The 491904-nt window shown below is 43.8% G+C and overlaps 3 protein-coding genes and 2 long non-coding RNA genes across 15 annotated transcripts; 4 read left to right on the forward strand and 1 right to left on the reverse strand.

Moving 5' to 3' along the window:
• The first annotated feature begins 117039 nt into the window (after window positions 1-117039).
• On the forward strand, window positions 117040-140154 carry LOC125643162 (uncharacterized). Of its 2 annotated transcripts, XR_012670113.1 has the most exons (4): window positions 117040-117328; window positions 125603-125695; window positions 135738-135873; window positions 138226-140154. It is a non-coding gene; the product is annotated as an uncharacterized LOC125643162 (long non-coding RNA). The 2 variants fall into 2 exon arrangements; XR_007358610.2 differs by lacking the exon at window positions 135738-135873.
• A 15389-nt stretch (window positions 140155-155543) lies between these two features.
• On the forward strand, window positions 155544-274014 carry ATP11C (ATPase phospholipid transporting 11C (ATP11C blood group)). 7 transcript variants are annotated; one of them, XM_048865361.2, is made up of 31 exons: window positions 155562-156104; window positions 156797-157202; window positions 200461-200580; window positions 206645-206734; window positions 218200-218280; window positions 219384-219491; window positions 222396-222524; window positions 224865-224968; window positions 225694-225744; window positions 227823-227887; window positions 229545-229626; window positions 230006-230156; window positions 231172-231369; window positions 234278-234439; window positions 235426-235580; window positions 236480-236551; window positions 237851-237924; window positions 240485-240588; window positions 241632-241813; window positions 243303-243566; window positions 244040-244214; window positions 245714-245816; window positions 248055-248200; window positions 248689-248748; window positions 250373-250500; window positions 253536-253671; window positions 255075-255140; window positions 256195-256298; window positions 260685-260838; window positions 267070-267174; window positions 270181-270313. In XM_048865361.2, the coding sequence occupies exons 2-30, from the start codon at window positions 157026-157028 to the stop codon at window positions 267166-267168; spliced, it is 3540 nt and encodes a 1179-aa protein (XP_048721318.1). In that variant the 5' UTR covers window positions 155562-156104; window positions 156797-157025; the 3' UTR covers window positions 267169-267174; window positions 270181-270313. The 7 variants fall into 7 exon arrangements, with proteins under 7 accessions (XP_048721322.1, XP_048721318.1, XP_048721319.1 ...); XM_048865362.2 differs by lacking the exons at window positions 267070-267174; window positions 270181-270313 and adding an exon at window positions 265794-265884; XM_048865360.2 differs by lacking the exon at window positions 267070-267174 and having other exon boundaries at window positions 155563-156104; window positions 270181-274014.
• A 10591-nt stretch (window positions 274015-284605) lies between these two features.
• On the forward strand, window positions 284606-381679 carry MCF2 (MCF.2 cell line derived transforming sequence). 3 transcript variants are annotated; one of them, XM_048863781.2, is made up of 30 exons: window positions 284606-284923; window positions 307115-307183; window positions 309535-309649; window positions 311571-311661; window positions 322070-322189; window positions 322913-323029; window positions 324980-325129; window positions 331105-331229; window positions 331759-331873; window positions 332888-333007; window positions 334139-334330; window positions 338157-338348; window positions 338501-338672; window positions 346694-346782; window positions 348192-348280; window positions 350804-350870; window positions 352899-353014; window positions 353126-353195; window positions 353721-353813; window positions 354316-354408; window positions 356318-356443; window positions 357354-357575; window positions 361581-361673; window positions 362936-363014; window positions 363631-363694; window positions 364530-364636; window positions 364766-364878; window positions 367254-367366; window positions 369647-369747; window positions 379727-381679. In XM_048863781.2, the coding sequence occupies exons 1-30, from the start codon at window positions 284815-284817 to the stop codon at window positions 379765-379767; spliced, it is 3363 nt and encodes a 1120-aa protein (XP_048719738.1). In that variant the 5' UTR covers window positions 284606-284814; the 3' UTR covers window positions 379768-381679. The 3 variants fall into 3 exon arrangements, with proteins under 3 accessions (XP_048719738.1, XP_074988665.1, XP_048719737.2); XM_075132564.1 differs by lacking the exon at window positions 369647-369747; XM_048863780.2 differs by lacking the exons at window positions 284606-284923; window positions 307115-307183; window positions 309535-309649; window positions 311571-311661 and adding an exon at window positions 314533-314967.
• A 4246-nt stretch (window positions 381680-385925) lies between these two features.
• F9 (coagulation factor IX) lies at window positions 385926-411385 on the reverse strand. The gene is made up of 8 exons (XM_048864049.2): window positions 411291-411385; window positions 407368-407531; window positions 406397-406421; window positions 403867-403980; window positions 400755-400883; window positions 395223-395428; window positions 391433-391550; window positions 385926-387003 (listed from the first exon to the last, which is right to left on the reverse strand). Exons 1-8 carry the CDS (start codon window positions 411355-411357, stop codon window positions 386459-386461), a joined length of 1368 nt encoding a protein of 455 aa, XP_048720006.1. The 5' UTR covers window positions 411358-411385; the 3' UTR covers window positions 385926-386458.
• An 8425-nt stretch (window positions 411386-419810) lies between these two features.
• Window positions 419811-444718, forward strand: LOC142073309 (uncharacterized). Of its 2 annotated transcripts, none has more exons than XR_012670115.1 (3): window positions 419811-421976; window positions 422501-422568; window positions 444642-444718. It is a non-coding gene; the product is annotated as an uncharacterized LOC142073309 (long non-coding RNA). The 2 variants fall into 2 exon arrangements; XR_012670114.1 differs by lacking the exon at window positions 444642-444718 and adding an exon at window positions 430818-431319.
• The last annotated feature ends 47186 nt before the right edge of the window (window positions 444719-491904 follow it).

Below are 491904 nucleotides of genomic sequence, written 5' to 3' on the forward strand. Positions count from 1 at the left end.
CTTTAACAACATGCATTTCATTAAAACAAAAGGAACGGTTTTCTCTGTCTACCCTTGACGACGGTAAAATGGAAAACTGAAGTGATGCTCTTCAACAGACCAAAGAAAAGGCGAGATAATGCAACAAAATCACTGCCTATATTTCACCAGCACTACCCCATATGCTATTTTTTGCCTGCCTGTTGGAAATTTATCTAATTTCTACTGCAATTCCGTAATGGGAACAACGTGTAGCTGGGTTTGTTGCTTCTGTGCTGCATCTGTTTGAATCCACTAGCAGCTGCAAAATTCCAGGAGCACTGTCTTTTCATGACTCAGTGACCATGTAATTGGCCATGGGATTTATTCAGCCCTTTCATTCTATTCAAATCTACGTATAGCATATTCTTACAGAAGTGCACTGGTTACATTCTATAAATTTATGCTGTGCCTTACGGAACACGAACAGTTTGCAAGCTGTCTCTCTCGCAGAGGCAGTCGCACACAACATCATCATAACAGGTGCCTTTGTGCTTGCATCCAGCCTAACTCTTAAATGTTTAAAATGCACACTGCGGGCTCAGCGCATGAGAGACCTGGCCTTTTTAAATGCAGGGCACTGGGTTTGTTTTCTGTGTCTCTTTTGGCTGGTGCCTGAAGTCAGCGGAGGTCATATAGCCGTTTGTGCACCACTCCAGGCCAGTCACCAAGCCGGCGAGCAAAAATCAGCGCAAGACCATGCAGAGAGATTTAGCTGCCAGGTAGCCCAAAAGGCTTTTCAGTGATGTCCCGGTATCACAACACAGGCAGTTTGAAGTGTTAAGGCTCTCTTGGGCCTTCCCCACCCAGTTGCTGGGAGTTCTGGGTGTGGAAGGAATGCTGGGTTGGGTGCTTATCTCGTTATCTTAGCTTGTTGTGTTTCGAGTTGGTAGCCTGAGTGGTGATGTGATTGGGAAAGATTGACTGGGAGAGGTCAGCTACTGGGCTGACAGAAACCAGGGGTGTCATTTGCTATGGGGCAAGAGAGGCAGTTGCTCCACCCGATCTTGGTGTTCTCCCTGACCCCATCCTGACTTTGCAGGATATAATTCCATATAATGTTCTATACTTGACACAACTTCTCTTTCTCCCCCACCCCCCTGAATTTTTCTGAAATGACGCCCTTATAGAAATTGGCAGGGAGGGAAGCAGAAATGGGGCTGATTAATTGAATGCTGTGGTCCAAATTCTACCCTTCTCTTGAATCCATGCAATCCAGTTGAAGTTATATCCTTCTGGATGTCAGATGTGGCTTTCAAGTCAAGAAGCAGAGCTTTAAATTAGAGAGAGAGGCCAGAACTGGAAACTCTCTGGTCTTCTGACCTATCCAGAGGCCAGGACAGCCAGCACTTTTAGGCTGGAGTTGGGACTTTTGGCCGTAATAGCCAAAGTTCTGATCTCAGTTGCCTTCAGCTTTTTACAGAGGTATGACTGAGGTCAGAATCTAGCAAAATGTTCTTTCACCAAGCAGTCATTTCCCAAGCACTGGTATCTTCTTTTCCCACGGGGGAATTGTTGAAAACAGCATCAGGATCTCAGCAGCATCCATCACCAGACTGGTACAAAACCACCAAGGCCTGCTCTGCACAGGCAAACAGATATTATTGCAAGCTGATTGGGTGGGGGCAGAAACAAAAGGGACAATTTCAATAGCAAAAACACCTTTTCTGTGGGAGAAATTGTGATTTTTGGTCCAGGTAGATTTGTGGAAATTCCACCGTTTCTGCTGCAGAATGACCGAATTGTGTGCCAGAACCAAACTGATTAGTTGTTTCTAGAACACTAGGCCTGATCCTCCATCTCAAGCCTGGGACTTTTGTCACTGACTTTATTAGCAGGAGGAGCAAGCCCAGTGTGATGTGGGGTTGGGGGAGGGGTCCATGGCACCTAGCTGAAGGAGCAGCCTTACCTGTATCTTTGAGCCGGCTCTATACAAGACGGGTCTACTGGCAATATTTTCTGCAACTTAACTAAAAAGATAAAACTGACTTAGTGACATCATCACAAGCCTCTACAGTGGGCACAGGTAAAGGTGCTTATGTAGATATAATTTGGTTTGGGACCAAAGTAGTTAAATGTGGTGCAAAAACTGAGTGCAGACAAGCCCTGGGGCTACCAGTCTGTCCCCTGTACTGGCACCAAATGCATAAAGAAAACGAATGTAATTCTGGTGAAAGACAAACTGGGCAGTGAATTGAAGTTTGGTCGGGGGTTGGTTGGTTTCTGCTAAAACTGACAACAGCCCTTATAAGAGGACTCAATTTTAACATATAAAAAAAAAGTAAACGCAGTCCTTTGCTAACGTTTCTTTTTAGATCCCCCACAGTCTTCAGACCAGCTCAGCTCCAGAGGCACAGAATGAAGCTGGCCCATAATTATGAGGCCACGTCTACACTTATGTAGGCAAAATTTATGTCGCTCCTGGTCTGCACAGCACTTTGTGGGTGGGAGACCTAGAGCGGCTACACAAGTGATCTTACAGTGGGGCAGGTGCATCAGTACAGCTGTGCCATTGTAAATCCACTAGTGTAGACGTGACCTATGTTTGGAATTTTTCCACCCACAAACTAGTTTTCAAAGTTTAAAAGGGTAGATTGGGCACTAATCACAGCCCAAGTATGTGCTAAGTGTCACTGAGCTAACGCAGACATTAGAGTTCTGTCTCAGGAGACTAGTCATTATGTACATCCAAAGAAGCATGTAAGATAGCATCAGCATTCAGATCTTCATACTTTGGACTTCTATAATGCATTCGATGATCTCAAAGCACTTTGCAGTTGTTAATGAACGGAACGTCAGGTGCTTAGGTTAAAAATTGTTATTAAAGCTAATGTTAAAATTATATAATACACAGGTTGGGAAAAGAGTGTCTGTTTTGAGCTTATGCTCAAATAAATTTGTTAGTCTCTAAGGTGCCACAACTACTCCTGTTCATCTGAGTATAGTGCTTGTATTATCCACAAATACAAAGTTTTGTTTTTAAAAGTCATATGATACATATAGTACATAATCAGCAATAACCCAAATTTAGATGAATAAATTTAAGACTACAGCTTAGATATTAGCATCCAAGTATTCAGGTACATCACTCATGAGAAGTTGTACAGAGTTGGTCGTGGAAAGCAAAATTATATCAATGAGTGAAGATTGTCCATCAGTAATTGAGAATTAGGGTAGGTTGTCCATTTAGAAAATACACTCCATCAAGGAAGTATTTTAGTTATTTTCCTTACTGTGCTTCTCATCAGCACTCCAGCTCATCCCTCCTGGTATTGCTGATGTCCGGTGAGGTGTTCTATGCAGATGTCCCTAGAGCATCTGATGGCGTCCGACACCATGAGTTGCCGCATCAGCTGATGGATTGTAGCGTTGACCAATTCCGCATTCTTTCAACACTCGCTCGTTACTAGGGTCCCGTGCGCCCAAGGCTACGGTGATGGGTGGTCAGATTAGATAGACAGATTACAGTACCTTGCAGGGATGTTGTGCAGATAAGTATCATGGTGCTTCTTTTACACACAGGACAACTGAGCCTCAGAGAGCCTAAGGCCAAAATGGTCCAGCTTAGAGGTTTAAAGGGCTTTAAATGCACACAACTTGCACTAGTTTTAGCAAAAGCAACTTAATATCACACCTTTAGATGAACCAGTGCAACCGTGTGTAGGCTAGGCCTTAGTCACCTACATCCATGCATCAGGCAGCCACACATAACTTCTCTCCCCTTCAATGGGTGTTGAGTGTTCTCTGCACCTCAGAAGCTCAGGCCACTGATTTAGCTGACTGATTATGGATTTAGGTGTCTAAATTCACACACAAGTTTTAAAATTGTGATATAAATGACTTGATCAAGGTCGAGCAGAAAGTCTGTGGCAAAGCTAGGAACAGAACCCCACTCCTGAGCAACTAGGCCTCGCTTTTTCCTTCCCCCCACCCCAAGATGCATCACTCAGATGGAAGGGGAGTTTTATCCTTATTATGGGAAATCCCCTGGACCTCTTGCCATCTGCATGGATGGCCAACCTCTCTGCACTATTCTGCAGGCCTCCCTTCCCCAGCAGTAGCAATGCAATGCTATTATAGGTTTCACTCCTGCACCCTACCCATCCCTTCCAAGGCGCAGGGCAAGGAGCAGAACTTGGTTGAATTCTCATGGGAATTTCCCTGCGAGTTCACTGGGGCATGATGTCTCATAAAGCAGTTTTCATCCCTCCACTGTTCCTCTCTGCTTAAGCCATGCTTCCCTAAACTCACAGAGCTCCTATGGGCCACAGGGGCTACTTTGGGCATAGACCCTAGTATTGCATTTGAACCCATGCAGGTAGACCAGCAAAGAATCCCATTAACTTCAGGGGGACTTTGCACAGGTGCAAGGCTCTGCCCGTGCAAAAGAAGGATGGGAGACCTCAGTTGGCTGCATTGCTACAGACTTCCTGTGTGGCCATAGGCAAGTCACTTAGGGCCAGATATTTAAAGGTATTTAGGCACATAGCAATGCAGATAGGTGTCTAGTGAGATTTTCAGAAGGGCCTAGGCCCAGATCCTCTGAAGTAGTTGGTCATCTACTTCCCATGGGAGTTAGGCTGCTAGAAGCTTTTGAAAACCCCACTCTAGAGGCATATCTTATCTGAATCCTTAGGCACTTGAGCATCTTTAAAATCTGGCCCTTAGCTTCTCTGTGCCTCAGTTCCCCATCTGTAAAATGGGGGCAATAGTATTGCCCTGCCACACTGGGGGCTTGTAAGGGTGAATACATGAAAGATTAGGACGTGTGCAGATTCCCTCATAATGGAGGCCATGTAAGTACTTAGGAGAGACATCCAATTTCGGGATCGGGGCCCTTAGTACATTACAAAATGAGCTACCACCTGGATTAAACACCAATCACTGACATACGCCATATTCTTAAGTGTTATGGAAGGTATTGAGGAAGGATGCCGTTAGCTAAGTAAAACCCATTCTGCTTACAAAAACCTTTACAATTAGGTTCTACTGCTTATTTTTTTCTATTCTTTTGATTTGCTTTGAGCGGTGACACTTCCATGAAAAGTGAGTTTTAAATCCTCTAATGCAGACATACCTATCCATAATGAGTAATACAAATGCATTATTAGGCCATGACAGATAAATGAATAATTGCAATTAATTTTACAAATATTAACTATATGCAATAACTCTCTGTGATGCTGAGTAATAAATCAAATTTAAATTTACCAGTATGTAATGAGCTCAGCTTTTGTAAGATGAGGTAAACAGCTGAGGCCCAATCCTGCCCTCAGATATGCAAGCATCCTTCCTGGGATTTGCATAAATATATTTTAGGGCCTTTCATGTGCTTTCTGGTTCAGGAATTATCAATGCAATTAGGAAACCTAACTGAGGAGTGTAGAATTATTCACAATGGTCTAAAGATGGATCACTAGTCTGTATGCAGCATTGCTGTGTTGTGTTACTGGGTAATAATTGCTAGCATTTACTCAGCACTTTTCAGTGGAGTTTCTCCAGCCAGATCACTTGCCCAAGATCACCAAGCAGGCCAATGGCAGATCCTGCAACAGGACTTAGGTTTCCAGCTCTATTGCCCTAGTCACGGGACCACATGGCCCTTTTTAAGTTAATTTAATGACCTGGATGGTGCTGGGTTGGTAGCTTTGGAAACAAATCCTCTGCTTTCCCAGATGACAGGTGCAGCGGCTACCTCCTGCCTGGGCCACTCAAGCCTTGACCTACCTAATGCAACGGCCAGGAGTCTGAGAGGTGGATACCTATCTATTAAGGCCTTGTCTAGGCACAGAGTTGTACCACTCTAGCTACACTGGTATATTTCAAGCAGTGCACCTCCCATAGCGTGGGGGCAGTTATTCTGGTGTAAATGTAGTATAGCCATTGGAAGGGACCTCAGGAGATCATCTAGTCCAACCCAGGACCAATCCCCAATTTTTTTTTGCCCCCCCTCAAGGACTGAACTCACAACCCTGGGTTTAGCAGGTCAATGCTCAAACCACTGAGCTATCCCTCCCCCCATCCTGGTGTGAGTTATCCTTGTGTAACTGCTGTACCAATGTAATTCTTTTGGTAACAAAGCCACACCCCTAGCTGAAATAGTTGAACTGCAGCCGAACCTGGGTGTGTAGACTGAGCCCAAGCGGTGGGCTGAGACCACTATGCTCATTTCAAACGAGCCGTCAGAGGGCAGCACGTTTTAGTCACTACCAACCTGGAGTGTATTTGAACCTTGGACAGGGGGATGAAAAGTGCTATTAACCTGTTACTAGGTCCCCAAACAACCTTGTCTCTGGATTATTGTTGTCTGACTTGAAATGAACAATTAGAACCACTAGAAGGGAGGCGCCCCCTTGCACCTGTGAAATAGACATACCCGCCTTCCCAGTGTGGCTGGGCGCTCCTTCTCTCTCCTCCACCCAGGGGTGGGGTAGGAAGTAGCACATGTGATTTCTCCCACCCTGAGGATTAGGAAGCAATAGCCATTTAACTCCTAGGACCCACCCTCCTCCCCATTCCTGGGAGAGAGGCTTTTCTCCTGCTATCCCCAGGCAGCTGTTGGTATTAACAATGCCAACTTTTATAGGAGAGACGCTTGGTGGGTGAGGGAATATCTTTTATTGGATCAGTGTCTGTTGGTGAGAGAGACAAGCTAGCTCTACATAGGGAGCTCTTCATCAGGTCTTGGAAAGGGACTCCGAATGTCCCAGGCTTGAAGAAGAGCTCCGAGTAGCTAAAAATCTTGTCTCTTTCACCAACAGAAGTGGGTCTCATAAAAGATATTACCTCACCCTCGTTGTCTCTTGGATATCCTGGCATCAACACAGCCACAACAACACTGCACGTGGCTTTTACATCATGCTTTTCATCCACAGCTCTCAAAGCACTTTGAAAATGGAGGGCAGTATAATATCCCCACCGCACAGATGGGGAAACTGAGACATGGGGCAGCAATTTGCCCAAGGTCACCCAGCAGGGCCAGGAATAGAACCCAGATTTCCAGAGACCTGATATCATGGAAAAAACGCTCAGGTATGATTAACTTGCGGATACTGCCTTTGCCTACCTTTCATCTTGGTGGTGTTGCTGTCTCTAAAAAAGCTAAGTTGCAAACATCTCCACTAAAGGTCCCCCAACGGCCATAGGTTTGGCTTCATCTGTGCAATGGCGCAGATCCACAAAGATATTGCGGCTTCTATGGAAGTTAAGAGTCTAAATACCTTTGAGGATTTGGGCCTAAGTGCTTCTAACCCTGTTAGAACATGACTTCAATCAGGCATTGTGTGAGTAAAAACATCTCTTTTAATGGATTCAAATGCCAAATCAGGGCCTAACAGTGATTAGTAACAATTGTAAGCAAACCTATATGAAAGGTGTAAACACCGAGGAAGAAGTGGAATTATTTAGAATCATAGAATATCAGGGTTGGAAGGGACCTCAGGAAGTCATCTAGTCCAACCCCTTGCTCAAAGCAGGGTACAAAGGAGAAAGTCACTTAACTATCAGGAAAACTTTTGAGCTCAAAGGCCCATCCACACAGATCTGGTTGCAGAATCAAAACCTATATTGAGCAAGCAAAGAGGTGGAAACCCCATCCCTGGAGACTCTTTTTACCACTGGTTCCCAATCAGGGCTACGCAGAGGTCTTCCAGAGGGTATGTCAACTCATCTAGATGTTTGCCTAGTTTTACAACAGGCTACGTGAAAAGCACTAGCGAAGTCAGTACAAACTAAAATTTCATACAATGACTTGTTTATTCTGCTCTGTATACTGTAGCAGTGTTTCTCAACCTGGGGAGTTGTGATTTATTTTCTAATTATATGGCAAAAATGAGAAAGTCAGCAACGTTTTAGTACTGGTGATCTGTGACACTTTTGGATTTTTACATCTCATTTTGTAAGCAAGCAGTTTTTAAGTGAGGTGAAACTTGGGGGTATACAGGACAAATCAGACTCCTGAAAGGGGATACAGTGGACTGGAAAGGCTGAAAGCTACTTTACACTAGCCAGTGCCAAGGACTGGCAAATACATTGTGCACAATGAATATGAAATAGCCAAGGACCTAATAGGGATAGACAGGACCTTATTCCTGTGATTCACAAAGTAAATATTCAAGGATCAAGTAACAGACAGCCTAAATCTAGGAGGGAAGCACAGAAACCCTGAGTCAGATCTTCACCAGGTATAAACCATGCTACATCATTGACTTCAATTCACAATAGCTGAGGATCTCGCCCATTGTTTTAACAAGTACTTTGCCCCCAGTCCATGTGCTCCTTGTTTAGGCAGCTTAATAACATTAGCACTTTTAGCTCCCAATTAGATTTTGAAATTGACTCTTCATTAAGGTGATGGGCAGTGATAGGGACACATTTCATTGTAATGAATAGGGTGAGGCATATAGTTCACACCTCTGATTGCTGTGAATATTTGGCTGGAGACAGTTTTCTGCAAGGCTGGATATGGTAGGAGAGCAGATACTTGGAAGGCAGATTCTCAGCAGAGATGACTAGAAATATTTTTAAGCATAGACAAAGTTTAGATTTTCTACAGAACAGTAAAGATGTTGAGGAAAAATGCCCTAAGAGCACAGGCTCTGTGATTCTTTTCAGTTGTTTTTTTTTTGTGTGTGTGTGTGGTGACCTTGCATCTTGTAGATGTTTTAGGCTAAGTAGTTTAGAAAATTTGCTCTGTCTGAACGTGGGCACTTGGGAAAGATTAAAACACTTAGGGAAGGTTTCACAGAAATAAAAGGTCAGTTTCTGTCCCCAGCTAATGCACACTGGGGTCTTGATCCTGCAGTTGGCTCTGTGCAATACATCCAGTTGTAGGATTAGAATAAGAATTTCAAGTGAATCAGGTGTAGTCATGGCACTAACTCAGTGAAGTGAAGGTCATTGGTTCTCTTAGCAACAGTAGCTGTTTCACAGGGCAAATCTGGTGCCTGATGGGGAAGAAGTGAAAGTCACCCAAGAGGTCCAAATAAAGCGCTTACTTTTGAGGTATATACAATGGTATATGCTGGGCACCGACGTCTAGCACCAGGCATAAGTGCTCACCTGCTGGCCAGGCACCTGGGTACTCAGTTCCTATTGATATAAACTCTCTTATGGGTTTGATGTTTGTACTGCAGCGGGGCCTGGAGCCCTCAGGCAGCGATGGGGATTGCCATTGTGGGATGCACATGTAGTGAAAGGACAGTCCTGCCCCAATGCCCTTGCAGTCTAAGGAATGAGGTACAAGCCAGCTTTGTGCACGTGAATGGTTTTATTTAAATCTGTGTCTGTTTTGGCCTGTTGTGTCAGGATAATCTGCAAAGGACATTCTGTATTGCCTGAACCTCTTCCTACTGCCTTATGGGGCACGTGCCATGGGTCTGACTGCTGGTAGTGAAGTGAAGCATGCACATAAAGGTTTGCAGAGCTAGGGGGAGGGGCATATGATTAAGAAGGACGGTCCCTGCTCAAAGTATCTCCCAGTCTCTGGTTTATTTCGTTTTGCAATTGTTGCCAACCTCAAGAGTTCTACAATCCTGTGACTTTTCCAATGAATATGTTTGTGTTCTTTCTAGCAAGTCCTTCTGGCTTTTCTTTCTAGCAAGTCCTTCTGGCTTCTGAAGCGTTCTGATGAAGTGAGCTGTAGCTCACGAAAGCTCATGCTCAAATAAATTGGTTAGTCTCTAAGGTGCCACAAGTACTCCTTTTCTTTTTGCGAATACAGACTAACACGGCTGTTCCTCTGAAACCTTTACAGTGCAGTCACTTTGTTCCCCGCCCCCCAGGCTTTTCTTTACAGCCCTGAAGGCGAGAAATGTCCTAGTTTAAAGTGAAAAGGGACCATCAAATCATCTAATCTGATGCCCTGTATCTCACAGGTCGCCCCCATACCAAACCCAACAGCTGAAATTAGACTGAAGTATTATAGCGTCCAGGAGGCTAGATTGGTATGTGCCCCAGGCAGAGGGTAGAAGGGACTGAGGTGCCCCAGAGGGCCTGAAGCCCCCCACAATGGCAGGGAAATGATTAAGTGATAATCCTAGATAGATCATCATCCTAGATAGATTATCGTAGATAATCCTGGCAAGTGACCCATGCCCACATGCTGCAGAGGAAGGTGAAACCCCCTCCCAAGTTTACCACCAATCTGACATGGGGGAAAAATTCCCTTCTGATCCCACCTATGATGATCAGTTAGACCCTGAGCATGCGAGCAAGAACCGGATTTGTACTTTACAAATCTCCGATTTTTTTTTTAATCACTTGACTCTAGCAGCTGCTGCTTTAATGGAAAAAAAAATTACCCCAGATCACTAGACTCATGATTAAAAGTCTGAGCGTTAGAGACAGTAGGCACCCATCGTACAATTGTCAAACATGGACAGGGTTCCCGTGACGTGGTGGGCTGGCCCCTGGCCCTGCCATTAATGGTGATGTGAAACTTTGCTCCCTAGTGGCTCTAGCTAATGACTGAAATGGCCACTGCTCCTAGGGGGAGAAAGGTGAAGTGGGTACTGAGCAATGCATGCGTCTTGTGAGAGAGGGGAGTAAGTAGGGCAGAGAGGCTGTGTGATGCTGGCGTTAGGCCACCTTCACTCCCAGCCTTTCCTTGGTTGGTCTCTGTACTGATGCACTTCCTAGCTTGAACGGTTCACTCCCCGCAATGGAAAGTTCCTCCCTTGGCTCTCTCGCTCCTTTACAGCTTTCTGTATCCCCTCCCTGAAGTCTCTGAGGGTGAGTCCTTCCCACCCCAATTTTCTCCTTGCCTCTCTCCATACAAGCTTTGCCCCCCCCCCCCCCATGCTCCCACGACCCCTCTGAGAGCCTAACTAGGCAGCAGGCTGTGATGAAGCTCCACAGGGACGTGGATGCTGCTGTTGGAGTGGCTGTTCCACCTTCCCTCTTCCTTCGGCGTGAGCCTCTTGTTTCCACGCCTCCTCTTCTCTCAGCACATTTCATTCCTGCTGGTTTGTTGCCTATCCAGGGAAGGAAAGTGAAAGAAGGAGGCCTATAGTTTAAAGCTACTGTTTCTATTGTGGGTTGGTTTGTTTTGTAAATCCTGACCTGCTTTCTGAGGGTCTCTGGGAATTTAGAAGCTGGTTGTGAGGGACTGTAAATTTTGGACAAGGTTTGAGGGGCTGATCTTCCTCTCAAGAAACCCAGATCATTTCCGTTTATATTTGTATCTCCAGTGAAAAGAGTTTTTTTACAGGGAAAAACTGCCTCTCTCTGACAGGGCTTGATGAGAGACTCTAGAAAAGCTGGACTCCATAGTCTGTTTTTAGGACACTCACATGGGGTGTAGGAGACCCAGGTTCAAGAGGAGCCATGCCCTGATTTCTGTGTGTCTTGGGGATTGAGAAACAGTTCTTTGCAACAGTCTAAGTTTTAGGCAGAGCAGCAACTTGAACCTGGGTCTTCCGTGAGTACTCTCACCACCAGGCCATTGTCTGTTCTACAGCAGCTGGTTATGTTTTTCTTGTTTTCTGCAAAACGTGTTTGAAAAGTCTCTGGTTCATCCCAAATGCAGGACAGGAAAATAAAATTCATCTTGAAACATTTTAAAGGACAGGGAAAGTGTTTCGTGCACAGCCCTAAGAGCTAGTGTTGCAGTGATACCTAGAGGCCCCCAAGTAGGTCCCATTGTGCTGGGCACTGCACACACATAATGAAGTCAGTCCTGGCCTCCAAGGACCAGATGTGTTTGGGGTTTTTTGGTTTTTTTTTAGACACCTGGATGCTTTTGAAAATCCCATGAGCTGCCTATCTGCATCTTTGGTGCCTAAATATCTTCTAAAAATCTGGCCTTTAACGTTTACAAATATAAATGATGAGCCTGCTTCTTGGCTTACTAACCCTGTGTTGAATCCTGGACCAGGCCTCGGTACGTACAATTCCTAATGAATAGCTTATCAGCAGAAGGGGGTAATAAAGAATAAATAAATGAACTTAATAAAGAATTAGAGGGTAATGTAATGAATGCCAATCAATATGGATTTATGAAAAATAGATCCTCTCAAAGTCATTTTTTTTAAAAATAAGATTACTAGTTTGGTTGATAAAGGTAGTGTTGACATAATAGACTTAAGTAAGGCATTTGATTTGCTACTGCACGGCATTTTGATTAACAAACTAAAATGACATAAAATTAACCTGGCACATTTTAAATGGTTTGAAAACTGGCTAACTGATAGGTCTCAAAATGTAACTGTAAATGGGGAATCATCATCGAGTGGGTGTGTTTCCAGAGGGGTCTTGCAGGATCAGTTCTTGGCCCTAGGTTATTTAACATTTTTATCAATGACATTGAAGAAAACAAAATCATCACTGATAAAGTTTGCAGATGACCCAAAAATGGGGGAGTGATAAATAACGGAGAGGACAGGTCACTGAGACGGAACAATCTGGATCGCATAGTGAACTGAGTATAAGCAAACAATATACATTTATTATGGCTAAATGGAAATGTATAGGTCTAGGAACAAAGAATGGAGGCCATACTTACAGGCTGGGGGACTCTATCTGGAGAAGCAGTGACTTTGAAAAAGATTTGGGGGTTGTGGTGGATATGAGCTCCCAACGAGATGCTGTGACCAAAAGAGCTAATGCAATCCTGGGATGCATAAACTGGGGAATCTCGAATAGGAGAAGAGAGGTTCTTTTACCCTATGTATTTGGCACTGCTGGAATTCTGGTGCCCACAGTACAAGAAGCCTTGTTGATACATTGGAGAGGGGTCAGAGAAGAGCACTGAGAATTATTAAAGGATTAGAAAACCTGCCTTATATGGATACACTCAAGGAGCTCAATCTATTTCACTTCGGATAGAAGGTTAAGGGATGATTTGATTACAGTCTATCGGTATCTATAGAGAGAACAAATATTTGCTAATGGGCTCTTCAATCTAGCGGAGAAAGGTGTAATATGATCCAATGGCTGGAAGTTGAAGCTACACAAATTCAGACTAGAAATAAGGTATACATTTATAAGAATGGGGATAATTAATCACTGGAACAATTTATTAAGGCTTGCGGTGGATTCTCCATCACTGAAAGAAAACGAGTACTTGTGGCACCTTAGAGACTAACCAATTTATTTGAGCATGAGCTTGGTTAGTCTCTAAGGTGCCACAAGTACTCCTTTTCTTTTTGCGAATACAGACTAACACGGCTGTTCCTCTGAAACCTCTCCATCACTGGCAATTTTTAAACCAAGATTGGATTTTTTTTTCTAAAGGGTATTCCCTCAGAATGAATTTGGGGATGTTCTATGACCTGTGTTGTACAGGAGGTCAGATGTGATGATCACAATGGTCCCTTCTGGCCTTGGACTCTATGAAAACCATTGACACTGAGATTTTCAGTCACCTGCTTACATGTCTGAACAAACTGTATTTATCATCCTCCTCTACTTGTGATCCTGGAACCCTGACCACACGCTCTAGTCACAAAGCCAGGTGTAAATGCCTGCAGGATGCTGGCTGTCATTCAAGAAAAAATGATGCTCTCTACTTTGCCAAGTAAATCCACCAAAGAACTTTATTTATTTTTTTTAATTTCTATGCAAAGCACTTTAACGAATGAGCATCAAGCCACGAATGAACGCTGATGGAATTCATGGCACACTATGGACATTTCTGCAGCAAGAAAACTCTTGGTTCCAATCATCATCAAAAGCTTGCCAGCTAAGAAAGTACTATGAAGGTCTGGTCTCTCAAGGCTTAAAGACCATCATCTTTCCATACAGGCTCTTCTTTACAATGGTGGCAGTGTGTTTTTTGTCATATCTGCACCACCATTCTGAATGGTGACGGGGAGTGGTGTGATTAGGCGGGTGAGATCCCCTGAGAGCGAACTGTAACAAACAGTCAAACCCCCTAAAACTAGAGTGGCACTGGGGACATGGAGAGAACTTGATTTGATCAAGTGAGGTTTGCAAGAAGAGTTTTCAATGTAATTGATGCATCTCAGAGGACCTCTTGAACCAAGTTCAGGTTAACAAGGATGGAGAAGAGTCACATAAGGAGGGTTCTGCCTTTCCATAATGCCCCATACATGATATAAACAACATTTTATAGCCTCCAAATAGCCAGGCCCAGAAAGGCAGGTAGCATGAGACTAATTTTAAAGTAACCTTTCAACAATCTTTTTTTTCCAGATCCCTAGTCTTGCTATCCAGTTCATAATAGCTATGACACTCAAAAATGTATTCTTTGATGGAACGGCTACTTCCCGTTTCCCTGGAGCAGTGGGAGTGACTGAGTAAGTGAAGCTTTAAAAGTGTATTTAATATTTTAAAAATAATCTATTATTGTCTCTTCTCTGTGCACATCTGCATGCTTTCAGGAGGCTATTTTCATTCCCTGCAAACTGTGTTTAACTCTTTTCTAGTGTAGGGCCCAGTCCTACAAGCTGCTGAGCACCTACTGCGGGGTTCGGGCATGGGGGTGGGCTCATCACTTTGCAAATTAGCCCATTAGCCAAGTCTGTATTATTCGGTATGGACTATGTACATGCCAATTCTGACATCTTTCCATCCCGGATGGCCTCTGAATGATCAGAATATGGGTACGGGGCTGTGAAGGGGGGAAGCTGTAGAAGAGTTTCTTAACTGGTGACTTCCAGAGCTTTTTCTGCCTCTATGAGTTCCAAAATGACAGAACAGATTTTCTTCAGATTTTTAAAATCAAATTCACTTTTGCGCAAGCCCCACCTGTGAGTTTTCAGCTTGAAAATGATAGATCAGCCACTGAAAATAGGAATAAGAATGAAAGTAAATCACTTTGTATCTGACCGTATTGTTACCCTAACGCTTCAATGCAGCAACTGTCTGAAATGACGGAGAATTTATTTGAAGGCAGACTGGTTAAGTGTTGAAATGTCGCAAGTCTTCTCTTAAATATGATTTTTGCGGGGTAATGTTTTGGTGTTTACTTAGTGAAAACAAAACAAAAAGACCTGTGCCATTATCTATGGTAGTTCTGATGGTATCATATATGGTAACTTTATCTACGGAACATTGCATTGCATCAAACTCTATTTGAAACAGCCTCATCTCATTGTCTACTTATTAAAGAAGCTGTGTTAGGTGGGAGGAACTAAATTCTTAAAACATAAAGTTACTGATTATTTCAGAGTTATCTATATGATTCCATCTGTAGGGGAAATATACATATATAGCTGGAAATAAGTGGTACTGTGACCTGCAAATGTTTAGCTCTAATAATTTATTTGGATGAAATCGGGAAAATACAAGGTTGCATTATCAGGTTCATGGGTTCCATAGTGTGTCATTTATTGATTAGTTGCCATTGTTAATTTGTCATTTTTTTCATAATTTTGTCCTAAAGCATCACCGTTGGCCAAATGTGCCGACTGGAATCATGTGACCAGACATGCTGTCAGTTCAGACTTTTAGAAAGAGATTTGATGCACGGAATAAAGGTGTAATGTTTGTCAGAACCCAACGCTGTGCTTTTTTTCCTAAGAAGGAAAAACTCCAGGAAAAGACATTGTGGTCTAGGATATCTTGGTCTTCGAAATGTTTTTTAAAAACCACATTCTATACAATAACAATGGTTTTTGTTTAAAAAAGAAGTCTTTACAAGTCCTAACACATAATATGGAATTGGGGGGACGATAAGATGTTCTTTCCAAAGTCACTGAAACCTTTTAATTTTTCCTACATTTCATAACTTTGAAACAAATCGCCATGAGAACTTGCTGACCAAATTGCTGCTTGTGTTCTTAGTTCAATTAGTTAAATAGGGCTTTCTCATGTGAGTAAATGTTGTGAATGGAAGTAGTTCCCAGTTGGGTCCTTTGGGTCATACGGTAATGTAAATATTTACTACTACTAATAATCCTTTTGATTTTTTTTTTGATTGAACCCTTATTTTCCGTCACAATCTGCTCTTTGTGGTCAGTCTTTACTGATACCTAATGAAAAGTCTTTCAGTTTAGTTTAAGAGATTTCCCAGCTGACACTTCAACTCTTTGTGATCTGTGCATATCCACAAAAGCTATTGTGTATTAGAGTAATTCCCACTACATCATTTGTAATATCCTGTGTGCTGGGTAACTTGCAAATATTGCCTGACCTACTGGGAGTCTGCACACTGCACATTTGAGCTTTGAATTCTGCTTTGTGGTTTTTTTAAGGAACTAAGCTTATTGCTTTGAACCTCAGATTGGCATCCCAGACTGCGGCTAGTTTTGTGCAAAGGAGTAACCCGGGTGTCACCTAGTCATTACTAAGTAGTACCAAACTTTTTGCATTTTCTCTGTAGAATATCTCTAAATAGGTCCCCCGCCATCTAGATCATTCAAATGTAATCTTCATGCCTATTTATCCTTCACACTTCAGCACATCAAGCAATCTGTCTCAGAAAAGGAGGCCGTGAACCCACACGCTGACTAGTCAAAAATATGTGGTTATTCAGTTACCCCTAAATGTATCTGACCACAATGCCCAGGGCTCATTCACACCCCAAACTCCTGCCGGCAAGGGATAGCATGAATGAGCAGGTTCCACAAATAACTTAACATTTCTTAATTGTTAACAAATGTAAGTGATGAAAACACGGCCAAATTACTGTTTGCACAGCACCCAACAATGAAGTAGGAGCCTCACCTTTTACACATTGGTCAAGTCCTTGACGCCCAAATGTTGATGGGTTTATAAATATTGGTCAAAATCAATTGCATCAGTGCAATGGAGCAGAAACTCTCTCTCCTTCACCAGCTTTGAATTTAAAAAAAAAAATGTTGTGGAATTATCTTAGTGGTGAAAAAGTTGATCAGAGTAACTATTTGACTCCTATCTGCTTTCAGAGAAGAATGAGTATACAATTATTTGATGCCACAGGATGTGGCTTAAAGAGCTAAGTATCAGGTCTGAAATGCACACATTTCCTCAGGCCCTGGCCTCAGATTCTGCTAGGGACAATGTGTCCTGCAATTTACTCTGTGCAGAGTTTTGGATGATATTGTAAAGGCGACCAGCAAAGTGGGGAAAGATGCGTCTGTGCCCCGTGATATCTTTCATTCTTGTGACATATACAGAAAGCTAGAAAAGTCATTTGGTTTTTTGTTTTTTGTTTTTTTCCTTTTTAACAAGTGGGATTTTTTTCCTGCTTGCTTTTTAACCTTAGAAATATTAATTCATGGCTTCCCTGTTTGTGCTGGAATTATGACATCCCAAGTGACTGAAACCTGAGCAGTTGAAACAGGAACGGACTGTTAGAGTACTTAAATATTTCCCGCTCCCCTTTTTTTAAACACCTACTTAATTTACCTTCCCACCAAACGTGGGAGAAAAACCTCTCATTGGTAAAGATTTGTATATCTACCTCTTCCCATGAGGACTGAGAGAACTCCTACTCAAGTTCTCTAGTCCTCTGTGGAATCGTTGGCAAAAGAGAAGGTTTCAAAGTTCAATCCATAAACAGAACCAAACCATTTCAGGCTCTCTAAGAAGTGAAGCAAAAAGGTCACAATTCAATTTCCTCTTCCCCCTCCCCCTTTTGCCAGGTCACCTTTAAAAATCAAGCCCCAATCCCCTCAGGTATGGACTTTACATATACCCTGGCTTTTGATGCAAAGTTAGGGGATTTCATCTTGGCCAAACTTTTCCCTCTCCATCTCCTCTCTTTTTTGCATTGGGCTGGTTGCCTTTCCTCGCTTCACACGTAGCTGCTTTTTTGAGTGCCGGTCTGTAGGGTTTTTTACTGGCTCCCATCGTTGTAATATCAGAGTTGAGTACATCCCAGATCAATCGATGGGCCGCTAGTGAACTTCATGGAGTCTCTCGCTCTCTTATTCCATGCAGAGCTTCCTGACACTAGCCAGGTTTGTTTCCGAGGATGGGGAGGTTAGTGGCTGTTGCAAATGGCTTTCTGGTTATGGTAGAAAAGCTTTACCCAAGCGGTGATCAGACTCTGGCTTAGTCTGATCCCTGGAAGGATCCCCTTGACTGAGAATGGATGATCTCTGGCTCTCAGGCCCTTTGTTTTGGGCTTTGCGATCTGCATCATCTCAGAGAAGAACAGCTTTCTGGGCAGTTCATAGATGGAGATGGGTCCTCTAACAAAACCTGATCTTTCAAAATCCATAAACATGGATTGCCTCAGAGCAAAAGGCTCTCAGGACATTGTTCCCATTCTGCAGACACACACTTACCTGGACAGTCGCTTAGGTTTAGCGGCCAACATGTAAAGACAGTGGCTTATAAAATCTTAGCTGGGGCTTTTTCCCTTGCCATGTTCAGAGTTGTTGTGAAGATCTTCTGGCAACCTGCGTGTTCAGAGTGCCTGTGAGTTTGCCTTGAATTATGTCTGTTCACCTGCCACGAGCCCATTTAGTTAGAAACCACAGGTGCCGAAAGATGAGGAGGTCTGTCAGGAGACTGGCATAATTTTGCAAGTGCCATTTCTATGGTAAGAATTGAGACTGCAATGTCAAATGGCTGCTACATGCCTCTTTACACTTGGTGACACCTGTGGACACTTACGTAAATTGACAGCTCAACTAATAGCTGTCTTCTGCCTCCCTCCTTTCTCTGTGTCATTGCTGAGTATTCTGCATGGGGGAAGCATGAGCATCTTGGTTGGCAAACCATTTAGAAAGCAGCGCACAGACCTTGAAAGGCTCTGTCATTGACCTGCATAACAGATAGCCGCTTCATACAAGAGGCGTGGTTATTTACCATGTTGATCTTGGATGAACGGCTATAATCCCTTACCCATCTCCAATGTCAGTCCTTGTAATGCTATACCCTAAGTAGCTCCTCAACATGTCCCCAAAGAAGTGGCTTGAGCATCATGTCTAGACGTACAGCTCAAGGAGATAGGGCACATGAGGACCTTGTCCAAGCAAGAGAGGATAAGCATGCTAGGGCTATGTGGGCAAGTTGTGAGAGGCAGTGTGGCCTACTGGATAGAGCGTTGCTCTGGGCCTCAGGAGACCTGCATTCTTTTCACGATTCTGCCATGGGCTTGCTGGGTGACCTTGAGCAAGTCACTGCCCCGCTTTCTGCCTCAGTTTCCCCATCTGCAAAATGGGGTGATGATACTGCCTTGGTCTGAGCTCTACTGCTGAAAAGTGCTATATAAGCACTGGTGTTATGATCAATTCACCAAAAATCATGGGTTTTCCCAAGAGAACCTCACCCTACCTGACCTTTGAGAAAACTGCCATAGCCCATATGTGTGGAGATTTCTGCAGCATATTTCCCCATAGAGTGACCCAGCCTTCCTCCTCTGAGATGGTAGAAAGGGCGAGGGCCACTTCGTTGTGCTTGATCTTCCTTCAGACGGAGAGTGACGAAGGCTAGAAAAACTCAGACTGAGGGACTGGTGCATTTCAAGAGTAGACTGTAAAATGGGGTCAGGTCCATTTAATTTCTCTTCTTTTGTAACTTCTGCAACTGCAGCCATGCCTGTTCGCTCTCCTGGATTTCAGAGTGGTTTTGATTTTTGCCAAGGGCTGTGCCAAAATAAATAAATAAATAAATAAAAGAGAGAGAGAGAGAAGAACATTCCTTGTGGGGACAGAGGATTGTGAGATTTGTCACTGCTGTGCAGCAGCTTTGGCAGATTCTGGCTGTAAAGCAGGTGTAGCTGGGCCAAAAAATATCACCCCACTGCACGAACTCTCTGGTGGCTTAGAGTTGGTAGAGTGGGTTGTATGGGCTATGCCTGGGACAGCCCTCTGCTGTGGGTCTCCGCACCATGGCCATCATTATTATTTGTAGAGCTGCAGTGCCTATAAGGATCAGTCATGGACCAGGACACCATCTTGCTAGACCGGGGGTGGCCACCCTGTAGCTCCGGAGCCACAGGCGGCTCTTCAGAAGTTAACATGCGGCTTCTTGTAGAGGCACCGATTCCGGGGCTGGAGCTACAGGTGCCAACTTTCCAAAGTGCCGGGGGGTGCTCACTGCTCCACCCCTGGCTCTGCCCCAGGCCCTGCCCCCACTCTATCCCTTCCTGCCCCCTCCCCTGAGCCTGCCATGACCTCCCTCATCCCCCTCCGAGCTTCCTGCACACCACGAAACAGCTGATCGGGAACTGCAGGGAGGGAGCAGAAGGTGCTGATCTGCGGGGCTGCTGGTGGGTGGGAGGTGCTGGGAGCAGGAGGGGAGCTGGTGTATTACTGTGGCTCTTTGGCAATGTACCTTGGTAAATTCTGGCTCTTTCTCAGGCTCAGGTTGGCCACCCCTGTGCTAGGCATAGTACAAATACAAGCAGTCTCTGCCCCCTGCAGTTGAGGAACTTGCATTATAATCTCCGATTTTCAAATGCTTATAATTCCTTCAAAAGTTCTCCTTTGGTGGCTGAAACTTTCCACATGTGATCTCAGCCAGCAGATGAATTTGCTTGGAAAGTTTTGAGTGAAAAGTCCCATAAGCCATTTATGAATTAATTGTGGGGGGAGGAGAGGGAGGGAGCAGGTGGAATCTCCCCTCCCCAGATTTTAAGACTTTTATTTTTCTCATCCATTAACTTTAAAAATGACTGGAAACAATGCTTTAAAAAAACCAAACCCTACAAATATTGCATATAAATAAATAATCCTTATACTGATGCCAACCCTTGGCTAAGTTTGGTGTGGGGAAATTTGCAGTTCAAAAGGTATCAGTCAGTGAAAATCCTAGCAGAAAGTTACAGTCTGCCTCCTCTACAAGCCTGTAAAGGACAGTCCTGCATTTTCCTCTTCCACATTTTTGGGTGACAGGGTGAAAGCAGCCAGAGTATTATTCTCAGCTATCTGTCCTGGCCTGTTTCCAGAAGCCAAAGGATGCAGCAGCCTGCAGTGATGGAAAGGTCTCCATGAAACCCGATCTGTGAGCTGGGTACAATGGCATCTGTATAAGAAATCCCATAATCCTCCCCAGAAAGGGGTAGAACAGTGATAAACACCAATAGAGCTGAGAGCGTGGGCAGCTGCTGATGAGGGGCTGTGGGAAGGGATAGTTGTTCTGAACGCACTCCTAAAACAGTGCTGGGGTCGATGCAAAACCACAGCTGTGATGGCAGAAAATTTGCTGTGTGATTACCAGCCAAGCTCCATAAGGGCTTCTCTGCAGAGGACATTGATCAGAATAAATCCCCACGTGGTCACTCTTGTTCCACAATAGGATTGTCCACAGAGAGAGTTATTCCAGCATAGCAATAACATTTTCAATCCACATTCTACCTTGTTCCGAAATAACTTCCCCCTGTACACAAGCCCTTACTGGCCAAGATGACCATTCCTAACTAGTTGCAAAAATGCAGTTCTAGCCACAGGATTGGTGAGGCCTTAGATTTTGCTTTACTAGGACATAAACAACATCTGCTACAAAAACTAGAGTTTGCTAGTAGTTCGTTATTAACTACTATTGCTCCAGTTTGCAGCAACCATCAGTCTCTGGATTTTTGCTCATATAAACAATGCTTAGTAGTTTTATTATTAGGGGGCAAAAAACCAAAGAAATTGTTTCTATAGCTGGAAATCTACCATCCCCTGGTGATTTCCCTATAGATCAAGGAAAAAGGGCCCTCATTTAAATCACCATATTACAACCCACCTTGTTCTTTTTGCTTTGGTTTTAGTTCTTTAATGAGGAGGGGTTTAGATGAAGCATTTGCAGTACGAAAGAATAATCAAAGCCAAATTCAAGTTATTTAACTACTTTCAGTAAATTGCAAGGAAGAAACCACTGAATGAAAAGCCTTTTAAATAAAAACACACTGGGAAGATATGGAATGTGATGCAAGGCAGCAAACTGTTCACAGTAATAAATGTTATGTAAGGGCTGTTAAATCTTAATTTATCATTTGCACAGTCCCAAGGGCAAACAATTTTCTTTGGTCTCTAATTGGACAGTGTTCCATGACTGTGGGGGGAAAATAACAGGTGATCCAAACTCAGACCTATTCTGATAAATGGAGATATCATTAGCAACATGAAGTAGGTGATCACAACTTCTCTCTTTTTCATAAATTACACTAAATAACCATAATGCTGCAATTTAGCGGTCCAAAGTTCATCCTATTCAGCAGGCCATCCATAGTCAACAGTTTAAAGAAAGGGGACCTGCTGAGAAAATGGTGGTCTAATCAGATGCCATAAAATCTGGCTGATCAGATGTGTCCCATTTTTCTTTTCTTTTCTTTTTTTCTTTCTTTCTTTCTTTTTTTTTTTTTTTTGGTCAGGAGATCCTAATGAAGCAGTGCACTGAGGGGATTCACAACTTTTGTTCCTACGCTTGATTATTCAGGCTGGCTGCACCAAATTCTAAACTAAGCAAGTGTAGGCTAATCCTCTGGGCTGTTTGCATACATGCTGTGTTTTACAGGAGACTTATTAAATCCCACTTTAACAGCTACCAAATTTGTGTGCATCTTTCCTCGGCCCAAATGATCAAAACACTAAAGATGCATCAAATCAAACCTAGGAGATTCCCATTTGATGGCTATTATTGTCTGCTCCCTGCTCACTGGCTAATTTAGCAAGCACAGTATAATATGAGAGTGTCTCCCAACATGTTTCAGAGGAACAGCCGTGTTAGTCTGTATTCGCAAAAAGAAAAGGAGGACTTGTGGCACCTTAGAGACTAACCAATTTATTTGAGCATGAGCTTTCGTGAGCTACAGCTCACTTCGTCCCAACATGTTGCATGAATATATACAATGCAGATCGCATGCTTAGCAAATGTTAAACATGCAAATTGCTGGGATGGGTTAAATGCTAACAAAACCTATAGCATCATTTAATACAATGTGGGCATTGCTGGTTTGATTTACTTCAATATTAGCTAGTATAGTTGCTCTGTTGTAGGGTAATATCTAAAAGTGTCTTGCAAATAGGGTGACCAGATAGCAAATTTGAAAAATCGGGACAGGGGTTCGGGGGTAATAGGGGCTTATATAAGAAAAAGACCCCCAAATCAGCACTGTCCCTATAAAATCGGGACATCTGGTCACTCTACTTGCAAAGAGAGTGGAGGACATGTTTGTTGGTACCTATATCTCCTTTTCTAAAGTATACAGAGGGCCTGAAAGCATGTGGTTTCCCCACCCTGTTTTCTTTCTTTCACTAGAATGTCCACCATGGAAGACTCTGAGCCACTAGACAGCTGTCAAGAATATAACATCACAGTCCCAAGAAAGTGAAACTTGAGAGATGGGGGGGGGGGGGGGGGAGAAGAGATTTTATTCAATGTATTTAAAACTTTCTATTTGCTTTTATTAACCTCCATTTAACTCTCTACCCCTACAACTACCTGTGGGGAGAAGAGAAGTCTCTGTTAAAGTTTCCACCTCCCCACGCCTTCAGCTATGGCTTGAGAGAGAGCTCCCAACCCCCATCTGAAACTTTTAACAATTTCCACAGCAAAACATGGGAAGACCACATGTGTCATATTTGATATTTCTAAGGAGTTTACAACCTTCAGACACTGCTCCCGCCCACAGGCACAAAAGGACCCGCTATCCCACCCCCACTTTGTAGATCACTGAAAGTATGCATCCGATGAAGTGAGCTGTAGCTCACGAAAGTTTATGCTCAAATAAATTGGTTAGTCTCCAAGGTGCCACAAGTACTCCTTTTCTTTTTGAAAATAAATGGTTGCTAGCCCTGAATGTTGTACTGTCTAGCGCCCTTACTATTTCTTCCTGTTCCTAGGTTTCAGAGCACAGCATTTCAAGCCGGAGCATGTTGATTTCAATGAATTATCCCTGTGCGCAATATAGTGTGACGATGTGGGCGGTAGCATGGCGATGTTAATGTAATGCAGTAAATGGATGATACTAAATAAAGCTGTTGACACCAGGTGTGCATGTGGCCTGATGGCTTGTGTCAGCTCTTAGGGTCCGTCTACACAGCAGCTAGACACTCATGGATGGCGCAGGCCAGCTGACTTGGGCTGCAGGGCTGTTTCATTGCTGTGTAGACTTCTGGACTTGGGCTGGAGCCCGGGCTCTGGGACCTTCCCACCTCCTCGGGCCCAGGCTCCAACCTGAGTCCGGAAGCCTACACAGCAATGAAACAGTCCTAGTCGGCTGGCATGAGCCCACCACACGTGTCTAGTTGCTGTGTGGACATACTCTTAGTGTAGGAAGATACTGTAAGAAAGCAGCTCTCTGCCAGGGCCCATTATGATAGTTTCCGTTCCTTAACAATCGCTAGGGCAGTGGTTCTCAACCTGTGGCCCAGTCAGCACAGAGCTGCGGCCCATGTGACATCCTCAGGGCCATACAGTTAGTACTGAATGCGGCCCATAATGGCAAATAGGTTGAGACCACTGCACTAGGGTATGCCCATTCTGCACCCCTTCCCTTATGCATAGGTGCTGGAACTAGGGGTGTTGGAGGTGCTGCCATGCCCCCTGGCTTGTACTGGTTTCCATTCTATACTGGGTTTATGGTTTGATTCAATGGCTCTCAGCACCCCTGTTATAAACCTTGTTCCAGCACCCCTGCCTTTATGTGATCTCCAGTGTGGTAGCTGAGGACAGCTGAGCTAGGCTAGTGAAGTTGACGTTCCCCATATTTTCAATGTCTGGCTGATAAGAGCCTGGTCCGAAGCCCACTGAAGTCTTAGTAATGTGATAACGTGTTGGGCCTGGCTCTGCCCCTAAACTGCCATGGTAGTTAATGGGAATTGAGAGCACTCAGCATTTGGCAGGACCTGACCCAACTTCCCTAAGGTAGTTAATCTGCAAACATGATCATTCTCTCTAGAAACTTGTTTTTCCACCCCAGTTCATCACTGTTTTTACAAACTATGATGCTGGATGTTTCACTAGCATTCTGGGAAGCATTGCTATAAACATTGGGGGGGGGGGGGGGAGGCAGAGAAATGTCAGAAAAATTAACATCAAAGGACACTTGGCTGCATTGCCCTTCTTGAGTGTTAGCAGATTTCTTTGCTTTTGCTGTAATTTGCAAAATTCCCTGGGTCCCCATCCCGCAGTGTGCATGAGTGAAATTCTGCTGTATAACGGACATGCCAAGGGAACCTAAACTACATTCATGCTGCGACACCGCACCCTCAAAACAAAATATCCCCCCCTGCCCAAAATAAAACCACCCACTGAAGGTATTTGCCTAACCGAACTGGAAGGTTGTTCTATTCCTCGCCCACCCCACTCGTCCTTTTGGCCGCATGTGCTTGGGTGTTCCATTTTTGTCATCAAATCAACTTAATTCCAACTGGGAGCATCAAATCCTTCAGAAACTCCAATTTTTTTTTTCTCTTCAAGTTATCTTGACCAGTCAACTTGCCCAATAACCTTTGCCTGCTCCTGGCGCTATATATATTCAGAAGAAAAGGGGGAGGGGGCGTGAGGGAGTTCATAGTAAGAACATGCATATAACATGGGCCAATTATGTGCATAACCAGGTGGTTTTGAGTTGGTCACATTAAAAAAAAAGCTCTAAAGAAGGTAAACAGCCGCAATCCCTACTGGCCATCTTCCTATCCCCTCCCAGTGGGCCGTTTCCCTCGTGGGGCACCACTGTGGGAGAAGTGGGCGTGAGGAAGGTAGACAGGGAGATGGCTTTACAGATTAGTTCAGGGTTGGTGTCCCATGCATAAGGAGTGGCATGGAGGAAGGTGCTAAAGACATTCATGGAAGAAGCAGGGAAAATAAGCAGTGTAGGTAAGCCTGGAGACGGGGAGATGCAGTAAGGTACAAAAGTGGATAATAAGGGAGGGGCTAAATGGCGAAGGGTCATAAAACTCAAAAGCTTGAATTTAAAGCAGGGAGGGGTGATGAGTGAGATGGAAAGTGGACACCCAGGAAGACGATCTTAGTGTTTTTACTTCCTACTAACCCATAGCATGGAGAATCAAACAAAAGAACTCTCCTCCTCACCCCTACTTAATTAATTAGGTAAAAACTATCCTAGAAGTTGTGCAGCAAAAAGGTTTTAATGAAAGCTCCTCCTCTGGAGAAGTGTTTCAGTGATCTGTGTGTCAATACACTTTCCTTCTGAAGGTGTTGCACATCTTATCTTATAGCAGTGGGTCTCAAACTTTTGTACTGGTGACCCCTCTCACATAGCAAGCCTCTGAGTGTGACCCCCCCCTTATAAATTAAAAACACTTTTAAATTGATTTAACACCATTGTAAATTCTGGAGGCGAAGTGGGGTTTGGGGTGGAGGCTGGCAGCTCGTGACCCCCCAGATAATAACCTCGCGACCCCCTGGGGGGTCCCGACCCCCAGTTTGAGAACCCCTGTCTTAGAGCTTGTCGACAGGAGGAAATGTACCAGCATAATTACACGGGTAGAGCTATATCATTATAACTGTCTGGGTGGACACTTTTGTTCTGGTGTCGTTCTGCCGGTAAATTTCCCTGTGCAGACAAGCCCTTGGTCAGAATGCAAGCCCTTTGGGGCAGAGCCTGCCTTTCGCTCTCTTTGCACGGCAGCTGGCGTGTGGATTCTGACGAGGCCTCTAGGTGCTGCTGTAATGCAAATAATTCATAATAATAGTGTGCTTCGTAGAGCTGTGCAAGATGCAAATGAGCGTGAAAGAGCTTCCTACAGTAAACACACTGAAAATAACCCCTTCAGGGTGCTGGTGGGTGGAGTAGGGAGAACCCTACTGTTTTAAATAAGGCAAGTAAATAAGTCCAATGGCTCCAGACAGGAGGCATAAGGAAACTGGGCAATAACTGTCTTTGGAAAGTTTCAGAGGAGCAGCCGTGTTAATCTGTATTCGCAAAAAGAACTGGAGGACTCGTGGCACCTTAGAGACTAACCAATTTATCTGAGCATAAGCTTTCGTGAGCTACAGCTCACTTCATCAGATGCATTCAGTGGAAAATACAGTGGGGAGATTTATATACATTGTTTCATGTTCTCTATGTATATAAATCTCCCCAGTGTATTTTCCACTGAATGCATCTGATGAAGTGAGCGGTAGCTCACGAAAGCTTATGCTCAAATAAATTGGTTAGTCTCTAAGGTGCCACGAGTCCTCCTTTTCTTTTTGTCTTTGAAAAGTTAAAGGAGAATTATTTTAATACCAATTCATTTTTATGTAGAAAAATCCACCCAGTGCTTATCATTTAACTCCCCCTCCCACTGGGCTGCTGGAACAAGGGTAGAGCAAAGTCTTTAAATTTAAAGGGAGGATTTTTACAACTTTGGCCTGGTGGGAGTTTCCCCTTAACTTCAGCAGCTGCAGAGTTACACAGAGGCTGTGTCCTCTGGTTAAATCCCACCCCTTGTGTGTTTTCTTGTTTAAAGCTCACAGGAGGAGCTATTTGCAGGCAAATCAGTGGCTGCTGTGTCTCTGGTTGTTTATAACCACAATCATGACACTGCTCCAGCTTAATTTCAATCTTTTTCTGGGCAATCTTTGTAACCTCTGATGTATTATTTACTATGAGGATAATGACAGGTTTCAGAGTAACAGCCGTGTTAGTCTGTATTCGCAAAAAGAAAAGGAGGATTTGTGGCACCTTAGAGACTAAATAATTTTGTTAGTCTCTAAGGTGCCACAAGTCCTCCTTTTCTTTATGAGGATAATGTATCTCGTTTTATTACCTGTTAAGGGCTCCTCAGTGTGTGGAAATGGGAATGTGATTTGTTCTGTCGGTTTCAGTTAACAGGAACTATGCTATGCATGCAATTAAAAGTTTCCTCTTAATCTTCATTGATGTCGATTGTGCACTCTGTGGGGAAGGTGCCATATTTTCCTGTAGAGCCCTGGTAACATTTTCCCAGTGCCACATGACTCACTGCTTAATAATTTGCAGCCCCCGACTTCCAGCTATAACCTTACTTTGCTTCATTCTGCTCCCACTTGTTTCTGCTTTATACCAATGTAACTGCACTGCACTAAGTTGAATTACACTCGTATAAAGCCAGGTGGAGCAGAATCAGGGGCCCTGGCTGTAGAGCTGGCCAACTGGAAATAAAGTTGGCCCTACTCCTACTTTGAGAGTAGCTCGAGATCTTAGCGGTCAGTACCACAGATTCCCCAGGTTTGTTATTTCTCACTGTTACAGAGATTAATGCTTTTAAAAAGTAGAATCTGAGCTGACATGGAATTGTCTCTTGGGGTCCAGTGTGGATGCTAGCCCATTGGAGGCCCTACGCAGAAATATTTTGGGGACTTCCCCACCCAACACATACTGATAATAGGGGGTCCCCTTAAGCAATGGCTTAGTCTGCTTATGTCTAACTGAGCTTTGCCGGGGTACACTTTTGTAATCTAAAAAATAAGTGGGATTTTTCGAGACAAGATGTTACCGGTCACAGTGTGTGAGCATCCAAATGTACACAGCGACGTGTTTAGCGTGCTCTCGAGTAATTTATTACTAGCAATTGAAAAGTCTTGGAATAGCAACTGAAGCATTAACAATGATCAGCATCTTTTTAGTGTTTAATGTTCCACAGTTCCCCCAACTTCCCCCCCCCCATCTTAAAAAAAAACATTGTTAAATTCACAGGCCCATGTAGGTTAGACTGGTGTGATACTCCTGAAATAACACTTTCTTGAGTTTGGGGATTCCCTAATTTCCAAGGAAGAAAAGCTGCTTATCTTCTGAGGCAGAGTCTCCTAGAGAAGCGCAAACCCCCACTAACCTTCCGCTCTGGATTGGATCAATGCAGAGAAGTGCTCTTTGATGGACTTTCAGGCCCTGTGATCTCCCAGCCCTAGGGGTTTAAAGGATGAGCATATCAATTCAGGACCACTGAACTGCATTTCCATTGCATAAGGGCTCCTCCCCCCGGCTTTGTCTGTACAAACTCGGCTCCTCCTACTTTTGTCACTATTCTTTCATGCTTTGTTTAGCAAACACAAAAAACGCTTTGTTTGTTGCTGGGTCTTTTTTAAGCTTTGCATAAAACAGTTTAAAGTGCCCTTATGCTGTGTACCTGAGATCACCTTCAGGGTCAAAATCAGTTTACAACAGATTAACCTAGTAATTTCCCCCCTGTTTTATAATTTGTACTAATATAGATTATTGTTCTGGTGAACATTGCATGCTGCCAGTGTACAGCCTTGGGCTAGAATCCTTTACTTGGGATCTTCCCAGGGTTAATAGTGTGTGCCTATCTTTTTCTGCATTTCTTTCCTCTTCTTGCCCTCCTGCATTTCACCATACCAATTGAGAAATTCAAAAATGCAATTTGTTGACGTATGAGTAACATTGGTTCTGCAACCCCTCTTGCTGTAGATTAGCCTAGACTAAAAGCTAGGCTTGGGTTCAGTTGGGGTTTTAATGGTACCTGTAACATTTATTAAAGCAGATGGAATGCTAAAGCAAATGACCCTTGCTCATCGCACGACCAAAACAAAACGGTCCAACATGGCCACCTTTCGTTCAGCTCAGTGTCTCACTGGCGTCACAGTTGAATCAGATCACATAAATCCTGAGGCTGGACAAATTCGGGACACAAGTGTTGAACAATGAGGGTAATTAACCACTGGAATAATTTACCTAAGGAGGTGGTGGATTCTATGTCACTTGCAGTTATTAAATCAAGCCTGGATATCTTTTGTTTCTAAAAGTGATGCTGTAGCTCAACCAGAAATTATGGGCTTGCTGCAGGAGTTACTGGGTGAGGTTCTGTGTCTTATGTTATGGAGTTGCACAGACTAGATGATCAAAATGGCTCCTTTTGGACTTGAAAAGTCTATTAATCAAGTGGGCCAAAATTACCATGTGTGATGCATTAAGTTGGTGTGCACTACTTAGAATGTCTGATGTTGTGATAAACTCTTTCCAGTGGACTCTGAAAATCTCCCACAGGCATTTATTTTGGAATGAGCTGATTTTCTTATCAATGGCTGTTGTGGATTTCCATGACTCTGCTCCATAGTGGAGGACAGACATAATGCCGATGTTAAAAATTCGTATTCCCATATCAGTGCTGATCATGCTATTTTTCCAAATCTTTTCAAGTTTATGAAAGTTGTTTGCTGCTTTTGATATTCGTCCCTTGATGTCTAGCATGGTGTCGCCATTATTGCACATCTTGCTCTCCAGGTAATAGATCTTCTAGTGTTTCTCCATTTACTCTGATGGTTGCTTTGGAGCCTTGATAGCAATATAGTATCGTCCCCTTGTCGATAAACGAACCTGCTTGTTTTGCTGTGTCCACCAAAAGCTGGGTCTTTTCTTCCGTAAGTGATGTATTGAGCTGGGCAGGACAGTGAAATCAGCAAAAACAAGGTCATCCAATTGTACTTTGTCATTTTGTCCATAAAATTTCTCGGTTGCCCTCCACAGTTACTTTCCTCATGACAAAGTCAATGACCAATGCAAACGATAGTGGGGACATAATATGGCCCTACTCTAGCTGTCACTGCAAACCATTGACTGATGTTGTCACCATCTCTGACTGTACATTCAATATTACCATATAGGTCTTTGATTATTCGAATTATTTTTGCTGATATTCCACAGTATGCCATAATTTCCCAGAGACTGTCTCTATGTATGCTGTCTAAAGCCTTCTGGAAATCAATAAAGGGCACTGGGCACTCTTTGCTTGTTTCACAAAATATCTGAGAACAACAGTATGGTCTACACATGATCTCGGTAGTCTAAAACCTGCTTGGTCCTCTCTAAGTTGGAGATCTGTTAGTTTCCTGGTATGTTCCTGAATGGTGTTGAACGTGATTTTCCCAGGTACTGAGAGTAATGTGATTCATCTCCAATTATTGTCATTGGTAAAGTCACCTTTCTTAGGCAATTTTACTGTAAGGCCTCTTTTCCATCAGGTTGGGTTCTTTTCTTCATTCCATATTCTATTCAAAAACATAAGGAAAGTCTAGGGAGTTGTTTCATCACTTGCTTCAAACATCTCTCCAGTAATGTTATCCTCTCCAAACTGCTTTTCCATTTTTGGGTTTATTGATGGCTTTTCTTACTACTTCCATTGTGATATCTCCTAAATGAATATCAAGCTTAGACGTAGGTCTTTATCACATATTTCTAGTAATTTGCTTGGCCTTGGTCTATGTAAAACAGCCTGAAAATGTTCTTCCCATCTTTTTTCTTTGCTCACCTGCAGCACTAAGAATTTTTCCCTTTCCATCTGTGCTAGGGCGGCCAGTATTGTTAGAGTTTCCTGATAGCTGCTTGATTGTCTTATACAAAGTTGTAAAATCACCTCTTTGGCTAGCATCTTCAGAGTTTCAGCATTTTCTGTCACTATGCACCCTTTAAATCTCTCCTAGCGCTCCTTTTTACCTCTGCCTAGTGCTCTGTATTCTTCTTGCTACTTGCTTATCTCCGTGCCTTGCTTAGCATTCATGAGGTTTTACTTCACGCTTCTCTTTTCCACCGCTGCCCAGGTAGACTCACGAATCCATTCTTCCCTCTTCGAGCTCGTTGCTACACTTGTCTTTGCACTTTCTAAGAGCTTGTCTACACTTCGAAACGCTACAGCACCTGCAGCTATAGCTGCAGTCACAAGGCTCAGTCCTCTCCTCCTCGCTATCGAACACCCGTATGGAGCTGAGGAAAGAGCTGGAGAAGCAACATGGGCTCAAGTGCCGGCAACAATACCAGCTCTACGTCTTCTTTATGTCAGACGTAAACCGTGCTGTCTCCTGACTGCCTCAGGGCCAAGCTGAAATGGCACCTGGCAAGACAGAGATGATACTGGGAGGAGGAGAGAAGTGCTTCAAAGAATTTTCTTCCATAACATCCCCCCATCAGCGAGGGTATTTGCCTTCAGAATAAGCCACTTGCAGCCTTCAGCTCCTTTGGGGCTTCTCAGTGCTAGTGAGTCAGGACAGAAAAATACACCCACTTGGAGGATTGTGCCTCATTCTATTGGATGCAGGCCGGGCTAGAGTAAACTATGCATTACTAACATCCTGGCCATTCAGTGTGTCTGGGAATGTCACCACACATCCTCAGAAACCTTGGTACAAAACACAGCAACCACCTTGCTTAGCAACGCTCAGTGCCACGAGCACGTCAGCCTGATTAGAATCTCAGGGTTGGAAGGGACCTCCGGAGGTCATGTAGTCCAACTGCCTGCTCAAAGCAGGACCAATCCCCAATTTTTGCCCCAGATCCCTAAATGGCCCCCTGAAGGCTTGAATTCACAACCCAAGGTTTAGCAGGCCAATGCTCAAACCTCCACTCTCTGGCCTGACTCCTCATTTAATACAGAGCTCAGTCTAAGGGCTCTAGCCTAAAGTTCAAAGCCCTCCATGGCTGTGGGTCTAGAGAGCTCCCCTCTCCCTGCATGACCATGATCTCCCATGTCTGACTGGAAGGATGTCACTGGCAGGCAATGGTGATGAGGGTTGTGTGTCAAAATGCAGGTTGTTGGCCTTCTAGTCTGTGAATGATGCTGTGTCCATAAAGCCACCTGCTCAAAACAGACCCTGTGGGAACCAAACAAGAGAAACAACGTTTAAACACCAGGGCTGTGGCAAAACAATAAACCCAAACCCCAAGAACTTGCACTGTCTGTACCTGAGGAGCGCTAATGTGTGTCCACAGGCTATCCTGACCTGGGCTGAAGGGGCTTCTCAATTCCCTAGGAGCAACCTGGCAGAGGATAGACTCTTGCTTTAACGTGGCTGCATAAGAACCAGGGGCCAGAGATCAGAAAGTACATTGGAGGGTAACTCATATTTGCTCTTTTATTAAAATTGCTTCTTTCTTTCTTCGGCAAACAGTGTAACTGACTTTAAAAAGGGGAACAGTGAGGACCCTGGGAATTATAGACCCATCAGCCTAACAGCAATACTGGGAAGATACTGGAACAAATTATTAAACAATCCATTTGTAAGCACCTAGAGCATAATCCAATTATAAGGAATAGCCAGTATGAATGAGTCAAGAAAAAGTCATGCCAGACCAACCTAATTTCTGCCTAGTTGATAGGGGAGAAGCGTAAAGACCTGATATATCTTGATTTCAGTAAGGCTTTGGATACAGTCCCGCATAACATTGTCATAAGCAAACTAGGGAAATGCAGTCTAGATGAAATTACTATGTTGTGAGTGCACAACTGGTTGAAAGACAGCACTCAAAACCACTCAGTGGGAGGGCATATCGAAAGGGATCCTGCAGGGGTCAGTCCTGGGTCTGGTACTAGTCAATATTTTCATTAATGACTTGGATAATGGAGTGCAAAGTATGCTTATAAAATTTCAGATGATACCAAGATAGGAGGGGTTGAGCACTTTGTTTTAAATCCTAATCTTGTCCTCCAATCTTGACAAACTGAAGAATTAGTCTGAATTCAACAAGCTGAAATTCAGGAAAGTCAAGTGCAAAGTACTTCATTTCGGAAGGAAAAAGCATATGCACAGCTGGGAACAACTGGCTAGGCAGCAGTACTGCTGAAAATGATCTGGGAGTTGTAGTGGGTCACAAACTGAATATGAGTCGTCAATGCGATGCAGCTGTGAAAAAGGCCAATATGATTCTGGGGAGTATTAACAGGAGCGTTGTATGTAAGACACAGGAGGTAACTGTCCTGTTCTACTTGGCAATGGTGAGGCCCCAGCTGGAGTATTGTATCTAATTCTAGGTGCCACACTCTAGGATAGAGGTGGACAAATGGGAGAGTCCAGAGGAGAGCAACAAAAATGATAAAAGGTTTAGAAACCTGACCTTTGAGGACAGATTAAAAAACTGGGCAAGTTTAGTCTTGAGAAAAGAAGTCTGAGGAGGGACCTGAGAACAGCCTTCAAATATGTTAAGGTCTGTTAAAAAGAGGTTTCAGAGTAGCAGCCGTGTTAGTCTGTATTCACAAAAAAAAAAAAAAAAAAAAAGGAGTACTTTGTTAGTCTCTAAGGTGCCACAAGTGCTCCTTTTCTTGTTATAAAGAGGACAGTGATCAATTTTCCATGTCCACTGAAGGCAGGACAAGAAGTGATGGGCTTATTCCAAAGCAAGGGAGATTTAGGGTAGATATTAAGAAAAACTTTCTAACTCTTAGAGTAGTTAAGCTCCAGAGTAGGCTTCCAACGGAGCTTGTAGAATCCCCATCATTGGAGATTTTTAAGAACAGGTTGGACAAACACCTGTCAGGGATGGTCTAAGTTTACTAAGTCCTGCCTCTGCATAGGGGGCTGGATTTGATGACTTCTCAAGGTCCCTTCCTGCCCTACATTTCCATGATTCTACACCTTTCAGCACGAGGAGTTACTCTTAAAATATTCTTGCTGTCTAAAACATAATCCTTGAATATCTTTTTTTTCTCACCCTTCCTTCTGAATTTTACTACCAAACTCTTGAAAACTGATCTGTCACTGTTCCTACTAACCATTCTAATGCTTCAAAAAAATCTACAACGGTCATCGTATGCATCTTCTGAGATCAAAGGCTTGTCATTTGAATATCCTGAGCCCAGTTTGTAATTGCAATCTAACTTGTTGGAAGACTTTGGAAATAAGATAAAAGCTAAACAGATAAGGATCCTGTAGGAGTTCATTCGTAGGGAGAAATAATACAACACTAATAGTAAATTAGGCTGCTTGGTGTCAGATTTAAAAAAAAAAAAATGGCTGCCTAACTTTTCCTGTTTGAACATAGTTGGCTGGAATAGTAGAGGACATTTACTAACGTTCTAACATTACCGAAGAATATCGGATGACCATTACAGGCACCAGCAATTACCAGTTTATAGTAAGGGAGCAAGGCAATTATCATCTCACCTTTCGTTCATAGATATTGGATTTGAATGGCTGCAGTCTCATCCCAATTGCAACAGATATGTTTGGCTGGTACGTCAGTGGTTTTTAACTCTTCTTGGTTTGGGTAGTAATGAGAAAGATTAGAAAATTACAGTACTTGAACTGTTAGAATGGAGACAAGCACAGTACAAGTTTGAAATCTGCAGGGGGGAAAAATTACATGGGGTAAGATTTTGCGCTCTCATGCTGATAATTCAGTGGAATCACTCCAGATTTACACCAGTGTTAATGGGAGTGGAATATCAGGAACATTTTTGAAATGTAGTTTTTCCACATTTTATATACGCAGTGCTTTGGGCGTAAAGAAATACATTGTGTAGAACAGTCACTGACCTTGGAGAAGCCATTGATATTTGAGTTCACCATCTCTTATGTCTCGCTTCAATATAGCAGTAACGTTATTTTTAAGTGTTGTTAAACTGTGCAGCATAAAGAATGCCAATCAGGGAAGCAGAATTGTGAAGGTGTCGTGTAGCCTATTTCTCTAAGAAAGTGATAGTACTATAAAAATAAACAAAAAGAACAGGAGGACTTGTGGCACCTTAGAGACTAACCAATTTATCTGAGCATGAGCTTTCGTGAGCTACAGCTCACTTCATCGGATGCATTCAATGGCTGTCGCTCACGAAAGCTTATGTTCAAATAAATTGGCTCTAAGGTGCCACAAGTCAGTCCTCCTTTTCTTTTGGCGCATACAGACTAACACGGCTGCTACTCTGAAACCTATAAAAATAAGATGAGCATGAGTCTAAGAATTGTATTGGGTGGTTTTTAAATCCAAAATAAATAGCTCGCTGCTCAAAATAATGTAATCACGTTGGTTTGGCATTGTAACAATTCAGCAAATCATCATGTCTTGCCCTGAATTGTTTGTGACAGCTCATTTTAAATAACAATCGGCAATTTCCTTAAATACCTGTCAAATACTGATAATTGTTATGACCACATATGTACAATTCACAATATGGGTTAGGGAAGAGCCCAGCCTGAAGGACGTTAAGATCAGATATCTGGAGCAATTAAAGAATTTGCCTGAATAGCAAAAGCCAGAGCGCTGCTTTTAGACTGTAAAGTTAACAATTCCTAGTATCTTTCACTTCTTTAGAATATATACATACCGTAGTTCATTTTGGTGCGTGCAGATCCATTCTTCCTGGCTAACTTTCATTATATGGTAATTATAAAAAGATATATGAGGGGTAGCCATGTTAGTCTGTATCAACAAAAACAACGAGGAGTCAGGTGGCACCTTAAACAGATTTATTTGGGCATAAGCTTTCGTGGGTAAAACCCCACATCTTCAGATGCACGGAGTGAAAATCTGTTAGTCTTTAAGGTGCCGTTGTTTTTATAAAAAGATATAGATTCTCTCATGAAATTGTCAGAGAACCTGTGCCCGTTTTAGCTTTCGATGTATTCTTTCCCCTCCCTCCTGGGTTAAATTTTCAGTAGACTGTGTATGTTCAGATTGTCTTCCCATTGGTAACCTGACATTGGCCTTTTCTTTTTCAGGCTTATGGTTTGAAATACAAGTTTCCATGGGGATTTGATTTAAATGGATGCTGATCCTACTTAGCTCATAAATCAGAAACTTCTAAACCATGCTTGTTTTTTAGTGCACAAGGACATTTTTTTGAAGAAGGATGTAGCTCTTTCGCTTGTCAGTCAAATGTGTATTTGCAAACACTGAGCTTGGGTCTGACAAAGCTGGGACTTGTGGGTTGAACAGACTTGCTGTGGTCGTTAAACACTGGGAAGAAAAGGTGACTGATGAGACCAGACAAAAATTAGTATGAGCAATTTCAAGACAAATATGAGTCGCCCTTTCCCCCCAACCATGTTCTGTAGCTATTTTGTGTGGCATGTTGTGACTTAAATAATAACATATTGTTTTCTTAATTAAAATAAAAAAGCTGAATAAGAGAGGGATTATAAAAAGCATGTATACGTCCGACAGAAATAACCCTTTGCATATTCCAGACATGTTCACTTGTGCTTAGTCCATATTGTAAAGAGAGTTAGCCATTTGTAATGAATGGAGAAGAGCAAGCGAGGGGCGTAATGTTCGGTCAATAATCTAGTGATGGAACACGTTTAATAAACTCCTGACCTCTCTGGCCTTATCCTGCTCTCACTGAAGTCAGCAGGTTTTATTCCTTCCTTGAATGATATTTAGCTCATATCTAGCACTTTTCCTCCATATGTCTTTGCAAAGAAGGAAGTATCATTATCCACATTTGTGAAAATGGGGGAAACTGAGGCAGGGAGGTACCATGATTTTCCCAAGGTCCAATGGCAGAGCTGGGAAGAGAAACCACCTTTCCTGACTCCTCCTATAATCCCTTGTTAACTGGGTTGCAGCACTCATAGCGAGCTAAGACATTGAGCATGGCAGTCGGCCAGGTTTGCTGCTAACTTCCATGAAAGTGGGGATTAGGCCCCACGTAGGAGAAAGATTTAAAAGAAGAATGTAGGGGCAGGAAGCTGCATAAACAACATGTTAGGAGCATTTCCATGCAGTGGAAGGATGGTCTTGCTGTGAAATTTGATCTAAATGCCCTTAAGCCCAAATAGAAGAGGGAAGGGGGAAAATGGTGAGGAGTAGCCCTTAAAGGTGAATCCTCATACTTCGTTGTCATTTAAATAACAAAAGTGACTGAAATCATTTAGCCTGTAAGTTCTTCGGGGTTTTGTGTCTGTACAATCGGGTCCTGCTCCGTGCCTGGGGATCCTGAGCCCGACAGCAATACAAATAAGAAATAATAATGAAAGGAATAATTTGGGCAGGTACTGTGCATCAAATGAGTTTCCCTGACCATTGACATAATCAAGTGCAGAATTTGGCCCTCTGCATTTCAATTGTATCTGTTTTGCTTTATGGAAGATTGGGATGCATTCCTAATACTCACTGGCAGTGTATTTGTCTGAGTAACCCAGATGGTGAGAATTCCACTCCTGTGACAGCCGGTTTCTGAGAGCTTTCTCCTGAATAGGAACTGAAAGTTCACCCTGATATTTGTTTAGTTTCATTAGACCTATTGTGACTTCCTCGGTGACTCAACTCCAGTGAGTTCAAGCTCAGGCTTAATTGCTTCCTCTTAAACAAAACAGTTGGCAAAGCCCCTCGACCCCCGGAAAGCTCTCTCTTCTCATTTTCCAAGGACTGGGCGACTCACCTGTGCAAACAAAACAGGTAAAGGAGAAGAATGTTAAAATACTCCCAGCTCTTTGGCAGGCTTTCGCAGTGTCTTTTAGCAGGGCCTGGGGCCAGATTCAGAGGGGATGCACACTGAAGAACGTGTACAAGTCAGGAGCAGAAGGGGTAGGGTTATATCAGGAAAATCAATCAAGAGGAGGGCATGATATCAAGTGAGGAACAACAGCAGGCCTGGTTGCCTGGCATACCCAAGAGCTCTTCCAGAGTGGTGGCCAGGTGGTGCCTGGGTCCCAGCCCATTACAGGCAATGGCATTCTGAACCGTAGCTTCCCAGGGTGTCAGAGAGAGAGGGAAAAGAGAGGGCAGCTGCTGTTGGTTTGTAATTACCCTCCCATCCATATAGCACCCTGTAATCACCGTAGTAACCTCATCTCCGTAAAGCACTCCTTGACCCAACTTCACCCAGGGCCTTACTGACTGGGTACGTGGGCATCGTTTTATCCACCACTGAAAATGTCGCTATCTCTAGAAAATGCAGGAACAAAGGCTGTGCCATATTTGATCTGAGCATCGGTCCTTCATTTCTGCTATTCTTCCTTCGGGCAGGGCTTTAGAGTGTGGCACCAAAAAACCCAGCAAGAAAACCCTGTCCCAATAATAGCAGGACATTTCTAACACACGCTGAAAAAACAGATTCTTGATCCAGGCCACCTAACTTGGCCCATTTCTAATCTTTTCCCGAGATCCTCCAGCAATGCCATGTCCTCCTCCCTGGATGTGATGCGAAATAAAACCCAGTGTTACAAATTCTTCTGTTCTTCAGTGGCGGGGAGGGGGAGAAATAAACTGCATTTCTGTTGCATTGGGAGATTATTCTAAGGAGCCATCTTCTAGGGAGGTGGAAAATGCCGGCTCATTGCAGTCATTTGCTCCATCCCTTGAACAGTGGTCCCAAATGATGGCTAATCAGAGAGAAAGCAGGCACCAACAGTGCAGTCTCCGTATTGCAGCTCCAGAAAATTTGCAAGGGAAATTCAAGCCGACAGGTGGTCCCTACCTTTTGGCAGCAGGTAAAAAGAACATGACAACTTTCTTATCTCCCTGTTTTATCTTTCCAAGGTGGATCATTAGTTTTTGGTGCTAATAAATTATAGGTCTATAGTGTAGACAGAAAATATAGAAATACACAGTTTCTATGCCACTAAGAAAGCAAGCAGTATTACTCGCTCTGATGCCAAAGCACTACTATAAAACTAATGATTTATCACGAACAAACCTCTGGTATTTATAGTGTTTCTTGACATCTTATCTCGTGAAGGGAAAAAAATTTTACTTTAGTAAATATTCATCTTATGTCGCGCCCCCTTCGCGTCACCTCTGCCGCCTGACTCTGGCTGTTGTAGGACTGCAGGAGAGCTGTTGCTAGTGAATGCTGAAATAGCCATAAGTAGACACAGCCTTTGCCTCAGGGTGCTCAGCCCTTAGACTGCAAGATCCAGATCCAGATTCCTGACATCCCAAAGTGTGGGGGCGTTCAGAGCTGTTTAAAAGGTGGGGCTATGGACAAAATCCAGGTTTTGGGATCCAGATCTACGTCCAGATTTCGACACCCACGCCCCTTTTCAGTTTTTGTTGGGGCCTATCTCTCATGATAAATTAGTCTTCCCAGCAACACCAAAATGTCCTTCTCTGCAAAGCTTGTAGCAAAGGTCTTGCCTTACAGGCAGGGTGTTGCCTGTGCTGCTAGGCCCTGTCTGCACTGAAGAATTTCTAAGATTCTACCCTTGTTGATACAGCACCAGTGCTTGCAGTGGGAGAGGTCCAGTGTAGACTGGCAACTGGTGTTTTTACCCTCTGGGCTCGTTTCCTAAGTGGGTTAATGATAGACTGAGGGCTGTGAAATCATTTTGCTTTCACCTGGTGAGTAATAGGTAACAACAGAAGGGAAGCGATAGAATTACATGTTCTGCAATGTAATAGGGCTTTTTAAAATTGTTCTTTATCTTCTTTAGAAAAATGAGTTTAAAGGAAAAGAAAATTAGAGCATTTTATGGTGATAATTTTTTATTCTTCTCTGTAAAAATAATAATAATTTTCCTTCTTCAAAAATCAGCTAAGTAACAGAACTAGATAAAAATTACTCCCTTCCCCACACAAAAAGCCCACCTCTGTAGTATGGCTTATTCATTGCCAGCGAACTAGAAAGCCCTTTGTTGCATTAGAAGCAAAGATGTTTAATTTTAAAAAGGAGAGTTCAGGGGAAAAAAAGAGTTAAAACGGCTGTCCCTTTAAAATCAAAAGGGTTACACAGAGTGAGGGAGTCAGGGTGACCAGACAGCAAGTGTGAAAAATCGGGACGAGGGTTGGGGGTAATAGGCACCTATATAAGACAAAGCCCCAAATATCAGGACTGTCCCTATAAAATTGGGACATCAGGTCACCCTACAGGGAAGGGTGAATTTGGCCTCCCAGTGGTGCATGGCAGAAACCAATATTAGAACTAATTTTGTCTACAAACAAAAATGCATGTGATTATTCTTGATTTATCCTAAGTGCAAATCAAGGGTTAACAGAGTATCAGCTACCAAATAAGCATGCCTGATTCTTACTTAGCATTGTCACCAGTAGCTCTCAAAGCGCTTCACAAAGGTGGTGGGTGTCATTATCCCTATTTTTACAGATGGGGAAACTGAGCCAAAGAGGCGCTGTGACTAGGCCAAGGTCACCCAGCAGGCCAGTGGCAGAGCTGGGAGTAGACCTCAGGAAGCCTAGTGCACTACCCACTAGACAGTGCTGCCTCCATAGACTTATGGAGTTATCATGCTCTGTTATTATGATGGTGTAAATCCAGAAGAAATGAGAGCAGAGCTTGGTCCTTGGACGCTAGAGAAGACAAAGATCTTTTAGATCATATGGTGCTGGATCTTGTACTGCTGAGAGCCCTTAACTGGCCCCAAACCCATTGCCTTGCCAGAGCAGAATTGTTCCCTACAATACGATACATTAGTACTTAGTAAAGTCTGGTTTGACATTTTTCAGTCAAAGTGATAATTGCCATTTCTGCTGAAGAAACAAGATCACCTATGTTAAAATACTCTTCATCAAATAGAGCAGGAAAGGCTTCAGACTGCAGTTTTCAAGCCAGTGGAAAACTTCTTTGTGAGTTTTAAGAACTGATCAAGGGCACAATTCTGCACTCAGACAAAAATCCCATAATTTTGAGTCAGGACCTCAAGGATGGGCTCTGAGAATAGCAGGTATGTTTTAAGCTCCATGTGTTGATTTAACGAGCTAGAGAGGAGCTGGGAACTTGGAGCCTGTGTCTCCATTTAGGATGGGAAACATAATCAAGGTAATTAGCATTTAGCAATCAGTTTTCTGGATCTTGACAGTCCTGCAATGTGGTTTCTGTCACCGCTCTGGGAAAGTAAGGCTAAGGAGGAAAGGGGAGCTATCATGTCATGTGGATGAGTAGCCGGCTTAGACAGACCTTCCTTTGTACAGAGAGGCTTGACACACCATGGCCGTCTTATTACAGCCTGTGGCTATCTCAATAAAAGCAGGCGCAGATGAGAAATAGGAAAAATCAGGAATTAAAAAATTGCTATTTTAATATAAGAAACATTAGTTAGGAAGCCTGATTAAAAAGCTTTGGAATTTATTACGACCGCTCACATCTCAGTATAAAATAACACGGTAGATGTTCTTTTACGACATGACTTTCTATATCAGAAATATTAGCCTGAAGTGCATTTTTAAGAGAGTCCCTGTTAGGCAGTTAGACTGTTCTTAATCACGCATGTCAGCATCTCCAGCAATTACCAGCATTTGCAAATCTGCTGCACGTAGATATTTGGATGCTCCAGGCTGCTGTAAACTGAAGCTTGGACTTCAGAATCAGGAAATCTACTAATTCCAGGCAACTGATTTGTGGAGAGAGGCAGATCTTTGTTTGCAGAACTAGGGAAAGACTTTTGTGTATCTTGCACTAATATTTTTGTAACTTGTGACCACTTAAAAAACTATGCAGCACAGACTAGCTGGTGTCTGGCAGCATCTCCAACAATCAGCAGTGTGTGTAAATGTGCTTTATGTAGATGCTCAGATGCCCCGGGGCTGCTCTAAACTGAAGCTTGGATTTCAGAATCAGAAAGCCATAATGATCTCCTTTGTGCCCCATGCTGTGACTGAGTGCACCAGGGAATCTGGGCCAATGAACTGGAAGTATTTCTGCCATCTCTTATGCCAATGACAAACATAACTCAGTTTCTTGCTGCTGATGGTGGGTGTGACAAAGAATTAAGCTATTTATATGCGCAAGGAGACCTGCATTGCCAAAGTAATCACTGATTTCAGATGCTCATATTAGGACATTGATTTCAGGTGCTCATATTTTCAGAGGTGCTAAGCACCCCCAAATCTGGTTGAAATAGTAGGAGCTGTGAGCAGTGCTCAGCACCTCTGAAAATAAAACCCAAGATGTCTCAAGTTAGGCATCAAAATCAATGGCTGTGTTTGAAAATGTAGCTGTTAATCTCAGTGTTTCAGTTTTTCCATCTGTAAAATGGGGATAAACAACCCTGCTCTACACCTCTGGAATGTTAGAACCTTGCTTTGAAAATGTTAGGTGCTTAGCAGGAGCAGTAGAAATTTTCCTTCAGTTGAGCCTCTTTCTCTGAGGATGTCAGATGTCATCCTCTGGTGATATAACCGGACAACAAAAACATAGGTTATTTCGAAAAGGAAAAAAAACAACCACCATGCCTGGAATTTCAATGTTAAGCTTCCCACATTGGTATGTGAAAGGTGATAACAAAGAGACGAGTTATTGACTAAGCATATGTACCACAAAAAGTTTTCTGTTGGTCCTAACACAGTATAGCACGGGACCAGAAATGAGCTGTCTAGTCTTTTATATAAAACCATATAACCGTGCTTTATGTCAGGATATTTTGCGAAGAAGGGAAGGACACCTTTGAAATCACTGTACTAAGAGCAACCAAGAGCCCTGAGGCCTTTAGAAAACACAAAGTTTAAAAGGAAAATTGTACTGACTTTTAGGTGAAGATTCTGTCCTGATTGATACCTTATGCAACTCTATTAAGTTCACTGGGACTGCAATAAATTGAGATCAAAGCAAAATTTGCCACCTCCTTTGGGTATAACATAAAACTTACTAACTAACCTGCATGGATTTATAATATCTTCTTATTAATAATGTATTTTAAAATCAATTCAATGTCCCACACTCTCCTTCCGCGATAATCTGCATACTTTTAAATTTTACATTTAAATGTTTTTTCATTTATATTAAAACCATTTCAGCAAAAAAAGTTGATATTGGGTGCTAAGAGTTCCTGAAATCTTAGGCTAGAAGGATCCACAATTAAGGGAAAAGATGATCAGACCAAACCCTGTTTACCCAATGCTGCAAAATGACATCTTTTAAAAGACAGTCTTCACCTTCTTTGATTAGTGGGGAAATTAAAGGTGTTTGATTAATGGGTTACTGATAAATTCCTCTTAAAGAGAACAGATAATTGATTTTATTTTGAAAAATATCCTTCCTCCCTGTTTGGGAATCACCACTGTATGTCAATTACAGTAAATGGGAAGAGTTTTAAAACACATCCAACTGGTATCATTGGAAAATCTGCCTGTCAGATTTGTCATAGTTTTATTTAATTACAAATATAATGAAGCAACAACCTAGCAACTTTTCATGGTCTCTTTCCCCCTAGGGCAGATGGGTATCAAAGCCAATTCAGTCTGTCTCCTGATTGCTTCAGGCTACAGAAAATTGTTCCCCAGGGAAGAGACGTAAATCAGTTATGATCTTTAGTCTCTCGGAGAGAGATTAGAGCCACAGCACTGGTGAAGCAGCAGTAGGCTGCCCCTCTGTGACTGATTTCACCTTTAATCCTACCACCGGCTGAATATTGCTGAGAACGCTACCATGCATTTTAAAGTTTAACACCCCGGGAAAAGGAAGTTATTTACACAAAAAGGTAAAGGCAATGAACGTTTAGTTTGACTATTCCCAAAAGACAATAAAACACTTTTTTTTTTTTAACTCAAGCTTCAGCTGTCTGTCTACCTATTTATCTCAGTGTTTTATCCTGCTGCCCATCACTATTGTATCTGGTGTCTTTTCGTGAAAAATATCAAAGTCCCTCGTGGATTTCATGGAGTCTCGGGCACTTCTCCCCTTTTGGGGTAAAAACTCTTCTTGGAGTCGGGATTTTTTTTAGATTCTATTAATTTCCCTTTTTTGTAGGGTTTATTGGGTAGAAGAGGGTATCGGTGTCGGTGAGTCTCGTTCTTATAGCAGAGTTTTTCAAAGAAGATGAAAAGGCTTTTTCAAAGTTTATGTCCATAGCTGCTGAACATACCCACTCATTAATATTATTACAAACTGTGTTCTGCAAAGTCATAACAACAGCCATAACTGGTCAAACCTATGGTCCATCTAGCCCAGTATCCTGTCTTCCAATAGTGGCCAATGACGGACACTTCAGCAGGAGCGAACAGAACAAGGCAATTTATCGAGTGATCCATCATCCAGTCCCAGCTTCTTTGAATTACAGGGTGTGTTTTCATAATGGTGCTCCTAATTCTGTGAAAGGGAGTTTCCAATGCATTCTCTCCTGGATTTAGGTATACAAGGGATCTCCTCAAGTCTGAAAGGTCCAGAACTTAACTTGCAACATGGTTTATTTTTCTTACATCTGCATGCAGAGTTCATGCAATTCTTTGTGATGAGTGAATCAATACCCTCCTTCATACAAAATTTCATCAGTAACCCTAAAATAACATTGTCAGAATTAAAAATTGACAAGGAGAAAGGCTGCATTAGACATTTCTCTCCAGAGTGTGGAGGTTGCGTGGGCAGGGACCGGGGGTTCTCCTATGTGTCTATATAATTGGTAGACATTTTTCTGGATGCTTTAGTGCAGGATCTGACAATGGACAAACCTTGTGACATGTTTAGCAGAAAACTGAGACAGTTACAGAACTGATGCCTCATTGCCTTTGTAACTGAACCCTATGTTTCTGCTGGTTTCGGGGTATGTGATGAGCTGGCGACATTTCTTGGATAATGACAAGCTGTTAAAACATCCCACAGACGTTAGTGTCTTTTGCCGTGGGAAATGCCACGTATAGCACAGCCTTTTAAAATAGGTCCAGGGAAGAGCTGGAAGGCAAATGCTTCTGGTTTACTCTACGCGCTTGTTATTTCTGCTTTTACACTATGTGAGTTCTACTTGTCGAGATCTTCATCTGCCTGTTAATTTGGCTCCGTTTTCAACAGCTGCAGATACGGTACGTGAGAGACTATGAATAGACCCTAGGAAAGTTAGACTTAGCTTTTCTGCCTTACTGTTTATACAAGAGATGTACAACCATTTGTTTGACATGCTACAAGACACTTGATTCCATTTGAAAACACTCACCTTAATCTGCTGACAACCTTTAAGGCTAGTTGGCAGACATACATTTTGCTTTTTTTCCTTACTCTTCAGGGATTTCATATTGCAAGCTTTTCCACGGTCGGTGGTTAGTTTTTTCCTCCCAGAACTTGAAATGTGTCTCTTCAGTTTTCTATGAGCTGGTGCTCTCATGAATGGGGAACTGTACTGGGTTCTGTTCCTGGCTCTGGCACTCATCTGTTGACTCTGCATCCTCCCGAATTTTATCTCTCATGCCTATGTATGCTCCTTGGGGCAGAGGATGTCCCTTATTATTTGTTTGAAGAGTGTCCAGCACAATGCAGCCCTGATTGCTGTTGGGGTTTCAAATACATAATAAAGATCATATAATTTCACACTTTCAAACAAAGGTTCGTGGGACAGATGGCTGGGTGTGGCCAAGGAGTGCTCAGCATGTCCTGGCACCAGATCAGTCTCCAGCCTAGATTAGAACAGACTTAAGATGGCTGCCAACAGTCGGAAGGGGCCCTTATGGCATCCAGGGATCACAGGAGTGCCTGGGTACATTCCCAGCCAGGTCCCCTATGTCAGCAGCCCAGAGTGGGATGGCTTAAGGCCTACTCCCAGGACTCTGCGAGCCAAGGGAGAGGAATCCCTCAGTCGCCAGCTAAACTGGCTACTTCACTAGGACAAAAGGGCCTGAACATGCTGCAGAATTGGGCCCCATATTTAAGCATTGTTAAGTTGTGGCACCAACATAAAGACTCTTTGTTCTGCCTATTGATGTTAACGGAGGACCAAAGTTAATGAGAAATAATGGAATTACATTTGATATTGATTAGCTTTTGGCTATTTTTAATGCCTTATAACATTATATCAGTAACACATATTTAGGGTCTGATACTGCCCCCATTAAAGTCAACAGGAGTTTTTCCAAAGACTTCAATAGCAGCAGGATTGGTCTGTGAGTGACTGAATTACTCCCCCCACCCCCCCCCCACCCCACACGCACACTTATAAAAAAGAAAAAGTTGAAAAGAGAGTGTGTGGAGGGGTGGGGGGACAAAGAATGTGTCCTGGAAGCCCTGTCTGATTTGGCACCGTGCATACAAGAGCTCTGTGGTCAGGGCCCATCCCTCCCTTACTCACATTTAGGACCTTGGTAACCAAAGATTGCACCAAAGGGACGGAGAAGTAAGTTGTGTGAGGATGATGTAATACCCAGAGGAGGTAAAGTCTCCATGCAGAGGTCTTAGCATCTCGTCTAGGAAGAGTTCCCCTATGTCCGAGAGAGGTTGGAAATCATGGATTTTGCACTGGAGCCAATTACTCGGGTCGAATGTTACCAACTCTGGCAATAGACCTGCCTCATTTGGAACGTTAATAGAACTCCTGGTACAAAGTGGTCCTTGGCCTGAACCAGGGTGTCAGAATCAGACCTTGCCTGAAAAGAGGTATGTGGTCAGACTACAAAACCAAGTATTTAGCCTGGAAAGGAAAATTTAAGATACCCTGTACTGTGTTTCTTCTCCAGCTACTAATTGTTTCTCTCTCTCTCTCGATTCCATCTCTCTACTCAGAATATGCCTCCGGTAATACCTCTTCTCCATATCAAATACTGTGTGTCATCAGAGGCATGTCTTCACCTACAGCGTTACAGTGGTAGAATCTCCTTAGAATCATAGAATCATAGAATATAAGGGTTGGAAGGGACCCCAGAAGGTCATCTAGTCCAACCCCCTGCTCGAAGCAGGACCAATTCCCAGTTAAATCATCCCAGCCAGGGCTTTGTCAAGCCTGACCTTAAAAACCTCTAAGGAAGGAGATTCTACCACCTCCCTAGGTAACGCATTCCAGTGTTTCACCACCCTCTTAGTGAAAAAGTTTTTCCTAATATCCAATCTAAACCTCCCCCACTGCAGCTTGAGACCATTACTCCTCGTTCTGTCATCTGCTACCATTGAGAACAGTCTAGAGCCATCCTCTTTGGAACCCCCTTTCAGGTAGTTGAAAGCAGCTATCAAATCCCCCCTCATTCTTCTCTTCTGCAGGCTAAACAATCCCAGCTCCCTCAGCCTCTCCTCATAACTCATGTGTTCCAGACCCCTAATCATTTTTGTTGCCCTTCGCTGGACTCTCTCCAATTTATCCACATCCTTCTTGAAGTGTGGGGCCCAAAACTGGACACAGTACTCCAGATGAGGCCTCACCAATGTCGAATAGAGGGGAACGATCACGTCCCTCGATCTGCTCGCTATGCCCCTACTTATACATCCCAAAATGCCATTGGCCTTCTTGGCAACAAGGGCACACTGCTGACTCATATCCAGCTTCTCGTCCACTGTCACCCCTAGGTCCTTTTCCGCAGAACTGCTGCCTAGCCATTCGGTCCCTAGTCTGTAGCTGTGCATTGGGTTCTTCCGTCCTAAGTGCAGGACCCTGCACTTATCCTTATTGAACCTCATCAGATTTCTTTTGGCCCAATCCTCCAATTTGTCTAGGTCCTTCTGTATCCTATCCCTCCCCTCCAGCGTATCTACCACTCCTCCCAGTTTAGTATCATCCGCAAATTTGCTGAGAGTGCAATCCACACCATCCTCCAGATCATTTATGAAGATATTGAACAAAACCTCCTTCCTTAGAGGTTTTTAAGGTCAGGCTTGACAAAGCCCTGGCTGGGATGATGTAACTGGGAATTGGCCCTGCTTCGAGCAGGGGGTTGGACTAGATGACCTCCTGGGGTCCCTTCCAACCCTGATATTCTATGATTCTATGAGTGGTGCAACTGAATGGCTGCAGCGCTTTATTGAAGATGCTACTGTGCTGATGGGAGAACTTCTCCCGACGGCGTAGTTAATCCACCTCCCCGAGAGGCAGCAGCTGTTTCAGTGGGAGAAGCGCTCCTGCTGACCTAGCTCTGTCTACACGGGCGGGGTGAGGCTGGTATAACAATGTTGCTTGGGGGTGTGGGAAAAATCCACACCCCGGAACAAGGTAGCTCTACCGATATAGGTCTGTAGTGTAGACCTGGCCTGATTATGCCCAGAGCCCTCTGCCATCCCTTAATCACGTCAGCCTTATACATCAGATTATGAGAGTCCGATTAGCTTATCTGCACCTGTGAAACCACCCTGACTTCCCCATAGTTTGCTGCGACTGAAGGGCCTTGGAATCCTCTTTAAGGAGCAACAGGGTTTGTGGGAGCTTATGCCTGTGCAATTTTTACTCTTCCATGTAAGTAGGATTGGGACTGGGAATCTGATTCTGGCCAGACGGTATCTCTGTCCCCGAGCACTGATTGCACCCAGGGCCATATCTGGTTCTTTTTTTAAAAAAAAATGCCACTAGAAAATTGTGGAAATCCCCCCCAAACTGTGCCCAGGTTTGTCAGAGAGGAGAGAATGCTCAAGAGTCCTTCAAGTACTAAGCAGTAGCACCCTCCATGCCTTCTGGCATCCTTGAACCCAGACATGTTTGGGTCTCCCAGGCTTGGCGGGTGGGGGCATAGGCAAAGCTAGCGAACAAGTTAGTGTAACTGTGTCGTGGTCCTCTATTGGCTGGCCCACTAAAGGATAGCAACCTGTTACTGCTACCAGCTGATGGTCACTCTTTGTGCTCAAGCGGGTAGAGATCTGTGCTGTGGTGCTGACAGGCCCAGGTCCAAACTCTACCTCTAGCTCAGGTAAGAGAGTAATCCCATTAATTCTGCTCAAGTCAGCATTTTGCAATGCCATATTGATGGCTGTCTGGAGCTGGACTTGTGCTTGAAGGAGTCTGTAGGAGCCTGTGTCTGCCATCCCGCTGCCTGTGGGCCTGCAAGAGGAAGTAAAAGCGAAGCGGAGCTCTGGGATCTGTTGCAACCTAACAGCAAATCTGCAGGATTGGTCTGTGTCTCCCGCTGCTCACTCCTGAGGTTCTTGAGGGGAATATCTAGGACGAAATTTAAGAAAAGCTTCCTCGAATCAAATGCATCTTCCATTTGTTGTGCTATCCCAGAAACAGTCATTGACAGGGGGCCATGGACCCCTTCTGCAAACTGGACAGGAGTTGGTCTCCCTGGGCAGAGACAATGGACTCAATTGTGGCAGGTTAGTAACAGGAGCTGTAACATCTTTGGTGAAGGTGCAGCAACCGCTATCACCAATGGACAAGTATCCCTGCAGATCAGTGCCTAGTGGGACAGGAGCGACAGCCCCTTGACACAATGGCACATCTTCTCCCTTGCAGAGAGTAGGGCTGCTAATACCAGGATCCCAACATATACTGCCACAGAGAAAGAGGGGGAATATAAAGGAAATAGACGTCATGTGTCCTCTCCCCTCTTTTGCATGCCTGTTGGGGGAAGGAGCAGGCATAATGGCATAATCTTATCCCACGCATCATACAAACAGTTTTGTAAGACTTTTCACTATTCTCCCAGTAGCAACATTTCTTTTATTTCCAGTGTTCACGACGGCAAGAAGCTATTTTGCTAACTCCTGGTTTTATCTTCCATGCTCTTTTATTCCCGGCTTCATCTTTCTTGTTCATATTTCCAGGCATTTCTCTGCTTTAGCCACCAGGTGCCATCAGTAGCCACTTCTATGCCCGTGCTACATATATTTGAGGATAGAGAGATCCGTGCAAAAAGCCCCTATGTTATGGCAGTGAAAAAAGCTAGCCAGTTAAGATCACAAAAGTCAGGACATGGAACATTAAGGTTCAGACACAGCAGGGGTAATTTGGCTGAACTGCACACGGCCTGCATGTTTTGCGGTTCATGGGTTTTGTTGTGGTTGTTAATTATTTAATATCTTTAATAACCATAGCACCCCCAAGGGGCCCAGGCAGACCACAGCCCCATTGTCCTAGGTGCTATGCAAACATGCAGCAGAAGGTATGGTCGCTGCTCCTTGGAGCTTACAATACGGTTGGAGTTTCGAATAAGATTCGATGCAACAAGTGGGTGTAAGAGCAGTCAGACCACAGAGCATCTATGCATGCATTAGAATCATAGAAGGTTAGGGTTGGAAGGGACCTCAGGAGGTCATCTAGTCCAACCCCCTGCTTGAAGCAGGACCAATCCCCAATTTTTGCCCCAGATCCCTAAATGGCCCCCTCAAGGATTGAACTCACAGCCCTGGGTTTTAGCAGGCCAATGCTCAAACCACTGAGCTATCCCTCCTTCTGATGGTTCTGAGAGAATTCAGTTTACCTTGCTGGCCCTCTGTCTGGCCATTATCAGGTGGCTGTCATGGTGGGCGGTCAATAGGCATCATGGTAAAGGCAGGCCTTGAGGGAGGGATCTGAGAAAGGCGATGCTGGTGAATTTACAGAATAGTTTGAGGAGGGACTCATGCATGAAGTGGTGGCAAGGAAAGAGCCTGGAGAAACTTGTAGGAGAAGCAGAGGATCAGGTGGTCAAGGATGGACCTCTCTGGGGGAGCACTGAAGAGGCAGGTATTTTCAAAATGAGACGTGTCCGTGTGTGGTGTTAGCAGGTATTTTTCTACATGCTCCACGTAACGCGCCACGATTCAGGTCCTGAGAGAACAGCTTGGGCCCTGTGTTGACCATTTAGAAAGCAGAGGACATCAATCAAAGCTCTTCCCCCCCCCCCCCCAGTTAGTGGCATGTGATTTGTTGCTGTCTAGCAACATGGGTGGCAGTCAGCCGACTCTCGTTAGCCTGGACGGAAATAAGAACAGTGAGGATGCCAGCTGGTAAGAGTCCACAAGAAAGACACAGGAGGATAAATATGACTTGAAGGAGCTGCAGTGCACACAAACCAAATGACGGAGACAGGACAATGAGACAAATATAGAAACCTGGGAAGAGTGTGGGACGATGGCTGGGCCTTGCTGGACATGGGGAACTATTGACTGATTGCATCATTGGCTGCCTATCACACTGCATAGTTTTGTTTGCTGACTTGCCTTCGGTCCATAACAAATTGACCCATTTGCTTTACTTTGTGTGGTGTTTAATGTTCATTTGCAAAAATATACTCCATCTGGGTTCATTATGGTAAATTAATATTAGTGTTTCAATAAGGCTGCTATCAGTCCTCATTCTACACTAAATCTTTCCTACAGGTTTTTCCCCCTCCCCTTCATGACTAATAGATATCATTTCAACAGTTTGACTAACTGCCGTGTTATAGAAAAGGCAGTAATTTATACTGATGTAATGGCTGTGATAAAAATCATTTGTGTGCTGATTTTATAAATTAGGTAGGAAATGTGAGTGCCTCTGAAAAATGAAGTGCTACCACATGAATTCCAGTGTTGTTAATGCTTCATACCTTTCTGCTTCATTAAACCAATTTCACGGGGAGATGAGTTAGAGGAGGAAGCTGTGCTGCTTAAGAGATGCAACAATGGTTTATTGAAAGAAATGGGGCTGAGATTAAATTAAGTGCTACTTGAGAAATATGGAAATACAAAAATATTCAAGCTTCTAGATGGTGAATTCAAAAATATGATAAGTTAGCTCTTTCATACTCAAAGAACTGTCATCTCATAATTGCATAGACTGAATTCACAGGCTACTAATTAATATTGAAGAGTTTCTTGAGCCACTCTTATAAATGAGTCAGAGAGCCCCAGAACTAATTTATAACTATTTCCATTTGGAAATCATGACAACTTAAAACTGCCGCTTTAGGTGTATTCCTGTCTTTGGCTCTGGATCCCTTTTTAAATGACTCCTGTCACGTGTGAAATCCATGAAATAATAAATAAATACAAACAATGCCAAATGCATTTAAACGGGGAAGGAAAAAACATAAGGAATAGATTCTGAGGCAGCCATGTCTGATAAAACCGTTTTAATTTAGATAGTGACATAGAGCTGTCTAAAATAACCCATGCAACTTTTCCTGTCAACTTTCTGATCTGAATTAACATGATTTCAGTTCATTTTTGGTTACATGGCAATATTTCCTGGCTGTCTCTATAAGGTTGTTTTGGAAAGCTAAGGGTTGGTTGGTTTGTTTGTTTGTTTTTCAAAGCCAGTATATCTGCATCCACGGCAGGATGGGTACGATCCGGGAAACCGAGAGACTAATCCATTTTTACCACCTCCATAAAATAGCTGTTACTTTTTCTTTTTTTCTCCTCTCCCTTGAGGACGAGAAGTTTTCACTCTCAAACGACTAAACCCTATTTGTTCCGTGGATGGTGGAACATGTAAATACAAAGGGAGTCATTCATTAAATAAGAGGCTTATGCATACACAAGTTTTAAAAAATGCATAGTTTCAAAGTGCAACTGAGAGGCTGCCATTTTACCCCTTATTCACAATGAGAACTCTGTGTACAAGTGACCCAAGTACTGGGATTTGGTCCAGCTCTCAGATTAGCACAGAAAACACGTACAGACGTGGACTCTCCCCTTCCCCCTCCCGCTGATGATAATAGGAGCTCATGAATGTGCTCATCTAGGATGTGTGTGGGATCTTAATGGCAGAGGAAAATACCTTCAACTTGGAGAGACCACAGTTCTCTAGATGCATGATGAGGGCATCCCATAGCATTAGCACTATTCCATCACTAGTGCTCACTATCCCATTTTAAACAACTCACACTGTGAAACAGAGCTGTGTACCCTAGGGGCCAGATCCTGCCCAGGGCTCTCAATTCCCAGTGAGAGGCAGTCGGAGCAGAGGGTGGTCAGCTTGTCACCAGAGCAGTCCTAGCAGCAAGGATGTGATGTTATGATAGCACACTCTACTACTGGCAAGGATGTGTCCTGTGAAGCGCTGGGCACCGTCCACTCCCACGGGATAGCTTGAACAGGAGTTGGTACCTTTTGGGGTTGGGCCTGTAGGATGTAACTGCTTGTGGGGCTACCTCATTGACGTGATAGATCATGTGAGTTTCTATTTATAATGCTGCTCCTAACCAAAATACAATGAACGACATTAATGTGAAAAGTGGTGCCAGTTGAAACATGGAACATCCGTCCCGTGGGAAAGGCCAAGATTTCAAAACGTTTGTTTTGTCCCCAATTGTCCCGATTCTGAAACTATTTTGTTTTGACCTTTTATAGAAATGAAACGCTCTGTGTAGCTGGAAAGCGTGTCTCTCTCACCAACAGAAGTTGGTCCAATAAAAGACATCCCCTCACCCGCCTTGTCTCTCTCATATGGCTGTTTTTAAACAAACGCAGCGCGTATAGTTTATACAGCACCTCACAGCACCAAGGTATCTGTGCACGGTCACTGGTGATCTCTGCAGTCAGCACAGCTCAGGAATGTTCTGCCCTCACTTGCTGAGCACCCCTGAGTATCAACGGTAGTTGAGAGCACTTTGCATGTCCCAGAAGGAGTTCAACTCCTTGTCAGATGGGGCTCATATGTAGGACTTTGATCTTTCTCTCTTTGACCACATGCTTTTTTGCCTCCGTTCTGGTTGCTTCTCGTCCTCCTCCCATCCTGAGGTGTTGGTTACTTTCCTCATCTCTGGTGCTCCCTCTACCAACTTGTACTGTCCCCAAAGTGTAACTTGCTCTGAACAATTGTCAAGTTCCCTCTGCTCCATTGGTGAGCAAAGCAGCAGAAGGAGGTTGCTGGTATATTATTATATGCCAGCTCCTTCAAACTCTGATTGTAAATTGCAGAAGAAAGTTCACATGCTGAAAAATAAAAAGGAATTACTTCAAAGGTATAGCAATGAGCAATCATTGAAGCACAGAGCAAAGCAAGATTCTAAAACAAGGTAAATATTGCCATGAGTATGAATTGTATATTTTGCCTTTACAGGGCTAGATCCTGCTCTCATTTATACCGGCATCGAGTCTAAGTGACTTCCGTGGGGTTACTGTGGATTGACATCAAAGTGAGAGAGAAAAATCTGTTCAACAATATGCAACAGATTTTAAAAAGTCACAAGGTTTATCATTCCTTTAAGTTACGAGCTAATTAGTAGGTAGAATCAGGAAGAAAATTTCCCTTCCCCTCTCTCTCTACCGTTAATCAAATTGCAATTTGGGTGTTTCTAGGGAGGATCCCTTCCTCGGAAGCATCAGGTAGATGTTAGAGGCTGGAAACAAGACTCAATGGCCCAATGCCTTCTGGCATCACAATTCATAGGTTTCCAAATCTTCAAAATATTTGCTTTGTAAGTGGTCTGTAGTTAACTCAGACTAGAAATATTTTGGGGCTAACTCTGGTTAGTTAATCCACGTCCATCTGAGAGACTTAATGCTGTTTGGGAGCTCAGTTTAGACACGGAGGTTTGTAACTATAAAGGAACGTGGGCAAAGGTAGGGCTTGGGACAGTTTTAGGATAAGTATTTCCTGTCTCCCTAAGGCTAAAAGATGAGTCAGTGGGGGAAAAGCCGTGGTAAGCAGAAATGTTATTCTTGAAAAGAAAGGCCAGGCTTGGAAGGCACAAACCCATTTGGAGCAATAGGGCTAAGTTATATACAATCTTTAAGGCTACGTTGACACTATGAGCTAGCGGTGTGATTCCCCTGCTTGTATATGCATACTCACGCGAGCTCGCCTCCCTGTGACCCCACCCCTTCCCCTGAGACCCCGCCTCCTGCTCGCTTATCTCCGCCCTCTTCCCCTGTCACTCACCCTTACAACCAATTAAAATTGGGAGGGGGCCATGGCCTGCTGGCGCCCCCGTTCTGCTGCCCCTGACTCACGCTAGCTCAAGGAGAACAACCATGAGTCTGTGTCTACAAGCAGGAGAATCACCCCTTAGTACATAGTGTAGACGAAGCAAAAGAGAAAGAAAGTGCGTTAAACTGCATCACTAGCCAGGCTCAACTGCTAACTCTGAAGTGAGAGGAAAATGTGTCTTTGAGCACCTTTGAATCGGTCAGGCCCAGCGGACAGGCAGGGCAGATAACTGGAACTCAGCAGACCAATGGCAGAGCCAGGAATACTATGGGACCATGAGCTTCTCTGAGCCTCTCTTCCCTGCCTGCTCTCAAACGATCTTGTCTGTTTAGTCTGTAAGCTCTTCGGGGCGGGCGCTGTCTCTTCTCTAGGGGTAGTCCAGCCCCTAGCCCAAAGGGGCCTCGGTCTCAGCTGGGGCCCCCAAGTTCTATGATGAAACCAATAATAATAAAAGGGGCTAGATAACAGAATGCCCAGGATTCCTCACAGAAACAATAAGGACCTACTACTGCCCTCAGATGTGTGTGGGGGTTTCCCAGGGAAATCAATAGGAGGGTCAAAGCGGTTGTCTTTTAATTGGAGAAACTCCATGGGAATTCTTCAGTGTCCTGTTGGAGCGGCATGAAAACCAGAGTGTGGCTCTTGTGACAGAAGGTTGCTGTTGCGAGGTGTCTGACATGGCCAGGAGCCAGGCAGTGGGGCAACACTGGAACAGATTTTGCCACTGGAGAACATATCAAAACTGACGGCGTGCCTTGCCAAAGACTTACAAGCATTGACCTCCTCGTAGCCCACCTCTCCAAGAGCTTTTCAGACTTCACCGCAAACTTGAATTCCAGCTGATAAGGTAGAGAGACGCATTACCACCAACTCCAAGTAATGGGCACCGTGTTGTTAGACCAAGGTATGCAGTGTGACTTAGCCCCACTTCCCCTTTGTTCTGCGGGGAAGCAAGATGTGGTAGCTGTATACCTGGGGCAGCTTTATTTCCCTCTCTGCGCTGCCTCAGTTGCACTGGCTGATTGCATTGTGGGGTGCAGCCCTGGCTCCCCCCACTTCCTGCCCAACTGCATGGGAGAGGGAATAGCGACCCCCATAGACTGAGTTCAGACCAGTAAAGTGAGTAGCTTGTCCCGAGGAGGAAGGGGAAGTGTTATGCCTCCATATTGCCCTGCACAAGGTACCTAAGCCAGATAACCACTGAGCCGCATAATTGTAGTGATTTCACATCCTCCCCACACCCACACAGCATACGCACCGTGTGGAGAGCATTCGCAGCAAAAAGAGAGCGGTTTGCTTTCCATGGGGAACAGTGAGTTTGTGGGCTGTTCAGGCCATGGGAATGCTTGATACAATGAAAGGCTTTAGTGTTTGGTCAGTAAGTGATTCACACCTCTTACCAAACTCTTAAATATCGTAAATCCTGGGAGTAAAAAACAAGAGATGGCATAGTTGTGAGGGTGCTCCTTCTGCCCTGGCAGAAATGATCTTAATGAAGCTGGACATTCAGGGTCTTATACTAAAGTTCACTTTTTATTCACTCGCTGAGTAATTTTGAGCTCATCTAAAGCAATGAGACACTAAATGGAAATCATGATCTATATTTAGCCTTTATAATGTGTCTTTTTTTCAAAACCAAACTGATCTGTTGGATTTTCCTGTAAGAACTGTGATGTGTGTAACTAGGTGTAGCTTACTTAACGAGCAGTGTCAGTGGTAACATTTAAAATGCAGTGATTAAAAATCCTCTTATAACTCTCATCAAAGTGAAGTTGTGTTGTTGTTGTTGGGGGGGGGGCTTAGACTGTGGGGGGGGTTGTTTGGTTTGGGGGGGGGCAGAGTTTGATTACTTCTTTGCATTAACCTGAAGGTTCAAACTTTCAAAAGCAGCTTCTTAAATTGTGCGTACACAAACTGTACACACAAGTTTTGCCTGGACATTTTTCACAGCCAGGTTTGTGTGTGTATGTGCATAAAAAACCAGACTTCTTAATGCAAACTGCATTTGCTCGCACTAATCAGGTACCTAGTTTGAACACATGAAAGGAGCATACGTAGGAAGTACATTTCAGTTTCTCTGCAAAGGCCAGTTTAGCCAGCTCTATACCACTCCCTTCCAAGTCCCTTGTCGCAATGGAGCACTGCTGCTATACAGCAATCCACGGAGATTGGGGTTCCTTGCACTGAGCCTGCTCCAAGTTGCACTGACTGGAAGCTGAACTAGCCTCTGAATTGGGGAGCCACCTTTGTCCCCCCAATACTTCAGTGGCACCAAGCAGAGCTCAGCCACAGCTGAGGCCTGAACCCCAAATTTCCAACACAAAAGATCAAACAACGTTAGGCAGGTCACTAAATGACTCATGTCTCAGCTTCTGCATCTGTAAACTTGGAATAGGCCTTCCCTCCCAGGGATGTTTTGAGTTTTAATGAGTATTCGTGAAATGCCTGGAGATCCTGGAGTGGAGGAGGCAGCAGGAGTGCAAAGTCGTCATCGTCTTTCTCCTCCTCCTCCTTCGCCACTTCCCTATTAGGAGTTGGCAACTTTTATAGAGTTTTTCCAAACCTCATGATTGTACGCCTGGCTGTCATGCAAATTGGTCTCTCTAAAGTGTACTGGTCCAAGTACTGAGTCTTTGGCCTCCCCCTTGGATTTCTTCAGTGATCGTTGCACAGGCCATCCTACCATTACAATGCTCAGGTCTCCTCTGGTTATGTCCTACTAGCCTAGCCTAGCCTTCCTCAGTTGTCCTCAGTTGGGGCACCAGGGATTGGGCTCCTCACAACAATCTCATTTCATTTCCTGTCATGGAGCGTCCTACCATTTAACCACCTCAATATCTTCATTTCTGCAGTGAAAAGCACACTGATTTCTTTTCTTGTGGCTGGCCAAATCTCCATTCTGTACATTCAGATGAGTCGAATTACAGTATCATACACGTTATCTTTTTATATTAATTGGTATCTTTTTATCACAGAGAACTGGGGTCAGCTCCCACCTTTGCACAACTAGCTTTGGTACAATGCTGGGCATCATTCAGCAGGGATGCAAAGCTGAAATATGAACAGATACTTTATAAAAATATGTTAAGCAGATAAAACCCCAGAAAAGAGAGAAAACAAAGATAGGAAAGAGACTATGGTCCCTCTTCAATGCCCACTGAAGGCAATAGTCAGACTTCAGTAGCCATTGGATTGAGCTCTCTTTTATTGTCATTATATTAATTTATATTACAGTAGAACGTAGAAGCCTCAATCAAGAGTGGGGCCCTTGGCAGAAAATCAAACAAAAATTGCACCCTATAAAACTGGGTATAAAATGGAGAGCTAAAGCTGAGAAGCAAATCAGGAAATGAAAAGTTAAGGTTGAAAGTTCAACACTTAAGTGCGGTAGGTGGTTTTTACTCATGAGTGCAGGACTGGGCCCAGAGAGCTAAATAGGCCAATACTGCAAAAAGCAGACTCTAAAGTTCAGGGCCTGATCCTGTGGGGAGACCCTTCATGGAGTTGCACGTGTATCTGGCCTTCAGGGTGACAATTTGTTTACAGGTTTTTTTTTTAAAACCAGGTCTCCCCCCTCCCTAAAAGTGGTAAAAAAATAAAACCAAAGTACTCCAATGCCCCAAGGGAATAGTAGTTTTTATGTCTTTATTCTCCTGTTCCTCTTCTGGCAGGGGTAAGATACCTTACTTGAATCTCATGGGGTGTATGTCTTTAACACTGCTAAATATCTTGTTTGACGTATTATACATTCTAGCATGAAAAGCAAATAATAATTAAAAAATGGCTTTCAAAAATCACTGATTTGGCTTTTCCTCCCTCCTTGCTAACGGGGGGGGGGGGTGCGGGAGGAGAAGTTTTGAATTAAATTTTAATATCAAAACCATTGATTGATTTTAAAATTGCACATTTCCCTTCTAGCCCAGACCTTCTAAACCAAGTTTTAGCCCAGGGAATTCTTATCAGATAGGCCCTCATAAATAAGGGTTTATGATGGAATTGGTGACACACTCTAGCATCAGAAAAGTGATGCTTTCTCATGGTAGTGTGTGTCACCAGTTCCATCATAAGCATTAACATCCAAACATCAACATTTTAGCCAAGAAAGAAAGAAAAAAAAACCCCAACAATTGTTTTGCCCCTTTTTTCTAAAAGGAAAAGAAAAATAATAATATATTACTGCATGGTAGCATGATTCCAATGCAAATGCCAGAGACTGGTGGCTTATTAATAGGCCTGGCCTGTAGCAAGCCTCCCTTCCCCGCTTCAGTTTGAAATTGATTATTTTAATACAGAATTCCTGAATGAAAGAGGTTCTTGGCCTTTTCCTGTGCTGTTGAATAATGTATGTGGGAGAAAGCAAATAGAAGCAGAGGGTCTCAGCTGCTGGAACAATGGGCAGTGCACAGAGCTAAGGGGGCACATTAGTTTATCATTGCCTTGTCAATCCTCATAGCCTGGGAATCGTGGGATAGCCTGGAAAGAAGCAGCTGCTGAACGTGTGGTAAACTGACCAGGGCACTTTAGAGAGACGACTACATTTACACATCTGAAAACAAGATATTGATTTTCCTACAAAGCTGGAGAGAAATATTCCCCCTTTAAAATACATCGAAACCACGGGTCAGTTACAAAATCACAACTCTTTCTGGCTCTTCCGAGGGACCCAAGGCTTGACGGCGTTTAAAATCTAAAACTAGAACCTACATCAACTTTGCTTGGCCTATATTAAATGCCTGTGTTTCCTCCAGCTGCTTTCAGTGAGGCATCGAAAATAAAATGCAACACCAACAAAACTGCATTTTTAAACATTTTTTTTTTAAAATCTAGTTTTCTGCCCCAAACTGTAGAAATGACGATAAATACATTTTAAAAATAGAGCAATGTTAAAGTTATTTAAAGCCACAGGCACGCTCTTTCTTTGGGCCAAATTTGCCGTAAGTTACACCTGTTCAGCACTGGTGCTTTTGCGAGCGCTCTCCATTTTAAACTAACGAAAGGGGTCTTCACTGTTACAATGCGATTTATTCCTTAGACAGAGATTTTCTTCACAGCTACAAAAGAAGAGGGGAAAATCTAAGGCTATGTCCGCACGACCGCTTTTGTAAAAAACCCACCCCTCTGAGCGACATAAGTTACACCGGAAGAAGTGCCAATGTAGACAGTGCAATGTGGGCGGGAGAGCTTCTTCCACCAACACAGCTACAACCGCTCCTGGAGATGTTTTTTTCATGCCGACAGGAGAATTCTTTCCCGTTGGCATAGAGTGGCTACACGAGCAACCGTATAGCAGGGCAGGCATGTCAATACAGTGCAGACATGCCCTAAATCAATGACTTGATGTCAGCAGACAAGAAACTGAACTGTAACGAGAAAGGTGTTGAATCGTTTAAATAGTGGGGAGGTTTGTTTGTTTTTTTTTCTGGGTAAGAACAGTAGAATCATATCCACGTGGTCCGACCATGTCGCCCATGTGAAGTTCCAGTAAGGACTATTTTCAGAGTAGCAGCCATGTTAGTCTGTATTCGCAAAAAGAAAAGGAGTACTTGTGGCACCTTAGAGACTAACCAATTTATTTGACCATGAGCTTTCGTGAGCTACACAGTATCATCGGATGCATACTGTGGAAACTGCAGATGACATTATATACACAGAGACCATGAAACAATACCTCCTCCCGCCCCACTCTCCTGCTGGTAATAGCTTATCTAAAGTGATCATCAAGTTAGGCCATTTCCAGCACAAATCCAGGTTTTCTCACCCTCCGCCCCCCCCACACACACAAACTCACTCTCCTGCTGGTAATAGCCCATCCAAAGTGACCACTCTCTTTAAAATGTGTATGATAATCAAGGTGGGCCATTTCCAGCACAAATACAGGTTTTCTCACCCCCCCCATCCTCTTTTTTTTTAAGGACTATGCATCTCTACTTGGACAGAAGGTTCCACGCATGTAGGTCTGATTGCCAGACTGGGCTCTTGGCAAGGTAGGCTGTTTAGTTGCTTTGGCAAAGCAAAAGTTAATGTTAGTTGCTTCTCTTTATCCAACTGCTGACATAAATCATATGAACAGAGAGGCTCTCCGTAGGTATTCCTCTGCTCCATGAGACACTTTTTTGGTTTTGTCATTCAAGAGACAGGTACTTCCAACACTTGCAAATGAGTACAGGGCTTACCACCACGAGTAATCCCATTGTAGTCAGTGGGCCATCTCACAATTATAAGCGTGTGCATAGTAGTATTTGCAGGATCTGGACCATGTGGGATTTGCATTAATGATGTCGGGAGAATATAAGGACAATAACCAACTGTGCGTGCCTCTCTGAAAAAGAGACTCCCAAGGTAGAGAAGTTATTTTCTCAAAGGCATTTTCAAACTAATAACGGAATTTCTTTGTGGTGAGATGCAGGAATCTCTGCTTCTAACTGTCTTTAGGTCTACTATTGTGATGAGAAACCTGTATTGACTGGAATAGGCTAGAAAGACCATCCAATGGCTTCATAAAATATTAAGGAGTCCGGTGGCACCTTAAAGACAAACAGATTTATCTGAGCATAAGCTTTGGTGGGTAAAAACCCCACTTAGAATTCGGACCTCAAAACTTCATAATCGTTAACATCACCTAAAAGGGAATTTGTAGCTTTTCCCTGGAAATTCAGAGGCTTCACAGAATGAAGTAACATAAGCTCTTGTGATTTGCTGACAGTCTCGTACCATTCTCTGGACTCCGGTTAAAACTGGTCACCGCTAACAACTTCCTTATTAATAACCGCATCTGTGGAAATGTGAGGTGGAGCACTTAAAACGTGTGGTTAGAAAGTCATGACTAAGCTGCAAAAAGAAAACAACTTAGAATGACATCAGCCAAAATGGAAGTTTCTAACTTTACTGGAACTACACATATTATTGGTTTCAGAGGAATGACACAAAAGCATTAAATACCCTATCTTGCATTCCTTTCCCATTAACTACAGTGAAAGTTTTGCTAAGGGGAGCCAGATCAGATCCTATTGGATTCTGTCATGAAATACAGGAAAGACAGCTATTTTTCCTCACATTCTCACACTGAAATATTCTTGTGAGTTTTGAGTGATCCTCATCCATTTGAATTGATCACTCATGGCATATAATCATAGAATATCAGGGTTGGAAGGGACCTCAGGAGGTCATCTAGTCCAACCCCCTGCTCAAAGCAGGACCGATCCCCAATTAAACCATCTCAGCCATAGCATGAATGGTCACGATGCAAAATGAAGTCAAACGTTACCCTTATTAGATATCTTCTTCCCTAGAATGAACAGATTCAAACTGGATTTGTAAGCAAAGGAGGCATTAGTGTAGTAACAGCATCCACTTTAAGACTGTCTGCAGTCTTTAGACTCATTGAAATGTATGAGATCGAGAATCATATGGACTCCAGAGGCATAGTACACCATGCTTTTAGCTGACTCGGAGAGCGATCACAAGTAGTGATCATAAAGTGCTGCTGCGCATTATGCCATCCTCCTCCTCCTCAAACCCAAACTGAGATCAACAGGTGAAAGAAAATGAATATGTTCCTGGAACACACCAAGGTGCAGACAAGGACTGGTGAGTCAGTATCCACTATAGAAGCAAGAGGGACTGCAGATCCGGCCAAGGCTGTTCCCAGATGCTGGGAAGCAGGAATATCTAGGAGTCACAGTGCCTGATTTTGCTATTGTCTAAGTCAGTGGTTTTCAACCTCTTTTTATTTGTGGACCCCTAAAAAATTTTTGAATGAAGAGGCAGACCATTTTGGAAATTTTAGACATAGTCTACAGAACCCCAGAGCTCCACAGATCACAGGTTTAAAACCACTGGTCTAGATCAATGGGAGTTTGGCCATGAGTTTCAACAAAAGCAGCAGTGGTCCCTTATGTAAGAAGAATTTAAAGAGGTATTATTTTATAGACAGAGTGCTGAATAAGAAGGTATCAAGTATCAGGGGGTAGCCGTGTTAGTCTGTATCCACAAAAACAACAAGGAGTCTGGTGACACCTTAAAGGCCAACAGATTTATTTGGGCATAAGCTTTTGCGGGTAAAAACCCACTTCTTCAGGTGCATGGAGTGAAAATTACAGATACAGGCACAAATACTTGAAGAGCAGGGAGTTATCTTACAATGCTTTCCATGCATCTGAAGAAGTGGGGTTTTTACCCACGAAAGCTTATGCCCAAATAAATCTGTTAGTCTTTAAGGTGCCACTGGATTCCTCATTGTTTTTCTGAATAAGAAGGGGAGGTCTCCACTCATGATATTGAGTCAAGTAGATTTAATATATCTAAGCAAAACTTGTCAAATATATTTTACAGGGTTTTTTTAGTTAAATAGCTAATAAGTGTATGTGAAGACATGTGTATATAATCATATTACTTATCTCTTATATAGCATTTTCCATCAGCAAGTCTCAGTGTTTTCCAAAGGAGCTCAGTATCATTCTCATTATGCATGTGTATCTATGTCAAAATGATAGTTGTCCTCAAACTGTTCCAGACAGAAAGGGAAGTATATTTTTTAGGTCTAATACTATTATGCAAGGATGGAACTATGAAAATTCGTCCTATGGCTACAATACAGAGCCTATGCTAGCATAGGTATGCTGGCATAAGCCCCGCGTAGACACAGCCTACACTAAGAGAAGGAGTTTTTCTGCCAGTGTAGGAACGCCACCTACCTGCGCAATGTTAGCTATGCCAACAGAAATGTACTTGAGATGCGATAGCTGTGACTATACTGGTGTGTTTGTTGGCATAGGAATGTCAGCCAGGGTGTGGTTTTTCCACATGAGAGTATACGTTTTAACTGTAGACCAAGCCTCAGTCTTCACTGATTTCTGTATAAACTGAAACCTTTCTGTGTAATTCTATAGCTGATAAGGAAGGCCTTTTAAATTAAATCATTTTAAGATTTGGCAAAATTATCATCTCCCTTTGTTGCCTCTCGTATACATGTATGAACTTGAAACGTTTTAAATGTTGTTAGCAGTACAGACTGGAAAAGCTCTGTTTTAGTGCACATCCTTCACCCTCTAATAAAACGTCAGGAAAATGTCCCAAATGATGGGCCAGGGAGGTAGAAGAGGAAATTAAGCCAGTGTGGCAATCGGATGCAGTAGGCCAAAATAATGCTGTGAATATGACTTTGATTTAATGTAATCTCATCAGAAGAGGAGCTTCTCAAACAATAATATAATTGTTTTCTTATTTAGGGAAATCTAATTATATCAAGCTGACTTCTGAAAACCCCAAGAAGGCAATGCATGTTTCTGGAGGATTATTGCACATTCAGAAAGATTAGTATTGAAATTCCTATGTGTCTGGGTGCCCAGGAGTATCATGAAACCACATAGAAAAGCCCATTTTGCAGAGTGGTGAAACTTTCCCTTCTCTCGTTGGCTTCAATGGATTCTCCTTCTCTTCCAAAGCCACCTGGGCTATTTATATTTATTAGCGTGTGTCAAATGCTTTGCAAACAATTGAAGAACAAACACTAGAGTTTACAGCCGATCCTGCAAGCTGATATATCCATGTGCCTATGCAGATCTTCATTGAAGCCAAAGGGTGCAGGGATCTGTTTGCAGACCAGAGCCTAATTTCAGGCATTATGCAATGAGAGAGAGTAACAGACAATAGGAAGGACAAGGGTTGCAACACTAGGATTACACTGTTACTCAGTGTCATGTGCATAATAGAATGGTTACCTAAAGGTTTTGTCTGCTTCCCTATTTCCTCCTTTCGCTTTCCTATAAAATTAGATTACTTCTTGTTAAGTAGTGGGCACATCTTTCTATTGATCACTCCCGGGCCCAGACGATCAAGGTGTCTGTGTGGCAAATAGATATTTTAACTCTCCTTTGCTAGCTGGGGAGATGGCAGTTGGGTCTTGGACAATACTATTTTTCTTGGGCAAATCCTCCATGTCCACTGGCACTAATTATAATGAGAATCTTCCTCTGTAAGAGGCTCATTGTTGAGCCATTCACTTGCTGTATGACCTCAAGCAAATCATTTGACCTCCTTCCACCTCAGTGAACCAGCCCAGAGTAAAATGCAGAACCTCCCTGCAAACCAGATGCTGTGTATGAGCAGAGCTTTCTGGGGAAATGCCATCTTCAGTTCCAGACTGAGACCAGACTTTTTAACCTCTTCTCATAGCTGGATGAGGAAATGTTGGGGAGGAATTCCAAGAGCAATTGGTAGAAGGTGGCTTAAATCTTGGGGCCAAATCCTTGATTGTGGCTCTGTCTCCTGAGGGCCACTCTAATGGTGCAAAAGGTAGTAGAGAGCTTTCTCGTGTGGCAGCTGGGGAGTAGCATACAATGAGCAGAGTTTGATCTATGCCAACTGCTCCCCTCAAGCAAAGAGGCATTCTTGGGTGGGCCAGCGTGGGCAGAAGCATTGTGGCCAGGTTACAGGTCTGACTTATAAAATATCAGCTACTTTCCTTTATTCAGTGCTGCCTTAGCTTCTTTCTTTCATGCAACAGTGAAAACTGGCCTTGTAGTAAAGCATAAGTACAGCAGTGACTTCCTCTTTTTCTTTCAAGCTGAGGATGTGTGCCCAGGCAAAACTGGAACCCTTCCAGTAAACACCATGAAGTCCACTGAGGGCTGCACAGATGGACACGAGGACAAAGGCAGCATTTCAGAGGTGGATGGGTTCTCTCACATGTACAGGCCCCGAAAAGGTAGAATGGGGCATCAGTGACGTTTATTGTTTCATTGTCTGCTCCAGTTTTCAAGAGCTAATGATGGCTAGAGCGGGGCCAAAGTGTAAAAAGTCAGATGCAGATTTTGAACACCTATGAGTTTGGCAGTGTTCAGAAGCAACCTCTGGGTTCAGCCCATTAGAGACACTTTGAAGAACTGGGTTTCTCTGCCCAATCTCTCCCTCCTCCCAGGTTCAGGAAGGTTTGGAGCTCAGAGTTCGGGTTTGATTCCATCTTTAACTACTATTCTGTCTTGGATACTGCAGTGAGTTTGTATAGCAGAAATTATTAGTGTAGAGGAAAGCACATATCCATTTACAGGAGCTTTATGCCAGGTGCTGTGCAACCACAAACAGAGGGCTCGATCCTGCAGGGTGCTGAGCTCTTGGGCCCTGACCTAGCAAAGCACCGTTGACTTCAGTGGGACCGCTCATGTACTTAAAGTTAAGCATGTACTCAAGTGCTTTGGTGGATCAGAGCCAGAGTTCAGCCCCTGGCAGACTTGAGTCCCAAAGTATTATCATTGCTGTGAAGAGCTAACAATGTGAAAACTCAGCACATTCAGGGTATGTCTACACTACAAAATTAGGTCGATTTTATACAGTCGATTGTGTATGTTCCCACTAAGCACATTAAGTCAGCGGAGTGCGTCCTCATTACCATGGCTAGCATGGACTTACGGAGTGGTGCACCGTGGGTAGCTATCCCACAGTTCTCGCAGTCTCCGTTGCCCATTGGAACTCTGGGTTAAGCTCCCAATGCCTGATGGGGCAAAAACATTGTCGCTGCTGGTTTTGGGTACATGTCGTCAGTCACCCCTCCGTCCGTGAAAGCGAGGGCAGACAATCATTTCGCACCTTTTTTCTGTGCAGACGCCATACCACGGCAAGCATGGAGCCCGCTCAGCTCAGCTCGCCATCATCGCTGCTGTTGTGTCCTGGGTGCTGCTGTCAGCAGACAGTGCAGTAGGACTGCTAACCATCGTCATCCGCTGCAGCTCTGCTCTCCTGCTCTTGTAAATGAACTCAGTCTCAATAGCAAATTTCTCCATGTTGGTGTCATCCACCGCTTCCGCTGCAACTCTGCTCTCCTGGTGCCATGAATCCACCTCGCAGGTCCTCTCGTCATTCTGTATAAATATCTATTCTCATGGCATCCGTCGTCATCCTCCGCTTCCGCTGCAACTCTGCTCTCCTGCAGACCCCATACCATGGCAAGCATGGAGCCCGCTCAGCTCACCGCTGCTGTTGTGAGCATTGTAAACACCTTGCGCATTATCCTGCAGTATGTGCAGAACCTGCAAAAGCAGGTGAGGAGGCGACAGCAGCGCAGTGACGAGAGTGATGAGAACATGGACACAGGCTTCTCTCAAAGCATGGGCCCTGGCAATTTGGACATCATGGTGGTAATGGGGCAGGTTCCTGCCATTGAACGCCAATTCTGGGCCTGGGAAACAAGCACAGACTGGTGGGACCGCATAGTGTTGCAGGTCTGGGATGATTCCCAGTGGCTGCAAAACTTTCACGTGCATAAGGGTACTTTCATGGAACTTTGTGACTTGCTTTCCTGTACCCTGAAGGCAAGAATACCAAGATAAGAGCAGCCCTCACAGTTGAGAAACGAGTGGCTATAGCCCTCTGGAAGCTTGCAACACTGTCGGGAATCAATTTGGAGTGGGTAAATCTACTGTGAGGGCTGCTGTGATCCAAGTAGCCAACGCAATCACTGAGCTGCTGATATCAAGGGTAGTGACTCTGGGAAATGTGCAGGTCATAGTGGATGGCTTTGCTGCAGTGGGGTTCCCTAATTGTGGTGGGGCAATAGTCAGAACGCATATCCCTATCTTGGGACCAGAGCACCTTGGCAGCCAGTAGTACGTTAACCACAAGAGGTACTTTTCAATGGTGCTGCAAGCACTGGTGGATCACAAGGGACATTTCACTGACATCAACGTGGGATGGCCAGGAAAGGTGCATGACGCTCGCATCTTCAGGAACTCTGGTCTGTTTGAACAGCTGCAGGAAGGAACTTACTTCCCAGTCCAGAAAATTACCTTTGGGGATGTAGGAATGCCTATAGTTATCCTTGGGGACCCAGCCTACCCCTTAATGCCATTGCTCATGAAGCCATACACAGGCACCCTGAACAGTAGTAAGGAGCAGTTCAACTATAGGCTGAGCAAGTGCAGAATGGTGGTAGAATGTTCATTTGGACATTTAAAAGTGCGCTGGCGCAGTTTACTGACTAGGTTAGACCTCAGCAAAACCAATATTCCAATTGTTATTGCTGCTTGCTGTGTGCTCCACAATATCTGTGAGAGTAAGGGGGAGACATTTATGGTGGGGTGGCAGGTTAAGGCAAATCGCCTGATTACACACAGCCAGACACCAGGGTGATTAGAAGAGCACAGCTGGGCACCCTGCACATCAGTGAAGCTTTGAAAACCAGTTTCATGACTGGCCAGACTACAGTGTGACAGTTCTGTTTGTTTCTCCTTGATGAAAACCCACCCCCTTAGTTGGCTCTACTTCCCTGTAAGCCACCGACCTCCCCCCTTTGATCACCGCTTTCAGAGGCAATAAAGGCGTTATTGTTTCAAAATCATGCATTCTTTATTAATTCATCACTCAAATAGGGGGGAAACTCTCAAGGTAGCCCAAGAGGGGCGGGTGAGTAGGGAAGCACTGGCTGGGGCGGTGGATGAGGGGAGGAGGGAAGGACAAGGCCACACTACAGTTCAAAACTTATTGAATGCCAGCCTTTTGTTGCTTGGGCAATCCTCTGGGGTGGAGTGGCTGGGTGCCCATAGCCTCCCCGCTCGTGTTCTTGGGCTTCTGGGTGAGGAGGATATGGAACTTGGGGAGGAGGGCAGGCGGTTATACAAGGGCTGCAGCAGCAGTCTGTGCTCCTGCTGCCTTTCCTGCAGCTCCACCAGACGCCTGAGCATGTCAGTTTGCTCCCCCATTAGCCTCAGCATTGCATCCTGCCTCCTCTCATTATGCTCCTCCCTCCTCTCTTCGCGTTCATTTAATGCTTTCCTGGACTCTGCCATTGTTTGCCTCCACGTATTCTGCTGAGCTCTTTCAGTGTGGGAGGACTGCATGTGCTCTGAGATCATGTAATCGCAAGTGCGTTTTTTTCGCCTTCTAATCTGCGCTAGCCTCTGGGACGGAGATGATGGGGGAACATAGAAACATTTGCAGCTGCGGGAGGAAAAAAAGGGAGAGTACTGTTTAAAAAGATACATTTTTAGAGACCAAAGGGAAGACTATTTCACACTGAATCAAGCGATTCACATTACATAGCACATGTGCTTTTGGTACAGGGTCGCATTATGCTTCTTATAGTGAGTGTCTGCCAGTTTGGTCTGAGAGATCACACACGTTCGCCTGTGCAACAGAATTTGGCTTGCAGGCAGCCACTGTAAGGCAAAGGGTTTTGGCTTCTTCAACCTTCATAACATGTGGGAATGGTTTCAAACAGCAGCACCCTCCTTTCCCATACCAAGCAAAGCCCATTGGGTTGGCCATTTAAAAGGAGGGGCTGCGGTTTTAGGGTGAATGTGCAGCACAACCCAACCCCCCCCCCACACACACACCCAATTCTCTGGGATGATTGCTTCACCACCCACCACCCCCACCACGGGGCTAGTATCAGGGAAGTTCTCTGTCAGCCAAACGCGAACAGCCCAGCATGAACAGGCACCTCTGAATGTCCCTTTGGTGTGGTAAAGTGTCTTGGCATGGAGGATGGAATAAGGCTGCCCTCCCCAGAAACCTTCTGCAATGGCTTTTGGAGTACCTCCAGGAGAGCTTCATGGAGATGTCCCTGGAGGATTTCCTCTCCATCCCCAGACACGTTAACAGATTTTTCCAGTAGCTGTACTGGCCGCGAACGCATCCCAAGTCTTCAGGGCAAATTACTCATTAAACACGCTTGCTTTTAAACCCTGTATTATATTTACGAAGGTACACTCACCAGAGGTGCCTTCTCTGGCTTCATGGTCTGGGAGCCCATCGTGGGAGGGTTGGGAGGGTGTTGACTCCAGGGTGATGAACAGTTCCTGGCTGCTGGGGAGAAGGGATTCACCGCTTGCCTGCTGTGCGCTATCCTCCTCATCTTCCTCCTCCACAAAATCCTCATCCCTGTTGCGTGAGACTCCCCCCTTGCAGGTGTCCATGGACAGTGGTGGGGTAGTGGTAGGGGCCCCGCCTAGAATTGCATGCAGCTCATCATAGAAGTGGCAGGTATGGGGCTCTGACCCAGAGCGAACGTTTGCCTCATTTGTTTTTTGATAGGCTTGCCTGAGCTCCTTAATTTCCATGTGGAACTGCCATGTGTCCCTATTGTAGCCTCTGTCCATCATGCCCTTGGAGATTTTGGCAAATATATTAGGATTTCTTCTTTTGATCATAGTTCTGCCTACACGAATTCTTCTCCCCACACAGTGATCAGCTCTAGTACCTCCCATTCCATCCATGCTGGAGCTCTTTTGCGATTCTGGGACTGCATGGTCATCTGTACTGATGAGCTCTGCATGGTCATCTGTGCTGATCAGCTCACCATGCTGGCCAAACAGGAAATGAAATTCAAAAGTTCCCGGGGCTTTTCCTGTCTACCTGGCCAGTGCATCTGAGTTGAAAGCACTGTCCAGAGCAGTCACAGTGGAGCACTCTGGGATAGCTCTCGGAGGCCAATACTGTCTAATTGCGTCCACACTACCCCAAATTCAACCAACGAGGTCGATTTTAGCGCTAAACCACTCACTGGGGAGGAGTATAGAAATCGATTTTAAGAGCCCCTTAAGTCGACAAAACAGGCTTGGTCTTGTGGACGGGTGCAGGGTTAAATTGACCTAACGCTGCTAAATTCGACCTAAACTCGTAGTGCAGACCAGGGCTCAGAGTGGTTGGGTTTTCTGTCCCCTCTGCAGGGAAAAAAACCTGCATATGGAAAAATCTGTCCCGGAATTCGATGAGCTCAAACTCCCTGAGGAATTCGAGCTGGTGGAGGCTTTGTTAACACAGAGTGTAACTGAATTGGAGGCTTATTCTTATTATTTATTACTTATATTACAGTAGCAGTTGAGCTGGGGGCTCCTTTGTGTTAGGGGCTGCACAGACACCTAGTAAGAAAGATATGGTCCCTGCCCCAGAGCGCGGACAGTAGGACCACCTACCATGGCAGGCCTGCGCACAGCAGGAAGCAATTGCAGGATCCAGGCCTTGTGGAACCAGGCAACTTTGCATTCCTGGCACCAAGACAATAAAATTATAAGTCGTAGTGAGTAGAAATTGGTTTGTAGCAAACTCTTTCATTTGTAATTTCCTGTGCTGGTTCCCAAAGCTCTTTGGAGATGAAGGGAAAGAAGCAGATGATATGTTGGATTGATCTAAGGAACGAATGTCCGTGGCGGTGGAGATACTACTTATAAAGAACTATGAAGGCCTCATACCTGCCTACTCCTCCCACAGAAGGTGGGTGGGAACTGGGCAGAGCCTTGACTCCACTTCCCCTATTCACTGGCCAGGACAGGGCTGTCCTAATTTGCTGCTGGCACAGCCCCAATAAATTACTGCCCTTCCCTCCCCACTTCCCCTCACATACCAGAGCAAATACTATCTAGCAGGATGGGCTCTTAGTCCATGATGAGGGCTCCTAGTTGCTCCCACCATAGAAACAATAAATGACAACAATGATCATATCTAGGAAGCAGGGAAGGGAATTGTACCTGCCTGGGGCTAATCCTAGGGTAGTGCAATTCCTGCAGCACCCTTTGCTCAGGGCTTTTTCTGCAGGCACAATCTAGCCCTTGATTCTCAAACCAGTCATAGAATTTCCTGCTCTGTGGTTTCATTCCTTTTAGTTTTTAGTTGATGTTTCCATTTCCCCAGTTTGCAAAGCATAACACGAAGTTAAACACCAGTCTCCCTTGGCCTTCCAACAACAGTAACTTGCTGCTGTGCTCTGTATCCTGGCTCTGTAACAAGGTTATATTACGAGAAAAATATCAATATTAAAGTCATTTTCTCCCCGCATTTCCTTTTGTGCATGTGTGTCATGGGGAGGAACTGGGGCAGTAATACCTGCATTTTTCATTCAGAGTAAATGTTCTTGAAATTACATGTTCTGCAGAGCAGGTAAATATGTTTCATGCTCCCCTAAAGCATTGTATTAAAATTATATAAACCTGATAAGCATTTGGCCATTTCAAGATTGTTATAATATCTATAATTGTCATCCATAAAAGTCATAGGTTTCATTTTCCTCCACTGATGTCCTAGAAATATTTATATACTTTTCTCAGACTAGTAACCCTTACCAGCTTGTAGCTTTGCAAAAGGCCCTTGTAAATTCCTGGTTTTGGTGGAGAGGAACAGTACTTCTTAATCATAGCTATCTCTTTAATGGGAAAAATTAACTTAGAGAATGGGGGGAAGGGAATCTTACAACAAAACAGAGCTCGTATTCTCTTTTATATCACTGAACTCCACTTTACCCGGCAATATGTCATACTGCCTTGCAGAATGTTTGTCAAGCCCTTTGTATACCTGTGGTGCTAGCTGACTCCCTGAAGACAGTGGTGTTGTAGGCATGTAACACAGCAGAATGTGGACAACTGGGTCAGAATCTGAATTTTCAATATCTTCCCTGTATGTGTGCTTTATGTAAAAAGTTTGCCTCTCATTCCCTGATGGTATGTTAATGCAAAGAGAGAGAGGAGATCCTTTTGACTCCTCTTATCCTTGCTACCTGTCTTTAAAGTTAGTGACCTTTCTAAACTGGGTCTCGTTCTTCTGTTAACAGATAAGGCTACTTGATTTATTTACCTAAGCACTTGGCTTCCTAGAACCTTATTGTGATTTACTTACTACTTATTCTTCAGAGAAAATGTCTAACTCTGCTGTAGGTGGAGTGGACACGAAACAATCATTCACAATCAGGGTTTGGGTTTTGTTGTTGGTACTCTAAGCTTTCCTACTTTATCACTCATCCATCCTGGTCAGACTTGTGAAGCTGGACTGAGGAATCCACAGTGGCTGGCTGCTGTGCTATGCAAATCCCTTTACAACATCCACAACAGGAATGTGTGTAAATAATATTAAGATTGTGACACAAACTAACCGAGCTATGATGCAACTAGACACAAGGACTGCTAGTGCTTAGAAGTCATGGTGATGGATGCTTCAGAAATGCTGATTGGCAGATTAGAGAGACAAGGTGGGTGAGGTAATATATTTTATTGGACCAACTTCTCTTGATGAGAGAGAGAGAGAAGTTTTCGAGCTCTGTGTAAATCTGAAAGGTTGTCTCTCTGACCAACAGAAGTTGGTCTACCTTGTCTCTCTCATATCCTGGGACCTAGATGACTACAATGCTGATACACACAGAGAGATGAGAGTGTGGGTGTGGGATTATTAACGAGATCTGGGACCTGGAATCTTCCATTTTAATCTGGCACAGATTGGCAGTGACCCAAAAGCATTGACGCTGACTTGGTGGCCTGTGTGGAATGTGTTGGTCTGAGTTCATTTTCCAGTAGATGAAGCAGCATGCCATAAAAATCCACCCTCAGTTTCAATCCTCAGAAGATTGGTCATGGAACCTGCACTGTCTTTTCACACCAAGAAGGGGTCTTTCCCGGCAGGGAGTTAAGGCACAAGGGCAAAATGTTTGAGGAAGCTTGAAACAGTATGTGTGCTGTTCCTGCTGCCTGCATAATCCGGTCACTGAACCCTTCACGTCACTTTTTCTGCAGTACTGACAGAGAACCTCATGAAAGGTCATTGCACTTTAATGTCACCTCATGGAAAAGTGCCTGCCTTTTTGGCAGGGTATCTCTAGAAAAATCTCATCTTCACACCTGAGGGCAAGCCTTCAAACTTGTCTCAGCAGAGCATTCCTCAAAAGTTCACAACTTCTTTTCATCCTAGATCAGGTAACCAAGGACACCAGTGAGAAGTTGCTACCAGTTCCCCTCTGCAGTGAGACAGGCCCAGAGGGAGGAGGTGGCTTCCTGACCTCAGCAATGAAGTGGAAAAAGAGAAACATTTTTTCAGGTACACCAGTGGCTAGCTCACTTACATTGCATGCTGCTAACTTAACTGTGCTGCCAGTGACTTCCTGAATGAGACAGGTTAAAGAAAAAGGGAATAGGCTTGCTGGCTAAGGTGTTTTCAGTGTGAGGATTTGATTACCCCTTTCACAAAACATACCTTCCCCAGCAAAATGGCTAGGAAACCTGTCTGTGAAAACTCTCCAGGGCGTTCCCCTACTTCCTCTAAGCCACATTAGAGGTTGTATTGATTTCAGTTATTTCAACAGAAAAATCACTTCCCTAACCAAAATAATACCACTGATGTCAAAAGAGTTGATATTGATGCAATACCTGTGGGTAGACAAGGCTTAAATATTCAGCTGTCCAGTGGAAATGAGTTAATGTAATAATAATTTGCACTTCTTTAGTGCTTTCCATTTGAAGCTCTGGAGTACTTGGTGATGGTTTGTGATAATTAATGATAAAGGAATTCACACTTGGGCCTTAGGCCTTGTGAGAAAGTTGCACCAGTTTAACTTAAATGAGGTTTTAAACCAATTTAGTTAAAATGGTGCAAACCCCTGTGTGGATGCTTTTATTATGGTGCAGAATTGAGTTAGGTTGTTAGCTGAAAAGTGACACCTAATTGACTTAAACTAAATCAATGAAGTAACTTTTACTAAATCACTGTTAGGCTTGGCCTACACCTAAAAATTAGATCAACCTAACCACATTGCTAAGGACTGTGAAAAACTTCACGCCCTGTGAGATGTAGTTGGTTGACATAATCCACACTGTAGGTGCAGCTAGGTCAGCTGCAGGGATGCTCGTGGTGGGAGTAATGGTGCTGCTTTAACGATCATGGTATAGTTAAAACAATAAATTTTTTCTGTGCAGACAAGACACGAATACAAGAGAGAGACTTTGAGACTGAAGTTAGAAAGAAAATTACTCCAAATCCCCTTTCATCAATCTACAGTACAGCACTCCTGAGCCATAGCTTAGTAGTGTAGACATATCCTTAGTATTCACACGGGAGAAGGGGTGCACTAATTTAATTAAAATGGTTTTTAAAAAATCGCACTTTGAGCTAAATTGCTGCAACTTTCTTGTGTAGACCATGACTGAGGTCCAGTCTACACTACAGACCTATATCAGGATAACTACATCGCTCAAGGGTGTGAAAAATCCACACCCCTGAGTGACGTAGTTATACTGACCTAACCCCCGCCCCCTCGGTGTAGACAGCACTCGACAAAGCTACCACCTCTCGGGGAGGTGGATTAACTACGCCAATGGGAGAGCTCCCCTCCACACAGCACCAGAGGGTAACATATGGGCTGTTATTCATTAACTCAGAAGCCTACAATCCACAGGAAGCTCTCTAGTCTGGGAGGCTAGTTAGCACCCGGATCAAATTAATTGTGGACTATTTTATCTGCTACTGGTTAAACCAAAGCTTAATCCTAAAGTAGCGTTTAGTTAAGGAAATATTAGAGGAAAAGCTAATGGCCACTTTAAACCCCTAGACAGTTCCATGGGGAATCACACACCAGAAGGAAACACCATGAATACCAACATGCAGTATTTGCTCTTCTGCGCAGTTAGGCCTTACATCAGGCCCTAAATTAAGTAAAGAAAACTCCTTAGCCATCTTGTTACGGACTATTGACTATTTATTTATTTAAACCCACTTATGCCTAAAGCAGTAAGATTCTCACATTAAACCACTTGATTTAAACATGGTGAAAATGTTTCACAAATCAAAAAAAGCCAGGCTTAAAGGCCGGTGTGGTATTTAATTAAGAACATTTCATAAAGGTTTGGTCAGCACAGGGGTAAATATTTGTCATCATTTACTTTAAGTTAAAAAAAAATCACATTACAAAGCATATTTTCTTTTACTACACTGTCAGAATCCAAGATGCATCTTTAATTGGTTTAATGGAGCCACAAAGCATGACATTAGACGGCTTTTTCCTAGTTCACAAAGGTCATATTTACATGTACCTAGTGGTATTTCCTTGTTTTCTAGATAAGATAAAGCAAAGGGGAAGTGTTTGGTTCCAGGTGAGTGGAAGAGGGTATAAGAAACGGGAAGAAGATAACAGTGTTTGGCACAGGTGGGAATTTATCATGTAGACTTTCCACTCTGTTTACATTCAAGCTGCAATGGCATGAACATTTTTCTGAATACAGAATCTAAACCTTCTTGCTGTACATTTTAATTCCCAGAAAAAGGTTTAGCGCACAGACAAACCTGTAGCTGTGTATTTATTTTCAAGTGGCATTAGTCTATGTTCCTTCTTCGAGCTCACAAAGCTCTAGTGACTTTCACAAACATCATTGGGATGAGGCTGAATTAAACCCCAGAAACCTCTCACACTGTGAAGTCAGATGAAATCAAAGGCTGGGCTCCTCTCCTTCTGACAGCTGTCTCCTAACCCTGTCCTTTGAACGCAGGGCTTTCAGCAGAGCCACATAAATCTCACACTTGGAAAATCCTAGATTGATTCTAAATAATTTCAAGCAATTTCTTATCAAGAGCCAGATCTATAAATATTTCCTTCATCTCTGGTAGCTCTTCCTGTGCTCCCAGGCCTTTCTACCCCAGTGCACATAGCAACCCTGACAAGCACTGATGGGCCATAGTTCTGTCAGTGCTTACTACTGTCCTAGCTGAGTGCAGATAATCAATAGTGCAAGGTTCATAGGCGTCTCTTGTTCCAGTTTTCCCCTTCCCACTGGGAACAATTGTTCTGAAGCCTTTTGTGCAGCTCATTGAGAGAGAGAAAGGTTGTTGCCAGCCTTTTGCTTTAGATTCTCTAGCCAGCTCCCGGCAGTAAGGATCAAACTGAAGATTGTAGCCAATAGTGCATACACTAGATGTGGTCCTTGAAGAGGTTTCTAGTGGCTTTGCCTAAGGGTCTTGACTGTAAGTATGGTTTGCTGCTACACGTAGGGCCAGATCCTCAGCTGGTATCAGTTGGTGCAACTCCATGAAAGCTACGCCAATTGGCACCAGCTGAGAATCTGGCTCTTGTATATGAGTGATATCTCCTCAATCTAGCTATGGAAGCAAGGACCCAAATGGCAGGTGCATAGTCAACAAATGTCCCTAATGAATCTCAGGTAGAATGCAACTTCTTTTAGCTGCTGCCATGCTCTTCACTTACCTGTTTTGACCACACGCGGTTGAGAATTTCATTAGCTAGATATGGAAATTCTTAACAGGCTGTGGTTATAATCTGTTCCATTTTATTTATTGATTTTAGTCTTTTCTAAAAATGGGTTAAAATAGCTAAAAATAGAGACTGTGTAGAGGAAAGAATATGATTTCCAGGCCCAATCACCACGCGGTGGTGCAAGTATCCAGTACTATTGTGAGACATAATAGCTAATACTGAAATGTGTTATCCCTAAAAGTAAAATATCGACATTACTTTAATACAGAACAATTATTTCACCTTTGTTAGATTAGCTAAGAATTCTAGTTAGATATAGATTTTGTTAAAAAAAAAGCAGAAATCGGTGTTGAATAATACTAATACATGTATTATTCGCTGTATTCCTTTGTCTGTATAAAATGAATATCAAATTACTTCCAAAGTGTCGGGGAATATGTTAACTCTGAAGAAAGGTAGCTTGGAGTATCCCACTGTTCTCAGCCCTTTTGCAATAAAAGGGGAAAGAAGCTACAAATGACAATTTAATATTTTTAAAAAGAGAATTTTCATGGTGCAATTAATATTTTACTTAAACATTGTATACATAGCCACAAAACATGCCACTGTGAAGCCATAATGACTTGTAAATTATTCAATTTGAGAACTGTCTGCTATCCTTTTGATTATAACATCTGATTAGTGGCTGGTATATAAGAGTATCATTAGGCAAAACATCTACTTTTTTTCTTCTTAGAAATAAGTAGGTAAAACCTGTTACCACATGTGACTTTGTGAATTAGAGAAAGGGATAAGTGAGGCAAGGAAATGCTCGGTTCCATTTATCACATTTGGCTGTTGAGAAAGAAGTTCTGAAATTTAAGAAAAATTACTGTTTCTTATTAAGGATATTGAGCCACCTTCACGTATATTAATATCCAATGCAAATATTGCCAGTTAAAGTCTGTTAAAAGAATAAAAACTTTGTAAACAACAATCCGTTTTATGAAAAATCATGATTTTTCCTTATACCTTAAAGCCAATGGTCAACATCTCTCATATCACTAGTAATGGGATGTATTCCAACAAAATTTGACTCCCAGCATCCAGGGGTTAACCTTTTTGAAAAGTGCATTGTTTTAAGTTTCCCAGAGGGTGAGTCATCCTGTAATGCATTACATCGAGGTGCATCAGTCATGGAGCCTTATGTCTCGGAATCGTAAAGTCACATAATTGGATGTGACTGACACTATCTGACATGACAAGTCACTCAGGAAAGCGCAAGAAAACAAAAACCATGTTGTTCTGAAAATTGTACTTAAAGCTGCTCCTTATCATGTTTTTTCCATGTTTTGTTTTTTCAGCAAAGCAGGACATGTGTTTTATAATGGATCTGTGGTCGGAGGAGAATGCATGAAAGGAGTTTCTGATCTAGAAATAAACAAACTATTGTCATTTTGGTTTACAGACAACTTGTTCAAAAGTTGATTTTTCACGGTGGAATCCGCTGAGAACATTATTTCCTTTTAAATTTTGGTAACATCAACTGAAGCAAATCTTGTAATGTTTTTCTAGAGCAGGGATCGGCAACCTTTGGTACGCGGCCCACCAGGGTAAGCCCCCTGGCAGGCCGGGCCGGTTTGTTTACCTGCTGCATCCACAGGTTTGGCTGATCACGGCTCCCACTGGCCACGGTTCGCCGTCCCGGGCCAATGGGGGCTGTGGGAAGTGGCGCGGGCCGAGGGATGTGCTGGCCGCCGCTTCCTGCAGCCCCCATTGGCCTGGAGCGGTGAACCGTGGCCAGTGGGAGCCACGATCGGCTGAACCTGCGGATGCAACAGGTAAACAAACCGGCCCGGCCCGCCAGGAGGCTTACTCTGGTGGGCTGCATGCCAAAGGTTGCTGATTCCTGTTCTAGAGTATGATCTCTCTCTCTCTCAGAGAGATTTTGAGAACCCAACTGGAGTACTGTCATGGATGGTTATAAACTGTTCAGGAAGGACAGGCAGGGCAGAAAAGGTGGGGGAGTAGCACTGTATGTAAGGGAGCAGTATGACTGCTCAGAGCTCCGGTACAAAACTGCAGAAAAACCTGAGTGTCTCTGGATTAAGTTTAGAAGTGTGAGCAACAAGAGTGATGTAGTGGTGGGAGTCTGCTATAGACCACCGGACCAGGGGGATGAGGTGGATGAGGCTTTCTTCCGGCAGCTCACGGAAGCTACTAGATCGCATGCCCTGATTCTCATGAGTGACTTTAATTTTCCTGATATCTGCTGGGAGAGCAATACAGCGGTGCATAGACAATCCAGGAAGTTTTTGGAAAGCGTAGGGGACAATTTCCTGGTGCAAGTGCTAGAGGAGCCAACTAGGGGGGGGAGCTTTTCTCGACCTGCTGCTCACAAACCGGGAAGAATTAGTGGGGGAAGCAAAAGTGGATGGGAATCTGGGAGGCAGTGACCATGAGTTGGTTGAGTTCAGGATCCTGACACAGGGAAGAAAGGTAAGCAGCAGGATACGGACCCTGGACTTCAGAAAAGCAGACTTCGACGCCCTCAGAGAACGGATGGGTAGGATTCCCTGGGGGACTAACATGAAGGGGAAAGGAGTCCAGGAGAGCTGGCTGTATTTCAAGGAATCCCTGTTGAGGTTACAGGGACAAACCATCCCGATGTGTCGAAAGAGTAGTAAATATGGCAGGCGACCAGCTTGGCTTAACGGTGAAATCCTAGCGGATCTTCAACATAAAAAAGAAGCTTACAAGAAGTGGAAGGTTGGACATATGACCAGGGAAGAGTATAAAAATATTGCTCGGGCATGTAGGAATGAAATCAGGAGGGCCAAATCGCACCTGGAGTTGCAGCTAGCGAGAGATGTCAAGAGTAGCAAGAAGGGTTTCTTCAGGTATGTTGGCAACAAGAAGAAAGCCAAGGAAAGTGTGGGCCCCTTAATGAATGAGGGAGGCAACCTAGTGACAGAGGATGTGGAAAAAGCTAATGTACTCAATGCTTTTTTTGCCTCTGTCTTTACGAACAAGGTCAGCTCCCAGACTGCTGCGCTGGGCATCACAATATGGGGAATAGATGGCCAGCCCTCTGTGGAGAAAGAGGTGGTTAGGGACTATTTAGAAAAGCTGGAAGTGCACAAGTCCATGGGGCCGGACGAGTTGCATCCGAGAGTGCTAAAGGAATTGGCGGCTGTGATTGCAGAGCCATTGGCCATTATCTTTGAAAACTCGTGGCGAACTGGGGAAGTCCCGGATGACTGGAAAAAGGCTAATGTAGTGCCAATCTTTAAAAAAGGGAAGAAGGAGGATCCTGGGAACTACAGGCCAGTCAGCCTCACCTCAGTCCCCGGAAAAGTCATGGAGCAGGTCCTCAAGGAATCAATCCTGAAGCACTTAGAGGAGAGGAAAGTGATCAGGAACAGTCAGCCTGGATTCACCAAGGGAAGGTCATGCCTGACTAATCTAATCGCCTTCTATGATGAGATTACTGGTTCTGTGGATGAAGGGAAAGGGGTGGATGTATTGTTTCTTGACTTTAGCAAAGCTTTTGACACGGTCTCTCACAGTATTCTTGTCAGCAAGTTAAAGAAGTATGGGCTGGATGAATGTACTATAAGGTGGGTAGAAAGTTGGCTAGATTGTCGGGCTCAACAGGTAGTGATCAATGGCTCCATGTCTAGTTGGCAGCCGGTGTCAAGTGGAGTGCCCCAGGGGTCGGTCCTGGGGCCAGTTTTGTTTAATATCTTCATAAATGATCTGGAGGATGGTGTGGATTGCACTCTCAGCAAATTTGCGGATGATACTAAACTGGGAGGAGTGGTAGATACGCTGGAGGGCAGGGATAGGATACAGAGGGACCTAGACAAATTGGAGGATTGGGCCAAAAGAAATCTGATGAGGTTCAATAAGGATAAGTGCAGGGTCCTGCACTTAGGACAGAAGAACCCAATGCACAGCTACAGACTAGGGACCGAATGGCTAGGCAGCAGTTCTGCGGAAAAGGACCTAGGGGTGACAGTGGACGAGAAGCTGGATATGAGTCAGCAGTGTGCCCTTGTTGCCAAGAAGGCTAATGGCATTTTGGGATGTATAAGTAGGGGCATAGCGAGCAGATCGAGGGATGTGATTGTCCCCCTCTATACGACATTGGTGAGGCCTCATCTGGAGTACTGTGTCCAGTTTTGGGCCCCACACTACAAGAAGGATGTGGATAAATTGGAGAGTCCAGCGAAGGGCAACAAAAATGATTAGGGGTCTGGAACACATGACTTATGAGGAGAGGCTGAGGGAACTAGGATTGTTTAGTCTGCAGAAGAGAAGAATGAGGGGGGATTTGATAGCTGCTCTCAACTACCTGAGAGGTGGTTCCAGAGAGGATGGTTCTAGACTATTCTCAGTGGTAGAAGAGGACAGGACAAGGAGTAATGGTCTCAAGTTGCAGTGGGGGAGGTTTAGATTGGATATTAGGAAAAACTTTTTCACTAGGAGGGTGGTGAAACACTGGAATGCGTTACCTAGGGAGGTGGTAGAATCTCCTTCCTTAGAAGTTTTTAAGGTCAGGCTTGACAAAGCCCTGGCTGGGATGATTTAATTGGGGATTGGTCCTGCTTTGAGCAGGGGGTTGGACTAGATGACCTCCTGAGGTCCCTTCCAACCCTGATATTCTATGATTCTATGATTCTATGATATTTGCACAACTGCGAATTTCATGCCAGTGAAAAAACAAGCTCTCTTTAAAGTAAAGCCCCTATTCAGTACCATGTGCCCAAAACACGGCAGGTCAACTATTCCAAGGGCTTCTAAAATTCCTTTTGCAGTATGTGCAGGCTTATCCATTTGCTTGTCTGACTGACACACAACAAATATTGCAGGTGGATTTAAAGGCCTTTAGAAAATGTGGCCACTTCCAATCTCTTGCAGCCAGTTCTGCATGTTAGGGCGGAGTTTAGCAATTGTCACCTCTCTCTTCATTTTATTGCATCCCAACACGATGTTTGCTGCTTTTCTTACAGCCCCAGGACCTACAATTATGTAGGTACCATGTGTGAGAACCTTGTAAGTTTCTAACCCTCCTGGCTGAAGACAGAAACTTGGAAATGTGACCCAAGTGCACTCTAAATGAGTTGGCTGCCCCTGAGTGCCCTCTCATGGCCAGCATGCCTCTGCACTGCTCTGCCATTTATTTTGCCTCTTCCAGGCCTTATTACAGAGACTCCACATGCTTGCTCATCTGATCACCACCCTCACTGGGTTCTGGGTTTATTCAGACAACTCCAAAGTAAAACTCCAGCAGCCCAAACACCTGTCCCGAGTCATGGCTGTCACCTTGGAGTCTGGGTGAGCAAAAGGGTTTCTTCAGAGAGCCCTATGAGGTTTTAGGGGGCGACCCGCCCTGCAGTTCAGCTGGCAGCTGTCCTGCTCTGCACTGGTTCCACTGTACCCTTCCTAGAGTCAGCCCTCTCAAACAAGTGCTTCAGCTCTCTCATAAGGAACCAGCTGGTTGAGTGTCCCACCCCATGCCAGGTGTCTCTAGCTCATTTAGCAAGCCAGCTCCAGGCTGCAAGGTTCCTGAAGGCAGCTCCCTCATTCCCTCTCATGCCCTTTGCGTTCTGACGTGCACCCTAAAAGCTCAAATATGAATATTTGAAGATCAATTAATTACCAAAATCATGTTATCCCATCATACCATCTCCTCCATCATACCATCTCTCTCTAACTGGAATGCGTTACCTAGGGAGGTGGTGGAATCTCCTTCCTTAGAAGTTTTTAAGGTCAGGCTTGACAAAGCCCTGGCTGGGATGATTTAATTGGGGATCGGTCCTGCTTTGAGCAGGGGGTTGGACTAGTTGACCTCCTGAGGTCCCTTCCAACCCTGATATTGTATGATTCTATGATTCCATAAACTTATCGAGTTTAATCTTAAAGCCAGATAGGTCTTTTGCCCCCACTGCTTCCAAAACTTCACTCCTCTGATGATTAGAAACCTTCATCTAATGATGGGAATGACAAGGTGACTCACTGGCTTCTACCTTCCTATCTATTTAATGGTATAAGTCAAACCTTCTTTTGAGCAGTTGCCTCTTCTGGCTGAGCTGTAGCTGTTTATTTAACTTGTTGGCCTGTGTTTCTGGAGCCACAGGTTTGTAAGGGTCTCTTCTCAGCACTGCAGGTATGCAATTAGTGAACGATTTTGCCTGTATTTTTGGTTCTAGCTACAGAAAGAGTTAACTGATTTGTGACTTCAATGGGATTTAAGCCCATGCTCAAAGTTAAACACATACTTAAGTGTAAAGCTGGTTGAACATTTTCTGACACTTTTTGGGGGTAAAAAAACCTTTTGATGGAAACCCAAGGTGGCTCCCTGACTGCCCCGCTTGCCTGCTGGCTGACTGGCTCCCCCAGCTGGTGGGCGGGCACTGGAATGGATTGTTTTGCTGGAAATTCCATGATGGCAATGTTTTGTTCTGATATGAAACAATTAAAACATGGACAATCCTCGTTTTCCCAAGAAATGGAAATTCCCTTTACAAGGACAGTTGCTTTCATGAATAAGAGAGAATTCTTCTGCTTTTGTTAGAATCATATGGCTATTAAGAATTTATTTTAGACAAGGCCTTGCATGCTTCCCCACAAGCACTGAGTGTTGTGTCAAGTTGCCTCTCTGCGTATTGGAGTTACACTGTTTGCAACTCTGTCAGGATGCTGAAAATAACAATCAGGAAAAGCTTCATGATGCATCTTTCAGCTACTTTAAAATCGTGCTTTTCAATTTGACGTGCTGGTTTGGATCTGAATTAATAAATATCTCGCATGCAGATTACAGAGCAACTTAATCCCATCCCAACTGAGTTTAACAACAAACTTAATTCCTCTGAAAAGTATCAGAGTAGCAGCCACGTTAGTCTGCATTCGCCAAAAGAAAAGGAGGACTTGTGGCACCTTAGAGACTAACAAAAGTATTAGAGCATAAGCTTTCGTAAGCTACAGCATCCGATGAAGTGAGCTGTAGCTCACGAAAGCTTATGCTCAAATAAATTTGTTAGTCTCTAAGGTGCCACAAGTTCTCCTGTTCTTTTCCTGAAAAGTATGCCAATCAAATTATTTTTATTCTCCAAAAATAATAGGCCTCTCTGAGTTGATTTGGACATGTCTTCATTTTCAGGGTATGCTGTTTAATTTCTGTTTACCAGTGTTTTTGGTTATTGTCCCAAAGGCTGTTATGCAGCTTGCTGAAAGTTTGTTTTTTTTTCTTTTTTCATCAGAAAGCAGCGGTGCAACCTATTTGTTTCAACCCTAACATTTTTCTCCCCACATGTCAGAAAACATGGCTGCATAACCGTTATTAAAAACAAAAGCATTCAGATGGGTGCACAGCATTTGGCTAATTAATTTCTGATCATTTGCAGTGTTAACAGTCAACTGCAGGGGGCCTGTGTGATTGCTAATCTGCAGAAGAAGTCATGGTGAAATGATTGGGGATCTGCTTCTGCTGGTTGCCAGATAAATTCTTCATATGACAATGTCATGGGGTTAATTAATTAGATTAATGACTCCCGGTGTTGTGTTTCTCTTTGTCTTTCTTATTTGCCACAGCCTGCTGAACAGGTATTCCAAAGGGTTTATTTTGAAGTTATGTCGCAGATAAATAATAATGTGCTCTTTTTATTTCTAGTTCTGGCATATGCCTGCGTGTATATTTTAATACAGTTTAGTAACTTATCCCTTCACAGAACCTCTGGTTTTTTTACTGAAGACTGAACTACCAAAAAATCCCTAGACTTTTTTTCAGCAGCAGTGTTGTGACTTAAGAATTTTGGTGTCTGGAGCTTCAATCCCCACAACCAAGGAAATTCAGAGATAAGGCACAATTTTAGATTGGCATAGTGGGCTGAACTCCCTTCTTTTAACATTTCCCACCATCAAAGAACATAGGAATTGCCAGAATGGATCAAACCCGAGGTCCATCTAATCCAGTGTCCTATCCCTGACAGTGACCAGCACCAGATGCTCTTTAGAAGAAGGTACAAGAACCCAACAATGTGCTTTCAGTCTAGATGACTTTTGATTAAGGAAAATTATAAAGAAAAAAACCCCATAAAGTCTGGGTGAGAGGAATTGGGGTGCACAGTCATAAGAATGGCAATAGTGGGTCAGACCAAACATCCATATAGGCCAGTATCCTGTCTTCCGACAGTGGCCAATGCCAGGTGCCTCAGAGGGAATGAACAGAACAGGTAATCATCAAGTGGTCTGTCCCCTGTTGCCCATTACCAGCTTCTGGCAAACAGAGGCTAGGGACACCATCCCTGTCCATCCTGGCTAATAGCCATTGATAGACCTATCCTCCATGAACTTATCTAGCTCTTTTTTGAACCCTGTTATAGTTTTGTCCTTCACAACATCCTCTGGCAAAGAGTTCCACAGACTGACTGCACGTTGTATGAAAAAATACGTCCTTTTGTTTGTTTTAAACCTGCTACCTATTAATTTCATTTGGTGACCCCTAGTTCTTGTGTTATGAGAAGGAGTAAATAACACTTCCTTGTTTTCTTTCTCCACACCAGTCATGATTTTATAGACCTCTATCATATCCCTCTTTATTCTCTTTTCCAAGCTGAAGAGTGCCAGTCATATTAATCTCTCCTCATATGGAAGCCGTTCCATACCCCTACTCATTTGTGTTGTCCTTTTTCTGAACCTTTTCCAATTCTAATATATCTTTTTTGAGATGGAGCAACCACATCTGCATGCAGTATTCAAGATGTGGGCATAACATGGATTTATATAGAGGCAATATGATATTTGCTGTTTTATTGGCTATCCCTTTCTTAATGATTCCCAACATTCTGTTAGCAAATGTCCTTGCTCTTGATTCCTACCCCCACTCTACCACTTTTTCCCAGCAGGCGATTCTTGCATTTAGAGGTACAGGATACGGAAAATGGAGCCAGAGCTTCTTCCACCGTCAGTGCCTTGTTATAAAGTAAATAAAACATGGAATTAAAGAGTAAATGGTTGAAACGGGTTCTAAGCCCTTCATAGAGATGGCAAAGGGGAGTCAGACAGGGGTAAGGCTCTTCTCAGTGCATGCTCGTGGAGAGACCTAAAGGAAGTTCAGGGCAGGGAAGGGTAAGGTTTCTGGCCCAGATTCTGATCTCAATTACAGTAGCGAAAATCCTTATGAACTTTGACTTCATCTCTGCATTAGCCCTGAGGTATCTGATATGATTTGGCCCTCTGTCTTTTTAAGAGCATAGGCATGGCGTGACATCATGAGATCTTCTTTGAATGGCATCTGTTATCTTCTAGGCTGTTCTCTTTGTGTAAGGCAGGCTGGTGAATTTGCCAAGAGAGTGGAACTGGTGTTGCTCATGAAGTGCACCAACCTCTGCCGGTACATAAAGTTACAGTAGAGGCTGCTGCTCCGATAATACCAGCCCTAAGAAGTTTTTTGTGTCCTCCAGGCCTTTTACAAATGAGTTCTTAGAGACTTGCCCTCCCCTCAAATAAATAAATAAATAAATATGGGGGGTGGGGGGTGTGCTCTTTGTGGAGAGGCAGGGGAAGAGCACAGGGTTGTCACCTATTCAGGTTTTCCCAGGAATGTCCCTTTTTTGAGGTGGTTGTAGCCGTGTCCGTCCCAGGATATAAGAGAGACAAGATGGGTGAGGTCATATCTTGACTGGACCAACTTCTATTGTGAGAGAGACAAGCTTTTGAGCCACACAGAGCTCACCTTCTTCTACCTTTGTTGAGGTAGCCGTCCCAGGAAATCCGTAAGGGTGTTCAGTACACAGCCAACTGTCCAGTTTAGTGGTCTCAGGATCATCCTGGTGGTCCTGGTTTTTTTGTACCTCAGAGGTAGCAACCCAAGGAGTGCACTGTCCCCGAACTCAGGGCTGGAAAGAAGGGGAGTCACCCACCTTACCAGTCTCCCTCCTGGTTTTTCCTCAGAGAAATTTGGCACTGGCAATCTCATTTTTGATGGGAGCAATTAAAATAAGGCAGTGATTGTCTTTTATGAGCTGCACTAGAACTGGTGAATCCTGGAGCCTAGTACTGGGGCGGTGAAGTCCTTATTCACAGGTGAATCCAGGTTAAAATTTACCATAGATGGTTTTCATCTTGTCCTGGTGTGTGTGCGCACACATGCCCAAAGTCTGTATAATTGTTTACAGGGCTCTTTCCCCCTCTCAAGCAAATGCATAAACTTGAGCAGCCAATCCAAAATGAGGGGAAAAGACATGCTTTCCAAGTTGACTGTTAAGCTCTCTGCAGCTACTTGTGCACAGCCCTCTGCATTAATGAAGCTCGCAGTTAGCTGTTAAGTTTGCAGCTTCTTTGACTCTCGTTATCTAATGAAAGGGCTATTATCTTTCACCGGTGAAATCACCACATGCTTTTTCTTTAAATTAAATCAAAACATATCCTTTTTAAAATAGAAACACTCATGTCAGAGTCCTTTAGCACAAACAGCTGCCCAAGCAAGCCATACCCTGAGCATAATTTCAACCATCATTTTACTTCAATAAATGCTTTCCTTTGTCTCTCTGCATTGGGAGATACAAATCAGGCTATGTAAATGTGGGCAATAGATCTTAATTATGAGCAGCAGGTGATTGGGCAGGGCGTTCAGGTGAGGGGGGGCCGGTCAATGCAGCCTCTGTGACTTGCTTGTTGCTGATTTTACAAAAGGAGCCCTGCAAAGCTCCAATTAATTACCCACATTTAATGAGTTCAGCTACCCAAGTGAAAGGATCAGTGCCTGGCCTGCTGCTGCTACCGTATAGCAGCCTCAGCAGAAAGTGGTTTAAAAGCAGTTCTACCGCTCAACCTCTGAACTGCAACAATCGGCCCAGGGGATTGAAAGCAATAAACCCTAAGAAATCAATTTGCAGGAGCATTTACTACAGTGAATGAAGCAACCTGTTAGAAAACCTAATTGCCTGGGAAACACCTTGCAGGATTTGGTGTCACTGTGGGCGAAGACCTATTTTCCAAGCTCATTTTTTTATTGATTTTGAATATATATAAAAAATAAGGCAGGCGAAGAGGAAGAAAGACAGCCAGTTATGTCAGAAACTTCCCCAAATGGACGGATAGCCAAAGGAGAATGGAAGTTTTACAACTCTTTTCTGACTCTTGTTCACACAATGCACAGTCAACCTGTGGAACTCCTTGCCAGAGGATGTTGTGAAGGCCAAGATTATAACAGGATTAAAAAAAAGAGCTAGATAATTTCATGGAGGATAAGTCTATCAATGGCTATTAGCCAGGATGGGCAGGGATGGTGTCCCTAGCCTCTGTTTGCCAGAAGCTGGGAATGGGCAACCGGGGATGGATCACTTGATGATCACCTGTTCTATTCATTCCCTCTGTAAATGTTAGCCAGTCCCATCATTGAAACAGGCCCAAACCTTCCTCCCTCCTCTATGTGTGTGAAAGCCCGTCTCTCCACGCAAACACACGGTGGCGCCATTGTGGTTCCATTGGATGAGGTGGGTTTACGTAATAATATTTCGTATTTATATGGCACACGACATGCTCCTATTGCTGTACAAACAGTAGGGGCTAGACTGCCACTTGTCCTGGATACCCACCTGCTACCTGCAATGCTGGTCTCGGCACATAGGGGATTAGACCCTAGTCTGCTCCTGGAGCTATCCAGCTCTGCACTGCCCCTTCCTAAGGGCTGTCTGCAAAATGGCAGCCTCACCCTAGACCATTAACCCTCATGATACTTATTTTATTTACCACCAGCGTTGGCAATATCCAACAGTGCAGGTGGAGTCTGACTCTCCATTGTCCTGCACCTTCTGTGGTCATTGACACTGATGCAGAGCGGGTGTACAACATGATCGTTCCAATGCAGCAGTGCTTTACCCCTCCTTTGTCAACGACTACATGGGGGCAGAGCCATGGGGCACCAGGCCCAGGCACTGTGGCACAAAGTTTTGCTACAAACATGGTTTTGGGGGCAGGTGGGAAATCCCCCTTTAAACAAACAGACAACCACTCTAACAATGTTAATCGCATGGGAGGGCACTTGCTCAGCGTATAGGCAAATCAGCATGATGCAAAGGGTGGTCTCGAGATACTGTATTAGCAAACAATCGTAAAGTAAAAATGCTTTGCTAATATAGTGGGGGTCCTGGTCCACCACTGAGGCTCCTATGTGCTATGGTAATGCCAATAAATAATAACGGATTTCTTGATCATGAATCTCTCAGACCAAATCTCTATTTCAGTAATAGACTTAATTGAATAGGGAAGTATGTGCTTAAGTTAGAATTTGTACCATAACTGTGCTTTTCTAAATCTTCCATCTATGGGATGGGATGGGGAGGGGCTATTTCTTTAATAGGAATTAAGTGTCTGAAATTGTTTAGAGGGCGTGTTGTTACTTCTGGCAGTGCAGGACAGTCAACCCATTTTAAATAGGATAAATGAATGGGAGCTTCAAGGTATGATCAGCTGTTTATTTACACCCATTGTTTCCTTGTTTCCCACACAAATATATTCTGTGTTTAAAATGTATAAAGCTGGGCAAGTCCTTCTCACGCTGTTCTCAGTAAAATATTGCTCGCCGCATCTCTCTGAGGGGCTCCTGACAAATAGGGTCTTGTTGTCTAACTTTCTCTCTGCTGAGGTTAATGATTAAGTGGTTCAGAAGGTTAATTCCTGGAGATAGTGTTGTCTTTGGCTAGAACAGATGTTGGTGGTGCTTTAATGTGGTTATCAAACTCTGCTGCCCTTCATTCTTGGCTCTGTGCAGCTCTGGGTATTGTTCAGCAATGCATTCCAGGCCCACTCTATGGAGATCCAGCAGACCCGAACATACCATAGCATTTCTTCAGCAGAACACAGGCTTTTCTGAGGTCACCGTGTATATTGACAATATACAGCCTGTAAACCGATAATGCCAGACTTGATCTTTAAAAGATCTGTAAATATTTGTGTGTGCATAAAGATACAGAATACCTTTTGATGCTCTGATTGGACAATCTGCAAAGCTACTCGCACTCATTATATCTTCAAATCTTTCAATAGCCCCTATAGAATAGTGATTACTATGCTCCATTGTGTAACTCCACCTTCTTTTTCTTTCTTTTTTTCCCCATCAGAACCTCCTATCTTGTTAGAAGATATGAATCTCAAAAGTGTCTGAAATAATCTGTTGTACAATCAGTATCTATAACAGTCTATTAAACCATTTAGGAGGCGCCAAACTACAAGAACCATTTACAATGCGTGGGACTGTCTCAGCATACTACAGGGGTATGAAATGTTTCCTAACTAGATAAATGTGTAAGTCCCTTGATTTCCACTGTCACCACGCAACAACTGCCTGAGATTGTCTCGCTTTAACTAGCAGCAAGGGGAAGAAAAACAAATTTTGTTGGGACACAAGTGTATAAATTTACCAGGGATCTCGTTCTTTTCTTTCTGATCGCTGCTCCAGGACCAGTTCTTGGAAACGTTTACTGATGTTAAAAGCATTTGTTCCAATCATGTCTGAGCATTTCGAGCCCTGGCCGGAAGAAAGCATTGGACATTAAAATCCCATCTTTCTGGATTGCCATCTTGATTTGTATTATTCTTACGTGATTAGCACCCACTATCACACAAATAGTTAGACAGGCATTCCAAGCTTTCAGATGGTAGAGAGGATTGATTTTTAGTTCTGGAGAGAGTGACTGGGATGATAATGTGATAATTAATTGGGGCGGAAAAAAGAAAAATTGTAAACGGATTAGTGTATTAAGGTCTGTACTCTAACGACACACCGGAGTTTAGAAGCATATGCTTAACACCATTCATATCAACTCCCTTTGACTTACTTCAAAAGGAGTGGCACATGTAAATGAGAGGGAAGAATTTAGACCATAGACCTTACAGCTGGAAAACAATGTTGCATTGGGTATCCAAATAAATGAAGGGAGCCCATATTATCAGTAAAATCCAGTGAACTTGAATTCAGCCAGAGCCCGCCAACAACAGTCCCTGGCTCCCCTACAGTAGACAACGGGAGGTAGGCCGCACTCTGCCTAAAAAGAGCACGTGTTCACCTTCTCTTCGCCCCTGCCTCTCTCAGACATTCCCCTGCAACCCAGCCAGTGGGTTGGGAAACCATTACTGAATCCATTGCTCCTCCACCAGCCGGCACAGGCTAGCTTCCTAGAAGTGCAGTACACTCTCTCAAGGATTTAGTGTACTTTTCCTGACACTACGGTGCTCCCACCACTTGACTTAACAGGCTGATTCACAATCCGATAGACCTCAGTGTTAGACGTTTCCTAATACTGGATTTAAATTTTCTTTTGTTCAGTTTCCTCCCATTACTATCCCCATGGCCCACCGGAAACCATTTCTCCTGTGCAGCCAAATTGCATGCTTATTTGCATATGCTACTAAAGTCTGTGCATGCTCAAACGTTCAGCGAAGCCCCAGTAGCTATGCTGTGGTGTGCTCATCGTTTGAAAATACACCGTTGCAATAATGGCACAGGAAAGCCAGGAGCACAGTGAGACTTTCTAAAAACCTGGCCTTTAATAATCAGAAGCACTGAACTCACATCATTCTGGTTACCGGGGAAGAATCCACACCCGTGTTCTGTCGTCACCGGCCTCTCTGAACATGTGAAATGGAGTCAATCAGTGTCATCCCCTTGAGCCTAATTGATATAAAGAGGATAGCGATCAGACTGGATGGGCTCCGAAAGTAGGTTTTTTTGCATAGGTGGTGGAGGGTACCGCATTCAGCATTCCACAGCTGCAGCGGAGAGGCCAGGCTGAGTTTCTTTAGACCAACAACACAGTTACATTTTGGCTCAACTGGACTTTGCTGAACTCTCTTCCGCTTCCTTGAGATATTAACAGTATTGATAGTCTAAATACTAAGGGCCAGATTGACACTGGGCTTCCAAAAACCTGTTCTGGAAAATTGCAAGTGTGTATGCAATCCAGTATGGGTACATGCAGGATGGAAGATTGTGGGCTAATTTGCATCCATAAATGCCCCCTTTCCGCTTATAAAGGCAATCTTCACATTTGCAAATGGGTAGTTGTGCATGACAAGTGCTAGATGCCTGTCTTGGAAAATTTGATCCTAAAATTTTAATGTTAAATTCTGTAATAAATATGAGTCTAATGCCTAAAATTAATTAGCTGAATTGCACTCAAGTCTCTGATCTGATTGCTATCTCAAAACTCTATCAAAAACTGACTATAAACTCAGGGCTTGTCTATGCATTGGGGTATTGCACTCTGCAGGGATGTGATTTCTAATGCTCACTAATGTGCTGCATGTTAATTGATCCTTGTACACCCGGCTGGTGTGCTTTAAAACAGTGCTGTTTGAAACAACACTACGACAATGATCACTAGAGGACCTTTAATGTGCACCAGCAGGGCCTATATAGACCAATGAATATACAACCCATTTGTGAGTTTTAAAAATAAAATCCCCATAGAGCACATTACCCCACCTTGCAGACAAGCTTCTCAGTATTGCTAACACTCACGATTTTAGCATGAAGTTCATGATATTTGGTGTTTTTCTTAAAGCCTCAGCTCCTGGAGTCAAGGGATTACCAGAAAATCTCAGTATTTATTTATTTTTTATCATTCAAGTTTCTAGAACTTGTGGTTGCATAGAAAAGCTTGAATATGTGGCTCAAATGCACCCGGAAGGCTCAGAAAGCAATGAGAAAAAACTCAAAATATGTTTTAAAAAATCATGAATTGTAAGTCCATCTGATGATTTTTTGAATGCTTGGGCTTGACAATCCTGGAAACTGGCCATTATCCGGGTGTACTAGTTACTGCTCAGGCAGATCAAAGGGGAAGGTTCCAGCTTTTTCTTTTGCTTGAATTCAATATGCTAGATGAAATTTTGAATTCAACTCCATAATAAATAGGTTCAGGTACAAATCAGCCATGTCAGAGAGGCAGTGTCGAAGGATTTGTTTCTAATTTAGTGATAGGCATGAAAAGCCCAATTTTTAAAGGTATTTAGGCACCTAGTGGGATTTTCAAAAGCACTTGGGTGCCCAACACCCATTGAGCATAAAATAGGGCTTGCAGACTCCCACACAGATGGGAGTGAAGGAGCAGTGGTGGGCCAAGAGGCTTGTAGTGCTCTACCCCATAGCAGCTGCAGAGAATGCTTCAATAGAGGATCTGCTCTAAACAGGAGTTAAGCAGGGGAAGAGAGTGAAGGAGAGGTGGTTCAGAGGGAGGAAGCCAGTTTGCAGCTTTTGGGAACAGAGCGATCCACAGGGGTGAGGGCCAGGGTTACCTTCATGGCATGTCCATTTCTTTGCCAGCTTCTAGGGAGCTCTGTTGGGGTCCGTATATGAAGAATCTTCCAGTTATGGTGGAAAAGATGTGATCAGACTTATCTGCTCTGGCAGCTCATTTCATAGCTAGACCCCCATACTGAGAGTGCCTTGTTTGCTCACTTTATCTACAGTGCCTTTACTCTTCAAGGTCTGACTATGATACAGATCAAAATAGAGTCCTGAGAGATTGCCAAGAAAGCAGGGCATCCACAAGTGTCCTGGGGATAAATTACAAACTCGCCAGCTCTGGGTTATTTTGTGAATGTGGGATCCATAATTTTGCCCCCATGCTTGCGATTTATTATATTTAGTCTTTCTATTTTGGTAGCATCTAGAGGCCCCAGCTGAGATGAGGGCCCCCTTGTGCCAGGTATTGTGCCATCAAATAGTAAGAAGCAGTCCCTGCCCTCAAGAGTTTACAATCTAACCAGACAAGACAGATGCGAATGGGTGAAATGAAGGGTATTATTACTGGGTGAGATTTTCAAAAGCACTGAGTATTGCCCTAGCTCTGCTGACTTAGTGGGGACAGAATTAAGCTACCACAGAGCATCTTGAAAATCCCGCTCCTAATCTGTAAACCATCCCTTTAATTTACAAACTCTGTCGAGCTACAGCAAAGATACTGGTTTAATATACTGTGTAAATAATATATTCATAGTTTGGCACCTGCATGCACATGTTTCAGTTTGGGGGTGAAGTTAGTGCCATTTTATCCAGATCAGTTTGACTGACCCCAGAATGGCCTCCCACAGATTTATTTGTATCGAGACCTGACATGAAGCAACAAGACACAGGGCAGTCCATGGCACTCCGAGTTGAATTCGTCATTCAGTGTTGACTGTAAACTGCTAACTGTGGCAAACAAACAAATGGAGTTGTAATGAAGGAAAAGAGAACCCGTGAAACTTCATGTAAAATGTGAACCCGTTGTAGCATTGGCTTTTCTGCTGTGCATCCGGCAGAGAGAGCAGAAGTAAACTAGCAAATCCTAACCCCAGAACTGTGCCAAGAACCTGGGTGGTGCAAAAATGACAAAGTAAAGCTACGGAGCCGTGGGTATTTCAAGTCTCTTGGGACATGCAGTTGGTGGAAAGAGAGGGGAAATCCAGATTTGCTATACAGACCTGGCAAAAAATGGTAGAGAAAGAAATGACAGTTGCAAACTTAGTTATATAAGTAATGAAGCATATGAAAACACATCGGTTAAAGTCCTTCATCCAACACTCCCGAAGGCAGCGGTATTGCTCCCCATGTAGTGTATTGGAAATGCTCCTGTGCTACCAGGAGCGTGGGGTGTTTTAAGTGCGAGCAAATTTATGCATGTGCGCTGCGGTAAATATTGTTAATTCCTTAGGGAAACAAACCTTTTGGTGTCCCTGCAGATTTGTGGGTGTATGCCGTTCACCAGGATTTTAATGAACATTTCTAAACCTCTGCATCTAATGGCACAATAATCTTTGGAAGGGGGCTATACAGGCCAATGTAGACAGCAATGTTTGGTCCACATGTATGAATATTGAGCTGCTAGCTATAATCCTGTTGAAGAACCTAGTAAGTACAGTTCTGACGAGAGCTGGTTGGGAATTCTTCCATTAATTGGTTTTTCATCAAAAAATGCCCATTTGTCCCGACTAAAACTGTTAGAGAAAGAGATTCAGGTTCAGCAAATTTCCCCACTTGAAAAAAACGTTGAGGAAAAAAGGTTTGAAATTGTTGAAAGGTTTTGACATTTTAGAAACAGTGCCAGAAAACTAGGGTTGCCAGGTGCCCAGTTTTAGACTGGAAAGTCAGGTCAAAAAGGGGATCTGGCTGTGTCTGGTCAGATGCACTGACCGGACACCCAAAGTCCAGTTATCGTGGGGTGGGTCATTAACCCATGCCAGCCCCTGGAACCAGAGCCACCTTCTACCTGCGGGCAGGTTCCTTGTAAGGCTGCAGGAGCTCCCATCCCAGCCCCAGAGCAGAGGAAGCCCAGCTGTGGGGGGAGGGAGGTGGAGACAATCCACCAAGCAACAGAGGTGGTGGGAGAGGAGTGAGTGACGGGGAAGGGACTTGGGGTAAGAGGCGGGGCCTCAGGGGTCTGATTGCCAGCAATTAGAAAGGTGGGAACCCTAACTACGGTGGCAATATGAGGTACAAGAGAAAGGAGACAAGATTTAGCATAGGAGAAGGAAAAGGTTCAAGGGAGCAGGTCAATTTCTTAAGGGACTGTATGATGTCTCGTGTATCTTGGACAGAGAAAAGAAGAAAAAGAAGTTGAAGTACCAGTGGAGGGAGCAGGACCATGGGAATGAAAGTGGTAAAGCTACAATTTAAGACAATCTCAGATTGAAAACAAATTGCCTTTGCTTGATCCAAGGAGTCTGATGTGCCCAGAAGGGGTACAAGGCCTACAAGATGAGGGAGTAAAAGTCAGGGAAAGATCCTGAAGACTCTTAGAGGAACCTCCAGGTGAAACATTCCAGTCTGGTTCCTTTCATCCTTTCCTTGCTTTAGGCTGCTAGGCTGGAATTTTCGATGGTGTCTAAGGGAATTAGGTGCACAGATCACATGGCAATTCAATGGCAGCTGAGTGCTTAACTCCCTTAGGCCCCTTTGAAAATCCCAGCTTTGGCAGCTAACAGTTTGCATGCTGTGGCTATATAGGCACCCAGCATGCTATTCAATAACAGGACAAACTAAGTAAAGCACTGTATGCAGGACTGAGGGAGAGACGGCTGTTGTGGGTATATACACACGTAACCACTGGATACAGAAGTGAGCTTAACTGGATTAGAAGTCTAGAAAAGCCAATATATATGTAAGATGAGCATGAACACAATACGGTCCCTGAAAATGCTTTATCGATTTTCTTTTTCAGAGTCAGCTTGTACGTCCCATGAAAGTACTTTTCAGATCATGGGAGTACTTTCAATATCCAAAAACTAACACAGCAAGATGCCCTCAGTTATTTAAATTCTGGCACCTCTCTAGAGGATAGAAATACTTGTGGTGTGAGAGAATGTTTCCCTGATCCTCTTTTCTTTGTCCCCTGCACTTTAGAACAATGAAAGTTCACAATAGAAATGTTCAATTAACTGTTAAACACTCTCATCAATTCAGGGACCATTTCCCCATCTGATGGATGAGTTCAAAATATTTAATTCATTCTAACCATCAGGCGTAAAAACAGTCCAACTTCTGAGGAGAAAAAAGCAGATGAGCATTTAAATGAACTCTCATGTCTTCAAGTGGTATGGTGCAGAGGCGACACTGAGTTATAAATGTGCAAAGTTTCGGAGTGTGTATGTTGAGATGAATAATGATGGAGAATGTCTCAAGTTAAGTTTCTATTTGTAACTTAATTTTGATACCATTTTAAAAAAATACTGCAGTGTGCAGTAAACGAGAAGTGACATGTAATTATACACGTAGAATAGAATTACCTCTTACAACAGTAAAAAAAAAAAAATCAAAGTGAAATACAGAAAAGTTTTACTACGTACAAATAGCAGAGTCCAAGGGTGAGGACTAAAAGAGAAAAGAGAGAGGATATTATGTATCCTTAGTAGAACTGAGTGGTTGGAGAACTTAAACAAAAAATGGCAATTTTCTGAAGTTTTGCCATTTTTTTCACTCCAGTTTCTGATCAGCTTTGATGCTTAGAGATGAAGACCGTTGACTCAAAGAATAGACTTTTTCTAGAGCGGTAAATTGTTACTGTCTGTGACTCATTCAGAAATGGATACCGTCATGTGAGTTTTCCCTTTCTAAAAGATGATTCATTTGTTTGGTAGCAAAGCTCTTCGCATTTATATGTTCTGTTTTTTATCAATTAACAATAGGTTTATCTCAAATGCAAATAAGTGTTACAGGGTGCATTTTATTTAAATTCAGTTACATTTTCCTACAATTCTCTGACATGTACTAATATTAGAGAGACAAGGTGGGTGAGGTAATATCTTTTATTGGGCCAACTTCTGTTGATGACAGAGACAAGGCTGGGAGCTTAAATTCATAACTTTGCTGGACACTAAAAATCATGGATGGACTCAATAAAGAGACTGGATTTATGGCTCATGCAAAAATCTATAACCCACTAACTCGCCTTTGTCCTGCGACTGCAGAGGTGTTAGCTGCCCACTTCACCTTGAATGGTCTCTTGCAACGTGGGTTAACTCCTTCTGCTTAACAACCTGTTCCTCCTTGCATTTAGCTGTGACTCTCTGAACCTTTCCCAGACCTGAAGAAGAAAACTGTGTAAGCTCAAAGGCTTGTCTCCTTCACCAATGAAGTTGGTCCAATTAAAGATATTACCTTGTCTCTCTAATATCCTGGGACCAACAGGGCTGCTACAGCACTGCAAACAACATGTATTAATATGCTTGCTTAACTATAACTCCACAAAATTTTAGACTCTGGTTTCAATAATTACCATTAAAAATAAATTCTAAAGTTGTTATGTTATGAATAATTCAACAACAACAAAATCAACAGACGATGTAATAGGGACACAGTCCTCTGTTGTATGTTAATGTCTCTACCCCATTATTTTGGAGTTTCCAGAGCTGGAGTTAGAATTGTGATAAGGTGGAGGATATAAATGGTCTGCCCAGGAGAGAATAGAGTATCTCTCAACAGCCCCCAGTATTGCTTAAATTCACAATGTTTTTGGAACAAGGACAGTATCTCTTTGTTTGATATGTTTAATAATAATTTGTATCACAGTGTAGTACCTGGAGATCTCAGTCAAGAATGGGGCCTATTTTTCTAGCCATTGATCATATGCATGCCAAGAGATTGGCCCTGCCCTGATGAGTTTACAATTTAAATAGAGAAGGCAAAGTGAGGGAGAAAGTCAGCATTATTATCCCTATGTTATGGGAGCGGAACTGAGAAACGGAAGGATTAAGTGATTCACCCATAGTCACATAGGAAGCAAGTGGCAAAACCCAGAACTGAAGCCAAATCTCCTGAGTACCAGTCCAGTGTCTTAGCCACAAGACCATCATTCCGACACCTAGAAGGGCTCAAAAGTGATTTCAGCAGTCTCAATGTCTGGGTTATTTTAAAACTGTAAGGAGCTAATTGGTCGCAGGTACTAGAAGGGACAGTCCTGGAGGTTGGGTCCCCATTTATCCATAGAACAAATAAAGCAAGTGGTATTGAGTCTACCTTTTTGGCCAATGCTCTGTTTCAGCCCTAACCTAGGGAGGCCACTGATGGAGGTAAGGTGATAGTCCTTGGTCTCTCTGCTGAGACTGCCGATGCATACCACTGGTGGTAAATTGTCACATGACATCCACCAGGAATGGGCCTGATGCTACCAACGCTTTTACACATAGGTTCAGAAAACAGCCCACCGCTGTAATGCCTTCTGATCACTCCCAACATGGGCTGGGTTTGAACTGATGATCTAGAGGAGGAAGGCTGCGCATCCCAGTGCTGATCCCCTTAGCCATCCAGCCTGCAAGAAAATTCAGAGATCAGATCATTCTGTTCTTAACGCGCCTTGTTGTGCCTTTGGGTATTGCAAAGGTCTGACACATTCTGTGAGCTTGTAGACCAGGGGTGGCCAACCTGTGGCTCCCGAGCCACATGCGGCTCTTCAGAAATTAAGATGCGGCTCCTTGTCTAGGCACCGACTCCGGGGCTGGAGGGACAGCCGCCAACTTTCCAATGTGCCGGGGGGTGCTCACTGCTCCACCCCGGCTCTGCCCCAGGCCCTGCCCCCCCTCCACTCCTTCCCGCCCCCTCCCCTCAGCCTGCTGTGCCCTCATTCCTCCCCCTCCTCCCCAGAGCCTCCAGCTGATCAGGAGATGTGGGGAGGGCGGGGGAGGTGCTGATTGGCGGGGTTGCCAGTGGGTGGGAGCCCTGGGAGCGCAGGGGGGCAGGGTGGGAGCTGACTGGGGGCTGCTGACGTATTACTGTGGCTCTTTGGCGATGTACATTGGTACATTCTGGCTCCTTCTCAGGCTCAGGTTGGCCACCCCTGGTATAGAGAATATCAATCCTATAATAGCAGAAAACAAAGGTTTGAGTGATGGAGCGGGGTAGCTCTGAGTTGTGCTTGTCGGAGAAAGGTATGGGGCCGTGTACGCTTTGACAAGACGCTGGTCTGTGTGTTAGGGTCTGCGGGCCAATCAAGAGACAGCATCGTGGGGCGCAAACAAAGAACTGACATTGCCAATCCTAGCTTATTAATGGTGAAACTAACTTTCACCCTCACCCAGGGCCCTGGGACAAAGTCTAAGTCAACAACAGGCTTTGTGTAAGGCACGGCAGAAGTCATCCCAGCCCACTGGTGTGATGCAAGGGAGCTCCCCTGTCCCTCTCTGAGGGTTGTAAGCAGGTTTGGGCATGAACCCTTGTTTTCTTTGTCCAGGGTCTAGCACAATGGGGTCCTATGGCTCCCAGGTGCTGCAGTAATAATGTTTACTGCGATAATACCACGGTAAATACGATGTCGTGAACCCAACCACTCCCTGCGCATAATTGCTGATCCTAAACCACCTTTCCGGATTGGGCAATGCACAGCTGGTGGAGATCCCAGTCCTGTGGTGCTCCTCTGTGTGTGTGGGCAGGAGGGCGGGGGAGAGGCGGGGTCCCTGTGCCTGCCATTTTACAACCATCCACCCCCTGTGGTTCCGCTCCGTTGGGGGCCTGCCTGAGGCCCAATACCACAGCGTTAATCTGATTCTGTGTGTACCTAATATGTCACCAACACAACACGGTTTGCATGTTGTAAAGCAATGTATGCATTGGTGTATGTGGCCACAACATAAGTCGCCAGAGTCATGTGTCATGCCTGTATCATTTCCTATTATTCATCCCCTCTAAAAGGAAACAGAGTTCTTTTAATTAATCCAAATTTTAAGTACTAAAAATTAAATAAACAAACCAAAAAACCAGCAATTTGCTGATTCTTTACAGAATAAAAATCTCCTGCCTTGACAGAGCCTGATTTTCCATTTCCCTTGACACACTGACCCCTCTCTACTGGCCCCTTTACTAGTAACACTCACTTTGGGGAGATTGTAATGTTGCTGAAAGCACACAAAATACAATTCCCCTGGCCATTAATCCTTGTCTTGGTGCTACCTCCACAGTACAATGTTTCTCTAGTTCCCCTTCCCCCCCCCCCCCGCCCTTCTATTTACCATGATGCAGCCACTCCAAGAAGTAATGCCCTTTGTGGTCAGAATGCCACAAACTAACTCCTATTTATGCTGGCTGCAATTTTCAATTACACACAAGAACTTAACTTTAGCCACGGGTCCTACAGGATCACCAGCATCCAGCATTTGGGACTTGGATTCTCCTCGCCAGCTTCGGACTTTGCAGTTAGGGAGCACGCGAGAGTGTTGGCTTGGCTCATGTGGTAAAAGCATCTTTAAAATAAGAGCGTTTAAGCAGAAAATACATTAACATAAAGGCTGTTATTTGGGAAAAACAAGAACGTGACCATGGAGAAAAACAAAATACTGAGTTATATGCAGGCCTGGCAGACAAGCTGATGAGTTACCACTTGTACAGTACAATAGTTGCAGAGACATAACAGGGCTTCTTTTTAAGAACATCTTTTAGGTTTTCAGTATAAAACAAATGTATGTTCTGAGCCAGAGCTTGTGGCTTCACTACTTCACACGTAATTCTGGTGAAAACAGTACTTGTGAGAAGGTTCTGTGAGCTTTTACAAACAAATGTGTTCCACTAGAAATCATAAACAGTCAGGCAGCAGAAACCAAATCCCACAACTACAAACTTCATATTACACTCTCTGTATATCAAACCAGTCATGTAGATCTTGCAATTTAGTTTTACGTGTGAACAATAGTGCGGTGTGTGTGTTGTATGTGTGCACACACATACATATATCTTATGATACACGACTGCTCCTTTATAAAAAACAGGCAAGATTTTTTGCTGGCTAAATGGAGCATTAAATAATGGACAATCTTAAAATGTACAGGGAACAATCCTGTGTGTGTGTGTTTTGTCCTATCAATCCCTTGTTAGCCCATTATTTGTCATTGGAGAGCACTAAAATTTGCATATCAAGTTTTACACATCAGCCACAACTAAAAAAAATCTTGCTTTTTAACATTTTCTTTCTTTTTGGAATTTTGTGCTTAGAATTTGTTGTGAAATACATGCCTAGCAAACTACCTATACCAATTCATGTCTCAAAATATGAATCATGGGGAAATATATTGTTTTATTTTTAATTTATTTTTAAATGTTCAGGAAAAAAGAGATCTGCAAAGATTTAAACCTGAATCAGCTTAACTACTTTTGACAAGTTTACACATGAGAGATACCAAGATTATGTGTGCTACTCACTGCTCTAAGAAGTTTCATTCTGGCTTTCTGCATAAGAAGTTCCAGCCAAAGTTAAATCAATCTACCCGTTGCTGATTTTCCACATTAGACAAGTCCCCACCTTTTTTTTTTTTTAACCCTGCTTTCAGAGTGACTTTCTCCCAATTGAAATTCATTCCCTCAATGGTTGGTTTTTTCCCTTGCTTCTAAACTTTGATAAAAAAGGGTTTTCTTCATTCTCTCAATTTGATGTGACAGGGCCCTGACATGAATAATGGACGCGTTCCTTTCACAGGCAAATCAACTTAATTTAGCATGCCTTTATACTTTCAATAGCTAAACCACAATCCCGTAAATTCCATGAGATCCTTTAGGTTTGCAGAAATCTTTACAATTAGCAGAAAATGTATAAAGTAAACAGCACTTATTTTGTCAAAATACTTGAATAACTTTTATGCAGGAGTTAGAGATGAATATATCACTTCCTGATCAGTTCTTGATTTACAAGCAATTGGGGATGGGCTGGCTAGCCTCAGTGAGTCATCCCCTCTGTGCTAAAAGCAGGAGGGAAATAAATCATCACAAAACATTTAGTGGCACTAAAATAGCAAACTTTCTTTCGAAGCAAAAGGACAGGGATGGAGTTTTGGAGTAGGGTGCTTGTTTGGAGGAGGCCACCTAAGACGATCCCAGTTCTGTGGCTCTCGTATCCGAGATTCTCACTCAGGAGTGTGGATGCCTATCTCTATTGCCATGCTGCGTTAGCAGTCAGCCAGGAAGCAATGGAAGAGGAAGAAAATCAGACCTACCAAAAACTGTAGGAGGGTAGAGATATGAAACTAGTTCTCTCTCTCACTCACATACGTATGTACCTTCATGGCTTCACAGATTTAGTGCATGATCTAGCTAGGATGTAATTATTCCTCTTATGTTTAGAGTAGCAGCATTGTCTCTTGCTGTGTCACGGTTAAAAGACCAGAAAACAAAAAAAGAACAGGGTTGCAATAAGGTAGAATGTGCCTCCCTCTGCTGGCATGGCCTGCAATGTCCCATGGGGGATTTGCCTGAAGTACAGCAGTCAGCAGCCCCATTGACTACTCTCCTTGAGGTTTCCAAGAACAGATTTTAACTTCCGTCTGGAGCTGCGTAAGAACCCCATGGCTGCTGAGGGCATGGGCTAAATCGGTACATCCCTGATGTCCTTAGCTAAGCCCCCTCTGCAGCCAGTGTTTGCTCAGTGCTAGGTCCCTCAGGCCTAAGAGGAAGGGAAGTTATAGCACTTTCCACCTCCACAAAACCCCCTCTGCAAGGATCAGTACTGATGGAAGGCAACATAGACCCTGGGTGAATATGCCCCAATAATGGTACCATGGAGAAATAGTGGTTGTTATTGAATCACAGAATGTCAGGCTGGAAGGAATATTGAGAAGTCATCAAGTCCAGATCCCTGCTCTGAGACAGGACCAGGTAAACCTAGACCATCCCTGACAGGTGTTTGTCTAACCTAGTTTTAAAAATCTCCAATGATGGGCATTGCACAACCTTCCTTGGGAGACTATTCTGGAGCATAACCTACCTTAGGGTATGTCTACACTGCAGCGATTGAGCCAGCGGGGCTCGATTTATTGCGTCTAGTCTAGACGCGATAAACTGACCCCCGAGCACTCTCCCGTCGACTCCTGTACTCCACCGCTGCGAGAGGCGAAGGCAGAGTCGACGGGGGAGTGGCAGCAGTCGACTCACCTCGGTGAAGACACCACGGTAAGTTGATCTAAGTACGTCGACTTCAGCTACGTTATTCACATAGACCAGGGCTTAAAGTTAGAAAGTTTTTCCTAAAATCTAACCTAAGTCTCCCTTGCCTGCATAGCAAGCCCATTACTTCTTGTCCTACCTTCAGAAGACGTGGAACACAATTGATCACCATCCTCTTTACAACAGCCCTTACCATATTGGAAGATTATCAGGTCACCTCTCAGTCTTCTTTCCTCACGACTAAACATTCCCAGGTTTTTTAACTTTTCCTCACAGGTCAGGTTTTCTAAACCTTTTATCATGTTTGTTGCTTTCTTCCAGACTCTCTCCCATTTGCCCACCTCTTTCCTAAACTGTGGAGCCCAGAACTGGACACAGTGCTCCCACTGAGACCTCACCAAGGCCGAATAGAGTGGGACAATTACCTCCCACATCTTACATATGACACTCCTGTTAATACACCCATAATTATATTAGCCCTTTCTGCAACTGCAACACATTGTTGAATCTTCTTCAGTCTGTGATCCACTAGAACGCCCAGATCATTTTCTGCAGGACGACTGCCTAGCCAACCGTTCCCAGTTTTGTAGTGGTGCATTTGATTTTTCCTTCCTAAGTGTTGTAGTTTGCACTTGTCGTCATTGAAATTCATCTTGTTGATTTCAGACCAACTCTCCATTTTGTCAAAGACATTTTGAATGATACATTTTGGAAGACACAAGTAGGTCACCCTTCCAGCTTGATGTCATCTGCAAATTTTATATGCACACTCTCTATTATCCAAGTCATTAATTAAAATATTGAATAATGCTGGACCCAGGACTGATCCCTGCAAGACCCCACTATATACGCCCTCCCAGTCTGACAGCAAACAATTGAGAGCTACTCTTTGAGTATGATCTTTGAACCAGTTGCACACCCACCTGATAGTAATGTCTTCTAGACCACACTTCCCTAGTATGCCTATGAGAATGCCATGTGGGACTGTGTCCAAAGCCTTACTAAAATCAAGATATATCAGATCTACTGCTTCCCCCCCCCATCCACTAGGCCAGTAACCCTGGTGAAGAAGGAAATTAGGTTGGTTTGGCATGGTTTGTTCTTTACAAATCCATGCTGGCTACTCCTTATAACCCTATTATCCTCTAGGTGCTTACAAATTGGTTGGTTAACAATTTGTCCTAGTATCCTTCCAGGTATCATTAATACTATAGTTGCTGTTTATTTTTATTACAATAGTACCTAGGGGTTGTAAACTCTAGTTCACCAAATATTCATTTATAGTGCTAACTCTTAACAGAATTGTTTTTAGAATTAAGACTATAATTTCAGGTTATGCAAAAATCACAGTTGCTAGTGTTTACATAACAATTTCTTGAATTAAAAAAGTCCTTACGCTTTTCCCTCTTGTGAAATAATTAACGTAGCAGCTACGCTAAACCCGAATCCTCTAAAACATAAATGCAGCTTGAATTCCAACAGATCAAATTCAAACGCGTGAAACAAACGAGCTATATAAACACTGCCATGTTCAGCATAGCTTCAGTAAGTTAAGTAAGGTTCCATGCTTAAACGGACCCTACATACCTCCAGGTCTGCCTGTAATAAGCAGTTCATCAGCCAATTAGGGGACCCAGCAATTACAAATTGGAAAGAGGAGAGAAAGGAAAGAAAAAGGAAATCAGTCAAGGTAGGACATAATCCCTTTCAAAGGGTTTCTAACATTAACCCCTAAAGAATTACTCTCTACCGTACCTTGACTGATTTCCTTTTTTCCCCCTACTTCCCTTTACTTGTTGGGTCAGTTAATTGGCTGATTAACTAGCAATTACTTCTAGGCCTGGCTCTATATAGGGTCCTTTTTACCCTAGAATTTTATTGACAAAGACAATAGATCAAATTCACCCCGGTGCAAGCTCACCAAAGTGAATGAGTTTACTTCATCAAGAATGAATTTGACCCAACATGTCAAAGCAACTGTATCTGAGATTTTCTTTTTTTTTTTTTTTTTAAAAAAAGCTTTGATTAGTTTTATCAATTAAAGTTTTATTGGGGATGTTTTGGTATGCTATAAAATCAGCTCACATCCTGTTTCCTCACTTTGCAAGAAGAAAAACCTTGTCTTTAAGGGAAGGCTGTCTGGTAGCAGTTAGCCAGCGGTAGTGTTGTCACAGGAAGTACCCTCCTCCAGTTACAATAGTGTGTGTGTAATGAGATAACAACTAAAAGCAGTGACACCCTGCTCTGTTGCACATTCCTGCACAGGAATGGACATGAAGGCAGTTGTGTTATCCGTCTGTCACTATTGCTGTTTTGCAGGCAGTGAGCATAGCAAGTCATGAGTTGATGGCCCCAATTCCACCCTGTGGGCTATGTCCAAGCAGGGAGTGGTTGTGGCTCCCTGATCAGCAGCAGTGAGCACACTCTTAACTTCCGCTGCTGGCATAAAGCCCACAATGGACCTCATATTAGTGGAGGATCAGATGCACTGGAGCTCCTGCTCTATCCCACCTCCTCCCATTCCCTCTCTGCCTCAGGACACCCCAACATAATCCCATCCTCTGCTTACACTGGGGGGTGGCTGGAATAGAAAGCACTGGAGACTTCCCCCTGTACAAGAAGAGGGAAGAGACTGTCCAGGAACAGGCTGGTTTACGGCCATTTTGCACCGTGGAAATCCTGCCCAATGTGTCTGCTCTAGGGCCGCTAAGCACAGGAAAGGCTAATTGTGGCATCCTGCTTGTTGATATAAAAGTGTGTGTGTGCACACAAACACAATGTTCAGAAGGTTAGATCCATCGGGCACAGGATTGGATTGGACAGAGATTTGGCCAGTTCCCTAGAACAGTGGGACCTGGCAAGAAGAGCATCTTGCCCAACATGAAAAGGCTACTCTGTTTCAAATACAAAGTGTTCCTGGATTCAAAACAGCTGATCCAGGGGAAGACTAATAGTATATACTGGAGCAATATGGTTTGTACAGGAAACAATGGGGAAAACAATTTACTGTCCCCAAGGAGATCATACTTCAGCTGGGGCACTTTTTCATGGACTGGTAAAAAATTGACCAGCAGATCCCTATTGTCCAGACTGTTCAGAGTGCCAGAATGAACTATGCTTGTAGGGAACTTTGCCGATGAAAGGTGCTATATAAATGCTAAGTCTTATTGTAAGTTTTAGAAGACTGCAGACGTACAAGAGTTGTGCCTTTGCCAACAGCAGAGAGATTAGTCACAAGAATGGCAGTGCATATGTTGGGGGGAGTGGGGGTGGGCTGGCGGGAATTAGTATCCAGATATACAAGCTATAACTACATCCTGCTCCTCTGCAGTTATGTCACAGGCTGTCCAGAATCACTAACCTCTGAGGGGAACCCGAAAGGTCACCAGGTAGTTGCTTTCATATAGCTCACTTCCAGGGTAGGAATTTCAGAGGATATCATGAATGACCAGAATTTTACTTAGCGTGGTTCCTCTGTAAGTAGGGCCCTACCAAATTCAGGGTCCATGTTGGTCAATTTCACGGTCATAGGGTTTTAAAAATGGTAAATTTCATTATTTCTGCTATTTAAATTGGAAATTTCGTGATGTTGTCACTGTAGGGATCCTGACCCAAAAAGAGGCTGTGTGTGTGTGGGGGGGGGGGGGGGGGGGGGATCGCAAGGTTATTGTGTGTGTTGGGGGGGGGAGCGGGTTGCGGCCCTGCTACCCTTACTTCTGCGCTGCTGGTGGTGATGGTGCCGCCTTCAGAGCTGGGTGCCCGGCCAACAGCTGCTGCTTCCCGGCCGCCCAGCTCTGAAGGCGGCGCAGACGTCAGGGTGGCAATACCGTGGCCAGGGCCGTCCCTGCCCGTACGCAAAGTATGCAGCTGAGTAGGGCACCAGGGAATTTGGGGCTCCGTCCCCTGCCCCGCCTCTTCCCCATGGCCCCTGCCCCTGCCCCTGCTCCACCCCAGCCCCAGCCTCTTCCCGCCCCCGCCCCGCCCCCACTCCCCTGAGGACTGCAGCAGGGCCGGGCCTGCGCTCACCGGCAGCGGGAAGTGCAGCAACCCGGCCCCAGCTGCGCTACCGGTGAGTGCTGTGGGGCGGTTTCCCCTACCTCCCAAGCCAGCCCCACCCCATCCCCAACCGTGGAGGCCTGGGATCACCCTCCCCCCCCATGGAGGCCTGCCCCCCCTCGGGGGGGCGGCTTAATAGAGCCCCTGAATAGCTAGGGATGGCCCTGACTGTAACCCCCCCCAAATAACCTTGTGACCCCCCTGCAATGCCCTTTTGGGTCAGGACCCCCAATTTGAGAAACGCTGGTCTCCTCCCATGAAATCTGTATAGTATAGGGTAAAAGCACACAAAAGACCAGATTTCATGGCGGGAGACCAGATTTCACAGTCTGTGACGCATTTTTCATGGCTGTGAATTTGGTAGGGCCCTATCTATAAGGAACTTGGGGTCAGGTGAATAAGAACTAAGCCACTTAGGCACTTATAAAAATCCTAGCCCTCTTCTTTCAAGCTTCTGCATGGCTGGGAAGTCAGAGTTCCACCAGATGTAATAAGAGACCTGAGTTGAAGAAACAAGACCGCTTGAAAGACAGTTCATGTACATTCTCAACATGGAAGAGAAGATCTGAGACTTGCCTCGGGTGTCCCTGGGAATCTCATTGGAAGAACACTCTGACATGATTGGTTTTCTTGACAAAAGGAGTTACCACCAGGGCAGAAGGGACTTCTTTTATTACCATCTGAAGAGAACAAACTTCTGTTACAATTAGCTGGTCTTGGGAAAGGTTTATCAGACAGAGGAGCCAACTGGGAACATCAGCAAACACGTTACAATCCCACAACACATTTCTGAGCCCAACGGGTCATTTGATGCCTGGGTTACATCCTTGGAAGAGGGATGGTACATCCCCACGTGAGGAAGGTAAAGGTGATAAAAGACGATCTTCAAACCTGGACAAAAACAGCAAATATAGTCACTTTGGGGTTGTACTCATGGATTGACTACTACCTGATTCATCCCACAACTTGCCACTTAGCAGTGCCTCTACTGGCTTTACACACAATAACAAAATCATCAGGAGTACTGAGAACAGTCCTGTCCTTGCAGTTGTGAAGAGTTCCTGGTGCTAAGGAGGTTGGATATAGAGGGTTCAAACTACATGCTCCATGAGCAAGCTGGCAGCTTCCTTTCTCTCTGGCAGTGAAGGCCTAAACCTACATAGTAGGGGGAGGTTCTTCACTTTGGGGTTTTCTGTCAGTCTTTATACAAATGCTTAGTAGCATTCTTCGACCGTGGGACGAGGGTGTGAATGGAATGACTGAAGGCTCAGCAACATGTTGAAGGACTTGATAATCTGAAATCAAGAAGATGCTTCCTTTCTTTAGCATACTAGAGGGGGTAGTGTGGGTATTTTGTGTGGGTGGATGAGCTTGACAGAAAACCCCTATGGAAAGGTCTGTTAATCCTCCCTGGATGAGAAGAAGACCAAATTAGGAAAATAAGGTGGGTTTTGCACATTTGGGCCTGGTCTACACTTAAAAATTAGATTGACCTAGCTATGTGGCTCAGGGCTTGTGCTGTAGTTAGGTCAACCTAACCCCCAGTGTAGATGTGACTAGGTCGACAGAAGAATTCTTCTTTTGCCCTAGCTACTGCCTCTCAAAGAGGCTGATTAACTACACCAACAGAAAACCCCGTTCCATCGATGTAAGAAGCACCTAGACCACTGCACTACAGTGGCAGAACTGCAGGGGCAGAACTCTACTACTGCAGCATAGACATACCCTTGGTAGTCAGCATGTCAGCACGTTTTTAAATGTCCCTTTGCACCCAGTGTAGGCAGACAGTGGTGTTCAGGAACATATTCGCTGATCATGGTCATAAGCACGTTATAAATACATGTGTAGGTAACAAGAAGTAATAAAGTTAACACTTGTGAAGTTTTGTTTTCCATTTTAAAACATCAGCTTCCTAAACTCTCCTCTATTATTCACTATGGACAAATTTGCCTAATTATTTTTGGTTTTAGTAGTGTGAATCTGGCATCTGGGGATGCTTTGCAGGATGTTTGAGTGACAAAGGAATGGTGTGTCAGGTAGGAGTTATCCATCAAATTATATGGAAGTCCTGAAAATTAAAATGCATGTGGATGTATATTGTGTGTGTATGTATTATGTGTGTGTGTGTATATATATATATAAAATTAAAGGCAAACACTTTTTCAATCACATGCGGACTTCCCACTGACTAGACTATCCAGCCAGCTACAAAGCCATCTTTTAATGCAAACGCTTTTGGATGTAGTTTATCCTAAGCTGTAAACATCACCAGTTTTTCTCCAGTGATTTATATTTTGTTCATTGTACAAGTTCAGACTGGAGCTAACGCTTCTGAAGGACTCCAGTCTCCTTTTTCTCACCATCCTTGAAGCTTGCCCTCCTTCTCCCATCCCCTCCAACTTGACTGCCCAGGAGGAAGGCTCTTACAATCATTAGAAATTTTGATTTTTCATTTTGATTAATACTTATTGTGATGCTTCAAACCCACCACCAATTTAATTTCAGCTCTCCAAGGCTAACAGGGATGTTTCCAGTTAGGCCCCTAAGCCCATGTCTGGGCATCTAGATGAAAGTGGCCTGATTTTCAGAGGTGTTGAGTGACTGCAGTGACCTTTGAATTCAAGGGAGGAAATTCAGGCCACTTTTATTTAGCTGCTTAAATATGGATTTGCGAGCCTAAAGTTTAACATTATGGTCATAATAAGAGGAATAAAAATATGACAAAACAGGCCCCTAGATAAAGATTAGGCTGTGCTCTTCAGTTAATCAATCGATCCACTCGCTGGGTCCAATAATACTCTGGATGTCTACATCCCTCTGAGCCAGACTTTGCCCCTCCCGCTGCCCCAGAGGGCTAGGGCAGTATATAGTGACACAAGGCAAAAGCAGAATAATTTTGTTGCTTTTTAAAATGACAAAAATCTATTTCTGTTTCTCCCATATTCCTCGCATGCCCCTAGGCACCATTGTACGAGCTTTGAACAGACAAGCCCACTATTACAATGTTGTCAAGGCCCTGCTAGTTTTCTAGTTCAAATCCTTGTTCATGCTGTTTGCTAAGTACTTGTTCACGGTGACAGCTTTCAGCCAAACAGAACACACTGAATGCTTCATTCCGAACAGCTCTGTCCTGCTGGGCTTCAAGTGAAACAAGCCCTTCAAACTCCACCATGTGAACTGTTCACAAGGAACAATCTCCTTTAGACAATTCCATTCAGAGATACTATCCGTGAAACTGGGACTTGGGTATGAGGTGACATCAGAGCCTTCCTCCTCTGGCCAGGGTCATGGCCACCAAAGTCGTATTTGTCAGGAGGCCCCCACATGGCATGGTGCATGATTTCCTTAATTACCTAAAGTTTCCCCATTAAAAAAAAAATCTTTAAAGTGTATTTGAATATGCATTCTTTAGAAAGGCAAAGCAAATGCTTCTGTGAGGACAGCCAAAAGTTGGGTTGGAAAAATAGAATTGTTTAGTGAGAACATAATTCACAGGCAACTTTAAGTCACATGTGCCAAAACTGGTAGGCCAAAAATGAGAAATATCAGCTGCCCTTTGGTTTGCGAGTGTGTACACACTGTGCGGTCCCCCTTTGCTCTCTTCTCAGGAACAGCCAAGGTATTAAAATGTACACAAGTCTTGCTCTCCGAAGTGCCCAGACAAAAGGGCATGTGTATATTTCTATGCCAAGAACCACCTGATAAGCAGAGTGGCATGCTGCAAGCACAGAGCATGGGAGCACACCCCTATGTTTTGTGAACCACTGTCACACAAACTCAACCCCCTGGTTCTCTTCTCATCACCTTGTCCGGGAGAGAAGTTAGAAATGGATCACTGCTCAACCTTTTTCCAGGAGCTGGAGGTCAAATAGATGGGATTTGGGATACTGGCTTTCCATCATCCCCTTTCTCCACCCTTCACAGAACCTTTACCAATCTACCCTCTCCCAGTACAACCAATTACTCTGCCAAACATCCACAACTGCTAGCATTGGGGGGGGGGGAAGTAAGTTAGTAAAGGGTTGTGTGCAGAAGGATGTAAGGGGGAAGAATTAAAGTTGTAGTGTGTGGCATATGGCAGCAATGGTGACAGTAAAGTGTGTGCCTGTGGATGGAGGAGAAGAAGGTTGGTGTGGTTAGGTGGCTTAAGTTTTTATTCCTTGCTTTTTTAGAGTTTGTATCAGATATGATGTGTGTGTGTGTGCGTGCGCATGAGTGTAGGTGTAGAGAGAATAATAACTGCTTCACAATTAAGCTTTTTGTGTGTAAATATATATGGGTGGGTATGCTTGTCCTTTTAGCACGCTGTCACTTCTTATACCATTCACTGTGCATTCATTTTTGCCTGAAACCACTCTCAGTACCAAATGCTGACCTGTTATACCTGTGCAACCCCACTGAAGACCAAGAGGTTGTATGGCTGTAACTGAGGGCAGAATTTGATCTGTCACTGGGAAAGAGGACTGTAATCCATGACTTTCGGAAGGAGGCCTCTAATTTTGAGTGCGTAATGGCAGCAGCTGCCATTGACTTCATTTGGAGTTGCAAGTGTTCAGCATCTCTGAAAATCGGGCCCTGGGTGTCTGAAATTGGGCATCCAAAATTAGAGGCCACTTTTGAAAATGTGGGCTTTTAAAAGTGAAAGCAGTGAATAGTGCGAGACGTGCTGGAGCACACCAAGCAATCTCACTGTCAAGTCCACCCTTGGATCTGGTGTAACTTGCATCTTTGTTTTTCTCCACGGCCTTCCTGCTCCTGTTCACTTCTGCCAAAGATCTGGAAAAGAACTAATTGTTGCCACCTACTTTGGGAGGCCTGTTTGCTACAGAGAGAATGAAGTCGCAGATGAAACGGACTTCCACATTGCTATCCGACTCCACACCACAATGCAGAATGTTGATCGTTTTGAGCAGTCTGACCCTAAATGAAGAAACATGGGGAGGTAAATTGCAGATAAAAGACAGCAGTGGGATTCTAGTAAAAATTAAACAATCACTTCTTTGTGCTGCGTGTATGCTATAGGAATGATGTGAGGGATTGCTGGTAGTCCTATGAATAGATATTCTTCTTTCTTGTCTCTCTTCTATCAGAAAAAATTAGATAACTCGTGAATAAGTAGAGCATTACGTACTGAGATTTTCTACAGTGTGTTTTATGATGAGATCCAAAAGTCCATCAGTTGTTAAAGTACTGTTCTCCTGCACTGAACGTAGAGAACATATCTCCCAAAAATGTACCCAACAAATGAGGAAGTATGAACATAGGATGGTCCATTGTTCTACCAAATGATTGTGAGAAAACACAAGAACATGAACAGTGTCCTTTCTAGGACTTCACCATCCCCAGAAAACAACATAGGATAGCATGTTTTCAACCAGTGGTAAGGAAGCAGGAAGAAATTTCTCCATGGATATTATTTGGAGTCCTCCACGCACTCAGGCCCTAGGCGTCTTAAATGGAGCATCTAAGAATGGGCTTTTGAAAATGTCGTCCTAAACACTTTGTTCCTATGTCCATGGCTGGGGGTAAAAAAAACATTTTTTTTAAAGGTCTAGTTTGTACATGGCATGAAATTCAAAGTAGTTTCTTCAGATAAAAGCAAATATAGAAAATAATAATAATAAATACCTAACTCTTATATAGCACTTTTCGTCAGTCGATATCCCAAAGCTTTAGATAGAGAAATAATTTTATTTATAAAATGCCTTCTTCTGTTGAAGCTCTGGCAGACACCGTGCATCACGAGAAACCAATTTTAAAAATGTATTATGACGACTGGGAGGGGAGTACATGCCAATGACTGGATAGTCAGGATCTAGGTATTCCTGGCTCCCAGCTCCATGCTCCATCCTCTAGATATACTATAGAGATAGATTTATCCCACCTAACAATCCTTCCCCCTTGCAATTCATTTGGTATAAAGTGGAAGTAGGTAATTTTCATAGTTCAAAACTTTCAGATGATCTCAGTATAGAATAAAATCACATACAAAATGTACGTACTGCACATTACATAGCTACATGCATCTAGATATAATTTTTGCGAAACCAAAACTTGAATCTGACTAATTCTGTTGCCGACCTAGAGTTATGGAGGATAAGGAAGGACTAAAATTCATTTTTGTAGCACTTTAAATTTATTTTTCATATATTTCTCCCACACACCATAATCCCCTTAAAATCAGTCTCCTCTACATCATCTGTGTCTTGGGGGCCAGGGAGCCCTCCCACAAATGGCTCCATGGCATGCAGGGGCGTAAACCCCCTTCCCCATACAAGGCCCCCAAATCCCATTCTCTCCCAGGAGAGTTTGGCCCTTTATACACCATGACATGTGAACTGGGTGAGAGTAAAACTTCTTCAGAGAAATCTGTTTCACCCACATGACAGTGGAGAAACGTGAGTGATTTTCTCCTAATTTACTCAGACGGGAGAATGTCAGTTCCTATCCGTGAAACCACCAAGCAACTTCCCCTGTCACAACTTTAGCTACTGCTGCTGTGATTAAAGGGTGTACATGTTATCTGCCCAGCAAAGGAAAGGAATCTGACACTAATGCTAGGATTACACCTACCACAGGGCTTTGCGATCTCGCTGAAAAGGTGCCCTGTTCTGTAGCATCTTTAAGAGGGAGACTCACTAAACATGAATCTCCCAACAGATTGAGATTTGAGGATTTTGAACTAATAGGGACCATTAGACCAGGTTGTCTGACCTCCTACGTAACACAGGCTGTAGGATTTAATCCAGGTACTCCTGCATTGAGCCCCATAACTTGCTTTTGTCTAAAGCTTGTCTTCCAGTAAGACTTCCAGTTGCGATCTGAAGATGAAATAGATGAGAGGAGTTTAATTCCTCCCTCCCCCAACCCCCAAGACTCAGCTCCAGAGTCCTAGATTCCCTTGGCTTCCCCCTTCTGAGGATCCTATGGCACAGAGAGGACTCCCCGGTGGAAAACCAGTAGGGCAGTAAAGTGACTTCATTGAGGGTCCCCACCCTCCTTTCCAGCACTTAAAGTGAGCTGAATTATAAAGCTGGACCAGGTAGTGGAACCTCAAGGTAGAGTTAGGCAAGCAGCTTCAGCAGGCCCAGATCTGCAGAGAGCCCCACCCTCGAACACCCAGACTACCCTACTGTTCAGTGACCCGACCTGAGTGTGAGTGGGGTTTGTGGTGGGTGGGGAGTGATGGAAAGAGACCCTTGTTTTGCATGTAGACTCAGAGTACTTGCAAGGGGCTGGGATAGGGGGAGTTCTGGCTGCAATCAGAGGAAGATTTATTTATTTTTCCCAGAATTCTGGGTGAGGGCTCAAGCCAGTTTTGTTGTTCTTCAAGAGAGACCCTGAACATACTGAACGTGGCCCTTCTTGCTGCCATTAACAAACTGGCAAAAGGGTTCCATCTCGTTAGTGCAATGAGGCTGATTTAGCCCAAAAGTCCTAGGAAATACAAGGTGTTGCATGCTTGTGACAACAAAACCAGGTGATACTGAGGGAATTGCATTTTAAGATTTTGGGTTCACTCAAACTCAGAGGGAGCGAAATAACAAAGGCAAATAGCTTCATTTCAGCCCAGTGAACTGCTGAGTTACTCGGTCATTTCCATGCTTCAGATAATGGATTTACAAATGGGGTTTCCCAAGGTGGCAATCCAGGGTCGCTGTGAACACTTGGAAGATCTGTTTGGTATTCAGAACTCCTTTTAAAGCCTGCCCTCGGGATGTTACTCTCAGAGAGAGATGTCCAGCTGGAATCTGCTGTGCACAACTCTATTGGTGTAAAACTTACTTGTCATTTTTAAATTCACACATGCACACATTGCTGATGATTTGGGATTTTGGAACTAAATGGCACCATCCTATGAAAATGCCTTTGAGGAGGGGGGATAGTGGACTTCACAGATGAACCAAACCCTCAGTGGGAAAGTCCCCTTGGGAAGAAGTGGAGGACGCAAAGGTGTAGCCTCCCAGCCCCATGGATTATGTAAGTGTGGGGAGAAGGAAACTCTGAGTCCCACATAGTGTGGCTTCCCCTCCTAAGAGAGCCCTGCTGCCTTGGTCTACCTCTCTACACTTGCGGAAAGCTGATTCAACAGAAGTATCCACTGCCCAGGAAGCAATGACAGTTACTGACAAAAGCTTCTCTGTGCGGTTAGGGGCTCCTCCACTCACAGAAGCTAAAGGCACATTTCGGACCCTTTAGCTGATTTTTAAACATGATTTTGGCAGCTACATTCAGATACTCGAATACTAAACTCAGCTACAAGTCACACTGGGTGCACCAGCTGGCATCACAGCCTGGGTCACCAGCAGTAAAACAAAGGATTCTCACCCCCATACAGAAGTAACCCAGAATTTATTTCTGCAAAGCAGCAGGTCTTTATTTCTATTCCACATGCTACCAATGAGTCTCATTCGCCACTACAGCTAAACATATGTGCCAGCTTCTTAAACTTCTTGAAATGTTCCAGTGTTTCAGAACTGGAGCAAGTTAGAAAGGGCTTGTCTATTGGAGTTATTCTGGAATATCTATTCCACTTTAAATTCACAGCCTCCTTTAATCTGGAATAACTCTGAAGTGTAAACAAGCCCTAAAGCGTGAAGAAATTGTGGGGCTGATTTTTAAAGATGCTAAGCACATGCAGATGCCATCGGTTGCAACTTGAAATGTGACTTCTCGGTACCTCTGAAAATCAACCCCCATTATTGTATTGGAAGAAGGGAGGCCACTGTCATCTGATCATATTCAGGTACATCTCTTCTCACAGCTGCTAGCAAGCACATATTCATGCATAACTCCTGCTACAGTCACTGGGAGCTGAGTGGCCCATTTTACCAACCGTAGGTAAAGAATCTTTACCCTCTGTCTGCTGGAAAAGGAAATTAATGAACTCCATTGACATCTAAAACTTCCCAGACTGTTTGTAAATCTATTTATTATAAATGTCTTGTTGAAACATATTCACATAAAGCAGATTTAATATTGAAAGCACTGTTCTGTTTTTCTCTAGTTCTCCCAAAAAAGTGTATCAGAGAACACGTTATCTAAACATTAATTCACTTTGAGTAGACTGTGATTAACTGCTAATTTCAGGGCCAATTGGGCATGGAAGGTAATCATATAATTTAGACTGCTTAACCTATGTATCTACAATCTGGACTTTATAACAAATAATTAGCTTCCATTCACTCTGTGGTCTTTAAATCCACAGCATTCCTTCTTATTTATTTATATATAATTTGGAAAGGACATACTCTCATCTTTTTTTGACTGGTATAACTCCAGACAGGAGAACGGAGTATAAAGAAGAAGTTAAGACAGTAACATAATGTATCTCTTTAGGCTGTTTACAAGAACATAAGTTACATGCTTAGCTATTTTTTCCCCTCCGAAGTATATTTCACAGATTTCAAGTGCGAACAATAATAAATTCAATAAAAGGGTTTTATTTGTTCAACTTTTTTTCATGGTCACTTCTCTGCATTTTATCATCACTCTCAAAATGAGAAATGCACATTTTTAAAGTGCATTGCCGGGGGGAGGGGAGATTGTGCTTTTTTCTATGCAATCCTTGCTTTTTTACGATTCATTAAACCTTTTATTCCCCCCGCCCGCCCCCCCCATGTGTAATTGGACCCCTCTCATTTACATGCATGAGGGATGCATAATTCTGAGAGAGGCACAATCGGCCAAAAAAAAGGGGAGCCAGCACTTGGGTTGAGCTACCAGATAGTCATATAGCCGAGGAAAACTTTGCAAGAACAAGCTGCGTAACATTGCAGTCCCAGAGTAGCACCAACTTATTGCAGCTCTAACAAGGCCAGTTCTGGGGCCCTTAGTAATAAATGGTCTGGGCTCTAGATAGAAAAAACTCACCCTAGACACACAAACAGTTCCTATTTTTCAATTTTGTTTCTCGTATCATAAAAACTGGCACTGACTTGACTTACAGTGGGACATCAGTCTTTTCTTTTAAAATGTATTTATTTATGAACTGAAAACCTACAAGAAAGACTGCACTGTCTTTGAGATGGCCGAATGCTCTGGTAAGGCTTTGCTTGTCTGTCTGAGAGCCTTTATTCAATTGGTTTCAGCAACTGATTAATTAGTGAATTAGTACCTTCCAGCAGACTAGTGGTGTTATGCAATTTTCATGGCCAAAATGGTGAAATCTTGAATCTAGTCCTAAAATTTTAAAAAGGGGACAAACACCATGATTTTTATCTCTGCCTTTTATAAAGACTGCATATAACTATTTGTTAAGGTGCCTAGTCTGAACTTTTCTTGTAAGAGAGCGTTACACTTAACAGCCTCGTTTCTTCCTTTGCATACTGATATAATTCCAGAGGGTGAAATATATTTCAATTAGCTTTCTACTTAATTAATTTCCATTCAGAAAATCACTTTGTATAAATGATATGAACTGTTTCTGATCTCACTCACTCACATGAGTTTAACTCAACTGGGCCAGATCCTCAGTTGATATAAATGGGTGTAGCTTCAAGAAAGTCAATTTACATCAGCTGAGAATCTGGCCTGTTGACTTCCATGAATAATTCCTGATTTACGCCAATACTATGGAGATCAGAACAAATGCTAGAAAATGAATAGCAAAATGATTTTTTAAGCTGATTTGACTGTTGCCTTTCGTTTATAATGCAATAAAAAAACTTGTCTGCATATTTTCAGGGTAAACATAAAAAGAGTTACTACAACATGCAATTCAAGTTAGTAAATAAGTCAATAATACACCCCCCTCGCTAGTGTGTTTTACAAGTTTTTAAGAAATGGAACTTTATGCATTTAAAAAATTGGTAATTTTCAAATCTAACGAGGAAAAAACACAAATGTGATATTGTTTTATAGAATAATATGTGAGGCTTTACTCATTGTTACAACCAGTCCTTATTTTAGTTGGGTGGAGGGCGGTGGGTGGGTGGGGGTGTTTCCTTTTATTCCTAGATAAATTAGTTAAATATGTGATGGTAGAAAAAACCAAATATCTTCTTAAAATGAAAATACATTCTTAAAATGTAGCAGCTAATACTTGTTTTTTATGTTGCTGCTGCTGAGAGTGGCAAACTGAAATAATTTTAGGACTGAAAACAAAAAAATACGAAGCAATATTTCCTCTAAGCTCCTTCTGTGATTTTATATACTTGCAAAAATTTTTTAGGTTTCAAATGCTTTTAAAAAGTTGAAGTAACTGACGAAAGTCTTTGTAAAGTATAGCTGCACTTATGTATTTAGATGTCATTTCAAATAAGGTTTTGATTTTAAACCTTAACATTCCTTGTTTTTAATCTGACGACAATCCCTATATATTAGTTGCACTCGCCTATAATTGTACGAACTAAATAACACAAAACTGGATACACGTCCCTATAGGCTGGTAAATGGGGAGGACTGAAAGCAAAAGTAAACACTAACCTTACAAAATAAAAGAAGTTAAAAGATAAGTGTTAAGGACCTTTTTCTTTTTGGAGAATAAAACAAGATTTAGTAGCTTTCCACTTAATTTAAATGAAAAGAATCACTACCTTACATATTGCACTGATAATGTAATGGAGAGAGAAAACAAAAAAGTCTTTGTAGCAGTGACACCTCCTATAGTTGTTGTGAAGAAACTTTTCCCCTTGGTATCTGCTAACAAATTCTAATTAATGCTGCACATTCCTCCACTGAAATCATCTGATGCATAACAAGGGGGAAAAGAGAGAGGGGGAAAAAAGAAGAAATTCTCAGTGCTCATGATTGCCCTGTTAGAATTATGGGAGTGAAGGTCTGGGCCTCCTAACTTACTGTCTATTAAAGCGGAGCTTTGAAAGAGAACTGCAACCTACAAAAGCTGTCAATCTTCCTTGCCCCTAAAGTCTGGGTTCACATGGATTCAAGTGACAGCCCTCCTCCCCCGCGCACAATACATCAATCTGTCTCTCCCACAAGCACCCACAGCCTATTGTGCAGGCCGCAGGTGCCTATTATAGCACCCATGGCTGCCTCCCACAGCTCCGCCCCTGAGAAACAGGAACTCCAGACAATAGGGCCCTGTGGGAAGATGGGAGGTGGCTGTTTTGAGGGGTAGCAGACAGATGGTAAAGGGTGCTGGGGGGTAAGGTATTTTCAAAACAACTGCCCAAGATTTTAACTTTCTCCACTTGCCTTCATTTCAGTCAGGGGCTGCTCTAAACAGAGCTACGCACCTGCCAATAAGCATAGCTGGGTTTTATTATTTAGTTGTTTATGTATGAAACGCTTGGCTCCCCGGGTATTCACAGGTTCCCCCAAAGTTGCAGATAGAATCACATTAGTGGAGAATATTGCTTTTCAAAAGTTCTTCCCTGTGACAAACCCCTTTGGTGGATAAGTAGGCACTGGTGCGGTGGTGTCTGTAAAGAGTCCTGTGGAGACTTTCCTCCCAGTCACGGGCAAATTCTGTAGCCAGGGGTAAAGAGGATCTGTAGGTGATACAGTGTTTTGGCAGTACATATCACTAAATGCTGCTAAAGAAAATGGGCTTTGGTGAACATCGGTTTCCTGGCATTCCTAAAGGTAATCAGCGTTAACCGTCTAATACTCAGCTTTGACTGAAACTCGGCACTGATCTAGGACTCTGCCACAGACTTCCTGTGTGACCACGGGCAAATCCCTTAATATCTCCGTGCCTCTCTCGGTGACTCATTTCCCCACTTTCTTTCTCCCACACGTTGTGTGGCTTGTCTAGTTAGACTGTACATTTTTGTGGGGAATGTGTTTGTACAGCTCGACGCACAGCGGGACCCCTGGAAGGGCCTCCAGGTGCTGCCTTAATACAGATAAATAATAATGATGGTGAAGAAGAAGGAAATCATAGACCTCCGAGTCATGATGGAAGTGTTTGGGTGCTCATCTCTTCCACGGGTTTCCGGTCCTTTCTGTCCCATTTATTTCCCTCCACCCTGTTAATTGGAGGGGAGTATTTATACCCATAGGAAGAATGGGCAGATCTCATTGTATTTAAAGGGGACTTGCAAAGGGGGAAAATGAGTTTTGGCCGTTTGCTGCTTATAGAAATCCGAGGGCTGAAAAGTTTTTGTTATTTGCTGGGAGATTTATGCTAGAAACTCAGGTCTTGTCTATCCTGGAAGGTCCAAAGGGCGAGGGGAAAACCAGGTTATGATGCCAGAGAAACCATGTCAATAAAAGCTGAGCAGGGAGGTGATACTTGTTCAGACTACTTAAAATACTGTGTGGCATTTGTTGTTAACCCCTTTTCTACTGCAGTGCTTGGGAGAACAGATCTCTTTGATAAGGATCGCCCCCTCCTTCAATGAATGGCTAAGGAAGAACTCAATCCACCCCGGATTCATCCCGGGAGATCTCTTACAAAACCAGAGGCGACAACACTTGTATTTCTAAAGTAAAAACAAGCAGAAACAAAATCTTTTTTGGGGGCTGGGGGCGGGGAACATGAGCCTTTCAGTCCTCTTTATACCATACATCAGAAAAAGTCAGAAAAGGGCACAAGCCCACTTTTTAAAAATCTCCTGTGTTGGTCTCCTTTTAAAGAGGAAGGTTGTTTTGAAGATCCTGTGTTATTCCCTCCCTCCGCACCCCCCGTTGGACCGATTCAAAGTCACCGGTTTCACCGGTTAAAGTCAGCACCAGTGAAATGATATTGTTGGTGGGTTCATCTCAGTCCTTCAATGTGTAACTTTATTCTTGTGGTTTTGGTTTTTTTGTTAATGTGGTATTGAACGACAGTCAGAGATCAGAGTGCTGAGTTTGCTCGTTTTCACATAAACATGACAATAATATCTTTAGGTGAAGGCAGGATAAACGTGTCCAGATCCCCTGGAGAAGCCGAGTGAGTTCCGCTTTGCTAGTCAAAAAACGGTAAGTTTCAGGTTTCCCTTCAGATGTGCATTTTAGAAAGGCAGACAGGGACTGGGGCTGACAGAAACAACCTTATACGACAGTCCAACGCGGCAGAGTGGTCCTATTGGCAAAGCTGTTTGGACCCAGCTAATTTAAATAAAGAGAAATCTCTAATACAGGACGACAACTGTGTTGCCTGAAGCTGTCTGATCTTTTTTTTTAAAGAAGGTTTGGTATTTTTATTTTCTTTTCCTTTAAACTAAACAAGCACCCACACACCAGCTCTGAGCACCCCACCAATAACTTTAAATGACAAAATCAAATGCCAGTTTCAATCAGCCATCCTTTCTACCAAACAGCAGCTCTAAATAATCCATGTTCACAGCCCAACACGTTGCCCAATAAGTCTATTTCCCCAAATTGTCGTTCATGACAAAGCAAAACAACTTGCCCTGCAGCATGCCCTGAACAACAGCAAATCTGACCTATTTCAGACCAGACCTGAGACAGAGCAAATTAGAAGTTTCTGTTACTTTTAAAACCTTCCCAAGGTCACAAACATACTGTACAAATGACCTTTCTGAACCGTAAAGGCTGGATCCAACTGCCATGTAAGTTGGCAGGAGTCTTCCATTGACTACAGGATTTGCACCAATAGTTTGAATCAGTTGAAAAAATGTAACTCCACAGACACAAATGTGGAAGGCAGATTTTTAAATGTTATCAAGCATGCAAGGGAGGAATGTGAATAATTCATTTTAGTCTAGTTTTACAAATTTTTAACTGTCCGGTTTCAGAGAGAGAAAATTCTTGTGTGATCAATATTTTTCATATATATACATAAGTGTGTGTTGAAGGTTTTCATTTCTATCAGTACAAGACAGATTTTATTTTGTGTCTCCAGGGTATTGGCAGGAAACTTGTAAGCACCATCTGCCATTCTAGTTACATCACAAGTTTGAAGTCTAGCTGTTTCATTAGATACTGGGTTGCTGATGGATGATCAGCTTAGCAGCTCTGGCCAAGAGCATGGTTTTTCATTTGTGCCTGGCAAGAAGAGTTCAACCTTTCCTTTTAGAGGTGGACTTTATCCATGCAGTGCCACCTCAATATTAAATTAGCGTACTATGTGAGTCAAAAATGACTTGGTTTACTTGAAGAATGTGAACAATTTGGTCACCCCCTCCGATGTGTTGCACAGTGAGTGCCTTACACTAGTGCTCCAAAATCTGCACTGGCTGCCAACAAGTTGCCTCATGGAATTCAAGGGTTTGTTTTAGAGGCTGGTTCCCCAAGAGACCATCTCCCTTTTCTTGCATATTGGCAATCAGTGGAGCCCTGTTGCTGTACAAGGTTGCTGATAGGAAGTGGATAACGAAGGGTCCTTGAAGCTTTGGATAGCCCAACTTTTCTTTTTGGTATGTAAGGAAGGGAAGTGGGACAATGGATTAGAAATACTGGAAATATTGTTGTTAATTGGCAGGCTGGTTTCATTGTTGATGTCTAGTTACTTCTAAAGTATATTGAAAGTTCAAATTTTTGTATTAAATATTGTTAATTTTAATTTCTGTGAAACATCTAGGGCTTGATCCAAATCCTATTGAAGTCAATGGAAAGACTCCAATTCACTTCAGTGGCCTTTGGACCAGGTCCTTACTATATGAGGCAGTTGCTATCAAAACACAAGCAATAAATAAAACCAGGGCCTCTCTACAAAGTGCATCTCTGCCTTGTGTGACTAAATATGGAACACTGCATACAAATTCTAAAACGATTCAGTACAATCGCTAATGACAACAAATAAAGACAACAGTCCCAAAGTGTCTTACTAGCTTAAACTGTTCTAGCTAAGAGTACGTCTACACTTAAAATGCTACAGTGACACAGCTACAGACACTACCTACGCTGATGGGAGGGGTTCTCCCATGGGCGTAGTTCATCCACCTCCCTGAGAGGTGGTAACTAGGTCAATGGAAGAATTTTTCTATCGACCTAGCACTGTTAAACTGGGGAAGGGGGGGTTAGATTGGCATAACTACAGCTCTCAAGGATGTCAATTTTCCACACTCTGAGAGACACAGTTATGCTGATGTAAATTTGCGGTGTAGGCCAGCTCTAGATATAGTTCGCAGTAAGGAAATTTGGAATTTAATTGTGGTAGTGATTCATTAACCATATATTCAATTATTGCACTGTATTTGCAGACATTTATGATAGGCATTAATTACTTGTATTATAATCACATTCTAATGTTCATTAATGATAAACAGTGTGTATTAATATCACTCAGACAAGAACTAAAGATTAAGGTGGAAATCTATTTGATGTAATGGCCATTAGTCAATTCAGAGTGATGCTTGGGAGCCTAATATGAATTGAGACAGTCAATATTTCATCAGGCAGATTCTCCCATCTTCTTGTGAAAAGTTCTTTATTTTTAAAAAAAAAAAGTTCCTTGATTAAAAATGCACATTTTAAAAAAATGCATTTTAAATGGTACTGTATTATTCTATTGAAATATATGGGGCCAAATTCAGGCCTGATCTAACCACACTCCCGTTAGTAGAATTGAGGGCTTGTATCAATGCTGACTTTGGCCAGTGTCTCAAAGCTAACATGTTTAATGCATACAAAATATTTAGCTCCGGTATCTTTTTTAAACCCAGCAATAAGAAAGGATGTGTAGGTGGTTGAGAATTCTCTCTTGATTGCAACGGACCGGCTGGAGTACTTACCTGTTAAGTCCTGATTAATGTTAATAAGATCCCACAATGGTCGCACACCATGTGCAGTATAGTGAAATACACCAGCTGCATGAAAAGTTTTGTTCACACTCTTCAGTGGCTAAACCATCAGCTTGCTCCCAGCACAGACATCGGTTTCCCTCCTTGACATCACTTTGCAATGGCTTTGTTTAGAATGCAGAAGAAGTGTTAGATTGGCAGCCCTGGGTACTGAAATCCTCTCATAATCTAAAGAGTAGATACAGTCAATGGTGCTGGAACTAGGGATGCTGGGCATGCTGCTACACTCCCTTGATTGAAGTAGTAACAAAAAATACAAAATACATGGTTTCCATCATCAGCACCCCCACTATGAAAATTGGTCCAGCATCCCTGGATACAGTTCAGCATGGGCAAAGGTCCCCCAAACTTCCCCACCATTGATGTCCCTTCATCTTGAACTGAACAGTCACTTCTTCGGGGTGAGGGCAGCAGAAGATAAGTCATTTCCCATGTCCATCCATTGCTTGTCCTCTCTACTGAAGGGTGCTAATCATCACTAGCTGCAGTTACCCTAGAGATTACAGTAGAGGCATCAGCATTCTCATCACACACAAAAATCAAAACAAGGTTAGTTGAGGAGATTGAGCCAGTAGAGGCAGCCAGCCTGGAAGCCAAAAGAAGAGGACCATCTCCATCCAGCAGGGATGGCTTCCAGGGATGGACGAGTGGTCAGAGCCAAGGGTGTTCTTCAGCTGTTGGTAGCTCCTTGTCTGAAACATCCGGTTTTGCAAGACGAGCAGCCACCAGCACCAGGGGCAGAAATTGTGTTTCTCGAAATACCAGTTGACTGGCAAGGAAGAGCATTAATAAAAATTGTGGATTATGTTTGTCACCCCAAAGAATATGTTACTTGAAGGAATTAATTAATTGACTGAAATGAATGGGAGGTGTGCAGTATTTGTCCTGTGTCTGGTTTTGGTGTCCTTGTTAGCTACATTAATATATTATATTTCTTGTATTGTCTTGGAAAGTAGGTAAGCAGAAGTTCAGACTGGAGAAGTTGAACAAGTGCAGTTAGTCATATAACTGCTGTAACTTTCTCACCAGAGAAGTTCTCTCATCTTGTGGCTGGCACTTGAAAAACCTCTAACGTGCTCGTGCCTGATCTAATGCCCATTGAAGGCCATAAGAGGAGCCTGAAGAAGTTTGTTGATTTTAATGGGGGTTGAACCAGACCCCAGATGCTAACTTAGTTATTTAATTTAGTTAAACACAAAGGGAGGTAGGGGTCCAACTTATTTCTTTACTGTTTGTTTCTCTTGTTTATAAATATTGTTCAATAATTATAGCTCAAATTGTGAGGGTGCTGGCAGCACAGTGGCAAATTTGGAGAAAGGCGGCAAAATAAATTTGTGTAGAATTGCACACACTTTTTTTTTTTTTTTTTGCAGGGGTGTGGGGGGGGGGGAGAACAAAATTCATACGCGAGCTCCACTTTCCCCACAATACAAACCCCAGATATTTCCCACAATTTAGATGGTGCTATTTGATGCGGTTCACCTGGAGAAGTGACTCCAACCCAATCGAAAAAGCCAGTGTAACCTGCTGTCTCTGATTACGGAACATTCTTTTCTGAGCCTGTGTTCTTGGTGATACTTGGGGACAACTGCCCTCATACTTAAGCTCATCTGCCATGTGTTCTTGTCAGCTCCAATATATCCTTTTCCCTTTTTTAAGGGCTTCAGATGGGATACAGCAAAGCTGATCTATGCCTGCTACTGCAGTAGATCTACGTGTGACTTTTCAGCAAGCTAAACTGCTAAATTGAAGGTAACCTGTCTCATTTAACTATTCTAAAGGAGTCACTAGTGGCTAGCCCCTGTTCTAGCAGTATTCTACACTTGCTACTAATTAGAACAGTTAGTCTTGTCTTTTGTGTTTTTGGCCAATTGTCAGAATCATGTTGTAATGTTATGGCTTTGTATCCATATGTTTTAATAATATGTTGCTGGCCATGGTGGGCAGCTGTGATAATGAGAAGGAAACATATTTTCTACCTGTCTGGTTTTAGATTTGTGCTTGATTTGGGCTCTAGCAAGTTCTTCATTGTTTCATATTCTCTGTGTGTATATAAAGTCTGCTGCAGTTTCCACGGTAAACATCTGATGAAGTGAGCTGTAGCTCACGAAAGCTCATGCTCAAATAAATTGGTTCGTCTCTAAGGTGCCACAAGTACTCCTTTTCTTTTTGCGAATACAGACTAACACGGCTGTTCCTCTGAAACCATTCTTCAAACATTGTTAATGGTGGAGCGCCATCTGCTGTATCCTTGGTTATCTGGATGAGATATTTTTCCCGACTGTCTGGAGTAGAATTAGAATATGCTTAAAATTAAATGAACCCATTTGCAGTTACTGAATTCCAGGTAATATTTTCCATTGTACTAAATGGCTGGGGCCAATTTAATGCCCCCCTTTGTATGTGACTGGTGTACAGTTTGCCCCATGGATAGCAACATTTACAAATAGTAAGATGAGAGGAGTAGCAGTAGCAAAACATGATTTCCCCCTGGAAATCAATCATAGTGTGAAACCACTGAGATCAGAATGGGCACTAGAGGTCATTAGCTGGGAGCTGATTGTCAGTGTTGTCATCTTCTCTTGTAAGTTCTGATTCTCCTCTTCCATAATGTCAGTTTTACACAGGGCAACTTAATGGACTTAGTCCTGATGTACGGTAGCATGAAATCACAATCAGGTCGACAAGCTTTGGGTTTAGTTTCAGAGTAACAGCCGTGTTAGTCTGTATTCACAAAAAGAAAAGGAGTACTTGTGGCACCTTAGAGACTAACCAATTTATTGCTAGCTTAGCTCACGAAAGCTTATGCTCAAATAAATTGGTTAGTCTCTAAGGTGCCACAAGTACTCCTTTTCTTTTTGGGCTTAGTGTGGACTTTCTACAAGTCTCAGTAACTCTAGGAAACCTTCCAAACTGGGAAACAGCTCCCCCTGGTGCTCTCCTTCACATCTTTCAGTTTCCTACTAATTCCAAGTTGCACTTACTTGTTTGCAGATCCTATCATTTAAAGAACAAAATATGCTGCTTATCTGTGTTGTGTGTGCAATACACTTATTCCACAATTCACATCAATCTGGGTGAAAGTCATTCAGTTCACTTTGTTCTCTAGGCCTGGGTGATAGAACACATATTTGATCTGATGTTTTTTACTTTCATATAACAAAGGCTTCAGTCCTGCAGTCCTCCTCCAAGTAAAACACCCACCTTAGACAGTGCCTGAAAATGCCTGCAAGATGAGGCTCAAAGCCTTTTTTTGAGGCATCTTAAGCAACAGGATTACCGTATCCAAATTAAAGAGATGCTGTCAGTTTAGGTTAGGCTGGAAATATTGGACCAGGAAGTCTTTGGACTGCAGAATTGATCCCTTATGTTTAGGAAAAGGGGGTTTACACAACTTAAGAGGAATGATCCCCAGATCCTTTTTTAAAATATATGAAAATATGTTGGGGGAATGTAACCATTCTCCTTGCAACATGGCTCATATAGAGCATGAGAAAAGGAAAGTGAAACAAGCCAGTGAAACTGTCCAGGCCAGCTTTGTTGTTTCAGCTGAATGAAATGCCAAAAGGAAACTGACTGCATAAATGGCAAGAAGTGTATTAGATTTACACAATTATAAAAAGGCTAATTTAGTGCCCATCTTTAAAAAAGGGAAGAAGGAGGATCCTGGGAACTACAGGCCAGTCAGCCTCACCTCAGTCCCTGGAAAAATCATGGAGCAGGTCCTCAAGGAATCAATTCTGAAGCACTTAGAGGAGAGGAAAGTGATCAGGAACAGTCAGCATGGATTCACCAAGGGCAAGTCATGCCTGACTAATCTAATTGCCTTCTGTGATGAGATAACTGGCTCTGTGGATGAAGGGAGAGCAGTGGACGTATTGTTTCTTGACTTTAGCAAAGCTTTTGACATGGTCTCCCACAGTATTCTTGTCAGCAAGTTAAAGAAGTATGGGCTGGATGAATGGACTATAAGGTGGATAGAAAGCTGGCTAGATTGTTGGGCTCAACGGGTAGTGATCAATGGCTCCATGTCTAGTTGGCAGCCGATATCAAGTGGAGTGCCCCAAGGGTTGGTCCTGGGGCCGGTTTTGTTCAATATCTTCATAAATGATCTGGAGGATGGTGTGGATTGCACCCTCAGCAAGTTTGCAGATGACGCTAAACTGGGAGGAGAGGTTAATACGCTGGAGGGTAGGGATAGGATACAGAGGGACCTAGACAAATTGGAGGATTGGGCTAAAAGTAATCTGATGAAGTTCAACAAGGACAAGTGCAGAGTCCTGCACTTAGGACGGAAGAATCCCATGCACCGCTACAGACTAGGGACCGAATGGCTCGGCAGCAGTTCTGCAGAAAAGGACCTAGGGGTTACAGTGGACAAGAAGCTGGATATGAGTCAACAGTGTGCCCTTGTTGCCAAGAAGGCGAATGGCATTTTGGGATGTATAAGTAGGGGCATAGCGAGCAGATCGAGGGATGTGACCGTTCCCCTCTATTCAACATTGGTGAGGCCTCATCTGGAGTACTGTGTCCAGTTTTGGGCCCCACACTACAAGAAGGATGTGGAAAAATTGGAAAGAGTCCAGCGGAGGGGAACAAAAATGATTAGGGGACTGGAACACATGAATTATGAGGAGATGCTGAGGGAACTGGGAATGTTTAGTCTGCGGAAGAGAAGAATGAGGGGGGATTTGATAGCTGCTTTCAACTACCTGAAAGGGGGTTCCAAAGAGGACGGCTCTAGACTGTTCTCAGTGGTAGCTGATAACAGAACAAGGAGTAATGGTCTCAAGTTGCAGTGGGGGAGATTTAGGTTGGATATTAGGAAAAACTTTTTCACTATGAGGGTGGTGAAACACTGGAATGCGTTACCTAGGGAGGTGGTGGAATCTCCTTCCTTAGAAGTTTTTAAGGTCAGGCTTGACAAAGCCCTGGCTGGGATGATTTAATTGGGGATCGGTCCTGCTTTGAGCAGGGGGTTGGACTAGATGACCTCCTGAGGTCCCTTCCAACCCTGATATTCTATGATTGCATTTTTCATACTCGACTTGTCTAAAATTAGTGACAGAGGAAAGGAAATCAAATAAATGTCAAAACCCAGAAACCTTGGGCTACATCCTCAGCTGATATAAACTGATGCAATTCGGCCCATCAAGAAGCCAACGCTGATTTATTTTAGCTGAGGATCTGACCGTTGTTTCAAAAGCATCATGGTTGCTAAGTGACAACCACACACATACCATATCCGTAAACTATTATATTCAGTTTTCTTGAAGATTACGCTCGGCTTTGATGGAATTTAGGAAACGATAGGGATATAGTGGGGGCGGGTGAAGTGTGTGTGGAAATGTTGGGGGACTGATGGATTTTAGAGGATGGCTGGTTGCATGGCAATGACACAGTCTGTGCTTGGTTCAGGGGGACTTGATCAGAACGACTCTACAGAAAGTCTATAATTTAGGTCTGGATTGTACTCATGAGATGCACATGCTGTGTCGCCCTCTGTGTGCAGCTCTCCTGTGCAGAAGTAGGGAGTCTGCTGTCTTGAAGCACTTTCCCTCCCTTCTTAGTCTCTGGATTTGTTACTTTCCTGGAATTGGAGCTCTCACACAGTCACTATTAGTTTTTGCTTTTTGTTGAAAGACACAGGGCTCCAGCTGCACGTGCATCTTCTAGAGATGAGGAATCTGTTGTGGGTTCAGTACCAGGTACAGTGGAGTGGAGAGCACAGCAGTCATCACTGGTGGAATGATCACCTTTGGTGACACAGTTCCAAAGATGAAACACAAATTCGTGGATCCACAGATGGTTCCATTAGTTAATGTTTTCTGCAGAGCACGGAATCTGTGTGCCACTGTGATCTCCCATGGTGTTTTCATCTTCCGAGGGCTCTTTTGAGCACAGTCTTCTGCAGGCAGCTGATTACTGTAAACCTGCTGTGTTTGGCATGATTTCCTCAGTATGCCTATGGCAAAGAACAGTGTTTACAGGTTAGGGGAAGCAGGAGGAAGCCAACAGATAATCATTTAATGCTGATAGCAATGTTTGCTAAGGACAGTCTCCTTCCCTATCAAACTTTCCCACTCCTGGGTTATGGTTTTTTAAGGGGGCACGTTTATGGGTTGGGGGTGTTCTGGGAACTAGTGTCTTAAACGATTTTTGCAACTAGGAAGCCATGTAGTTCTTTGTGCTAGGGGAGACGAGAGTGTTTTGCCTCTTTACATCCAGACGGGTCACGTTGCGTTGCATGTAGTGTTGCATACTTGTGGTGCCAGAAGGACTGCAAAAGTGAGGGGGCCAAGCAGATAAAACATTTCAAAAACAGACTACATCCAAGCCATTTAGGACTATCACCATTATGGAACAGTGACTAAAAAGAGAGTGATGGAAAGACAGGAAGTCACAATGCAATCAATTTAAAATGGTTTTATAGGGGCTGGGTTTTTTTTCCTAATTATTACTACCTAGCTTAACACTTGAAGGGGAATATTAAAACACCTGAATACTTTCAGAGATATCACATGGAAATAATCTCTGATCATTGCACAAAGCTACAGTTTTAGTTTCAGCTGCAATGTTAATAGGATACAGAGGCTTATGCTTTGCTCAAGGGACAGATCATGAAGTTTTTACTTAGACTGTCACTTGATGTGAATGGGTGTTTTACCTGAGTAAGGAATGAGTGGAAATCCACAGAGACCCCTAGGATTTGACCCATGGATCTCAATATATGGGCTGATGGAAGTGGAGATGGCAGCGGAATAGCATGTGTCCCTTGGAAAGTTAGGACCAAGGGAGAAGCAATGGAATGAGGATGGGGTCTAGAAGTCTAGGCCCCAAAGTTGGAGGAAAATGCCCTATGAAGTATATTTGGTTTCTTACTTGAACCTTTATAAAGTGCCAGCTATACCTATATATAAGGATCCCTCCCACCTATTCATGTTGATCTTCTAAGACCAATTCATTTTATCCTGGTGCTTCACACCTTGTGCTCATCGAGCATAAATGTCCATGAGGCAACATCCTGCTATGGTGACGTGTTAACTCCACAGATATTTGGGGAACTGTTAATATCTGGCAGGCCCAGGGTACAGGGTGCAGAAGAGCCCCCCTCAAATACAAACCATCCACATTTGGATGGCTGATAACACTAGACACAGCAGAGAGTCATTTGGAGGTTCTGGGTTTTTCTGGAGCAGTTCAGGGCTCTCTAGAACAAGCCCTACTGGAAGATGCCACTTCCTTATTTTATCCCGTGACACAAAAAAAAGTGGCAATAGAAATAGTCTCTCCCTCCCACCACCTATTTAAATGCAGGGTAAGGTTGGCACTTGCCAACATGCCTGCAAAGGGGAGTGAGGAAGCTAGAACTCCCCTTTAGTGTCCTGTACTCCCCACATTGCAGGTCACAGCATAAGCAGGAGAGCAGCCTCCGCGGGGCTACTGCTCCCTGTCCTAGGCAGAAGGGCAGGGGCAAAGGATGAGCATAGCCCTGGGCTTCACTTTGCAATGTGCCAGCCAGCATAGCTGAACTGACAAGGAAGGAGGAGTAAAGGGCTGGCAGAGATTACTGCCCCCTAGTAAAAGGGGAGAAAGAAGCAGGGACTGAACGGTGACTCTCCAAATCACAATTCACGCCCTGGGCTGCTCCTGGGAGAGCACAGCTAGACGCTGCCTTGACTCACAACACTGTCGCAATCGAGCCCTGACTTTGGGATTTCATCTGTCTTTGTTGATCTTTTATTGTCTGCCTCGGGTCTTATGCCTGCAGGAGACTGTGGGTGCCTTTCAGAGGTCACTGCTCTAAGTGGATAGTGGACAAATTTCCTACCCGCTTCCCTTCTTTCACTCATGTAGTTTTGTATTCCCACATATATACACACACTCTGCCCCTTGACGGGTGTGACAATCAGAAATGGTGACAGTGCAACTTGGAAACTATCACAGTCACAAGTGTATCAGAAAAGTAAAACAGAAAAATGAAAACTGGAGAGATCCGGCTCATAAAAGTTTCATGATTTTTATAGCACAATCAAGCGCTTGGTTGAAGAAAGGGACATCACAAACAACAAAAATAAGTGTAATATGCTATAAATCGTTTCATTGGTTTCTTTTTCTTAAAAAAAATAAGCTACTAAACAAAGGCAGTGTTTGAAGTAACAAAAATCAAACTGTTTATAAAAGCAAATGAATGATCGTGTATCTTCATATTGGATCCCCTCCCACCCCACAGCCCTGTTGTCCTGGAGATCCTGCCCCTTCTCAACCAGCCCAACCCTCCTGGAGCTCCTGCCTCCTCCCACCCCACCGTCCAGGAGCCCCTAACTCCCCCACCCACCATTCTGACTATCTTGGAGCTCTTGCCATTCCCCTTCCATACCAGTCCTACCAGCCCAGAGCCCCTTCCCCCACAACAGCCCGACCACCTGGGAGCCCCTGCCTCCCCTCCCCCACACAGCCCAATTTGTCCCAGAGGCCCTCTCCCTGCCCACCTCCCATCCCCTCCCAGCCCACCCAGCCCAGAACCCCTGTCTTGTGGAAAGGGCAGTTCTGACCAATCACACGTACTGATAAATAATTCTTCCCTCATGGCTTCAATGATGTTAAAATACCCTAGTGCCCCTGCCAATGATTCTTAAAATTATAGGGCTTCCATTGAGTGCAGTGAGCATTTTCCAAGAGTAAAGAATGAGTAAGCAGTGCAGAAACTGGCTCAAATAAAAATAAGGTATAATATAATAGCAAATACCTCCTTCCCCCTATTCTCTGTCTGTGTTGTCTAGTTAGACTGTAAAGGGCAGGAACTGTCTTTTACTCTGTGCACCTAGCACAATGGGGGTCCAATTCATGGGCGGGGGGGGTGTCTCTGAGTCTTCTTGGAATACGAATTAGCAATAATCAGAAATAGATCATTTCCCTCCTGTATTAACATATATGTAAAACTAACTAACTATAGAATTTTGTAGACAGAAAAAAATGAATGAAAAGCAATAAACATATATATATATATATATATATATATATATATATTTGTTATGCTAAAGCTAGTATTGGAGTGTTTTTTGTTTTACTTTTGAGATGTTGAATTTATTAATATCTCCAATTATTTGCTCCCAGGCACATCCAGGGTTTGGGCCTGCATGAGGAGATTATGCTGTCAGAATGTCTGTAAGAATACTAGGGATGTCATAAGAGGTTAACAGTGACATTAAGACGGTGGCAGTACACAGTCAGCATGGGTACAGTACATGGATAAACAAGTATGGCTGTTTATTCCATCATCTTTCTCCTGCTCTCCATCTTAATTTCTGGTTGCGGAACAGCCAACAAAAGACAAACTCCTTCGGAAGGTACAGTGCTCAGTGAACCTTATAACCACAGGCTGAGGTCAGGCAGACACAGCATCGTCTTTAGAGCAGAGTCTGCTAACCCCTTTTTTAAAGATGAGACATCGTTTGATGTCACTGTCCGTAACGATATGATAAAGACAGAGCAAAATGTTCTAGGCCAGGTTGAAAGCTGGCAATTAGGTGGCTAAACTCAGCAAGGGGCAAAAGTAATGGCAACAGAATTATGAATTTAGAGCACATGTGACATTTAAACTAAGGTTGTACATTTCATCCCACTGGAGTCATGATAATATTCGAAGATTCTCAGAACCTCAGTCCATTTGACATCCAGGTACTTGATGTTTAAAACTGTGTCTTTAAAATGTTTTAGGACCGGTTCCGTCCAGGGGTGAGTGAATCTCAAATGGTCCCTTGAATAAGGCTCACAGAAGATGAAAACTTTTCTGGATTTATAAAAATTATTCTCTCTTTGCACCTTCTATTATTCTTCGTCCCACCTACTCATCCTTCTCGTTCACAATTTCCTTTCTTCACACTACAACTATCCTCTCCCTGAACTCCAGGGAGTCTCAAACATTTGGTGGTATCTCACTCGTGTTTTATATCTGCCACTGTCTGTCCTGGGAGATGTCTGGCTGCTGACTGCAGAATAGATTACTCCACAGCTTCCTAAATTTATGGGTGATCCTCAATTATCATCTTACCTTGGGTCTTGCAGAAACTCAAAATTACTTTAGAAGAAAAAGATTGAACCAGAAGAGACTGTCAGGCCTATAAGACATGAAGCTTCAGCAATGGCTTAGTGGCCTGTTTGTATCTGGGGAGAATGAAGGAGCCGGTGTGTCCTTGAAGGGCACCATAGTGCTGGCTGAAAAGTTTCCATCAAAACTGTTTTTTGACATTAAATTGGGTTTTCGACTAATTTGTCTGTCAGCTAAACAACAAAAGAATGCCCAGTATTGAAATATTTTGGCCAGAAAAAAAATAAAATTTTCCAATTTGGAAATGCTGTTGCAGTGTCTTATGGGAGTTGTAGTCGTATCCACTCAGTATACTCCACCCCTGAACATAGCCATCATATGAACAACATACCCTCATATCTCAATGTCTGTACTTTGACCCGTTATCCTTGTACCCCCAGTTGGGGATATTGCAGATTATGTATTCCCTATGCCATCCGATTTTAAACCAAACTTTGCACCCCTTGATAATCTGTACGTTATTCCCTGATAACCAGAAACTTCTACGCTTGAAGTCTGTGCCGTTCAAATGTTTTTAATCATCATCTTAATAAAATTTTTACACCTGCCTCATGCTTCCATTCTCCTCTATGGACTGGGCTTCCCCTCTCTCGGTGCACCATGGCCAGGGACGCCTCTCTCCAAAAGGGGAGACCAGGTTGCATTACGGCAGATGTAGTCCGTTCAGGGAGCCTGGCCTATAGAGGAGAACAGGAGGTTGAGACACTAGAACTATAACTCCCAGGAGTCACCACAGCAACATTTCCAAATCAAAATATTTCAGGTTTTGAATTTCCATTAACAATGCATCTTCCATCCAGCGCTACTGTTTAGCACCCACAAAAGAGAATGGGTGCAACATACAAGGCACAAAGGACCGAATGAAAAGCTAGACGAGCAGGCACCAATTGACAGCTTCCAACCCCTCTGATTGGGTTTGCCCTCTAAACAGACAGTTATGTCTGCCATTCACCCAGTGTTTGGGGCAATCATCATCCCGCAGCTCTTCAGGGCTTTGCATGCGCCTCTCCAGCACTCTGCGTGTTCCTCTGTAACGTTTGTAGATTTAATTAGTGCTTCACTGGCTCGCCCTGTCGCTGCGGCAGATCAACATAGACCACAGACCATCAGATGGGCAGGCTGTGTAGTGAGCAGTGCAGCGTGTGGTGGAGAAATTCAGCAGTGGGATAGAAGCAGCTGGAAGGGAAAAGAGCCCTAGGGATTCCTCCACACTCCCAGCATCAGCCCTAAAGGGTAAGATGATGGAGGGAGAAGGAGAAATGCCTCCCCGTGCCCTGTGGGGGAGAAAGACAGGAAAGAGCATCCCACTTTGAGAAATGTGAAAGGCAGGGAGGTGAAACCCTCTCGGTCTCCCCTGCTAGGAGGGGAGGTTAGAGAGACAGGAGACCCACACTAGAGAGGCCAGGGTATAGAGGAGAGGGTCTGAATGAACCAGACAGGTGGACCTTTCATTGCGAACATTGCACTGTCCTTATGGTGGTGGACCCCCCGGGAAGCCATTCATTGCCAGTGTGACCCTTTGGCGCCTCATGTTTAAGGAGCACTGGGTGCAGCCATTGAAGCCCATGACACTGGATTTGTTCCCATACAGTCAGGCAGGCCACTGATCGGGGGCCACATCAGTGGAGACAACGGTACATTTACCTTGTTTTAGCTCATGCTTTCTTGAAAAAAATGTTCTAGGAAAAGAATCCCAGGAGAGTCAGAAGCTTAAGCAAGACCTAATAATCGCTGCAATGAGTGTTTTCTTGATAATCTCCCTCCTCCTCATTCTGGGCTGCAGTTTCCTTCATTACAAACTGGTGACAAAAGACAACACGTAAGTTTTACAACATTCTGTAACCTCCACTCCACTGCATGGCGCATGCTTTCTGTCTTGGGAACCTGGGTCCTTCGGGCAGGGTTCGGACGGACCCTGCTCGTGGATCTGTTTACAGCACTGGATGTAATTAATTAGGGGGTTCTTTTTCTGGTGCTTTTCGGCATGGTGCTTCCAGGTCTCACTGAGGCCCTCACCCTATCACTGAGCATACTTTTAACATGTTTTATGGCTTCACCATGCTCAAAGGAGTCAATGAGCCAATTTGTGCGTGTGTATTAAATTATAGAAAAGGTTAGTAGCACTGCTTATTATTAAGGTTGAATGACACTTCCCATTATAAGACCCTGTTTTCAGTTGTTTATAACGTTACTAAACTTTACCCATTCAGGCTGAAGTGTGACACGATGGGTGTCTGCCTTGGACTAGATTTTTCTGAGACCAGTGCAGCCTTTTCTGAGAAGGAGGCTTGTGAAAAATATGTTGTTTGCCCAGGCTAAAAAAAAAGAATCAGATGAGCTTTTCTTTGAATAGCTCTAGTGCCCCCATGCTTTGAAGCAGAGATCTGACATTTGGCTCTCTGTGTCAGAGACATGCCTTTTGCCGTCCTCGTGAAAAGCTACCCAAATATGGGCAAGTTATAAGGCTGTGAGAAATTGCAGATTGCAACATGCTCTTTAGAGAGTCTTGATTTGAGCAGTTACATCTCTGAAGATTCCTTCTCTGCTGAGCATGCTCAAGCCTCGTCCTGGGCCATCCCCACACAGCAATTGAACATGTTCCCTCAGGGTTACAGGGGCGAAGACTTTTCTTATGGCTGCTTTGGGCTGGAGTAGGGCTGGGAAGTTGTCTGATTCAAATGCAGCAGAGACAAAAGCTGGAGGAGAGGGAGGGAAAGGAGTAGATTGGGACAAGGAGTGTCGGACTGGAGGTGGAGAGAGAGACTGGGACTGGGCTAGGCGAGGAGACTGGGACTGGAAGTGGGAGGAAAGTGGGAGAGGACTGGTTGCCGGTTGGCTCTGGGGGACAACTGATATCAGATGAGGAGCTGGGGGACGGGTAAACTGGGACTGGCTGGACAAAAAGACAGGAACAAGGAGCCATAGGTGGAAGAGCCTGGAGCCAGAAGCTGGAGAGGGAGTAGGAAGAGACTGTGATTGGCTAAAGAGCTTGGGGAGGGAGAATAGGACTGGGAACTAGTGGGGGGCAGGAGAAACATATCAGATGAGGAGCAGGGAGGGAGACTGGGACTAGCAGTGCAAGGAGATTGGGAACAAGGAGTCAGGGCAGGCAGATGGGGAACTGGGACTGGCTGGCAAGGAGACTGGGACTGGATGTGGGGAATGGGTGAGACTGGAACTTGGACAGTGAGCCTGGAGACGGAGACTGGTTAAAGGGACTGGGCTGAGAAGCCTGAGAAGCGGAGATTGAGACTGGGTAGGCATGGAGAATAGAACTGGGACAAGGAACCAGCTGTGGGAAGGAGACAGGATGGGGACAGGTTGTAGGGGATGGGTCAGAAGAGTCACAAGAGCACTGTCCTTTCCAGAGCTTGGATTGGAACCCGAGATTCTGGAGTCCTGCCATTCCTCTACTGTCAGCAAATAGCTGTGAAACCTGCTGGCAAAGTGTTTCTCTCCTCTCCCGCTAGTGCTGGTCCACATAGAGCACAACCTACTACTGCTATCAATTGCTTCATTAGCTCAAGTGGCAGGTCTGTGCGGTGTTCCACACAGGTTCCAACCTTGCCAGTAACCTATGTGGGTGTTAATATGATCCCCCACATTTGAAAATGGACACCCAAGTTTGAAAATGCTGACGTAGCTGTCAATAGCATCACTGGGGAGTCTGCGAGTAATTTGAATGGCCCCCAGATTAGGTGGGCATCCTCTTCCTTGGCAAGTCAGGCAAGGTTTCCCCTAGCCTGGATCAGGTTAGTGATGCAGAAGGCAGTTTGTGCCCAAAGATTTTGGGACCCGTCATCCTCTCTTGGCCACTTTCTGTCTGGGGACAGTGTGGAGGGCCAGAATGACCTCTTTAGGAGCTGTGTCTGAGCCCAGACGGTGTATGCATGGGGAGGGGAAAGGCGTGAGAGCTTAAATTATTGAAGGTTTACTCAAAGTTTATAGCTCCACTCCTGCCTGGCTCTGCCCACATTCTCCCAGTTCTTTATGCAGCTTCCCTCATTAGTAAAGATAAACTGTTGTTGCTAGGATGAGATGACTCTTCCTGTTTGATTCCTGTCTGGCATACTCTCTTGGTCTCTCAAGGTCAATGAAGTGGTGGTGGGGGGGGCGGGGGGGGTGGGAAGGGGGTTCAGCTTGAAATCAAATAGGTCTATTTTTTTTGTAGGACTTTGAAGAAAGAAGTGAAATCTATTGCCATCAAGTCTCACTTGCATCACATTGAAACAAGGATTGTCCTGTCTCCTTCCCAGGCTATGCAATTAGCTGCCTCCCAACAGAGGAGCTCCCAAGGAACCTCTCTCATACAAACATCACCGATTTATAAACAGCCTGGCGATGTGCTACCATTACGACCAGCCTCCAATGAATCTGCTATCAGTTTTGCATACACTGACCCTGGCGCTGTTTTCTCAGCAGCAAGGAGCCATACTCCAGAAAGCTTTCTTTCTACCCTCTCAAAGTCAGGAAGCCTTTTTTCTATGGAACAACACGATCTCTTTTATGGGTCTTCCAGAAGTTCTTCCAGAGGGTCCATGGGCAATCCCGAATACAAATACGAAGATGGAGAAGGAAGCGGTGATTCTGGGAGCACCATTTTTGTCCCATTCACAGCAATGTGACAGACGATCTACCTTTTACCAGACGTTAATGATATTCCATGTGTATCCCTCTGATGCACTGTCTCTTTTAATGAAAAATTTAAATAGGAAAAAAAAGTACACAACTGAGTATTTTCTGAGCTATGTGTGAATGGAAGCCCACACAAAGAATTGCATCCCATCAATATCTTCAATCTTTAAAATATGGAGATCTCCTTTGGAAGTGAACTTACTCCAGTCTTTCCCCAATCATAGTAAGGACTACAGGACCTAATGAACCAAGCTCTTTCCACAGTGAACAGGTGGGCTGTACAAACTGACCGTCCAATGTCAGTTTCCAAGAGTACTTCAAATATTAGACTGGGATAAGAGGTTAACAATGAGACTGATCAGTTGTAGCTGTTATTTAAAGTCATGCAAGAAGAATAAAATCACTGAATAAGAGACAAAGTTTTCTTAATGACATGGAAAAAACCCATGAATGTTCCATTGCTCATCTGTGGACCTCCATCCAAACAAATCCCAAATTAGCAAAGGACCTGCTGTCAAATGGTTTTCAAGAGGCCCTTCCCCAAGAGATGGGACTTGTTTTAAAAACTGCCTTCAGTGTTAGGGATGTAATTAATAGAGAGTGCAAGTGCTAGAAATTAAGGGGCTGATCTTCAGTGCCAAAAGCAACAACTCCCAATGAGTTGGGTGTCTAACTGCTGGCCTTTATGCCTTTGAAAACGTCCCCCTAAATGTCTAGCTATTAGATTGGCCACACAGGGTAGGTGGCTAGACATTTAACTATTAGCAAATTGTGCCCACCATTTTTTTGCATTTGTAGTGAATTCTTGCTCTGTTGCAATTATTCAGGATTCCCTATCTGAAATTTGAGCAATGTGGATTAGTTGATCACATATGTGTTGGGCGAGGGAAGGATGAGGAGCAGTTCTCCTTTCCACATTCATCTTGTGGGAGCTATTGCTTGAAAGCCTGATTATTATACGGATAGTCCCTCTCTCCATCCCAATTCCTGAACCACTTCCTTGTCTCAGCCTACCCTATTATGCCTGGGCCCTATGAAATACACTGTCCCAGGCCTCAGAAACCCTCTTGTTCCAAGGCTCTCCGAGCTCCCCTGCTGCTGACCCTGTTGCCCTGAACCAGGTGCCCAAACTTGCTGATTCACCCCAGCTGAGGATCTCACCCACAGAGCACATCTCCTCTCCTTTCCTTGTGCAAGTTATTCTGTAGTGTGGGAGAGGGTGGGAGGGATAGGTGTTCTGTAGCACAGTTTGCTCTTCCAGGGCTGGCCTTAGGGGTGGGCCTCCCGGGCAACCGCCCAGAGGTGCCATGGTCAAGGGGGCGTCATGCAGCAGCGCAGAGGTGAGCATTGCCGGCGTAGAATTAGAAACTGCTCCCGGCTGGCTGGGGAGCGTCGTGTGGGGGGTGCCCAGATTTCTCCCTGCTCCTCCCTCACAGTGGAGGAACATGAGGGGGGTCAGCGATGACATACAGATACTGCTCTCCCCCACCCCCACATTCCTCTGTGCTCCCCTAGGGGGCTGTGAGGGGGAAGCGAGGAGCAACACCATGCGCTCCGTGCATCCAGGTCACTTTCCCCACCTGGGTTGTGCTGTGAGGTGAGCATCAGGAGCTGCTGTTCTCCTGCCCTCCCCTTACGCAGCCCAGGTCGGGAAGTGACCTGAATGCAGGGAGTCCTGATTTCGCTCCTCGCTCCCCCCTCACAGCCCCCTAGCGTTCAAGGGGGGAGCGAGCAGCTGCTCCACGCATCCAGCTCCATGTGGGTGCAGGAAGGGGTGCAGGGGAAAAGGGGGGGGGGTGGTAACCACGCTTTTGTGGGTAAGATGACGATGACCATGTCAACAAATACCAGCTTTCCCCTTCTGTGACGTGGAATGGCTGGGGGAGAGGCTATGAGGTAGCAGCATGGGGTGTGTTCCCTGAAAGCAGGCTACCGCTAAAGGAGCTTTTGCTGCATCTGGAATTCGTGTGCAGTTTGACAAGAGTTTCCTGTAGCAGGGTCCATTCACCTGAATGGAATGTTAGAGCCTAGAGCCAGAACATCTCAGCATTTGCTGGAGGGATCTGGTACATGTTCCCTATACTTTGTGGTTGGCATTTAATGGGTTGTAGGTTGGATTTCAAAGTCAACCACATCTGTTATGGATTAGGAAGAATGGGAAGTGTTTGTACTGGATTTTACCTGCAAACACAAATGGTCTGACCTGATTGTTTAGGCTGCCGTCTGTGAAACAGGGAAAAGCAGGCCCCCTTCTTGAAATCAGTGGGGCTACTTGCAGAGTAAGGTTTTACTCCCCGCATATAAGGGAGTGTGGTGGGGCAGCTGCCCCACACGGGCAGGAGAAGGGTTAAGGCAGCCTCGGAGAGACTGCACAGAACCCAGCCAATCAGGAAAGGGCTCATTGGGAGAGCCAATCAAGAGAAGGCTTGCTGGAGCAGCCCATATATAAAGGGCTGCTCAGCAGAGCGAAGGTAATCTCTCCCTGGAGGGCAAGGGGGAAGGAATGTCTGCTGAGGAGTACTGGAGATGCTGCAGAGCTGGGCAGGGTAGCGGAGCAATAGGGGAGCTCTTGGCTGACGATGGCCAGACAGGCCATGAAGCAAAGGCAGGGAAGGTGCTAGGACTATGGGGGAAGTGGCCCAGGGGAAGTAGGCAGCAGGCATAGGAGGAGGGGCAGTAAGTGGTTGGCAGTTATAGGGTCCCTGAGGTGGGACCCAGAGTAGTGGGTGGGTCTGGGTCTCCCCCTCCCCGCTTTACCCAAGCTTGCTAATGAGGAGAGTGGCCTAAATCCAGGCTGCAGTTTTCCCCTGAAGCCAGGGGCTAGATCAGAGACTGCAGTTGACCGCTGAGGCAAGTGGAAGGACTGAGGCCTGCCTTTACCCTGAAAAGAGGGAGATGGTGGGCTGGGGCACAGAGCTGGTGGGCTGTGTCCCGAAGAGGGCGCCGCAGTCTGAGAGCGATGCAGGTCCAGATGGTGGAGAGAGTGGAAGTAATGGCAAGCAAGGTGCCCTGGTGGCCCAAAAGAGCTAATTCCCAGCACAACCAGCAGGAGGCGCCACAGCGGTGCATCTGCACTGCTACAGGGAGGAGCTGGGAAACTGGTATGGAGTAAGGAGGGGGCAAGGGAGATGACAGACGCAGTCAGGAGGGAAGCCTGGACAGAGTGCAGCCTGCAGTCTACATATTATGTTCTCTGCAGCCCTTATTGCGATGATCAAAGCACTGGTCCTTGTATCAAGATTGGCAGGAGAGGTACTCCAGCTCTTTTGTAACCTATAAGCAGAATTTCTGTTTTGTCTTTCATGTTTTGTTTTGTTTTTGTAAATTACCTAGGTTTTCTCCACCTCACCCTCTTCCTTGCAAAAAGCCTGTGTTGACCTAATGGTGAGAGTCATTGTACAAAGTATCTCACAGGTCAGACATTGCTTAAATGTTTCCACTTATGTTATTTGAAGCCATTATTACAGGACTGTATTTCAGTGGGATTTCAACTGGAGCCAGAGCGAGAGCCTCAGGTGTCTAGTGACAACAGAAGCTACTTAGGAAGTCTACCAGCTGCAGTCGCTCTTTGCAAAACCTACTCCTTTCCCCTCTCCCATCCTCTTACCTAATATTAGGTGGAATTTTGCAATCTGCTGGCAGCTAGCTGGCTATTCCTACAGTGCATGTTAGTTACAGGTTAGTAATCCAAACAATGAGAGATTTATGAGATTTATTTAAAAACATCAGGACATTAAAAATCAACATAGCTTTTACATTTCATGCGCTGAAATACAGAAGGCCAGAACCTGAGTGGGAGTAAATTAACATATTTTAATTTGGATGGGGATATGACTATTTGCACCAGCTGAGGATCTGGCAAGAAATAGTCTGTTGTGGTTTTAAGGTTATATTTCTACACACGCTGAAAAGTTTCCCTTTTTTTGAGTTCTGAGAAAATGTTACCTAGTTTCACACAACTCTAATGAAAGCAGAAAAAAAATCTTCAAAAATCACTGGCTATCAAAAGCCCCAACATACCAATCTAATATGTTCCTTCCAGGAGCTAAGATATAGCTGCATTCAAAGGGCAAATATCTCATCATATACGTATTCTTCTACTGGCCACATGATGGCAGAACAAGCAAAGAACATTGCAAACCAATGTCTGTGCTACCATTTGTCTCTAGTTCTGATGATTAAAATGTTCCCTTTTTTTATGCTTTGTTACTTACATACTTTGTAGAACAGGCTACTATATAAACCCAGAATTATAGTTCAAAGTCCACACCGCTATCAACATTTAAAAAATGTTGCGGTAGATGAAGACTCTTGAATGGCCTATATAAAATGAATGGATAGGGTCAGTCCAGTACCTAAAATTGTCCACATTCCAGAAACTACCCTGAGCTAATGTTAAAATTATATAATACTTAGGTTGCGAAAAGAGTGTCTGTACATCTGGGTATAGTGCTTGGATTAGCCACAAATACAAAGTTTGTTTTTAAAAGTCATATGGTACATATAGTACATAATCAGCAATAACCCAAATTTGGGTGAATAAATTTAAGAATACAGTTTAGATACTAGCATCCAAGTATTTGAGTACATCACTCATGAAAAGTACAGAGAGTTTGTTGTGGAAAGCAAAATATATCAGTGAGTGAAGATTGTTCCTCAGTAATTGAGAATTAGCGTAGGTTCTCCATTACAATCCATCAGAGAAGTATTTCAGTTACTTTCCTTACTGCGCTTCTCATTGGCACTCCAGCTCATCCCTCCTGGTATTGCCGATGTCCAGTGAGGTGTTCTATGTAGATGTCCCTCGACCATCTGATGGCGTCCGACACCATGAGTTGCCGCATCAGCTGAGTGTAGCGTTGACCGATTCCTCAGTCCCGCAACACTTGCTTTTTACACGCTGGTTAGCAGTTTTAGCAAAGGTCAATAACTAAATTCACGTGAAGAACAAACTCTGTCTTGACCTTAGTTGAGGTCGCTCTAGGTCAAAACTGAGGCATGCTGGGTGATATTCTGCCCTGGGATCTCTTCCCACTGTTCCCATTGATGTTAGCGGGAGTTAAAAACGCACATCGGAATGCAGAATTTGATCACTGGCATGGTCCTGTGTGGAAGCTTATCTTACTACTGCCTATGCCATATGTGTTACTAAACTGAGGACTTTAGTTTCCAGGGTTAATTATCCAGTACCTTTTACCAATAACATTCACTTGCAAAAATAGACATAACCAATAAAGATAGCAAATCTGAGGTCAAATCCTGCAGTTTGTTTCATGCTTAAGAACTCCCTCTGAAATCCCATGGGAGTTCTGCTTGAGAAGGTACTTCTGGATTTAACTCCTAATAATTAGGAATAATGGTTCCAATCTATGACTGAACATCGTGCCATAGGTTCAGGTCATCTAGCTTTGTCTTTCTGCATAAGGGGCAGTTTTTCTTGGGATATGCTTTGATGACATTTTACTATCCTGAGCACTCTTGTGAGCTTTTAGTGAGGTAAGAAAGTTAATAAAGGTTTGATTGTAATGACTGTCTATAATTGAAATATAATGTTTTCTTTTAGAGGAACAGCCGTGTTAGTCTGTATTCGCAAAAAGAAAAGGAGGACTTGTGGCACCTTAGAGACTAACCAATTTATTTGAGCATGAGCTTTCGTGAGCTACAGCTCACTTCATCGGATGTAGTGAGCTGTAGCTCACGAAAGCTCATGCTCAAATAAATTGGTTAGTCTCTAAGGTGCCACAAGTCCTCCTTTTCTTTTTGCGAATGTTTTCTTTATTTCTTTGGAGAAGGTAATTCCCCTGGATATGGTTAGGATAAGATAGATGGAGGCTTATTGCACTCTGCTCATTTTAAAAGATATGTCAAATGGCATTAGATTGTTTTTCTGCACTTCAACACATTGAGTCAAGTAGGCCCTTTGTTTAACTCCATGGCTAACATCTACTTTCATTAAGAAACAATTCAGACAGTGGTTTGTGGTTACTCTGTGTGTATTCCTAACTCCTATGAAAGAGGGCTCTTTCTTAGATTCCTTTAGATAATTTTCTTTAAAATTGTTACTGACGATCACAGCCATTTTAAAGCAGATAGCTTGGTATCAGAACCTAAAACTTGTGCTTTAGTCATGTTTCAGAGTAGCAGCCATGTTAGTCTGTATTCACAAAAGAAAAAGAAGTACTGGTGTGCATCCGATGAAGTGAGCTGTAGCTCACGAAAGCTTATGCTCAAATAAATTTGTTCATCTCTAAGGTGCCACAAGTCCTCCTTTTCTTTTTGCTTTAGTCATGATGCCAAAAACAATTCCAACCATTCATAAAATAACACAATTTTGGCTGTTAAATTACAGCTAAAAGTACTGTTCATGGAGTATATTTTATATCGCCCACCAATTATGAGACAGATTATATTAAAATGAGACCTTTACCAATATACCACCATATTTTATGATAAAGAGAAGTGGATGCTAGATTAACCTAATGTTAAAAATAACAAATGATTTATTAAATGCATAGTTTAAAATAACAGGATTTCTTATACCTTCAGTTTTACATGACTGATTCAGTTATGTAGTCAGCAGTTATGTATGTATGTCAGTGATGTCATAATACTCATACAGTGATGCTAATACAGTGCGTATTGGCCAGCAAATAGAAACAGTATGAATAGCATGCTTTGGACGAGCAAGTAAGCATGGCTGTTTACACCAGTATTTTTCTGCTGTTCTCTTTTTTAATATGTGATTGCTCCACAACTAATAAAAGGGAACCAGCAGCTTCTTCTGAAGGTATGGCGCTCAACCTGACAGCCTGTAATCTCAGGCTGATGTTTTAAATGATTATAAGAATACAGTATTTACAGCTGATATTGACACGTCCATACAAAATACGAATGTTTCACCCTATTTCCGATCCGGTAATGCTCTAAAATACTGAGGAGAGAGCTCCGCAGGAGAGTTGCAGGTGTTTGAAAGTGGCCTGTTCACCTTCCCTGCCCTCTTTTCACTGAATCCAGGGACAGAGCTGCCTGGTGAGAACAAGTCACTAGTACCCCTTCCGGATCTGTTCCTCCACAACCCAAGCAGTGGGAGCAGGCGTGTGGGTGGGAAGGCAGCAGAAAAGCTACTGCACTAATAGTAATAAGTAGCAATTTGCCCGCTATATTCTATTGGGTGTGCTGTGCTCTCCTCTGGGCGATGGTTTGCTGCTGGCGTCTCTAGATTTGCAAGTTTCCCAAGGTCCAGCATGTCCCAGAATTACATAATCACCCCTTCACCACTCAAATCTCAGGGAAGCTCCAGAACCAGTGAGAAATTGAGCCAACTCGGCAGATATTCCTTGGCCTTCTGAGACCTGAAGGTGGATTCCTGCAAAGGTAGATGGTTTTTTGGATGCTGTTTCCCATGTTTAGCATCCATAATAGTGCATGGAAGTACACAATACACAGTATGAAGTTCTGCTAACACCAACTCACACCTCTTTAGGTGGTTAACTTAAAGGGCTTGCAGACAACAGTAGTGTTACCATTTAAATGGACTGAGAGTGTCATCAAGCTGCTGTTTGGAGGAGTGAGACCTCTAACAGCTGCAGAACCATGTCATTATCTGAGTCCAGAAGAACCACAAAAGAATTGTCACAGTGACCTCCTGCTGTTGCAGTGTTGTGACACTGCATAACTAGGGAATGCTGTGTTACCGAAGTGAGCTGTAGCTCACGAAAGCTCATGCTCAAATAAATTGGTTAGTCTCTAAGGTGCCACAAGTCCTCCTTTTCTTTTTGCGAATACAGACTAACACGGCTGTTACTCTGAAACCTCAGAACTGGCTCATTCCTTCTCCCCCTCACATCCCTTACTTTTGGGATGGATGACGGTTCCCTTCTAAGGGCTGGAATGGAAGGGAAGGATATTCTTACTCTAGGAGGATTCGGATTCTATATACCAGTGGGGGAAAGAGAATTTAGGAAACTGATTCCAGCATTTTCCACACTCCTGAGTCAGTTTGCTCGGCACTCTCTCCTCTTTCTTCATGTGGTATATTGGGGGTGCACTCCTTTGGTTGGCGCTCTGCTTTCACTGCTTAGGATTCAGGAGAGTGACTAATGTGGCAATTAGCTACTCCTAAAGTCCTGAATGGCTTTCTGCAGCTCAAGAACAATGAGTTCCGGAGCAGTTGGCTTAGTTATTACAGTAGAATGCATTGTACATTGGCCTTCATCCCAGTTCAGCAAGAGAGCTGCTTACCAGGGTACCAATAAAGGGGATTCTATCATACATTTTTTGTGTTTTCATAATCCAGCCCTGCCACTCCAATGATTCAACCCCTTTTTTAATCTGCGACATGATGCATTTTTAAAGAAAAACTCTGGTAGCGATTTAACACTCTATTTTTTAGAAGGCTTCTCAGAAGACCAAGCAGAAGGGGATACTGGATTCATGACGCGAGACCTAATCATTGCTGCCATGAGTGCTCTGTTGGTGGTTGTCTCGATAATCCTGACGTGTTGCTGTTTTCTTCAGCATAAGCTTGTGACCAAGGAAGAAAAGTAAATGTTAAAATTCACTTACCTCACCAGCCTACGAGTAACAGATCAATCCTAAATATGGGTACTATTCTACTTAAGCATTCAGGGGCAGATTCAGAGCCCACTGAAGTGAATGGAAAGATTCCAGCTGATTTCAGTTGTCTTTGGATCAGATCCCCAGCAACTAACTTGCATGGTGGTATGAACATGGAGTTTATTAATCGGCCAACAAAATGCTGAGAACAGAACATTACAACAATGTGTGGCCCTGAAGTTTAGTGTTTTGTGATTACTTCAGGGGGGAATTGTCTAAATCTAAATTGAAGAGGCCCCCACCTGGGATCGAGAGCATCTTCACTACATTCGTTAACAATTGCATTTAAAAATAATTGTCTTGATCTGCTGTCCATCTTTGTGTTGTTGCTATTGTATTTCCATTCTGGAAGATAAGTAACAATGTAATCCCACACAGAGTGCTTTAAAAATGTATGAAGGATTCCAATGGGTGCCACCTTTATTTTAAATATGTAACAGAACAGAGATATTCTCGTAAGGAGAGAGATTTCTGCCCGTATAAAGGCAATAGATCTGACTAAAGGCTGCCAGGCTAAAAATGCTGCTTTTTCATGCAAGGTTTTCGCTTGGTTCATCTACTCAGAGATTAACACGTTGTAGTTTCTTATTGAAACGCCAAACCATAAGTCCTGGCCATGCCTGTGCAGATGTACAAGGCAGAAAAAAGGAAGCAAAATAGGAAGATCCAGTGTACTATGCAGAATGTGGTAGCCAGAGGGATTTCTACTATGGTACACCTAGCTCACTGGATGAGACTATATCTAAAAGAAATGAGGGTGGGACAAAATCCAGAAAATATCTATGTTGCCATCCAGAGCATGCATGGCCTAGCAATGCTTGCCGTGAGAATGCAGCACATGCAAGAAGGTGCACCCCAGAGTGCAAAATGCACGCAACCTGACCTAGCATGCTGCTAATATCCTGCCCTGGCCTGCCTCACTCACTGGATCTGTAAGGCACTTTACCTGCCCATGCATTGCTGTTTTAGGCTGCATGAGAATGCCCAGATGAGGTCCCTCCTGGTAAAGATCTCTGTATGTAACATGGGAATTCTTAAGATTTCCTCTATTTTCATGTCATTTTATCATAGTGCAAGATTCAGATTTATTCCTTTTTGCTTATTGGGTAAAAGTTCTGGACAATTCCTGTTTAAGTGTAGCAAAGCTGACTGTTGTTTTTTTAGATCAATACAGTATTATTCTTGCTTTAAAAAGTTAAATAAAAGTGATCTGTACATTTTTAGGATTTTGAAGAAAGAAGCTCAGGCTTTTGCCCTCCAGACTCACTGACTTTGCAATGAGATCTGTATTGTCCTATCACCAGAACATAAAGCTCCTTCCAGGGTTATGCCATTAGAACCTTCCCAGTGTGAAAGATCAGCAAATCAAAGCTTAGCGAGTGATTTGACATTACCAGCCTCTAGTAACGCTGTCAGGTTGGGCTATAAAAACAGGTCTTGGTCTAACAGCAGTGCCGATTCCACAGCCAGAGCACTTGAAACTTGCATTTCCACTCTGCCAAAGTCAAAAACACATTTGTAATGTCACGAGGACTATCTTGTGTGCTCAAGGAGTTCTTCTCCAGCATCTGAAAGCACTGATGCCTGAACATGTGAAGAGGGAGAGACAAAGTCTGATTCTGCTGCCGCAATTTTTTGCCCAGCCACTATTACGAAGGACATAACTTCTTCTAGTAGAGGCTCTCCTTATGCCAATTAACAATGGCAATCCAGCAATGGAGACAGAGGAGTTGTTAAAGATATTTTTATGAGGCTATATCTCACCTGATTCAAATATTGTTTTTGGTGTTGACTTGTGTAAGATAAGCAGAGGGTCGTTTCATGACGACAAAGGCATGCAAGTATTTATTTCTGCCTATGGAGAAAGCTGATGCTAGAGGAAGTCACACAACAACTGTAATATTTCAGAAAATCAGAGAACACATCTCCCACACTAACCATGTCTTCCCCTAGCAGGAGGATGAAAAAAGCTGAATTTGCCTCTTGCAACACATCTAGCAGAAGCTGACAGGATTATTTGCAGGTCCTTAGTTGCCGGGCTCAAGCCTTGAGAAGTAGTCAGAATCCTCCTTCCCAGTGCTAGGCAGTTTTCACTGTTGACTGCCAGTGTGAAAGAGAGACAGACATAAGGAGTCAAAGGGCTCAATGTCAGCACTGCCACTGGCCTAAGATTACTGACACCCAGGGCAAACGGAAGTGAAGGGGAAAGCGGCTTGTGAACAACTTAGCCCTTATGCCAAAGAATGACAAAACAGCCTCTCCCCAGCAAGCCACAAAAACTCCCTGCTGTTGTAATTTCCAGTCTCGCATACTAGTTCCTTCTGGGCCTAATGTTAGACAGAGAGACAAAGATGAGTCCTGTCAAATTCCAAAGCTTTACGGAAAAGGAGAACCCTTTTTGGAAAGTGAATGCATCTCCTTCAGTCAATCTTTGCTTCCATTTCACTCTTGCAGTAAGGAATGAAGGAAATAAGACCTCAGTCTGCCTCTCCAATGGACAAGACAAGACTGAGAGACACAATAAACCAAGACAAACGACCACTCTAGAGCCTGCGGGACTGTGAAAATGGCCAGGCAAAACTGACCTGTCGCCTTGCTGACAACCACTTTATGCAGCAGACATAGATGCTTGTGTGAATTGTAGCTGTGACTGAAGGATGCTCCCTTAGCATATTTTTCAAATTTCTGAGGTAATATGAAAACCATATAGAAGTTCCGAAGACTTTAATTTTAAACATCAAAATTCATTCCACATGGTGCTTTAGGGCTGATTGTACGGCAGTGGCAATATGAGATTTTTTAATTTTTTTTTAACGTGCCTGATTGCTAGAAGCAATAAAACCTAAGCAGATGGTTTGAGTGAAAGTGAGATTGTACATGGGCGTCAGGGGACATATAAATCTAAGCTGGTGACCTGGGTCAACAGAGGCTGGATGAGAGGGAGAGTTAAACCCTGATTCTGCAAAGCACTTCATCATGTACTTACCTTTAAGCGCACATATTTAAGTGCCATTGAAGTCAATGTACATGCTGAAGTACATGGGCCAGAATCATGTAAAAGCAGCGTTATTAGAAGAGATTCTGGCCTGTGTATTATTCTGTATGAGGAAAGATCTGAATAAATTTAATACTCGAAGCATATGATTATATACTGTCTCTGACCAAAATACAAACCTACCTACTCTAGTGATGGGAGGTTCAGGAGCAATGTTCGGAGATGAGGGAGGACACCATATTATTCATGCTGTCTAATCCATATATAGCTCACAGGAATGGAGTCTGAGCTCCCAGATTGTCTATATTGATGAGGTTTTCCCTACAACAACCCCAGTACCACCTTCACTTTTACCCTAGTCCCTGATATGCCCAATCCCACATTCTGATTTCTGGTGAGCCCATTCTCAAGGAACTTTCTACCATTGCAATTTTCCCTCACAGGCCTGCTGACAGGGGAGGGGGGGGGCAAGTGATTTAAAAGGGCCCCCCAACTTAAGCAAGCTTCCTGTCTGTGCTCGCTCTGTGCCACTCCCGGAAGCGGCCGGCACATCCCTGCGGCCCCTGGGGAGGGGGTGTCTGCGCGCTGCCCCTGTCCTGAGCACCAACTCCGACTCTGCAGCTTCCATTGGCCAGGAACTGCGGCCAATGGCAGCTGCGGGGGTGTTGCCTGCGGGCAGCGGCGCACTGAGACCCCCTGGACCTCCCGACTAGGAGCTGCTGCCAGAAGGGTGAGCCGGTCACTTTCAGGAGCCACCTGACGTAAGCGCTGACCTCCTGACCCCCTTCTGCACCCCAAACCCCTGCCCCAGCCTAGAGCCTGCACCCAAACTCCTTCCCAGAGCTTGCATCCTGTACCCCCTCCCACACCCAAACTCCCTCGCAGGGCCCGCACCTCCTCCCTCACACAAGCTCCCTCTCAGATCCTGCACCCAGCACCTTTGGGTTTTTGCAGTTAGACAGTTGGCAACCCTATTGGGCTGCCAAGTGGAAGCTGTGGCCGTGCCGGAAAAGCGTGCCCAGCAGCGTGGCCGGCAGCTCCCTGGGCACCAGCCAGCATAGGCGCACCACTGCCCAAATGTCAGGCAGACCATGTCTGCGCGGGCGCAGTTTGTTTGTGCATGGGGGCCCACTGCTTGTTCTGCCCTAGGTCCCAGAATTGCTGACAGCGGGCCTGTTCCCTCACAATAAACCTGAGGGATTTTTTTCTGTGCCTTTTTTAGGTTGCTTGTCCTTTAGGTGTTCCCTGATTTGTAGGGGGTTAATATTACTGTTTATATAATAAAGGTTATAGGTTAGCCAATTGATCGGATCAGAAGATAAGGTTCTTGTTCCAGAATCAGGCTACAAAGAGTCTTGCAAGGACCCCCGAGATGCATGACTCACACAAAATACAGCCTTAGAGACTTTTATTGACATAAATGGAATAGTAATCAAATGGAAAAGTAATCTATCAGAATGAAAAAGGAAATGATATTGTTCTAGAAACAACAGTGAGAAAAGATATGATGAAAAATTATTAATCCACCCTCTCAAATCACCCTGCCATTATGGCAAAATTAAAAAGGATAAAGCCCTTTAAACAAAATTGTTTAAAAATGCTATACACTTAAAAATATTAAGTTCTAGACTTAAGAGTTTCTTGGAATACAAGCCAAAACTTGAGTGAAACTAAATATCCTGGAGCTTTCTGAGGCTTTTGCTTTGCATTCGTTGTAACAACTGTCAAAAATACCTATTTTTATGGGTTTTACTTGTGATTATAGGCAGCATGTGTAGCAACACCTATAGTTAAGGTTGCCCGACACTTTCTGTTAGAAGACCCTGTTTTCAGCTGCTTCTAACTTTGCCAAACTTAAACTGTTCAGACTTAAATTTTCCTCACTGGGTGTCTGCCTAAGGCTGAATTTTTTGGGGGAAGTTCAAGCTAAAATGGTCAAGCCATTTCTGAGAACGAACTCAGGGAAAAATAGATTGTTCTGCCCTTAAAAAAAAAAAAAACTTGCAATTGTTTTGATGCGAAGCTTGAGCATCTCCATACTTTGGAACCATGGACATGACATTTTGCAGGGGCAGTCAGCCTGGTGTCGGGAATGTGCCCTTTGCCATCTCCATGAAAAGCCATCCACATTTGGCCAGGTTATATGCCTCTGAAAAATCTTACTTTGCACCTGCTCACTAAAGTCTTCTCAGTGTTTGGCAGCTAAAATCTCTAAAGTCTCTGTCTGCACTGAGCATGCTCCAGCTCCGCCCAGCTCATATGGAATGACCAGACTATGTGTGTGATATCCCGGGGCTGAACATGACCTTGCCTGCAATTGCTCCTCCTGACTTCAAGGGCCATTGTGGTACAAAGTGCTGGAACTGAGAGCAGGGAGACTCCCTCTTGGGCTCCCGATATTGGCATTCTTGTTGTCAAGGCAACGAGTAGGAAAAGGAGGTGGGGCCCTGACTCAAGTACAAAGCGGGGAGAAGAGGTGCGGAGATTAGGAGTTGGGATAGGCAGGGGCAATGGAAGGGGGAGGATAAGAAATGGAGAACAGAAATGGGTGGGAACTGGGGATCGGGTGGCAGCAGTGAGGGTTTGGTGATAGATTAATAAGGGAAAGGATGAGGTGGGAGTCAAGGCAGGGATGGAGTAGATGGCAGAGACACAGGCTGGGGATGGGAGAGATGGGTAAAAGCTGGAGGAGGTGGGACAGCAGCTGGGAGGGGACAGGCAATAGGAGCAGAATGACAGAAACAAGGACAGAAGGGGTGATAAACACACTCCTTTCCAGAATGTGGAACTGAACTCAGGATTATTGACTCTGAACATTCCTTTGCAATCTAGCAACCAGCTGGGTTCAGTGTGGTGGCTGACCTACATGAAAGATAACAGCCTTCTACTGCTACCAGTTAGACTGTTAGGTCATATAGTAGAGGAATGTGCTGTGGCTCTAAAGATCCCAAGTCCACTGATCACCCAGGTGGGGAGTTGCTATAGTTCCACATGATGGAAATTATGTTTGTTTGTTTTTTAAAAGACAGGATATTACACCCCAAAAACTATCTTAAAAAAAGTTACAGTTGCAAACTCAAGTACTCAGAATTTAGGAAATGCTAGAACTATGTTTGCCTGGGCAACCTTGCTTTGGCTTCCTTGTATATCCATTATGATACAGTCTTTAATTACATGAGCCCATACCATTTTCCCACTGGGCCCTACACTCTGCATTTGTACATAATATTACAGTGGACGAGAAGCTGGATATGAGTCAGCAGTGTGCCCTTGTTGCCAAGAAGGCCAATGGCATTTTGGGATGTATAAGTAGGGGCATAGCGAGCAGATCGAGGGACGTGATCGTTCCTCTCTATTCGACATTGGTGAGGCCTCATCTGGAGTACTGTGTCCAGTTTTGGGCCCCACACTACAAGAAGGATGTGGATAAATTGGAGAGAGTCCAGCGAAGGGCAACAAAAATGATTAGGGGTCTAGAACACATGACTTATGAGGAGAGGCTGAGGGAGCTGGGATTGTTTAGCCTGCAGAAGAGAAGAATGAGGGGGGATTTGATAGCTGCTTTCAACTACCTGAAAGGGGGTTCCGAAGAGGATGGCTCTAGACTGTTCTCAATGGTAACAGAGGACAGAACAAAGAGTAATGGTCTCAAGTTGCAGTGAGGGAGGTTTAGGTTGGATATTAGGAAAAACTTTTTCACTAAGAGGGTGGTGAAACACTGGAATGCGTTACCTAGGGAGGTGGTAGAATCTCCTTCCTTAGAGGTTTTTAAGGTCAGGCTTGACAAAGCCCTGGCTGGGATGATTTAACTGGGAATTGGTCCTGCTTCGAGCAGGGGGTTGGACTAGATGACCTTCAGGGGTCCCTTCCAACCCTGATATTCTATGATTCTATGATTATTATAGATTATATTTTTACCAATAAGGGCATAACAAATAACTAGAGGGCTTGATCCTGCCATCCTTTACTCACATAACAATACTATCATTATATAGCACTTTTCAGCGGTAGATCTCAAAGCAGGCCCCTATCCTTATCTCCCTTTGATTGAGGCACAGAGAGGAAAAGTGACCTGCTCAAATTCACCCAGCAGGCCAGAGCCAGCATTTAGAAACCAAGCTACCCTGACTGTGCTTAAGACTGTGCTCTAACCACTAGGCCATACTGATAGCACAGTAAAGCCTCAGCGTTACAAACACCTCAGGAATGGAGATAAGGTGACCAGATGTCCTGATTTTATAGGGACAGTCCTGATTTTTGGGTCTTTTTCTGATATAGGCTCCTATTACCCCCCCACCCCCTGTCCCGATTTTTCACATTTGCTGTCTGCTCAGCCTAAATGGAGGCTGGTTGTAAACTCTGGAGAAAACATTCTGGCGGTTCTTTCAAAAGTGTACAACTGAACACTGAATTAATACAGCTTTGAAACTTTACTATGAAGAAGAAAAATTCTGCTTTCCCTTTTTTTAGCAAGTTTACCTTTAACACAGCACTGTCCTGTGTTTGTTGTGTGTGTGTTTGTGTGCGCGCGTGCTGCTGCCCACTTGTGTACTTCTGGTTCCAAATGAGGTGTGTGGTTGACCAGTCAGTTTGTAAATCTGACTCTGAGGTTCTACTGTACTTAGGTATATGAAGAACACAGAACAGTTTACTTCTGGTAGTATTTTGCTATTTCCCGTAATCTTTCCACTTTTTTGGATATTGCTGTGCCTCTTAATATCAAATAGTCGACACAAGGGTTTGGCAGTCAGTCCAGCAGTGCTCAATAAATGAATAATTTGTACCCAGGAGTGCAGGCCCTTCAGGGACATCCCTTGTGCGAGTAAAGCCAGCCGGTGGTGGCTCTAGACGTGCAAAGCAGTCCAGGAACCACGTGTCCATGCTGACCGGAGTGAGGTTGCCAACACAGAGGGTCACAATAGGGGGAAATAAAGGATGATGTTGGTTTATTTGTATTTACTTTTAAAATAATCTAAAGCTCAGGCGATCTGGCGGCTGCCCTTGCCCTGCGGCAGCTGCGGTGTGTTCTCCCGCGGCATGAGCTCTCCCGGCGAGCACGTTTAGAAACCATATTTCAACCCCGCCCCAGGGCTTAGCTGGAGCCGTGGCGGCGACTCTCGGCCTGGTGGGGAGACTACACATCCCAGGCTGCTCGAGGGAAGGTCCCGCCCCTCCCGAGAAGCAGCCAGACAAAAGCTATAGGGGGAGGCGCGCTCACTTAGCAAGAGAAAGTGGAAGTAAGCGGGGAGGGGTGGCTGGGCGCAGGGGCGAAGCGAGGGGGGGCTCGGAAGCGCGTTCCCCGCAGGAAGCGGCTTGCGCGCCCGGAGCCTTGGAGAGGTTGGGAGCGCTGCGCCCTAGCGCACGGGCCCCTCCCCAGCTCAGGCAGCGGGGCCCCGGGGTGGCGTCCGGTGCCGCCGCCGCCGCTGCTGGCGGGAGGGAGAAGCCGCTCAGTCCCCGGGGCCGTCTCCGTGCCCTGGAGCCGAGCCGGGGGGCGGGGAGGGAGCCCAAGCGCGGCGCCCGGCGCAGCCTGGCCATGGTGCCCGCCTCCCGGCGGCGGCGCCCGGGGGGAGCCTAGCGGCGGCGCCCCGGCAGGCGAAGGAGAGCCCCCGGCGTGGGGCGGCAATGCGGCTGGGAGCTGCGCGCCGGTGACCGTGGTGGGGCGCGGGGAGGTGGGAAGCTTGTGGCCGGCCCTGGCGCTGCTCCGCCCGCCGCAGTGGTTTCCTGCCGGGGCTTGTACTATCCGGCTGCCTGACTCCCTGAGCCGCCTCCGCCTCGCAATGTTGCGCTGGAGCATTAATCGCTTTGTAAGTACCCGCTTCCCCCCATGTTCTCTGGCTGGTGCTCGCTGTTCAGAGGCGCAGCGGGGCAGGGACCGCTTCTGGGGCGCACGCCCCCCCCCCCCCAGCCCCCGGGCCCGGTGCAGTGTCGGGAAGGCACCTGGCAACATCGCAGCTCACGGGCTGATCAAGCAACCCCTTTCGCCAGTCCCCCCCAGTGAAATGAAATGAAGGCACTGGGCATTGCCCCAGATTAGGGGCTGATCGCATGTCTCCTTCTCCAGCCCCCCAAATGCGGTCCCGCCAAGGGACAGTGCATGTCCTCAGCCCAGGAGCTGATAGCCCCTCCAGATGCATCAAACTGAAGGCACGGTGCAGGATGGAAAAAACAACAAAAACCAGGTTGCTCTCCCTTCCCCCTAAATGCTGATTGTAGCCTACCAGGCTCGATGGGATTGGCAGGTGAATAATTCCTCCTGATCCTGCAGAAATAATGACCAAAATCTGGCTTTTGATTGTCTGTGCCATCTCTGTCTTTTGTTCCCTCTGTCAGAAGCAAATGGTCACCTCCAGTGGTCACTGACACTGAATACAAAGGCTTAATAAAGGGACTTTTCTGCATCTCTTTGAGGCTATGCCTGCAGGTATCATGGGGCTAATGGCAGTAGGAACCAAGGCAACTGCCGAATATGTGCATATGCTGTACATCCACTTTACAGGGCAGGCAAAAGGAGCTGAAGCTGTCCGGAATGGGAAACCTGTTTTAAGCAACCTCCCCTCAAACCAGCAAAAATCGGTTTCCTGGTAGTGGAGGAATTTAAAGATAAGAGAAAATTGTACCAGGAACCTTGGAGATAATTTACATGGTCATGTAAAACAGGGACTTGCCTTTTGGAGGTGGCCCTTAGCCGATGTTCTACTGTGTGTGTCTCTGGTGGTGATCTAGGAATGTGGACGAGGATGCTGCAGGGGGGCATAGCTTTTCCTCCAGGCACATCACTGCCTGGTGTCAGGAACAAAGTTTCAGAAGCTTGCAACAGAACCTCGAGCATACCCATGCTTGCGCACAAAAGGAACAGGAGTTACATTTACATGAAATGTAAAAACAGAGTGCTGAACTCAAAAGTGAGTAAGTTTGGAGCCAGTTTGCTAGAATACAGAGTAACACTAGAGCAAATTAGCCTTTGCAAGCTGTTAGACCAGGTGGTTTTTTTTTTTTTTTTTTTTGCAACAGCTGTTCCTTTCTGCAGAGTACAAATCCGTTATTACTTACACTCTGAAGTTGTGGGCAATTGGATTGTAATTCTTCCAGGGATGAGAAAAGGACCTGAACTGGACACTATTTAAATCTTTATGGAAGAAAATTTCTGAGTAACTAACCGTTTACAATACCTGATGTAAAGATCTGTTCAGGGTCTAGGGTGTTGTGTTTTTTTTGTTTTTTACAGTTTACTTGTTACGGAAACGTTTAGAAGCTATATTTAGATGAAATCTTTCCTTGAATATTGTGAATATTTGCTTATCTTTGACAGAATTTTTATTGTTTTCTTGTTTTGGAACCCTGTAAAAGCCATTTACATCTGGCTAGAAGTTCTGCGTCACTATTTCATATTTTTCAGCATTAGATTGTCCTAGAATAACAAATAATACCAATTGAACTTTGTTATAGAGACAGTATGGTTTAAAGACTTGTACAGGAAAAAATATTAGAAATGTGTAGTTACAAAATGAAACATTTGAATGCTAAGAAATACTAAGTTAATGTTACAGTGGGATTGGTGGAGGTGCGGGGGAGCTGGGATGTTCACATGTCTGTGTGGAAATGTGTGGCAAAGGTTCTTTGGCAAATCTGAATTCTGACCCAGTATGCCCACCTCCTGTTGGAATTTATGATTTCCTTGTTTACATTGGTATCTGATAGGGTAACATGATGTGTGCAGTGTTATGTTGTGTGGCTTGCGTGTACTTTCAGAAGCAAGGTGAGCATGTATCATAATCTCTTATTTTTTCAAGTGTATTGGGGTGACAATGTGGGGTATTACAACCCCTGCATATATGAGAGGTATGATGTAGATTGTGCTGCCTTGTTTATATCAAAGGAGTTGATGGGGGAGAGGGCTGTTTCTGGATTGAGTATTGAGGATGACAGATGACGTGTTCGTGCCAGGGGGGTTCACTGTCATTTGTACCAGCAGCTGTTTATTGCTCAGCAGCCTGTGTGCAGCGTGTGGGAGATATGCATTTTCAACACGGGGTTGAGAGGTTGTTTCATGTTGCAAATGCAGATCGGGTTTTCTTTGTTTTCAGTATGGTGGCTCCTTGGGTCATTTTTCAGTGGTCAGTGGACCTCTGCTGAAGAGGAGAAACTGAGTGAGGCAGTTGAAGAAAAAGCTGTTCTGTTTACTAGACACAGTCACAAAATGTGGACAATTTCCAGAAGAGAGGCTCTCTGGAAGTTCTCTGACCTAGTACCCAGCTGCCCTCTCTGGGCCTGATTCACCATTGTCCTGCACCTTGTCTAGCCATTTACATTGGTGTAAAGAGGATGTGAAATGCTACCAAATCAAAACAGTAATATTTTGCATTTCCTGTACGCCACTATAAATTAATACACAACGTGCAGAAAGGGCAGTGCTGAATGGTTCCTTCAGTCAAAACTGTCTACACGTACTCAGAAAGATTCTGCAAAGCTACCTCTGCAGGTGGGATGGGGACATTAAACATACAGAACCCTATTTAAAGGGCTCCGATTCACCCAAGTTTTAAAGGGGTGTTAATTTGTAGTTTCAGGATGGATGAGATTACGGGTTCAGAGTTAAGGTTGTTAGCAGGACCTGAACTGTGCATTTTTGTACTTTATAACAAGTCTTCATTACTTCATAGGAAAAAAAGTTTTAAAATAAGTGTTTCCTAGGTCATATTAAAAGCATGTCTATTTAAAAAAAAAAAAAAAAAAACGCTTGTGCATTCCTAATATCTTGGTTCTTAAGACTGAAAGAATTTAATCAAATTTACTCTTTTTGCACCTAACGTGTTTTACACTCGGGATTTCATTCTGCTTTGCCAATGAAACTAAATCAGTGAGTTTTGCCTTCTAATTCTTCTTCAGTTGTGCAAGGCTGCAGTGTTTACATTAAGAAAAGGAGTACTTGTGGCACCTTAGAGACTAACCAATTTATTTGAGCATGAGCTTTCGTGAGCCACAGCTCACTTCATCAGATGTTTACCGTGGAAACTGCAGCAGACTTTATATACACACAGAAATCATGAAACAATACCTCCTCCCACCCCACTGTCCTGCTGGTAATAGCTTATCTAAAGTGATCAACAGGTGGGCCATTTCCAGCACAAATCCAGGTTTTCTCACCCTCCACCCCCCCACACAAATTCACTCTCCTGCTGGTGCTAGCCCATCCAAAGTGACAACTCTTTACATAAGCAAGTCGGGCTATTTCCTGCATAGATCAAGGTTTTCTCACATCCCCCCCACCCCCATACACACACAAACTCACTCTCCTGCTGGTAATAGCTCATCTAAACTGACCACTCTCCAGGTTTAAATCCAAGTTAAACCAGAACATCTGGGGGGGGGGGGGGGTAGGAAAAAACAAGAGGAAACAGGCTACCTTGCATAATGACTTAGCCACTCCCAGTCTCTATTTAAGCCTAAATTAATAGTATCCAATTTGCAAATGAATTCCAATTCAGCAGTTTCTCGCTGGAGTCTGGATTTGAAGTTTTTTTGTTTTAAGATAGCGACCTTCATGTCTGTGATTGCGTGACCAGAGAGATTGAAGTGTTCTCCGACTGGTTTATGAATGTTATAATTCTTGACATCTGATTTGTGTCCATTTATTCTTTTACGTAGAGACTGTCCAGTTTGACCAATGTACATGACCAATGTTTACATTGCAAACGTTAGTGCCTGTAAACAACAAAAATAAGCTGATTTCATTTGACTTAAAACAACAAAAACAATCTTTTTTTTTGAGGGGTTTTTTTTCATGTCTTTAATTATGGATAGGGTTAGCAAAATTCGATTTTTTTTTTTAAATAATTTTGATGGATAAGATCAACATTGGGGTTTAAATTTTCACAGTTGGGTGACATGGATTTTAAGCTTTTTTTCAGTTTTTATCAATGTATATTTTTACAGTGGTGGGAAATAAGTGTGGGTGTCAGACACTTATGTATTGACAGTAGACGCTGAGATTCAAAAAGTTAAAGCCTTATAACCGTTAAAACTCAAATTGTCAACATCATGTCAAAATATGTAAAGTAAATATCCTTAAATCAAACTCTAATAACTTCTCAAGGAGCATTTTTCTTAATGTGCCTATCTGGCAATTTCAGTTATCATTAATGAAATTTTTTTTGTTGGTTTGTATGTGTACGGTGAAATTGACCTTCACTGACAAAAATCGAATCCTTTCAAGCCTACTTATGGTCAGAGCACACCAGTGTTCTTAAATGTATATGTTCCTCATCTGTGTCCAGATTTGGGGTCTGAATCTGAAGAGTTGTCACTACTAAGCTTTGACAGACCCTGTCTCATCTGTAAAAGCAGTTAGCTACTGATAATCCCAATAGCGTGGATATACATCTTAATTTAAAGCAGTTGTAAAGGTGCCAGCCAGTAGGTCTGGTAAGTATGTCTTGTCTCCAAATATAATGACAGGTTTCAGAGTAGCAGCCGTGTTAGTCTGTATTCGCAAAAAGAAAAGGAGGACTTGTGGCACCTTAGAGACTAACCAATTTATTTGAGCATAAGCTTTCGTGATGAAGTGAGCTGTAGCTCACGAAAGCTTATGCTCAAATAAATTTGTTAGTCTCTGAGGTGCCACAAGTTCTCTTTTTCTTTTTGTCTCCAAATAGTATGTTAAAGACCTTCAGTACCACTGAACCTGCTTTGAGCTTTTCATTGTGATCTCATTACTTGGGCTGAATTTTGTAATTGCTTGTTTTTCCTGTGCAGCAGTCATTGTGTGGAGCCCAGAGTCTTAGCATTATTACAGTAGACAGTCAGTTTATTTAGAAGTGTAATTTCTAGCACAGTGCAGAGCTAACAGAACTGATTGGGATTATGTCGGGGTTTATATTTTTATACATGTGTATTGTGGGAGAACTGAAGAACTTCTGGAGGCCAAATTATACCGCTCAGCTATAGCTTACTTAGTTAGAAGTATAAAACTGTTCCAAAGTTGTTGCTATTGAATCACTGGACTTAATTATGTTTGAGGGAGAGTTGAGGGCTATATTTGAGGCAGTGGTTTGACTAAGGTTTTGACTGAAGCATGGTCATAACACAGCAGCTCTGAAACTAATAATGGCTAGTCAGCCTGAACACAACTCCCAACACTCCTACAGATACTGTAGAGTCTACCAGTTCTCGACAGAAGCCTTTTCACTTCAGAACTGTAATCTCAAGCAAACACCGCAAAAGAAGAAAAGAAATCCTCATAGCTGGCCTGAATGTTCCATAAGGACTAACTAATTACGTAAAAATTCCCCTGGGGTGGGGGGAGGGAGGGAATGCTTTGAGTTGAATTCGGCTGCTGCAGATGGGATACTTCTTCCAAGTTTTCTTGATGTGGCCAAACAACAAAAACGTTGAGCGAGCAGAGAAATATTCCTAGATTTGGCACAAGACTGAGTTAAATTCAAGTCAGGGTCTGGGAGATGTATTTCAATGCATTGCAACTAGAGCCAACAAGCTTTGTCTCTGCAGTTTTGAAATGTTAGTGGTGACCACCGACTGTATTTTCTGTTGCACAATGAAGTTAACCCAATGTCTCGGGCACAAATATAAAATAGACTACAAAAGTGTGCACACTAGCCATTATTATTTTCAGTGCTGCTGTGTTAAGGCCACGCTTCGGTCAAAACCTTAGTCAAACCAGTGCCTCAAATATAGCCCTCAACTCTCCCTCAAACATAATTAAGTCCAGTGATTCAATAGCAACATCTTTGGAACAATTTTACACTTCTGACCAAGAGACCTATAGCTGAGAGGTATAATTTGGCTTCCAGAAGTTCTTCAATACAGGTGTATAAAAATATAAACCCCGATGTAATCCCAATCGGTTAGCTCTGCACTGTGCTGGAAATTACGCTCCTAAATAAACGGGCACAATCTACTGCAATAATGCTCAGACTCTGCACTTCATCCAGTTACTGCTGCACAGGGTCTACCCCTGCATTGTCACTGGCGGCTAACTTTTACACGTTTGTCGTGTTTGTAATTTTTACCAAATAAATATTGTAAAGCACTGTTGAGCATTCTTTCGCCCTTCTGTGACCCAAACAAAAAAATCAGAATGTCTAGACTATTGACGACATTAAAGATTAAAAAAACCCCGACCTCCTCCTCTTCCCCCCCTCCTTGTGTGCCTCCCTATGCCACCTTTAAAATACACTCCGTGCGACATCTTCCAGGGATACTGAGATTCACCATCCTTAAGGACAGACTCTAATCTCTCCGACAGAGTGAATTTTTCATGAGTGCAATGAGTTAAATTTTTATAAAACAATCTTAGCATGGTCTTGTTTTTAGTGCTTAGATTTAGGCAGTGTTAGCCGCAGCACTGGAGGATGCCTCAGGCTGCTCTGCAACCTCCAGCCTGAAATGACTGGGAGCTTCCTCTAAAGCACAAGGGGGGAAAAGAATGAGTGAAAAACCTGGAATGGAATTTTCTCTGACCTCTTTGGCTTGGGGCTCAGAAACGTACAAGGTACCTACCAGCTGGAAGCTAAACCTACTAGTTAGAGGCAGGTGTGAAAGATAAAGGGAGGAGAGGCCCCACCAGGGGAAGTGCCATGGTGAGGCACCAGGTGTTGGGAAGGGTCTGGAGGCTGGAGTTTCTGCCGGGAAGATGTCCCTGGGCTCTGAGTGTGGGGACCTTCTCCATGTGCTGACTCAGCTTCTGGCTAGAAGGTGTGAGACAAATTTTAAAGCTCCGCCACTACCCGCAGTTGCTGAAAGGATGAAGGCGCTTTCTCTCTTCGCTCCCGGTCTTCCCCACAGAGAAGGGGTTGAGAATGGAGACCAGCTTCCTGGCTGCTGCTTTGCTGGGCCGGGGTAGGGAGGTGGTGGTGGTGGTCTGCCACTCTGTCTCCCAGCCGTCTTTCCTTTTGGGTTATCCTACACTATGCAGCCGATGAAGTGAGCTGTAGCGCACGAAAGCTCGTGCTCAAATAAATTGGTGAGTCTCTAAGGTGCCACAAGTCCTGCTTTTCTTTTTGCCTGCACTATGAGTAATTCCTATGTTTGCTACTGCTTTCAGTTTTGCCAACTGGTAGCAGCATGAAACTGATTCTCTTGAGTCCCGGGATTCCGACTAGCAGCGGTGCAACTGGCTGGAGTCTTGCTAGTTTACTCTGCTTGGCTAAGCAATGAGCAGCAGCAGAGACACTGGAACTGTCTGTGTAGGCTCAGGAAGGCAGCATGGCCATAAGAGGGAGAAACATTGAAAAATAAAAGCCTTGGGCTGCATTGTTCTTCTGAGGTTCTGGCTGCAGCTGCAGCCAAATGGAGTCCCTATTAAGGAGTGCGGAGGGTTGCCAGACCTAGTGTGGAGGTGCAGGGCTTCTGCCTGGGTGTGCCTCAGGGATCCCAGGAGATCTCCTAGATTTGGAGGCCGGTCCTATAGCCTATTCCTGGAGGGAGCAACATGTGGGGATCTCTGCAAAGAGATCTTCAGAGAGACTCCTCTTCCAGTGCCCCATCCTGTGGGTTCTGGAAATGTTGGTCTTTGAAGAGACTTGCACGTCATGGCAGCAGCACTGCAGAAAAATTCAGTGCCACAATTAAAATGGGTGGAAGATTGTCTGACATGAGGATAAAGCTACTCTGACAGACGCTGTCACTTCTCAACTAGATGGCTTCTGCCAGAGGCTCATAAATGGCAATGAATATTAAAACCCCATTTTCACATGCATCTCACAGCTTATATATAACAAGTGTTTCTTCCCTTATCAACAATGAGATTGATTATTGAACTTGGCTCAGTTTTCTTCCTGTAGATGTATTCTTATGTAAGGTTTAAAAAGAATGGGAGGAAATTAACTACCAGTAGCGGGAGAGGGTACAGTCAGAATATGTCGTTTATTTTGGAGCTGTTCCACAATTCTGCCTACATGCAAGTAGAAAATTTCAGGATTCTGATCTTCATTTCATAAATGTAAATTTAAAGTGATTTTGCTGAAGTCAATGACTTCACCTTTGTTAGTAAGATCAGAATTGGGCCCAGTACATGGAGGAATCAGATGCACATAGTTGTTAATCTACTTTAAGGGATACAGCCAGCTTGAAATATAATCTGTTAAAAGGTTTCAGAGGAGCAGCCGTGTTAGTCTGTATCCGCAAAAAGAACAGGAGGACTTGTGGCACCTTAGAGACTAACCAATTTATTTGAGCATGAGCTTTTGTGAGCTACAGCTCATTTCATCGGAGTGATGAAGCTCACGAAAGCTCATGCTCAAATAAATTGGTTCGTCTCCAAGGTGCCACAAGTACTCCAAGGTGCCACAAGTCCTCCTTTTCTTTTTGTCCAAATCAGATGACTTAAAATGAGCTAATGCTGCACAGTGGTTAGGCTTTTTCAGCCATGTCTCCTCCGAAGTCCTATAGCAATAGCAGTGTGTTTTCCAGTCAAAGATATTACCTCACTCACCTTGTGTCTCTCTATCCTGTGACCAATAGAACATATACTTAGGTCGCTGTCTGATCTAATTGTCACAGGCGTAAACGTGGGCAAATTCCTTTGGCTTGAGTGTTGTTTTGAATTTACATCCTGCAAATGAAGCTGGAATCTGGCTCCTGAAGTTTTTCTTACCCTCCTTAAGAATGTGAAAGATCTAAAGGACGGAAGTTGGCATACACATTTTAAATCGGCTACCATTCGAATGGTGCTCGAATTAAAAAAATAAGTGGACAGTAATTTACAACCCCGGTTTATTTGGTCTTAAATTTTACTCCCCTGGACTTCTTGGGCATGTTACACTTTGCTGTAGTTGTGCTCTGAAGATTATTTCATTGTGTAATACCAAATGGATTGGTTTAGTTAAATCGCCTTCTTGGAGTTTTGTTCGTAGTTGCGAGGCTTACGTGCGGGACACTGAGCGCAGAGTTTGACCATCTTCACACCAGTGATACCATAATGTAAATCCCTTAACATCACTGGATCATCTGTGGTCTGGCTTGGTGGGAAGAACCGTCTCTGTGATTTACTTTCTAAAATTTAGGAAAGAAATTCTTGTTTAGCACTAAGATCTTCAAAGAGCCCACAGATTTCCTTCTGAGCCCGGGCTTTTATGTCCACATGTGCCTCTTTTTTATAGTTTAGATTCTTGTTGTTGTTTTTAGAGTAATATTTGTTTCAGAGTAACAGCCGTGTTAGTCTGTATTCGCAAAAAGAAAAGGAGTACTTGTGGCACCTTAGAGACTAACCAATCTAAAGCAGCAGCAAGCCCAACAGCTACCTATAAAACTTTCCTCTCCCCTCCCCCAACATGCTCCTCTCAGCCCCTTCTGAAAAGCCTCAGTAAATAGGCCTTGAAGCATGCCCTGAAGGTCAGTCGACTTGAGCTATTTTGGGAGAAGGCAGAAGCATAGCTCTGTTAAGTTTTCTGCTGTCTTTCAGGTTAAAAGCCCATATGCTATCTCATTGTCCGCACCCAGCAATAGATTGTTCTAACATAATGTGTTTGTTTTCTGGATGCCATAATAATGAATGTCCAGGAGTGATGCACTGGTGGTTCTCTGGTATGTTGTGTGTCTTGCTCACCTTCAGCTGTCTCTTTTTATTGCCTTCTGATACCCTGTTGTTTATTTCTTTCTTCTTCCAATTTCCTCGCCTCCTCCCCTCTCATTCCCCTCTGCTTTCTATGTGCATGTAACAGATGGGAATTTTCCTGGAACTCTGTCTGATGTGTGATTCACAGCCAGGCTGGCTTCACTTTGTCCGCGCTAAGGAGTAAGCGAAGGTGGAGAGAGAGAAAATCAGGAATCCCTTTAAAAATAAAGGCAGTGGGGCACTCCAGGGTGTGCATTATTGCACCACAAGAGGACTTTTAGGACTGCTGAAAGTAGGAGGCCAGTCAGAGCACCCTAGGCATGTAATGATGGCAAGGCAGGGCAGGGCAAGCACTATTTCATTGCTTTTTGGGAATGCAGCTTTAGGGCATGGCTACATTTGCAGCTGCAGAGAGCGCTTTGAGTTAAAGCAGCCTTTGGAGAGCGCAGTAGGGAAAGCGCTGCAGTCTGTCCACACTGACCGCTTCAAGCCCACTGGCGTAGCCACATTTGCGGCACTTGGAGCGGTGCATTATGGGCAGCTATCCCAGCATGTAAGTGACTGCAACGTGCTTTTCAAATGGGGGGAGGTGGGGTGGAGTGTGACAGGGAGTGTGTTGTGTGTATGTGGGGGGAGAGAGAGAACATGTCAGCATGCTGACTTGTAAGTTCAGACAGCAGCAGACCGCCCTTCTTCCCCCCCCCACCTCTCTCTCTCACACGCAGCATTCCACAGTAATGGTTGCTTTGTCTTGGAGCAGATAAGCAGCCCCCGGCTGTCAGAAACGGAGCTTTCAAAGGGTATATCCGCATTCCTACAGCGATTCAAAAACAATGACAAGAGTGGCCACTTAAGGGGATTATGGGACCTTTCTGGAGGCTGATCAGAGGGCAGGAAAGCAACACCTCGTTCACACTGGTGCCGCAGCGCTTCAGCGGGTGCAGCAAAGGTTATTCCACTCCTCAAGGTGGAGACCAGCAGTGCTGTAGCTGCAGAGTCAGAGTGCTCTACGTGGGCCCGGGGCTCCTTTATTGCGCTGTAACTCGCAAGCGTAGCCACGCCCTTAGTTAATTTGAGGTGGGAGGCAAAGTAAACCTGCACTTCAGATTACAAGTGTAAGCATTCCCAGTCAGAGTATCTTAACATAAATACATGTAATTGAATAGGCCGTGATGTGGTCATTTATGGTCTGTTTGCCTTTGATTTTCAGAGGCCTTAACTTACAGTCAAGGGTTCATCTCAACTAAGCCCTGGTCTACACTACAAATGTATGATCAGTGTAACTCCATTGCTCAGGGGGTGTGGAAAATCTAGACCCAGGAGTGATGCAGTTATACTGACCCAACTCCTGGTGTAGACCAGTGGCTCTCAAACTTTTTTACTGGTGATTCCTTTCATGTAAAGAAAAGGAGGACTTGTGGCACCTTAGAAACTAACAAATTTATTTGAGCATAAGTTTTCGTGAGCTACAGCTCAAATTAATTTGTTAGTCTCTAAGGTGCCACAAGTCCTCCTTTTCTTTTTGTGGATACAGACTAACACGGCTGCTACTCTGGAACCCTTTCAGATAGCAAGCCTCTGTGTGCAACCCCCTCCCGCCCCCCTTATAAATTAAAAACACTTTTTTTATATTCAACACCATTATAAATTGTGGAGGCAAAGCGGGGTTAAGGGTGGAGGTTGACAGCTCGTGACCCGCCCGTGTAATAACCTTGCAACCCCCTGAGTGGTCCCGACCCCCGGTTTGAGAACCCCCAGGATAGACACTCTCCTCGATGACATAGCTACTGCCTCTCAGGGAGGTGGAGTAGGGTTCCCGCAGCGGGAGAAGCTCTCCCATTGGCACAGGCAGCATCTTCCCTAAGTGCTTCAGTGGCCCACTGCAGCACTGTAAGTGTAGACAAGCCCCTTATTCTCATGCCTTGTCTTCACGCTCTCCTAATTCTCAACTAAAAACCAAACCAAAGTTCAGGTAAAAGTTTTGCAACAGCTGAACATTGCAACTTCAGACTTTGCATGTGGCAGACCTTCACCAGAGGAGAGTCCCGTATCTCCCCCCCCCCCCTTTTTTTTTTTTTAAACTTCGCTTTAGAATTACTGCACATACCTAAAAGCAAGTAAACGCTACAGGGTTTTAATTATTCCCTCTGCTGGTGTGGATTTGCATAACTCTGCACTGGGCCAAATTATGTAGTCCTTACGCAAGCAAACTGCCCTTTGACTTTGGTGGCTCTCTTGCTGGAGTAGGGAATGTTGTATTTGGCTATAGCCACTGGTTCCCAATGGCATTTTTGTGTGTGTGAAGCCCCCTCTTCCATAGGTTTCAATCCCATCCTTCCCTCCACAACTTGCCCCATACCATGCCATGCGTGGTATGGTTATTGTCCCTTCCCCCCTGTTTATGCATTTTCTCCGTGTTCATTTTTTTTTTTCAGTCGCTGCTGTTTGAGGGGTGTGGAGAGAAGAAAAGGCATCAATTGTGTCCGTGAGGCTGGGAGAATTACGTGTTCTTGTGGCTGAGTTAGCACCACAAGAGGGACAAAGTTCTGTGTTGTTTTTCATACCTCACTCCTCACCGTAGTATCTGAGTGCTTTTCAGAAGCATGTTAAGCAACATGATTAATGTTTGTCATGTACGTATTCTCTTATCCTCTTCCCCAGGAGGTGAAGTGTGTGCAGGAGAGTGTTCTGGTTTGGATATTGTAATAATGTTGAAGTAAAAAGAAAACGGTACAGAGTTTAAGCACAGAAGTTTCTGGTTATCCGGGAATAAGGTACAGCTTATCAAGGGGTGTGAAGTTTGGTTTAGGAACGGTGGGTGGCGTAAGGAATACATAATCTGCAATCTCCCTGCTTGGGGGTAAAAGTTTAACGGGTCAAAGTACAGACATTGAGATATGGGAGTATGTTGTCCATATAATGGCTATGTTCAGGTGTGGAATATAATGAGTGGATACGATGATGAGGATGGATTTACCCTCATTTGGTGGGATTTAATGTTCAGTGGGTTTATGGTTCCAGTTCATATGGTCCAATGGAAAAAGTCTCTCAGTCCCTTTCCCATAGTTGATGCACGATGTCGGACAGGCTCACACCTCCTGGTACTGTCGGTGGCCGGTGATGTGTTCGATGTAGATGTCCCTGGACCATCGGATGGCGTCCGAGACCATGAGGCGCCGCATGAGCTGTGCGTAGCGTTGACCCATCCCGCAGGTCCGCAGCACACGCTCGTTGCAGGGGTCCCAAGCGCCAGGGCTCCGACGATCAGGGCGTCCATCTGCACCTCGTAGCCCTTCGCTCTCAGGATGTCAGCCAGGGGGGCGTATTTTTCCAGCTTACGAGCTCGGGCTTCGCGGAAGGCCGGGGTCCTGTCCTCAAAGGAGACCGTGACGTCGACGAGGATGATCTTTTTCTGGGCCTCGTCGGTGACTACGACTTCAGGTCGCAACTGGCTGTCAGTACCGGGGATGGCGCGGTTCACGGCGACCTCCCCCAGGCGCGGTGTGATGGCTTCCACCAGGCGGTTCTGGATGGCGTTGTGGCACACCTGCCAGGCTCTGGAGTGGGCTACTATAAAGTAACACACACACCCACGCACACACACATTGTTATACGTGTTAGCGCAGACGAGGTCAAAGAAAAGCGCTTTGCACTTAGCGTGGAAGGTGATGAGGTTTGTGGTAATTCCTTAGTTCAGCAGCCCACTGGCCCGAGCCTTCAGCCATGTATGTGCACAAGAACTGCTCCCACGCAGCCAGCTGCATTAGGAGCAGCCGCAGGGCTGGAGTCAAGCAGATAACTCTGAAGCATATTTCGGTTGGGTGGGGTAGAGCTGCAATCAAGCAGCTTTCCCCCACCCCCCCTCTTATCTCTGTGTCTTGCCCTCTCAGGACTTGACTGACATTCCCAGGTTCGGAAACAATACCCTGGGCCGTTTAAACCCAAACTTTAACAGATCCTGGGCCAAATTGGAGGTTACAAAGTGGAATCAAGCATGTAATGTGAGCAGAATTTGGTCCACACAATCGGCAGTACTATTAACCCTTTGCATTTCAGGACTTTTATCTGCAAGCTTGCATGAATGTAGCTTCTTGTTTTTAATTTATATGCAATACTACGCGCAGCACTAAATTAAAAGAACATTATTACAGTGGCAAAGTCAGAAGGTTGGGAGATGTCAGATTTAAGGCTTCCTGCTTTAATTCAGTCCCCTTGTGCATCTGCTTTCTGAGACTGTCTTTAATTACATGATCACATGCTATTGTATTGACAGCCTCATTTAGTGCACAGGTTGGACTGTGCTCGCGTAAATGAAAAACTGTTCAATATGTTGCTTTCTCATTGTTCAGTGTGTGGCCCTAGGACTTGTCTACTGCACAGTGTTCTGACCCTGCTCTGAAGGCAGAATTAATAATTTCCTATGGGCTTTTCTATGCTGCTCATGACCACATTAGTGGATTTATTTTCACAACCCCCCGGTGAGGTGAGGGGATGCTGTTATCCTCATTTTACAGAGGGGGGGGCAAGTCACAAGAGAGATTAAGGGATCACTTTTACTAATTTTAGATGCCTAACTTGACATGACTAGGACCTGATTTTTCACAGTCCTTAGTTTTATATAGATTGTTATACGTTCAGAGCAGAGCTCCCCTTGAGTGGCAGCTGTGAGCTCTCCGCACTTAAGGGTCTCAAGTTGGGCAACCAGAAACTGAGGAATATGCTGTGACAGTAACAACCTGTCAAAAGTTTGGTTTTAGTGACGTACTTGTCTAGCATCACCTAGGAACTTTGGGTCAGAGGTAGGGATAGAATCAGATTCTCCAGAGTAGCGTTCAGCTACTTCCTGCATTCCCTGCCTCATTTATTACACATCTTCCAATTTCTGCAGCAAATGAGGCAGGGATCCTCGAGAAAACCATTTCTTTTACTATACATTCCTAATTCATTTTGAGAGCAGGTCTGTCCTGTGTATTAAATGAGGCAGGAGTCTGTGGAAAAAATATTATGTGATCACGTAATTCAAGATTGTACCATAGTGCATACGCACAAGGAGTCTGAATTAAGGTTGCACGGGCAACCTTAATTTGGCATATCCTAATTTCTGAGTGCTTGACTTTGCAACCTTAATAATGTTCTTTTAATGTAGTCTTTTGGGTAATTCCCTAGGGATTTTTTTTTTAAAATAAGCAAGCTGAAAAAACAGAAATTCTGTCATGTGACATCATATTGACTTCCATATAGGACATCCGCAGGGTTGTAACCTTTAGATCCACCACCTAGACCCCTGCCACTTGAGCTGATGGAGTAACTGATAGCTGTAGTTGGTTGTCCTCTTCTGTGTGAATGAACACTACAATGGGATGTAATGTGTTTTGCTAGTGGGTTTCACGGGTATTTGCTGACAGCAGAGGAATGGTGAGACTCTGGAATCTTGGGTTCCATCCTGGGCTTTGGAGGTGCGTTCTAGTGGGCACAGACTCTTCTTCTGATTTCCCCCAGGCTTGACCCCCTTCTGCCCTGTCCCCACAAACTCATCCCTGTCCCTGTTCTGTCTCTTTCTCATCCCTGGCTCCCCTCACTGTCCCATTCTCCTTGCCTAGCCAATCACTGCTCATCAGGTTTCTCATCTTCGCCCCAATCTTCTTGCTCAACCACTCCACGACTCATCAGGTTGTCTGTCCACTCCTTTCCATCTCCCCAGTCTGGCTCTTGCTCACTCTGTATTTCAGTTGGATGGCTTACTCCTCCACGCTGCCTGGGTGCCAGCAGAGAGGTCATTGAGAGTACTGGAGAGACAGGACCCCAATTCATGTGCATGGCCCCACCCTGGCTGGGAGTGTTACAGGGAAGGTCCTTTTGTACGCCTGTAGGTGTGTGCTGGGGCATGCTCCGTCACCCTGTGGGGATTGTACATGTGCAGTCTGATCAGCCTCAGGGGTTTTGAGGTGCGGGTACATGATCCAGGGCATGTGGCGATTTCAGCTACTAAATTCTAAGAAGTTGCAAACTACATTTCCCCCCTCCCCCCCAACCGCTTTTCCCACCTCCTCCAAATGAGGCGATTATATGTTGGCTAAATTTCAGTGGATTCTTCTAGGACAGCAAAAGGCACATCTTTGGCATAAAAACAACAAGGAGTCTGGTGGCACCTTAAAGACTAACAGATTTATTTGAGCATAAGCTTTCGTGGGTAAAAACCCGACTTCTTCAGATGCTACCCCCTGATACTTGTCATCCTTGGCATAAAGACTGTCTTCCTACCAGATTTTAAATATATGCTCCGAAGCATGGGGGGAAACCCTATGCTACTGGAAGGCACCTTTTCTTTTAACATTGCAAAACAGCCTGTTTTTCCTTAGCCTGATTATTTATTTAAATCAAAACCTGTTTTTCATTGTGGATCATCTGGAAAGTATGCGTTTTGCATTCCAAGGTCTGGGGTGGGGGGACAAGGGAACGATTTCTTGCCTGGCAGGTTTTGCAAGTGGCTTAATCGGGTGAAAGCAATATAAAATTCTTCAGGGCCTTCTGCCCCCCTCCGCTGGGAGGCGTGGAGAGGAACAAGAAAGGAAAGGAGCAGAAAGGGGTTGTGGTAACAGGCGCATGGTGAGCGTATAGAGAGGTGGCACACTGGGGACCTGCCCAGAGAACCAGTGGGAGCATGACTCTGCCATGGGGATGGGTCAGGGCTAGTGCAGGGACTGGGCCTCCAAGGCTGTTCAATCCTGCCACTCCTTTTAGGTAGGTGAGTGAAGGATTTCAAAGTAGGAAGGAAGTTGCTCCTTTAGTGAAGAGGTTGATGACAATCTATCTGCCACTAGGGGATTGTGTGTGTGTGTGTGTGTGTGTGTGTACCCATACATGTAGACCTATCTCCATGGCACTCCCTTCCTCCACTGCTACGTGTCTGGTTTAAGAACACGGTGAGAAGTATCTGATGGAGGAATCGTTGCAGCCAGGTATATGGTGTGCCTGCAGAAATATGGGGCTCCTGTTTCTCGTGCTCAGGCAAGTTTCCCAGTGCTGAATGTTTTTAAGCCATCGATTGGCCAATGATGAATGAATACTGACCTTGAGGCTGTAACGTTTATACCCTTTGACTATGTTAGGACAGGCATTAGAGGTGCTAAGTTACAGTAGCAGTTTTGCATCATCTTCATGTTTATCACAAAGACTTGAGAGGAGTCTTGAAAAACAATAAAACTGAAGAGCTAGTTTGCTGGTGTCTATTTATTTCTCCTTCCCTCCCTTAGGGTTCTTGAGGGTCAGTCTACAGCAGGGGTTTTCAACCTTTTTCTTCCTGAGCCCCTTCCTCTCCCACCCCCAACGTGTTATAAAAACTCCATGGCTGACTTGTGGCACAAGAATAGGTTTTCTGCATATAAAAGCCAGGCCCGGCGTTGGGGAGTAGCAAGCAGGGCAATTGCCTGGGGCCCCACGCCACGGGGGCCCGCAAAGCTAAAGGCTTTGGCTTCAGCCCCAGGAGGCAGGGCTTGGGGCCCCGGACTTCAGCCCTGAGTGGCGGGGCTATGGCTTTCTTCCTGGGCCCAGTGAGTCTAATACTGGTCCTGCTTGCGGCCCCCAGGCTGTGCCACTAACAGGCGTGCAGTGTAGCCAAAAAAACCCGTCCACCTCCAACGAGCGGTTTTTGTTTTGTCGGCAGGAGAGCGCTCCTGCCAACAAAGTGCTGTTCACACCTGCACTTTTCATGGACAAAACATTTGTCTTTTGGGGTTGGTTGGTTTGTTTTTTAACAACTCTGAATGACAGATGTTTTGTCGTTCAGTTGTCAGTGTGGACAAAGCCTTAGAAGAGACCACCGGGGCAGTAATATAAATGTATGGTGTTTTCCTGGTATGGCCAGGTGTAGATGTTTGCAGCTAGATCTTTATAAAATAAGGTGCATACGCAATGTAATGCCTTCTTTGGTGTTTGAAATTGCTGTACATTTTGCATGCAGTTGGTATTCGAATGTGCAAATACCAAGGGCGCACAGGCCTTGCTTTATTAACTTCTCCACTTCTGTTTGTTATAACCTGCACATGTAGATCCAGTTGCAGGATTGGGGCTTTTGCATTCTTTGAAGATTAGTTTGTACATTTATTTATTTATTTCAAATTTAAAAGTGTGCTTTAGTGTGCTTTCTCTGCTTGTATCTGGGTTGTATTAAACCCCAACATAACTAACATGACTGGCATAAGGGGCACTGGATCTGATAAAACATAGGAATCCTACATAATTTAGTTTTCTCTTACAGAGTGATGTTGGATTCTATGATATTACTGCTGATGAAACCTGGGTTTGTTTGCACCAGTAAGATCTCATTCTAATTAAGTAACAACACTAAGATCTCATCCAGTCCTTGTTAATGCATTCAGATCAGCTTGTAGTTTCTGGATCCATTCCCAGTACAATATAAGAAATCCAGATGCATTAGGAAGGATTAGATTGTAATGTAACTCTGTGGGAAACCTAGGTGTTAAGACCGCACTGGGACTAAATCTGCTTCTGACAAACTGGCTTAGTAAAGATTTGTAGCTCTGGCTTTGTTTAAGGTGACCTGCAGAAAGAAAAGATAACATTAGCAATGTATTTTACAAAACATCTTTCCTATAGTGTATTAAATACTTTCTTACCATTATAGTGACTTAATAGCTTTAAAAACATTTTGGTTTACCTTAAAATGATAATGAGTAGTTTGGCAACAGTCGGATAAATTCTGCTGTTGTACCTGTGTGATTCTCTTTGATTCCAGTGGGCTGCCTAGGAGTAATTATGAACAGAATTTGATGATGAATTTTTAATCTTGTATCTAGAGTTGTGGGAGATACCACTAACTTCCCAAAGCAAATTCATTCAGTTTTTAAAGTATTTTGAAATACTTTCGGTATAAAAGATGGTATACAAAATCAAAACCCACTGTTCGCACATAAATATGCCTAAAACTATCAGTTGGTGTGTAGGAGGATCTAAATACGGTGCATGCTGCCTTATGTTTTTGAATCTACAAAAGCTTCACAACTATTAAAATGATCTGAAGAGCAGTTCTAATTTGAAAATGACTGCAAAAATTAGTGTGTGTCCCTGTGACTCCTGGTCATGCTTGCTATGTGCAAACAAAGGTGGTATTTTATACCTGCTAGTTCAGGAAACTATGTGACCTGAAAGTCAAGGTGTGTTCTTTCTGACTTGTGCATCACCACTAGAGAGATTCTGTCCTGTTTCTGCTTTCCAATGAAGTGAGCTGTAGCTCACGAAAGCTTATGCTCATATAAATTGGTTAGTCTCTAAGGTGCCACAAGTACTCCTTTTCTTTTTGCGAATACAGACTAACAGGGCTGTTACTCTGAAACTTTGCAAACCTAGTGGCTTCAGATTACAGAGTAACCAAACACATAATTTGGGCCTATAGTCAGAACTTTGTTTCACAAATCACTTCTTATTGTAGTGCTTGGACGGTGAAAAGGGTAGATACAGATATAATGTGGGGAAAAGAACAAAGGACACAGCTAAAGCTCTTGCTTATAGTGTTACTGGTTTTGCATTTCGGCTGGGAGTGGTTTTGAGGGTTTCTGTTCTACAAACACTGTATTGGTGTCAGCTCCGAGTTTGATCTGCACTTTGAGTGGAAATGTTTGTAGGCTTGCACTTTAAAAAATGTGTGTAAGCAACTTGCTAAGAGCTGTTAATGTTGTACTGTGGCTAACCTTTTAAAACTAGTTTGACTTTTCCAAATAGGAAATAGTGAATCAATGACAGCGATGCAGTTCACGAAGACTAAATTAGAAAGGCTTAACTTCTTAAAGAGGACAAAATGAATTATGCATAGTTGCCGTTTGTGAGTGTAATATGCTAGCTATTCTTGTAGGAGGAGCTGCCTGTTACTGAATAAAAAACATTAAACTGCAGCCCAGAGGTTAACCTGTCCAAATGGATCAGTTATATTTGTGGATTTTTAAGAATGCTAGTAGCTTCAGTAAATAACTCTGCCTCATCTTTGGGCAAAAGTCCTATTTTTGTCAATGGGAGTGTGTGTGAGAAACAAGGGTACAATTTGTTCTACCGACTACCGTTGCAGCATAAAGGTTTGGTCCTGCAGGCTGATTTGGTGCAAGTATTACTTAAACAAGCCTTCCTGTTGGTAACAGTGGCGACTATTGCATGAACACAAGCTTGTAGAATTGGACCCAAATTGTGTAACTAATTTGCATCCCACTGAAACAGAGGCCACTATGGGAAGAGAACCTTTCTAAAGGAGTTTGTGTTTACTGGTCTCTCTCTTTGCTTCCTGACTATTGCAGTGACTGTGTTCAGATGTCTAACTGCATGATGGTAATATTGTGGCCATGTGCTCTTGCAGTTCACATTCTTTCCTTGTACTGTGGCATGAGAAATAAAAACCAACAAAGCATATCTTTAGGGAACTTAATAGTAGACAGGTTAATCAGTCCAGGGTTCTCTTTGTTACTTTTGGACAGCAAAACTAGAAATTTGGTTGTCAGAAGTAACAAAAGTAAGTTTGGCTGGGCACTGATTATACTGTGTGTGCTGTTTTGGTTTAAGAAAAAACAATGCAGTGCTGAGAAATAATACAGAAAATAACCATTTTATAAATAATAATCTAAAAATATTTTTGATTATCGTGCTTATATAAAGGCTCTCTGCAGTGTTAGGACAAGGCTATGTTATTCCTTGCTTGTTAGACCAAGCAGTGATATTACATCTCAGAGTTGTACCTCTTGGGATAAATTTTACTTTTCATTACAATTCCACTGATGTCAAAGTGTTACTTTAATTGCCTAGTATTCCACTGTGAACTTCCACTCAGTAGCAGGCAAACTCTAACAAGTTTTGTAAAGCCAAGTTGAAAATTCACTATTGCTATTCTAGACATAGTTTGCTTTGTTGAGCAGACCATTCATTGTTGTTTGTTTGTTTGTTTTTTTTTCCTTCGCCTCTCCTCCCTCCAAGTGACCGTGTCAATGTTCATTTAGGTGAATGTGTTGAAATTAGACCCTGTGTCCAGAGGTTTGTCCCATTTGAATTATCTGAAAATTTAGCTCATTTTCAGTACTTCCAGAAAGATTGTTTCCCTAAACAAAACTGAATTGATGGAAATGGAACTTTCCAGTTATCAATGAAATGTTCCAGTAATTTCAGATCTTACTAGAAGGGAAGTCTGGTGTCAAGAAACTTCTGTCTTATGAACTGCGGGCCAAGAAACGCCTAGATTTCCTCTCCAGAAAGATAAGCTTCAGCAAAGCTCGTGGGAGTGTATGGAGGAAGCTGATTGTGCCATATGGATTGATTCCTCTGGTATATCTCATCAGGTAACCAGTGTCATGGTAGATGGTTTGGCCACTTCTTTTCTGAGAGGTTTCCTGACCCTTGCTCTCCTTACAGGGGAGCACATAAGACGAGAAATACCCTTGCTTTTGCTGCAGTGAAAGAAGCTCTTAGGACTGTATAGTACTGAGGCCAGTTGGTGGCAGAGGGGTGGTAATTTTCATGTCCAAAGCATTTACACATGGGAATAGTGCCGTGTGCCTAGATTGGAAGCAGCCACTAGGTTATTGCCTTTAGACTGAGGCTAACACAGTCTTTAGGCTTCCTGTGGGTGACTTTATTTTCCTCTTTGGTGCAGTCTCTGCTCTTCGGCAGCTGCTTTTCTTCAGTTTGGTGGCTTTGTCAGTTTCTGGTGAGGCAGATGAGGTCATGTGTCTTCTCTTGGGCATGGCTTACAGCTGCCTTAGCCAGCCTGATAGGAACCGGAGCCAAAAGGATGTCCTGAGGATAAACAATGGGAGGTAGAGTGCAAAATTCCTCTCTTCTGACTGAGCTACTTACAGTGTGATATTGCCCTGATACAATTGCTGATCACTAATATATTTGTGGCATAGATTCAGGACACTTCGGTAGGTCACTGCATGAGAACCCCAGTGAAACCCGTTGAGAACCAACTGGGGAAGGCGATTGATGGATGAGAGTAACTCTCTCTCTGAGGCTCACAGAAGGGAGAGGTAGGAAAACCACTGCCTTAAATTATTGCCAGGAAAACCACTGCCTTAAATTATTGCCGGGGAAATGGGATGACTGGTGGAAGTTTGCTCTGTCACTGGAAGCTGAAGGCTTCCTGTCTGAACTGAAAGAGGTCATGTCCACCTGACAGATGTGAAGAATTGAGGTGTCCCCTGAAACCTAGACACTTCCCCACACTATCTAAAAAAAGAGATAAAATAAATCTTCAGAAGGAACTAGGAGACCTGTTTTTGAGAAGAAAAGCCCTGCGTCCTGGGAATAGTAGGATCGTTGAGGGGATGGGAGAACATCTGCCACTAGGTTTAGGGAGTCTCTCTTGCACCTGCGTCCCAGACATGAAGCTATGTATCGTGGCGGAGGAGATTCCATGACGTACACAAGTGAAGTTAAACCCAGCGTGAGCAAAGTTAGTCATAGCCACGTTTTGGGCCAGTAATACAAATACTGGCCTCCACAGACAGCTACTGCTGTTGCCATAAACCTGCACCAAGCATCTCTAAACCGACTCCTATAAAATAGCTCTTGCTATACGTACAGAGGACTTTCTGGATCCTCAATGTAGAGAAGTAATGAGCCAGTGGAAGAGAGCTGGGAGACTTGGATAATTTCCCTAGGCTTCCACAGGCTTATTGCATGAATTTCAGCAAGTTACTTAGGCCAGCTGCCACTGACAGCCTGGCCACCAGGTGGCTGAAGGACTGGCTAGAACAACATGAATGATGTGTTGGGATCGGCACTGTCTCTGTGAGGGCTGATGGACCAATCTATCAAAGTGACTTAGGCCGACCTTTTCTAATACGTCTTAATTTGGGGTTCCCAACTTTTGAGATACCCAGGGCCGATACTGAGCACAGACAACTTGTGTGGCCTGCAGCTAGAGTTTTGGGGGCTCAGCGCCTCTGAAAACTGGTTTTCACATATGTACGTGTAAATAGACATAGCTATCTTAGAATGCTGTAATTTCGGACTGACTGAGCAGTGAGGGTTCCTGGGAGGTGTGTGCGTGTGTGGGGGTGGAAATGGAGAGAGGGGTGGCTGGTATCTCATAACAGGCTGGGTTTCCCCTTCTGCTCTTTTCACTGGGCTTTGTACTGAAACTGCCTTGAAGGTTGAGACCAGCTGTGTAAAATAAAATGCTTTGCATAGCAGCTAATAGATAAGAAACTTTGGTTGCTTAACAGGGGAAATAAATGGACTATGACAAATTCGGGGCTGGGGTAGGCAGGCACAAAATACGTGGTCTCCGATAAGTGCCGACTTTGGCTGTGGAAAATTATGAAAAAAGAGTCCGTGTTTGGGGCTGAAGGGGTAGAAATGTTGTGGTTGGTGAACTAGAATGACTTTAACTAACAAGTCCATGTTTTCTGGGATGTATTTTTTTATTTTTTTTTCAAGCAAGAAATTAATTGCTTAAGTGCTGATTCCCTAGATCATCCTAGCCTGCTTTGGTTAATGAAGTGAGCCATGTGTTACTGCAACTATTGAAGTGTAGTACCATAATCATGCTCATTTCTCAGTTCGTTCATCCCAATTTGCGCTTGCACGGGGACTTTCCCAGTCTCACAGCCCAAGGGTGAAAAGCGTCTCTTTTGTGTGTGGTGTTTTTGCAGTAAACTGAAACTTGGAACTAAATATAGCAGGGCTTGACCTGATTCTGCTTGCACTTACATGGGTGTAAATTGGGCGTGAGTCCACTGAAGCCATGGGATTGGCGCTGTTGGAGAACAGCCGTGAGGTCAGACTCGGGCCTCCTTTTTCACAGACTGAAAATGCTAATGAAATAAGATAATAAAATAGCGAACTTTTGAAGCCAGCTATCTCTTCTCTTTCCCAGAAGGCAGCTGATTTGAAGCTGTAATAAAAAAACAAAACGTAACTTATGTACACCGTAGATGTAGAAACTCTTTACACCAATATTCCACATGAGGATGGACTACAAGCTGTCAGGAACAGTATCCCTGATGAGGCCACGGCACACCTGGTGTCTGAGCTTTGTGACTTTGTCCTCACCCACAACCATTTCAGATTTGGGGACAACTTATACCTGCAAGACAGAGGCACTGCTATGGGTACCCGCAGGGCCCCACAATATGCAAATATTTTTATGGCTGACTTAGAACAAGACTTCCTCAGCTCTCATCCCCTAGCGCCCCTCCTCTGCTTGCTCTACATTGATGACATCTTCTTCATATGGACCCATGGGAAGGAGACCCTTGAAGAATTCCACCTGGATTTCAACAATTTCCACCCCACCATCAGCCTCAGCCTGGACCAGTCCACACAGGAGATCCACTTCCTGGACACTACAGTGGAAATAAGTGATGGTCACATAAACACCACCCTATATTGGAAACCTACTGACCACTATACTTCCCTACCATGCCATCAGCTTTCATCCAGACCACATCACATGATCCATTGTCTACAGCCAAGCTCTAAGATACAACCGCATTTGCTCTAGTCCCTCAGACAGAGACAAACACCTGCAAGATCTTTATCAAGCATTCTTAAAACTACAATACCCACCTGAGGAAGTGAGGAAACAGATTAACAGAGTGAGATGGGTACCCAGAAGTCACCTATTACAGGACAGGCCCAACAAGGAAAATAACACAACACCACTGGCCATCATCAGCGATCTACAGCCTATCCTGGAAAACGATCCCTCACTCTCACAGACCTTGGGAGGCAGGCCAGTCCTCGCTTACAGACAGCCCCCCAACCTGAAGCAAATACTCACCAGCAACTACACACCACATCACAGAAACACTAACCCAGGAACCAATCCCTGTAACAAACCTTGTTGCCTACTCTGTCCCCATCTCTACTCTAGTGACACCATTGGAGGACCCAACTCCATGAGCCACACCATCAGGGACTCAGTCACCTGCACATCTACTAACGTTATGTATGCCCTCATGTGCCAGCAGTGCCCCTCTTCCATGTACATTGGCCAAACCGGACAGTCTCTACGTAAAAGAATAAATGGACACAAATTGGACATCAGGAATGGTAACATACAAAAGCCAGTAGGAGAACAATTCAATTTCCCTGGACATTATATAACAGATTTAAAAGTAGCCATCCTTCAGCCAAAAAAAACTTCAAAAACAGACTTCAAAGAGAAACTGCAGAACTAAAATTCATTTGCAAATTTTAACACCATTAATTTGGGCTTGAATAGGGACTGGGAGTGGCTGGCTCATTACAAAAGCAATTTTCCCTCTCTTGGTATTGACACCTCCTCATCAATTATTGGGAGTGGACCACATCCACCCTGATTAAATTGGACCTATCAACACTGGTTCTCCACTTGTAAGGTAACTCCCTTTTCTTCATGTATAATGTCTGCATCTGTAATTTTCACTCCCTGCATCTGAAGAAGTGGGTTTTTTTACCCACAAAAGCTTATGCCCAAATAAATCTGTTAGTCTTTAAGGTGCCATTGGACTCCTCATTGTTTTCATTGACTCAGTGGCCTTGGGATCAAGCCCTTCGATCAGGAAACAGGTTTCAGAGTAACAGCCGTGTTAGTCTGTGTTCGCAAAAAGAAAAGGAGTACTTGTGGCACCTTAGAGACTAACCAATTTATTTGAGCATGAGCTTTCGTGAGCTACAGCTCACTTCATCGGATGCATACCGTGGAAACTGCAGCAGATATTATATATGCACAGAGATCATGAAACAATACCTCCTCCCACCCCACTGTCCTGCTGGTAATAGCTTATCTAAAGTGATCATCAAGGTGGGCCATTTCCTGCACAAATCCAGGTTTTCTCACCCTCCACCCCCCTACACACAAACTCACTCTCCTGCTGGTAAAAGCTCATCCAAAGTGACCACTCTCCCTACAATGTACAATGTAGGGAGAGTGGTCACTTTGGATGAGCTTTTACCAGCAGGAGAGTGAGTTTGTGTGTGTGGTTTTTGGAGGGGGGTGAGGGGGTGAGAGAACCTGGATTTGTGCAGGAAATGGCCCACCTTGATTATCATGCACATTATGAAGAGAGTTGTCACTTTGGATGAGCTTTTACCAGCAGGAGAGTGAGTTTGTGTGTAGGGGGGTGAAGGGTGAGAAAACCTGGATTTGTGCTGGAAATGGCCCAACTTGATGATCACTTTAGATAAGCTATTACCAGCAGGACAGTGGGGTGGGAGGAGGTATTGTTTCATGATCTCTGTGTGTATATAATATCTGCTGCAGTTTCCACGGTATGCATCCAATGAAGTGAGCTGTAGCTCACGAAAGCTCATGCTCAAATAAATTGGTTAGTCTCTAAGGTGCCACAAGTACTCCTTTTCTTTTTTCGATCAGGAAACAGATTACTGAGGAAAGTGCTTCTACTGCAGGTTGTCAGAGGCTCTGAAAATCAAGTCTCTCTTTACCAGCTGACTGTGACAGGTCACAACCTTGCCTCTGGGTGGTAGAAGTGTTTTTGAAGGTTTTTTTGGGTTGAAATATGGCTACTTTCCAGGCGATGGGATATGGAGAAAACTGCTCCAGGTGATGAAACAAAGTTGGTTTCAAACCGTGTCCTGGGCAATGCAGGTAGATTAGATTCCTGTTGGTTCAGATGTGGAGAAATCAGACAGGAGCAGAGGATGGCTGTAGATGGAAGAGATTTGAGTAAAAACTGACCAGAATCCCATGCAGAATGTTTAGATTTTGTATTTTTATAGTTCAAGAACTCTAGGCTCTCAAAGAACTGGGAAGGGACTGAAAACCCAGCAGATTATTGCCATTCCAGATGACACAAACTAGATAATTACTAACTTGGAACTCCCCCCCCAGCCACTTTGCATTCATTTTTGTTGGATCAAGTCACTGGATTTTCTTGTTTCAGAGTAACAGCCGTGTTAGTCTGTATTCGCAAAAAGAAAAGGAGTACTTGTGGCACCTTAGAGACTAACCAATTTATTTGAGCATGAGCTTTCGTGAGCTGTAGCTCACGAAAGCTCATGCTCAAATAAATTGGTTAGTCTCTAAGGTGCCACAAGTACTCCTTTTCTTTTTGTGGATTTTCTTGGAAATGCTTATTGGATTTCCAAGGGAGCCTGCAAATGGCTGCAGTGGGAGATGTGAGCTGAGCATGAAGGGGGTTGGATTTTTGAAAAGGGAAGAGACCACATTAGATTTTCTTCATGACTTCTGTACATCCTTCAGGATCTCTTTAAAACCCAGCTTCAGTTCTTGTCTCTCAAGTTGTCATGTGACACTGAGCTTCATATACTGTCAACACAGCGGTCAAACTTTTTAGTTTGTGCTGCCAAAAATAAAATAAAATGCTACTTGTACTGTGATGTAAGTGTTGGGTTTCGCAAGCAAGCCAGCCAGCAGGACAGGCGAAAGAGTCCAAGTGTGTTCATTCAAAACGCCATGGCATCTATGTCAGCATGAGCAGCGTTTTCCATGTAACAGCAGGAATTAATGAAGAACATCCCAGTGTCTGCTCTGGGGACTGTGGCTGGTTTTGTGGTAACGGATGCGATGGGCTTTTGCAACACACAGCTGTCCTGACACTGCAGTTGTGGGCAGTGTGGCAGGGTTGTTGGTGAAGAGCAGTTTCCCACTGTCGCTCTCTTTAGACTCCTCTGTTCTGTTGTCTAAAACAGAGAAGTACACACGCAGCGCTTCCTGCTCTTGTATTGCTGGGCTGTTCAGGAGCTCAAAATGTCTTGCGTGGAAGGAGTTAAAAATACCTAGAGTTGGGCTTTGTGGAGTGTCTGCCTCAAGTGTAGTTTTTGGAATCTGCAGGGAGCTTCGGCTTCACCCCCTTTGGCTTTGAGAGCATTTGCACAGGGTGGAAGTTCTGTGCTGCTCTCTTCAGTGACGGCTCCATGCCTTGGTCTCCGTACTACGCCGTGAAGCTGCAATTTGCTCTAATCATACGGAGTGGAAGTGAATCCTGCCCTAAATGTCATTTAGTGGCAGAAAACTCGGGTTAAAGGGGCAGCTTCCTGTCTCCACCACCCATGGAGCCCTGATGGTTTGCTTTTTGTAAGTGTTTTTGAGAAGAGCGTGTGCAATCACATGAGTTTCTGGTAACTTTTAACAACGTGCTGAGCTCCCAGTATTGGATATAATCATGAGTGCATAGAGACTGAATGTCAGTCTGGAGTTTCTGCACAGTCCCATGCATTATATGCTGTGAGATGGGGTGGTTCTAATCTTGCCTAACGCTGGAGTTCTAAATCGAACCGTAAACAATGGTTCTACAGAGGGAGACTGACCATCGTTGTCCTGAGCTGTGTCGATACCCAGGTTGTGTTATTCCTAGGTCTTTGCTCCTGGGTATTGCAGGCTTTGGAGGGCACGTGCTCATCTTCCCTGGCCGCACCATTGACAAGTACAAATCCAGAGATCCTCTCAGGTCACAGGTTTGTGCTCTGATCCCGCTTGGTACATCGTGTCAGGGAAAACCCTTTTCACTCTCCTCCCCAGTTGTGGGACTTCACCGGGGCAGCATTTAAAGACGGGTCATCTCTGAAATTATTGTTCTGGGGCCATAGTAGTGAAGAGGAAGGTGGTGTTGGTGGAGGCTTCACCAGTGAAGGTCCTTACCAGGGAAAGGAGCCCATCCTCCCCACCGTCCACAGCCGCTGGTAAGTGCGAAGGATGCTGGGATCTCTCCCAGGGCACTATCCCTCGATCTTGCAGAGGAGAGGAGCATTTTCTTTTACCCTGAGCTGCCCCCATCTATGTGCTGGCTGAGACGTCTCTCTTCTTGTACTCTCCAAAGATGCTTAGCTGCTGAGGTGGGGTTGGGGGAAAGAGCTAGAATCATTTCCACCTCTGTTCTACCCCTGTTGTCTCTGAACTGGAGGGAGGAAGGAAGTTCTCTGTACTCCACTTCCTCTTCCTCCTCTCTCTCTCTCCCCATCCCTTTCCAGGGCATGCTGGTGTGTGGCGTTCTTAAGCCCTGTGTGAGCCTGGAGTTCTAAAGCACTTTGGGATCCTTTGGGGTTACAGTAAGACTGTGCCCCAGTGACCCTTCCTCCCATTGGGAGACCTGAGGGCCGTTAGCCGTAGTTTACTTTTGCGAGTCTAGTTTTCTTTGCAGCAGCTTGAATCAAAGCGCTTTGTTTGTGATTGAGAGACTATTTCCAGGCACATGGCATGGATCACTTCCACTTCAACTGCACGTATCAGGAGGGCCATCAGATGGCCGAGCCAAACCCTCAAGAAGAGGAAACACGGTCTCCCTCCAGGTCACTGTGAAGTCTCCAAAGCGTAAGGCTTGGCTCATCATTTGCGCGCTCGCTGTTGATCAGAATGCAAACTGCTCTCAGTGGGTTCATCTCCCCTTCTAGAGCCTGGCGAGCAGCTGATCCTTCTTGGCAACGAGAAGGGTTGTGCTCAGTCAAGTTCTTTGTTCCAATTTTGTAGTTTGTTTTATCCCTGCCCCTCCCTTTAAGTAGTTTTGTTTTCCAAGTCGACTTTTCCTGTAATCTCAGGCTATTAAAACTATTTTTTCCCCGTGTAAAAGTCCTCCTTTCTGAAAGGAAGAACAGCCCTTCCTTAAAGCATTTATTTGAGGCAGCGTGGCCTAGTGGATAGAGCATTGGACTGGGACTCGGGAGCCCTGATTCTATTTCTGGCTCTGCCACTGGCCTGCTGGATGACCTTGGGCAAGTTGCTTCACCTTTCTGTGCCTCAGATTCTCCAGATGTACAATGGGGCCCTCCTTTGGAAAGTGTGTTGAAATCTGCTGATGAAAAGCACTGGATATTTGTTATGTTGCCTGACTTATTGCACCAACACTCTGTTCCCATTTCCTTGTACCCAGGTTGTTGTTTTAGTTAACCAATTGCATGTTATTCCAAGTCTGCAAATCTGCACGTATCTCCTCTGTTTGCAGGCTCAGTGCCTTGTTTACTGGTGTGCCTTGTTGCCTCTACAGGAGAGGGAGAGGCTATGCAGACAGTCCAAGGACTAAAGACTTGCCCAGCCATCCAGGCAGCTGAGGTGGTGTGACAGTAATGTCTCACTTTGGAGAACACTTGGGGAAAGGGTCCATCCTGTGAAAACAAGGGATAGTGGTGGGGTGGGGAGGGAAGAGCATGAGGACAATGGATGGGCCAAATTCATTCCTGGCTTTTATGCCAGTGACACTAACAAAGTTGCACCAGGGATGAAGTTGGCTGAGTGTTTTAAGCCCCTTGGGGGGGGTGTGTGTGTGTGTGTTTCTAAACATCCTCAAAGCACTGAGGGTTCATTAACGGCACTAAAAACCTGTTGGCAAAAACTACAGCTTTTTGGTTGGTTAGTTTTCCCTGTTTCTCAGGCCAGTCCCCCCAGCCTAGAAGAGAATCACTGATCCTTTCCTACCTACCCCCAGTAGATCAGCCTTCTTCTTGAGCCCCCCTCAAAAAGATCAAACCCAGTGTTCCTCTCCTCCCCATGATCTTGGGGCACATTCCCTTCCCTGAGACCTCTCGCTCACCTGTTGCAGCCAGTAAGATTTCCCTCGCTCATGCCTTCTTGGATTCCCTGGCCAGAACCCTTCCCAGCCCCTGGGATCACCTGCCCTGGCTCGCTGGCCTGTCTGCTGCTCCCAAAGTTCGGGTCAAGAATCCGTAGCAAGGAAAATAGATCACATCAGAAGCACAGGCTAGAGGTTAGTTAGGACTGGACAGTGGGCGGAGGAGGTGACATGAAACTTGCTCCAGGTGAAGTCTGAACCATGCAGCACTTATTGCAAGCTGTTTTCTTGGCCACAATTGAACTCCCTGCCTGATTGCCCTGGATGGGCGGCCTGTAAATGGCTGTTTACAGTTCAGCTGTATTAAGTTTCATGCACTAGCAGAAATGGACATCCCTTCCAAATAAGCCTGGAACAGTTAGACTTTTGAAGTTTTTATACCTTGAGGGTGATAAGGCCTGTTGGAATCAAGAATGACTCTCTCAAAATCTGTGGAGTAACATCAGTTTAAGGTGGTTTGAAGGAGATTGCAAACAGGCTCATAAGTTTTGCTAGCACAATGTTATTGAGATATAGTTCACAATAAAAGCCATATAAAAAAGTCCTTGTTATCCTCACTCTGGGTAAGAAATATATTTTCCCTGCTATATTTTATTTATCTGTTTATTATGGTGGCGTATGATGATAACCGCATAACTAATTCTGATTGGTTCTCCCCCCCCCCACCTGTGTTAAAAGAAGTTGATTCTATATAATGCTGTTTGCATTTGGTGTTACAATTGTTGCAACCTTGGCTATATTTTTCTGGCTAAAATTATATGAAGAGCATGAGCCTGAATACAGGTGAAAGGATATTTGTTTAAAACTCCAGCTTTGCTCTGCTAAAGCATTGGACTTCAACCTTTCAATTAGAATCTGCTATCAAAGCACCCCATACCCTCCAGTGAAAGTGAAAAACTTTCCAGCTTGTCCCTACTTAAATGATCCCTCCTCCTGGAAAGCATTTGGTTTAGTTGAATGCGCTTCGCGTCATACCACACTGATCTTTGCTCAGCTTTTGTGCAGAGGTTGTTTTCCTTTTGATTTTGCTAGGGTTTTTTTTAATAATTTAAAACCAGTATTTTGCTTCCCTGGATTTTCACATTTTATCAAATGCCTGTTTGGTGTCAAAGCTAAATTGGTTTAAAAGCTATGGAATTCTCTATAAATCAGGAACTATGGCTGACATTATGGTCCATGTGGGTAAGAATAGTCTGTTTAGTTACTTAATTACTAAACGTTTTGTAGAAGCGTTGCAGTCAGGTATTAATTAAAATGCCACTTCTGTGAACAGTAACTGCCTGCAAACAGTCACGTAAAAACCTGCTACAAGCAGTATGATAAAAATGGGGTGATAAAATGTGGCAATAAAACAGACTCAGACAGAGAGCCATGTTTGCTGTAACGAGGAGTCCGGTGGCACCTTAAACATGAACAGATTTATTTGGGCATAAATAAATCAATAAACCTGTTAAGTATTTAAGGTGCCACCGGACTCGCATTGTTCTTGTGGATACAGACTAACACAGCTACCCCCCCGATACTTAGTTTGCTATAGATCAGCTGACTTTTGAAAATTGCCAAGGAGGTTAGGGGGGCGTGTGCATGTGTGTGCGTGCGTGTTCTTTAATAGTTGATTTTTAAATTTTTTTTTCCCCCTTCTGCATCAGTTGGTAAATGCAACGATACAAGGGTAGTTAGACTAAGGGCTTGTCTGCACTTACCAGGGGATCGATGCATTGGCAGTAGACCTGCTAAATCGATTACAGATCGCTCTCCCGTCAACTCCTGTGTTCCACCTCATCGAGAAAAGTAAGGGAAGTCGACGGGAGAGCATCTCCTGTTGATGTCGCGTAGTGTGGACCCCGCGGTAGGTAGATCTAAGCTACGTCTATTTGAGTTACGCTATTCACGTAACTCAAATTGCGTAGCTTAGATCGAATTTCCCCTGGAGTGTAGACAAGGCCTAAAACTGTTCTGTTACTTCAGAAATTCGAAGCTGAATAACTTGACTTAATATTTCCTATGCCTTTTGGATATATTTAGGGTAGGTTGCAACTCCCTTCGGTTGGGGAAAAGCTTTGTATTGTTGTGTGCTCTGTAAGTATCTTCAGTTTTTAGCATATTTCACTTTCTAAAATGTCTGGGGTTTTTTTTGTTCCCCCCTCCGCCCCATTAGATCCTTTTCTAGGACAGCTGTTTGTGATTACCTTGTGGAGTGAAGAGACAGCTGTGGTGAATTTAGAAGTTGTTTTGATTAGTTTAGTTGTTTCAAATATATTCCCCACGTGGTTCTTTCTGTTGCTTGGAGCCTCAGGAAAGCCGCCACTTGTTGTTTCTGTTAGAGTAACACAGTGGTCCCCAAACTTTGTGTGTGTGTCTGTGACGGGCCTGGGCAAGGCCCCTGGAGGGTGGGGAGGGAGCACCACCTGACCCAGTCCCACTCTGCCCCCCAGTGAATGAGGGATTGAACCCGAGTCCTGGTTCAGTGCCTCCATTGGCTGACATAGGAATTGCTAATTTTCCATTTGTTATACGTGTTATCAGCAACCATACTTGATCCTTTGTCTTATGCAGGGAAAGAAACCCCACAACCCTTAAATGATTTGAAGAAAACCATAAGCCCTGACATTTTGCTCTGCTGATGTCCTCTCATAGGCTTACCAAAGGAGATGAGGGTTTGGAACTCAAAACTGGTTACTTTGTATAGTAAGTCCATTACTTCCAGTTGCTTTATGCCCGAGCTGTAATTTATTGCAAAAGCAGGCACTTGAAACACAGCAATAATCCACAAAAATATTTTAAAAGAGAAGTTTAGGAAAGGGGGAGAGAGCTGTTTAAATGCTTATCTTGATTTGTACATGATGGAAACTGTGATACATTGTAGCAATAGTGCTCTGGTGTTGTTGTAATATATACAGCTAAGTAATACGCACTCAAAGCAGTGAGGGGGGTTAGGCAAAAAGATCACATTGTTGAGTTATGCGAGTTGTGCATCTGACTTCTGTGCATGGCTTTGAAAATGTGCCTTTCACAGGTTTCAGAGGAGCAGCCATGTTAGTCTGTATCCGCAAAAAGAAAAGGAGAACTTGTGGCACCTGAGAGACTAACACATTTGTTAGTCTCTCAGGTGCCACAAGTCCTCCTTTTCTTTTTGCCTTTCACAGGGTGGATTTTGAAGGGCAGACTAACATAAAGACTCTTAGTGGAACAGCTTCAGCACACTCATGTCTTTTAAAATATCAAATGGAGAGTGAATACTTAAAATACAGTTGGTATTTGTTTCTAGGCTGATGTTTTTAAAAGGAGCCCTTTGAACTCTAAATGTAGTTTGAACTTCAAGTTTGAAAGTTGATTAGTGTGTCTGTGAGCATAGAATAAGACCTCCAGATGGATTGATAGGCTTTTTAAAATAAGCTTAGAAGACAGGATAATTGTTTGGGAACACAGCTGAAATAGATTCTAAGCTTTTGTTTTCTGTCTGACCTGTTCCTGCATTTCTTGGTCTTGTGCACCATAAGGGCTGTTGGTCTGTTGAGGTGAGGGGAATGTCCTACATTGTGAGAGTGAGACTTAAGTGACTGCTCTTCTTTCCCAGTTTCTCTTCCTTTTTCTGTCTTCACTCCCATCTCATTTTCACATATTTCTGGTCCTTCTGTTACCTCATTATTATAGGACCAGCTTGTCCCTATCTGGAGGAAACCCTGTGAGTGAATAAAAGTCTGTAGGCTTGAGCTCAAAGTTTCCTGCAAGTTTTCTCCTCAACGGAGGTGGCTTTGGGGACATGGGGAGTCCACAAAGCCACTCTAACTGTGTCTTGATCATTGGAATCACAACTCCTCTTTAATAGGAGGTGTTTAATTTGTAGAAAACAGTTACAACTATATCTACAATTGTTTGAAAATTTACATAGCTTGAGTTCCAGTTCTGTCTCCCTTGTTGACCAGGAGCAGTACCCTCTCTGGCATATGTGCTACAGCAAGTGGCAACATCTAGTGTCTGAATAATATACTGCAAGTCAGCATAGGTATCATAAGCTTATGCAATCTATTTCCAACCCCTTGTACAGAGGCTGAAGCTGTCCAAATGGCATTGTAATAGCCAAAGGAGGAGGCTGGGGTAATTTGAGACCTCCCACGTTGTACATGTATGTTGGCCTAATAACTCCTAATCCTCCAGCCCCGTTTGCACGACACTTGTGAAAGAGCTTTTGCTTTATCAGAACCTGATTTAAAAACCTCTAATACCCTCAAAACCCACTGAGCATCGGCTTTATGTGGAGCCCTGCAGCTCTGGGTTGGGGTGGTCCTGATCCCCAGCAGCTCAACTGTGAGTGCAGCTTTGTTGGAAGGTCTACAGGTAGCAGCATAAGTCACAGTAGAGACTAATTGAATGTGGAGTGAGCGCTGGTGGTGGCCCTGAAACATCTCAAGAGGGATCCCTTGGAGTGGGGGTCATCCTCAAGTGAAGCAGGTAGGGTGCTTGATCTTCCTCACTTGCCAAGACGCCCTTTCCCCTTGGTCAGTGGTGAGGTTCCATGGATCTCGGGGCATCCACAGATTGCTGGAATCCTTGTACGGAGGGCCAGTACATCTGCACAGCCAGTGTCTTCTGATCCTCCTGGCATCCAAGCATTAACAGGACCTCTGCATGCACTCCCTGTTGGGCAGGTGTTTCCAGCAGGCAGGGAGAGAATGCATGCAATATCATGTTAACAGACAGCATAATCTTCTACCCTAAGCTTTCTGCGGGAATGATGAAGTGACCACCCCCAGACTCATCTCTCCCCCTCCCCCCCACAATCCGGGCTTCCATGCTCTTTAGATAAAAATACATTTGATCTGCCACTGCTTACCTGTGCAAGATAAATCTGAAAAATATTCAGGAGGTCCTGTTCCCTGACCTCTCCTGCAAACACCCAGCCACTTACAGAGGAGAGTGATAATGCAGCCAGTGGAAAAATCTAATTGTGTGATTCATCTCCTCTGTGGAGGAGCCTTGTGCCACGGGAAGCTGTGACATTTCTTATAGTAACTCCCATGCTGATTACTAGCCTTTCATACATGGAAAAAACAGGTAGATCCACCAGACAATGAGACTGACGCTTGACTCATAGATAAGCAATGTATTTTTTTTTTTTGGTTTTTATAGCAAAATCTAAATCTTGATTAAATACAGTAGAAAAATCCCTAAATCCTCTCTCTCGCTCTCTCTCTGCTAATATACACATATTAATGTGTATATTACACACAAAAACAGCAGCCTCTGCTTTTAAATTGCTGAGAACGCTGTAGTTAAGGTCTCCTTAAGCCTTCACAACCAATTAGTCAGTAACCTGTTAATATGGTTTGTAAAATAATGAAGTATTTAGTGCCATTGTCAAAATAGCAGCTTTCATTTACACAGCAAAATGAACAAATAACTTTTGTTAGTTACATAGAAGATTTTGTATGTGCATTCGCTTACATGTTAACTGGAAAATCAGAATAATTTGCAGTGGGTTGCCCAACTGTTTGTAAAAACAACGAGGAGTCCTTGTGGCACCTTAGAGACTAACAAATTTATTTGGGCATAAGCTTTCGTGGGCTAGAACCCACTTCATCAGATGCATGGAGTGGAAAAATGTAGGAGCAGGTATAAATACATGAAAATATGTGAATTGCCTTACCAAGCGTGAGGTTAGTCTAACGAGACAATTCAATTGACAGCAGGATACCAAGGGAGGAAAAATGACTTTTGAATGGTAATGAGAGTGGCCTATTTCAGACAGTTGACAAGAAGGTATGAGTAACAGTGGGGGGAAATTAGGTTTAGGTTTTGTAATGACCCAGCCACTCCCAGTCTTTATTCAGGCCTAATCTGATGGTGTCCAGTTTGCAAATTAATTACAGTTCTGCAGTTTCACATTGGAGTCTGTTTTTGAAGGTTTTTTGTTGAAGAATTGCCACTTTTAGGTCTGTTATTGAGTGACCAGGGAGATTGAAATGTTCTCCTACTGGCTTTTGAATGTTATGATTCCTGTTGTCAGATTTGTGTCCATTTATTCTTTTACACTCTGTGCGTGTCTTTATTGGTGTTGACATACTATATTGTCAGGTGCCTTGGAATTTCGTGGGATAGAGTGAGTTTTTAGTGCAGAAGATCACCAGAAAGTGGGCAAAGCAGGACAAGCCAGGCTGGGAAGAGAAGGCTGGTTGGACCACATAATGGCAGAGCTTCTCCTCCTTGTGGCATTCTCTGCCCAGATCTCTGGGGTGCAGCAGGTTAGTCAGGGGGTTTATGCTTATACTAGCTGTTGCAATTGAAAAAATTGAGGAGGAAAAATCAAAGCAGAATTGAAAAACTCAGTACTGACTCTAATGCAGACTGGTGAAGAAGAGGCAGACCTGTCTAACTGGTAGACATGGTCTTTGTTATAACTAGAGAATTGTGTGCTTCGTACGTTATTCCTTCTTCAAACAAGGAAGGGCTATGCTTATGGAGTGAACCTCGTATGTTTCATAAAAATGTTAGTGGGATTTTTCCTTTTTTTTCATTGTTTCTTTTTCTGATTGGGGAAGTTTGCAACATCCTGGTTAGAGTTCCCTGAGTGCATTTCTGGCAGTGCAGGAAGCTTTCATTTCCTCTCTCTTGAACTAAAGAGATGCTAGCAAACCATATTTGGCTCCAGTCTGCTCCCTCTTGGAGCCTTTAAAGAGACTGTGGGACTTGCTTCCTAGTGTCCAGCATTCTTCTTCAGTTTTAGAAGGCATTGTGTGAATGGCTCTGCCTCTCACTCCAGGATCTCAGGTTTGTGGTGCTTGCTGTTGCCTCGTCAGTACAACAGACTTGTCTGTGGCCTTGCTTTCTTCTCTAGTTTCAATGCAGTAATCTTCACTTCCTGGCTTCTCTCTCATTCTCATGCTCTGCAGTCCAGAGAGGTCTGACAGCCACAGCTCTTGCTAGAGGTGACAGTGCTGCATTGCACGTGGATAGCTGGTGACCTGCTTGAGGATGGAATGTACTACGTAACCGTAGAGATACTGGCTGCAGTTGTTGGCTTTTGCAAAAATGAAGGCGCTATATCGATCGTTCTGTAACTGCTCTCTAGGCTCGGAAGCCAGGCTTGGGGCGTGTGTGCTGCTCTTGGTATTTTTTGGAGCACGTTTCACTCAGCTCTTTTCTTCACAGAAAGGCAGCCTGTATTGTTAGTTCATCTTGATCATTTAAGCTGCATTCCAGCAGAGGTGTGTGGGCACATCTGCCCGTGTGAAAACCCACCTTTTCGAACTCCCGCGGATCCAGTTACAAGTAAGTTTTCATAGGTAGGGCAAAATCTCCCCCTCTGCTAGTATGGGGAGGGGCAACTTGAGGAGCTGAGCAGGAGACTCCTAGAGCAGCTCTCTGACATCCTGGCCTTACCCTGACCCCATGTGTGGTTTCGGAGGTGGGGAGGCATTGGGGAGTAAGTGGGGTGAGCATGAGAGGGATCGCTGGTCTCTGAGACATACTTCATCCGCGCTGCTCAGTGTGCGTGGCTTTGGCTTTTACGTTAAATAAGAACGGCCATACACGATCAGACCAACGGTCCATCTAGCCTAGTATCCTGTCTTCCGACAGTGGCCAGTACCAGATGCTTCCAAGGGAATGAACAGAACAGGGCAATCTGTCGAGTGAGCCATCATCACATGTCATCCAGTCCCGGCGTCTGGACTAAATGACACGGAGCTTGGAGGCACCCAGAGCACGGGGTTGCATCCCTGACCATCTTGGCTAATAGCCATTGATGCTGCAAGCTTTCCTCAGATCCTAGCTAATGCTGGACACCGCTAATCTAGCGTGAAAAGAAAAGGAGTACTTGTGGCACCTTAGAGACATCTGATGAAGTGAGCTGTGGCTCACGAAAGCTCATGCTCAAATAAATTGGTTAGTCTCTAAGGTGCCACAAGTACTCCTTTTCTTTTTGCGAATACAGACTAACACGGCTGTTCCTCTGAAACCAATCTAGCGTGAGTTTTCCAAGTGCCTTTTCTGCGTCTGGAATTTGTGTGTGGTTTGAGAAGCGTTTCCTGCAGCAGGGGCTTTTGAGCTGAATGGAATGTTAGGCCATGAAGCCAGAGCGTGTTAGCCATGTACCGGTGCAGCAGCAGAGAGCATGTTTGCCAGCCATTCGGCGCATGCTCAACGTATTGCACTGTTGGGTTGAGTTTCAAAGCAAACAACCTAAACTAAGGATTAAAAAGAGTGAGAGGAGTTTGTATGGTATCTGAGTGCTATATTAGCCTTTCTGGCTGTTAATTCCTTCAAGCAAAAGTTGGAAACGTTTCTGTATTAATTTAAAATCCAAGCCTTGAGTCTGGAAAATTCAGCAAAATCTGAGAAGACCCTTTCTATACAGGCTACACATGTGAATACCCTTAATTTTCTGTTTTAAAGTGGTCTAGACCTGTGACAGATACTGCAAGCAAATGCAGTATCTTTGGGGAAATATATTGTATTAAGTGCATCTATCCCTGTGAGCCAGGTATTTTATATATGATTGTGGCCTACTCCATAGGGGCGGGGTGGTTATCACAACTGTTTCAAGAACTAAAACAGTGGGAGGTGATTAAAGTGAATCACTTAGGACAGTGGTTCTCAGCCTTTCCAGACGACTGTACCCCTTTCAAGAGTCTGATTTGTCCTGCGTACCCCCAAGTTTTACCTCACTTAAAAAGTACTTGCTTAAAAATCAGACGTAAAAATACAAAAGTGTCGCACACACTTATTACTGAAAAATTGCTGACTTTCTCATTTTTACCATATAATTATAAAATCAATCAATTGGCATATAAATATTGTACTTACATTTCAGTGTATAGTCTGTCGAGCAGTATAAACGTCATTGTATGACATTTTAGTTTGTGCGGACTTCGCTAGTGTTTTTTTATGTAGCCTGTTGTAAAACTAGGCAAATATCTAGATGAGTTGATGTACCCCCTGGAAGACCTCTGCGTACCCCCTGGAGTACAGGGGTACATGTACCCCTGGTTGAGAACCACGGACTTAGTGGTAAAACACCTCTAGAGAGATACCACCCTCTGCGGGAACTTGCATAGACTGGTTCAGACTGTTTGTTTTTCACAGAAACCAACCAACAACGGAAGGGCTTTTGATGTAAAAAAGCTGGGTTTAAACTGACTCAGGGCCTTCTTTCTGATGCAGCAAACCGGCAGGACCTGCTGTTCAAGGGCCCCATCCCCATCCCCAGGGCCCCTTAAGACCGATGGGTGATGTCTGGTTAGCTTTTAGCATGTGGGGTGGAACTTTTATTGGTTTTAGTCTGTTTTCTCTGGAACGCTTTTGCCTTAAGAATAAAGGTGCTTGCTTAGGAGCAGCCGTGTGGCAACTTTTAACTGCCGGCAGTACTGTGCTCACAGCCCTTAGAGGGAGACGTGCCTTTAGACAGACTGCCTTGCTGGGGGATCGCAGTGTAAGGCAGTGAACTCTGTAGTTTTAAAATTCCAGGCTGGAGGAAGAGGGACACAAGTCTCCACCCACAAGAGGTGATGACTGAGAGCCGGAAACCTTAAATGAGTGTCCTTGAGGGATCACGGAGGAGGAATACAGGTGCATTCAAAGTGAAACTCTGACAGCGTCAGGAAAGCATTCTACAGAATCAGGCAAATCCCTACTGTTTAGAACGGGGAGGGCGAACTTTTTGGCTCGAGGGCCACATCTGGGTATGGAAATTCTATGGTGGGCCGTGAATGCTCATGAAATTGGGGGATGGGTGCGGGAGGGGGTGAGCGCTTTGGCTGGGGGTGCGGGTTCTGGGGTAGGGCTGGGGATGGAGGGGTTTGGGGGTGCAGGAGGGTGCTCTGGGCTGGGGCAGGGAGTTGTGGCGCAGGAGAGTCTCAGGGGGTACAGGCTCCGGATGGCGCTTACCTCAAGCTGCCCCCAGAAGCAGTGGCATGTCCTTCCTCCGGCTCCTATGCGGAGGCACGGCCAGGTGGCTCTGTGTGCTGTCCCGTCTGCAGGTGCTGCCCTTGCAGCTCCCATTGGCCGCAGTTGCTGGCCAGTGGGAGCTGCAGGGGCAATGTGCGGAGCCCCCTGGCTGCCCCTATGCATAGGAGGTGGAGCGGGGGACGTGTCGCTGCTTCTGGGAGCTGCACGGAGCCCTGGCATGTGCAGAACGAGGCAAGCCCTGGACCCCACTCCCTAGCTGGAGCTCAAGGGCCGATTAAAATGTCTGAAGGACTGGATGCGGCCCCTGGGCTGTAGTTTGCCCACCCCTGGGTTTAGAGTCTGGTAGGCACATCAGTCTCTGGGCAAAGATGCTCCTTCCTTTCAGTCGTGTCAGGCTGTTGGGAGTAGAAAACTAGTCATCCTGTCTTGGTTTCAGTTGGAGCTGCCCTGGTGTACAGCTTGCAGATACTTCCTGGTCTCTGATTATTTTAGAAAAGTGGCTTTGAAGATGATGATGTTGCTTTTCTGAGCATAGCAGTGTGGTTTTCAACATGTTTTAAAATTTCCTAGTACATAGCATTAAGTACCAAGAAAGAGAGACTCGGAGACCCCAGGAGATAAACTACAAGCTTAGTACTGCTGGGAACAGAATTCTCAAGGTCACACAATTGTGAGTTTCTCCGTGTAGTCCATGAATGAAAATCTTGCATGCGAGATGGAATTTAGAAAGGACGGGAACCTAATTAAGAAATTGTTGTGGTTTGTTCTAAAATGGTCACTTGTAATCATCCAGGAAGCTTGCGTGTGGTTGCCAATCAGAAGCCACTGCAAATGTGTCAGCCCAACAGTATACTGCACATCCAATGCTTTCCACATTCAAGTAGAGAATTTCTGAGGGCTACAGGTTACTGGTGTCTTCCATATCATACAAACGAATACCCAGTATATATCTGTATCGTGGTAATGTATCAATTTAGCTGTCAAATATTAATTGCAAAATTGTAAAAGCCACTTTTTCCTGCTATTTAATTGAGTCAAGGTCATTTAAAACTGGTTGGGATTTAACTTATAAGAGCTATTCCACGTAGTGTTGCTCTTCTCACTAAATGAGCTTTCAGGTTCCTTGCCTTTTACATATATTATCTTTAGTTCGTTCTTCGTTGCATTAAAAAGACTTGCATGTAGTTGCATATTCCCTCAAGAACTGAAAAGACTAAGTAAATTAAAGATAATGCAAGATTTGTCACTATACTTGGAAATTGACTGCAATAACTGTTCTGTAATAGCTATTCTAGAATAGCTCTCGTGTAGAATGAGAGTGCCATTTGCTGGTTTAGCTTAATATGCTTTCAAAGAGGATTACGCGAAACTATTCTGGAATAAGAGCATCCACAGGGGGAGCTATTCTGGAATAGTTATTGCACTTTAAATTCACACCCGACTTTATTCTGGATTAATTTCCAAGTGTGTACATGAAATTGGTGACTGAGTTGTAGCTAACCCTCTGACTTTTCCTTCCAGCAGCAAATTTAAGGCAGTGGGACTCTTAAGTGTTTGATCTTGATTTATGCACAAATATTTCAGAATATGAAATGGTAATTGGTTTGGCTGTCTCCTCATGCCTTTCCCACCACTAGACAAGTGGGGCATATCTGCAAAGGAGACTGTAAAATCTTGAGAGCAAAGATTGTGCCTTCCTGTGGGTTTATATAGTTCTTATCCCAGTGGGGCCCTGATCCTCACTGGAGACTCGGAGAACCACTACAGTGCAAACAATTAGTACTAATATCCTGCTGGAAATGTGTGGGTTTTTTTTAAATTTATTATTTTGAGGTCTTTTTGTGCTTCCAGGTCCAAATATTTTTCATCAGAGTTTTCTTTGGTTTTGGTTGGAGAAATGTGTGTGTGTGTGTGTGAGAGAGAGAGAGAGAGAGCGTAACAGGTCTGTTTTAACTATGAGAGAAATTCTTTTCATGTTTGACCTGGATTGCTGACATGTTTATAAATACCCTGCAGTCCTGTTGTTCTCTTTACTATGAAGGCTATCCGGTCGAGTGGCTTTAATTAAGGTGTGACAGTGGGTTAAAATTCATTTGTAGCATCTCACTCTGGTTTAAAAAAAGAAATCTGCCTGCCATATTTTAGCCTCATGACATTGATGTAGTGCTTTAAAGTGTAACTATGGGATTGCGTGAATCCTACAACTATCTGCATGAAACTGGGATTACATGGGAGTGTTTCCAGATGACTACCTGAGCTGTTCTCTTATTTAGTAGTGATTTCCTGAACCGGGGCTGGGAGCAGAATGGATTTTCCACATTCAGGCGGGTTCGTCTGTGGGAAATGCAGTGTTTAAAGAGGAGAATAGCACAGAGAGCCGTCAAGGAAAACATACTTCAACTGGAATGGCACAGAAGGAGAGAAGTGCAACTAGAGGGGAAACATGTGAGATGCGAGAGATGGACCTGAGAGACCTGACACAGGAAGTGTGGAAACACCCAATATTGTAATAGGATGAGTCAGGCCTCAAAAATCATAATGGGCTTTAAACTCCTGAAATTAACCAAAAAAAAAGGATTAAAAAAAAAATTTCCTTTGGGATTTGCAGCTTCCAGAGTTCCACATTCTCAATCTGTCCTTTGAAAACGTGAAGGCTAGAAATGTACTTTTATCTCCACTTTAATTTTTTAATCACATGACACCGGGAGCTGTGACTTCAAGATAAACCCCAAATATGCTGAGACTAGTGATAAAATCTCAAGACTCGGTGGTATGGTTAATACCAGTTGGACTGGCCCTCCAGTGTCCTGATATCCTAGCTCATAGACGTGGGTATGATCCTCCTGGCCAGCAGATGGACTGTCCGAATTGTGTTACCGTCATTCACCGTGCCTGCCACAGCATGCCTCAGTGGTTTCCACCTCCAAGGACTGGAAACAATATTTTTTTGTCTGCTGAGACTTTAAGTTAAGATTAGCATTGCATCCTAAAAATCTCTGTAATGTAACCTTTCCTTTTGAAACGGTAGAGAGTCCCTTTTGTGTTTCTCTGCCTGTGCTCACCACCCAGCTGAAATGTTCTTGAGCACCTGAATGCTTAAACGAGAAAAAAAAATAATTAATTTTTCCCGACACTCTAATAATACAGCTAACACCTGCCTTTTTGGCGCACTGCAGATGCTTCTACCCTGAGTAGATGAAAGTGCACTAGGGGACTTTTAGTGCAGGGCAGCAGAGTCCACACAGGTGCCTTGTGTTCAGAGTAGATTTATACCCAATCTTGCCGTAAACGGAAGTGCTTCTGTAGACAAGCTCTAAGAAGAATTTTTCTTAAATATTCACACACTGATGTTTTAGCGGAACATATGAAGATTAAAAAAGAAACAACAAATCCAAAAATGTTTAGAAATGACTTAGCCATAGATCAGAAGAGATTTCAAGGTTGGTGTTCAGAGGTCAGAAGCTCAAAATAGCTCCCATTAAGGAGCCCCAGGCAATGACTGACAAAGCCCTCGAAGTGTATTTCCCCTCTCCTGAAGCAGAAAGTGGAAAGGTTTCTTCTTCGTAGGAGTTTAAGGCAACTCAAGCAGATTGGAGTATTTCCACTTGAGAGATGCCAGCCACTAATAGAAATGCTCAGATGTAGAGGAAAACTTTGCTTTTTTACCTATCTTATTTGCAGTGTTGTTGTGGCCATGTTGGTTCCAGAATAGACAGACAAGGTGGTGAGGTAGTATCTTTTATTGGACCAACTTCTGTTGGTGAAAGAGCTCTTTGTAAGGTCAAAAGTTTGTATCTTTCACTAACAGAAGTTGGTCCAATAAAAGATTACCTCAGCCACTTTGTCTCTCATACATATCTTAGGCATTCGCGGTGGACCAGGAAAGGCTGATAAAGGTGTAAATGTGGTCTTCTGGTATTTGGAAAGGTAATAATTACCCCTTGTGTGAGATGGGAAACCATGAATATAATCACTTCTACACTGCATTCATTCCATTCAAGGCTGTAATGAGAGAGCCCAGGACAATGGAAGTTTAGAAGGGCTGTGTGGGAGCCATCAGAATCAGAAGCATATGGATCTCGTTATCTGGACACATGCATGGAAATGTGTGAACTTGAGAGCCAGGGACTTAACTTGCCTTTACCTTGTTGTCTCTGACAGTGCGCTGGTGAAGAGAAACGAGTTGGTACACGCACCGTGTTTGTTGGCCACCGCCCAGTTTCAGAAACAGATGCTTACGTCGAGCAGAAATTCTGTGATAATAGAATTGTCTCATCCAAGGTAAGTTGGTTCTTTTAATCCTTGCACTATGGTCATTTAATCAGCTGGAAAGTTTGCAAATTTCTGTTCCTGTTCCTCAACCTTATTGTATTTCATCATCAGTCGTGGCTTCCTGACATTTTAAAACCTCAGAAATCTATACTTGAGTAGTTAAAATGCTCTTCACAGGAAGAAATTGCCCCAGTGTTCAGCTGTTCCATTGCCAGTGCGGTAGGAGTTTTAATAACCAAGACTGTTAATCTAATAGGACTATGGGTGGTAGTCTAAAATCACGTACCTTGTATTAAAGAGACTCTTCTCTCTGAACCCCTCTGTTGAGAGGTTGGGGATGAAATGTTATGTTCTGCTCTCTAATTTTGCACAAAATGTCCCACCTGGGTTTAGGAGAGATGTGCAAATGGTGTTAGAATTGCATTTGTTAGTAACACATGGGCATATTATGATACCTCCTTCTGAGTCTACTTTATGATCTACCTGGTGCAATCTGAAAGCAGCTTGGAAGCTCATTTTGCACCAAACCACTGGTTTGTATATACACTTCCTTATTAATGCCCACTGAGTGAATGCACACATGAGTTCTCGCCCTGTGTGCCGAATAATATCGAGGCACAAAGATTAGTACCTGCTTCAATGTTTTCTGGGTCTCCATTGTTTGGAGAGTGAAAATATAAAGGCAAGACCATATCTGTTGTGATTGGTGACTTACAAGGTTTTCGTTTGGGGTTTGTTTGGTTATTTTAAAAATGGACAGATAACTGTCGTGCTTCTAGATTTTTTTTTTTCTTTTCAAGTAGGACAAAAATAACTTAGTACAGTGTGTATTTTAACACTTGGCCTTTCCATTGAATAAAGAGGAAACCATGCAGTACTCTATTAATATAGCATTTGTCTATTGCAAACACAATGTGATGATACCTATCTTCCTTCTGGTTGATTTTATTTTACTTGACATCTATCAAGCTATTTCAAAAGACTTGGAAAAATTGAAATGCAATGTCAGACAACTGGCATCAGCTATTGTTAAGCTAGTTGGGTGAATGTATATTTAGCTTGTTACTAAGGTAGTTTTGGGATTGCCCAGTATATAGTTACAGACTTGAGTCATACTGTACTTTATAATTTAAAGGTTACAGTTGGCTTTTTTTTTTCTGCTCCAAACAATTTAAATGTCTGCTGCCTTTTATGTCCCTCTGATGTCTGCATTAGAACCAGAACTGACTTTGTGCTAGGGACCAGTTCCTGCAGGCTGACTTGGTAAACTCCATTTGACTTTTCTTCGTTAGGTCTGCAAGATTGTGCCACTGGGGACTATCCATTTGGGTTTTTTTGTTTCTTTAGTGAATACTAGAATTATTTTAAAAACACTAATCTTGTGTCAAACTCCATTGATTCTTTTAAAGTTATTTCCCTATTGATTTTTGTCCTTCTTATATTTGGTAGACATGGACTCTTCCTTCCCCCCTCTCTCCTCCTCCCCTTCTTTAATGATGTCAGCACGACTCTTGGAAAAGGGACTTGTTGTTTTAAAGGACACAGAAAGTTCATCTATTTGACCAGTTTTGTTTCTTAAACTTGCTTTTAAAGTTCATGTTGTTATTTTTTTCCAAAACAAATGATCCAGTGATCTTCTCCCTTTCTCACCCCTAAAAAAAAGGTGAGAAACCCAGTTGCAAGCAAGGCAACAAGGCAGTATTCCAATAGCAAACATGTATGCAGTTCCTTTGATTTTTTTTTTTTTTTTAAAGAGAGAAAAGCGAGAGTATGGAGTCTCAAGATTTTAAGGGATTATCTTCACAGCAGAGAGAAAAATTTCATTATTTGAGCATTGTTTCATTTTGACGTGTGCCATGCAGCGCTAAAAGCTATTTACAGGCATGAATCCCATTGATTTTTGTACTCTTTCCCCTAGCCACCTCCAGTTGTGGGGAGGAGGGGGTGTCAACTTGCGAATAATGGATTTTTTTTTTTTGGAAAAATTAGAATCCAGACAATACTCTAGTTTATAAGTCCATGAAGAAAGCCAGATTTCAAAGTGTAAAGTTAGAAGAAGGAACATGGAGTTATGTTGTGTATTGGTGTGTAATTGTATTTAGTGAAGTGCAAAAACCCAGTGGGCCAGATCTTGACATTTGCTAAGTCAGCAGCACAAAGGGGACTTACAGCTAGATCCCTGAGGAGCCCTTTTAGCGGCTATGATCAATGAAGCGAGGCTCTAGCCTGTTAATTTTAGTTAAAGGTCCATTATACCATAGGATTGAAGCGTTTTTTTGCTAAGCACAAATCGAGTAAATGGCACTAATACCCCTAGATATATTTACTATGAATCTTATCCTATAGCCCTTGAACTCAGGAATAGGTATGGTGTGTGGTGTTTTCTTTTTTTTTTGGTTAGTCTTTTAATGGGCCTACTCCCATGTGGGAGGGCTTTGGGATCCAACACGACTGCATGTCTTCAGCAAACTAGCCAGGGATAAATCTAGACCGTAGTCTGTCAAAGGAGCCAGGGATTGAAAATGACACTAGTCTAAATTTCAGGACTTGCAGTTCTTATGTTTGTGCCCAGTGGCAAAATAGCACAGCTGGACTGAGGGCACTTCCTGAATGGTGCATTCATCCCTAGCTCTGATAACTTGCAAGATACAAGACCTCAACATTGATAACCTTCCCTACCCTCCTCCTGCTTCAGTGTTTTCTGATGCATGATGCCTGCTTTCAATCTGTATTGCTAAAACTATTGTACGTAATCTGGAAGTACGGACCCCCACCTTCCAATGAGCAGAACACATTCACCTCTAACTGCAGATGTTCATGAGAACATTGGCTCATTCTCATGCTAGAGTTCGAATGGTAGTTGGGTGAAGCATGGTGGTACTAGGACTAACCTGACTTTTGAAGCAGGTGTGTCAGCTAATATTAGAAAATCACCCCTCCTGCACACCCTGCCTCCCACCCGTCCTTCAGTTAACTTAGTGAAATCGCGACAGGTTTTTTTGATTGTGATTCTGTCTTCCAGAACAATTGGAGAAGCAGAGTTCTCTGCTGCTGACTTCATAAACTGTTTGTTTCCATCTGCAAGTTACACAGGCCGAACAGAAAAAAAGTAAAGGGGGAAAAAATTGATTTTGGGGGGGTGGGGTGGGGCAGAGATGAAGGTGGACGGTTTTTCAGCTGAAGTGACAACTGGCACTGCTCTTGCCTGTGGAAAGAGGAAGTGCGATATAGGAGTCAAACAGCTACTTAGGCTTTTCTGTGGGAAAGAATTGTAATGGGGGTGCAAATATTGACTTTTTAGCGAAGTCCCGGAAGTTTCACGCAGTCTATTCCATACCCAAGCTTTTAGCTCCAATGTGTTATGATCTGTCAGAGCTAGACTTGTTCTGTTGAACCAGTTTAATTCTAAGCTCACTGAGTTTTTCTAAGCAATAACCTTAGACTCAAGGTCGGGCAGCGAATGATTAATCTGGTTTCAGAGTAGCAGCTGTGTTAGTCTGTATTCGCAAAAAGAAAAGGAGGACTTGTGGCACCTTAGAGACTAACAAATTTATCTGAGCATAAGCTTTCGTGAGCTACAGCTCACTTCATCAGATGCATTCAGTGGAATCCACTGTTCCTCAGACGTTCTTGTCAACTGCTGGAAATGGCACACCTTGATTATCACAACAAAAGGTCATTCTTCTCTTCCCCCCCCCCCCCCCCCCCCCCCCCCCGTGTCGTCTCCCCCTCCTGCTGGTAAGAGCTCACCTTAAGTGATCACTCTGGTTACAGTGTGTATGGTAACACCCATTGTTTCATGTTCTCTGTGTATATAAATCTCCCCACTGTATTTTCCACTGAATGCATCCGATGAAGTGAGCTGTAGCTCACGAAAGCTTATGCTCAAATAAATTTGTTAGTCTCTAAGGTGCCACAGGTCCTCCTTTTTCTTTTTAATTAATCTGGTGGTTGCCAGTCTGCGCATATGTCTGTCTTCAGTCCCAGTGTGGGTCTCAGGGGCTACAGTCCTATTACACTGCAGCCTTTTATGAGGATGTGTGTGTTGGCCTCACACAGACAGGAGTGCAATTATAGGGAAGTTATTGCCCATCAGAGGGACCATGTGCTTCACTTGACATTAGAGGAAGGGATGGGTGTGGATGGATAAAGGACAGCATGTGGTCCAGAGCGTGGCTTTAATTTTTCCACTGACCTTGTAGATGTACGTAGAGTGATCAGACAGCAAGTGTGAAAAATCGGGGTGGGATAGGGAGTAATAGGCGCCTGTATAAGACAGAGCCCTGAATATCAGGCCTGTCCCTATAAAATCGGGACATCTGGTCACCCTAGATGTAGGCCACCTGTCTCTTCGGTTGTGTGGCAATAAGGCACACTGCAGATGCTCCTTTAACTATTTCACTGCTGACATTCTAGTAGCAACATCTAGCTAATGTCTGTATCCTACCATCCCGAGCTACCTCCATGGTCCAGAAGTCCCAGTAGCTGCCCACCCAGCTATGAAAACCTCCTCTCTCTTCCCCTACCAACTTCTACCATGCTGTGGCCATTGTCAGTGCAAAAACTTGCAATACATACACAATCCAAAACTTAAGGTCAAAAACGAGCTGAATTTAATATAAAAGAAATCACTCTGGGGGAACGGTGTTCTCGTTCATATTTAATTCAGATAAAACTTCCGTGTTGGAGTTTATCCAGATCTGCTGCAGAATTTCCTCATCCGCCTTCCCAGTGTGATGAAGAATTTACGTAGCTTTGTTACGGAATACAGGGCAAGACTCTGTATGTTACACCTCTAAGAGATGAAGCCCAGAATTCATAGCCCAGGGGGTAAATTGGATTTAACCTGCTGGTGGCACGGTTAGACATAGAGTTCCAAGTTCTTTCTTAATGTGCCAGCAGTCAGTCAGTCTTGGGCAGACGCATGGTGATGGTGGTGCTGTTTTTGTTAGTGAGGTCTTTGTGTAGAAACCGTGGTCCCAGGGGTGGGGTTGGACGCTGTGCAAGCAGCAGGAGAATTTTGCTGCTCTCTGTGAACCAGGTTTGGATGTTGGTTTGAGACTCCTGAAAGGCGGCGTTGCCCTGCGTGCTGTTTGACCGTCTTATTTCAGGACAGCTGTATGTGTGTTCATCTTCGAATATATCCGCACTCGGCACCACAGGTTTCCCCTCCACTGGAAAACAGGCCTGCAAGGCCCCAGACATCCACTCAATGGAGTTGCAACGCATCTTTGTGGCCTCCCCAATTCTGCAGGGGTCAAAGTGGCCCCAGAATAATTTAGACATACCTGCGGACCTAGCGGAGTTACAGCAGTTTGTCCCTGGTGGGTGGCAGTGCTCCCTAGACCTTCCACAGCTCTGCTACTTCCAGCAGCCCTTCCCCCAGCATCATACCCGGTGTTTCCTTTGCTGAGTTTAAAGAGGCAAACTGGAGCTATTTTCCTCAGTCCTTGCCCAGGGGGATTTCTCCCTTGACTGGGTCCACGGCTCTTAGGGCACTTTTCTGCTGCTCTGCCTGTCCTTTTTAATGCATCGACGGCTGGAGAAGGGTTAAGAATCCTTCGTCCCTGATGCCATAGAACGTATGACCTCAGTGATGTCTGGCCTCTTTGTGAGAGAAACAGTAGAGGAAGACTCCTTGGGCTGTTTCCCCCTGTGCATTCATGTAGCAGCTACTCACAAAGTGCCCCCTTAGTCTAATGAGCCTAGATACAATGCTGATAGGCACGTTAAAAAATGCCATTAGAATTGCTTAGTGCTATTGTGAGTTTCTGAAGAGGCTCAAAAATAAGAGAACTAACACCCTCGGCCAAATCTGTCCTGGGTATAACATCCGTAAAATTATAGCAGGGATACATCTATCCAATATAACTACTTGACGTTTTTTTTTAAATATATATTAACTAAATCTTATTTCTTAGGAAACTTCTAAACATATATTCCCCTTCTTTAACTCTCAATCCCTGAGTAAATTAAGCTTTGTGAGGGTTGTTGATCTTTGGTTCTGTTGACATTTGAACATTTGTGAGCTGGTAATATTTGCGCAGCTTATCTCTGTTCTTTCACCCTGCAGTACACGGTCTGGAATTTTCTTCCGAAGAATCTATTTGAACAGTTTAGAAGAATTGCCAACTTTTATTTCCTTATCATTTTCCTTGTGCAGGTAAGGGCACTTTTAAATAATAAAAGTTTTGCAACATTTCTATTATTTTTTAAACCAATTGTTCAAAGCTTTAAACACAACTTCATAAAGGACTGAGACTCAAGACTGGTTCTTTACTGGTGCATATGACATCTTTTTTTAGTAGCTATGTTTTGTCTCCTGCACACGCATTCAAAATACCATAACTGGTAACATTTCTGGGGCCATCTCAGACCATGTGCTGATGACTATTGTTACAATTTAAGGGCCCTATTAACACTATAAGCACCAGGAGATCACTCATAAATATATCTGCATTGGAGCTAGAAGGTGTAATTTCCATCTCGAGGAGTCATATTCGTGCTAGTTCTGATCAAACTAGCATGCTAACAATAGAAATGTAGCTGCTATAGAGGGAGGGGCTAGCTGCTCAAATACATACCATACTCAGATGAGTTCATATTTAGGAAGTCTAGCCCCTCCCACTAGACTGTCGTTACACTTTTATTTTAGTGCCCTAGCTCAGTCAGATCTAGTGTCGGTACCTTTCCTTGAAACTGGAAATTTCACCTCCAGCTCCTGTGTAGACATACCCTGTGTGAGTAAAACATATGTTAATGGCTGCAGGATTGAAACTCTTTTTATTATTTCTCCCATCTTACCATACATTTTTCTCCATATAATAAGCAGCCTGGTAATGTTACAGTTTGTGTAGATTTCAATAAAGCCAGAAGAGGTGCACAGTCCATCATTTGGATTTTTTTACTATTCAGATGAGCATTTACTAGGTGTGTGCGCTTATGTAGAAGGGTATGATTTTTGTAAAGAGATTTTATACGTACTAAATTACAGACATACACGTGATGTAATAAGATTAGTCTTTTTTTCTGCTCTGATTTCTATGTAAAGAGGGCATTGATTTTGGGATTAGGGTAAATGCAGGTAAACGTGAGTGTTCATTTTCTGTTACGTTAGCTGAAAAATCAGGGAAGTTCCCAAAATATGTTTACAAAAAAGAGGATTTTTTTTTAAGTAAAATTTGGATGAAACACAGTGAAGTATATTTCCCTCTTTTTTATAACTGAACATTGTGGTTTTTCAAAAATACTTAACTGACTGGTTAAAACCAGATATGCAAAACTTCAGCCCAGTCATCTAGTAAATTAAATCTTAGATCTGTTACATACGGTAGTCTGCAATAAAGCAGTCCTCTAAGGGGTTAAGTTGATTGATACCTCTATACTTCACTTTTATTAATATTATCTATAGAATCATAGAAATGTAGACTGGAAGGGACCTCAGTAGGTCATCTAGTTCCTTACACAAAAGGCAGGACCTAAGTATTATCTAGACTATCTCTGACAGGTATTTATCTAACCTGGTCTTGAAAACCTCCAGGGACAGATTCTACAACCTCCATAGGTAATTTGTTCCAGTGCTTAACTATCCTGACAGCTAGGAAGTTTTTCCTAATAACTATCCTACATTTCCCTTGCTGCAATTAAAGATTTACTGCTTGTCATGTCCTCAGTGGTTAAGGAGGACAATTTATCATCTTCCTCTTTATAAGAACATTTTACATACATGAAGACTGTTATCATGTCCCCCACTCAGTCTTCTCTTGGCCTACTCTGTCCTTTGTTTTTCCACTGTTTTTAATGCATTTGTAAAGTGTTTTCTTGTTACCCTTTATGTCCCCAGTTAGTTTAATCTCATTTTTTGCCGTGGCCTTTCTGATTTTATCCCTATATGCTTGTGGTGGTGGTTCTATTATATATAGTACATATACATGTCATCCTTTGACCCAGTTCCCACTTTTTTGTATGACTATTTTTTGAATTTCAGGTCATTGAAGATCTCCTGGTTAGTGCAGGGTGGCTTCTTACTATTCTTCCTATCTTTCCTACACACTGAGATTGTTGGCGCTTGTGCTTTTAATAATGTCTCTTTAAAAATAGCCATCTTGCCTGAACTTTTTTTTCCCTTGGAGTTGCTTCCCACAGGATCTTACCTACCAGTTCTCTGAGTTTGCTGAAGTCCATTGTCTTTATTCTGCTAGTTTCTCTTCTACCATTCTTTAGAATCATGAACTCTGTCGTTTCATGATCACTTTCACCTTCAAATTCCCAACCCAAGTTCCCTATTTGTCAGAATCAAGTCTAGAACAACCTCTCCCCTAGTTGCTTTCTCCACCTTCTGTAATAAAAAGTTGTCTCCAATGCAGTCGAAGAATTTGTGGGATAATCTGTGCCCTGCTGTGTTGTTTTCCCAACAGATGTCTGGATAGTTGACGTCCCCCCATCACCACCAAGTCTGTGCTTTCAATGATTTGATTAGTTGTTTACAAAAAGATCCTTCCACCTCTTCCTCCTGGTTAGGGGGTCTATAATAGACCCCTACCATGACATCAACCTTGTTTTTTACCCCTTTTATCCTTACCCAGAGACTTTCAACAGGTCTGTTTTCCACTTCTGTCTCAACCTCAGTGCCCGTGTATACATCTTTGCTATTCCTCCTTTTTTTCCCCCCTGCTTGTCCTTCCTGAAGAAGCTGGTCCCCTCTGTACCAGTATTCCAGTCATGGGAATTAGCCGGAAGTAGCCAGCAGCCAGCTTCCTCCTCGTGAAGGAGCCATTTCGTCCTTCCCTGATGGTACTGCTGCAGTCCTCTTGAGCTGGATTGCTCCCTCCATCTTGGAGGTCTCCATAGGCATATTTTCAATGAATTCCTTGTGTGAATGGACGCTCCTCAGCCTAGTCCCCTCCTCCTGTAGGTCTCCTGCCTGCCTCCTGAGTAGGCACCTCTCACCCTGGGTGGTCTCCCCAGCCTGGCTTTCTGTGTTGGGGAAGTGCAGGCCACAGTCTCTGCAAACCCACACTAGGACCTAGGTATAGGCAGGTTCTTTGTCTAGACACAGGTGCAGGTGGAGAAGCGAGGAGCACTGTTGGCACCCGCAATGGGGCCTTTTCGAACCACGGTGATTTTATTCTTTCTTCCTCTTACAAACTCTGTCTCAAAACTCCTATGTTTGCTGCCCCTTGTTTGCTATCTCCCCTTGGTCATTTAGCATCTGGTTTTTAAGCATCTGGCTATGCTACAGCTTAAAAAAACTGGATGCCCTGTAAATTGTTATAAAGCGTAATGCTCCACTTCAGCCATAAAGATTTCAGTGACTGCTGCAGAAATAGGTGATCCCAACATAATTCCTGTGGGCTATGCATAATGTTGCCTGTTTTACACAAAGGGACAAACTCACTTCTGGGGTTAGCTGATTCATCTCCATTGGATTTCATTGGCACCACTCCTGTTTGTCAGAAGTGAACTTGGCCTGCATATGTACCAGAGTAATGTGCCGAAGTCAGAATGTCCCTCCGGCATACCTGATAGTCTGAAGTCACAGTATTACATCTTATCTTCTGCCCCTCTTAATGGGGTTTGGGGAGACTGAAATAACTGAATTTGTTAGTGTACCTAGTCACCTAGCTGGGTGACATTGACATATTTCCTGGCAGTTCAGTTGCGTACCCCTTTTAGACATAGACGAGGGATCTATCTATGAAATTGATTGTATGCAGATGGATTAAAGAGCATTTTTCTTGTTTTCTGTTTTTGTTCCAAATACTGTGACTGTGTTTTAAAGTAAGAAAACAACCCACATATTGAATTAGAGATCAAAAACACACCTGATACTGTTAATACAGGTCACTAACAGACAGCTGCCAGGCACTTTTCTTTCTGGAATTTCTGAAGATTTCACTTATCTTTAATAAGCCCTTAGGGCAATTCCATTCATTTAAACATACATTAACTTGATTGACACCAACATTTCAGCCATAAATGGCATTTCTCAAGGTAGACCCTTGATCCTTTAAATGAATGGAATTGCCCTAAGTGCTCCCTTATAAGTGAAGGGTTCAGCAGACTCTTGAGTGAGGCGTGCAGAGGAATTATATGTTGAATTCAGTCCTGTGTTGGGATTGATCCTGCTCCCACTGAGGCCTTGTGTCCAAAAGTCCTTTGACTTCAGTGGCTCAGGGTCAAGTCCATGTTGGGGAGGGAATGTTTCTTTGCTTGAAAACACACATGAAATATACGGTCATGAAAATACCTTTTTAGTTGGTTGCTTGATTGATTAATAAGGCATTCCCTGGATTCATCTACTGAAACCATTATCTAGATAATTGCTCCTCTGAAGCAAATTAACTCCTGCAAATAAAGCTGAGTTTGGATATGTATAGTCAGCACCTTTTTAACAACATGGGGAAATGAAGGAGATAGGCAGCTTAGGAACTGGAAAATACTTCTGAGTGACTAAGAGAATGGTCTGGTGCTTCCTGAACTGTGGAATTCAGTTGGGTAGAAACAACAGATGAACAAAAACCTTCATATACTAGCAGGACTCAGTTACTTTAAAATTAAGTCAGACTATGCTGCTGAAGTCCTGTTCTAAATACAGATGCAGGTTGAACTGCTTGCTGGATCCTAGTTATAAGGCAAGTGTCTTAGGTTAAGCTTATTCTGAAGTTGTTTCTATCTTTATTTTGCTGTGTTTTGTCTCAAAAGTTTGCCTGTGGGTTTCACAAAAGGGAAGACTGTACTACAGGGGATGTATATGGAATATGGTAATAATATGGAAATTCCCCTATGAAATATCTGTTATCAGCGGTGGACAAACTATGGTGTGTGGGCCAGATCCGGCCCACCAGCTGTTTTAATCCGATCCTTGAGCTCCGCTGGGGAGCGGGGTCTGGGGCTTGCCACGCTCCAGCTGGGGAGCAGGGTCAGGGGCCATTCTACATGGCTCCCGGAAGCAGCAACATGGCCCCCCTCCGGCTCCTATGTGTAGGGGCAGCCAGCAGGCTCCACTCTGCACACTGCCCCCACCCCAACTCCTGCCCGCGCAGCTCCCATTGGCCTTCTCCTGGATCCCAACCCCAATTTTGGAGCATTCATGGCCTGCCATACAATTTCTATTCCCAGTTGTGGCCCTCGGGCCAAAAAGTTTGCCCATTCCTGATCTATATGAACAAAAATATAACCAAAATAGGCTCACGTATGCATCATGGCAAGCTCTTGGCACAGTAGAGCCTCAGAGTTACGAACCGACCAGTCAACCACACCCCTCATTTGGAACCAGAAGTACGCAAACAGGCAGCAGTAGAGACAAGAAAGAAGCAAATACAGCACAGTGATGTGTTCAATGTAAACTACTAAACAAATAAAGGGAAAGCAGCATTTATCTTTGGCACAGTAAAGTTTCAAAGCTGTATTAAGTCAATGGTCAGTGGTAAACTTTTTTGAAAGAACAACCATAATGTTTTGTTCAGAGTTACAAACATTTCTGAGTTTCAAACAACCTCCCTGCCCAAGGTGTTTGTGACTCTGAGGTTCTACGGTCGGTGGCTGTGGGAATAGCAGAAGGCACGATACGTTTATATGTGCTCAAAGCTTTACCTCACAGGGCCTCAGTTTTACTAAAAACAACTGTACCGTTGTGCTTGGGGGCAGGCAGACCTTGAAAATTAACTCTCTGCGATAGGGGGATGACCTGTTTCATAAATATGGTCATTTAGGGTATGTCTACACAGTAAAAGCTATGCTCAGGCTTGCCTACCTGAGCTACTTGAATCCAGCTAGTGCAGGTAACAAAAGTGGTGAAGACAGCACACCATTGACTAAAGCCTAGGTAGTACAATCCTGTCACAGCCCCTAGGTACACACTGGGCTCACTAGCCCACACTGGGTTATCTTCACTACGATTATTACCTGGGCTAGCCGGATTCAAGCTAACTAAGTGGGTTAGTCCATACACAGCTTTTGCTGTGCAGACATACCTTAGATGCCTAACTGGCCCTGTGTGCATGCAAACACGCAACTGCCATCTCTGAAAGTCCCTAGCCGTCTAGGATTTACCACTGGTAAATGTAAATACTTTAGCTACGTTCAGATGGCCAGGTGTTGTCATTGCTTTCCTTGTACGATGATGTGGTGTGAATTTGGCTTCTTACAAACAGGACCGTTTCTGTCTCTGTTAGGGGTGTTTTTGCATAAAGAGTGCAAAAATCACAGTTTAAGGCCATTTCCAGGGATTAATATGTGCTGACTGTCTCAAAACAGCTTCCTGGGGACAGATAAGAAACATTTTGTGCATAACGTAGCTTTTTACAAAGAACTGAAAACCACGAATACAGATTCTATTGTTCACGAGAGCTCCAGTGAAACACCAATAGACGCAGCAAAACAGAGGCTTTTTGTTTATACGAATATGAGGCATTTCTGGTAAACTTCCCTTGCGCTTTCCCTCTCCTCTGTCACCCAGTACATCTGCCTCCATCCCTATTCCTGCCTCACCGCCCACCACAATCGGCGGGATCCCTGAAATAGGATGACTCACGTAGCGTATGCTAGTCTGGGGACTCTGTGCCTGCAATGCAGCGGTCTGCCCAAGTGTGCTTCCCCTCGGCCCCCTGGCATTTTAAGGTGCTCTCTGGGGGAGCTGTACTGATGATTATGGTCTCTGACAGCTAGGGACCTGTACAATATGCTTAGAGTTATTTCTGTCTCTCATTCTAGAACTCGTTTGGTCTGAACTCCAAACTCACTTCCCCAATGCAGCATCCGTTCGGCTGTCTGATTATGCCCCCATCACATCACCAGCAGCAGTGCATATAAACCAATCCGGCTATTCTGTAAACAGCTCTGCATAGAGTATGTAGCCAATGCTGAATGCCAAATCGTAGGGTTGCTGTGGTTTTAGGTTTTCTGATTCCTTTAATTTCTCCTAGTTATAAACCTGTTTCCATGAGCACACACTTCCTACACCCTAAAAACTGGGCTGAATCATGATAAGGTCAATAGAAATGGATAGTTCCCATTCTCTAGGGTCCTCCTACGGTTTAATTAAGGTCTCAAAGCTGCCCTGCTATGTGCTTTCCTTGCTACGGGCTTGTCTTCCCTGCAGTGTCAGCTCGAGGTAGTGTTGCCCCGTACCCGACTCCCATCCACACCCACAAGTTAAGTGGTGTTTTATACTCCACGTAGCTGATCCACCCGGAGGTGTGGGTTATAGCTGAAGTACTGCTGACACTCAAGCTAATAATGCAGCAGGGAAACAGCTCCTCTGTGCTGCTAATCCGATTGCTGTGTGCCACCGTAACGTTTTGCAGTGCGGCTGCTCTCACTTTTAGAGCCTTCTGACACTCTTTTTATTCTTCAATCATTTTTCGTTTTATTTTTGGGGAATTTCTTGTTCTTACAATATTTTTTCATGAACAAAATGAATTTCTTTTTATTACATTTACATTAATAAAATACCTCAAATGACCATGTGCAAATAAACACAGTGTAAAAATCCCAATTTGTGTATACTACATGATTTTATTAGGTGTTATTCCGTGGTATTGAAAGGTTTTAGGAATTAAAAGCTGACATAAAAGAGTTCTCTACAGATTCTCTTTCTGTGGTTTGTTGTCTTACAATCCATGTATCCTCTGGAAAAAAAACAAAAAAAAACCTGTCACAATCTGCGTCAGGAATAGTCAATTATTTTTTGTCAAGGTCTCGATTTCTTGGCCAAGGTATAGTCAGGGTCCAGGCTCCAGAGAAAATAATGCAAAAATAATAAGATTTTGTGGTCTGTTCAAAAGTGTTTGGCTGTCCGGATTTGGCCCGCGGTCTGCCTGTTGACTACTGGCCTACACAACCCCTGCCTACACTAACCACAGGGTACATGAGCCACAAATAATGGTATTGGATAAACTAACATTCTGGTATCTGAGTCCAAACCTATGTCAGTGACTTTCCACAAGACGTTGAACCACTCACATTATAAATACATCTGTGCAGGTGCAAACTCCCCACCCCCTTAGCCACCCCCAAATGCCCTGGACAGCTACTTATGGTCGCCTGCCCCTTGAAATTTACCCAGTACTTCAGCCCCCAAATAACCCTCCCATCTCCATCCCCATTCAGTGCCACAAACCCCGTGGGACATCATGGCTCTTCCCAACCCTGACTTCTTCCTTTTCTAACTCTCCCATGCCCTCTTATTGTTCCCTCTCTCCTATTGAACCTCACCCGCTCCAGTCCCCATTAGCCCTGAAAACCATTAGTCCGAGGGACCCCTCTCCATCTCCATTTATATATTCCCCCTTCCACAGAGTGAGCCCCACCCCACACTCACCCTGCAGTGCTTGCCCTTGCGGGGCTGGCTGGGCTCAGCTTCCCACGCTGGGTATTGTGACCTGATGGGTAGCCCTGGGTGGGGGAGGAGGGTTCTGTCCCTGCCCGTTGGGAGGAAGGAGGCCCTGGGAGGGGATGCAGAGAGAGCCCACCCCACACTCACCCCACAGCGACAACTCCTGTGGCTCCTGTCCCACGGGGCTGGCTCGGCTCAGCTCCCCACTCCAGTCATGACAGCAGGGAGCCTGGGCTAGCCTGAGCAGTGCTGCAAGTCACAGTGCCCGGAGTGGAGAGCCAAGCCTGGCCAGCTGCTGCTGAGGGGTGAATTTTGTGTTATTTCACATTTACAAAAACCACACCCATCTAGCTAACTTGAGAGGCATTAACTCAAGGGTAGGTTACTTGAGCTAACACTGCAGTGAAGACAAGTCCTGGATTTTGTGCCATGTTTAAATCATTCTTTTCATGATTCAGTCTGATTTGCAGGCCTCGGAAGGTAAAATGTGACGTTCCTCTTGTGCCAGTTCAGGGTCACGTTCTGAGCTTATGCTTCTGTCCAGGGATTTATTTTATCAGAAAAACTGGTTTAATGTAAATTTAGCCTTTATCTTGGAGGGCCAGTGATAACCTTCCAGGGCCTGGCTCTGTCTCTAGGACTGTAGAGGTGACTCCCAGCTCTAAGAGCAAATAACTGCTGTGCCCAGCACTGTCTTCTCTCTGAAGACAGTTTCTTGGATGCTGGACTGTCTCCATCTTCACTGGCTGAGGAGAGCCAGAATAACCACCTCTCTGTCGCTGTTTTTTCTTTTTTTTAAACTGTATTTTCTATATTTTGTGTTTTGCTGCTTCACCCTTCCTCGTCCAGTACTTTGTCTCTTAATCTTCTCTAGCAGCTGTTTTGGCAATAAGAAAGAATCTTCGGACCTCCAGCATTCTGGTGGGGGGATATCCCTACTTTGTACTCCATTTCTAGAGTCCGAGAAATCCACTCATCCAAGTGTAATCCAAACTAACACGGCGTGGTGCTCTGTCCTCTCGTGCCTTGTGAACACGTGAGGGTTTCCACCTCCATGTTTCTTGCTCCACTGTTTCCAGGAAAGGGACATCTTTCTCAACGTTTTTTTTTTTTTTTTTAAATATGTCATCTGTTGCCTTCCTCTTTTCCATCAAGGGCTTGTTTAGGAATATAGTTTTTTGACATCCTCACAACATGCCCAAACCAATTCACCCTTCTTTCTCAATTCATTGCCTCTACAGTCTGTTGGCCAGTCCTCTGTAATGCATCGTTAGATACTTTATTCCACCAACAGACCCCAGGTATTCCCCACAAAGATATCTGGTGGAATGTGTTAAGTTGCCTGTTTTGGGCTTCTAGTATTTAGAAACATATAAGAATGTGGCTCTCACAATGACCGTGTATAGTTTTATCTTGGTTCTTGTGTGAATCTCCTTATTTTTCCAAATATTTGCCAGTCTCCAAAAAGCTCCACTTTCCTTCCCAGTTTTTGCTTCTACCTCATAGTGGAGGTGGCTGTCAGCACTGATTGTGCTTCCAAGATAGACATACTCATAAACCACACCGTATTCTTCACTGTCAGTCACATATGAACCGTCACTGAAGACTCCTCTTTCAGAGATTATCCTGGCCTTGGTTTTCTTCCGGCTGATTCCTGCTCCTACTTTGGTGGTCTTATGTTTGTCATAGAGGACTTTTTCATGCCATTGTCCTCTGTGTCCAACAGAACACTGTCCTCTGCAAAGTCAAGATTGTGAACTTCTTCTTTATTCCACATAACTCCTGCAGCTTCCTTTCGTGTTGCTCTTTGCATCACATAAGCTATCCTAGGGCAGAAAAGAGAGGTACAACTCTGCCAAACTCTGTTGATGATCTCAAACCAATTGCTCTCTCCTCTTCCTGTCCTTACACAGCTTTTCGAACCTTCATGCAGTCTCTTTCTAGGAAGCTCATAGAATCAGAAGATCTATAACGATTCTATGAATGCGGTGGCTGGGCCAGGTATAGGTTAGAGTCTCTTCTACTGCATCTGAATTAATTGACCTGGTCTTGTGGATCTAGCATTAGCAGCTTTTATGCATTTAGAGCCAGAGGTCCTGGATTTAGTCCCCACAGATGACCCAGCCATTATGCATGCACTAAGCCTGAATGAGAAACTCCTGTGCTTCACACCCAAATCCATGCACATTTCACTCTCCCCCTCAATAAATCACACCCTGCCACTCCCTCCAGAATTCAACTCTGACCCCCAAGTATAGCTCTGTCCCACAAAAAATCAAATTAATGTGGCCTACCCAGCCCTCCTGTAAGGCTTGACTGCTGCTTCTGAATCCACATCCCATCCTTTGAAAGGAGCTGTGGGTTGGAGACAGTGGTGTAGTGGAGCCGGAACAGTGATCTGGTTCTGTTATGCCCCACTCCCTCGCAGCTGGCCACTTCACAGGGCTGGCTGGGTTCTGCTCCCCGCTGTGGGCATATTGACCTGCCTCGCTTTGCCATTCCTACTCCATGCCCGACCCTCCTACTCCTTTCCTCCCCTCTTGTTAAAGGAGCCAACCAGTGGATCCTCTGGGCACTTGCCCTTCCCTGTGGGGAAAGAGTCAGTGGCACTCAGCCCACTTGCCCTGTCCATGCATGTAGAACACCCTCGAAGCCGGGCCTCCCCTTGCAGATGATTGGATTTTGTGAACAGGCCAGTTAGACACCATCACAATAGGAGGAGCAAGGAAAATGCATCTTAGTTCATTCTGACAATTAGAGTCTGGGTTCTATTGATGGTACTAGAGAATGGTCCATGGTGTGGTTGTTAAAAATGGTATGCAGTGCTGGCCCTGCTGTTCGATCTTCAGGCCGAGACTGACCATGTTTGGTGCAGATTATACAGTGTGTCAGATTAGACAGGTGCATGGTAACTTTCTGGTTTGAACCCATAATGCCCCTTGCTTAGGCCCACCACAAAGGTGCGTGACTGAGAAGCTTTCAGACAGCATTCTCTAGGCCCAGTTTGATTCAGAAACTCGTCCAACTGCTTCAGTCTGCTTTGGATCAAAACTTCATAGTCACTTAGGAGACTTTCCATTGACTTTCAGTGGGATTTGTAGACCTCAATTCTTAAGGTGCTTATGTAAATCTCCCCCATACACTCCAAGTGCCCACTCCTCCCGAGCATGCTCATATTTGGGGCTTATGTTACTTAATACAGAGTGTGTTGAACGAATCATCTAACGATAGCATTTGATAGTGACTCCCACAAAAAATTATAACACCAGTTTATTTATTTTTCTCTGTAGGTCATAGTAGATACACCAACCAGCCCAATAACCAGTGGACTTCCGCTTTTCTTTGTGATTATTGTTACAGCTATCAAACAGGTAATGTTTTCGATTCATGAGGGCATGGGGGTGAGCACCAAATTGCTACAGGTGTGTGTGTGTTTGCTTTGGGTTTTTAAGTATGTTCATGGCAGAATGAATGAGAGAGATTTGGCATATAAAGACATATAGACTTGACTCTACATATATTTGAAATAGTAGAGGGCCAAGGTTAGAGAAACACAACCAAGGTGAAATCTATTTAACTTAAAATTAGAAATAAAAAAGTAAGTTTGGATATTGTGCTGAACCTAAGTTCTCTGTCCAATTTTTGTAGATTTATGATTGCATTTTCTCATTTTCGGTATGGCTTTTGTAGTCTGTGTGTGTGTGTGTATTTATTTAAAGTCATGTTGTGAGCTCTTGCTGTTGATGGTTACCTCTACGTTCACTGCACTCCTACAATTTTAGTTCTTCCTTTTTTAAAATGTACTTTGGGCCTGATTTGGAGGTTACAGAAGCATGATGTAAATCCAGATTCTTTTCTACTCTGACGTCAATGGAAAAACTGGAATAGTTCCACTCAAACAATATCTGGTCCTGAACATTTGTAGACCTCTTTCATTGAGTAATATTAAAAAAAAAATTAACCCTATACACCCCCTTTTAAATTGCATTATTTGATACTTTTGTAAAGGGAATCAGTTGAGGAGCGGAAGGGAGTTCTAGAGTAAAATCCGAATCTGGCTTTTGTATTCTTCAGGTGAGACTGAAGAGAGAGAAAGTCTTTTCCAGTGTTAGACTGGAAAAGTGAGAATAACGGGGCACTAAGCATATTATTCACATTATCAGCATATTCTTGCCAATCTTGAGAATAATAGGAACATGTCACAGCAATTTAGATGTTTCTTGCATGCAGTGCCTGTAGATTTGTTTTGTATGTGGTGTTTTAGTCTGTTCTGAATCTGTCAAATGTATAGCTGAAGTTTTTAAAAGTTAACTTGGTTCAATCAGAGCTATTCTGGTCGATGTTCTGGCATGCATGAAGGAGCTCCGATGACAATTTAACTTACTCGCTTTTTTATCTCCCTCTCTCTTACAACTTTATTTATTTACTTCACCACTTGGGCTTGATTGTGTTACCTGTATATTGATGTGTCTAGGGCTATGAGGACTGGCTGAGACACAGAGCTGACAAGGAAGTAAATAAAAGCAGCGTCTTCATTGTTGAAAATGCAAAGCAAGTGAAAAAACACAGCGAAAAAATCAAGGTAACCATTAATAGAAAGAGAGAGAGATGCACCTGTGAGACATTGGGGAAAACTCCCATTGATGTGGTAGCAGAATCTGACGCGATGGCTGAATACTTGACTATGCTAAGGGCCTAATTCTGCAGTTGTTATTTTTTTCCTTTCCATCCTCTTCCCTAAACCTCAGTATGTTTTCAGACTGGAAACCTTACGAGCCATTCAAGTTAATAACCAGGTGCTTGCTTGGCTTTTGTCTGATCACTTCTTTGAAAGGCTGCCATGCATGCACTTCACTGGTGGGGCTGATGAGTAACTTATCTCTGATAATTTTTCATTTGTGACTGGAACAGGCAGTCCTTCCTTTATCCCTAGCTTCCCAAGGACGTCTGGGAAGATGTCTGCTAGCAGAGATTTAGCTGATTTATCGCCTCTCACTGTAGAATGCTAGATGGCTACTTTCTTTATACATTTTTATGTGAAATTGTAAGGAGGTGTCTATTACCCTAGTCTGCGTTCCTGCTGAGTTGGGCTGATCTCTCAAGCCAAGTCCTGCACTTGGATACAGGTGTGCCACGCTGGTTGAAATCAGAGGGAGTTTTGTTTGTCGGAGGGCAGAGCTGGACCAGAGTGCCTGGGAGAGAGTGATCCTGAGTGCTTAGAAAGGGGCCCTAGCTAACAAGTTCAATTTACAGAGCTGGGATGGTTCGTTTAATCTGTGGTGGAGATTTATCCTTGGTGCTCTAATATTGGGATAGAATTGTTTGGAAGAACAAATACTTGCTAGTGGCTTGTTGGTACAGTTCTTGGGGTGCCCAGGACTGAGTCACCTTGTTATCCCCAGCCTCCAGCAAGAGGGAGTCTTTCTTGTGGCAGCTCCCTGATGCCACCAGCTCTTCAGCCTCTCTCCTCTGGGCTATGGCAGCCCTTGGGTTGCCTTGCAGATTACCAGTAGGTGTACCTAGTCCCCAGGCCCCTTTGAAATGTCTCCCTGTAGCGTTCTGTCCCTTCTCCACTGAACACTCACAGGCTATATCTGCACTACACAGCTTTGTCGCTACAGCCATGCCGCTAAAAGTCACGCAGTGTAGCCGCTGTTTGTCTGCTCTCCTGCTGACAAAATACTCCCCACCCCTCCCCCTTTGTCTTTTGGGAGGTGTGTGGTTTTGGTTTTTTCAACACCTCTGAAAGACAAAAGTTTTGTTGTTCAATTGCCAGTGTAGACGAAGCCACAGTAATACCAAGTAAGCTATCCCCAGAGGAACAGAATACACACCAGCTTGTTTGGTTCCATGGAGGATTAACTACTAAGATATATATGTATAGTGAAAACAAGCCTAAGTTTATTATCAAAGGCTAAGATTTAAGAGATGGTGAGCAAGGATAATGGATTACATATGAAACAAAATCAATACATGCTTTCTAGAGATTAAACTTAATTTATCCACCGGTCTAAAAGCAATCTTTTCTCACCCAAAGGTCCTTTACAGTGCTTCCAGCCAGGGCAGCTTGGGATCTCATTTTCATGAATGTAATTGCACTTCATTAGGTACAGGATAAAGAGGTTTCCTTTTGCCTTTCCCTTTATATCCCCAAAATTCATTGTTGGTCTCCCACATCAGAATGACCCCCGGGGGGTTTATTCCTTGGTATACTGACTTCGTATGCAAATGGAGCCTCCATTCTGTTGCTTTACAATGCTTAATTTACATGCGGACCAAGGGAGACAGGTGATAATACGTCCTTTGTTTGGCAGAATCCTGTTTATCAACCCCGTCTTGATTCAGACATTTTTAGGAATGTATTTTCAGTCTGTGTATACATAACTTCTTCCATGGCATTTGTACAGACATTTCACCTCAGTGTTAATGACCACTATGAGCCTGGCTTTCATTGTAGACCTCATATGACATTCTTTATGGAGAAATACTGTGAAAACAGGATGCTAGGTGTAGTGAGTTTGTCAGGCCTGTCAAGAGTTACCGTGACAGCCCAGTGACCCCTTTGCCAGTTGTCATTGAGGGGCTCTTAAGGTCAGACTTGTGTTTTCCTCTTGGGGCGGAGGGAGGTGTGAGGTCTTTGAGCAGAGGGTTCTGTTACACATTGTCAAGCGCGTGGCTCAGGGTCCCTCAGCAACAAATGAAAGGAAGAAAAATCAAGAAAATATACGTTTAAAAAATGCTACTTATTTGGGTACTATCTCAAGTGTAAAGAAAAGTTCACTCTGCTCCATCTCCTCACAGCAGATGCAGTGTCCTCTCCATCCAGTAACAAGTATTTTCCAAAGCTAGGTATTGAGGAAACGTAGTATATGCATCAGCTGCTACAGAATAGTCGTAACCGAAGAAAAAGCTTTCCACTTGAAAGTCTAGTCGAAGGGTATGTGTGTGAGCTCCATATATGAACAAGGGCTCTGATGGGTAATCATCAAGTGTACTGTCAGATAATTAAAGGAGAAAAGCCAAGATCTGTAGTCAGACTACATTACTAAATATTTCTGCTCTATATTGAAATAATTTCATAGCTTTGTTAAACCCCTTCCAAGGGCCCTCAAACTTCAAATTCCATTGTCCTGCAAACCATCGCTCCACAGAGGTCCTACTGAAGTGAGTGAAAGTTGTTAAATATGGAAACATTGTAAGACCGAGTAAGACAGGCAGGTAGCGTATTGCTAGCATTATGCAGTATTGATTATTAGCTTTGAGCAACAGTTCTAGCATGTGGATGGCAAATCATCTGGGATAGTTGCACAATTGCTGTACTTTTTTCGTGGTAAGCTTAAAAAGCTCTTCAAATTCCCATGATCGGAGAGGATCTTTCCTTTCTTTTAGACTTGGATAAAACAAGATAAACCGATTAAACCGCAATCATCTCCTTCAGGGCTTGATTAAATGAATCATTAAAAAAACACAGTTGCATTCTTTCCAGGTTGGAGACGTTGTAGAAGTGAAAGCAGACGAAACCTTCCCCTGTGATCTGATATTCTTGGCATCGAGTAATGACGATGGGATCTGTTACGTCACGACGGCAAGTCTGGATGGCGAGTCGAATTTCAAGGTAACAAGAATGAAAACACTTCAGGCAGTAGTCTAGAGTGCAGAGTTAATGCACTGCAGTGGCTCCTCTGTGCTCAGGTTTTTTTTTGTTTTAGTTGCAGTTGAAGTCAGCCTGTGTGTCTGCCAGTTCAGTTTGAGAACGCTTTGGGATCACACATTCTGATTGTGAATTGGTTGTGTTTAAGCTTCCATTTCCTAACCTCTCTCATCCAGTTACTCAATGCTGAAGTGCTCTATGGATTTTTTTTGATTTTTTGGGGTCTGTGTGTTTTAAGTAACTATTCCTAATGGCACTGTTCCAAACTGTGTTGGTCTTGACAGATATATCTGCATGCTGTATCATTTATCCTGCTAAAGAAGGTTACCACTTTCATCTGTACCCATGTAGAAAGATCTAATGAATTAGTAAATAGATCACTGCAGTTTCAGCTGGTTATTATAGCAGTCACCTGTAGAGACCTTTGCAATTGAGATTTTATCAGGGCTTTCATTCTATAACTCTGTGCTTTCACTCTCTCTGCCCTTATGTGTAGTTCTCCCCTTTTTTGTGACTGAGATTCCTCATGCTTGATATCAACTCATAAGGTGAATTGTTCCGGATTGCTTTGCAGAAAAAGCCTTCTAGTCATTTAAAATATACTCTGTTCCCATTGGCAGAAAATTTTAAGATGTATTTTTTCATATTCATGAGTCAAAAGGGCTGAACTCTGAGATTTGAAATTGTACCAGTTCGGTAGGCCTCACTGAGGATGAATTCTTTCTCTAATTTATTCCCTCTACCTTTCTCCCTGTCCCCCCCCCGCCCCCAGTTGAAACCCCCTCTAAGGATATGAAAACTTGGTTTCACTCATGCACAGGAGTAATTTGTACTAACATTGGTAGCTGTGGAACAATGTTAGCAGTGTAGAATTCCTTCCAACTCCCACTGAAATCAGTGGGCGTATGTATCTTCATTCATTAAGAGGGTGTTGGATCAGGTCCATGGCTAATATCTATATTGATAGCCATTAGGTAATGTAGAAATGTATGCATGGAAGCTGATCTCTGTGTTGAAATATTGTTGCTTGTATAGAGTTCACCAACTCTGCAGTAGTGAGCCTTTCTCCTGTGCATCTTACGAACTTCACAAGCCAAGTAGCACTGGGTCTCCAACCTCAGTGGATAGGTTAGCAAAAAGGAGTGGAGCTTTCAAGCGCCACAACCCTAAAGTAAGCCTTCCTATATTAAAGCAGGTTCAAATGTATGCCATAAAATATAAAAGGATGTGCAACATGGCTAAGTTAATTTCAGAACCGGAACACATTCCCTGACTTTGAGCATTTGACATGTGACACTAAGGTTCTACAATAAGCATCTTATATTGTTTCTGCTTGGTCATCAGTGGTTGTTTCCTGGATGCTGATATAACAAAGAAGAAAACTCAGAGTTTGGGGGGGCAGGGGAGAAGAGTGGGGAAAATGGCAGAACAGCGTAACTGAGGCTTACTTGTCCTGTGGGGGTGGGGGTGTGAAATTTTTGACGTAAGACACGGACATTCTACTATAAAATCATTCAACGCTGATATTCAAAATGCTGTTAATTCCCTCCTATGATTTGTGCACTATAACTATAACCATCAATTGCAGGAAGAGGAATGCAAGGCTAAAAAGTGAGAAAGCTTTTTAGTGAATGTGTTTATGGAGACCGATTGAGGCAATATATCTTGCTGACTGAAATTTAGAACTCTAAGTCATTTTTATAAATAGAACTTTTAAAATAGCGAATTGGAGTCTTCCCAGGCTTTCCAATTAGTTGTGAGAAAGGAACTTGCACAGCAGTTGATGCTAAGAATAGCTCTTGGTTCTGTCAATACTGTTCCTGCTCCCCTGGCAGCAGAGCTATCTTCTAATTACCTTCCGAAGCAGAACTGGGCAATTTCCTTAGAGGAGCTGAACACCTGTTGAGCTGTTGCAGCTATCTCTTGAAGTAAACAGGTGTTGGAGGAGTTCAGCATGCCTTAGGACAGCCCTGAAGGAGGAGTATTTCTCATAATTTATTGGCAGGTACAAGAGACCTCCCTTATTAAGTAACCCTCTGTCTTACCAGACCAGTCCAAAGTATTTCCTAAGCATATTAAATTCCAACCTGTTCTGCCTTTCATTAGAAGACCCGTCCATGTCCTCCTGCCCTGTCCTTAAACAACTGATGGGTTACTTGAGTGGTCGCTTAAGACGAGCCTCATTGTACATCAGTGTTTTAAGTAATGAGCTATAACTACTCATTGAGCAAAGACCTTCTCTGTTCTTGTGCTTCAGTGGAGTTGTGTGACTCTGTAATAGCTCTTGCTGCTCTCTCCACCTAGACTCATTACGCAGTGCGAGATACTATTGGGCTCCGGACAGACGACGACATCGACTCCCTTACTGCCACAATTGAATGTGAGCAGCCTCAATCTGACCTCTACAAGTAAGTACGGGAACAGCCACTACTCCTGGTACTCAACTGGTCCTTGTCATTGGTCCATCACTTGGTGTCCTTTGAGCGGGCAAACTAGAGCGCCGTTGGTACCCGTCTAACATAGTTTAAGGGAGCCACTGAATTCTCGTTCCAGCTGAATAGGCTGCATTTGGAGTTCAAAAGAGTGGTTGTCATCATGTTGTCCACAAGGAATGAAAGCCTTTTTATGGTAACACTTGTAGATGTTCCTGGAGAATTTACTGAGCCATCCGGCAAAGCTTCCTGGAAATTTGGCTTCTAGGCAAAGCAGCTGCCCTGGGAGGTGCTAGGGCACCAGAGTGTCACTAGCCCATATGCCTTTACAAACTTGGGTGTAAGCCTGCTTAGAAACATGTCTTTGTTACCTTCCTGAACAATTTTAAGGATGGAAAGCCATTGGCGCCCTGGCCCGAATTCAGCAAGGTGCAGAGAACAGCCTCATTCTAGTCAATGGGGCTCCTTGCATGCATAAAGCTCGGCATGTGCTTAAGTACTTTGTTGGATCATGACCTGCGTAATGTGTTCTTTCCAAAGCTCCGTCTCTCTAAGAGCATAAGACTCTGATGCCTGCTAACCTGCTCATTTCTTCCCACCTGCCTGTTGTGACACATTCCTTATGTTTGTGATGGCTCCTTGTAATTAAATATGTAGCAAACATTAGTTAACAAATGTCCTCTTATATATTTTGATCACAGATTTGTTGGAAGAATTAACATCTACAGAAGTAACCAGGAGCCTGTAGCCCGGTTAGTTCACTTAGCTCATTGTTACTAATTGCAGGTGGTGGTTGTTTTCTTTATTGATAGATCCTAGCATCCTGCTTATCAAAGAGGAGTTGTGGAGATTAATGGATCTGAAATATGAGCTTCCTTATCCTACCTTTTTTCTTTCATTTTGCAGTTTGGTTTTATGTGTTCTAGTGACTTGAGAAAATTTCAGTCATTCCGAATGAGGGATCACTTGATGATTACCTGTTCTGTTCATTCTCTCTGGGGCACCTGGCACTGGCCACTGTCAGAAGACAGGATACTGGACTAGATGGACCTTTGGTCTGACCCAGTAGGGCCGTTCTTATGAGGGCAGCAGGCCCTCTTAAAAATCCTTGCCCTTCAGCTGTGACCGCCTCCAACAAATGCCCCAGGATACTGGGTTTGTTGGGATTGCCGATGTGGGAGTTTATAGGACGTGAGCAAATGTGCAACCCTCTGCATCCTCTATCACCACTGCTGGAATCATCCTTGTGAGCTGGCAGATAAATGAAACTGACAGGCTCCCTGCTCTCTGAGCTCTTGGAGGGCAGGATCCCCCATCAGTTTCACTCCAGCTGACTTGCTAAAACAGAACCAGAAGAAGCAAAGAGTGATGTGCTGGGCATGTGCTCACAACATCTGCTCTCCAGCAAACCCAGCCTTCGCTTTGCCGAAGAGCTCGGGTTTTAATTAGGTGCAGCCCATGTTTTGGGTGACCAGTAAATTTTCTACATCACTGGGACACAATAGAAGGTGGGTGAGAATGTAGATTTCCTGAGGGGAAGGTTTTTGATTGTGGGTCTCTCAAATAGGCTGTTTCTGTGCACAAAATTGTTTTTTTTTTTTTCAAAGCAACATATGTACGTAAGTTTGCAAAACTATTTTTCCTATTGCTATTTATTTAGTGAGTACAGCCATGTGCTCAGAGCTGTATAAAGCCTGAACACAGACAGTCCCTGCCTTAATAAGGTTACACTCTACAAACAGAAAGAAAAAGACACACTAGAAGGTCTAGAGATGACTAACTTAGTCTGTTTATTCCAGCTGTGTATTATAAAAGCATGTTTCATCCTAACATCTTTGTACATATGTCACAGGAGAAAGCACCAACTCACCAACAATGCTGCAAAATTAATGGGCCAAATTTTAAAGTAGAGAAGAAGATCAAACTTTAATCCAAGAAGCAGTGAAAAATAGATTTCAGATGGAAATGGAAGCAAGCATGTCCGTTAACCCAAGAGTTTTGGACAGTGTTACTAGATAATAATAGATTCTACGGCCATAAAGGACCTTTGTGATGATCTAATCTGACCTCCTATACAGCACAGAAAGTGACAGGAGGGCTTTGAAAACCAAATGGCCACCTCTAACCCTGCCTGTGATCTTTCTCGCTGTTCAAGCAGAGGTGCCAGCAGATGTGCCCCTCAGATTCTTAAGTTGAGAGAAATGGTAGTCTCAAATACTAACTGCGATACAGAACTTTTGAGGGATGCTTGAAACCTGACAAACTTTTCTCGCCTTTAAAAATTCTGCTACCCAATTAGGATTAAAAGTGGAAATGGCAAGCGGTCGTGAAGGGAAATAAGAATAAATAAGCTGTAGCTCACGAAAGCTTATGCTCACTTAAATTGGTTAGTCTCTAAGGTGCCACAAGTACTCCTTTTCTTTTTAAGAAATTATAGAACACACTGAGCAACATGGGAGCAAAAAAATAAGTAAAACATTTTACAGCAGCATCGATTTTTAGCACTCTTGAAAATGAGTCCACTTGTTTAGGTCTCTAAGTATGGGTTTTAGACACTAGCATCAGGTACTTATTTTTGAAAATCTCGGCTTGAATTCTGAAATGAGTCAGACATTGGAGAGTCTGAATACTAGTAATACTTTGTGTGATAAGAGATAAGAAACCACAAATGTAAATATAGATGTGAAGGCAAAAATACAGTGAGAATAAACTAATCCCTTATTTAAGAGGAAAAAACAAACTTTCGCTTTAACTGTGGGTATAAAATATACACAAGGTGGAATGAAATTGTTTGTAAGCAATCTGATACTATAACTCTTCCCGTGTTTAGGTCTTTGGGTCCCGAAAGCCTGCTGCTGAAGGGTTCTACTTTAAAAAATACAAAGAAGATTTATGGTGAACAGCTTTTTATTGATCGTTCTGATGGATAACTGAATGAAGTCAGCAAACAAATCTAAATGTCTGTCGGAGCATCTAGTGATGGAAAAGTCCTATCTACATTGCTGCTTTCAATGCTCTGTACATATCTCATGCTCACACACAAGTTAATGAATTGATTTTGAGAGTAAGATTTCATGAGCTGCCGTGTCAGATGTTTAACTGAAATCTGAATATGTTGACCAGGATCTTCAGAAATTACTTGTGCTTTTTGAGAGCCCATCCTGAAACTAAACCTGGGCACTTTTTTTTTTATTTATTTTTTTTTGGCAAATAGAATTTTTGCTGAAAAATGCTGTTTTCAGGGCTCCCAAACTTTTGAATTGTTTTTCAAATTTCAAAAAAAGTGTGTGTGTGTGTGTGTGTGTGAACAGGGCCAAATCGAAATGAAAATCTGCCCCCCTCCCACCCCATAAAAAGTTCTATTTTGAGTTGACCAAAATGTTTTTGTAAATTCAAAATAATTAAAACATAATACTTTTGAATTGACCTGGAATGTTTTGGTTGATTCAAAATGAATTGTTTTTAGTTTGTGATGGACAAAATATTTCTGAAGAATGATTTGGGTTTGAATTACATCAGATTTTTTCAGTTCAGCTCCCAAACCAAAAAAAAAAAAAAAAATAAAATAAAATAAAAATCAAAAAATCAATTATTCATTCAGATCTATTTGTGACACCTTTAAAGAGGCCCATATCAGCACTGCCATGTAGGGACCCCTTTACAGTGTCTCAAGTTGCAAGTCCCTTATGAAAATTATTGGCTGTACACCCAGTACTTTATGTCCATCCACTAACACCTGTAATTCTGTCCAAAAAGCAGTGAAGTTTGTCTGTCTGGCAAAAAGGTATCCTTTATAAACTCCGTGCTGCTTACTGCTAATGGTTCCACTATCCTTCAGGGAACTAAAACTGAGCCAAGGTGTAAATGGCTGTAGCTCCATTGAAGTGAAGTGGACTTGCACCTGCTTACACCAGTACTGAATTTGGTCTAGATTTTTCAGAGATTCTTTTTCTCCCCTTCCCAGTACTTGTTTCCTTTTACTTTTGTCAGCAGTTAGACTTACAGGATGCTAACTGTCAATGTCACATTCTGAGTGGATCTTGTACTGTATCTGCTTTTCTCCTTACTTCTCCTTCTCTTCTCCCCCTCACCCAGGCCTTTTCAAAATAACTATCCGAACTGCAATAATCCATACTGCAATAAATTTGTTTGCCAATTCCACTAATACCCTCGCACATATACACTTATATGAAGCTACCCTTCTCTCCCCCCCCCCCCCTGTCAGTTTGTACAAGCAATTGTGATAGATTAAAGTGTTTGCTAAATTTAACAAACTTTATACAGAAATAAATTATACTCTGGGAAACTATTCAGGAGTTCATGCCTATCATCAGCATTCAGAAGATGTATTGTGGCACTTGTGTTAGCATTATTCAATACCATTGGGGGTTCCTTGCTTAAATAAAATGCATAACACTTGGGTAATACCTCTGTCTGTGGATAATGAATCTTAAAGCACTGTGCAAACGCTAATATCCCTCACTGACAAGTGAGGGGTAGGCTTGCAACTCAGAAAGGGAACTATTACAAGCAATGCTTTAATGTTTTGTAGGGGTTGCGGTTTATACTGGAATGGAAACAAAAATGGCTTTGAACTACCAAGGAAAATCACAAAAACGTTCAGCTGTAGAAAAGTAAGTGTGCTTCAGAAAGAGAAAAGTTTATAAAAACTGTTCGTTTCCTTATGAGTTCCCTTGTGCAGAAATAACCCCATCATTTGCTGCCTTTTGTTTCCGATACACTGAGTAGAAAATCTGTATATTGGGTTAAGCGTGTCTCCTAAAAAGCTACAGCATTTAGTAGAATTTTTAAAAAGTATTACTCCAGGCTTATGCTTTACTTTATTGGGTGAGAAGTATTAAAAATCCTGGTTTTGACCCTAAATATCAGGCCTGTCAAAAGCAGTACCCTAGAGTTTCCCTTTTAAAAATGAGAATAGTCCAACCCTGATTGCCTGCCTGACTGAATATTAAAAATAGCTGCATGGATTTTAAAAATAAACCTATTTTTCAGATCAATCAACGCCTTCTTGATGGTGTATTTATGCATCTTAGTGAGTAAAGCTGCGGTGTGCACCACTCTGAAATACGTCTGGCAGAGTAATCCATTTAATGACGAGCCCTGGTATAACCAAAAGACAAAAAAGGAAAGAGATGCGTTCAAGGTAAATGGGGTTGTGTTTCAGGATCTCCTCCAGCCTTATTTATTCTGACAGTTTTGTTTAATCTGCCAACCCCTGTCTTCCCTGCATATTGTTTGGAATACATACCAAGGAAAGGACTGTCAATCTCTTAGCTTTTTTTTCTTTTGCTTGTAATTGTTTCCTGTCTCAGCTGCTACGTGCCATTCTTGTTACCTGTGTGCAAGAATGCTTGGGAGTAGTTGGGCAAAACGCAGCTGAGGAGGACTCAGATGCTAAAGCTGCTCACGTCGTGGTGTTCTTCTCGTACAGAACATGTGTGCCAACTATTTGTGTTTCCAAATGGCTGCCTCTTATTTGCTGGCAAAAGACAGATCAATAGAATTTTGGCCACCTAGATATACTTAAACACAGTAGCAGATGCTTGACGCATATCTGAACTCCAGCCAGTTTTCAAACTTGAATGTATAAATTTAGACCGGGGCCACTTTCATTCGGTGTCTAAATATGGATGTAGGTGTTTGAGGTTTTCGGTAGCCAGGCTTGAAAACGTTGGCTTTGTGTCTCAACTTACCTTATTTCCTATCAGAGTTTTAGGAGACCTCCTTGTGATTTCGCTTACACCAGTAGTACGGTGGTGTAGCACTCCTGACGTCAGAGCAGTTTCTCCTGATTTAAACTTTTTAAAGTGAGATCAGAATCAGGCCTGTAATATTTACAGAACTGTGTTTGGATGGAACATTCTTAGATGATCCTTGTGGTTGTAAATAAAATGCCATCGTGGGCCAAATTCTCTTCGGTTATGCCTTTACAACTCCATGCAAGTCAGTGAGGTTGCCAAGATGGAACTGAGAGCAGAATTTGGTCCATTACCCTTAGTTTTCTCTAGAGTTTTATTTTTCATATTGAGTTCTCTTTTCACCACTGAAGAAGAAAATCTAATTAGAATCTTGAATTTGCTGTTGTCAATTATATCTGTGTCTGGCTGAACTGGATATCAGATTGGCACACACTGCCTTTTTTTTCCTTTCCTTTACAGATCTTAAGAATGTTCACAGACTTCCTGTCGTTTATGGTTCTGTTCAATTTCATTATCCCGGTCTCCATGTACGTTACTGTAGAAATGCAAAAATTCTTGGGCTCCTTCTTTATTGCTTGGGATAAGGAGATGTATGATGAAGAAATCCAGGAAGGAGCGCTGGTGAATACCTCGGACCTCAACGAAGAACTTGGTCAGGTCAGAACATGCTCCCTATTTGTGCCAAGTTAAAATTGGACGCATGGACAGTGTCTCATGGTAAAACTGCAACTCTTCCGTGGACTAAAACAGCTGTAGTGAAATTCCTCCTGTAGAACTTGTGGGCCAGAACTGAAGCTAATTTGGGCCATGGTGCTACTTAGAGCAGTTTCGTGTCTGCTTTTAGTTTCATCTGGCTGCCTTCCATGTCCAGGGGCTTTTCTAGCAGCCAAGAATCACTGGAGCATAGAGGCATACTGGCCCCTACCCCCCATGCCTGCCCACAAAGGCTGTGGGTAGAGTAGCTTCATCTTCTATCTGTGCTTTGATTAGGAAACAATCGTCATTGATTGGTGCTTAGAGAGACAGATGACATTGTTTGTTTTGCTTTGTTTCCTATTGATAGGGAGCTCTGGTGCAATATTTGTGTGGATTTAGATTTGTATACAATATATAATTCCCTCCCTTCTGTTGGTTCTGTTCACCATCCTAGAAACCTCTGCATGCTTGGGGAAATGCTCCCATATCCAAAATCTAGAGGCATAAAAGCTCTGGAGTGTTGATCCAAGTAGAGGATTTATGGCAGTGGTTCTCAGCCAGGGGTACTGTAGGGGTTCTCCAGTGAGTACTTCAACTTATCTAGGTATTTGCCTAGTTTTATAACAGACTATATCAAAAACACTAGTGAAGTCAGTGCAAACTAAAATTTCAAACGATGGCTTGTTTATACTGTTCTATGTGCTAAACACTGAAAAGGAAGTACGATATTTATATTCCAATTGAGTTATTTTTGTAATCATATGGTAAAAATGAGAAAGTCAGCAATTTTTCAGTAACAGTGGGCTGTGACACTTTTGTATTTTTATGTCTGATTTTGTAAGCAAGTAGTTTTTAAGAGAGGTGAAACAAATCAGACTCCTGAAAGGGGTACAGTAGTCTGGGAAGGTTGAGAGCCATTTTTATGGTTTTGGGTACCGTTAGAGGAAGTCTGTTAGAAGTGATTTAATCATGCTCTGTTGTCACTGTACCAGATTAACCTTAACTTTTTAATGAGAACATCTAAAGTAGAAGTTAAAAACATTATTCTATAAATTAATTAAAACAAAGAGAAGTCACATGTGGCTGCAGGGCAGGACAGAACATAAAAACGGCCAGACTGAGTCAGACCAAAGGTCCTTCTAGCTCAGTGTCCTGTCTTTCAACAGTGGCCAGTACCAGGTGACCCAGAGGGAATGAACAGAACAGGTAAACATCAAGTGATCCATCCGCTTCGCCCATTCCCAGCTTCTGGCAAACAGAGGCTAGGGACACCATGCCTGTCCATCCTGGCTAATAGCCATTGAGGGACCTATTCTCCATGAACTTATATGTTTCTTTTTTGAACCCTGTTATAATCTTGGCCTTGGAGCGAGAGAGAGAGACCTGATTGCTGTATTTGTGTCAGCACTGTAGCCTTCAGCAGCTCTAAAAAATCATTAGAAAGTCCCTGCTACAGTAGTTAATCATTCTCCCTAATTAAAAGCCTTTGTCTGTCTGCTAATCACTCATTTACCTGTCAAGACATAACTGTGTAACTATTTTTGGTGGTAATTTAGGTTTAGTGTGCTACTATTTGCTTCTGAAAACTAGATGAGCTTATAAATTGCATGTACAATAGAAATTGTATCGTGCGGTTTGTTTCCACACAGAAGAATGTCAGACCCTAAGTGCATGTCAATAATTTGTTTGCTTTCATGAAATTAATTAAAAATTTAAAATTCTCTGTAAGATTTCTCTTTGCAGGTTAGTGAGGAAAGTGGTAATCTTTCACTGCATGCATTTGATATGCAACTGTCCTGCTACTATTTTCTCTGCTCTGCTGGGACTCTTAAGTAGCTAACGTTTCACTCTGGTCAGCCACAGCAGTGTAGCACGCCCTACTTTTGTTCCTGTAAAGAAAACGTTTAATTTGATGCATCCGATGAAGCGAGCTGCAGCTCACGAAAGCTTATGCTCTAATAGATTGGTTAGTCTCTAAGGTGCCACAAGTCCTCCTGTTCTTTTTGTGGATACACAGCTGCTACTCTGAAACCATTCAATTTGGAACAACTGTTAGCTAATTTAATTGGCATTGTCAACATAAAACTCCCATAAAGCAAACAAATGGGTTTGTACTACTAGTGCTGATTAAGTAACTGCTGTGCTTTTCAAAATACAGTTTACTCTCCGCAGTGTTATACTATGTGGTTCCTTGTTGCACTTTTCTCAGCCGGGACAGTGAAAATCAGTGAAATCAATTTCCATTTTCTTTGATATAAAAATCCCTCTTATTTCCATGTTCTCGGTACCTCCCCATTTGAGTTCAGGCACTGCAGAGGAATGTTTATTTGTTAAAAGAAAAATGGAATCTCTCTCTTTGTGTTTTTTTTTTTTTTTTTTTTGGTTGGAAAAATGAATGGAAACTTTTTGTATTGATCAATAGGTTTGCTCAAAACTTTTTTTAAAAAAATCTAAATTTTGGTCTTTTATATGTTGCTTTATTGGATTCAGTGCTATGTACAGCACCATCTGAGAGAGACTAGCTGGGGGAACAGATGGTTGAGGGGGAGTAATCAAGAGCCATAAGACAGGTTCTCTGAGAGTTGTAAAAACTAAACAGAGCAATTGTGTAGTGAATTGGAAGCAGAGAAGTTGTTCTGGGAATGGGTGCAATATTGTCTTTTCTTTGTATTAATATACCTTGCTCCAAACTTTGAAGTCCAAGTTAAGCAAGTGCCAATGGTTCTCTCCTGGATCAGGTCTGACTAATTAAGTTGCCAGTTATTCTCCTATTTTCAGTGCTGCCACAGCTTCTTTCTTTTAGACAGCAATGAAAGCTGGGAATGTAGTAAAGAAAAAGTACAACAGTGACTTTCTCCCTTTCTTTTAGGTCGAGTATGTGTTCACAGACAAAACTGGAACCCTTACTGAAAACAGCATGAAGTTCATTGAGTGCTGCATAGATGGGCACAAGTACAGCGGCAGAATGTCAGAGGTGGATGGGTTCTCTCACACGGACGGACCCATGACATATTATGGGAAAGCACTAAAGGTAGAACTGGCCTTCGGTAACTTCTATATTTTCACTCTGATCCAATTTTCTGAGAGCTAACAATAACTCGAGTTGGGCACAAGTGTAAAAATTCAGACACCGGTTTTGAACGCCTCTAAATTTGGCAGTGTTCAGAACCCACGTTTGAGACACTTAGAGACACTGTGAACAACTGGGTTCCTCTGTCCATCCCCCCAAGTTCAGGAGGGTTTGGATCTGAGGGTTTGGTTTAGGTTCCAGCTTTAGCTATTACTCTTGGACACTGTACCTTGAGTTTGTGTAGCAGTAATGACAAGCGCAGGGGAGAGCACATACCCATTTTCAGGAATCAATCCTATCCTTTGTCTAACCAAGACAAGCTTTAGCTTTGCTACAGTGGCATCACAGCAGAGAACTAGAAGCATTGCACACATTGCAATAAAATAAATGATTGAACCAGAGTGCTGATCTTTTTGTCGGCCTTGTTTGATCTTTATTTACCCCTGCATCCTGCTAAAATGAATTAGTGCTCTGTTACATTTGAACAGAGCTCCTTTCTGATTGTGGGGCCGTTAAAAATACTAGGCCACGTTTTGCAAGAGTACGGCTTTGCTTCAATGTCCTTGGCTCAGTTTCCCATCCTATTAGCTGCTGTGCTGTTTGGTTGCTACTCTCCATCTCTGAGGCAATTCAGTGGTGGTGTATGTAGGTACATTTTTAAAGTACTGTGGGATGAAAGACACCATGTAAATGAAGTTCCCATTTAAAGGTGAGATTTTTCAAAGGTGGTTAACGGAGTTAGAATTTGGGTGCCAAACCTACATTGGTCCCTTTGAATATTCCAGCCTAAAAGGTTGGTAATTCTGACCAAATCCCAGTAGTTATTATTCAGCAGCTTAAGTAAAAATAACCATTATTCTAGTTATCACTGAAAATTAATCCTGTTTGGTACTCTGGGCAGGAAAAGACGCTAACTAACTCATTTCCTGTATTTTGACTCTGCTTAGTGTCGAGAAGAGCTGTTCCTCCGTGCTTTGTGTCTGTGCCATACAGTTCAAATCAAAGAAGGAGACAATGTGGATGGATTGATAGTAAACCAGGAGTGCAGTACCTATATCTCCTCTTCACCAGATGAAATAGCTTTGGTAAAAGGCGCCAAAAAGTAAGGGCGTTGAGTTTGTTTTCAGAACTGAAGGTTTTTCTTACTCTTGTAACTTGTGCTGTTGAGTGCGACTTAATGGAACCCAAAAGTTGCCCTATGAGTTTTTCATAATAAAATGCTCATAGGCCAGTAATTGACAAGGAGAACTGTAGCGTGTAGAAAGCACAACGGGAGAAACTCTTGTCTGGCCTGGTCCAGTGCCCACTGGAGTCAACAGGAGTCTTTCCATGGGTGGAATGAGTTTTGTGCTTCAGTGGGTTTTGGATCAGGCCCATAGTAGAGTTGTGCTTAATCAATATTTTTATCCTTACTGAATAATTTCACAATAAGCAAAGGTTTGGGAATCATAACTTGCACGTCACAGTGTATGTTGTTGCTTCTGTTAAGTAGAATGGTGTCCCAAGTTGCTTGATTAAACAGAGCCGTACTCTATCCAAGTTCCCTGGGACGTTCTGTTACATTGTAGAAGAAGCAGTCAATGAATACTGCATGTGTATCAAAGCAAAATTACTTTCTTTCTTTGGGGTGGCAGGAGACAAAGCAGCCCCTATGAAGGCCACCTTTGTTAGCCTTTTCTGATGTACTTGTATTACCTTATTACTATTTGGAGGCATAATAGCAGACCTAGCAGATCTATTTTTGCCATAAATGTAACACAGTATGCACATGTGTTAATTCACGTGGCCTATAGAGACCTCAGAGTTTTCTAGGGTATGATCCACATCTCTTTAAGATTGTACAAGTCGGGAAACGCAGAGAATAGCCTGGTGAGCTACTGAAATACATGGACTGAATTCTGTAGCCCAGGTCATGTTTCAGAATATGGAAATGAAAATGTTACAAATGTAAATTATGTAACAGTGTTTTCAGTGTCCTTCTGTCCTCTTGTTTGTTGACAGGTATGGTTTCACTTTTCTAGGACATGAAAATGATTTCATGAAAGTACAAAACCAAAAGAACGAAATCGAAAAGTAAGCGCAGCTGCATTGTGGTGAGGAATATTGCTCACGGTAACTGAACAATCTGCCAAGTGCCAGCTGATTAAACTCAGGAAAAACGGCAAATGCTGCAGGATGGAAACAACGCAACAGGCTGTCAGACTCACTGCTGCTCTGCATGAAAGCCGGTCCGAATTTCAGAGCACCTGGCAGCAGAGAATTGGCTGAGAGGTTAAATTGGTTGCAGCTTTTGCTGAATAACAAATCAACCACAGCCTAAAACAAGGTCCTCTGACCATATCCTGCAGCACGGTTTGAAACCTGGAAACTCTCTTGGATCTGTGAATTATTGCGATAACCTCCTAGATGGTGAATGTATGAGAGCTGATGCTACTATAAACCTCAACCATACAAAGTTAAATCTTTGCATAAACATGCTCCAACCCTAACCCCTTCTTGGACTGAAAATAATTCGGCCTTACCGTGCGGCAACTGTTCATGTAAACCCCAAGGGATATACACCATTTGAAGGATAGATACCTGATCCAGATGCCCTCCTAGATCTTGTCTTATTAGCAACTTCTCTTCATGTTGAATTTCTCCATACGAAGGGAGGATTCAGAGTTCCTATTTACTGCTTTTGGTGTTCAGCCAACCTAGTAGGCTGCTTGCCCTGATTGACAGCTGGGTGTTCCAGTCAGGACCTTCAGCCCCTGAGTAGTCAGCTGGCTCATGAAGGTCCTAACTAACTTCTCCCACTTCCAACCAACCTGGTGCTATGTGGTTGCCAGTCGCATATCTCAGAGCCCCAGCCAAGTATGATATCATGTACCAAGCATACATCTTGCTTGTTCACATCAGCCTTGCATCAAGAAAATGGTCCATAAACAACTTCTACAGGGAATCTCCATACTCTGTGAATGCATGTGCGGCAGCTTTGTTAAATTTACAAGCATCTTAAACCAAGTGCGACTCTGTCTTAAAGAAAATGAAAATAACATGTCCATGTGCATTCTTTTCAGGCAAACGATAACTCAGCCCTGCTTTCCCTGAAATGCCCCAGCAGTTGTGTGCGCTCTATCTGATCGCGTGGCTCTTAATGATGGTAGTGGGCATTGTTCACCTATCATGTATAAATGACTTGTAGCTTGACTACCTATACCATATCTTTAATAAGGAAACTGGTCAGCTGGCACCTGATACTTGTAGTCTGGCATAGAGAGAGTTCTGCAGTTCATTCTTAGTATGTTCTTATAGCTTACAACCTTTTACTGAATATCATTTTTAATTTTTTTCCTCACATTTCTAAGTTCTGTTCTTTCCTTTTTAAAGGTATCGGCTTCTTCATGTATTAAACTTTGATCCTGTCCGCCGCCGGATGAGTGTTATTGTGAAAACCAGTGCAGGTATTGTTAAAACAGTGGGTACCACTGTGTATCAAATATATGTCTGCGTTTACTCTTGTACTGAGAATGTATTAAAGACCTCCCATTACAACACAGAAAAGCTAACCTGTTATATTTCATGGGCCTTAGCCTCACCTGCAAAATTCATTTGCACGCCACCTGAGCGTCCAAAAATCTCTCATTTGCACATGCAAATCTGGTAATGGCGTGTGCTTTTTGTTGATTTGTACATGCACCCACTGCACTGGTACACATTTTACAAGCACAGAGGCACCTGCATATGAGAACTTGGCCCTTGAAGTGTGCTAATGAGATCAGTGGTCGGATTCATGATAGACCTTTACTGTGCACGCCCATGCTAACACTACAGGAAACCCCACTGCAGAGTCCTAGCGAGGTGCAGTTTTTCTGACATGCTTCTGCTGCTCTATAAAAAAAAATGTCAGTCTTGTCGGAGTATGGCATTTGCCAGCATTTCCTTTGTAACATGACCATGCAATTTTGTGCCCCATTTGAGCCCAAACTAAGGGATCTGAGTGAGGAAGGACAATTTTTTATTTTCGTTTATGGATTTGAAAAATAATCCAATTGGTCATTTTAAAAAAAATTGCTTTTAGAGATCTAAAAGTGCCCAAAGAATTAGAAATTGGTGGCTTCAGATGCTTTTCTACATTCTAACTCCACCAGCTTTTTATTTTAAGCTGAAGTTGTGCTGGTTTTTAGGTGCTATGGCATAGCTTTGGGGGAAGAATAATTATCAATGCCAGATCTTTAATTTTCAATCCGTTTGCCCATTTTTGTGATGGACCAAATCTAGCCCTCGTGTAACCCTGGCATCAGTGAAGTTACACCAGGCATGAATTTGTTGCAGTGTATCTGTGTGGCAACTAAATAACTCAAGGATATATACATCCCTGGGAACTGATTTGACTTGGTTAGGCCATAGAAATGGGTCCTCAGAGCTGTTAATATCTCCTCTTTATAATACATGTGCATGCATCCACCTGCACCACAACTCAGAGACCTGAGTACATAGAATGTGGAATACTGTAATACATCTGAAACAGCTGATAGATGGCAGGATCAAAAAGAATACATTCCAAACCATTTATAAGATGCTGAATTGAAGTATTTAGAGCAAATCTCTAAGATAAACTCCTGGGATTGGATATTCTTATGATTGGATGCATATATTTTTGCCCCTGTTTATTTTACAGAATTGTAATTGATTGACCACCAGGATGAGTGAATACAGAATTAATAATTTCCTTGTGGGCTTTTCTATGGCGCTCATCGCTGAGTACCTGAGTGCTTCACAAATATTAGTGAACTTATTCTCACGACACCCCTGTGAGATGAGGGGATATATTAAGCCCATTTTACAGCTGTGGCTGCTGAGACACAGAGAGTATAGTGTCACCTGATATGAAATGCACCTGATATGAAATGCATAAGGCCTCATTTTTGAGAGCACTCAGCATTATATAGCCCATTATATGTCCAAAGCACAGCTCCCATTAGCTTCAGTTGCAGCTATGAGTTCTCAGCTCTTCTACAAATCAAGCTCCAGGATCTCAGATGGAGCATCTAGGAAATAAGCAACACGCAATTTGTGACCACCTGTGAAAAGCTTGGTTTCAGTGACTTGTTTAGCATCACTTAGGATGATGGCAGAGACAGGGTAGAGCCCAATTCCCCAGGACACTATTAAAGTTCCTTAACCACGAGACCCTCTTGTCTCTTCCTGCAGTCCCCGGCCTCGTTCACACCCCTTCCAGCTTCTGTGACCAATGAAACAGGGAACCTACAAACAATAGCCTCCTTCACTATACAGCCCTGATTCATCCCCATAGCAGGGTCCCATGCACTGAATACAGATGGGGTCCTGTGGAAAAAATATGTGATCACATCATTAAAGGCTCTATCATAATGTATACGCACAAGAGGGTCAAATTAAGGTGACCTAATTTGTCCTATTCCCTTTTCCCCCCATACCCTTGGCTCTTGCCCGCTCTGGATTCAAATTAGGCAGCTTGCTCCTCCATGCTGCCTACATCCAGCCAGGGCGGGGCTTTGAGAGCATCGGAAAGATGGGGGCTCCCTGCTCTCAGTGCTGACCTGGCATGGCCCATAGCAGCAGAGAGCTGCAGTGGCAAGCAAGGTGATGCTCAGCTTCAGGCTGAAGTGTGCCCAGTGCAGAAAGAATCACTGGGGACAGATTCTGTTCCAAAGGCACTAGAGCGTTCGTTCTCAGAAATGGCTAAAATCGTCAAAAAATTCAGCCTGAGGCAGACACCCAAAGCCTGGAAAATTACAGCCCAGATGGTTAGCATTTGGCAAAGTTATAAGCAGCTGAAAGCGTGGTCTTATACTGGGGCTTGTCATCCTTAATAATAGGTGGCAACCTTAATAGCATTTCCAGCCCTGCCTATAACAGCTTCATTTGCAACCTTGCCATAGTTCTTCTTTCCATCTAAGTTTACAGCACATTGAAGACAATGGCCTTTAAATCTCTTGACACATTTTGAATGCTTCAATCTTCTTTTTAATTCTGTTTTAGGAAAGTTCCTCCTATTCTGTAAAGGAGCAGACTCTTCTATTTTTCCAAGAGTACAACAAGATGAAATACAACAAACTAAAGTGCATGTAGAACGTAATGCAATGGTAAGCATGTACACGAAACTAGGTTTGTCCTTGTTGGAAGAAAGCCTTTCTCTGAAGATAAAGCTCTGACCTTGGGTTGAGGAAAATGTGAGCTTTAATTCTTGTTGTTTTGAAGTCCATATCTGACTTGTTTCCTTTTCTGTTCTTCTGGCTTCCAACTTCATTTAATTTCTGATCTGCTTATATGATCCTGAATCCTGTAGGATCTAATCATCTCCCAAGGAGTTAAAAATAACAATAACATTGTCTCTCTTTTTTTTCCTCGCTAGCCTTATGGAGAAATCCTTGAATCAGTTTCTAGTTTTGTTTTGTGTGTGTGCTGTTTTGAGAAGCATTTATCTAAATTGAGCTATATTGAGAGAAGAGGTTTATAGTTAGTTCTGAATGTGCCGAGACTAGGGGCTTGTCTACACTACTGCACGGGGTCAATCTATGATACGCAACTTCAGTTACGTGAAGTTAGATCATAAATCTAACTTACTTAGATCTACTTACTGTGGTAAGTCAATATCTGATGCTCACCCATCGACTCCGCTTGTGTTCCTCGTTCTGGTGGAGTACTGGCGTCGAAGGGAGAGCGCTCAGCGGTCGATTTATCACGTCTATACGAGATGCGATAAATTGAGCCCCCCCCCCCCCCCCCGCTGGATCAATCGTTGCCCGCCTGTCCAGCGAATAGTGTAGATGAGTCCTAGTATTCATTCTTATCTCTTCTGGTTGGTCCTCTTCTTCTTACACTGCAGTGGTTTTTAAAACAGCCTTGTTTTACAATTTCGTATTTCTCGTGACCTTATTACTGCTAAAGATGCTCAGTTCCACGGCTTATAATACATATTGTGATGTTCCATGTCCAAGGTTTTCCGTGTGTGGAGATTAATATATAAACAAAGAGGAAATGGTCCTTAAGATGTAGAATCACTTCTAACATTGGACCCAATCGTTGCAGGCACTGAGTGACCTGTAGAAGCAGAAAGTGAAAATTCTATGGTCGGGGCTGTTTAAAAGGTGTTTTTTAGTGCACATATCCACTTCTCTGTTTCAAGGATGGATATCGAACTCTTTGTGTGGCCTTCAAAGAACTAACTCAAGAGGACTATAAAAAAATTGATGGACAGCTCAGTGAAGCAAAAATGGCTCTACAGGACAGAGAAGAAAAGATGGCCAGGATTTTTGATGACATAGAGACCGACATGCATTTGATTGGGGCTACTGCTGTGGAAGACAGGTAAGACGGTGGCAAGCAAGCAGATGAAATGTGAATGCCGTAGCTGTTCAGAATAGCGTAGTCTGTATCTCCCTCAGTCTGAAATTACCCTGAGAGTAATTTCAGGACAACGAGGGAAGGGTGGGTGAACGACCAAAGTGAGACCATTGAGCAGCGGTCTGTGCCGTAACAATCCACCATGGTGCTTATTGAAAGCTATGTGCTGGTCCTAAGAAGAAGACAGAATGTCTAAAGCAATTATTTCCTGACACGTCCCAAAACCAATTGCCTATTTGCTAAAAATATACTGGTTTAAACAGTAAGTACTCTAACATTTTAATCAATAAATCCTACTTTTTCAGAAAAGCATGCAGCATTGTGCCCCTAATTTATGTACCAAACCAATACAAACTCAGGTGCAGTTGCAGTAACTGTATGTGTAAATTAGGCTGTCGTTTATTTTTCACTCTGCGTTTTATGGCACTAGTCAAAGAGTTGGGTGAAGTGACTGAATGTAGGACTAGGAACTGCTACGTTCTAATCCTGGCTCTAACCCTAAATCCCTCTGGCCGTGCCTGCACAGCAAAGAACCCCTCAAGGCAGCACATCGCATGAGTCTGTGTAGACATTCAGGCTTTAGCTGGAGCTCTGGGTCTGAAACCAGAGCTGGGTCTGGGTCTGGGTCATAGCATGGAGAAGATGCTTCTCCATGCTATGAGACTCACTGCCTGTTTTCTGGGGAGGGGAGGTAGGGGTGGGAGTTGCCATATAGATGTAACCTCTGTGACCTAGAGCAAACAAGTTAACATCTCTCCCTCATCTTTCCCAAATGTAAAATGAGGAAAGCTGTCAGCTTTTGTGGATTAAATGGTTAACGTTTGCTAAAATAAATAGGATTTATTACGTGAAAAGTATTGTTATTGGACCCATTCCTGAAGCCCATCCTGGGTCTAACTGCCCATCAAACTTTACCCCATACTCTGCCACACAAAACTCCCGCCTACTTTCCTACAGGAATTTGTTCAGAGGGTGCTGCAATAGAGTCAGACTTCTTTCAGTTTAAAGTTTATCTGAAAGCTGCCTTGCTGGGTGGGTTTTTTGATTCAGCCACGTGCAAAGTGTGATACATAGCACTGGTGGTATTAACGTCCGCTGGCGACGTACTATGCTGGCGAAGTACTATGCTGGTTTTAGCTAGAGATGACATGGTTGGTACATAAGTCATTCTTTGGTAAACAACATGTGGGTTTATTTGCTCCCAGTGGAAATGCTTAGCAATCTGTAAGCCATACTCATGTAGTGTGGGACTTTTGTCCCCCTCTGGTAGCTAGGGTGGTTTGTCTGCTGCTGCCTCTAGGTCATTTATCTGAGGTAGTAAAGGCTGATGGTTTTCAGACCTAGATCCTCCCCAGGCTCATTGTAACACGCACAAATCATTCTCAATGAATTCTGAGGAGAAATGGTATTTTTAAGGTAAATGAGATGGCTAATGTATTGCCTCAATGTACAGACTTCAGGAGCACGCAGCGGAAACCATCGAGGCCCTGCAAACAGCAGGCATGAAAGTCTGGGTGCTTACCGGGGACAAGATGGAAACTGCAAAATCTACCTGCTATGCCTCCAGGCTCTTCCAGACAAATACCGAATTACTGGAGCTGACCGCAAAAACGATGGGAGACAGCAACAGGAAAGAGGATCGATTACACGAGCTGTTGTTAGAGTATCATAAAAAGCTGCTGCAGGATTTCTCCAAAAATAGCGGAAAGCTTAAAAGGTGCGAGAGAGCATGTGGGCAGTTTATGTCTGGATAACTGCCCTCGGTGAAGATGCTTAGAAGGAAGGGTCCTTTTGCCTCGGTCCTGCAATTCCATGTATGCAGGGGAAGAGCTCTGGATTTCAGGGGGACTGCTTGGGAGGATGACTGTCCCTCACCTGAATCACATTATAGGCAGAGAGGCCCCAATCCTGCAAACAGTCCCTGGCTTTCCTATTTCCTATTTTTCAAACATAACTGTGCAGTACTTGGGCATGCCCTGTTTTTCCTTTTAAATCCAAGCCGTTTGAGTTAACTGAGCATGCGCACACTCACGCATGCACACGCTCACACACACTCACCTCCAGCAATCAGACCTGTTTACATTTCGAAACCATTTCTTTGTTGCTCAGATAACACAGAAACGACTAAATTGACTTCTTTGAAATGTAAGGCTCAGACTTTCAAGTCGTCTTTTTCTGTTTGTATTATAGAAGCTGGACAGTGAGTCAAGAATATGGACTGATTGTAGATGGCTCGACGCTGTCGCTGATATTAAATCCTTCCCAGGATTCCAGTTCCAGTAATTACAAAAGCATTTTTCTACAGATTTGCCTGAAATGTGCTGCAGTTCTATGTTGTCGGATGGCTCCTTTGCAGAAAGCCCAGGTAGGTGCTATCGATACGCTGATGGGCTCATTTTGCAGGAGGCAGCGGCTACATGCTGTTTTGAGTGTTACTTGCAGCACACTTCAGTAGTTAAAACAACTAAGCAGTTTGGATCATAGCTCCAAACTTTCCAATCTCCGCGTGTATAGAGGGGCTCCAAAATCCATATTTAGGCATCTATACACAGTGGTTTGATTTTTTTCAGAGGTGTTGGACACATGTTGCACGGGCTATAAGTCAGTGCAGAACTTGACTCCTTGACAGGCTGCAAGCTGGGCCAGCAGCTGTCTTCCAATACCTAAGCACAGATAATGCTCCAGAATGTATTTGCTCTAGATGCAAAAGGTTCCCACCGGAAACAAGGCTAAGTGGTTACTCTGATGTGAGAAGCAATTGTTCTGTACCTTAAAGTGAAGCTGTCTTGCTGTATACAAGTAAAACCTCTTAATTTAAAAAAAAAAAAAGGAAAAAATCACGTAAGTATGAAAAATGTGTACCATGCAACTGGACCTTCAGCGAGTGCGATCTGATTTCCTTTTCCAAAGGACAGATGCTACCAGAGGTATTTCAGCAAGTCTATTATAAATCCTCTGATGACTTTGATTTAACAGACTGTCTCCTGAACCATGAAATTTAACAAAAATCACTTACCTGACTCTTTCTTTATTTTATTTTTTGGCTGTGTTGGAGCCTTTTCCGTGCTGTGGTGTATTTCTGCCACAATCTTGTCTTTCATAGATGTACGGACTGTTTCCTGAAACTATTTTTACAAAAGCTTTGATGTTCAACTCACCTATAAATAAAGGGACAGACTAATTATTTAATTCCATTCCAAGCTCTGAGAACCGGATTTTCTGACTTTTCCTCAACAGCTGATTAAAGTGTCAAAAAGGGCATAAACCGTGTATTTCCTGCACTGTTCTAGGTACATAGGATGTGACCAGCTGCGACATGACTTAGTTCCACATGTGGGAGTCGCCTCCTTGTAACTGAGGGCAGAGTCTGACATTTGGAATGGAAGGAAGGGTACCACTAATTTATATCCCGGCATTTCAGCTCTACAAAGTTAATTCAGTGCCAGCTCTTGGTGATGACCATGATAAAACTCCCATTGGCTTCAGTGGGATTATTTCAGGCCTCGATCTTAAACTGCTTAAAAGGGAAAAGAGGGGAAAAAAATAGACCCGTTGCAGTTCGCTTGGCCGCAGTTGGATTGTGTTAACTGGAATTGGATGTAGTTGGGTGGGCTTTTAGGACAACTAGAAAATCCTCACAGGCTTTAAAATGAAGGCTGCACTGAATCTCAACCCGGTGTGAATTAGTTTGAATCACTTTGTTGAAAAGCCGATCTGACTTACTTTTTTCAACCAGAAAAAACACTTGTGAGGCTGTTGGCTCCTGGCCAGTACTGTATGTGCTGAGTTATTCAAGAGTGCTTGAAAGAACGGTTGACTCTTTGGACATTTCTGCTGACCTGTTGTGTATTTGAATTTTTTTAGATTGTTAAAATGGTGAAAAACACCAAGGGCAATCCAATAACACTATCAGTAGGAGACGGTGCCAATGATGTTAGCATGATCTTGGAAGCACATGTTGGAATAGGTGAGAAATGTGTGGAAATCATAATACCTCACTCTAGTACAGCTCCTTCCATCAATAGCTCTCAAAGCGCTTCACAAAGGAGCTCAGTATCATTAGCCCTTTTTTACAGATGGTGAAACTGAGACACAGAGAAGGGATGTGACTTTCCCAAGGTGACCCAACAGGTCAATGGCAGAGCTGGGAATAGACCCCAGGTCTCTGGAGTCCCTTTCTACTAGGCCACACTGCCTCCTCATAAGAAGAAAATAGGTAAAATACAAAATAGATAGAATGTACTATGGCCTTTAAGCCTTGTAGTTGGAAAATAATGTATGGAAATGTAGAAGCTGATGGTTTGTTTACTTGATATAGAGTAAAACAGGGCATCAGACCCATTAGTGCCCCAGAGGCACTTCTGAAAAGTTTGCCCAAGTCTGTTTAGCCTACAGCCTTGCCTATTTATTGTTCAGTTCACGCCTTCGCTTTCACATGTCCTGACCTTGCTCCCATTGCAGTCATTGACAAAACTCCCTCTGAATAAAGCAGGAGCCAAATCAGACCCATGAAGCATTGATGCTAGATCCTTGATGCACTCGAAGTATCTTTAAACACATGGCTCTACACTCTTCGTGCAGCGTACAGGGATTTGCCAGGGATTTTCTGGTAACAAGGAATGCCTGTCCAGTTTCCCACTGCTGAAAATATGAGAGAGCTGTCCAATGAAAGGTTTTAAACATGTTCTGCCTGTACCATGTTTGCAAGATGAGAAATCAATTCTTAAGGGTTTAGATTACAGGATTGTAAAATATAACAACTGTTTCTGAATGCAAAGGGTTAAATCCAGGGCCCATTGAAGCCGATGGGAGTTTTTGCCATTGACTTCAAAATAGCCAGGATTCCTCCCGAAGAAAATATTTGCTGCTTGCTCGAGGTACATGGGAAACTTTTATTTAAAGCAAGATGCCGATTTATAAGTAAATAAGCTACATTTTCCATTCAGAAAATACAGGGCCCAATTCAGGGGTCATGCAAATTGCATGGATCAGTTTGTCAGACAGCAGATTTAAGGGGCAAAATAATGCTTTCTCATCAATTTGGCAATCAGTATAAAATGAGTGCAATTTCAATGTCAAATTGTTGCAAGGAGGGAATGTAGCAGTCAAAGCGATGAAGGTGTGAGATAATATTGGTTCATTCCCGCTTTCTTGCACCTTTCTCTGGCTTTTCCTGTTGTATCCCACTCAAGCCCAGTTCTGTTCCCCTTTTGAAATCAATGGAGATTTGCTGTGGATGGCAATGGAAACAGGACTGGGCACCAGGTTAAACCAAATGTATAACTTTCTCTACTCTTCTCATCATTGCTAGCTTTGGGCCTGAAAACTTAATTGGATTAGCATCTGATTAGCCCAGGTGTGCTGAAATTGGCCTATATTCTTTAACTGGATGTTTGTAAATTCATTGGAATGCTGTTTTGCTGCCTACAGCTGGTTGTAATTCACCACAGTGGATCAAAATCTACTTTCCAAAGATTGATTTCCAATGATGTTAATGTGTTCGCCCCTTTCTTATGACTGATCTCATGTTGGAACCAATCTGAGATTTTCTCCAATGCTGCCAGAGGTAGTCGAAACATTAGAGAACTTGACTGTCACTGAGACGGGAAGGATGGAAGAGAAAAGATGGGGTCATCCTTCCTGGCCATTGAAATGACTTCCTCACTAAATGTACCTGTCAGTTGAACAAAATCAGCTGTCTTGAGCTCAGCTATATAAGGGGGGAAGGCTTAGTATTCTAAGTATCTGCAGTGAAATAACTAGAATGCATAGAACTACATGTTTAAATGCTGGCAAGGATGCAGGCAAAACTCAACTCCCACTCTTTAACCATCTGATAAACTCCATTCCTTGCAGTTTATTTTGTTAGGGCCTGCTGGATAAGAACTTCAGAATAAAAGACCTTACTGTTGTGAAGGACAGTAATGATCCTTGGAGAGTTAGGATTTTACTTCCTAGTTCACCTGTCTGGTGATCTCCGCCCCAGAATGGCACTGTTGTTTTGAATGGCAGTCTGCCGAGCACGTTGGGATCCTGGGGGAGGTGACAAGTGCTTCCTTCATATAAACGTTATGAAATCGGCAAGTCTTTTTTTATATATTTATTGTCGTTTGGAAGGTTAAACTGTGTTAGCAAATCAGGTGGCTGGTCTGAATCTAAATTCCAGCACCCTGTCAATCGCTCACCACATTTATGTGTCTTTCAGGTATAAAAGGCAAAGAAGGTCGTCAGGCAGCAAGAAACAGTGACTATGCTGTGCCGAGGTTTAAGCATTTAAGAAAATTGTTACTAGGACACGGGCATTTATATTACGTGAGAATAGCACACCTTGTACAGTATTTCTTCTATAAGGTAAGAATTTTCCAGTCAGCTAACAAAGCTTGTGTCATTGAACACTACTCAGGCATTTTCCCTGACCAGTTGCAAAGCCCACTAAAGTTTGTTTTGTAGTACTTTTTTGTCGTTCATTTTTCTTTGTAGCTTTAAAAAAATACATCATTAGTGGTATAGTTAGTAATATATGTCTTACGGTTACGGGCTGTACACAATCTGTGTGTTAATCTTCTGCTGTAGGGCTTGTTCCAGTGTTCTACACAGTGCCCACTGTAAATATTAAAGCTGTATTGTTTGTCTTTCCATAGCAACAAAGAGATGGTCCAAAGAGTTTACAATCCAAGTAGTATTAGCTTCATGTCTCGTAGCTAAATTTTTAGCCTTAAATGTTTTCTATATGATCATACAGTAAATGTGAAGCATAATTCAGATTTATATTTAAAAATCAAATGGCTCTTAAGAACACAAGATGCTTCTCTACTAAAATCTGTCTCTACTTTTTCTAGAACCTTTGCTTCATTTTACCACAATTTTTGTACCAGTTCTTCTGTGGATTCTCGCAACAGGTATGTTCCAATAACAAGTTGATAAAAACACACTCTAAACTGTCAGAAAGTGAAATTCCATAGTTGAGATTTGGTTTTGTTATCCTGCGTGCTCTCCAACTAACTTTATCAAAGATGCCACTTAATGGAAACTGTAATCTAATTGCTAAGCAACAGATTTGGAACATTAAATATTTGAGGTATAACTTTTTGTTTAAAAAAGAATTTCCAAACTGTTCTTTTTTTTCCAACCATGCACAGGTGGGCATTTTCCAAAAGTAAAAAGAGAACGTTTTTAGAAAGTCTTGCTATTAACTCATGTTGACATCACTTCCTCTATTTTATAAAAGAACAAAGCCACAGTATTGTATCTCCTTGTACTAAAAATGTCTCTTACAGGACTAAGTAGAGGAGCTTATTTTTTAACAATAAGCTTTAAAATAATGAACCCGTTGAGGACTTAGTCTCAAATAAAATAGTGAACCTGTCTTTGACTAGTCCAAACGAGTGCCTCAGCTGTGTAGAACATTTTGCCCAGCTGTGTAGAACTTTGTGACAGGTGGGATGATGTGACCAACATAAAAAACAAAAAAGGTTTTGGAACAACAGTTTGGGGTTCCTGTGCTCATTTGTGCATTTGTTTGTTGTCTCTGGGTTGCCCCAGGAGCAATCAGAAGGAAGAGCAAAACCATTCAGGCAATTAGAAAATGACTTCCATTGAAACAAAAAGAGGCTTTTCTTGGTCATAGTCTAACAAGGAATCTTTCAGAGAGCAGGTGCCGAGGACAGAACATGTGCATTTGTTAAAGTGGTTTAGGAGGTCTCAACTGTATTAATTAGAATCCAAACAAGAGAGCAGCTGTTGACAAGGTAGGAAGTGGCTGCTCTAAAATCACTTTGCCTCCTACCTTCCCATGCTGCACTCCTAAAACAATAAGTCCAAGATTTTAACCAGGCCACTTTAATTTGTTAATCCCATGGGCTCAACTGCTCTTTAATTACAACCTAAAAAGGCTTGCTTCACTGACAAAGCCTCCCGTGTATGCTCTCAAGCTCAACTTTCCAGTGGCCCTCATTGAACCTGAGCGAAAAGACTGGGAACATAATGAAAGTGGCTGAAAGACTGTATTAAATTGATACAAATTCAGCCACTGTCTTTTTGAGATCCCTGCTTCTTGGTAATACTCAGAATGACAACCACATCACTCTTAGACTTCTTTTCGAGTTGCTTTTATACTAGACCTTCCAGCTCCCATATTAAAGGTGAAGAATGAGACTGCAGGGGAGTGTTTGATTAACAGAAGGAACCTCATTTTAAATTTGGAATCTGAAAGTATCACTGGATCCAGCAGCCATCAAGCTTGCTGGAAATTTGCCTTTTGACTTCAGTTGGGGCAGAAACAGGACTTTTGTCATTAAACTGTAACAGCGGTAAAGGCAAATACAACTTGCCTTTAACCCTGTTGCCTTCAAGCATGAATTGGGCTAAGTTAGTCATTTGTTTGTTGCTTTGACAAGAATATGAACTGTCCTGTGTGTGTGGAGGGTAAGAATAGGAAAGCTTTTTCTCTTTTTAGTGGGAAATTTTTAAAGTAAAGGGGGACATTTCTGTTAATATTATTCACTCCCTTCTGCCTTTTTTAAGCCTCTGTATGATGCTGCTTACCTTACAATGTACAACATCTGCTTCACATCACTACCTATCCTGGCCTACAGTCTACTGGAGCAGCATATCAACATTGAAACTCTGACCTCAGATCCAAGATTGTATATGTAAGTAACAAAGGGTATTGCAAGTTCCCAGCATGCTCTTGCCATTAACTTTCTGGCAGAGATTAAGACTTGTTAGTAAGATTAATTTTGCAACGTTTGACACTGTTGATCTCCAGATACTCCGGTCCCGCCTCTGCGAAGTGGCAGGAGGGAACAGAAGAGTACCAAAAAGGCTCAGGTCCTTCTGTCGCTTTGAGATGAGATTTGGAACTAGCGTGTTACTCTGAGGTCCTGTGGCTTATCTGTAGCCATTTTGAAGGGGCCCTTATTCACTGTAGCATTCTCCAATACATTTAAACAAGGCAGAAGCTCATTGCTGTATTGGTGCAAAGGTGTGCCGTGCTATGACTGCAATTTCACTTTCCATGGGAAAAGCCCCTCTACTGCCGTGTCTTGTACAAAGTGGGTATTATTCCTGAGCCAGCCAGTGACATGCGAGCAGGTGATGGGAGTGCGGAAGGCATGTCATGATGAGCAGAGAAGAGATGCACTCACGCAAAGAGATGCATATTTCTGAAAGTCTGGCATGTAGGGAGCTAGATCCGTACTTAGTGTTAATTTATTCCCAATCCTCCCCATGTCTTCCTACATTTCCCTCAACAAGGCCTTAATCCGCACTTCAAGTGCTAAATGCCAAAGACTTTTGGTCCCACAATAGCTTTCAGGAACAAAGTATAAACATTGCTAGGGAAAAATGCTGGTTAATAGAAGTCTTTCTTTTCTGGGGGGTTGCCACCTTCCTTAGTAAAGGCTGTCAGAGAGCCTATGGTTTTTCATGGGAGACCAAATGCATAGATTCTCCAATCTTCTCTCTCTCTCTCTCCCTCCCTCCCCTTCCTCTCCACCAGCCGCTGATGTACACACACACCTGTCGCCATCCCTTTATCACTGGCTAAAGGAGGCACTTTTTTCTCAGACTCTCTTATTAACATACTGTCAGCACACAGCTGATCCCAGTTTTCCGGTTGCCCATGCCCCCAAGTAAACTGCAGAGATTATCATCCGCATTTAGAGTGAAACAAATTCAGGCTTGCGCCGTTCTTTTCTATTCGGGGTCTTATGCTGTGTCTGTCACTGTGGTATTTGTGCAGGACAGGAAAGTGCGCCAAGCTGTATGGCTGGCATCTGTCATGGTAGCAGCGGCCTGTTCGAGCCAACAGCCCTGTCCCAGACAGGAGCCAGCTATCACTATTCACCAGGCACTCGTGTGGAGTCAGAATGTAATCTGCCTTAGATCTCAAAAAGGAAACGTATGCGATGGACTTTGCCTGCTTTTGAAATAGGTGCTCAAGTGTCTGACTGGCAAACGTCCTCTGCTACCCTCCTTCCATTTGGCAAAACACCATGGCATGTTTTTAGACCCTTGCTGAACACTGTGTAGCAAATGCACTCACCTGACCGGCTAGGGAATGGTGAGAATACAAAGGGAGGCGAGCCTGAAAGAAAAACCAATTAATTTTACAAGAAGCTGGCTCTAATTTGAATCCTCGTGACTTTGCCTGTGTGGCTGACTACAAAGTGACTGCAGTTCAACTGCTGTAGGCAATGCCGAGTGGCTGTTCTGCAGAGCTTGAATTTTGAGCCACTGTATTGGTTAGTCTTGAAGGTGCCACAAGTACTCCTTTTCTTTTTATAAAAATCCTGTGAATGAAAAAGCGCTGCAGGACATCCATGCAAAGACAAAATAAAACGTGCAGGAAAGAAGCTCCGTTGATTTTCCTGACCTCAAGTGTTAGCCCCGTTACGAAACGACCTTCTCTCAGAAACACAAATTACAGAACGTCTTCCTCTTTTGGCTTATTGTTGCATTGCCTTTGCCACATCATAATGGGACTGAAGTAAGCCTCTGGGTTGTGAACGGTTTCAGAGGAGCAGCCGTGTTAGTCTGTATTCGCAAAAAGAAAAGGAGGACTTGTGCCACAAGTACGCCTGTTCTTTTTGTGTTATGAACGATAATTATAGTTCAGTGCTACAGCTGTTTGCAGAATCCAGCCTGCTGGAAATTGAAGTAATACATCTATAGTTATAAGGGGAGGGGGGGTGGGGAAGTTGCTGTTTTTCACTTACATGCTGGGTTTTTGTTCTGTTTTTTCTAGCTCCAGCTAACCCTCCAAATCCCAGCAATAATAATAATAATAAAAAGACTATAAAAGCTTCTCTTGAATGGGGGGGTATATTTCCTAGAGATTTGGGGAGAACCTGTTTTTTTTTCTATCCAGCAATTGTTACTTATAGATGGCAGTAATCAAAGCCTGCAGTGCTTGGAATCTCTCCATTCCTCTGGTATACGTGCATTGTTCTGGGATTCTTTGGAAATGGACAAGAAGAAATGGTACACTGAGATATTCCACCAGAGGGAGCTCATTTCTACAACATCAGCAGAGCCCTCTGTGAAAGTGTCCCAGAGCCCTGTAATGACTGTTGTTTTAAGTGCCAGATCTCGTATCTAAATTAACCCCGCCCCAACAAAATCCCCCATGCTCATGTACATTTTGCATACAGTTCAGCAGGTTGCTGTCAGCCCGAGCATTTTCCTTAACAAGGGAAAGCAGCTAGCTCCACAATATCTAGGATTAATGTTTCTGAACTTGAGGAAATTTTACCTTTTGAAAAATGTAGATTAGGCAGGACCAAATGGCGAGAGGCTAGCAATTCATTTGATCATGTCAATTACTCCTTTATTACTGCCCTTTTTTAAAATTCAGCTGCTGAAATTTACAGGTGCTAAGTTGTGCAGTAGTTTTGTAACATGGGAATAGAATAATAGCGCAACCCACTATCTTCAGTTTGGACTGCATCAGGGTTTGAAGTGACTTCTCTGAAAGTGAAAGGGGGGAAATGCATTAATATGCTGAGGCACAGCGGTCATAGCTTTCTCAGATAGTTTGTGCTCTCTCCCGAGAGTGAGACACTTACTTTTGTGTCACACAAATCTCGCCACCAAAATGAAGGGCCTGATTCAACCCCCACTGAAGTCAGTGGAAAGACTCTGAACAAGTGAAAGTGATTTTTCATGCCACTCTGTTTCTTGACAGGAAAATTTCCGATAATGCCATGTTACAGTGGAAGCCTTTCTTATACTGGACCTTTCTAGGCACCTTTGAAGGACTTGTGTTTTTCTTTGGAGTTTACTTTCTTTTTCAAAATTCATCATTAGAAGATAATGGAAAGGTAAAAAAATAAAAATAAACCCGTTGAGTATATTAGTGTGTGTGTTTCTGTACACGTTGTATAGTATGTGTTTGTATCAGTCAGTGGAATGTGTCTGGAGTCTTGTCTTATGATGGAGTCATGAGTTCCCTTAGTAGAGCAGGAATAATTTAGATCTGTAAACCAAATTAGGAAAGATTTTTTTTTTTTTATTCTCTGTATGTGAAGCCTCTTCCAGCTTGCCATGTAAACAATTTAGAAATGGTTATGCTGTCTAGGTACAACAACCCCATATACAAATGTGATTGCTGTCAGTCAACCCCATGAGACCATCTCCTACTTAGACTTGGCTCAAAACTTCTAGGGGGAGTTCTGTGTGCAGAATGATAGCACGATGAGGCCCGTCAACTTCAAACCTTCTGGTTTGTCGTGAAACTTAACCATGCCAAAGGAGCTCTTTCGAAAGTTGATATTCTGAGAGAAGCTATTGGATTGTGGGTTGATTTCATGCAGATCTAAAACACGTATGCATAGAATGTTTGGAAAAGTTTTATAAGTTTCATTTTATAATACAGTTAACCCAGTGTACTGTAATTGCAACGCCCGTACATACGTCAAGGGTGACTTTCTATTATCATTCTTGTTCTGTTCAAATGAATTTGTTTTGCGCTAGTATGCTCTGTAAATGATTTGAGAGGCTGAGCCTGCGTGACTCTCTGAAAACGAGCTAAGTGGGTATGTCTTGTTTTGTAACTACTTAGGACTGTAAGGACTACTACCAGCAATTAATCATAATATCCATGTATGTTCGATTGAATCCTTTTTCGCTCCTATTAACTTTAATTTTTTTGCATTTTTTAAAACTTTTGCATTTCACTTTCTGTTTTAATGTATGCATTCAGATCTTGACAGCCTATGGTAAGCATCTGTCCCATTCATTGCCATCATTCGGATATATATGCAGTCTCTGCTTTTCTTTGTTGTGCGTAGTCACTAGTATCTGGAAACAAGCAAACTCAGAATATTCTAGTTTGAAAATATCAATCAGTATGTTCAGCAAATGGAACAAAGTTACACGAAAAGTACGGCTACTGTTATGGGTTCCGTACTATAAGAAAGCACAAACTGAGTAAATCACCTAACTACGGTGGTCCAAGTGACTTACGTTCTTGATAAACATGGCTGTTGGTAGAAGATTTTGTTACTGTCACAACAAGTTAATTGTTTGTATGGTACTGCATGGCATAGGAATATTGTAATGGGCAGCTAGCTTTACAAGAGCATATGGTGGCACATAACTTTGTATAGTTGACTCTAAAATAAGTCACTCGACTGAATTTTACCCACTCTAGTTACTAATTGTGTAGTTTGTTTTGTTTTTCCAACAAGACAAAGATACATATGGCGATTAATGTGTTTTTCAGGTTTTTGGGAACTGGACGTTTGGAACTATTGTTTTCACTATATTAGTGTTCACCGTCACTCTGAAGGTTAGAACTTTCCTTTATTTTCAATATGCCATTGAAAGATGATAGCGGAAATAAATTTGTGTGTACAGTAGTGTAAAATTATACACTTTATGCTATAATGTACCAGTGACATTTATTTCCTTAAGGTTTTGGATCTTCGATTCTTATGTATATTTAAAATGTCCGTCATTTCTTTACTGTACAATGTCTCTCTCACAATTTATAGTCTCGTCTAGATTTTTCATGTGTGGGTTTGTTCTCTCCCCTAGTACTTATGAATTTGTTCTATTGCCTTTTCTTCCCTACCTTCACCTCTGGGGTTTTCAGCTCAGGAAAGGAGAGAGATACAACAGAAAAATTTTCTTTACCCAGTCTTGGCTCCAGTATTTTTCAATGAGTTGGAGCTCTGCCATAAAAATACACTTGCCAAATCATAATAATTTAATCATTTGTATTGCAGTAGAACCCAAAGTCTTTATCAAGGATCCAGGGTGCAGTGAACTGTGTGCTATATACAGCCTGCGTTGGCAAAGGGTCAGTCTTTGTCCCCTTGAAATGGTTAGATTATGGTTTGAGGTTTGAGTCTGCTACTGCCTGCCAGTCCATTACCTCAAGCAAGAGAGCATCATGTTGTTACATCCGTCAGCCCCCGGTTTGTTCCCCACAGAATTCCCAGGCATCATTAGGGAAGATGCAGCCTTTTCACCAAAGACCTTTCAAGAGTTTTCTGACCCATTGTTCAGAAGAGCAAGTGGTGCGTGTGGGAAGAATATACTCACAACACAGTCATTTCCCAGATGGAGTATTGAGTGGTGTCAGGCTTTTTCAGTGAAGCCTTTCAGTGATGACTTAAAGCTCATCAGGGAGGGTCTTTTGTTGGTGTTGTGCCAATGTGCACATCAAGTTTTTCCATTGGTGAACCTTTGCTAAGAGACAATTGACTAGTGAATTTAGACATCTACATGAATGGAAGGAGACTCTCTACTGCATGTGAAGAAAAATTTGTGATATATATGGCACTGGAGATACACTTTGTAACTAACTACTATTCCATTTGTTGTTTTCACCTATATAGCTAGCGTTAGATACTCGATTCTGGACCTGGATGAACCACTTTGTGATTTGGGGCTCCTTAGCCTTTTATGTCTTTTTCTCGTTCTTTTGGGGAGGAATCATTTGGCAAGTATCTTTCTTCTTTCAGTGATTTTTTTGTTTTGTCTTTAGGTGACTGTGCAGTGCTTGCATTGTGTGAAAGAGATGGCCGAATTCATGGGTGTGATGGGACTGCAGGAATCCAGTGATTGTGGGTGGGAAATGTTGTTAATCTAAAATGGTAGATCCCTAAAATCAGTAAGTAGTTTTAGTATCAGATGCTGATTAATATACAGCAAATAGTGCAAACTGCGTGGAAGAAAATCACCAAGAAGCAGACTGAGCTTAAAGTTGGTACGTCTGCTAATGAACATCTTTAGATGATGGTTTCCAAATGTGAAACTGTCTTATTTTTTGTTTCATGGCAACTGCAGTAATACCTAACTGCTGGGGATGTTTTTTTGTTTTCTGTTTTGTTTTTGTGATGGTGGAATTAGTGATTCATTATCCTTTGAGATAAGTCAAGGAACTCTCACTGTGTATTAACAGAGCTTGTAAAAGCCACTTGCTTGTGGTGATCGTACTTGCTTGGAACAGCTTTCTATCAACCTGTACAGAAGCAAAGCTTACCTTTAAAAACAAAAATGGAGTTTCTAGCCCCTTGGCTGTAAACCTAACCTTTCACATGCGATATGATGCAGAGCTGTCTTCCTCAGTCTTCAGACAGACCATTCTAATGCTGCTGCTGCTCATGGCTTTCCCATGCTGTAACCAAGTGGAAATTGACACTGAATCTTGTCAGTTTTCACTGCTGCTACTGTGAGTTCCCTGTGGGAAACAGGGTCACTTAAGAGACCCCGGTTAAATTTCCCTACTCCTTAGGGAAAGCTAGTAGGTAGGTTAGTGGAGACCACTATTACCTGAGCAGCAACCAGGGAGCTGTGGGTCATGTGTAGTGGGGTAGGGAAGGTGGGGGAATGGGGGCCTTCCCCTTCCAGTGGCCAGAAGAGTTTGGATTGATCAGACACCTATTCGCTGGGGTCTACAAAAGATGGAGCTTGCAAACAAATGACACGTTGGCGTGAATCCAAGAGCTTTGGTGAAGAAGGGGGTTTGGTTTCTTACCTGGGGGTATTCTTGGATGTTAAGGCCATCATCTTAATTTGTCCTAGTAAATATTTTAAACGCTGTGTGGGTGGATGGGTGACATGGAGGGGGAGAGAGAGAAAAAGTAGTGGAGATGAAGCACACACTGTGGGAAAGATGCTAGTGGAGGGGGAAGGAGAACAGAGGAAGCAGACAACGGAAATAATGCAGGAATTGATACTCTGTGATACCCCGTAAGGGGGAAAATGTGGAATGAAGCCAGGAAGAGACAGGCCTGTCTCCCATTGACTGCAGTAGGGCTAGCATTTTACCCAATGGGTCTAACAAAAGCAGGTGAACCAGAGTAAACTAAACTTGTTAGGCAACTTTCTATTTAATATGCTTCAGACTGAGTCCCCCTGCAATAAACAGCACTCAGCCATTGTATTCCTTTATTTGGTAGGGACAGCACCCTGAGTTGTAGGCTTTGCCCACAAGCCAGTAGGTGCTGGGTCCATTTTTCAGTCTCTGTCTGCTAATAAACAAGCTCAGGTAACTTTCAGGGCTACGGGCATCGTTTGCTCTGGACTCTAAGATGTTAAACAGATGTTTGTCTGTAATCTTACCAGCTATCTCATTATGCTGAAATTCATGAATTTTCCACTGGAGCGTTTACTTTGCATAGCTAAATATTTTGAGCTAATGCTAAACAACTGATGCTTTAGAATTCTTGTCCTCATTTATGTATGAGGCTTCCTTCCCATGCATCTGTCAGTTCCCCTCTGTCATCAGGAGAGGTGGAAAGATACAATTAACCCTCCGGGGGCCTTGAGTCTCTGGACTTCCACCACTAAAAACCATCTCAGAAAGCTCTTCTTGAGTCCAAGTTTCAGGTAAAATGATGTATTTTGGGTAACTTTTCTCAATAATAGTTTCCTTAATATTAATGTTCTGTGCATTTTACTGTACAGACTACACAAGGTAAAACCTCATTTCAGAAGTCAGTGTTTGTCTTTGCTTCTTAGAGATGGCATCAAAATGCCTTGCTCTTAGTATTCAGGGATTAAGATCATAGCAAATGTTAATGACCGAGAAATAGTGAGGAGATAACATATGGGGGAAACCTTAAAAGCAGTGAAAGCTGATTTGGCCTTTTTGAGATCAGGATAAAATTTTCAGAGTTTTCCTTTTCAAAATGCTATAGGCTCTTTAGACTCTACATTTAATTGAAAGCCAATGGGCTTCGGCTCCCATGTGCCTACTTTTGAAATTGAGACTTGGGCACTTTTGAAAATTCTCCCCCCCAGTCAAAAATGAGACGGAAAATAAGGGAATAGGGGTAGGAGAGAAAAACAGGCAGGAAAAATGACAAGCGATGACTCTCCAAAGAGTCTAATTATTACACACGCACTACCATTTAGTTAGGTAATTGAGAATGTCTTCAAAGAGAAGCCGAAGTAAACATGTTTTGAAAATGCATGAGGTGATTGCAATGTAAGATGAAACTGTGTGTGTTTAGAGAGCAGTAATCCCTGCCTGGGGGGCGTTTTCCAACAAGCAGTTGGAATAGATTCAGGATTAACTTTTTTTACATAATCCCAGAGTTTCTGGCCAGCTGCAAAAATACTGTTCTGACTCTAGCACAATCTGAATGTAACATACGCGCATTGGTGCATTTAACGGATGTTTGACCTGATCTAGCTTGTCTGTTGGAAAGATGAGAGGTAACGAAAAGAGATCCTCTCGCTGAGTTCTCTTCTGAGTTTCACCACTTGAAATCAGGGGAAACGACTGATTTCAATAGTTAGTCTGTTTTTACACTGGTAGAAACAGAGCACGAAGGAGAGATTTTGAAGGAGAAGGTGGTGGCGGCGGCTAACAGGAAAAATGGCAGAGTGTTGCAAGCAAAGCCCAGATGCATATGTAGCTGAGACATAGACGGTTACAAAAGGGACATCTAAGGCAGCAGGCGGCCAGAGTAGTAACACTCATGAGAGCTGAGGTGCAGACAGTAGCGGGGCTGAGAAGGGCCTTGGAGTGATGTGGTCAGAGTAGCAGGAGAGCATGACCTGGCAGCAGCATTTTGGCTGGCTTGGTGGAGAGTAGGATGAAAGGCAGGAGACGATGGACGCCAGCGTTGCAGGAGTTGAGGAGGAAGGTGTGATACTGAATGCCTGGACAAAGGCTTCAGCTGCTGAGTGGAGAGGAAAGGGCTGCACCTAGAGTTGTGGTTTTAGGGGGAAAACAGACATGGTTAGGTGGCCTGTCTGAATGGAGAAGAGGAAAGAGTTTGAATAAGGGCTCGTCTACCCAAAGATTTAGTTCACGGCAAGCTGGGCTGTGAATCTACCCCATACCAGCAATGCGCAATAACTCTTTATTACTGAGCTTTTATCTGCTTTCCTTACAAAGAGGACTAGATCAAAGGGCACGAATGAATTGTTAATGTGCATCAGCAGGGTCTACATAGGCAGTTGAAGTGTGGGAGCAGATTCAAACCCCAGCTTGCCACAGACTCAGTGTTTGTGTAGACAAGCCCTAAAACATCACATTCCAGGGAGGGCAGTGACGCATCTGCCTGTGATTGAGAAGAGGAGGGGGAAGCTGTGGGTCCACACAGGGTGGCCAGCAGGAGGTGTGGGACTGGATATTAGGAAAAACTTTTTCACTAAGAGGGTGGTGAAACACTGGAATGCGTTACCTAGGGAGGTGGTAGAATCTCCTTCCTTAGAGGTTTTTAAGGTCAGGCTTGACAAAGCCCTGGCTGGGATGATTTAACTGGGAATTGGTCCTGCTTCGAGGAGGGGGTTGGACTAGATGACCTTCTGGGGTCCCTTCCAACCCTGATATTCTATGATTCTATGACTGTCAAAGGTGGGAGACTGAATAGCGAGGGAGATTCAGGAGCCCTCAGCATGGATAATGGTGATTGAAACTACATCAAGTAGGGGCAAAAGCTGACTGTCTGAGAGACACACAGCAGCAGAGCAGAGAAGGAGTTGCTGAGGTAGAAGCAAGAGGAGAAGAATCAGGAGAGAATTCAAGGATGGAGCTGGAGCGTGACTGTGACAAATAGTGTCTGGCTTGGAGGATGGCACTGGAAAAGAAGCTCCAAGCCTTTGCTGGGAGGGAGCTACTATTTGCTTCTAGAGTAGTTTGCGGAGCAGCCAGATGAGAATTAGAAGAGAGAGTAAAATAAAAGCAGCGGCAACGGGGATCTTTGCAGGCACAAGCGCTGCCCTCTTTACACATGTAGACATCCCCCTTCCTCCTCCGTATGAAAATGTGTCCCGTGAAAGTGCTAATCTTCATTTGAATCTCACCTCGCTGGAAAACTGCAGTGGCTGATTGTATTGTCTGAGCCTGTTTGTATCCCTTCTCTTTCAGGCCTTTCTTGAAGCAGCAACGAATGTATTTTATATTTGCTCATATGGTGACGTCCATCTCAGCCTGGCTGGCCATAATTCTCCTTATCTTTATCAGCCTTTTCCCGGAGATTCTTCTAGTAGTTTTTAAAAACGCGAAAAGGAAAAACCATCAGGTAAGGAATGAGAGAATATACCACAACACTTCCCTTGTTTGGAAGAGGCACGTCCGTTCTTCTAAACACCTGAGAGATTTCAGGGTAGCAATGCACCATTTGCACCTAGTGAGAGGCTCCCTGTCTCTCATTGTGTCACTCCTGTGTCATTCCACCACCTCCCTAGCTAACGCATTCCAGGACTAGTGAAATAGTGTTTCCTAATGCCTAACCTAGACCTCCCCCACTGCAACTTGAGCCCATTGCTCCATGTTCTGTCATCTGCCACCATGGAGAACAGCCTAGCGCCATCGTCTTTGGAATCCCCTTTCAAGTAGTTGAAAGCAGCTATCAAATCCCCCCTCACTCTTTTCTTCTGCAGACTACATAACCCCACTTCCCTCAGCCTCTCCTCATAAGTCATAAAAAGAAAAGGAGTACTTGTGGCACCTTAGAGACTAACCAATTTATTTGAGAATAAGCTTTCGTGAGCTACAGCTCACTTCATTGGATGCATACTGTGGAAAGTGTAGAAGATCTTTTATACACACAAAGCATGAAAAAAATACCTCCCCCCACCCCACTCTCCTGCTGGTAATAGCATATCTAAAGTAATCACTCTCCTTACAATGTGTATGATAATCAAGTTGGGTCATTTCCAGCACAAATCCAGGTTTTCTCCCCTGGATTTGTGCTGGAAATAGCCCAACTTGATTATCATACACATTGTAAGGAGAGTGATCACTTTAGATAAGCTATTACCAGCAGGAGAGTGGGGTGGGGGGAGAGAAAACCTTTTGTAGTGGTAAACACCCATTTTTTTCATGCTTTGTGTGTATAAAAAGATCTTTTGTACTTTCCACAGTATGCATCTGATGAAGTGAGCTGTAGCTCATGAAAGCTTATTCTCAAATAAATTGGTTAGTCTCTAAGGTGCCACAAGTCCTCCTTTTCTTTTTGCGAATACAGACTAACACGGCTGTTACTCTGAAACCTCTCATAAGTCATGTGCTCTAGCCCCCTGATCATTTTCGTTGCCCTCCACCGGACTCTCTCCAATTTGTCCAAATCCCTTCTGTTGTGGGGGGACCAAAACTGTACACAATTCTCCAGATGTGGCCTCACCAGTGCCGAATAATCACATCCCTCGATCTGCCGGCAATGCTCTTACTAACGAATACAGCCCAAAATGCCATTGGCCGTCTTGGCAACAAGGGCACACTGCTGACTCATATCCAGCTTCTCATCCACTGTAATCCCCGTGGCCCGTTTTACAGCTGGGGAACTGAGACACAGTGGCTAACTGACTTGTCCCGAGATCACACAGGAAGTTTGTGGTGGACCTGGGATTAGAACCCAGTTTTCTAGAGTCCTAGCCTAGAGCCCTAACCACCAGGCTGTCCTCTTTCTTTATCACTACCTGCTGTCTCTTCAAGAAAGACACTGGGTTTTCCCATGCATGATGCAGTTTTTCCTGAAGGCCAGTCTCACTCTGCTAAAAGAAGGGGAAGAGTGGTGGGAGGGGCTGTTTGTAAAATAGAAATTGTCTGCTGCAAGCTTTAATGGTGGTAACTGTCTTTGAATGTTGGTGAAAAGCACCAGTTTATCTTTGCCTACTTCCCCAACATTGAAAGCCAGCACAGCTGTGGTTAGAAAGTGCATGGAAGATGGTGCAAGAAGGAACAATCAGTTGTACACATACAAAACAGGAAATGACTGCCTAGGAAGGAGTACTGCGGAAAGGGATCTGGGGGTCAGAGTGGACCACAAGCTAAACATGAGTCAACAGTGTAAGACTGTTGCAAAAAAAGCAAACATCATTTTGGAATGTATTAGCTGGAGTGTTGTAAGCAAGACACAAGAAGTAATTCTTCCACTCTACTCCGCGCTGATTAGGTCTCAACTGGAGTATTGTGTCCAGTTCTGGGCACCACATTTCAGGAAAGATGTCGACAAATTGGAGAAAGTCCAGAGAAGAGCGACAAAAATGATCAAAGGTCTAGAAAACATGACCTTTGAGGGAAGATTGAAAAAAATTGGTTTGTTTAGTTTGCAGAAGAGAAGACTGAGAGGGGACATGACAACAGTTTTCAAGTACATAAAAGGTTGTTACAAGGAGGAGGGAGAAGAATTGTTCTTCTTAACCTCTGAAGATAGGACAGGAAGCAATGGGCTTAAATTGCAGCAAGGGAGGTTTAGCTTGGACATTAGGAAAAAATTCCTAACTGTCAGGATAGTTAAGCACTGGAATAAATTGCCTAGGGAGGTTGTGGAATCTCCATCATTGGAGATTTTCAAGAGCAGGTTAGACAGACACCTATCAGGAATGGTCTAGATAATACTTAGTCCTGCCATGAGTGCAGGGGACTGGACTAGATGACCTCTTGAGGTCCCTTCCAGTCCTATGATTCTATGTTAACGAAAATGAAAAGTTCGTGTTCCCTGCTATGTGCTTCTGCAGTCGTTAAAAACATCTCTGCAACATCACATCAGAGCTCTTAGCCGCGTCCTTCTACACCTCCACCACTTCCTCCTCCTCCTCCTCCTTTACTAACACCTGCTAATGCTCAGCTACTTTAGCCTGTCATTCTGTGTTCCTCCCATAACTCATGTATTTATTTTCAGAGGGGGTATATTAGCAATTTAGGTTCAACGTTCTGTTTGCACATCTCTAAGCAGCAGGTTACTAAGCAGTCATTAGTAATGTAATGACCCGAAATGTAAAAGAATGTTAGTGTCATTTAAAACATAAATGGTTACATTGAGTTTCATCAGAATTTGTGTTCAATGAAATCGTAAAATTACTTTCAAATACTGAAGTTTAGGAAGAAGAGATTTTTCTCATGGTGCTCTGGTATCCTGTATGACTTTACTGTAAGCTCTATGCACTTCTTTCAGGGTAATTTTTTTCTCTGGTCTCTGTATTTTGACCAAAAATTGGTATTTAACTAGATCTAAAAATATCAAAGTCTTAAAGATGTTTCCTTAAAACACTTGCTAGATTCCCTTGGCACAATATTGATAGTGCAATACATGTGCCTATGAAATAACAAAATCTGTGAAACCAATTATTAGTGTTCAATTTTATAAGCAATGAAAACTGTTGGAATCTTTGTTATGTTTATCAGACAGGTTTCAACAGCCTGTGTTTGTTTTCCTTTTAACTCTTTATTACATTGGTTCTGAGAACATTAATGGGTCAGAACAAAGACGAGAAACCCAGTATCTGACTCTTCTTTAAAAATCTGTCCTCATCCTGTGTTCCCTTCAGTTTATAAGGAAGGCTAACCAGCTTGGTGGGTGGTAGGTGACATCCAATTCTTAAGACCTTGAGTCACCATGTTAGAATTTTTCTTTTCTTTTTCGTTTTTTGTTTAAGACCCTAAAAATATAACCTAATGACTTCTAGGAAGTTAGACGAGCCAATTTCAAAGGAAAAGAATGGTTTAATCTCAGCAGTGGTGGTGAGGAAGTTTCCTCAAGGTGGGAGAAATGTGGTATAATGAGTCTGGTGATTGAAAAGACACTCGGGTCTAAAACCTCATCCCATTGACTTTAGTGGGAGCAGGATTTGGATCTTGTAGGCACTTAGGTGACAGCATCTAGTAGATCAGGAGTCTGGTGCCAAGATTTCCTTCTGGGGTAGAGTTTGGTGGGGGGCGGGGGGTTGTTCCAGCTTTGCATTGTGTCCCAAAAGTTAGTCATTGAAAATCCCTTGGCTGGTCTGTGCGTAAAAGGTGCGTCCTTGACCAAGCTGTGGCCAGGCCGCTGTTGATTTGGCTAGAACTTCCTCACCAAGGGTGAAATCCTGACCCCTCTGAAGTCATTGGGAGTTCTGTTGTTGACTTCTTTGGGGTGTGTCTACACTGCACTTTAAGCCTGGGACTGCGGAACCTGGGATTGTGAACTAGGTGCATCCAAGCCTGTGCTTTAACACCCACACTGCATTGTAACCTGGGTTTACAGTTGCTGGACCCAGGTATCACAGTTGTGTTAACACATCCATATGGCACCATGCAGCCCTTCTGACTTGGGTCTGCAGCTTGTCTTGCGTCCACACTGCAAAATAACAGGGCTTGGACCCAGATCACACCAGGACTTGGACTGACCCAGTGCCCTAGCCAGGTCATAGAACCTGGGTTCTGACTGCTCGCTGACTCACGTCAGACTGATTTGGGTGTGGACAGCAGGGGAGCTTGGTCTCAAACTGAGTCAGGGCCCAGGCTTCGCGTCTGCAGTGTAGATGTACCCACTGGGGACAGGATTTCATCCCTTGTGCTCACACAGGCAAGCAAGACACCTACCATCCAACATAGTAGTTCGGTGGTTCCCTCCTTCAGCAGAAGTGGGGCTGAAGCCTCGAGCCCCGGCAGCTGTGTGCCGGCTCTCGAATTTCTGAAGATTGTCGTTATGTGGCTTGGAGGGTTAGTAAGTTTGGCCACCCCGGTGTGTATGTACATAAAAAAGACAAGATGGGGGTTTCAAGATGTTATGTTTCAAGGAGCAATACTAAATTGTAGTCAAGAGTTTCGGACATGAGGGTCTAAAGTTAGGCGCTTGTGTCTGTAACTAGACGCCTAAGTAAATGGCCTGATTTTGAAAGGCGTCGAGGAGCCGCAGCCTCCACTGATTTCGGTCGAAAATCCACTTATTCAGGTGCCTAAACTTCCAACGTGCTGGCTAAGATTTCAAAAGCCAGTGCGTCTGAATAGCAAGAGCAGTGACTCCTGTCTCTCCTTTGAAAAATGGCGGGTGAAATCCTGACCCCATCAAAATCCATGCTGGGATTTCCCCTGGAGCAGTCCCATTTTGTAATGTTTCTCTTCAGTGCACTGCTATTCACTCGGCCTGTATTTGTCAATGCTTCTCTGTGCAAGTGTTTTGAAATGCAAAGTGCATTCATGTTTTCTTTTGGTTTCTGCATTTCTCTCTCTCTCTGCTGCCATTTTCCACCTTTTTGTGCTGTTGCGAACTAGGTAACGAAACGCCTTCCTTCTTCAGGACCATCCACTATCTTCATGCTCTCTCAAACTTCCAGCAATCACAGCTTTTCTTGGAATGAATAAGGTGATTTCCTTTCTCAATCAGTACAGGTTTGCTTGTGCTGCTGTTTTTTCCTTCTCTGAATGCATAACCATGATAACCTGTGGTTTTTAGATCTGCTTGTGCAATAAACGGTTTTTTAAAGGTACCTTTTCATTTAAATGTATTTTGTCTACCCCTTTCCCTTTGGTGTCGCTATCCCGTTATTTAAAGCTTTACAACAACTTGCTGCACATCAGCTCAGCTGTGCTTGTTGCATGCATCCTCATTATTTAATACGACCCATAGGTGTGCATGGTGCTTGACAGACAGACAGACGTAAGACAGGTTACACCCTCAGGGGACTTACAATCTGCATTTTGGACCAGATTGTCAGCTAGTGTAAACCGGTGCAGCTCCATGGAAATTCATGGAGTTGTGAGAAATAACTGTGGATCTTTCCCTGTCTTTACATACCCACTTTTCCCCCATAGAGCCTGTTTGAGTGCGTTAGATAAAGCATTCTTCGAAACATGGGAACAAAAATCTACTTTATTTTGATTGTGCTCCCAGTTACTTGATTTGTGTGCAAACAGTCCATCTCGCACTTGGCCAATTCCGTAGGCTAGCAGTAACTTCTTGAACACATTCCTTTGGCTAGCAAAACAATATTTACTCACATGACAGTAAAGAATGTATTTTGCTATTCGTAAAGCTATAAAGTTTCGACAAAATAAACAAAGATTTTGTACCAGTTACGCTGAGTGCAATTCTCAATTGCAGCTGCTCTCTATGGGGATGGTAAGATACCAGAGCATTTTATGCATGTTCCTAGCTGGTTTCATTTTCACCTTGCTGTGTTTGCCACATACTTCTCAGTGTCCAAAAATACTACTGCAGAGGGTGATGGATTCTTTCCCTCTCTGAGAAACTTCCAAACTTGGATGTTCAAAACTGGGCATCTAAATAAGCGGGGGTGATCTTCAAAGTTGTGGCACACACCACTCATATTCACCAAAGGTGCCTTACTCTTTGGCACTCATACTTGAAAAATTTGGCCAATATTTCATAATCTTGGCATTTATAAATCATGTCTTGGGTTAGTCTTTTTGATTATTTAACTTAAAGTTTTCTTACAGAATGATTCAATAAGACTGCTTTTATTTGTTACACCACTGGGTAGATGAACATTTCTCATGTGCTTCAAGTATTTTTGCCTCACTATTACAGAAAAAACTGAGCAATAGGAAGGAATCTGATTCACTGTCGTCCAGACCTTCTGTCAGACCTCTTCTTTTAAGAACATTCTCAGACGAGTCTAATGTATAGTAACAGGTACCCTGTCCAAAAGAATTGGGATGGTTTTAAAGGCACAGATTAACCAAATGTTCCAAAAATCAATTAAAATATAGGTTTTATAATCTTCTCAGTTGTTGGTGTGGGGCACCTGTCTTTGCAAAACAGAAAGGTGCAATGCTTGGTGTACATTTTAATCTTTGGAGCTATCTCAACAACTTTTTTGAACCTCCGTAGATGTGTGCAGATTCTTTAGAGTTCCAAGCTCCCACTGTATGTAATTAAAATGCACAGTATAATTGGCATAAGCCAAGTTTATTTCAGTAATATTGAGACAACTGAGACTGAACATACAGTCAGTAAATTATGTTAACAGTGATCATAAAACTTTAATACTCATGTATTTGTAATGAAATGTCCAAATCCCAATGATTAAAATTATTCCATTATTGCATCTGGATCAATTCAAAGGTTATGGGTTTGGTTTTTTGTAAGTGCATGCTTTTCTGTTAGAATTAGAGAAAGAAATGTTAATGTATGTGAACAGAATTGAATCTACACATGTACTGTATTTGATTATATGTACAGCACACTTGTGTTTGTGTGTGTGTATAGACATATAATTACTATAGTACATGTTTGGCTTTTTAATTATCATATTTAGAATCACTCTCTATGCCTCTAGCTGTAGAAATCGATAAAAGTGCCAAATTTCATTCACACGTAGAAGAAATGTCACATAGCCAGGCAGTGCCAGGTGCCAGCACAAAGCTGCAACCTTGCTACAAGTGTCTTCTTGTTCCTCCTAAGGTATTTGTATATAAATTTGCAAGTAAGGGAGCCATTGAGGCAAATAGATTCCAGGTTAAAAAGCCTACTTTTACTGGTCTTCGTTAGTAAATATTTGTGCTAGTCTGGATGTTCATACTCCCAAGTATTAACCCTGCTGCTCCTTAGTGTAACTATTCTGTACTGAAACAAGGATTGCTGTTCTCAGTACCAGCTCGGACACTTACTTTGAGGAAGGAGGGGGTCTTGTCCCGAATGAAAGATTGCTTACTTATAAGTCTACCAGTGGGCTAAAAATGGAGGGTGCTGCCCTTTATAAATGCCCTTATTAACAGAGCCCTAAGAATAAAAATGTCACTTCCATTTAACTCCGTGATTGTTCTACACCAGTGGCTCTCAAACTTTTTTACTGGTGACCCCTTTCACATACCAAGCCTCTGAGTGCAACCCCCCCTATAAATTAAAAAGACTTCAAAATATATATTTAACACCATTATAAATGCTGGAGGCAAAGTGTGATTTGGGGTGGAGGTTGACAGGTCACGACCCCACATGTAATAACCTTGCAAGTCCCTGAGGGGTCCTGACCCCCAGTTTGAGAACCCTTGTTCTACAACCTCCTGGACTTAGGGATGCTGCATGCTGTTATTTTCAAGCAGTCTGATTCATTTGGCTCGGTTGCTGTCTTTAATTTTTTTCCTCTTTTGATAGACCACGCAGCCTGGTCAGCATACCAGATTAAATAAATAGACCTGCAAATGGCCCACCTCCTCTGACAGGACTATAGGCTGCTCTGGGGTGAGGTTTTCACATGTACTAGGCCCGGAGGTCTGCTAATCTCATTGCTAGTCAGTTGGAATCCCATTGCACCCCTGAGTGTTCTCTGAACTGCAGTGGTGAGTGGGGCAAAGTCACACTGTGTTTGGCTGAATTTTGCAGGAAATGTGTCACCAGCTGGGGCAGTTCTCTGCCACCCAGATTTTTGTTTTACGCCAGGTTCCATAGAGATGGCTAGGTTTTTAAATGTTATCACGGTTTTGAGGCACAGAAAAATGCACCTATTTCCACTCCAAAAATTCTTAGTGAAAACAGGCTGTTTCCACATTTTCAGCAATCCATGAAAAATATTTGATGTTTGAGGGCGTCATTGGTCCAAATAATTTGCCCATCTTTGTGTGGACGCCCTGAGGCATACAGCCTCTGCAGAAGGTCTGCGCTCCCCACTCACCTGGGGGCAGTGCAGGAGCACCGAAGCAGTGATGGCAACCCTGATATTGCAGTAGCCCCTGTCCCATCAGAGCACCAGTGTGTTGCAGACACCCAGCAGCCAAAGGATGGCTTGATCATCTGAGCCTCACGTTTTGCATAGTTGGTTGCTCTAGGAATCCTGCTAACAAGATGTCGGCTACTTGGAAGCCCAGTTTCCAATCCCAGCAGACTGTGGTTGTTAAATTGTGTGCCACGGTGCTTACTTTGGGAGAAGTCTTATGGAAAAGGGGTGTTACATGCATGTCAAATATTTATGCCTGTAGCCAGCTTCAGCCATCTGATCACTCAGATCTGACTGAGGATCTTCCCACAGAGACATTACGCACTTCTTCAGTTGTTAAATGCTGCAATAATTTTTCCATCTGGGAAGCATATTGCTTCCTAAATGTTCTGCTTTTCAGGTCACATACACTAGCCAGTGAGTTTTTCGTGCCTTATTCTACACCTCTTGATGGATATCAGCCTCTTTCACCTCCTATTCGACTGGAGCTGTGCATTCTATGCACATGTGTAATGTTAGACCAGAAGCAGCCAGGAAAAAAATCAACTTTAAAAAAGGGAGGAAATTCCCCCTAGTCTACTAAGTGCTATTCGTTGGGAAAGATCCCATCCTTCCTATATTACAGGAGTTTCTCTTGGTAAATATTTGCCTGCATTAACATCAGATCAGATGTGATCGGTTCCCTTCACAAATCAGTGTGGTACCAGGTGCAGCTGGACTGAATTAATATGAGAATCCCAGGGGAGAGCAAGTCAGAAGTTAATCCTTGACCTAATGTAGCGTTTTGAAAACCGTGCAAATTCATTTGTCACACTACTCTCTCCCCTTCACTGTGAATGCAGTTTGGCATTTTATCACTGTCTTTTTATCACCATTCCTGTTATTCTCCTAGCAAATTCTAATACTTGGCTGTCTAGAATAACACAACTATGATTTTTGGAATGTAAAGATTATAGTAAACCATCTTTTCCCTTCTAATTTTACAGACTGTACCCTTTAATCTGCCTATGCTATTGTCCTACAAACCTATGGAGAATGGATACATTTCTGAAATGAAGATCAAAGACGCTGTTACTAACTTGACACAACAATACCATCTCAGGGTACCTCAAATGCAACAACTTTAAACACTGCACCTTGTCGTGCCGCAGGACAAGCCGTGTGTTTGAACTCACAGTTCTCCTTTAAAATGACACGTATTGTAAGCAGCTTTGCTGACCAAGCAGCTGCGGCCCTTATTTTTTCAAAGTCTGAAAATAGAAAAGTCTGGGACATAAGAAGTCCATGGAATCGGGAGTGGAGAAAAGGACATCTAGAATTCCATAAAAATGGAACAATAGAAACTTTAGAGACACATGGATGCTCCTTATGCCCACTGAATAGAAGGAGGTTCCTCCATTACAGATTCATCCAACCGCAGTGAATGGCCACTAAAGTCTTATTCTTTTGCCTGACCAAAGAAGTAGCACAGCCTTTCTGCTTAATCACGGTCTTGTCCAACTCCCGTGGAAGACGTTGGAAAGGCTCCCATCATGGAAGTTGGGTTGGACCCGAAATTAGAACCGTGTTCTGTCGTCTTGCACAGCTCCCGTGGCTGCTCGTGAGAGTTGTGCACCAGCAGCTGAAGCCGGGAAGTGATTGTTAGAAAAGTTCAGCATTTAAATCCACGCAGCAGAAGTACTTGAAAATATTGACGGACTGAGCTGTTGATGGCGTGAAATGTCCAGTTGCGAACAGCAGGGTTAGAGCTGTTAAATGTTCTCTGTTTATTAAAATGCAGAAGCATGTGTCAGCCTGAACAAATATTTTGATCAGCTCCTCAGAAATGAAGAGTTTTCATATGGCAGGACTTCTTTTCCACGTTACCAGATTTGTTTCTGGAACAGGAGGAAGACATAATAACTAACCCTTTCCCCTTCTGTATTGAAAATACACAGAATTTCTTTATTACTCATGAAAATCTCCTTAGTCAGGAAAGAATCTTAAATAAAAGTTCTGTTGTGGCAGGTTTTCAGCCCAAGCTTAACTGGGCCTCTGTAGTTATGCTCACACTTCTGTGAATGTAATTGCAGTTGTTTCGACACCTTCAAGACCTGAATGGTAGTCACAACCGGGCCTTAAGTGACCCATTGACATTGATTGTGCTTGCAAATAATACCAGATAAATCTGCAATCTTCATGATCTGCATCAACAAAAGAGGAGGTCAGTTTAAAAATAAGTGAATAAATGCATCTGGCTCTCTGAGTAACATTTTACTGGGTTTTAAAATCCGCAGATTTTTTTTAAAAATTGCAGGTTAAGATGTTGATTTAATAATGCCACGTGTGCACAGCATAAAGGTAAAATGCTGGGCAACCAACTTCTGGTTATTTTTTATTATGCAGGAAAACAATACTACTATGATTATAAAAAGTCCTGAGTGAGCACAGATTAAGTGCAATTGGCATTTTATTTTTTGAATGATATTTTTCCACCAGGTTGATGCCCCCATCATCCTGTATGGCCCAGGTGTCCCTGTGCCATATAAAGCGGAAAAAAAAGACTTGGGGTAAAAATTTTCAAGGTATGCAAGTCCCATTTTCTGGGGCTCCCAAGGCTTATTGCAAGTCAGTGGGACTTGGGCACTTTTGACAATTTTACCTTTAGGCTTTGCTTTGCTCATGCCCAGAGAGACTAGAAATTAGGGCTGGACAGAAAATTCCCATCTCCATGAAATATCGATGAACAACAGAAAAGAATTTTGCAAAAAATGATTTTCCCTTCCCTCCCTTCAAAAAGTTTGGAAACTCTAAACCTGGAAAGGAGTTGGCGCTTCTGTGATCAGAAAGCCGCGCACCTGATTCTATGCCTGGTAATAGCCTTGGTTTTAAAAAACACCGACCGGCTGTTCAGTCTCTTGGCCTCTCTCCTGCTGCCTCTGAAGTAGTTGGGACGTTTCCTTAGGGGAAGCTGGATCGAGTTCTCTCCCCCTACCCCCAGTAATTGCAGGCAAACCCTCATCTATATCTAAGCAGTCACACAAAGCCTGCCATTCATGGAAAGCAAGGGGAAGGAGCGGAAACTGCATGCGAGAGGCTTCTGCCACCCCTGCACGTCCTGACTGCTCTGTGCTACTCAACATGGGGCGGGGGGAAATGTGAGCAGGCCTCAGGAGCTGTGGGGTGTCCAACCCACAAGACCCAGCATGGATGGGGGAGTGCTCAGCCCCATTCACGGCAAAAGTGGCCACGGCTCAGCCCCTCCTTGCTGAGGACAGGGGCGGGGATTGCATTCCCCTTCATAGTCCCTATAACCAAGGCCCTTTTTCCTTTGGCTCGTCGCACAGGACCAGAAGGGAGCCTTAGCTCTTGTCTGGTCACCAGTGTTGATGGCTAACATGTTGTGCCTACACGTTCGAGCACGAGGGGCACATCCACCCGATACACTGACAATATGGTCTGTTCGCCAACTCTGAGCTTTCTGCTTCGATGCACAGTTCTGTTTGTTGGTATGTTTACATAATCTTCAAAATGTGGGCACTGAAAGGCAGATTTCCAATGATCTGAGACCATTCCAAGTCCGACGCGGACCGCCTCCCTCCTGGTTTGTTTCGTGTAGCATTCTGCGTTGTTGGGATCCAATTCTGCTCCAGCTGACGCCAGCTGAATTTTTCCTTTTGGCTTCAGCAAGAGCAGGATTGCGGCATGTGCTCAGGAGTACTGATGGAAGGGGAAGGGGGGAATAACTATCCTGCATTTTAAGAGTAAGCTTGATTGGAACCAAATTTTTCTCTTTCCATCTCCAAATAATTAATTCTGGTGCAGAGTGAACCATTCACTGTAGATGTACATCTGAAACCAAAACTGATGTGAGGATCCACAAGGATGGGCTGGAATTAACACCAGACCTCTAGAAGACCAGCTGTAGAGTGTTGGAAATGCAGGTTGGCTATCTTGAGCAAGAGCCTTAGCTAGTGTATTGGTGTAGGTCCACGGACTCCAGTAGAGCTATGCTGATGTACACCAGGTAAAGGTATGACCCTCCGGATTCAAAACTAGCAAACCCCACATCTGTTGCTTCTTGGGGACCTGTGGTATAAGAGAGAACAGAAGAATTAATTCTGGAATTAGGGAGGTCCTGCAGCTGAGGTCCTGCCAAAGATTAGATAGCTCAGAATGGCAATAATTTGACAGTAACACAGTAATACCGTGATTGTTGTTCATATAAAACAATACAAGTTGTATTGTTACGGCACATTTCAGTAATGAGCTAAAAGGTCAGTCAGAGCTTATAGGTGGAAAATCTTGAAGGAAACCGGTTAGTGTTTCTAACAATTCCCTGCAGATTAATCATACTGATTAGTGACACAGAAAGTTAAGAAAAGTAACTAGACTCGCTCGCAGTACTAGTGAACATTTTCATAAACTAATCTTTGTATGAGGATAGTATAAATTGTCAGGAATTACATACAAATTGAAATGCAAATTTGCATACCTACCTACCAGTGGAAGATATAATTAGTATCACTGTTGTGCCACTCATCCAACTTCTCAGCTATGGGGTTTTTTTTAAATATGGTTGCATATAAAAAGGTGTATCTAAAACACAGTTGATGAGAAGAAACATTTTTCAGCTTCTTTTAAAAAAAAAAAAAAAAAGGGGGGGGACTGCAAACTTACTTCCTCCCCTCCCCACTTAAAATACAATTTTATACATGTGTTGCTTTATATAACAGATATTGAATGTGAATGTTATCTTTTATGAATGCAACTTGCCCTTTTTCGTTACAGAAACTTCTGCTTGAAGTAATCAATAAACTTTGGTATGTTGTTCTGAATAATATTTTTGCCTCATCTGTTTCCTGGGATGCTCCTAACCCTCATTTGCAGGAGCAAGTAAATGGTTTATCATAGAAGCAAAAGATGCAGTTCTTCATGCAGGAGGTAAATGGGGAGAGGTGTGGTCGGTTACACGTAATACACAGTGCTTTATTCCTCACATAGGGCCTGATCCACCCCCTGTGGGAGTCAGTGGAAAGACTCACACTATCTTCAGTGGGTACTGGATTGGGTCGACAGAGCCATACGTAATTCTCCATGGGCAACTCCCACTGCTGTCAACAAGAATGACACACAAGGGAAGAGTAGGTAGCCTCTACCTTACTGTATCTTTTGTCAATCCACTAAATAGTAATTCTACTAACAATAAATAAAACACTGCACATCTGTAGCTATTGCTGTGGACACACATCCCCAATCCACAAATAATGCCCTGGGTCAAAATGTAAAAACCTGGGTGCTGGAGTTTAGATGCACGAGTACTTTCATTTTCAGAGGTGCTGAGCACCCAAAGGTCCAACTTAGTGGGAACTGCAGCTGCTCAGCTCCTCAGCAAATCAGACCGCTTAGCTAGGCACCAAGTGTGAAAATGTTGGCCTTGATGCACAATGTTATATACTGGGGACTTGGGTAAGGAGTAACTGAAACTATCAGCTGGTTTTCAGCTCCCAGCAATCTTGTCTTCCATGCTACAAGCACAGCAGAGAAGATCAGAGCCCGATCTCTAAACTGCCTGGAGTTGATGAAATGCAGGTTAGGATTTGTGCTAATGAAATTCAGTGTCATTACAAATTGTTGGAGCAATTCACACACTGTGTGTGTTTATTTTTAAGATGAGTGTGTCTGACTCAAATTAAAATGTTTGTCAAAAAAAAAAAAGTTTGAGAAATTCTGTTTCTGCCTCTTTAATTATTAAGCTCCTGTGAACCATCACAGGACAGATGGCGGAGCTATTTAAAACTAAAGTTAACCTTTACGGAGTAGCATGTACTATTGGAAACCAAATATACATGTTGAGAATCTTAATAGTCTATTGTACTGTATATTATACTGTACTGAGTGATAGGTAAAATGATCTGAACAATTGCAAAGGCTTTTTATCTGAATTGGCTATAAAGAGTGGCAGGAACAGAGTGGGAGTAAAGTTAGTGGTGTGAGACTTACGTGAATTGCCAAATACTTCAGAAAGCTCTGAACCATCGTGATAACGTTTAAAATATCTATTTAATAGCTAAGGCGGGCAGGGGTACTGAGCGTTCTCCCCCTCAGGTGCTTGGCTGGATGGTTTTTGCTCACATGCTCAGGGTCTAACTGCTCACCGTATGTGAGGTCAGGAAGGAATTTTCCTCCAGGTCAGACTGACAGGTACCCTCGGGGGGCGGGGGGAAGGGGTGTTCACCTTCCTCTGCATTTTGTGGGTGCAGGTCACTTGCCAGGATTCTCTGGGTGTATCTCATTTAATCATTTCCCTGCTCTTGCGGGGGCCTCAGGCACTGGTGCACCTTGGTCCCTCCTATGCAGTGCCTGGGGCGCATAATAGTCTGGTCTCCTGTGGGTCTCATTTATGTTGCTCTTATTTCTGATGTTGGGTTTGCTGTTGGGGTGCTGGGTGGTGTGGGTGGGTTGTGCAATACAGGAGGTCAGACCAGATGATCTAGTGGTCTCTCTGGCCTTAAATTCTAACTCTATGAATTGGAGAAGTTTTCAAAATGAGACATAATGAGCATTTCCTAATGTTCAGACTTTGCAGACTGCAACAGCATATTTCCCCCCCTCATGTACTAGTATTTATATCAAGAAAGTAAAGTAAATGAACCTAAGCAGGGTTCCAACTCAGTCCTCGGGCATGGAGTCCAACCTTCCCAAAGGGGTTAGCCTCCCCTCTTTACGTCAGTCTGCCCCAAGCCACAGATGGCTGATGCGGTTTAAAGCATGGCAGTTTCCATAGCCGCTGGTATGCAAAGGAGTGATGTGGCCGGCATCACATCCAATTGCCTTTGACTTCCCTAATCCTATTGACCAGGTACCAGTTTTACATCTGGATGAACTGGAGCAGCCTTTCCATATGCGATCCAATAAGGCATAAACCTACAACCTCCAAGATTGTAGCTGAACGCCTTAGCCATTGACTTCAACAGGGCCGGGATTTTACCCCAGCTACTTAAAAGATTTTACCCCAGCTACTAAAGGAGTTGGCGGATGTGATTGCAGAGCCATTGGCCATTATCTTTGAAAACTCATGGCGATCGGGGGAGGTCCCAGATGACTGAAAAAAGGCTAATGTAGTGCCCATCTTTAAAAAAGGGAAGAAGGAGAATCCTGGGAACTACAGACCAGTCAGCCTCACCTCAGTCCCTAGAAAAATCATGGAGCAGGTCCTCAAGGAATCAATTCTGAAGTACTTAGAGGAGAGGAAAGTATTCAGGAACAGTCAGCATGGATTCACCAAGGGCAAGTCATGCCTGACTAATCTAATTGCCTTCTATGATGAGATAACTGGCTCTGTGGATGAAGGGAAAGCAGTGGACATGTTGTTCCTTGACTTTAGCAAAGCTTTTGACACGGTCTCCCACAGTATTCTTGCCAGCAAGTTAAAGAAGTATGGGCTGGATGAATGGACTATAAGGTGGGCAGAAAGCTGGCTAGATTGTCGGGCTCAATGGGTAGTGATCAATGGCTCCATGTCTAGTTCGCAGCCGGTATCAAGTGGAGTGCCCCAGGGGTCGGTCCTGGGGCCGGTTTTGTTCAATATCTTCATAAATGGGGATGTTGAGTCTTCAGAAGAGAAGAATGAGGGGGGATTTGATAGCTGCTTTCAACTACCTGAAAGTGGGTTCCAAAGAGGATGGCTCTAGACTGTTCTCAGTGGTAGCAGATGACAGAACAAGGAGTAATGGTCTCGAGGTGCAGTGGGGAAATTTAGGTTGGATATTAGGAAAAACTTTTTCACCAGGAGGGTGGCGAAACACTGGAATGTGTTACCTAGGGAGGTGGTGGAATCTCCTTCCCTAGAAGTTTTTAAGGTCAGGCTTGACAAAGCCCTGGCTGGGATGACTTAGTTGGGGATCAGTCCTGCTTTGAGCAGGGGGTTGGACTAGATGATCTCCTGAAGTCCCTTCCAACCCTAATATTCTATGATTCTAAGGTGTGAGGTGTGGTGGCCAGATGGTTATTTGATATTTGCCATTGACTTCAGTAGGGCCAGGATTTCACCTTTGCTTCTCTGTGGTGGGTTCTAGGGAAGATGAACTGAAGCTAGCCTCTTGTTCACTGGGGACCAGGTAGTGTCCCTGTCCCCTGACTTATTGCTAAGACACTGGTAAACTGTAGACAAGTGAGCTTACATATCTGATGCACTTTAAACTCTGCTGAAATTGCTGGGTATGCAAAAGGTAGTTCATCCCTGGTATAAGCTCTTTGATGTCAATATACTTATACCAGCAATGAACATATCCCTTTCACTTCGGGTCAGTTCCAAACTCAATTTAGCTAAACCTGTTTTTCCAGTTTCCAGGATTGCTTAAAATATAAACTCTTCGCTCCAGCTCTGGGCGTGAAAGTGCTAGATTGCCCTGCTGCTCTCTGGGGCCGTTAGTGCTTGTGGATATTTTCCTAGGGAGCACCAGCATCAAATAAGCCATCATCTATGTGCGCATCCCAGGGCCTTAAACCCGCTAATGCTCACCTGGGGAAGGCCTTGGGCTGGGGTTTGGCCAGAGACCGATGTACAGAACCAATGGTTGTGGATGATATAGGGGTGATAAACAGGAACGTAGCAACTGATTTCCTGAATTATGTGAATCTGCTAGTTGGAAACCAGGGTAGAGGGACTGGAGCTGGAGCTTCCTAAACTTCAGCAGCTGTCACAGTAAGGGCACAAGATGGGACTGAGGCGTCAGTCTCCCCCACTACTACATAGGTCACTGTGACCCAGAGACCATGGATGCCAACGGGCAGAGGGCTACTCTGGATTCACCAAAGGAATGTCATGGAGGGGCTCTGATGAAAGCCTCTGTCCCATTGGTCGTCATAATAATGGCAAAATGGATGTTGTATAAGGAGTTATGTGTATACACTGAAAAATATGTTCTTAAGGTCTGTCACGAGACTGGTCACCTGAAGGGTAAAAAGTTGGTTTTCTTTCAGGCAAGAATTGTGTTTCTAGCTGCCTGCTTCCATGTAAATTAAATATTGTCTGGTTCACAGTGGGCCTCCATTTACTATATGAGTCAAATGCTAATGAAGGATTGTGAAATCTTCAAAGAGAGGAAATTTACAGGCAGAAGTGACCCAGCAGGAGAGAGAGAGCCCTATTTACATAAGGACAATGAACTTTTGGGAATACAACTAAGCAGTACAGAGGCACACCCTCATTCCGTCCATCTGTCAAGACAAGCGGCCAGCAGCCTTGATCTCATAAGAAGGGACTGCAGCCAAACTGGTTGAAAATCCTGGGGAAATGACAGGGGTAAGCTATCTTGTAGGAGATAGGGGAATGCCTTGTTGTTTATGTGTAGGCTCTAGAAAGTGTGTTACGATTTTGTTTTATGTGTCACCACTTGTTTCCAGTATTCTCACTCTCGTTCACTCGAATCTCAGTTCTTTGATAATAAACGTCTTCTTCTTGTCTCTATAAAGTGCTATGTGTTAAGTGATGTGGTGATTCTGAGTTGAATCTAACAAACTGGTGTGGACTGCTCCTTTGGGAATAGCGGATCGGGGAGTTCTGTGAACAGGGACTTGGGCACAGCCGGAGGATGCTCGGAGGACGTGGGGGTGAGGGGTTGCCTATCGCTATCCCTTACAAAGAGAATCCGGCCCATTGGAGACTGATGAGGGTGGTGAGCCCAGTGCATGATAGCAGTACAATTGCCTGTGCTCTGCTGGGACCAGTGCTGTGTGTAGAAACAGTGGTGAGTTACCAGCATGCCAGGGGAATCCACTCAGTGATAAGCATGCCAAAATTCCCTGGGCCAGGCGAAGCCTAAGGCTGCCAGTTGCAGAAGAGGGCAATGCGGAGAGTTCAGCCAATTGATTTCTTCCTTAAGTGCAGGCGTTTCTCTGGGTCTAACAGGGCAGCTTCTGACAGAGCAGAGGGCCTGGGGCATTTGAAAGGAAATTCCGCATCTGAGTTCCTGGCTTTTCAGCCTGGCCACACAGTTGGAAGGAGCAGCAGTCAGAAGCGGGAGCAATAAAAACTGAAGCCTTTCCAAGAGGGAGAATGGCTGTTGCTCCAAAACGGAGCTATGTTCGGGAACGGTCTCTGGTTCTTCAGATCAGCCTCAGAAGGAGCTTACAGTGGCATGGGGAGTTACATGTCTGGGTTTGTTTAAAAGGCAACATGTAAAGAGCGACTTGTTTGATTGAACAGGGATTTCTGCTGCGTTTTTTCACCAAATAGCATCAGTCCCATACAGGCTATGTTGGCCTTTGTCAGAACTGGGTTTTACTGAAGTATGAGCTGAAATTATTAAATTAATGGGGAAATTCTCCCACTCCCCGATGGTCTGTTGCTATCAGCCCACATGGAATAAAACTCGGAAAGTAGAGGGGTCTTGTGGAAACTCTAACATAACCTTTCCAAGGGAATGAGATCTGTCCTGCTCCCTGTGGAGCCTTGTTCCCTTCCAGTGCAGTTGAAGAACATCATCCCAGGGGCCCCATCTTGCAAGGGTGCTGAGCACCATATCACTTAGCATGTTGTGGGATCATGCCCTGGGACGGAGAGCCTCTTCAGCCAGAAGAACAGGACTGGTAGCTTCTGTTTAAGTGTCCATTCATCAGCCAGTGCAAAATAGGATCAACCCAGACTTTGCCTCCTCTGGAAATCCATCACTGCTGCAGCGTGCTGGAGAGATGGCAAGTGTATGGAGGGCTTGAAAAATTTCTACAGTATGTAAAAGAGAAGATTTTGCTGTAATGCAGCAATGTGAGGGAATACTGTTGAGGAAAAGGTGTACCTGTGTGTTCTTTGACCTACGCATAAGAGGTTTCCCCTGGAAACTGGCTTGTGATATTTTGGGCCAATCATGTCTGTACATGGCTATATTGCTAGGGCTGCATGGCAGTCTAGCTACCCATGCAACACTTAAACACTAAATCCTTAATGGGCAAACCTTGCCTTCTGTTTCACCAGAAACCCCCCTGGACACTGAATGGAAGTTGTGCCCAGTGTTTTCTCTTACAACTGACAGATGCAAAGCATGTATCTGGCTGCTGACGTCTCCTGGGGTGGCGCGAAGGTATCTGTATCCAATAAAAAAGAGCCGGGACTGATGGCTCAGGCTTAGAAGAGCTTGCTCTTACTGGGCTTTCTCATTTGGGTTTGATGGCAGCAGAGCTGGTCAATATCAATGTCGCTAGGTGCCTGGGCATGTGTAACTAAACGCTGGGGATAGACACCAAGACATTTGCAGCATCTCACAAAATACTGGAGGTCAGTGCAGGAGAACTCTCTGGTGCTGAGCCAGTCAAGCCATGTCCTGTGGCTCCCACTTGAAGAGAGACACCTTCTGTGGTGAGGTAGAATGAACATCTATTCAGGGGACACCATCAAAGGGCCTAATCACATCAGCCACACTATCAGAGGCTCGTTCACTTGCACATCTACCCATAGGATATGTGCCAGCAATGCCCCTCTGCCATGTACATTGGTCAAACTGGACAGTCTCTACGTAAAAGAATAAATGGACACAAACCAGATGTCAAGAATTATAACATTCAATCTCTCTGGTCACTCGATTACAGACCTGAAAGTGGCAATATTACAACAAAAAAACTTCAAAAACAGACTCCAATGCGAGACTGCTGAATTGGAATTAATTTACGAACTGGACACCATTAAATTAGGCTTGAATAAAGACTGGGAGTGGATGGGTCATTACACGCAGTAAAACTATTTCCCCTTGTTTATTCCCCCCCCCCCCGCCCCCACTGTTCCTCACACGTTCTTGTCAACTGCTGGAAATGCCCCACCTTGATTATCACTACAAAATTTTTTTCTCCCCCCGCTCTCCTGCTGGTAATAGCTCACCTTACCTGATCACTCTTGTTACAGTGTGTATGGTAACACCCATTGTTTCATGTTCTCTGTGTATATAAAATCTCCGCACTGTATTTTCCACTGCATGCATCCAATGAAGTGAGCTGTAGCTCACAAAAGCTTATGCTCAAATAAATCGGTTAGTCTCTAAAGTGCCACAAGTCCTCCTTTTCTTTTTGCAGATACAGACTAACACGGCTGCTACTCTGAAACCAATCACACAGCAAGGGGCTGCTGCTAATCTCTGCATCAACTGAGGTGGTGTGGAAGTGGGGCAGTGGCTTTACTGCAATAAGTTATTGATCTACAGCTCCTTGACTATTCGACAGCTGCACCATGTCTGAGTCCCTAGCTTTGCACGCGTTGACTATTTTTAATCTCTCTCCACTCTGCAATTGCTGGGGTTGCTTTAGAAGAGGTGAGTGTATCCTCTCCTTGAAGGCCCTGAAGAACATAAACAGATCCAGCACTCCACAGCCAGACAGGAGTCTCCATTCACTGAACTATTAGGTTGGCGTTCGCTGTCCCTCGTGTCAATGTTAAAAAATTAAGTACAATTACACAACACACTGAACTAGAGAGGGGCGCTTCCTGTGTTCTGATTGACTGTGAAATATCAGCCCCTGCACTGCCCCAACAAACAAACAAAACCCCCAGAAATAAGGCTCAGCAGTTAATTTCCCAGGGAAAACACTAAAGCATCACTGAAAACATCCTTAACAAGACAGTGGTCTTATAACCTTGTTGTAGGAGAGAGAATCTGACTCAGGGGCTAGATTGCCTGGCAAATCTGCATTTTGAACCCATCTGGGAAACGTTCCTTAGTTTGGAATACCCTAGCACGTTGGAAAGATATTTTTAAATGAGAACCCCAGAGTGGAGGCCCAAGACTAGCGCAAACGCAGTATTACCTGAAGGCTCCTGGATTCTAAATCTCTCTCCTTTTAAATTAGATACTCTTCATTCACAAGTAAGGGCGCCCTCTCACACACAAGCCCCTTAGAGATGGAATGCTTACACAAGGTATTAACTTAACACTTGCTGGAACCTGACATGCTCATTTTCTTTGCATAACATACAACAGCTGTGCAAGCAGTGTCAGACTGACCTGCAGGGACTGCCCTAGGATGGGAACATGGGTTCATCTCCATGCTCCTTTAATTCATGGCCTCTCTGCTGAGACCGGCCACTAAAGAGAAAATTGATGTCAAATAAGAGTGGACTGTTTTGTATGCGATGTGTATCAATTTTGGAACTGTATTGAGATCATCAACTCTCTTAGATCCACCCTATCCCCAATCAGCAGCTGGTAACATTTTATCTCTCTACCAGCCTAGGCAGGATTTGAACGGATGAATCTCCCCTTAATCATTTTCTGACCCACCAATTCCCTGTTAATTTTTTTACAAACATATTTTGGTAGGTCCTACACAAACTCCATGCATTGCACTCTTTCTGCTTGTTGGGCAGCAACTATGATTTCATGCTGTTGCTAGAACTGTGCGCAGTCCTGACATCAGTGATGATACCTCTAGCCGAACAACGAGAAAGAAGAGACAGCCAGGATGGCATCTGCTGTGTTAGAAACAAGGAGAAAGCATTGGTTGAACTGGTAACTAAACTATGACATTTGTGGGAAAATTTTTCTTATAAAATTAGACAAATGTTAAACAACCATGGAAGCCCTGTAAATATGACTCTTGCCAGAGTTTGCACCCTAATCTGAAAGCCTGCCTAAATAATGACTAGCCCTGAATGCTGGAAGGCAAAGGGCTAGGCCAAAGGGGGAAGGGATAGCTCAGTGGTTTGAGCATTGGCCTGCTAAACCCAGGGTTGTGAGTTCAATCCTTGAGGGGGCTATTTAGGGATGGGGGCAAAAATTGGGGATTAGTCCTGCTTTGAGCAGGGGGTTAGACTAGATGACCTCCTGAGGTCCCTTCCAACTCTGATATTCTATGGTTTTATGGGAAATCGACATAATTAAAAACAGCTGTTTCCCTTTAGAGTGTCCCATCACAGTAGCCTCTGATCTGCATGAGCTGGCAGGATGTTAGCCATTGACATCTGATCACGGAAGCTGACAGGGGTCAGCCCTAGCTGCTAAAGCACACTGCTGGTTTAACATGTTTCTGAGACCAAACAATTCTGCGCCAGCTCTGTTTCAGGCAACCGTGCTGGAGCCCGGCTACCAAATACAAAAAGACTTTGGTTTTAAACAGAGCTGGACAAAATTCTAGCTCAGATCGAACATGCTGCTTTGAAAATGTAGATGGGAAGGAACAGCTAGGGTGGTAATAGTATTATTTGTCTTGTCCAGGAACTGACCCTGTCCCTTTCAGCCTGCTGCAGAGTGTAATTTAAAAGGGCCCAAAGGGGGCCATCAGGTTTGGATGATTTCACACAGCTGAGAGGAGATGCTGCTTGGGCCAATAGCCTTAACAGGGAAGAGGCACTTCTAAGCCCAGGCAATGGCTCAAGCCTGACCTGACCACGTTACTGTGCTAGGAATTGCAAGGCTTGCTTTAAGATGCAGTGGTTGGTATGACATAGTGGCGATGCAGGTGGCAACTGGCTTTCTGGCTGATGGCCTCAGCTGAGAACCAGAAGGAAGAGTTAGGATGAGGTGACTCAACTACCTCCTCAGACCCAAAGGGCCTCTCCAGGAAGGGCTGAGGCCCACTGAGGCAGGTCAGGGCACCTGCATCCAACCTGTGGCCACCAAACAAAGCCTGTTGTGTTACTTTCTAGAAGACTTAAGTTCACTGGACATTTAACACCCCTGTCCCTTATTCCAATAACCCAGATTATCACCGATCATGGGGCCTGGGCATTGAAGGCTGATGGGCAGCAGCAGGCTGTGAAATATCTCCGCCCTCACAGCCAATGGCTTTGATAAAGCCGGCGGGTGAACTCCTGGTCCCTTTAAAGACAATAGGAAAGCTCCCACTGATTTCAGCGGAGCCAGGATTCCCCCCGGGGGGGCTTGCCTAATTTAGAGCAGGGGAAAGCCAGTGCTTGCTGCCAGGCGAGGAATAGCTGGGGTGGAGGGTAAAGGGCAGGTCCCTGCTGCCTTCTACCCGCTGGAGAGAAGGGAGGGGTCCCCCTCCTTGGCGATGGCCCAGCTTGGCTCGCGTACCCGACTCTCGCCGTCCCGCTGGGCGGTACGTGGGGAAGGCTACCCGCATCCCGGCCACCCCGTGAGCGCAGAGCCCCGCTGCGCCCTGAGCGCAGCAGCGAGCCTGGGAGGCAGCGGCAGAGCAGGGCTGGGGTCCGGGCTTAGCCCCCGGCCCCTCGCCAGCCGCTCCTCCGGGAGGCGCCGGGGAGGGTGGAACGGCCCCGTCCCCGGCCGCTGCAGGGCGAGGCGTTCCCGAGTCGTCCCCAGCGGGGGAAACTCCCAGCCAAGGTCCCGTGCGCTCGGGCTGGAGGGAGCGGCCCTGCCGGGCTAGCAGGGCGGCCGGCGGCTCCGCAGTGCTGGGCGCGCAGGCCAGGCTGCCCGGAGCGCCGGAGGCGCGGCTCGGCCCGGGGCTGGCGCTGCCCGCCGCGGAGGCGAGGAGCCAGGCTGAGCCGGGCAAGCAGCAGCCGGGGAGCGAATCTCGGGGGCGATCCCGGCGCTGGCTCCCGGCTGGGGGGAGCATGGGGAGCCCAGCCCGGCACTAGCAGGGAGACCGGCTGGCTGGCAGCGGGGACCAACTCACCTGCATCCCGCTCCCCGCGGAGCTCGGCCCTGGCGAGCCCCGCGCCGGAGCGCCCGGCCTCGGGCATGGCCCTGGCGCGCCCCGCGCCGGAGCGCATCCGGATCTCCGAGGTGGAAATGGAGCGCTACTACTGCTTGCTGCAAGCCGCCGCCCGCCTCGACTCCAGCGTCGCCGGTAAGCGACCGCTCCCCTTCCCCGGCTCGCCCTCCGTGCGCAGCCGGCCTGGCGCCCCCTGCTTCGCCTCAGCCCCCCGGGATCCGACTCCTCTTCCCTGCCCCCCAGCCCCGGGGTCCTGCCGGGCGGAGCCGCGGTGCCGCAGTGAGCGAAAGTTCCGTGGGGTGGCCGGGGTCACGGGGCTGCTGCTGGGACGCGAGTCGCTCTCTGCCCGGTTCGTTCGCGCCTTACCCCCAGCGATGGCAGCAGTCCAAGCCCAAACCTGGCAGGAGCTTTAATACCGGCCACGGGGACTGCTTCTGTGGCCGTTTGAAGTGCTAGGAGGGGGCTGACCTGCCCGGACGGGCGCGGGGCTTGGAGAGGGGAGGTGTGAAAACATCGGGGGGGGGGGGTAGTATTGTTAAACTCAAGAGAGCCAAAAATCATATTGGAAATTCAAACCCAGAATCCACCTGCAGCCCATAGTCTCTTTGACCCGGCCTGTTTGTTCTCCCTCATCTAGTTCTTCTGTCCAGCAGCGATTTTCCTGCCTAATTTAGAGCATGCCTTCAAACATGCTTCCTAAAGACGGATTTTTTTTTACCAAGCCAAAGGGACAAACTTCTGCATCTTCAGGTTGCTCACAAATAAATGTATTGTATTCTCATGCCTTCCACATACCATGCTCCTTGCACCCAGCGGAGCGGTGGGGGTGACACTTCGGATACAGGTGTGCGATGTAATGGCTGACAGAACTGTACTAGTTGGGGGGGGGGGGGGAAATAACCTGGGCCCTCGCACTCTAAAGCTAGGATCCTGAATGCACCTATGCACGTGCTTAACTTTATTCACATGCATAATATCAAACACGTGTAGCTGTTTACAGAACTGGGGCCTAAATACTAGGCAGACAGTTCACTAAAGTGAATTCTTGTTAGAAGTCTCTAGTAGGTTTCATCCTAAGTGCTGGATGGTTGTTGTTTAAAAGGCACTGAATAACGCTTGCTTTGATGGATTGTACTATGCATGTAGAAGGGTGTCTTATTTTTACAGTAATCGCTGCTTCCCCTTGTGTCTCTGACATGCCCTTTCTTGTTGCGGGAACACTGTCGAAAAGGAATAAGCAAAAGTGTGTGATCGGATGCTAGCCCCTTTGTCAGGCTTCCATTGGCCAGTGTTGCTGCAGTACTCCCTCTTGTTCGTATTTGCAATACTCTGCCTTATGCTTTTGGTGGGCCTTCTGTTGGGCTTTGGGTGTATAAATCAGGCTGCAGTTTATTTGCTCATAGATTGCGTGATGGTCAGAAAGTTGTGACTTGTTTTGGAACCTCTGTGACTGGCAGTGATGCGCCAAGACGAACCTCGCATTGATTATGCAGGCTCCGAGTCACCTGCATGTTTGGTATAGTCACGCAGTAGAAGCCATCAGCATTTTACAAATTGCTGCACCGAAGCCTCAGAATGGTTCCAGGTCAGCCAGTTAATGATGGGTAGGTTGAATGGCAGCTGGGCATGATCAACTCTTGATTGATCTATTTACAGTATTAAAAAAAAGCAGCAGATGTGTATACAATTGTGTATGATTGCTTGTTTTCCTTGCTTGTTGCCCTTCCTGAGTCACTTAGGTCTCCATTCAAAAATTTACTAGTTTGACTACATCGATGATGTTACATCAGTGTGAACCCTTAATGTGGATGTGCTACACTGATGAAAAGCAGGTGTGACTTGACCCAGTAACTTTAGGCCATGGGCTGCCCTTGTGCCTTAACAGAGCTCCCTTTGATGTTCCACGATCTAGTTATTGTACAGTCCTGCATTGAGTGCAGTGGACTGGGCTAGATGATTTACTGCGGTCCATTCCAGTCCTACACTTTTGTGATTCTATAATTTGCTGATAAACCTTCCAAGGGTTTGCTTTTGGGGGAGATTTTATTTCTTTTCAGCATAATCCTTTAATGGATTCCCAGGGGAAAGGGTCAGGGCCTATGGGCACTGCTTTTCCCCGTCATGACAGAGAGCACACCCAGTCCCAGAACTGAAGACACATGTCATTCATTATCTCTTAAGGGCCATCTATGTGCTTGGAGCTAGGCCTGGCAAAGAAGACACTCCAACACAAAGATCTAACAGTCTCCTTCTGTTTGTCTCGATTCCTTTGCATAGCGTAGCTGAATTTATTAGGCTGGATTTTTTTTTTATTGGAGAACATGGGGAGAGATGGTTAGGTTCTGTAGTAAAAGTGGTTGGTGATGCAAAGGAACACTTGCATGAGCCAGAAAAGGATGTTTGTGGGAATGTGCAATTAAATTGCTGTTTGTGGGAATGTGCAATTAAAACAAAGCAGTTCTATAGAGTCTGATCCTGTTCTGTGGAGTCAACGGCAAAACTCCTATTTTCCTGAAGGACTGGGCTTTAGAGAGGCAGCGTGAGTGTAAGAGCACGAACGCAGCGGTGATGCATCAATTCTCCACACTGTGTGAATGAAGTCTGGGGAAACTGGGCAGATCGCTCTCCGGTAACACAGGTCCCAGTCCTGCATTCCGCTCTGTGCGGATGGACCTTTACACCTGCTTTTGGAAAGTCTGTGGGACTCTACACGGGAACAAGGATGAGTTTGTGTGGGTCCCGTTGCAGGCCTGGGACCATGATTTGGGCTGCTCTCAGTGTTGAAACAGTTGTGTCAGCCTCCACTCCAAATCATGAGATTTTGAAAAGGATAAAAAATGTGGGATTCTTTCCCACCCCATAATTTCTGACCTTTTTAGGCTGGCCGTGGGATACATTTTAGGCACTTTTCCCCAACCACCAGGGGAAGAAACTTTTTTAAAAATGAAAACTGAGATTCTCACACAGTTGCTTGACTGCAAGTGCAGAGGGTTCAAGGAAAGCATCCAATATCATGAGACTTGTGACAAAATCATGAGGATTGGCAACGTTGTGTGTATATATTGTGACAAAGTTCCTCCTCTGCCTTGGTGGGTCCTGTGCTTATTGGTGGATTTGCTCACCTCAGAGGTTCACGGCAGCCCTCAGTTTGGCCACTTTCGTGGCTCAAATCTGCTGTTCACTCAGTTAGCCTCATCACTGGCCAGCATGGGGAAAAGAGAGAAGAATAATCCCTGCAGTCTCTAATGATCCGCCTAGTGGATCCGGAAACAGGCCAGAGACCTTCCCCTCTGGTGGAACCCACAGTCCAGGTCAACTCCTCTGGTATCAAGTAGGGAGTTGGAGGGATGGGGGGAACCCGGGCCCACCCTCTACTCCGGGTTCCAGCCCAGGGCCCTGTGGATTGCAGCTGTCTACAGTGGCTCCTGTAACAGCTGCGTGACAGCGACAACTCCCTGAGCTACTTCCCCATGGCCTCCTCCCAGCACCTTCTTTATTCTCACCACAGGACCTTCCTCCTGGTGTCTGATAATGCCTGCACTCCTCAGTCTTCCAGTAGTACGCCTTCTCACTCTCAGCTTCTTGTGCCTCTTGCTCCCAGCTCCTCACACATGCACCACAAACTGAAGTGAGCTCCTTTTTAAACCCAGGTGCCCTGATTAGCCTGCCTTCATTGATTCTAGCTGCTTCTTGATTTGCTGCAGGTGTTCTAATTAGCCTGTCTGCCTTAATTGTTTCCAGAAAGTTCCTGATTGTTCTGGAACCTTCCCTATTACCTTACCCAGGGAAAAGGGACCTACTTAACCTGGGGCTAATATATCTGCCTTCTAGCACTCTCTTGTAGCCATCTGGCCTGACCCTGTCACAACACACACACACACGTCCTTTCAGCCTCTTTAGGGAGTAACGTGTTTATAGCCGTGGTTATAGGAGATACTATTTGAGAGCTGTTATTACATAGTAAGCTTGTATTCTGATGTCCAGAAAATGAATAATATTATCACTCAAAGCCATTCAAGGAGCTGCAGCCCCAACGAGGACCACAGGAGAAACGGGAATCTTAAACAGTATGTAGGATGCATTCTGTTCGCATAAAGCACAGATTCTACACCTGCAATTTCATGATTTATCAGTCGTTTACCATAAGAAAAGTGAAATGACAACAAGGCTGTGTGGGAGGGAGGTAATCTGAAATATAAAGTGGAGTGGGGGAGGGTAATTGACTTCAGTATTGTCAGAGTCTACCTTTGCCTCTAATCTGCATGATGCTCTGAAACAGGGAGAGCTTCCACTGTTTCTTATGGGAAAACGTTTTCTCTACTTTTTCTGCTGTGTTTGCTTCTTGAGTCAGAGTAACAGAATAATGCCACATTTTTAACCAGGGCTTTAAGATTACATGATTCCCCAGCTCCAGAGTTTAACACAGAATTGGGTTCCGGTGTCCCTTCCTTTTTTAAAGACAGTTGTTTCTGGCACTTGCGGTTCAGAAGAAAGCCCTACAACAACAAAGGCGGTGTAAACTGATGTAGCGTTGTCTGCCTAAGTCTGCAGACAGCCTGAAACAATGCTGAAAGTGGTGGACTCTGTCTGTTTCAGCAAGTTAATTCTGAAACCGCAAGATGACAAATGTCAACACAGCTAATTATTTCAAAACTGGGGGCCTTGCTGCAGAATTGAATTTCCCATTATTACAGGGTACATGGGCTAAGGGCAGGGAATTCATCACTCCATAGACTTCAACGCTGCTGCTCCCAAGTCTGCAAGTGAATTAGGCCCCAGGATTTATCCTTCAAGTCTACCCTCTGCCTTGCATCTGCATCTCCTGCTGAGGTTCTTACCTATACATATGCAAAGCTGGAATTTGGCCTAAAGGGAGAAAGATTTGCAAGAGATTGAAGATGATGTGAAAAGTTCGCTGCTCTTTGCCTCTGCAGCCCTCCTTTAAATTACCTTATAGTGAATTAGATTTACTTTGGAAGCTGATAATATTGGCTATCATGATGCATCGTGAGGGCAGATGCTAAGCATATTCCCCAATGCCTGTTTGGCAAATACAGCTCTATGCTGATTGGGAAAACCTCTTTAGTCTCACTCCTGGGTCTTTCCTAAGCACAGACCGACTGAAGTTGGAAATTGAGGAAAGTTAAAAGTTGGCTGAAGCTCAGACATTGCTTTAAGCTTAATGTGAAAGACTCTGTACAAGTTTTTTTTAATGCCCACACTGTTTACTGGGGGGTGAGTATGAATGCGCATTGTGGGAGTTGAGAAACTTCTATTGCATTTCTTTTGTTAAACATAAATCCAAAACTGAGCTGAACTGGCTTTTAACTTTCCCAATTTTCAGCTGGCGTTGGGGTGGGTACAGACAGAGAGCAGGTCTGGTTAGACACACATAGTTCAGCATGTCGGACGTTGCTCTAACAGTCTGGGAGGTTAGCAGCCAGGTGATGGAACTGGGTAATATGAAAGTCTCTCCGACTGTAATTTAGCTTATTTTTGCTTGGCCTGCTTTGAATAAAGCTTCTGTAGTTGGCTAGCTGTTAACTCTGGTTTGGAGCCAGGAAGTGTATAGAGATGCTGAGGGATCGAGGCTCCCGTGAACTCACGAACTTGGCATATTTCCCCTCCAAACAGAGGGGGAAAAATTCCCTGAGGCTCACTCCCTTTGTGACATTATTCTGATTGGGGAAGCAGGATCTGGCCCATAGGAAAGAAGCAAGAAGTTCAGTCCCCAGAACTAGTGGACCCCCAAAATCCAGAACTGGCTCTGAGCCACCTGCCCCCTTCTGTTCCGCTGACAGCATTCAGCTGTTCTGGCTGGGACTTTTCCATGGCTGCATATCTTTGCTAGCTGTCGGGTATATGGGTCTCTATAGTTTGAGTATAATGGGGATGACTAAGGATTCTGGGTGTTTTTGCTGCTCTGTGGATGTGGGTTTCCTTCACTCTGGTGGTCTGCTGGAGGGGCTCCGGGGAATTTACAATGCGGTTCCATGCTAAGGGTTTACAGAGGGTCAGTTTTGTTGTGGACTCTGAAATTGCATAAGCTTGGTTCTGTGCTGATCAGATCCTATAGTGACGTTATGATCCCCCTTGTCCTGTGAAGTTTATCTGTGATACGTTTTCACGCAGATCAGCCCCTCCCTCTCTCCAGACACCCTGCCTGGATATGGATCAGCTAGCCTTAGGATTGTGTTCTCCCTGCACATGTGAAAAGTTCCACAAAGCGTCACAGAGCCTGAATGGCAATTTCCCCTCTCTCTCTCCTCCACTTCATTGTGTACAATGACACACTTATAATTTATGCTTGGTTAGCTGGTAATCTCTGATTTCCAGTATGCTAAGAAGTGAATGGTTAGTGAATTTCACTGAGCTATTTAATCAATCTGTGGATTACTACTTTAAGAAGAGGTCTAGGAATCAATTCATGACTCACTTACTGGAAGTCTGGCAGTGTTTACGCTTGAATTCTTTCTTCTGCTTTCTCTCATGTTAATGAACACAAGTATAAATTCTAGCCTCGACAGGACACAGAAGCTCGTCATCAGTTCTATTGAACCCCAGGATGCAGCCTAGGGATGACTAGTGAGAAGTATTTGTGTCTAGGAACAAATGTTCATGTTGTGTTTACACTAGAATTTTCAGCCAGGTTAGTTAACAGCTGTTAAAACACAATGAAAATGTCAAGTGTTAGACCGGTGCTAGGTGACCTGGAGACATCCCTTAATTTCCCTGCCTCAGTTTCCCACTCTGTAAAAAGGGGGGGAATGCTTTCCTTCCTCACAGGGCTGTTGTGAGGCTTATTCATGAGTGTTTGTGAGGTGCCTTGGCGAGGTGCCATGGATGAAAGGCTGAAAGAGTGCGAAGTATTATTATAAGTTACCATTTACTTCAGGCACTGTGTCCTACAGAGGTTGATGCCCTTATACATGAAACCATGGCATGTGTTGCCTGTTCCCCAGATGTCCCGGTGACCAGGGAGCTGGGATGAACAGCTAGGTGGACGAAGTGTTCAGAGGTGAAGGTGCAGTATTCTGCTGTGTCTTGTGGAGGTGCATTTGCGGTGGAGAAAGGAGCCAGGAAAGTCTTTCCCCTCCCACAATGCACCTGCATAGAGAGTGGGCAAAATGTCATTGCTATTGCTCTGATGGCAAGGCGGCTGCTTCTGTTGGTGCTACTTCGTGGCTCAAGGGGATATGGCCAGCAGGGGGCTCCCCAGAGCCCTCCCTCTGTGCGTGCCCCTTCTTGGAGGCAGACACCGCGGCGAATGTAAGGAATGCTGCCCTCTTCAGCCCCGGCACTGACGCTGTGCGCCCTGCAGGGCACCTCCGTGTTGGGTACGGGTAATCGGCGTGGACTGGCCGCTGCCGTCCGAAGGCTGGGTCTGCATGGGAAGCCAGCACGCTTTGCTGAGGCTGTTTTGCTGCTGCTCTTCAGCTGGTATATCTGCATTTGTTGGAGACCCTAAGTCCTAGCGAGCACCCAGCTGCTACAGCTCTGCAGGCCCGGCCTGACTCCCAGCGCCCCACAGAACTCGGCACCACGTGGAAAGCTGATGACCGGTGAGGCGCTGCTAACGTTTCACTAAGGGGCTCCCTCAATAAACATCCACCTCGGTCGGAGACTCCTTCCCTGTGTACCACACTCTTCCCAACACCCTGCAGCCCTTGATCCACCTTGTTACTCCGATGCTCCGCTGTGCGGTTCCCTACCTGAGAGCAGGTCTTTGGCAGCAGAAAGGGTGGCAGAAGGTTGTCCTATGGTCTCTTCTGTCAGGAGTGAGGACAGCAGGCCACCTTGTGCTCTTTGGGCTGGAGGTGGCTGGTTGGGTGGTGAGCAGGTCCTCTTTGGTAATGGGCCTGGATTGGGTCTCCTTGTCTTGACAGTAGATCTCTCCTAATTGCTGGAGGCTAACGTGAGGGGTGGGGAGCAGGGCTACTGGTTGAGCAGCGACTCTCTCCCAGCTGGTGGGTGTGAGTAATAATGGCTCCGGGCTGGGTAAGCAGCCATGGCGGGAGAGGTAGGCTGTGGTGGGTACTAGACTCCCACTCAGTGCAGTAAAAGCTCTGCCCCACCTTGCCATCAATGCTGAAACCGAGTTAGGGGCTACTTGGTAGAGGCCAATTTATATGCTCAGGGATGGCTTCACCGATTTAAGCCAATGAGAGCCACGTGGTGAAAAGCCCCTCTACGGCATTCGAAAACCTGATTTTCTCCGCAGCTACACGTGTGCAGCCGGTGTGAGCATGGTTTTAACTGCAGTGGGGCGATGGGCGCGGAACTGTGAGCAAAACCTGGCCCGTTAGAAAGTAATGTCTGTGTCCTGATTTGGAAGGTGCGGGGTGCGAGTTAAACTTCCGTGGGGTTGATTTGCCTGCATGTTGTATCATTGCAGAGTAGACTGTGAGCCGGTTTTCTTTCGTAAGCATGTCAGTGATTCCTGAGCTGTGTATATAAAGTCTGCTGCAGTTTCCACAGTATACATCTGATGAAGTGAGCTGTAGCTCACGAAAGCTCATGCTCAAATAAATTGGTTAGTCTCTAAGGTGCTACAAGTACTCCTTTTCTTTTTGCGAATACAGACTAACACGGCTGTTACTCTGATTCCTCTTCAATTAGTATGTGACAGATGGTGGTTTGCTGTGGTATTTTTGACAGAACCAGCCGATGATGCTTGTTGGCTTTCCCAGCGTTGTTGAAGTGTATCTTTAATATCAGAAGTCATTTTTTCTAATTTATCTCATTGCTAATCTTTACCTGCTAACGAAAACCTGGTTTTAACTTGCTATAATTAAGCATTTACAGTCTTGTGGCTGAAAGCCTTTCGAATGTTACTCGCAAGGGTTACAGATTTTATGTAGCCTGGGGACACTGCAGCATGCAAACTGTAAATCAATTTAATATACAGTCCTCAAATAAAGTACATGTCAGATATTAAACTGATAAGAACAGATATAACTTAGATAACTTTTTCACTTCAAGGTCCAAGAGACACAGACAAAGTTTTCATCTCGAGGCCAAAAGACCAAAAACATCAAGATGCTTGATCACAGCCTTGGATAGGCCAAGAGACTACTTACACTTGATCTTAGCCACTATACTTGATCTTAGCTCATAGAGCCGAGAAGCGATACTGTAAATGTCAGAAGAACCAACTCTGGCAGGATCTGCTATCAGGCAGGCTGTGTTTTCAGCATTCAGAGCAACTGAGACCATGTCATCAATATTTTACCATATCTTTTGTGCCATTGTAGCACGGTAAAGAGAAGGGCTGCTATGCTTTGGAATAAAATAGCAGCCGTTGAATTTCTGGTCACGTCTGAGTTCAATAGCAATCATTATTCTCATATACTTTTTTTCTAAATGGATATATAAGACTTCTCCCTTAATGCATTGGGACCCCGATCCTGTGCGGATTGATTCAGCTGTGTAGCCCCAGTGGCTTCAGTGGGGTTAGCTGTGTGTGGAAAGTGAAGCAGGTGTGTACGTTTTTGCAGGATTGGGGTTTGGGTGAGCAGCTGTGCATCTTGTTTGGTGCCTTATTTGTGCGTGCATTTACTGCAAGTGGATGTGTAGTTCAGGTAACCGCTGTTGCAAATGGCTCATTACAGTAATTGGCATACAGCAGCAGTGTGCCGAGGTGCCAATTGTGCACGCAAACCGGCCCACAACTGTGTGTGTGTTTTGCACGCTTGCGTGCCAAATTTGTGTAATAATCCCATTATCACTGTAGGTAAGAGAGGGATCTGCTTAATAAAATCCATGCATTTATCGGGTGTCCATCACTGTTGTATGTGTAAAAAGATGTGTGTGCATTAAGTGGGGTGAAGCAGCCCAGAGTTTTAAAGCTCTATGGCCAGACTATGATCTCACTTACACTGGTGTAAATCCAGAGTGAGGCTATTGGCACCAAGTTGCTCTGGGTGAATTCAGTGGAATTAAAATCAAAACCTGGTTCTTTGGGAGACTTCCCAAGCTCGTCCCAGCATGAGCTCCTGCCTGGCATCCCATAGGTCATTTCCATGGGATGAGACTTGCTGAGGTCTCCACCTGCCCCCCGCCCGCGGTCTCTCTCTTCTGCTGCTGTCACAGAACCCCCATGAGCCATCTTGCTTCCAACTTGGTAGAAAAATTCTCTCTCCGCCCCAGACCTCACCTACTGATTTGGAGGCTGATGTTCCTTTTGTTTGTGGATTTTAGGGAGTTCATAATGCAAACTCAGTTGCAGCCTTAACTGTGGAGTTCCTTCTGCCTTCCCATAATAAGGATGCTGTATACATTGGATGCCAATGCAGATTAAATGTACACCCTTTAAGGAGTGAAGGGAGATCCTAATCAAGGAGCTGAGGTAGTTTCCCTGCTGGATGTAAGGCTGGAGCACAGATCCAGCCAGACTGCAGCTTTGTCTGAGCTCTGAAGTCCTTTGCCAGGTACAGACAAACAGGTCCGGCAGCTTAAGGAAACCTGTTTGTATCCAATTGCCCAGGAGAGTCTAGTGTAATTTTATTTCACACCTGTTTTGTTCTAAGCACACGCCCTTTGATTGACTCTTGCTCAGAGCCCATCATCCTACATGTTCACGAACCTGCATAGTCCATGCCTGCCTGATCGCTGGAGGTTGGGCTGTTTTAAAACTTGAGGTTCTTCGGGGGATAATACAGCACTGTGCCAGAAACCCAGTGTTAAGCACTGCAACCTCCCTGAGAGGCCTGTGATTGTCCCACTTTACAAATGGGGAAACCGAAGCAGGGAAGGCAAGTGATCTAATTCATGGCCACAAAGGAAGTCAGTCTCAGAGCCAGGGATGACGGCTCAGGAGTTCCTGGCTACCAGCCATGTGCTCAGGTCACTAGCCTACACCTTATTGTAAATAAGATAGGTCCCATATTCCAAGGACTATTAATAAAAACGTAATATTAAAATACAGAGTTTTGTCCTTGAAAATAAGATGCCTGTGAAAATATGGGCAGCTTTCTGCCCTCCTCTTGCATGATGATAACCAGGGCACGCTTCCTGCTCACACCTGTTTGACAGGAGTGTCATTTAAGCACACGTCGTGTGTGCTGATCGGTGCTTCGAGGGTCCCCGCCCCCCATAGCAGGTACCTGAACTATTGCACACGCATCTAGCACAAACAAGCGTGATGCAGGAAGGTACCCCCAAAGTGAGGTGATCAGCTTAGTAAAAGAGGTGAGTTTCAAGGAACAGAGTGGACCTAGTGACGGGGGACCAGAGTGGACCTAGTTCCAGCCATAAGGTTGCGGTAGAAGCAGCCGCATGGCCAGGAGTGGGCGAAGATGGAGGTGCAGGCAGAACTGACATCTAGGCAGTGGGTGTCGGTGCGTTCTGAGCCTCTAGGGCACTGTGTGTGCGTGTTGTGTTCTTCACAACATTTAGTACCACAGTAGTTCAAAGTTTGAGCCTGGAGTGCATGGCAGTGGCAACAGCTGCCCGCTTATGGTAGCGTGGCTGCATCATGTGTTCCCTGCAGGCTAGGAAAAGAGCTGCTTTCCTGTTTAACACAGTGTGTTTTTAATGTCCTGTGTAGATTTTTCTCAGTCGTGTGCAATTTATTGTAGGATGTTGCATAGGTTGTATAGATAGTATATAGTTTAAAATGACTAGCTTCTGCCTTGCACTCTGGGCAAAATGCATAATCTTTCCTGGCAGATGCATTGCCTTTGAAGCAAGAATATTTTGCACTTGCATAATATCATTCATGTGATGGCCTCAAAGCACTTTATAGACATCAGTAACTTCACAGGAGCCTTCTGAGGCGGGGAAGGCTTGCAGATGATTAAACTAAGGTAGAGCATGGTTTAGCATGATTAAGTGGCTGGCCCAAACTGATACAGTGCGAGAAGGGGTAATAGGACGCAATGATCCAGTTTCCCAGGCCCCTCTGACCACCAGACAAATATTCCCTCTTCAGAGCATAGCGTCCTCAGCAGGCGCAAACAGGGAATGATCAAGGGATTATCTTCCTGGTTTAATGTCTCTCTATTGTAGCTTCCCACAGCGTTGCAGCAGCCTTCCAATAAAACACTTTTCTACTCCTTTCAATTAAATACACTTACAGCTGGCTTTGTAGTTACAAAGAACACTCGATAAATATCATAAAAATGTAATGAGTTACTACGTCGGCTTGGCAGGTGTGTGGTGCAGCTGCTGTTTACAGATGGTATGGGCTACAGTGAAGTTCAGAAAGGAAAGAAAGCAATGGGAGAGGGACAGGGAACCCTTTAAAAAGGATATTAATGAAGCCAGAGGGCCTGTGTATCTGAACAGAGGGAGTCAGGGCTCAAAAGCTAGCTCCTTATTAACTGTGTAGTTTACTGTAAGTACCTGAACAAATGGACTTTGACCATCCTGAAAGGAAAGATTTTTAAGAATGGGCATCATTCTCACAGCCTCAATTTGTACAAATCCTAAAATCCATCCCAGGAGACAGTCAGAAGGGAAGAGGACTCAGCAGCATATTCTGGGCTGCACAAAACCAACCAGCTAGGACAGAAATAGATTCAGCAGTGTTCTCTTAAGTACAGATTCATATTCTCTCTCCCCCCCCCCCCCCGAGGAGTAAAGGCTCAATCCCACACGCCCCCCACACACCACTATACTCCCCTTCCTTCCCCCTCCTGACTTCACACGTTCTCAGGAACCCTGTGTTGTAGCAACAATCCAGCTGGCAGAGGAATCTTTCAGCTCTGTTCCTTGAATGCAGCAATGGCTTCAGAGTGATTTTTATATATTCAGCCGGGTATGTATATAGAAATGAATAGTAAAATGTTATTACAGGCAATCTACCCTCCAGTTCTGCATATGTTTTTAAATGCAACCTTAAAAGTGAAAGTCAAACTTGCTTGGCATGGACATCAGTCTGATATGTAAAGCCCTGTGGGATACGACAGGAGAAAGGATTCTACTAGGTGCTACTGGTTTTAGGTTCAGTTTTGTATCTGCACTGCTCTGATAGGGTCAATCTGAGAGCAGTTGTCTGCCTGGTGTGGTTTAGGCAAGGTGAATTGGGCGCCAGGCCTTTATTTTTCCTAGTATTTACCCAGGAAGTTGAATGGGGTGAGGAATGCAAACTGAGGAGTGCTAGAGGGAAGCTGGTGAGGTGACAGCTGCAATGGGAATGTGATCATGAAGTGGTTACACTTTGACCTTTACCAAAAGGGGGGTGGTCTCATTTGTATATTTTCTTGTCGAGCCACTGACTTCCCTTAACCCTTAAGGCTCTGCAAGGGAGTGTACTCCCATAAGCGCCTAACTCTTTGCTGCCTGATCCAAGCATTCCCAGCCAAGATTTTCAAGAGTAACTGGTTTTGAGTGGCCAAGTGGAGACGCCTTAGAATGGCCCGTTTGTCAGAAAGTGCTGAGTACCCGCTCTCTGGCAGTGAAGCTCCTTTGAGGTGTCTTGAATGGGAGACCCCAAAATGCTAGTCACTTCTGAAAATCTGGGCCTCCATCACTGTCAGTCGCTGAGCCTACCACCCCCCCCCCCAACCCTGACTCCTAAGCATGAGTCGCAACTCAAACTCTCTCCCAGCCGTTGAATCTTCAGCTCTAGGGCCCTTTTCTCCACCAGTCTCGTCTGCTGTCCTTCCCCACAGCTGCCGGACACTCAACAAAATCCCCGACTCTTCTCCCCATCTCCCTAACTTTCCCACAAGTGGTTCTGTCACTGCTTGTCCTTGGCTACGCTGTGCCAAGGTGGGAGAGGCACTCTTTCATGCGGTGTTGGTGTAGCTGTCGGTTACACTCGCTGTTGGAGGGTTCAGCTGCCCCCATGGACAGGGAGGAGTAGCTTTTGTCCTTAAACAGACTTAAAATTTAAGTGAATAAAGTGTTGCTGGAGGGGAAGGCATGGTGTTGGCGAGGAACTTCCGAGTTCCAAACCTGACAGAGTCCCTGTCCTTAGTGTCATAGGTGGTGGGCATGATAGGTCAGGGGAGGCTTAGCCTCCGCTGGCATAGCTGATGCCACCCTGCTGAGGGATACCTGAGCCGTGGTGGCCCCGCCTGCCCTCTGCCTCTTCCCATCCCTGCTCCGCCCCTTCCGCGAGGCCCTCGCCACCTGTTGCTCCCTCGTGAGTCCTTCCTCTTCTCCACTCCACTTCCCACTCCGGAGGTCCCTGCTGATAGCCGTGTCCCTCCACTCCTCAAGGCCCCCCCTGCCTGCCGCTTGCTGCATCCCTCCTTTCCTCCGCCCCCCTCCCCCACGAGGCCACCCATGCTTTAGTGTATGTGGCTTTAAGTGGTCACTTAAGTTGTATCTCACAGAGTGTTGTGAAGATTGATTGGTTAGTGTTTGCACAATGCTTTGAAGGTAAAAAGTGCCTTTCAACTTATCGGCAGTGTGGTCCAGTGGGTAGGGCACTGACCAGGGGTGCAGAAGTTGTAGGTTCTAGTCCCACCTGTGACTCTAGGGAACTCTTTCTCCTACCACCGTGGGTATGACTTGTCTATTTAGGTTGTAAACTGTTTGGGTCAAGGATGGTCTCTTAGTATGTGTTTGTATAGTGCGTAGCACAACAGGGTCATAAGCTCATTTGGGACCACAAGGCCCTACAGTAATACAAGCCCCTAGTGCTAAATAGCCTTCATTATCAGGGATTGTTGTTTAAAATAGATTTTTTTTCCCCTCCAATTACTGTCCTGTAGCATAGCTGATCTTTCGGAGGCTGGCAGGTGGGAAAGGCACAAGAGTGGGCAGGCTGGGTCAGGCTTGACAAAGCCCTGGCTGGGATGATTTAGTTGGGGTTGGTCCTGCTTTGAGCAGGGGGTTGGACTAGATGACCTCCTGAGGTCCTTTCCAACCCTGATATTCCATGATTCTGTGACTGGCGTCTGCTAACAGCACAGCTGCTGGTGAACCATGCATGTTTTCAGATAACAGATATTTCTCTTGGAGGCAGGGCCGGCCTAAGGGGTGGGCCCCCTGGGCGCTCCATGCATCCAGGTCACTTTCCCCACCTGGGTTGTGCTGTGAGGTGAGCATCAGGAGCTGCTGTTCTCCTGCCCTCCCCTTACGCAGCCCAGGTGGGGAAGTGACCTGGATGCAGGGAGCCCTGATGTCGCTTCTCGCTCCCACCTCATAGCCCCCTAGCGTTCGAGTGGGGAGCGAGCAGCAATGTCAGCTGCTCCACGCATTCAGGTCAGTTTCCCCATGTGGGCACAGGAGGGAGTGCAGGGGTTATGGGTGATGGAGACACAGTGCAGGAGTTGGGGGGCAGGGGATGGGCAGATTGAGAGGGGCCATGGCGGGGGGCACCTCACCCATGGGGACCAAAGGCGCCAAAATACAAGTTCGCCCGGGCTGCCATTTTTTCCCTTAGGCCAGCCCTGCTTGGAGGAAAAGGACTATCTAAATGTCAGTGGGAATAGAGCTGTGCAAATAACCAGTTTTTGGTTTGTGGCTGAATCAGGGTGGGGGAGGAGATTCAGGTTGACCCAAAAATAAATATATTTTGAATTTTCTGGCAAAACTAGAAAGTTGAACATTTTTTTGTTTTGGGTCACGTGAAATGTTTCATTTGCTTCTGAAGTTTTAAAACTTTTTTGATTTAAGTGGAATAAAATTCAAAACAAAAAGTTTTTGAAGAAAAAATCAAAAGCTTTAATTTAGGACATGTAGCAAAATGTTTCAGCTTTTCAGAATTTTTTTTTCTTTTTCTTTTTTTGACCCAGACAATTTGGTGAATTTGACACGAATTCACCAGAATGTTTTGGTTGCCCAAATATGCCTTTTCAGTGAAAAAAGTTCTCAAGAAAATTGGCACAGCTCAAAGGGGGAAGGAGCGAATTGCTTTATCCACTGCAACCTGTCTAGTCTGGTAAGAATGCAAACTGATAAATAAGTGCCTTCCTATTAAACATTGACTTGGAAAGACACTGGGTTTTTTTATTTTTTTTTAAAATAAGTGCTTTTGTTACCAACCTAAGGTTAACTCCTCGTTGCCAAACAGTGTTCTCTGAGAGCTATTAATAAATCAGCCTTTCTGCCCCTATTCCTAAATTTAGGCAAACAAAGGGTGCCTTTATTGTAAATCTTTCTATTTTATTGTCGCAGTAGTTTATTCTGTGGGCCAGCTTTTCAAACAATGTCCTGTGGCTATGTCTTCACTGCAAAAAAAGGCAATCCCTAGGTGTGGGGTATAGGGTTGACCCTGACTAGCTACAGTGAGGTAAAAATTACCTGTGCTTTGTCTCCATTAGACTTTTATAGCAAATTAGCTATCTTGATGGGAAAATGCACCTTTTGGACAGCGAAGACATAGCCTGTAACTGTGAGTGCACGCTCAAGTCCTGCATTTGTGTTTACTGATGTCATTCTGCATGCAAATGTTGCATTCATTTATATGCATGTGCCATGCCTAACACAGTGGGGTCCTGGTCCTTGCACATGTGGATCTGACTATAGTATCAAGGCCTTTGACTGTAAACTCTTTGGGGGTGGGGACAGAGTCTTTTTACAGTCGATCACATTTCTATAAAGTGATCCTGGGAGACAAGATTGCAAAGCAGCAACATCCATTGCTTGTAATGTACTTCTGGGTGAAAAGACTAATGGGGAACAAAATACAAGCTGTGGAACAAAGGATAAAGGCTTGTGGGTAGTGAAGTTAATTTGAGATTGAAGGATGAGGTTCTGCAGGGGTTGGACAATGGCCAAACTGACCACAATGATACCAACGAGGCTTTGGGGGAAAATATCTGAGCGTATTACAGCTTGGCCACAGGCAGCTTGTGCACTAATGAAAGAAGGGAAATTTCACGGCAAGGCAATGTGGTAGTGATCAAGTGATGTGCTGGAGGCAATGAAAGAGGAGGAGGAAAGTTTTAAGTGGTGGCAGAAAATAAGAATGGAGTGCAAGCTGGTAAAGAAAATGGCCAAAAGAGCAGTGGCAGAAAGTAAGGGTCAGGCACTGAAAGCCTTATGTGCAGGACCACTTAAGAAGGAGGGGGAGAAAGGAGTATATAGATTAGCTAAGATTAGGCAAAAAAGCACAGAGGAAGCTGTGAAGCTTATGACAGAGTGCCTGGAGAATTGTTTTGGTGATGCTTGGGGTCGTGCCGTTTGCCGGAGACATATGTTGAGACTATCATGGACGTGTACCACGGTAGCACAATGGTCGTGAGAAGCAGCTGCTGCTGCAGGGAGTCATTCACTGCAAGGGTGGCTCTACATCGAGGATCGGCCTTCAGGCCATTCCTATTGGTGATTGGAAAGGACATATTGGTGCAGGAGATTAGGAGATCAGCTCAGTAGAGCACGCTTTGCGCCAAGGACATTATGTTGTGCTGTGAAGAGAAATATGGACTGGAAAAGGACCTAGAACTATGGAAGGCTGCATTAGAGGGAAATGGCTTACAAATCAGCTGACAAAAGGCTGAATACATGCAATGCTTCATTGAGAGGGACAACGAGAAGTTAGTAAAACAGGCTGGCATAGAGTTAAAGTCTATGCAACAATTTAAATATCTTGGTTCAGGGTTGAGGCATGATGGGAATGTCGATGCGGACGTTAGGAGCCACATGAAGAGCACTTGGTGTAAATGGAGGGAGTTGACGGGAATTCTCTGCAGTAAGAATATGCCAAGTAAACTAAAGAGCAAAGTATATAAGATCATGATTAGGCCAGCCATAATGTATGGGGTCAGAATGATCGCCAATGAGGAAGAGAGAACAACAGCTACTTCAGACAGCCAAACTGAGAATGCTAAAGTGGACACTGAGTAAGACGAGAGCTACCCAGTGAAATGGTACAAGCCATGATGCAGCTATCCCCCATCACAGAAAAGCTGAGGGCATATCAACTGACATGGCCGGGTCATGTGAGATGACAAGATGTGGGGTGTGTTGGCCAGAGAGTACAAGAGCTAGTAGTCAAGGGACAAAGACCACAAAGAAGACCTAGAAAATGGTGGTTTGAGATGGTGAAGGAGGACATGAAGAAGGTTGGCCTCAGGTTGGATGACACAGTTGGCAAGAACACTTGGAGATGAAGAACAAGAGCTGCTGACCTTGATTGATGGGACAAATTGAAGGCAAAGGAGAAGAAAGACATTCTGGTACCATTGTCATTAAGTACATCAGGGTAGATGAGAGGGCTAGCTGAGTTGAGCTAAAGGAAGTTGATGAACGACTTCTGGGGAAATTCTGCGCCATTGTGGTGCAACAGAAAAATGCCCATTCCCACAGATGCCCTTTGCTTCCTTACAGAAAATGATTTCTGTTGGGGTGGGGAAGCAAAGAGAAGCTACACCAGTGTTCACTCACCCCTCCCCGGCAACTCAGATGCTTCTGTTCGGGCAGTTGGGGGAGAAGTAAATCACTGGGGGGGGGGGGGGGGGGGAGGGGAAGGGGAACTGGGGCTTCCCTGGCCAGCCAGGGACATTAGTCTTGGCTGGGCGGGGGGATGGGGGGAGGAGGAGGAGGAAGAGGAGGAGGAGGAGGATGGAGATGGAGTTTCTCCTCCCCCTTCCCTTCCCGGCTGCTCTGTGCAGGGCTGGGTCAGATCAATCCCCAGAAAGTTCTTCTGGCTGCAGGAAGCTCTGCACCTCAGGAGGGGCTTGGGAGGGAGAGTTCTGAGGGGTGTGTGTGTGAAGCTCAGTTTTTGAGCAGGGGGTTGGACTAGATGACCTCCTGAGGTCCCTTCCAACCCTGACATTCTATGATTCTATGATTGAAATAAGTAGTTTTACGGCTGACATCACTGGGCCCAGGCTTGACCTGTGAAGAGCAAACAGAACAGTTTAAGTGAATGGGAGTGAAAATAGCAAGGTATGCAACTGAATGCCGGGGAAACACTCAAATAAAACAACATAAGCGATGTTTGATGCCAGTAAAGGGATTCGAGTAAGAAATGATCCCAGTGAGCCAAGGAGGTAGTGGAATGTCACCCAGTGTCAGGACTTCAGACAGCCAAGAGAATAATCCCTGAAATCAGAGTTTTATCAAAGAAACATAGATTTAAGCTTAAGTGTCAAAAAGCACAGACTTAATGGCATATAGGTGTGTTTAAAATGATCATATTTACACTATCAAGGACATACATTATATAGTAATATTTGTTTCCAGCACCTTCAATCAGTGTAAATTGAGTGTTTTTTTTATTTTTAAGCTATCACTCCATTTACACATTGTGGTATAATATTCTAATGGACACAAATCCTTGTTCATTCTCTCTCTCTCTGTGTCATAAAATTCTGCTGAGATGCAGGAGGCCGGGGTCATGGTACACTACAGATGGCTGACAGCCTCTTTTTCCCTATTTATTTAATTTTAGAAATCTAATCATGATGCATCAGAACCTTTCTAATCTTTCTAATGTGTTTTGTGCAAACAGCTTGGCTGAGTGCAGAGTTTTATTTGCTTTGGGAGTGCATTAATTTTTCCAGAATTAAGAAACATGACATGATAAAATGCCCTGTATATTTCACAAGATACCATTCTCTGACACTGCTGCTGTCAACAGAAACATGCAGCTTGCTGTGCTGGGAAGTACCAAGGGATTCTTGAGAGGAGGGAACTATAGAATCATAGAATATCAGGGTTGGAAGGGACCTCAGGAGGTCATCTAGTCTAACCCCCTGCTCAAAGCAGGACCAATCCCCAACTAAATCATCCCAGCCAGGGCTTTGTCAAGCCTGACCTTAAAAACTTCTAAGGAAGGAGATTCCTCCACCTCCCTAGGTAACGCATTCCAGTGTTTCACCACCCTCCTAGTGAAAAAGTTTTTCCTAATATCCAACCTAAACCTCCCTCACTGCAACTAGGAGACCATTACTCCTTGTTCTGTCATCACCTACCACTGAGAACAGTCTAGATCCATCCTCTTTGGAAACCCCTTTCAGGTAGTTGAAAGCAGCTATCAAATCCCCCTCATTCTTCTCTTCCGCAGACTAAACAATCCCAGTTCCCTCAGCCTCTCCTCATAAGTCATGTGTTCCAGTCCCCTAATCATTTTTGTTGCCCTCCGCTGGACTCATTCCAATTTTTCCATATCCTTCTTGTAGTATGGGGCCCAAAACTGGACACAGTATGAGGCCTCACCAATGTCGAATAGAGGGGAATGATCACATCCCTCGATCTGCTGGCAATGCCCCTACTTATACATCCCAAAATGCCGTTGGCCTTCTTGGCAACAAGGGCACACTGTTGACTTGTATCCAGCTTCTCGTCCGCTGTAACCCCTAGGTCCTTTTCTGCAGAACTGCTGCCTAGCCATTCAGTCCTAAGTCTGTAGCGATGCATGGGATTCTTCCGTCCTAAGTGCAGGACTCTGCACTTGTCCATGTTGAACCTTATCAGATTTCTTTTGGCCCAATCCTCCAATTTGTCTAGGTCCCTCTGTATCCTATCCCTACCCTCCAGCGTATCTACCTCTCCTCCCAGTTTAGTGTCATCTGCAAACTTGCTGAGGGTGCAATCCACACCATCCTCCAGATCATTTATGAAGATATTGAACAAAACCGGTCCCGACCCTTGGGGCACTCCACTTGCTACCGGCTGCCAACTAGACATGGAGCCATTGATCACTACCCGTTGAGCCTGACAATCTAGCCAGCTTTCTATCCACCTTATCGTCCATTCATCCAGCCCATACTTCAGCTTGCTGGCAAGAATACTGTGGGAGACCGTGTCAAAAGCTTTGCTAAAGTCAAGGAATAACACGTCCACTGCTTTCCCTTCATCCACAGAACCAGTTATCTCATCATAGAAGGCAATTAGATTAGTCAGGCATGACTTGCCCTTGGTGAATCCATGCTGACTGTTCCTGAACACTTTCCTCTCCCCTAAGTGCTTCAGAATTGATTCCTTGAGGACCTGCTCCATGATTTTTCCAGGGACTGAGGCTGACTGGCCTGTAGTTCCCAAGATCCTCCTCCTTCCCTTTTTTAAAGATGGGCACTACATTAGCCTTTCTCCAGTCGTCCGGGACCTCCCCCGATCGCCATGAGTTTTCAAAGATAATGGCCAATGGCTCCGCAATCACATCCACCAACTCCTTTAGCACTCTTGGATGCAACGCATCCGGCCCCATGGACTTGTGCTTGTCCAGCTTTTCTAAATAGTCCTGAACCACTTTTCTCCACAGAGGGCTGGTTACCTCCTCCCCATGCTGTGCTACCCAGTGCAGCAGTCTGGGAACTGACCTTGTTCCTGAAGACAGAGGCAAAAAAAGCATTGAGTACATTAGCTTTTTCCACATCCTCCATCACTAGGTTGCCTCCCTCATTCAGTAAGGGGCCCACACTTTCCCTGACTTTCTTCTTGTTGCTAACATACCTGAAGAACCCTTCTTGTGATTCTGAACATCTCTTGCTAGCTGCAACTCCAGGTGTGATTTGGTCTTCCTGATTTCACTCCTGCATGCCCGAGCAATATTTTTTTACTCTTCCCTGGTCATTTGTCCAATCTTCCACTTCTTGTAGGCTTCTTTTTTGTGTTTAAGATCAGCAAGGATTTCACTGTTAAGCCAAGCTAGTCGCCTGCCATAATTACTATTCTTTCTACACATCAGGATGATTTGTCCCTGTAACCTCAATAAGGATTCTTTAAAACACAGCCAGCTTTCCTGGACTCCTTTCCCCCTCATGTTATTCTCCCAGGGGATCCTGCCCATCAGTTCCCTGAGGTTGTCAAAGTCTGCTTTTCTGAAGTCCAGGGTCCATATTCTGCTGCTCTCCTTTATTCCTTGTGTCAGGATCCTGAACTCCACCATCTCATGGTCACTGCCTCCCAGGTTCCCATCCACTTTTGCTTCCCCTACTAATTCTTCCCGGTTTGAGCAGCAAGTCAAGAAGAGCTCTGCCCCTACTTGGTTCCTCCAGCACTTGCACCAGGAAATTGTCCCCTACCTATTCCAAAAACTTCCTGGATTGTCTGTGCACCACTGTATTGCTCTCCCAGCAGATATCAGGGGGATTGAAGTCTCCCATGAGAACCAGGGCCTGCAATCTAGTAACTTCCATTAGTTGCCGGAAGAAAGCCTCGTCCACCTCATCCCCCTATAACTGTAGCTTACTTAAAAAACAAACCAAAAAAAGTTCCGAGTATCCCCTACATCCTGTTGAATACAGGCATGTATTCTTAACATGTCAAGATGACCCTGACATGTTATCTTTAACATAATTAATACACCTGATAGTTACTGCTGTATTGTGGCATTTGATCTGCTTGATGAGTTAAGAAATGTATATACCTAGGTATACAGTGTTCTTAGGTGTGACCTTTTAAATATTTAGTTTAGTGGAGTAGTGATAAGCCTCCACTAATGGATGCATTTAGCTGTTCTGTTTTTGCTGTGTTTGCTAGAAACCACAATTCCCCTTTGTGCAAAGGACATCAGTGACGATTTGAGGAAGAAGTTTGCTTTTCTTTCTGGTGAGTATGGTAAATGTTCCCCATGGTCTCTGTGTAAAGTAATTTAATTTGCTGCATGAACCTATGCACTGTTTGGCAAAATGATACTATACACAGCTGATTATTCATCAGGTCATCTCTGGTGCCACTAGAAGTGTTGTTAATAAAACATTGTGGCAGTTTGAAAGACCAGTTTAGGTTTCTTTCTCAAGCCATGCTACAAAATATTCCACTCTTCATACATTTAGAGTATTCACAAGTATGGTGCTTTGAAATAGAATATGTTTCTATAGGTTTGTGGCCAGTTTACAAGTATTAACCCTTTTTTTCCTGACTTCTTTGCCATCACATCCTAAGTATGCTGATACAGAGATTAAGTGATACAGCTGGTTACCCCTCCCACACCCCAACATCTGATAGTTTTGATAGTTCTAACTCTTTTATGTGGGAAATGTGCCTTTGAAACCCAAGCTAGAATTTGGCCCATAATACTGAAACATTTTAGGGGCCAATTCCCAGGTCCTTTCTTAGTTTTTCGTCTGATCCCTCCTGAGGAAAGTTCCTGCCTGAAGATAGGTTCTATTGAAAATAGCACCCCTTATGTCCCATTTTCAAAAGTGATTTTATGGTATGTCCACACTGGAATAAAAGACATGGGGCTGGCCTGAGTCAGCTTACTTGGGCGTATGGGGCTCGGGCTGCAGGCCTAAAAGTTGCTGTTCAAACTCTGGCTTGAACCTGAGATCTGGGATCCTCCTCCCTCGTGAGGTCCCCGAGCTTGGGCTCCAGTCTTGGCCCGACTGTCTACACAGCAATTTTACAGCCCCACAGCCCAGGTCCTGCGAGCCCAAGTCAGCTGACCCAGGCCATCCACAGGCGTTTAATTGCTGTACCCTTAGAAACCGAAGGGTAAAATTTTCAGAAGTGCCTAAAGGCCAGATTGTTTAAGGTAATTAGGTGTCTACTGGGATTTTCAAAAGCACCTCCACACCTATCTGCATTGTTAGGCATATAGATACCTTTAAAAATCAGATCCTAAGTGTCTTAGGAGCCCAAATCTCATTGACGCTCAGTGAGACTTAGGCTCCCAAGTGTCACGTCTGAAAATGGGATTTAGGGGCATTTGAAAATCGTACCAAAGAATTTATTAGAAAATGATTATCTTCCTGCAGAATTTTTGAAAATTCTATCCCTATGTAGGCTGGTCATCTTTCTCCCCAGTCCAAGAAGGATGGACCCCATACCCTGATTGGGCCCTCTTCCTCAGGGCTTCGTTTACTGGGGGCACCGACAGTCTTTCACAAAAACCCAAGAATAAACAGTTCAACATAGATCCAACAGTTAGTTCCCTTGACCTAGGCCATTCTTGCCAGAACCTCCCTGCTTCTGGCAGGTCTTCCTCAGTCCTCCTATGAGCCATCTGCCTCGGAGTCATCCTACCTCATGGCCTATACAGGAACCAGCCTGCTTCCTGTAGCTCTCCACCTCAATGGAGCTCTTTATAGGAATCGCCTAACCCGGTGGGTCTGATCATTCCCTCTACCTGGCCCAAACACCTGGTCTTAAAGAACAATGCTGACTGGTCTCTGGTCTTCACAGGGGCAGACCACCTAGTACACCCTGCTATAAAGAATTCCATTGGATTGTTCCTAAACCCCATGGTTAAGTGTATGATTTTTCTCTTCAGTTTCAGGATCATGAAAACATGGAGCTTTTGGATTGGGTCATTTGGATTTCTCTCCAGCACTTCCATGTTGCAGTACCAAACTGTTTGTTCTCACCAGCAGGTGCCAGTAACACCCTGTTGGTATTGCAATGAGGATACACTTTTATGAAAAAATCCTGCCCTGGGTTGCATAGGTGCAATGATGGAATAGGAGGAGAAAAGATGCCAGGATTCTCTCTCTTCCCCATCCCTTCGGTGCACCCTCAAAGCAACTGGGCAGGAATCCAACAGGGCAGGCTCATGGCATGAGGGCACAGTGAGTCCCCGGCAACCATGAATGATGCCGATGGTTGGCAGCAGAGGCTACGATGAGCAACAATGAATGCTGCAGTGTTTCCCCAGATCCTCCATGCCACAAATCACCCTGTCTAGTATTTGTAGGATGTGTCTGAGATCCTTAGCATAGGTAGAACCTGCTTTACTTCCTGACCTCGCCCCCCCCCCCAGCACCCACACCCTCTCCAATATACAAAGCTCAAAAGGGATAGGGTAGGATTTTGCCTTTAGTCTGTAGATGTTAAAGATGTGAGTGCTACTTATGACTACTATTGGGCTAGCTGCATGTTTTATTTTAAATTGGGGCTTTTTCGGCTTGGCATGGTTTCTGGACAAACTGTACAGACAAGCACTATTCTGTTACTTGTAGGTGGCCGAGGGAAAGACAACGGTTGGATCATCACGTTTCCTGAAAACTCCCATTTCAATGAAGCATCGGAGGAGGTTCTAACGAAAGTCTTAACATACTTAACTTCGGTCCCAAGGTACGGTGCTGCCTTCCCGCTTTCGTGCTTCGTTGGCAGAGGCTCCCATCTGATCTGGTGTCGGACATGTGAGCTGCGATACAATTGCCTCATTGTGAATGAAGCTAGCTAGAGAAGGAAGAAATTACCTGCAAAGCCTCATGATGTTGAGCCAGAGTGTTACATTGGTATTTCTTATACCGATAACTACATAATAAAAAGTAGATTTTTGTCCCTATTGGTTGCTGGTTTCATAAACTTACCTGATGACGACAATAATTAATGGAATCACTTGGCTTAATCTTAGATGGGTGTCAGCACTCAAAAATGATAAGCCACTGGCAAGTCATTTGGGATATATTTTGCACATGCAAGTGGAGAGTATGTTAATTTGGAAAAAGAGAGAGACACCTTGAGAAGTAAAATAACTAAAAGAACAAAGCCATTTCGTTTAATACCTTCCCAGATCATTATACTTGCTCTCCTGGTGCTGTACTGCATTTTCCAGTACCGTTTTTCTATAGCAACATTTACTCGCTGACAGTCTACCAGTCCCACAAGGTAGTTACACTAGGATTAATGGATCTGAACAATTTCTTGTTCCTGAGGTTGGTGGTTTGAAGTTACCTGAAATGCTTAATCTCTTTTTTCACTCCATATCACCTATTTTGGCAAATTGCTTGCTACAGAGGGAGCAGGGTGAAGAAGACATCTAGGTGGCCATCAACTACTGTCCTGGAAAAGTGCCATGAGTTTTCTCACAAACTCAAGGACAAAGAGTCCCTGGGTTCTCGTGCCCTAGTTAATTCTTGAGTGACTTGCATTCTACATCTACCCTCCTCATAGTTGTGCTGGTAACAGAGCAAAACTCCCAGGGCAGCTAGGTTGTATGCAGTGTGGTTATAGTTGTGTTGGTCCCAGGATATTAGGTGGCAGTCCCTGCTAGCCACCAGTTCCTCCAAGAGAGGGCTTCTGTCAGCGTAGCCTTCCGAGTAGAGCTGGGCATGTGCAAACGGACCTTGCAGTCTCTGGTGGTGAACCAGCCTCTGCAAGGTCATAGGGTCAGGCTCCATTTCCATCTCTAGTCATTTCTCTTCTGCTATTTCCCTTACTTGCCGCTTCTTCCTGCTTTACTCCCCCACCCGACTCCTCTCCTTTCCTTCATATCCTTTCACTTCCCATTCCCCTTTTCTGTGTTTCTTTCTCTCACTCTCACTCTTTGCTCAGATTTTTCTGTCTTCACTTCACACACTGCCAGGCAGCTTCATATCAGGCGATGGTTAAAACTTGGCATTCATGGAAACCAGGTCATAGAAAGATGGTTTTTTCTGAGTCTGTTGACAGTAGTGGTAATGCATCTCTGGTCAGCAGGGGGTGTGGCGTGTGACTATATGAGACCACTGCTCAACCTTGTTGATTGCAAAACGGACATACACTTAAAGAGTAGTAACCGGATTCCTAGATATGGTTGTACTTGTATCGTAGACAGGGGCTCATCTGAACACTTACGTTATCCCCCAGTGTGTAGAACTAGAATGCTGCTCAGTTATCTATTAGGGTTGGGATTTTCAAAGGAATTTAAGGGAGTTCTTAGGCTCCTTTGCAAATTCCAGCTCCAAAGTAATGTGGATTTGCAAGGAACTTTCCAAACTGCACACACAGCCCACTCAAGTGCAAATAAAATTCCCATCGAACAGGAGCAACTTTGCATGTTTCTAATGTCAAGCTTGCTGTCAAATAACAGTGAGGTAAGTTTGTTGAGTTTATTTCTGGAACCAACTGTAGAAAATAGTTTCAAATGGACTTTTAATGTTTATGAAAGGTGAGAGAGGTATTGTGTTCTGCGTATTTATGATAACTTTGTGTGTGTGTTTTTTACTGGGACTTAAATGGATTGCTCTCAAAATGTTACCTAGCTACTTGGTATTTTCTTGTCTTGTAGTCAACATGAAACCGACACAAAATTTATGCTAATCCTGGATAGAAGATTGGATACATGGACGTCTGTCAAAATGACTCTCCAAAGGATAGCAGTAAGCCCTTTTTATTGTTAAATGCTTTGTTAAGCTATTGAGTCGTCATGTACATTGTTTCAGATTTTGAAAACATCAGTAGACCAGACCTGTTGAACTAGTCTTTCTTTCAAGGCATTTCTATGACCCTTTTCACCATAGTAAAAGCAGGTATTATGATGTGCCTAATTTGTATGCATATTTTAGCTGTTTGGACATCCAACTGATCATTTGCCTGTGCTCATGCAAATTAGTCACACAGCTGTGTACACATTTTTGTGCCCTGCTCTGGGCATTTGATGTTTAGACAATCCATCTCAGCATATATGCTATGTGTAGATTCTGATTTTTAGCAGCAGATGATTATTTTACCCTTAATTGGGCAATGTTTTATTTACTGCAAAATAGCCTTCAAAATAGTTCCCTGCCCTAATTTTTATATGTAAAAAATCAGGGAAAAACTACTTTGAAGGTTATATGTGTGTGCCCATGTATATAATGGGGTAACTGTAGACTGTATCCAAAATGATACAGGGATTGGGACCCAGACCTCAGAGCAGATGCATCTCATAGTCTTGCATGGATCAGCCTCAGAAACAATTATTGAGCCTGTCCAGTAACTGCCACACTCTGTTCTGGATGTTTCTCGATTCTTCTAGCTGACTTGCTCTGCCCTGCTCCCTGCAAGTGTGTGGAGATGTAATATCCAGCTAAGATCCATGTCTCCTTCCCACTGCTTCTCTCCTTCTCCTCTGGAGAAACAAACTAAAATGCTGCCATATAAAGCACGTGTGTACAGATATATGTATATAAAATGTGTCTCTCTTAATTAACTAGAGCAGATGTACCATCAGATGCTGAATAAATCTCACAAGTAACACTCCCCTCCCCAGTCAACAGTATGTGATCTTTTGCAAAAATTAATATGTAGTCTAAAAGTGCTACACTGGTGTACATAAAAATTCAATTTTATAATGAATGGAGGCTGTACTAAAAAGCTGGCAGTGAAAGGCCAGATCTAAACTGACCTTGCTACAGAGGAAGGTGAAAAAGAAATGTTCTGAAAAGGTCACAATCATCACCGTCGCCTCCTCCTGTAACACAGGGCAAGTCTACACTACTTCTCTTCGGCGTAGCTGCTCCGTTTTTGGTGGGGATGCACTATGTCCATGGGAGAGCACTCTCCTGTTGGCATAATTACTCCATCTTGGTGAGAAGCGGAAGCTCAGTCAGCGGGAGAGTGTCTCAGGCCAACATAGCACTGGTATGGACAGCGCAAAACATGCATATCTGGATGGGAGGGCTTTTTCACACCCCTGAGCGACATAAGTTATATCAACTTAGGTTGTGGTGTACACCTGCCCACAAAGAGGCACTTCAGATGAAGAGTTGGATATGAAAACTCAGCGGATAGAGAATGAGGCAAAGAGTTTATCAAGAAGAGCGTATAAGTTAGACCACTTTGCACCGAAATCTCGTTGGGCTAGCTGATGCCCCATCAGGTCAGATCTTAAGCGTTAACAAGTGTTTGACTGTTGCTGAATGTGGCATTAAGGACATTTTTGCTGATAAGCATCTAGTGGCAGTAATGGTATTTTTGGATAGTTAAAATAAATCATGACTGTCAGAGCCTGGTCCTATTGCCTTTACACGGGCAACACTTGCATTGATCCCAGCGGGGGCTTTTTCTGGTTCAGGACTGGCCCTTGAATGCCGTTTTCCATTTAAATAGCTTGAAACCAATTTTTTAGAATGGGAGCTTTACTTGCCTGTCCTGATTTAGCTTTCACAAAAGTGCCTGCCCTTTACATTTCATTTTAAATGGTACATGAGCATGTGATCTCACAAGATATGCTCTGTGCATTTCCTTCTGCATCCTGTATATCTGAGCACTTAAGGCAGTGCTGTGTGCAAACAATACAGAGACACCCAATGTAACTAAGAATGAAAGACCAAAAAATCTGTGCACATCAAGTTGTAAGACTTTGGAGTTCTGCCTGTGAAAAGACAGGAGTAGGATCAGCCCTTAAGATGCCTCTCTCAGGTGCATGTAATTGGGAAAACAAACTAACTAGTTTTAAGATGGAGCTTGATAAGTTTCAGAGTAGCAGCCGTGTGAGTCTGTAAAAAGAAAAGGAGGACTTGTGGCACCTTAGAGACTAACCAATTTATTTGAGCATAACCTTTGGTGAGCTACAGCTCACTTCATCGGATGCATTCAGTGGAAAATACAGTGGGGAGATTTATATACACAGAGAACATGAAACAATGGGTGTTACCGTACACGCTGTAATGCCAGTGATCAGGTAAGGTGAGCTATTACCAGCAGGAGGGGGGCAGGAACCTTTTGTAGGGATAATCACTATCTTTTATTGGACTAACTTCTGTTGGCCAAGAGGCAAGCTTTTGAGTTTACACAGAGTTTTTTCTTCAGGTCGGTGTCTAACTACCTATTTGCAGACATGTATGCAGCGCTGTTGTAGCCATGTTGGTCCCAAGGTATTGGAGAGACAAGGTGGGTGAGGTGATAATCTTTTCTTGGACCAGTTTCTGTTGGTGAGAGAGACAAGCTTCCCAGCTTATTCCGCAGAGCTCTGTGACCTTATGAAGAATTCTGTGTAAACTCCAAAGCTTGTGTCTCACCCACACAAGTTGGTCCAGTAAAAGAGATCACCTCTCCCCCCCCCCCCCGTTTTGTCTCTCTGTTTGCAAATGTAAGTATCCGCCGGCTCACAGGATGCATGTGCAATGTATGTGCACGTTTGTACCATCCAATGTAGAACCTCAGGCCCTCCCTGTGAATCCCAGGCCTTAGGATTTGACCGGCTTCGCTTTTCTACGGCATAATTGGGCATATCATTTAAAGATACGTCTTTCAAGGCCCCCCCCTAATTCAAGACATGGGCGTTCTGCTTTCTGAAGGGCTCCCCAGAGAGCGCCCCCAGGAACGAAGAGCCCCCAACTCGAGGAAGATTTTTGGCATTCCACCTTAAAAAGAAAAAACGGAGGGAGCGGGCGAGAGTCAGTCGCCGTCCCCCCCCCCCGCCCCAGCCTGGTGCATGCCTGGTCCGCTCCCGCAGCCGCGCCCCGGGTGAGCCCCCGGGCTCGAGCTGGGATGAGGCGCGCGGGGCCCGAGCGAGGCGGAGCGGGGGCCGCGCTGGCAGCGGCGGCCGCGGCAGCTGTGCGGGGGGCCGGCTTGCGGGCGGGATTGGTCCGCCCCCGCTGAGCGGCGGCTCCCGCCCCGGCACGCCGCCCCGCCAGCCGAGGAAGGCGGCGATGGCCGAGGCGACCCCCGGCGGAGGCATGCGGCGGCTCCGGAGCAATGCGGTAAGGGCCCGGCCTGCCAGCTGCCCAGCCCGGGTTCGCGTGCAAGGCTGCGGCTGAACGGTGCCGGGACCAGGGCGACGCTGCCTTGGCATGCCCTGCATGCGGCCACCCGCCTGCTGCTTGCATCGCCCGCCCGAAAGCTGCGGGGAGGAGGGGGGAGATGTCAACCCTGTCCCCTGATGATTTCAGCCGAGCATCCCAGGACGCACGGTGAGGCGCGTCTCCTTTCGAAGGAGGCGTTGGATCCCCCGGAGATCTCTCTGCAGCCTTGTCCTGCGTGCTGAGGTTGCGTTAAAACCAACAAAATACCTAGCCGAAGGTTTTGTCTGCTGCTTTCCCCAGAAACCCTCTGCATTCCTGGGGAAAGGCCGTACCGAGAACATCCTGCGGTTGTAACGGCAGCTGGGCAGATGGAGGCTGCTATGGTGAACTCTGCCGCCGGCTCAGAGGGTACAATAAAGCTATCCGAGCATGGTGTAGCTTTGTTAGCTTCAGCAGAAGTAGAAGCTGCCCTACGACTGTCCCAGCGTTTTTGTTGCCTGACTTTGCTCTCCAAGGAGAGAAGAAAGTCACTAACTTTGCAATCTGTGTATTGATCCGTTTCCTGTGTCCGGGATCAAACTTCCTGGTGGATTTTCCTTTCCTCTTGGTCTGTTCTTCTTTCCCTGGGTGCAGGGAAATCCCAATGGAGGGTTGTCTATTCAGGGGGAGATTATGCTTTTAAATGTAATTCTGAGAAAAGATGGTAAATGCTTTTAGTGCAGAAAATTAAGTAAATAATGGCCATGTTCCTTCCAACCTATGTAAGTCCTAATGTAGTCACAAAACTGTGTGTATTGAAGACAGTAGGATGCTTCGCTCCCTAAAAGTGGATTACCCTTTTTGGGCTTAATTTTTTATGTCCTTCGAGCTTTAGGATCGTTTTTCAAAAAACCTAAATTATAGTGCTACTAAATAAGGAACGCTGTTAAAATATTATCAGCGGGTTGATTCTTTTTCATTGCACAGATTACTTTAAATTCTTTTCTAACTCTCACGTTATAGAGAATGCTAGAAGCTGGAGAAGGGAAGTTGAGTATAAAGGGTTCATGGGTCTTTTTACGAGGTTTTATCAAGTGACAATGATTCTCTTTAGTATAATGAATGGTAGGACTGGAAGTTCAGCTGGGTTAAGACGCTCCCTCTTTTGGATTTGAGGAGCATAGGGTGTGAAAGTGCCCCACATGTTCTTTCTCTGTCCTATTGTCGCATGACACATTTCTTGCCTTGGCTAATATTGGAGTTGAGCGCAAAGGTGCTGGCTAACCTCCATTAAGGTATAGAGAAGTGCAATGAAGCCTTCATAAACGTTAACTTTGAATAATTATTAAACCAGCTGATTTTTTATTTTTTATTTTCATCTATCATCTTTCCCCTTAAGTTAATACTACACAGAGGACACCTTTCTGCTGGTAGCAGACTTAAAGCAAGGGATTTTTCCATACGTAGTCCATACTAGATATTGATCTGCAAAAGGTACATTTCTTCGTCAAGTACATATCACCTTTTTGCTTCTCGTTAAGTGGTGACCTTGATTGAACATTGATAAAATCACCTTTCATGCAGGAAAATCTTAAAATGCTTTCTAAACAGTAGGAATCCTGTTTCCCATTCTGGAAATGCAGCTACCTCTTGGGTGAAACGTGACACATGTTTAATAGCAAACAGATCCTCTTACTTAAGTTTAGGATACAACATTTAAAAATACCATATCAGACTGGAATTTGCCTGTATCCCAGATGTGACAGCCTGGGATAAATCTGTGCCAGATTATGAACTCTATCTTGTATTATGTGTGAAAATGCTCGGAACTATGATTGCATAAGCCTGGACATGCCCAAAGGCAATCTACTGTACTTCATCCCAATGAATCGCAAGGCTTGAGAAAGATGTTTGACACCTTGTTGAAGGACTAACACTAAGGCTTATGTCTACACGAGCACTTTTGTTGGCAAAATTTTGCAAAAGTTTCACCGGCAAATGCACCGGTGTGGACAGCGCTATGTCAGCGGGATATGCTTTCCCGCTGACATAGCTACTGCTGTTCATTAGGGGTGATTTAATTATGCCGGCAGGAGAGCAGCTACGTGGGCAACCTTACAGTGGCACAGCTTTGCTGCTGTAAAGTCCGGAGTGTAGACATGGTGTAAGAGCTGTCACAGAGAAATTTAGGGCCAGGGATGCTGATTGTGTCTCATTTACAAGCCTTGCCCTCGGTGGAACAATAGCTTTTCTACACAGCATCCTGTACAGGGCAAGGAGAGGGGAGGGAGAGTAATTGATGGATCTGTAGCTTCACTCTCTGAGCAAAAGGCTCAGAAACAGGGTTCCTATTAAAGAGAAGGATTCTCTTCTGCCCAAGGGGGCGAGGGGACTGATCATTGCCACATTTAAGAAAGAGTTGCAGGAGGAATTCTTCCCAGCCTGAAATGTTGACGAACCTCAGCCTCACAGGGAGGGTGCATTTCAGGACTTTTGTTTTCAAAGATCTGTAATGTCTTGTGCTTTAAGAGTAAACTCATCCTGGTTAAGCAATTCCTTTGTCAAGCCAGTGTTTCTTGCTATCCTGACATCTTGTCCCTGAAGGGTTTAAATTGAAGTCAGAGAGTCTCTAGGTGGAGCCCTGGATGAGCACATGTAAGAGGCTGGGGGCTTTTGATTTTGGGGTCTAGGGCAGCTGGGCAGCAGCACCCTATGTCCCAAGGAAGGGCATCAGACAAGAGGTCTGAGCCAGGGAGAGTGCCCTGTAGACCTACAGCTTAGATTTTACCCAGATCCAGCTGGTCTGGGAGCACATGGGAGCCAGGGGTCCACTCTCAACAGACTGCAGAGAGACACTGGGCCAGAGTTTAACACAACAGCTGTATGAAAGCTTCCCAGTTTGTTCAAAGATCGAGCTATGAGGTCTGCCAGAACTACCGCGTTTGGAAGTGGCAGTGGGCCGGGTCACGTGCTTATTTATGTCAGTTTGGGCCATTTACTTGATTGGGTGCAGGATTTGGGAGGAATGTTAGCTGTACCTGTCCATTCTCATCTTGCTGTGGCTCCTTGATGGAGCCTTGTGATCTCCTTGGTGGCTGCTGCTCCCCTGCCCAGTTTTCAGAGGAACGTCTGATGTTGAAATTACTATGCTGTGGGGTGAGACTAATAAACAAATAGTAAAATGGTTTTAAGGCTGAGAGTGGTAAACCTAGGGAATTGCATGTGATAGGAATGCAGCTCCAGGGCGGCATACATGCTCTGTCAGTAGTATATAGGCAGACAGGCCTCATAGGGGGGACAACCAGTGCAGATTCTCCCTATGGGTACCTGATTGCAAATGATTTCCTTGAGCCTCCTGAGTTCATGGGACAGGCCAATCTAATGACCAGGAGAGATGCCGTGTGACCATCCATGTGGCTTGCAACAAACGTCCAACCACCTCACAATCTATATTGTTAGGGAGAACCAAACAGCACAAAATTCTTGAAACAAACCCCTGCATGTTAGCAGAGGAAGCTCTGACTTGAGAGAAGAAAAAATGGCAACAACCCCTTCCCCCATCCGTAATTTGGAGTATTGCAGACTTTCAAGTTGGAGATTTCCCGCTCTGCCAGTTAACACTACCCTTGGCAAAAGAAAGATGAGAATTTTTCTTTGATTCTGATTGATGGTTGCGTTCCTAGTCAGCAACCTGTCTGAAGTTAACCCACAATGATGTGACATAAAATTGGTCTCTGGTTCTGTAACTGTACATGAGTCCTTCTAAACTTTGGTGTGTCAGGTTCACTCCCTCCAAGGATTGTGTTGAGATGCTCAGGTGAAACTGCCAGGCTTTGGTTGGGTCTGTGAAACCCTCCTAGGAGACACTGGTGTCTTGACATTATCAAACTGCGAAGTCTAAGACCTCTCCTCTCCCAGAAAACCCACTTCTCTCCGGACCTACCTTGTCTTTCGGGTGGGAGCTTAGTGGTTGGCTACCCCCCTCTGGTTGAGGGTGGTGCTTTACACAGGAATGAGCTTCTTGCCAGACCTTCCCCCCCCCCCCCCCCCGCCAGTTTCACAGCATCAGTCCTATAAACTTGTGGCAGCTGGCCCTATAGCTGCTGCCTACATTGGACTTGACCTTAGTCTAGGGTCTGACACCTTCTCTTTCCCCCATACTGTGCCAGAATGTACCACTGTACTACAGCATGCTGACTGACGCCTGTATTCAATTGGTGCCAATAACGCCTACACGCCTCCCTCCCCTCACATGTTTTGGGGACTCCCTAGCGCTGCTGTTCATTGTGGGGTACATCAGAGCTCAGAAAGACATAACGGGCTAGGAGAACCAACCATGGGACTGTCAACAGCAGCAGCATTTGGAGTCCCACTGATTGCCATGCAGAGGGGTGGACAGGCAGCCTGCTTCTCTGGACCATATGGGAGGGGGCTTGCCTTCCCTACTGTGCCAGGGAGAAGACGAAGAGCTCCAGTCAGCCGGACTGCTTGGAAATATCAGGAGGAGCGTGTGAGCGTGCCGTCTCGTTGGGAGAGAGAACTGCAGGCTGTATGGTTCCCAGCAGGTTTGCTAAAGGGAGATTCTGAGCCGGTTGGAGGAAGGGAGTAATAGCTAGTCTTAGAACCAGGCTTGCAAAGCTTTCTATGACTGGGGCCAAGTTTCAATTGGCAACAAGCCCAGGGGCAGGTTCGGCCTGGTGGGAGGTTTTATTGTGCAAGGTTCACAGAGCTCTAGACTGGCAAACGTTTTACTAACCAACATTCGGTATCAAAGCAATAGCGTACAAATATTGGCAAGGAAAGGGTAGGCATCCAGGGTTTGAATCTGAGACAATGTCACTGGCCATTTAGTGGTTCGCTCTTGCTGTCAGAGCGAAATCTTAAGCCCTGGCAAAATTCCCATTGAATGGAACTTAGTTTGTGTTCCTTTATTTTTTCACTCCTGTTTAAAATCACTACAGATGAATATAGCGCATTTATGTGGCTCTTGTGATGCTAAAGAGCGCTGACCATTTCTAAGAGGAACACAATCCTCAATCAGGTTTTTTAAAAATTTTTATTAAGAAAAACATAAGCACGGCCATATTGGCTCAAACTAGCCGATCTCACCCAGTATCCTGTCTTCTGACAGTGGCCAGTGTCAGATGCCTCAGAGGGAATGAACAGAACAGGGTGATTGAGTGTTCGTCCCCTGATGTCCAGTCCCAGCTTCTAGCACTCAGAAGTTTAGGGACACCCAGAGCATGGGGTTGCATCCCCATATCATTTTGGCTAATGGCCGTTGGTGGACTCATCCTGCATGAACGTATCTAATTCTTTTTTTAATCAAGTTGTACTTTAAGCCCTCACAATGTCTCCTTGCAATGAGTTCCACAGGTTGACCGTGCCTTGTGTGAAGACCGTGCCTTTTGTTTATTTTAAACCTGCTGCTACTGATTTCATTGGATGACCCCTGATTCCTGTGTTATGTGATGGAGTAAAAAGTGCTTTCTTATTCGCTTTCTCCACAGCACTGAGGATTTCATATATCTCTATCATATCCCCCCTTAGTCGTCTCCTTTCTAAGATGAACGGTCTCAAACTTCTTTAATGTCTCCTCATATGGAAGCTGTTCCATACCCCTGATCATTTTTGTTGCCCTTCTCTGCCCCTTTTCCAATTCTGATATGTCTTTTTTGAGAGAGTGCAGTTCTGGTTGCCCCTAGTATTCAAAGTATGGGTGTACTATGGATTTACATAGTGGCATTACAATATTTTCTGCATTATTATCAACCCCTTTCCTAATGGTTCCTAACATTCTGATAGCTTTTTCTGATTGCCGCTCTGCATTGAGTGGATGTTTTCGGAGAATTATCCACAATGACACCAAGCTCTGTTTCTTGAGTAGTAACAGCCAATATAGACCCCATGATTTTGTACTTATAGTTGGGATTATGTTTTCCAATGTCCATTACTTTGCATTTATCAACGTTGAATTTTATCTGCCATTTTGTTGCCCAGTCAGTCAGTTCTGTGAGATCCCTTTGTAATTCTTTGCAATCTGCTTTGGACTTAACTGTCTCGAGTAATTTTGTATTGCGTGCAAACTTTGCCACAGTGTAATTTGTGCGTGTCACATCTCAACTGTAAATTATGGCTTCTTTGAACAGTACATAATAGGATGTTTATGGAACCAAACCGTGTTTTGTGTGCACAGATATAGATGCTTGTATTCTTCTTCATCAGAGTGTAGATGCTTATGTGAAAGTCATCTTTCTCCCCGCTCCCCCCCCCGCCAGTTGTACACATTTTTCCCTTGAAAAATGGGCTAGTGAATATTTCATACCAGGGTTTTTTTCATTGCCCCTCAGTGAAAACTTCATTTAATGTAGATTTAACTGGTAGTATCAGGACGTTTCTATCATTTATAATCATATAAATGAAATGGTAATTTACACTTGATAAAGGATTCACATGTTTATGCTGACAAGTTAACGTGCACTTGATACTTTTAAAGTTCTCAAGATACAGTAAGAAAATTTATATATGAGATAATATATGGAGATAGTTTGGCACAACTGGATTTTAGAGAAATATCATACATCTTAATTAACTGGGTTCCTTCTGTGATTTCAAGTAATTTTTCTTGGCTCCATTGAAATATTCAACATTCTTTTCAGTGTATCATTTACAAGTCTCTACCACTATGTTTGAAATATGGAAATGAGGTTTAATATTTGTGCCACAAATTAAACATTGCCAATAATTATTAAGGATGACCAGGTTAATTCTGATACACTTCTGAGGAATACATACAAGTACATTACATAATGAATCACAGAGCTAAATTACAGCTACTTCACAGCTATGACTCATTTCTTGGTAGAACATTTTATGGAATGTTTCAAATCCAGCATTTTCATCTGCCAAAGAGCAACAGTTAAAGTAAGGAGGGGTGAGTGAATCATGGATGAGCACAAAGAAATAGTAAGAATTGCTTGAAAAGAAGGCTTTGAATTTTGACCCACTTTTGCAATTGAGTCTCGTCTGAATTTTCACCAGTTGAATGCCCATGTTGATCACCTGCCATGTTTTCCTGCAGGCCTCCTTCCCTGGGAACCTGCAGCTAGTGATGGTTCTACGTCCCACTGGGTTTTTCCAGCGCACTTTCACTGACATTGGATTTCGCTTCAGTCAGGAGGATTTTCTACTCAAATTACCGGTATGAGTATTTCAGCTGTGCATGATGTAATCATAGAATATCAGGGTTAGAAGGGACCTCAGGAGGTCGTCTAGTCCAACCCCCTGCTCAAAGCAGGACCAATCCGCAATGGCCCCCTCAAGAACTGAACTGACAACCTTAGGTTTAGCAGGCCAGTGGCCAACCCACACAGACACAGGCCAAACCACTGAGCTATCCTATCAGAAGAAGTTGGGTCAACTCATTTTACGTGAACAAAAGCGAATATATATTCTAAAATAAGTGTATGTTTTGTTAGCCTGTAACTGATAAATACAAATTTGACCTCAGCTGCATGTAAAATGAAGGCGTGCCATAAAGAAATAATTGGTGCAAAAGCCAATGTTGTAAATACAGTAGGGCCTTGATTTTAAGAATACCAATCTAACGAACGACAAGTTATCTAAACCATTTTTTCCATACATAAAAATAAATGAGCACATAATGAATACTGTCAGTGAAGAACAAACCAACATCCCTTCATATTCTGATGCCTGGAAATCGTTTTGCAGTGGCTTGAAAGATGAGAAGAAATTTGATGCACTGTACTTACTGTGGTTTTGAGATGTTCAATTTTATGAATCTCTTCAGTCCCCAATTAGTTTGTATAATAGAGATTAGTACATGAAGTTTTGCAGGCGTGATTTGTATGTTAATTGTGAAGAAGCTGCAATGAATCAATTAATGATGTTTCTTTGTTCCTAGGTGGTTATGCTGAGCTCAGTCAGTGATTTGCTGATGTATATTGATGAGAAGCAGTTAACCCCGGAGTTCGGGGGCACCTTGGAATACCGTCATAGCGAATGGGTTATCTTCAGAACTGTACGTAGCGCCGCTTATATGGGGTTACTCTGTGTAAAGCCTAGCTCAAGCAGGGCCCGATTCTACAAAGTGCTGAGAGCTGCCGCCCCCCACTAAACCCCTCCTGGGAGGTGATGAACACCCTCGATTCCCTAGTTAGCGCCCTGCACGATCAAGACCTTTTGTGTAGCTCAAGTTATTGGCAGTGCTTAAAGGGATCTGAAAGAAGGGAGATTGTCTATCATTGCCCCCTCATCTACCTGTCCCCCTGACACATCCCTCCATCAATTTCCATCCCCCGATTGCCCCCCACCTCACCTCTGCTCTTCCTGCAGCTCAGGCATTCTTCACCCCCTTCTCCTAGGCCAGCAGGGTCCTTTCTGCGCCTTCCCAGTGAGGAAGAGGAGCAATCCTGTTGCTCAGAGGAAGGGAGAGGAAGGAGCCAGACCTGCCTTGAACTGCTGGGTTCCTTCTGCTCCCCTCCTGTGTGAATGGTGTCAGCTTCTGAGGGGCGGGGCTCAGAGTTCCGCACAACTCTGATTGGCTGCTCTTGCCTAGGTGGTATTCAAGTGAGGAAAGCAGCGAATCAGAGAGGTTTGCCCCCCTCAGGCTATACAACAAACATGCTCCCCTCAGCAACCCAGCTGGCTTCTTAAATTGTTATTTCCCAGGTACATGACCCGGTGCGCTTTAACCATTGCTTATTGACTAGGATTTGCAAAGGACTCCAAGGGAATTAGGCACTGAATTTCTATAGGAGATGGGCAACTAACTTCCTTAGGCCCCTCATCGCTTTAAAACCATTGTAAAATTCTCTTCACAGCAGATACAGAGATCATCTCCTTTTGTCCCATTGGTTTAAAATGACAAATATTGTGCGTTTTTCTTTGCTTGTGGGTTAAAGTAATTGAATAAGGGTGTTTGTTCCTTGCACGTGCAACTCTTTCATATTGCTATTTTTCTATGACTTTGGCCTCCATGCTTTCTCTGAGCTATATCCTGCCATAAATTTCTATGCAGCACCCTTTGATTTCAATGGACTGTCTGCTCACACAGCTATGGTAGGCTGTTCTGCTAATTATTATCCGGACCACTCAAAATGCTGATGAAAATTGCTTCGAATTATTGCTTATGGCTATAATCCTGGAATGAGAGCCGCAAGGGCAGGCCTCTGTATCTGCATGGAGCTCATTGCAGGATCGGGGCCACAAGCCTCTCCTTCACGTTCTGCACCTGGCGGCAAGAATTACTGAGAGCACATTGTTAAGCAAAAAGGTGTTTATAACGTAGCCTACTGAGCATAATTTAAAAAATGAGACTGAAAAAAGGTTGATCTCCTTTTTTCCCATTGGACCCCCACGTGGATCGTGACCCCATTTTAACGAGGTCGCCAGGGCTGACTTAGACTTGCTGGGGCTCAGGGCCGAAGCCAAAGCCTGAGGGATTCAGCCCTGGGTGCAAGACTCAGGTTACAGGCCCCTTGGCTGGGACTGAAGCCACTAGGCTTCGATTTTTGACCCCTTTCCTTCGAGGCGGTGGAGCTCAAGGTTTGGCTTCGGCCCCCACACCCAGGGCAGTGGGACTGGGGCAGGCTCAGGCTTCGGTCCGCGCTCCTGGGATCAGGTAGTAATTTTTGTTGTCAGAAGGGAGTCGCAGTCCAATGAAGTTTGAGAACCCCCGGCTTAAATCTTACTAATGTACAAGGATTAAAATACATTAACTTTGCAGCTACTTTGAAACTAATGGCAAAACTCCCATTGACTCTAATATGAGCAGGGTTTGAGCTGGGGTTTTCAAATGAGCTTTAAGAGTTAATTGCCCAACTCCCACTGAATTTCAATGGGTTGGGGTGTGCCTAACTCCCTTAAGCTCATCTGAAAATCTCAGCACGGCTCTTAGTGCATTTTTTGGTGAGCTCTTAGACTATCCTGACTATCCTGATAAGCTGATGAAATCATTGTCTTCCACCAGGCTATTGAGAGTTTTGCACTAACAGTGAAGGAAATTGCACAGATGTTACAATCTTTCGGCACAGAGCTGGCAGAAACAGAGCTACCAGATGACACGTATTCAATTGAGCGCATCCTGGCTTTGCGCACAGAAAAGTATTGTCAGCTCAAGGTATGCTACTCAGAAACTCAGCTCTATAATAAGTCAGTATCCTACTGCAAGGTCGGACTTCTGTGGTTTGACTGACTGTTTGTTCTCTCTCTCTCCCCCTCCCCCATATGCGTGTGTGTCTATTATGACCGTTAAAATAAAATATACCTATCTCTGTATGTTACATCTATATTTGCCTTTCATCCATTCAAACAATTGCCATGCCAACATCCAGGAAACTGTCTCTGCTCCTAGCTGGTTATTTGATAGCCATGTAGGTGTCAGAGCTCGAGAAACAAAGCAATTCTTGCCCATTCTTGAATGTGCATCACGCTCTTCTCCCACAGCGTGTCTTCCAGGAAAGAACTATGGAAGGCTTTGTCAAGTCCAAGTGCAATGCTTCCCTCGTGGATCTGCTTGATAGTACCCAAATTTGGCATATGCAGAGTGAACACAATGCCAATCTCCCACTGACATCAATGGGAGTTTTGCACATATAAAGAGAGCAGAAAAGTGTGATAGATTTGAAGGATAATTTTGCCCTAGAGCGGCATACCTCTTATGAATGTGATTGCAGATTCACAGATACTATGGGGCAAATTCTGTTCTCCCAGTGACTTCAGGAAGGGTCCCTTGGTTTGAGAGGAGGCAGTGAATGTGTAGGTGTAAATATATTGAGAGAATATACTACGGATTTTGTTACCCATGATGTGAGCTTTATCTTAATGTGAGCCCCCTTGTTTTATATAAATCAAATGGGAGTGCGGAACCGGTGTTCGGGGCAGGGGCAGTGTGCAGAGCCCCATGACCCCTGCCCCCACCCAGCCTAGGAGCCAGACCTGCTGGCTGCTTCCGGGGCACAGTGCGGTGCTAGGACAGGTAGGGACTAGCCTGCCTTAGTCCCGGAGCACCGCCGACTGGACTTTTATTGGCCCAGTTGGCAGTGCTGACCGGAGCCGCCAGGGTTCCCTGGTTGAAAACCGGACACCTGGTCACCCTACCTGAACAACTGTGTCCCCTCAGCTCTCCAGCCGTGTCCCTTCAGCTCTCCAGCCGTGTCCCTTCAGCTCTCCAGCCTGAGATCCCTTTTACACTGCTTTGCTCGTAAACAGCCACCCCTCCAGGCTTTGCCCACACCCGGCCTCTAATATGTAACCTGCTCCCAGCTATACATTACTGAGTGCCACTAGCTATTCCCTCCACTGCCATAATGGAACTTTCTTTAAACTTCTTCCCTTCTTCCTCCCCAGTTGTCATTGGCAAAGCACGAAAGCCTTCCTGTACTTTTTGGCAGAACTCTTCTTTTCTTGTTTCTTTAATATTTAAAGATATATTTTACTTATTTGAGATTATGATTAAAATATTATATGCTTACACAAGGATTTTGGATACAGCAGCTGCCAACCAAGCTGTTGTTTTTGATACTGCTGCATATGTGAGAGGCCAGACTGGGTATAGTTCTGAAATCCTTAACTTCAGTTCAGAGATTTGAAGGCCAGAAGGAACCACTGTGATCATCTAGCCTGACTGCCTATATAACACAGGCCATAGAATGTGCGCAAAAGAATTCCTAGAACAGATCTTTTAGAATAATGCCCAATCTTGATATAAAAATTGTTGTTGATGGAGAATCCACCATGACCCATGGTTAATTGTTCCAATGGTTAATTTACTCTCACCATTAAAATTTGTGCTTTAAGAGTAATTGGCCAAGTGCTCCTGTGGATTTGAACCCGCAACCTACCTCCAGCACTGGAGGCAGGAGCCTCAGACCAATGCCAACAACCTGCCTGTTAGATTGCTCATGCATTCAATAGGGCTACTAATACGTAATATAGGATTAGGTCCTGTATTTGCACTAGAGTGCAATGGGTTAATCTGGTAACGTTTGTATAATTTATATATATCATGTTATGGCATTCCTATGGCATTGTCTTTATAGAAAGCTCCCAATTAGAAATACACACAATGGCAACCAAAATGTGCTCTGTGTATGTATACATAGGTGCATATAAAATATATACAGGCTAGGGAAATATCGCTGTATTTTTAGAAACAATTGTAATATGCCAGCTATGCACTGTAGTTCATGTTTGATTTAACCTTTTGTGTTGAGGAACAAATCCTTAGACAGTGAAGAAAGTGTCTGTTACAAATGTGATAGTAAATTATAGACACGTCAGTGATGCCTGCTTGTTATTTGGCGAAATCAAAAAGATCATGAGTTTTCATTTGCAGTTAAAATATTGAGATGTTCCTTTAGATTAATCATTCAGTCGAAATCATCTGGTTTTTTTTAATCTTGTTCATTAGTTTAAACTATCAAAAAGGCTGGTGAGTTCTTGAACAAAATGTAGCCTAGTTGTGTGTGTGTGTGTGTGTGTGTTTTCAAGAACATGAAAGATGAAGCTCGATAAGAAATTGTGCACAGATTGCAGTCATAATGATACAAGATTGCTGTCATGGCAACTGAAAGACTGGGGCAGGAGATTTCTGAGTACATATAAGAACTATTTGCGCATTTGTGTAGCTGTGATACTGAACAGAAGCCAGTCCTAAAGGTAATGAGAAAAAGACCGAAACTAATTAAGCACGCTAACTAAGAAATTAACCCCTTTGATATACTGGAAGGGGAAAAATCATATTTAACACCCGTTCAGTTGCTTTAGGTGCTTAGGTTACAGCATCTTCCCGTGTAATGGAATTGTCTGAAACAAAAGGAGACTTTAGGTCTCTGGAGAGCTAAACATGAGAGGGTAAAGTAGCAGCTGTCTCTTGCCTAAAGCATGCTGCGTAGTTCCTCTTCCCTTTCGTGTTTCCTGGATTACTGAAGTATCAAACGTGGTCAGAACTTTTGTCCTAGGTCACATCAATCAAGTGCCAAGTGATACTAACACATTCCAACAGTTTGCACTTCATGTGCTCTGATTGGCTGTTTGGTCCACCTGCCCCTCCCTCATGGTCTCTTCAGCTCAACGTCACGCCACACCTGCCCCTCTAACCCTCTTCTGCCTTGGCCTGGCCCCCTCACCCTCCTTCCTTACCCCTTTCTTTCCATTTAGCTGATTCCCGCCTAAGTAACCCTTCCCCTCCCCCTCCGCCCCCCTGAAACAAAGTGGAACTAACATGACATTTGCTACTCTCACAGTGTTCACCCTGCTTGTGTTCTCTACTGCTTCTCCTACCCGGTGATGCCTGCTCTATTTAGATAGTAAGCTCCTTGGGGCAGGGACTGTCTGTCACACTGTGTCTGTACAGCACCTAGCACAATGGGGTTCTGGTCCATGACTGGAGCCCTTAGGCACTACAATAATATAAACAATAAGTGTGGAAGAAAGCGTGGGATACAAATCAAATCTGTTCTGTTCTTTTAACATAGTAAGGCCGGTGAAATGCACAGAATCAAATGATGGATCTGCTCCCACCCCCTGTAAATAAACCAGTCCCTTGAGATACTTTAGCTTGTTGTCTATGTATACGCTAATCCAGCCAGGCATACTTCTGAAGGAAGTGTGAGACTAGCTGCTTTTTAATCTCCCCCCTCCCTCCCATGATGATCCTGCTGTTCCTTCCTATAGAAAGAAGAAATATCCAGGAGCATCACACACAACTGTGTGCTGGGTGCGGTGTGCAACTGCACTGTTCTCATGCCCCGGCGTTTCCCATTAATCAACAAACACAGCTGCACGGGTTGGGCTGACAGTATCAGGTGGTACTTTGCATTGCCACGCCAAGGAGGCAAGACGGGGTCCAGTCACAGCCGTGAAAGGCTCTTTCTTGGACAAGAGTTGGCCTTCAGAGGGAAGTTGCATGGTGCGATATTCCCAGCCAAATGCCTTTGGTGGTATAATTGGGTCATAGCTAGAAGGGCAGAAGGTAAATGGGCCTGGTGCATAACTCTTGTGCTGTTGCAGAACCTTGTGCACCCGTAGTTATGGGGCCTAGTGATTTAAAAGTTTACCCTGGAAGCTTTTTGAGGCAGGGACTATCTTGCCCTATGTGTATGAACAGCACCTAGCGCAATGAAGACCTAATGTCAGGGTGGGAGTAGGTCTATGCTACAAGCACTGCAGTGACACATCGACCTAGCTGTGTCGACAGTGGAGGTTAGAGTGACCTAGCTACGCCGCACAGGGCATGAAGGCTTTCACTGCATCGAGCGACGTTGCTAGGTCGTCAACCTAAGTTCAAGGTGCAGACCAGGTCGGAGGTGCTACTCTAATAGACGTGGATATCATTTTAAGAGGGAAAGGGAGGGAGGAATCTCCTCCAAACCTCTAACTTGGATGGAAAACCCTGTTCTTTCTTCCCTTCCCCCACCCCCAATTTCAGCCCCTCCATGGAGGGGAGGGCAGGGAGGGATGCAGCGAGATGGTGGGGAGAACGTAGCCATCTGAGTTCATTGCATAGTGCAGCTTGGCATTGCTTCTGTTACTAGGGGCTGCTCTGCTGGGGAGACCAGAGGCTGATTTCTGGAGCTGCAGCCCCCATCCTCTGTATGCAGAGCAGTCCCCCTGGCAGGCAGACAAGCCCTGGTCCCTGTCCCCCTTCATTTCCCCCCACACTCCCCATGATGGAGATTTGGAGCTGAGGGGAAGGAGGAATCAGCCAGGGGGCAGCCTTCAGAGGACACAAGATGGGAGAGGGGGTCCCTGGGGTGGGGAATTGTGGGGAGTGACAGGCTGGGGTGAAGTGGTGTGGTGATGGACCTATACTTGAGTGGCTCAAACTTGGCAGTGGGGAGATGCAGGCTCAGGAATGGGTCTTGCGGAAGAAAGCTGGGGGAGAGGGGAAGATGAGGTGTTTTTTTGGGAGGAAAGGGTATTAGGAGGGGTGGGGGGGAAGGGATTTGCGGGGTCTGGTGGGCGAGGGAGTGAAGCTGCTATCTGGGGAAGCGCCAGTGAGCGAATGATTGAGGCGCGAGGTACTGAGACCCTTATTGGCAGCAGGGCATAGGAGGAAGGAGGCACTTGCACTGCTGGGGGATGAGGAGGGCTTGTAGCAGTCGGAGGGTCTGTGTCCCCCTCAACTTTGCTGGCAACATTACTCCACCGGTAAGAGAAGTAATATGAAGTAATATTGATAAATAGGAGCAACCCACTGCAATGCATGCTCATGCCACACGTAAAGGAGTTGCCAGCAGAGCGTGTTGTGTAAGAGCCCCTTCGCTTTGGGGTGGTCTGCTGGAACCCAGCCTTGTTAACAGGATAGCTTACCTTGCAATACCGGGAGTCCCTTTTATTTCAGATTAGTGTGTCCTCATGGGCAGATATACCAGCATAGCTATAGCCATTTAATTATGCCTCTGGAGTTCTGCCAGACAGTTTCCCCATGTTGACTAGCCCGTCTTCCGTTTTCTGTTTTACTTCCTGAGATGTGCCTTTCAGCCCAGTTCAACGCACACCGCAGTTTTTCCTACTCTCTTAGCATCACCAGCCCTGCCCCAACTGTTGCGTCCCATGTGAAAATAAACAAAGAAAACACTTGCTCTTGGGCTGAACCTGATGTAGAGTGAAATTTTTCAGCTGAAACTCAAATACCAAATTTTTAGTTTGAATCCACTTCCAATGAGTTTATAATGAACACGCTGGCAAACGTTTGGTTGTAGAGACTCTGGGGCATGCTGTCGGACGATCACAGTCTCAAGTTCCGTGCGCAGCCAGCACATAGTGGGGATGTTTGTTCTTCTTGTGATATTGACCTTGACTGAAAAATGCAACATACTACCTGGAGCAATACGCCAGCTGTTTATACCTAGTCTGTCTAATATCTCACACTCTATAATCTTTATTAACCACTATATAATAATAACACTTTTATAGTGCTTTCCCATCCAATGCTGTTAAAGCATTACTCCCCTGTAGGTGCTAACATCCCCATTTTACAGATGGGGACATGGAGACCCAGAGAAATGAATTGACTTGCGCAAGCGCATCACTGTGGAGCCTGACCGTGTCTGAGAATAAACTAACCAGTAGTGTCCTATATTTGTGCAGGGAGATATTACAGTAGTAACAAAAGAAGGAAACGTGCTGTTAAGTAGTTTAGAAGAGCCCAATGCCAACGAACGTAGTCAGAAACAACACCACGACAGGCCCGGAGACTGGGAAACTGTGAATCGGTGAGTGCACCGTGCTGCTTGTTTGATTTTGAATGGGAACTCTCAAGATAGACTAAAATAAGACTTCATATGTATTAAGCCATGCATGCACTTTCCATGGCAGCAGTGGTCAGTACAATAATACCATCATGGGTGCTGTTCCTATCTGTACCACTGACTTGCTTTTGCAAGTGATTTAACCTTGCTGTGATTCTGTTTGGGAGGAAGGGGCTTTGCATCCTCAGTGACAAGTCCCTTAGACATCATAGATTAGAAAGATAAAATAGAAGCAGTTTTATACCTACCTCGCATGGCTATTGTCTGTCTTAATGATGTTTGTAAGGTTCTTTTGAGATCTGCACGCAGTCATTTAGATACACATCTAATGAGTTATCATTAGAGAGGGGGCCTGAATTGAAAGCCCAGATTCAAAACTCCACAAAGTAGAGGGGACTCTGGGTCAGAACTTTGCCGGGTGGTCCCATCTCTCATAATCCTGTATTGGCCAACTCTTTTTTTTTTGGTCTCGTCCTTTTTCATTCTTGTTCAGGTTACTTGCTCAGTTGCATGAGATGGAAACCGCTTTTGATGGCTTCTGGGAAAAACATCAACTAAAAATGGAGCAGTATTTACAACTGTGGAAGTTTGAGCAAAGTTTTCAAGAGGTATGGAGAGACTGATCCTTCCCCCCACAGAAATGGGAGTCCTAAAAAGAGATTTTGGGCACTATCCTGTTGTCCTGTCAGGCGCAGCCATGGTTGCTGCCTTCCATTCAGAATAAATGTAAAGAAGCCATTATAACCAGGCTGCTGAAACAATGACAGGAGCACCCAAAACAACAGGCACATGGAAATGCTGAGTAGCAGCTGAATACTGTAATCCAAGGGTTTTAAAACACAGGGGCTGGGGCTTTGATTGGTAGAACTGTTTTGTGTGTGTGTGTGTGTGTGTGTGTGTGTGTGCAAACATCAGAAAGAGAGACAAGACCAGCTGAAGTAAGACCGACTGGGAGAGAGCCTGGACAAGCACAGAACCCAGAAGAAGCTAGAGAGGGGGCTTCTGGGTCCGTTGCTGGTAAAGAGGATTGAGGCTGTAAGCAAAGAAAATATCTCCTTTTGGTTTTAGTTCCTTCTGCATTCGGAGAAGTAGGATTTTGTACATCCCTTGTTAATAAACAAGATTGCTTCACAGAAAATACCAGACTCTGGTCAGTTTTGTTTCCAAACTGGGACACTCTCAGGGCTCCAAACTTGGCCGCTTGAAGCAAAAAGGGATGATACTGTATAATACCTAGGCCACACCTCTGAGCGACATAATCCTATTGACCTAATCCTCTCTGTTGCTAGTGCTATGTTGGCAGGAGAGCTTCTCCCCCTGACATAACTACTGCCTCTCGGGGAGGTGGATTAATTATGTCAATGGGAGAAGCTCCCCCGTCAGTGCTGGAACATCTTCCCTTGGTGCAGCTGTGCTGGTTCAGTGTGTTAGGTCTAGACCTGCCCTTGGATAGACTTAACTGATGATTTCCAGGCTTTGGGATGTTTTTTTAGCTGAACGTTCTTTCAGTTTGAGATGTCTCACTTAGCAACCTTAACTATAACGGGATGAGCTTTTGGCTTGAGAATAATTTTGTGCTTATAACTTGTATCCTTTTGCAATTGTTGTCGTCTTATTTTTAGCTCCAGAGTGCCATTGAATTTTTAATGGGTCAGCAAGCGGAACTGCCTGATACTGGAGATAGCGTGGCGCAGGTGAAACTAAGGCTCAAAGACTTGGGTAATTTAGATGGAATGGCTCAGGTGAGATAATCTTTCAAATGCTAGATGTACCAATGAAACATTATAGGCGCTTTCTGAGAGTGCCAGAACTACCTGTCCGAAATGGCCTGACTTTCTTGTAACTCATCAGTAGGTGGCTACAAGCAGGTATTGATTTCACTAGTCTTTCACCTCTGTGGAACTTCATTCAGAACACAATGAAAACCCTATGGCAATGAATGTGGTTCTCCTAGACAAAATAAATCACTGAACCACCACAAAATCCAGCACAGATAAGTCTGTCCATAGAGAAGACCAGGGGGCTGCAGATCTGGGGGAACAGTTATTTATTTAATAAATGTCATTATTTGGTAACCCGTGTTCCATAGGTGCTCACTTACCAGTGAAGAGGCAAGACAAGTCCCTGGCCTAAAGTGTTGGCAATTTAAGTAGGCAACACATAGGTGAAGAATAGGAGATGTGACAAAAAGGAGAGGGATAGGAGCGGTGAAGTTTGCTGGGAGTCTTGCCGATTGCATGCTTTTTGTATAGTGATATATACTATGTGTGATAGGCATGCATGCCTACAGACGTATATGTAGGCTGGGATTTTCAAAGGCATGTAAGAGAATTGGGTGCCTAACTCTCCTAGTTAATATGACTCTGTGGAAAGGCGTAGGGCTTGTGGGCCATTTGAAAGAAGGGTGTGCTTAAGCTGAAGCTTGAAGGAATAAAATGAGGCCTGGCAGATAGGGAATGTTGGGGAAGGGGTCCCAGGGGAGGGCCCACATGGGAGAAGGCAGAGCAGTTGCCAAAGCTGGCTGTTAACCACTTTTGAGGGCAATATTTCTGGAAATGACGGTACAATATCCGAGGTAACTCTGGCCATGCACTGGTAGGCCAGCCAGGTTGTGGAGGTGGTTGTTGCTTTTCCTTTTGAATGGTACAAAGACATTAAAAGCTGCCCATCCCCGGCTGTGGGTGCCCTGTTTTCAGAGGTGGATGCCGCATGCTGAAGCTCTTTTACCCATTTCAAGTGGTATGGATTTGGTAGGTGAGAACAGATGAAATTGTTAGGTGCAAGTTAATACTGATAAATGTTTCTATGTTTCGTCTTGATGGCATGATCCAAACAAGTGTGTAATCCCCTCCATTGCTTTGTCTTTACGAAAGGACCTGGTAGGGAAAGCGCAGGTGGTGATATTACATGGGCACCAGCTAGCGGCAAATCATCATTACGCACTCAGCTTAATCTGTCAGCAGTGCAATGAGCTGCGGCACCATTCTGACGTCCTGTCGGAGGAGATCAAGAGGAAGCGCGTACAGCTCCAGATGACCTTAGATCTGCACACCCGCCTGCAGCAGGTAACCGTCAGAACTATGGTGCACTGGGGAGTGGCTGTTTAACCTCTCTGTGTGGATCTCCTGCAGACGGACACCCTGGCTGCAAGTATCCCGCTTGCAATGCACATCTTGTGGTGAAGATATTCTGCTTATATAACTTGCACTAGGACAGTGTGCCTCTTTGTCCTTCTCTAGTGGCTGAGCCACACAAGGGGTTAACACATAGCTACCATGGCTAGCTCGGTATGATTTTTGGGTTGAAGCTTCCAGGTTCATGCCCTGTGGTACACCCAAGTGGGTCTGGTTGTACTTGAATCTACTCTCTAGCAGCCCCCTCTAATCATTCCCCATGTGATCTCCACATGTAGTTCTTAGTGTTGTTTCTGATGGTTCATGTCACGCTGTCTGGAGTGGCTCACAAGTGAGAATACCCAGCCTTAGGGCAGACTGTTAGGAAGCGAGGCACAAACCCCCAGCTGGTTGTGAGTTCTATACTTAGAAGTTCATCAACCCAGTAACAAGTGTAAACTCCTCAGGCACTGTACGGCCTTACCATGGAGTCACAGACTTTCCCCTTGTGCCTTCCAATCTATCTTGCCTCCGTGATAAATGGCCACTTTACACCAAAATCACAAAATAGTCTGGTTACTCCCAGTTCCAAAGAACCAGTCACTTACCCTAGGTCGATACGCACTTAGATCTCACACCAGAGAGAGAGAGAGCACGAGCAAGCTGGAGTATATCATCAGGTGTAGCCAGTCCTGTAGTAAAGTAGGGATTTACTAACTAAGAAAAAGAAATGAGAATTATTTACAAGGTTAAAGCAGGTAAGCGTGCACACACAAATGGGTTAGTCGGGTTTCCACAGGTAATAGCAACTTCTAAAGTAAACACATTCTGTATATCCTTTAGAGCTAACCCAAGCTAAACAGTTGGGGACTCCTTGCTTATGCATACAAATCCTCGCCTCTCAGAGTTCAAGCAGCAAAGGAATAATAAATTCTCATTAAAAGGGATCTTTATTTTCTTCTCCCAGCGTTCGGGCTGTGATGGGATGAGGCCTTGGGCACCTCTCCTCTTCACGGATGTGGGGGAAGCAAACTATTAAATCATCATTCCACAATGGCCAACTGGCTTAAATAGTCCCTGCTGATGGGCAGGAGATAACACCTCTTGTGATAGACGCATATTTCACACCGGGTAATGCTTCTCCCCTGACCCTGGGGGTTTACCGTCTTAGCAAACATTTTTATAGTTACAGAGCAAACATTTCAACATTACCTTCTAACATGGGATACAGAGATTTTAAGTAGGATTAATACATGCAGCATCCTACAAGCATGCCATAAATCCTGAACTCATTCTTCTAACACTATTGTCTCTTTTAACTGTACTAGCCCACAGGTAAGCCAGACTGGTTTCCAGCTGTGCATTTTTCAGTGTTCACTGAGTCCTGGGGCCTTGGCATGAGCTGGCAACTGGTCTGCCAGCATCACAGTCTATTTACCTGTAGAACTAACTATGAATCTAGCTGTAGTCACAGGAGAGGAAACTGGTGATCTCATGTTTTTGTAGATCCATCACCCAAAATCCAGAGAACCAAAACAGTTCGTTATAGAGCTTCACAGGAATTGTTGGATTTCCCCATCCACAAAGACTACAAAGTCCCATCTCTCCCTCTCCAGACACCTGCACAAACAGATTGGCCCTGAAGTGTGCATAAAGGCCAAGAAATCTGGGCCTTTCCCCGCCAAAATGGGGGAGTTCATGTTAACTCCCAGCTACTGCATTAAGGCTTTTTGCTCCTTAAGAAGTTCCATACAATCCTACAATAATCCACAAACATTTGGATTTTCAATAGAGTGGACCCCAAAGGCAGTTAACTTGATTCACTAAGGTTTAATGTCGTTCCATAAGGTTTGTCCAGGATATTGTTATATCCATCACAACGTCCTTCCTTGATACAGCTTTTTTGTGATCGGCCAACCGTAGCTGATGTCCCAGGTCTCAAACAGTCCTCCCAGTCTCTGGTAACAAAAGGTGGGCACACACCGTCAATTAAAGGGACAGACACAGTTCTCAACCTACAAATATCCCCACACTCTTATCCAGACTGAAATGCAGCCAGCTAGGCCTCATCCATGCCACCGTCATACCAAATACTGGGTGGGGCATTTGACAGCATTGGCATGATCAGATGAGACAGAGAGAGATACAGAATTGGGTGTCATCTGCATACTGAAAAAAATTTAGCCTTTGCTTCCTCACTAACCATTGCAATGGCTTCAGAGTTGTGTTGGAAAATAAGGAGACAAGATACAATTCAGTGGAACCACCACCTAAGCGTGCCTTGGGGCAGCAGTTGCCCAAAATTGCGCTCTCCTGGGAAATAAGAATGGTGCCAAAAGTCACCCTGTTTATTCTTCGAGGGTTCTGTGGCCATAAAATTGAGTCCGTTCAAGTGGCCAACATCACAAAAGCAATGTTCATGTGACATAACAGTCTTGTTGGTACTCATGCTTGTATTAGTGATGCAACCTAACATGTTAGCTTTCCTCTTTGAGGCTTTGACTCACTGGAATAGAGAGAACACCTGATGATATACTCCAGCTCGCTCATGCTTGCTCTCTCTCAGTAATTTGAGGAGAAGCAGCATAATTGATTATAAAATAAGATGACGGGTTGGTGGGTAAATAAAACATCTGTTTGTTTGCATGCAAATGGAGTCCTGTAGCTACAATGCTTGTTAATATCTTAATTAGCATTGACATTTCAGAGACAATCATGGCAATTTGGCTAGAAGACACAACTGAAATGAACTTGAGTCAATGAAGTAGCAAACTTGTGACCATCCTTTCTGACTCAATATCTGCCACATTTTTCATCAAGGGAACGTGTTTTTTCTCCATCCACTCCACTTCAGTATAGCACTAATCTGACTGGGCACAGGATTATATAGGAACATAGGCATTGCCAGATCAGACCAGTGGCCCATCTAGTCCAGTATCTTGTCTGAGAGAGCGGCCAGTACCAGATTCTTCAGAGAAAGGGACAGGAAGTGGGCAGCTGTGGAATAACTTGCCCAGAACAGACGTTTCTAGTTAACCCCTTAGTTAGAGGTTGGCTTCTGCCCTTGTTTTCTAAGTGCTTATTAAAGTAATTCTGGACAATCTCATTGACTATATAAAAGTCTGATCCTTTAAAAAAACCTATTCCGTTCTCAGTCATCGCAATATCACCTTGTGGCAATGAGTTCCACAGTGTACTTACAGTAATTAAGTGGCATGCTTAGAACTTTCAGATGTTATTTATATAATATTATAGGTATAAAACTGTAAACTGCTGCTATTAAGTTCCTCGTTATAAAAATTGGACACAATGATGTGAGCTATTCATCACAACTCAAACTCTATGTTGAGCCCAACTTTTTAGTCAGTTTTTAGCCAAACTAGTTAGTCACTAAACACATTAATGGCTGATCTTCTTGTTCATTTTGCCATGTTTACTTTCAGAGCAAGATAATACGGGAAGAGTTATGTACCAAATTCTACTTTTATATCAGTGCCATACCAGTGATTTTGCACCTGTGTAGCTGAGAGCAGAATTTGGCTGGCAATGCTAGCCATTCTCCAGAAATTTAAGGCCCGACTTCCTATTATCAGAATGCAAGAGAGTTGATTGGACTTCTCATAAAGCTAATTAGCTTTTTGGTTTTCTCCAGATTGAAAAACAGATGAAGTGAATGCTGAATTAATGGGTGATGAATATTTTTCATTTATACTTCGGTTAACTGGAGGTTTCAGCTCACTGATCTGTTTACTCCTTATTTGTGTTACACTTTTATCAGGCCCTCGAGTGCTGTGACGAAGGGGCTAATCTTCTAGCTAATCAGCCAATGGATAAATGCCAGTCTAAAGAAGGTGCTCAGAAAGCTCTTGAGGATATAGACAAATTTCTTGAAAGTTCTTTGCTGTACTTAAACTATGATCCTCAAGTCCTGTGCTATGACTTTGAATCTGTTTTAACACCTGAAATAAAGGTAAGATACCTCTGTCCTCTTTTAAAAATAATAGTAATACAATTACAACACAATTGCAATATCGCCAGCCTTTGTACTGTCTCTGTTACAGTGACAAAAGTGCCTATTAATAATAATAATTTGCTTATGGTTGTCTTATTCGCACTCCGCAGGACCAGATACAGTCAGTCCAGATCAAGCTTGAAAACGTTCGAACTATGTTTGAGAATCGGCAAACTTGCTTCAAAAAGCTGGTGGATAAACAAGTCCGGCCTGTTCAGTTAGTAGCCCCTCGACCAGAAAACCCACCAAGATCAAAATCTCCTTTATTCTCTCCCAAACACGGTAAAAGTATTTTTAAGATTCTGGCATCTTAAAACGTTCAGTTTTGTTCATTTTGCTCTGAGCTATGAAAGAATAAGTCTAAGTGTAGTTTTAAGAAATAAACTAGACTTTATGGGCTGATGTAAAATTACTATATCAGTGTATATATCAATGCTTAGGAGATTATTACCTCTCAAGTTTTGGGCTTGACTCTCCGATTAATGGGTAAGTAACGTATGTCTAGAAGTCCCCCATGTGGTGCATAGATGGGACAAAGATCCCTGTCGTATTTAAGTTTATGTTGGTCTCTGCTATTATATGGAATGTTTTAGCTTCATAAGGACAATATAGTTATAAGTAGAGCTGTGAGATATTGAAAACTCTTGAGCTCCTTGAAGTTTTGGAGCCTTCAAGTTTCTTACAGTTTTTATTTCAGTTGTGAAAAGGCTGCATGAGAACGGGTGCAATATTTTCTCCACTGTCTGTGTAGACAAGCTGATGCAGTTTTTCTCAGTTCATTTTTGAGGCTCAAGCTGGTTTGGCTGGGATTGGTTGCCTGGTATTTATCCTGAAAGACGCAGTGCAGACTTCCCCACACTGTCCCATCGGACAGCCTGCAGTGCTCAATTGGAAGTGAAATTAGTGTTACATGGGAAAAGGACAAGAACCTATTAAAACATCTGAACAGGTTTATTTTCTATGTCAAGAAGTCCTCAGTTAGCAATCTCGTCAATATATGTTGAGATGCACTGACACAGATTTTGGCTGATGTTTTGCAGGAGCCTAAGGAAATTAGTCACCCAGATCCCACTGAAATTGAAAGGGAGTAGGGCGCTTAACTTCCTTAGTGTCATTTAAAAATTCCTCTCTTAAGCCCTTATTATGGAATAACAAAAAGCCAAATCCTGGGAAATAAAGGTCCATGAATGTTCTGCCCAGAACAGTATTTGGCCCGGTGTTAGTTTAAATGATGAAATTAAATACTTGTTAGGGAAAAAAGTTTATATACCAGTATAAACAAGTTGTCCAAGGTAATGTTCAGTGATTTGACTATATAAGACAATTAATCAATCATTTATGATCTACACGAGGATCATTTTTCTTAGCATATGCACAACGTGCCTCAGGATTCATCACCGAATTTGGTCTGCTGGTTGGATCATTAGCTTTCCCGGCCCAGGCCAGTTAGTGACAGGGAGTGAGAAGTGAACGCTGATCCATGATCGTTAATGATTTATTATGATATTAGGTATGTTATGGCAGTGCCTTAGAGCCCTCAGCTGAGATCAGAACCCTGTTGGGCTAGACTCTGGATATGCACATGTTAAGAAATGCTCCCCACTCTGGAGAGTTTATCCAGTAAATAAACAGGGCAGGCAAAGATGGGAGAGGAAACACAGTAAGAGAGCGGTGAAGTGACGTGCCCAAGGTCTCACACATGTCAGCGTTGAGAATAGCCTCAGGTCTCCTGACCCCTGTCCAGTCCCTTTTCAAGCACTGCCTCTCCAGCATTACTCATCAACAGTATTGTGATGGCTCTTTAAAATCAAAGAGTTGTGACTATTTCTTAATGTTCCATCGTCGGCATTTCGGAAACAGGAGAGTGATAAAGAGAGAACTTTGCCTTAAAGATTAGGGCAAATTGTGTGACCTGTAGCTATCTGTGATGTTTTGGGATCATTCAGACTAGTAAAGGGTTCTGTCACCGCCTGCCCCGTGACCTTGGGTACTTGAATGCTAATCTGCTGCGGTTCACATTCCTGACATCAGGAGCCAGCCCATAACCATAAAGCTCTCACCCCAGCTTCCACCAGCTTACTTGGTCCTGGGAGGGTGACCCTAATGGCCCTTTCAGCCCCAAGTCTCCCCAAATCCATCATCCTGAGTTCCTAATGACCAGACATGTAGACTTTTCCTCTCTGGTTTGTCACCCATGAAGGTGTGAAACCAGTCCGCTTGCTTTGGCACACAAAATCCATGCAGTTTGCACACCAGGGACCTGCTTGGGGTAAAAATAAACAAGAAGTTAATTTAATGGGAAAACCACGGTTTCAAAGACGAAATAGCAAAGGAAGCAAACACATACAAGCTACGGGGACAATAAACATAAAGAAGCATATTCAGGATGTACCCTTTCAAATGAGAGAAAAATCCCTTTTCTAACACACCAATTGCCCTTGAACAGTTTCTCAGCATACTCCCTAATTGTAGGGGGGATCCAGGGTTCAAAGACAGCTTCCCACTTTGATGTTGTCCTCAGTTTCTGAATCGGTTTCACTTCAAACCCCTTCCCCTTTAAAAAGGGTTTTTAGGGGTTTTTTTCCCTTCAGTCACTGTAGAAATTCAAAGTGGGGAACCCACACCCCGCCTTTCTTAGTTTCCAGGACCGGGGGTTTCTTTTCAGTTTCAAGTTGTTTCAGTGTTTTCCCATTAACTCTAGCGGCCCATCATTTGTCCTTGCCTGGGTTATACAGTGGTAGGTGCTTAGGGCTCATCTCATCTGGTTGGGGAGGCCATTCCTGCCTGACTACTTACCGCCCTCCTGTGAGCGGGAGCTGAAAGCTGCAGCGCAAATTAGGAGCACAAAGAAATAAATTCATATATACACATAAATGCATAACAACGGTCTGTATGACTATCTCATCATGACCATCAAGTTCAGAACATGACAGGCTTTCATAAAAGACCTTATTCACATATTTGTAAAGCATAGTAACATTGTATACAGCTTATTCTTTGGGGTTCAAACCCCTGTTCTACCCTGGGGATGCCTGGACCCTGAGTGTCACACCATCACAGTGGGTATCTGACTGGATGTATTTGATGCTGTTCCCTTAAACATTGTACATTTTAAAGGCATGAAATCAGTCGTAATGGACAGCTACCCTCCATAATCTTAACCCTGAAAGATGCAAACAAGCATCTGGAAGTGAGCACAGTCAGCAAAGGGTGAAAAGATGAAAGGCACTTCTTTTGGAGACATGCTGCCGGAGATCCTTTTGGAAAGGTCTCCCTTTGACAGTGAAACATCAGAATGGCTGTATCTGAACTGGTGGGATATCTTGTGTCAAAGATCCGTCCTGGGATGCACTGAGCGTGCTTAGAGTTCTGCAGACACTATGGCACAGATTGAAAGCAAGCTACTGGGAAGCACACTTTTTTGTGCTCTTTTCTTTCTTTTTTTTTTAAGAGGGTAGGGACTTTCTCCTTTCATCTTTGCCCTGGTTTTGAAGTCTCTCTGTTGGGAGGCAGGTCTATTTTTAAAACTACTTTTGAAAAATTTTAAACCATAAAATAATGTAGTACCGTATACTGAAGTGCAGTAAAGTGCAATAATGTTATGGCTCTGTAATAAAGTAACGTTAAGGGCTGTATTTTCAAACTTTGCCACCTGAGTCGCAGACACAGAATACAGGATGGTCCTGAGCACCTTCCAGTTTCAGTGGAGTCTCCCACTGCTGTCAATGAGAGTTGAGGTTGCTCAGTGCTATTTAGGAGATACTCACATACGTGCGTCTGGTCCTGCAAAATATGTATGAAAGAGTCTTTGCCTGTGTAAAGGGGATAGTTATACTCGCAAGAACCTCGCAGACATGCAAATATATGTCGTGCACATGCAGATGTGTGCTATGTAGGCACAGCTGAGGAGTACACATTTTACAACTGCAGTTTAGGAATGAAGATTTCAAAATGTTGCCAGTTAAGGGTGTATTTCAAACAAGAGCAAGGTAAGGTAAAGTTAAGGACAACATGTCCAACTTATTGTATTGGTACAGAGGAGGAGGCACAAGGATGGAATTTTATCGTCAAATTGCAATGTTTTTCATCTGTGGCTTTTGACCAGCTCCTTTTAAGGTGCAGTTCAGGTTTGAAAATTACCAATCTAACCATGACACCTAGACGCACTCAACTCATTTCGTCCCTGTGTGTATTCAGTCCTATCTGCTAAACTTAACCACAAAAATCAGTTTGACCGTGATTCTCTCCTGATAGTCCTGCTGAATCAACACAACTAAGAGGGCAGGAACTGGATTCGTTTCCCTCTCATGCATCATCGACAGAATTGTTGACATAGTTCCAATCAGTTACAGCTGTCTAGCTAGTTAGCACAGGTGTACAAAGGGCATGATATGAAGATAGAGGAGATGCACAGATGTCGCATGTGCCATGTGGTATAATTTGGCCTGCAGGACCTTTTGTGATGGGTAAAGGATCCATCTTGATTCTCAGAGTGCTGGCTGAATTTGCAGAGCTGGCAGTTAGGGAAGAAAAAGCTTGACTTGTAAAAAGTGCATCTAAGATATGGAAACCATTGAGAGTCAAATAAGTTTAGAGTGCCACAGGGCCATTTATATGTTTGCTCTTCAATGCCGAGCCTCACTTCTAAAAGCAAAGGGAAGTTCACTCTGGCTTGCCAGTGGCATTTGTGGGCTGCATTACAGTGGCTAAGCCACAGCCCAGGAGAATGATAAGAAGATGATAATGGGCTTCTGACCAACAGGAGTCACTGAAGGGACCTTTTCGCTGACTCTTAATGTTCTGGTTGTCTATAACGGTACAAGCTACTGTCCTCCTTGTGCGTATCAATCCAAATAACACTTAGAGAGAGAAAGTTTCCTACTTTTAAAAAGTAGGAATTTTGATGAATGTGTTACAGTAATTTCTACCTTTTTCATTTTTAAAAAACATGAGTGTAAATATGGAGGCTCAATTGCTGGAGAATGATTTCCCCATCGTCCTCCCGCAAATTCAGTAAAAGGGAAGCAGTGTTTAAAATACTTTTCTTGCACCTTCATTGCCCCATTTTTAAATTGCAACACAATATTGCCATTGGAGGATATGTTTTCTTCCGATGACTTGCAACAGAACATCTGTGTTTAATCAGCGTCGTTTGTTTTTAAATATCATCATTGATCTTTTACTTCAGTGGAAGTCTCAACGGTGAGACGGGTCCTTTGGTCAACCATACTTATTAATGGCTCTATTGTTAACTTTTTTGATGCTTCAGATATGTATTCCCCACCTTCTCTCCAGCAGTCACCCTTTGCGGTTGAAGTCCTTTTCAATCTAACTAGTATAAAAGTCATCACTGAAATAGTAATTTGTAATAATTTTATTTTTTAACAGCACATTTTGAAGACGAGAAGCCTTCTCTCCATATCTGTTCCTCTGCATCCATTTTTCTCCCTACATCTTTTGCTCATTGCTTTACAAAAGGTGGTTCTTTTGTATAAATACTATTCAAAATTTTAAATAACTTAGCTCCAGCTCCCTTTTATACTCTCATCTGCAGCATTAAGGTTTTCCCTACTGAAAAGAATCTTTCATTAATGTTGCTTTATTTTTGCCTGTGCTGACTTATTCTTTGATTTTTAACTCGTGTGAAGATTCCAAGTCTTAGGAATTTTTATTTTATTTGGTCTCAAAATTGCGTACAGCCCTTCTTATAAGAAGTCACACAATGATCAAGTACCTGCTTTCCCCCAAACATCAACATTTCCTCCTACTAGTGAGAGACTTTAAAATTGTCATTTCATATATTGACAATTACTAATTATTTGTATTCAGGTAGCACCTGTGGACCGCAAGTGAGATTGAGGCCCCATTATGATGTGCACGGCATGTATGCGTAGTAAGAGAGAGGCCTTATCCCAAACAGCTTCCAATGTAAATCATAGAATAACAGAGTTGGAAGGGACTCTAGAGGCCATCCAGTCCAACCCCCTGCCCAGAGCAGGACCAATCCCAACTAAATCAAAATGGCCAAAGGGTGGGGAAAAGGACAGTATTATCTTCCTCATTTTGTTTTTGGGGAAAGAAGGCACAGAGGGTATGTCGACACAGTGTTTTTGGAGCGTACGGGAGCGTGCTTCCAGCCTGGGTCAACAGACTAAGGTAGCAGGGCTCACGCAAGTGCTCTAAAAAGAGCTGTGTGGTCACTGCTTTCAAGTTGAGGCTTGGGCTGGAGCTCAGACTGTGAAACCCACCCCTGGCCCTAGGTTTCAGAGCTTGAACTCCAGCCTGAGCTGTGACTTCAAAGCGCTGTCTAGACGCCTTCTGTTAGAGCGCACCAAGTCTGTCAACCCAGGCTGGGAGGCTGGCTTCTGCTCTCTCCAAAATGCATGTAGGCATAGCCAGAGAGGTTTTAGTGTCTCCCCCAATGACAGAGAGTCAGGAATGAACTCCATATCTCCTGTGACCGCAAGACTCTGCTTCCTGTCTTACTGGTGATAGATGAGATAGAAAATGATTCCGTTCCTTTGAGACAAAAGCTCCATCATTTTAGATTGACTTTAGCGGTAGGAGCCTTTGTAGCACTGTGCCCCATTCTGAGAGAGCTTGAGGGCAGGGTGGCCAGCGGGATGGGTGGGGCGGAGATGTTTTCTGTGGCACTCTCCTTTTACTTTGCCCCTGGATTTCTGCTCGGAATGTGGGCAGTCGGTAATGCAGCTCAGAGATTCAGTACCTTTGTCTGGGGTCCTTCTGTGGCTGCTGTTCTGCAGGCTTGGTGGGATCCAGCCTGTAGTAATGCAGCTCCTGCCACAGCCTTGCTGCAAGGGGTAAATGGGACAGCAGTAGAGTGTGAAGTTATCCCTTAGCCTAGCTCATATCTCATTGCAGAAGGGAATGCTGTTATTTTTCTGTACTGAGGAGCCCAAGGGCTGGGAGGCAACACAGCGTCAAAAAGCCACTGCTCCTAAGTCCCTTCCACCACAGACACTGTTTCAGATGGAATCTTCCCCTCCTCCTGTGTCTTCTTGCCAGTGAGAGGGGAAGAGATGGCCCTTAGTCACTTTGAATTGCTCTGATATTGTGAGATAATATAAATTAAAGTAAACTCGCGCGGGTCCTGTGTATCTCTCTCATCTGCTTCCATTTGAACATTCTTCTGTCGTAGTAATAGCACACAAGCCCTCAGTCCTTCCAGCTGTGGTTTAATTCCAATTTTTTCTATTGCCATTTCAAGGCATCTCCATTCAACCCTATCAAATGCTTTAATGGTGCTAAAACACAAAGGGTGAAATCCTGGCTCCACTGAAGTTAATGGGAGTTTTACCCTCACTTGAGTGGGCCCAGGATTTCACCCTAGAACTGTTGTTTGAATCAATCCTAATAGAGATTAGTAAGGCTCCCTAAATTATCTACAGGCTGTCTTCCTTACAAAAAGCATGTCTAACATATCTCTCACAAAGCCTATGGAAGTAAATGGAAAGACTTGGTGTATTTTCTTTCATAATCAAGAAAAAATAGCAATACCGTAGCCAGCCATTTATCCTTGTGGTTTAAAAACATTATAGGTCTATAGGCATCACATCATGAAAGATTTTCCCCACGTTTGAGGATGACCAGAATAATAGAGTCTGGAGCTGTCCATTAACTCTGGACATATCAAAGGAACAGGTCCTGTTTGATTTAAGTACCAGTCCTGTCAATTGATGGAGCCAAGCATCTCTTTTTAAAGATTTTATAAGACTCAGCTGGACATCTGTCGGGCATCCTTCATGTTATTCATCTTCAGACTTATCTCTTCAGACAAAATTGTCTGATTCTTGGTTATAACCGAACATTATAGGTTAGTGCTGCAGCTGGTGTGAGTCAGAATAGCTGCATTGGAGTCAAAGGAGCCAACTTATAGCAGACGAGCCTCACGGCTTTTGTAATCTAATCACAATAGGTGGTATTTCTTCAGACAGGTTATTAGAAAGGTATAGCTCCTTATAATTTACAGAGGCTTCACTGATTATGTTAGTTACAATATCCCCTACTTGGAGAGATGTTTCTTTGTACCCAATGAGCTTTTATTTTACGGCCTAATGATCGATTGCTTTTATTCCCCTTTTCATAACAAAATTGTTTGATATGTCTAAGGTATTTTTTTTCAATTAGGAGTGTATTGGGTCTGCGTTTAGCTTTAATTTAACTGATTATATACTCTCTGGATCATTTACGTTTATGCAGATGATCTAACTTTTTAATCTCTTCCTGCAATGCTTCCTTGGTTACTGTTTTACATTGTGTAATTGTGCATTTTTCTATCTAAGGCATGGATTTTAATTCCGGTTTGAAGTTTTCATTTGACATCTCTCTCCCTGGGAAGAAAACGTCAAGAAAATCTCTCAACTCTCGTAAGGTAAAAATTGTTAGTGAACCTTGAATGGGTTTTACATGGCAAGATCTGAAATCATATTTTTCCAGGGATTGATAGAATTTAGATTCAGGTTTTTTTGGGTGAGATGTTTTGCATCCTTTTTTACTCACACCCTGATTGACTTCAATGGGACTATTCATGCTTACAAGTTAAGTACATGCCCGAGAGTTTTCCTGGATTGGGGCCAAAAATCACGTTTCTTTATCGATTTCCTGTTTTAGGCCTGGTATAACAATGAGATCAATTAAGGAAATAATCCTTCCTTCAGGAATCTTCAATGCTTTGAAGACTAGAAACAAAACTCTAATGCCCCTCTCCTCGCAACTGTTTTAAGAGTTGGAAAAATTAATGTCATTTGGCTCTTTCTTTTTAATTCTGCAATCAGCTTTATTCAAGAAGGATGCATAAAGTATACCTGTCAAGGATTTGGGTTTTTAAATAATTTAACATCTGTAGGATTGAAGCCTGTTGCTTGTGTCCTTATCAGAAAGCTAATATTCTAAAGGGCGGGGGGGGGGGAAAGGATGGGGAACTAATGGAGTTTCTTGTTTTGCTTAATAGCAGAGATAATATTGAAATAAATGTTAGATATTTATTACCAGTATATAACACACTGTTGCAATTCTTAGTTCATTTGGCACTTGTAATTCTAGCTACTATGTAACTATTACTTTAATATGTAGTCTATTTATGTAGGTATCAATTTATCTGATTTTTCGTATACATTATAACTTATAGTTGCCTATGGCCTTTGCACATATATGGTACCTAATACATTTTGTACAATTGTATTACAATATCCTGATCATTTACCTGTATTTGTCTAAATTATTCATGAAATAGGAAATTCAAGATTAGTCACCACTAAGGCCCCAATTCAGCAAAGCACCTAAGCACGTGTCCAAGTCCCTTTAAAGTTCGGCACGTTCTTCAGTGCATAGGTTAATCAGGCCTTCACAGTGACTCTGAAATTCTCTCATAATGCCCTTACATATTTATTTGTAGACTATGAAATTGAGTATTATTATTTGTATTATCATAGAATCTAGGAGGCCCGGTCATGGGCCAGGAGCTTCTTGTGCTCAGCACTGTACAGACATGGAACCAAACAAACAACCCGATTCCCAAAAAGGAAGTAACCAATATTTTTAGACAGTAACCTAGCCAAGGAATTTCTGGGAGAAAGTTTGACAGCTCCTTACACAGTATGTCATTTTTAATTTTAGCTCTCCTATACTGCAAGGAAGTTCCGCTGTTCAGCATATCTCATCCTTATCCAGGAAATCTTCCCCAGAGGTTCTTGTGTTTATTTCAGAAACTGAGCTGATTGATATTAGCTCAAGCATATCCATCTCTTGCGCCCTCTCTAATACGTACCATTTCCATTCTAGATTGAAGTAATGCATGACTATCAAGAAAAAAGGAATTCCTTGCAGTCTTTTATTTCAGAAAGTGAAGACAACTTAGATACACTAAAAGGGTATGTTTTGTTTCATATATCGTCCTAGTAGAACCTGATGTAGACTATCTTGTGTTCAGAAGATCTGCTTAGTGCAAAATCAGAACCTCTGTTGGAAACATCACAAAAGGAGGAAGACTATAGTAATTATTAGGTGACTCTTATCCTCAAAATGCACTCTATATCAATGGAAAAGGAATTTTCAGTGCAACAATTCTCTTGGCTGGTGTGTAAAAAATCAAAACTCACCAATAAAGTGCATGTGCCAATGTAGCTTAAATAAATATGGGAAACGAGTGATTAAGAGGGGACTCGTGGAGCTCTTTGTAAAAGATTGTTTCATGGCAAGGGAGAGCAAAGGGAAGGTCTGTGAATAGAACACAAGTGCAGGTTTTCACATCTGAGCAAAACACTTGAACAAATGTCCTGAAAGAGAAGCCCAGTATCCTTAACAATTTGATCTTTCTGTTAGATCCACCATCAAAGCTAAAACTTCCCAGTTTGGCTTTGTTGCAGGGGTACGACCTAGAATGAGACAGACAAGCAGTCTCGAGTTTGCTGCTGTAGGAACAACGAACCTCCACTAATATGACGTGTCTGTCCACTCAAGCAGCTGAGCCGAGATGGCCCCGGAATGCTGAGGACATTGTTAAATTTCTCTCTCCCTGTATGATCTGGCACATGTTCGGGATGGAGGCTGGGCCATGGCTTGAACATGTTTTTATTCTTTCTTTATCTTTCCGCACCTCAGGTGTACAGTGTTTTCCACCAGTTTTCACCATTTAGTTTGGTCATGAGCTGGTTTATTCAGGCTTCTGTGTGTCCTGTTCATAGAGTTGGCTTCCAATTTTTCTTTTATTGCCCATATGAAAATGATTAGGGAAAGTCAGTTTATATATACTACGTAAGTGTGCATCAAGCTGACAGGCTCCTGAGGCTGGTAGCACAACTTGGAAGAGTCCTAGGGAATAGGCAAGAGTTTAAAGTTACTAAGATATACCGAGCTGCTCTTTGGATGTGAGCACAGCCTTGGTGCTTTTAAAGAATTTGAAGGAGCTGTTCACATGGAAAAGCGTTGTCCTTTCATTTCATGTCCAAAGCATTTTTGAGGCTGACAGCATCCATCCGGTTGAATGAGTCTAGAGAAGACATACATAGATTAGCAGTCACTGTAGCACCTTCCAAGGGTCCACCTCAGAGCTAGTCTACACTACTCCATGCCACTGTAGCGTGTCTGGTGAAGACGCGCTATGCCAATGGGAGAGCGATCTCCCATCAACATAATTACTCCACTTCAGTGAGAGGTGGAAGTTATGTTGGCAGGAGAGTGTCTCCTGTTGACTTAGCACTGGTATGGATGATGCCTAGGTCGATGTAACTTGCATCGCTCAGGGTGGTGGCTTTTTTACACTTCTGAGCAACATTAGTTAATTAATTTAAGTGGTAGAGTAGACAAGCCCTCCATGTTGTCTTCTGTAAACCTTTGCTATTCACCATGTTCTGAATGCAGTCTTTTGAGATTGCACTATGTTTGCCTCACTTGGAGAGAGATCCTTTTGGCAGCAGTGTAAGAAATGAGTCGTCTTAGACAAAACTCTTCCAGATAGAAGCTATGAAGTATCGGCTTGCCTCTTAGATTTGCAAATCTAATTTTAAAAAAAATCTGCTATAAACTACATTCCAGAAAAGTTAGTTCTTTAATTCAGATTTTGGGTTCTTCTTAGAGGAGAACAAATTCTTGAAGGCAAAATGGTGAATGACATCTAAAGCTTCTGAACTGGTAAATAATTATGGAAATGTCCAAAAGTCATCATTTTTGTAGCACCTCTTTATTAGAAATCCATCAATCAAAATTTGGAATTTTAGAGAGGTGGAAGTTTTACTCTTCAGGAAAACATGAGGCTAAGATTTTGTTGGTGCTCAGAAGAACTGGGAACATGCAGCATTTAGAGAAACATGGGGAGAGCCTAAGAAGCTCAAAATCCTTTTTTCAAGGCTAAAACATGGTGCTATTTTTTTAAGCTTAGATAAACCATGTCTGAATTTTAAAATAGTAATTCCCCTCAAAACACAGTTCCTAAAATGATCCTTTAGTGAAATTTGTTAAGAACAGCCAATTATTTGATGTGTAGTGAGGAGAAAGAGGAGTTTTAATGTAGTAATCTGTTTGGGTGTTACACTTTATTGATAGAAAATGAACATATTAAAATTAGTGGTTTGTTACACAACCAAGTTGGTGTTTACAGTAAAATACAGGCATGCAGGGAGTTAAATGGTCACTCTGAATTCACCAAGTGTAAATAAAATGCACATAAAGAGCAAAGGGTCCAAACAAAACCCTTAATTCTGCATTTAAGGTGCATATGGCCCTCTGATCTGAGATGGATTTCATCTGTTACACATTTACCTGCCCCTAATTGTTACAGTGTGGCTAATTTCAGGCATATTTACCATGAAATCGAAATGCAGTGGCTCAACCCTGCAAACATAGATGGAGCATTTCTGATTGTGGTGTTGTTTTTTTTTTTTTTATTATTATTTCAGCCATGTCATAAATGAGCTAATAGAAACAGAGAGAGTGTACGTAGAGGAACTGTCCACTGTTCTGATGGTGAGTTACTTAAAATTCCTCCTTACTGCTCTCTGATGTGTTTTCTGAAAGGCATCTGCCAATCTGGCAAATTAAACAAAAATGTGATTTGGTAAATTTCTACTTTGCTGGCACATCCCAGGTGATCTGGAGTTTTTCTCCTATCATTTTGATTCAGATGATTCTTTTGATTCAGATAGTATGTGCACAATCTTTTAATCTATAATTTGGGGGGAACCTTCTGTTCACAAACATATGTCTTGGTAACTAATTTCATCAATGGTTGGAGAGGAAATATACAGAATAAGCTGCAATTTGATCATATGCACAAATACATGAATGTGTCTGTATGTGTATATCATATAATATACTGGCTTGATTGAAATCCTCTCTCTCCCCCATCCCCATGCTTTTCAGAAAAATCAATTTCTTTCCAAGACGTGGCATTTTATATAGCAAGGCTTGGTAATGGTGATTAAAACTGAAATGATGATTGATTTCCATTTAGTTGACTCAAGATTTATGTTCCTGTTGTATCTTAAAGTCAGTAGTAAATTCATATTTTAGGTAAGATATGCCAGCATTACTAATAAGCAATTGTGCAAAAGACGCACATTTCAAAGCTGATGTAGGTGAAATTATATATAATTGCATTCATTATTCCTAACTGGTTGACTAGATCCATTATACGGGCACATTTTGTCATCCGTTGTGTGTAGCATGCATTGAATTCTGTGGAAGCCTCATGTATCTGCATCCGTAGTTAGAAGCTGTCCCTGAGACTGGCTACTTGTTATCTTTTTCACAAAAAAGATATATATATATCTGGATATTATGGATATTATATATCCAGCTCGGAGACAAAAACAGGGACTGTCCAAAGTCCTGGCTCTGCCCATTCCCTGTTCATTTTTCCTGAGCAGTTTATTCTTTTGTGTTAGGTCTCTTTCCAGGGATTACACAATTGATAAATATTTTTTGCAGTGGTGTTCTAATGTGACCTTAAGGTAGAGTGCTACACTTTAATTTACTAATAAAATATAACAATTTACAGTCCAATAATATCCATTGTGCCACTGCCAGGTTACTTAGTGCAGATTCCCTTTTGGAAAATGCCGTTGATTTCAAGGGGCAGATGCTGAAGCAGAGCCGGGAAAAAAACCTTAGGCAGCAGGAATCAAGGAGAAAAGGGATCTGGTGTTCTGAGAGTGTATTGTTGAACAGCAAAAAATGCCCATTGATTTTGTTATTTGATATCTAGCAGTCTTTTGCTTTGTTACAAATTTCCCACCGCATCAGACCTTGTGAGAGTATCTTTAATTGTTCTCCACTTAACAAGTTGTCAGCTATGTCTTGCAGTCATAACAGCAGATGTGTAACCAAGACAAATATTCCTCCAGGACCTCTCCCTCAGTTATACTGTAGAGAGAAGCCAATGGCAGTTTGTCTTATCAAAATACAGCACGTCTCCGAAGTAAATGGTGTTTTAATGGGTGTGTATGTGGGTACTTTCCTTATCCTATTGAATATCTAAAAGTTTCAGAAATCAACTGTTACATTATGTGTAAACACAGACCGAGGCATGCATGTGTATATGTAGACGAGAGGACAACGTGGATCCTTAACAATAGAGCAATTTTCTTCCGTGCGAGGGCTCTGAATTCCATTCCCAGACTTTGGCCTGGTCTCCTTGCCCTGTCACACACAGGGAATGATGCTGAGCACAAGCATCACATTCAACCCTAGGTGCAGGAACATCTCATGTTGCTCTGTAGTTACTTCCTCGTGCTGTCTGATGAAACAACAGTGTCATGTGAAGCCCTCCTCATCAGACAAATGTCACTAATACTCAACCTCTGAAAGCAAGGAGAATTCAAAGAAAAAAATAGGGGAAATCAAGAAGATGTGGGGACTAAAAAAAGAAATGAAAGGAAAGTAGCATTTTGTAACCACGTACGTTTTAGTCATGTAACTTTCCATCTAGTCTTTAATATGGCAATAAACCAGGCTTATACAGGCCTAATCATGAATACCTGCTGTGTTCTACAGGGTTACAGGGCTGAAATGGAAAATCCAGCAATGGTCATTCTCATGCCGCCTGCCCTGAGAAACAGAGAGGATGTTCTCTTTGGGAATATGCCAGAGATATATGACTTCCATAACAAGTAGGTAACTAGCTGTATATTCCCTTTCTTCATGAGTTCCCCTTAAAAATGGACTGCTCAGCTGCTGTTGTATTCCCAGTCACATCGTGTCTCTCCCTTAACCTCTTTCAGAATTTTCCTACACAATCTGGAAAGCTGTGTTGGAGCACCAGAGCGAGTGGGGTTTTGTTTCCTGGAAAGGGTAAGTGAATCAATTGTCTTATTTAGAACAGACTATGTAAGCCCCATTTCCCCCCGATACTTAGCATTCCTCAACTTGATGCTTCCTATATGAAATAGCAACCCCTGGACACTGTGTTTATGGGAGAGAGACAAGGTAGGTGAAGTAATAGCTTTTACTTAGCCAACGTCTGTTGGTGGAAGGTACAAACTTTTGAGCTACACAGAGCTCTTCTTTAGGTCCGGGGAGCAAGCAGAGCATCTGAGCTAAAAATGTATCTTGCCCACATGTCCAGCAACATACAGGGAAAAGCAGCAGGCATGGCAATAGGCCTATCTACCGTGTAAGAATCTCCTAATTTTAGGGGGTGACTCTCATTTCCCATCTACTTGTGTTTTTTTTTAAATATATATTCTCCCAATTTGCAAGTGAAATAGAAGCTAAGAAGGGCATTTGGTGCTCGCCTTATTCTGCCTTACAGTTGTCTTAAGTAAGAAGTACTAGAGTGCATGTATTTTAAAATTGATTTATTTATTCTCCTTGCAGCGAGAAGATTTTCAGATGTATGAGAAATATTGTCAGAACAAACCCCGGTCGGAATCTCTGTGGAGGCAGTGTTCAGAAAGCACCTTCTTTCAGGTATGCTAATTATTCATGTGCAAAGCATACTTTAGCCTAGGTGAATTATTTTTGCAAAATGCAACATTCATGTCCTCAACATTGCAACCTTATTCTCCATTCTATCCATGTGGGAAATCCTCATTAATATCCACCGCAGTTACTTGAACATATGGAGCGTAGAAGAGTAAATTATTGTGCATCCTATTCATAGAGTTCACGGCTGGATGGAACAATTGTCATCATACAGTCTGACCTGTGTAACGCAGGCCAGAGAACTTCACTACAGTAATTCCTGTTTGAACTAGAGCATATCTTTAAAAAATCCAGTTCTGATTGAAAACTTGCCAATGATGGAGAATCCTGCACAATCCTTGGTAACTTGTCTCAATGGTTGATTACCATCACTGTTAAAAAATTGTGCCTTATTTCCTGTCCAAATTTGGCTGGTTTCAACTTTCAACCATTGGATCTTGTTATACATTTGTCTGCATGTTTACTTTATGCTATTTCTTTGTTACAGGAATGCCAAAGAAAATTAGAACACAGACTTGGGCTGGATTCCTATTTGCTCAAGCCAGTACAACGTTTGACAAAATACCAGTTGCTTTTGAAGGTATTCATATGTGTGTTCTTTTTTTTTTTTTTAAAGCTTAAGGAACTGAGGGGAGGTCTAGACTAATGGATATTCACTAGCCATCACCAGGAATGCTTAGGCCTTAAATCTGGGACATTGCTGACGGCTGTTGGAGAGTTTTAAATTCTCTTTTATGTCTGGCGTATGCTGAGGGCAACACTCAAAGCACTGTACTACTGAAGTCTGAGAATGTCTTGTTATTACTGCACCCCTTAGCAACTTATTCGGCAACAGAATTGCAGATTTGTATGCTGTTCTCTTCACTTACGTGGCTGGTGATTTACTGGATCCTTCTTAAAATTCCAGCCATCATTAAGCCCTCATGCAGTGCACAGTTGTGATGTCTGAAGAAGACCTGACCATTTGAATAAAGGGGGAGGAGTTGCTTAGGGTTTTTTCACCTTAGAAATATCAGGAATATCAAGTCTTGCCTTCCCTATTTTTGTTGGATGACCTAGAAGTGTAGATTGGGATCTTTTTCAGCCCTGAGTTGAATAGACATAAATACAGAATTTTTATTAAAGCAAGCCTTTTGCCCAAGTATTTTTTACTAAATAATGTTAAAATTGACTACTCCTTTTAATGAATCGGGTTTCGCATCCTTGATATCTCCTAGTTCTCCAGCTTTCCCAGGTAGACAAGACCTGACTTTCTAAATCAGAAACAAGGAAGAAGAACCCCAAATACCTGAATTTAACTGTCAGGCATTCTTTACACAGTGTGAACAAAGCCACCAACCCAATATCTCCCTCTTCCCAGCCCCTTAACCTTTACCTTTAAACCTGTGATAGGCTCATGTCTGAATATGGCTTAACCTTGGCTTCAAAATGGAGAAATTCTATGGGGAGGGAAAATTCCATATTGGAGGAGGAAACAAGTATTTGTAGCAAGCTATTTTTAGGAGGGAAAAGGTTGTTTGAATCTTCCCAGTGATATGGAATGAAAGAATCCTGCAGGAAATGGAACTATGAGTAGATATGATGATCAAAAGAGCATGATAAATGCAATTTACCACATTGGCATGTCTACTTTTTCTTAGGTATTTCTATGGCAGCCATCACCATACTATCTGAGTGCCTCACAGACTTTAGTGTATTTGTTTAGTGTATTTGTTCAACACTCCTGTGACACAGGGAAAGGCCGTGGTCCCTATTTTACAGATGGGGAACCAAGGCACAGAGACACTAAGTGACTTGTCCATAGTCACACGGGAAGTCTGTGGAAGAGTGGGCCAATGAACCCAAGTCTCCCAAGTGCCAAGCTAGCACTTTAACCACTGGATTATCCTTCCTCTCAGGTGGGGGGATGTACATACAAAGTTATAACCGAGAGAGAGAAAGAGATCAGCTATATAATGTAACTTTGTATGTGTATATATTACGGATAATACAATTTTTAAACACTGACACCTTGGTTACTCACTTATTGCCTCTGTCCATTGTTAAGGGTTTTCATCTGTAGTTACCTGGGGTCTCCCGCTGTTAGGGTAGTCTTCTGTTTGGTATCTTATTTTAGTCCCTGTTCTCTGACTCTCTTTTCCTAGAATATTATTCTCTGATGTGTGAAACCTACAGCCTGTCTCGGTTGCATGTCCTTTATCTATCACAGCATCAATATCTTCAAAGAACTCTGGGAGGTTAGTTGAATATGACCTCCCGGAACCAACACTGACTGTCTTTAATGAAGCCGAGAAAAAAGCTGTGTGTGAATGTGGTGCTTATGTGACACGTTTTCCACACAACAGTGAATGTATTTTAAAATGTTCCATTTTCCCCCAAGATACAAAATAAAAGAGACACTGCTTTCTGAACGATTGCGATTTCATAGGCAATGGAGAAAATGTGTTACATTCTCGTGAAAACATATAGTCTTTGCTTTCTTATTACAGGAATTGCTAAAATACAGCACAAGCTGTGATGGAGTTAAAGAATTGCAAGAAGCTTTGGTTGCAATGTTGGATTTACTAAAATCAGTCAATGACTCTATGCATCAGATTTCAATAACAGGATATGATGTAAGTACATCTGGGTAATGAAAGACCTTTTACTCCAAAGTTCTGGGCATCTCAGTGGGAATGGATAGAGTCCAAAAAGATAGGGAATAAATAGTCTAAAATGAATCAATATGATGTTAAAAAGTATAATAGACAAGACAGTTACAAAATGAATAGGATGAGAAAACACTTCTGGGTGTCGATCTTTCCTCTAATCCCATTAGTTGGGTAAACGCTTCCCTTTTTTGTTTGCATGCAAAGGGCATGTTGCAGGTGCAGTCCCAGAGCAAAGCCACTTCATGGCACAATCTCCATTTCCCTACTGGTTCACCCAATAACTCACCCACTGTCAGGGCTTTTTCATAAAATTTCCCTCTTGGGGTCTAATTTATTAAATCCTCTTGAAACACCGTTCCTTTAGACCCTTTGAAGCTCAAAACCGTGTCCTTCCTGAGGCTTTGGGTTGTGATATCTTATTCCCGCTAAGCAGGGAATCTGTGCTGGTCCCACTCCAGACCCTACTGTCTCCAGAAAGTCCTTCTCCTTGGGTCTTTCCTAGGTACAAATTGGGTTCAAATTACTTCTCCCCCCTCCCGCCCCCATGAACTTGGAACAGGGTATTCACAGCCCTCTTTCCTGGGCTGTGCATCACTCCTGATAAGTTTCTACAGCTTCCCAGTTCTTCCCCCTGTGGACGTCTTCCCCTTGGAACAGGATAACTACAGCCCTCCTTCCTTGGTCTGTGCATCGCTTCTGACAACTGGCCCCCATTTCCAGCTTGGTCTGCTGATCCTGCCAGAGAGACCTCTGGCTTTGGGACAGGGTTGGCTGGCCCTGGGCCACACCTGCCCTTAAAGGGGACAGACCACCCTGTTAAGGGCATGTTTTAAATTTTTAACTGGTGATTATTTATTTGCTGTGTTATTACCAGGGGGACTTGAGTGAACTTGGAAAAGTATTGATGCAAGGATCGTTCAGTGTTTGGGCAGGACACCGAAAAGGCCCTACAAAAATGAAGGAGCTTGCCAGGTTCAAACCAATGCAGAGGCACCTCTTCCTGTATGAGAAAGCCCTGGTATTTTGTAAGAAGAGAGAGGAGCATGGAGATGCGTATGATAAAACCTCTTCATACAGTTTTAAGCATTTTTTGAAAGTAAGGAAAACCTGGTAACGATGGGAAATTGCATTTTATGTAATAAACAGGTAGCTTTCAGAATTGGGAAAGTATTATTTATCCAATAGATAAGGTAACGCTCTCAGCTATTAATATTCATGATGTACAGAGTGTTACTGCTAGCCTAATGAAAGAATCTTTTCTGATTTTAAAAAGCCATGAAGTCCCTTGTTCTCCAAGCACAGAATGGGCAACACGCCAAATTAGAATCATAGGCAAGTCTTTCGTTTCAAAGATCAGATGACACTTTGTCAATGAAATTTTGCCCTGGGCAAGCCATGCATGAGGGACAGAGATGTGTTTTTGGGAAACATGAGTCTGCTTCTTCCATTGAGCATCAGGGAAATTGTAGTTCAGCCATGTGATCCTGCTGAATTAAAGCTCTGTCTGAAAGCCAACGGGGATAATGAGGCATCGTCCCAAGCTTCTCAATCACTGCCAAGGCTTTGAGGCCTCCTGGTAAGACCAGTCCCTGCTGGGGCAACAAGACAGCAAGGCCATGCCTTCTCTGTTCTTAGGCCAGAGCAGGTCACCCTGCTCTTGCACCCTCTGATTCCTGGAGATGTCTGAGCAACGGCTGCTAATCACCCGACTTCCCAATTGTCTGTGTAGTCAGGAAGGTAAGTAGATGACCCCTCTTCCTCTCTCGCTACCCTCCCTCCTTTGGCAAGGATTTGCCGCTACTAAAAAGGTAAGTTTCAATAGGAAATAGCATAGAACAGAACTCAAGCGATGTAAACAGCTATCCCAGGGCACCTACAGACCCTGCTATCAGCAAAGGTCGGAGAAACCCCAATCTATCATTCTCCTGTTTCCTGCCTTTCTTAGGGCCCATTGTGCTCCAGCTTCCACTGTGCCCACAAGTGCTAACCATTATCAGCGAAAATGCTATCGCTCTCCCATTATACTGTAAAGCACCCACCCCTTTAAGATGGACCCTTTCCATGGGCCTCCCAGTGCATTCCATGTGGTAAGCTCCTGAAGGCAGGGGCCATGTTCTCCTCTGGCCAGCATAGTGCCCAGCCTCTAGTGAATAATAATAATAATAATAATTAATAATATGTGCGTATTTTAGAGCCGAACAAATCTGTATTTAGAGGATAAGCCTCCATGTATGGAACTCCCACTGACTTGGATGGGCTTGGAGAGTTAGGCCCTCACTCTATTCAGAATGTCTTTTAAATATGTTATGCTCTCTCAAGTCTGTTCAGCTCATAGGCACAATAGCAATTGCAGTTGGAGACCAATAAGCACCGGGCCATTTATTTCAGTATTTGTTTGTTTTTCCAAACTTCATCATTTTGTTTCTTGAGAGCTTCTCTTTCCTTGTAGGAAAAGTACCTCAGTGCTTTTACAGATTCCAGAGTGGCTGCTTGGGGAATCCTTGTTCAGAGGAGAAAATCCAGGGTTCAGCCAGTATTTAACATTTGTCCGGGTCTGCTTCGCTTTCCAGCTGCTCATGCTGCAGAGCTGAGTGATTTATGATAAAAGAATTATTTTCTTTTCTGTATTGGTGGCATGAGGGGCAGAAATGAGTTTCTGGAGCCCTGGATTTGTTTGATTAGTGATAGTATTGAATCATTTTTTTGCTCAGGAAGAATGTTTTTCAGAGACGTATAGTTCAGGAAATCTGTTTAGTAGAATCTGTGGAACTGAGAAATCTATCAGAATAACTTCATTTGAGAGCTGTATATCTGTAAGACTTGGGATAATACTTTTAATGACTGCAGATACAGTACTTTTCTGAGAAGAGTTGGTTTAAGACTATTACAGTAAATTAGAATCATAGACTATCAGGGCTGGAAGGGACCTCAGGAGGTCATCTAGTCCAACCCCCTGCTCAAAGCAAGACCAATCCCCAACTAAATCATCCCAGCCAGGGCTTTGTCAAGCCTGACCTTAAAAATATCTAAGAAAGGAGATTCCACCACCTCCCTAGGTAACGCATTCCAGTGTTTCACCACCCTCCTAGAGAAAAAGTTTTCCTAATATCCAACCTAAACCTCCCTCACTGCAACTTGCTCCCACTTACTCCTGGCTACTTTATTCCTGAGTCAGTATATAATCTTCTAGACCATCACTTGTGACATGAGTCCATTAATTAAAAAAAAAAAGAGAGAGAGAGAGAGAAAAATTAAAAAAACAACCTTGCAAATCCCTATGCCAAACATGCGTAAATAATAGAAATTGAATCATTTGGGAAAAAAATTCTCAGCTCTTGTATTTTTTAATTTAAAAAAAAATGGAGCTAGATCTGGCTTTTTGCAGCATTATGGCACTGTACAACGTGGGCCAAAACTTTCCAGAATGGGTTTCTATTGATCTCTGTGAGAGTACTAACTCCTGTGCAGCAGGTTTTAGTGTGCACGTTTCTTGAGCATGGGTATTTTTATATACACACAATTGTAGGAGAGCAAATGGAGGCTGGGTTGAGGCACCTTTGAAAACTTGATCCTGTTCTTCAGTGCAGGCATGCAGAATTTTGTAAAATAGCAATTTGCAGGTCCAGTTTGGCACTGAACCAGTGGAATATGTATCCGTGAACAAGTCTTGTCTTATCTAATGTCTCTTTTCTGGGTCAAACAGCCTGCCCCCTGCCCCCTATCAGCCCTCGCCCACTTCCCGTCCCCTGCCTGCCCCTGCTCTTTGTCCCCTGACCGCCCCCTAACTGCCCCCCTGGCACCCCACCCTCTATCCAACCCCCCCTTCTCCCTGTCCCCTGACTGCCCCGACCCCTATCCACACCTCTGCCCCTTGACAGGCAACCCAGGACTCCCATGCCTATCCAACCTCCCCTGTTCCCCATCCCCTGACCGCCCCCCGGCCCAGAACCTCCGCCCCATCCAACCGCCCCCTGCTCCATGTCCCCTGACTGCCCCGTGGGACCCCCTGCCCCTTATCCAACCCTGCTCCCTGCCCCTTTACTATGCTGCTCAGAACACCAGGACTGGCAGTCGCACCGCCCAACCGGACCCAGCCACACCGCCACCACACAGTCTAGAGCACCGGGGCAGGCCGGCGGCTCTCGCAGCCGCGCTGCCCGGCAGGAGCTCGCAGCCCCACTGCCCAGAGCACTCCCCAGCAGGGAGCTCAAGAGCCGGGCAGGATGGTCCCGCAGGCCATAGTTTGCTCACCTCTAATCTAATTATTAGCTATCAATTCCTAGCACCTTGTGCTGTAAAAGCGATCAAGAAGCATATTAATGCACATACTTTAGAGGAATAAGCCTGGTATTAAAATATTGCTTAGTATCCGTTGCTGGTGAGGCAGTAATCTGGTGGTATGTTTAAGAGGTAGGGTAAAGGCTTCCTTGGCAGCTAGACCTCTCTAGGATTTTAATCCTAGTTGAGTCAGTGGCTCTGTTTGTCTTTGTACAAGTCACATGATCTCTTTGTGCCTTGGTCCCCTCCAGCCAAATTGTCAAAAATGGTTTTGGTTTTGGGTGCCCAGCTTTCGGTCTGATTTTCAGAGTTGCTGAGCTCTCCCAGCTGCCCAAGGTAGCTCAAGTTGTACATCCCTCTTCCTCTCAGAAATGTTGGCCTTTAGCGGTAGACCTGGGTGAAAAGCAGAACTGCCCTGACACGTGGATGCTGTGTCTGAAATGAGGAGAGTGTTGGGGTTGTTTCTTAAACCTTCTCCTCAGCGGGAAGTTGATGCACAAAATGTGGAGAAGGCCTGAGACTCAGGCCTGTGATCCCTCTTCTAAATCACTCCCACTGATCCATGAATGTTATGGAAAGTCCCCAGAGGGGCACTGCTAGCTCCAAGAAACCTTCTATAGATGTTACAAATGGTTAAACAAAACGCCCAGTGTGAACAACTGTAGATAACCACTTTCAGTCACCACTGAAGATAAGCATTTTTGGTGAGCTTTGTTAATTTGCGGGTGTGGGGGGGATCTAGGGGATTGTTTAAGATGAACACAACATGAAGACATTTGGTTTTCAGATTAGAGTAAAAGTACATGTGATTCTTTTTAAACAGATGAATGCTGTTGGAATCACTGAAAACGTGAAGGGGGATCATCGAAAATTTGAGATCTGGTACAGCGGACGAGAGGAGGTGTATGTTGTGCAGGTGTGTGATTTTTAAAATGCATGTTTGCTTTTATATCCTCATAGTGCTGTTTAAACTGGTGGACATTCAGCTGAGAATTGCCTGTCTCCTTGCGAACCAGGAACTCTGGCTGGCAAATGTGTGTGGACCGTTTCTGTTCAAATCCCTCGCTGCTCTATTAGCCTGAGAATGATCCAGTAGATTAATAGAATAGGTTCTTACGTTGCCTTTGTTTAGTGGCATCTGCAGTGGGCTGTGCTTAAGATTAAGAACATAAACTGCATAGTATAATGTTAAGAAAATCCCCTGTGCTAAAGGAATATTGGTGAAACTGTACCTTAAATCAATAAACATGGATACTAGCATTGGTCTGAAACAGGCCTGGCAGCCCTGAGAGCCCTGGTTCCTGAGCTCCTTAGTATCTTCCCAGACAGGCTGTCTTGGATCCAAGGCTCCCAGGGAGTGTGTTCCATTTGGGAACCATTCCTGCTTCGGAACCTTTCACTGCGTCCAAAATGTAATATTGCAGATTTTTGCGGGGGTGGTGGGGATTTTCGTCCTGATTCAAATTTTTTTGCAGAACTAGAAGTCAGTTTCCCACCCACCTTTAATCGATACCCCTTCCAAAACACACGGTCGCACTGAAATGTCATTGCAAGACGTGACACAGCTTTCTTCCAAACTTTTTTTATTTGTATTTGAAGAGAATTTTATTAACTCTCTGGGTGAAATCCTGACTCCATTGAAATCAATGGCAAAACTCCCAATGATTTCATAGGATTTCAACCTATATTTGTGGCTGTATATCTATGGGTGTGTAGGTCGAGTAGTGGAGACAATATATGCAGATTGTTGTCTGATCACAACAAGCTTGTATTTTGAAATGTGTATGGTGTTGCCTTAGAATTCTGAACCAGCTCTGTTGTTCAGTTGAAATGTGGTAGCTGTTTATTCATAAGCAGGTTTTGCCTTTGGGTGTTTTGGAAAAAGAGTTAATGAGACATGCCCATGTACTTTTGACTGCATCCCTTGTATTGTGATGAGCTCTACATGATTTCCATTTACAGTACAACCTTTGCTATCTGAATGTAATGGAGAACTTTAAATAATTTTGGGGACTCAGGAACATTTTAAATATAATTAATAGTCATCAGAGGCTATAATCTTGCTTTGGATAATAGGGATTTTTGGATAATTACAGTTTAGATAACTGAGGCTCACCTCAATTTTATAACGGAGGATTCATAAAAGCCCCCAAATTTCAAATATTTCTCCTCTTTCAGGCCCCAACAGTAGATGTGAAGATGGCATGGTTAAGTGAAATGAGAAAAATTTTGTTCAAGCAGCAGGAGCTTATAAAAGGTACATTTCCTGATGGTGTTCACTACAGCAGAACCTTTCTGATGCTCACATTGCTAATCTGCCAGCCCAGTCCTTCTCACCAGAGAAATAGCATGTCTCCTATTACTGATCCTTCTTTACTTTTAAGAAAAATGTTAAAGTGCATATACAAGGATAACAGGCAGTATTATTATAAGTAAAGGCAAATTGCCCTTGTGGAAAATAAATCAGAATGATCCTTTTTTGATGGGAGCATCTTGATATATTAAAATTTCTTATTTGTTCTCTTAGGCCCTTATTCAGCAAGGTACTTCAGCACCTGCCTCATTTTAGGTACATGAGTAATCTGGACTTTAGTGGACTACTTGCATGTGTGCAGTTGGGATGCCTGCTAACAGACCAGGCTGAATCAAAGACTAACTCTCTCCAATTTGCAAAAGTTGGTAATCCAACTAATCTGCAGTTCGTAGTGCAAATTCATGAGGCTCTACTTTGCCTTTAAAAAAAAAAAAAGAGCACTGATGTGTGCAAAGAAGTCTGATGTTTGGAGTAACACTTCAACTGTTTTGAGTGGGTGATGACTGAGTGATTTAACAAACCACGTTAAACTAACAGAGTATTTGCAACCTACTCACAGTTGAGAAGAAACCATACGGTTTGTTTACAGACCAGATCCAACTTTCCCCTCAGCTGAGTGATGGGTAAGTCAGATGAGCTCTACAGATTTGGAAGAAAAAAATAAAATCATTTGCTATGTTCACTATTTAAAATACATATGCAAATCCAGAGCCTTTTGGGCACTCTCTGGGTGAGCTCTTTGCCCCCACTCTGGCCCCCTCATGCCATGCAAAAGGGCTGGAAAAGTGGAGAGGGGCCCTAAAAGCCCCATATCCAGCTGGAGAGGATTGCACTGGGGCAGCACTGTGGAAAACTGCCGTAAGGCTGTCTCTTGAGGACCTCCTTGCAAGCCCTGGCATAGGAACGCAGCTGGTGGCAGGAGGGGCGTGCTGGGGATGAAGCTCCTGCATGCAGTGCTGCGGTGGTTCCGGGCAGTGCTGAAGAAGCTGCCATAGCTTAGAAAGGCCCCCAGAGTGGCTTAAAGCCAACCCACCTCCCCATCCCCTGAGCTGTGAATTCTGTGCTGTGCTTCTTAGAGGCGCAGCATAGCATCTCACCCTCTGCTGAAAACAGCCACAGGAAGTCCATATTGATTGGTGCCCAGAACTCCCATAGAAAATAGCAACTCTGAGTTTTGCATGCAGAAGGACATTTCCGATAATCTCAGCAGGTAGGGTGTAGTCAGAAGAAATCTACCGCTAAGGTGGTGCTTGTGCTTTGAGAAGCAATTGCTTTAGCTGTGTTTGTTCTCTGCCCCTTCCCCCCCCACACACATTGAGACTATATGCCACTAGAGTCACTGATGTATTCAAAAGCACCTTGTAGTACCTGCTTAGATCCTTGGCTTGCCAAACTGAACAGACTTCACCAATATTTGAAATTGAAAACAATGACACATTTCTTTTAAATACGTTTCAGAAAGCAGCATAGAGCCTCCATAAGCTCCGAAGAAAATGATTCTGAACGCACCAGTCCTGTAATGTTGGATCGTATCAGCTCATCGCCACAGAACAAGCCAAAGCAAAGTATGTACAAGTTTGCAAGATCTTTCTGCATGCATAATATTACACTTCAATGTGTTCTATTCCAAACCAACAGCCGAAAAATATATCCGTTATTTGAACTAAGGCCCTAAGTAACATATTTTCTTGCAGATTGGTCGAGAATGTCACAATCTGTGGAAATCTGTGAAGGGCTTGAGGACTGGTCCAGCAACAATTACCTTTCTAATTGCTCAGACACAGAAGAAGAAGATGGGAGCCAGTTGGTTAGTGATGCATAAAAAAATGCTTTATTTCAAGGGCACTAAATAGTGTGTCTGGGGATATCTACTATAAGACTTCTCTTTTTGTTAAAATCTGTATTTGCTTATGCCTTCTGTGTACTGGTGTATGCCATTGTTGTTGGATGACCCCAGGATATTAGGGAGACAAGCTGGGTGAGGTCATATCTTTTATCTGTTGGTGACCTGGAGAAGAGCTCTGTGTAAACTCGAAAGCTTGTCTCTCTCTCACCAACAGAAGCTGGTCTAATAAAAGATACTACCTCACTGACCTTGTCTCTTTGTATATTGGATAAATTTTGGTTACGCTAGCTCTTGAAAATGCCCCCTAAATGTTACATGTGAATATGAACCCTAAGTGGGATGTGGCAAACAAGAAAAAGGATTTCTGGGGAAAATGGACACGGTTGCACAAAGTGCTAAAGAATGAAGTGTCATAATTGGAGCTGACCTTAATGGGCACTGGGGAGAGACAGTAAATGCTTCCAAATGTACCATAGCAGCCATGGATTTGGACACAAGAACAAGGAAGGGGAAACTGTCTTTCAGTACACCCAGACGTGATTTGGGAGTCATTTATACACTCTTTCCTAGGAAGGAAGAACATTTGATTACCTACAAGAGTGAAAGGCTGAGGGTGCAGATAGGTTACTTCCTGGTAAGCCAAACTGAGCTGAAGAACATCAAAAACCTGTCAGGTTATCTCAAGGGAAAACATTGCAACTCAGCATAGACTTGCTGGTTCTTGACTCTGGAACCATATACATGAGAAGAAAATAGTCCAAAGCAGTACAGAAAACCAGTGCTGGAAGCTTAACAAAGTTAGCAAGGGGTTTAAAATGAAAGTGTTGGGAAAGATCTCTTTAGAAGGGTTAAGAGAAAATATGAATCAATGGCAGAATCATATTGCAAGCAAAACTCGAGAATGGTGAAACAAAAGCGAGAGTCTTTTTCTCCAGTTAGATCTGGTGGTGGAATGAGAAAGTTTGAGAGGGCATCAAGGAGAAAAAAGTGTTTAAACTTTGTCAAGCAATGCTCCAACAGCAGGATTTTCAAGAGTATAAAATGAAGAAAGAGGTGGCAGCCACTGGGGCTAGGGCTGAGGAGGGCTTATATGTCCATCTTGAAACAAAGCAGGGTGAGAGGGAAATATACAGACTGGCAATAAGAGAAGGAAAGATATTGGTAAGATCAAAAAGAAAAGGAGTACTTGTGGCACCTTAGAGACTAACCAATTTATTTGAGCATGAGCTTTCGTGAGCTACAGCATCTGATGACGGTATGCATCTGATGAAGTGAGCTGTAGCTCACGAAAGCTCATGCTCAAATAAATTGGTTAGTCTCTAAGGTGCCACAAGTACTCCTTTTCTTTTTGCGAATACAGACTAACACGGCTGTTCCTCTGAAACCTGGTAAGATCAAGTCACTAAAAATGAAAGTGGAAACAGTACCAGAAGGGAAAAAACCATCATGTTAATCAATGAGACCACATTAAGGAATGGCGGAGAAATTACTTTGAAAGGCTTCTTAATTAAGAGAATCCAAGAGAACCATGCCTTATGATAAAACCACACCAGGATCTGATGGCACCAGTCCTAGAAGTAGTCATTGAGGAAGCATTGGACCACATGAAAAATAAGAGAGCTCTTGGCCCTGATGGCATACCAGCAGAAGCATGGAAGCGTCTAGGGTGTAAACACGTCCCTACTTGTCTCCTCTACTCTTCCCCAGTTTAAAACAATTTTGAGTGAGTTTTTTTTCCCAAGCAGCATTGGGGTGGGAGGATTCAATCTGACGTCAGCGAATTTTTTCCTGTTGATATTTTTTTGTTATTGTGTGAGTGCTAGCCAAGGGGAACAGAGCACAGCCTGGGATCAGGACCTCGAACTGCGTCAGTATCTAAAGCACATTCGAGCACTCTCTATAACTTGCAGCACCAGTGCCATAAATGTTCACTTGATGTACAGGAAAAAAAACCCCGAAGACATGGAAGTCACAACAGTACCAGAAGGAAAAAAAGCCTCATTTTAATTCTCGCTACTAATTGTATTCAGGAAGAAGAATAAAAGTAGTTCTCAGCACCACTTAATTTGACTTTAATAGCATGTTACCCGTTGCTGCATGCATTACAGTAATTGTTTTTTGTAGATAAAAATAATTTGTTTATAGAAGTGTTAAGAAAGCAGGTTGCATATGAATACTTATCGCCAACATTGTTGCATGATTGCTTATTATTATACATAAACCAAGAAGGGTACCACTTTCCCCACAGCAGCCAGGAATAAAGACTGTTAAAAAATTAATTACAACCGTGTTGTGAAACAGAGTTCTTGTGAAGTAATTTTTTTTTTTAATGTTAGTCTCCAGGAAAATATAAAGCCCTAGCAGACTGCAAGAATAGAGGATCGGAGGACCTGCTGGTTAAAAACGGGGATGTAATTCAACTTTTGCATGAAGATGGGGAAGGGCAATGGTAAGTATTTTAGAATTCTTTTACCTTACCTCCAGGAACCTACAAGGTAACTATGCTCAATCTAGTTTAACTCGGAATATATCTGGTGTAACTTCGTTAGTGTGTGTACTCTACTGGAAACTACAGAATTAGCATAGGTCTAAACTGCAATCATGGGGAGCTATTGCAGCTTGAGTAGACCTCTAGATTAGCCAAGCGTCTGAGTAATTACCCAGAGTTCTGTGGGGGAGGGGGACTTGTACAGTGTGCTTTGAAGTCCATGCCGTCGCGGCCTCGCTGCTCTGATATCTGAGCTAGCTACATTAAAGCCCATTGACTGAGTATAGCCAGACCCTTAGACTCCTTACAAATGGTGTGTTCCATTCTTATTGACCTGGAAATTGTGATTGGGTGTCCCTTCCCTTCCCAGCTTGAGTGAATAACGTAAAATCCAACACGTTGCGAGAAAGACCTTTTTAAACACCTGACGTTTCTGTTTGAAGCTGTGGTGTGAATGACTGCTCTTTGCCTTTGTCCTCTCCCTGTCCTCTGCAGCTCAGCTCTGGGTCTTCTTCCTCTGGGGCAATTAATAATAGCACTTAGCAATTACAAGGCTTTTTTCTTCTTCAGTGGCTTGCAAAGACAGTCGGAGGTGATGCCGATCACATCACTCCCTTGTGTACTGTTGGCTATGAAACTGATGTGCCTTAAGCATGTCAGCCCAATGAGCCATTGGCTCGGGGAAAGTTTGAGTTTGACTTGCAAGGTAAGGATTAACAGCTGGCTCTCTGCTTTCAGCTGGGAATACTGCCTAGGAAATTACCATATCTGATGTCCTGCCTGTCAAACCGTTAAGCTCATTAGCTCGGAGGGCATGGTGCCCTCTCATAATTTGGCCTATGGTCTGGCTGCTTTTCCTTTTCAGGTTGATTTGTTACCTGGCTCTTGTCAGTCAGCCCTCAGAGCCTTTCCTTGAGTCCTGGTATGAAAGCAAGCTGCATCATTTCATATATTTTCATGGGGATGGAGATTGTGCTATTATGAGAAATCTGAATTGGAGGGGTGCAGTGACCAGATTCTAAGTGTGCAGACACACACTGTCCATTAGAGGATTCCTGGCCCAAATCTGCATTCGTTGTATTGTAAGGGAAGTTAAATTGAACGTTAGGAACATCAATATACAAAGCATTGAATCGGGTGGGGTTTTGTTGAGCAATCACCAATTCCTATGGTGGTTTTAGCAACACTGTGTCACAGAGACTGGCTACTGTGAATGTACTCTACAGATCTCTAGTGGCTCACAGTGAGTTCTAACAGTGTGACAGCTAATGGAGATTCTCCTTTATCTTCGGTGGCAGGGCCTTCTGTAGGGATGGAGGTTGGAAGCAAAAGGTCTTGGCCTGTTTTATAGATGGGGAACTAAGGCACAGAAAGATTAAGTCACTTGGCCAAGGTCACACAAGAAATCAGTGGCAGAGCCTGGAGTCGGTCCCTGATCTGTTGGTTCTCAGTCCAGTGCTTTAACCACAAGACCGAACCGTGAGTTCCTGTTGTGACCATGGATCAGTTACAGCTGGATATATAGTATTAGACATGAGGAGTAAAAAGGTAAAAATGCCAAGTATACATTGGACTAAATGATGCTGCACTGCTCAGGAATGACTGTGACATGCGAGGCTAAATGATAGAGACATAGTCTGAACAAAGAATAGGAGCTTGGGAACAAAGGCTGCGAGTTCTCGTCCTGACTCTGACACTGCATCTCTCTGTGGCCTTAGACAAGTTGCATAAGCTCTCTCACCGATCTCACAGGGGAATCATGAGGAGGAATGAATGGAAAAACTGTTACCTATTGTTAGCACAGAATAGGTTTAATTTATTGTGTAGTGAATTTCCAAACATGAATGAGACCATCTAAACACAGATCAGCTGATCAAGATGTCCTATTTTGACACATTATTAAATAAAGGATTTGACAGACACGGAAATATTAAGATCCAAATTTTCAAACACAGGTGCCTAATGCTTGTTGCCTCAATCCTATAAATGTTTGATTAGGCCCATTGCGTTCAATGGTGCCTAAATACTGATGGTGGGTGCTTTACTTTAGACACCCAAATCCTAATTCAGCAAAGTACTTTAAGCACGTGCTTAAGTCCCATTGACTTGCTTTGCTGAACCAAGGCCACTGATTTGAATGTATTGTCTGTGTTCTGTAACTTTTCAAAATTAATGATGAACATTGTGTGTAATGGGTCTAAAGCTGCCCATGTTTTCCACTAATACATTTATCATTCAAAGGTTGGTGAAAAACCTGAACAGAAGGAAAGAGGGCTGGATTCCTGTCAACAGTTTGCAGATAGTAATCGGCGACTGTAGGTTTCGGAATGCCAAAGTCGCAGGTATCATACAATAAACATATAGGAAATAGTTTCAGAACTGGAATCAGATTTTTATAAACCATGGCTTGCATTATATTTTGTGTCTCAAATTTGGCTATGTAAAACTCAAGAGAAAAAAGAAATGAATAATATGAAAGCAATTACTCCGAAAAGCTTGCAAAAGTAGTACGTGAAGCTGCTGCTCTGTTTTGTTGACATTTTAAGAATTTGTTGTGATTTTGAAGACTAAGGCACTGGCAAAATAACGCCAAATATTTAAAAATGTAGATGTTGCAAGAGCACTTGGTACTGTATGATGGGCGAAGGGATGGAGTACAGCCATTAAGGGATTTCTATGGCTGTTTTGTCCACACATTGCTGCAAGTTTGGTCCCCTGTGTGAATATAATATCACCGAGGCAAAATCGTGTCACTCTTTAAAAAGATATTTATGCCTGATACAAAATCCTTTGAAGGGAGTCTTTCCATTTACTTCATTGGACTTTGGACCAGCCCATATACAGCTTTGATAGGTCTCACTGTTTTATTCACAGCTGACTGCTGGCTTACTGGTTAAAGTTTATTGACAATAGACTGGGTTTCTGTGAAAGACTCCAAGATTCTAAAACGTATTTTCCCCCATGATCGTTCTTGGTATAAATCCAGACCTAGAGGGGAGACAGATGATACAAGAAAACACTTTTACAACCACTTGGCATTCCTCACATTTTAGCTTACCACCCAGGTTTAACGTCGTCTTACCATGCTGCAGTGTTGGCCGTATGTTACTGAGGGTTATAAGCAGATTTGCTTTTTAAAAAAAAAAAGGGAAAATTTTCACACAAATTTATCCAGGGTTTTTTTTTTTTTAACTGTTTTTCATAGAAAATGTAAAAGCTTTCGAACAGCTGTAAAAATATTAGCAGAAAATTTCATTGAAAAGGTTGACCCTTTTTATTGAAATTAAAAATGTTGATGAGTTTTGTCATAATTTCAACCTTTTCAATTGGATATAGTCAAGAAATGTTGACATTTTCCAATCTCCCACCCACCCCAACATCAGTGCTAAATATTATGGTACTTTTTCCCTTGTGTTAATTTGCTACATTACTTAGATTTCAGGTGTTCTGATTTTCACATCTGGGTTAGCTAGGGCTGGTTGAACAATGACCTAGTTTGTATTAATCAGATTTCATCATAATGTATAACGAATGTTTACAAACCCTCAATCAGTGCATCCTGATTTTGTCAGAACTCTTGGTTAGCGTAACTCAGTTTCTCTGGGACTGTATTGTGCATCAAAAAGATTCTCTGGGCTCCACGAGCCACAGATGCTGCCTGGAGCCGGATGGCTGTGGTCCAGGGCTTTGCACCATGGCTATTTTTATAGGGGTTGTGCTAATAGTCTCTAAAAATCATAGAGAACTGCTGTTCTCAGCTCAGATTGAAAGTCACTTAAAGACTGAGGCCTGATCTACACTACAGAGTTGATGTAAGGCAGCTCACGTCACCCTAACTCTGTAAGCGTCTGCACTGCAATGCAGCTCTCACCGATGTAAGTTGCCCACTACGCTGACTTAATAATTACACCTCCATGAGAGGCATAGCACTTAGGTTGACGTAGTTAGGGTGACAATGTCAGCATAGGCGCTTGTTACTTACATCGCCTGTTGACTATCTGGCCCAGGCTGGCTGGGCTTCAGGTCTGAGCCCCACGTGGGGCAGACTGCCCCACTTAAGTCAGTGCAAGTGCTCCTGGTGAGGATGCACACCACCAGCAGACGGAGGGTGGTGTGGACATGAAAAACCACGGTAATTACTGCAGTAGCTGTATGTCAGCCTAACATAGGTCAGCTTAATTTTGTTGTGCAGACAAAGGGGTCTGAGTAAAAATTAAGAGAAACAACACAGAAAGATAGTGTTGAAATCTGAGTTTCTTGTGGCCACCAAGAAGCTTTGCTAATGAGTTCTCAGGGGTTGTCTGATGACAATTCGGACAATTTATTTGTTCTCCCTAAAAGTTAATTTTTTCTCTTCTATATACTTCTGTATTTCCTGTCAATTTAGAGATTCTAGATCTGATTCTGATCTTACTTGCACTTTAGCCATTTTTGTAGGATATTTTCCTGCATGTTTAAGCTCAAGTATCTGGCTTCCTGTTGTTAGGCAAATGAACTCGTGTGTGCCCAAAGCATTAGCACAATGAAAAGTTCTGTGACAGGGAGGATTACTAAAGGAATAAGAGTTGGCACACAGAAGGCAGATGTTTGATGTGGGACAACAAGTCACTGGGTTTGTTTTCAGCAAAACCCATGAATTTCCCCAAATCATAATTTATTCTAGAAGTTCAATGATTTTTGTTAGCTTGCAAAATTCCTCAATGCACTTCGCAAATTAGATGACTGTTGCAGTGGGCACACACCATGCAAAACTGCCAACTGTCCTGGGGCAGCTAAACTATTTGGCTTATGGGACAGCTGCAGTCTCCTAAGCTGGCCAAAGATTTCTAAGAGTTGTAGAGAAAAAAATATGTGGTGGTGTTGGAGAAATAGGCCATTTTAAGAGTGCCTCAGGCCATTTTAAGAGTGCCTCATAAAGCATAGCAAAAAGTGGGCAGAGCTAAGGTCATATATGCCATTCATGCATTTTCTGTTCATTTTAGGGGAAGTTTCAGGGCTCAATAGCTCTGAAAATCAGACCACAGAGGTGCCTAAATATGGAGTTAGGTGCCTACTTTAGGCAGTAAAGTTTGAAAAAATTTGGCCGTAATATAAAAATCTTCATTGGAGTGAACTGGTTTCTAGACGGTGATTTTCAGTGATGTCGTATCTTTATACTTGCTAAGCAGTTGTTCTCTGAAATGTGATATGACAAAGGTATCTTCATTCTCAACAGCTCTGTTCCTTGTGTGCATTTGGCCATATCTGCTGCCCTGAGAAAGAAATATCAATATTTCTCTACTTCCTTTATTCTTGCTCGTGCTGAGGAGCCAATGCTATTGTAGGAAAGCGAGCTGGATTATATCCGGTTTGTTGCATTTTCCAGGCAGTATACAATAGCTTCAGTTTTGCAAGGCCAATTACTGCTCTGGGTTAAACGTCTGCAATGACAGCAGATTATGAAGGCGATGAGGTTACCTTGGAGTAACTGAGAGCAGAATTTGGCCGCAGAATCTGGTATAATGATAGGAAACAGCACAGCTTGCCTCTCAGAACCCAAATTGAACTTCCAGGGCTCTCTGTAGAAACATCTTTTCCTTTATAAGCAGAGTAAATTTGAGCTGGAGTCATTGAGGTACAATAAACGTAAAACCTTGTGGTGTCCTTTTTCCGAGCTTTGTGAAATGCAGCATTTTGCTTGGGTTCAAATTGCAATTGACTCAGAATCTGTAAGCAAAATACAGATGAAAGCACAGAGGGGACGTCGACCCTAAAAACGCGACCATGGCATCGTTGCAGCTGCCCTGCTGTTGCACTGCAGTGTAGACACTTGCTATAGCGACAGGAAAGGTTCTTCCATTGCTGTAATACAGTGCTTTTCAGCCAGTGACCTGCAGACCCCCGCGGTCCGCAGACTACGCCTAAGATTTCCAAAGGGGTCCACACCTCCATTTGAAATTTTTTAGGGGTCTGCAAAAGCGTGGTAGCTAGGGCAATGGAAAGATTCTTGCTTTGGTCTAGTGGTGTCTACATGTTAGCCGACGGCCAAGGATGTTTGGTGAGGTGCCAGCTATGCCCGTTTATACCATCCGTGACTTTAACCGCTAGGACGCACTGTCCCTTCGCGGCGGGCAGCCCGGGCTAGGCTGACGGGTGCCCCAAGGTCCTAACCACCCGTGACTTTAACTGCTAGAGCTCCTTCGCAGCGGGCAGCCAGTACTGACTGACAGGTGCCCCAATGGCAGCACTAAGAGCCTCTCCACACCCGTGACTTTAACTGCTAGAGCTCAGAGCTCCTTCGCAGCGGGCAGCCAGGATTGACTGACAGGTGCCCCAAGAGTTTGCCCTGTGGAGGCGGCACAACTCAACGCTAGGCTCTTAGTACTCTCACCTAATGGCCAGGCTTTAGAGCCAAAACGGCTGAGGTTCTTTAATTGTGTTGGCTGCTTTACAGTAAACCAGAGAAAACAAGTCAGGCTTATGCACAAACGGTTACCAAAATTTATTAAGCTAGATTCTAATCATGTGGTTACAAAATTGCTAGTGCCTACTTATTTAAATGTAGAGATGTTACACACACAAACAAGTTACAAAACTGAAGCCACAATCCCAAAGAAAGAAAACAAAGTATAGAGCTCTATTTCAAAATATGTGTACACTAAAGATAGGAGATCAGGTGTGGGTGCTTCTTACCCTTCTTGCATCTCTCGATTCCAGCGGTGCCAAGCCAGGATCGGTCACTCAATTCCACGGAAAGACGAATAAGGGACAAGGCTTAGGGACCCTCTTAGCTGCAGAAGCCTTGGGAGGCTGTCACTTATCTGACCAGCAGATAGATAGTGAAAAGCACTCAAAAATCATGGTGCTGTAGGTCCCCTACTTATACCTCTGTACTCCTTTATTCTCTTTCTCCTTTCTTATGCCAAATTGAGGCTGGTCTGTCTGGGTGACGCCAGCTTTCGCAAGGGTAGTTTACACTTGCAAGGGAGAGAAACAATAAGTGTCGACTACTGGACATTTCTTTTATCAGGGTAAATATTTTCCCACCTAGGATGTTGATGTGTGTGCATCACGCTATTTAGTAGGGGCTAAGAGCCATGTCTGTCACAGGGCCTCTGCCTGCTGTGAGCTTAATCGTCGTATCTGTTCCCAGAGGCACATTGTAGCAGCACACCTGTGCTTTTCACAGCTTCAAAGGCTGTGCTGGAATATATGTTAAGTGCCCTGTTCCGGCTTCCTCCTGTGTTTCCAGCAATGCTGGTCTGAGGGGGCGGGGGCTGGCTGTCTGGCTACACTACATCAGGGCTGAGGTGGTTTCATTACCTCACACAGGGCTTGAAATGTTTCACAGCCATGAGCAGAGGAGTTAAGCTGACTTAACTGTGCAGTGTAAAGTAGCCCAGAGTTTCATGCTCAAACCATGGGAGAGTCTGAGAAGTTACAATTTCAGTGCAAAATCATGCTCAGGAACATTTAAAACTGAATGAGAAAAGAGGTTTTATACCTTAAAATTCCATCTTGGAATTATTGGTAGGGATCTTCTTAGTGCTATCCCAAAGCTCCTCCCAGACTTCAACATCAAGATTCACCCTGGCAGCCTCGCTCCAGATTCAGTAAGAGATTAAAAGACAAGCAAACTAAAATGCCATCTAAAAGGAAAAAATTGGGCCAGAACCTTTCCAAGTTCTGTCTGGGCCTGGTTATTTATTTAGAGGACCAATGCAAAGTGAGGCTCTTTCATAAAGGGCCTCAGGCTGGTTGTTTTAAACATGGATCCCACTGCAAAATAAGCAAAACAAGAGAACTTACATTTGTATCACTCGCTTAGGGAGTGGGGAGATGTTTCTCCTAAGAGACAGCCCTCTATATATGGGTTCTTTGTTGTGTAGGTCCCACCTGTTTCCCTTGAGCTCCTGCCTTTTCCTAGTTTTCCAACTCCTGGGCAGATGGTGCTGTCCTCCATTAAGGAATCTGTATCTTGAAGGTATCATGACCACAAGGATCCCAACAAATGCACAGTGCCCACTGGAAGAAAGGGGATTTTTTTTTCTTCAAAACACTTTATAGGCTAATGAAGTTATGGGATATTTCTTCCCAAGTACAGACCAACCAATACTGTATTTGGCGAATAACCCAGTATGCTGTGGACTGGTACTGGTTATGGCATCCACTTTAAATATGCCAGACCCAGCAAATAGAGAGAGACTATACTCAAAAGGGAGCTTCCGATAGCCAGACTAATCCAGTGGTCACCAGGTTCTTTTCATTCCTTTACATAACAATAGTAAATGCCAGACCTGTAACCTGTCTGTAGTGCAAGGTAAAGCAGATATTTCAAGCCCAGTCTTTCTATATCCCAGACAAAGATGGAGAAAGCTTTATTAAGTACTTTACAAGCCTTACCTAGATATAATATAGAAGATTTGGGAAAATCAGTTACTAGCCTGGGGGGCTATTCGGAAGACTAATCCTTCCCTCTCGTGAACTAGAGTTTGGTACAGCTCTGTAACTCTCCATAATTTCTGAAGCAAGCCCTTGCTTGCTTTTGGGAAGTCACTTTAATTCCTGAGGGATACATTGTGGAAATCCATGGGGGGATTTGCCAGTTGTCTGTGGATTTCTGCATGCATTAAAGGGCAGCAAAGCACTCTGTATCATAGAATCATAGAATATAAGGGTTGGAAGGGACCCCAGAAGGTCATCTAGTCCAACCCCCTGCTCGAAGCAGGACCAATTCCCAGTTAAATCATCCCAGCCAGGGCTTTGTCAAGCCTGACCTTAAAAACCTCTAAGGAAGGAGATTCTACCACCTCCCTAGGTAACGCATTCCAGTGTTTCACCACCCTCTTAGTGAAAAAGTTTTTCCTAATATCCAATCTAAACCTCCCCCACTGCAGCTTGAGACCATTACTCCTCGTTCTGTCATCTGATACCATTGAGAACAGTCTAGAGCCATCCTCTTTGGAACCCCCTTTCAGGTAGTTGAAAGCAGCTATCAAATCCCCCCTCATTCTTCTCTTCTGCAGGCTAAACAATCCCAGCTCCCTCAGCCTCTCCTCATAACTCATGTGTTCCAGACCCCTAATCATTTTTGTTGCCCTTCGCTGGACTCTCTCCAATTTATCCAGATCCTTCTTGAAGTGTGGGGCCCAAAACTGGACACAGTACTCCAGATGAGGCCTCACCAATGTCGAATAGAGGGGAACGATCACGTCCCTCGATCTGCTCGCTATGCCCCTACTTATACATCCCAAAATGCCATTGGCCTTCTTGGCAACAAGGGCACACTGCTGACTCATATCCAGCTTCTCGTCCACTGTCACCCCTAGGTCCTTTTCCGCAGAACTGCTGCCTAGCCATTCGGTCCCTAGTCTGTAGCTGTGCATTGGGTTCTTCCGTCCTAAGTGCAGGACCCTGCACTTATCCTTATTGAACCTCATCAGATTTCTTTTGGCCCAATCCTCCAATTTGTCTAGGTCCTTCTGTATCCTATCCCTCCCCTCCAGCGTATCTACCACTCCTCCCTGTACTGCAGGTGTTAATGTGCAGCTGTCATGGTGAAAGGGGTTTCTAGATAGACATGTCCATAAAATACCAGCATTCAAGCACGAGCTTCCCCTTAGACTTAAGCAGGTGCTTTTGCATTAAGGTGCCTTGTTCTAGCTATCAGATATTACGTGGTCACATAAAAACTTTCCTCACTAAGGATCTGAAGACTATTTCTATGTGTGCTAGAAGGTCAGTTGATAATCCAAACTACTATTCCACAATGGACCATCAGATAACATATTCTCTGAAAATCTCACTTGTAGCTAATATGCCAAAGATCATGTAAGTTCTGTGAATCTTGCATCCATCTCCTGGCATGTCATCTCCCGGCTTTCCAAATAAGAAAAAGGGGGAAATAAAGAAAATTCTCTATTTTTATTATATGTAATAATAGTTTTTTAAAATATTAATATTATTTTAAAGTTAGGTCCCTTTAAATAGCAGGAAACAGGATAGAGTTAGATCTGATTCTAACTGCCGGTGTATGTAACAGAAGTCTTTCATATCAAAATCACATGCTCTTCTGTTGCTTAGGGACACCTACATTGTCAGATGCAATGCAAGACTCAGAGGTAGGATTTTGAGAAGTGCCAAGTGAGTGAAAGTCAATGGGAGCTGGACTCCTAACTCCTCTAGATGCTTCTGAAAAATCCCACCCCTGATCCCGAAATAGTTCCGAAAAGGTGGAGACCCTGCTGCCTGTATGGAGCACCACTGAAGTGAACAGGGGCTGTGTGTTGCTATAGGGGTGCTATCTGTGAGGACCTCCTTGCTAGTTTGAGGCCTGTGTGTGAAAATAAATATATCCAGTTGTCTCCCTAGAGGCTGCAGACCTGATTTTCCTTTGAACATACACTGTTCTCACACCAGTGTAGCTCTACTGGGGTCTCTCTTGAATGACACTGATGTTGGTGAGATCAGAACCAGGCCCTCCATGAGTAAGGAAGCACGGCTGCACCCATGATGTTTTTGTATATATTCAAAGGAGAAAATAGACAGAGGATGAGAGATTGTCAATAGTCTTCTGTGTAGGCCTAACTCAGCTTCCATTGAAGTCGGCGGTAACACTTCCATTGAATGCAGTGGAAGCAGAATTAGGTCAACCCTGCGTGCTTTCGAAGCGTGCTTCCTCCCCCTCCAATACATAGGAAACATTTTTTGATAGCTCAAAAATAATGTAAAATGGACTATTTAAAAACAGATTTGTATGCTCAATAAGATTGCACTCTTAGATGTTTGATTATCAATGCATAACCATTGACTAAAAAGGGAAATAACAAATTACATGGGGATGTGATATAACAGATGAAGAGAGAAATTTCTTGGGTGCCCAAGCATTGAGTATTTTATGGTGGAAATCACACACTCCGTAATGTGGTGAACATATTTAGTCGTTAACAAAAGCAAAGGGCAGAGAGTAGGTCTTCATCCTTGGAGCCATTAATCAAACTTTTGTACCTTAGGAGCTTGACATTTCATTGGTGGTCTCAAACCGTGGATTTGGAACAAAAGTGTCCTGTACCAGTGTAACTATTCTGTTATAACTGGTAAAAATTTCCCATGTGGACAAAGCCTTAGACATCTAGTTTCATTACCTCCTGTTTGTGCCCAGAGATCAGGCAATGAGATGTTTTAAGTTCTACCAGGTATACCAGTGATTCGTTAATGGTGCAATTTTTTGTGGGCATAAAACTGTGCCAGCAAAATGAGAATCTGGGCAGAGTTCTATCTAAAAACTAGACCATAAAAAAACTAAAGAGTAACAAGTCAAGAGACTTCTTTCCCCTGTTAGATCTCACGCTGCAATGAGCTCTGCGTGGGTGCACCCCACGTCTGTCCCTAAGAGCTCTTTCCAGGATCCAGGGCTGTAGTTGCTTTTACATTTGCTTAAATAGCATATTATTAACACCAAGTGTGTTCATGATTTTGATTAGTGATATTGCCCTAAGTACCTAATTAACCCCTTCAGTTCCCCCAGGTGCATGATGCATCCAACAAAGTGTTCTCTCATATGACAGTGAAGCTCTGGACATTAATTTGCCCTCTTGTTCTACTGAAATCCGTAACACATAATGGACCATCATGACCTATCCGTATGTATTCTTGGCTTGGTCCAGCGCGTATTGGAGTCAGTGGGAGTCTTTTTGTTGACCTCAATGGACTTGGGTTAGACCCATGTGTGGCAGTCTGGGGGAATATTAATGACAGCAGATCACTTGCTTTGAGCTAATACTGTACTGTGGTTTAACGTTGAGCTCTCGCAAGCTTACATGGGCATGTTTGCTAACATTAACAAGTATACTGTAAATAATTCAATTTAAAATCTCACTTACAGTTTTGCAAATATAATGAAGCAGTTTGCACTTGTACGCACTTTAATGACTTCAGTCACAAGCTTTGTCATTTGTGCCAGCAGAATTGTTTATGCAGGGTCCATTAAACCCCATGCTGATTTTTTGCCTTTGAAACAGAAAGCAGACTTCACTTTTTTACAAGTGGATATTCTCATCCGCTTCATGCAGTAGATCTTTTGTTACTACGTAAAGAACATTCGAGCGTCACAGCAAAATAAATGCAGAGATGATACTATCCAACTGGTTGTGGTAGTCAATGGGCAGATTACTGAATTAAGTCAAATTCTGGGGTCTTTGCTTGGACAAGACTCCCACTCAAGCTAGTGGGAGTTTGCTTTTAGTGAAGACCACAGTTTTGAGGCATTGTTACATTATTATAAGAACCAGTGTATTCTTTGAATAAGATGCTCTAATGTTCTCATTCTTCATTACTTTATAGATGCTGCCCTGTGTAACACAAGCAAGTTTAGTTCCCCCTGAGTTACAGGTGAACTAGTAGCCCCCTATTTTTGATGCTCCTTTGGAGACTTTGCACTAGGTGTTACAAAGAAACCGCACAATAGCTGGAGTTACTCTGTACTATTCATCACAGTCACAGAATTTCACAGCTTCATCTGCACGGACCGGGACTGCAGTTTGTCACAGTCATAAACAGTTTGTCACAGTCATAAAGGAAGACATTATTGGCTATTTCATTCTTTTTCCCCTATGGAAAGCACTGTATTTTATTTTTGCCTGCTGTTTTTCCATGACATCCATTAAGTTCATCAGAGAAGTAAATCGACAGTGTCCTGACCCTTCATTTAGATGCCTGAAATTGATTCGACAGGTTGAAAGCTTTACCTATTTATTTGTTGTGCTTGATTGCAAATGAAAGAGTTCAGTTTTAGTAAACCAAAAATATAAAAAAGCCACATTTTCTAGTTATTCATTTTATGGAATGGGTTTAGATATATTGCAGCTATGTGAATGTAATGTACAATAAGATCATCTTCTGGCTGGGTCATATGATGATGATGCAATAATGCTAAAGAACTTCCTTTTGCACTGAATAGCTGATTCAAAGCCCATTGTAGTCAATAGAAAGACTCCCGTTGATTTCAATGGGCTGGGGATCAGGCCCACTGACTGACAACTCAGGGTTGTCAAGAATCACTTCAAGTTCCAAAGTGTTCCAGGGGTAACACCTGTGTCTATCAAGTGTTGAAGTTTACATGTAATGTATTGTCCTTTTGGAACGTGTGCCATAACTATAAGTTAAATGTCCTCATTTGCACTACAGATGTTCTTCTTATAAGACTGTACTTGTCAGCATCTTTACTGATAACTTACCTTGTGAATTTTTGGGAAAAAAAATTAAAATGTTTCATAATTTATTTTGTTTGTCTAGTTTTTCTTTTTGTAATACATATGTACAGGTGGTTTGACTTTTAAACAGGGCTGTATAAAGATAATTCTGATTGCATTGAAAACAGGGTTAGTGATGTGCATGCAATATTGAATTTACACACTGTCTCATTGTATTGAAATGTTTTATACTCTGGATTAATGAGGGATCCTTTTGATGTGAATTTGATTTGTGAGCCATGAATTCTGAGTTATGGTGTAAAGTTATATAAAACCTCATTTTTATTTTCCAGTGACCATTTTTGTACAGAGGAATTGCTGAGCTACTGTATGACTGTCATTCGAATTGCATGGTACATTTCATAGCAGGGTAGTACACCGAACTAATGCTGTTTGGCACTTCTCTAACATAATATTACTCATCCATCCTCAAAAATATGAAACTTGTACAGTAGATCAGCTGCATTTGAATTAAGGATCGCTGCAAATATTAGAGATCCCAATCTTGTCCAATTACTGGCATTCTTAATGAACAGATTTTAAATGATCCAAATACATTTTTATCTATTTTAAATAGGATCACAATGCACTTGTTAAGAGTAAAAATAAGATTCTGTTCAATTACTGTCGGGGCTACTTATAGAAGTAACAATTCGTATGGTTAAAAAGTACACATTTTGGAGGTACCAGTATAAATAGCAGTGTCAGAATCATAGCATACTTTGCATATTAAAATGGTTTTAATTTTCTCTGTCTTCTATAGTCTTGAATCTAAGCTTTGACTAATTGAAGAGACTGATTAGTTCTGCAAATCTGACTGTACAGTCTTAGATTTTTCACATTTGGACCTTTGCACAATAAATGTTATGTTACCTTAAGTATATGGATTAATGAGGGTGTTCATGTATATGGTACTATACAGCAGAGGGTTTTCTCTGTCTGTAAATTTAAATGAACTATATTGTATATGTACTTTTAAAAATGTGTTAATCTATATTTAAAAAAATTTAAACATTGTTAAATAAATTCATATGAGAACACTTAATTCTGTCTGAGTGCTGTACTTTTACTTTACAAAAATAGTTTTCATTTTGACTGTATTTCCTTTGTTCATAACAGCCATAAAACCCTTATACATATTTTGACATAAAATAATACATATTGATATTATAAATGAACTGATTTGTTTAGTGGCGGATAAACTGGTTATAAGAGGGACAGAGAGGTTTCAGTGACTAGTGCTATAGCCTGAAAAACTAAGAATAAATCCTTTGTCCTTAATCTTGAAATCACAAAACTACCATACAATTTGGCACATCTGAAACTTAGCCAAGAGGGTCCCAGGACTGGAATAGTAAAGGTATTGCAGTTCAGAGTGGAAGTATTTTTGAAGAGCTGTTTGGGGAAGCTTGGGTAGCCCTTGCCTGCCTTATGGATACCCCTAATTCAGGAAAACACTGGAGAATATACTTGATTCCTATTGACTTCAGTGGAATTAAGTACATGCTTAAAGTTAAGCACGTGGTTAGTGCTTCCCTGAATCGGGACCCATATCTGGCCCAAGCCTAGTGCCTATTAGTAATTCATTTGCATATAATGTTAGGATATAGATATTCAGGCCTGTCTGCAAAGGCCTGTACTTTAAGAATTTTGGTGTATTCTTATCACTTGGCTAGTTATAGAGGTATAAAAGAAAATCAAAATCACTGTCTGCTGGTGTAAGGGCCTTCTCTTACTGTGACAGTCTGAGGCCTTGTTCTCAGGCTAAGGCCTTTGGCTAAGCAGCAGAGGCAGCCATAAGCTGGTGATAGGGAAAAAAACCCAGAAAATGACCCTATAATCATGTAAAGCTACTCTGCTGTCTTTTTTCTATGCTTATCTGTCCTTTCTACTTTGTGTATGGATAGAAAGAATGTGAACTGTGTGTAACCTGCACTCCCTGCTTTTGGGAAGAGTTAACACTGGGAAGCGACCGGGGTCACATCCTCACATTCCAAACTAGTCCCATTGAAAGAAGGTGCTATTGGGCTGTTAGGAATACAATCCTGTCCTGATAGTGCCTATCACCTCCAGAGAAAGGGAAGTGCCTAGAAAATATAAAAGGAAACTTAGTTTGATAGCATCCTGTCTGGCAAGAACTCACTTATCAATAGTTGGGACGTGATATCCTCATTTCTGTATTGTTTTGTCATTATAGTTCCCATTTTGTTATTGTTTGTCTGTATAATCTCTGTCTGGTTCTGTGATCGTTCCTGTCTGCTGTATAATTAATTTTGGTGGGTGTAAACTAATTAAGGTGGTGGGATATAAATGGTTACATAATCATGTTAGGATTGGTTAGTTAAATTTCAGGAAAATGATTGGTTAAGGTATAGCTAAGCAGAACTCAAGTTTTACTATATAGTCTGCAGTCAATCAGAAAGTGAGGGGGTGGGTGTGTGGGTGGGGGAAATGGGAACAGGGAATGGGGGTAAGGAAATTGGAATCATGTTTGGCTAAGGGCAGGAATCGGAACAGGGACACAGGTGTAAGGCTCTGTGGTGTCAGAGCTGGGAAGGAGGATACTAAGGAAGAAAACTGGAATCATGTTTGCTGGAAGTTCACCCCAATAAACATCGAATTGTTTGCACCTTTGGACTTTGGGTATTGTTGCTCTCTGTTCATGCGAGAAGGACCAGGGAAGTAAGTGGGTGAAGGAATAAGCCCCCTAACATATAACACCACTCATGTTTGTGGCATTTCATAGATACAGCAGGTAAAAATTGTAGTGACTGGTGCTTTTCAGAAATGAGGCTAAAATTAGCTCAATTTAGATAAATACAGCAGCTGCATTTAAAGAATGGCTGGAGGCAATATTTTACTTTCTGCCATAGCATGGAGCTATGGTTACCCCCCTATGAAGTATTCATTTGTTTCATCCACTTCAGCATAATTGTGTCATGCTACTGTAAGTGACAAGAAGGTGACAATCGATCTCCCGTTTGAACACTGCTGAAGGGGGAGGGGAGAATCATAGAATCATAGAATCTCAGGGTTGGAAGGGACCTCAGGAGGTCATCTAGTCCAACCCCCTGCTCAAAGCAGGACCAATCCCCAATTAAAACCAGCTAGCATGTGCCCTTTGATCCGTGCAATGCCAGGATTGCTGTGGGATTACCGTATTGGGGGAGTAACACATGATGCCTTCCCAAGGCTCTTCACTGTACAGCCTGCAGCAGAGACCTTATGAAATGTGCATGAGCCATAAGATTCCAATTGATAGTGGACATAAAGACGTCTTATTGATGTCTAACAGGTCCCCTCCCCTGCTAATATTCTGGCTTTGTGAGGGAAGGAAGCCGGGATGGCGGATGGTCACGCAAATCAAGGAGTATTGCTTGTACAAGCATTTGCTGTCATGCTTTGGCCAATGCCCAAAGTAGAACTGTGTGACAAAGCTTGTACGTCACCAGCATATGCTGATCACCATCCCACAGGAGTGACAGCACGGCCTATGGAATTCTATAGAAATCAGTGTTTTTCAGTGGAAACGAGACAGGAGTTAGTGATGATCTTATTTAAACTTTCCCTTAACTATATTTATTTCACTTCCCTGGAATTTGGGAAATACAACTGCATAGATAAACAAATACGCAATTAACCAAGTGAATCAGATTAAAAATTTGCTATACCTCTGTAGAGGTCTCAGAAGGCTGTGTTTAGTTTAGATTCATCAGTTCCTAAAGCAAATATCTCTCTGCTTCCTATGGGAAGGGGGCACCGTGGATGGACTCATGAGGCCTTCTACAGGACCCAGGAAAGCTACGGATATTTCCGCTGTCCAGGGAGAAGAGAGCTGTGAAGGGACACCGTGGAGCTGAGGTAAGCAGGTCAGAGGGGTGGCCAGTTGATGTACAAACAGCGTGGGGGTTGGTGGGTCCTGTAGCCCAAAGCAACACAAAGAGAGGAGCAGCAGGTTGCATCCACCAATGTACCCTCCACCATGGAATGGTTTTGCTACTGTTATGACTTAAGCCCTGTCCTCTCTGAGTGTGGAGTAGAGCCCTTTCGCTGAATCAGGTATTCATTTATATACCGAAACTACCAAGAAAACAATGCAAAACCTTTGGATGCATTCATCCCACATCTCAGCTCAGTGAGAGTTCTTTAGGGTATGGTTTTGCTACAAATGCAATGTGCTGCGACACCGAAGATTTCAGCCGTAATGGGAAAGAGTTGTATTTAGTTCCTGGAACCAGAAGCAACTAATACGTCCAGCAAAAATGGAATCCCATACTTAGAATGTGTATTATTTTATTAGACAAGTACTTGCTCAACACAAGGCTTTGTTTTATGCTAACAGCCAGTGAATCTGCAGCATTTGTCTGCTTTTTCCAGTTAAGTAGCTAAGGATATTCTGATAGCAATGAGGAGGTGAATCTGGAGGCTACAAAAGTGTGTGAAACTTGGTAAATTGTTACCCAAATGTACACGTTCTCTTCTTATGGCTGAGCATACGATGCTTCAAAATTTCAGAGTTTAAGGGACAATATTTTCAGTCCTCTTAGGTGTTCCATCATCAGGTTTATTTATTAATGCGTTTAGTGTTAGAATTAACCAATGATGCCCAAAGCACAATAATATCTTAATAACGTAAATGCCTTGAGTCAGGGGAAGATCAAAGGGATATGACACAAGACTGGACAATGGTGTTTATGTTGCATGAATAGATTGAATATATTGTGCAAGAGCCTGATTTATTCAAGTGGCAAAGCTATCATTAATTTGAATAGGAACAGCAACAGACCATATAGACCTAATCCGCTACCCACTGGAATAACTAGTGGGCAGTAGATCAGGCAATAAAGCCCAAATCCTCAGAGGCACCTAACTCCCATTGTTTTCATTGTTTTCAATAGGAGTTAGGTGCCTAAATACCTTTGAGAACCTGGATCTTAGTGAATTACAATGTTTTTAAGGTTAAAATCCCATTGAATACAAAGTCCGGGTTACTTTCTTTCCCATTGGAATGACATCTATTCTCAAATACTTACCCATGAGTGATCGAACAAGGAGGATCGTTATGAGCTTTAAAAATATCAGGCCGGTTCTTCTGATGATGTAAATATGCATAGCTCCATTGAAGTCAATGGAGTGACATCAATTTACACTAGCAGAGGATCTGGTTGCTAGTTCTAATTAACTCTGAATAATACAATGAATGTTAAGTTATGGAGATAGATGCCAAACAATTATCTTTTCATAACCTAGAATCAAGTCTCGGCAGAAATCAGTATCACAAATCCTGCAGCTACTTCCATGTGAGTTTTTAATAGGTCTGTGCTTTCAGGTTATTTTACATCATGAGAACCAGTGTTACATGTTAATAAATCTCAAGAATTTCCTACTGATCATAACAATACTTGCACTGGTTGACATTAAAACTTCCAGACCCTTGAGATTGTTGGCAGACAAGGTAATGCGTTATTTTTTCAGTCGCTGCAAAAGCTCACAGTATTGTATCCTTCAACTCAAATTCTGTCCTCTGCTACAAACACGCGACAGTGACTTCAAAGGTAGAGGTATGCTCAAGAATGAAGGTAGAATTTGGCCATTTACAATGAATGCATTTTTTTCCTTTTTAACCACATGCACTCTGAACCCCCTGCGTAAATATTTATCTTCAAAGAGAAAAATTGGTTCTATTAAAATTGTTTATTAAAATGCAAAATTTTAAGAAAAAACAAATTAGGGTTTGTTTTTTGTTTTTTGTTTTTTTACATTCTCCAACAACTCTTAATCAGGCAACCCACAGAAAAGCAATAGAAAGCTTTAGCTCTGTTGATTAACCACTTGTTTTATCTTTTATCCACTTGGTGTACTTTGATACTCTGGTGTAGATACCATATTTGCCCTTCAGTGCACACTCTTCCCCCCAGCTGGTTATTCCAGTTAGAAACCAGGTACCTTCTATTTCTGAAGTATGAGGGCCCCCGCTGTCCCCTTCACATGTATCTTTAGCCTCTGAATGGTAACCCGCACAGAACATATTATGTAAGATAGAAAACGTGCTGCTTTTCATGCATGTTGCACGGTCAACAAATGGGACTTTCAGAACCTGTAGGACTGTGGCCACCCTTCCCCGGAACAGCTGGCTCCCCCAGCCACTCACGGTGCCAGTTCCATACTTGAGGAGGCTGTTGGTGAATTCCCTGCTGGCAATGCAAATGGGGGTGACGTAGCTGTTGAACTCCAGCGGGGTCTCAAGCTCTAACAGTGCTATGTCATTCTCATGCTTGTTTTTGCTGGCATTATAGGTGTGATGCGGAAGGATTTTCACCACTTGGCGATACTGCTCGGTACCGTCACTGACTTCCGTGTTGTGTTCACCTGGTGAAAGAAATGTCATGCTGTTTACAATTACAAGCAACCTGTGGGTGACTAAATACACTCTCAGCGTTAGTAACTACATGCAACTGATACTTCTAGTGTCACTAAGGATCAGCTGGGAGCCAAAATGTCATAAGTTCAAATCCCACACTGGGAATTGGCTCAGACCCTTGCTGATAGTGCGCCGCACTACAAGGAGATATTAGATGTGCCGTCTGTTGGATGAGACAAGGTTCACTCTGCCTGCCGCTGTATAATCTCTTTGTTGCTGTGTGTTTGTGCCAATGCAATCTATTAACAGATCTGACTAAGGCCCTGATCCTGCAAAGGGAGACATAGGCAAAAACTTGCCAGCTGCAGAACTGAGGCCAAAGTGTGTGATTATTTCCTCAGCTAGGGCCTGATCCTGCCCCCTTTTGAAATTGACTTCATTGGAAGCAGGATCAGTGTCTGCCCTACAAGGAGTAGGAAACCAAATACCAGTGATAGCTCATGAGTAGTTTCCTTATGCTATGTGACAGAGTCCAGTGCTGCAGGAGCAGGTTATGAGTTATGTCCCTTATGGTGCAAATGCAGCCCATTGATGAGTGTGTGCTATGGGCTCTCCGCTGTGCCAATCCAGGGAGAAGATGAATTGCTACAGTCCCCAAATCCAGAGTCTTGGCTCTTTACTTCAAGCTGCAGCAGTTCATACTTTTAGCTCTAGAGGTGCCTGATGCAATGACCACCCTCTTGAGGTGACAGACCAGGGACAACATGAGCTGCTATGGTTGTCTGAGTTAATGCTCTATAGCTGAGGGCTCTAACAACTCATATCCTTTGCGGAGCAACACAGAGGGGAACCTGCAACACACACACACCAGTGGGTTACACATACATCAAGTTTAGCTGACTACGTTGAATGATGCATCAGCCCAGAGACAGTGGCTGCCCAGCTAAAGATCCAATAGTACTGTGTTTAAAAAAACAACCAACCAACCAACCCAAACAGTTGAGGCTAACCCTGGCCTCGTAGCCCAAACATTTCCTTTGAAAATAGGGGGTGGTGATCAAAGTTTTGCAGTGTTTGGGATAACAGAAGTTTGGCGATTCTTTGCAGAGTTGTAAGGGGGAGTGTTGTCCTGGGATATTACAAAGTCTCTGGAACCAAGAATATTATCTTTTAAAACAGACCCCTTACTAGCAAACAATACTTCAGACCAACAGCAACCTGCAAACATTCTGTATCTTTGCCAGAAGGACCGCAACCCCATAGAGTGAGATGCAGGTAGTTGTTGCCAGCAACTGGAATATTAGGCCCTACAAAGCAAGTAGATACAAAGTCTCTGTTCCAAAGCCAATCTTTCCCAGCTCCGGCAGATCCCCCTCCCGCAGCTTCCTACACTTTCCTCTGCTGAGGATAAACATCAGCAGAAGGCAGTTTGCTGTTTAGGGCTATTGCAGCTGATTTGTTGGCAGGCTATTCCCTTCCTTAAAAGATTTTTCTAGACAAAAAGGGGGAATTTGTCAAGACTTCAGGTGTTTTGAGTCTGCACAGCATTAAGATTTGTCTGGCGGCAGTCAGAGAAGTCTTTTCCCACCCAAAGGAAAGTCTACCTGCCCAAGTAGCTTGCTAACTAGCTCTGCAAGGAAACCAGCAGCAGAATCACTCCCCCCTCCCCCTGCTCTGACCAACATCCTAAATCTGCAGGTAACTAGGATGGGATGGAGGGGAATCTTGAGCCCTGATCAACAGCTTGTCACAAACAACCCGCTTCTCTTTATTTGTGGCCCAAAGTGGGTCAGGCATGTTTTGCCTCTGCCTCAATCTTTCTAGGAGCTTCGCTGCAATCTGCAGGATCTGAGCTGGCCTGTCAAGCGTAGTCACAGTGCTTCTGGTTTTAACGGTGTATTGGCTTCCTGCTGAACGTGCAGAGAGAGCCTGAAGTCCTATCATCAGTTAGCTGTCTGCGTTCATGTGAATGTTATCTGACGAGGGCCACTATGGCAGCTTTGCTCACTACACTGCTCCTGGGCCACGCTCCGTGTGTGTGTGTTTTCAGTGCATTAGGATATGAGAGATAAATGAAGGAGTAGGGATTTCTTTTCAGATGACATTACTAAACTGTAAAAATAAGACACACATGGGGGAGACTTTGAGGGTTTTTTTTTCTTATTGGTATTGCCGCATAATTGTTGGGGGACAGGCTAAACATATGCCCTATATGGAATTTGTGGGGGTAATTTTAATGCCTTTATTTTTGTTTGCTAAATATTTCAAGTGGGGGGCGCTATTGTGCTACAACTAAAGCTAGGTGTTTGGCATGGACGGAGGGGCAAGTGCGATATGCATGATGTTTGGCATATATTCCAAAGTCACTGTGAAAACCGGCAACCCCCGATCTTTCCCCCTCTTTCCTTGGTGCCTGTCCATCAAATCTACTCTAGTAAAACCCAGCTGTGCTGCCGAACAATCCTCCTGTATCCCAATCGGAGGGGTGTGAAATTTCTGTGATGAAACTAGAAATGGATGAACTTGCTACAAAATGCAAACCCAGAAACAGACCCATTTCCAAGCGAAAAAAAGGGCCCTTCTAGCGTGAAGCTGTTTCCGCTGTATAAAGAGCGGAAGTTGTGTACTCGCAGTTTAACAGATATGCTCTATCACCCTTGTGAACTTTCATGGAGGCAAAACTGGTTGAAAGTAAATGGTAGAAAATGTGGCACTCAACCTTCTGTAGACCCTGATCCTGTGCAGGCCCAGACGCACCCTGTACTAGTATGGAGTTCTGCTGAAATCAGTCCCAGGGGTCCACCCAGGCAGAATCAAGGGCCAAGAGAGCAAAAGTAAGTAGTGGATCAAAATCCAATAAGTGCCTTGAGCCATTCTCGTTGATGGGACTTGTGCTCCCTAGTCTCTTAAGCCTTTTTGACAATCCCACTCTTAATGTCTGAGTTGGTCCAATTTAAGTGACAGTTATAAATATACCCAGATCACCTAACTTTTATTCTGGGTGTGTTGCATGTTTCAATTGAATCTGTTGTTATTGGCGGCTGCTGCTAACTAGATTTGTGTCCCATGTGCTCAGCAATTATAATATGAAATACACACTTCATAAACAACGTGAGGAAACTGACTTGTGCCACACCTGTGAACCATCATCTTTTTACCCTTGCCTTAGTTACGGTGCCCTGCATTGAATTATCTTCAGATTTCCCACAGGCAATCAATAAAAGCTGGGGGGGGGGGAGGGTGATGGGAACAGGGGGTTGAGATCGGAAATAGCATTGGTAAAGATGCAATGAAGTCATTTTGTGGATGTGTCAGTTTTGGCTTCCTGGCGCCTGTCTACACCTCACAGGGATGTTGTTGTGCATGGAAGTTCAGTTCTCTACTTCAGTCCATAGTTTCTACTTTTTACAGAATTTCAGTCTTACAGGATCCATTTCTGCTTCTGCTGATCCCTTAATTAAGTCTCAGATCCGTGTGACGTTTTGGGTGAACCGTTATTTTTATGAAAAGCTTAAAGCCTCACAAGAATGGAACCAGAAATGCAGTTTTTAGCCACAGGCGAGACACTAGTTGGTCCATGTATTTGGAGCTGTGCGGCACACTGCCACCGATAGTCCCATATTAGGGAAAGCCAGAGATGCTCTTATAAGCAGAGCCCTGCAAATCTGCGGATATCCGCTTTATAGCCACAAACGAGGATATCTGCGGAGCACTTTTGCGGCTCGGATGCGGATCTATTTATAAGGTATTTCACGTTTTGTGTCAGCTAAGGCTTCTGAGGGGAGACTGCTCCTTGTCATATTCTGAGTGGTGGTTTTATGGATTTTTGCTCCACTAAACAGAGACCCATAAACTCCTCCCTTTTAGGCTCTTGTTGTTGGGAGCCATGATCCTGGAGACAATATTAAAGCCACCTGAACTTACCTCTTCTAATTTACTATGGGCCAGATTTTCAGTTGGTGTAAGCTGGTATAGCTCCACTGAAGTCAGTTGACTTTTTAACGGAGCTAAGCCAATTTATACTAGCTAAGGACCTGGCCCTACATCTTTTGTTTTCTACAGTCAGTGGACACCTTTAAAGCCCGCTACATTACAACTCTAGCGGTACCATGGCACAGTTGTCTGGCCTGGAGAGAGGCATCCATGTTCTAATACAGTTTGTATGTACAGCTGGAGTGGGATAATGTGACTATCAGGCTGTAACACAAACCTTGTTCCCTACCTGCCAAAAACCATGTTGTCCCATCAATGTAACAAACCCACCCCCCTGGAACATGGGTGTCAGGCACAGGTCTAGTGGCATAACTAGACTTGTGTGTGGGGTGGATCTTAGGGGAAGCTTTGCCATGATAAACATGTTTAAACTGGATAGCACCAATTTTATTTAGCATACCTAACTGAATATCCACTAATGCATTCAGACCTCCTTTTGCTTACCTGCCACAACAGTAATCTGTGCGCCAGGCACAATGCAGTGCGCTGCTGTTACGATCCATTTTTCATTGACAATAGACCCCCCGCAGAATCCTACTCCATTACTGTTCTGTAAATGAACCTACGGAAAGAGAAATCCAAGCCTTGGGTGCCACACAAACCAGTAATGAAGGGAAATCAAACATCATAGGTATATTAAGGGAGCGGACAAGGGGTAAGGAACAGCCACTGCTAAGTGGTACATGCAAAATTGACACTGTGAAAGCAACTACCCACTTTTCCTCATGCAAGAAGGCAATTTCTGATGAGTTCCTGAGTGTCCTTCCTCCCTTCTTGAGGTATTCCTGTCCAGTCCTGCTGGTTTGACCACATTTCACAAGACAACCTTATCAATGGCTAAATATCATCTCCCATTCCTCCTCTGGCTAGGTCATGACAAGGGGAAACCAATCTGACACAACATGAAGTTCAACTCGTCATTCCAGACAGACTCGTGAACAGGTTATATTGGACACTGGTGAGAATAGTGGCAATGGACCAGATCCTCTGCTATATTAAGACACTAAGTGCTGCTCCTGTGGTAGCCAGGGGATACAGGCCTACATGTTTTGCATTCCAAAACTTAATTTCAAATTAAATATGCAAATTTACTAGGCACAATTAATTTAGAAGAGGGATTTCCCAACCATGTTCCTTAAATACCACATGACTGCTACTAGATATCAGCTTCCTCCTGTAAGTGTACCTGCTGCCTCTTTAGCTCTGAGAAGCAGAATTTTAAGCATGAGAGATCAATACTCATAACTAAGAGACGCAAGCCTACATACTACAAGAGGTTTGCACCAAACAGGATCTGCTCTGCAATTAAAGATCAATACTTTGTACCTCGCAGCTCTCTGTTAATAAAGCACAGTATCTATTTGTACAGATGAAAGATAAATGCCCCTGTTATTCCAACCATGTTTTATTTTGGCAAGAGAGAACTCTAAGTAATTCAGTTGTAGACTTGAAGGTACCTGGCCACCGGAGGGCAGCTATAGATTGAAAATTACAACACTAACCCAGCTACTTAAATATCAGGCTGTGAAAGTATCAACATAATTTTTAAAAAGTATTTGCTACTGATTTGAGATGCGGCCCAAGCTAATCTCCAGATCCAACTGTTTCCAAGATCTGAGACAGTTTAGATGAAGGTCTGAATTCTGTGTCTTGGGCCCATGTCCATTAGCAATGTCTTAGATTTCAAGTGACGTTAAAGGCCTTCTCTAACATTAATCAGGCTGTTTGTGCCCGTCCACCACAGAACTTACAGCACCATAAATTCTTGCCCAGAGCTGGTATAGTGGTGCATGTTGTTAGTAGTTCTGGGCTATCTTTTCCCTGTGTCCTTGTCTGTCTCAGGTAGACTGGCCTGGGTGTAGGGTTTTCTGCCTGAAGTTATCCATTGCAGCCACTAGAAGCCTCTCGTTCAGCTGTCAGGAGGGCTGCCTTTCTTGTGCTCTCCAGCTATCTTCCTGCATGGGGTGACTTGTTCACTCTTTAGAAACCATTCCTCAACAAGAACTCTGCACAGAAACATGTAGGGGTGGTGGAGAGAAGAGAATATGGACCAGAGAAAGCATGGGGGGGTGGGAAGAGGTGGAGGAGAGAGACAAAGGGGGAGAAAAATAGGTGGATCCAGAAGGTGACTCCACACGTGAGAGTGTGGGGAAGAATGCCCCAAGGTGAATGGAAAGGGGACACAGAAGCGGGAGATAGCTTGGAAAAAACCCAAATGGAGTACTGGGCCACTCAAACACATTGCAGGAGGCAGCAGAGCTTCTGACCATTGCCAACTCTTACACGGTAGCAGGTCTACTAGCTACTTCCCCATATGATGGGGATACAAACTGGAAACGGGGAGGCACCCATGTTTAGGGCAGCAGGAGAGTTGCGTGGCTTGGTAAAGGCCTCTCGAGAGTTGGCTAAGCATTGGAATTTGAAGGGGTTTTTCCAGTCCTGTGTGGTTTCCCCTTCACTCTTTTTAAATGTGTATCCTACCGTCGTGTCTCCTATATATGATTTTATGTCAATTGAGATGAGTCATTGTATAGTGATGTATCATCACCATGCAACATATGGAGCCAGAGAACGCAGGGCTTTGAGCATCTCGGGGCTGGTAGTCCGAGCAAGACTGCAAGCTTTGTCATTCCTGGAGACGATGGATCTCTTTTTTCCCCTGATGCACCTAAATGTTGATTTTTTATGTCAATTTTGGGGCCCTGACGTCTGTCAGTTTTGGAGTCCATAGAAGAACCTAGCGTCAACTTGTGTGTGACCATCTATGTTCACATAAACACAACTGTTTTGCTGTCATCCTTACGGTGTAAGGCAAATGGTCACTTCTGCCAGCTGCTGACCTTCTAACTTAACCCCCTTTCGCTTCTTGGCTTCTTCAGCAAAGCTCTCTCTGCCTCTTACTGAGCTCCCTTTTCACTACTTGGCTTCCCAGAAACACCTGCTGAAGAATGTCATTTTCCCTCTGTTTGAGACTGGATTGAAATACCTCCACTTGATCTGTCTGAGTGAAAATTTTATATCCCAGTTTGTGCAGCATCTATTCATTGGTCTTACAATCCCCATTACCAGCTGTGCTGGGGCTCAAGTTATTAAAAGATTGTCCCTCATACTAATTTTATTAGTTCACTGTTTAACTCTCTCAGCCATCGCTGGATACATCCACCTCATCTAAGCCAGGATAACTGTGGAAGACTTTGAAACAGGTTCCATTTAGTAACAATTTCTTCTGCACCTCTTTTCTGCTGCTCCTCGTTTTTACAACTGCTTACATAGCAGTCGGTGGGTGGAGTTTTATTTGCATTTCCCTGCTCCAGACATCACAATATCTCTGTTTTATTACATCCCTGTTGGTTTGGATGGAGATGGCTGTGATGTCACAATATCCGTTTGTGACTTCAGGTGAGGAATGAGCAGATGGAGGAGACGAGACTCCTTCAAATATATATAGGACCAGTTTTCCTGTTGATGTAAATTATCATAGCTTCATTGAAGCCAGTGGAGGTACACTGACTTACATCCGCTGAGGCTCTTGCCCAAACTGTGTACTCATATAGGTGTTCCATGGTAAGAGAGTGTGAGCAAGGAACATAGCAATTATTTATATGATGCCATATGTGTGCCTGGCACTTGCCAGGCAAAATGAAGTCCCTGACCCAAATCTAAGACCTAATCTTGCAAGTGTTGGCAGACCCTTCTGGAGCCCCCTCAAATCAGTGGGTTTCTGCCTGGGTGCAGAAGTCTGCCCACGTGGGTCCATCTGCAGGATCAGAACCTTTAACTGTAAATTCTGATTCATTCAGTGACAATATCATGAAAAGCAGCCCACAGTTTAGTCTGAAGTATTAAAACCTGGCTCTCTCCTTTCTTCACTGTGAAGTTGTGTCCCAAAATGTCAACATGTCCCCATAAGTTTTGCTTGATCACAGAAGTCTTCCCCTTCGACTGCTTGCAGTGAAGTGCTTGGTGCGCTCATGTACTATTCTGCCAGCAGCCAAATCTGGTTGGATTGTCCCGTTTGGACAAAGATGCAGTCACTCTGTCTCCTAGCATGTTGCCAATATGGCTCTGAACTGGGCAAAGTATGTTGCTACAGCATAGATAATGTACATGGGCCAAAAGACTCTGAGATTTTAAGTGCATCAAAGAATATATAGGAGAAATGCTGCTGTGTACAAAATGACATGAGAGCAATCAAGTTTAGCAGGATAACAAACAGGAACAGAACATCCAGTACCTGCCAAGGAACTTCACCTTTCCTGCTTTCCACTCCACCAACGACTCGTGTAACTTGCTTAATGATGGGTGTGATTTGAGTGGTATTGTCTGTTGCTTCGTCATGATCATCGGTAGAATTGTAGTTCCACTTGTCAAAGGTATTCATGGCCCGGGTGTACTTGCTTTTGGCTTCGGGAGCTGTAATCCTCCCACATGGAAATGGCACTGTGAAAAGAATGTACAGATTCATAAAGCAGCACTTCAGCTGGCCATGCATCATATTAAGTGTTATTACCAATGAAGTGGCAAAACTGGAGATAAATGTTTCACACATCTCACCGGCAGGATGATAAAGGAGCTCTAGGGGAGTGGGCTGATTCAAGTGGTTCATGTTTATGTTTGAATTAATTGATGGTGATGTAAGTAGCTCTAATAGTCAAATAAACACAACAATAAACTCCATCCGAAGGTCAGGAATAGGAGCTCCAAGCGATAAGCCTTTGGTAGTGCAAGCACAAAGCTTTCCCAGGTTTTAGAAATCAATTTTGAGGACTTTAAAAAGGAAAAACCAACAACCCTGTGTGTATGTGCACATGTGGATACGATTAACTCAGGTCTTTATTCAGCATGGTACTGGCATATGCCTAACTTTAGGATCAGAATAGTTCAATTGACCTAAGGGGGTCTACTTGCATGGTTAAAGTTAGCATGTATCTGGCTGAATAAGGGCCTCACATGGCATAACTCTGCTGTAATGTAAAAAGGCTAATGTAGTGCCCATCTTTAAAAAAGGGAAGAAGGAGGATCCTGGGAACTACAGGCCAGTCAGCCTCACCTCAGTCCCTGGAAAAATCATGGAGCAGGTCCTCAAGGAATCAATTCTGAAGCACTTAGAGGAGAGGAAAGTGATCAGGAACAGTCAGCATGGATTCACCAAGGGCAAGTCATGCCTGACTAATCTAATTGCCTTCTATGATGAGATAACTGGCTCTGTGGATGAAGGGAAAGCAGTGGACGTGTTGTTCCTTGACTTTAGCAAAGCTTTTGACACGGTCTCTCACAGTATTCTTGCCAGCAAGTTAAAGAAGTATGGGCTGGATGAATGGACTATAAGGTAGATAGAAAGCTGGCTAGATTGTCGGGCTCAACGGGTAGTGATCAATGGCTCCATGTCTAGTTGGCAGCCGGTATCAAGTGGAGTGCCCCAAGGGTCGGTCCTGGGGCCGGTTTTGTTCAATATCTTCATAAATGATCTGGAGGATGGTGTGGATTGCACCCTCAGCAAGTTTGCAGATGACACTAAACTGGGAGGAGAGGTAAATACGCTGGAGGGTAGGGATAGGATACAGAGGGACCTAGACAAATTGGAGGATTGGGCCAAAAGAAATCTGATGAAGTTCAACAAGGACAAGTGCAGAGTCCTGCACTTAGGACGGAAGAACCCCATGCACCACTGCAGACTAGGGACCAAATAGCTCGGCAGTAGTTCTGCAGAAAAGGATCTAGGGGTTACAGTGGACGAGAAGCTGGATATGAGTCAACAGTGTGTCCTTGTTGCCAAGAAGGTCAATGGCATTTTGGGATGTATAAGTAGGGGCATTGCCAGCAGATCGAGGGATGTGATCATTCCCCTCTATTTGACATTGGTGAGGCCTCATCTGGAGTACTGTGTCCAGTTTTGGGCCCCACACTACAAGAAGGATGTGAAGAAATTGGAGGGAGTCCAGCGAAGGGCAACAAAAATGATTAGGGGACTGGAACACATGAGTTATGAGGAGAGGCTGAGGGAACTGGGATTGTTTAGTCTGCGGAAGAGAAGAATGAGGGGGGATTTGATAGCTGCTTTCAGCTACCTGAAAGGGGGTTCCAAAGAGGATGGATCTAGACTGTTCTCAGTGGGAGCTGATGACAGAACAAGGAGTAATGGTCTCAAGTTGCAGTGGGGGGGGGTTAGGTTGGATATTAGGAAAAACTTTTTCACTAGGAGGGTGGTGAAACACTGGAATGCGTTACCTAGGGAGGTGGTGGAATCTCCTTCCTTAGATATTTTTAAGGTCAGGCTTGACAAAGCCCTGGCTGAGATGATTTAGTTGGGGATTGGTCCTGCTTTGAGCAGGTGGTTGGACTAGATGACCTCCTGAGGTCCCTTCCAACCCTGATTATTCTATGATTCTATGTACAGCCTAAGTCCTTGCCACCTAACCAGCAGTTTTAGTAAGAGACTTCTAGGGGCTTGGAGTTGTGTTGCATGGAAAGGATGTCACAGGATGGGATCAGAAATGAGAGGTTCAGGGTGTGTGAATGCGGGGGGGGCTCCAGGCTGGGGCTAAGAGTTTCAGACTGCAGGGGGGAGCAGGTGGCTCTGGGCTGGGGCGGGGGGTTGGGGTGTGGGGTGTGTGTGAGGGGTTTGGGCTGGGGGTGCAGACTCGGGTGGTGCTGGGGATGAGGAGTTTGGGTGTCAGAGGGTTCTCGGGGCTGGGGCCAAGGGGTTTGGAGGGCAGTAGGGGGATCAGGGCTGGGGTAGGGGGTTGGCGCGCTGGGGGTGAGGGCTCTAAGGTGGGGCTGGGGATGAGGGGTTTAGGATACAGAAGGGGGCTCTGGTATTGAGGGGTTTGGAGGGCAGGCGGGGGATCAGGGTTGGGGTCAGGGGTGAAGGCGCCAGGAGGCACTTATCTCAAGCAGCTCCCGGAAGCAGCAGCATGTCCCTCCTCTGGCTCCTATGCGGAGGCACAGCCAGGCAGCTCTGTGAGCTGCCCTAGTCCGCAGGCACCACCCCCGCAGCTCTCACTGGCTGTGGTTCCTGGCCAATGGGAGCTGTGGAGCTGGTGCTTGGGGTGTGGGCAGCGTACAGAGACGCTTGGCTGCCCCTACACATAGAAGCCGGAGGGGGGACATGTTGCTGCTTCCGGGAATCACGCAGAACCACAGCAGGCAGGGAGCCTGCCTTAGCCACGCTGCACTGCCGACCGGACTTTTAACGGCCCGGTCAGCGGTGTTGACCAGAGCCGCCAGGGTCCTTTTTCAACCGGCTGTTCCGGTCGAAAATCGGACACCTGACAACCCTATCCCCTGCCTGCTATGAAGCTTTCCAATGAACCCCGCCTCACAGTCCAAGACTGTGGACCATACTGTGAATGGGAAGCCTACAAGCATTTCACTTACACCACCGACCCATGGTGGTGGCCACATGCAATCATGCTTCCCAGAGATCGCCACTCTGATTCCTCTGTGTCTAGCTGGTTCTGCCTGCTCCCCCTTCCAACCCAGTCATTCCTGGAGCAATGGCAGCTTATACTCTTAACCTGGCTTACTAGCTAACTGCTAGGAGTCCTGACACCCAGCAATTGTTGCTGCCAGAGAGATGGTGGGGAATCTCGAATGGGAGGGGACATGCCTAGGGGACAATCTCTCTCTGGAGATGATCTCCACATTCTGAATAATTTTGAGAGCCTTAGTAGATGCGGGGAAGGGAGATTAATTGTGCCCTATAGTGCCAGATCCCTTCAAACCAGCTGACATTGGACTCTGGTTCTACTCAGTAAAGCAGTCATGGAAATGTGACATTTCTTACCCAACAGATCTGCCCCTTGTTTGTGTCAATCAAACCTGGTTACTTTTGTGACGAAAGTAATTGCTTACTACTTCTCGCTCCTGTTTGCGCTTCACTGTTCCTGTATTCCACTCTACCAAACAACTCACATAATTCCCAGTTACAGGTTCTATTCCATCTTTTGCATCAGAGTCAGAATTCTTTTAGCAAAGTTCCTATCAGCTGTACCTGTGCAAATCAGCTTGAAAACAATAGGGCCACAGGGAAATGGCTGATTTTGTTCCGCAAAACCTCTATCACTAATAGTGATGCACAAGAAGAAGCTGCTTATTTTCTGTGGTGTTCAGCTTGCTTCCCAGAACGATGGCTGTACTTGTGCCTGAGAGATTCATGGTAGGCACGTTGCAATAAATCAAACATATAAAAAGGTATCAGAGAGTTTGGGAAAGCCGACGGGAGGGTTCGGAACATCAGAATTAGAAACCAAGAAAATCAACTCTCCTGTTGCACATTTATAGACAGAGATTTCTCCCACTGTGCTTGCTTATTATAACTGACATTTCTATAGCAACTAACTACAGTGCAATATAAATATAGCATGTGTCTGAGCTAGAACATCGTGGAAATTATACATGTATAGGTAAATATTTTACAATCGATGAAGGTGAGAAGACTATTAAAAAGCTGTTGATGGATTAGTAAATGCATTTTAGAGTTTTTAAAAACAAGTTTCCATTTCTAAGTACTTTAAATGCAGACCGTTAACTGTTATTTTTAAGAGCCACATCTCACTTACTTTATATGAGATCATATCTTTTATTGGATCAATTTCTCTTGGTGAAAGAGACAAGCTTTGGAGCCACATAGAGCTCTTCTTCAGCTCTGTGTAGCTGGAAAGTTTGTCTCTTTCACCAAGAGAAATTGATCCAATAAAAGATATGACCTCACACAGCTTGTCTCTCGAATATCCTGTGCCCAACATAACTGCAACCACATTGCAGACAGAGTTAACGGTTCTTTTCTATGACCACTTACTTCTCACTTACTTTATATGCACAGCTAGTAATATATCAAATTGGGGACACGTAACAAGATAAAGTTGTTTCATTATTTTTTTTAAAGTAAAGCTTCCTTCTAAAGTTGCAACCATGAAAATCCATGTACTTCCTTTTAAAGATTTTTTTTTTTACCTCCTAAACAATAGATTTAGGCTGCATATTTTAGCATCAACTGCATGTCTTTTTCTTACTACCAAGTGGTGGAATAGAAATAGCACCCAAAAGCAGCACCAGCTTAGCATGTCTCCAGTGAAGACTTCTCAAATAACTTGTAGGACAACCTCCCATGATGTTCAAAGATGGGATCTAGCCCTGTTCTGTACCATCTGTAGGCTGTAGCCCATTCTGACTGGATGTAGACTTTCTCCATCCTGTCTACTGTAATCAAAAAGCCCACAGCATCCCAAATATGAAGAATGTGGGTTCAACAGTATAATAGCTCTTGCTTGCAAGAACTCATGTGACATGCATGCCTGTGGGCATGAGAGAAGCTGGGCACATGGCTAGAAAGTTGGGGGGCTCCATTTAGAATGTTGTAAGGGGGTCATACTGGTCCATTGACAGGAAAAGTAGACATGACCTATAGATGGGTCTCTGGCCACCTGAAACAAGCAGTGATCCCAATGTCTACTCTTAAGCATCCCATTCCTGCTCTGCAGAATGGTGGACTTAGTGTGGCCCTATTTTTTCTATGTCTTGTTTGGGGAAGGAGTTTATGCCACCAGCTGCACGTGTGGCCCTTATCTGCAACAAAATGTCCACGGTTATTGCTAACCTGCTACACTACACATTTCATAACATGCTTTATGAAACAACCAGGCTGGGAGTTCCAAAGCCACCAAGGGGATTTAGATGCATTAATTTCAATGACACTCTGTGCCTAAATGCTCTAAGAAGCTTTTGAAATCTCATCCCAAATCTTTAAATCATTTTAGAACTTGACCTGCAGGGTCACAGGATTTTCCATCTCCATTCAGTTTATAGCCAGGTGCACAGGAGCAAACAACTTTGTGGGGTGGGTCATTGTTGCAAAAATGCTTGCATCCTCCATTCTTAGTAGCACAGGTTGAATCTGAAAGAAATTAAACCAAACCCTTAAGACACTTTAAAAGTGCAATAAATGCAAAGCATGTCACTGAGCTGTTTACTTAGGACCTAGCCCAGAAGTAATGGGTGGTTAACACTTCTCAAGATCAGGCCTTTAGACACCAGCATATAAACAACCCAAACTGTTGCATGGCAGAAGCAAATTTGCATCTTCCCTTCTTCCAATGAAAGCACTGATCAGGATGTGGTACAGACAGAAATTTGTGCCTGTTTTGTGTTAAAGGAACCGGAGTTAAAAAACCCATTTAATCTGAAAGCATGGCTAAATCCCTTCATCTTCCTTGAAAACCTCAACCATTGTATCTAACTCATGCACTTCTCCAAGGAATACATGTACAGCTTATGTGAGACCAAGAGGTTAAAGCATGGGCAGTCAATTATTTTTTGTCAAGGTCCAAATTTCTTGGCCAAGGTATAGTCAAGGTCCAGACTCCAGAGAAAATAATAACAGTAATTAATAAGTAAATAAAAAAATTTCAGGGTCAGTTCAATAACATCTGGCAGTCTGGATTTGGCCGGCGGTCCGCCTATTGACGACCCTGGGTTAAAGCCAATCTCCTCAAAACGGCAAATATCTGAGCTTGAACTGGATGAAACTGGTTGGAAAATGTATTGTGGAAAGTCATGGTGAAGTGGTAGCATCTGTGGGTTCCCTCATTTCTCTCTCTGCTGGAGAATGTTTTGGCTGGTGGACTTGGTTCTCATTGCCGATCCACTGGACCTGCGGCCTGCCCTGCACCTCCTAGCCAGCTATCAAGGAGACTGGTTTCAGAGATCTGCTTTGCAGTATGGAGAGGGAGCAGAGTCCACTAGGGCAGCCTCCTTCTGACAAACAATGACTTCAGAGAGAATGAGGCCACGCAGCATTTTGAAGCTCTCAGGGACTTGGCAGCTCCACTTGGAAGGGTTTGTACAAATATTTGGCTACAGGTCACGTGGCTTCCCCACCATGCTCCTCCTCCCCCTTTCTTCAGTTTGGATTCAGGTGACCAGATGCCAGGTCAAAGTGTGCAGTGTAAACCTTGGGCTAGAACTCTGATTTCAGATTGGCTTGAACCCAGAAACTCAAAGCAAACGTCAGTTTAAACTGCCAGGTTTTGCATCAGAACTGAAGTAAAACCACAGATTACCCTTGACACAAAGCCTAAATCCTCCCTGACGGACACAAAAAGCTCACAAGCCTGAGCCCAGCTTTTGGTGAAACTAATCTTGGAGTTTATAGTGGAACCTTGTGTAATGCTGATGCCTCTGGGGGGGTCCTTGGCAGTCTATCTTGTTGCACGCATCTCTGCTGTCTAAGCAAAAAGAGTCAGCCCCCAGCTTCAGCCTCTGCCACTGACCCCACACTAGGTGGAGGTCTGGATAGGAAATTGAACTAGGAAGCGTCTGGAGCTTGGGACACACTTCCTCAGCCAGGAGGAGTCTTTGTAGGACATGACAACTTGAGGTGACGTTCTGTTTCCCCTCAAGTGGAGGCTTGGCCAAGTGCAGATGGATGAGCCTGCTACAGAGGTAGCCAAGAGAGTTGAGTCTTTTAGCTCAAGCAGTATAGGCTCATGCATGAAGATCCAGAGGTCCCAAGTTCGATCCCCACTGCTGATGACCAACCCAGGGGCATTCCCGTTACACTCATATTTTGTTGTGAACATTTTTGATGCACGCTCCCCTTTGCTTTTCTCTTTCTTTCTGGAATCTCATCCTCCAGGTGTCGAAAGTGACAAGTCAATAGACTTGCTTTTAATTCTCAGTGAGTTTTCAAATAACTTCACAGTAGATTAACTTTCCTCCCACTCCTCAAGGACACATCCATTCCTGTCGTCATGCTTACGTGATTGTTTACTATTTTTACAAAGTCACTTCATTTCAATTGCTATTTTAGTCCCAGTCTCCCATCCACCAGAAGACTGCAGTGGCTTGAGACCATTTTATATTTGCTGCAAATTTAAAACACTCTTCCAGACCCGCACCTCTTCCCTGCCAGAGTAAAAACACAAGTAGAAACAGAATCTCTTCTTGGTGCTCGTTCATTACGCTGGCTATACTAGATCAGAGGATGGACAGGAACAATGAGACAGTGAGATCCTAGCTCTTTAAACCATTAGTGGTTCTATTTTCATAATCTCCTGAGCCCTTCAGGAAAGTATTTGCATTTTGTTGGTCTTTGGAATCATATTGTGTGTGTGTAGTTGATCATTGCTCATTTCAATGTGTTGAGAGCTCATTGTTAAAAAGGACCCTGGGGGCTGTGCATGAACCAGTTGGGCAATATTCAACCCACCAGCACGGTAGCTCTGATCCTGCTCCCGCTGAAGTCAATGGGAAAACTCTAATTTGATTTCTGTGGGTTTTGAATCAGGCCCCATTCCTTTCTATCTCCCCAGAAAGTTGAATGGAACCATGGGGTGAAATCCTGGCCTCATTAAAGTCAATGGAAAAAATATTGTATTCTCTTCATTAGGCTCAGGATTTCACCTGTGGTGTTAAATAGCCCTGACTAATATAATCCATACAGGAAGGGCTTGTAATAGGGAGAGAAAGGAGGTTCCTGATTAAATATTTGCATTGGGAGATATGACATTACTGAGCAGGCTGTGAATCTGATTCTCATTTATAATATGTGATGGCTGCTACCTGGGCTAACACCAAGGTTGAAACCAGGGGACACCATAGCAAGAAGTAGAAGTTGCTTTAGCATGAGCTAAATAATCAGTCCTTACTAGCTGGGGTTGGGAGGGTAGCATCTCCTCTGTGGATTGGGCCCCGAAGGAGAGACCTGTAACACACTCACCAATGGGTTACACCTGAGTGTTGCGCGGTCACTTACAGCAGTGCAAAGTGGGTATAAAAACCAGCCAATCAGAATGGAAGTTATTCACATCCATTTTGCCCAGGTCTAAGTGACTATGTATGGTGCAGGGCAGCAGAGAATCTGGCCCCTTGGTACATACCTAGCTCACAGTTCCTTCCTTCGTACCCTGCCAGACACCAACACACATAGGAACCGACATCATCTGCGCAACGGGCTCCATTTTTACACGGATTTGGATTACACTGGTCTCCATCTTGGAAATGAAAACAAGATCAATTAATTAGCAGACAAGGGTATTCATCACCTTTGCTACTCAACAATGAGTGTTTCCCCCACCCTACCAGGCTCAGGATAAAGAATGTTAAGTTAAGCTTGGACCTGAAAACTTCTTTTTAAGGGAAAATTTAGATTCTGGAAAACAATTGCATAACAAATTGACAGAGCAGCAATCCCGTGGTGACCTCTGCAGCTGCATTATGCACAAAGGCCTGATTTTGGCATCAAACCTAACCTCACTATAGTCTCTTGGTGTATTAATTCCCCTGACTTCAGTTGTTCTCTGTCGGTTCTCACTAGTGTGAGATCAGTCTGGTCCTATTTCTGATCGAGCTTAGAAAGTTGGAATTAGGAGGTGGATTTCCTTGAGAAGATGCAGAGCCAGTTGTCTCCAAATTAGGTTTTTGTTTTTTTAAAGTTCTCATCCTTCCTTGAAGAAGACTGTGGTGTGGCCACCTGGTTTTGAGCCTTTACTGTAAGACCCTGAACTTTAGGGCTCAAGCTTTTCTCCATTACTGTGAGGGCTAGAAACAGACTTCTTAAAACAAATGAAAGCTGAGATTCTCATGTTTTCCTGATGACAGGTTTCAGAGTAGCAGCCATGTTAGTCTGTATCCGCAAAAAGAAAAGGATGACTTGTGGCACCTTAGAGACTAACAAATTTATTTGAGCATAAGCTTTCATGAGGTACATCTGATGAAGTGAGCTGTAGCTCACGAAAGCTCATGCTCAAATAAATTTGTTAGTCTCTAAGGTGCCACAAGTCTTCCTTTTCTTTTCATGTATTCCTGTGAATCCAGGAGCTGGGGCTCTAAGGAAAACACCGATTATCAGAAAATTTGCAATAAACTCCCAGGGACTTGGCAACTGGATCAGTGATGCTGAATCTTAAGGAAATAAACTCTTAAAAGACAGAGCAAAGCCAAAAGGGAAGGGGAAGTGAAGAGTGCCCTGACACATTCATGTTACACCAGCAAATTCACCTGTTAATGCTTTTTTTTTTATCCTCTCTCTCCTTCCCCCTTGTTCCAATGCAAACATGGGGCAAAATATAACAAATTACAGAATGACCAGCTTGCAGGCCAGGGACTGGATTTTTTTGTCTCTCAGTGGAGCCCCTTATACTGCTGCAAGTCAGTGTAAAACTCTACCTCAACAACATGGTAGAGTTTTGCACCCACTTGCCACTTACACCAGTGCAGACACAAAGCACAGGGCAGCAGAGAATTAGGACTCAAATCTTGGAAACTGTCAAAAGGTTGCTTGTGTGGTGCAGAAGATGGCCTCTTACGGCCACATTCACCGCTGTGCAGAGAGTTAGGCCTATGCATCACTTAAGCTCTCAAATAGGGTTTAAGTGGTGCATAGGTCTAGAGTTTCTGCACGGGCGTGAATGTCATCCACGCAGCACGGAGACTGGTACGAGCAGCTCGTGAGCTAAACAAGTAAAACACGCACACTGATAAAAGGACAAGATAAGATTTTTTTTTTTTTTTTTGGCAGGCGTCATTAGTTTCAACCATAGAAAAACAAAATACAGTATCTCAGTTTCATGACGATTGTTTTTTCAGGGGACAATTTTAAAATGCAAATGTAACTATTTTATTGAATAGTCTGGACCGACTCATGTGAACTGTTCTGTGTGTTCAGCCAATCTACGAAGCACTTCATTTGCTGAAACATCCTTAGTTTCATATATTTAGTGTTCATTGAATGTTTTTTTGTGGGTGTGTGGGGTAGTTGAGGTTAGGGACCAAGGAGTGAAGAGACAGATTGTAAGTGTGAAGCAGAGTTGGACAGGAGATGCAAAACAACTGTTTGTGAGCATTGGTTTGAATTCCAAACAGCTATCTACTTTGGTCACATTTATAGCTCTCTTTAATACACTGTTTCCAAGCAAACATGATGTGCTCACACACATGTTTACAGAGGGGCCATTCATAGGAAGAGCCATATTTGCATGCAAACAGGGCATTTGCTACTGGCCATTTGTTCTCAGACCTTAACGTTTCATTTTTCCATAGGAGCTGAAACATTCTACATGGTTTACATGACCAATCACACATGACAAACAGCAAGTGGTCTGTGGGAACTCATACAGTGAAACTTGTTCACACAAGCTGATTGAACAAATGCAATAATGAATAAACTGATAAAAACCAATGCTGTGAATTATCTACAACCAGAACAGGGAAAAGGACTAAACTGGAGGGATATATTATTCATTATGCCTCACTTTGACTAGCTCTACTGTAGAACATATTCCATTAAATGGGAAATATTCTTTCAATTAATACCTGTACCTCCCATTACTTATAGGCAACTACTGAAAGGTGAATACAGGATGACCTTATGGTTTTTATGTATGAATGTGGAGGAAGCAAATCTCTTACCAATATACCCTTTCCAAAACTCCATCTGCAAAACAAATAGACAATAACATGAATAATTTCTCTTGATATTTAATTTGAAAATTAAATTACAGAACTAGCATGAAGAAAAGCCCCCAAAACTTTAGGTAAAGGATCCAAATAGAAAGTTTTTAGGGTTAAAATCCTTTTCACAAAGTGGGTCAGCACAGACATAAGTGCTTATGTGAGACTCGCATGAGCATAGGTGCTATGCTGGTCCATTGCACCCTTTGGGGAAAAGAGGCTTTTTCATAGAATCATCGAATATCAGGGTTGGAAGGGACCTCAGGAGGTCATCTAGTCCAACCCCCTGCTCAAAGCAGGACCAATCCCCAATTAAATCATCCCAGCCAGGGCTTTGTCAAGCTTGACCTTAAAAACTTCTAAGGAAGGAGATTCCACCACCTGCCTAGGTAACGCATTCCAGTGTTTCACCACCCTTCTAGCGAAAAAGTTTTTCCTAATATCCAACCTAAATCTCCCCCACTGCAACTTGAGACCATTACTCCTCATTCTGTCATCTGCTACCACTGAGAACAGCCTAGATCCATCCTCTTTGGAACCCCCTTTCAGGTAGTTGAAAGCAGCTGTCAAATCCCCCCTCATTCTTCTCTTCCACAGACTAAATAATCCCAGTTCCCTGAGAATCTCTGGATTAAGTTTAGAAGTGTGAGCAACAAGGGTGATATCGTGGTGGGAGTCTGCTGTAGGCCACCAGAGCAGGGGGCTGAGGTGGACGAGGCTTTCTTCAGGCAACTAACAGAAGTTACTAGATCACAGGCCCTGGTTCTCATGGAGGACTTCAATCACCCCGATATCTGCTGGGAGAGCAATACAGCAGTACACAGACAATTGCACTGCACATGCAATTTCCATGATTGTCTCCCTCCCATCTCTCCCTCAGTGAGTTCATAATGGTGGGTCTGGTGTCATTCTGCCATGACGACACTCACTGTTTTTTCCGTGTTTTCAAAGACTTCTCGCGCTTCTTCAAAACTGCATTTTTCTTCCTTACATTCTCTCTCGAGGTTCCCTGGAACAAACTCTTCCAGTCTATTTGAATTATATCTCTTCTGCCTGCGCAAAATTGAGCTTGCTTGTTCGTTTTTGATAAAAACTGCAATTAAAAAAACCCCATAGACCATAGTTACAGATGGCACATTCCCCTCAATGTTTTAACTGTCATGTTTAAGTGCTGTGTTCTCAAACACCATGTTTTCCACTCCTGTGTTTTCACCACCTAGGTACCATGGCTATGAGCGTATTGCACAAGCATAGTAAAATTCTAGTATACCTTATTCCGGAGGGTACCTGTATACACATAACTGTGTCCACACTAGACGCTGTAATCCTATGACTATATCAATAAAAAACCCACACCCATAACCAAAATAGTTATGCTGGTACAAAACCTTTGTGTAGACCAAGCCTGAAAATGCTTGTTGAGTTTAATTTTACCCCAGTGCAGAGGCTAAAGGCTTAAGTGAGAGGTAAGTACTGCACAAGATTTATGCAGGCCCCCTGCAGAGGGGTGAATTTTGTCCTAGAAGAAAATCAAAAGGAGAGGATTACTATTTGTTTTCACTTTTAAAACATTGTTTACATTTTTTCCAGAACTAACACAGCTTAAAATTATTGTTCTATTTACTCTTTGCTGAACCAGATCCAAATAACTCATCCTGTGGGGCTACCCTATGGCAGATAAATTCCCCATTGAAGACTTTATTAATGGCAGCCTTGTGTGGGCAATATTTTATCAAAGTTTCAATGTTCCTGACTAATTTCTCCAATGTTCTAGGAACCAGTGAGCTTTGTTTCACCTCACACCGCAAGCACTGTTCTGAGTGTGAGCAGATCTGCTTATTAAAACAGAGAAACTTCTTGGTCACCTACTTTACAGCCAGATTTTCAAGGCCCTTTCTTATGACTAGCAGGCTTACAGTGAAAGCCTCTCAATCAAAGCCTCTCATGGTCACTAGATGGCGCTGTCAGTTCTGCTTGGGGTTAAAGTTGGTCATTACGTTTGTGAAACAGTATTATGTAGCTTCTTGTTCATATAAGGTTTATACTATAACAAATTTCCGAGTGAATGGGAGTAAATTCCATTGGCCACTTGAGAGTTGGTGACAGAGAGAAGGGATAGCTCAGGGGTTTGAGCATTGGCCTGCTAAACCCAGGGTTGTGAATTCAATCCTTGAGGAGGCCATTTAGGGATCGGGGGCAAAAATAGGGGATTGGTCCTGCTTTCAGCAAGGGGTTGGACTAGATGATCTCCTGTGGTCCCTTCCAACCCTGATATTCTATGACTAGAAAGGGAACTTGTGAGGACTAGTAACTGCCAGACAGAATCTCTGTTTGCTTTTAGAAGGCTAGTTTCTGCTCTCACTTAGTGCCTAATTAAATGCCCCTTGAAGTCATCTGAGAAACTCGCACTGACTTCAATAAAGCCCTTACTCCAGATTTATACTTTGACCCCATTTGAGTTCATTGGAATTACCATTCTGCACTTACCCTCTGTAACTGAAGGCAGGAATTTGGCCCTTCAGATGGAACTCTATCTGCAAGTGATTATTCTGACTGCCAACTGTTTTTATAACAGTTTAAACGACTGCAAAACAAGTCTACCATTCTGTATTCCTTGTGCTGACACTTGCTTTCAATTAGCAAAGGCAACAATGGCGCCGTGAGAATTAAAAGCTTGATCTTAATAGAACTACTTTGCTCGAAGTCTTAATGGAGTAAAACATTATATTTCCCGGAAAGCAGGTCTGGTAGAGACTTGTGACTATTAATAAAAATTGTCCAATGGCAATAGTTTGGTTTGTGTTTGGGGGAGGGATCAAAACTTGATTTCCTTTCTCTTCCTTGAAGTTTTGACCATTGACCAGTTCACACTTAAAATGCAAAGGCAATCACTGTCAACAGATCACCTGTAGCAGCATCCATATGAGTAAAGATGGTTCTACCACCTTACCCTTTGAAAACAATCTGCCTCTTTTAGTGGTGAATGTGCTTTTGGGGCCTGCCATTTTGCATTTGACCTGTGCAAAGGGTCCAGTCCAGTGCAGTCCAAGACATGTTCAGCTCCATGGGCTCAGAGACAAAACTGATAGTCTGAGCTGCCTTTCACCCTGCTTGCTTTAGCAACTCTGCTGCCTTTTTCCACAATTAGTCTCCAGACTAATTACACAAAAACTAGAACATTAGTTGCAACCTTTTCACTTTATATCTCTTCTTGGACACTTCTAGCCAATAGGAATACAGCAGGCACCTGTTCCAATTAACCTACGTGCACCAGATATAGATGACAGGATTTCAGAGGGGTAGCCGTGTTAGTCTGTATCAGCAAAAACAACGAGGAATCCTTGTGGCACCTTAGAGACAAACACATTTATTTGGGCATAAGCTTTCGTGGGCTAAAATATTGGGTTCTAGCCCACGAAAGCTTATGCCCAAATAAATGTGTTCGTCTCTAAGGTGCCACAAGGACTCCTCGTTGTTTTTGCAGCGCTAGATGGTAACTCTTCAGCTGCCTCATTAAAATATAATGCAAAGCACTCCTCTAACTCCAGTTACTGCCATTCTGCCATTCCAGTTAATGCAGTCATGTACTGATGCTGCAGAATGCTTTAAAAACAAACCAAAACAACACCCTGGACAAAAGGCTACAGGCCCACTTGGGGAACGGGCACTTTATTCCATCCCCAGGGACGCCTCTGGCTGGAAGCAACTGCCAGTAGCTAAGTAGGTGAATCTGAGAGTCAATGGAGAGACAGGTTTCAGAGGAACAGCCGTGTTAGTCTGTATTCGCAAAAAGAAAAGGAGTACTTGTGGCACCTTAGAGACAGTTTAAATACACTTTCTCGGTGCCTGGGTCTATGAGTTTCCAGTATCCAGGTCTAACACAGAATTCTGTGGCAGGCACATCTCACGGGGCATGGGAAGAATATTTTGCCACCGTTTGCTTTCAAGAAGTATCGCAATACTGTGCTTTAGGCTCTCAGCTCTAATCAGTGAGTAAGCACACTAGAAAGAATATTTTATCTTCCCAGCTAGGACAGGCTGTCTGGTTTTAAGTGAAATAACAATATAGTACTCTGCACCGATATATAGTCCCTTCCACCCCCCACAACACAGCACAAACATGGATACAACCTCATAATCCCACCTGAGGGGGCATGGTATCCTTCCTATGTAGGACTGGGTCCTGCTTCCACTGAGGTAAATGGTAAAACTGCCTTTGATTCCCTTAATGCAGGATCATGCCCCTGGACATGAGGAAAGCTAGGCAACAAATGGTGTGATAGTTGGTGTATCAGCCTCATTTCTATGAGAAATGTCTGCTCTTTGGCCAAACTGTTCTCTTGCACGCTCATGAGCTTAGTTTAAAATACTGCATTTGAATTCAGCCCGAATTTGGCATTTAAACAATCTTCACAGTAGCAAATCCAAGGACCATGTCATGTATTTATTGGTCGGTCTACTGGACAATTTGTTCTGGGATTCCAATACACAGTAAAAGACACAGACGCTAACTTGTAAATATTTTTTCCTCCTATTGTTTTATTTGTATTAAAATGGCTGAATCTAGAGCAAGTCCTTGAAATGAATAGTTATAAAATAAGTATCAGAAAAGTCCCATTCTTTAAATAAAAAGCAGCAAAGCAGTTAATCTTATCACCATAAAACCCCTATTTTTTTTTTATTCTTAAGAGCAAACATATTTTTAAACAGAGAACTTGTAAAATTCAGCAGTCTTACTATGTGAACTTTGTTGCTGGTAAATGATTTATTCCTTATCAGAGGACAGAAACGTAATCCGATCTATGAGAGCAACTAAAAAGCAGAGGACTTGCTAGGTTTAAAATGAACCAACCTGTACATTCGGCACTGAGAAGAGATCCCAAAAGACCAGTTATGATCATGAGAGAGGTTTTTGCCATTTTCGTGTACCAAGCAATCCTTTCGCTAATGAATTGTGCAAGTATAGAGAAGCTGGAGCAATAGTTCCAAAGTACAGGCTCTTGTTTGCTTACTTCGGGTAACCCTTTAATTTAAGGTCCCCAAATGTTCATTTGACGAGGATTCTCTGAAATGGTAGCTTGGATGTGAAAGGAGGAGCAACCACCCCAACTTTGCATAGGATAAACCTATTGCATAGTTTCAAACCCCAAGAAATATCGTGGGCCGGGTTAGGTGGGTTTATATTTGCTGTTGCCCATGTAAAAGAAACAGCCACAGAGCCCAAGTTCTAGAACCAGTGGCAAATTCATGCATGGACCTACAGAGCCCGTGCCCAAGGGGCTGCCCAGGACAGGTGGAGGGTCCAAGGCTCCCTACAGTGGCCCAGGCTCCCTTGGAGACTCTTACCACAGCCCAGCTCCGGCTTCCAGCCTGGCCAGGGGGCACAGGGCTGGATTAATGCAGGGGCTTTAGGGGCTGCAGCCCAGGCCCCCGGGCTAAGGGGGGGCCCCGGTGCAGCAGAGCTCAGGGCGCACAGGGCTCAGGGCGCAGCAGGGCTCACTCCTGGAAGTGGCTGGCTGCTGGCACATCTCTGTGGCAGGGGGAAGGGGAGGCGGCTTCGCACACTGCTCCCTCCCCCAGTACCGACTCCACAGCTCCCATTGGTGCTTGCAGGAGTGGCGCTTGTGGGCATGGGCAGCGCATGAAGACACGCTGTCCCCCTCCACCAAGGGCTGCGCAGAGACGTGCCAGCAGCCGGCCACTTCTGGGAGCACCGTGGGGCCATGGCATGCAGGCAGCCTGCCTGAGCCCTGCTGTGCCGGTGGCTAGGAGCCACCTGTGGCAAGCACCTCCCGGCTGGAGCCTGCACCTCGCACCCCCTCCTGCCCCCCAACCCTCTGCCCCAAGTCAGCATCCCCTCCTGCACCCAAACTCCATCCCAGAAAGAAACTAATATAACAGCTGTGCTAAGGTAAGAAGCAGGCTATTTTGAATTAACTTAACTATATTCTACATGTTTTAAGCCTGAAATGTAACCACAGAACGACTTTATGTTAATTAAAAGGCAAGTTTCGTATAGCGTTAATAGCCTCAATGCCATAATTGTGATCATTTTGTTTTAAATTAGGAAAAAAGACTTGTCTACAGGGGCCCCACAAAATTTAATAGCCCCAGGCCCACAGGAGCATTAATCCGGCCCTGAGGGGGCAGGGTCTTGGGGGGAAGGGGAGGAGCAGGGGGCAGGGCCCCATGGTGAGGGAGATTCAGGGTGGGGGGAATGGTCTTTGTGACCAGGGCTCCAATAAATCTTAATCTGCTCTCTGACCAGACCATCAGCTGGGGTGAGCTGATAATGCCGCAAACTCCTCTATGCTGGCAGACCTGTAGAGGTCCGTGCAAGCCAAGAAGTGGATGGCGCATAGCCAAGGAATGTGCCGACTCAGTTATCTCCACTGGGTCCTGTTGCAGAACCTCTTGAAGTCCAGGGAAGCCCCAGTGGGGTTTGAATAGTGTGCTTAATGCAGCCCTCCACAGTGGAAAATCTTAAATATTGCTCTCTGTTTCACCCCAATTTCACCCGCTGTGGGTTATTGCAGGCTGTAAGTGATATAATTTGCACTGGCTTCTGTGATTCCAGCCCCAATCAATTGTTTAGTAACATGAGCTCTGTGTTCATGGGGTTCTCTACTGTAAGTGTGAATTAAATGTGTATTCAGGGAAGCTTGATGTAATGCAAACATGAGAAACAGAGTCAAGCCCAGAGGTGTGTACTAAATGCCCCCAACTAACCAGGCAGAGCAACACCTACTGAAAACTTTGAAACAAAGAGTGAGATTCTTCACTCCCATCTGGGTAAAAGGGTCAGGGGTTTGAAGTCCATGGCAAAATTCCTAGTGACTTTATGGAGCCAGAATTTCACCGTGGAATAACATAAAAGGGCTCTAAAAACACCAGTTCCAGTCAGAACAGGACTCCCCTGGTGCAGGCTCTATAGAAGACTGCTGTAAGGCTGCTTTCCAAGGACCCCGTCAAAAGCCCTGATGTTGGCCAGGAGCAGGGCTGGAGATGGGAGAGGTGTATCGGGGTCATGTTAGAGGGGCAGCACAGTCTCACTCAAAGTATCTAAAGAATACATGTCAAAGGGGATTGAATGTGATCTTTGGGCCGATAGCGGGGTGGTCACCCTGCTCCGGTGTGGAAGGGGTTAAAAACAGTCCTGGGGAGCCAATCAGGGCAGGGCTGGGAATATAAGAAGGCCTAAGGGAGGAGCTGGGTCAGAGTCTCTCTCCAGCCTTCTAGGGAGAAGAATCTAGTTGTCTGGGAGAAAAGGGTACCTGAAGCAGGGCAGGGCAGGGCAGGGCAGGGCTGGGGAGCTCCAGCCTGGCAGAAGGCCTAAAGAGGTCCTGGGGCTGCAGAGGTGTAGCCCGGGGATAGGCAGAGGCAGCTGGTCCACCCCCCCTGCCGATGATGAGTGGCCATTACATTGCAGTTTGCCCCAGTGAGAGGGGGCCAGATGATGACGGGCAGTAGCCACTGAGGCAAGGTGGGGATAGAGGTTTGAGGGTTCCCCTGGGAAGGGAGACCCAGAGTGTGGGGGTGCTGCTGGGGCAGAACCTCAAGGTAAAGGGGCACTGGGGTCTGGGAAGGACACGGGGGCCTGAGGCAGGTGAGACACCGGCACCACACCGGCGAGTGTCGATCTGCTACAGGGCCCCTTTCTTGTATTTGAGATCTGTTAGTGCAGAACCCTGCAGCCATGTGGAATCCGGTTGGTTTTCCTGATTGCAGGGCCTTGGTCAGTAATTGGTTCCTTGCCCTGGGACCATATATATGCTTATCTTAACTGAGCTGATAGTATTGTTAAACTGCGTTCTAATCTAATACAATGCCAATCAAATAGCCTGCCTTTTAAGAGTTACAGTCTGCTCTTTTTACCCAGGAGACCCTTGTTCTCACCTACCTTTCTGCCAGGAGTTTGCCCCGCAGAATAGATGACTAATGTGCTCATGACTTACACTACAGAATCAGGACTCAAAATTGTGGCACCAAGTACTGATATAAGTGATCCTGCTTTAAATGAGAATCTCTGTGCCGGAATGAATAATAGACTTAACTGGCAACTGCAAAAGATACCCAAACCTAAAGATTTTAAATCAGGATTGCATTTTAAAGAATCTGTTTGGTATGTGGTGCTATTACCTCTCTGTATTAACTCTAATAACTTTACTAGAAGAGAGGAAGAGCTGTGACTTTTCCTTTGAGGACATCTGGAGGGAGATGATCTTTGACAAGCATCCCCAGGTCTTTGCAAAGCAAGATGGATATTCTATTACTGTAATTGCTATAGAATTCTGGAGAGCATTTCACACCGTAATAAACAGGCTAACTGCTTATGCCCACAAACAGGCTAACTGGATTCCATGTGGAATAGAATATGTGAAGTCCTGAATGCACCAGTATGGGGGAGGCTGGAGAATGACCTCTCCCTTGCTATGAGGTTATGATGGCCCTTGGGTCATTGTAAAAGTGTTTGAGTTTATGAACCGTGAATGCTGTGCACTGTGTCCAAAACATTAAAAATGTTCCTTCCTGCAGCTGATGTGAGAGACATTTACGGTTGTGGAGGTGTTTTGGAGTCACTTTTTGACTAAGGGGAGAACTGATAAGCTGCAGATTAAAACAAGAGGAGCTAAAATTGAGTTATGGGTTTGTAAAATCTGTTGCACTTTGCCAGCAAAGATCATTTATTTTTTGAGACGTGACGTTTCATCTCATTTTGGTTTGCAGTGTCTGAAATTGTTTGTGTTTGACATAGCCGGTAGGGCTTCCAAGGGACTATTATCAAATTTCCACTCTACATAGATGAGTTAAGATGTGTTAATGTGTTTGTGATGTAAATTGAATGCAAACTAGAGAGGGTAATAATCATCCCGCATTTTCTGTGTATAAGAACATGCAAATGTGGGAAAATAAGAGAAGCAAATTGGTATAAAACAATGAAACAATATGTGTTGCACAGATAAAAGGAACGTGCAGAATAGCCAACTCTAACAAACAAAGGACAATTAGATTCTCATTATTTTTGAGGTTTTTTTAATAAGAACATAGTTCAGTCAAATTATTTTGGTTTATGGTGCATGTTTCAGTTCTAATAATATTTGCAACATTAATGCTAATTAATCTCCACAGAAAATGCCATCATCATTAGACTAAACAAGGCCATTAATATAAGCCATTGTATAAGTCCACAGTAACTGCTATCAATTATTGTGGCACCAAATGAAAATAACAAATTTATCTTTTATTTATTTCATTTGCAAACAAAATCCGCAGTGCTGGGATTTGCACAATACCATAAGTACTTTGGAGAGCGAAGCATTCTTGTTCTGTTAGATCCCAGCAATGAAATATTGGTCCAGCTTAATTTTGGTTTAAAATGGTCAAGTTCTCAAAATGGGGCTACTTAAAATTCAGAATTAAGTTCAGTGCTCTCCCATAACTGAGATTTCTGTAACAATTACAGCTGTCTGGAGGATAATTCCATTTCGTGGCAACTTTTGAGGCTTCAAAATTTGTTTTTGTTCCACACTGGAATGAAAACAAAATCTTGTGAAGGTTTTCAGGAAACAGAATTGGGTCAAAACATTCACTTTTGAATAAAAAAGGTCAGGTTTTTGATTCGGGTCGATCTTTCTCTTGTTGGAAGTGACCACAGCCCTGGAATTTGGAAACAGTCCTCTCATCAACCTTGTCAAAATCAATGCATCTCCGCAAAAGGCTTTGAGGAAAGAGCATGTCAATGAAAACATTCTGACCAGCTCTTTGTGGAAACTTAGTAACATCAGCTCTAGTAACATTACTCATCAAATTATTTTTTATAACAAGGCCACCTTGCTATCTGCTCACTTCCTATGGCTATTCTGTGCTTTCAAGAATTTTGTAGAAGAGCCTCTGAATATTGTATGTGGAAAGTCTTTTGTAACTGGACTAAAAATAACTTCATTCAGAGGCAGCATTCCATCCATGGAGATTTTTCATTATTATTATTTAAAACCTTATGGTCATTATAATCCTCTTGGGAGGTCAGAGAAGGCTAATTCTCATGATGGCATGATGGTTTTTGGGGTGGGTGGAGAAGAGGGAGAGAACTCGCTATAAGTTGATTGGACCATATTGCCCCCTATAGGTAGAGTGACCAGATGTCCTGATTTTATAGGTTTCAGAGTAGCAGCCGTGTTAGTCTGTATTCACAAAATCAAAAGGAGGACTTGTGGCACCTTAGAGACTAACAAATATATTTGAGCATAAGCTTTCGTGAGCTACAGCTCACTAAGCTTATGCTCAAATAAATTTGTTAGTCTCTAAGGTGCCACAAGTATTCCTTTTGATATGATAGGGACAGTCCTGAGATTTGGGGCTTTTTTATATGGGCTCCTATTATCCCCCACCCCCGTCCTGATATTTCACACTTGCTATCTGGTCACCCTACTTATTGGAGTTACATTTGCATTCATAGGGTGAAATTCCGGCCCCAGTGAAGTCAAGAGGAGTTTTGCCATTGACTTCAATGGGGTCTTGGTTTCATCCAGGGAGTTTATAACAGATTGCTCCCTTGGGGCCCATCTCCTGAGGTGAAATAGGAAGGAGTCTGCCCCCTACACCTGTAGCTCCCAGGAGCCTTTTGGAGCCCAGGGCTCTTTGTTCCTATGCTTTCACTCTACCACTGGAGACCCTCCCTGCCTTGCTTGGCTTCTGGGGATCACGGCTCTAATGGAACCGTCACCAAGGTGCCTTTCCTGGCTGTTCCCCTAGAATGTTCCGGGGGGTGGGGATTTCCACTCCACAGAGCTGGGAAAGTGGGTATTCAGCGCTGGCTTCCCGGAAGGGCTGAGTCAGCACCCACAGCTGGAGCCAAACTTTCAAAAGAGCCCAGCATATTGGGTGCATGTTGGGCTCTGAGCAGCTCCAAAATTGTCCCAAAACATCCCAGGGGAGCTGCTGGGTGCCCAGTGCTTGTAAATCTTGCCCTGTCTTCCCTGCTGAAATCCTGTGTGGTTTGTTTGAGAGGAGGCCCCCGAGGCGTGTGGTCGAACATCCCTTGCTTTAGCCTGTCCCTTGTGGTGCACCATGGCAGTAGTACAATGATGCCACAGAGGAAGAGCTCTCCTCCTACTTGATGCTATGAGTAAGTGAGCTGTGCAAGGTGTGTACAATGCTCAATAACTCCATTCTAATCACAGGTCTTTTAAAAAAGATATCCCATTCAATGTATTGGCACAAATTTTACCTTCATATTAGGGCCTGTGCCTGCTCCTTCTGAAAGCCCCATACCAGGTTCACACTGGGATAGCTCAGTGGCCTTATTCCTGATTTATAGAACTGTAAGTGGGAAAGAACCACTGGACCCAAGGGGAATTAACTTAAGAACATACAAACGGCCATACTGGGTCAGACCAAAGGTCCATCTAGCCCAGTATCCTGTCTTCCAACAGTGGCCAGTGCCAGGTGCCCCAGAGGGAATGAACAGATCAGGGAGTCATCAAGTGATCCATTCTCTGTCGCCCATTCCCAGCTTCTGGCAAACAGAGGCTAGGGACACCATGCCTGTCCATCCTGACTAATAGCCATTGAGGGACCTATCCTCCATGAACTTATCTAGCTCTTTTTTGAATCCTGTTAAAGTCTTGGCCTTCACAACATCCTCTGGCAAGGAGTTCCACAGGTTGACTGTGTGTTGTATGAAGCAATACTTCCTTTTTTTTTTTAAAACTTGCTGCCTATTAATTTCATTTGGTGACCTCTAGTCACCAAATACACTTGATCTGTTGCCTTGAGTGGGAGCAGGATGGGTTTCTTACTGCTGTGCAAATGTGTCCCTGGTATTATTCTAAATGCCTGGATTTCACATAGTTACACAGTTGTCAGGGAGGGCAGGTTTGGGGCCAACATATTGGATCTAATTATCTGAAAGTGTACACCCTGCCTTCTGAGAAACAAGGGTATGTTAACTAGCGGACAGTAACATGGTTCTATAGACAGAGTGCCATGCATACATATTATTCAGCTCAGTTATAGCTTCATTTGAGGCTCAGGGCCTTATACAGAACAGCTCTATTGCAAAAATAATGAAACTTATAAAAAGACAGCACAAGAAAAGTATTTCCATTTTAATTTCCTAGCTTTGTGTGTGTGTTGACTATAGTGACAAGATGTGTTACAGCTTGATGATACGAGGATCCTATTAAAGGATTGTAGAAAATACCCATTCTCTCCAACAAAACAAGTTTTTGTTTAAAAAAAAATAAGAAATTTGCGTTTTGCTTCTAGGACAGCTACAGTATATAACTTTTTCATTAAGTGAACAACACACTATTTCTGGATAACAATGAAAGTGTTGCTTGATGTCCATCTCTTTCCCATGTCTCTACTCAATTGCTTTAAGTCTGTGACTTTCTGTCCTGAGCAAGGACAGCAAGATTTTCTACAAATAAACACGCTCACCTTGCTACCTCTGTCAGTTCGTTACAGTCTCTCTCATTTTGAAGTACAGTCTTTATGTTGCAATGATTAACATATGAGGGCCAAATCATCAAGTGGTGTAAATTGTCAAAGCTCCGTTGAAGACAATGGCAAGGTGTATATTTGAAGTCAATGGAGTTAGGACCACTCGGGGTTGCCCCTCGGTCTTACATCAGTTGGAAGATATAAAAGAAAAGGGAAGTGCTGGACCATTGCACTGCTGTATGTAGTTGAGTGACCTGATTTTGTGTGCTTTTCTTTCGCTGTGCATAGCGGTCTCACAAGAGGCACTTTGGATGAAATGCTCTCCTGGGCAGAGGGCTTGCACTAGTTCTATGCACCAATGAAGTCCCACTTACACCCTGAAACCCCTTCAATGACACCTGGGGCTCATGTTGTCTCCTCTGCACAGGGAAGAATCTCAACCCCGGTGTCTAAAATATATAAAATCACGCTCATATGTGGGAAGCAGAATCCTTATCCTCAGGCTCTTTATTTTGCTGATAACTCTAGGATGGGGAGTTCACAAATTTGGGTGGCTGTTGTCACCCATCTTCTCTTTGCGCTGATGAGGGGGCATTTAGGGGAAAGAGAAGGTTGTTTTCAGTGGTGCAAGATGGCAGCCAGTCCTGAAATTTCAGTCTTGCTGGTGTTCAGTTAGTTTATACAAAAATGAATTGTTGGCTCACAGCTCTTCTGCATTTGAAAGGCTTTTTTCCCCCCTGCCCAGCTCAGGGATTTTATTCCCTGCACCGGGCATTGTTCTTCTGCTTCAGTGTGGAGGCTTGAGTGTTTTGCCAAGAAAAAAGCTCCCCTTTCTGAGTCCCCTCAAGAAACACCCCCCTTCACTAGCTGCCACCCCTTCCATTTTAGTCAGTTTTTAATTAGACTTCAGGACGGGCGCACAGTGCGAACTCTGCTTTCATCTGGGAGCTCCAGTGCTGTGAAATATTACAGGAAGTAAATAACTGTCAGAAAGGAAATCCGTCACTGGCTCTGCAGAAGCAGAGAACGGCTTTGAAATATTCTTTTTCAAAGATGTTGAGCGACTGTCAGAAATGGCGAGACGGGCAAAAGATTCCCAAGGAAAAGGGTAAACACAATTATTAATTCACTAGCGTGCCACATTTCACTGTGGCTCTAATAACTTCCTATTAGGTCTGTTTTTGAAAATGTCTGATCAGGCTTCCTTTTAATTGTCTTTTCTGGAAATAAATGCAAGGCTGGGTTGGCTCCGTTCCTACAGGGCTTGAATTTAGACCTCGCCGTTCCCACTTGCTTCCAAACACTGGGATTAATTCAACCTGGGTATGAACAGGTGAAATGCCACGGGAGCCCACTCCGCAGCTCACAGACGTTGACAGGACTCGCAGGTCATCAGGTCTGAACTTGACCATTTTTTAACAAGTTTTTTGTTTTTCTAAAAACCTATTAGCTCGGCACCATGGCAGGCAATTTCCTTCAGGGGTTCCTTGTGTGCTCAGTAAAGAGGCTCTTTCTGTCTCTAATTGGCATGAATGTGAACTGCCTCTGCCCGAATTCTGGAAATTTGTTTGAAAGATTTCTGATCCTCCTCTTTGTCCATCTGAAAAATCCATTGGATTAATATGGATGACACTGTGTCCAGAAACCCATGGGAGACAGATACACTGTCAAGGGAAACATTTTGCACTTTTTTAAAACCCTGTATGATTTAACATTTGATATCAAAAGCATCATTACCATAAACAAGCCTGATCTGTATATAAGTCAGTGGGAGTCAACTTCCTTTTAAAAACCTATGGGCCATCCTCTTTTGGGGTATCTTCATTGGAGCTAACTTCACTTACACCAGCTGAAAATCTAGCCCATACAACTCATTTGACAGAGATGGTCTAATCACATTATGACAAGGACCTCGCCTTTCTTTGCTAAATGGTAGCAGGGGGTCACACACTTTATTGCTTCTGGCAGCCGAGTGCTTGGGACATGCCAGGGACTCCTTGCATCCCTCCATTCTCCCCCACAAGCTCCCCAGGTGCCACCTTCCGATCCCCTTATATTTCCGGGACTCTCACCAACTCCTTAGCGGGAAAAAGTGGATCCCAGAACTGTACAGATCTTCCCTTAGGCCTTGCTGATACCTCCCAGGCACTTGGTATAGTGTGGAGGTGGGTTACAACAATTTGTAGAGTACACAGTTGGAATCCATATAATCAACGAGGCAGACACCCGTTTTGTGTGGCTGCTGGTGAGGATCTTGATAGGTGGAAGAAGGTACAGAATGGGATACAGGGCAGACACAAGAGTCTGGATCCTAAACTGGCTTAGGCACCTGTGATGGGGCACCTGCCCCGCACTGGTGGAGAAAGGGTTAATAGCAGCCCTGGGGAGGCTGCGCAGCAGACAGCCAATCAGAGAGGGGCTGCAAGGAGCAGCCCATCAGGGCAGAGCAGGCCCATATATAAAGAGAGCTGCAGGGCAGAGGGGGCAGTTCCCTCTTGGCAGCCCAGGGAGAAAGGACTGGGTTGCTGAAGGGCTGAGGGAAGTGCCAGCACCCTGGACAGAGCAGTGCTGGGCCAGGTCAGGGGAGTGAGAGGGAGCTCCAGCCTGACTGTCTGAAAGAATGAAGCCCAGATACAGGGGCAGAGAAGGTGCTAGGGCTATGGGGAAGTAGCTCAGGGAAACGGGTGGCGGGGGTTGAAGGAGATGCAACGCGTGGCTGCTGCCTAGAGAGTCCTTGGGTTGGGACCCGGAGTAGTGGGCGGGCCTGGGTCTCCTCTCCCTCTTGCCCCCACTTGCCACTGAGGAGAGTGGCCAGTAAAGGGCTACAGTTTGCCACTGAGGCAAGTGACTAGAATGTTGGGCTGCAGTTGGCCACGGAGGTGAGTGGCTGGCCAGAGGACTGCTGCTCCCCTGGAAGCGGAGGAGAACAGAATGGGGCACTCCCGGAATGGGCTGTGTCCTGAAGAGGACGCTGTGATCCTTGAGGCAACGCAGGTCTGGAGCAGAAGTGGCAGTCGTGAGACACTACCAGAGGAGGGCACCTGTGAAAAGACTGAGCTAATTCCCAGAACAACCAGCAGGTGGCACCATGGTGGTGAGTCTCACCTCGTTACATCACCACTGATGTCAAGGGAGATTAATCTACTTACACCAGTTGAAGATCTGGCCCAAAGTTGGTATTTGGAGCCTTAACTGTAAATTTCCTGGGATTCTAGTGTATAGGGTTATTTAAATTACAAATTTGAGTAACTTCAAAAGTTACATTCCCAATTTACCTTAACAAACTATTTATTCCATCCCATCCAACTCATTTAGCAATTAAAGTTGCATGACTAAATTGCAAATATACCCTTTCTGAGCTGGAGTAATACTGTGAAATTCTTTAATTTGAGTCAAGTGTTGTGGATGCTTGGAAATGCAACCACTTAAAAAGCCTAATATTTGATCTATTTGTGGCTCCCCCCTCCAAATTAGAGACTTTGAACAAATGCCTGAGTTCTGCAGCTCAGACTTATCCTCTGCAATTTAAACTATGATCTAGTTTAGACAACACAGAAAGGTATCTCCCTAATGCTCTTGAGTGCTTTTTCATATAAGCTTTTTTATCTTGAAATATAGTGTCAAGCTAACTGAAGAATAAAGAGTTTGCAATGTGTATCCTACGTTATGAATCCTGCTTTAGACAGGTAAGTGCTATATATATTCTATCTCTAAATAAACACAGGGCTTTGAGTGTTTCTCCTCAAGACCTTTATTCTTGGATTGCACAGTGGAAGGAATGCATCATCGGGATCACATCTAGCAGTGCCATGAATTCCTCTTGCCCGGTTCTCAGTATGCTGATCTCGTCTTGAGTTTCTCTCAGACACAGAGCTAAATTCTATCTTCCGTTACACCACGCAGCTTGGTCGATTGGACAAGGGTTGCAGCATAACTGGAGAAACTGGTCTGAAATAAACAGGATAAAATTCAAGAAGGACAAATGCAAAGTACTCCACTTAGGAAGGAACAATCAGTTGCACACATACAAAATGGGAAATGACTGCCTAGAAGGAGTACTGCGGAAAGGGATCTGGGGGTCAGAGTGGATCACAAGCTAAATATGAGTCAACAGTGTAATGCTGTTGCAAAAAAAGCAAACATAATTCTGGGATTTTTTAGCAGGAGTATTGTAAGCAAGACACGAAGTAATTCTTCCGCTCTACTACGTGCTGATTGGGCCTGAACTGGAGTATTGTGTCTAGTTCTGGGCACCACATTTCACGAAAGATGTGGACAAATTGGAGAGCCCAGAGAAGAGCAATGAAAATGATTAAAGGTCTAGAAAACATGACCTATGAGGGAAGACTTGAAAAAAATGGGTTTGTTTAGTCTGGAGAAGAGAAGACTGCGAGGGGACATAACAGTTTTCAAGTACATAAAAGGTTGTTACAAGGAGGAGGGAGAAAAATGGTTCTCTTTAACCTCTGAGGATAGGACAAGAAGCAATGGTCTTAAATTGCAGCAAGGGTGGCTTAGGTTGGACGTTAGAAAAAACTTCCTGTCAGGGTGGTTAAGCGCTGGAATAAATTGCCTAGGGAGGTTGTGGAATCTCCATCATTGGGGATTTTTAAGAGCAGATTGGACAAACAGCTATCAGGGATGGCCTAGATAATACTTAGTCCTGCCATGAGTGCAGGGGATTGGACTAGATGACCTCTCGAGGTCCCTTCCAGTTCTATGATTCTATAATGGAGGGCAGAATTTGTGAAGCTGGGTAACTTGGGAAGTGCCATGTGAATGTTAGCTGTCCCAACTTTGAGGGATTTGTAAGTGAGCCTTGTTCTGCTGAGTTTTAAGACACAATTTTAGCAATCCCTAAAAAGTGGTAACTGGGTGGAAATGAACAGTTTCCTGATCTCTGTCAGTCTTTGGTTAAAACCAAGTGATTTAAATCTACCTAGCCGCCAAGTAGAACTTTATAAAGTGATGCTTGTACTAACCCCCATTCTGGTTAACACAATTTGGCTGTGAAGATTATGTTCCTCCCTCATCAGTTGGACCATATCACCACCCGTCTTTGAATTCCTCCAATGGTTCTCTGGCTCCCACCATACTGAGTTGAAGGCTCTTCCCTATTTACTCTTATTGACTAAACGGTGTAGCTAATTGTTTGACATCACTCATTCTTTAAAATGTTGAAGGGACCCAGTAACTGAACTTAGCCAAATCTATTGTCTAAAGACAAAATAGTACAATATAAAAAGGAGACATACATACCCTCCATCTGGGAAGCAAGTCTTATCTTGCAGATGTTTGTTTGCCTTACACAGAAAGCATGTTTCAAAGATAGACATTTCAGCTAGGAATATTTATAGGATGGTTTTACAAATTACGAAACTCTTTATACATCACTAAAATCCAGCTCAACAGTTTGTAACAGTTTCTTCACTTGTTGTTTTTGTTCCATATTTTTCTTGTCTCTGTTTTCGATACTACAATCCAAACTAGTTGCCCATAAAGGTACCTATACTAGAACAGAGAACAAATGTATCTTGATTTTGTAATGGCTAGTGCCAAAGCTGACTTCAGCTTTGCAAAGTGTTATGGGATACGACGTATGAGTGAACAAGAGTAAGCATAATAACATTTAATTATAAAGTTTTCTGCTCACATAATATATAATGTGTAACACTTTAACATGGTGTGCAACGTGTATAACATATACAAGCTGGTTAACACTCTTCTCATTCCCACTCCCTGCTCTACCTATGGTACTGGCCTCATTAACCTATTTCTCTGCTTGTGACTGGTTACATGGAGACAGAAATTAGAATCTTTTGTTCATTTTGTTGCAAATTCATTTGGAACTTTCACTTCAAAGAAGGAAATCCCAAAGGCAGCCTGCCTTGGCATTGGTGAAAGGGGGAAAGCTATAACCACCCCAAGCTGTCATCAGGCTCAAATCCAAAGCATCCTTGCATGTTCTGGAATTAACCCAAGGCCCTGTTGGGTTGATGTTATCCGGAGGTGGCCTAGCACAATGAGCCCTCAATCCTCAGTGATGTATTTCAGATCTGAGTTTTAGCTTGGACTCATCTGTTCTCAATAAAGCCTTTTTCCTCCCCATTTTAATTTAAAAAACAAAGATCCTGTGTGTATAGTAGGCATTATACACACAGGATTTCTATCTAACTAAGGATGAAATTGTTCAAAATTGTTGGTTGAATTCTGCTTCCATAGAAGTCAAAGACAAATGGTTTTGAAAGATTCCTACCTGTTGCATTTTGATCCATTACTATAGAATGTTGCAGTATATTTTAATAAAGGTGGATTGAAGAATTGGTGCAGACTTTCAACCCATTTATATTGCTTACAAGTATTCCCAAATATTACCAAAAGAATACATTGTAAGATGTGCTACGTCACATACATCCTTATAATGGCTACCACTACCTCTGCACGCTGAATGATGTGTGATCTTGGGTCCCACAGCATGGTCCCACTGCTACTTCTCAACACTATTCCATTTTATTTTCTCAGGAAAAAAAATAATACCAAGGAGAATGCAGGAAAGAATTAAACCTCCTCTATGAAGCTCACATTGCATACACTGTTACGGGTCACCTGCTTCTCGGTGGTGTTTACAGTTTAATAAATGTTAGTCCTCAGGTGTATTTTTCCTCATGTTTTTAAAATTACCTTTTTGGTCACCCTCATGTAACGTTCCCTGAAATGTTTCCCCATTATAGCTCACTCAGACCATTTAGGAAGACAACCATTTATAGCTGATACCATTTGGGAATTTTCTGCATTATTCATTGACTTCAAATTGAGAATAATCATTCTGGACATTTTACAAAATATTTCCAGTGTCACCATAAGCTTTTTCCATTTACCAGAAGGTTTAAAAAAAGGCAGATGTAAGCACAGATTCATATTTATTTATTTCCTTATTTTTATGGCCAGAAGGGACCATCATGATCGTTTAGTCTGACATCCTGCCTAACACAGGCCAGAGAAACGCATCCAATAATTTCAGCATCAAGCCCATAAGTTCTGGATAAGCTACAGTGTGCCTTAGAAAGATATCCAATCTTGATTTAAAGATTGCAAGTAATAGAGAATCTGCCCTGTCCCTACATAGATTGTTCCAATGGTTAACTACCTCACTGTTAAAATATGTGCCTTATTTCTCAGCTGAATCTGCGTAGCTTAGCATCAAACCATTGGATCGCACTATATCTTCTTCTGCTAGATTAAAGAGCTATCTACTACTGTAAATTTCTACCCTATGTAGCTACTTGTAGACCGGGATCAAGTCACTGCTTAACCTTGGATAAACTAAATAGATTGAGAGACTAAAAAAAGCTCATTATAAGGCATGTTTTCTACCATTTTCAATTTGTCAACATCTTTTTTTGAAGTCTGGACCTAGTATTCCAGCAATGATTTCACTAATGCCATATCCACATCTCAACTCCTTCTTCATATTCTCCTATTTATACATCCAAAGATCATGTTTGCCCTTGTAGCTCCCTGTGTAATTCTGTAGCTCATGGGGGTCATGGCAGATAACCAATTGACCAAGTCTTTCTCTGAGTCACTATTTTAAAGATTCACTCAGCCATCTTAAAAGTGTGACTGACATGCTTTGTTCCTAGAGGTCTGACCTTGCATTTGTCTGTGTTAAAATGCCTGTTCAAATAATTCAGATCAGTCTATATAACTATCGTTACTGACCACTCCATCAATTTTATAAGCAATTATTTTACTTTTTTATTCCAATCATTGATGAAAAATGTTCCTGATGCATTTAAAGAACTTTTCCTAAACACTACTGGCCATATAATTGTTTTCATTAACAGCCTTAACTTTCCATATCGATTATCTACATTTGGTAACTGCTGACTTGCACTCACTCCTACATGCTTCCTCATCTTTCCATTTACTGCATATTGTTTGGTTATTGCTGCTTGCCTCTTCCCTCTGAGCCAGAATGGTATTTTAATCAAAGAAGACTTCTTTCATGCCTGTGGAAGTGCGTGTGTGTGTGTGATATCAAATAAAATATACTTAATCCATTCCTGATGATCAGTCACATTTTTATGTTTGTTTAAATATTTTCTCCTGCTCAGTTTTCCGCAGTTGTTTTTGCCTTTTGGAACCTGGCCTTTTTAAAGCCTCAAGTATATATGTTACTGGTTGGAACTATCTTCTATTTGCATATAGTAAGAGAAATAAGAACATGATCACTTACACCTAGATGACCATCAGATTTAGTTCAGTGATCGATTCATCTTCATCCATCAGAATGAGATCAAATATAGAGCTACCGTGAGTTGGTCGTAATGCTTTTTGTGTTTAGAAAGTTATCATTTTTGAGCAGATGATGGCGATTCACCATTCTCCAGGCACAACCTCTCAGGCTTTAGTGGTGGAGGTCTCTCTATCTAAAGTATTTATCTGGCCCCCATCACACCTCACACTCTTCAATGCATTTATCCTCATGACACATCTGTGAGGGAGGGCAGGGCTATCATCCCCATTGTACAGATGGGGAACTGAGGCCCAGAGAGGCTAAGTGACTTGCCCAATGTCACACAAGGAAGTCTGTTGTGGAGCAGGGAATTGAACAGGCCACAGCCCTCACCTTAGAACATTCTGCTCAGGTTGTTTAGGCATTTATATTGTGGGCTGTGCAAGTTGCCGGTGTTGATGTAAAGCCATTCTTAAACAGCTAATAGTAAACCCTCTGTACAGTGTATATCCCAGTTTGCCAAACTCTTCTCACACAGATCTGAGCATTTAAAAACACAGTACATTTTTACTCCTGCTGAATGTTCTGGAAATACGTCCATGGATTTCTCAGGAGAAAATATAGAACATGGCAACTTCTCCCTTGCTGCCTTCTTTCCCCCTTGACTATCAAATGGTACATTCCAATCTTTCACTGTTCATGTGGAAGGACTTCTGTTTTGAGGGGCTAATGCACTGAAGGCTGCTCTCCACCCTGTTCCTTGCTTAACGATCAGGCTAGATTGGTGCTGGAAATGCTTTGCTCCTCTCAATGTCACTTAGAGGAGGCAGCCTTATATGAACTTTCCCTGGATTCTTTCCAATCGCTCAAGTAGGCTTTGGATCCAGCTCACTCCTGAGCAGAACCAACCTTCAGCTAAGGTCCTTTCCAGCAGTCTTCTTTCTGTCCTGAGGTAGAATAGACCTGCTTACTAGTATGAAGTCCATTGGATGCGGGAGTTTTATTGTCTGTTTGTCTCCTCAGGAAAGATGCCCCTAACTATCTCCTTTCCAAGCAGATGTATTCACAGCCTTGGCAGGACTTTGAAACTGTCATTCAAGCTTCTGAGCCTGAAGTTAGGCCCTTAGGTCTTTACTTGACACCAGTGAAAATCAGGCTTTCTGATGCCCTTGATTGAGAATTTTAATATTCACAGGACCATTACCAAAATTTTATCTGGTATTTTAAAAATTTTTGGGGTGCAGAAATGATTTTTCTCTAAAATATTCTTCCTGTCACACCCCATTTTTCACCAAACACCTGTTCCAGTTGGGGCTCTTCTTTTTGTTGAGGACAATTGAACTAAGAACGGAATCCTTGGGTTAGAAACAGTTTTCACTCTTGAATATTAGGGAGCCTGTAGTGTATAGCAATAGGGTAGTAGCCCTTTAACCAGTGTAAATGGTTTGTGAGCCCTCTAGTGGTTCTCCCCAGAACCTATGGTTTTGAAAGTGCTGGAAACCAATCAGTGCAGCAGTGTGTATGTAGCTAGGCCCTGGTATGTAGAGATATAGTTAGTAAATGTCGTTATTTGGCAGCCAACTCTCCCCATGTGGTTTTTTCATAGTGTATAAAGAGCAATAACCACAAGAGTCTGATTTTAAAATATTATCATTAATTGCTAGCAGTAGGGACCAAGACAGTGGTGTGAATGTTTAGATGCATTATTCGGAGTGGCCACTAGGGGACATATAGTCAGGATGTAAGAATCTGTGCCACTGGACGCCTTGTTGTTTTTGTGTAAACGTGAAATAAAGTCAGTCTTGCATTCAGCCTGACCTGTGTGTGAAGTGAGGTGGCGTGGCCCTTTATGGAAACAAACTGGTCTTACTGCAGGCCTAGCCTTTGCTTCATTGTTCCTTACATTCCTACCCTCACTCCCGGTTACGGTAAGTCCAGGCTGACACAGCAGTGTGAGAGAGATCTATGTATGACCGTACTTTTTTTTCCAAATACCACCCCCAGCAGGATTTAGTTCTCTGCACCCTGAGCGTTGGACACTCTGGGTAAGCAGATCCCAAAGGTTCCATCAGGTCTCTGGTTTAGAACTGCAATAGAGAAGAAGCCGGTTAATACCCAGCTCTATAGACTAGGACCTATAGTAGAGGATGCTATCCTTTACAGAAGCCTCACAACTGCTCAGGTGAAACAGTTCAATACTGGGTAAGTATTTCATACCACACCATGTGATTTTTTTAAAATTTTTTTTTTGAGCTGGCACAATTTGACTTACGCAAGCAGGAAAAGTGTGAGCCAGTGAATGATTTCATAACGCTCTGTACAACCTAATCAAACACTGTGACCATGGAGAAATGAGCAAAGAACTTATCAGAAACAGGCTTGTTGTTGTAGGACTGAAAGACTGCAATTACAGTATCAGACTCCAAAATGATTCTAACCTTACACTAAAAATAGCTAAAAACATAGTCCTCCAAAGTCCTTATGTAGACAAGCAACTGACACTCCTCGGGAATAACTTTGAGGAGGAACCTGCAAGAGAAGCCATAGACAAAGAGAGGACAATATCCCAGGATGTCCAGAAACACTACCCACCCAGCCCATGTACAAGCACAAAGGAAATCCCCAGAGGGCTATAGTAACATGGTGCAAAGAAAAGGAATACAAGAGCATGAAAGAATGCCAAAGGTGTAGCAAGCTACCTCACAGCAAGTGCCAGCTACCCTGCTGCCATATTTCCCCGTTACTCTACATCTTGTATAGTCACCTTTACACAGTGCAAAGTCAGGAGAAAATGCTGTCATATGGGATTGTTTTACCCTCACTTTGCATCAGCAGAAGGTGCACGGCAACAGGGAATTAAACTTCAGGCTTCAAATACTTTCAGTAGGTGGATCTGGGGCTCCTGTCTCAATGCTAGGTACTATTTCTGAATGAATCAGAGGTGACTTAAAGTAACTCACAATACTTTTTGAAGTCTCACAGTCTCAATCTGATCTGGGTTATGGCCAACTCACTGAGGCTTACTTCTAAAGCAGTTATTTATAGACTCTTCTCCAGCTCGGCAGTCTCTTGTGAAAGTTTCTGAACATCAGCTCTTCAAGCAATCAGCATAAAATTAAAATTTTCAATTTGAATGGCAAACAAACAGGTTAAGGAAACTGCAATGTTCTCCAACAAATCCTTCCTTTCCCGGGTGTTTCTGCTCTTCTGTAATCTTAAAATACTCAATCTCATTCGACGAAGGAAAACATTTCATTTGCAGAACCAAAAGCCAATATAATTTCCTAGGAAGCCCCTCAAATTCGTATTATAATTAGGCTTGGAAGGCTTAGATTGTTATCAGTAAACGTCAACTTCACCACACACACGCGTGCAGGCACGGGCCAACCAAAAATATTTTAATTGATGATTGAAATTTCCACATAGGTAAAGTAAGAAAAATACTGCTTCAGAATTTATTTGCTTTCAGGATATTTTGATGTGAGGTTGATGCACCCTCTCCCCCGCAATAATTTCACACCAGTGTGAACATTTAAATGGATAAAAAAGCTTAAAAATAAACATCAGTAGCCCTCAAAATTAAAAACAACCCTGAATTCTGCCAAGCCTATTTATGATTGGGAAAGGAATAGGTCTTTCATTGTTTTCTTCGGTTTAAGAAATACAGTAAAGATGGAAACGATCTTTGTTTTGCAGCTCCTGTTGTAAACAGACCAGTTGCCCTACTCAACTACAAGTGTTGTGGTGCCTTCCTAAGACCCGAGCCTGTCAAGTCATGGATGTCAGCAACTTTACTCATGCGCGTTGTTCCATTGACTACTTGCCTGAGTGAAGCTATTCACATGCTTACGCCTTTGCAGGACTGAGCCCTTTAAAACTGTTCCACAGCAAATGGCTTGTGTCTGAATTGTGTCAGTCAGGTAGTTAAAAGGCGACTTGAACCTGAAAAGCTTTTTAGCTCCCCCCAGTGGTGGAAAATATTAAATCAATGTTTTGTACTCATAATTTGGAAATAAAAATCTGAAGAAACTTTCCCCACTCCTTGTTCTAGCATAGCAGGCTGGAATGACCTACTTTCTGTACTTTGTCTTTAAAAAAAGCTTAAATTTTAAACAAAAATTAATCACTTGACTGCAGGCAATGAGATGTCTGTGTGTGAAGGGTGGCAACACAAGAGAAGTCCCAAGATTGGACTGAGTCTGACCTTGAATTGAATAAACATTGTTTTCTTGATTTTTGGGGTTTCGGGGGGGGGGGGGGAATTGCTTGCTGAATGCATCTTGAGAGATACACTAGGCTTGATTAGTCACTGCTTTTGTATTTTCCTTTGAACTTTGTAGTTGTGTGTGTCAAGTGCAATATCTCTGATAATCTGTCTCCTGTGAAGAGGTGCAAATGAAGAAAACCTCCAGATAAAGTGAAACTTCTCAGAGAAAATGATAGTTTTAGGCTCGTGTTTAATCCTCCATGTCAACTAACTGCTGCAGTGTGCTTCAAGGGCATGCTGTGTTAATACGGATGCTGGGACCGTACTCTTCATTTCCCTGACCACTGATGAATATGCTTAAGAAGCGTCCCTTATGGGAAAGTCCTAGAGAATTCAATGATTATTTGTGTTACTGCAGCACATAGAGGCCTCAACGGAGACTGGGGCTGCATAGTGCCAAATTCCATACTCACACAGGGCAAGACATTGTCTGCACCCATTGAGTTTATAATCGATGTAGACAGGATGGGAGGGAAAACAGACACAGAGAGATGAAGTGATTAGCCCAAGGCCACATCATAATTCAATGGCAGAAGTGGGAAGAGAATACAGGTTTTTAAGGCCAGTCTAGTGCCCTACTTTTGTACCATGCCGAATTCAATAGGAATAAGACCAACAGGGTTCTACAGAAGTTTGCCTAATAGTTTATAGAATGTAATAGTAAATGATAACCTCTCTAGCCATCCCACAGTTGGGATATAATTCTCAATATATCCTATAGGACAGATTCAGAAAAGCTAGGTGGAAAAAATATTTTTCCAGAGAATTACGTGTCTTCATCGTTGCTCTGGCCAATGACAAACCCATCAAAGGCAAACAATAAATTGGAATGTGAGCTAATAAAGCAAAGAACAAAACTGTGCAACAAAAGCTGAGATGATGAGGGTAAGAGCAATTAATTTGAGAAAGGAATGTATTATAGGCAATATACTGTAGCCTATATGATGTGCTCATCGTGACCCCAGGCAGGTTAAATACCCATTACCCACATGGAATTTATATTCCCACTAGCTACACATTTCATAATCTAGCACAGAGAAGAGTGCACTGGACAGGATGCTTCTAGCTCTCTCATTCCTGTCTCTGTAGTCTTTTTCCCTCTGTGTGCTGAGGTGCCAACACTGGACATAGATACCTACAAGAAACCAGAGTATTAAACCCATTTCCTCCATTGTTTCTGGGCTCTTTTTGGGGGGAGAAGGGAATCGGGGTAATCTACAGTTTTAGCGAGAAATTGGTGTACCCTATTATTCACTTACTTTTAATTGGTATGACCCTCCCCCTAAGTAAAAAATTCTGTATTAAACTGAGCACTCTCCTTTTTCCAAACGTAGCTACTGCAGAGTATTTAGGGCCCCAGTCAAACTAAATTTTGACAGCTAGAACTTTGTTTTTCTTGTCTATATTATATTTGTTTCCTCGTTTCTACTAATAAAGGTATATCAGCCTCCTGCCAGCCACTGACATGGAAAGACTGTGCATCTCTTTGGTTTTGCAGCTCACCTTGAAGGACTCCTAGACTCAGTTATTCTTGACCCTTAATGGGTATTCCATGTACACAAACAAGTTCTGATTGAATATCTTCAATGCCCTCTGGTTCTTAACTGTTCTAGCAACAAACCACCACTAAGGTGGGGTGGAGTCAGTGGTGAAGTGGAAGGGGCTACATGGAAAGTGGCCCAGGGAATTGCAGCAGAAACTATTGTTTCTCTCTGGCATGCTCATTGCAGTTTGACTCATCGCTGTGATGTTGATGCTAAAATGTGCCAGGAGAACACTGCCGTCTCTTGTGCCTTTCAACCTCTTGCATTACACATAATAGTGTCATTGCCACTCTCTGTAGTATTCCATCCCCCAGCCTCGGTGGAGTACTTAACAGTGGAAAACAGCTGATGCTTTAAAATAAAAATCAAGCTGTCTCCTGCACGTTAGACACAGAGGGAAAGTAAAACCTGTTCCAAACAGGGACACGTTTGTCTTTCAGACTTTGTGTTTCAGGCAAGTGAAAGCAGAAAACTGTTTCAAAGACAAGCTAAACCAGCCAGGTTTTGAATGTGTGTGAGAGAAATTTAAAAAAGCCTGTGGACGATCCACTTTAGCTAAACAGACCCTCAACAAATTCAACTGAATGTTCAGCTTCTCCTATCTATCCTGAATGTAGCGAGTCACAACCATTGAGGTAAGGAAGACAAAAGAAACAATTATTCTGTTTACACATATAGTAAGCACATGCATAGTGATAGTATTATTAAAATAACTAACAGGAAAGAGGGTTGAACACTTGTCTCTCTCTCCAGTAGAAGCTGGTCCAAGAAAAGATATTACCTCCCGCGCCTTTTCTCTTTGATATCCTGGGACTGACACAGCAATAACACTGCATACAACAGAGGGGAGAGAAATTTAAGCGCCTACTACAAAGCCCCTTGAAGTCAATGGAAGGAATCCCATGGAAATCAATGGAAAGCATCCCATTGACTTCACTGGGCTTTGCATAGACCCTAAGAGCCAGATTGTTCAAGGGATTTAGATACCTAGAGATACAGATAGAGACTTACTGGGATTTTTCAGATGTTCCTACACAGATTTGGAGCCTAACTCTGATTTCAATGGCAATGAGGTACCTAACCTCCTTAGGTGCTTGTGAAAACCCTACCGCCTGCCTCTTTAGGTGCCTAAATACTTTCGAAAATCTGGTCCCGAATCAACAAAATATACTGGCCCACCATAATCGTGAATGAAGCAAATATTATGAATAGTCTAGGTTGTAGAAAATGGTACTGTATTATTTCAAAGATTAGTATTTGATCACATAACTTAAAAATCGTTGGCCTGATTTCAGAAGGTACTGAGCTCCCGCAGTCCCAGTTGATTTCAATGGGAACTGTGTGTGTTCAGCACTTCTGAACTTTTTCCACTGAAATTAATACAAGGGATGGGTCTTAGACTGATCTAAAATTTTCAGCCACAGCAGTTAGAGCCTCATCAAACCTTATTACCAACAAAGTCCCTGGGACTGAAAAAGTCCCTGGGTCAAAGTCCCTGGGTCTAAAAGTGTTTGGAGGAGCAAACTCCTGGCTTGGATTCTTTCTTCCTCTCCCATTTGCTTTGGTGAACTCAGAATGAAAAGCCGAATGACTGCATAAAATTTAGCCTGGTTTATTAGTCTCTTCAACACTGGCACCTGAACATTAAAGAAAGCACAATTCCTGCTTCTCCCATCAAGCCTATTTCTTCAGAGAAAGTCTCTGTAGGGAAAGGCTAGTGGAGAACTTTCTGCTTCTGGCTGTTGGCTGTGGTAATTAAAGTTGGAGAGGGCAAATAATTTACCACCTATGCTCAGTTAAAGCACCCAAGAGTATTGTCTCCCCAAAGCACTACTCTTGCAGTCTTCATGACTACCATGGGCTGCGACTTTGAAGGAAGCCTATAATGAAGAGCACCTCTGAATCACTCGGCCTTCCTTTTTCAGACTAATGCTGCTTTCCTTTGCTGCTCAACAGTCCGTCATTGGCAGGTTCAACCTCTTGATTTACATTGTGATGCGAACTATGCATCACAGACTAAAGACGATGCATAACGGAAGTCGAGGTCAATTGTTGCAGTTTGCCACATTCACAGAAGCCCAGTTTAGTTTCATGAGTCTTGTTTTGCCAGTCACTTCTGCCTGCTAGTACTGTGCCTCATCTAAGCCTTCCTTACAAACCATCTGTATGGACAACGATCAGAGACTCAGTACCTCTCTGAAGTCAAAACTCTAATTTATTTTATATTAGATGGTGGAATGTGTGTGCCGCTGGAATAGCCACGCTGTAGAAGTGCGGAGGACACAAATCTAACTCTGCACCTTGGATCAAATTAGAGAAGTTTCCTCCTCTTAATTAAAAGAGATCATCATGCAATTGCAGCCTCCATGCGGGGTCACTGATAACCAGCCTGAAGACTAACCCTTGATGGATTTGAAACTGGTCCAAAATGGACCATTTTTATTCCAATGAGTTAGCCATTGATGAATGGCACGATGTATTTAAGACCGATGGAATCCCATGAATCCCATCCAGTGTGGTGTTTTGATCTCCAGCCTCTTACTTATTTTTTGCTCAGCACAAAGCTCTGATTCCTCATCACTTATGTCAGAAAGAGTGGGCGAGAAACTCCCTTCAGTTCTGATTCTAGTGCAGTTCCACTGAGCAGCTGCATAAGCAGAGCAGCCAGCATGCTCCCCATGGAGACAGAGTACATCATCTTGCTGGCGTGTTCACCCACCAGTGACCCTGCCGCTTTCCAGTTAGCAAAGCAACAAGTTGCTGCTGAGTAGCCTGCTTGGCTTTTCTTTTCCTTTTTTCTTATAAAGATGCTTTCTCCCCCCACCCCTCACCCAAGCGCCTGTGGGTGGCTGTCTCAAACCACAGAAAAGCAATAGTCAGACAATTGTGCAATAGAATTCAGGGCTCAATTCTGTTCTGGGCTGGAGTTGCTGGGGTGGTGCAGGTGTAACTGACAGCACAGGTTTCCCCATAACCTTTCATCATGAGTGCCACGTGAGCAGATGTCTGCAGGAGAAGGCTGGTTACACAGACCCCTGTGGTTAGAATGCACCATGTCCCTGTAGCCTCTGCTGGTCCTCTGAGCATGCAATAAGCAAGCAGCTGCTTGGCAGCCTGATATTTTGGGAGGGTGGTGGTGGAGGGCACACTGGCACATGCCCTTTGTTGGCCCCAGCAGCTAAACCAGCAGGAAAGGCTCCTAATTGCTTGGCATGTGGTGGGTCCTCCTCCTAGCACATGCCTGTGGAAGGATCTAGCCCTGATGTCAGAACAGGGGAAAGAGGGTTCCTTTTATCCTCTTCCCTTCCCAGTACAGGAATGAGCCCTGGGTGGGGGGGTCAAGTCTCTTCCTGCATCTGTCCAGGCCAGGGGGTCCCCTGGCCTGGGTGAGACTCTGCTGTATGAGAGGATGGCAGAGTGTGAGTGGGGCAGGTGGGATTTTAGCAGCTTTCAGGTAAGGGATTGGGCATGGGTAAACCAGTGAGCAGCAGGCCAGAGACTCTCCTGCTACATGGCTCCTCTCCTCTTTGTGACTCCACAGAATGGGACACCGGAGGGAGTTGCTCCCAGAGCGTAGCTGCAGAGGTCCACTTACACTGACTCCAGCAGCCACATAGATGAGAGGAGAATCAGGCCCTTTCTGCTCCAAGTCCAGCTGGATTTTCCTAGCATGGGTACCCATGAGCATGGTACCCATGCAGGGCTCCTTTCAAAAGCTCTGTCTCTGTAGCCTGCCCACCCTACCTGGCACTGCCCTGGGGCCACCCAGGAAAGTCATGGATTTACAGGATTGACCCTGATTTGGGGACTTCACTGCCTGTCTGGTCCAGCACCAACAAGGTGGGTCATTCTGGCTGGTGCAACAGTGCCCAGTAGACTCTGTGTTTGATGACCTCCCTTTCCCCCATGCAGTTCTGGACTCTGCTAGCCACGGTGTGGAATCCAGCTTTGGCCTGGGGCTCTGTTTGGAGGCCTCCAGAGAAGAGAGCAAAGCATCAGTGAGTTCACATGTGTGAAGAAGAGACTGCAATTGGGCAGCTGTGCAATGAAAGCATGTCAATGTAGTGCAGCTGGCAGAGCTCCCAGCTGATCACCTGTGAATGATGGGCAATGTGATGGGGTGTCACACAAGCCCGGACTGGGTTAATGGGGGCCAGAAGGGGCCAATTAACTCTATGTGTTGCATCTAGGCAGATGAAGCCCAGCTGGGGGAGTTGCTGGGCTAGGGGTAAAAGCCAGGAAGTGAGAGTCAAAAGAGATTAAGGGAGGAGGTCTGCAGTCCCTCCTTAGAGCGAAAGGGAGTTGGCTAGGTACAAGGAGGCGATCAGGGCCTTGGGGCCTGGCCTGGATGAGGATGGTTTGAAATGCTTAGATTGGGGTTCCCATAGTGTTTGGGGAGTTATCCCTTATGTCCATTTCTTACCCAGAGGCTGATTACAATGTAGTGTGACGCCAGACCTCCCAGGAGTTTCCTTTTATCATTTATGTTGTCATAAGAATCCTAATCTCCTTTTGGTTCCTGATAATCTGAAGAGACCACTTTGGTGCCCCCTCCTATTTTGGATGTGGAGTAGAAAATGTCCCTCTCATCCCTGAGATCTTTTCCCAGTGAAACAGCTTGCAGGGCGTGAGCCCCCAGTGGTTTTCGTAGAGGGCAGGGCCCGCAGAGTGCCTTCAGCTGCTAGCTCCGCTCCAGAAAGAGAGCGGGCTTCAGTCTTACTGTCCCTAGGACACCAGCTCCTTGGGATGGATGGTCAAAGACGGGGACTGTCCCAGCCAAACTGGGGCTCTGCCTTTCCCATCTCCTGCTCCTAGTTCGTCAGTGCCTCTCTAAGGCTGGGGCCTTCAGCAAAGCACTTAAGCCCCTATTCAATGCAGCATCCCTATAAGCTTTCATGGGGATGCTGCACTGAATAAGGGCTTAAGACTTAAAACCTGTAGAGAACAGCAGAAGCTTCCTTCTGCTGCAATACCAAGCTATGACTTGGTTAAAAATAACCCAGAACCATGAGAGTAGGGAACACTGCTTACTGGCCTGACAGCAGTGTAATGGGGATGCACATTCCTCCTTGCGATGCAGGAAGGGATTAATGGGCTACGGAAAGCCTGATCAGCCCATACTGAGACACCTGGAGGAGGAGGTAGACTTCCAGGGAGGCTTAAAAGGAAGAGGCCAGCTCAGCTGTGGGGGTGAGCAGGCAGGGAGAGTGAGAGCAAGCAGATGTGGAGTGCTCACTGGAGAGAAAAGACTGGTGCTTAGTATCTTCTGATAGAAAGGGAAGAGTTTAGGGGTATGTTGTTCTACTCTTGTTTTGAACTTTAAGTATCCTGCAAGGGGTAGAACCATAAGTGATCTAACCAGAGGGATAAGGATCTGCAATCCAGATGGCACTGGAGGCTGGGCAGAGCAGTGGCAGCCTAGCTGGGAAACTGAGGATGAGGGGCAGCTGCATTGCACAACACTGGAAGGGGGTGCTCTGGTAAGGACGTGCTGTAAGTGCTGGTGTTGGCCAACCATCTTTTGATGCTTTGGTAGTCCCCAATGTACTATTCTGTAACGGAGAAAACAAGGACAGCAGGGTAAGTCTGAAAATAACTACAGGGAGTGTATAAAACAATACCTGGGGACTGATTCTGTCCCCCAGCCTGGCCTCTCAATACACCCCTCTATTGGTGTAGAGGGGTCGTACAACTAGCTGGGAGAATTCCTGCAAAACAGGTTCAGAGTAGGGCCACTGTAGTGGCCCATGGTGGGTGGGGCACGATGGGGGTGTCGCTAGGGACAGGAAGGGGTGGGAGGTAGCACATGGTGCTATGGGAATTCTGGGCTGTTGGAGCTGTAGAACAGTGTTATGAAGATTCTGGGGGCTGCTCTCACTTACAACAAGGGTCATTTTTGCACTCTGGAGCCGTCCAGAATCCATAGGGTGAAAAGATGGCCTAACCCCAACCCTCTTTCCCCCAGCTGCACCATTAAACTCCTTGTATTGGTTGTTCTTGACTCACCTTTGCATTAGTAGATTCCCCATATTTCTCCAGATTAGTTTGGCTCATCCTTGAAATTGTCTGGGCATCTGAAATGTGGTACACATCCATGCCAAATGTCTCCCTAGGGCATCTGTTCCCTTCTGAATGGGAACTGGGTACAGGCATCAGACTACCGTTATTTAGTTTCCTTCCTAAAGAGAGCATGTATCAAAGCAAGGGGGTGTTTTGATTAGTGAGTCCAACTGGATAGATGTTGGTACAAGGTGGCCGGTGGCATGCCATTCAATCTGTTCACTCGTTGGAGTGTAGGCCAGTCGGTGTCAGGCACAGGGTGAAGACAGCTGGCAGAGAAGGAGTACAGGAAACCTTGTCAGCTCTTCTTACTATTCCAGCTATTTAGAGGATACGTCGCTTCATTGTGTGCTGGGGTTTATCCAGTCTAAAGGAGGCAATGGAGGTTAAACAGTTGTTGCAACAATATGGAAAGCTAACCTGTCAGCGAGGGTGCTATATAAACTCTTCCTTCTGTTGCTGCCAAGCATTTAGAATAGGTAGCTGCTAGATTTGCTTCTCCTCATGCTTCTGTTTAATTATCCTTCAAAGCATTTGCCCACTTTCGGGGGTGCTGCTTTATGCTGAACAAACTGCTTCCGGTATGTTTGAAAGAGATTATTCCACACAAAAAGCATCTGTACAAATAGATTTAATGTTCTCACTTCTTCCCCCCACCCCCCCTGCTGGCCGTTTATGTATTTTTGTCCCATATGCTCCCTTATCACCGCTCTGTATTTCCTGAAGCCAATTTTCAAACTGTTTACCATCCCCAGTGAGGTCTGAAACATCTAGTGGAACAATGAGACTCTTGTATGTCCCCCTTGAATCAGAGGTCTTGGGTCCAACTCAGTGAAGCCTCTGCTGCTTTACACCCTTGGAAGTGAGAAGAATTTGATCCCTATTCTACTATTAGATGCGTATTTTGTTCTGTTTGGGGTTTATTTCAGTCTTTTTCTTTTCCTTTCTTTCACCTTTTTTAATTTCTTAAAGTTCTGATACAATGAAAATAACTAATTCTGATGGTCTATGTTGGCTGAGATTCTTTTAAAGCTAACCACAGAATTTGTACGCCCAGTTTCCATTCACTTTAATCCGCTATTTCTGGGTGCCTCCAAGTATTTAAAGCTAGAAATAACTACGAACTCTCACTCTCTTTCCAGCTAGGAGAACTCACTTGAGTTGTTTGTTTAGGGCTTGTCCACCCAGTGCATGCCAGCAGGGGTATAAATATGAATGTGCACCAACAGGGCCACGTGGGCTCTTCCAGCGTTCACTAAGTCCCCACGTGCACATTAGTGTCGTACTGTTTGAAACAAGACTACGTTAATGTGCATAGGGAACTTTCAGTGTGCACCACATGGGCTGGTTAGCACACCGCATGCCAGTGTGCGCTAAGGCACCAGGTGGACAAACTTATACGTTTGCTTGCAAAGAACTCCGTCCACAAGCAACCTGAGCGTTTTAACGTTCTTGTTGGCTGCGTTCGATCTGTGCCTGAGTCTATGATAGGATGGGCTATTATCAGGGAAGTGCAGGCTTCTCCCATCATGGAACTGGTAAGACGCCTTCCCAAACGCTGTCTGAGAACAATGTCTCCAGTGTGTCATTTTTAGCAGTGACTAAAATTATTTTGATCATGGGGTACCACCAGCTTTGCAAGTCAAGCTTCTTATTCATGCTAATGTGGCGCTTGGATTTAAAATAATAGGTGCAGTCCTGGCCTCATTTGAAGTCAATGGCAAAACTCCTCACAACTTCAGCGGGGCATCAGGTTGCCAATTTTTGTTGGATGTATTCCTGGAGATTTCATCACATGACAGCATCTTTAATTAAAGATTAATCTTTAATTCCTGGAGACTCCAGGCCAATCCTGGAGGATTGGCAACCCGAGGGGATTAGGATTTCATTCATGGTGTCTGTAATAGGCCAGCCTGCCTCTTTAAAGGACAGGACACCTGCAGCCAGTCTGCCTTGTTCAGTTAGGCCTTCCTTGCTACACCTGTGCTGCGTGTGGGACTTAAAAGGAGGAAAGCCCAGCAGTTGAGGGATGGCTGCGGAGAAGAGCCGACAGAGCTCCTACCTGGGAGCTGGGCCTACATCGGATTTTTGTGTTGAGCAGAGCCTAGGTGCCTGTTAATGGGTGTTGAGACTCACTGTTGCAGGGAGGGGGGCTGGATGCTGAGCCCAGCTGGACTGAAGATGCCTGTGATCTGTGCTTTTGGTTGTCCTTTGTTTAAAGGACTCTGTTATTCCAGAGTGGCTTAGCTCTCTATGCTTGACTGGGGGTGTGGTCAGAGCGTCTCTATGTCCAGAGCATGCTGTGAATGTGGTGGGGAAGCTGAGACAGAGTGGCTGCCATGCCGCAAGAAATGGTGCTCTGAGATGGTGAGTTCAGTACAGTGTCATTACAGGATTCTTGTTGGTAGACGAAGTGCTGGGGAGTCATTCAGTGTCATGGTGTCAGTTAGTACACAAGGTCTGAGCAAAACTCTGTCAATCCAACTGTGCAAGTTCTCGTAGAACTCTTTCCCCCCGCGTCCCCAAATCTACTTGGCTTTCACAACTGCAGAACATATATGTATTTATTCATACTGTGGCATTAGTCAGAGGCTCTGTTCCTGATCAGAACCTGTACACACAAGCCTGATTTAGACACTTGCTCTTGTGTGCACTGTGTTTTGCTGCTCCTCATTGCAATTCCTGAGCTATTTGTTCAGTTGCATCTCTTCAGTTTACCCATACAGCCAAAATGTCGGATTCTCTGTGTTTGCTGTTTGGCAGGTTATTTTCCTATGGTACCAAATTTTTCCTTGTACTTTCAGGCAAAGCACACGCAATAAACACTAATCACAGCTAAAACTAGCACTGATGCACACAATGCTTGTGTTACAAATTCATATGTGTGTCCTCCTTGATGGAGCAGAGTCATGGAAATCTACAATAAAAATTGATAAGATAAACTCATTCCAAAATAAATGCCTGTGGTAGATTGTCAGTCCATTGGAAGGAGATTCTTGCAACAGCAGAAATTGTAAGAGCAAACCCATTCAAAGCATCAAATATAGTAAGAAGATGGGCATATTTAGGACATGCTTTAAGGATGTCACCAACATGCCTTCCATGGCAAGTGATCGTGTGGATACCAGCTGGCGACAAAGAAAGAGGGCGACCTAGAGAGACATTACGCAGAATGACAGAGAAAGAAGCCAGATCCATCAACATGGCACTCAGGAGCCTGAACAGCCCAGCACAAGACTGAAATAAATGGTGGAAATTGGAGGACACCTTATGCACCTGAGGGCCTGGGAGAATAAAGATGGCTAAAATTACTCCTTGAAAATATAGGTCAAATCTTGGGGGGATGGAGGGATCTATGCTAACTCACCTCTGATTATCTCATGTCCTAATTTTGCCACATATGTTCAGCCCTATGAAGAGGGTCCTTAACAAAGAAAGTCAGGAGGTTGTTTTTGTTTACTGGAGTTATCTTCCACGTATGTTAAATTCAGACCGGAGGAGCTAACTGCTGTCGGCCAGATACTGGTATCCTGTGTCAATTAATTTAAAACTGAGTACAGCTGGCGTGTAGTTATAAACTGCTAGATCTAAAGGTAGCTGGCGCTGCAGTGCTCATTTTTACGTTGCAAAATAATATATGCAAATAGATTTACTCTTTACATATCTGCACAGCCCTTGCTTGGGGACAGAAACATCTCCTCTCATTCTCTCTCTGATTCTAAATTAGCCACCAAAAATATACAGCATCTGACTAATCCCTGTATGAAATCTCCTCTTGTTGTCTCTGTCCCTAATTAGAATGGTTTGCTATGGAAATTGTGCACAACTGGCCTGCTGAAAGGCTGCGTGACCCCTTGTTGTCTGTCATGAATGGCAGGGACCTATTAACGCCTTGCTCACCCGGGCATTGAGAGAAACGGGCTTTTGCATGCTTCATTAGGAGTGTGCAAAGTCCTCCAGCAGAGCGCTTGGGCATTTCCTTATTCTACAGAGATACCAGAAGCAAGCAGTCTGTGCAAGCAGGCTGCCAAATCAGAAATGACAAGCAGGAGGAAGACTGTGCTGACGGTTGCTGTTGCTGGCTTGTTTACGTCTGTGTGCTGCGGCTGCCTGGAGGCTCCAGTCCCAGACTGAGCACTGGAGAGAGAGAGAGAGCACGCCGAAGCAAAGAAATAGCAATTGCTGTAACAAGGACATTGAAGTGATGTCAAAATTATCACTTAAAGCTGCATCTTCCTGAATAATTATGCCCCTGTATGTGCCAGGAACAGTCAGTGCCCTCAGAGGTATTGGCATTGAGAATAGGTCCAGAGATAGGGGGTAGGTGGGGGGGTGGTTTGAGTGAGAGAGAGAACACGCCAGAGTGGTATTTTCTCCGTATAAGGTACCCATGCTACTTTAGGGCAAATAAATCCTCTTGGAGCTCAGCTGGACCTATTTCCAGACCACTGCTAAAAATCTCCTGGATTAGCCACACTGGAGTGTTTAATTTTGTGCTGCACTCTGGATGGTGTTGTGTTTGAATGATAAAATCTGTATTTGGCTCCAGTATATATGAACTGTAAAATCAGTCTCTGGCTAGCAGGACTACTGGCTTTCGGTGGTATGGATGGATTGCATATTGGGGGTGTTTGTGCTGTAAGGGGTTCAGGTTCAGCATGAGGTGTCAAGCTGGCATGCTGTGCCACACTTCCGGGGCTGTCTGTCTCTGATGCAGGCAGATTCAGCTGCAGAGAGTGAGACTCGGCCAGGCTGGCTCAGTAGCATCAATGCTGTTTTAACTTATAGGAGCATGGAGTTTCTACATCTTGAGTTAAAGAGCCAGCTGCCCAAGTGGAGAGCTGGGATAGATCCATTTGTGTATGGGGCACAGCGGGAGACACCTAACACACAGAAACTCCATGCTTCTAACTCTGCAACTTCCTGGTTCAGTCTTCAGGATTGGCAAAGATAGTGGCCATCAGACAGACCCAGTAAAGAACAGTCTCTGCCTCGAAACCTGAACATAACAGCGGCCATACTGGGTCAGAGCAAAGGTCCATCTAGCCCAGTATCCGGTCTTCTGACAGTGGCCAATGCTAGGTGCCCCAGAGGGAATGAACAGAACAGGTAATCACCAAGTGATCCATCCCCTGTCGCCCATTCCCAGCAAACAGAGGCTAGGGACACCATCCCTGTACATCCTGGCTAATAGCCATTGAGGGACCTATCCTCCATGAATTTATCTAGTTCTTTTTTTAACCCTGTTATAGTCTTAACATTCACAGCATCCTCTGGCAGAGAGTTCCACAGGTTGACTGTGTGTTTGTGTGAAGAAATATTTCCTTTGTTTGTTTGTCTAATTAGCATCTTGTCTATACAAGACAGACCGAGAGGGGAGACATAAAATATCATTATCTCCATTTTACTGATTGGAGAACTCAAGGGGCGGAGATAAAGGGACTGCCCAAAGTGTCACAAGGATCCTATAGCAGAGCTGGAAATTGTACCAGTCCAGTGGGGTAGTCACAAGACCATCTTTCCTCTCCATTGGTAGCAATTCTGCTGCAGTTGTACCTGGGAGGATTTGAGGGGAGTGGGAGAAGGGGGTTTCTCAGGAAGACTCAGACACTAGCTGAGCTGCTTTAGATGTCTTGATTTTTTTCCCAGAATAACCTCTCTGGTGGTTTTGACAGTGGAGAAACCTGGAGTATAGGGATCGTGTGGGTTCTTTCCTGTGAGTGACATCTGCTCTTTCCAGGTGAGGCTGGGATCTGGACTCTGAAAGGAATAACTACTCTTGTTTGGTTCCTTCTTCAACACCCTATGTGTCGGGACGATTCCACTGCAGATTGGTCTAGCTAAAGAAGACAAAAAGCATTTTCAGCAATTGCTGTTCTTTGCATGTCCAGGAGTATGGACAGGCCCAGCATGACTCCAAGGTTGCACATTCTCTTGATCCCGGGTGAAAATACAGCCCCAATCAAGGGCCAGATGGCAATGTTTGCCAGTTCTTCTCCATGCTTCCCTCTACTATGTAGCATCACTGTAATATTTCCTAGTGTCATCAGTAAGGTACCTCCATGCTAGGAATATCATGGGTGACTTTCATCAGCATCAGTATTCCTCCACCACCATGAGATGACTCCGCGTGATTAGCACCATTTCTAGCTCATACTCTGGTGAAAAGCCAGGTTAGGAAGTTTAAAATATCAGTAGAAGCTGTTTGCCTGTTGGTATTACAGATGCGACAGAGTAAGCAGAGATCTGATCCCAGATAAGTGCTTTAGATACTGCATAGTCAATATGCACAGTCAATCCCACCTGGATCTACCCTCTGGAAAAACACTTTGGCATTCAGCAGCAGCATTCTGCACAGAGGATTCAGTTCTGTTGGAGACATAGTCTGTAAATAACATGTGGCATATGAGATGAGCTGGTGGTATTTTTATGTGCAAAAGAGACCGGCAAATTACTCACCCACACTCACTTTTACCGTCTGTTTTTTTCTCCAATTCAAAACAACCAGATTCGGGCTCCTTTCTCCCTCTGCGGGCACAGATCTCAATTCCATCAGCTATCCTCACCTGGATTTCAACAGATGGAGTGGTGAGTATCACTTCCTTTCATCAGACTCTTATGCAGTGATGTGTACAGAAAGGTTTGCCCTGACCTTTGAATTTGACTTCTTAAATTAGTACGGTTAAGATAAAAATGCTGTGGTGATAACAGTGGGTTAGACCCTCTCTTCCACTGTACAGCGAGGAGAGGCATGGGAAAAGAACTAAAAAGTTCACTCCTCCCCTTTCAAGGAGCCCATGCAAGGTCTCCCAAGCTAGCTAAATCCAAGCGTTTCAAGGTAAGGGTCATGCCAAGGCAGGAAGGGGACAGAGCAAGGACGCGGTCACAGTACACAGATACAGAGACTGGATTTCTGCCTAGAAATTTACTGGTAGTTAATGTTGCTTCTACTTCTCCTTGGAGAAGGGAAAATGTTCCATTGCTAGGGAGAAAGCCAATGGTGGCAGAGAGTCTGGAGGTGCTCTGGGATGTAAGTGGATGCTATGGACTTGCTTAATCCTGTCCCCTGAGGGAAGCGCTGGTTTTCTTACCTTCTCTGAGGACTGTTACATTTGAGGAGGGGAGCCAGGTATGGTTTTAAAAAAACAAACAAGCTATTTACTTAGACCTGATTCTGCAATTCCTGCTCACACGGAGTAGCACTTACTCAAGCCAGAAGTAACGTTGAAGTCAATAGGGGGACTCTGAGGTAAGAGCTACTTAGTATAAGGCTTGTGGAACTTGTCCCTTAATATACTTTGAATGTATGCTACACAGATAAGGTATCTTCCATTTTTTAAATGTCTTTTATAGGACCAACAAAAGAAGTTGGTCCAATAAGAGATATTACCTCACCCACCTTGTCTCTCTAATATCCTGGGACCAAGACAGCCATAACAATGCTACGTACAACTGTTGTAAGTAGCACATTTGCATGTGGCATTAGTTACAGGCTAGTAGTTACACCAACTATTGGACAATAAAGGTACCAAAGATGAAGGATAGGCAGAAACAAAGATCTTGGATCAAAATGCCCTGAAAGTTTGGAAAATTCAAATCTGGACTTTGCAGGTCTGGCCCAAGATATAATTATTTTCTAACTTAACCTCTATATACAAAGATTTTTCTTAGAATAAAAATGAATCAGAAATCAGACCAGGATTCTGTGAGGCATCATGAGTTGTAAAGGATTAAGACAATACTCTAAGCATAATGGAAGTTAACCTTTGTAATTAACAAAGGTATTTAGGTGCCCAGTGGGGTTTTGAAAAGTACTTAAGGGAATTAGGCACCTAACTCCAGTGCTTTTGAAAATCCTACTGGCTGCCTATGTGCATCTTTAGACCCCTAAATCTCTTTTTAAATCTGGCCCTATGTTTATAGAATGTTCTTCTGAGTGTAAACTACCGTGGGACCTGCTCCAGTTCCGATTGTAGTCTATGGAAATTTTGTCCTTGCCTGTGATAGGATCGACTTATGTTGCGCTGTACAGAAGAACATTATTAGTGCCTTTTGAATCTCTGAAATACAATTGTATTTGAAGTTCAGCTGTCTCACCGGAGAACAAACAAAATGTCAACTGCTTTCCATTCTAGAGAAAGAGCAGCAATCATTATAGTTTCAGGAAAGCTAAGCCTTGCTACAAAACAAGATTCAGAGGGACAATTTTCTCCTCACCCGCAATGCTCCTCATTTGAAATGGAATTTTTATGGGAGTTGGAATGAAGGTGGTGATGGGGGTAACGTGCTGCTGACCTTGACAAATGGAACTTTATTGTATGATGAAAAGTCCCTGAAATAGAGTGTGAAAAGTAAAGGAAAGACAGAGGTTTACTCCAGAATCGGATTATCTGTAATGGTGAAGACTGCTTTATTGGAAAACCAACTTTTGATCAAGAGAAACTTCACTGTAAGCACTAGTTTTTATACATATAATTGCATTTTCAAAGTCTTCCTCCCCTCCCCCCCCCCACATAATACAGTATCCCACTGACTATTTGGAATGCCCATAGCTCCATAACCAATTAGCAGATCTTGTCCACACTGTAGTTCTCCTCTCTTTTACCCTCATCTTTTGTAGCTTTAATTTCAGGATACAGTCTCTCTAGCACATGGACACTTCAGATTTAATGGGAGTTGATAAACACCATGTAAATGGTTCACTGAAATATACACACATCTGAGTCACTGGGCTAGTAGGTGTCTGTTACTTTATGGTGGCTGTCACTTCATTAACCCTCTGAATCTAACCATAAAGCATAGTTTCAATCCTAGCTATTCCTCCTCTTATTTGTAATTCGTCATCTACAAGATATTGATTCTGTATCGAAAAAATATTTGCACAAGTCTCCTAAAGCATTTTGCAAATCTCAGTGGACAGAGGAGTTCCTGCAAAACTGAAACGAGTCACATATTTCACAGTAGGGCATGTTCACTGTTGGGCCAGGCCTGAGCCTGAACATTCTGCCACTTTTCAGGAACAAATTAGTCAAAATTTTTAGGCTTTGATGCCTACAGGTAGACACTTACATTCACAGTCAAGTACCTGTATAAAATGGCCTCACTTTCGGATATAAGCCCTCACAAATTCTACTGAAGTCAACAGGACTTTGGGAGCTTGACATCTTTTAAAATTTAGGCCACTTTTAGGATCTAAAGTCAATTGGGGTCTTTGGATTAGGTCCTTATTAGGTGCCTAAATATGGATTTAGGAGCTTTAACTTCTAGATTTGAAGATGTTGGAAAGCCACACAGGTGTCTTATTGTTTTGTCTAGATCTGTAGATCTCTTGTGCCATCTAAAGTAGAGTAATTGTTCTGGAATTCCTTTCGCAAAATGTGTGCACTCTCTCTCTCACGCTCACTCACTCATTTGTCCCTCAAGAGCTGATTAGTAAATCAGAATGCCCACAGATGGAGCTTTGGGAAAGTCACTGGGGTATGTTGGGGAGTGGAGAATCAGTACTGGGCCTGGGGCAGCTGGACCATGAGATCCCACTTGTATGAGGGAGTAGCGGACATGGACAGTCCCAACCAAAGTGTGCCCGAGAAGCTGGAGCCAGAACCAGTGGCTGGAGCTCACTGAGATCTGGGAAAGCTTAAAGCACACAGGTCCAGCATGTTGGGATCCAAACACAGCAGCTTGGTGAGCGTCCAGCAGGGGGAGCTCTGGAAGGGTTGTGACACATTTGATACATACAGCCACTTAAATCGTTATTGGCTAATGCCCCAAGGCCACAATCCCTCTTCTTTGGTGTGCTCTCTGTCATCTTCACTCTTTAGAGAGAAGACTGGCTTTTGATCATGTCTCCCATCATCTCCAAAACTATTCATGTCTCTTGAGATGTCAGGAATTTCTACCTATGAGGAAGAGGTAAATGGGCTGGCAGAGAGATGAACAAATGCCAGAGAAAGCTGGTAAATCCTGAGCTTCAGGAAGCAGGAGCTCAGATGTTACCACAGCGATGAAAAGGACACTTGCAGACTATCAGAAAAAGCTGTCCTCCCCCGGATGCCCAAGAGGGTTAGCCAGATGCAGTCTGAAGTGCAGGTGACAAACGACTGGAAAGCCAATAGAGTAACTTCTGTGTTTAAAGACTTCCTAGAAGATACAGAACTATCTGCCCTAAAACGAAGAAAGAACATTTAGTTTGGGATCGTAACAGTATGTGGTGCCTTTGATTTGTGTTTGATCACAGAATTTTGCTCCCCTTCACCCATGATTGCCTAAGAAATGCCGTCTCCAAAAACCCCGTTGGCTGTGATCTGTCGTGTAGAAGTGGATTGCCAATACCTACAAACACCTAAAGTTTTTTATCACATTTTTGGTACTTGAGGGCAAAAAAGCACCTCATTTAAAATGAAAACAGATGGTTACCCTATCACAAGTCAGTAGTTTCCCTGCCTGCCTGCTTGCCTTAATTAACATGAAAATGAACTCAATATTTTAGGCCAATCAGAATTTTAAAAAGCTGTCACAGCAATGCTTGATGTTGAAATGTGCACAGTATTAAGCAATCCGTCATCGAACAATGAATTAATAAATATTTTCAGTGGATTTTTTTGGCCCCAAAAGCTTTACTCCGTTTTAGTTTCACGTCAACTGCTCGATTTAATATAGTTCTTTCACAGATGCAACGCTAGTTCTTGATGTAGCCTTGTCAATATTTTAGTTGCTGTGGGGTACAGAGCTACAGTATGGTGCACAGGTTAATTGTATTTTCCTGGAACTGGCAGAGAAACATGTTTGCTTGGCTTGCTAGATTCCTTTTTGGTAACAGAAACTAGGAGAATCTGCTATATAGGGTAATGCTGAAGCTTCTTGTTTGAAATTCTGATATTTTGTCGCTAACCATTAAATATCTTTCTGATGCTATTAATTTAAACTTCCAGAGAACATTTGCATACTGAAAAGATCCTTTGCAGATACACATCAGACTCCTACATAGACAATGATCAACTCTAGAAGATTTTACTATTTAAATAATTGCTTTTTTGGGGGGGGGTCTGCTTTGCAGGTAAATTGATCCATTTTTGTTTCCTTTAGAAGATTAAAACCAACAGACTCAATCCTGCCACCCTGTAGGGCTAGACTATGATTTGGACTACATTAAGAAAGAACCCCCATTAACCTCATTGTGTGGGTTAAAGGATCTTAGGTCCAGGTACGTGAGTCATAATGCATTCTGTGCCCACTTACTGACTCTCCTGGCCCATACATATAGTAGGTGGCCAGGGAGAAACTGGGAAGGCTAGAGTGTTGGCTCCCTACTGTCTAGTGCAGATGAACTGGCAGTTGTAATTTGTTACTGATACAGACCAGCCATAAATGATTACCCCTCCAATGAAGCAGGGGAGGAATGTCTCGGACTTGCAATGCTTTCTGGGCCCACTCCTGGGGTAGTGCAGTTTACACATCATACCACCTGTTGCTTGTGACAGTGCATCCAATTGTATCTGGGATCTCCGACAGTCCACCAAAATTGCAACTTGGAATGTTGCAACTCTTCACAGGCATGGTCATCAGGTCACTGTCGCATGCGAAATGGACTGTCTTGGTATATCAATCACAGGACTAACAGAAGCGAGGCTGATGGATCACGGATGTCACAGGGTGGAAGATTCTTTATTTCTGTATTCTGGTGGCCCTAACCATTTATGTGTGATACCAGTACTACTGCAAGGTGAGTCCAAGTCCTCCTTGACAACCTGGATGCCCGTGTCTCCTCGTTTACTTACTGCATGTCTTAAACATCAGCACGGTTACCTCCCTGTCATAGAAGTCTATGCGCCGCCAGAAGAATCCGTTGACTCAGTTAAAGATCATTTCTACGATCAGTTGGAACATCTAGTGTGCACAGACCCTCCACATGATAATCTCATGATTCTGGAGGACCTAAATGCAGTTACTGGCTCCCTGTGAACCGGGTTTGAACAGGTCGTTCGTCATTATGGTTTAGGCACACCCAATGATAACTCACTGCTTGTGTACATTCTGTGCCTCCCAGAATCTTTCCATTCTTGGGTCATGGTTCAAGCAGTGACACATACAACAGATGTCATGGATCTTTCATGATGGTGTCACTCAGAAGGAGTTGGACTATATCATTACACACGATAGGCCTCTTTGCCTCCTGTAGAGTATATTGTGGCGCAGAATGCGCGGCAAACACAGATCACCATCTAGTGGTTGTCCGTATCATGTTGATGCTCCAACGAGCAGGTAAGCCCTCTGCAATGATGAAGAGGTTTGACATGGATGCACTCCGTGTGCCAGGTTTAGCCAACAGGTTTTGTATTGACATCAGCCACGGATTCTTGGCTCTAGCCAATCTGCCAGACGACGTGAAGGTTGCCGTATCCCTGTTCACTTCTACCCTCAACTGATCTGCTGAGCAGACAATTGGCTATAGGCATCCAGCACGCCAACCATGGCTATTGGAGGACAATTAAATTGAAGGCCGCAGCCCGCCAACGTGGTGATAAGCGCACTCGTAATCAGCTGAAGCGAAAATTTAACACCCTGGCACTCTGTGATCACAAGGCCTATTATAACCAAGTGGCAGATGACGTTGAATTTGGCTTAGCCAGGGGCAACTTGAAGCCACCATTCCATGCCATTTGCAACTTCAGCGGTCAAGAGGTAGTCACTACAAACAACATCCTAAATGACAGCCAAGGCCATCCATGTAAATCGGATGATGACATTCTCTCACGCTGGGTGGAATATTAGCACAATGTCCTGAACCATCCTCCAGCTGCCACTTCCTCAGAGCTGGATGATCTGGCAGTCACTGCTGTTCAGGATCCAGACATTTGTACTGATGCACCAACACTGAATGAAGTGAAGTGCGCCATATCTAAACTGAAAAACGGATGTACAGCCAGAGTTGATGCCATCCCCTCAGAGCTGCTAAAATATGCTATTGATCCTGTAGCAGAATTACTTCTGGCCATCTTTCCTCTGGTGTGGAGAACTGGAAACCTGCCAACTGCCTGGAAGGACGGTATTGTGATCTCACTCTATATAAGGGCAAGGGGACACACAGTGAATTTAAGAGCTACAGGACAATCATCCTGCTCTCCGTTCCAGGGAAGGTATTTGCGCATGTTTTGCTGTTATGCCTGGAGTCTTTGCTACATTGGATGCGTGAGGCTTTATGAGGAACAGGTCCCCATTAGATGCCATTTTGGCCCTTCACTTTTTGTCAGAGATACACTGCGAGTTCAGGAAGCCACTGCACATAGCATATGTTGATCTTAAGTCTGCATTTGATTCAATAGACTGTGTTGCATTATGGAAGGCCTTAAAGGGTGTAGGTGTCCCTACCACTCTGCTGGACTGGATTAGAAAGCTGCAACCACTGCCCGTGTTTGTCTGGGGAGCTGGATGTCAGCACCTTTTAAATCAGTATCTGGTGTTAGGAAGGGCTGTGTTCTGGCCCCTGCACTCTTTTGTTGGGCAATGGATTTCATAATGCAGCATTCCATCAGGTCCATAGGCACTGAGATCAATGATCTCTCGCTCACAGACCTTGACTACGCTGATGATGTTGTTCTTTTAGTACAGAGTCCCAACAGGTTTCATGAGGCTTTCCAGCATATGGACGAGGAGTCAGCTAAGCTTGGTCTCCATGTTTCATGGTCAAAGACAAAACTGCAAAATCTAGGACCAGGTCCACCTGCGAGTCCAATCTCTTTGAACAATGAAACGGTTGAATCAGTTTCCAGCTTTTGCTATCTTGGTTCTATACTTACCAGCTCCTCCAGCTCTCACACAGAGGTTCTCCATCGGATTGGCATTGCAGCATCTGCCATGGGTCATTTACAACGGATATGGAATCAACATCAGCTTAGTATGACAACCAAGTTCAGGATGTATTCGAGATGCATCCTTCCCATACTATTGTAAGGCTGTGAATCATGGACGCTATGCCACGCAGCTGGACAAAGCTGGAGGCTTTCCACACAAAATGTCAACATCGTATCTTGGACATAAAGTGGAATTACTTCATCTGTAATGCAGATGTTTATGGTCATTCGGGTCTACAGCCTACTGGGGCCATTGTCCACAGCCTTACGCTTTTTGGACATGTCTCAAGGATGCCACAAGACGTTCCAGCGAACATCGTTGTCTGGGTGCTTGTAACATCCGGGATAAAATTCCACCAACCGAGGGGTGGAGGCGGCCCAGAGGCAGACTCCCTATTACATGGGTTCATCAAGTCTGTTCTGATGTTGGACTCTCAGGCTGTCAAGCCTTTGCAGTTGCGCAGGAACGGACCAAATGGCAAACTATCACTATGGCCGACTGTCTGGCTAAGCCTCGAAGAAAAATCCCTTGCTCAGGGCTGTGCCTAAAGCATGTATTTGGACTTCACATGGTAGTAAATGCCGTGAGTATATATTTCAGCATCGGACTCTATGTTGGCAGTCAGTCGATAGTCGGATGGACCATGACACCGATGGATTATTGCAATCCCATGTTCAGGGTGACCCTAAACCTCAGACTGGGAAACTTCTACTCAGAAGCTGGGAGTGGAAGACAGCAGTGCATCACGCCAAAACTGCCCGGTCTGGTATGCTCTGGTATGGGCCACTGTCGGAAAGAGGGTACCGGGCAAGATGGACCATGGTCTGACCCAGTATGGCTGTTCTTAAGTTCATATAGGGGAAATTATTAATTGGAGACTACGGGGATTAATATGAGAATTTAAATGTGGATAAGTAACTGGTTAAAAGCAAGACTACAGCGGCTCACACTGAAAGATGAATTCTCAGGCTGGATGGAAGTTACTAGTGCAGTTCTTCAGGGAGCTGTCTTAGGACCAACCTTACTTTATTTTATTTTTTTTTTGACCTTGGCATAAAAAGTGGGAGTGTGCTAATAAAATATGCAGTGGACCCAAAGTTGAGAGGAATACAGAGGAGGACTGGAATATCATACAAGAAGATCTGGACAACCTTGAAAACTGGAGCAATAGAAATGGGATGAAATTTAATATTGCAAAGTGCAACGTTATGCACTTAGGGACAAGCAAAAATTTAGTGCTGTAAGCTGGGGCCTTATCAACTGGAAGAGGAAGACCTGGATGTATTGGTTGATCACAGGATGACTGAGCTACCGATGTGATGCAGCTGTGAAAAAGGCTAACACAATCCAAGGATGCATCAGGCAAGGTAGTTCCAGTAGAGATAGGGAAGTGTTAATACCATTATACAAGGAACTGGTGAGCTCCTCTGGAATATTGTGTGCAGTTCTGGTTTCCCTTCTTTAAGAAAGATGAATGTAAACTGAAGCAGGTGCAGAGAAGGGCTACTAGGATAATCAGAGGAAGGGAAAACCTTCCTTACGAGAGGAGACGCAAAGAGCTTGGCTTGTTTAGCCTAACCAAAAGAAGGCTGAGGGGAGATATGAGTGCTCTATATAAATACATCAGAGGGATAAATATCAGGGAGAGAGAGGAGTTATTTAAGTTAAGCACCAATGTGGATACAAGAACAAATGGACATAAACTGGCCATGAACAAGTTTAGGCTTGAAATTAGACAAAGGTTTCTAACCATCAAGGGACTGAAGTTCTGGAACAGCCTTCACAGGAGCAGTGGGGGCAAAAAACGTACATGGCTTCGAGACTGAGCTTCATAAGTTTATGGAGAGGATGATATGATGAGATGCCTACAATGGCATGTAGCCGATCTGTGACTGCTAGTAGCAAATATCCCATCGACAACCGTTGGGGATGCTAGATAGAAGGGCTGTAGGTTAATACAGAAGATTCTTTCCCAGGTGTTTTGGCTGCTGGATTTTGCCCACATGCTTAGGGTCCAACTGATCACTGTATTTGGGGTCGGGAAGGAATTTCCCCCCCGGGTCAGATTGGCAGTGACCTTGGTGGGTTTTCACCTTCCTGTGCAGCATGGGACACGGGTTGCTTGCAGGTTTAAACTAGGTAAATGGTGGATTCTCTGTAACTTGACATCTTTAAATCATGATTTGAAGACTTCAGTAACTCAGCCAGAGATAATGGGCCTATTACAGTAGTGGGTGGGCAAGGTTCTGTGGCCTGCGATGTGCAGGAGGTCAGACTAGATGATCATGATGGTACCATCTGGCCTGAAAGTCTATGAAAGAGATCCCATGGAGAAAAGAATTAATAACATTTAACTATAAAGATTACTGTCTTGTAAATGTGCAATAGCAATGGGTTAAATCTGCTGTAGATGTTACCACTGGCTAATGCACCTTATTCTGAAATCGGGGGAACTACTACCCGGGGTATTCAGTCAACTAGGGGTGGAGCCTGCCCTGATGAGAGCTGTTGCAACTTGAAATCTAGCCACTTCAAAAATGAGTTACAAATTGTTTTAGGTACTCCTCAGAGCTCCTGCCTATTTTTGTGGTTTTACAATTGTATTTTCTTATTTGTTTTTCTTCCTCACCCCCTCAAGCTGTGTAAAACTTTGGCGCAAATTTGAGGAAAATTACTATACAGAAAGTGCTGTCAAATGCGCACAATAACAAAACAATGGGACTCTGCCTACAGTGAAACAGACACCACACAAATTCCTGACGAATGCCCAGAGTAAATAGACTGAAAAAACGTTTCCCTCAAATCTCTGTTACAGACATCTTAAGTGTTGCTTGCGGTAATAGTAGGTAAAAACCTTCTGAAAAAACCAGTGGCTTTTTTTTTTAAAGTTGTTTTTGTCCTATTAACTGCTCAGGTGCAAGTGAAATAGACCGGAATCTGGACCTAAGGTTTAGACTGAGTTTGGGAAAATGTGGATCTAGGGTATTGGGTCAGATCCAATGTTCTAGACACACTCCTGGAAAATGAAAGACGTGTGTTCAGACCCTGATTCAACATGGCTCATGAGCACATGCATAAATGTACATCCTGCTGACTTCAGTAGGACTGCTCTTGTACTTATGTGTGCGCTCAAGTACTGTTCTGGATTAAGGCCTTGGGTTCCTGTATTTATGCATCCATTTGACTTAAATGCCTACAGAGGCGTATTTCTGGTTCTAGCAAGGACAATTGAGAGAGAAATGAAGAGGAATTACAACTTCTATTGAGCTATAATCAGTGTTTACAGAACATGTTACTATGAAATATTTCTACTAGAAATTACACATCTGATTTACCTAACCATGTTTTTAGGTGGATAGTTTTTTTGGTTTTGTTTTTTAAGAAATCAAATTGAAACAAATCCAAAATAGCTAAAATGCAGTCCCTGAAGAATAGTGGATCCTCTGAGTTACATTCTTAGCTGTCATTACATGATTCATTTGACAGCATGGTACTTGCATTTTAATGTCCTTATGATATAACTGACAGCTAAGATGGATCTGGGTGGAGAAAAATCTTGACAAAGAGAATTAAAGTGGTTCTGCAGACTTCTATAAGGTGTAAAAGAATGTCAGAAGGAAACAAACAAAATGTAGTAATTCTGTAGTGCAGTAGGATAAAACATACTCTCCTTCAGTAAAGGATAACATAGAGGAAATTAGAATTAAAGCAACTAAGGCCTGGTCTACACTGGGCGGGGGAATCGATCTAAGTTATGCAACTTTAGCTATGTGAATAACATAGCTGAAGTCGACATACTGAGGTCTACTCACTGCAGTGTTCACGGCGGTGAGTCGACAGCTGATGCTCCCCCGGCGACTCCGCCTGTGCCTCTCGCTCTGGTGGAGTCCCGGAGCTGACGGGAGAGCGCTTGGCGGTCGGTATACCGCGTCTGGACTAGACACAGTAAATCGACCCACGCCAGATCCATCGCTGCCCGTCGATCCTGCGGGTAATGTAGACAAGCCCGAAGAGATCAAGGCCCTGATTCAGCAAAGTACTTAAGTACCTGATTACAATTAAGCATGTGCTTAAATCCTATGGACAGCAGTGCAACTTTTAGGTAAGAACACTCTCTCTCCTGTGCTTTGGTGAACAAGGGCCTCAGGCCACGTCCGTGCTTACAAGCTTGTATCGGTACAGCTGTACCGATACGGCCGTGCTGATGTAAGAGAGCTTGCGTAGCTCTCCTGTCGACATCATAAAACCAACTCAACAAGCGGTGGCTAGCAATACTGGGGGGAGAGCATCTCCCAGCGACCAAGTGCTTTGCCGGCAAAACTTTTGTTGCTCGGGAGTGTGAAAAAACCCACCCCCCTGAGCGACACAAATTTTGCCAACGTAAGTGATAGTGAAGACATGACCTTAGTCTGCTTTTCAAAGACTTGGAGCTGTGTTTTGTTTGTGTTGTTTTTAATCAATGCGACCTCTGCAGTGCTGTTATCTCTCCCTTTTCAAACACACTCCTGCTCCAACTGAAGTCAACAGGATTTCCTCCCCCAGCCCCATTGGCATCAACTGGAGTGGGACGAGACTCTAAAATATTAATGACTTTCAACCAGTTCTAGAAGTAGAGAGACATGGGTGAAAAAAAAGTCAATGAAATGGTCACAAAAGTCTTTTCTTCTTCCCTTCCCCACTTATCCAATTTTATCAACTTCAGAATTGGAAAACTTTTAGCCAGCTTTAGAGTAAATCTTAATTTCCTGCTTGTTTGTAGGATCAGCTCCTAAATAGTTGTTGTGCTGCAGTAATTGCAAGAGAGAGGACTGAAATCCCCCATTAGGAGTGCACAGACTCCCCTGAAGGTAACTTTATTTAAGCTGCCTTAATGCTAAGGCAGGGAAATGCATGCAGCTGCCTATACTGGATCAGATCCTCAGCTGGAGTGAATCAGCACAACCTCTACTGCCTTTAATGGCACTATGCCAGTTTAAACCAGCTGATGCTCTATTCCATGGCATCTTTGGGTTGTGTTGTCCCCAACTGTTACAGGGGAAACGCAGAGTTTAAAAAGTTGCGTTAAAAAGCCGTTAGTTTCCAAATGACTTCCCTGCTTCTGCTCTCTGGCTTCCCCTATTGTCAAAAAATTTCCCTGTGGCTAAACCAGTCCTGGACATGACCAATTGGGCAGGCAGGGTAGTCTATGCAATTGAGAAAATCAGTACATTGTTGTAAATGGTTTTTAAGACCTTATAATTACCTCAGGCATAATGCATTGCAAAAGAGCAGTGATAGTCTGTCCATTTATTACTAGCAGGTAGTTAAGCATGTAGCAAATCCCTTATGAAATGTCTGTAAAGGAAAAATATTGAATGCAAAACCAGCAGTCGTGTGTTTCAGTCTTGAACCATGCTAGTTTTCACCATAGAGAAGTTATTTGCCACGTTTCATTTCTGAAAAATAACCTGAAATAACTATCCGACTCTGACATTTTCCCTATATTTATACTCGCAGGAGGAAACTGCTATCCGGCATCCAAGTCTCCAATGCATTGCACTTTGAGTCAGTCACGTGTGTGCAAAGCATTTAGATGGCTGCTAAGCCAGGGGCAAAATTTTTCACACTCACTTTGCATAGGCATAAATAATGACACAAGATGTGAGGCAGTGGAGAATCATGCCCAGAATTTTTAAACATATTAAAAGAGAAAAATCATTCCAAAAAGCCTATATGGAAATTTCAGCTAAGGGTGTGGGGTTTTGGGTTTTTTTTTTGTTTTTTTTTAAATGACCAAGTTATAAATTCTTGGAAATGAAGTGCTGACTCAACCGTAGCTTTCTTCCAGAATTATAGCATTGTTGCTTGTGACTAAAAGAATAGATTACTGTCAGCCAACGACTACATTTGTCAATTTTAAGAGCAATTCTCTTGATGCTTCAGCTTTATTTACACTTGTTTCAATGCACTAGAGTCTTGTTACTGAATGTCAAGGGCAACTCAAATATTAAACAGAATTAACAACTTGTTCTTGTACCCTCTATTGTAATGGAATTGCTTTTGTTGGAATGTTCTGAGGTTAAACAACCAAGTGTGATTGTGAACAGATCGGGTCTGATTCTGATTTCACAATGGGGTCTAAATTGGGACGGATCCTACTGAAGTCAGTAGAGTCTTAGCAATGGAAAGGTGGTGTAAGTGGCATGGCAATCGGGCACAGTTGGTGGAAATTGTGGAAGTACAGAGCAAGCCACCTACCTTCTGCTCTGCGCGCTCTCTCTCCAGTCAATACAGATTTGTGCACTGGGGCTGGGATGTTCAAAGGAGCCTAAGGGAGTTAGGGACTTCCACAACAGCAGTGCTCTATGCCCACTCTTGGCTTCTTGATCATAACCAAGTCTCAGTCAAAGTCCTGCTCCTAATCATCAAAGCTGTTAATGAGCTGACTACTTTAGGGACCATGTCTCCATTGATGGCCTTCTAACATAACAGGAGGAACATAGGGACTGCATGTGCCCAAGGAGAAAGCCTTGGAAGCCAGAATTCAGGCATCTTCAGCAGTAGGTCCTAGGTTATGGAGAATGGTTCAGAAGAATGGAATGGAATCTATTCTAAGCACCTTCAGAGCCTGGTGCAAATCCCACCTTTCCACAAAAACATACCACAGCCAACAGAAGCTAAGACTAGGAGTGAAGGACTGAGAAGGATGGTCCGTGGGTGGTTGGGAAAAGATGTGGGGGGAAGAGAGGAGATGGATGAGAGGCAAGGGAAAATGGAAAAGAGCAACAATGCCAGTAGTTGAGAATGATCCACACTGAAATAACCAAACCCTAGGTGAGTGAAACCAAAGCCCGCTTTGGATTTATTCTTGGGCTGCTCTTAATTTACTATATCGCTGATGGATAGGGACCCTCTGGCATCTAAATCCACTGCTTTAATGGGGAGATGTAGATCACTCCAGCATCTCTGATAATCCTTTTCATTTAGGAGCCTAATTATGGATTTAGGTGGCTAATTTTAGGTGCTGGTGTTTCTATTGTCTGACATCTCCATAATCTGAAATTGTTCAACATTCCCCACTACATTTGGATAATCCAAGTTTTATTGCACTGTAGAGCAGTCTGCCAAAAACACAACCACCCTTCTTGCAAATGCTTTTTAGTTTTTAGTTGGATAACTTAAGAATAGCTTCCTTAAAAAGGCAGACCCCCATTCAGAAACTCAGCATTTACAAACACCATAATGACCAGATGTGTAACTGGGATGTGAAGACATTATATCCCCCCCTCCCCTTAAAATGTTTTTCCACAGGCACTTAGCATCAAGCCAATAAGCTGCTCCTCTTTTCATATCAGGGAAAACTTGGTTGTGATTAGACTCATTCAGGTCTTTGGAGCAAACAGCTAACTCTGGTTCTTCGTCTTTAATTGAGCTAACAGGATTTCATTTGTCCCCAAAGTGTGAACAGCATGTTATATAATATTTATTTTATAGTTGTATCATGCCAGAGATTAAATCCTAGCTGATGAATGAACCCTTCCAATCTAAACATAATAGCTAACCATTAAATCTCTAAACTGGCAACAATCCGATAGCACACATTCAGTGAAGCTGTGAAAAGCTGTAATCACAACCTTTCTACCCTTTCACAATAATTCTAGTCTCCTATGCCTTATAAAAACAAAATAGTTGCATCATTGTATACTAATGTACCATATTACTGCTAGATCATTCCAACACACGCAGGTCCCTTGTAGCTATAATCAGCTGAATATAAAAAATGTTTGAATTCTATAAATGTCAGTTACTTCAATATCACTTCCTGTTTGTAAGCCGTAAGCAAAGGATGCCAAACTGATGCTATACACACAGTGTGATAGACTCTGAAAGCAATTCTTATTCATTTGATTTTAGGCTAGACTACCTTTCTTGCAGTACCACTTCTGAATCTTTAAAGGAAGTAGACAAACAAGGTGGCAGCTAACCCTTCAGCCTCATCCAGCTGAAAAAGAAGCCTTTGTATTGTCAGGGAACTTAGCTAATTATAAAGAATATAATCAGAAAGGCATATTGGTTACATCACTACTTCATGTTCAAAATCCAGACTGCCATGGTAAGCCATGGGCCGGATCCTCAGCTGTGTAAATTGGCGCAGTTCCCCTGAAGTGAAGGGAGTTAGCTGGTGTTAATTGGCATGAGGATCTGGCTCTGTGTCTCTTGCAGCAGAATGAACGCTTCCCACTGTGCGGGATGGCACATCAGTGCCAGCAGCTCCTCTCTCGTCACCCATTTGGAATGTAGATTTTCATTTTGTCATCTTTTTAGCTGGGAATTCAAAGAGGGAATGGGAGCAGAGGGGAAAAGAGCAAAATCTATTAAGAGAAGCAAAGCTGAGGGAAAGAACAAAGTGCCTGGAAAATGCCATGAAAATTTATTCTTGGTGCTGCAGCTTATGGATTTTTGCCCACAAGAAAGAGAGAAGTTTAAACAGTCATTAAGTACCAAGGATGCTGGGATAATAAAAATAATGAAGCTGGTGATGTTGTGATCCATTTGACACTAAGATCATTAAATGTGGGAAGTGTTTCTAGTAAAGATGTAACACGACCAGGATTTGTATTCCTAGTCTATGCAATGTAAGGCAAATATATTCTTCAATAGGCTTTGGTGGGAATATAGAGGTGGTATCTTTTCTGTGGAAATGTCAAAGGTTACCCACCCCTCCCCCCAGCAAAAAAAGGGAAAAGGGCCAAAGAGCTCAGGTTGTGTCCCTTGGTACCTACCAAGGTCATGACATCAACATCAGCTCTTACTAACATCTGTGTTCACTAGGGCGGTGGTGATTCTCCAGCACCTGCAGTCTTTGCGAGGGAGTGTCTTTCTAACAACTAGCTCAAACAGAAGCCAGGGGTTTGATGCTGAAGTTTATTGGGTGAGGTTTTCTGACTTGTTATGCAAGAGGTCAGAGCAGAAGGTCATAATGGTCCCTTCTGCCCTTAAACCTCATGAATCGACGTACAGTTAAATGCCAATCAGATAACGGGCAAAATCTTTCACAGGAGGGTGGCGGGGGAGGAATTCTACCCTCCACTCCGGCTACAGAGCAGTTGTAGAGGAGCAGCTGCTGTTGTCCCCTACTAGGCTAGTGGCTGGTTGAGTCACATAGCAGCAGATCCTATGCCCCCTGGGCTCACAGCTGTCCTGCCTCCAAAACCATGCTGGATAGGGCTATGGAGGAAGACCGGGAGGGCTGACTTCCACTGCTCTCTTTGCTTTCCATGAAGCCAGCCACCTGTCATGTGCCACAGAGCTGTGCTGAGCTACAGAGAAGAGCAGAGTTGTAATATTTTTGCTGGTGTGTTTTTGCTGCTCCCATTCAACAAAGAGGGAAGCTGTTGAACGATGATTTTCCGGCATGGATTGCTGTCGCTGTCTCCATAAGTAAGGCACCTTCGGAAAACGTCATCAGCTTATAGACGAAGAACATTTTGGGTTAAGATCAAATGTCGCCTCATTCTAACATCCTCTCCTCAAGTCTGCTTTCATTCCAGTCAACAGTAAGCCTGGCATTTGCTCCAGTGGGGGCAGGATTGGGCCCCTATGTGCTAACATAGACTCTGTGGCCTTAAAAAAAGGGGCCCTGGCTGCATGTAAAATGTCAGTTTAAGAGGGCATGGGCTGTCTGAGAGTTCCTCTGATCCTGAGTACATCAGGAGGTGGCGTTCTATGACATCTCCCCGGTGAAAGGGACTTTTAAACAATATTGTGGGTATCTGCTATTCAACAGTAGGGATTTAAAATATTACAAGCATGCTATTTTTAGCACAGTGGACCTTTTAGTCGTTCTCCATTGAGATGGCTTATCAGAATTAATAAATAACAGCAATGGTTACAGCTGAAATTAGGTCTGTCTCCGTTTCCATGGCATCCAGTCTGTTATCTCCAATATTCTTGCCAGGATTTGTACTAGGGTTCTGGGACCGCAACATTTCTTGTAAGGCTTTAAGGGAATTATCCTCAAGCAATTTTAACTATATGGCTTTCATGAAACCCTGGAATAAAAGGATTTGTTTGAGATATGTTGAGGCTATTTTTACATTTTATTTTATTTTTTTTTTACTGCTGTCTATTTTTAGAAGTATTGAGACTCTCTCTCTCTCTCTCTTTTTTTTTTTTTAATGTGACACCATTTAAATATCCATTTGTGGATGGATAGGTGTGAGAATTTGTGAACCTTCATGGTGCTTCAGGGGTACATTATCCCATGAGAACAACAAATGACATTCAAGGCCTGGCAGCACCAGTGAGGAGTATCTTGTCAATTTATATGTATAGCCAATTCATTCTGACTGCAGTTGCAATCTAATAGTAAAAATGCTATAACCAAGCTCAGCCAATTCATTGCCTATAGACAAAACAGTAAGGTACAAGTAAGGAGGGCGTAATGCATCACCAATCCTTCTGGGAAGAGGGTTCTCGTGTTTGTGTTCAGTTCACCTTACACAGAAGGTGTATTCCCAAAAATACGCCCAAGACCACTTGGATTTATAGGATGACTGCTTACAAGTTAGAAAACACTTGATATGTCACCTACGATCCAACCCACCACTTTGTACCAGTTCCTTAACTTGTTTCGTATCTTTCTCAGCTTTGTTGTGGATTCCAGGTATTTGTCCGTGAAGGCACAGAGGCAGAACGTTCATGTATTCTGCCTTGGACAGTTTTCTGGTCCACTTATGCCAAATACTGAGTTGGCCTGGTCCAAGATACAGTGGGATATACTGGTGAATAAAAGCGAACAGCACTGTGGGAAAAGCAGTACAATTCTTTTGGCCAACTGTCTGGCATTCATGCAGACAATAGTTATATTGTGCACTTAACACATATTCATGTGGTGTACGTAATACATATAACATACTTTGGCTAGCAGTGTGGAATCTGTCTCATAGTAATGTGGCATCATCCTGATGGAATAAAATAGGTTCCAGTGACACATGGCTGTCTGTCTCTTCAATTTTAATGGCCAAGGGTTCACAAGGCACCTTTGAAAGCAGCTGTTTTCGCACGTCCTGGGACACAAAAATATAATCATTTCAGTTAAAAGGATAGTGACGCTTCGGGTTGTCTAAGATCAAGAGGCAAAATGTTGCCTGTACGTACTGGGCTCAGTGAAGAAGTAACTGGTGAAATTCTATGGCCTGTCTTATACAGCAGGTCAGGCTGGCTGGTCTAATGGGCCCTTCTGGGCTTAAACTCCATGGATCTATGAATTAAAGCAAAAGTGTAGCATAGTATGTGCAGTGCAGGAACTTGTTAAGATAACTTGTAACAAGGCAGAGAGGGAAAACACACCACTTATGCTGTAATAACTGAATTTCCCCCACGATGCCCCAGCTAATAGCATGGTTTTATTGCTAAATCTTGCCACTCCTGTTTCCCATTGACCGTTAAAGAATCGAAGAACAAGGCTTTCAGGAATCTTTTCATTTCTAATGCTGTATGAAATATAAAGCCATTTGCCTTTTTCCCCCTCTGATTAACGCTAATGTATGTTGACTTTATTTGCATCCTACTGTGCAGAAAGTAGGTGCGGTAGCACTTTTAAAATCCAGTTTTGGGTAATGGTCCTAACCTAAACCCATGATGAGTTATTGTGACTAATGGCTAGTTCTGACTGTTTTCCTTCTCATTTTGAAAAGAGAGTGCGGTAAGTGGGATATATTAAGTTTGTTTTCTGTATTTTTTTTTGTTTCTAATTTTAAATCCTGCGGGCCAGATTGTAAACTGGCATCCTTTCCATAGACTTCAGAGGAGTTATGCAAATTTACTCCACTTTAGGATTTGACCTTGTACTATTTATCATATTTTTCTGTTGTTGACGTGGAAGTTGATTTTAGTCAGGACAAGAATCTAAATAGAACTGTTGTTAAATTGGAAATAGCATGATTAATTACTCCCATGCTAGTAATTGATTGTTACTCTTAAATAGCCAAGTCAGCTGCACTGGGTGCAGAAACAAATAGTGCATGCCATCATTGTTTGCACTATCTGTTGTTGCATTGGTGGACTCCTATTCACATAGCAATATCCTCCGGTCACGGCATTGTGGGACCCAGGTCACAGGCAACTACCCCATATGGGCCTGGGAACCAGCAAAAGCAGAGCAGGCCCTGAATACTTTCTTCCTGGGCATTATGCATGGAAAAGAACGGTGTGTATGTATTACTCATTTCCTTCCCTCTTCTGTATTCCTCCCCCTAGTATTCTCCCATGGGGATGCTCCATGCAATGGTCTGGAGAGAGCAGATCTCCTCTGTTAGAGCCCCACTCTGTCTTCCGTGCTCCAGCTCTGAGAATGTGGGCCCAAGGGATCTAGTCCACTTGTGGGGAAGCAGGGAGAGGAAAGAGTTGGTTCACATCCCGCAGGCTGGCAAATATGAGATTTAATATTTATTTGGCCTTGAAGGCAGGTAGTGTACTACCACCAGCAGCACCTGTACAGACCCTGGATGCAAAGCTTTGCTGGAACCAAATGCCCAAACCCCTGGTGCTGGCAATGCCTTTTTTTGGTAGGTGTAGGCAAAATTCATGGGAACTGCTTTTTAGCTGACATCTTCCTGAACTGGAAGGCTCCCCAGTCTGGAAAGGAAATTAAAACCATTTCAGCTGCATCTCCTCAGCAAGGCCTCCTGACTCCGTCCCTCATTGAAGTGTCTTGGATTTGGAAATTACCCCTAATTCCCTTTCCACAGCAACAGCGCTGAGCTTCTGGGTATCCTGAAGAACCTATCTCATAATGTATCCATACAGTAAAAATAGTAGAGTGACTTCTTTGTGGTTTAATCAAAACAGCCCTGCTCAAAACCAGTCTGGCCTTGTGGCTACAATAAAGTAGCACGAGTGAAGAAGATCAAGACAATCAAGCATTGGATGCAATCAGTGTCCCTGCAACAATTTCCTTTTTTTGGGGAGCACAGAAAGGCCGAAGCTGGTCTGGTTCATTCCCATCTTCTCTACAGTATTTATCAAATCTTGAAACTAAGACACTTCTCTTGTCATGTCCCCAGAGGCAACACATTGAGATGTACAATTAAATTTTCTACCACTTAACGATGACTTTAGTTTTTCAAGCTGAAAATAGACATAGGTGTGCTGGGTAAAATTTTCAGTCACTTTTGAAAGTGGAACCTAATTAACTTAGGAATCAAAGGGCTTTTGAAAATTTTACCTTTAGTACTGGCTTTATGTGACATAGCCCAGATTTATGTACAGACCACAAAAGTTTTGCTAAATATGAAATGTAGTTTTCGCCATCAAACCAAAGTTTACAGGTATCGATGGATTTAGGGCAGATTCAGCTTCCAGGCTTTGAAGAGCCCCCACAGTGTAGCACACGTGTTAGTGTCATGATACGGCATTGTTCACACTGATCTGAGGATGCATAATCCATCTCTAAGCATAGGGAAGAGCTGAAGATGAGAGGGAATTGGACTTACTGTGTCATGTTTGCAGAAGAGGTCTCCATGGCCATGTAATGAGCAGCTCTCACATTTACAGTGGGAAGACCTTTGAGCGAGCATGACTATGAAGGAAGCTAAAGTAGGGCACACTGCTGTCTGGAATGCAACTATTGCTGGTCACTCATTCTGGCTTTTGAACCAGAAGGGAAATGAGCATCTTTTCTCTGTTCTAACTTGAAACCAGGGGAGAAGAGTTGGGCTTGGCGTGGTGACAACAAGAAAATGGAAACACAGTAAAGAGAAGAGAACTAGGGGGTGGAGAAAGGGTGAGTAGCAGAATTATGGAACCACTTGTGCACTGGATTCCCAGCGGGTGTGAATAAGTGCTCCTCCATTGGAGACAGGGAGCTCCTAGGCAGCTGGTGAAAATATTCGGTGGGGAGAGGGGCAGCTGAGTAAAATGGTCAGGCCTTGCTCTGGGTGTGTGTGTGTGTAACAGTCACTATCCCTGTCCCGGCCCTGCATGGAGGAGAGGTTTGGGCGGGCTGGCGAGTGAGCCTGCCCTGTACTCACCCCACAGGGGCGGGAGGGATGTGGTGAGGGCTGGGGTGGAAGGGAGGTTTTAACGAGTGCGGAATGGGGCTTTGCGGGGGGGGGGGGGGATAGTGAGCAACAGCAAGGGAGGGTTTCCAGGTGGGGATGTGGGGTTTGGGGGAAGGATTTGACAGTGATGTTTTAAGGAGGGATTTATGTGGGGATTGTGTATAGGGTGGGGTTATTTGAAGAAATGGGCTTGGTGGGGGGGACTGTGGGGAAGGAAGCTTTGTGGGCTGGGGGGAGGTTTTTGGGGGTTGGGTTTATTTGGGGTGGGGGCTGGGGCAGGAGGAGATTTTTGTGAGGTTCAGGTTTGTGTGGGGAGATGGGGGTGGGGGGTGTATGTGAGGGGAAGGGGTAGCGAGGGTTGGATGGGTTTAAGTGGGAGGTGGGGGAGTTGAGGGAAGCTGTGTGGGGGTGGGGTGGGCTGGGGGCCCATGGCAGGCTGGGAGCGCAGGGACCCGCGTGTTGGTGCTGGTGCCCGCAGCTGAATGCGGCTGCGTCTGGCTCTCTCCTCCACAGCCCCCTCTCCTCTCCTCTCCTCTCCTCTCCTCTCTCTGTCTCGCTTGCCCCCTCGCTGACCTGGGAAGGGGCGGACTCGCCTCTGTCACATCAGGAAGAGGCTGGCTCGCCGGGCACTGCCCGCACTTGGGACAGACTCTGCCCGCGGCACCATGCCACGGCCCCATGGGCTCACCCTGCGGCCACCTCTGGGCTCCAGGGACTCTCCCTGCTTGTCCTGCTTCTGGGCAGCCCGCCGGCTCAGCGCCATGCTTTACCTGTGGGCCTTCACCTGGGCTGCATGCAAGGCTGGCTGGCGGCTCAGAGCCGGGGAGGCTGAGCCCCCTCTCGCCCTAGTCACCCGCCACCTCCGACTGGGCCAAGAGCCCCACGTGAGGGAAATCTGTTGAGCTCCATTGGAATCAATGGCCGGATCCTCTGCTGTAGTTCCACTGGAATCAAAGGGCTAGCTTCCTCTGTGGAGGATCTGGCTCTTTAAGCCAAACTTGCAGATCTCTGTGGATTTTTCCAATTCTTCTTTCGAAGGTGAAATTGCTGCCATTTTGCTCCAAATTTTGCTCCAAAAGAAATGCACATGACTGAAAACAGATTCTTGCACATCTCCCCATCCTGCCATATGCATTTGGTGGGTGTCTGACCCCATCATCTCCTGTAGCAGGCTGCCAGTGAGTTCTTTGTCCAGGCTGGAGTTTTGTGATGCAACTTTCTTCAGCTCCCAGAGATGGAGGCTCCAGTTTTACGGAACAAGTGTCACATGTTGGGAACTGTCCATGGTTTGGGTGCTAGCCTGGGACCTAGGAGACACAAGTTGAGTTCCCTACTCCATCACCAACTTCCTTGGACAAATCACTCCAGGCTAGATTTTTAGCCACCTAACTCCTACTGATTTCAATGGGAGCTAAGTATCTAAATACTGTTTTTAAAATGTAGCCATTAGCGTCTCTGTGCCTCAGTTTCCTTCTGTAAGATGGGGATAACAGCACTGGCCTACCTCACAGGGGTGGAGTAACTACCTAAGATAGACCTGATGTCATTTTTCCATTAGGTGCAAGAGGATGTGGTTATGCACCTCGTTTAGTCAGCTTTACTTTAAAATCTCCTTCCACCTCCCCATACATTTTTTCCTTATCGCCTCTCTTTTACCTGCATCAGGAAATTTACACTTCTTTTGCTAGATACTATACAAACATATAGTAGACAGATGGGACCTGCCCCAAAGAGCTTCCAGTCGAGGTTAATGATAAGACACAACAGGTGGATGCAAAAAACAAAGGAGGACATGGTAACAACAGTATTATCTAGCTCTGCCCACCATGTGGCTCACCATCTGCCTAGCCATTAACAAAGAAAATATGTTTGTATCCTGAGCGTACATAATCTGCCGTACCGTCCTTTCCATTTCCAAAAAAATCGCTCTTGGCTCAGGTGAAAGCAAGCTCTCATTTGTTAATACCTCTGCTTTGTTGTAATATCAATATTGTCCCTAATGTTTAATGTGCTGTGTGCAGAAGAGGTGGAAAACGATATTCACATGATCTAAACCACAATCAGGATTGTGTCTCAGAACTAGAAGTGTTTGTGTCTTTCAGACTTGATACATGGAGGCTGAGGGGCACCTGGGGATTGGACATGAAGTACAGCAAATCAATGCTACAAACTCTCAGCGTTGCGAGCTAAGAATAAACACCAATCACAGGCCGAGAAACAATCTGCACAGTCAAATGAACCTGTGCAAGAGCCACAGGGGAAAAGTGCAAGCAGTAGTTAAGTTATCACAGCTCAATGAAGGTTAGATTAATGTTTGGCTTTCATCGCTGATTAAAAAGCTTTCCTCCCAATTGTTAGGAGATTAACACTAAGCTATGTGAGTGGCCGGAAAGGGTAATATGTGGAAGCGATCATTTTAAAGAGAGGGATAACAGAGAGTGAAAACAATACTAACAAAATGAAAAATGTACGAGCTCCATTATGCCCAGTAATTATTGAAGCAGACCCGGTGAGCAGGAATAGCCTTGGTTTGCTTTTGATCCTGCTGTTCCAGAACTTTGGATAAACATCACTTACGTTGGTGGAGTTTTACAAGAGCCAAGGGGCCCAATGTCTGATAATGCCCCAGTGAAATCAATGGGAATCTTTCCATTGACTTCAGCGGGAGTTGGAGCTGGCTCAATAGGCTGAAGACAGCATGACAGTATGTGTAAGGTATTGGCTGCTTCCAGGAGGACAGAGTGCATTATACTAGCGATGCTCTAGTTATGGTTGAGAAGGCAATTTCATTACACAGCCCTATTTTTAGATGCTTATAACTCAAAAACATTACCCCTTCCGCTGAAATTTATCACACGTGTTCGCAGCTCAAAGGTGATGTAGAAGGCTTGGCTTGTGCCCAGATATCTCCATGGCAGCTGCCTGGAATGTCGCCGGACCGTGGCTTTCACTAACGAAGAATTTTGTTTTCAGTTCAAAAATATCTTAATCAGATGCTGCACGTGCCCAGTGTGCAACTTGCCAACTCAGAACGTTGTTCCTAAACCACATTTATTCAGAGACACTCAGAGACACTCGCTCTCCTTGAGGAGTAATCCCTGGATATATGGGAACTATCAAAATCTAATGCATAGCTCCACACAGTCAGGACTGCACATCCTGAAATAAAGTGACTTGCATTTATGTCAATGACTGTACATTTATATGAATGCAGCTCTTTCGCACAGCTATCTTCAGGCAGGACAGGGAAACAGACTGTCTGGGGATGTTGAAATGACAGGGGAAAATATTGTGCATGGGTTTTTTTTTTTCCTCCGATCCCCTGAATACAGACCAGATGGTTGACGTGAATGGGCAGGACGGGTGGAACCCCTCCAAACGTCACTGCTGAAATGCCATTCAGTCAGACGAAGGTCAATTATGCTTTGCACCAAAGAAACTGCAGTTTCCCCACGTGTTTGTGAAATGAGCAGTTGTCTGAAGAGCAGAACACTTGGATGGTTGGGAGTCTAATGATGCAAGAGCTTTTTATCCAAACAATGGGCTAAAGGATGAGCTCAGCTCTGAGACTAATAAAGGTAGGTCTGCACTGCAGTCAGAGGTGTGACTGCAGCATGTGTAGACAGACCCAAGGCAGCTTTGATTTAACTAGCTCACATAACAATAGCAGTAAAGCCGTGTGGCCACGTGAGGGGCAGTATGGGCTAGCTACACCCCGCCCCCCCGATTCTGGAGGGGCTTGTACAGCCCACGCGGCTGCAGCTTTGCTGCTATTGTTGTTTGAGCTGGCTAGATCAAAGCTAGCGTGGGTGTGACTACAGGGGCTTGTGGGTCTACCTCTGACTGCAGTGTAGATCTACCCTCAATCACTGTGGGAGGAGGGGTCTGCTCCGGGGTGAACTTATCCCCGCTAAATGGTACGGGTTATTGTAGAGGTCATGGGTGAAATAGGGAGACAAATGCTTATTTGGAAGTGGTGCTGGTTGGAACAGGTGTCGCCTTGGCTTGCTTGGAAGCTGTCAGGACAGGTGAGCTTGTATCCCCCTCAACACCGAGGTGGGTGGCCTAGGGTTTGGACTTCAGAAGAGCATTTTTAACAGGCAGTTTTCAGCTGGATACATGAAGAGGTAAAGTGACTGGTCTGTGGGCACACAGCGCATTGGTGACAGAGCTGGGACTAGTACATAGAGGTCCCCACGGATACTTTCCTCTGAATTAGTAGCCGACAAAACCTCTCCTTTGCAGGAAGTGATGACAAAGGATTTTGCTAGGACAGGCATTGGCCCCGTACAGTAAGTTCCATATTGCATCAGCTTGAAGCTTTGCACTTCAGCAGCACAGATGGGTTTATAGTGGCTGGGGTTGTTAGGGGAGTGCAAGTTTGCTCATTTTATATTTTCCACTGAAAAGTGCCTTTGTGTTTTTTGGGAGCAGGTGGCGGTCAGAACTTGAGAGCATATGTGGCTACGCGGACACGGATATGCTTTCTGAGCAAAGCAAAGGGTGCTGTTCAGAAGCCAGAGAGCACAGCTGGGCATTTGGACAGAGAAGACCGACTTGTACTGGCTTGAAAGAAGGGGCGTGACGTGCAGTCAGCAGACACTGACTCTTCTTCAAGCCTGGGGTGGGGGCATATGAAGGCTGAACAGAACTTCCCTTTGTTCAGCGCAGATGTCACTCATTTTCAACTTCGGCTCAGTTGCCGAGAGGAAACCCTGCTGTCATCTCATTGCTGATCCTTTGGGAGAAAGCTAGTAACGCGTGATGTGGGTGAGGGGAGGGAACAAAGGTTTGTGGGGACTCTTCCACAAACAAGGGGCTGTGAATAAGACACGTAGGGAAGGCATGAAGTATGGTGATTTTAAATCCTGCTACTCACCAGGGACTTGATGGTGTCTGGCCTGAGCAGGGGTGAAGAGCAAGTACAAGGAGCCTTCTCCCTCTCTGTGCAATGACCAGACTCAAGGGCTGTCCCTGAGTGTGAATGAACACAAGGACTGCTCCGTCCTAGCCCCTGGGCCCACATGACATCCTGAAGAAGGAGAAGAAGAGGCAGCACCCAATAGAATTGCCCAGGTGCACTGGAGGGAGCAGATTGTAGCATCCAAAGGGAAGGTCCAGAGTGCACCCTGTCCCTATGCTGCTGGGATGGAGGGGAAGGACCAGCAGCTCTGTTGCAAGGCCACTCGCCATATATTCTATAACACAAGATGCGCTTAAATTCTCCGTCTGTTTAGGTTTAAAATGAGTCTCTGCCCTGGTGCAATTCCTTTCTCTCTTTCTGGTTTGGTCAATGTCCCCTGGGATGGAGCAGAGAAACCTCACACCAGCAGAAAAAGGATTAAAGAGGGCCTGCAGGCCCAGCGAGCCCTGCCCATCTATACCTGCAGCCAATGCCCGGCCTATAGGGGGAAGAAAAGGAGAGACCCTTTGGGGAGCTTTGCTACAAACACAGCAGTTGGGACAGCTGCTCATTTCTGGGACCGCTTCCTTTTTATCAGCATCCCCTAGATCCTTATGTATTGGACCTTTCAAAATCGTTAAAGGACCATACCATGTGACAGGAGTGAGCAGCACTACCCTTAAAGGCAGACTACCTTGTCACAGATACCTTGGATTAAAAACAAACAGTTTGGTTCTGTTTATCAGAACTGAGACAATATTTCACAATGAATAATGTATCTGATAATTTTAGCTACTTAGATTGCAGTTTCCTAGAGTTCATTTGTCATCTGAAAGTACAGCTGGTTGGAAAAGAGGGGTAGGGGCAGGAGTGGGGGTGAGAGTCATCAAACTTTTGCAAAATTTCACTTCCATTTTTAAATCAAAACAACTTCTAAATTTTCTAGCTAGGTCTAAAAACAGCTGACTATATATATGTTTGCAAATGTTGTAGATTCTGGAGTGACTACAAACAGATGCCTGTGGATACTCCGTATTTATGCTGCGTTGGTTAATTGTGACGGGTCAAATCATGTAACATTGTGAGTGTTCCCTGACTGGACAAGTAGACAGTTGCATCCAGTGTAAACGTTTGTGTGTGTGTGATGCGCACACACCCAGTTTAAAACCCCATTTCTGCAGTTACTCATGCAGGCAACTTTGAAATTCCTGTCGTGTTCCTGTACAAAGTGATTGCATGCATGTTAACAGAAAGAGAACCCAGGCATGATCATGGCCTAAACACACTTAACAAATAGTTGGAATTTGTTTTGTCAGCAGTTGCCCAGTTCTATTTATCTAGGGCTCTGTGCGGTTTCTGGCCCCTCAGTGTGCAACATTCCGAACTGATTTCTTTCTTTCTCTTAATATTCAGAAGCTCCACTGATATAGTGAAAGATCTTGTGGCAGTTTACAGGTGACATCCCCTTCCTTGCCTTCTTTCACAAAGCTGGGGAGATTATGGTTTGGGGTCCAAATAATGCAAAATTTATGGTTTCAAAGTCAACACAATCCCAGGTGAAACTTGAGTGTTCACGGAGTTCTTTCCTTTGAATTTTACGGAGAACAAAACTCAGTGTTCCTTGTTGTTAAGGTGTCACCTATTTTCCCATGGTAGATACGGCCTCACAAAGCTGTGACCTCCTTGTCCATGAAACCTTAACAATAAGTTTGCATAGCTCCATGTCATGTGAGCTTGCATTGGACACCTAGACAGCCACAGTAAGAAGCAAATCTCTCTCGCTAGCTGCTTGAAATGTGCTGTTGCATATGGTGTGATTTGCAGAGGGATTCTGCGTGCAGGCCATTTGGTATCTCAGCATTTTAGATTTATTTCTCCGAGAGATTTTGTAAGTCTCAAATCAAAACTGTGCCAGATGGAAGCCCCATGCTCTTGCAGATGATCATTTCTAGCATTCTCATATGAGGTCGTACGGCATATGTCGACAAGCAATTAAAAATGCCATTCCCTGGTATGTACTATGTTTGCTCCAGGGCACAGAGAAGGTTAAGAAACAAATTGGACTATAATTGTTCCATACTTTACAAATTAAATAAGTTTTTTCTATAGCAAAACTTTTTATTTTGTAGATTTTAAGTTGCCTGTTAGTTATAGGCACTGGAAGTGCAGTATGGCAACTCAACAAGAACGTACTTATTTCTGCAAAACGTGAGGCAATGTTCTGTTATAATAATTGTCAGTAATAATATTCTGTGTGGTTTTCTTTTTCAGAAGTGCTCCCCTGATGCCAATAGGAGTTTTGCCACTGACTTCAGCAGAAGCAGAATTCGGCCAACACTTAGCGAGTAGGATTTTCAATCTTTATCAATACAATATATAGACTGAGAGTTCCAAACCTGGGATTTGGGTGCTCAGTTATATTTACTAGGAACTTTAATCCAAATCCCCTCAATTACTTTGAAAACCTCCAGAATAATTTAATAGACTCAACAGTGTGCACACGCCTACACTGAATAACCACATTATTACAGCTGAGCAAGGAATGGTTTTTCCATCCTGGGAAAGTATTTGAGATTTCAAAAATATTTTCTTTCACAAATCCAGGAGAAAAGTTGAAATCTTAATTTTTTTTTATTTAAATATTTTTTTTACAAGTCTATTTGGGTCAATCAAAACATTTTCGTTCTATAACTTCAAACTTTTTTTTTGATTTTGTCCATTAATTTTTTTTAACTATAATTAGCTCAAAAGTGGCAATTCTCCTGGGCCTGCCTGACCAGCTGGAAGCAGGTGCTGGAGAGCTCTGTTGGATAGCTTTCTACACAAAGAAAAAGGTGGACAGTTTGAGACTTTCATAGAATCATAGAATATAAGGGTTGGAAGGGACCCCAGAAGGTCATCTAGTCCAACCCCCTGCTCGAAGCAGGACCAATTCCCAGTTAAATCATCCCAGCCAGGGCTTTGTCAAGCCTGACCTTAAAAACCTCTAAGGAAGGAGATTCTACCACCTCCCTAGGTAACGCATTCCAGTGTTTCACCACCCTCTTAGTGAAAAAGTTTTTCCTAATATCCAATCTAAACCTCCCCCACTGCAGCTTGAGACCATTACTCCTCGTTCTGTCATCTGATACCATTGAGAACAGTCTAGAGCCATCCTCTTTGGAACCCCCTTTCAGGTAGTTGAAAGCAGCTATCAAATCCCCCCTCATTCTTCTCTTCTGCAGGCTAAACAATCCCAGCTCCCTCAGCCTCTCCTCATAACTCATGTGTTCCAGACCCCTAATCATTTTTGTTGCCCTTCGCTGGACTCTCTCCAATTTATCCACATCCTTCTTGAAGTGTGGGGCCCAAAACTGGACACAGTACTCCAGATGAGGCCTCACCAACGTCGAATAGAGGGGAACGATCACGTCCCTCGATCTGCTCGCTATGCCCCTACTTATACATCCCAAAATGCCATTGGCCTTCTTGGCAACAAGGGCACACTGCTGACTCATATCCAGCTTCTCGTCCACTGTCACCCCTAGGTCCTTTTCCGCAGAACTGCTGCCTAGCCATTCGGTCCCTAGTCTGTAGCTGTGCATTGGGTTCTTCCGTCCTAAGTGCAGGACCCTGCACTTATCCTTATTGAACCTCATCAGATTTCTTTTGGCCCAATCCTCCAATTTGTCTAGGTCCTTCTGTATCCTATCCCTCCCCTCCAGCGTATCTACCACTCCTCCCAGTTTAGTATCATCCGCAAATTTGTGAGAGTGCAATCCACACCATCCTCCAGATCATTTATGAAGATATTGAACAAAACCGGCCCCAGGACCGACCCTTGGGGCACTCCACTTGATACCGGCTGCCCACTAGACATGGAGCCATTGATAACTACCCGTTGAGCCCGACAATCTAGCCAGCTTTCTACCCACCTTGTAGTGCATTCATCCAGCCCATACTTTCTTAACTTGCTGACAAGAATACTGTGGGAGACCGTGTCAAAAGCTTTGCTAAAGTCAAGAAACAATACATCCACTGCTTTCCCTTCATCCACAGAACCAGTAATCTCATCATAGAAGGCGATTAGATTAGTCAGGCATGACCTTCCCTTGGTGAATCCATGCTGGCTGTTCCTGATCACTTTCCTCTCATGCAAGTGCTTCAGGATTGATTCTTTAAGGACCTGCTCCATGATTTTTCCAGGGACTGAAGTGAGGCTGACTGGCCTGTAGTTCCCAGGATCCTCCTTCTTCCCTTTGATGAGTCGCGTCTGACTCTTTAAGAAATATAGTACGCCATACCATGTCTAGAGTTAAGAGGTTTCTTGATCGAGATTATGAATGCTTTTTCTGGATGATATGTACCAGCAGACTTCATCTTGCAATAGGAATGAATTATTGGTTCCCAAAAACCCAAGAGAATTTAAATTCTCTTATCTTCCTCACATTATTTAATGCTATTTCTGGGTCTTTTTAATATCAGAGTAGAAGAATGTCTTCGAGCTTTAGTAGAACTGGTAGTAATACTAGTAGGAACCTGAAACATGTAATAAAATAAAACTGTGTCTGAAATGGAAGGGTATCTTTCACAACAAGAAGGAATATTTAAAATCATCACAGAAGGCTGTTCCAACCAACTATCATTATCAGGTTTTTAAATGGGGAATTTAAATGGTTGCTGTCTCAGGGTTTCCACAAATAGAAAAGGAATTTACAGCCCCAGCTATTGAGGTTACTGTGAAATGCAAGAATTACAGCAAAAATGGCATGAGTTATACATGGATCCCTTCCTCCCCCCCCCCCCCCCGAGGGCTGATCCATCTGCACTGGATTTTCTTTGACAATTACACCACCTGACTGAGGGTGGTTTTGAGTGACTGTGAGGGCACATGGATATAGCAATGGATTTTCTGTGCTGGGAGGTGCTGTGCTGGTAGTAGGTAAACACAAGACTAGTCTGTCTAGGTATTGATGTCAAGTTGTGGGGGTAGCACCAGGATATGTCGGTTGTAGCCTTTAGTTTTCACTGTCTAACATCTCTTTAAAGCTGCACATATGGTAAACGAGCTCTAACTAGGGTAAAGTATCCCAAATCTGTCTACCCGTTTTTCTCCCAAAAGAATATAACCCAGTCCTGGAGTGAGAATCTTCCCGGCTGCTCAAAAGTCATGACCATATGTTAGAACCCTCCAAGACATGACACAGTCTCATGTGTTACAGAAGTCCCCTTACAAACTGAGAATCACTTGCTACTGCCATGCTTGCTCTCTTTCTTGTTTCCAGCTTCATTAAAAGATAGCTAAAAACTCATCGCTACTTCCCTAATATGGTTTTTTCCATGGTTGTAATTGTTGTAGTTGACACATGGATGTTTCATGATCCTAAATGCTGGAGGCAGTGGACTGAGAAACTACCATTCTTTGGACACATGTTCCTCAATAAGAAAATAGTCAAGAATCCCTGATCTAAAGTATGTTTCTATGCAACCTGGGTAGTGAGGCGCTACTCCCATGTAAGAGTGTTAGTAGCGGAATCTGTATAAACACTGAAGTTATATAAAATGCCTTCCAGATTGGCCTGCATCTTCCAAAATTGCACGTGCAAAACCATGGTGTATAAATTTAGGTGTGCAAATTCAGAAGTAGTTTTTGGAACTGTGGACCACATTCTATATTTGTCATGAAAGTACAATAATGCTTCGATCATCTACTATGTTTGCCAAGCTATCTTATTAGATAGTGAAAATATTAATATTCTTCATGGTAGGAATTGCAGTAATTGCAGTAGCAAAAAAAGAGCTGCTTGGGTATTTCACATCACATCATATTGTAAATCAGCAGAGCTCCAGTAAAATCAATGGAGCTCCACAGATCTACACAGCCACAGCCGAGGATCTGACCTACAGTGAATGGACAGAAAATTCTATATTGATTTTTTTTTCTGTGATGATTACTTTATTGTATAATTTTCAACTATTTTTTTTCTAAGAATATAATTGCATAGATATTGAACACAGTCTTTTGCCTTGTGTTTTATATTAAAATTCCCACTGTCCATGTGAGCAGAATAATTATTTGGTCATCTCTTGGAACCTGAACTGCCAACCTGTAGCAAAAATTTAGCAAAAATTCAGCTCAGGCATTCATTGCTTGACAGAAAGGCTGAGATAAGGACAGATAAGTAGACTAATTCCTTTTTTTCACTTTAATGCAGAGCCTCACCTGAGAAATCAGAAGACTGGTGGTCCATCTACTGATTCTTCTCTGAAAATTAGTTTATTACTTGACCATTAAACATACTGTATCCTCCAAGTAACTTTTACAGCAAAGGTATCCAGAACTTGGGCAAGAGAGCAATTAAGTCTCCTCTGAAAGTAGATCCTAATGATAATCGTTACTGGACGCAAACTTCCCTCACTTACAGACAGATAAGTCTCCTCTTTCACCTCTGTGATTCAGATACTGAAGACTCAGCCAAGAATTTCAGCTAATTAGCTGGTGAAAAACTCCAGTTCAAGTGTGCAAGAGAAGAGAAAGAGTAGCGGTGACCCTTCCAACCTCTTTGTACTGACAGATTTGTAGCATCCAGAATATGCATGTTTATGTTCTAAGGACCCGCATCGGTGGGAGTTTTGCTTTTGATATCAGTGGGAGCAGGAACAGAGCCCTAGAGACAAAGGGGGTGGGTCTGAGTGACTAGGGACATCCCAAGGGTTGTACACACACAATGTTCGCTGTACTGAGATATGGGAAGACACGGTCTCGGCTCCAGAAGGCATACAATCTAATTTGTCCTTCCTGCACTGGGGGCAGAATGCAAGTCTCCTTGGAGCCCAACTGTAGGGTGTCTTGACGTGCCAGAGCAGTCCTTGTGAAACACCTAACAGCACAAACGTGAGGAATGGTGCCCAAGTATCACCCTCCGATGACCTCCGTTACACTATATTTCCTTGTTATTATCAGTTTATAAACTACCACCATTACTTAATTGCAGTTTCGCTGTTTCAGTCTGCACCCAACGTTACAATTTTTGCAGCTGATAAGAAAAGGCTCCTCATTTTGGAACTTGCACACTCATAGCTAATATTTCAAACAATTCAGCTCCTAAAATGAGGTTAACAAAGGGCATTGGGAGACTCAAGGCTGCCAAAGACAATACGGGTCCTCAGGCCCAAGGATGCTTGCGCTCTGTAGGCTCAGATTGCGTCTTGCTATTTCCAGCAGCCTCCTTTAGGCCTTGTTTATTGGTACCCATCAAACATCATCAGGCTGTTTGTAGTCAATTAACTTACTGTTGGAAAAGAAAGGGAATGGGTGGAGTGAATAACATAGCAGTCTGGATTAACAGGTCCTTTTTGTGGCTTGGTCTGTTACTATTTTACAAAGATGATAAATACATAGTACATTGAAAGGATAGAGATGGGACCAAATACACAGTACATTGAAAGGATATTAGAGATGGGACCAAACCAAAACCCTAGATCTAAACACTCAGGACATTTAGGAATAGAAGCTGTTCTGTTCCATTCACATTCTTGTGGTGCACTCATGGTATCTGAGGGTAACCCACACACCTCCTGGGTGTGCTGTTCTGTCCCCTCCAGTGCCCCCAAGACCACTTAGAGATGAATGAGTCAGCTACAGCCTTAGCTAAGCGCCATGTGGCTTTTAGCTCATGCAGCAGAGGCTCATGCATTAAGCTTCAGAGATCCCAGGTTCAATCCCGCCCACCCACAACCAGGGTCTATCAGTGTTACTGAGCACTTTCCAGAAATGTGTTAAGTGACCTGACTGTTTTTTCAGGATCCAGAATTTAAGATCATTTAGGCGCATGAGTAATACACATAGAATTGCTGGCTGACTAACAAGTCATTCTTTAATGGGTGTTATAATTTATGCCGGTTTTGGTGGGGGGGAAAGGTCACAAGATGGCAACATTATTGGAAAAGGGTCATGTAAAGTATGTGAATTCTGCCATCTATATTCACTTTACATCAGGAATGATTATTAGTATTAAACCAGTTAGGCTGCCTCCCAGCCAGATAGGTAAACAATAAGAACAGCTGTGGAAATACTGTAAGATAGCATTTTGATTCTGCATGACCGACCTGATCCAGCGATAACAGCCCCCCCACCTGAAGTTAAGCATCAGAGAGCATCATGTAATTATGACAATGAATCAGACCCTGCAGAGGGCATTCATGTCCGTGGTGTTACTATGCATAATGCAAGCATGAGCCTTCAAGTCACAAGAGGAGAACCAGCTATTTACATTTCAAATCAAGTGCTACCTCCTTTCCAGTATCCACAACATAGCACTGAGCTGATAGAAAAATCCCCTGTGGAAGTGAGGCAGCCATCAAAATATTGAATGAGCCATAGTGATGAAATATGAATCATTGTTTTCATAACTCTAACATCCATGTGAGGGCTAAAAGAGACTGTAGGAATTTATCCCAGTTCTCTGCAAATATAGAAGCTGTAGGAAATAATAATTTTGTACTCTATACATTGAGTATACAAGCAGGCATTGTATTTGACACCTAAATGGCATTTCTATACATTAAAAAGTTGAAACTTGTGGATGTAGACTTGATGGCTCTGTGATGAGGTGTTCACCCCACAATGGAGAAAAAGGGGTTAATAGAAGCCTCATGAAGGGCCTGCCACACCCTGTCCCAGAAAGGAGCAGTGGAGGGGAGTCCTCCAAGCAGCCTAGGGAGGCTGTACTGGAAGCAACTAATTGGAGGGAGGATGCATGGATGCAGCTAATCAGGGCCCAGCGGGCTCAGATAAAAGGAGCTGCAGTGCTAGAGACAGTCAGTTGCTGCAGAGAGCCCAACGAGTGAGGACTGTGTTCCTAGCAGGCTGAAGCAAGGGTAGTACCTTGGACAGAAAGAGCAGTTTCTGGCAGGTACCAGGCGAGCAAGAGGGAGCCCCTGGCTGGCTGTTAAGACTTGCTGGCTGAATGCTCTGAGAAGAGGGCAAAGAAGTGCTGGGGCTGGGGGGAAGTGGCCCAGGGCATTGAAGCAGCTTGAACAAAGTTAAGGAGATGCAACAGGAGGCTGCTATCTACAGGGCCCCCAGAGTGTTGGGTAGGCCTGGGTTCCCCCCACCCCGCCTCCACACATACTTACCAGTGGGGAAGTTGCAAGACTGAGATACTTCCTCTCCCCTCAAAGGGGGGGAACAAATATGGTGACAAGGCCAAGTCAGGAAGAGGTCATGGCGGTACTTGAACCGAGGTGGGTCTGCAGGCGGAGACAACGATGGGAGAGGCATCACTTGGAGAGGGCACACCAACTGGCAGAACTAAGCCCTGTGATGGCCAGCAGGAGGGCTACTGTGGTGAGTGGACTCCGTCACAGGCTCTAATCAGATCTGTTATGAATCTAAGCTTGAATGTTAACGTATGGGAAAGCACTTTAATCTTCAACATTCAAGAAACAAAAACCTACTTCTGCTTTCATTAGGACCTGATCCTGATGCAGTTGATGGAAAGGCTCCCATTGACTTCACAATAGACTTTGGATAAGACTCTCAATGAAGTTGCTTGCTACCCTGTATTAAGCTATGTCTATACTGCAATCACGGGGTGTGATTGCAGCTTATGTAGACGTACCCAAGCTAGCTTTGCTCCAGTTAGCTCGGATACCAAAGTGACACAAATAATTACCCAGGGTTCTTGAACTTGTACAGTCTGTGCTGAAACACGTTGCCACGGCTTCGCTGCTCTGGTGAAGATTATACTTAGCTTGGGTATGTCTATTTGAGCTGTCATCCTACCTCATGATTAGTGTAGACATACACTGAAAGTCACAACAAGAGTTGAGTGAATTTCCATCCCTTGGGAAATTCTGATATTTTGACATTTGTTTTTGTCCTGGACTCGGAATCAAAATATCGAAGGTTTTTGCAGACCAAAAAGTTCTGAAACATTTTTGATCTGTAAAAATTGAAACATTTTCCTTTTAACATTTTTGATGTAAACAAAATGTTTTGACGTGCATGTATTGAAACACTTCATTTTGGTGTGCTGAATTGAATAGTAACATTTTGATTCAAGTCAGTTTGATGATAAACTGTATCTGCCTAAGATGCAGTGGTTATAATAGTTTCAGTGCTATGCCCTCATGCTTCCCACGGCTTCATTGCTGGGCTATATCTTCCATGATGCACCATGCAGCCCAGTCAGAGACGACCATGAAGCATCATGGGAGCTGTAGTCCAGACAAGGAGCCCTGCCCAAAGGAGAGAATGGGGACATAAAGCACCCAAACTACTCATGACACTTCACAGCACAATAGGCCCATGCATGGTTAAATGTTGAAATGATCTGGAGCAAAATGTTTCCATTCAGGTCAAACTAAAAGGCTTTGATTAAGATCAAACCAACTCCAAACAAAATATTCTGTTTAGATTTTCCTGATGAAATACTGAATTTTGTTGAAATTTTTTCTCCAGAAATTTTTTTTGACAGAAAATGCAGTTTTTGCAAAATCTAATCATCTTTGATGGAAAAGCCTTTAGCAGCTCTAGTCAAAACAGGCTACGTTTAGGTAAGGCTTTGATCATTCCTTCCCAGCAAATGTTGTTGCAGTTAAAAAAACAAAACCAAAAACACTGTCAGGTAAGAGCAGTGAGGCTTTATGTGAAAGCCCAGATACACCTTCTATCGCCATTGTCTACATCTGGCTTTGCTAAGAGTTATTGTAATGGATGTGTAATTTGGTGGAATGACTCATCAGAACAAACAGCCACTGTCAGCAAGGTCTTTTCTTTGACGATTTTTGTTTAACACAGAAAAGAACCCAACTTTGGGTTCAGTCTTCTGACTTCCTGGAGGTGGCCCGCTCCCTCTTTTCGGTCTCCTAAGCAGTCACTCTTATAGCTCTTTCCTTGAGGAGCTGACCCAAGGGAGGAGGAAGCTGATTTGAAGTTAACCCTATCTTTGCTGTGGATTCACTGCGCCCCTTCATTCTTTTACAGTGAGCATAACTAGTTTGAATTTCTGGAAGCAGGACATAAGGTGACAGTGGTCAGCTGACCAGTGTGTATCTATGCTGTACTGCTGGGCCAGCTAAATGAAGTGTTGACGTACAAGTTCCTCACTTCAATCTTATTTGAACATAGGATTTTGGTAGGAAGGGGTAGTTCCTGTGTGCTTTGGCTCTCAAGGGGTCCAATCCACTGAAAGCAGCTAGGGTTAAGGGGAGTCTGGGCTTCACTGGGGGTGCTCAGCACCTTGCAGGATCAAACCCTTTGCAACTGGAATTTCTCTTAAGGCTTATGTGATTTTTGTTGTTGTTGCTACTTTAGGACTAAACAAGTCCTGAACTGAATCTCAACTGCAGTCCTATGCGAAAAAGGAGACCCCAAACATGGGGCACAGGGGATCCTGCTAAGTAGGATAAAAGAATCCCTTGGCATAACCCATCAGGTTTTAACTCAAAGGGTGACACTCCATCTCTCAAACTCTGCACTCTTTGGGACGGGGACTGAGTCTTACTTAGGGTGACCAGACAGCAAATGTGAAAAATCGGGACAAGGGGTGGGGGGTAATGGGAGCCTATATAAGAAAAAGACCCAAAAATCGGGACTGTCCCTATAAAATTGGGACATCTGGTCACCCGAGTCTTACTATGCATTTGGCTCGCGCCTAGCACAGTGTAATCCAAAAACCGGTGGTGCTCCTCAGTGTCATGCAGCAGGGGGCTTTTGTTAGATTCACCATGTGCATGCAGCGAGGGCAAGAGAGGGAGGAACAGAACTCCTCCTGCAATCAGGTGGGATTCCAGGAGGCTTACTGTACAGAAGGGTGTCCAGCGAGCAGCTGGCTCACAGGAGGTTTGGGGACTTACGTTTTCCAAAAGACAACCTGTCGTAGCCTTGATGAAGGCCTGAGTGTTTTATCAAGCAAACAGCTGTGTTGTAATTAACATTGAAGTGATGTTTATAACCTTGGGATGACATTTCATTCAGTAAATAAGTAGACACATTTTTATTTGATTATATGTAACATAGGTTTTTAAGGTGTATTTCATGTGTGACTTAAGAAAATCTTATTTTAAAGATGTCGGTTAAATATATTTACATCATTCGTTGTGGTCCTATTATGCTACACAAATAGTCACCCATTTGGAATAACAAATGTGTTGTTAATTTCCTTATCTACAGACCTCAAAATGTACCCATACACCTGTAATGCAACACTGCACGTCAGTTATGAACACACCTGAGTTTGACCAAAGGCTGCATAATTCTGTAACAAGTTCACTTTAGTAGGGTTAGTGAAGCAGGATAGTTGACATGATTGTATCCGACTGTCTAAACTGTGTAGAAATGTACTAGTAGTTTCAGGAAGTACTGATAGGTTTGGGAAAAGGAATAATTTGTCAATGATTTTTCGAAGAGTAGCTATATCGCCCCACCCCTGGGTCAGCAGTGCGCTCTGCAGCCATGTTTCAGCTACAGCATATTTCAAGAGCGCCACAGTGCCAAAGGAGATAAAGGTTTAGGCAGTCTTGGAGTCCTTAAATGTAAGCGTGCTGTTTCAGTGGGAATTGCACCTACATAACTGAGAGCAGAATTTTGTCCCAGGAGGTAATTTTGTGACTTCAGTATTGTCTGGTACTGGTGAAACACAGAAACTGGTGAAATACTCCCTCATACAGCAGTGCCTTCTGGGACAGTTTTCCAAAGAGGGGGTGTTGTTTACATCATGCACTGTCCATGTAGCTTTCTTGGTGATCTCCCATGCCTCAGTACGTTTTTGTACTTCAGAGACCTTCCTGTGCTCTGAGAAACATAACCAGTGACAGTGAGTTTAAAGACAGCAAACATTTATGCTGTAAGTAATCTGTCCCGGGCAGGGATCAAAGCTATGTCCTAACATTTCTGAGGGGAAGAGAAAAACACGGTGCATCAACCCTGAAAATTTAAGGGGACAGAGCCCTGTCTCATGAAACCATAGAAATGTAGGGCTGGAAGGGACCTCAAGAACTCATCAAGTCAGTCACCTGTGATGAAGCAGGACCATTAAACCTAGATCATTGCTGACAGGGCTTTGTCCAACCTGTTGGTGTTTGCTGCCTGCATAAAAGACCTTAGAATGAAGAAACGGTGCTTCTGATTCTCAGAAGTGTTGAGCAATTGAAGGCAGGAGGAGATGTGGTCACATCTCTGAATCAGACACTGTCAAGAGCTTTTTGTTTTTCATAAAACTAGACGATACTTTTCTTTTTCCTTCTAGCTATGCCGCTCTTCTCGTATAAACTCAAACAGCTTGCAAAAATATTATATGCCAGAAACAGAAAACATTATTCCTTTTAGGGGAAACACCACCCTCATATCAGTATATAGAGATCTCAGTATTTGCACCAATTATTTTTTTAAAAGAAGAATATAAGTTTTATTCACACAATATCAGATGTTTTTCTTGTAGTACCAATCAATTGTGTAAAGAGTACATTCGCGAAATTCTCCATTTATAATAAAATCACATATTGAAATATAAGTGCTACAAGATTTTCTACAAATAGTGCACTAAATAAATCTCTAAAGGTCCTGATATTTAAATACAATGGGCCAAATTCTCCTCTGCTGTAAAAGCTGCTGTCTTCACTAGGGCTTACACCAGAGATGGATTTTCCCCACTGAGTATCACCAAAAACTGTGTGATTGTCACTTCAGCTGTGTGACTGTCGCCTCAGGATGATACCGAGGCAAGGCTTTTGCGTGTGTCAGTAACCACTGTGGTTCCTGACCCCTTCACTTGCAATGAATATTTTTCAGGAAATCGTTCCGGCCTTGTGTTCAAAAACCTGGACAGCAGAGGATAGCTGGAATGCACTGTGAGGCGTAGCTGGTTGTGCAGCCATCCGTCAGTTGCAGGGCAGCATGCTGCATTTGGAAGGCTGTTTAGCACATAGCAGGATGCCATTTGCTGGGGCTTTTTGCTTGTTTTACAGGAGCAACATAAATACAGTCTGTGTTATCTTGCACATGCTATTGACTGCAGCATATGTACTGTCACAGATGGTACTGTTCCATATGGTCTAGCATGTGAGCACTGCACGGTCTTTGAAGAAATAGTGTAGTGTTTGTTCTGTAATGGCATTCCTATTTTAGGGAAGCTCTAGCAAGCAGCAAGAGTATATGCTCTCTGCCTTATTCTCGTTAATTAGAATCAATTCTTAGGGCAGAGCTGCTCCCAGGGAATTGGGCATATTTGTGTTTGGGCTGAGATCCCTAAAGGAAGAGACTGCCTGCATGTCCTTTCTGACCACCTCTGCTCCAGGACTGGTGCATATAGTGTAAATAAAACCAGTTACACTAAGAAAATACCCAGACGTTGTGTCAGTGATTTTAAACTCCAACAGGAAACCGACCTGCAAGGCCCAAACATGTGCTACCAAATTGGCAGACAGGTGACAGTATTCACTGGTTGTTGGCTTACCTCCACCCCTGTTACCCTTCTGGGGTAGTGGGCACATAATCTGTAGGCATTGGCTAGGCACATTTGTTTGCATATTCTTGTGTGCCATGGATGAATTACCTCTTGATGTCTGCATTGTGGGTATTAGTGCCTGTGTGCAGTTTGTTGGCTGGTTATCCACTTTTGGTGGCCTGTGCCTTGACAGGATTTAGCCCCAGTACTCTACTCGCAGTGTTTCATTCTCTGCACAGTAGAAAGATTTACTTAGCTTTTCTCATGGAAAGAAAACACTGTCCTTCATTATTAAAGAACTCCTGTTTCCAGGAAAGATGGGCAGAGCTGAGTTTTGAAACCCTAGTCATTCCAGTTCCATGCATTCCCTTTGTAACAACGTTCCTAGTAAGTCAGGTGAATGTGTCTCAAAACTTCTAACCCCACCCCATTTAAAACAAATGAGGGTGAATTCATGTCAAGCGCTGGACTGATAGCCTTGGAGACTGAAGCCTTCTCTTTCTGAACAGGGCAAGTACAACAGCACTTTAAACTTCCCCATCAACCGCTCTCGATCCATACTACGCAGAACCACCTCTAGGCAGCAGGGGTTAGCTCAATCTTCTTATGGCTTCAGTGCTCTGTTGAGACTTCTGAACGTTGTGAAGGGATTGACTCACTGCTACAGCCTCCTTGTGGCCAGGTGTGGCACAGCAGCTTTCTCCCCATTGGGTGTCTTCTGGCTGCTCCACCTGTGTGGTGGCCTGCGTCTCTCTAGGACTTGGCCCTCCAACCAGGTCACTTTAAGTCTGTCCCCTTCCAAGGTAGTCCATGAACAAAAAGCAAGAAGAATTAACACAAATAGAACTAGAGGGGAATGACTCGCTCTTAGGGTGCATCAGAATCTGGCCCCCCTGTTCCCTCACGGAGGGGCCTTCAGGCAGTGGTCCTCTGGGAAGTGCCTGCCTTCAGTCAGCCCTTTCCTCAAGAGCTGAAGGTCTGTTCTCTTCATCTGCCAACAAGTGAGCCCCTCTCCTCAAACTTTTAAGCTCCTCCTCATGCCTTGCCTGAACTGAGAGCTTCTCCTTCTCCCCTTGTTGTCCAGTGTGGGGTTTTGTATGCCTCACTCGCACTGTTCCTTATATGCTCGTTTTTTCCCTCAGAAAGCAACACATAGTAGTGATTTCACTTCTAGTTTATAATTTGAACTACCAAGGAATTTTTCTTTCATCTGCACCAATCCACTGGGGAGCCACGATATTTCCCCGGCTGGCGTCATGCAGTGTGTGGGTTTCCTTCCCCCCTCCCCCCCCCCCAGCCCCCAACCACCACCTTTGGTGTGATACTCAGAAACATCAGCAGTTATCCCTTATGTTATCACGAGATTATGAATGTAATTTCTTATCACCTCAGATGACAATTTATGATACCAGTGCACATAGAATAGAACAATTTTATGGACAAGATATGGAATCCTCTTGTTTAATTAGAAAATTATCTCTCTTCAGAGTATGATGAGTACTTCGGTGCCTAGGACAAAGTACCATATAATAAACTAAACTGATGCTTTCTTGATATGGGATTCTTGCATTCTATAGGCTTTTCAGTGGTTTCTGGTCAAGCATTTGTTGGAACCACTAATGAAATCAATCACTTTGCTGTAATCCCTGGTATAAAAGCATATATATCCATCTGGCAATGATTTTTTTAAAAACTTTGTCATCTTGTCATAGGACTAGTTAGCTTTTTTTTCCTTAGACTAGAATCTGTATGTCTGCCATGATTTATTATTTTTCTTTTCGTGTAAGATGACTGCAGATTAGATTTCCCCCCCCCCAAATTATTTCTGAGATTTGTATGATTGCTTTAGTTATAATGAGACAGTGATAATGGTACTTAGCACATAGTCAAAGCTCTTTGGAAAAAAAATAATTCGTAACAATGTTGGTGATTTTTGCCTACTGCAACAAGACATGTTGCAGTAGTTATTGAAAAATACAATAGTGCAAAAGAGAAGGACGAATCTTCAGATCCTTACAGTTATTACTCAGGCAAACGCTCATTCACTTTAATGGCCACACGCCTGACTAAAGACTATAGGATTAGGGCTATCAAGAATAGGTTGTCCCGTTTACACTCTGACATTTGAACCTGTGTTAGCTCCTTTGTACTGCGTTGGCATGTAAATAACATAAGTGCTACCCTTTTCACTTGGATGCACTGTCTAATGAAATCATGAGTCAGAATTAGAAATCTCTCAAACAATTATTTCCAGATTTACAAAGGTAAGGTTGAGAATGCTGTGGGAGTCGTCACTTAAAGGGCATCTGGATTGAAATTGGATGTTTTTCCACAAGGCACATGGGTGGTTCAGTTTATATTGTGAAATCAGTGTTGATCTCTTTTAAACCAGGGAGTACAGGAGATCGCAGATCAACCTCATGCGTCCCAGGATGATCTCATAATTCTCTCTTACACTCAACAAGCATTCATAGCAGGACTGGTTTGGATGATGTGCCTTACTTGGCCACTTTGCATGGATCAGTTCCTATTTTTCACCGAGTTTAAAAGCTGTCCACCTGCAGAAATCCATTTGCAGGGTGAGCCTTGCTCCAGTGCAGAGTCTTGCTGAGGTCAGTGGAGCTCCATGCAGGCACAAGGGTCTGCCTATGTAGCTGCGATTGCAGGATTCATCAGCCTCACTGAAGCTCTGGGTGGTGTTCACCAAATATAACTATCTCTCGTGGGAGAGAGTCACCCCCTCCCTTTCTTTCAAAAATCTGGCCGGATTGGAGGGATGAAATGAAATAGATCATCAGGGAGGCACTGATGGTCGTGAGAACATTGCTGCAGGCAGCCATGGATGCCTCTGATATAGCTGCAAACTTTGCAAATAACTTTGCAAGTTCTGATATAGGTTGATGGCCATGGGCATGACAATGAGTTGGTTCTTGTGGCTCCAGGCATGGGGCGTACCACACAAAGTACAGGCCACAGTCAACGACCTGCCCTTTGAGGGGATGGAGCTCTTCAGCCAGAGGACCGATGAACCACTCCATTCCCTCAAGGACTCAAGGGTTCCACTAAGGTTCCTGGGGATTTACATACATTACAGGAAGCTCTACAGATATGAACCCCATCACAGGCAGAGGAGGACATCCTGGTCCCCAGGTCGATAGACAAAATACCGACCGAGAGAAATCCAGGTACTTCAGGGGGTATCTGTCTTTTGCCCTTTTAATCAAGCGGGTGCCCTCTCGGAGGCAGCAGATTCGATGGTTGATGGCTCCAGTGTGACTCAATTTGAATCCTGTCCCCACCTTTGGGAACCACCCTGCATCCTTGCACTGGGACGGAGCAGCCATCACAGTGAACAAATAGACATTGGACGACATTGCCCCAGGCTACCCTATACATTTCCATTCATCACCCCCTACCTACCCTGGCCCTTGTCAGGGACCCTTCCAACAAGATCCTGTTACAGACGGAAGTGGCTTTGTGTGGGAGCTGTAGAAGAGGAAGTACAAGGGAAGAGGCTTCCACTCAGATTCACAGTGGGGCCCAATCATTATCCGTACAAAATACTGCCATTGTGTCTCTCCAACCACGAGAATCTTTACAAAGTGTCTTGCTGAGGTAGTGGCCAGTCTCAGAGAATGATGGGCATCTGCATCTATCCTCATCTAGATGATTGAGTGACTGCTGGGCTTTCTATTAAACTGTGAAGGTTGTCTTTTATCCCACCACAGACAACGGGGTTCACATCAATGCCCTGGAGCTTGGAGCCATCAGGATAGTCTACATGGCTTTCCTACGGTTTTTCAAAACTCCACAGTGCAGATCCTAATGGACAACACCTCTGTGATGCATTATGCAAACAAGTAAGGAGGTCCATGCTTGTCTCCCTTCTGTCTGGAAGCCATCAAGTGCTGGCCATGGTGCAACCAACTCAGGATAACCCCATGGATTTTTACCTCCGTGGTGTCAGCAACAACCTAGCAGACTTCTGAGAAGACAGTGAGTTACTACTCAGGAGTGGTCACTACAGACATCCATCACAGAGCAGCCATTCCTGCCTTGGGGGACCCCCCACGAAGGACTTGTTCAACACCAACAACTATGCAAAGTACGCAAACTTTTGTTCCAGGGAAGGGGTGGCCGGGGCAGGGGGGAGCAGTGAGCCCAAGGTTGTTACTGGACACCTTCCTTCTCTAGTGATTTGAAGGCCTTTTATGTGCCTTTCCACTGGTTCCCAGGGTGATGATTTCTGTAGCTCCACACTGACACAGTTCCTGCTGATGGACCTGCTGTAGATGTCTGCTCATCCTTTAATCCAAGGCCCAGACCTGAACTCACTGAACCTGATGGTAAGGCTGTTGGGTGTCTGAGCACCATGGACAGAGACTCCTGCATCCAGCAGATCCAGGAAATTTTGAAGTAGAGTAGGAAAACCTCCAAACGGAAGAGGTTCTTAACATGGGCAGCTCACCACTGTCTGGCCCCTGGTCCTTGTCCTGGTCTTGATATTGAACGTTACCTACTTATTGAACTTTAAATAGAGCTGGATGAAAAGCGGGCCAGTTTTTAAGTCCATCTCACAGCAATGTCCTCTTGGCATGTGCCTGAGCAGTCATGCTCAGTCTTCTCACTTGAATGGTATTGAAGTTTCTTAAAGGGCTATTACATACTTGCCCATGAGACAGAGAAGCTAATCCTGCCTGGGACATCGGCATAGTCCTCCTGAGACTCCTGGAGTGTCTATTCAAGCCTCCCTCAGAATGTCCCTTTTTACACCACCTCACTCTGCTGATCGTCTTCCTAGCAGCTCTTGCTTCAGTCAGAAGACCACTTATGGCCAAACCCCTCTCTCTGACATTCCATAGGGACAAGGTGGTGCTAAGACCTCACCTGACGTTCATTCCTAAAGTGGTCCAAGAATATCCTCGAAACTAATCGATCAGCCTGCCTGTCTTGTTCCCAAAGCCTCACTCAGCAGTGGGAGGAAAGAAATTGCACACGCTAGATGTATTCAGGACTTTGGATTGGTCCTGCCAGTGGAATAAAGCATTCAGACTGTCTGTCTATTTCTAGCCACTGCCAGGAATTCTAAAGGTCAGGTCGTCTTTTCACAGAGAATAGCTAAAGGGGTAATACAGTTCAGTGTTACCAGCTGGCTGGAATAACTTTTTTCCACCCAACATCAATGCTCATCGCTCCACTACAGTGCAAGCAACATCCTCTGCCTGCTTCAGGAATGTGCTGATATCAGAAATCTGTAATCCACTGACTTTGTCAAACATTAAGCCTTGGACTTAGCTGCTAGGTCAGCTGCCAAGTTTGGGAGAGCAGTTCTTCAATCACTATTTGACCAATGCAACTGAAACGCCTCATTTCCCACCATCCTGAGAGGAGGCTACCTGGGATCCAAACTGACACATGAGCCAAGAAAAGAGAACAATTACACACCCTACAGTAACTGCAGTTCTTTGAGACATTATAATCCATATGGATCCACAACCTGCCCTCCGTCCCCGCTTTTGGGAGTCCCCAGCTACCACAGACTGTGAATTGGGAACTAAGGGAGGGTCGCAGCTGCTCTGCCCTTTATGCCCTCATGTAGGAGCAAGAGGAGGCATGAAGGCCATATGCTGCTTCAACAGTGGCTGCGGTTCAAAAGACTCCAATCTGCGATGCATGAAGCACGCGCA

This window comes from Caretta caretta, chromosome 9 (genome assembly GCF_965140235.1).
Source record: "Caretta caretta isolate rCarCar2 chromosome 9, rCarCar1.hap1, whole genome shotgun sequence".
In the NCBI taxonomy this organism is placed as follows: Eukaryota; Metazoa; Chordata; order Testudines; family Cheloniidae; genus Caretta; species Caretta caretta.

Excerpts from the sequence above, each read along its gene's own strand:
- MCF2 (XM_048863781.2), top strand. The coding sequence starts at position 284,815 with ATGGCCCTGGCGCGCCCCGCGCCGGAGCGCATCCGGATCTCCGAGGTG. Across the intron at positions 334,331-338,156 it reads TGCACACCCGCCTGCAGCAG|GCCCTCGAGTGCTGTGACGA; the intron begins GTAACCGTCAGA and ends CACTTTTATCAG. Across the intron at positions 338,349-338,500 it reads TTTTAACACCTGAAATAAAG|GACCAGATACAGTCAGTCCA; the intron begins GTAAGATACCTC and ends CGCACTCCGCAG.
- ATP11C (XM_048865360.2), top strand. The coding sequence starts at position 157,026 with ATGTGGACGAGGATGCTGCAGGGGGGCATAGCTTTTCCTCCAGGCACA. Across the intron at positions 256,299-260,684 it reads TTTTGGGGAGGAATCATTTG|GCCTTTCTTGAAGCAGCAAC; the intron begins GCAAGTATCTTT and ends CTTCTCTTTCAG. Across the intron at positions 260,839-270,180 it reads CGAAAAGGAAAAACCATCAG|ACTGTACCCTTTAATCTGCC; the intron begins GTAAGGAATGAG and ends CTAATTTTACAG.
- F9 (XM_048864049.2), bottom strand. The coding sequence starts at position 411,357 with ATGGCAAAAACCTCTCTCATGATCATAACTGGTCTTTTGGGATCTCTT. Across the intron at positions 406,422-407,367 it reads TTGAAAACACGGAAAAAACA|ATGGAGTTTTGGAAAGGGTA; the intron begins GTGAGTGTCGTC and ends TTTGTTTTGCAG. Across the intron at positions 387,004-391,432 it reads ACAGATTACTGTTGTGGCAG|GTGAACACAACACGGAAGTC; the intron begins GTAAGCAAAAGG and ends TTCTTTCACCAG.